Source organism: Myotis myotis, unplaced genomic scaffold, assembly GCF_014108235.1.
Source record: "Myotis myotis isolate mMyoMyo1 unplaced genomic scaffold, mMyoMyo1.p scaffold_m19_p_16, whole genome shotgun sequence".
NCBI classification, from domain to species: Eukaryota; Metazoa; Chordata; class Mammalia; order Chiroptera; family Vespertilionidae; genus Myotis; species Myotis myotis.
The window spans coordinates 4,811,916-5,372,725 of NW_023416320.1; the positions used below are offsets into that span (position 1 = coordinate 4,811,916).

Below are 560,810 nucleotides of genomic sequence, written 5' to 3' on the forward strand. Positions count from 1 at the left end.
GCTCCGGCACCGAACGAATTAAACTCCTAAGTCAAGGCCCCACTGTATTAACCATTTGTACGTCATAAGCGTCTATAGACGCAAGCGGCCGACCTTTTTAAATTAAATCCAAAATAATGTGCCAGTTAACTGGTTAAATGGAAAAGTTCTAGACATAAACAATCCATAAGTTTTAAATGGTGCACTATTCTGAGCAGCGTGATGAAGTCTCGGAGTCTCGCGAGTGCCGCAGCATGCCGCCCCGGACGTGCCTCCTTCCGTTTCCGGCGTCTTCCCCCCGCTGGTGGCCAGGCTGTTTATCATTTATCAGATCCGTACACCGTCCGGAGTCTTAGTGCTCGTGTTCACGACGCCATGATTTTACTTCGAAATGACCTCCAAGTGCGCGAAAAGCGATGCCCGAGAGTCGGAGGCGCCCGGGAGACGCCAAGTGCCTCCTGTAAGCGACCAGGGGAAAGTTCCGGACTCACCGAGGAGAGGAAAAGCTGTGGTCCGAGGCTGCCAGACCCACGGAGAGCGGACCTGCTCTCCGTGAGACGGAAGGAGAGAGACATGTGTGCTGTTTGGCTGTCACGCCTCAACCTGCACCAGTCCCGGCCCAGTGATCGATCAGCGCCTCGTTAAGGTGGAAAAGGCGTTAGAAGCCAGCTGGTTTGGCTCCGTGGATAGAGCCGTGGCCTCGGACTGAAGGGTCCTGGGTTGGATTCCCGGTCAAGGGCGCGTACCTCGGTTGCAGGTTCCCTGACCTTGGTCGGGTGAATGCAGGAGACAACCAATCGATGTTTCTGTCTCTCGCTCTCCTTTCCACTCTCACTCGCTCTAAAAAAGAAAATGAGTGGAAAAATATCCTCCGGTAAGGATTAACAACAACAACAACAAAAACCCCCCAAAAAACAAAAAAAAAAGAAGAAGAAGGAGAAAAGGCGTTAGATTTGTGGGTGGACGACATGAACTGAAACCGTGTCCTGACAGGGCAGACGTTGAGCCTAAACAAAGACTTCAGCAAAGGGCCCCCTGAAATGACGGACACCGAGCCACTGAGGTTTGGCATCTTATCCTCACATCATCACAAGAAGGAGGGTGAGTACAGTACAGTATTTTGAGAGAGAGGCAACATTCAGGATACTTTTTATAGCATATTTATAGATTGTTTATAGTTATAATTGTTTATATAATTGTCTTTTATAGTTATAATTGTTCTATGTTATTGTTAATAATCTCCCTCTGTCTAATTTAGAAGTTAAACTTTATCACGGATGGAGATTATATATATATATGTGTATGTATATATATATATATATATATATATATATATATATATATATGAAAAATGCAGTATATACAGGGTTTTTTCCCTCTCTGTGGTTTCAGGCATTGATTGGGGGATCTTTAAGCATATCCCTGTGGATAGGGGGGCTCCTGTAATCTGGTATGCATATATATATATATATATATATATATATATATGTGTGTGTGTGTGTGTGTGTGTGTGTATAAAATCTTGATACGGTTCGCAGTAATCTTGGACTGGATTGGTTTGCTTGGATAATGAAGGCCTTGGAATGAGATGTGGTCTGATTTCACTGGTGCAGGGCATGTTATACAATTCTTCAAATTCTTGAATTTCAAGCCAGAGCCGTGCATTTAGCAATTAGGAGAACCCAGTGAAGTATGGCATCGCAGAGGGAGAGAGCTCTCTTCAAAGCGCTTTTTAGAATACACAGTGTTTCCTTCCCTTGATGAATACAGTGATCTAAGCGTTCCATTATTCAAACATGGGGTGAATAATAATAAGGCGCTTGGCTGGAACTATTAAGGAGGGAAATATACTGGGAGGGGTTTATAAGCCTTTGTATTGAAACTTGTTCAACCTCTTTTGGAGAAAACATTCCCAAGGCTTGATTTGACTCCTTTGCTGCATGCTCCTTGCTTTTCGGTGCAGGTCAGTGTTGCTGAGAAATCCTGGCTGTCTCCAGTGTAAGAGGCAATGAATGGGTCATGGAATCATTGAAAATAAAGACAGGGAATAGTTGCAAGGCTATTCCTTTGTCCTGTGGGGACTAATGCTGGATTCCACCCTCTAATATGTTCCTCATGTGGTGTAGATGAGTCTGATTTCAGTGGTGGGTGTAACCAGAGACCTTTGCCCTCACATTCATTGCAAGCGGCTGTGGACAACAAAGTCTACTCGAGGACTGACAGGGAGCCCTCTTGGAATGAATGTAATCCAAAACCCATCGTTGAGTTTTATTAGAACCAGGGAAGGCGACAGAACCATTGGTCACAAATCCAAAGAAGCTCAAGAAAACCCACACGCTTCCGGGACTAATGCAAAGCTGTTGCCAATGCCAATTTTTGATTCCTCTTTGACTGAAGGCAGAAGAAAGTGCTAGGATTGTTGAATTAGGGCCACTTATTTTTTTGTTTTGTTTTGTTTTGTTTTGCAATGCTTCTGGAAAATGTGACCACAAACCTAAGACAGACAACGTCGATTAGTTTAAATTTGACACGTGTCAATTAAGATAACTCAGAACACGTATGAGCACTAGGTAGCACTTAGCTTTAGCTTAATTTGTTCCTTTCTTGGCAATCCTCTTATTTTTTATTATTTCTTACAGGAAAAGATAGTTCTGAAAGAATTAGTGGAAGGATATGTAGACCAAGAGTCACAAGACATATGAGCAAATGTAACTTTTATCAGTTTACTGGGATGTTACCCCAGGACAAATTTTGAACTTCTCTGAGCCTCACAAATAGCGAGGGTTGTCATAAATAATCTGATGACTTGGGGTCTAGCATCTCCAGATGGGGAAAAATGTTACAGATGAGAAAAAAATTCATGCATTGCACCAAAAAACAGAGTTAGCAGGTATGGAGCTAGACTACACTTCAGCACTGAGACTCAGTGAGTATGCTGAACCCACTCCACAGTGTTCCTTCCCTAGAGCAAACATGTTTTCTAGAGTGCACCATTGAAAGAGTGTGCCTCCATCTTCCAAAAATCCATGACAGGTTTTAGTACATTTTAGATTTTGGAGTGACCAGATCAGATTTGAATTTTTAAAGGACGTTAGCATTTCTGTGTGATGAATGCATTTGAAGGGCACAGGAATGGATTTGAAAAGGCGAGTAAGGATGCACTTACGTCGGTGGCTTTAACTAGGATGAAGAGGATACAATAAAAGAGAAAAGTGGACGAATTCGAGAAGTGTTTAGGGAGAATAATCAATCAGTAGTAGTGATGTGTTCCACACAGGATGAGAAAAATCATGATTCAAGATTAAGTTGCAAGTTTCTGTTTTTAATAGCTGTTGGATGGTGGGGAAACTAGCAGTTATTCATATAGAAAAGCCAGGGGAAAGAGCAAATTTGGGGTGGGATGGTCACAATAACTACATTGTTGGGCATTTATTGAGCATTTACTATGCACCAGGGACTGTTATTAGTGTTTTATATACATCTACTCATTTAATTTTCTAACAACTCTGAAGTATATACAGTTATGAATAGCTTATCTAATCCACTCACGGTTCTTTAGCTGGTCACCTACCGGGACAGGTATTTCAACACAGAAGGTCTGGTCCCAGAAGCCTTGAGTTTACTTCCTACCTTATGGGAGGGTCACTGTAGAAAGGCTGAGTAGAAAGCAAAATGCATAGTTCTGAAGCTCAGAAGCAAAGTCTGAGCAAGAGGGATAAATTAGGGAGTCATTGTATTAGTCATGGTAGGCTGTGGAATCTCAATGGTTTAACACAATCAGGGTTTATCTCTTGGCCACGCAAAGGCCAGTGTGGATGTTCCATTCTGGTGGCTCTTGGAGGCAGCTACCCTCTAGGTGTTGACTCTGCGACCTCAGCTTCTTCCAACTCATGGCTTCACCACTCCCTGGGGCTTCTTGGAGCCCTTCATTGGTTCCTGTGCATCCAACTAGCCGATGAACTGAGAGAGTTTGGAGATTTCACAGGATGATTTTAGGGGCCAGGACTAGTCATGGTGTTCATCATTTCTACCTAAAGTATAATGGCCAGAACATTTCATATAGCCCAATTGGCCTCTGACATTTAGTTGTGTACTCAGAAGAATGAGTAGATTTTACACAAACATAGGGACGGCAGTTGAACCCACACAGGAGGGAATAGGCTCACATTGGGAATGACTATAGAATGAGAAAGATGGCCTCTGTCAGATAATCTGACAAGCTTCTTAGGATAATGGTGATGATTAATAATAGCTAAAACTTTTAGAGCACTTACTGTGTTGCAGGCATATTTACATATATTAATTCATGCGCTCTTTACAAAAGCCCTTTGTGTCATGCCATCATATATTTTTATGGCTATAAAGAAACAAAGCTGCATATAGTAAATAACTCTCCCAAGGCCAGAGAGCTCATAAGCGACAGAACAAGAATTTGAATGCAGACAGTTTGGTTCCAGAGTCCGTGAGTGTAACCCATGTTTTATGCTGCATAATTACTAACTTCAAATACTTGAAAAATGTCACATTAATATGTAAGGATCCTTGCTATGGGTTCCCAAGGGATAGGACTGTAACTAATAAATGGAATTTAAATTGTGGTAGATTTCAGCCCAAAAGAAGCTAGCTCTTTCTAGTAGCGCTGTCTGAAAGGAAGCAAACTGCTTCCTGAGATAGTGGGGACTATGGAGGTGCTCAGGCTTAAGAACAAACTCCTGGCAAAAATATCAGAGAGAGGATTCTAGCATCCAATGAATGTTTGGGAGAGATAACATTTATATTCGCCTCCAACCTACAAGAGTTAGGAAAATTTTTAAGTGCGTATTGGCCAAGTTCGCCTCTGAATGTATAACCCTTGTACCAGTCTAAGTTCTGAATTAGCTACTTAAAGTAAATGTCGATGCCTGTATTTTCTAAGTATTGGATTAATGTCTGAAAGGAGGAGAAATCAGAGAAAATATGAAAGAGGTGTCGGCCCCTACCCTTGCAGTTCTTACAATTTACTAAGAGAGACAAGACACATATCTTGTGTATAATTCTTGTGAATCACCAGAGTACCCTACTTAGAATCTAGTGCAGCGGTTCTCAACCTGTGGGTCGTGACCCTTTGGCGGTCGAATGACCCTTTCACAGGGGTCGCCTAAGACCATCCTGCATATCAGATATTTACATTATGATTTATAACCGTAGCAACATTACAGTTATGAAGTAGCAACGAAAATAATTTTATGGTTGGGGTCACAACATGAGGAACTATATTTAAAGGGCCAGACGGTTGAGAACCACTGATCTAGTGGCAGGGACTGAAAAGTGTTTTATAGATGGCAGAGGATGTCTCAGTTGGCTCAGGTGTGATAAGTCTTTGCTCAAAGTTCTTTTGCTTTGTATCAAGGTAGTTCTACAACTTTAGCTTGCTGCCGAATCATGTGGTGAGCTTGTTAAACCATCCTCAGCTTTCTGATTCAGTAGGTTAGAGTTGGGGCCACAGAGTTGCAGTTCTAACAAGTTCCCAGGTGATGCTGATACTGGGCAGGTGATCACACTTAGGGCATCACTGATCTAATAGAAGACTTATCACTCAATATCATAATCCTCTGTTTATGTCTTTGGCCCTCCAGCAGACTGTGAACTCTTGGTTTGCCTTTGTATTCTGAGGGTCTAACCCACTCCTGATTCCTCAGTAAATTTGTATTGAGTAAATACTTTGAAAGAAATGCATATTTTTCTAGAAATACAAAGGATTTGGAAATGTGATTCATGTAAGGAGGTGTCTGAGCTGAATAGCAACATTATCCACACACAAACACTCCACTTCATATTATGCACCTGGGACTACAGTCCTTGAATGAGCATCAGAATCTTGTTTCCTCTCTTTGTCATCATCTTTCTTCCTTTTCTGACTGTCACAGTCACTTCATGGAAGGAAAATACTCTTTCTGGTGCGTTGACTGTAATTTTCCTCCTCCTGAAGTCCATTCCCTTTGGGCTGTCTTTGGCTGAACTTTGCAGTCTTCACTGAAGAGGGAACCCTTTCCCACTGTTCTCTGAGAAAGCAGCCCCTTTGAAGTCACAGCTGGCTGGACTAAACTCATTTCCTCTATCCACAATGTGTGTCTGATGCAATGTTGGCTGACGCTCCCTCTTGCCGGCTCCTGCTATTGAACCAGATCCAAGTGCAATGTTTAATGTGAGTGTTTGGCTTGGCTTAAATTTAGCCAAATCATCTGTACTTTGTTTCATTTGAAAGCTCGTTCTCTCTCTCTCTCTCTCTCTCTCTCTCTCTCTCTCTCTCTCTCTCTCTCGTTCTCTCAACTAGTTTTTTCCAGATGTTTTCGATTTGTCCTTTTGTGGTCTGCTCCACCCAGTTCCTAAATCAGTAAATCATTTTCATGCTTCTTCTAAAATCTAAGGAAAGAAAGTGCTCAATTAGAGAGAGCAACTGATTCTAGATTTCCTAGAGCTTACACTTAGGGATGGCTGCTCACCCCAGGAAATACCTTTGAAAGATATGGGGAAATGTTTTGTGATTGAGAATACTTAGATTTGGCTTTCAACTTCTTAGCATTTGGAATAAGAGGATAGACATAATGTTGATGTGCTAATATAAACACCCGAAACTCATCCTCTCCTTTGAGGTCCAATATAATTGCTGTTCGTGTTTGAAGTTGTTTTGTTACTTATGTATAAATAGAGATTCCCATTATATGAATTCATGTGAGTGATAAAACATAGTAACATATAATATTCATAGCCTTTCCCCCTCTCCCATCCTCTTTTACCCTTTTCAGCCTGTGGACTATGGTGATAAGCGTCAGGGTAGACAGAATGCAAGAAGGGAGAAATGTTTGCTTTATCATTATTATGAGGAATAAATAACTTCTTAAAAAAAAACCCCACATAGATCTGATAGGGTAGCAAGGGAATTTAGAGAGAAAAGTCAATAAACTCCCTGCGTTATGAAAGAGAGTTTTAGATGTTTTTGAGAGAAGAGATGAGATATTGAGGACAGCTGATTATGTAAGAGATTCAAAGAGAAATGGAGATTTAAAGAAATTTGTGTGGCCCTGGCCAGAGTGGCTCAGTTGATCGAGCATCATCCCGTTTATAGAAAGATTGCCAGTTTGATTCCTGGTCAGGGCACATGCCCAGGTTATGGGTTCAGTCACCAGTCAGGGTGTCATACAGGAGGCAACCAATCGATGGTTGTCTCTCACATTGATGTTTCTCTTTAAAAAATCAATAAAAACTTATTGAAAATGAGACATTTCTCTGTGTGTTTATTAATGTGATTTCTCTTTGGTGCCTTTTTAAGTGACTTTACTCAACATTTAAGTCCTTTCCAAGACATTTTGGGGGGGTAGATACAGGTTTTCTTTTGGATTTGACACCAATATGAGACCTACTATTCAGATTACACCTATACAACTTTGTGCTACCATTTTTTTTTTTTAAATTTCATCCTACCATCTGTATGAATTATTTTCTGACATCATACTATAGCAGAAAGAAAATAATCTTTGGGGCCATAGGTTGGGGCAGTCCAAGTAGGCCATACTATTTTTGGGAGAAAGAGGTATGATTAGCTCTTCCTATTCCTCCCTCCCTCTTATCTCTCCCTCCCTCTCCTCCATCCCTCCTTTCCTCCCTCCCTCCCTCCCTCCCTCCCTCCCTCCCTCCCTCCCTTCCTCCCTTCCTTCCTTCCTCCTTCCCCCCTTCTCTAACAGCTGTTCATCTTTCCTCCTTAGCTTAAGTTGACATTGACAGCCTATCCTGGGTTGAATGAAGGAAGAGAAATGGGGAGAAAGGGGAGACAATGGTTAGTTGGTTAGATGTAAGTTAATTGAGTTACTTAGCCTGGCTGATAGGTTCAGCTAACTCATTCTCTGGTGGGCTTCTCCATTGATGCTTTGATGTCTCTCTTGCTGGACTTCTTTAAGCAGGATGCCACAATCATGGTCAATGCCTTTACTTTTGGTCATTGTGGTCCTGACCCACACTCAATGCATATTTCTAGCAGTCTACTCCACATAACTTCTAAGAATCCCCTTGCCCTCTGGCAGAAGCTCCTTTTGGTAGGACCTCTATGTAATTTAAAAAATATACTTTATTGATTTTTTACAGAGAGGAAGGGAGAGGGATAGAAAGTTAGAAATATCGTTGAGAGAGAAACATAGATCAGCTGCCTCCTGCACACCCCCTACTGGGGATGTGCCTGCAACCAAGGTACATGCCCTTGTCCGGAATCGAACCTGGGACCCTTGTCCGGAATCGAATCCGCAGGCCGATGCTCTATCCACTGAGCCAAACCGATTAGGGCAGGACCTCTTGTAAATGGCTGATCTTTCCAATGAGGTTCCATATCAGAAGATTGCAATTCACACACAGAGGAGTGCAGTGATTTTCTGAAACCTTCCCTCTGCTCTGTTACTGCATGCCGTTTCACCCAGCCTCTTGCCTTTATTCTTTGGACATATATCACTCACCAGGCCTCTTCATTCCCCCAAGGCAAGGGGACACAGAGCTTTCTCTTCAACACTCCTACTGAAGACCCTCTCTTTAAGTTTAAGGTAAATGGTGGAGAGTGAAGAAAGGGACAGCATCATAGCATAGCTTTTATCCAATAAGTGATTTTCATAAAAATATTTCTCCTATTTTTTATTCTTTTGATCTCTTTATATATTCTTGTGGGTGTCAGATCTATATGACTCAGAATTAACCTCCGAAGTTTTTCAGGTGGTGTAGCCTCCCACCTTGGAGTTTCTCATCTATTTTATCTTTCTGCCTCATTTGAAACTTCCAAGTTTACATCCTGTTACACACTCAGGTGCCATCATTTTCCTGTTTAACTGCCACCAAATGAAATGTAACTTTCTTAAAAACTCCAGTGAAATGTCTTTTGTAAAGTCCATGAGATAGCTGATAGGATAATACTCAATGGAGTACATCTCTGAAAAAATGGTTTTAATTAAGTGGAATTCTTTGGATTTGTCCTAATTAGCATATACATAGAGATATGGTATGGTTGAGTGTTCTATAAATATTTCTGAATTAAAGAAAATGAGTTAGCAAGAGCTCTGACTTTACTAATTGGCTGTGTTAACTCAGGTGAAGCATCACCTCAAAGACAATTTCTTATTTATCAAAGAGATTTGTTATCATCTCCAAGTCATTTTAGCTTTTAAAGCCCCACAATTTTGTAATTCTACATATGGATTTTTCCTATAATACATGTGTGTACCTTCTCTGGTCAAGTAAATGCCAAGGGGAGTGAAGGTAGCAACCATGTTACCTATGTTTTTGTAGGTGTTAGAGTTAATCAAATTGGTTTCACATTCAAAGTTCTATAAAGAACCTGAGTGTTTGGGATAAAAGAGTATCGATAAGATGGATCAAGGGTAATGCCAAGGATGCTACTGTTGTGTAGCCTTTCTAATTATTGGAGTTTTGGGTGAGTAGGAATCAGTTAAAGGACATAATGCCTCTATAGTATGGTTTTGGGGGGGGTCTGCTTTTTGATTTCTCTTCTAGAGAGCATAGTCTTTGTGAAATTTGTGCAAATACACACAAGGTAAGTTCTACAGGGTTTGGTAACTGACAAGTCCCACATAGAAGTGCTGTCCACGAGAGTGCAAAAGATGGAGTTAACCCTCTACCTGTGGGGTTCAGGGAAGCTTTCTTGGGCGAGAGGAGCTTAGCTGAGTCTTAGAAAATGATTAAGTATTTATGTGACAGAAAGAGGAGGAAGAAAGATTACCTTAGGTAGAGGAAGAAGGAAGCATTAATCATATCCTCTCTCTTATGGGATCTGCAACAGCGAGGAAAAAGGTAAGAATCAGAGATCTAAATATTAGCTTTAGAAATACATAATAACAGTAATGTACTGATCTTGGCATGCATAGATTCTCCTCTGAGATGCGTACCTTAGAGAAACTCTAACATAAGTACACATGGAAACGTCACAGAATATTCATAGAAGTGTGGCTATAATAGTGAAATATAGAAACCACCTAAATATCCATCACCATATATATGTAATGTATTAATCCATGGGAATGTTATAATCATTTCAGATGAATATACTAGCAATACATCTATCAACATGAGTAAACCCTGACAACATAATATGCAGCAAAATAATTTTATGCAAATAAAAAAGGAACTATGTGAATATACTGTTCATATACAAGGTATATAAATAAGCAAAACAAAATTTAATACTATTGAGGAATATGAGGAATACATATATAGTATAACTATGAAAGCACTCAGGGGAATGATAAACAAAGTTTAGAGGTGGTCCCCTCTGTGATAGGAAGTATGTGGGAGAAGAACGGGAACAAGAAGGGAAAAATCAAAGAATTGCAATTGTACGGATGGAGTTTTAGTTCTTAAGCCAAATTGTAGGAGTGTTTTACTTTGTGGTATTCTTTTTTTTTTTTTATAATATGTATTGTTTTATTGATTTCAGAGAGGAAGGGAGAGGGAGAGAGAGATAGAAACATCAGTGATGAGAGAGAATTATTGATTGGCTGCCTCCTGCACACCCCCAATCTGGGGATTGAACCCGCAACCCAGGAAGGTACCCTTCAGTCCGTAGGTCTGTTTGCTGAACCAAACCGGCTAGGGCACTTGGTAGTATTCTTTAGCATTATTTTAATTTATTGAATGTCTGGAATATACATCCCATCAACATACACTCATAATCTTCTTTATAAGCTTTATTATGGGCAAATGCACATTGGCATATATGGCTTAGGACCAAGACCAAAATGAGCTCTCAGTGCTTCCGCCTGAACTGACTTTGTCCACCTGGCATAAGGTAGAGAACCCATCTCCAGTGACCTTGTCCCCGAGCACAGAGGCTGAGATACTTGTCCCCTATCCCAGTGGTCGGCAAACTGCGGCTCACGAGCCACATGCGGCTCTTTGGCCCCTTGAGTGTGGCCACAAAGTTTCAATCTCACTGTATGTGCGCGCCCGCACGTGGTATTTTGTGAAAGAGCCACACTCAAGGGGCCGCAGTTTGCCGACCACTGCCCTATCCCATCAATCCGACACATCTTCCCTGGGCAGAGGCATTAAGTGAGAGGTGAAGAGAAGGTCAGAAGCATTTCCTCTGTATTTTTAAGATGGCTGCAGTTTCTATGATATGGCTCCTCCTTTCCCATTTTAATAACTGGAACCCTCAGTTTCTACTTAGGTCATTTAATTTTTTAAAAATTTGTTAATATCAAAATGCACCCAATTTTTCCATAGCCTCAACTTTTACAAGCTATGGCTTTGTTTAATGTAATCAAACTTCTAAAGAGTTCCACGACTCTTATTTGGAAAGGTGCCTTTTGAGTGACCGTCATGTGCAGTCTGTTGCAATGTCAAGAACTTTTGATGCTTCATTCTGCTTCCCTGAAGAAGCAGCCTTGATTGCAAACAGGCTGTGAGACAATGGCGGCTGATTAGACTGCCTAGACTGCCCCAGGTCTGTCTGGGTACCAGGGCACCACAGTTTCCTTGAGAAAGGTTGATGGAGAGCCAAGAAAAACCTGGCAATTTCTTAATTCTTTCAGGCATTGCTTCCATATAAGGCTTTCAATACACAGCATGTTTTCCCTAAGTTGTGAAGATGATATTGGGAGGTTCTATGTGAAAAAGTGGCCAGGGTGGTTGATGAGTGGGGAGGAGGGGATGTTGGAAGATGGTAGCTAGTTTCCAAAATGTGATTCTACTAGGTTCTAATGTCAAGAGTACAGATCTAGTTAACAATTAGGCACAGTTGTTGTGGAAATCAGAGGTAAACACCATAGTTACCAGTGTGTACCTTCAGCAGGTACCTAAGAGGTGGGTGGAAGTCAGGGATTATGCCCATCCCCCACCTCCAAAATTCTCAGAGAATGGGGCACATCAGGACAGCAAGAGAAATGATAAAAAACAGTTGTATAACTTGTAAAGCATTCATTTTAGTTTTACTTGATTTGTTGCCGGGAGCCGGTCCATGCTTGCTGTTTCAAGGGACCTGGCATATATGGCATACTGTTCTTAATATGTTTGCTCACCTTCTTGGCACTATGTGTTTTAACCAAGGTCTCTGAGAAAGGTTGTTTCCCCAGGTAGGGATTTTCCCCTGAAGTTAGGGAGGGAATAAAACCTCTTAACTAAGTGCCAGGTGGGTAATTAATCACTTTACGAACAATCATGCTTAAGCTACATAATCTTTACTCCCTGGAATGGAGATAAGAAACGCCCTAACCTTTGAAATAGAGATTGATAGGATTGGAATCAACTGGTATAAATATAGATGTAAGAAGACAAAACTTAGAATACAGAACTAGAGACAGAAGAACTTCGCTGGAGAGAACATGGCAAAAGATCCTGGACTGAACCTGACTACAGAAATGGGCAAGAGAACCTGACTAGAACCTGGTGACTGAACCTGGCTGGAGAACCTAGCAAGAGAACATGGACACAGAACCTGGCTGGAGATCTGAAGCAGAACTTCGCTGGAGATCCAGACCAGAACTTGGCTGGAGATCCTGGCTGGAGATCCTGGCTAGGCTGCTGATCAACTGAACACAGTCTCCATGTCATTCCTTCTTCGCCGACTCCATCCACACCTTTGGGGACCCCTGGACCTGCTGGGGCTCGACCCCAGCAATTTGTGACAGGGTAAATTCATTAAATTCTCAGCAAGGTAGACTAAAATTGAAGATATGTACTATGCCCTATATTGGGAAAAAGCCTACCATGACTAATCTAAGTAATTTCTAATCCTCTTTCCAAATACTTCAGTCTACAAGCAACATTAAGAAGGCCAACCAGTAGAATGACACAGGCATATTATAGGAACTGGGAGTTACAAAATGAGGGCTCCTTTGGGGGTCCCCTACCCAAAAGCTCTTTGACTTTGGGAGAAAATTTGGCTAATGTTTGTAGACCTTACTTCATAATGCTACTGATCTGATAGGTGATCAATGAGGTAATGCCTGTGCATAAGTAATAGTAGAATGGCTCACCCCCAAAATGGGCTTTAGCGTTTCCCTGTAAGGGGTATTCCTAGACTTCTGAGCTGAGTCACATTCCCCAGTCACCCAACACTGTCTGAGATTTGTCATAATGGACCTAGACAGACTTTTCTCATAGTGTTGCTGTATTTCTGTTGCCAGTCTTGACTGGGAGCCAGGGGGAAAATCATTACAATATTTCAGAAACGCTTATTCAGTTGTACTTTTCGTCTAGTGGTGAGTGGACTTGCGTATTCCTCTGAACACATCTGCCACAGATTTGCATGTGTAATGAAAATGATTCTTGGTTAAAATGTTTTTGTTAAGTTGTGTTTAAATTTCTATTTCAAAATATTTTGTTGTGGTCAGTATGCACGCTTTCCTAAGAGGAACTCCCTTATGAAAAAAAAGTGGATAACCCAAAGTGGGTGGCTGCTGGAGAAAGAGCAGTAGATGGGTACCACGACTGTGTACATAATTCTAGCAATAGCCAGTTGCTGGGTGGAAAGAGTCAATTACCATCCAAACAAACTGTTCGTTGGTGTGTAGTCACATACACAGATCTTAAGTCTACAATCAATGGATTTTTACATATACACTGAGTGGCCAGATTATTATGACCACCTGACGTTTGTAGGCAAAGTTGCTAGAGGGCCAGACCATTATAAATAGGGAAGCAGGTTGTTTAACATGAGAGTAGAAGTGATTTTTTTCTGAAGATATGGGTAAGCAACGCGATTTAACAGCATTTGAATGTGCAGTGTATGGCTAATTTGCCTACAAACGTCAGGTGGTCATAATAACCTGGCCACTCAGTGTATATGGGATCATGCATGCCCCTTCTTAAGCTCATGCCTACACTGTCCTTCCCACCTCTCAAAATCAAGTAACCAATATTCTAACTTCAATCATCACAGTTTACTTTTTCCCATTCTTGAATTTCATATCATTGACTTATACAGTATGTACTCTGCTCCTTCTTTCACCCATTCATTGCTGTGTCTGCGAGGTTTGACTGTGACCTTGCTTGTAGTGATGTTTCCTTTTATGGTTGTATAGTATTCCATTTTATGAGTATTCTGCAATGTATGCATTCTATAGGTGGCCATTTCATATCTATGAAATTCTTATCCTTGTCATTTGGTAGACAAATGACCTCATTTGTCTGTGTCAAGGAATAGGGTTGCAGGGCCATAGGGCAGACATGTCTTCAGCAGAGAGGGAAGAGTTTGGATTCATACATCTATAGGATACACAAGAATCAGGAGAATTCCGCAGTGTAAGGTGGAGAAGGTGGGGGGAGTTTTTGTTCTTAGGGAAAGCACCCAAGGGTGGACACTGAATTTCTCCCTTTCTCCCTTCTGCTGCTTCTCCTTGCTTACTACCTGTTGGTGAAGATGAGATAGCCTACAGATGGGAGAGTGAAATTACAGAGCTAAATTGAAAATAATTTTTATGTTTCAATACTGAATAAAACCACAGAAAGAGTCGGTGTTACTTTTTCTTACTAGTAGATATACTGTGGAAAAGAAGGAAATTAAGAATAGCAACAGAAATTAGTAAACTACTTAATTATGCCTTTATTGTCACTTTCTCGAAAAGCTTAGAATGTACCATATTAAATATGGCATCTAGCAATAATGAGTGTTTAGCTACTTTAGAAGAAAACACTCCAAAAACGATATCACAAAGTGATAACAAACATTATAAATTACTGTCTCACGTGTTTGGTTGCCTTGTAAAAAGAAAACAGCTTCAGTTAGCCTCTCTTTAGGGGCCAAGTGACCTATTAGCGTGATACCACAACTCACTATCTGGCTAATTATTCGCGTATGTTCTCCTTCAAGGGTTGATGAGTTTGTGTCATGAATATTTACATGTGGCAGTCCACCTAAGTCATTCCAAAAATTTCTTAGGATCAGCCGTATGAGCACATTATCAACTGCAAGCTTTAGAAGACATCTTAACTATTATATGGGGCTTTGGGGTATTTTTAATAATTTCGTTCTGTGCCCAAGTTAAGTGAGGATCTGGCAACAACCTGGCTTGTGATCAATGCCAGCACATCATACAGGTAACTCGGTCCCTACAGGAAAAGCGACACAAAAGATTTTGTCATGTGAACTTGTACGTGTCACTAAGCCTCCTCATCTGGCAGAAGTGCAGGTTGGAGGAGATAATCTCTAAAGGCATCTGCCAGCTCTCATATTTGATGACTTTATAATTTTCATCTGGCAATGTGACTATATTAGCAGTGGATATCAGGGACTCAAGTCATCACTATTGATCAAAGGAAGCTAATCAGTTCAATTAAACAAATATCGAATGGCCACCCTTGGGCTGACACTATTCAAAGAGGTCAATAAAAAGTGGTTGGATAAATGAATGAGTGAATAAATAAGTGAATGTGTAGATGAAGAAGTCACTTACTGTAAAACCAGGCAGGCAAATTTCTTTGAGAAAATAAACAGTGTGCATGGCTGAATGAAATAGTTATAATAAAAATATAAGCTGAAAGCAAGTGCCAGTAACTTTCCTACAATATTGGGGCCATCCAATGATGATAATCAGTGCAGTACAGTGAGAAAGAGACTGGGCCGCGAGCTGGGAGAACACATCCTGACCCTGTTACCTCCCAGTTTTTTGGCATTGAGAAAATCACATACTCTGTTTGAATCTGCATCTTTAACCATTAAGGACTTAGTTGACCTGCATGATTTATCAAGAACACTATTTTTCTTAGTGTCAATCAAAGAATTAATGCGATTATGAAGACAAGGCTACTTTAAAAACGAAAAAGACTATCCAAGTGTTTATTGTTCTTATTAATAAGCAACATCATGTAAAAACACATAGGAGCTGGTACTCACTTAAGACTGGATGACATCAGAGAAGGTTGGACCAAAGTGACATTCAGCACATTAGCTATGTTTTCAGTCCATTCCTTTTTTCTAATATGAGTCATGCACAAATTCAGGAGTTTAACACAAATTGAGCATTTATTATATGGCAGAACTTTGCTGGGTTTTAAAGGTGCACAAATACCAATATGTGCCTTTTGACCTTGAGGAGCTCACAATCCGGTGGGATTCCTAAATATTTATGAAAACTTACTCTGAGCCCAGCACTGCTAGGTAGCAGCAATCATAGTGCTGAACCTGGAAGAGTGTGTGCATCCAGGCATGAAAGGATGATCTTCAATTTCAACACAGTGTCATCAGAACTTAGAAGTATTGTGGACGAATTCATAAAAACTGAAATGTGTAAGAATCAACAATGATGTTGTTTAAATGCAACTTCTGAACCAATAGGACTGGAGTGGGGCATGCGATTCTGCATTTCTAACAAGCTCCCAGCTGGGGTTGAAGCTTCTGGTCAATCGCCCTCACTTTGAGGAGTCTAGTGTAGAATAGCATTGGGTTAGTGCTGGGTAGAGAAAATTCGAGTGTCATGCATTTAGATACTCTAACAAAGATGCAGCCCGGCTGGTGTTCGGTGGTTGTCGACCCATGAACCAGAAGGTCATGGTTCAATTGCTGGTCAGGACATATGCCTGGCTTGCAGGCTTGATCCCCAGTAGGGGGTGTGTAGGAGGCAGCCGATCCATGATTCTCTCTCATCGCTGATGTTTCTCTCTCTCTCTCCCTCTCCCTTCCTCTATCTGAAATTGATTAAAAACATATCTTTTTAAAAAAAGGCACAGTCTTAGTTAATAGGCTGTGCATTATTTGGTTTGGGGATTATAGATGATTTTGCTGCCACCAAATAGTGCTCACTTGGCAGTAAAAGTGTTCAACAGAGAGACTGAGGCTGGCGAGGAGTATTCTGTACTTTCACTCAGGCGTGGCATCTTCCTCTAAGGTAATTTTGATTTGTTCTGCTCTGTTTTACAATTCCTATACATTAGAGATCCCAAGAAACTGCCGGGCTGGCTCATCCCTTAATGCAGCTTTACCTTTGTTCCCAAGTAGCCTAGTGACTCCTAAAAAAGGACATGTACACAGATAATTACACCTATTTTGATCAGTATTGTATTAATTATTTCTGCTTGGTACTTAGCCATGGTCAGAAAGAAACAAGGGGAGGCCGAGAAAAGGCCAATTTGATCAGCAAGGCTCTATGGGACTTGGGTTATGTCTGAAGGAGCTTTAACAATAAATAGAAAATGTCTCAGACATTTCAAGCCTGAGGAAGGCAGTTGATCTGTATTATTGTTGACTTTCTTTTCAACCACATCATCTTTGTTTATGATTTTATACACTGTCTGTATAGCAGGAAAGGTACTGATGAAATTCTAAAAAGAAGTCATTTAATGCTTTTCTCCAGAGAATCTATTGATTTTTTTTAAAGGGGAGCCATATTCTGCCACTTGAAATGTAATAGCTATTTTCTCCAGGGTGTTGTTAAAGTTCAGAGTGACATTCACGTGGAATCTTTTGTCTAATAATATCTGTAATTAGATTATGTGAGAATGTTTCCCTTATCCTCTCCTACCTGGTTGACTTGGCCTGTGATGAGTACACAAAACCCAATATATCCCAAATACCTAGAAAGAAGGAGAATGTTGTCTCTGAAATAGAATGTCTTTGTGTCACTGTCCAAGTATTTCCTTTCAAATGAGTCAAGGAAACATTTACTGAGTGTTTGTAATGTGCCTCGAATTATGATCAGTACAACAGAAGATGCTCTCTTACTCCAAACCCAGTCCCCCTCCACCAGTCCTCTCTCACTAATAGTTCCTCCCCCTACGTAGTCTCCTGAGCCAGAAGTCTAGGACACGCCCTTCCCATGCCTTCCCTGCTCCTCTTCTCTTACTTTCTGCGTTAAAGGACTACTGATTGGCTGGCTATATGATTGGCTGGCCCGTCCACTTACCTTAGCCCTGCCCTGTGCTCAGGCTACCTTCATCTCTAATTTAGATTCCTGAAATTATTTTTTTAGTTGTATTTTTCAAATTACAATTGTCATGCAATATTATTTTATATTAGTTTCAGGTTTACAGCATAGTGGTTAGACAATCGTATAACTTACAAAGTGATTCCTCCCGATTATTCAATTAACAACCTAGCACCATACATAGTTATTACAGTAACTGAAATTATTGATTTGTAAATTCAAACATAACATTATACATTTTTAAATATAAAAAAATCCAACATACAGAAAATTATAGTATAATATAACAAACACTCTTGCACGTCTCACCTATTATTAACAAATCTTAACCCTTTATACATGCTTCAGACTTCAATAAAACAATATATAAATATAGTTGAAATTTCTTTTTATTTTAGTTTTTCTATCACCATTATCCCCTCTATGCCTTCTTCCACGTCTACCCTCCTGCCCCCCACAATCACCACACTTGTCCATGCCCCTGAGTTCTCTTATTTTTTTCGTTTTTGTTCAATCCCTCTACCCCACAACACCCCCACCCCTCAGCAGAGGTGTCTGCCTGTTCTCTATCTATGAGTCTGTCTCAGTTTTGCTTGGTAGTTCAGTTTGTTCATTAAATTCCACATATGAGTGAAATCATATGGTACTTGTCTTCTCTGGTTGAAATTTCATTTAGTATCTCCATTTCCTTTTCCCTCCATCCTTCATCGGAGGCAAGAAACCATGTAGTTATTGTGAATTCTCCCAATTTATGATTTTAAAGTGTTATACATACATGCATTTATAAACAGCATATGGTAGTTTATTATTAAAATATACAATATAATATCAAACTTTATACCATTTTACAATGTACCAACTGTATTTTTTTACCTTTATATTTCAGTTGACACATATAGATGGAAGGTTCCCATGGTACTAGCTATTGTAGATCATTTTTAAAAAATGGATATATCTTCCTCTATTGAAGATATTTTAAGTTGCTTTTCTTCTTATTTTTTTTTAGCTAGTACAAACAATACTATAGTGAACTTTTTTTTTTTTTTATATATCTCCTTTGGTAGATGTATGAGAATTTCTCTAGATTATATCCCTAAATGTGGAATTTCTGAATTAGCAATATTTATATTTTCAGTTTTACCAAATTGTTCTTTATCTTGTAGAAACACACACACACACACACACACACACACACACACACACACAGGGGAGGGAGAGATGGAGAGGGAGAGACAGAGGGAGAAGGAGAGGGATTGGAGATTGATTTTAAAGACTTGCCTCATGTGATTGTGGCAACTGGCAAAATTCACAGAGCAAGCTGGGAGGCTGGAGATTCAGGGAGGAGTTGATATTGTAGTCTTGAGTTCAAAGACTAGAAACTCAGGCAGAATTTCTATGTTGCAGTGTGGAGGCAAAGTTTCTTCCGCAGGAAAACTCAGTCTTGGCCCTTAAACCTTCTACTGTGATTATTCCTACTGAAGTATTAATCAGTCTGCATTTTTATTGTCTATTTACTTATTCCTCTTCTTCTCCACTAGAAACTTCCCATCTTTGGGGGACTATGTGTTGTTCTCTTAGTAGTTCTGGTGTTTAGCATAGTGCTTGACACATAATAGATAATCATCAAATATTTGTTGAATGAATTGTTATGTGAATGGTTCTTGCCCCAGAGAAAGCAAATGCAATTCATTTGGATCCATCAAAGAACAATTGAACTTGAGCTTGTGTGATATTGACTCTGTAGGCAAAGGGGTTGAGAAGAGGCTGAAATTAAGTCTGAGGTTAGTACCAGCATGAATGTGAGGGGGGTGGGTAGGTGAACCTGAGTGTGAGATTTTGGCAAATTTGTGTAAAATAACCAAGAGCCTGGGTTTAGGACAGCAACTTGAAAATAGAGAGGAAGGGAAGGAGTGCAATAGCATTTTATGATGAGAAACAGCTGGACCTAATGACAGACTTGTTTTAGTGAAGAAGAAAAAAAAATAAGATAAAGATAATTAATAATAATGCTGCTATTATCTAGCACTTGCCAAAATGCTATCAAACATAAACCTCCTGTATTGCTGGTGGGCACATAAATTGCTAACAACTTTCTACAAAATATTTGGGTATTATTTCACATAAAAAATACCATTTGACCCATTATTTATATTTCTAGGAATGCATCCCAAGGAAATAATCAGAAATGGCCATAAATATTTATGAACAAATATGTGCATTATTTATGAGAGCAAGACACTGGAAACCACCTAAAAATCCAGGACTATGAAAATGATTATGTAAATTGTGATATATACCCATGTGAAGGAACAAAGTACAATCATTAACAATTATATTTTTAATACTTGTTATGATAATGAAAATACTTATGATAGAGCATTAAGGAAGAAAGGTAGGTTATAAAATTATATTATCTCAATCATGTAGAGGAAAATGCTTAGTACAAGGCTGAAAATATAGATGTCTAAAATATTAATGATGGTTGCTTCTAGGCAGAGAGAAGAGGTGATTTTCTTCCCTGCTTCCCTGAGTATGTCTATAATTTCTGAATATTTTTTCCTTAAGTATTAGTTTGCTAACCCAGAGGGGATTTTAAAAATCATTTTAAAAAGTGTATTTTGGAAGTAGAGACATTTTTACGCTCAAACCCAAATGTTCCCGCCTCGATATAATCGCATGTCCTCTAAATTAAAAAATAACAGCCCCTTCCTCTTGTACTTTGTCATTTGTTAATTTGTCCTTCCAGCAAATATATGTTATACTTGATGCTTGAAATAGGCAATGTAACACGTATTCTCTGACGTAGAAAAGGCCCAGTTTATGGGACAGGTCAACATGTGATTAACAGAGTGAGTAGAATACACGTATAATACCCAATGCTTACATTTCCACAGGGGCTTGGGACCACAGAGAAAGGAGTAACTAACTTGCCTTATCTGTGAGGTAGCAATGAGTTAGCTTGTAAAGTTCTCAATGGCATTCGCTGGGAAGGTAGGGACTGGTATTTATATATAATAAAGGCTAAGCGACCTGCCGACCAGCCGGTAGCTATGATGCGCACTGACCACTATGGAGCAGACAGTCAACCCAGGAGCTGCCAAGCCGCAGTGACTTGGCAGTTGCTGTTCTTGGGTGATACACCCAGAACCAGAGAGGAGGGAGCCCAATTCTGGGGTGCATCACCTGAGAACCGCCCTCTCACAATCCGGGATCCCTCAGGGGATGTTGGAGAGCTGGTTTCGGCCTGATCCCTGCAGACCAGACATGAAGGACCCCACCTGTGCACAAATTTGTGCACTGGGCCTCTAATAAGGAGATAACAAAGTTCATACTGAATTTATATGCTGATGGAAGATAGAATATGACTGGAGAGAAATTAGTCTAAGGTAGTGGTCACTAAACTGCGGCTTGCGAGCCACATGCGGCTCTTTGGCCCCTTGAGTGTGGCTCTTCCACAAAATACCACGTGCGGTTGCGCATGTACAGTGCGATTGAAACTTCGTGGCCCATGCACAGAAGTCGGTATTTTGTGGCTCGCGAGCCTCAGTTTGCAGACCACTGGTCTAAGGAAATTGAGGTAGATGATTTATGGACTTGTCCACCATAACATACATGGTGCTTGGGCTTGACAGTTGTGTACTGTGTAAGGGGGAACCTCTGAAGGTTTGATTTAGTAGAGAATTCACTGGGCCACATTCTACTTGTCTAATGTCAGTTTCACCCTCAGCACAATCCAGGGTCTGGCACACAATTTTTGACAGACTTAGTGCTTGGTGAATGGTGGTGGTAAAAGAGGATTCTGACCTTGGTCGTAGCCGAGTTGTGTCTGTGGTGGGCAGAGATCGCTTGCAGGTATTTTGGAATCGGAAACTGAAACATGGATGATAGCTTACATCAGTATTTCTCAACATTTTTCCTTATTGGCCCCCTAACGAGACTTTTGACTTCTAGACTTCCCTCTAGAATTTGAATAACACAAATATAACACCGTATATTTGTTTATAAACTTTATGTTCATCTGTGCACGCTCAACAGGGGCCTTTACGTGTCTTCTTTGTTCAAGATTTTGCCCATTTTTAATCAGGTTACTTTTTGTTGTTGTTACTGAGTTGTAGATGTTCTTCATGTATTCTGGATAATAATGCCTTAAACAATACAGAATTAGCAAATACTTTCTTATATTCCATAGGTTTGGTTTCCTTTTCTCACTGTGTTGATTGTGTCTTTTGATAGGGTTAGAGAATTTTAAAGCTTTATGTTTAAGTTTTCCATGACCTTTGACATTCTTTTCCTACTTCTTCTCCTGGTAACTAGGAGATTGGAATCGGATGGTGGTAACCTAGGCCTGGGAAGACATTGAGATTCAACCTGCTACCTAAGGTTTGGGCCAAGGCACCTTAGGAAAAGTCTAGGTACCAGGTTTGAGGGATTTCTGTATCATCTAGAGAAAGGTGGATTTTGTCCCGTCATTCAACCCAAGCAGAGCACGGTGGGAAGGATGATTCACACCGCACTCTTAACACAGCATGAATGAAAAAGAGGCATGAGTGGATTAAAAGCAGAAGTACCCAGAGAATGACTGAGAGCAGACATTCTATTCTAAATATTCCCCTTTTCACTCCATTTGTTAAAGTCATGGGCTGTTAACTGTTAGTTTAAGGCTGTTTGCATCTTGTCTGCAGAATCCAACTGTCAACCTATCTCATTGGTGTTTTTTAGATGGACATTGAGGCAACTTACTTGAGGTTTCCTTTTTCATCTAGAGACTTGATGAGGACCCACATTTGAGGGGTGCTCTCTGGTAGACACAGCTCTAGTCCAAGTCCAGCCAGAAAGTTAGTATCTCTCAGGAAGTGAGAAAGTCCTGACTTCACTCGCAATTTATGTATTAAGATTAAACTTCTTGCAATAGGAGGATAAAAAAATCTCAGCTATTCCGAGGGGAGAGAGGTAATGCATTTAGAAATCTTTCTGATGCCATGACTGTAAGATTAATGCTGTAATCCAGTTTGTTATCTGTCTGCTGTGTCTCCTTGTGTCTAGCATAAGTCAATAGAGCTTCACTTCTCTAATTGAAATCAGTGTGCTGATGGAGTCTGTTCGTGGAAATGAAAGGTAGCTGCCATAATCTGTTGGGAATTGAATTAATCCTTTGGGAGTGAGGCTGACCTAATTACTCCATTCAGAAACACTGGGCTAGCTTTCCCTTTGGCAGTAAACAGCTACGGGAAAGAGGCCAATGTGCCATTTGGCTCATCTTTTCTTGAATTGCTTTAAACTCACCTTACGTGTCATTGTGAGACCTTTTCATTGGAGAGTGATACTTCTTAAGTTTTTCACCTTTTTTTATTTGAAGATGTTATTAAATTAAATGAAAGGCCAATTTTCCAATCACATAGGAAACTATTTTTGCCCAATATTTGTCACACTCAGATGTTATTTATAGAAGTAATGCCTTTAATATTCAAAGTAATGTTGCTCAGAGAGATTATCAGGAGAAGGACAACGTTTAAATCCTCCCAGAATCATCTACTTTTGCCCAGTTATTGCAACAACAACAGGAATCATCTTTGAGGGCATATCAAAATTCTGGCACTGTCCTAAGCATGTTGTAAATATTTTCTCATTTTATACTGACAGCAGTTTTTGAAGTAGATGCTTTTAATATTCCATATATAGGGTGTCCCAAAAATGTGTACACACTTTGAATAATTATAAAGGCAGTGCTTATAAAATACATTTCATTTTCAAAATTGAGCTATCAGCTGTTAACAGTGTATGTACATCTTTTGGAGATACCCTGTATATATGCTCAGTTCTATATCTGAATCTGTATTGAGCTCTGTATCATCTATATCTATTTTTGGGAAAGCACTGAATTTTAGAATCTGCCCAATGGCACACGGCAACTTCGTCTCAGAACCATGGTTGAAACAGGTCCAACTGCAGAACTACGCTGTCACATATAACACAGGACTCTCAGTTAGATTAGAATTGCAGACAGACAAATGAAAAAAAGTTAGTGTACCTAGATTCCAAATACTGCAGGGGACATGCAAAAACTAAGAAATTGTTGTTTACTTGAAATTCAAATTGCACTGAGTGTACCGTGTGGGTTGCTGGGCTTGTTTTGTTTTTGCTGAAGCTGGCAGCCCGATCTACAGCCGTGTTCTTAAGCACTCTGTTAGAGTGCACTCATCTGAACAGAGAGGACACTGAGCCCCGAACGGAAAAATGTAATACTTAGGCTCCCCTAGTTGATTGATAGCAGAGCTAGCTTCTCTCAGCTCCACCTCACCCTAGACCTGGGGTGGGGAATGTCCGGCCGAGGGCTATATAAGGCCCAATAAGTCATTTGGTCTGGCCTTGCCAAGGCAACTGCTGGCGGGACTAGAAATTCAATAAACCTAGGAGCTTTTTACATAGCAACATAAATGTATATTAAGTGAATTATGTTAAGCGAATGATGTTATGCATATCCAAATAGCCCTTGGCAGAAAGAAGGTTCCTCACCCCTGCTCAAGACAGAGCTAGAACCTCCCTTCTCTTACCATTTTAAATCCCAGGTTATGATGCTTAGTTGAAAGCTGCAAAGACTTTGGGGTCTTTGTCAGGGAGTAGGTACCCATTTGCACTGGTCCATGCTAAATCTCATTTCAAATATGGTGGCCCTAACATGTGAACATTCATCAGTCAATGAATAAACTATTTACATATTCATATATACACATTTTTGTGGTCCTTTGAAGTGTTAAATATTTAAGGAATGATGATGGCATCACAACTAGCTTAGTGTATTCAACTCAAGTGTGGCTTAATAACTTAATGAAGACTTCAGCTTCATTTCATTTTGTTCTCTATTCATGTGCTTGATCTCATAGTGATGAAGACATCTGCATTCTGATCCCAGCTGGGCTATTAGACTTTTGGAGACCTTGGCCAAGCTTGTCCCTGCATCTTAATTCTGTCTTCTCTAAAGTGAAAACTGGCATTAGGTTTTTCTCTCCTGGTGTTCCTTTGGTCCTTGTTAGTCTGTGGTTTCTGGACTTGAGATAGACTAACTCAGGTATTTCAGTACTGATTGTGTATCTAGTCTTATAATGGCATTCGAGGATCTTTGTTTCATTCATGGGTGGGGCAGTCCTCTAGTTATACTCTCCTGCTGGGAGCCTTTCCCTGACTTGTGTAGGTGGGTCAGCTGCTGCTCCTCTGTGCTATGCTGCATGGGACTCTTCATAGCCCTTGTTTAATATATTTATTGGTTTATGCACATGGATGAGTTACTACTTTTTGATTCATAAGGTCCTGCCCAGCTATCTGGTATATAAACATAATGTACTAAGTATTTGACTGACTGGCCATTCAGATGGCCTAGGGAGTGGATCAGGGTCCAAGGATGACAAGTAGAGCAGCGCAGAAACTCTGTCGTATAGAGAAGAGTGCTGTGACAGATAGATCTGGGTCACTCACAAGCTAGGTGACATTGGGAAACTGTCTTGATTCCTCTGAGTCTAAGTTTCCATATGGAACTACAATATCTACTTTATATTGTTGTGATAAAAATTAAAAGATGGAAGCACCAGTCAAGCCAGTAATTTATTGAATTACATTATCTTTTGTGAGAGGGGAGACCAGTGCAGTGCCTTGGTGTGTTGTAACATTGGACAGTTTCTTTCCTCACGGTGTCAGCTCGTACCCACAGCACCAGTATGACCCTGAAGGTCATCTGCATGCTGGAGAAAGTAGCACTCCCTGCCCTTAGGAAGCACATACTGTGAGTGGCCAGGTAGGGCTTGATTTCTTTCTTCACTTTGGCTTCTTTGGAGAACAAGGGCCAGAGTCACGTTTTAAAGCCTGAGGGTAATGCTGCCTTTGGAAACATAGAAATGAGACTTGTTACAAGACTGTGTACACAGCGGGGTTTATTTGGTGTGAGGGGTTAGCTAGAAAAAGCCAACGGCTTTTCTGTGCTCATGTTTCTGGTGGCTCCAGCAGTGTTCAGGAACATCCCTGGGTCAAAGGCATGGGAGGCCTGTGGTTCTGGACCGTTCCTACTTCCTTCCCTAATCTCAACTCCAATGCGGAAGCTCTTACTTGTCTCTAGAAATGAGGAAACCTAGCGTCAGTGTGTAGCTAAGGGCTACCTGTCATTGTTCTATGCCCTTTCCCAGGCTACGGAGATATCGAGAGACAGTGAGGACAAGAGGAAGCAAAAACCCCTTCCGAACAGGAAGGAGAAGCTGCAAATGGGTGAGAAAGGGGAAGAAGCCAAGATGCTGGAGTTTCCTTTTGAATGGACATGTGAAGCTGACAGGCTATTTTTTCTGTTCCTCCTACGTGTCTACACGTTACCTCTGCCTGTCTGGTACTCCCACCCCAGTCATCTCTTGGGAATCAGCTCAGGAGTGGGCTTCCCTGATGACAGTGTCCCCTCACCTCACTGCTCCAGGTTGGGGCAGTTTGCATGCATGCCTTTTCTCCCTTGGACCCTGAATAACTTAGAGCAGTGGTTCTCAACCTTGGCTGCACATTAGAATCACCTGGGAATCTTTTTAAAATCCTGATTTCTGGGCCTCATCCTCCAGAAATTCTCTTTCTTTGTTATGGGGTGGGGCCACAACATTAGTAACAAAGAAACAGAATTTCCAGAGGATGAGGCCCAGAAATCAGGATTTCAAAAAGATTCCCAGGTGATTCTAATGTGCAGCCAAGGTTGAGAACCATTGACTTAGAGAAACAACTGCATCATCACCTTCAGTGTTCAAAGACCAGACTGTCTAATTCTAACACATCTGGAATAATGAATCACTTGGAGATTTCTGCCAGCAGACCCAGCATATGTACACCTAGTTTGGAATTATTATCTGGCATCGATTATGGGATTAACTGCGGGAGTATTAATGTACCAGAACCTGAATGAAATAAGATATCAATACCAGTCTGTCAACATTTATTTGTTGGAATTGGCCATTCATTTACTTATTCATAAACAAACTCACTTTTTCAATTAACATTTATTAAGTAGCAATAGTTTATGACTAATTTTTTTTCATTCATTTATTCCTTCAACATATATTTGAGCGCCTGGTAAGTTTTCAAACTGTGTGTGTGTTGGGGAACATAACAGGAATGTTTCTCCCATGCAGATCTTATAGGAAAGGGGAGAAAACAGATGATACAAATGGAAACACACAAATGTAAAAGTATGAATTGCGGTAAGTGCTTTGGAGGAAACCCAAAAAGTGTAGTAATGGAGAATAAAACTGAAAGGGTGGTCAGAGGAGGCCTCGCAGAGGAAGTGACAATTAAGCCAAGCACTGTGCTAGACTCCAATCTCAGGAGGAACTGAGAGACTGGGGGCAATATGCATAGACGTCCGCAGTGGGATCCTGCCTGCTAAGGACAGTTGCAGAAAATAGAATGTGGGTAAGAAGCAGGTATGGATGACCAGCTCTAATTCAGCCCTCCAGGAAAGGGTTCCCACAGGGAGTGATGTTTCAGCTGACTCCCAGAGAATGAGAAGGCATCTTTGAAACCCTGCAGACAAGGAGATTCACATCTAGTCTTAACTTCACTCCTACCTCCTGCATTTCTACTCTCTGGTTTATGCTGCAAGAAGGAACTTTCTAAACCTCTTATCTGAATATTTAAGCCCCCTAATGAATAACTTAAACAGTTTCCCATTCTCTGTGTATAAGAGATACAGACGAAACAATGTAAAATGGCATATTTCATAATACGGTCTCAATGTCCAACAGCTGTCCCCTTCTTGTCCTCACCTGCTGGGGTCCAACCCCAGCAGGTCCAGGGGTCCCCAACGGCGTGGACGGAGTCGGCGAAGAAGGAAGGACACGGAGACAGTGTTCAGTTGATCAGCAGCCTAGCCAGGATCTCCAGCCAGGATCTCCAGCCAAGTTCTGGTCTGGATCTCCAGAGAGGTTCTGCTTAGGATCTCCAGCCAGGTTCTGTGTCCATGTTCTCTTGCTAGGTTCTCCAGGTTCTCCAGCCAGGTTCTGTAGCCATGTTCCCTCGCTAGGTTCTCCAGCCAGGTTCTGTCCAGGTTCTCCAGCCAGGTTCAGTCACCAGGTTCTAGTCAGGTTCTTTTGTCAATTTCTGTAGTCAGGTTCAGTCCAGGATCTTTTGCCATGTTCTCTCCAGCGAAGTTCTTCTGTCTCTAGGCTCTGTGTAGGTTCTGTCTTCTAAGTTCTGTCTTCTAAGTTCTGTGTTGTTACACCTGTATTTATACCAGTTGATTCCAATCCTATCAATCTCTATTCCAAAGGTTAGGGCGTTTCTTATCTCCATTCCAGGGAGTAAAGATTATGTAGCTTAAGCATGATTGTTCATAGTTAAAGTGATTGATTACCCGCCTGGCACTTAGTTAAGAGGTTTTATTCCCTCCCTAACTTCGGGGGGAAATCCCTACCTGGGGAAACAACCTTTCTCGGAGAGGTGACCTTGGTTAAAACACATAGTACCAAGAAGGTGAGCAAACATATTAAGAACAGTATGCCATATATGCCAGGTCCCTTGAAACAGCAAGCATGGACCGGCTCCCGGCACTCACCCTTGTTGCTCTTTAGCGATGAATTCTCAGCAGGCCTCTTTCATATGTTGATGGTCACCCCAAGGTATTCCCCAGGATTTGACACGCTCAATTTCTAGGCTTCTCCTTCAAGGTCCAGATCAACTGTTGCCTGGGTGACACCTGCCCTCATCATTCCCTTCACCCCATCCCACACCTAGAGATAGTTAATCCCTACTTTCCTTTGTTCTTTTAGAACATATTGAACCCACCTCTATTTTAGAAGTGATCTCACTAAACTATAACTATTTTTGAGTCTGCGATGAGACTCATCTACAAGCAGTGTGGTTCTGAGGTCCTCCAACTTAACCCTAATAGAATATTCTTAGAAGTCAAGCCTCAAATAAGGGTTAAAACTTATGAACTTTATAACTTATACCTAAATACTAAATATATAATACTAAATTTTTGCTTTTTTTTTCTGTCTTAATGTATTGTTAACTCAGTCCATTCATTCTTCAACACACATTTATCAAGTAGGTACACTCCTTCAGGTATTGTGGTAAATGTTTGAAATACCCACACTCTCCTCAAAGTACTTAAGACTATAGGAGAAGACATGTACATAATTAGACATTAAAACAAAACACATGGTAAGACATGTTTGTGGGTTTAATACACTCATATTCTAATTGGGAGGAGAGGCCGATAATGCATAGACGTTCAGATTGGCTAAGTACTTTCACCATTGATGGCCAATCTCATACAGTAACAACAGTACTGACATCAGACAGATGGGGGTCAAATCCTGGTTTTGTTTATGCTAGCTGGGAGGCCTTGGGAAACAACTGATCCCTATGCCCTTCTGTTTGTTCTTATTTAATATAAGGAAGATGCTATACCCTACCTGGGTTTGCTCAAGAGCCTAAAATGTTATCATGCTTGACATTGAGTTATGATCTGGCATGTGGTAGACATTCAATAAACGTTAGCTATTGTTATTTCTGTTATTTTGCTATGGATTTATTTACCTCTCTTCATATAATTAAATCAACTTATTTCTTTGAATCTCCCTCTCTTTATTCCTACTACCAGTAATAGGTTCCAGTTTAGATCCTCATCACCTTTAGAATTATTACAAATATGTCTTCACTTTTACAAACTTGAACACTCACTTTTATGATTCACCTTTTCTGAAACTGGTGTATCTAAACCAGCGGTTCTCAACCTGTGGGTCTTGACCCCTTTGGGGGTCGAACGACCCTTTCACAGTGGTCGCCTAAGACTATCGGAAAACACATATATAATTACATATTGTTTTTGTGATTAATCACTATGCCTTAATTATGTTCAATTTGTAACAATGAAATTGGGGGTCACCACAACATGAAGAACTGTGTTAAAGGGTCGCGGCATTAGGAAGATTGAGAACCACTGAACCATGACACCTACCACCAGCTTAAGTCCCTGGATATTTCCGTCTTCTTTCTGGATTAGGTCTAAGTGTCAGAAAGTGAGTCACATAGGGTAGGAAATGATGACATTATCTTTTCTGAAGAAGATGTGCCATATTGCCTTGATGCTAGGGTTTGGAACATGTGACCTCATTAGCTCTCTTTTAGACTTGGGAGTCTTGGTGGAGAGAAACATTTCCTTCTTTGCAAAGGAGGTCAGGGAAAGGGCAATACAGTGTTTTCCACTAATGGAATAACAGTTACAGTGGGAGATCAAGTCCTCTAGGAGCCTGACTCTTATTTTTAGCTCAGCTCAAAGGACTGTAGTCTATTTTAGCCAGCCCTGGGACTTCCCACAGCAATCTAAGAGATGAATGCCCTGGCTGCAAATATGCCCAGATATTCCAAGTGAAAGAAAGCCAGGAATTTTAGAGTAGAGATATGATACTCATCATCAGACCCTGGGAGGTATGTTTTGATTAAAAAAGAATTTGACTTTTTTAGAGCCTTTGACCACAACAATTCTCTGACACCATGAATACAAGGTTGTATTTGATAGTTCAGACCTGGGTTCCACTTCTGCCCACACCCATTGAGCAATGAGCACAACATGCTTGTCTCAATTTGCTCATTGATGAAATTGAAATAATGGTCCTCATCAAAAGAAGTGTTATTGTGAGAATTAAATGAGATGAGAGATGTCAGATGTTTGTCTCATAACAGATGCTCAAGACATGAGAGGTCCTTCTATCCTGATGGGTAGTGGGTTCTGGTGTGTCTGTGGATTTTCACGGGCTGTGTTACTACAATATTACCTTGGGCACCATGCTTACCAAGAAGGTACATGAAATAAAGGCTGGTCTATCCTCCAGATATGGACAATTAAAAGTGTCATTGGCTAGCAGTCCATCTATGTTTTTTTCTGTCCTCACCAAATCTGGGCCCTCTTCATTTGAATGGCCAGTATATTGTAAAATTGGCTGTTAAATGACTTTAGATACAGATTTTCAAACACTGAGTCCTATTCCTTATTAAGTCTGGATTTATACTTTGGGACAGATTCTCTGATTCTATACCTCATTTGGGTTGAATCTTGCTCATTAACTCAAATTTGTGTACTTGTTTTTCATTCAACAAATTCTTTTATTTTAAGCTACCCTATAGTAACTGTGATAGTTGTTTAGCTATAACATTTCTCTCAAGATAAAATAAATAGAAAGTAAAATTTGAAACTAGATGTTTGGTTTTGACTAAAGTTTTTTTTTTTAGTTTTAAGTAACTAAAGTTTAAAAAATACTATTTGGTAAAAAGTAAAATAAATGCATCAAACAATGAACCTGGAAAACCATTTGCAGCATATTCATTAGAGAAATAATTTGTCATATATGACAATCTCTTACAAATTAAATGGAGATAATAGTATAACAGATTAGAGGCATGTACTTGTAATTATAAAAAATAAAAATAGCAAAATAACACATGAAAAAATGAGAAGACTTAATAATCAAATAAATTTAAGTTGACACATCCATAGCACACATCAGTGATTATTATTCTGTGTGCCACATAGACATAGGGGCAGAGAAGACAGAGGTTGGGTTGGGAAGAATGGGCAATTTGACTACATCATCTCTCATATCACCTAAGATCTCTTTCTTATAATGTATTATCTTGTGTTTGGGCACATACAAGTGATAGAAGCAATTTCATGCCAAAAAATATATGTAAGTCAAAAGAGATAAAGGAGAATTGATTTGTGCCTTGTTTTCTCCAATATTACCTGGCACATGGTAGGTGTTTAGATACAGAGCCAATCAGTAAAATTGTCATGTAACTCTCAGATTAGTGAGATATTAACTCCTAACTAATGGAACAGTGTAAAATAGAATGGGCCCAGTGCCAGGAAGAGAAATGTTTGGATAAAGAGAGAAGAGGATAGTTATTGAACATAAGCTATAGTGCAGAGACTCTGCTAAGAATCTTACACGTTACCTTCCGTAATAATTCCAACAATCCTAGGAAGTAGGCATAGTTATCCTTACTTAGAAATGGGAAAAGTGAAACTCAGAGAGTAATAAGAAGGAGAGCTGGGATTGCTGATACCTGGGTGTGTTAAGCTCACCAACCCAAGATTTACATCGGCCTTTAGGTTGTTCTGGAAGACCTCTGTTCTTCAAAGTTTAAAAAATAATCCTGATACTGTTTTAAGAAAAAAATAAATTATGTTTCAGTATGTACTTTTTGAATATAACTAATGATTGTTTAATCATTTTTTAGTCACCAGCTTTGGGCATCAGTAACTATGATCCCCTCTCAGAAATATTTCCCACCAGCAGAGACTGTTTGCTGAGCAAAAAGTGTTCTGATTTGAAGTTAGAATCTGCAGGGGTTTTTCTCTCTGAGAGTGACAAAGATTCCATGTGATGAGTAAATGTCCATTTGAAAGGAATTACATTTTAAAATAGAACATTTTAAGCTTTCATTTTGACATCTTGAAAAATTGTTCATAGTTCCGAAAATGTTCTCCTCTATCACAGCGTACATAGGTTACACTGCCCATATTGAGCTGTAGTCACGCTGAACTCTGTTCTGATGGAGAATGTTATGTGGGAGAAGATTCTTTATTACTGTGATGAAAGGCTACTTGCAAGAATCCCGGTGAAGAACGTAGTCTTTGGGCCCTTAATGATGAGCAGAAGGCTGTAGCTGAGCAATGTCCAACTCCTTAATGCAGGGAGATGTGAGTCAGACAGACCCTAAGATGCAATAGATATTCCCCCTGGGATTTCTGCCCAGCCAATAAGCCACGCCTCCTTTTCTGTTAACTGACATCTTCCAAGAGCTGTGGGCCTTGGCCACCACAGTTTTACGATGTGACCCTCTGACCCCTGCGCTGCCTTTTCTTATGGCTTACAGAACCAAGAGTGGGCACATGGCCTCAAAAGGGTCAATTACATTCTCCCAATTCAGGATTTAAAATTAGAATTCAACAACATGAGTCAGAGTCTGCTGGTCACATATGAGAGGCGTGTAACCTTTGGAGGTCTGAGGTGGCTGCCGTTTGCTACACGCCCAGAAAAGGAGAGGAAGCCCGTTGTAGAACAAAGAGAGTAAAGGAGGCTTGGAACAAAACATGGAGTGGGGCGTGACGTCATTGAGGAAGGGTCCGAGGAAGTTTTGGCCTTGATGTTTTTGACAGTTTTTTGTTTCCAAGTTTTAATCTCTTCTGACTGTGTTTCCTCCCTTTGGGTTCCATGGAAGATTGCTGTCTCCTTTTATAAATTTCCTATTTTTCCTGCTTAAAGTCATTTGTGTAGTTTTGTTGTTGTTTTAACGTGCAACTAAAGAGGCTTGGCTAAAACCCCAAGCTATCACCCACATAGACCGGAGGCTGTTGTCCCTGGAATGCCCACTGGTTAAAGAGTCTAGAAAGTGAATCAACTAGGAAGCTCAGTTTTTAACTTTAGGCAGCAAGATGGAATGCGGTGAGCCTTGGGTTTAGCTGAGGCTAAGGGATTTGCATTTGAACTCGAAACAAAAGAATAAGCAGCCCATGATATACCATAGAGCTAGGAGGTAATCTTCAAATCTCTTTGCAATGCACTCATTTGGTAACTGTGTGTCCCCATCCTTCCTGGCCAGATGACAGGTGTCTGATTCTGATTCCGCATGTTCAGGACAAGATGTTACTCGTTTCTGCAGTCTCAGCACCTAGTATGGTTCTGGCGCTCAATTGGTGTATGTTGTATAAATGAGACATTCGTCAAACAGGTTTAATAGGTATTTGTTAAACCAACCAGCCATTCGAACAAAACGACCGAATTACCACAATGTCTTAATAACTAGCACTACCACAGCAGTGCAAACTGCTGGTGTGGACTATAGTCAATTATTTAAGCAAATCTCAGATGCCAAAAAAAATGAGCTGCCATGGAGGAATATGCTTACTGCATGAAATATGAAATGAGAGGATATGTTTTACTTTGTGTTTAAGAAAACCTTGACTATGATGAGGAGACATAATTTTTGTTGGACTAAATCTTTCAATATAAAAACAAAAAGTTTATTGTCCAATAAAATATTTTAAAGAAACATTTTGGTTTTGTATCAAATGGCAGACCTACCATTGTAAAATACAGTTCCCACTAACCAAGTTGATGCATTCCAACAAATATTTATTGAACACCCACGTGTCGGCTCATGTGATGTAAAGATTCATAAAGCAGCCCCCTCCCTCAAAAGAGAGTTTTAGAATAATGCAGTGGCCCCTGGGGTGAGGTGTGGTTTAATTAAGAGACAGCTGAATAAGCCATTGATAGATCCGGTTTTTAATTTTTAAAGCATGCCCATCCTTGCCTTGTCATTTAGGCCATGCATTCTTGACAGCTTTTCTTGTGTCCAACACTGGGCTGGGCTCTAGCTTCAAAAAGTAAGCAATGCCTGGAATATAGGAAATACTCCATAGATACTTGTTGAATGTGGAAATGAATGAATGCATGGATGGATTCATGGATGAATGAATGAATGATTGATTGAATAATGCAAGCAGTTCTCTGTTCCTGCCTTGTTGATAGCCAGGGTTTGGTGGAAGAACCATGATTAGAGAACAATGAATAGAACATTATTTTGCTTGAATAAAAGTCAAGGAAGGCTCAAAGAGCCTGAACTGTGCTTTAAAAATATTAAGTTTTTCTCATACACTGCTGGTAGGGATATTAATTGGTACAGACACTATGAAACACAGTATGAAGGTTCTTCAAAAATTTAAGAATAGAGCTACCATATGACCCAGTAATCCCTCTTCTGGGTATCTACCCCCAAAATTTGAAAACACTTATTGGTAAAGATATATGTGCCCCTATGTTCACTGTAACATTATTCACAATAGCCAAGACATGGAAACAACTTATGTGTCCTTTGATGGGTTGTTTGGATAAAGAAGATGCAGTACATACATACAATGGAATACTACTCAGCTATAAACAATGATTTAATGTGGCCATTTATGACAACATGGATAAATCTTGAGAGTATTATGCTAAGTGAAGTAACTCAGATGGAAAAAAGACAGGAACTGTATGGTATCATTGACATGTGGGATATAAAACAAAAATGAACAAACAAAACAAATAAACAAACAAACAAATAGATACAGGCAACAGAATGGTGATTACCAGATGGAAGAGGGATAGGGGAGGGCAATGAGGGTAAGGGGGTCAAACATATGGTGATGGAAGAGGACTAGAATTTGGGTGGTGAGCACACAATGGAGTATATACATGTTGTATTATAGAGCCGCACACCTGAAATTTATAATGTTATTAACCAATGTTACCCCAATAAATTTAATTAAAAATACTAAGTTTCTTGGGAAGGTTGGCCATTAAGTCATAGGAAACAAAGACCTAAAATATGGGAAACCATCATGAGATATGCGAATCTCTTGGTTTGTCTGGGCATCAGGGCAGGATACATGTGGGAGAGGATGGAGCTCAACCAAGAGAAGAGACAGTTGAGATAGGGCCAGTTGAGGAAAATATGTGTCAGCTTCATGTATGCATTCATTCAAAGATGTCTGTGGATGGTACTGCCACTCTGGAAAACAGTTGGACAGTTTATTATAAAGTTAAAACTACACACACAGTTTGACTCATTCCTAAATATTTACCCCCAAACAAAATTCTGTGTTTGCTCACATAGAACTCTATACATGAATGTTTATAGCAGCTGTGTTTGTAATTGGCTCAAACTGTAAACATCCCAAATGTTTTCTAATGGGTGAATAAACTGTTACATCTAAAGAATGGAATACTATTCACCAATAAAATATTGATAGATACACCACTTACATGAATCCCACAGAAATATATTTATTTTATTCCTTGACTCAGAGCATTTCAAGCATAACCTTCAGCAAGTACCAGAAACATTTCTCTTGTTGCCCGATAATATATTCTATTTTTGACATGAGGCTTCATTAAGATTGCTCACATTTTCCCTACTTTTTTCTCTTTAAAAGTGATACAAATTATTCCTTTTATTTTCTAATTTATAAATTTGTGGGAATTAATAAACCTCTTGTGAAGAGTTTGTGGAAGTACAAAGATGTTCTATTTTGGTGGGAAATGTTAGACTTGGGATATGCAAATATTAACATATGAAAAAGCCCCTTTTATGTGCTTAAATTGGATGAGGACTCATAGGAAAACAGCCTGGGAATGAGATTGGAATTTCCCCTCAATGATCCTTTGGCACTTGGCCAGGGTATGAAGATCCTTGTGGATTTCTTGATGATAATCTCTTGCCTTGAACCCTGACTCTCCAGTCCAGAGATGACTTGTACTGCTGTGCCTTGGTATAGCTTTGTCTACTTTATGCGTGTCCTTAATTAAAAACTTGCATGAAAGTAGAACAGCAAGAGCCATTAGAGCTCATCTGTTTTTGCAGATGAGGAAAAATCAAAGCCGAAAGGGGCCAAGTTTCTTGCTCCAGGTCACACGCAGACCAGAATTACAAGCCAGTTTACCCAGAAGCCTGGTTCAGTACTCTGTGTTTTACGCTCTGCTGGTTGACACTTCAGCTATTTGCTTGCATTTTTTCAGCAACTATCCCAACACTCTGGTGGGTGATCCTTTTGCTGTCATAAGACAGCCTTAAAAACAAATAGAAAGTATAGAAGACATTACCCACAGGCTTCATAGAGATAAAATACATCTACATAGACTTTATTCCTATTTGTGGACATTTGTTAGAGTTGCTTAGTGTGAAAGTTCCCACGTGGGGGAAGAAAAGGATCCTTGCAAAGCAGCCAGACCTTGATTTGATAATCACTGTGTCTTGCACACAGAGAAAATGCTTTCGTCCCTTTTATGGGGTGAGCCTAGGTTCTGAGTTGCTTTTCAAAAGTGGAGATGATTGGCATTGAGTCATGCACATTTCTTTGCCTAGTTTTGTTTATTGCGTTGTGGGGGCATTTTCCAAATGTTTTTCTTGAGTTGTGATCAGTGGAGTATTGTCCCAATTTCAGTCTTTGGAAGGTAACTGGCCCAAGTGTCAATCTGATGTCTGATATAGGGTAGCTTAGCACATGGTAAGTGCAGTAGCCCAGCAACTTGATATGACTTGTGACTTTGCCACTAGTTTAACATATGAGCTCAGCAAGTTATCCTCATCTGTGAGGCCTCTTCTATAGAAAACAAAAAATTTGGACTAGATCAGAAACAGCATCTGGGCTACGCTTCCCCAGTCTTGTGCCTCTGCAGGCATCACCAGGTCACCATGGACCATATCTCCTTCTCTGAGTCCCAGCCTCTTTGTTTATGGTGATGCAATAGTGCTATCAATGTGCATTGTAATTATTCATTGGCACATCATTAACATACGTTTGATGTCAAAATGATTTGGTTTCATGAACGATTAAAGAAGTAAATTGAAATTAGTGCTGGAACCAAGGTTACTTTCTGACACCTTGCCTGGCTTATGCACCTGGGGGTGGCTGCATCCTCCTTCCTATGTCTTTACCTGGAACCGTGAGACCAGCCCTCACTCACTGGTGATTTCTCTGCCATGTGCTACTCTCATTTGATTTCTCCGAGTTGTACCTACCAGAACCAATGCAGAGTTTTTCATGGGTCTTTAGACAAAGCCTTTTGGATACTTAAAGGACATTAAATACAGGATGTGCTTCACACAGGAGCTGGCACATGGTTAATAGCCTATTATCAACATCATCATAACTACTGCAATTGTTATTACTATTAATAATTTAGAAAAGAAGCTTCTGCTTATCTATTAAGGATTATCATTAAATATGTATTCTTTCTCTGACTTCTCGAAAACAGCCAAGTCTATTGTAGCTTCCGGATCTGAATACTTACTCTCTACTCTCTGAGGAAGGCTGAGCCAAGCCCGCTTTCACTAGACTGCTACTACTTTTGAACTCTGCTGATGGAAAGTAGTATGTGAAGCCTTGCTGTCTAGGATTTCTTTCAAATGGGCAGTTTTCATGTTTTCTCCTTTAGAAGGGACAAGCAGTGCGCCCTAGGTTCTAGGCTTAGTCATTGCTGCTTCCTAAAAATGCATGATGTTCTGGAACTGGGAAAGGGAATCGATTTTTTTTAAGTTGAAGGATCTATAAGAAGCAAGGCATAAACATATGAAAGAGCATGGTGAGTCCAGAGAAACCAGAGTTGTAGAGGCTACACAGGGGAGTGTGCCAGGAGAGGAAGTGGAGTGGTACCTTGTGGGTCCAAGCACTGATTTGTAAATCTGAGCAAGAAAATAGTGATGGCAAACTGGTAGCTGTGGACACCACACTACTGTCTTTGGAAACAATAGGGTAAAATCTGCTTATTCCTCAGAACACAGTCTGTTCTTTCAACCTTCAGCTGTGTAATTGATGAGAGAAATAATTATCAAAGGGTTTAGAATCAGCTAAAATTCATAGAAGTCTTTAAAAAAGTGAATTCCATGGTAATCCATGTTATATCCAATCTCTGAGTGGATGTGATGCCAATTACTGCCACCTGCCCCTTCTTGTCTCCGTTACAACACCCCAGGGAGAGCTGCACTCACGGCCCTGTCAAAACGTCAGCTCTGTCTCTGGGGCCAGGCGCAGGGACTTCCCTTGAAGACCGCTGGGGCGGGGTCCCACGTGAAAAGCAGCATTAAGTCGTCCCTTAGGCTGCACAGGGGCTGCCAGTCTAGCACTGTTTCCAGTGCGCGTGGGGGGACTGAGCATTTCCGTCCATGAGGAAGGGGCCCGATGCTGTAGCAGGGGCACCAGATCAGTTCTTTCATTTAGTCCCAGCACCTGAAAGATTATTTATCATCATCCCCACTTTACACATGAGAGTATTGAGGCTCCTCATGCTTTCTGTGCATAAACAAGGACTTTAGCATAATTTTCCTCATCACCCACATATCTTCTCTCCCTCTCCCATTCTAAATAGTTAGAATTTGCTTGGATTTCTTTTGCATTTTTTAATTGGAAGCCCTTAGTAAGTTTCTCCCCATTGTCTTCACAATTCTTTGTTTCTATCTCCAGCTCCTGCCAAAAATCAAGCTTCAGTCAATGAGGGGGTGGAGGGGAGGTAGACATCTGTACCACTTTAAACAATAAAGATAAATTTTAAAAAATCTAACTTTAAGTCTCACTGCCATCTTGGTATTCACAGCGGTTCCCATGGAAACAATCAACACTGAGGAATGTCCCTGCTGAGAGGGCCCCAAATGACAACTATAACGAGAAAGTTATTGGCCTTATGTGCGAGTTTTAGCCAAAAGAAGTGTTAGAAAGAGTGTAAATTACAGTCACCAGTTTCTGAAAATGATGGCATCCTTCATCTCCATGAGCGCAGACGGCACTTAACATTTCAAGGTACTTGTACAGGTCACATGTCCTCAGGTGTTCACTTAGGCAAATGGATTTGGAAATACAGTCGTCCATCTGTAAAGTTCCTCGTTCACTGTCTCAAAGCTGTAGGTAGTAGACCAAAAATTCAGTTCTAAGTATTCTGACTTCATTCCAGTGCTATTTCCACAGCTTGCCTAATACTTAATTATTTAATATGTATTCACCCACCTATTGCTTCAGCAATATTAAATGTTTTTCCTTGTCCAGACATTATGCTGAGTGTGTGAAATTAAAAAAAAAAAAAAGGCTGATTTTCTGCTATCAGATAGCTCACAATCTTAACTGAAAGACTGGCATGTAACTAATAATCATCATTTAGTAAAGTCAATAAAACAACCAAAGATTGAGATCATCACAGGCAGCTACGAAGGAGAGATGGAGTTTTGTTTAACTGCTTCTCAGAAGCGGGTTCTAGTGGCTTTTGATAGGTGATAAGATTTTGCCAGGTGGCTGAACATGTGAAAAACTTGTCCCATGTGTTTTGCCTAAATGTCTATTATGTTCATTAAAAAAACAATGGTTTCAAAAATATTTAGTGATACCAATATCTTAATTCAATGAGCCATACTTTTGCTTCTCTGTATCTCAGGATAATATTTAATTACATTAGGCCTTCCTTGAATCTACATACTCTTCCAGTTACTGGGTCTGATGTTTACACATTTGCACAAATATACAGTATTTTGTTTAATAGATTATTCTCCTTGTTGATCATTTAACTAAGGGTTTCTTTTCTTATTATTAATATTAGGATACGTGAGTGTTCTTTGCCCATTGCGGGAGGGTTGGAATGTCACCTCGGGGAACTAGGTAGTTCACATACAATTTCTTGCATTAATCACATCGATTGGTAGGGAAACCCCCCTGTAGGGCTCTGATTTATGTTTGGAAATCAAAGAGCATGCACAACCATGAATAGAAGCATAGACACATGAGAGTTGCTTAACACTCACTGTGTGAATTCGCTGTAGTTCAGCCATTGGCTCTGACGTAGCTATAATTTAGTACATACTCATAAAAAAGTGTGGGAGAGGATGTAAAGATCAGGTGTCATTCTTCCCAATGCTCAAATCAGTGTTCAAACCCGAATGGGGCCAGACAGGTAACATGAGTGAAACAGGCCATGCGCAGGGGGAAAGGGACGTGCCGTTTAAGTTGTGTAGCTTCATGTCAGCGGCAGTGAGTCCTCGCCACGAGGCTTGCAGAAACGTGGGCTGCTGTTGCCAGGCCTTCTGAGAGTGTAGAAGAAATAAAAAAAACCCCAGATTTTTATGGAAATCTCTGAATCTTTGCATGAGCGTCTTTGGCTAATAATCGGCTTGGTGTGTTTCCTTACTATTTACTTATCGGGCTCTTTAACTTGGGGGTAGGCGGCTCATGGAACTCCCGAGGGCTCATGTCCCTTCTTAGTTTTGCTCCAGCAGCTCTGCTGACAGAGAGCAGAGGGAAGAAAACAGATGCAGGGAAGAGGAGCTTCCATGCCTGCCTGCCAAATCCTTGCTCATAAACTTTCCCACGAAGAAACCTCTCTAAAGCCACTCTTCCATTTTCTCTCTCTTTAAAAATCGCGTTTGACAGTTCCTCTTTATCACATCCTCTGCTCTGAGTGATCTTCACATGCGTAGGCCTCGTGAGGCTTTCCTGTGTCTCCAACATGCACGCCCTAATCCCCTCCCAGTCGGGCGAGGTTTCTCAGTTGTGCATGATGGATGCGCAGAGGTTTGCTAACAGGTGGGGCAAGGATCATTGCCAGGCCCCGTGGGGGCTGGGCAGGGGCGAGCAAAGGCAGTGGACGGATGTGGATTCGCTGCCCTGCTTGCTTGTGCGTCCAGGGCAGGGAACAGTCCGGGGTGGGGGCGGTGGGGGGCTTTCAACACTGTGTTTCCAGCATGTGACGTAGAGAAGGTGTGCAGAACGTGTTTGCCAGGTAAAGGTGAGTCTTGTCCGTGAAACCTGCGGATTGTATGCTCGTAGTCAGTGATCTAATAAGAGGCGTGCGCAAAAACAGTTGGTAAATCTCATTTGCCTCCCCAGTCAAATAATGTGACTGCTGAGGTTCCTACATCCCTACTCGCATGCCTCCAGGGCAGCCCCACAGCGACACACAGTGAAATGACGTGGAAAGGAGGTTAATTTGGGGGCACAGGCTGAGCTGGGCTTAAGCTGTCCAGGTTAAAGTTAGTTTATTCACATAAAATACTGGAGATCTGGGAGGCCAAAAAGGAATGCTAATTTTCAGGATGGCCTAGAAGTTCTATGCTGCCTCCTTGGGAAAGCCGCCCCTGGTTTTCACTTGCAATCCAGCAGGAGCCAGCTTGGAAGGGAGACAGTGCCATCCTATTTTCTACTTATTAGCTGTGTGGCCTTGAAAAAGTTACTTCAATGCTCTGAGCTTCAATTTCTTCAGTTATAACTTCCTCCTTTTCAGTTGATGTGGATGAATCATAAAATTTAAGGAAACACTGAAGAATCAAGACCTGGAAAAGAACAGAATGAACAGAAGCATCAGTCAGTTCCAACTCTTTCTGCATCTCTGCATCACTTGGTTTAAGATTTAAATTCCAAGGGGGAAAGCATCAGATGGGCCCGGCTCAGACTATGCGGCCATTCATGCCCTCTGATTGACAGTCTGACTAAGACTTCACTGGATGACAGGAGAGAAGGATGCCCTGTGGAGAGAACTGCCTGACAGGGACTTGACCACTGGAAAAGGCACTGGACCAGCCCATGGGAACCTGACAGAGGCCTGCAGTCTTCTGTAGCTTGACTTTGCTCCTTCCCAGCCCTTCTTATGTCTTGCAAGTGCCTCTGGCTGGCCAACCCAACTGGTGGCTTGAAGGCAAGGGAACCCATTGATATGGTTTATATGAAGTCAGCCTTCCAGATAACACAACAGTATATGTAGAATGTCCCTAATACATTCATGCTAATGAATTCTTCTCATTTTTTTTTTTTTTTTTAAAAAGGCCTCATGATTTCTCTTAGCCCAGAAGGGAAAATTATGTGTGCCATCCCTGGTTCAGGAAATTCCTCATAATTTGGAAATGGCCAAAGCCATGAGTCAGCGGGTTTCTCTCCTCTTCTTCCCCTGTGAGCCTGGTCTCAGCGAGGCCCAGCTCCAGCTGCGGGGTGCTCCCCTCCTTGCGGGGCCTCCTTGAGGCTGTGGGTGGCAGTTCCTCCTACGCGGGTGGCTCTCTGAGCTCCTGCCAGGGCTGAAGGAAGCCACTTCAAAAGATGCTGCCACCACCACTGATAAATGGAATCAGAAGGCCCTGCCTCAGCCCAGACGGTTCCTAAGCACTTTTCCCCAGTCCCCCTCCTTAAAGGTCTGTTCTTCTGAGTGGATTTGGGCAATATGGGGGGCCTCTTTGCCAGGCAGCCCTTTACAAGTACAAACTCATCCCTCGGTGTTAGGAATGTGGGGAGATAAGGAGTTCTGCTTGAAGGGAAAGGAAATGGGGCTTTTGCCATAGACTCTCTGTGTGTTCCCTCTTATTTCCTTTTGTTAAATAAGGTTGGAATACTTCTCGGTTTACTCTCAGCAAAAGAGATATTTTGTAATCTCCGAATGCATTAAAAATAGACTGACTTGAATTAAAGTCACATTTTTATTCCATTGTTTTCAGATGAAATTACTATGATTCCATGGTTTAGGAAACTAGACAGAAGTGGATACTGGGAGTAAACGAGTATTTCATTTTTATAAGGGCAGCATGATATAGTGACGGGGACACTGAAATGGGACTCCTGACCCGAGATAGATATTGGTGTCAGCTGAACTTGGGGGAGCCATTTCTCCTCTTGGAGTCTCAGTTTCGGTATTTGCAGTGAGAGTTAGATAGGTAAGAGAGTGAAGATTCAGCCTGGCCAGTGTGGCTCAGTGGTTGAGCGCTGACTTATGATATATATAGGAGGTCTCAGTTCGATTCCTGGTCAGGGCACATCCTTGGGTTGTGGGCTCAATCTCCAGCATGAGGCATGTAGGAGCAGATGATCAATGATTCTTATCATTGATGTTTCTATCTCTTTCTATTCTTAATACAGCCATTTTTTCAAATAAATCCTACTGCCTCTTTGTAGAATGCTTCTATTTGACAATAGATATTTAAACATTTATCAAGAAGTAAACTTCATTCTATCAGTATTTCCTAATTATCTGTGGGAGTAGAGTATCATTGTGGCAAATGAAGGGGAAAGGGGAAATTTGAGAAATAATGTAGAGATTGCTTTGGTGGTTTTTGACCGATTCAAAGACATGAAAATGGGGAAACCAAAAGTGAAGAAAATATATACCGTTCTGGGCATGAGCCCTTACACTCCTGTAACCCAGGTGCGTACCATGTATTCATCAGTCAAGAATGACTTCACTTCCCCTTACACCGACTGGGCTTCTCTAACCATTGTAGCCCACGGTCTCCTTGTCCATGATTGAGTTGAGCTTCTTTCATTCATGGTCCATGCCGTCTCAGTTCATCTTTGTCCTCTGTTTCCTGTCATTTGTCATCTCCCCAGGGAGCCCTGGCAGCCCTTCTAGCCTTCAGCCAGCTCCAGTGGCCCCAGGAATGAGCACTAAGCCACTTCCTGCAATATGATTTTCCTTATTTATTTCAACCCATTGTCTGGAGCATTTTTGTCAGTACCACTGAGCGGATGATGTGTGTGCTCCGCCAAGAGTCACGTGAATCAGAGCCTCATGTTGCCTGCACCACAACTCCAAGATGTCCTAGGCTTCCAGCTATTCACCAGCATGGGGCAGCTCTCCGGAGACCTCATAACTCTCTTATTTATAGCCACCCACTGCATTTCCTCAAAGTAGCCTTAGCTCTTAAAATCTTGCAAAATGATATATGTGAACGAATTATTAACCGAAGTGTCCGGAAAAACAGAAACTTGAAAAAGAAAGCGTTGCCTGAGGTTAGGAAACAAGATCCCAGAACTGCTGAAATGAGTTTGCTTGTGCACACACATACACACTATACAATTCTTGGAAATTCAGTAATGGAGCAAACATATTTTTGATTTAATTGATAGCCTTGAAAATAACTCCATGGTGATGGAAGGAGACTTGACGTGGGGTGATGAACACAACACAATGTGCAGATGATGTATTATAGAATTATGCACCTGAAAACTATATAATTTTATAAACCAATGTCACCCCAATAAATTCAACAAAAAAACTAACAACAAAAATGGTTATGCCTTGATAATCGGTTCTGGAAAAAAGAACCCCATATACATTGTTCTTGTATAAACTGTAAACCATCATAAATCTGGACTCCACATGCACAGATTTCAGGATGCTTTTCTAAGAGGCCTGAGAAACCGGTGGCAATCTTTATGAAGAAGAGTGACAATATTTGATTTATACTTTAGGACCTTATCGGTATGGAGACAGCATAATTTTAAGTGGTATTCAGAAAGTATATAGCTACCAATCTTTAACAAATAATGACTAAGTCAACTGGTGAGTTTCCCTCAAGACATTTTAAAAAGTATTTTGAGAGACACAAAAGAAAGAAAAGAAAGAAATAGAAAAGAAAACCTCTTAAAATAGTTACACTTTGTTCTCTCCCTTGTGCATTTCAAAGAAGCAATTCAAAGCCAGTACATTCTAACATATAAGTCAGGGCTTTGCAAATAGCCCAACTATCAATTTATGTTCTTTTTAAAAACTACTTGTATCTTGCCATTCATTCTCCCTTTTAATTATTACAGCAGTGACTTGGAATAATGTTTCTCTCACCTCAAAGGCTATATAGCTGGTCACTTTCTCACCAGCGTTTGGTGTTCTCAGCAGGTGTGGGGCTGGTACTTTCCCAGGCCAGCCTGTATGGGAAGGGCTGTATGACAATGTCCACTTCCTCAATGTCCTCAGCTGCCAAGGTAGGATACTGTCACCTTCTTTGGGTGGAGCCAGTGACATAGCTTTTGGCTCCTGCTTCTTTTGTCTGTAACAATGACTAATTGCAGTCCTTCCTTCCGTTTTCTCTGTAGCTCTTCTCCGTCTCCATGCCCCTTTAGCCGAGGTGCCTTCTGTCAGAAAGACACTGATTTCTGATAGAAAAGGGCTTATTCTCATCTCTGGGCTGCTGACCATTATCTAGGCCTTGCCCTCAACTGGGAAATGCAGGGTCTCATTAACTGACCTCTGAGTTCTGACCCAGCCCGATCATGTCAGCATTGTTTGTGGTTTGCATTTATGTGGTCCAGCTTTTATTGATTATTGTCTATGTGCCAAACGCTGACCTGAACAATTTGCAAATGTGTGTTTCATTTAAATGTATTTACTAGTAAGGTGGTATTTTAATTTTTTAAAAATCACAGTAAATATGCTACCAGTCCAGTTGGCAGATGAGGAGTTGGAAGCAGAGAATGCTCACTTTTCCCAAGGGTTCACAACTATGAAGGGGTGGTGGTGGGGGGGGGGACCAAGCAATCTGACTGTAGACTAAAAAGCTTTTATGAAAACTGCCCAGTCTCTGCCCATTCCACTGCAGTGGCCTCTTCGGGTTCCATCATTTCCAGCATCCATTCCCCTGGCTCAGTGACGTGGACCATTCAGCACAGGTTCTTTACTATTATAACCGTTTCCATGGTCACTGCTGACTCAATCTCACCCATTTCCAAAGACACTGCTTTCCTGATTTTCCTCCCTTCCTCTCTCTTGATTCCTTTTCTCTGTGAGTATAAGGGTGGTTGAAGTTTCTGCTGCCATGGAATGGATACTGTCTGGAGAGGGAGATCAGAAAACAGGTGGGTAAAGTAATGGGATAATGGTAGATATCATAATTGACAGGAAGGGGATATGCAGAAATCAGGGCTGAGGCCAAACTGCTTGAAGTAGCTTCATAAGGGAAGCCCTCTCTGAGGAAGTGATATTTAATATCAGACTCATGAGAAACTAGATAAAGCATGCAAAAACATATGACTAAAAGGCTATCCGCATGATAAATCAATGTTGACCAGGAATAAAGGTAAACATTAAGCCACTCCTTTCATATCCCTATAGAAAGCCAGTGAAGGCATCCTGGAGTCTTGGGGTTCTTATGGAAGGGGGCTCCATTTTAAGAAATCCACATTCTTTTTGGGTATAAAGGCACAAATGGGTCTATTGGAGATATTCGTCCGGGGCTTAGCAGACACTTTCTATAAAGAGTGAGATTGTGAATTTTTTAGACTTTGTGGTCCATCGGATCTCTGTTGCAGCTACTCAACTTTGCTGCTGTAACATTCCTACAGCTGCAGACAACACATAAATGAATCAGCGTGATTGTCCAATAATATTGTACTCATGGATGCGGAAATAGGAATTTTCATATGTCACAAAATAGGATTCTATTTTTCCAGCCAATGAAAAACATAAAATCTCTTCTTCACTCATGGGTTATGACAACAGGCAAGGAGGCCATAGCTGGTTTGTAGGCCAGGTTTGCTGAGCCCTAATCTTCAGCAAGGTGGTTTAATGCACAAACTCTTAAACGGAGTGTCTGGGTTTGTTTCCAAACCACTCCTCTGGCCAGCGGTACATTGCCAGGACCAGGTCAAAGAAAATAGACTTTGATCCTGCTTTGTTCTCTTTCTTATCTTTCTATCCTTCTCTTCTTAGGCAAACAGTCTTAAAAGTGTAAGCGGTACTCCCTGTCTGTGGCCAGTTGCATTTTTACAAAACATGGCTTCAACGGTGCTTTCGGTCTCTGATGCGGTTCCAGAACTGTGCACCCCTTCACCCCCATTGACAGGTGGCAGAGATGCCCCCCCCCACCCCCTTCTGAAACTAGACAGCCTTTGTGAAATGCCTCCACTAATAGAGTGCGACAGAAGTGATGTCCGAGGCTTCCGAGCTGGGTCAGAAAGGGCAACACAGCTCCTGCCTGCCTCCCCTTCAGAGCCTGTGGACGCTGGAGCTGCCATGGAAGAAGTATGCAATGCTGATTATTTCATTTTAAAGGCTTTCATTAGCCTCTTCTAAAGCAGATCTAGTCATAGACAAAAAATAAAGATGTCCGTGCGCATTATGTGGCTGGAGTTCAAGGTTAGGAGGGTTGGGGGCTTAGGCCAGTGATGCATGTGGAGTCATTTCTTGGGAAGCTTTAATAACAAGTTAAAGATCTTGGACTGGCTCTTGAGGGCTAAATATGTGGCCACTGTAGTTTTATGGGCAGCAGTAGAATGGACAGGTTTCTGTTTTAGAAGGACCACTCTTGTTGCAATAGAAACTCTGAATTAGGAGGAAGCAACACTGGGCCTGAGACCTGGTTAGAGGCTCCTGATATGATCTGGATGGGACTCAAAGGCGGGCAGTGGTAATGGACATGGATAAGGGAGTGGAATCAAGAGGTGCCAGAGACTGACTGGGAAGGAGGATACTGCCTGTTCAGTTAATGGACAGGTAACAAAGCAGGTGTTCCTGTCGTGTCATCTTCTACTGTCCTGTTAATAGAGCAGATCCCTCTTAGATACAGCTAGGTCTCCCAGCCCGCTGTTTCCTTCATGCTGTTTCTTTCCCCCTGTCAACATGCAGTACAGTTCCCATGTGGGTGGTTCATCCCCTTGTTCTTCAGCACACAGGGAACCGTTCCTTGAAAGCAAGATGGCACAGATAAGCTCACAGCTGCCCTGGCGCTGGGGACAAGGGCTCCCCTGTGCTGCGCCTGCCAAACACCTGCCTCCGTGGGCCACAGACCGGGTCCCCCCAAAACAGCCTGGGAACCCTGTCCCGAAGCATCTTCCCAGCTCTGATCTCAACCCCATCACTGGGTTCGGGGTTTTTAATCTGGGAGATTAAATCTCTTCATGCCCGAGTGGAAAGATCATATCCTTGTCATTTTTCACCTGTATAATTTCTCAGCTGCCTTAGTTTAACCTGGTGTATTTATGGCCTAACTGTAATTTAGGAGACTACTTAGTAAATGCCAATTTCAAAAGACAGCTCTTTCAAATTGCCACTCAGAACAGCTTTCTGAGTGAGTGTAGTGAACTGTGGCAAAACCAATCATTTCAGTCAATTAGAGTTTTAGGCCAGTCACTTTTTACTGTTCTGAAAGAAAGAAAGCATGTGAAAGCTAGAATCAATCAATTACGGTCTAAATGTAGAAAGGAGGCAGAAACACAATACATACATATATTTATATTTTGTGGAGATGATTTTTATAGAGGTCACTTGAGTTCTGTTATAAAGTATTCATTTTGCATAAAGCAGAAGTCAGCATTAAAAAATGTCTAAGAAGATCCTTTGGCTAAAAATTGGGGTAAAAGAATTAAAACTTTGAGAATGAAGAATAGACATGCCTCAGTTAGGAAAAGGAGGGGCTGGTGAAATACCCACATGAGCAGATCTATCAGGAGAGTTTTCTCGTAAATACTTTATTAACCTGTATTCAGAAAGTTCTAAGACTTAATTAAAAATAATTGAAATATGGCAGGAGAACACTAGTTCTGAATAAATGTAGTAGATAATTGTTATTTTTTTTCCTTTTTATTGAACTTGTTGGGGTGACACTGGATAACAAAATTATACCGGTTTAGTTGCACAATTTCACAACACATCATCGGTTATGCAATGGAATACTACGCAGCCATAAAAAATGAAGCAAATCTTACCCTTTAACAGCAAGTAGTAGGTCTTTCATAACTGCTCATTTTTTGTATCCAACCCAGAATTGGATTACAATGTTTAGAGGTTCTAAACAGTCTAAGACATTTTGCCTTCAGACAGCTGAAAATCAAAACATTATTAATAGTAAAATGAGATTTGAGAATATAAAAAATACTCTCGTCTTTTTATATTATGTAGTTAGCAATTTCAAATTCTAAACTCTTTTGAAATATCTGCTCCGATTTAAGCAAGGTTGTAAGCCCTGGCGAGTAGCTCAGTTGGTTAGTGTCGTCCGGATCGCAATGTTTTGGGTTCTATCCCCAGTCAGGGCTCATGAGAATCAACCAATGAATGCATAAATATAAGTGGAATAGAAAATCAGTGTTTCTCCCTCTCCTTCCCTAACTCTCTCTAAAAATCAGTTAATAATAATAATTTTTTATAAAAAGGTTGCTAGCTATAGTACCAAAAGGACATAGGCCAGAATTGGACTGGGGCCATCCAGGAGCATTAGTTATGGTATTCTTAACTTCCCAAGAATCCTGTGCCCTGAGACTCAAGACATTGTTTGAATGATACCCTTTCCACACAGCCATCCATGACTCCTTCAGACCATTACAGTCACTCTCGCAGCTGACTTTTTATAGAAGTTGTCCATACCACTCACCAAAGCCCTCTTTTTAAAAAAATAAAAAATAAAAATATTTTATTGATTTTTTACAGAGAGGAAGGGAGAGGGATAGAGAGTTAGAAACATTGATGAGAGAGAAGCATCGATCAGCTGCCTCCTGCAAACACACTACTGGGAATGTGCCCGCAACCAAGGTACCTGCCCTTTACCGGAATGGAACCCGGGACCCTTCAGTCCGCAGGCCGATGCTCTATCCACTGAGACAAACTGGTTAGGGCCAAAGCCCTCTTTTAAGCCCCAATACTTCTTCCCCTGTCCAGCAGGAGGAGCACCAGATTTCAGTGAGCAGGTCTGGATTCAGCTCCTCCTTGTGTTATTCCCAGCAAGTATGTATCGGTAACTATATTGTCAAGGAAAGCAGAGTTCACCTGGAGAGAGAAATAGAGGAGATTTAATACCAAGGAACGGGTTGTTAAGACAAATGGGAGATGGTGAGACAACCGAAGAGGAGCAAAAGCAGGCAGCCACTAGGGATGGAGTGTTTGGAGGGACCCTAGGAGACGAGGTACCTTGGAGCACAGGAGATGAAATCCAGGCAGGAGCTAACCTACAGCTGGGCTACCATGTGGGCGGTTGGGCCAAAACTCCCTGGTTTCTCCCCTTTTCTAACTTTCCATTTTCCATCAGTGCCACCCAATGGCCAAGTTTACCTATGAGCCAACCAAAAAAGTGTAATCCCCCAGCCCTGGTTGATGGCTTGGTGGTTGGAGCATAGTCCTATACACAGGAAGGTCAAAGTTTGATCCCTGGTCAGGGCACTTACCCACGTTTTGGGTTTGACTTCCAGTTGGAGGGTGTATAGGAGGCAACCCTTTGATGTTTCTGTCACATGGATGTTTCCCTCTTTCTCTCTCTCTCTCCCTTCCTCTCTCTCTCTAAAATCAATAGAAAAACCCCAACCCAACAAAACAAAAAACTAAAAAAGCCACAACTCATCCTCAGGTGGGGATTAAAAACATGTAATCCCCAGTGCTCCTGAGCAGGGGGGTCAGGGGATGGATTTGAGAGCCAGGTGCAAATCACTGGCACAGTAAATCATTCTCCTTTGAACAATTGTACCCTCTTCTGTCAAATTTCTTTTTTTTTAAAATATATTTTATAGATTTTTTACAGAGAGGAAGGGAGAGAGAGAGAGAGAGAGTTAGAAACATCGATGAGAGAGAAACATCGATCAGCTGCCTCCTGCTCATCTCCTACTGGGGATGTGCCCACAACCAAGGTACATGCCCTTGACTGGAATCGAACCTGCGACCCCTCAGTCCACAGGCCGACGCTCTATCCACTGAGCCAAACCAGTTTCAGCTTCTGTCAAATTTCAAAGCAATGCTTTTCTAACCCACTTCTTTAGAGCATCATATGAGCGTATTTAAATTTGTGAGGACTAAAAATGGAAACTTTTGGAAAAGTGTTTTAGAAATGTAAAATGTTAGATGATGGCAATTCCACTTCTAGGAAAGTGGTCATCAATATGCATATAGATGTAGGTACAACACCATATATCTCAGTGTTTATAGTACTGAAAGTGTAAAGCAACCTAAAATAGATGCGATATATTTAGGGTTTAAAAAAAGAATTTCTCCCTTCAAGGATATTGTACTCATTCAGTGCAGCATGCGCTAAGAATCATGGAAATAGGATAAAATGCTATGGGTACTCAGGGATCAGAGAGAGCACAGTGAGTATCTGCCCTGTTTAGGCTTCTAGATATGTGATACAAGGTGTGTGCATTACGTGGGATATAAAAATGTTAGGGGAAAGTTTTTGGTATTTATATCCAAATAGAAAAATGCTTCCAGATTAAGACAAAATAAAACAAAATAAAATAACCTGTTCTCAAAATTTTACAACTCGAACAGAAAAAGAAACACCAGGGGGAGGAGGCTTGATGGGTAGGGAGAGTAGCAAGAGGTGACATGAGCAGAATTAGAACCCCAGTGACCTGTGAGTTCATTCTCGTTCTCGTACTGGTTCTGGTTCCAGTGGTGACCTTGTTCAGGGCTCTGCTCCAATTTTTGGTGCAAATAATGGAAACCGGGGCGGCCTGTGTGTGCCACTGCTGAGCACTTCGCAGAGGAAGGAGCCTGCCCTCCCGGGATCTGAGGCTGGGTGTGTGTCTCACTCCCTAGCCGGGCTGCTCTCTCCTCTTTGTGCTCATCTTGGTGACAACTGTCAGCACAATCAGCTGTCATCACATTGGAATCATGCTTCATACTTGCTCCAAGAATTAAAGTTTAGATGCTTAGATTTTTATTTAACCCCCCCCCCCCCTCCAAACACACACACCCTTTGAGTACGCCGAAGTACCCTACAGGCTTTATTTTTCATAGTCCAAAATGCATTGTCCTTGGAAAAGGTCAAAACAGATTTTGAATTCTATCTTGATGGCTTTGTATTGTAGCTGTCTGATCTTATGCATGTAACTTAATCCCCCTGATTAAGGAACATGAATAACAAAAGTGAGCTTGGAACAGGTTTGAGGCCATAGTAGGTGTTTAATAAACTTTCATGTGTTTTAATGTATTCCTTCCAATATGCCCTTGTACCCCAGGCAAAAATACTATTGACCTTCCCTACAGAATATCTTATTTGTTCATCTCTGCACATCTTTGCTCGTACTATCCCTTTTGCCTGGAGTGTCCATTCCTGTCTCTTATGTGCTGGTCAGTTTGTTTCCTCCATGAAGACATACCTGGTTAACCCAGATAGAAAATACATTAAGAGAAAAATCAAATAGCCCTTTTTCTAAACTCGATGAAGGCACTGAATCCTTTCAGCTTTGGACTATTTGTTTTTAATTTTATTTGTCTTACTTTCCATCTTCAGTATCTTATTTATCTCTTATGCTAAGACCAAATAAAAAACAATGCTAATATAGAAAGAGAATAGACCTTGCAGTTAGACAGACATACCTGGGTTTGGTTTGGGACACCCAGTAAGCGTTTGAGATGTTTTTGCTACGTGCCTTTGAAGGGGATGTTTTCTTTTCAGCAGGTTGGGATCACTAGCAGCAATGAAAGAAACACCCCAGACAAAGGAAGAACTATCCTACAGCCAGTCTCAAGCTGGCATGCTTTCTAGCCGATTCTCTTTTCTTGCTTAGCAAGCATTGAACTTTCTGCTTCTGGTTTGGACCTGAAGTAGAGGTTCCCAAAGACCAACAGGAAGGTCATACTTGTGGTCTCCCTCCCTCGCCTAAACCTCACTGAAACCTGAAGTACTGGAATTTCACGTGGGCGTCATTTTCTCAAGAGATTTCCAGCTGCAGTTCGCAGCCCAGAGTGGGCCACTGCCTGCTGTTAGAAGAGTCAGAGAGGAGGGATGGTTGTGGACCTAACATTCCAATATTATCTTGCCAAGTGTGGGTTTAATAATGAAGAAGAGTTGCTGTGGGGAGTGGTGGGATTTTTAAATATAGGGTAGAATCTGAATAACTTGAGTTGCGTTAGTGAATTTCTGCATGCAGGCATGGGAAAGGACAAGACTCATCCATCCATTGGTGTTCTATTCATTCATTTGTTCACAAACATTGAATACTCGTGATATGCCAGTCATTGTCTTTAAAGGGGGGTCCTTTTTAACACTAATTCTGAGAATCCACTTCTGTGAACTAACGGTAGGAAGTCAACCCATTCAAATGGGTAAATCAGATTATATGATTCATTAGTTCTGTACATAGTTATGAAGATCTTATCATGTTAAGAAACTCTGGTAGTTACTAATGATATAAAGAGGAGCTCTTATTGAGTGCTAACCATGTACTAAATAGTTTTGCATTATGTGATCTTAATTAATATTCAGAACAATCCCATGGATAGAATCACCATTATGTTATAGTTAACAAAAGTAAAGTTTGCAAAGATTCTGCAACTTTCATAGGGAACATAATTAATCAGAGCCAAGATTCAACTCATTCTTTAAATATTTATCTACTGGTGGACATTTGGATGTTTCCCAATTTGCAGCTATTACAAAAAGTGATATCATTTTTGCTCTTGTCTTTTGTGTGTATATGTAACAATTCTATTTCATTTACAGCTAAAAGTAGAATTGCTGGGTCCTAGGCTATGCATATGTTAAGCTGCAGTACACAGCACCACTTTTTATAATTTGATTTAAATGATGTGGCAAATTCTATTTTCCAAAGATGGTCACTACAATATCTCCCATCCTACAAGCTTTCCTTTTTCTTTTTCTCTACCCCACCCACCCACACACGCTTTTTAAAATATTTTAATCTTGATGCTCCCTCCAGCAAGTGAAGGAGTCTAGGTGCTTCTCCTTAGAAGCACCTGATTGGCCCTTAGTGTTTTCCTGGGTAAGGGCTGTTCTATAGAACATTCTGCAATTATGAAAATGTTCTATCTGTATTGTCTAATACAGTAACCACAAGCCACATTGGGCACTTGAGATGCTGCTAAGATGATTATAAAATTGAATTTTAATTTTATTGAATTTTAATTCATTTAAACTTAAGTAGGCACATGTGTCTAGTGGCCATTGCATTGGACAACGCAGGCTTAGACCAATAGAAGATGGTGGAATTAGTGCTCTGTGATTTCTGAAGCTAGATCATTAAAATGCCACACACTCTGCCTGGCCCTCTTGGAACACAGCCACTATGTGCAAGTAATTGGGAATCCCAAGCAGACTGTGGGAAAGTCTCACATAGAGAAAACCCTAGGATTATGGGTCGCAGGCACAGCTGAATTCCACCGGGCATCCAACCCAACTCAGCAGCCATGTGAATGAGCCATCTTGAAAATGGAATGAATCAACAGTGCCCAGACTGGCTGCTTTCGCTGATGCTGAAAGTATGAACAAGCCCTCCCTGCTCATCCCTGCCTGAACTGCAGATGCAGAAGCCAAACAAGTGTTTTTGATTCTTTTACGCCACAACAGTACAGTCAGCTTATTAAGCTTCATGTCCAGTTGGACTGTGACTCTGTTTCTATGTCTGTTAGATCTTTGCATGAGGTTCTTCATGGTGCTCATCATTAAAGTCTGTTCTCTCCTTTAACAGTATTCTGCATTCTGCAGTGGTGGTATCAGGAATCCCCCCCCCCCTCCAGGACAATGAAATATATAGCTTTTGCTGATATTTTGAATCCCTTGATCAGTTTGCTTATCTTCTGTGAGTTTAGGGATGAATGAGGAATGATGGTTTATCTAGGACCTACTTCTTAGTTTTTCTTTTTTAAAAGTAGGAGAGAACTTTTAATTACTTAGTCTAAGAAACAACAACAATAACTCATTCACCCCCAGAAAGGTAAAATGAAACAAGGAAAATTTATTTTCAAAGACAAAATATAATTCCTTGAGCTGAAAAAAAAAATCAGAATATACAGAGTGAAAGAGCTCACCATATTCTAAGTAAAACATTAAAAAAAATTGAAAATGTATGTAAACATATGTGAAATTTAAGAATTGCAACGATAATAAAATCTAATGTAGTGAGTGGTGGGACAGGAGGAAATACTATCTTTAGAGAAACAAATCAGCCTGTCTTAGAACTTTACCAGAAAACCATGGAATCATGAAGGATAAACATTATTATTCAAGAACTCTATATTAAACCAGTATGGTTGTGTGTGTGTGTGTGTGTGTGTGTGTGTGTGTGTGTGTGTTAAAGCAACAGAAAAACATAGGATTTTGTCAGATGTCATAGGATTTTGAAAGAAGGAAACTGTCCTAAAATAAATTTGAAGATACATCACTAAATATGTAAGATTTATCGTAATGTCTCATAGACCCAGAGTTAAGAACCTGCTCTGTATGTTCAAGTTGAGAGACCTTAAATCTCTCCATTTTCTCATCAATTCCCATGTTGATGCTCCTCTCATGCATTATTAACTCATGAACATGGTATTTGGGCTAAAGTTTTTGAAGTTAAAGAGAAATACCTTCCTATATTCTACATGTTCACAGAGCCTGGGACATCATAAATGGTCCAAAAATGTAAGAGGAATGACAGATTCTATGATTACCGATATGCCCACCTGCTTGAAATATGTGTGTTAGAATTCAGAAAAGTGTTACTAAGAAAAATAAGTCTTGTTTCTTTGAAAAATATATTAAAATAATATAAGCCAAAGCAGAAGACATCAATAAATATAAAAATAAGACATTAGAATAAATAAATATGTATATTGAGGAAATTAAGAATTATAGGAGGCCCCTTTGCTTAATATTATGCAAATAACTTTTTAAATGACTGTAAAGCAAAATATTATAGAATGCAACAAAAGATTTTTAAAGTTTGAAAGTATAAAGAGAAAGTGAGCACATATAAGGGATTTTTACAAATATAAGAAAAGATTGATGCAAAATTTAATAAAGGCAACACAAAAAATGAAACTACAAATGAATTTTACTTAAGGATATTGATGCAAAACTCCTAAAATGTGTTAGCAGATAGAATTTAGGAGCTTACTAAAAGATTGTGAAAACCATGGAATCATGAAGGATAAACACTATGAGAGATATTATTGAGAGATATTATTGAGGTGTGATTCATTTAAGAAATTCAATATAGCATATTTTTCTATGTTAATTATAGATCAAGGCAAAAAATGTATTATTATGTTTGATGATGCTGACAGTGCTTGATAAAAAGCTAGTATTTTTAATAAGATGTTTGATAAGTAGGAATGCATTAATACTTAATTAGCATCCCTTAGAAATGAAATAAATATTACCATTAAATTAAGAAATAAAACAACAAGATTATCACTCCTATTGCCTAACATTCTGTGGAAAATTATTTCCAATGAATCGAGGCAAGATAAATATGAAGTATAAAAAATGTAAAAGATGAGAATATTTCAATTTATGAAAACCTGGAAAACCCAAAAGAATCAACTGGGAAAACTGGTATAAATAAAGTGAAAATTCAGCAAGGAGATTTAAAAAATATCTAAAACTCTGTTCAAACTTTACTATGCTCAAATAAGATATAGCTATATTACCTAAAGAAAAATCCATTAAACAAAGCCGTAAAGTAAGAAATAAATGCCCAGAAATAGTGGTAAGTAGAAATGTGTTAGATTTATCTAAATAAACTTTAATATGCTTTAATAGGACATAAAAAGAACTTTAAAAAACTCTGAAGTAACCCAAGAAACATAAAAAACAAATTGAATTTATGGGAATTAATGCCTAGTTGTAGTTAAGATAATGCAATGCTGTAAAGATGCATTTTCCCAATATTAACCTAGAAATTGAATGTGATTCCAGTAACAGTACTGGTAGAACTATTGTTCTGAAATCAGACCTCCTGAATCTACATTTCAGGTAAGGATCAGGCAGGAAAATTTGAAAGAGAAAGATGAGGGGACAGATCACATTATTATATGTTGCTATAGAACTCCCATAAGTAATAGAGTTTGGTCCTGTTGCATGAATAGAAATATCAAAGGGAAAAAAGCAGAGTCTTGGGTATGAGTCAAATAATATGGAAATTTAAATTATGATAATATCAACATGCCAAATCTGTGTATTAAAGGCAGAATATTCAACAAATGGTATTGGGACAAGCTACTGAGAAAAGAATAAATTAGCATGAGCTCCTATTTTATTACTTATTCAAAAATTTTAATCTAGATGGATAAAAATTCAAAATTATGATGAAAATGGATTTTTCTTGTAATCTTGCAGGAGTGAGCTTTTTCTAAGCAAGATATGTAAATTAGAATTTTTGAAAGACTGATAAATATAACCTCATGAAATTTTAAAATTTCTACTTGTCAAAAATACTATAAATAAAATCAGCATATATAAACAATGTGGGAAATATTTGCAGCAACTATGATTGACAAAGAAAGAAGACCCTTACATTGATTACAAATCAGTTAATAAAACACTAGCTCAATATAAATATGGACAAAAGGCACAAAAATATTCTACAGAAAGAGAAATACAATTTTTTTTTTTTTTAGCATAAAGGTATTTAACTTCCCTCAAAATTAGAGAAATTAAACAAAAAGCATATTTATAGAGTGCACATGATGGAACATTTTTAGTGCTGGTGGGGCTGAAACTCCCATTCTCCCTCCCATATCCTTCTTGGGAGCATTAATTGGTATAATTCTATTGAAGGGAAATTGGCAGTGTCTACCTATATTATAAGTAAGTAATCTCTTTAAAAGTGCCTACTCTAGCAACATCACCAGCAACACACAGAAAAGCATTGTATATGAATTTTGTGGCCATATTGGTTGCAAGAGCAAACGTTCAGAAAGTAGTTGAATGTGTACAGATAGGGAGTGTTGAAGGCATGGTAGCCCTTCATCATCAAGTGGAAAACTGTGGAACTCATTTAGCATAATGCCCGTGACTAAAGCATCACAAGAAGCAGGGTAGTGCACGTCAATGGATGTAAAGTAAAAAAAAGTATACATGTTACAATTGAACAGAATATTTTTGACAGACATAAAAATTATTATTTTAATGATTTCTTTCTATGATTCTTTTAGAAGGGGGTGAAAAGTTGGATGGAAAGTTTGTCATCACTCTGTAGCCATTTTTACTCCTTGATCGACATTTACTATGACATGCATGTCATGTCCTTATTTTCCTCTTAGAAACAGAAACTAGTTAGTAGAAAACCAGTAAGTAGAAAAAGCTCTCCCTCCTCAACAATATCTCCCTTCGTAGACTGACACACTATTAAAAATTCTCTTTGTGAGCCAACCTTTGGAGGAATTTTAGTCTCTGATTCAAAGAGAATGTTAGAAAAATCTATGAAGTCTCAGCTCAGCACCTCCCGACGAACTTCACGTTCTAGCTGCCGTTTTTTTCTTGCTGCTTGTCCCAAACTGACCAGATCTGTCAAGAACACCCCCCATGCAGAGCCGTCTCTTTTTCCTTTCATGGGTGTATCTCTTCGTTTCCCTAGAAGATGCTCTGTGAGTCTCTGATCAGCATCATGTTCTAATTTATCTCTTTGGTTCCCACATAAATTATCTCTTAATGCTCTTTTACATTATAGACATTCAATAAATATTTCTTAACTGGACAAGTACATTAAAGTTTTATTTTTAAAACAAAATTCAATGCAGGGGAGGAAAAGTAATTTTGTAGCACAGGCATAGGACTTACCATGACCCAGGCGAGTGCCCAACACTTCATATACTGTATTAAAAACAATCTGTAGTATATGTACATATATAATATATTAAGCTATGTCTGTATCTGTATCGATATTAATATCTACATCTACATCTATCTATCTATCTATCTATCTATCTATCTATCATCTAAACTGATGGATAGTATGGGTAGTATGGGTAGTTCTGTAATGTTTCTTCCCCATGAAATTCTATTGTGCATGTAAAATGTATTTGAAAAAATATATCACTTAGAGCAGTGGTTCTCAACCTTCTGGCCCTTTAAATACAGTTCCTCATGTTGTGACCCAACCAAAAAATTATTTTCGTTGCTACTTCATAACTGTAATGTTGCTACTGTTATGAATCGTAATGTAAATATCTGATATGCAGGATGGTCTTAGGCGACCCCTGTGAAAGGGTTGTTCGACCGCCAAAGGGGTTGCGACCCACAGGTTGAGAACCACTGACTTAGAGCCTTCAAGATGCCCTATGTGTTGCATGAATTACTTATGTAGAGAGACTGATTTATGAGAAAGCTGCAGCTCTGTACATGCAACACGTATTTACTGAGTGTCTCTGGTTCTGTGCTCACGGGCGACAGGACAGTGTTCCTGCTCCCACAGGGGCAGAGTTTGAATCTAGCTCAAGACAGTAGAGAAATAATATTAATATGTCAGTCGATTCTTTTAAACAATAACAAGTGATGCAAAAAACTAAATAGAGCAATCCTGTAGAACAAGGGGTCAAACCATAGACCATTGGCCAAACGCAGCCCACTGCCTGGTTTTGTACGGTCTGTGAGCTAAGAGTGGATTTCACATTGTTTCAGCTCTTGGGAAAAGATCAAAGGTAGAATAATATTTTGTGACACATGAAAATTATATAGGAAATTCGCATTTCAGTGACTATAAATAAAGTTTTGGATCCGAGCCACGCTCCTTTGTTTACGTATTATCTGTGGCTGTTTTCTCGCTACAATGGCACAGTTCAGTAGCTGCAACCGATGCTATATGGCCAGCAGATCCTAAAATATTTACTGTATGGCCCTTTACAGAAAGTGACTGCTGGGGTGTCAACTGCTTTAAATTGGGTGGTCAGGAAAAGCGTCTTGAAATGAATATGTATTATGACATGGACGTCAGAGGAAAGAGCTTCTTCCACATTATTTGGGTTGTCCTACAAAATTTTCTTTAGAAAACAGTCTCACAACCATTTTGCCTCTTCAGTGCCTCATGAAAAAAAAAAAAAGGCATATTTCAGCCATCATGCATTCAGAAGCCAAGTTTCCAAAATATAGAAATGTTGGCTCCAACAGGAATATTTCCAGGTTATATATGAAAACAAGGAGAGGAATTATTGTTATAGCACCACGGGTGAGCTTTTCCAGCCAAAGATTGCATGTGTTATTTTGATTTCAGACCATCGGATGGATTCATCAGAGTCCTCTACAGAAGGGTTTGAGCCGAAGGAAACTCGTCCTCGCTGCCAAAAGTCGGCTGAGTCATTAACAGAATATAATTAAGATCTGAGGCTTCAGTTTTAGAAAAGTTGTCATAAATTCTCCCCAAAAGGAACATCCATCCAGGAACTTTTGCAAATTCCACCCATATTTTAGGTAGAGACTGGGTTAGGCTGCTGTGTGAGTGGAGGAGGCCTGAAGAAACCTTCTCTGTCAATCCAACTAACATGTCATTTATAAAATTTCTGCCCAAGCTGGGCAAATAATGACCTTGTAGAGACTGCCATTTCACATACATTATCTCATTTAATTTTCATAGGTGAGAACACAGAGAGTCCTTACAGCCTTTAGTCTGTCTGAGAATCATAGAGATGAAAAAATTAGGTGCTGAGAGGTAATTATTACTGTCTCTCTTTTTATAGATGAGGAAAAAGAAGCTTATGAAATTTAAATACCTTTTCCAAATTTTTATGGGAAATGGCTGGACTATGAATCCTGCAGGAATAGCGATTCCAGAATTCCTTTAGTGATACACACACACACACACACACACACACACACACACACACACGCACAAGATATTGCTGACTTCTGTTTCTTGGCATATGGGAAAACAAGTTTAATCTCTCCAAGCATGGGCTTCTTAGTCAATTAGGCCTGGATTAAAATCCTGGTGGCTAACCAGTGTGAAAAAATTCAGTGAGTTATTTAACCATTAATTTTTAGCATCTTTATAAAAACTGTTTTTAGCATCCCTATCATCCATCCATCCTTATTAATCTGCCTTTGTTTATTTGCCTTTTCATAAATCTGTCTTTATGGAATATGTTGGAGCTAATTCCCTTAAGATAAAATAAGTGTAACAAATCAGAAATTAAAAAACCAACACCCAAATAGAAAAAAAGTAGGCAAAAGAAGATGCAGGCCTGCCCTCTTCCCCCCCGCCCCCCCCCAAAAAAGGAAAAAAAGGTAGAATATACTAATACAAAGAAGATCAACCAGACAGAAACTGAAGTAAATATAATTTGGGGTTTATCTGATGGGCAGAACTTTTCAAGATAAACACTAATGGTGTTGGAAAATTGGTAGGAAGTTGGCAGAGCTGGCTTGCACTTGGTGACTAATATTGGTATATTTCAGGCCAAGATTTTAATCTTGAGTTTCCACCCATTTACCATCTGCCCATTCAGTGTCCAGATCAAGAAAAGTGCTATTGGCTAAGTACCCATGTGGAGCCAAGGATTTTATCCCATTTAATTTAATTGTCATATCAGTCCCATCAAGTGAATAATATATTCATCCATCATTTAAAAAAAAGAAAAGCAGCAGCTCAGTTAGGTTATGTAACTTCTCCAAGATTTCACACCCAGTGATATGGAAATCAGTGTCTTCCTGACATTGATTTGCCGAATAGCTTAGGTAGAAGGTTCTCTACCTGCTCTGACATCTATACTACCTTTCTGTTCCTAGACAATATATTATTCTTTGGCATAGAATAGTCTCACTCCCTTTCACCCTCGCTATCCAGCATTGTTACTTCACATGAAGTATCAGTACTTATAGTAGACATTCCTAACTGGTGGTCCGAATTCTGGGATTAAAAAAAAGTAACCAGTTTTAAACATTGTACCTTTGTTAATGCAGTTAAGAAATGTGCATCATTGGAGTTGATCTTGACTTCTTTTTGTGGTCTGCCTGGACAGCATATCAAAATCACTTCAAGATTGCCTTCCCTCTAAGAAATAGTCAGGGAGAAATAAAACAGGTTTTCAGATTAAAAAACAAACAAACCCAAGAGATTACAATTTGCATGGAAATAATAATTGGCACACAGATATTTCAGCTAGAAAAAATGTGAATTCAGAAATAAATCATGCAATTGAAGGAACTATGCCCAAACGTGCCGTGTGTCAATAAATATAATTAAAAATCAGGTGCCTCGGCCACAGTCTTCCCTCCTGGGCCTTGGGCTTCCCCCTGAAGCAAGAGCCTGCTGGTTTGCAGGCACCTGCACAACTGGGGCTGCAGAAGGTGTGCACCAGGACCTGGACGGGCTGCATAATCTCTGGATCCCCTGCATCTCCCACACCTGAGGGGCTGGCTGCAGGTGAATGAGGGGTGACTGCACGTTCAGGGGACTTTGCCATCAGTCCACCTGGCCCTGGGGCGGAAGAACCAGCAGCTCCCCATCCCCTTCCCCTCCACCACTATTTCAAACACAATGCAAAGACTATTTTGGGGTTCCCACTAAAAGGACACATGTCCCTCTCTGACCCCAGCTCCTTGGGTCTTTGTCCAAGTGCTCATTCTCCCATAACTTGGAGCTCTCCAGGAATAGACTAGAAGGGATACATATAAATAATTAAGCAGTAATCAAATATGTGTATAATTGGATAAGCAAAATAAATTGAAAGAAACTTTAAGAAATATAGTAATATATACTCGATTGCGAAAATGCCCTGTAACCTAAAGAAGCTCGCACAGTTGCACAAGGAGCCATGTTTAGGGAAGTGTGTCATGGCAGTGTTTGTGATAACCCACATTGCAAGCAACTTATACAGTCAGCAAGTGAGACTGTTAATGCCACTATTATAAACTGTGATGTTTTCACATTATGGCATACAACACAGCAGTTAACACAAATCAAAGAGAACCACAGTATACATATTTGCAGGCTATATTTCAAAAGCAATGTTCATAAAAAAGCCAAAACAAATGGGATAATATGTACCATATGATACAAAGTAAATACAGTTTAAAATGCGTATGACAATTTCAGATATGTAAGATCAATATTTTTAAAAGTCATGGGAGTGGGAAACAGATTTGAGGATCATGATTATCCTCATCTGAGGAAGGCGTGGAGGAGGAATGTCCTGGGATCCCAAGTACATCTGCAATGTTTTATAACTTCAAACATTTAAACAAATATGGCAACATATTAAAATTTTGATGGTCATTACTCAGATATTATTTTATTGTTTTCTATAATTCTATGCTTGCATGACATATATTATAATGAAATTTTTTTTTAAAAAGCAATTAGAATTCTCTTATCCAAATCAAATGAGTTAGCTGCTTCAATCTGGCCCAAAATCCACAATTGTTTTATTCAAAAAAAGTTTGTTTACCCACTGGGAAGTTTTCTCAACTCTTATATAGCGAACTATTGCTCAGAACTCCTGTACTAACTTTTCAGGTTCTGTGGCCAGCAACATGCTGGATTTCTTTTTTAAGCTGTATTTAGAGGCACTCAAAGATGAAGGTATTAAAAAAATCTAGATGAGTATTTGTCAAACCATTGTTATAGCAAAATTTGGCTTTATTTTTCAATGTATTGTTACCCAATCTCCTATTTGTCAAGCATATATAAATGGATCTACTCTACTCCACAAGATCCCTTCCTGACTCCAAGGAATCAAGGTCCCTTGGAAAAATGTCAGGGAGCATACCGGGTGAGCCTGGGACATCTTGTGTCCCAGGCAAGAGGCACTCAAACACTAAGTTGTCGCTTCCAAGAGATAGAGGAGACAGTCTGTAAGAGCTCTCACTGCCCTAAGATGGGACAGTTAGGAATTAAAAGGGATAATTAATGACTTGAGAGTATTAAAACATATCAAATACATCATAACCTGCAAGTTGCAAATGATAGTAAAAACCAAAACAAGCACAATACAAAATCAGTAGTCCTCCATGATGACAGTAGGAAGTTGCTTGAGCACAAATACTACTCTGACAGTACATAGCTAATAGGAACGATGCAAACAAACATATAGACCAAAACAGGAGGCCCAGATGCCTGCATCCTTACATTTTTTTCTTCTCCTGACAGGCTATGGTTTGAAAATCATTGAAACAGGCCATCCTTCTGTCGGACACTTACATCTCTTCTAAGAATGTTCACCTGCTCACACGTTAAGTCTCTGCTAGTGCTGGGGATCCTATCCTTGTTTGAACTACCCACTAAATCTTGTACAGCATTGACTTTAAGAATACTTTTCCTCAAAGATGATGGTAACTTGTGTTTCTACAGATTTTATCCATTGAATCTTTTTCTCTATTCAGGCACTAAAAGCAAAGAGCCGACCCCCTTCAATATGACCATCTTATAGGTGTGTGTAGGCAGCTTGCAGGTGTCAAATCCAGGTGATACCCCTTCAATTCCTTCTTTAGCTCTTGACCATAGGGCATAGCTTTTGTTCCCTTTCGAACTGGACAAACTATTCTCCCATCGATATATCATGCATTCATATCATGCATTTAGAATTAAAGAGGCAACGCCCTCCATGTGCAACATGACCAGTGCGGCATAATGAGGAACTGTTATTCATACTTGTTAACGTAACCCATATGATCACTTGGCTATGCAATAAGTTCACAGAGAAGAAGCACTGGGGGTAAGTTTTTAGGTTTGGAAATCTGGTGCTACGCAGTGATTGGTGTATAGGTCTGAAAAGTCACCAGTAAGGAGATGATTGCCCTTTGCCCCCACCCCCCATCATGGGTACTTTTTTCACACGTTGCAGGAGGATAAAAACCTGATGTTTGGACTGGGAGTCTGTTTTCCTTCGTGCTACACAATTTGTGCCTGAGACTTACTGCTATGTGAGGGGTGCTGAGAACATAGCCATTTACTATGCTTCCTGGAAATCATTTGGCAGGCTCGTAGTGCAATAATTACTGTGCTCTGCTGCCTTCATGAAAAATTGATTTGTTATATTTTATTATTAGGTTTAAAATGCATAAATGAGAAACAAGAACAATATGGAACTGAGATCCTTGTAGGTGGCTGAATGGTCTCATTATGGGAACCTTGGGGCTTTATGTGGGTTTCAGAAGATGGCTCATGTGCTGCTGAACTTTTCAAAACAGCAGAAGAAATTACAGTGTTTGGTTCCTCAATGGATGCTCTCCTTGAGGAAGATGCTTGCTTTTAGGTCTGGGAAGGAAGTAGAAGTTGAGAATAAGTGCCTCTCCTGAGGGAGACATGTCACATGTGCTCGCCATTGAGATGATTATTCTCATTCTAGCATAGAGGTCTCCAGAAAAGGACCACTTCCTATATGTTCCGAATCTTAATGGATTGTGCCCAGGCTATCTTTTACACAAGTTTTCACATGCTTTAGGTGTTTAAAAGTATTATTTGATACCATTTAAGCATTATGTTTTTCTAAAATTACCACGCTGCCTTAGGTGCTTATCAATGAGAAAGGAAACACACAGCAATCTCAAAAAAAGAAGCCAATCGAGTATTTTGAAGGACTAAAGAATTAAAGGCTATTGTGTCATAAAATGAGCATAAATATGAATGTTTTATTCATTCAGCAGTTTTAAAAATCTAATGAATCCTATGAGCCAGGGACCGTACAAGGTATATAATATAATACTAAACAATGAATACGTTTTGGATTTTTATACAGTTTATAATCCAGTGAGGAAGACAGACATTGAAGCAAATAAATAAAACATTCATGCATTGTTGTTGTCATCCATGATGTAAATGAACTTTAGATTTCTGATGAGGGTGAACACATGGATTTTAATCTGATCTAGGGTGGGAGGTGACCCCCATCTCCTCTTGTGCAACTGATAGGAAACAGAGTGTTAGACGAGCCAGGGGAAGGCACCTACTGCAAAGGAAGCTTGCTTCAGCCAGAAGGAAAAGTCTGTGTGAAATCTGTGAGAAGCGTGTCCAGAACAGAGTGAAAACCTATGAAAGAGACTTAAAGTGAGGCTGCAGGGACAGGCAGGCGTCTGATCACCCAGGAGTTCACAGACCAGGAGAGGCTTTATCTTTAAATCAAGGGCAGTCAAACCCAGCTGGCATGGCTCAGTGATTGAGCGTTGACCTATGAACCAGGAGGTCACGGTTCTATTCCAGTCAAGGGCACATGCTCGGGTTTTAGGCTTGATCCCCAGTAGGGGGCGTGTAGGAGGCAGCCGATCAATAATTCTCTCTCATCATTGATGTTTCTATCTCTCTGTTTCTCTCCCTTCCTCTCTGAAATCAATAAAAATATATTTAGAAAAAAACAGAAACAAGAACAGTTAATAAAAATTTTTTTTTAACACCGAAGACTTGATATTTTCAAGTTTAAAATACCATTTTCCTTACTATAGATTGGAAGGAGAGGATATTTATATTTTCTGTTGTTAATTCTTTCTCTGTTGAATGACCTTGGGCAGGTGGCTTCAGGGATCTGAGCCTTGGTATACAAAACCAAGGGAAGAAATTAAATAAATCTGAAGACATCACGGCTCTTTAAGTCTGTGACCTGAATTACCCTGACATTTTTCCTTTGTTCCTTTGGCTCGGCAAATTTGATTTCCTTTAACTGTTAGTAATAACTCCTACACCAGCTCTTAACATAATTTGCTTTTTAAGAACCATGTCTCGAAAGTATAAATGTCAGAGGCAGTTAGGAATTGCAAAAGGAGGGAGCAAAATTATCACTTATGCAGATGATGTGATCGTCTCTCTAGAAATGCTAAGCATCACTTAAAAAAATAAAAACGGAAAAGAGCTCAGGCTGGTACCAATAAATCTTCAAATAATCAAGAATTTTTTTTTCTACATACTGGCAATAACCAGGAAGAAAACAGACAAAGGCAATTCATGGCGATAAAATACATCTGTAGTGGGTGAATGGCTGTCCTGCAAAAGACAGGCTCACCTGCAACCATGAATATGACCTTATTTGGAAAGTATTTTTGCAGGTACATCTTGAGGTGAGTTTACCCTGGCTTATCTGGTTGGCCCTAAATCCAGTTGCAAGTGCCCGTATAAGAGACAGAAGAGGAGAAGATGTGAACAGAAAAGAGAGGGAGGTCCTGTGAAGGCAGGGACAGAGATGGGAGTGATGTAGCCACAAACCTGGGGATGCTGGGAGCCACCAGAAGGGTCTCTAACCCTTAGAGACTTTGAAGGGAGCGTATTTCTACTGCCACCTTGATTTTGGACTTCTGACCCCCAGAATAAATTTCTGTTGTTTCAAGCTACCAAGGCTGTGGCAATTAGTTGCATCATCCTCGGGAAACTAGCCCAGCCTCTAAGGCCCCTAGCTCCTCTCCTCCTGTGTTCCTTATCCTGGTGAAGAGGAAGTCTATCCCTCTGAGCCTGGATTATCTGGTTGCTCTCTCTTTGCTGCGGGGGCTGAATGAACTGATGTGCAGTCGAAACTGTTGCGAAGGTTCTAGGTTACAGGATCATGAGCAGAAAGCTCAAATAAAGAAAACCACTCTCTGTACATGAGGCCACGAAAAGAACTTACCTTGCCCTTTATCCTTCCCTGCACATCATAAGAACCAACCTTTGCATAAGACCTGGGAGTTCATGAAGCACTTTCCTGTTTATTAGCTCTTTTTTGATTCTCAAAATAATCTCAGTAAGTTGACAAATGTTACAAATAAGAAAATTCATCAGTATCTACATTACCGGAGTACTTCTTTGACCCGGAATGCATGTTCATGCCTCTGTATTGATTATTTACACTGTAATGCCTGTGAGCCCAACTATTTGGTTAAGCTTCCATGATCTGAACCCTGCCTACCTCTTTGCCTCATCTCCTGCATCCATCCTTCCAGCCCACATTTTGCACAGTAACCATCATGAACTCCTTGCACTTGGTCTCAGATTGGGCTGCAGCGGGCTGGTGTGCGGGTAAATTTGTGTGTTAAAATGCTTAAGATAGCAGCTAGCATGCAGTTCGATCACAGTGAGCATTACCCTTTATCATTTGGTGCATGTTCCCTCTATCTAGAACATCCACTGGACCCTTCCATGCCTACCGGACTCTTACCTCTTTAAGACGTCCCTCATTCCACCTCTGTGTGTGAAACATTTAATTACATTGTACAGAGTTATCTGGGTCTTGTGTGTTTTCACACTATTTCTTATTTATTGCAATCCTAGTTCTTACACCATTTAGTAGCTGTCTGTTATCATTTCCATCTCCCATTCTGGATTCTAGTGCAAACTCATCTTAATCTATGTCTTTTTCACGTTCATATGTCCTGTAGTTTTCATGTTTATAACTTGGGACTGGTCCAGGCCTTTTAGGGAAAGCTGAACAGGAGCTCTTTAGCTTGGATCAAACTACCTTTTTTTTAAAAAAAAATCAACTGAACTGGAAAGTCAGTGAGAAAAGAAACTGCCTCTCGATCCCTTTGAACTCCCCACAGCTCTTCGAGCACAGGGCCTTGACTTATTGGGCACTTGATCCTTCCTGGTTTTCAGGCCCCAAATTAACTTTCTATCATAGGAGCCCTCAAGATTCGCACAACCCCACGTTGCATATGGGCCTTTGTGTTGCTGGTCTCAGGAGCGGAGGTCATGGCCCGATATCATGGTATCTTCTAGTAAGAGGAAACAAATGCCGCCAGCTTCCTGCCCACCGAGAGGCAGAAAGTTCACAGGGTCTGTGTTCTCTTTGCCGCTCTCACAAGGGGAAAGCATATGCCTGAGGCTCCTGCTGCTCAAAGCACCACCTCTCATTCCTGTCACTGTGTAGTGACTCCATTTCCCCTGAAGGAGATTAATTAGCCATAAAGCCAGCCTGTACCTAGGCTCCCTGATTTGGGCTCAGTCATGGTATTTTGGGACAAACTGGAGACAATGCAATTGATTTAGAACATATGTGGGCTTCTCAGGAAATCCTCTGTAAAAGTCATCAATAATAATAATTAAGAAACTCTCTGCTTGCAGGCTGACATAAATATAATTATGTGGGTGATTTCAGCTTTAAACACGACTGGGCTTCCTGTTTGGGATCCCAAAACAATCTGTGAGCTATCCATCTAATTATTTCTTGTAAAAGATGTCAGGAATAATAAAATGCTTCAAACAGATTTACGAAAGGACTTGGACTTCAGGAAATGTGAAAAGTAAATGCCTGTTTACATATTTTCTCTGCCCGAAACTACCAAAAGGAACTAAAAATATCAAAAGGATAAAAAAAGAAATGAAAAAACAAAACATCATTAATCCTAAGCCCACAGAATGGTACCTCCACATCACTAACTTGGAAGAGAATTTTCTAGTTGCCACGTCATTTGAATCAAACAGTAAAAGAACATCCTTTGTTAAAGTTAGACAAGAGAAAAATCTGCTGCGGCTAAGATTTAGGCAAAATTGACTTCTACCACTCAATTATTTAACTTTGTTCTAGGAAGTAGTAGTCAATGACACTTGTCAAAAAGAAAAAAATGATTTTAGAGATTGGAAAGCAGATAAAATTGTCATTATTTGTATGTGAAATGATTGTATACTTATAAAAGAAAAATGGAATTCTTTGTAAAAATTGGAAATATTAAGGGATATGATATTAAAAATAATTTACACAATTTTTTTTAAAAAAGACGGTATATAGCTTTCAATTCTCTATCAATATAGAAATTTAAAAATATACAAGTTTAAAAAATTGATTTTTTTAGAAACAGGTAGAAAAATGAGAATGGGTGGCAAAAGCAGCACAATGAAAATGGAGAAAATCTAAGTCTAAGTGATTCTAGAAGACCTAGATATTAATGTGTTGAAAGGCTCTATTAGTTGCTTTCTAATAACCATCCTATATTCTTCTTTAGTTACATAACCTTCATTTTCAGCTGGTCATATTGCCATCTAGGTAAAAGATCACATTTTCGTGTTCTTCTAAGTAAATTATGACCATGTAACAAAAACGTCCCCATTGAAATGCAAGGGAAATATTCTGTGTCACTTTGGGGGATTATGCTTAAAAGGAATATGGGGTAAGTTTTCTTCTTCTCCTTCCTTCATTTTTCTTCTTGAAAGATGGACATTGAGAGGTGACACTCAAGCAGCTATCTTGAATCATGAGGTTGAACAACATCCCAAGGATGGTAGGTAGAAGAAGCCTGGAAAATTATACTATGGAGTTATAAAACCTGTAATGGATAATTTTGGACATTTCTGTAGAGGGGAAAATTCATTTGACTGAAGCCACTATTGTGTGTGTGTGCGTGCGTGCGTGCGTGTTTGTGTAAAACCAAGCTAATCCTCATTGGTATGCCTTATGGAGGCCAAAAGGCCAAATGGATCTCACTGAGCTAAAATGAAGATGCAGGGCTACTTTACCTACGTTCCTTGGTTTGTGGCTCCCTTCCATCTTCAAAGCCAAAAATTCATCACTCTGACATCACTGATTCCCTCTTTTACTTATCATACTCTTGTGATTCCATTGGACCCACCCAGATAATCCAGAATCTCTCCAATTTAAGATCAGAGGATAAGCACCTTAATTCCATCTGCAACTCGCCCTTTTCCATGTAACATAACATATTCTTGGGCCCTAGGGATTAAGATGCAGACATCTTTGGGGATGTTACTCTGTCTACCATAGCTAGGAAATAAGGGAACTAGTGTAATGTACATGCATGTCTTAATATTGGCGTTAGCTCTAGCCTTTAACTCTAACATTATTCATTTTTTAATCAGAAATTTAAAAATTCTTTAATCCAAAAGTTAGTTAACAATTAGCCTTGCTATTAAAGGAAGTTATGAAGAATTATCTACCTTTGTTATTGTTGGACAGACAAGTTTGTGACAGATTAGTATTAGGAGCAACAGGGAATTTGCAGAGTGGGGGTTGCAGCATGGGTGAAAAAGTGTTCAGCCTTGAAATGCTGCAAGTGTTTGATGCCAGATGACACAGATTTTTTCCAGAACTACGTCCACAGTCCAAGTGTTAGAAAAACATATCACACACAATCTCAATCTTAGGCTCAGCATGGCCAGAATAACCAAAAGCCATTCCAGAATCCTAACTGTGGAAAACACTTTATAAATCACAAGTGAATGATTGAAGGAAAAAATAAATGAATAAACAAAAAGCTGATGGTTGGATCAATGAATCTTCCTTTACGTATTAATAGTCTAGCCTGTGATTAGGCCTCCCACGAATGGGCTGTTCATGACCCATTATTTTGCAGATATTGTATATTTGTACATGTGGCAATAAATGTACATAAAGGATCTATACCTGCCTTCTTATGCCAAAAGATGGTTATTGGAAGATGCTTCATATTATTGTGGTCCAATAATTCATCATGGCTGGAAACATTTGACTTAGGTAGGCATTATTTCTTGGAAATGTTCCTGAAATACTGGCAAAACTTCTCTAACTCTGAGGCTAGGTTCCAGGAAAGGTGGGATCCTGTCAGATTAAATCACATGTTAAATACTGAACTAAAAAAGTGAAAATTTACAGGCAAACTATAGTGGTTTCCACAATGACGTGAAAATAACCCAGTGAGAAAGGAATCACCAGATATTCTAGAATGAAAAAGGCAGGCTACACAACGTTACGCTCTGTATAATCATTTATGTATGAATGATATTCAAATATTTATAAAATATTTATATTGTTTAGTACAATTTGGATGGATTTGTGATTATCTTGTTTTTGCTTATATTTATTTGATAATGTTAAGTTAACGTATTTGTGACAACATAGGAAAACTCGTAGTACATCAAAAGATAATAATTACCTTTTTCAAAGCAGTGCTTTGCATTCAGAAGCCCTAATCCAAAAAGGTAACCTCACTAAGTGAGTTTGCATAATGTTATTTGCCTTCTAAGCTTTTTCCAGTCAATACATTCTTTCTCTTCTTCCAGAGAATATCATGTATTCCTCTCATATGATGTTCTCACTGAAATTATCTGTCTACACAACTAGTCCACGAGGCCTTTGAGACCAGAATTTTACTGAGTTCTCTCTGCTCAGCACTTAAAACAGGACTTTCATTATGGTTAGAACTAATACTTTCCTTTTAAAGTATGAAAAACTGTTTTATCTTGTACTCGGGCACCAAGCAAGAGCCTGTTTGATTGTTGACTTTCTCTCTTTGAGGCATTATAACCTCTGGTGCTAGATTCCTGGGTTTAAATTCTGCTCTACTAAGAGGATCACCTTGGACTAGTTACTTTTATCTGCCAGGGTCTGGTCAGAGGATACTTAAATGTAATATAAAAACTATTTATAAAGTATGAGCTGGGAGTAAGAATGTCACAGGGATTGTGCAGCATCACAGGGTTGGTTTTGCTGGGTCTCTTTACCACCATGAAACTTGAAGGGACAAATGGAGGAACCATTTACCTGGAGGCAAAGAGAACTGTTTAAAGAGATGAGGACCATGACCTTAGACGTAAGATGTGCAGTCATTTTGCTATGCTTCTGCAGAGGAGGATGCTGGGGGAAAAATTGTCTTCCTTCAGGTCTTTAACTGAGGTTTCCTGTTTGCTTCGAATCCAATCAGAAGCCCAGTGGCAAAGAGGCATGTGGAAGCATATTGGTGGAGGAGCACAGAGCAGGATAAGAGTGGGTACCACTGGGAGGGCAACAGATAATGTCCAGTGCGTCAGCTCACCTCTATAGCCCCGAGGACTCATCTTTCATGGCGGTGGAGTGAGCAAGTGCAGGATTTTTCTCTTTGAATTGTGAGAATTTAATCAATCAACACATGTCAAGAGCTTAGAACAGCACCTGAAACAGCAAACACACAATCAATATTAAATATTAATATTGTTCCTCTCTGCTCACCATGACTTCTTACGCTACATGTGTTCTAACACCTGTGTTCCAACATATTTTTTTTTTTACAAGTCCATCTGGACCTTTGATTTCTGGATAATATCTTAAATAATTAAACAAAGAGACCATTAGACTGAAGTGGCTCTAATGCCTTAGCAGCCTAACTTAAGCAAACCAAAACCTAAGCCTGTGAATGCCTCAAGCTTAAGAAATAAAAACCTAAGGACAGCCAGTTGCAACAGCCAATTAGGCTTTTGCCCAGTGAGGTGCTCACTCAAGCTATAACCAATCAAATCATTTCTCTGTGTTGCTTCTGTGTCTTCTCTATAGAAGACTTCTCTGGCTCCTGTTGCTGGAACACTCCTAACCACTTCGGTTTGGTGCTGCCCTCTTCATGTGGATGTTTTCGCAAATAAACTCTTACATTTAAAAATATTTGCCCCAGTTTATCCTTTAACAAAACCTTGTGTACCCACCATCGCATCTCATTCCTTACCCCTTTCTGCAGATCACAATCTCAGTCCATTGTCCCAGCACAGATATTTACAGTCTCCATTTTTTCCAGATTAATCAGTCTATTTGTTGTCTAAAACCTTCTTCATAAGTTTTCAAGATGTAAGACAAGTTGTTACCCAGGTGTTATTTTAAATAGTCTTTCACCATTCTGTGTTTCATGCAACCAGATAATTATAAAGACCTTTTACATTCCTTCAGCACAATATGTGTTTTTACAAAGAGATTTTATTTAATCTTCATGAGTACCTTTAGTGGTTGGCAGATGGGGTATAATTACTCCATTTTACATGTAAGGAGATGGAGGTTCAGGAAGTGGTAGCTTACTGCTCAACCACACAGCCTGTCAACATCAGCCTGTGGATTAGAGTTAGGTCCCTTGGTTCCATGCATCTTGTTGGATTTCTAATGTAGAGCTAAACTGGATCTGAGAGATCACATTTGAATAATCATTGCATTGTATATTTTTCCTTTACTTATTATATCTCTGCTACTGAAGCTAGACTGTGCATGTGATCTTTCCCAGTACTGTGGCGGATAAGGATTGTAAGTGACTTAAAAAATTCTTAAAGTGAGTAGCTGAACTGGTACCTTAATCCACATCTTCTAATGCCTAGATGAGGCTCCTCCTAATTTGCCTATGTAATCTATAGGTTCCTCATTACTCGTAGAGACCATGGAAAGTTTCAGGTTCCACAAGTCCCTTTCTATTGGTTTCTTTTCTCTGCCACACAGTGAAATGTGGGCTATATATTTTTATAATATTTTATGTTTAAGTGGGAGACACTTCATTTCAAAATACTATTGAGTCCAGGAGTAGACCCTATATATATGTCAAATTATTTTTTTACAAAGGTGCAAAGGCAGTTTAATGGAGAAAGAATAGTCTTTGAACTAGAACATTTACTAGGATATATTCATGTGCAAAAAGAAATCTTTATTCATTATTCACAATCTATACAAAAACTAATTCAAAATGAATCATACAACCCTGTCTAGAGTGGCTCAGTTGGTTGGACATCATCCCATACACCAGTCAGGGCACATGCCCAGGCTGCAGAATAGATCCCTGGTGGGTGGCATGCAAGAGGCAGGTTAATCAATGTTTTGCTCTCACATCAGTGTTTTTCTCTCTCCTTCTCCCTTCCTCTCTCTCTAAAATCAATAAAAGCATTTAAAAAACTTCACAGACTATAAAATAATGGTTAATTTTTTGCATATAAGTTATAGCTTGATTTTTTAAAAAATGAAAATTATTATTGGGTGACGTGCACACCAAATTAAGGCCTTCCAAAACAAACAAACAAACACAACGAAATAAAAAAGAGGCAGAAAAAAGGATTGAAATGAAAGGCTGAATATTCCCCTCTCTTTCTTTGTCTTAAATCAAATTTATGCATTTCTGGCCAAATGTATTTGCTTAGTGGCTAATCTGAGCATGCTTTCTTAGTGAGCTTCTTTGGTGACCATGCTGAAATGGCAACCCTAATGATGGCAGGTTCAAGTGCTGTCCACGTTGCCTTCTGGGCTGTGTGAGCCAGCTGTTGTCCTCCTCAGAGGCTGCTTACACAGAAATGAAGAGCTCAGATCCACCTTCTCAAGGACGCGTTTGTTTTTCTCTGTGACCCTGTTGTTACTACTGGTCAGCAGAGAACGAGGGGGATTTAGGCTGGAGCATTCACTGAAACATAGCAGAAATAAAGGTTTTAACGTAGATAAAGCTCCATAATGAGTGGTATGAAGAAACTCACTGAGGAATAGCCTTCCAAGCCATTCACTCCCAACGTGAGCCTCCCTTCCAAAACAGTCCTGAGCTTTTACATGGGTGGTGATGAGGACCTGGAGCTATAGAGCACCTTTACAGAATATTTCCAGGTCAGAAGGGCAGGGTGCTGTGGGGCTGGGTGAAAAGATGAAGGGACTAAGCCAGTGGTTCTCAACCTTCTGGCCCTTTAAATACAGTTCCTCATGTTGTGACCCAACCATAAAATTATTTTCGTTGCTACTTCATAACTGTAATGTTGCTACTGTTATGAATCGTCATGTAAATATCTGATATGCAGGATGGTCTTAGGCGACCCCTGTGAAAGGGTCGTTCCACCGCCAAAGGGGTCGCGACCCACAGGTTGAGAACCTCTGGACTAAGCAAAACAAAACAAAACAAAAAACAACTCATAGACACAGACAATAGTATGGTGATTACCATAAGGAAAGGGGGCTGCGGGGAGATAGAAGAGGGGAAAGGGGCATAAATGGTGACGGAAGGAGACTTGACTTGGGGCGGCGAACACAAAACACAATATACCGATGGTGTGCTACAGAATTGTACACCTGGAACCTATATAATTTTATTAACCAATGTCACCCCAATACATTCTTTAAAAAATAAAAATTAAAGCATATTTTCAGGATAGGGGTGAGGATAGTGCTGGCCCTCTAGCCCTTTCCACTCATTGTAAATATCCTTACACTTGAGTTTGAAGGGCAAGTTTTACTAATAGAAAGCCAGCCATAGTTCAAAAATAGCTTAAAAACTACTGACCTCATTGAATTCTCTCCTATTTATAGAAAGATTTAGAGCTGTGTCTATGTTCCCCTAGCTAGTTCACGGTAGAGCTGGCTCCAGGAAAGCCGTGACAAACTCAAATATCTGCAGGACCAAATAACCTACATGAGTGAAGTGGGCAGGGAGGAAGGACCTTGTAGTAGACAGGAGCGTCCATTCTCACCAAGGGGCCTGACCACCACCATGCAAGTGTGCATGCCCACTGCCAGCAGATCTTTTGAGTTTTTTTCTGTGTGTGTTTCTGTAAAGGACCCTGGAATATGGATTTTCTTGTGAAATGAGGAAAGTTTTTTTAAAAAAATATTTTTATTTCAGAGAAGAAGGGAGAGGGAGAGAGAGAGAGAAACATCAATGGCGAGAGAGAATCATTGATCGGTTGCCTCCTGCATGCCTCACACGGGGGATTGAGCCTGCAATTCAGGCATGTGCCCTGACCTGGAGTCAAACCGTGATCTCCTGGGTCATAGGTCAATGCTCAACCACTGGGAAACACTGGCTGGGCAATAAGGAAAGTTTTTAAATGTTGTTAACCAGCTCCATTTTTGTTCACACTTTGTCTCAATAAAATAAAATCCATCTGTCCGTTCTCTGGGACTGGCTGTAAGACCCTGAGTGGAGAGCCCTGGTCTTAACTGGACTCCCAATCTCATGCTTTGTTCTTTGCATCTGATAGTCATTGACCTCACTCAGGCTGTGAGCTCTGAAAGCTCAGAAGTGAAATGCAGAGCTGTCCTGTTGTTCCCTGAAGCATCTGGGCAAACCCCCTCAACATCACACCATTTGGGGGGGGGGCGGTTAAGATAGAGAAAAATCCCTCACCCCATGGCCTTTCCCCAGACATGCCCCAACTGTCACCCACCCACCATCAGACAAACCCTATGCCCTTTACAAGGCAGCCTGATCTGGTTTGAAATGGCAAAGTTCTTGCCTGGGGACGCTGTAAATTATGTTTTCTCTTTGAATGGCAGTGCAGGATACTGTAAAGGGCACACGCTTGGGAGTCAGACAACCACTCACTGGCTACAGAACCTTGGGCAATGTACTGAAAGCATCCAAAGCCCATTTCCTCGATTATAAAACAAGGATGGCAGTACAGAAGGATGGGATGGTTATAGAGATTATATCATACACATTTCAAGCACAGCTGCCAGCCAGTATATTGCATTTCCTGTCATTGGTATCATTATTTATATTTGTGTTATTATAATAAAGATTATTATCAAGTTTTGGGGGTGCCAGTCCACATGGCTGTGGCACCTTCAGGACTGCTTGTTTCCGAAGTGAAGCATTTTGAGGAGTCTTTCCTGCTGAAGTCAGGCTGGTGATACTGAATGGAAGAGTCAAGGTGCCCTGGCTGGTGTGGCTCAGTTGGTTTTGTGACGTCCCATGCACTAAAAGGTTGCTGGTTGGATTCCTGGTCAGGGCACATGCCCAGTTGCAGGCTCAGTCTCCAGTGTGGGGCATGCAGGAGGCAGTTGATTGATGTTCTGGTCTTGCATCAATCTCTCTCTCTCTCTCTCTCTCTCTCTCTCTCTCTCTCTCTCTTTCTCTCTCTCCCTCCCTCCCTCCCTCCCTCCCTCCCTCCCTCCCTCCCTCCCTCTAAAAAATGTTTTTTAAAAGAGTCAAGATCCATAGCTAGGCTGTGGAAGCAACTGTGCTTTATCCTGTTTGTATGTGGTCATAGCACAATGAGTACATGTGCTCACTCCTGGGGGGTGAGCACTTGTACTCCTTATATATTGTAGGTATATCCTTGCCCTATTTGGTGAAACTATCGATTTCTTAACCCTCAATTTTCTGTAGCAACCACAAAGAGGATATAATAAACAAAAAAGACCTCTTATGAGAGGATTATGAACAGTATTATTGTTCAATTCCACTAACCAGGCACAGACTTAATGGTGATAGACTAGGGCAGAGTGTTGAAAAGGAGGCAGATAAAACTTATTCTAAACCCCATTTATTATCTGGAGCCTCAGAGTCTTTTCTCCTCTGCAAATTTGCTTTCCCCTCTAACAGTCTCCCTCCTTGAGACGTGCTTGAAATGAAAGCCAGTTCTTGCTAGACTTGCAGAATTGCCGGGCGGACAGGCAGAGCCCCCGGGAGGCCATCTCATCCATCAGCCCCACTGGCTTTGGGAAGGGGGAGGCCTGTGAATAGTCAGGATGATGAATCCCAGCAGCTGGCAGCATCCAGGTTACAGAGAGTGAAGGATGCCAGTGCGTATGTGGTAACTGTTGGCACACAACACAACAGGGATGCTTAGATCAGCCCTACCCTCCAAGCTGAAGTAGAGCACGTGGAGATAGGGGACAGATTGTTCTCTGCTTCCATGGGCAGATCACCACATCCAAATGCAGGGAGAACAAAAGTGAGGAAGACGGAGCCAGTGTGAGAAGCCAGGTTTTCTGATAAGCAAATTTCGGCTTCAATAGCAGAGAGACTATAAATAGCACCAGAAAGATCTCTGTGCCAGACGTCTGCCCTCCCCTCTGCATATGACCCAGGTCAACCCAGTGATTCAATTGGACACATTTATTGAATACTAAATGGCAGGCACTGGCTGGGCTTGCTGTTGGGGGATAAGCCCTGAGCAAGACAGACGTGGTTTCTGTTATCAGGGAGCGTAGTGTCCAGGGTTGGAATGTACAAATAAAAGTTTACCATGTGGTATGATGAGCATTATGGGACCTCTGAGTGGGCAGTCAGAGATATACCCGAGTAAATATACCCTGCCTGCCTCCAGGTGTATCTGCCTGTATGGTTCCCAAAGTTCACTCACAGCCTGTGTTAGTTTTGTAGGGCTGCTGCAGCAATGGACCCCAAGCTGGGTGGCTTAAAATTTATTCTCTCACATTCTGGAGGCCAGAAATATGAAGGCAAGGTGTTGGCAGGGCCATGTTTCCTCTGAAGTTTTAGGAAAGAAACTTTCTTTTTTTGCTCCTTCTAGATTCTGGTAGGTCCAGGTATTCCTTGGCATATGGCTGCATAACTCCCATCTCTGCCAATGTCATCACAGGGCCATCTTCTCTGTGTTTGTCTCTGCATGTGTGTGCTTTCTCCTATAAGGCCAACAGTCATTGGACATAGGACCCACCTTAATCCAGTATGTCCTCATCTATATATATAAAAGCCTAAGCGATCATCTGACCATCCTACCAGTAGCTATAAGGCCTCTCCCGGTAGCTATGAGTGACCACCAGGGGGGAGACACTCAATGCAGGAGCTGCTGAGTGACAGCAACTTTGCAGAGTGCCCTCTCGCACTCCGGGACCCCTTGGGGGATGTTGGAGAGCTGGTTTTCACCGGATCCCCGCAGGCCAGGCCCAGGGACCCCACCTACCAGAGGGATCAGCTCACTCCGCAGACGCCCTTTGAGCTGCAGTGCTGCCCCAGGTGCAGCTGGACAGCTGGGGAGGGACCAGGGGAGGTTGACTCCAGGGTGTGTCCAGCCTGTCTCCCCAGTCCTGCCCCGCCCTGCCCCGGCAGCCACCTTCTAATTAATTTCCTTTCAATGTGCAGGAATCTGTGCACTGGCCTCTAGTTTTAACATAATTCCATCTGCACAGACCAAATAAGGTTACATTCTAAGGTTCCAAGGATTAAAACTTAAACATATCTTATTGGGAGACACAACCTAACACATTATATAGCCTATGACTTTTTTTTTTTTTAAACCTGTTACCATTATCTTTTTCCAGCCCTGGTTAGCCCTTTGGGCAGTTTATCTGGTTTGATATTCAACCCTCTTGAAATATTTAGAACTTGGCTCTCATTACCTCTGTTTCTTTGTGCTTTTGGATGCATTTGATGGAAGACTTCTTTTACTCTCAAATGTGATGAGTGGCTTATGAGATGCTAATGTCCTGGAAAGGTCCACCTTAGACCCTGGGTGGAGACCAGACCCTGCAGGGCTTGTTGAACAAAGCAAATAAGGGGAGCTAACAAGCTCATGTGGGCATAACTGACAACATACAATGGAAGGTGGTCCCTGAGGAAGGGAGCCTTTGGAAGGACTATGCTTCAGTCCTATTGAAGATACCCAGTACTTTACCCAAACATCCACATCTCAGGATGCCTTGTGAACTCCTACTTTAAAATCTGCATTTTTGGGGGAGTTGACTCACTCCATTTCGTGAAGATGAGACCTACTAACTAGGGCAAAATTTCTACACGTTACTGTGGTAATGCAAGGAAGGAAACAGCGTATTTGCCTGACCTACCAGGTTGCAGCCGGTCAGAAAACTGTTTTCTAGGATTAATTTTCACAAATGTTCTAAATCCCACAGTTCAGGGATGTCCAAAGTCTTCTCCAAAATTTTAGCACTAATAATTCTATTTTCAGCTTTTGAATTTGAATTGGTCCCAAGTAGAGCTAAAAGCAGAGCTATGTCTCTTGATCACTTTCTAAAGGAAACCCAAACATACTCATCATTGGACTGGAATTCACTGTTTCAGAATTCTAGAATTCATTCCCCCCACCCACCCCCCGCCTTTCTCTCTCTCCCTCTCCTTGCTCCTCTTGGCCTCCTATTAAGCAAAAACGTTTCCTGAATATGAAGCAACATCACCAGTCTTAACTACATCCTTTAGAAGTTCACATCCTTTAGAAGTTCACCTATGTTAAGGGGTCATTTCTCTATTTTTACTATAGCAACTGGTCTTTCCTCCTACCAGATGCTGAAGGGTAAACATTTCTTCATCTCATTATCCAAAAAGTGAAAGTCATTATGATTTTAAGGGTTAAATTGGAAGGCTCCAATTATTTTACTTTACAACCTATTACCATCTTCCTTCCAACAAGTTGTGACTTCCTGTCAAAAAGAAATGAGACTCTAAAGATGTCTTTGGCATTTATTAGTATTGTGGTAATTTGCGAGTTAAATGTTTAGAAAATATGATTTCACCAGTTATGCCTCTAGAAAACAACTCTGGAATATGAATGAAAAGCAGAGAGATCTTTGACTTGAGTGTTTTTTAGCTGATCTTGGAACACTGACGTCCCTTTGAGTGACAGTAACAGAAACAAATGATGGTTGTGCTTCTGTCCTACTTGGGTTTCCCAAGCCTCTTCGAAGAACAGGTTCTGCCACCAGAAGGGTTAATGCATTTCTCCATAAGGAGGTAGAATGGTGCACAACAGTTGTTCTTAAATCTGACTGCACATTAGCATCTTTGGGGTGGGGGAGCTTTTAAGGCACACTGACGTCCTAACTGCACGCATGGAGATTCTGATTTCATTGGTTTGGTGTGGGATCCAGGGAAGGATTATTTCAAAACTCTTAAGTGATTCTCATGGGCAGCTAAGATTGAGAAGCACTGGTAATAGCACAGAGTTTCACCTGGGGAGTTTATTAAAATGCAGATTCTGATTCCCGAGGCCTGGATAAGGCCTTGACATTCTGCATTTCCAACCAGCTCCCAGATGGTGCCCATGCTGGGGGCAGGGGTGCTGAGTCCCACACTTACTAGTAGAGTAATAAGGATGTTATAGAATCGGCATTATCTTTAAAATGAGACAACCCTGAGTCTGATCATCAGTTTGCTGATTGATTTTGTTCCTGTTACTACAGTGCACTGAACTTTAATTCTGTCTTCTAGAAAGTGGAAATAAAACTTACGTGTCAGGAATGGATGGAGTGACTGTGGTAGGAAAAGCAGATGGCAAAGGGCCTGGCATTCAGTAGCAAAATAAATGTTACCCCCATCTCACTTCCCTCCTCACCACCTTCCCAAGGGCCTCCAGCTTTCTAAAGACAGAAGGAGAGAAATGGGCTGTTGTCTGGAGTGTGGTTGCTATGGGAACATCAGTCTTTAGAGAAAAGGGATGGAAGGGGTTAGTAACCACAGTGGCTTAGTGACCATCAACCTATGTGTCTGAAAAAAGTGTCTTAGGATCACAGTTTTCAGGAGAATTCTTTGCATTTTTAAAATATACAATCTACCTAGAGCCAGCCTCCTTGTCTTTGATTATACTGGTCTTCCCATGTAGAATGGCCTCTTCCCTCTCCCTTACAAATGAGAACCACCAAATCCAAATCAAAGTCATCCACAGGTGGTGAGAGATTGCTAGGCAGGTATTTTAAAGGGCATTGAGTGTATGGGTTATAATAGTGGCCCAGTCAGGGGGATATGCTTGAGGCCAGAGTTTTAAAAAACCAGCTTGAGTTTGGACCATTGTTACTGATAGTGTGTGGGCCTGAAGGATTTGGCAACACTGCCTAAATGCCTTATTCTGAAACAGTCTCCTGGAGTGGGGGATGGATCAGAAGAATGAAAACAGGAAAAGGCACTATCACTCACTTGGCAGTGTTTATGGATTGTTGATTGTATGTGGGACACCATGCTTGAGGGAGGACATATATAGTAAACAAGACATGTGTCCTTCCTGCCCTCATGAAACTCCTACCCTACCATTGAGACAATGAATAACCAGGAATGATTAAAATTAATGACATTATGTCTGAAGGAAAAATTCCAAGTGAAATGAGAACGCATAATAGGGGAGGGACCTAACCTGTTAGTTGAGGTTAAGAAAGTCTATCCTCAGAAATGGCTATCAGTTGATTCTCCAGCTGAGAACCTAGTGTTCCCTGAGCTCCCTGGAGATGGGGTAGAGGTGGGTTAGAAGTGGGAGATGTATTACCTAGGTCCTGTCTCTATCACTTCTTAAGTGAAAGCCTGTGGGCAAGTTTATAAAATGAAGATAGTTATATGTACTTTCAAGGATTGATGTGATGTAGAGATGCTGCATTGTGAGCAGCATGGGCCTTATCACACAGTGAAGCTCAAAGTGGTCATTAACTAGTCCTGTGTTCTCAGTCCCTTTAACTGAGCTCCTGCTGTGCCTGTGGCGGAAACAGTAACTGCTCACTGAATATGAATATGCACTTGTCCCTCCCACCCCCATCTTCCAGCCCCTTGTGAAGGACTGGTTCTAGTTGTAAGCAGAATGACTGGTGTCACATCTGGGTGGGCTTGCCCATCCTCCTTCCCTTCCCTGCTGCAGTGAACATGGGGCCCCACGTTGAGATGTTGGAAAGTCCACCTGGGTCCTTGCATTCACTATGCGGGGCTCAGCCTTCGCTCCAGAGAAGCTTTCTGCTTCTCCTCTCTTTGGCTTTTTAACTTGCCGTGGATGCACCACAGGACCGCAGGGCAGTACATAATGTGGGCTTGTTGCCATGGTGCTCAACAGGGAGAGAGCATGCTGCTTTCCTGGAAGAAGTATGGCCATGGAGCCATAGCGCCCGCCTGTCTCTGTTCCCCCATCTCCATCTTCCACCTCTGCCTTCCCTTCCTCCCTGTCTCTTCTCTCCTCTCTTCCTCCTCCTCCTCCTTCTCTTCTCCTCCTCCTCCTTCTCCTTCTCCTCTTTCTCCTACTCCTGTCTTCTCCTCATCCTCTTCCCCCCCCTCCTCTCCCCCCCCCCTCTTCCCCATTGCGCTGTTTGGGCTGTTTGTGGTGGTTACAGACATATTCTTGTTGGGTATGAGAATTCTTCTTTGCTAACTTGATGCAAAAACCTGTAAACTGGATTTTTATCAACTCCATTTGTTCTGTGTCTCCTAAGCCAATTCAATATCATCTGATGCTCAAAGACTGATGCTTTGATGAGCTTCTGAGTGTTTGTATGCCTATATCTTTCTTCCGGTATAAATACTGTTTTCTAAGCATCTTTTCCCACAGAAAGGCAGATAGAGGCTAAGAAAGAAAGGAAAAGACAATCCACTATCTCTTGACTTGGATATAAGTGATTTAACTTTTTCGATTGGCAGACTGTTTTTTTTGTTTATTTATTTATTTTTATTGAAATGATACCTTACAGGCAGGTTGTGAAAGAAAATAGAGCCAGGTGATAGAGAACTGATTGGGTACTGAATTTGGCTCGGCCACCAAGTGAAGTCTAGTCACTCATTTGTTCATTTGTTCTCTTATTTATCAGTTACTGACTGAACATGTAGGATGTGTTAGACACGGATCAGAGTGGCAGGGAGATACAAGCAACAGAAAACTCCCCTGTTTCCAGGAGCTTCCATCCCCAACAGAGACAGACTATAAGCCAGCGGTTCTTAGACATTAGTAAGAATCAAAGTTATCTGCAGGTGATTATTGAAACACAGATGACTGAACCCCACTCCCTGAAATTCTGATTTCTTAGATCTGGAGTGGGGCCCAAGAATATGCATTCCTAATAAGTTCCCAAGTTCCATGGGCCACTTTGAGAATAACTGATGTAAACAAATGTGAAAGGGTAAATACTTCATATAATGACAGCTACTGACACGTTATGAGGGAAAGTAGTGTAAAGGGAATAGAGAATGTGAGTACTGCTGTTTAGGTCAGTGCTTTGGAAAAGGCTATGGCTGGGCAGAGACCCGATGGAAGCTCTGGGATGTCTCCGAAGAACCTGGAGGAGTGGCAGGCGGGCCGTCAGCCTCGGTGCTCTGAGGATGCCATCTCCCTCTCTCTTTTGCTGCATGTAATCTCATGTATGGTTGGATCTATTTTGTCCGCCACCCCCCCTCCCCCCTGTTTATTTTAGTACTTTTTGGCAGGAGCAGTACCCTTTTCATACTCGACTCCCCCGCAATCCCAGTACCAAGAGGTTGATGATTACATGAACCAGGCACTATTTAAATCCCTTCATAACCATTAACTCATTTAATCCTCAAAAAAGCCACACAAGGTATGACCTATTATCGTTCCCACTTTACAGATGAAGGAACTAAATCACAGAGAGGTTAGGTATTTTGCTTAGGATTATAGAGATAGGAAGTAGCAGGACCAGGATTTGAGATCATCTCTCATAAAGATTGGATGGATGGATGGATGGTTGGATGGATGGATGGATGAATGAAATGTTGAAATTAAGCCAAGAAGAGTTATCAATTGAAAGCCTTAAGTGTTTATAAACCAATTAGAACTGAAAGGCAGGTATTTACCCAGTGGAGGAGGAAGAATGCCATTGGCGGAGGAGTCCCGGTGAGAGGAGGTGTGGGGGAGCCAAGTCTAGAAGGAATATGCTGAGGTGTGTGGCAAAGAGGCTTGCCCAGGCAGGTAGAGGCCCCCTGTATGTTCTAACCCCCTGATCATGTCCCTGTATGTGAAAGCAGGACATGCCATTGGAAGCCAGAGGGCAGGGGAAAATGTATTCAGCAAACCCTTCCTCTCAAAGGATCCTGACAAGTGTGTTTTAATCTAATTAATACATTCAGGAAGTTGGACCTGGAGGAATGTGATTATTTAATTGTTTTGTTCAAAGAGTATGAAGCAGGCTATTAGTCTGGGGTCATGACTCCAAGGTTCATGGCAGGTTATTACCTAGGAGGGTTTTGGGACAAGACTGGCTGATTGATTCTTTCCCGCTGTTGCCCTCATTAATTTACAAAAAGATTCATTGTGTTGGTGCTAATTTGCAGAGTCTGGAATGAAATGTAAAACAGATTCAGACTGATAAGAATTGTATTGTATCTGCTATTCTATCTTGTTCCTTCCCCTCCATTTTCCCTTCTAAAGATTTTCAGGTACATGAATTTCTAGTCTAATTATAATTAACTATTTTTCCAGATGAAAAATATTGTTTTTAATAATTAAACAGGGAACAGGAAGCAGATATTTTGACCTTTCATTTCTAATCTAACAAAAACTTGCCTCTCCTATTACTCTCTCTGACCTAAGAAAAGGCATCTAACCGTTGTTAACTCGGATTCCCCTTCTGCAAAATCTGGTTATAAATTGCAAATTCACACACCTTACCCTTTTTCCCCCATTAATGTTCTTGAATGGCTTCCATGGCATGAAAGACAAGAGTTAAGCTTGATGGTCACAACCCTTGATTTGGCCTCAACTTTCTAGTCTCAGATCCCGCCACTGTCGAGCAAGTATTTCTGTTCTGTTGTATCTAATGATGCTTTGTGTTTGCTCTATCCTGTCTCTGGAAAGTCGTCTTCTACCTTTGGATATTTGCCAAATTATTTTTCTTCCTTTAACTTGTTATCACTTTTGTGAAGCTTTCCTGGTTGCCGTAGGCAAGTTACCCAACAACGTCTGTGTTCTTGGTCCCTCCATTAACACTTGCCACATTTTGTTGTGATTATTTGTCAAAATGCATATTTTATTGTAATTATTTTGTGTGCATGTGTGTATCTGTGGTGTGTGTGTGTGTGTGTGTGTGTGTGTGTTCTCTTGAGGGCATGGAATAGATCACATTTTGAGCAGTTCTAAATGCCAACTTGCTAACAAATTGATTGGCAGTAACAGGAGTTTAACGTATGGTGATTGAGTGAGTAAATGAAAGAATATCTGGTCTGCCTGACATCTAGAATTTTGAGGATCAAATTTTTTTATATGTTAGATGTGAAATGGTCTTTATAAACCCCAAACTATAAAATAGTGTGCTGATGTAAGAATCATTTCTTGATTGAAGTGTTCTAAAAATGTTTTCTAACTCCATCTTGATCAGGGGGTTTGAAATATGTTCTCTCTTTTCATTTTTTTGGCAGAAGTAGTCATTTATTTATTCATGCACTTATTTATATAATCAAAAAATATGCCTGCCAACCTCTGTACTAAGAAGTGAGGATAGTGTGAAAAAATAGGAGAAAAGTGGCCCCAGACTTCCTGGGTCTCAGGGTCACAAGGGATGAGACTTGAGTAATTCCCTTAGGGTTGGGGCTGGGTGTTCCTTCCCTTCCTTGTTAGTCCTACGCATGAGCCCAGATCAAGGCCTTGTCACCTGGGCCCTTGATTCATTGTGATGCTGAGATCCTTGATTAGCTGGATCTTGCACCTGTATATGTTCTTTCTTTGCATAGCAATGATGGATCCAGTCTTTCTCAATGCCCCCCTACCCCTTGGGTGGATAGCAGTTTGTTTTCTGGGCTGGCTGACCAGATTCTAGCTGCCAGGGGCTTCAAAGAAAAATGCAGAATGACCAGTTTTTTACTCCTGAGACCTTGTTGTCTAAGTTCATTGATTCCATTTCAGCCTTTACTTTTTATCCTCAATATAGTATCAAAATCAAATCCAGGTATTCGATCTTAACTTTCCTTGATAAATAGTAATAATACCACCTGGCCGAGTGGCTCAGTTGGTTGGTATGTTGCCTGTCCATCAGAAGGTTGCTGGTTTGATTCAGGGCACATACCTGGTTGCAGGTTCAATTTATAACCTATCAATGTTTCTCTCTCTCTCTCTCTCTCTCTCTCTCTCTCTCTCTCTCTCTCTCTCTCTCTCTCTCAGAATCAATAAGTATATCCTTGGGTGAGGATTAAATAAAATTATTATAATACTGTCAGAAAGGCAGCCTGAAAGCATTTTTTCTTTCATGTCTCTGGTATCTTATCTGAAAGAGCCACTTTGCTTCTGTGATCACTAGTAACTGCTATGAATTTCTCCCCTCCAAATTGTCTAATTCAACCACTCGCTAGCCTTAGCTACTCTTTGCAGCCTCTGGCTATGACAAACTGGTTTCTGATGATCATTTTCAGGAAAAGTGGCCTGTCTCTCACTGCCTCAGTCTGGCCCCTGCTCTCCCATTGCCTCTATGGGGAGGTTAGCTGAGAAGGAGGTGGGAGAGATGAAGGGTCAAATCTGTTACTTTTTATAGAGGCGGAGTGAAAATAATTTCCTGTGAAAGCTGAGGACATTCTTTCATTAGTTTTGCTTCCTGCTCTGGGTCTTGTATGCTGGGTGATTTTTTTTTTTTTTTCCTTTTGGAACTTGCACGGGCCAACTTCCTGTGCCTGAGGCTGCTGAGAGATAGAGTTTTATGAGTTCGGCCCACCTACACAGCGGCGAGCCTGGGGATAGTGGTGAATGAACAGAGAGCTGCCTAAGCCATCCTCGAATATTCTGGACACAAGTTCAAAGGAAAAGCCTCAAAGAGGTGTTTTGGGAAGCAGCCAGCCATGGAATTTTTAGGGTTCAAGAAGACTCAGTGAGGGGGGAATATGTTCCAACTTCCTGTACCTTAGGTTTCAATGCTAATCTTCCAAAAATTGCTCTTTCATACATTAGTCAGTGTACGTTTGCTGAGAACCAGCTGTGTGCTGCACACTTCTCTAAGTGCAGGATGGGTCGGGCAATTGCCAGAAACCCAGCTCAAATAGACTTACGCAGAAAGGTATTGGCTCCTATAACTGGAGTCAGGGTTGTCTCGCTTCAGGCAAGGCTGCATCCAGGTGTTCAATATCTTTAGGAATCCATCTCTTTGTTTGTATCTCATTATTGAATTTTTGTGTTAGCTTTTAGTCTCACTCAGACTTTTTCTGCTCAGTAACCAGATGGCCACAGGAAACTGCAGATTTACATTCTCTCAACCTCATCGGAAAAGGCTTTTTTTTGGTTAAAAAAAATTGAATTTATTGGGGTGACATTAGTTGATAAAATCATAGATTTCCAATGTACAATTCTATAATACATTATCTATATACTAGAGGCCCGGTGCATGACATTCGTGCACTGGGGGGTGGAGGAGTCCCTCAGCCTGGCCTGTGACCTCTTGCAGTCTGGGACCTCTCCGGGGATGTCTGACTGCCAGCTTAGGACAGCTCCTGGGCAGTCAGACATCCCCTAAAGGGTCCTTAGCACTGCCGTGGAGGTGGGAGAGGCTCCCGCCACTGCTGCTGCGCTTACCAGCCATGAGCCCGGCTTGTGGCTGAGTGGCACTCCCCCTGTGGGAGCGCACTGACCACAAGGGGGCAGCTCCTGCATTTAAAGTCTGCCCCCTGGTGGTCATTGTACGTATAGTGACCAGTTTTTCCGCTGATCGGTCTATTTGCATATTAGGGATTGTATTGTTTGTTCACCAATCAAAGTAAAGTCTCCTTCTGTGCTTTTTCTTTCCTAATATTTCCAGAAAGAAGTTGTAGACCTGCCTCTGATGGACACAGAATGGATCTTATGTTCCATCCTGAACTAGGTACTAGACTTAGCATGGCCAGGCATACTTCCTATGCTCATGTAGGAGTGGGGGCATTGTATCAGATCTACAGTCGCTTGGCCTGAGGATGGGAGAACAAAAGATAACCGAGTTCTAATACTGGAAGAAAAAGGGAATGATACTGGGCAAAAAACAACAGAAAACAATATCTATTTTAATACTAAGTGAAGAAACAAGCTAAATGATAATAATTTATTTGCCCAAACTCATAGAGCTAGTACGAATTTTTAAAACGACCCTCAAATCTAGGTTTTTTCGTATTGGGACAAATCCCCTCTCTGCTGTTTCAATATTTGTATTCCTTCCTCACTCCAGCATTTTATGTGCATTTTAATTGGGTGAAAGGCACCCTTTTACAACAGCTCCCAGGGTGCCCGCCTCCTGGTGGTCACACCTGTAGGAAATTCCCTCAACTTCAGTATAGGTTGAACCCAGTGACTGTAACCAGTAGAGTATGGCAAAAAGTGATAGGCTATCCATTCTGTGATTTGGTTATATCCATTTTGCTAGTAGATTCTTTTTCTCTTGATGTCTTTGATGAAGCAAGCTGTTACGTTGGAGAGAGCGATATGGCAAGGGACTGAGAGCAACCTCCGGCTAACAACCCACAAGGGACGTAAACCCTCAGCCTAACAGTTGGTGAGAACTGGATGCTTGCACACGTCTGAGTGAGCTATGAGGCGCATATCCATGATGGGCTCCCAGAAACCCAAGGAACTGTGTGAGGGTTCGTTTTCTGGGTCACCGTAACTGGGCCACCTCCTCCCCGGTATTTCTGTGAGCATGTTTTGGGAAGAGATTGACACTTAAATTGATAGACCGAGTGAAGCAGATTGCCCTCCTTAATGGGTGCGAGCCTTGTATAATCAGGTGAAGGCACGGATACAACTAAAAGGTTCACCTTCCCCTAAGTTAGAGAGAATTTTTTCCTGCCTTGATTGTCTTCAGACCTCTGCTTTGTCCTGCCTCCAGACTCCAACTGAAACATTGGCACGCCCGAGGTCAGTGATGGCGAACCTTTTGAGCTCGGCGTGTCAGCATTTTGAAAAAACCTAACTTAACTCTGGTGCCGTGTCACATACAGAAATTTTTTGATATTTGCAACCATAGTAAAACAAAGACATATATATATTTTTTTAAAATATATTTTATTGATTTTTTACAGAGAGGAAGGGAGAGAGATAGAGAGTTAGAAACATCGATGAGAGAGAAACATCGATCAGCTGCCTCCTGCACATCTCCTACTGGGGATGTGCCCGCAACCCAGGTACATGCCCTTAACCGGAATCGAACCTGGGACCTTTCAGTCCGCAGGCCGACGCTCTATCCACTGAGCCAAACCGGTTTCGGCGACTTATATTTTTGATATTTATTTTATATATTTAAAAGCCATTTAACAGAAAAGTCAACCAAAAAAATGAGTTCGCATGTCACCTCTGACACGGGTGTCATAGGTTCGCCATCACTGCCCTAGGTTTTAAGTCTGTCGGCATTCGGATAGGACCTGCACCATCAGCTTTGCTGGTTCTCAGGCCTTTGCACACAGACTTGTAAGCTATGGGCTCTCCTGGGTCTCCAGCTTTCGGACTCATCCTGCAGATCTGGGGACTTGCCTGCATTCCTAATCGCATGAGCCAATTCCTTAAAACAAATCTCTTCATGTACATGTACTTACATGTAAGTGTGTGCATGCATTTCCTATGGGTTTTGTTTCTCTGGAGAACCCTGACTAACATGCCCTGAAAAACTCCAGGCTGGACCATTATTGTTGCTTTCAACACCCTGAGATAAGCCGTCCATCCAGTATACTTTAAAGCGACAGAGGAGTGATTCAATGTGATACCACAGCTTGACCTGACTTCCTGGCGGCTTAGCAAGGCTTGAGAGAAGATGCCAGCATGAAGATGCCGGCCTAGAGGTGATGAAAATAAAAGATGCCATCAGATACATCCATATTTATGTTGATCTAGATTCCTAAACCACTCTAGTAAACTGATCACCCATAACCTTTCTTTCTTTCTCTGGGAAAAAGGACTGTGCACACTTTGTAAGATACCAAGCGTGCATGGTTTTATTGTATGTAAACCATTGTTTTGTCTACCACACATACTTATTCTTCTCAATGATGAAAGAGGAGGGTCAATTCGTATTTTAGACTGTACTTGCCATCCTCTCCTCCAACAGAAAAAGTCCAGAGCGGACTAGAAAAACAGGTGAAACGGGGAGCGTGGCTCTGAGCTGCACCCAGATTTCGTGGGTGAGATGTCCTTTCACACAGTGAGGTCAGCTCTTGCTGCTTAATGTACTTCCGGAAGGATCAAACTAGAGATAAAATCCATTCCATTTTTCATGTCACAAATATTTGGCCAGAAAAAGAAAAAAGAGATTTAATCACAGAGCAGCTAAAGTCGAATTTATGAATAATGATATTTTAAAAGATATGGGTCATTCCTATTCCACACAAATGGCAAATCCCTGAATTATTTATAATTTGCGTTGATCTTGTCGGAATCCTCAAATTTTCCTCTGGGTGGTGGGGCGCTGGGGGTGGGGGTGGGGGCGCACTTCTTGTTTTACATACCTGTCTTGTTTAAAAAGGCAGCTGATTCTTCTGGGAATCTGTGGGATGTGGTGTTCTTATATTTCAAAAGACAGACTCAAATAATATGTCAATTGATTCCCCCTAGTTATCCCACTAACGGTCATTAGGCATGCTGTGTAAACAAATTTGTACTTCTTCCGGGAAATTACTGGGAAAAAAAGGATCAGAAATTCAGATGGCAGCTCTGAGATGATAAGCCTAAGAAAAGAAAAACCATTGAAAAGTCGTCAACTCTCTAGCTATAATTACTGGTCTAAATTCTACTTTTAAATTCATAGACTCAGCAGCTCTTGTTGATTTTGGAGGGGGGAGGGAGCACAAATGTTTTAAACCACGAGCGCAGCTTGCATTCTAGTCATACCAGACTACCTCAAGTTAGCGAAAAGGACAGAAAAAGGAAACTAGAAACATGTGGAGACTTGGAGTAAGGCAGTGAGGTGAGAGACTATTGAAATGAGCAGATTGCTAGGTGATGGCTGAAGTCATGTAAAGAATAGCTGAAAATGTGAAACGTGGTGTTGAAAAGATGCTGAAAGTCAGTGACAGAGATGGGAGTAGTTAGCTGAATGTCAGCACTTCCTAGCTCTGTGGCATGGGTCTTCGCTTCCTCATACGTTTAAAATATATCAATAACAGGGAAACTTTCCATACCTGCCATGCCCACCTCACTAGATGAGTGTCAAATACAATCATGAATATAAATGTCTCATACACTTGAACTTCTGGAGTATCGTTGATGTTGAGCATTTAAAGAAAACAATTGAGGCAGGTACAATGCCTGGTATATGGTGATCTGCATACAGCTTGGGAGCAGGGAGAAGCCAGACATGACGGAGGGATGTGTGAAGATAACAGAGCAACGATGCTCAAAATTCTACAGGGACCAGGGCCATAAAGTAACATTGTGAAGACAGCCAGGTAAGGACTACAGAGAGTATATGACACCTTTAAGAGAGGAAAGAGCTTCTCAGTCACAGCCAATCATTACCGAGTAAGAATCCTAGGCGGACCTGCCCACTCGTCCAGTTATTCATGGAAGCTTTAACTGTAGATTTATGTGTGATGTAAATGAATTTAAAATTTAAAATGAGAGAGATAGGAGTTGAAAAATACTAGTGGGTGAAAAAATGAGAGAGAAAGGTTGTGAATTACCTATTCTGTAAAACAGAGAAGACTGATCATTGGAGGAAAAATGAAACAGTTTAAGTGTATGTATATACTGGTATCTACTCAGTAAGTACTACTGAGTACCTATGCATCCTATATATATTCCTTCAACAGCAAAAACAAAACAAAGTGAGCTACCTTGGCTTCTCTTTAAAAGTGATTACATACGTTATCTCTACTCGACACGCATCCTCCTCTTGTTCATGTTCTTTGTGCTTCTGACAAAACAGACTTTCCCCAGTACCTTGCTTTCTCAGATGCAGTTTTTTCTGCATAAAGTTCCCTTCTGAATATTCCATGGTGGAACTAAGAACTGTTCTTTAAAGTCCAACTCAGATGTAGCTGTCTCTGTCACCCATTTGGAGCCTTCTGTAAAGAATTACTCATCGTGTTCTCTGCTTCCGTAGTTCTTTACTCACATATCCGGAAGAGGATTCACTGAGTTGAGTGAATATATGAGACATGCTTCTCCAAAAAGACTGTGAGCTTCTTGAAGTAGAGACTGGGTTTTTTCAACCTGCTAATTCAGTTCATAGAGTGGCTATTGAAATATCATGGGTTTTCCAGAAATATTTGTTGAAAGAATAAATTATAGTTTCACTTTCACCTAAAATACAGAAGACTGGAAAGAATGTTGCTTGGCATACCTTAACAACAAGTAAAAGCTTGATAGGGTACCAATCATAACTTTTCTTCCACCCAGTAAGACCCGAAGCTACAGGAAACCACACCGTCTGGAATCCAAAAACTAGAGATGGAATTCCAGCATTTTCTCACTGGTGGCAAAGTATAGGGTGAAATGATTCTGAGAAACATACAAGTGGGTAACAAGAATTCAGCTAAATTTTTAAGCAAATTATTAAAAGCCAGGTGTGGGTCAGTGTGAGAGTATATAATCCCTGGGAAGCAAAGGCAAAAGAGATACTATTTATTACTATTTACTTGAGTCTACAGTGTTTTAACAAAAGTACCACATTCCCTTGAAAATTGAAAAGCATACAATAAAGCAAGGAAAAGAAAACATCAAAAGACAAAGAAATTAATATAATCAGATTTTGAGATGAGCCATAGTATATTGAAATTACCGAATAGATAATTTAATAATGATTACTATGTTAAGATTTCCAGAAAAGAATTTGAGCTAGCATAAAAAAATGAGAAATTTCATCACAGAAATTGAACCTAGAATATTGTATCAAATGAAAACACTAGGAAACAAAACAGCAGAGATGAAAAATTATTCAGATAGTTTCATTATTAGACTCCACATTCCCAGGGAAAGAATCAAAGAGACCAAAGACAGATCAATAGAAATGACCCATTTTGAACATAAAGAGAAAAAAATGAAATAAATAATAACAAAAGAGAGCATCTGAAACAAATGATAAATTTTTTTAAAGGTATAAGAAACAAATTGGGATTTCAGAGGGGAAAGAAATATTTCTATGAAATAATAAAATATATCATAAATTTCAGAAGCTAAGATCACATCAAGCAGAATAATACCAAAAAAAAAAGAAAGTACACCTATAGACATTATATTAAAATTTCTGGAAATCAAAGATAAAGAGAAATACTTGAAGGGAGCTAAAGAAAAAAAAGCACGCTAAATAGAAAGAAGGAAATGGTTGAATTAGAGCAGACGTCTCATCAGATGGCATGAAAGCCAGAAGACAATGGAGTGCCATCTTTAAAGTCCTGAAAGGAAAAAGTATAATGTTATTTAAAGTTAGACTGTAATAAATTAAATATGTATACTTTTTTAATTGATTTTTTACAGAGAGGAAGGGAGGATAGAGAGTTAGAAACATTGATGTGTGGGAGAGAAACATCGATCAGCTGCTTCCTGCACACTCCCTATTGGGGATGTGTCTACAACCAAGGTACATGCCCTTGACTGGAATCGAACCCGGAACCCTTCAGTCCGCAGGCCGATGCTCTACCCACTGAGCCAAACCAGTCAGGGTAAGTTTATCAGCTTTATCTTAGAGCGGAAGTGATGTGTGCTGAACTAGCGAGGTTCCATTGGTTAGTAGTGTCAGTGCAAGGTCATGAAAAGTCAGCAGATGGATGTGAAACATAAACTCAGTGGAATAGCCCAGAGAAGAAGGAGAAGGAGGAGAAGCAGATGAGAAAGGAAAGGGAAGAGGATGAGAAAGAGAAGAAGAAGGAAGAAAAAAGCAGAAGAAAAACAACATGTGATAATTACAGTAAAAGCTAATAACATCCTAAGCACTTTATTATTTTTTTTTAACCTCATACCTGCACAGTGAGTGAGGTATTACTATGTCTGTTTACAGTCGAGGAAAGTGGAATTTATAGAGTCACACTGCTAATTAGTAATGGTGCCCACACGCCAAACCAATATGTAATATTGCCTCCTACTAAGAAGAAAAAGTGTAGGAGCTAGCATAAAGGTACCAGGAAGTCTAAATTAACTTCCAAGGACAATATCTGTTTTCATAGTACCTTAAGGGGTATGCCTTGATTCATTTTAAGGGACTAATAGTCTTCTATCTTTGATCCTGAAGGAAACTGGCTTTGTTTTGTTTTGCTTTGGAGGCTCTCGTGGTGAAAGATGTCCCAAAGAGAAAGATGCTGAAAGAATGGCAGCGAAATTGAATGTCCTTTGTTCATGGGAAAAATGTGTAGGAGAAAGCAACTGCCAAAGGAAAAAGAATGAAAGGTTAGAGGAAAGAAATGACTTGAGATTAGAAGAACCTTCAATTTAGCCCTAAGCAGATAATAGCACAGCATTGAGTTCATGCAGTGGCCACTCATAATCTTCCTATAGCATACAGACAAATAGGCAATAGAAAGAAACAAAAAGACTGACAGAGGGGAGAGGAAAAAAGGTAGCTAATTAAGCCAGCAGAACTGAATATGACCTAGCCATCTGTGGCCAGAAAGAGTTTACTGCTAGGATGAAGAGGACTTGCAAGTGAAAGCTAAATACACACTTCTATGGTGTCTCTAAAGGAGTGTATCATGTATATAATTTGAACATTTATAATATCTTAAGTGCCAAGCACAGGGTGTCTGGCACATACATATAGGTCCTCAATTAATGATGAACGCTTTGAACTTTAGAATTGAATTTGAAGTGACTGAAGGAAAAACTCTTACACTATCACCTAAACCAGGGTAGTGTGCATGCATGTGTGTGTATATGCATGTGTACATATGCCTGATATTCATCAATAACACATGATATAGTTCTGCATGTTTACATGTCACAGCCATTCCAATAGTCAGGATCCATTCTGATTGGCCATGCCCATGCTATTCCAGTAGATAAATATTTTAAATGGTCGCTGCTGTGCACATGTAAGCATTCACATCATTACCTGCTCATGCTCTTTGCTCTAATTGGATTCCTCTCCTCCCAGAATTAACTTACAGAATCATATCTTCATCCTTTACCAGTCGAGTTTAAATCTCCATGAAACCTCTGAATAAAATGAATCACTTCTTCCTCTGAAATTCTATAGCACTGATTATCTAAATCGCATCTTCAATTTAAACGAATTCAGCACATAGTTTTTGTACTTATATCAGATATAAAACATTCTGCAAGAGATGAGATGGTCTCTGCCAGTAGGACATTTTATTTTTCAACTTTTAATTTTTTATTTATCTTTATTGTTGAGAGTATTACAATGTCCTCTTTTCCCCCTTTGCCCCCTCCACCCAGTTCCCACTCTGCCTCAGTTCTTTACCACCTGATTATCTATGTCCATGGGCAATGCATATCCTATCTAATAAAGATGGGAGTATGCAAATTGACCATCACTTCTCAAACAAAGATGGCGATGCCCACAGCCAATAAGGAGGGAATATGCAAATTGATGTGACAAAGATGGTGGCAGCTGGGCTGGGAGGTTTGCGTCGTCACCATGGTGACGACAGGTGTTCTGCCCTGCCCTGGCTGCTCCGGGCCTCTGGGCAGCGCACAAAGGTAGAAGCCTTGGCTCTGGGCCGGAGCAAAGGCGGTGCTGGCAGCCAGGGGAAGGAAGGCCTATTCTTGCACGAATCTTCGTGCATTGGGCCTCTAGTATGCATAAGTTCCTATAATGGGTGAGCCAACATGCACACAACAAGCTAAAGATGAGGCTGACTTTGCAGATATGAACTTTGTCTTGTTAGTGGTTCATCTTCTGTCTGCAATGCCCAAAATCTAATCTTCCTTTCAGATAGAGCCCCCATATCATTTGCTCTGCAAAACCAAGAGGAATTTATCCCTTTTCCTCATATGCTTCCTCTATAAAAGCATTAGACTTGCAACAGTTATTGTGTGTGTTTCCTTTATCCCACTATACATGCCTGAAGGGAAAGGGTATGTACTTATTTAATCCTCAAATTCTGGTACCTAGCATATCACTTGGTTTAGAATAAGCCCTCAATATATTGAGAATAAACAACTAGTGCTTCTTGTGTGAGAATTTCAGGTCCTTTAGAAGCTAGGAGCATGGAAGACAATGTGTTACAGGGAAAATCACAAATGTTTTATAATCTCAGATACTTTTGTATACTTAACAAGAACTTTTGAGTTTTCCCATTTCATAGATGTAAAAACTGAGGGATAGAAGTGAATCAGTTTGCTCTAAGTCCCATAGCTTGTAACTGACCGCTCTGATTTGAACCAGGCAATCTAGCTCTAGACCGTTTTATACTGCGTATCAAGTTTGACTACTACTATTTCATGTTTTTGTACTTTTTTTTTTAATTCTGATTTTACTTTCTTCTCCACCTTAACTGGGCAGAAATTAAGAACCCAGTGCTTAAGGGGCTGACATCTTGCAGAGGTAGTATTCTTCCTAAAATATGAAGGAAGAAAGGAAGGAACGAAGGACAGGAAGGAAGGAAGGAAGGGAGGAAGGAAGGAAGGAAGGAAGGAAGGAAGGAAGGAAGGAAGGAAGGAAGACGTGGTTGGAAAGCTTGCCTTGCCTATATATTTCTCTTAAACGTAGAACCTAATTCTCTTAGTTCACTTTACATCATTCTGGGGATGTGATTTCTATGTGACCACATGTGAATTTCACTGGAATAACAGAGATTGAAATGAGAGTGTGGTGCAGAGACATCCACTTACACAGAAAATAGGCAGAAATCAGCAAATGCTAAGTGGTGCAGTCAGAGGTCTCTGGCACCGACCCCCATGGAGCTTTCATCTGCGGGAAGCATGTCACTCATCATGGCATTTTGCGGGGAACCACAACTAAAGGGCCAAGGCGCATTCCCATAAAATGGTTATCAGATGCAAGTCTGCAGTTTCTCAAAGAGCACCCTGTGGTTTCAAATTAGCAGTTCTCCACAGAGCTGAGACAATTCCAGGGGCCTCCTTCCCCAGTTCTCCCCAGAAAAGTAAATTAGTCAAACATCACTGCGGAGATAAGTAGTTTATTCCCTGTGATCGTCAGCTGCGTTGACTTACCAGAAGTACTGCATTGGAAATGAAAATAACGCAACTCCTTACATGAGTGTACAAGACAATTATAGGAAAATCTTCAGCTCCCAGTGACATTTGAGATCTTTAAAAAAAAAAAATTGCAGAGACTGGAAGAGGCTTAAGAGTGAATAGCAATGCTTTGTCTTTATTTACAAATGAAAAAATATGGGTCCAGCAAGGTGACTTGGCTTTCCTAAGGTCATATGGATTCTACAAATAAGAAGGGCCTCAAACATGGCCCTCCTAACTCTTCACCCCAAGTTTCTTCTTTAATGAAGGCAAGTTTAGAGGCTTGAAACTCACCTTTGCCGCTGACCACATGGACGATGAGAATGGGGCGTAGTGTTCTTTAACATCTTAGAGCTTAGATTCCTAACTACATAATGTGCGTGTGAGACAGGATGTGGCATGGTTGGTGGGTAGAGGGGCTGCCGATTTAAAGAGGTTGGTTAGGGAAATCAATCCCTGCTGAAGTTCAGACATTTGAATAGGAAGGTGTGGGGCCATCCATGTGGATTACAGTGAGAAAAATTTCAGGAAGAGAAAACAGCAAAATGAAATGTGTTGTAAAGAGAGAAGGAGGAGGACCCCCGATAAATTATTGCAGGAGTAAGATGCCAACGAGGTCTGAGTGGATGTGGAGAGAGTGATAGGAAATGAGGTCAGAGAGAAGGGAGGTGTAGGTCATTTGGTTTTTATTCTGCATGGGATGAGAACCCTCGGAGGGTTTTGACAGAGGACTGCTCTGATGTGATTTAGAATCTGAGAGAATGAGACGGCAGCAGGACTGGTGTGGAAGGTCAGAGATGGGCATGGAGGCCCTTGAAATCACACAGCGGGCAGGTTATTCTTGACCATGGCAAGCAGTTTTGAAAAGTGAGCATAAATCGAATGGGTTCAAGAAAAAAATGGAGGGGAAAAAATTGAAGACTAAAGTATAAACTCTTTAAAGAAATGTTGCTGTAAAAGGAAGGGAGAAATGGGGCCAAGAGAGGATTTTCTTATTTAAACTCAAGAAATGTGCATTATTAAATCTCCTCTCAGGTGAGGACTCTGAAGCTTTGAAAAGTAAAGAAACATGCTCCAAATTGAGCAATGAGGCAATAAAATCCGGTTTTGATTGGTTCTGCCTGTCTCCTCAAACTGTTTGCAATCTTGGGAAAGTCACTTACCAATGAGTGTCTGAAGTTCCTGAACTCTTGAATGTACATCAGAATGATAGAGACCATACAAAACTGTGAGAAGCAAATGATTACATGACCTCCTCAAAGCTGGAGCCACAGTTTCTTCAAAGGCAGTTGTTTGAGTGAGATTGTGTGAGTACAACACCTAGAGGAATGAGTGGGGCTCATGAAAGTTCTTAATGAATATTTTTTGAATTAATGTTAACTTAGAGGCAATGCTTATGACAATGTTTTATAAGCTGTGATGTTCAATTATGATTGTGCTTATGCTTCGTTGCATAACTTCCTCCAAGTCTCTTAACAGAAAGAGAATGGAGAGGTCTGGCTGGTGTGGCTCTGTGGTTGGGCATTGTTCCAGGCACCAATAGGTCACCTCTTTGATTCCCGGTTAGGCCACATGCCCAGGTTGTGGGCTCAATCCCCAGTAGGGGGCATGCAGGAGGCAGTGGATCAATGTTTCTCTCTTTCAAATCAATAAAAAAATATATTTAAAAAAAGAGAGAGAGAATGGAGAGAAGCCCACTCTTGCCCAGGACCTCAGGCACAGTCACCTAGTTGCAGTGCAGATGCTTAACTTGCAAACAGTAACTTCGAAGAATTCATAATTGAGATGATCTCATAGTGGCCACATTCTCCCTGTGCCTGGAGAGGAAGTGTGAGGAATTGCTGTTGGCCTGCGATAGACCGAGGCATTTTCCACGTAGAGAATGAACTTCATCCTCCATCTTTCGGATTAGTGTTAGTGCATTCTCCTAACCAAAGGAATTTTGCGTTAGAGTGGGCAGCTGTTCCCACCTCTCCAGCTGCACCTCCTCAACAAACTCAGTTGATATTCTTGCAGAACACAAGCTCTGATTTGGGGATAATTGCTAGATTTGCTAATAACAGAGGGGCCCTCCTTCCTGCTTCTATTACCCTTGAATAGCTATTCTGACTGTTAAATCCATTTTTATTCCAAACAGAAGAACAAATTCCAGCAATTAGTGAACATTTTACAGTTCTTGACCTGTTTATAAGAGCATGTTTCTGTTTTACATATAATATGAAAAGTCAATAAGTAGAATATGCTTCATTAATTGCAGCTGCTTTTATGTGTGCCAACTTTTTTTTTTTTTTTTTTTTTTACCACATGCACTAACTTAAAATGCAGTAGCTCAAAGGACAAAAATTAAAAAAAAACACACACACAAAAAACACAAACCCACACCTTATTTATAGCCAAAGCTGAATAACTAAAAATTATTGTAAAATTCAGTGTGGTTCTTTTGAAGAAAATTCTCACCTCATCGATGGCTTAAAGAAAGGAGCAGTCAGGTAAAGTTTTGGCAGATATTTCCACAGTGCATCAAGTCAGTCATTTAATAGTGACTTTGAAAGTGTTTCATTGTTATGAGGCCGAAGCATCATTCATTCCATTAGTTATACATTTTAATACCAGTATTGAGATATGATTTACATACTGCCACAGTCACTTAATGTAAGTGAACAGTTCAGTGACTTTTAGTAAATTAATACTGTTGTGAAGCCACCACCCAAATACAGTTGTAGAATATTTCCATCAATCTTGGGTCCTTTTGCAGTAAATCTCCACTCTCACCCTCAGTTCTAGGCAACTACTGATATACAGGGGTGGGCAAAGTAGGCTTTTAGTTGTGAGTATGTGAAACAGAGTTTAATCTTGTATTATTATTTTTTAATCATTATATTATTTTCCACGTGAACAACCATAAACCTACTTTTGCCCACCCCTATATTTCCTGTCTCTATAATCTTCCTTTTCTAGAAATGTCATATAAATGTATTCATACAATATGCAGTTCTCTGTGTCTGTATTCTTCTGTTTAGCATAATGTCTTTGAGGTTCATCCATATTGTTGCATGTATCAGTACTTTGTTCCTTTTTTATTGTCCAAGAGTATTCCATTGTAAGGATGTGAAAGGGTATTTGGATTATTTCCTCTTTTTGTCTACCATGAATAGTGCTGCTATGAACAGTGTGACGTGCTTTGGTTGCATGTACTTCCCTATCAATTGAGGATAAGACTGTACTTCTTGCTCTGACGTTGGGCTCATCCATGTGACTTGCATTGGCCGATGGAATATTTACAAAATCGAACATGCTTGCATGGTTAGGTTTCTCTCTTTCACCTCTGCCTTCACCATGAAAAGAGTTTTTGGGTGGCTCCTGCACCCTCAGCCTTGGCCTAAGCATAAAAACATGTGGAAAAGACCAGAATTCAAACCACAGTGAGGCAACAAGCCAGATTCACCAATATTTTCAAACAGAGCTGCCCTGCTGAGCCCAGCTTAGTGCCACTGATCCTAAACGTGATAATTGCTTTAAGCCACCAAATTTTGGGGCTGTTTATTATGGAGAAGTATTGCAGCGATAGCTGGTGATCATAGGGGCCATGAATAATTGGACCACGTCCTACCTCACCAAACTTATTTCATGCTATTCTCACTCTTCTTATTCTAGTCACTCTGACATGCTTTTAGCAACTAAAACTCCCCACATACCTGCCTCCCTCAGGTTCTTTATCTGTGCTAGTCCCTCTACCTAGAAAATTGCTCCTTTTCTTCCTTGCCTAGGTCATCTTCACTGAACTTGCATATTTCAATTTAAATGCCTTTTCTTCAAAGAAGCTGTATAACAAACTATAGTGTAACAAACTATCCCCAAACCTTGTACCTTAAAACAATGATTTTATTCCATGAAACTGTGGGTCAAGAGTGTGGGCTGGGCAGTTCTGCTTGGCTCCTGGGATTGCTAGTGTAGTTCCACTTATCTAGACGACCAACTGAGGAGAGACAGTTTAAGATTCACCTATTTGGCATATGTGGCTTTCATCCATCTCCAGCAGGCTAGCTTGGGCTTCTTCACATGGATGCAGAATTTCCAGCAGCAAGAAAGTACAAGTCCCGATGCACAAAGTCATTGTTTGCATCATGTCTTATAATGTTCTGTTGATGAAAACAACTTACATGGCCAAGCCCAGAGTCAGTGTGGGAGGCCTCTACCCAAGGGCATGTATAGAGAGAAACATGATGAATAAGGGGCTTACCACAGTCTTCCCTTGTTAACTTGTTTCCTTGTTAAATCCCTAACAAGATCCCCAAAATATCATTCAATAATAGTATTAGTCTCAAGGACCCTGATTTTATAATGTGCTTTAGGTCAAGATACAGAGGAAGCTCCTTGAGTATAGATCCTTGGCTAAGATTCCAATTGATGCAGAGATAAGAGAACCAAAAAGACAAGTTATATCCACCGCCAAATACCTAATATACTAATAGTGATCGCTTCTCGGCCTTTTGGCTAAGATCAAGTGTAGTACTAACGGTGAGATAGGAACATAAAAAGTATAGCAGATACTTATATTCAACAAGGGATGAACTGGGAGGTAAAAAGAATAGTTACTGGCTTAAATAAATTATAAAATACAATTTGTAGTTCTTAATCTCTTAACAAAATAGTCCCAGGGAGATAAAGTACAACATAGGGAATATAGTTAATAATATTGTAATAACTATGTATGGTACCAGGTGAGTACTTGAAATATTAGGGGACCACTTTATAAAGTACATGATTGTCTAATCAGTATTCTGTAGATTTGAAACTAATACAAAATATTGCATGTAAACTATAATTGAAAAAAAATTAGTAGTGGACAAAACAGTTTATAGAGTACAGACAGGTACATGTTGTCAGGCCTCGCACTCTGATTGTGTTTACTGGGGTTGATTTCTTAGACAGCTAGTCTCCTACTAGAGGCCCGGTGCACGAATTCATGCACTGGTGGGGTCCCTTGGCCTGGCCTGTGCCCTCTTGCAATCCAGGACCCCTTAGGGGGTGTCAGACTGCCAGTTTAGGACCGATCCCTGCAGGCCAGGTCAAGGGACCCCATCGGTGCACAAATGCATGCAACCAGGCCTCTAGTATGCCTATAAGATTTTTGGTTAATCTCTTCCCACCCTCTCCCTTCCCCCCTTCCCTCTGAGATTCATTAGTCTGTTCCATGTTTTCATGCCTGTGCATTGAGCATCTGCTCCCTGGTGGTCAGTGCTTGTCATAGCTAACAGTCGAACAGTCGAATGGTTGCTTAGGCTTTTATATATATAGATGCTCTTTGTTCCACTCACAATATTCTTATCTCTGCCCTCTAATATAGCACCTCTTACCTTTAAAAAATGCAGCTTAGAGAAAAAATGATTGGTCAGAAGAAGATCTCCATTTCCTTTTATCTTAGATTGTGTAACTCCCTTAAAACCATTTTGGGTTTCTTATGTATCACATTACAATCTGCTCTATTAGTAAAAATGCACATCCACAATTATTTTTGAGATAGTCTTCTCCCACTAGACTTATCAGGGCTGTTTTAAAGTTAGGCTTCTATAGAAACATGCCATAAAGATTCTCAGAAACAGATTCATTTATTAACCATAACTTTAAATCTTTTAGAGAGATTAACAAAGAATTATATAGCCACACCTTTGATTGAATTTTTAATATTAGACCACTTCTTAAAAAACAAACCATGAAATAGTTTTATTTTCCCATTTAAAAAGTCTTGCATTACATTCTCACTAAATTTTGTTTGTAAATTGAACACATTACTATATGCAGCAAAAGTAGCCAGTTGACACTTCCTGATAATTTCCTTAGCCAGGTTTGCAAATTCATTAGGAATATTTTTCTCCTCTAGTTAACTCAGATGACAGTTTGGTACTGCTACATTAAACACATAATCTGTTTTCCATCTTCCAAAAGCAGTTTCCTTAGAACTTAACTAGACTCTATACATTTTTGTCACCAGTTTACAAGACTTTGATAATAATTTTCTCACCTCTTTTTCTTCTACCTATTGCCCTATCTGAAACCCCCCAATTCATGAACTAGATTTTTGTATGAAAACAGCCCATCTCTAGGTATCTATTTCTATATCAGTTAGCCTTTGTTGTTCTACAAAGCACCCATAATTAATAAATATAAAACAGCAACTATTCAGCCTGGCTGGTGTGGCTCAGTTGGTTGAGCATCTTTCCATGCACCAAGAGGTTGCCTGATTGATTCCAGGTCAGGGCACATGCCCAGGTTGTGGGCTCCATCCCCAGTAAGGGGCGTGCAGAAGGTAGCCAATCACTGTTTTCTCTCATCCATATTTCTCTCCCTATCTATCTCTCTCTGAAATCAATAAAAGCATATCTAAAAACAAAACAAAGACCCCCAGCAACTATTCAATCTACTCATGATTGTCTTGATCAGAAATTTAGGCTGTGCTTAGCTGGGTAGGTCTTCTGCTGGTGTCACCTGGGTTCCCTTACGCAGCTGCAGTCATTGGTATCTCAACTGTGGGTAATCTAAGATGTTGTCACTCATGCACCTGTTTATAGCCCCTGCAGATCAGCCTGGGCTTCTTCATGTGGAGGCAGAAGAATTTTCAAGATCAAGAGAGCATAAGCTTCAGTGCACAGTTGCTTGTCACACCTCTGTGCAGTGTACTTCAGGCTTGCTTATGTCTCATTGATCAAGGCTCAGCACATGTCCACACCCAGAGTCAGTGAGGAAGGGAGCCTCACAAGGGTGTGGACAGGGCGAGCAGAATTCATCGGTGGCCATTATTCTAACATACACCGAGAAGTATTTCTTGACAGCCTGAGACTATGCTATAGTGCCTCATTTTCTACTCTTTGAATCCAGAACTTCTCCTTTAAAACACTTAATTGATTGTATAATTTGTTATTTAACTTCTGACTTCCCAGCAAAACGTATGCTCCTGGGGACAGAGATTATATCTTGTTCGCTGCTCTATCTTTAGCACAAAGTGAATGTTTGTGCATGGTAAGCACTTAAGTGTTTGATGAATGAGTGATCGAATAAAAATAATCCTAAGGGAAGCTCTACAGTCTTCTCAGTTTATTTTCCTTTAGGATCTAACATATCTGAGCTTAGTTGCACATTAATTTGTTTCCTTATTTATTACCTGTGTGCCCTTGTAGAGTTGCATGGTGTTGGGAACCTCACCCATTATGTTTATTTTTTAAAAATGCCTGCAAACACTATACAACAATAAGTATTTAGAAATACAGAGAGAATGAAAGCAATTTAAAATATATTCAATAAAATTAAATATTAACTTATTAATATGAGACAAAATATAGTATATATAGAAATAGGTTGATGGTATAAATATCTTCTATATATATATAAAAGCCTAATATGCTAAGTGTCTGACCGTTTGACCAGTCGCTATGGCGCACACTGACCACCAGGAGATAGACGTGCCGATCGGTAGGTTAGCTTGCTGCTGGGGTACGGCAGATCGGGACTGGGTGAGATGGGCTGGACATGCCCTTGAGCCCCCCCCTGCCCTCCCCACGGTCCCTCCCTGGCCCAGGTCATGCACTGGTGGGGTCCCTAGGCCTGGCCTGTGCCCTCTCACAATCCGGGACCCCTCGGGATGTCGGAGAGCCAGTTTTGGTCCAATCCTCACAGGCCAGGCTGAGGGACCCCCACAGTTGCACGAATCCGTGCACCAGGCCTCTAGTATTAATATAATATACTCACTCTCCATTCTGACCAGGTGGTAGGATCAAAACTCATAGGCCACTCAAATAAGCAAGCCAAGACTGAAACAGGTAGGGTCTCTCTTGGTACCTGAGCCAGACATTTATTTTTCTGGAAACAAGTTTCATTAAAAGAGATGGGGATTAAAGAGGTGGGAAAACGGCCCTGGGGTGGAGTCACAGTGGGAGAAGCATTCCTAATTCCTTGGGTCTTAGGAGGAACATGGGTACAGACCACAACAGATAGGAAGCGAAGGGGGAGCTTGCATCATTTTGCAACATTGACAGAGAAGCAGGCCTTTCCTCTATTCCCTAACACCTCTCCAATGGGGACATGGCCATATGAATTCTCTTGCCAACATCCAGGATACTCAGCCAGGGTGACCCTATAGGAACCTGGAAGCTAAGTGACCTATGAGAACAAGGAAGAGTTAATACATTATAAGCCGGAACACAGATTCCAGGGATTTACTATCATAATTTTACATTCATTTGTGCTTGTATTTATTGACTAGAGGCCTGGTGCATGAAAATTGTGCACTAAAGGGGTCCTTCAGCCCAGCCTGCACCCTCTCGCAGTCCGGGAGCCCTTGGGGGATGTCCAACTGCCAGAGGCGGGAGAGGCTTCCGCTACCGCCGCTGCACCTGCCAGCCTTGAGCCTGGCTTCTGGCTGAGCAGCGCTCCCCCTGTGGGAGCGCACTGACCACCAGGGGGCAGCTCCTGCATTGAGCATCTGCCCCCTGGTGGTCAGTGAGCATCATAGTGACCCGTCGTTCTGCTGTTCTTTCAATTTGCATATTAGCCTTTTATTATATAGGATGTTATTAAAATTTTAGCTGAATACTTATTGCTATACTATTATAGATGTCTAAGCTGTGTTGAGGAACCAGCACCTAATCTCCACTGTGGTGAGTGAGACACAAGGTATTATTTTTGATGACTAAGGATGAAAAAGGACTTCCCCATTTTTCATTGCATTGACAATCCCCTGACCGTGTCCACAGGATATGAAACTGTCCTCCAGGGCCTGGGCAGCCTCAGCCCAAATCTAATGAAGCTTCTGGCCTGGATGACAGAGCCGCTGGGAGGCCAGTGACTAAGTCCATGCAAACACTCCAGGAGGATGTTTATCTCCATCTAGTCCAGGGATTCTCAGCCTGTCCTGCAAACCTCAGCCTACCTGTGTAAGCCTTTGGACTGACCTAGCTGTGGGTTTCATCCCTGGTTGTGGTGCATACAGGAGGCAATTGAGTGATGTTTCTTCTCACATTGATGTTTCTCTCTCTCTCTCCCTCCCTCCCTTCCTCTTTCCTTTCCTCCCTCTCTTTCTAAATATCAATAACATATCCTCATGTGAGGATTAAAAAGTAATAATCAGGTTCTAATACATTGGCCAATTTCCAAAGCTCTTTAATGATAAGACTTGTGCTAACACTTATCGGGGTCCCAGGATGCACCGGTGTCTGTGCTAGGTACGTGCACAGATATCTGCTAACTTACACTCGCCATCAGGGTGTGTACAGGTGTTATCTCCATCTTGCAGAGAAGTGGAGGCTCAAAGCAGTTCAGGAATACCCTTACGGTGGACAGAATGTGAAACCGTTCATTCATGTCGCTCATTCCGAGTGTCTATTATATTCCAGGCCCTAAATCGGGCCTGTCCTTGAAGGCCATTATTTTGCTTCCACCATCTGAACTCCTTCTGCCAGTGCAGTCTAGCTTCCAGAAAGGAGGCGAGGAGGGATGTGAAAAGGGAAAGTAGACCTCAGGATGTGAGAGACAAACACCCAGGTCCATCCCAGCCCTTCCGCACTGCTGCCTCCATGGTGCCCAGACCCTCACCTCTGTGACCCAGGCTGGTGTTTTTTCCACCAACATCTCCCTTGAAAGGATAACAAAAGTGTTTTCACTGGTGCTGTTGTCATGTGATCAAAGCATAGCTCAGGAAATGGGGTCCCTCGAAAGCTGTTTATCTAAAATCTCCTATTTCACCGGTTGGCACATTTTAAGAGAACATTCTGCACCTTCTCTCCCAAGGGCAAATATTTCAGTTACCTGTGTCCTGAGAGCCAGGCTGAGGCCACACATACTCTGCTCAGGAAAAGAAAACATCAGAGCAGTTTCCTTCGTGCTCGCATGCACTGCCCCCACCCCCATCTCTGCTCAGAAATCCCGAGAGAGTCTCTCACAGGAAGCTGGAGTGGGTCAGGCAGCGAAGAAGTAAAGACAAAAAGTTATAAAACCAGACTTAGGTGGGAGTGTTTTTTTATTAGTGATAAAAAACAGTCCCTTTTTCTGGGTTATTCAGATGAGCTCCGAGTATATATTTACCTTTTCAGCTAATGGGTCTGTTCAGGGAGTCCAGGGCTCCCAGACAGCCCAGCTGATGGATCACTTTTTGCTTCCCCCCGTCCCAGGGTAGGCCTGGGCGAAATTATTTGGCATGGGGAGCCTGTTTCCTGTGGCATGTATGAGGAAAAACATTGGTCTTAGTGCCAGAGCGATGGGTGTGAGGGACCTCCCAGCTCTAGCCCTCTGAAATGATTTAATAGTCATATCGTCAGTGTTCCCGGAGAAAGACGGATGCTGGGGTCTGTAGCCCTCCCCTCCCCTGAGGTCTGAATGGAGTACTTTGTTCTTTGGTGGTTTCAGGGAGGGCTATGTTCACACCACCCACATCCCTAACACACACAAAGCACACACAAACACACACGTAAAATTCACATAGATGAGTAAATGAAACAAATACATATGGACACACTACACTGACACTTTTGAGGGTGGAGGCCAGCCCTTATTCATATTTGTGTTCTCACATTGCCTAGCAATGCCTGGCATCGAGCAGATGATTAATACATACTTTTTGGATGAATACATGCATAATTATCACTGGAACCATTTATTTAGCACTTAATAGGTGCCAGGTGTTGAAGGAAAACTTCAACATGCTCTGATTTAACCCTTGCAGCAGACTATGACATCTGGCACGGTCCCTCTCCCCATTTCACAGAGAGGAGAAGTGAGGCTTAGACAGGCCAAGTGGTTTGTCCAAGGTTACACAGCTGCTCCGTGCTAGCAAGAGACATCTGACCCCAGAGTCTATGCTCCTAACATATTCCTCTACAAACTCATGCACCCAAAGTATAAGTCAGAAACACGTCTATAAATGTCTTATATCAACAACAGCCGTTCCATCACCAGGGTGGCGAAAATCAACCTGGAGGCCTTAGCTGTGCTGTGTCTCTGTCTCAGACATTTCTTCCTTGTCCTTCCTCCCTGTCCCCAGTTGTCAGAAACTCAGGGGAGGCATCCGTTTCAGAGTGAAGGCTCTGCATTTCAGATGGTGGGGAATGAACCTTGGATTTAGCTGCCTTCCAGCAGCACAAATATTTTCCCGAAGAGTAAACTGGCAAGTTCCTGACTGTCCACTTTCTCACACTGCCAGAACAAATGGTCACAGACCTAGCATTTTAACACAATGCTCATTCATTATCCTGCAGTCTTGTAGGTCAGGAGTTCTGGGCAGGTGGAGTTGGGCTCTACCCAGGGTATCACAAAGCTAAAATGAAGGTCTGGGCCAGCTGGACTCTTTTCTGAAGACTTTGGGAGACAGAACTCACTTTCAGGCTCATTCAGGTGTTGGCAGAATTCAGTTCCTTGCAGGTGTGGGATGGAGGTCCCGCTTCCTTGCTGGCTTTCAGCCAGGAACTGTTGTTTGCTCTTAGAAGCTGCCCACATTCCTTCTCATGTGGCCCCTTCCACCTTCAAACAGGCCAGAGCGTGTCAGTTCCTTTTCATGCTGGGAATCCTTCTGACTTTCTCTTCTGCAACCTGCTAAAGAAGCCTCCTTCCTTTAAGGCAGTGGTGGGGAGCTTTTTTTTTTTTTTTTTGGTCAAGCGCCATTTGAATATTTATAACATCATTTGCAGGCCATACAAAATTATCAACTTAAAAATTAGCCTGCTATATTTGGTCAAACATTTAATTAACTCACCCTAGTGACTTGGCAGAGCCCGGCCAAATGATTTCTGTGGTCTTATATGGCCTGTGGGCCGGATGTTCCCCACCCCTGCTTTAAAGGCTCATGTGATTAGATTGGAACCACCTAGATAACCTCCCTTGAAGGTTAACACCATTACTGGAGGATTAGGGATGGGATCTTGGGGGCCATTCCTAGAAATTCTCCTTGCCATACTTTCCTGGATTGTAACTGAGGGCAAAGATAGGAGAAAGGTTGATATGGTAGGCAAAGAGCACACTTAGGTAACGGGCAAAGCAGAAGGAAGGAATTGCATCATTTCTTCAAAAACAAGTCAAAGCACATCAGGGCAGAGCCAAGGATTTAAAAGGTGGCACTTAGTAGGCTCTTGATAATGTGACTCTGAGCACCTGCTGTTCAAATGAACCACAAAGCTGCAAAGAAGGAAACCACACCTTCCTTGGTTACATAAGGATGATTCACACCTGTGGACTCCTTTCTGGGTTCCAGGCACTGTTCCAAGAGCTTTACTTGTATTCATTCATTCTATCTTCAGATAAGTGTGTGATATTAGGGTATTATTATCCCCATTTTACAGATGAAGAACAACTAGATTAAGGAAATCGCTAAACATTGTGCAGCTGGTGAATGTGATAGACAGGCTGTGAGAGCAGACAACCCAGCTCCTGAGACGGTTTTTAACCATTGCACTGGACATACCTGGTGTGGTAGCCGTTTCGAGCACCAATCATGGGAGAAAGGACTAAGCAAAAACTGGAACATCAAATAGGGGACTGCGGCTCTGTGACGTGGGCTAAGGCCACTAGATGTCAGAGTGGTATGATGGGGAGAGCCTGGGGTTTGGTGTTAGAAGAGCTGGTGTCATGTTGCAGCCACGAAAGTCTTGAAGGTTGTGACCTTGGGCAAGTCATTTCAATTCTCTGAGCCTCTGTCCCCTCATTTACAAAATGGGGAAAGAAACATCTCAGTCATTATAGGAGTGTCATGTGGTTCACTGGTGTGCAAACATCATGTTAATGTGTTTTGTACATCGAAGACAGTGTTTTTATCTGATATTTGTTTGCTGTTTCTTCCAGACCCCAGGGGTGATGTGCTGCTAAGATGAATAGCCTTCTAAGGTAAGAACATTTTTTTATATCTTTAGGCCTCGGTTCTTGCTCACCCATAAGTTTCATGTTAATTCTTAAAGAACTACCATTCATTCCAACTTTTTCTTTAGTTTGCCTTTGTCTGTATTTCCCTTCACACGTGAAGCGGCTGCTAGGAGTCGATGACCTTGAGGAATTCCACTGCAGATTAGTAGAGGGCATTTTCATTTCAATATATGGAGATTTGTGATAGGAATTGGTTCAAACCATTACGGAGACCAGGAAGTCCCACGACCTGCTACCTGCAGGCTGCAGGCCGAGGACATTCCCAGTCCACAGCCCTGACAACCAAGGGAGCCAGGAGGGCCAGGAAAGGCTGAAGGAAGTCACTGGGGCTCTTCGTTTTCTCTGTAGATGAATAGAAGGTACAGTCAACTGATGAACTGGAGAACTCAAGGAGAAAGGTGATGGTTAGAAACAGAAGCGTTGGGAAAAAGAAAGGAAGCTGAGTAGACACGACAGTGGGGAAAAGCATGTAGTGAGAATAGAGCCACAGTTGCCTAATAATTATTCACCTTACTAACTATAGATAAGAGGTTTTCTTCCCCTGGGAAACGAAGATGAAACAAGACAGTAATAAGATAAGATGCTAAGATGCCTTGATGGGTCCTTTATTCAGAAAAGAAATACATTTTGAGAACAGACCAAGGACAGGACACGCTTTGTTTTGGTTGATGTGCCCAGACCCTGACCCTCTCTGGGAGTTTTCTCAGGAACACTGACCATTCTCTGGTCCCAGGAATGGGCTGAGCTGTTTGTAGCATCATAGATTAGCCATCTTGTTATCAGACATTGAGCTCCTGAAGGCTGGACTGCAGACTCTACCCTCCCTTTTCCATGTTACACTTGCAGCTCCCAGGTGCACATAGCTATCTTCTTCCTCATGTGTAAATAACCAGCCAGCTAGCAAGGGGGGTCAGAGCAGATTTTCATGGATGACCTGCTGCTCTCTCCTACTGCTGGCAGTATTGGAACAAACGCTCATATATGATTCAACCCTGTCTCTGTTTAATTGGCTCAAGTAGTGACAGGTAGCCCAAACCTCTTGGTTGTCCGGTTACAGACACATGTTCAAAAAACATTTAGAGACTGGCAAAGATTGAAAATCATAAATTTGTTAAATTAGCATGATTGCATGAGTTTCATCCAGTAGGTTGGAGTAGGGGCGCAGAAGCAACAAATCCCCAGTGTTTGCTTGAGGTTCAGAAAGAAACAAATATTTATTAAACAGCTACAGTTCATCCATCTATTTTTACAAAAATGTCTATTGAATACCTGCTATGTTCCAGACACTGTTCTAGGAATTGTGGATGGGACACTAAGACAGACTAATCTTTCCTGTGGCAAGAAACAGAATTGTAAAGAGGCATCTGAAAATTACAAATTGAGATTTATGTCATCAACTCTATGGTATATGTATATATTAACATCTAGATATGTGCATATATGTAGATACTGATGTTTACATGCATATATGTCTGTATTGATATATATGTGTGTATCTCTAGAAACACATTGAATTATCATACTGGCTTGTGAACCAGTGTTCACTCATTTTATTAATGAGGCTCAGAGAGGTTAAAGATCTATCTCAGTCACACACATAACAGTCAGAGTCAAGATTTGAACCCAGGTGCTATAATCCCGGCCAGAGCTCTTTCTGTGGTTTCCATCTATACTACTGAGCTCCTTGGCAGGGCGGAGAGGTGGGAGGTGAGAGGGAAAGGGATAGGTTGGTGTCGATGAGAGTGGACCAGAAATGACCAACCGAAAGGGAAAGGAGATCATGAAGCCAGAAAAGGGAGGGAGTTCTTGACTTGGAAAACAGGGAAAGGGGGTCAAGGGTCTGCAATTTTCCTGGAGGATGGGCAGGATGTTGCCAGAAGGAGGGCGATGCGGGTGACGCGGGTAGCTGTGGTCTGGTCCAGTGTTCTCCTGGAAAAGTGTGGCTTGGCATCCTCTTGTGAGCTTCTACTTTAAGATGGTGTTGGTCTTTCCTTGACGAGGCTATTGTCTTATTCCTGCTAAGTTTTGGTGCCCATCACAGAGGAGCACGCACTAGGGCCTCCATACATTGTGAACTAAATGGGTTAATTCAGATATTTATAATGCACCTCGCTAAGGGTGAGTGCTCTAGACTATGGCAAGAGTTCCATTGTCATTGTTATTGCTATTGTTGTTGCTTTTTCCCTGCAAGTAAGCTTATGACTTAAAAAAAACCAAAGCAAGTCCTATATTTATTTGCAGGGAGGGCCTCTGGTGGTTTATTTACCTGTGGAGGAGGCAATTTCCTAGGCTCTAAGGCATATACAATTAGAGAAAAGAAAATCCCTTTGTTGATAATAAAACTCTTGATGAGGCATTTGATGAATACACTGGAGATCCTTTAATGAGCCCAAACCGCAGCCTCCTCAGTTTTGCTTCCTCTGACTTCAAGGAAGAGCAGTCTTGTCTCTTTTTTCCTCAAAGATCTTCATGCTAACATTCCAACTCACTCAGCATCACCTGAGTCAGCACATCATTGCAAATGACAGTCTAGTTCAGTGAACAAGCAAAATGGTTTATTTATAAGCCTCTTTCCCAACTGGGATCCTGGGAAAACTGCTGTCCTCAGAAGTAAATAAAGGTCAGGATGCCTTACTATATGCTCAGTGCAAAGTCTAGCGATGGTTGCTTCATGATGGGTGATACTGCAAACTCTGAATTATTCCTGGACATGTTGGCATAAAATTCTAGGGGAGACTGTGCCATGTTGACCCCCTTCACTCAGCAATTTTTGTATCTGCTGCCCCAATTGTAGGTGACACTCTTACATGGACTGTTATAATGGCTTCTTATCTGGTTTCTGTCTTCAAGTTCTCTGCCCACCCCCACTCCCTCTGTTCACCCAAGAAAGATCTATATTCCTTAATCAATTCCTACCACATCAGCACCTCTCCATAAAGCTTAGAGCATCCAATTAAAACCTATCCATTACTGTTTGCCATGTGGTGGACAATGTACATCATCATTTTGGTCTGTTTGCATTTTATACTTCAGTACTTAGAACTTTTGAAATCTATATAACTGGCACAAAAATGTCATTAGGAACATAGGTTGAATAAAGAAATTATATCCTTTTATCTTCAATATCACTTCATCAGGTATTATTTACCTGTTTCAGGAACTTGAAGTTAATAATGGTTCAGTAAATTGCCAAGATTATAGGAAAGAACCCAGGTTTAAAACCCAAACCTAGCTGATTTCAGAGCTCACTTGTTAAACTAAGATTCAATGCTGGCTCAAAATGACATGTAAGCAACTTCTCTACATAACTTGACAATAAGTTCAGCCCTTCATCTGCTCAAAATTTCCAGAATTATCAACTGGCTATTATCAACATGCCTCACATGTTGGTCCTCACTTTATTAAAATCCTACTTATCCTTCAAGTCCCATTCATCCCCCACCTCCTTTCAAAAACCAATGCAGATGGTCTCTATGGTAGATTCCCCTTTAAATTCCTGCCACAGACTCACCCAAGACTTATATGACTTATACTTCAATGCTAATTATTAGCATGCTAAGTGGATCACTTGTAAAGGAGTGAGAGTTTTGAATTTTACTTTCCCCAAAGGGTCTGATAAAGTACTGGGCACCAGAAAGGGTCTTAGCAAATGCTCTATTTAATATTAAATTTGATATCAACCCTGTCAAATCCAAGTTTCTCCCATCACAGTAGTGAAAGGCTATTTACCAGAAAATACTTTCTCCAGTTGGAGAAAATGTCACACGCCAGAGAGCAGGTTGGCCCAGACCCAAGGAGCAAGGTTCCTCATTGTCTAGATGGAGACTGAGAAAACGAGTTTTTTTTCTTATGAATCTGGGCCTTACTCCCAGGCTCCCCTCATTTCTGAAATCATGCTTCCAGGAGCACAAAGTGTACACATGCCTCCCTGATCCCCAACACACACATGCACTTGCCCATTCCATGGAACTTCACTACACCCAGCCTCTGGAGCCAGAATCTGAACGTGGGGGTGACATGGAGAACCACAGAAGTTCAGCTTCCAGAATGGGTTCTGTGCCGCTGGAAAACAAGGCTGGAGAGCCTTTCTTCCAAGAGAGAGGACAGGGATATTTTTGGTGCATTGATTGGAAATTATCAAATAGAATCCTAAATGCCGAGGCCTGAAAACCCATCTCATCTCCACGATTCTTTCCTTCCTGTTCAAGGCTGGCAGAATTGAAAGCTGGGATAACACCAAGGTATTTTTAGCAGTCTATATTGATTTTTTTTGTCCTTGGAAGCTACTGTTTTCGATTATAACCCCCAAAACAACAAATGAAAAAAGCCAGCTGCGGCAAAATCTCATTTAAGGCAGCAGCATAATGATCATGATATTACAATAATCATATGTTGGGCAGTATCTGAAGTTGCAATGCTTGGATCTTCTGGCATAAAGACTCTCTCTGGAATGCTTTGCTGCCTGCATAATGCCTCTGACTGAGTGTCCTGTAACAAAACTATTAGGTCAATAGACATTTTAAGATGCGGCGCACTTACCTGCTGGCAAAGCATCAGCAGCACAAGAGAGGGCTAGTCAATATCAATAACTGCCATTGGTTAAACAGTAGGAAAAAGCTGAAAATATGGACACTCGTTAGAATTCTTTTTTACTATCTAGATGTTCTAGCTGTCAATCACATCGCCATCCATGGACTGAAGTGACTGGCCTTAAACCTTTGCTGCCCTGGACCTGTGGAATACCAGGGACCAGACTAGCTAGATTTTATGACTTTGTTTGTTCTAGTAAAATACTGAGCCTGACAACCTGTTGTCTTTTTCTCATAGATACATCAGCCAGCAAAGCTCTATTTGTGTCCCTGCCTAAAACACCGTAACATCCTGTCCCTGGCTTTTCATTTACTGTCTTTTTGTGTAGGTGGAAATATTTTCTTCTCCTCCTAGAGTTTCTGCCTGGGTCCATAAAATAGACTCTTTGCCTTGTTCTCTTGGAAGTAGCCCTGACCCTTCTCTCTCTTCCTGCTCTCTCATTTCTCCCCATGGAAGGAGGAGCTTGTAGAGGATTCTGAAATTGGTAAGGGATTAAATATGCATTGCCCGGGCTTCTTTACTCATTTATTTTGCAGAGTAGCTTGTTATTGAAACTCATACATTCTTGGTGACTCCAGGCTATATGTTATGGAGCAGCCTGTGTTCCATAGGGCTGTCTGTTACTCAGGAATTATATTACAAACCTTGATTATCATAATCACTCCAGCTACAGTCTTCAACCCAGTTTATTCCATAGTGGACAGGTAATTTTGATCTCCACCTAACTGGTTTCAGGGTCGATCCTTATTATAAAATGCATTTAACTGTCACACTTGTGAATTGCTGTTCACTCTGATTTTACAGCTCAGAGGCTCAGAGAGGTTAAATATGGTATTAACTTCTCCTTGTCCCACAGCTACAAAGTCAGAGCCAAGATTTGAACCCAGGTGCAAGGACCCCAGGGTCATATTGATGATGTATAGCTTAATTCTGTTTCTAAAGATCTTTAGGGAATAAGCTGTCCTATCCTTGCTATTGAATTATTTCAAAGTTTAGCAACTCAAACTCTTAGAAAATATTACATCTTCTCTATCCCCTTATGTTCCAGGGGAATAGGAAGTGCAGCTATAAAGGGTGGAACATATAGGGAATGTATATCATTTATTGTCTAAACTTAGATGCTTTTGAAAGTGAAAGGGGCACTATTACAATTATCCCAATATAACAGGTTCAGGGTCTCTGGGAAAATGGAATGCATGTAAATACGGCAGTATTGTGAAGGTAGTCAGACCGGTTTTATACCAGAGAGAAATCTGGGAGCAACAAAGTAGAGGCCAAAGGCTGATCTTATTCTAAGATCAGTAGCTTAGAACAAAAGGGGATATATATGGGACATTAACCCTTATTCAAATATTATTGCTGCCTACTATGTGCCAAGCTGTGTTCTGCATCCTAAGGTCACAGAATCCCTATCCTCAGGCAGCCTCACTGTCTCTAAGAGGACATTGGATATGCCATCTCTTTGTCTTCCAGTGATGAAAGCTGGTGGGGAAGGAGGAGAGGGGTGGGGAGGGCAGATCTGAACATGAACTTGTTCTCCCTGATTTCCAGGTTCTGCTCTCACAGGTGCGTCTACCCAGGTACTTTCTAATTGCAGGTAAAAGTGATGCGGGGAGATGCCCCTGCCTGGTCTTCTGTTCCCTGAGCTAGGAGCACATTTGTTTTTCTTCAGTGTCTTGGGTTTGGTGGTTAACAAGCATAGCGTATTACACATGTGTGTTCAAGGGGACTTGGGAGCCAGGTATTGTATCCCTCTCCATTGCTGGGTTATGGTGTGAGGCTGTGTCTGTGTTAGAGTCAGGAAGAGTTGGCTTTGAAGTCTAGCTCTCCTGCACATTGGCTCTAGCTTGCTAATCCTCAGCTCTGTCTTCTATAAAATGGGAATGACAAGGTCTCCCTCTTAATAGTATCATGAAGATTTCGTGAGATAATGCACATAAAGCCCACAGCACACTGTCCAACACAAAAGCATGATTTGGCAGAAAACGGTAGCTCTGATTAGCCCTTTTCTGGTTGCTGTTTTTCCTTGGCATCCTGACTTCGCTCTCCAGAGTGCACCAATCTATGGGCCCCAGACTTGCAGAGCCTGCCGGGCCCATAGTATCTGAACCTCTTGTTTCAAAGATGGCAAAATTGAGGGGTAGAGGGGTTGATGCCTGTCCTAGGTCACACAGCTTGTTAAAGTATTAATCAAGGAGTAGAAAGCAGACTTTCTGATTACCACTCCAGTGATTATGCTGACCTCATCTTATTTCCAAAGGCTCCCAAAGGAGCTGTTCTGTCCTAAAGTCTCAGGCCCCCAAGGAGTGCCTTACTGACTGACGATGAGCATGGGTGCCCTGGGCTAGGGGGGGTCAGCAGCTCTCAGCTACTGGATTCCCTCGAACACTTGAATTTCATTAATCTGGATAGAACCGTATTCAGGACTAAGATTCCAAGTGTAAAACCTCTTTCACCTCTTCTCCTACCAACCATGAGTCCAAAGGAGGATGCACGCCTTCCCGCAGTGGAGGCAGGAAATTACACTTCACGTTGGACACAAGAGCCCATCTTCTGTTTCATAAAATTGTCCCCACTGCTGAGATTTTCTGCTTCAGTCCTATAGCCTTCTGCCCCTTCCCCTACCTGCCACATTCTGGAGGAAGTGTGTGATAAAAACTCCTAATTATTTTCCATATATATGTATTCTTTTAGCAATTCCTATAATAAAAAGATAATGCTGTGGGAGATGTAGTTGCCATGGAAACCGACCAAGGATAAACAGTTTCTCCTACGGCACAGTGTGAGGCAAGAAGCGAGGGGCGGACCGCAGCTCTCAGGCACAGGAAGATAGTGGCTTCATGCTGCTCCCTTAGCTCTCTCTCTGCCTGTCTGTCTGGACCTTCTCAGAACATTGTACAGATGTCTGTCTGAAGTGGCCCTGGTGATATGAGGGGAGGGTGTTAGGACAGATCTTCAGGTGCACTTGACACAAAGGGAAGCAGCCCCTGGATCCACAGACTCTGGAGGGTTTCAAAGAAATACACTTCTCATTGGCCTTCAGAAGATTTGCCCTGGGCTGTAAGCAAAGCATCCCGGGTTGCTAGCTCAAACTTGCTGCTAACTGCCTGCCTAGCCCGGGACAGACGGAAGTTGGCAAATTAAATTCACCAGCTCTGTTTCTTGCTGGTTAGCCTAGTGGTTAAATATATAAACTTTGGGTCAGCCTTCCTTGGTTCAAATCCTAATTCTTGTATGTTCCTAGACATATACGCTTAGGCAAGTTCTTTGGCCCTTCTGATATTCATTGTCCTCATCTACAAAATAATGATGGTGATGAAGATGATAATGCTGCTAAACCTTCCTCAACATATTTTTATAAAATTGTAAAACGTGTACCATTTAGTACAGTGTCTGGCATGCTTGCATACACTCATTAAATTTTAGTCATTATAATTGCTTATAAATTAAATTATTTGGGGCAAAAGGTATGGTATTATGTGCCTTGTAAAAACATCAAAGCAATTATTTTTAGATAAATCTTACTTTGTGGTATTAGAATATGTATGCTTAAAACGTATATCACCCTGCAAGAGGTGTTTATACTAAATGTATATTAGTAATGAGTAAACACTGTTTTAGTATCAGTAATCCTATATAATAAAAGGCCCGTGACCGTAACATTGTAATGACCGAAACGACCGATTGAACAGTTGCTACGAGGTGCATTGACCACCTCTCGGTCCCTCCCCCCAGCCTGCAGGCTCTGATCACTGGGTGGCCAATGGAGAACCACAGGGAACTGAGGTGGGTGGCGGTGCAGCGGGACTGGGGATTGGCAAGCCAGTGGAAGGCAGACCTCTTGGTCCCTCCCCCCGGCCTGCAGGCTCAAATTATTGCCTGGCCAATGGGGAACCAGGGTGGGGGGAAGGCAGTGGGGTGGGACTGGGGACTGATGAGCAGGCAGAAGATGGCCCTGATCCCAGGCTAGGCCTAGGGACCCTACCCATGCACGATTTCGTGTGCTGGGCCTATAGTATATAATATATATTATATACTATAATATAATTATATTATAGTATATAATAGCACTAACACTACATATGTTAGTGTTACATACACACATATACATACATACATATACATATCTATATAAAACAAGTCTCAGAACCATTTAAATGCTTCATTATCAATGAGCTCCTTTAAAGCACATTATAAAATTGTCATATAGCATCACCAATATTTGTTGGTGAGAGTCCTCCGTCTAGGTGCTCAGGAACTAAACAGAAAAAGAAGAACTAGGCAAATTGCAGTAAGTCTAGTGGGGACCATGCCACTATATTTGTGCTCTGGGTTACAGCATGGAAAACCGAGTGGATAATACAGTGAGATTCGCTTTCCAGGCAATTCACTCTCTCTGCCTCCAGTTACCTCCATCAGGGCTGAGTAGAGAATGGTAAGGTATGTGTCTTTTGGTGCAGACCCATGGTATCCAATACCCTTTCTCAAGTGTTCCTCCTCACCTTTCCCATGTCATATTCAGCCACTTTCTATACATATTTCTGCTCTAAGAATGGTTCTTCCCCAGTCAGATATGCTTCACTTTCCCGTATCTGCCATACTGTGCTCACAGCAGGTGTCCCTCCTCCTTCTTCCTGCCACCCTATCCCCTTATCTTCTTAGATGGCCTTCAGTGACCCTTTCCACCACAACTTCAACATCCCCTCATTACATGACCTCCTTACCATAGATTAAATGTGTATGGTGCAAACTCTCTATCGGACACACACTGTATCTACTTTGCATACATTATATTAACAGTGTGTGTGGGTTTGCATGACCTTCCACACTACTAACCTCCCATTGCTGGGGCAATGTCTTTGTTACCCATGTATTCCTGGAGCAGAGTAGAATGTTTGGGGCAAGGGCGTGTCGGAGTTTGTCTGTTGAGTTGAATAGAATTTCCAGAGGAAATTCTTTTAGGGTCTTAACCTTCCTATAAAAAACTCCTAAACCTAGAGGAAAATATATCAGAACTTAGGCTTCCATTTAGAACCAAATGACCTGGATCTGTCTCAGCCTTTTTACTTACTACTTCTATGATTTTTTTTTTATTTTTTAAAATATATTTTATTGATTTTTTACAGAGAGGAAGGGAGAGAGATAAGAGAGTCAGAAACATCAATGAGAGAGAAACATCGATCAGCCGCCTCCCGCACATCCCCCACTGGGGATGTGCCCGAAACCCAGGTACATGCCCTTGACCGGAATCGAACCTGGGACCCTCAGTCCGCAGGCTGATGCTCTATCCACTGAGCCAAACCGGTTTCGGCTTTGATTTTGAACAGGCATTTTGCAACTCAAACATTTAATTCTTTTTTGTTTTTCTATTTCCTCTTCTCTCTCTATTTCAACATGTTAGGTACTATACTAGATGCCGGGATACACAATGAACAGACATAGTTCCTACTACCCAATGTTTAGATGGACCTTGGGTTGAAATTGTACAGGCTTTAATAGGGGCAACAAGAAATAGAAGTCAGTTATTAGTATATCAAGGTGGGGTGGGTGGGAGTGAAGTGAGTAAGGCTCACATAAAATGTGAACAGTAATCGTATCTGTAAGAGCCGTATGATTTTTAATTCCTTGCACTACTTTTAATGCTACAATTAGAGGAGGGTATGTTGTGTTTGTAAGAGGAACGAGGGCCCCAGTGGAAAACAGCTGCTCCTACCTATAGTAAAATAGATTATAATCAAGTACAACTGTAAGAATCACCTTAGCAACCATTCATTGTCAGCCAACTTTGTGAGCTGGAGAATATCTGTGGCCAGGCATTGGAGAGAGAGAGTCTATAGAACAGATAAATTTGAGCAAGAGACCAAATTTATTTTAGCCACTTGACAGCTACTAAGGTAGGAAATATAATGGTAAAGAAGAGGCTACACCAATGAAAGTTTAGCCAACTGAATTGTGAGCATGAATGGAGTGTAAATGAGAATGCAAATGCCAGCATCTCCAATCCAAATTTGAGATCCAGGTGTCTTTTGTATAATATTGTGCCACGGTGTATGTTTTTGAGTGTGGTTTGTTGCAGAAAATAGCACACAAACAGAGGGAACCATGTAGGGGGTAGAAATGCGATGTTAGGAGTTTGCTGGAGACAAATCTCCCAATTTTGCCTGGGGTCACATTCCTGAGCATCTGCTGCTGCCTACTCTTAGCCAGCATTGGACTGGTCCTCTCGCAAGCATCTTTCCTAACCTGCATTGCTGACAAAGGACAAAGGGGATCTTATATCTAATTTGCAAATAAAATAAGTGAGAATCAGTAGAGATTAAATTATGTACCCAAGGTAACACAACTATTAAGAAGCAAAACAAGAATGGTCTTCTGTTTGTTTCTAAGCCTAGGACTTTTCCGTTCATGGAGACATTTTTGCCATTTAGATTGCATGGGGGAAGCTCTGAGTTTAATTTTGTGACCTCTCATTAATATCAAATATAAGAGGAGGGAACACTTTCAAATTCATTTACAAAGTCGGCATTACTCTAATACCCAAGCCAGAAAAAGACAGTACAAGAAAAGCAAACAACAGTTTAATATCTCTGGTGAATATAGATATAAAAATAATCAGCAAAATACTGGTCAACCAGATTCAACAGCACTCAAAAAGGATCATACACCATGATGAAGTCATAATTAGAGCATCCACTCAACTGCATTAGAGACCTATTATGTACTAGGGGTTCTGTATATGTGTTGTTGAATTTGACTGTTCCCAAGAAGGCTGCGCCTAAATTGACTGTTAGAATAAAATGTCTCCATGGACATTTTGAACAGGACCAAATACCAAGGACCTTTTTAGTGTGGGCAAATGTCTCCAAAAATGTTCTGGACAGCACAGATGACCTGCAGGGCATAGAATATAAAGGGCCTGGCATTTAGCAAGCCATCAATAAATTCTTCTTTTTACCTCCTTCCGTTGATACACTCATTTTAGTATTACGGGCTTCAGTTACTTTAGTAAATTAGAGGAATTGATCTCTGAGGCCACTTTAAACTTTTTAATTCATCCGATTTTAAATAAGTTTAAACTTGTCATAACAATCTGTAGGTCTACCAGTCTAACTCTTTGTCTAAGATGGATCAAAAGTTCCCGCAGAAATTAAACCTAACCAAAACTGAAAATACAGATCCACTCAGATAAAACAGATCTCCTGGCCCAAGCTCCGCATTGCCTGGGTCGCTGTGTTTCCTGTTACCAAGGCTACAACAGTTTGTTTACACAAGGAGCACATCTTTAACCATTTAAAAAATAAGACATAGGGACAGCTTGTACTCCACTAAGGGAAAAAACACACCAAACCCACAAATCCATCTGGAGAGGCTGGATATGATAGACCCTTTAATTTGAAGAGTAACATGGTCAAGGAGTTCAGTGAAGAGATGACTTAATTTTATATTTGGTATAAAGATAAAAACCCCATTTTCCTTCATCAGCTAAGGAGCACAATGCAGCAATGTGTGTTGATGAGAGATGTTGGCAAAGTATACCCAGTCGTTTTCCACTGTTGAGTCCTTTGCAGGCTTAAAGAATCTTAGAAACAGAAAGAAAAAGGCCCCAAGATTTATGCATAGAAATTGGCAGCCTAGTGAGGGAGTGTGGCTTGTCCCTATTAATGTATATTAGAGCTGGAATGAGATGCAAGATCTAAGCCTCCTTCAATTATACTTCTCTTTCATATATTTCGTACTGGGAGTCACTTCACTGAGAAATGATAAACCGCAAGCACATTGGAAATCACAGTTCTTACCCTGCATATGTAGATCTCTTTTGCCCAGTGGATTACGTGGTAGATGTTCCTTACAAGGCCATTGAGCTGGGTCACTGTGGAAGCCAGCTTAGTATTTGCCCCCCAGTAGCTTACATCTGCTTTTAGTTTATGATCTAAATCAGTTTCTTTGACTCTGCGCTTGATCATCATGGCTGGTTACACCTAGGTACATCACCACCACATATTATAGTGAAATGTTGAAAACCACACAGAAGGAGAACATTTTAAAAACAGCCAGAGAAAAATGAAACATTGCATACAAGGAAATCATGACTTGAATGAACACAGACTACATATCAGAAACCATGGAAACCAGAAGACAGTGAAATAAAAACAATTTCATGTAAAGGAGAAGTAAAGAAATGCGTCCCTTGGAGACCTGCACTGGCAGAAATACTAAAGAACGTTCTTTAGGCTGAAAGGAAATAATATCGGATAGAAATGTGGATCTCCAAAAAGAAATGAAGGGCGTTGGAAGAAGTAAATGCTTGGATAAAAATGGAAGACCATTTCTCTTTCAAACTATTAAATTTTGTTATGACCATGTAAAGTAAAATTATAACATTGTCTTATTGGGATTCTATGTATGTACAATAATAATGACAAGTGCAATATACAGAAGAGAAAACGAGTGGTGAATAGACCTATATGATTGCAAGGTTTCTACATTTTATGTCAAGGAGCACTGTATTAACACTAGGTAGAATGGGAAATGTTAATGCTATAATTGCCATCCCTAGATCACTCACTAAAAAAAAAAAAAAAAAAAAAAAGTAAAGCAGTGAAGGTAAAAATCCAATACAATAAAATTAAATTCAAAGAAGCATTCAAATAATTCAAAAATAGGCAGGAAAGAGGAACAACAACAAAAGATGGGACAAATAGAAAAGAGTAAACTGGTAGACTTAATTCAACCATACAATAATTACATTCAATGTTATATTTAAACTAGAAGCTCGGTGCATAAATTTGTGCATGGGTGGGGTCCCTTGGCCTGGCCGGTGATCAGGGCTGATTGGGGCCGATTGGGGCCGATTGGGGCCAGCAGGCTGGGGGTAGGGACTGCAAGAGGTTGGCCAGCCATGGGAGGTTGGCTGTGGGAGCGTACTGACCACTAGGGAGCAGCTCCTGCATTGAGCTTCTGCCCCCTGGTGGTCAGTGTGTCATCATAGCAACCAGTCGTTCGGTCGACTGGTCATAATGGTTGCTTAGGCTTTTATATATATATGTATATATATATATGTATGTATGTGTGTATATATATATATATATATATACACACATACATATATGTATGTGTATATATATATATAGACACTCCAATGAAAGGACAATACTTCCAGAATGGATCAAATGCAAGACTCCATTTGACTGTCTACAGAAGAATCACTTTCAATAAAAAGACACAGATAGTTTGCACCTAAATAGACATAACAAGGATATACTATTAAAACCATGTGGTAGATAGTCTCTAAGATTGTACCAGAGATCTTGTCTCCTGGTATTCATACCTTGTGTAATCTCTTCCCATTTAGAGTGGGCTAGAATTACTGACTTGCTTCTGATAAATATAATATGGCAGAAATGATAGGAAGGCACCTTCAGGATTAACTCATTAAAAACTGTTGCTTCCTTCATGGATTCTTTCTTAAATCAATCTCAATCTCTCTCTCTCTCTCTCTCTCTCTCTCTCTCTCTCTCTCTCTCTCTCTCTCTCTCTCCCTCTCCCTCTCCCTCCCTCCCTCCCTCCCTCCCTCTCTCCACTTGCTCTGGGGAAAGCTACTAACCTGCCATAATTTGAGGACACTCAGACAAGCCTGTGAAAAGCCACATGGAAGAGACTGAGGCCTTCAGTTCAACAGGCTGTGAAGAACTGAGACCACCCAACAAACACCTGAGTGAGTTCAGGAGTGGATTTTTCAGCCTAAGTGGGTCCTGGAGGTGATTGCCACCCTGGCCCAACAGCTTTGCTGGGACTTCCTGAGGGATATTGAACCAGAATTACTCAGCTAAGCCACTTGGTTAATTCTTGACCCACAGAACTCTGAGATGACAAATGTTTGTCATTTTAAGTTAATAGATTTTGAAGTAGTTGGTTTCACAACAACTTATAATTATTGCAAAGTAAGCTTGAGAAGGCTGGAGTGGCTATGTTAGCAATACGTAAAGTAGGAAAAGAGTTATAACACAGATAAAATCAAGGCAAAGTTATAATGGAGATGTAGAAAATCATTTCCTAGTGATAAAAGGACCAATTCATCAGAAGGACAACAATGGCAAGTATCCATACCCCAAATGACAGAGCCTCAAAATACCTCAAGCAAACATTGCTGAAAGTACATAGAGAGATAATCCTGTAATCAAGAGAGATTTTCATACCCCACTCTTAGTAATTGATAGAACAACTAGAAAAAAATAGTCAATGAATAGATGATCTGAACAGTACTGTCAACCACCATGACCTAATTAAATCCTAAAGAACACTGTTTTACACAGGTGCACAAGATACATTCACAGGAAAAGAACATATGCTTGGCTATAACACAAGTCTCTATACATGTAAAAGGAAGGGAGTCTTGTTCTTTGAGTACAGTGTAATGTAATTTAAGATAAAAGTAAGGTATCTAAGAAATCCTAAATATTTGGTAATTAAAATCCTTTTAAACAATTAAAGAAGAAAGCACAAAGGGAATGATAAAATATTTTGAATGTAATTATAAAATAATATAACACACTTAAGCATACATAATGAAAATAAAGCAATGAATGGTAAGAAATTTATAGAGTTCAATGTGTACCTTAGAAAAGTAAATAGTCTAAAACAATGAGCTGAGATTCCACTGTAGGAAATTATATATAAAAAAAAGTAAAGTCAATAAGTAAAAGGAAATAAAAATAATAAAGTTAAGAGCAGAAGTCAATAAAATAAAGTAAAATACAAACAAGTAATAGAGTAGAAAATTCTAAGATTGGATGCTTTGAAAGAAATAAAAATTAATAAAAATTTAGCTAAATTGATGGAAAACAATAAAAATTATAAGAATGTAAGAAGGGGCATCTCTATAGATCTTAGACATATAAATAGAATAAGAGCTAATAATAATTTTATGCCAATGAATTCAAAACTCCTTCTAGCCACATTGAGAATAAAAGTGCACACCTTGCAATTGTGTGGAGAGCATGGGATGTGTTTTCTGAAGAAGACAGTTAATTAGAGGCAACTTCGGGTCATAGGGCAGGGTTTTCTCAGTAAACCAAAGTGCGCCCTTAAGTTTTCATCACGAGTTAGTTCTTACTTTCTCAGGATGATCGCTGCTATTCCAGAAGAGTTTCCTGTTCAGGGCAAGAGATTTTATGAACCCTTCTTTTCAAAAATACTTTATGGTCCACTGTTTGTGAGGTTCCTGAAGTTAAGGGAATAGGCTGAGTGTGTGTGGCAGGATGATGTCTACCAACAAAGAATTTAAAGCCCTGTCAAGGAGAGAAAGAATAGCAGTAGCTTACGTTTGCACAGTGCTGGGTATAGGGAGCACTTTTGTCCTAACTCAGCAAGAGGTAGTGGTCCTCTTCCTGGCAGTCCAGGGGCTGCATGGAGCAGAGGGGAAAGTGGAGGAGGGAGCTGGGAGTTGCTGGGGTCCTTTGATTCAGAACAGGGCAGGTGCCTGTGGGTGGGTGCAGCGGCAGTGTGTGGGCATTGCAATTCCAGGGAACACCTGTGTTCAGGGGGCAGATGACTGACCTCAGGGGAGGCTTGGGGAACCCCTCAGGAAGAAAATACTAGCCACCATGCGAATAAGAGCCAGCATTTGCTCACTGTCTACTATATGATGAGAGGTACGCCAATACCCACTTAATCCTGACAAAACCTCGATAAGGGTTATTATTTTTCTAATTTTCCCAGCAGCTGGGATTGAAACTCAGGCCTCTCCCTCCAAAGCTCCCAAAGTGCTTGTGCCGTTGTGAGGAAAGCATCTCACATCCTAGGGCAGCCGTGGGCAAACTACGGCCCGCGGGCCGGATCCGGCCCATTTGAAATGAATAAAACTAAAAAAAAAAAAAAAGACCGTACCCTTTTATGTAATGATGTTTACTTTGAATTTATATTAGTTCACACAAACACTCCATCCATGCTTTTGTTCCGGCCCTCCGGTCCAGTTTAAGAACCCATTGTGGCCCTCGAGTCAAAAAGTTTGCCCACCCCTGTCCTAGAGGTTATAAAATAGAAAAAGTCAACAGAATCAGGCCCTCTGTTGGGATGTGGATACAGAGATCAAGAAGATACAGACTTTGCCTTTGAGAAACACAGGCCTCCCAAGGAGATTCAGCCAAGAAATTACATAAGTGCAGGAAAATGGTGTCATATGTCATGTCAGAGTGGCCGTAGTGCCCAGGGGGCACCCCAGAAGGAGAATGAAAAATTGCTTTTCTATGAAACTTGCAAGTTCCTCAAGGGTAGGGGCTGCCTCATCCCAGAACTTCCTGGGAATTCACCGCGATGTCTAGATTAGAAATGGTCCGTCAGGTGGCCACTCCCCTGCTGAATTCATCTCACCTTCTGCACATCATTCTTCTTGAATACATACTGTTATTGACACAAAGCACGCTAGAGTGAGTTGTCATAGAGGAAAAAAAAGGGGGCAAGACAGAACATTAACATGCAACAAATAGGATAATAAAGGTAAGAAGAAGGTTGTGCTGAGAAAAAAAGAGTAAGAAATTATTAATTTTTGAGTTCAGGGTAGTAGAGGAGTCTTCCCAAAGGAGATAAAATTTAAATGGGATTTTAAAGAATGACCTGCAGTTTGCCAGGAGTGTGAAAATGACCTTCCAAAACATGGGTAGGCACAGGTAGTGGCTGCCAAACCAAATGAATAAGTGAATTATCAGAAGAACTTGTTACAAAATAAAATCTTAATCCCCGAACTTAGATTCTGATTTAAGCAATCTGGAGTTGTCTGGGAGTTTAAGTTCTTAACAAGCCACCTGGGACTCTGGATTAGCTCCTTGGAACGCTCCTTTGGAGGGATGCACTGTGCGCACATGTTGGTTGATGAAAAGCCAGGGGTGTTAAACAGAAGGGAAGTGTTTCCATGAAGCTGCTGGGAGGACTGGAGAGAAGGGGTCTATGACTCTCTTATAGGCACTGAGGGGCCAGTGCAATTTACAGGCAGGGGAGCACCCTCATCGGGTGAGGCTTTTGATAAGACAAATCTGGTTGGATTGGGAAGGGGGGATACTTAGATTTGGAACACCTCAAGACACAGAGAACATTTAAGAAGTTGCTATAATGGTCTCTTGAGAGGAGAACCTTGATGAAGAGAGTGAGGGCGAAGACAAAGGCATACATTGGGAAGACAGTTCGAAGTTGGAAGGGCCAAGCCGATGATCATCAGTCATTTGGACATATTTTCTTTGGCAGTCTAACATTTCTTTTTTGTCATTTCTTGAGACCTGTTATAAATACAGGGGTGGGCCAAAGTAGATTTACATTTTTGAGTACACAAAACACAGAGTTTATTCTTTTGTTATGTATTCTTGTATTATCTATTTTTCCATATGAACAACTGTAAACCTGCTTTTGCAAACCCCTGTATTTCTTTATTTGCAAAAACAAAAACTTTCCCCCCACTCTACTTCCTACCCTAAAAAGTCAAGAAACTCAAAGAAAAATGAACATTGTTTACTTTGGGTTTCAACCTGCTCATCTGAAGACAGGCTACACGATTCCTCAGCAGATGGCAGAATTGGCTGTGGATGAGTTTGCCTCAACGCTTTCAAGGAATCCTGGGAAAGGATGTATCTGGAGCCTGAAAAGGGCAAGTTGAGAAGTTTGTAGTATGTATGCCAAATTTCAGTCACTTGTCCCCAAGCATTTTCTTCTCCAGCACACATCTTCCACTCTTTCATGCAGTGACATTTTACTCATGGAAGTTAGTGTTTCATTGCTTCTGTATTCAAAACATTATGTTGAGCACTTTTGAAGCAAAATAATAATAAATACCAATATGTAGGGGTGTGTGGAAAGAATGGAAGGAGTAGGGAGGTTCATTGACTATGCTTCACGTAAACATATAATTTTATAGATACCTATAAAAGTGTCCCCACCCTTTCACCAGTAACCTCATTAGTAGGAATTGGTCCCAAGCACATACATAATTCTAAAGGAGAAAAAAGCTCTGAAAGCACAGGCTTTGGAGAAGTAAGGGGGGAAGGAAGGGAGGGAGGGAGGGAGGCAGGGAGGGAGGGAGGGAAGAAAAAAGGAGGGAAGGAAGGAAGGGAGAGGAAGAAAAGTAGGATGGTAGGAAGACCCTAAGTATTTCAAGTACAATAGAATAGTTACATGAGTTGTGTTAAATACTTGATGACATAATGGATTTATTTTTTTAACCAAAGTTATAAGTGGTCAGACAAGCATGATTTTGTTCTTTAGATGTTTCGTGCTAGGAGTTAGTATGACCCACTGCCCGTTTTTGTAAATAAAGTTTGATTGGAACATAGCCATGTCCCTTTCTATACATATTTTAAGCAAAAACAGTACAGGTGAGTAGCTGCACAAAGAAACCTGAGAAACCTAAAGTGGCCTTGGCAGCCTAAAATACTAATTATCTGACCTTTTATAGAAAAAGGGGTGCTGACCTGTGTTTTAAACTGAAGTAGGAACAATAACTTTTAGATTTGTTTGCTCTAAGCTCCCACACCAGAGAGTAAGGTTCTATGGGACCCTGAGTATACCTGTGGGAAAGAGGGTAAAAGTGTTTGACCAGGAAAGGGCAAAAGGGTGAGAGACTCCTTAGGTCCTGGGGAAATCTTTGCCTGATCGGAGAAGGGGCTACACAGATGTAGACATACATGAAATCATCAAGGCGCACTCTTAAAATTTATGTACATCAAAAGAATTTAATGACTAGGTCTTAGTAAACTGGGGACCTGTGAAATTGAATTGAACAAGAAGGAATTCTTTCTCTCTCTCTCCACTCCTCTGTCTCTGTCTCTCTCCTCTTCCTCCCCCTTCTCTCAGCAAGCCCTGTACCCTCACCCTCCAGGAAGATTCCAGGTTGAGCTATATTTAGAGTAACAGTACATGAAACAGTGGACTGCTTTTCTAGCAAAGGAGCACAACTGGCCTTAAATTCTCCAATGCAATATTAAAAACAGAAGCAGGTCCTTCTGCCTGAAATAGTTAACTAAGTAGATTTCCCCCGTTGCTGCAGCCAGCAAGCAATCAGGCAATTGTTGTTGGCTCAGGAGCAATGGGATTGTGAAAAGCATCCAAGGACGGAGTCAGTGTTTCATGATCCAAGCCACAAGCTCTTGCACTAACTCAATAAAAATCATCCACAGATTTTTGGATTGACTTTAAGAAAGTAGCATTTCTACGAACCTCCTAGACAGATACAAGGAACAGCTTGACTCTGGCTTTAGGAACATCTTGCAAAGAACAATTCCCATTGTTCCGAGTTATTCTGGCTGATGAGAAAATTATTTCACAGCTTGACAGAATGTATGTAGCTATATATTGACTTCGCACTTGGGAGAACCTCAAGTTTTGTTTTCTCATAAGAAAAGTTTGGATCACGTTGCAACCAAAAGCCAGTGATTTTTGAGGTTCACCGGTCTGCATCAGTTGGCTAGGACAGGGAAGGGTTGCAGCTTTGTCTCGGGACATCCTTCTTGCTGCCTTTGAATACAAGATGTCTTCAGAGAAATCTCAAAATTTGATTTTAGCAAAGCTGCACTTTTAAGACCCAGTATCAGGTTCACTAAATCTTCATTGCATTTATTTTTCTCCTTGAAATGGGTATAAAAGCCCCACTTATTAGATGAGAAACAAAATGAGCCCAAGGTCCCATAATATTCTATTCCAGCAAAACCAGAATTTGAATCAAGATTTTCTGATGTTGGGAAAAACACTCTAAGTTTCTATTTAATTACAGTTGCTTCTTTAAAGTAAAATAATAAAATCCAAGTCAAATTTCTGCTCTTAATTAGGTATCTGACCTTGAGCTAAAGACAGTAGTTCCCCCTTTTTCCATGGAGGCTGTGTTCCAAGACCCCAGGGGATGCCTTACACCATGGATAGTACCTAACCCTATATTTACTTGCTTTTTTCTATATGTACATATCTGTGATAAAGTTTAATTTATAAGTTAGGTACAGTAAGACATTTACAACAATGCCTAATATAATAGAACAAATATAACAGTATACCGTAATAAAAATTATGTGGTCTCTTTCAAAGAATCTTTTGAATTGCTTATTTCTGGAAAATTTTCCATTTAATATTTTCAGGCCAGGGTTGACCACAGGTAACTGAAACCACCGAAAGTGAAACCGTGGATATGGGGGGAAGACTTTACTTCACTACTTTAACTTTAGTCTCTTGATCTAAAGATAAATCAGTTGCACTAATATGTCTCTCCAAAATGTTGTGGGTTTAGAGCTACCATATTTAGCTCTAAAAATGTGTCCTTTTTTATTTCCTGCTATAGCACCAAAGGAACCACATAAAAACCAAAGACAGTTTTATTTGAACTAGAAATCTGTTGGGAAATTGTAATTCAAACCATCGAATCCATTCTTTTCCATAATAAGATTATTTAAAATACCCGCTCTCACAGGGAGAGAGACTTGTGATGAAAGGCCCGAGCCATATAACCAAGGCCAGATTTTTTTAAATTCAGCAGAATTGAAATGAATGATGTACAGCATGACCTGAGAATGTTTGAGACAGAAAAAAAATGTAAATGTTTTAAAGAATCAAGTGAACATGCTTACAGAACAACTTGTGATTTTCTTTCTGTAATATGAAGTGAAAAAAGTTTTGACCTTATATTGGCTCATAGTTTCATAGAACAATTTTCAAAAGGATTTCATCTACTAGTGCTTTACTCTAGGATTGTGAAGGCAATAGCCACTCAGTTGAGCAGATTGTCCCATCGTATACCTCCTAGTGGAAAGTTTTCTTTCTTTTTTTTTTTAAGTATAATTTTTATTGATCTCAGGAAGGGAGAGGGACAGATAGAGACATCAATGATGAGAGAGAATCATTCCCCACACTGGGGACCAGGCATGTGCCCTGACTGGGAATTGAACTGTGACCTCCTGGTTCCTAGGTTGATGCTCAATCACTGAGCCATACCATCTAGGCAAAAGTCTTTTTTCTGTCTAAAGCCTTAAGTATGCACTTCATTTACCTGAAGTATATTCTTTAGGCAACCCAAGATTACAGATTTTTTTTTTTTAATCTCTTCTACTTGCTCTTGGGTAAAGCCAGAAATGATACTTTTTTTTTTTAAATTTTAGCCAGTTCAAGATTGGCATGGTCATAAAAATTGACCTTTTCGTATTTCAATTCAATTTAAAAAATATTGATTGAGCATATATTACATGTAAGAACAACTGCTAGATTTGGGATATACAGGTTTCTGAATATAAGAACCCATTTCTAGAAGAACTGAAATTATAATAAAACTAGAGGCCCATTGCATGAAATTCGTGGAATTGGGGGGGAGGGCATCCCTCAGCCCGGCCTGCACCCTCTTGCAGTCTGGGAGCCCTCGGGGGGTGTCTGACTGACGGCTTAGGCCTGGTAATAAAAATTACCTAAGCTGTCAGTCAGATATCCTTAGTGCTGCCATGGAGGTGGGAGAGGCTCCCACCACTGCCGCTGTGCTCGCCAGCCATGAGCCCAGCTTCTGGCTGAGTGGTGCTCCCCCTGTGGGAGCGCAATGACCACCATGGGACAGCTCCTTCGCTGAGTGGGATCAGGCCAAAACCAGCTCTTCAACATCTCCCGAGGGGTCCTGGATTGCGAGAGGGTGCAGGCCAGGCCAAGGGACCCCACAGGCGCACGATTGAGGCCGGGGAGGAATGTGGGAGGTTGGTCAGCCAGGGAGGGACTGCAGGAGGGCTCCAGGGTGTGTCCAGCCCATCTTGCTCAGTCTCGATCGGCTGGACCCCAGAAGCAAGCTAACCTACCAGTAAGAGTGTCTGCACCCTGGTGGTCACAGCACATCATAGCAACTGGTTGACTGGTTGACTGTCTGCCCCCTGGTGGTCAGTGCACATCAGAGCAAGCAGTTGAGCAGCCTTAGCATATCACTAGCATATTATGCTTTGATTGGTTGAACGGATGACTGGACGACCAGACAGTTAGCATATTAGGCTTTCATTATAGGATGAAGTTAATGTGTCAAAAGCATTAGGCCTACATCTCATAAATACCATAAAGGAATGGAAATTAATACAGACTTTGGGAGTCATGGAAGACTCCCTGGAGGAAGTGGCTCGTGTGTGGATTTTTAAAGATAAGTAGACTACCCTGGGGAAAGTGTTTGGAAGAACACTCCTGAAAGATGGCATGCAAGGGAATTACACTTGACATTGAGAACTTAAATACCTGAATTAAGTAATTGAAATGAAGTACTTAACATAGTAGCCTGGATGCTTTCCCAAGTACCATCAGTCTTCCTATGTGGGCAGTTTATGAACTTGAACTCTTGAACTCTCAGACGGGTCTGTGCCCAGTGAACAATTTTTTCAAAGCTTTTATGGGTGATCTATGTAGTCTCATGAATAAAGCACAAGAGGGGTTCTTACAATCATGTGAACAAAAGTGACATCAATACCAAGTGTTAACAGATTACATTTCCTTCTTGTAAGAAGGTGCCAGTCACTGAATGTGAATTTAACGTTGAGTAAAGCAGCTATCCCCAGCACAGGGCAATTTCCAGATAGGGAGTCACCTGTGTTCATTGATGGTCAACACATCTGGCAGTTGGGGGAATAAGTGTCTCAATCCCAAAAGCACATCTGGGCAGGGCATACTGTATTCTCTACAGTTACCATATTACTTAAACCTATTCATCTATGAAGAACACAAGTAGCTCATTCTAATAACATTTCAACCCTAGCTGAAATTAGTTATTGTATCTATTCTAGGACTGAGGTAACAATGGACAATAACACAGTAGGTTATGCCACTGGCACATAAGGAAAGAATCACAAATTCATCCCTTTTGCACCTTCAAAGAGAGAGGCTAGTGAGGGAAAGAAGAACATTAACTAATTCCTACAACACATGGGAACATCAGCTAGATGAAGATGGGTGGAGCACTTCATCTTTCACTGAAAGTAGCCTCAGATACAGGGAGTCCATCAAGGAAGGAGATACAAAATTACATGAGCACATTTCCAACATCCCTTTAGTGCCGTCACCTCTCAACCTTCCTACTTGGAAATCTCCCTTCCAGTTATATTGCAAAATGTTTTTCATGTCCTATCTCAGTGGTTGGCAAACTCATTAGTCAACAGAGCCAAATATCAACAGTACAACAATTGAAAATCACAAGTTGTTCTATTATTAACTTAATTAGGGTACTCCTGAGGCTTAGGAAGAGCCACACTTAAGGGGCCAAAGAGCCGCATGTGGCTCGCGAGCCACAGTTTGCAGGCCACAGCCCTATCTAATTTAATTCTGACTACCTTATGAGTTCAGTCTTTTCATTCTCATTTTACAAAGACTAATGCTCAGATAGTGTAATGCACTATCCAGATAGACCAGATGACAGAACTGGAACTTGCACTCATGTCTGTCTGGCTCCCAAATCATACAGAAACCTTTCCCCTAGAGCCGTGGTCGGCAAACTGCGGCTTGCGAGCCACATGGGGCTCTTTGGCCCCTTGAGTGTGGCTCTTCCTAAGCCTTAGGAGTACCCTAATTAAGTTAATAACAATGTGCCTACCTATACAGTTTAAGTTTAAAAAATTTGGCTCTCAAAAGAAATTTCAATCGTTGTGCTGTTGATATTTGGCTCTGTTGACTAATGAGTTTGTCAACCACTGCCCTAGAGTAAACTGCCTTGGATCCTTCAAATGAAAATGTACCTCTGAGGCGAAACAGTGAATTCACTAAGAAGAAAGAATTTTCTAGAAATCTCTCAGGAATGGAAAGGATTAATTATGAGCCCAATTCCCCTTAAATCTAAGCACTCTAAAAATGAGTTTCTTGGAAGCTGTTTTTGTTCTCCAGAGTGTTATTTAGAAGCAGAGTAAGTTATCCATTCAAGGTGTCTCTCCTTTCTATACCACTCCTTAGCGTTCTAATACATGAATGAAATAAAACATACCCTCCCCATAAGATGAATTCAGTCTTTAAGAAATTCACTGAAATAGAAATATAGACCTTTGAAGATGGCGGCATAGGTTAACGCCGGAGTTTGCTGCCTTGAACAACTACTTCAAAAGTGAAACTAAAAGACGGAACGGACATCACCCAGAACCACAGGAACGCTGGCTGAGTGGAAGTCCTACAACTAGGAGGAAAGAGAAACGCATACGGACACTCAGAGGAGGCGCAGTGCTGAAGTCAAATTCTGAGGTGCGGAGTGCGAGGAGCGGGCTGGCGGCGGAGGGCGCGGTTGGCGTTTTCAATCGGGAGGGAGTCGCAGACTCTGAGCTCCAGATACGGGCGAGTCTTTAGGGACCCAGACTCAAACGGGAGAAGCGGGACTGTCTGGCTTCGGTCAGAGCGAGTGCAGCTTTCTCTCCGAGGTTTGCAGCGGTTGCTGGGACTCAGAGAGGCAGAGCCCCTGGGGACAGGACCGAGAGCCGCCATAACTGCTCTCTCCGGCCCACCCTGTTGATCCTGTGCGACCCGCCCCACCCAAGCCCTGCACAGAGGCATTTGCCGGATAGCCTCAGGCAAAGGCTAGATTAGCACCTCCCTAGAGGACAGAAGTTCTCTCACTGCAGACACAGCTGATTCTCACAGCCACTTGGCCTGGAGGTCAAACCCTCCCTGGTATTAGCTACAACAATCAAGGTTTAACTACAAGACTGCGCACAAAGACCACTAGGGGGAGCACCAAGAAAACATAACAAAATGCGGAGACAAAGAAACAGGACAAAATTGTCAATGGAAGATATAGAGTTCAGAACCACACTTTTAAGGTCTCTCAAGAACTGTTTAGAAGCTGCCGATAAACTTAATGAGATCTACAAGAAAACTAATGAGACCCTCGATGTTATGATGGGGAACCAACTAGAAATTAAGCATACATGGACTGAAATAACGAATATTATACAGACTCCCGACAGCAGACCAGAGGAGCAGAAGAATCAAGTCAATGATTTGAAATGCGAGGAAGCAAAAAACACCCAACCGGAGGGGCGGAATGAAAAAAGAATCCAAAAATGCGAGGATAGTGTAAGGAGCCTCTGGGACAGCTTCAAGCGTACCAACATCAGAATTATAGGGGTGCCAGAAGATGAGAGAGAGCAAGATATTGAAAACCTATTTGAAGAAATAATGACAGAAAACTTCCCCCACCTGGTGAAAGAAATGGACTTACAGGTCCAAGAAGCACGGAGAACCCCAAACAAAAGGAATCCAAAGAGGACCACACCAAGACACATCATAATTAAAATGCCAAGAGCAAAAGACAAAGAGAGAATCTTAAAAGCAGCAAGAGAAAGAAACTCAGTTACCTACAAGGGAATACCCATACAACTGTCAGCTGATTTCTCAACAGAAACTTTGCAGGCCAGAAGGGAGTGGCAAGAAATATTCAAAGTGATGAATACCAAGAACCTACAACCAAGATTACTTTATCCAGCAAAGCTATCATTCAGAACTGAAGGTCAGATAAAGAGCTTCACAGATAAGGAAAAGCTAAAGGAGTTCATCACCACCAAACCAGGATTATATGAAATGCTGAAAGGTATCCTTTAAGAAGAGGAAGAGGAAGAAAAAGGTAAAGATACAAATTATGAACAACAAATATGCATCTATCAACAAGTGAATCTAAGAATCAAGTGAATAAATAATCTGATGAACAGAATGAACTGGTGATTATAATAGAATCAGTGACATAGAAAGAGAATGGACTGACTATTCTTGGGGGGGGGGGGAAGGGGTGTGGGAGATGCGGGAAGAGACTGGAAAAAAAATCGTGCACCTATGGATGAGGACAGTGGGTGGGGAGTGAGGGCGGAGGGTGGGGCGGGAACTGGGAGGAGGGGAGTTATGGAGGGAAAAAAGAGGAACAAATGTAATAATCTGAACAATAAAGATTTAATTAAAAAAAAAATAAATTCACTGAAATAAATAAGAGATCCAATTATAAAACTCACTACTGGAATTAAAAAGAATACTTCACTTCTTTAGTTCTAGTAAAGCCTTTATACTGGCCAAATGGCAGCAAAAATAGGAATGAATGGGTGCAAAGACTTCTTGTTCATGAAATGTCTACTGCTGAGAAATATACATATGAGTACAGGGGAGAGAGTATATGAATGCCGACTATTAGCAGTTATTGTTAGTCAATGATGCACACAAGCCAAGATGCACATTGGAGAGCAATGGTAAGAAAAATGCTTTGTCTTATCATTGTAGTGTCTCCTACCTGTCTGTGAACTCAAGTTGAGGTTGTACAACCACTGGATTGCTGCTTTTAGACTGAAGAGGGAATGCTAGATTACCCAACCACATTTGGTCCCTTTTTACAGATGAGAATCAAGATGCATTGATCAATTGGTAGAATATTTTACCAGGGAAGTTGATAGTTTGATACATATTAATGACTGGAGGGCCTTTTATTGCCAGAATAAGTTTTACTCAGATGTAGGGTAAGCACTATTGTGTTTTTTTTATTACCTACCATGAGTCCTACATGTTAAAATTAATTGGTTCACTAGACTGTGAATTTCTTGAAGGAGGGGACTGTATGTTGTATCTTTATCACATTCCCTAATGTGACCATCCCCTCATCCCCATCTTCCAATCTGGGAATAAAGTTATTCCAATGCTGGGTCAGCCCCATTTAATTATCAGTACAGTCCTGATTAAAGAAGCCAGTATATCAACTAGTCCTACTCATATTTGCATAAAATCTATTTATCATTGACTATGTTGATTATTGATTGTATGTAGCAAACCCACGTGATAGAAATGAATAAATAAGATATAGCCCCTGTTCCCAAGAAGTACACATTCTTCTGGGGGAGAAAAATTATAGATAGAAACTACAAGTCAGTACATTATTTATTATCAAAGATTAGGGCAAGCTACCAAGGGAGTGGATAGAAAAATATTGAGATAACTCAGTGAATGTTTACAAAAGAGAAATTATTTTCCAGGTATGCATAGCTGCTGCGAACAAGAAAAACCTTCCAAAACTTGGAGAACAACATTTCAAAGCACAGAGGCATGGCCAAATATGATACAGGCCAGGAACTACAAGCGTGTGGCTGGATCAGAGCATCTTTAAGGACAGCAATAAGGGACAGGGCTAAAAGGCAGGCAGGCAGGCAGGATCCCCAGCAAGGTAGCCCTGAATAGGTTTGGAAACAACTAGTTAGTATTGATCTTGTATAGCAAGGAAGGGTGTTCTCCAATCCCTACAGGTGTGGGAGAAAACTCATCCAGGTTCTCTTTCTACTCTCCCATCCATTGTATTCCATTAATCAGGGGAGGCATTATTGCATCACAGTGCCGGGAGCCGGTCCATGCTTGCTGTTTCAAGGGACCTGGCATATATGGCATACCGTTCTTAATATGTTTGCTCACCTTCTTGGCACTATGTGTTTTAACCAAGGTCACCTCTCTGAGAAAGGTTGTTTCCCCAGGTAGGGATTTTCCCCTGAAGTTAGGGAGGGAATAAAACCTCTTAACTAAGTGCCAGGCGGGTAATTAATCACTTTAACTACTAGCAATCATGCTTAAGCTACATAATCTTTACTCCCTGGAATGGAGATAAGAAACGCCCTAACCTTTGTAATAGAGATTGATAGGATTGAATCAACTGGTATAAATACAGATGTAACAAGACAGCAAGACACAGAACTTAGAACACAGAACTTAGATTGAGAGAACATGGCAAAAGATCCTGGACTGAACCTGACTACAGAAATTGGCAAGAGAACCTGACTAGAACCTGGTGACTGAACCTGGCTGGAGAACCTAGCGAGGGAACATGGCTACAGAACCTGGCTGGAGAACCTGGAGAACCTAGCAAGAGAACATGGACACAGAACCTGGCTGGAGATCCTAAGCAGAACCTCTCTGGAGATCCAGACCAGAACTTGGCTGGAGATCCTGGCTGGAGATCCTGGATGGGCTGCTGATCAGCTGAACGCTGTCTCCGTGTCATTCCTTCTTCACCGACTCCGTCCACACCTTTGGGGACCCCTGGACCTGCTGGGGTTGGACCCCCTGGACCTGCTCGGGTTGGACCCCGGCATCACAGTTGGACAGAAAGAATTTGATTTGATCCTGTGCATTTGCCCCAATATGTGCCTAGCATTATGGGCATTTGGACTCACAATTTCCAAGTTTCTCCCTGTATTACAGCTTTGATGCCTATTATTTGATTCTTTAAAAAACTCAGGTTTGGAAGTGGAACAAGCTGTGCCATTCTCACCAGTCCAGATGTGGCAGTGGTGAAATTAATACTCTATTTGATTTCTGCCTGACCTCTGAAGTCCATTTCTCAGATCGGTTAGAACTAGTAAGAGTGGAAGAATGATTGGCAAGATTTTTCCTGAACCCCTTCACACTTGTAATGCCAAGTGATTTGAACTGTGATTGCGGGCAATGCAGAGAATTGGAAGAATTTTTAAGAGGAGCCCAATCTGGTGAGATTTGCCAAGCCTACATAAGTAGTGAGAGAGGTCCCAAGAAATTACTAATTGAGTTTGTACTTTGAATGACTAAGACATTTATAAGTGGAGATAGAGAGAATCAGTAAGGAAAGGTGAAAATAATGGGTGTTTTCAAGCAGTGTGATGGAAATTAATGTCATGTTCCTGGAGAATGACTACATATAGGGAAGAGATGGGAAATAAAGCTTTGAAAAGTAGATTTGCCTGGGGAAAGATATAGAAAGCATAGTAACCTATGGACTTTTATGTGTTTGGGATGGGTAATGGGAAATCATTGAAGGGTTGCATAGAAATAGTAACTCAATAAGGGTTGTCAGTATCTAAATAGTCCTACAATATCAAAAATTGTGCTGTGCTAGGTGTTTGAGCATTTATGCATTAATGATGCTGTTTGTATCATTAATGTTAAGAAGGAACAGGTAAAGTTGATTTCACTGAAGTTTGAACTCAGACCAAGGCAAAATATAGTTGTGCGTGTGTGTGTGTGTGTGTGTGTGTGTGTGTGTGTGTAAATATGCATGTAAAAATAGCAAGATATTTGTACACATTCAATAATTTAGCAAGAATGTTCATGCTTAAACATAAAAAAAGTTATTTTAAGTCTCATTTGTTCTTAAAAGGAGGAACAAACGCTACCAGACTTTGGGATTCTCTAAATGTCTTGAGCTATTTTTTCAAATGCCTTGGTTTTGGCAGGTCTCAAAGTCAATGTTTGCCAAGTCTTTTCTCCCTTAATTTTTATACCCACATGTATTCCAAGGGAAACTTAATGCATATGTTTTTTATTCTTTTACACTTAACTCATCAAAAACGTTTTAAGGACATTTGAAGTCTAACAAACCTTTGGAGTCTCCACTATTAAAACCCTGGGAATTGTAATTAAATCCTAGAAACTGAAGATTGGCATTTATTCCAAAATCAGGACCACCAGTTACATACGTTTACCTAATCAAATGCCTGTTCCATTGATGAACAATTGGAATAACGTTTTCATTTTTGGTTCTTAGTGTGGAAAGCCAACGTTACCAATTTTGCATCTCTTTCCAAGTGGTGGTGATGGGTTTTATGAACCATCAATAGCTTCTTGGTCCTATGACCAATGCAGTACCTTTGTGAGACAGACAAAGACCAGTTTGAACTACTAAGTGATGTTTGCACGCATCATGTTTACCTCATTGACATGGGTAACTATCCTACTCAGTGCTAGAACTGTGGGTTGGAAATTACCCTCACGTGACCACCACTTTTCTGACACCAAGAAGTAAACTTATTATACAGTCAGAAATTTAGCCAGTGTTGTTTAATTGGATTTCTGATACCTGGCTGTTTCTCTGCTTCTGGGAATTCTCCTTCCATTGTCAGGATTGGGAAAGAGATTTTTAGATTTGTCAGTTTGATTTTGGATTAGAGGAGAGTGTAGATTTGGAGGGTCTGAATTTTTTTTATCAGATTAAGAAAAAAGTCAAATTTCTTACAACTTTCACAACTATGAAATGAGGACACTGGACTAGGTTAATGTTTCTCAACCTGGTATTTTTTTAAAATATATTTTATTGGTTTTTTACAGAGAGGAAAGGAGAGGGATAGAGAGTAAGAAATATTGATGAAAGAGAAACATCGATCAGCTGCCTCCTGCACACCCCCTACTGGGGATTTGCCCACAACCAAGGTACATGTCTTTGACCGAAAATTGAACCCGGGACCCTTCAGTCAGCAGGCTGACGCTTTATCCACTGAGCCAAACCAGCTAGGGCGGTATTTTTTTATTTAACTCAAAACATTCTAGTTATTAACATGGAGGATCCATGAATTATGTTTCAATATTTCATAGGACAGTGAAAAATGATGTGATTATTTAAAAAATATTGACATCACTGTGCATGTTTTGAATACTGTAAAAGGAAAAGTAAAGTATTAGTCTTTCATAAGTGGAGATTGGTCATCAGTTTTTGTTTTTTTGTTTTTAATTGGAGTATTGTTCATTGGTAGTCACCAATGGTGGAAACCATTGGGATCAGCAACTTTTCTCAGATCCCTTTCACTTTTAAAGTTTATAAGTATTTTGCTTTAATTTTCATATACACTTTGCATACAAGGTTTCTATGTAGCAGACATTTCTTGCTGATCTTCCTAGTTTATGTTTCCTTCTTTGCTGGAAGCCACCCTCAATATATACATGTAGTTTATCCCGGAGTGTGACCTTTTCTATGGGAATCTCCCCTCTCTACTCCTAGCCATAGCTGATTGGTCTATGTATTATCATCTGACCCTAGTGCATAATTTAGCTTTTTTTTCTTGAAATTTGAAAAACAGAGATTGACTTCTATTAGAACTAAGAGTTATTGACAACAGTATTCAGAGTGAATATTTTCAAACAGCCATCATCAAAGTCCTAAATTCTCTGCATTCTGCCCTTCCCAGGAGTATTGGTTATCTAATATCACATAACAAATTACCACAAACTTAATGGCTTAAAACAGTGCAAGTGTATTATTTCAAGTTTCTGTGCATTAGGAGTCTAGGCACAGGTTCCCTGGGTTTTCAGCTCAAGCTAAAGTCACGATGTCAGCTGAAGGTGAAATCTGAGGCCTTAGGGTTCTCTTCCAAGATCATGCAGGTTATTGGCAGAATCAGTTCTTTGTGATTGTAGATAGAAATCCCAGTTTTCTTGCTGGCTGTTGGCCAGGGGTTACTCTCAGCTCCTAGAAATTCCACAGAGGCCCTGGTTTCATGGCTCTCACAACAGGACAGCTTACTTCTTTGAAGCCAGTGGGAGAATCTCTGTCATTCTGCTATGACAGAGTCTTATACAATGTAATGTAATCATGGAGTGACTCTCCAGCATATTCATAGGTCTGGCCCACATTCAATGAGAGGAAATTATATAGAGCATGTAGCCACGGGGAAGGATCTTGGGAGCTGTCTTAGAGTTCTGGTCTGGTAGCTCAAGTCTTATTTTTAAAATAGCCTGGTGTCCTCAAAAAATTATATTTATGTCCTCACATAGCTCTAATTTTTGTTTGATTTGGTTTTCCCACTTACTGCAAAATAATGTTAACTAATACAGAATTTTATGTACCCCACACCATCCCTGAGGCTCACAAAGAATATCTGAAATAGAGGGCAGCCATTTTTACTATATAATCATATAATTAATTTAATTTAAAAACAAATTAATATTTTGGTAATTGGTATATAAAGGTGGGAAATTGGCTTTCTTCTCCAGGCCACCAAATTTGTGGCCTTGTAAATATTCAATCGTTCTTTTAGCCAAGTTATTACTAACTCTCAATTGTACATTAATTGTCCTTTCCTACCTTCTTTTGGATGTTTCTGAATAGATCACTTCCAGCCTCCAGGAGATATTTTTTTTCCAAATATTGTACAAATTTCTTTCCTTAAGGCACTCTGCAATTCACAATTATTTTGTTGTACATTTTCTATTTCCTCTTCATGAGCATTTCTGTGTCATGTTAAGCTTATGATTGGGAAAGACTTACAACATCCTTTACTGAATCAAAAATCAGAAACACGGGGATAAAAATGTTCCAATGAACAACCATTATGAAATCAAAGAGACAATAAAACACAATGATAACAGAGCTAGGAAACTACTGAACCTAGGTTTAAATCTGAATAATGCAACTGACTAGCTTTGCGACCTTGGATGATTCATAAACCTACATTTCTTCATTTGTAAATGGTCTTTGGAAGGCTGTTTGATAAACGTTCAAGACAAACAGGCTAATAAGCAAATGAACCACTTGTAGGCGGTTCTTCAACTATAAGTCACCATGATTTGTTCTGTTGGGACTAAGTAAACCTGACCACCACAGACTGGACTGGAGAATAGGGTGTGATTCAAAAGCTTAGACTGGCACACAACCTATGGAAACCTGGAACAAAACGTCCACCAAACAAGGACACTCTTTCTTGGATGGTAACAAACTGCCCAATTAAATCTTCTTTTCTTGGGACTGATTATGTGTCAGTCAGTAGCAGAGATGAGGAGTGTGTCGCAGCCTAAAGGAGTTGATTTGAGGCTACAAGACCAATGATGATGTCATTAATGTTATCCTAATTCCCCCCAGGAAGCCTCATTCTTCAACCATTAGGACAGTTTTGGTGCCACCTCATGTATCCTCAAAATAGCCTCCCACCACCTAGGGCACCTAGGGTAATCTAAAGATGTCTCTGTTCCTTGCTCTGAAATTGCTCCCCGCCTCCTTCCCCCACCCCCTCCAAAGTGCTAATGTGAGAATAGAATTATGTCCATGGAGGGCAGCTAGGCAACTTAGAGAGCTCTGGAGAATGACAGATCATTTCCATCAGATATTAAGCACAAGTTAGGACACACATGATTGATAAGTGGTGTTTATAAGACAATTCTTTTTATGTAATACTAGAGGCCCGATGCAAGAAATTCGTGCAAGAGTAGGCCTTCCTTCCCCCAGCTGCTGGCACCGGCTTCGCTCTGGCAACTGGGACCCAGGCTTTCCTCACAGCCCCAGCTTTGTCCAGAAGGTTGTCTGGAAAGAGGTCTGGTCTAATTAGCATATTACACTTTTATTATAGATTTATAATGCCCAAAATAAATTAGAGCATTGACAAACTCTAGTGATTTCAGGGGCAAAAATAGCTGTTTCAAAATTGATAATAAAACACTTTTTTGATGGAAGAAGCTTAACTCATCAGAAGCTTCTGCCAGAGGAGTTCTACACCCATTCCGATGTCTCCCACCCCATCCGGCTGTCACAGTCATTACCGGCATAGGCATAATCAGATTGTGCTGCTCCATCCTAAAGAGGCATGGCTCACATTCAGCTCCAGACACATCCTCAGTAAACATGAAAATGAACCTGGCAGAGGAGTTGACTTCCCTGGGAGTCTCTGTGGGAACCAGTCACCTTCCCCCTGGCCCCAGCAGAAAAAGAGAGGGCGAACAGAAGGAGCTCCTGGGAGGATGCAGAGCAGCTCGGTGGGTGGGCAGGACGGAAGCCAGCAGGGAGCTAAGAGTTCAGTCGCTTTAGAAGAACATCTTTTGCTGAATTGAGAACAGCCTCTGTGGTGCTGGTTCTGATTCCGTTGGTTGCTTGGCACAGTTTGTCTCTGGTGATATGGATGCCAAACTTGAAGCTTGTTGTTATTATAGGGAATTGAGGGTCGGCTTTTATTGCATTGCTAGTTTCCAAGAAATAAATCCTTTTTTGGCGACTAAAGAATTGTGCTTCAACCAGAGTCTGGCTTAGGAATATTTGGAAGGCACCCTGCCTTGTTGGTTGGTTTATAATTTTATGCATATATTCTTTCCTACTGTCTACTCCTTCCTTTCTGCATCATTCACTGCGCAGACTGACAAACTTAGTACCCACACCCAGGACAAAGTCACAACATCCCTCTCTCTCTCTCTAACTTCTCTCTCTAACACATGCACTGAAGGTTACAGAGGTAAATTTCTGGTGAACACATAAGTACCCAGGGACAGATATGTCAAATTTGACACATCTGCCGAGTCCCAACAGTTGTAGCCGTTGTGATATGAGGTATATTGCTTTAGCTTTGGCATCCAGAGGACTTGTCTAGAAGCCAAAGTCGTCATCTCTTCAGCATGTTTCTGAGGATGGCATGCCAATCCAGGCGAGCTCCCAGTCCAGAGTCTGAGGGCTTGACCCACCCCTGGCTCCAGGCCAGCTCTCATCCTCTTACTGAGACTTGTCAAAGTGGGACCTCAAACCAACATCACCCAGTCCCCTGGCCACAGTGTCCTCTACCTTCTGATTTTCTTAGAGCCTGTTTTGCTCAGGGCACTCCAACAGAAAGAATCCTATGCCTCCTGATTCAAATTGGGCATAACGGCAGAGCAGATGGTACTGGTGAGCTAAGTAAGACTAGTACACAGAGTACCACTTGTTTTCAAAAACAAAACGGCTCTTCTTGGAATGTACAATCTAATGGGACTGACAGAAGTCAAAGTCAAATTCAGGGAAATTGTGTTTTAAATAGCAATCCTCGGTCCCGGCTTATCAATATGAAGGGGCGCTGTTTTTGTATTTCCCATAGCTGATCTCACTGTCACTCAGATCACTAAATCCCACGTTCTTTCTGTGTATCTGCTGCCTCTGACAGTCTTCATGATTAAGAGAAAGTCTAGTGAACATGGCTGCATACAAGAGTCCCGCTCAGGCCACAAGGTTTGTGGGATGCCAAGGCAGAGAAGTTAACCCTTCCTTCTCAGCCCTCTTACATGGAAACCTGACCCCTCCTCAGCTGTTGCTGGTGACCTGGGTGTTGATGACAAATGTAAAATGCCAAACTTTCTCACCAAAGGCGTATTGTCCTGCCCAAACTCTAGAGAGTGAAGTGGGGGCACAACATGAATCTAAATTATTATTTTTTGTAGAATAAGTTGTAGTTTATTTTAATCTTTTCCATTTACAGCCTTGCCCTTTGTGTCTTTATTTGAGAAATTCATTTTCTTTTTTTCCTATTTTTAAAAAATATATTTTGATTTTTTACAGAGAGGAAAGGAGAGGGATAGACAGTAAGAAACATTGATGAGAGAGAAACATCGATCAGCCGCCTCCCGCACAACCCCCCACTGGGGATGTGCCTGCAACCAAGGTACATGCCCTTGACTGGAATCGAACCTGGGACCCTTCAGTCTGAAGGCTGACACTCTATCCACTGAGCCAAACCAGCCAGGGTGAGAAATTCATTTTCTTAAGAGGTTATTTAAGCAGGTGTTTTCTGGTGTGTTTTTTTGTTTGTTTTTTTGGGGGGGTGGGTAGGTTCTTTTCTTTTTCATCCATATGGTCCAGCCTATCCAGCCTACTGTGGTTTCCAATTTGAGAGTGGATTGGCTATTCCCCTAAACACTTAAGCAACATTGTTTGACAGGCCAGCCCCATGAGTCCCTTATAGGGTGACAGTCATTTTTGGCACCACTTAACTCTGTGATGTAGTAGGGCTTCCTCTCCATGGCCATTACATTAGGAAAAAATTTTCAGCTCGTGATCAACAGATGTTCCTCTAGATAAAACAATGTAGTTTATTCTTTCCCTTTTAGCATGCTGAGCTCTGTGCTGTGTGAGACCAAGACTTGCACTTGGCATTCTGTGGAAGCTACTTAATCCTTGAAAACACATGGGAAATCCAGTTATTTGTTCACTCGTTCATTTGTGTGTGTTCATCTGTTCCCCCATCCCACTTATCCTCCCATACATTTACTCAATCATGTGCTTAGTTTTTTGGTTATTTTTATTTTGGGAAATAATATACACATATATATGTATGTGTATATATATATACACATACATATATATATATATATATATATATTTTTTTTTTTATATAATCATAAAATATCAAACCAGTGATTGCACAGATAGCTGTAGAGGGCACGGTAGTTAGTACTATGACAGTCAGGTACTACATAGAAACCATAGAGTTGCTGCTTGGGTGACATAAGTGTCACAGCACTGTGACTATGATGCCTAAATGTCTGAAGTTTGGAAAGCAATGACCCAGTCTAGTTCCCTCAATTTCACTTATGTGTCTTGCCTCATGATGCAGTGAGCACCAAAGCTAGATTGGAGAGCAAGGAAGCTGCAGCTCTAAAACATGTTCTTGAAAAATCCTCTGTCCTTCAGATATTTCATTTGACAGCTGAGGAAAATGAGTCCCAAATCAGGGAGACCAAATTTGCCTATAGAGGTCTGCACTAGTTTCTTATTCTCAGAAGACTCTCTTTAGACAGATAAACATCATTGTTGTAGAATCAAAGAGTTAATTGTAATCAATTCATTGAACTCATATCTAATTGTCTCAGTCTTTCCCATTCATTGGCGTTGAGTTGTAAAAGCATTCTTAAGGTTGTTAAATTACTTTTTTTTTTTACCCCACTATGAGGTATTTGAATCCTTGTTTTATATTTTGTTTCCTAGTAGAATTTTTATTTTTCAAATTCCTTAAGATAGGCCTTAAACCAATGGACAGTCAACCTATATGTTGAATCTCACCTAAAGACTGTAAATTCTGCATTTTTCACAAATCATATAATTACAGCATTCATTCATCCATTCATCACACATTCAGCCAATATTTATTCAACTCCTGGTATATGCCAGATATGGTCTAGCCTATTCTATTTATCAGCAGTTTTGAATCAATGCAGTCCAAATATATGAGATCTCACAGTGTAAAGATCTATATTGAGGTCTAGAAAAATTTACTAACTCCAGGAGTAGAATAATAAATATCAAAATGTTGATAAAATGGGAGTCTTATTTTGGTCTTTTTGTTATTGTCCCCTAAGTTTTCCATAATAAACATTATACTTTTTAAATGAGGACAGATTATATTAAAAGTACATTCACATTCTGGTTTAATTATAAATAGGTTTGGCATCAATTTTACAAATTTAATATCCTTCTTCCTCCACCTACCCCAAAAATGTCCCTCTTGCTAAAAAGTCCTCAAGGTCAGAGATGTAATTTTCATCCTTTTTATTTCTGGTTTTCACTTTATTCTGAGAGTGGAAAATTTTCGTATTTTTAAAGAAACTTCTTAAATTTAAGAGATAGCACACTGCTGTAGAAAGAATCATGAGTCAGAAAGACCAGAGTTCAAAGTCATTTCTACCTCCTCTAGTAATAACTTGGAGAAGTTATTGCATCCTCCCAGTCCTAGTTTCCTTATGGGTAAATATGGGGTCAATAAATCCTTCATGCTGATTTGCATAGGGGATGAAATGAGGTAAAGTCTGATAAAATGCCTGCCACATAATAGAAGTACTCAGAGAGTAGTTTCCTTCCTGCTCTTCTTCCACATTGGTATTGGAAACTGAGGCCAAGATAAATTACAATGTTTTGTCAACATCATTGGTTGAGCATGCTTAAACTCATGCCTTCTAACACCTGTTCAGCTCTGTGTCCTGCATGTCACACTGATTTTTCTATTGCAAGTCAGTTATTGGAAGTATCACAAGTGATATTTCCACTGACTCTATGCCTCCTATTTCTCAGCAGTATAAATAACACCAAACAATACAGCACTTATTCCTTAACATTCAGTGACAATTCTGTTTATTTGACATAAGCTTTCTACCCAGTAGCCTTGTAGCTGGCAAAGTGATGGCTTTATCTGCCTGCCTACTTCCCAAGGATCAGGCGACTCTCTCGAGTGAAGAAAGGAAATAATCCAGTCCACAAATCACAGAGACAAGCGCTCACTCTGGTTGCTTTATGCTAAGCCACCTTGGAGAGCAAAAGTGCAGGAGATCACGTAGCTCATGTTCACATAATTGTTGGGCTGCTCGGACTTCTTCCAGCCAAGCCATTTTTAACACTACCTCTCTTTAGTAAGACTTAGAAATTCAATAGTGACACTATTCTAGGACATGAAGAAAGGTGGGATAATGAGCCATGTTTCAAGCAGAAAGCTGATGCCAGTGCACTTCCTCAGCATAAGTTTTCTACAGAGGCGATTGACTTATCAGTATGGGCCCATGCTACAAAAGTACGTTTATTTGGCACGCACGCTCTCTCTCTCTCTCACTCCCCCTCTCTTATTCTCTCTCTAAAATCAATAAAAACATTTTTTAAAAAAGCCCTAGCCAGTGTGGCTCAGTTGGTTGAACATTGTACCATGCACCAAAAGGTCACTGGATCAGTTCCCTGTCAGGGAACATACCCAGGTTGTGGGCTTGAACCCCAGTAGGGGACATGCAGGAGGCATCCCATCGATGTTTCACTCTTACAGCAATATTTCCTCTCTCTCTCTCTCTCTCTCTCTCTCTCTCTCTCTCTCTCTCTCTCCATTCACCCCTCTTTCTTCCTTCCTCTCTAAAATCGATAAAAACATATTTTTCAAAAACTTATGTTTATTTGGGATCCTTTTTACAAAGAGCAGGTACTTGAGAATTGTTATCAAAATAGATCAAATTGTCAGTCTTCTACTCCAAACCATGAAATAGGTTAATGGGTGTTTGGAACTAGAAAGGATATCAGAAATGTCTTACCTAAACTTTCTGTGTGATTGGGGGGAAATATGTATGGGGAAAACTGAGGCCCAGACAAATTAAGATGTTTTTTCAAGATCAGAGGTTGAGCCAAGCTTGATTGTGTGCCTTCCAGTACCGGTTCAGCTCTCTCACATGTATGTCACACTGATTTTCCTAATGCAGGTGAGGTAGTAGAAGCATTCCAAATGACATTTCCACCTACTCCATGCTTCCTAGTTCATACTCATAGGCAGTTTAAATAGCATTGAACAAAGTACTTATTGATATTCATTTCTTCAACAAATAATTAATGATCCCTTTTTATGTCATACATACAGTGGAGAGAGAGATTGAACTAATGAATCAAACACCCGCCTTTTGAGGAAGTGATAGGATTTCTTATCCTATATTGTAGATTATGGACTTACTCTTTACCCAGGGATGAGCAAAAGGGCATTTTCCTGATAAACAGTGATACAAAATGTTTCTTTCTGGCTCTCTCTACAAGAGAGCTTGCAATTATTTCCAGGAAGTTAGTCATAGCATTTGATTATGGGTAAGCACATGTTACAAAGAAGACTATTTCCCTCTGGAATTTGGTGTTTACTTCAAAATTCTGGAATGTGCCCAAGCAAGGGGTTTGCTTTCATTTGGTTCAGTCTCCTGATTGGATAAAAGCTAATTTCCAGTGACTCACTATATCAAACTTATCTTGCATTGTATAAGCACTGAATGTAGGGAATGGAAAATCATTTGAGAAAGAAATGACTAGAAAGAATTATAAATAAACATATGAATATATAGAAAAAAGGTTAAAGTTACCATTTGGAAACATATCTTATATTACTTAATATTCTGCCTATCTTGTAGACAGATGATTAAAGCAAAATCATAAAATGTTATAGCTTTTGTAATCCAGCCCATAGGATCCACTTGTAACCACCAAATTACCACTGCATATTGCCAGTCAGAGTTCAGTTCTTCTCGTTTTGGAATGGCATTGTATTTGGGATGATAGCATAGCGATTAGATATAAAGAGGAGACTTGTATCACTTCTAGACACTTTCAGTTCTGCCAATATGCTTTGTCTGCCTGGGCCTCAGTTTCTCTAACTTTCAAATGGGAAAATAACTGACTGTAACATCTTACAAAACATATAGATGTTGTGAGGATCAACTATGATGATGTATATGAAAGGAGTTGATAAGTGAAAACTGAGCCTCGGCCTGGCTGACGATTGAGCCAATAGGGCTGTCTTGCCCAGTCCCAATCAGGGCCAGCTGGGGGGAGGGACCGCGGGAGGTTGGTCAGCTCTGGGAGCACACTGACCACCAGAGGGTAGCTCCTGCATTGAGCATCTGCCCCCCTGGTGGTCAGTGCATGTCATAGCGACCAGTCGACCTGTTGACCGGTCCTCACGGTCGCTTAGGCTTTTATATATATAGATGGCCATTATTGTTATCTCTATCTTTAACCCCTCCATGGCGTCACTTTCTAATGGAATGCTTTGTAATGGACTCCACTTGTGAGTCTCAGGCTTCCCATTAGAGTTGAAGCTCCTTGAGAACATAGCCCATTCATCCTCAGATCCTGCATCATGCGGAGTTCATGCACTTTTGTTTCCCTTCCAGCTGCCCATCCCCTTTAAGGGAACTTCTCTCTCCTTCCTTCTTGGTAAAAGATGCTCATCAGGATGGCTGAGTGGGATTTTAGAAAGGGCTTGAGCTCATTCTTCACCAGGACTCTGCAATTCAATTTTAGCCTCAAGTGTTGATGGAAAAGGTCAGAGAGTTCAAGCCACTCTTCAGTGGAAGTGAAACTGGAGAAGGGCAGGAGGCCAAAAATACAGCCCTTTGTAAGTAGTGTTTGGGGACACGGACTTCAGCATGTCAAGTGCCCACTCGTCCTTCCCTTGCTCCAGGCCCTTCACAGCCCCCTTCTCAAGCCCTCACAGGGCATGAGGGTCCTGCTATAGGGAAGCTGAATTGCCCTTTCCTGACACCAAGCTCAGCAACCAGGCAGGGTCCTCAGAGTCCTTAGGTCCTCCCCTGTTTGCAATTGATGCACCTTAGTAAGTGGAGAGCAGTGGGACAGTGTGTTTCATTAGAGGAAGGGCTTGTATGACATGCTATTAATTGAGCCCCTGAGGAACGCTTCCAGCGTCTGCAGAGGAGGAGTACGGAGCAGGAAGAAGAAATTGTTTCTGTGATAAAGGCAATAGATTCTTGTGTGTAGCTCCTGAAACACTTTTTGGAATCTATTTGTTAAAATCTTAAGACCAAAGACTGTCATACCTACATTATTTTAAACAGTATATTTATTGCAGATAAAAATGCTAGCCTATTACAGATTGTAATTTAAATGTTTACAATGATGATTGACATGAAGATTTATGTTGCTGTACATCCTTCTTTTTTCTTATCTTCTTCTATGTCAGTTTGTATCCAAAAAGCAGACCCTTTACCTTGAATTTCCTAAACAGCCTGGCTAGGCTCACATGAATTGGAAGTTCAATTCAGAATCTATTTGCAGTTTGGTAATATTTTATTTTTCACTTACATATTTTTTCACAGTACTGTGAATTTATGTGCTTGCCCATTGTAACTAGGGCAGTTATATGCCATTAAACTCAACCAATCACCTGACCACAATATGGTGCACGCTATTCTAGTAGGTGCTCAATAAAGCTGTGATGGAAAACTGAATGACACTTCCTAACATAAGACAAGGTCCTCTCTGTTCTGGCTCAACCTAGATCCACAGCTTTATCTTCTGTGACTCCCAGAACTTTAAGTTTGCTAATAGTGTTCTCCATTCACTTTCATCAAATATTTATTCACTTGGGTTCACCTTTCTCCACTTCTTCATTAACAGACTCCAGCTCATCTTCAGAATTCAGTTGATACGTTGACATAGAAAGTCTTCTTGGGAATCCCCTCCAGCTGCTATCTCATTAAATTCTTATCTGCCGGGAGCAGGTCCATCCTTGCTGTTTCAAAGGACCTGGCATATATGGCATACTGTTCTTAATATGTTTGCTCACCTTGGCACTATGTGTTTTAACCAAGGTCTCCTCTCTGAGAAAGGTTGTTTCCCCAGATAGGGATTTTCCCCTGAAGTTAGGGAGGGAATAAAACCCCTCAACTAAGTGCCAGGCGGGTAATTAATCACTTTAACTATGAACAATCATGCTTAAGCTACATAATCTTTACTCCCTGGAATGGAGATAAGAAACGCCCTAACCTTTGTAATAGAGATTGATAGGATTGGAATCAACTGGTATAAATACAGATGTAAGAAGACAGAACCAAGAGAGACAGAACCTAGGCACAGAACCTACACAGAACGTTCTCTAGAGACAGAAGAACTTCGCTGGAGAGAACATGGCAAAAGATCCTGGACAGAAACTGGCCTCAGAACCTAGAGACAGAACCTAGCGAGAGAACATGGCAAAAGATCCTGGACTGAACCTGACTACAGAAATTGGCAAGAGAACCTGACTAGAACCTGGTGACTGAACCTGGCTGGAGAGCCTGGACAGAACCTGGCTGGAGAACCTAGCAAGGGAACTTGGCTACAGAACCTGGCTGGAGAACCTGGAGAAACTGGCTGGAGAACCTAGCAAGACAACATGGACACAGAACCTGGCTGGAGATCCTAACCAGAACTTCACTGGAGATCCTGACCAGAACTTGGCTAGAGATCCTGGCTAGGCTGCTAATCAACTGAACGCTGTCTCCGTGTCATTCCTTCTTCGCCGACTCCGTCCACACCTTTGGGGACCCCTGGACCTGCTGGGGTTGGACCCCGGCACTTATCTCATTTTATACCACCCTGAACAAGTCCCTAATATAGATAATTTCAAAGGACATTGGAATTATCTTTTCCTCTGATGTCTTTGTCTTCCACTGTGAACTCCTAAAGGAGAGGGAGCTTATTGTGGTAATGTGGCTTGGATCATGTTCCCACCCAAAAGATATATTAAAGTCCTAGCCCCAGTATCTGTGAAGGAAGCCTTATTTGAAATAAGGATTTTGCAACTGTAATTAAGATGTAAGTTAGGATGAGGTCACGCTGAAGTAACAAACCCTTAATCCAATATGACAGGTTTCCTTATAAGAAGAGAAGAGACACAGAGACACACATGGGCATGTTGCAGTGGAGGGAGAGATCAGGCGTGGTACAGACATAAGCCAGGGAATGCCAAAGGTTGCCAACAACAACCAGAAGATAGGAAGAGGCAAGGAAGGTTCTCCTCTGGAGTCTTGCAAGAGAATAAGGCCTTGCCAGCATCTCATTTTCAGACTTTCGAACTCCAGAACTGTGAGAAAAAAATTTATCTGTAAGCCATTGGTTTCTGGTACTTTGTTACAACAGCTTAGGAAACTAATAGAGCTTGTGGTCTTATTTCATATCATTTTTAAGTATTGACATAATTCTTGCCACTTAGTAAATAGTGAAGTGATTGTCCTTTAAATGAATCTGAAAACACCTAGAATGTTCTACTGCTTCCCCCACCCCTTATTCAGTAGTCATTCAAGGACTCTACAATTTCTAATGGAATGCAGAGTGGAAGTCATTCAAGTCTTACCCAGGCAGGAAGGTCCAGGTAAACGGCTTTTAGTCTTGGGAAACTTTCTCTTGTCAACCCAACCCTTTCTCCTCTGGATTCTTGAACCATTTTATTATTTATAATAATCTTTATCTGCCCAGCTGGTGTTGCTCAGTGGTTGAGCATTGACCTATGAACCAGGAGGTCATGTTCGATTCCCAGTCAGGGCACATGCCCAGGTTGTGGGCTTAATCAACAGTGGGGATGTGCAGGAGGCAGCTGATCAATGATTCTCTCTCATCATTGATGTTTTTATCTCTCTACCCCTCTCCCTTCCTCTCTGAAGCCAATAAAAATATATTAAGATATAAATATATATGTATATATAAAAATCTTAATCTTAGATTTTCCAGTGCACCATTATACATAGCTTGCCTCCCCCAAAGATTTACCATATTGTAAGATCTGGAGGAAACTCTATCTTGATTATCTAGTATTCGTTTTACATGTAGTGTATAATATAACTACTCCCTGCATTGTCCACGTTTTCAAAAGTTAATGAGAAAAATGAGGCTCAAATTGATGAAATAATTCACCTAAGACATCAGGATAGGAAGTAGCAGATTCAGGATTTGAACCAGGCATCTGTGATCCCAGATTGTACTCTTTCCACTTCTGTCTTTTAGTAAGATTTCACAGTGGTAACTATTGACTGAAGTCCTCAGTTGTCCTTGTGGTCACTGAAGAAGACATCTAAGACTTTTCACCAACAACAGGAGCTGAGCATACAGATGTGGGACATGGAGACCCTGCCAACCTGGCGAGCTGGAAACCAGAGCCACAGCAAACACAGGCAGAGTCTTCTTGTAATCTCCCTTAATGAGGTCCATTCTCTCACGCTTCCCATGGAATGGCTCGCTAATACAATTGCCCAGAATAGCAATTCAACTTTTATTAAGTGCAGGTTGGATTTTATTCATAGAGGGTAACAGGAAAGAATGACACCGAGGAAGTTACTAATATATCGTTTTCGTGCTCTTTGTAGTCAGTATTCTCTGATTCCTCCTTCCCAACACATGCCTGGAGACATACGATTGGAGAGGGGAACTTTCTTTATGAAAACCTGGAATTCCTCAGCTATAAAGAAAACAGACAAATGTTATCAATTTCTAGTCTTCTAAAGTGAGACCATGTGCCAGCAAACATTTTGTAAACTCCTAAGAACTACATCAAGAGTTATTATCATTGCTTTAGAAATATGTATATGGACTTTCTTCATGATTTTTATAGAACCAAGAGTGGTCTTTCCCAGGATCTTATGTAGTTATTTTAAATCTATTTTTATCATGCCACTCTTGTGTTAAAATAGTATTTTCATTTGGACTATACCAAAATACCATAACCTGAGTGGCTCAGACAGCAAACATATTTTTCATAGTTCTGAAGGCTGGATGTCCAAGATAAAGGTGCTGGCAGATTTGGTTCCTGGGGAACTGTGTCCTCACATGGTGGAAACTGAGGGAGAGCACACCCTGGGCCATTTTACTTTACTTACTAGAGTCCCTATGCATGAAATTCGTGCAAGAGTAGGCCTTTGCAGCTGCGGCTGCCTGGATCCCTCCCTCGCAGCCGTGGCTGCAGTCCCGGCTTCATCCCTGAAGGACATCCTGGATGTCCAGTCTAATTAGCATATTATGCTTTTATTATTATAGATAAGGACGCTAATGCCATCACAGAGGTCCTGTCCTCATGACCTCATTTAAGCCTAATTATCTCTTAAAGATCCCACCTTCAAATACCATCACATGGAGGGTTAGGGCTTCCATGTGTGAATTGGTGGGTGTGTGAGTACATAAGCATTCAGTTCCTACAAATAATATGTGATTTGAAATAATAGCTTTTGCTCACCTAACAAAATCCTAGCTATTCCATTAGTTGGGGAGCAGATAGTGCTGAATACTTGATTCTAACTATATCCAAGAGCATGAAATGTTTGTTTTATTATTCTAAAAAGCCTAAATATAGGGTGTCCCAAAAATGTATACACACACTTTAAATAATAACGGCAGTGTTTATTGAAATGCATTTCATTTTCAAAATTGAGCTATCAGCTGTTAAATTGTGTATACATTTTTGGGGGACACCTTGTATATTTTAAAAGCCAATGTGGTGAGAAATCTAAGTTTGATTCCTGGTCCCAGCACTTACCCTGTAACTTTGAATAGGTCACTTAACCTCTTTTATGGGGCTGGCCAAGTCTTGGACAATTTGCACTTGAATATAAATGATGACAGTAGAGGATTTTAGCTGATTTAATAAAATAGGAATCCAGTTGTCGTTAGTGATATAAATGAATAAATGAGATGAGAGGCTCTTTGTTATCATAACAATAAATATCAATAAGCTGATTGGGTTAAAAAGTTATTTGACAATTATCATAGAAAGAAACATTTTGGGTAAGAAACATCAATGGATGCTAAAAGGAAAGAATAGAAATGGGATGTGAAACAGGATTTTGCGTAGTCTTAAAGAATCTCCTCATCATATACTTTTTATTTATAAAGGTGAAAATATGTAATTTTAGAATGGAGAAAACTGGCCAAATCCACATGATCAAAATTAATACCACTAGTAATGGGGAAAATTTGTATCGTGTGCCGCTGGGTAGGAGGCAGTGAGAACACAGCTGTGATATTCTGGCCCAAGATGCATAACCTGAGTCTCATCATGGGAAAACATTGGGCAAAATAATTGGTCTGTAATCTTCAAGAAAATCCAGGTCATGAAAGTCAAGGAAAGACTGAGAAACTGATGCAGGTTAAAGGAGATCAGAGAAACATGACAACTTAGAGCAATGTGAGATACTGGATTGGATCCTTTTGCCATAAAGAATATTATTGGGACCATTGGTGAAACTTTAATGGGATCTCTGGTAAATGGAGATACACCAGTTCTTTGCACCTATCTTACAACTTTCTTTTTTTTTTAGCTTTGAAATTATTTCCAATAAAAAGTAAAAAAGAAAGAAAGGTAAAAAAACAATTTGAATTCTGAAAATAACTCCATGTTGTGACAGGAGGAAACAAGTTCTAAGAGGATTTTGAATAGAAAATTAGATTTGATATGAATTTGGAGAGAGTTTAGTTACCATTGTTATTTTTCAGAATAGAGGAAGATATTCTTGTTCTTGATAGATTAATGCTAATGCTTCGGAAAAAAAAAATCTCAAAAGCTCAAAATGGCCTGTTGCTTTGATCTTCTAAATCATAGTGTTATTTAGAGGAAGCTGGAAAGCGAATGAAATTTTATTCGATCACGTATATGATACATTTAATTGTAGGCATTATTTAGGGGATACATGAAAGCATTCTGTTGGTATCTTTTGTTTCTTCCATGATAAGAGCAAGGGAATTGTTTTGTGAATGGGGGAGCGGATATATTTTTTCCAGAGGATAATGCAATTTAGAGGCTCTGTGTGTTTTAAGAGTTTCTCAGGGCTGATTAAAGCCTTGAACTTGGGCTGGAAAGCCAGTGCTCATCTGTGTAATGAACATCCTTTCATTGCATGAGGGAAGGACTTCTTTTTAAGTAGAAGTTAACAGTCATGACAGAGTTACACAAAGACAGGTGGCAGCCTGCCTGTGGCTGGGGAAAAGTTAACAGGAAAAGGCTTGGCCTGTAGAGTTTGAGGGACATTTCCAGACTTACAGAAAATTAAATTTTCTGGTGCTTTCATCTATCAAATTCAAAAAATATACATATATACACACACATATACATAAATATATTCATACATACCTGGGGGTAGCTCTTTAATTTAGTAGATTCCAAAGACAGCAAAAGGAATTGTTGAGAATGAGTGCTATGACTAGGTAAGTCTTCATTATAGAGTTTTATTTTAAAAAGTGCAGGATCCACAATAGACTATCACATTCATCTCTAATTGCGCTTAATTGAAAAATGTTGGTAACGTACATCAGTGTAGCTAAGGGAATCACTTTTTGGCTGGTCTGAATCAGGTACGTTTCTGTGGGTTACATGTTGCATGAGATCCACGGCATCTTGCTTTGGCTAGATGTGTTGCTTTAGGGCACTTCTTGAAAGTTCTTTGTAGTGAATGTTAATTTGAGTCCATAAGTCCATAAAACCATATAAGAAATAAATATACCACTTTAAAATATATTGATTTAACTCCATATGCAGTTGTGGATGGAAAAATAAAACTAAGTCAATTAAGAGCATCACCTCACATTTCCCCACGGGTGGATTTTGGAATAGCAGGGACCTTGCAGTGTCTTGTAGAGGCTGGTATTATTTAATGAGTCCTTCCATATATGTGAATCCTAAGAACATGGTGATAGGAGTGAGAAAGAGGTTATCACTGGGCAGAGATGAGACACTAGGAAGGGACACGAGACAACTTCCTAGGTGATGAAAATGTTTCATATTTTATTTTTGGTCATGATAGCTAGGTGTATTTGATTGAGTCAAATTAGTAAAAATCGCACCAAACTCCACACTTAGGATCTGTACATTTTGTTTTGTGTAAATTATACATACTATAACACAACTATATATGTATATATCTGAAATTAAGTGATATAATAATATTGAAAAATGTAAGGTTCTGCAACAAACCTAGAGAGAATTACAAATGTGTGTTTGCTTTTTAACCTGGCTAGAGATTCTGACCAGATAAGTCTGAGCCAAGCCAAGGAGTCTGCCTATTAATTAGACCCCCTGAGGTGATTCCACACTTTGAGAAATACTAAATCTGCTGCCAAGATATATTTTTAACACTGTTTTTAATGTACTTCCCTTTGATTGCCGATTTTCTACTTCCATAATATGAGGAAACTTTGCCCCACATCTCAGCATTGATACCAGTGTGAAACAGCCCTGTCCTGCCGTCTGAATATCTGCATCGGTTTCGCTGGCTTATTAATTAGCTTTGATTCTGTGAACTCGGGTAAAATATTTAAACCTCTTAATTAAAACACTGGTGGGAACCAGAGTTCCCTTTGGGGCAGGTATTTGCTTTTGGCCAGAAATCTATGTACTTGCCCTACTAGTACACATATCATTTTTCTCAAGCTTTTGCTCCTCAGCTGGAAAGTATGAATGAGAAAGTATTGCCTTGATGGCACAATGCCTGCGGAAGGACATTGCCCATGATAGATGTTTGATAAATAGAGTTGACTTGAATTGGAGAGGACAGATCAGAAAAGGAAGGAAGGAAGGGAGGAAGGAAGGGAGGGAGGGAGGGAGGGAGGGAGGAAGGAAGGGAGGGAGGGAGGGAGGGAGGGAGGGAGGAAGGAAGGAAGGAAGGAAGGAAGGGAGGAATAACAGTCAAAACATGAGCTTGAAAAGATTTCAAATGAATGAAGACACTGAATCTTTCTTGTCATTCCATGTGTTATGAGTGTGGCCCAGTGCAGCTTCTTAGTGTGTGTGTGTTTTTTTTTAAATACAGTCCCCATATTAACTTTATAAAGTAGGTACATATTATCCCCATTTTACAGATGAGGAAAGAGGCTTGAAGTGGTTCGTGGCCAACATCAAACAACTATTGCATTAGTCAGATTTGCAAGTTTGTGAGACTGAAATGAACGACCAAAACTCTTTCAGAGGCTTATAACAATAAATGTTTGTTTATTTGTGGCTCAGCCTTGGCTCCATTTCATGTGTCTTCATGTTGCAGAACCAAGGCTAAAAGAGGAAACTCTTAAACAGAACATGGGAGAGGTCATCAGTCACCGCACAGTGGCTCTAAACTCTCTGCTAGGTCATCACGTCTGCTCTCCTCTCACAGACAAGAAGTGAGGATGTCTAATCACCTTACAGGGGTGCAGTGCAGCGAGGATTTGAAGTTTGATGCCAGCTCCTGTGTTCTTAACTGCTGTATTTTCTTTAGGACACATTATGCTCAGCAGTCAGGAGGAGATTCCGGGGTCCAGGTCTAGATGTATGCTTTGATTCCAAGCCCTTTAAGACAGGGAAATTGGGGGCTACTGGTTTATGTCCTGACCTTCTCTGGGTTGGCTCAGTAACTGGAGAAGTCTTTGGACTTTGGGAAAATTCATCTCTGAAAAAGTAAAATTGGAGGAAAGAAATAAAGGCGGAGACTGACCTTGTAAGATGGCAATAGGTAAATACTTCTGACAATGGAAAAAGTCATCTTACAGTCCTGATTCATGGGAAAGAATTTCTCCCACAGAACCCAATTGGCCTTCCTGTAGCTTCTAGCCACTGGCCATGATAAGTGGGTTTCATGAGCTTTCAGGGAAGTCGCCTCTATTTCTGAGTCCACCTTGAAGCTCCCTTTGATGAAGAGAGTCCTTTTATCATTTCAATAATATTAATGATATTTGATTAATGTTTCAATTGTTCAAAGCTTTTTGCTGCGTTCATGTATTTGATCCTCACAGCAGCCCTTTCACAGAGCAGACATTACGGTCAGCAGTTTCCAGATGAGACTACTGAAGACCAAGGATGCTGGATGGTTTGTACAAGTTAGTACAGCCAGCATGTGTCTGAGCTAAGGTTAGCTCTCACTCCAAAACCATCCAGGCCCTTTAGAGTGATCACTTCAAGCCTATTTTATCCTCATCTCTCTGGTTGCTTATTGGTACCTGGAGAGATAAGCCCCGACTCTGGGCTGGAGAGGGCAAGATACTTCTCATCCACACAGAACTAACTTACTATACAGAGAACTGGCCTGGCGAGGCCGACAGTGGCAGTGTATAATTTCTCTAGAAAATGGCAGACTAATGAAAAAAAAAAAAAGGTCATAAATATCATCAAATCCAAGGCCTGACATTTACCAAGGACAATTGTTTCATCATAAAATGTCTCGGGCTTTTTGGAGCCTTTCAATTAAGCTCCCACAAGACATCCTGCTTCCTTACCAAGGAGGGGGAAAGGAAAAAATAACACAGTGCGTGCATGTGTGTGGGGATGGATGGGAGGGGGGAGAGGAGATGGCAGATGAGAAGAGGAAGACCAAAGGGGGCATTCCTGTGGCTTCAGGAGTAAATTGAGCTCCTGATTCTTTGTGACCAGTTAGTAGGATTAAGAGTTCAAAAGGGCAGGTCATACAAGGGCACGGGGTCAAGCCGGGTCTTGCAGGGATGTGACCCAGGAAATGCTGGCCGAGTGGCCCCCATGCCTTCCCCAGCAGGCCTCCAATTAGGATTTAATGGCCAAATGTGGAATGTGTTAGGAGTTCTGAGCAGAAAGGCTATGTTCAAAGCTGGGGATCATTTCGGCTGAGTAGAAAAACATTCCTCCATGGCCAGTTTCCTCCTGAACCTTGTTCATGTGGGGTCTCACTGGCGGTGGTGCTTTACGAAGCCTCATGTGCAAGTGGCCTAGGCGCAACCCCCCTGATATCCTCAAAAATGACACAAAGAAAAATCAGCAAATCCCTTGGCTCTATTTGGTATTTGGGGCAAAGTGGGGAGTAGGAAGAATCTTCCGACCTGGGATTCTTAATGCTTATGGGTCTTACAAATGTATATCCAATTGTGAACACAGGTAGAAAATGCATGGGTATAGGTAAGATAGTGTTAAAGTAGATGTATCCCTCTGTATGTCTGTGTGCCTGCTCTATTTGTTTCTTTACCTATCTCTATCTATTTATTTACTTATTTATTTTTCTTAAAATTTGTCCTTATACCTTGCTTTCTCACAGAGAGGGATTCAAGCAATTGCCCTGACGCTGTATATTGTGCATGCACATATACCTGAGTATGTATGGGCATATGTGAGTGTATAGTCCCAGCAATTTTAACAACAAGCCCTTGTCATCTTCCCAAAGCAGCAGCTGTCTTGTGAGATCTTGTTGTGGGCCTGGCAGTGGGCAGGGTGCCAGCGAACACTACCCAGAGCAAAGCAATACTTCCTTGGAAAGATTGCCTCAGAAAAATGAGGAAGGACAGATGGCTACAGATTGTTCTGGAACATAAACCCAAGTGTCAGATATGCAGAGGAAGGTTGAAGGGAAGTCAGGGTGGCGGGGGGTGGCACAGCCAGGGCAGCCAGGACAAAGCTTCATTCACAGGCCAAGAAGCCAGGCAAATTGCATTCCTGAGGAGCTCAGCACCCTGCAGCTGGTGCCGCGTTCTGTGCTGGGCGCTGAGAACAGAGAAAGTGGTCCTCACCACCATGGGGCTTTGGCGACAGAGAAGTTCACTCAGTAATGGTAATGCAAGGTGACACATGCTCTAATTAATGTAAAGAAATCGGGGCAAATTAGCCTCCAGAGAGCTGGACAAGGCTAGTCAGAGTAATGAAGGTAACAGCCGAATGGCCTTCACTAGGGCTGCCTTCACAGGCAGGACGTTGGGTTTGGGGGAGACATCGGGGAGGTTCTGAGGGAGTGGGAAAGATGAACCCGCACGGAGACTTGGAGAGGAGGAGGCTCGTGGGGGCTAGAATACCTATAAAATCCAGGATGTCTGAAACCCCTTTGCAGACCAGAGAGTCCTTGGACCCTGGACCTACTCCTGTGCTCTCGGTGGATATAGGATAGTAAACGAAGGAGTGAGGCTGAAACAGGCAAATTATGAATGGCTCTAAGTGCCCCACCGAAGAGTTTGCACTTTATCCTGGAAGTAAAGGGAAACTGACGAAAACTTGTGAGGAACATGATGTGATTCAAATTTGTATTTTAGAAATGTCAGCTAGGCCTCACAGGGTAGCCCCGGGCAGGCAGAGGTTGGTGGGGGGAGGCAAAACCGGGGGCAGGGCCACCAGTTAGGAGATGTCTGAGGCCATCCCGATGCCACGTGCTGGAAACTGGATGGGACAGTTGCAGGAACCAGAGAGAAGAGGCCCCCGATCAGCCTTGCAGATGTGAGTCTCGACATCCACTGATTCCTCAGATCTCCATTCATATGTGGATGTTATTCTCATTTCCTCCAACTTCAGAGCACAGGTCAAGATCTTTGAAAGAATCCTCAGGCTTCCTAGCACATTCGATTCATCCCCAGGTCACACAAACAGGGTGCCCTAGGGAAGGTGCGGTGAAGTCACAGGGGGAAATATCCACAAAATAAATCACTGCCTTTTATGGCAGCATATCTAGGTTTTACCCCCAGTTTCCAGGTCTTCCACTTAGTGGCAGCCTGACCTTGGTCCCGTCCATTATCAAAGTTTCCTGTTGCATAAAATGGGAATGGCAGCATCAGCATCATAGTGGTGTGGGCATTAGCTGAGGAAAATACATGTGCTGGGCTCTTTAAAATCTTGGAAGGACCATGCAAACACCAGGTATTAATTATGCAGAGACCCTGGGCAGGGGTTGACTTTAGCAGTTTCCAAGTGAAAAACAGAAGGCTGCCATGATTTTAGGTCATCAGCCGGATGGGGAGGCCTGCTCTTCAAACCTTGATCCTCAGGACTCCTGACTTCTCTCCCTTTCGTCCACGGGGCAGTTTATTTCTGAAGGATGCTGTCCCTGGTATGGCGCTTTATCAGAGAATGGGAATTAACTCAAGACCAGCTGGCTGACTTCCCAGCGCCAGTGCTCAGCAGGTTCTTTGTGGAGAGAGGCAATTTCTGGAGGGGCCTCTGTGGGCACCCCTAAGAGAATGGCCTGTAAGCCCAGCTCACAGCCTGTAAATACGCTAGACCTTACTCTCTCTGTTTACTGCGCCTCTCTTGAGTGGGACCTGATGACATCCCTTTGCACACGCTTTATTTCAATTAACATTTCACAGCCTCCATCCTTATTTTTCTTAGGCCATCCAAGCACTGGCTCTCTCTCATCCCAGAAGCTCAGGGAGCACTAGAGGGCCCACTGAAGTCAGCAGACATCTGTCCTTGATTAAGGAGGAAGACAAATGGCGGTGAGGGTTGTGGACACAGTTGAGATCCACCACGCATCTTAAACTCTATGGAAAACAGAAGGACTTTGTCCAGAGTTGGGGGTTTTGGTTTAATCTTGAGTAGATGGTGCAGCCAACTCGTTGCCATTGAGAGAGATGGAGCGCCTGAGACTGTGTCATGGAAATGTATTGTTGGGTGAGACTGTCAACTCATCCCGTGCAATGGCTCGGGAAGTGCCTTCTTTCAAGACTCACATGCGGAAACTTCCCTCTGATTCCAGGTACTTTACTGAGTGCAGGGTCCATGGGAATGAAGGTCCCTAGTCTCCAGGAGGAGGGGATAGATACGTTCATTCATTTCTTCATTTATTTATTCAGTAAATATTCATTTGACACTTTCCTATGTAATAGGCATTGTGTTAGAGCATATAAAGTAATAAAATGTGGATCCCCGATGTTCATGGAGCTAATCATCAAATAAGGGGGATAGACCTTTCTAATATTAACACAGAAAAATGACAAACTATGGTAAATATATGTAGAAAATAGGAACCTTCACAGAGTTATAGGATCAGAAAAAGTCCTTAGGAAATGACATTTGAGTTAAAATATGAAAATGAGTGAAAGGCAACCAGCTGAAAGATTGAGGAACGGGAAAGGTGTTCATGGGAGGGAACAGCCTGGGTATGGGCTCGGGAATCAGGAGGAAATGAGAGAAGGCCAGTGTTGCTGAAGTTTAGGGAGGAAGAAGACGACAAGAGTAAGATAAGTCTAGAAAAGTCTTAGCCACACTGAAAATGTTGGTGATTATCTCAAAAACAGTGGGATACCATTAAAGGATGGGAAGCAAGGGGGTGTGAAATCATATTTGCAATTTGAGAAGAGAACCCTGTGTCTAGTATAGAGTACAGATCAGAGAGGGCAAAGATGGAAATATATTGTTTGGTGTAGGAGGGTTTTAATGTGGTTCAAGTCAGTGATGATGATGGTTGGACTAAGGTAGAGATCATGGCCATGCATAGAGGTCACCCAACTGAAAAGAATAAATACAACAAAAAATGGTAAGAGCTACATAAAGGTGCACACAAAGTGCTCAAAGTACATTAGGGAGTGGGGAAGGCAGATGAGGGAATCAAAGCTGAAGGAGCAGTGATCTGCTGGATCACCCAGCCAGGAGATCATCTTTTGCTCTGATCATTCTGTTCACCTGCCTCCCAGCCCCCTGTGGAATTTAACCACAACTCTGTTGTTCACTGCCCTTCCCACTCTAGCCCTCGCATGAAGTGTTTCCTGCCTTCTTTGTAAAAAAACAGGAATCCACATTTTCTCAAGGCCCTTGAGTGGCACTTAGAGCCCTGACCTCCAGAGTCTAAAACAGCTTTGTTTCAACCCCTTGGTCCATCTGGACCTCAGGCACCAGTCTGAGAAAATAAAGAGAATCAACTCAGTCATGGGGTCTGCCCATGAAGATGGAGGGTTTGTTGGGGAAAACCTCTCAGATCACAGAACAGAAAGCAGGAGCTGAGGAACAAATATCAAGCATTTCCCTGGACAACACATACTGAGACCTCATTCAGCCATTACTCAAAAGGCACCCTAACTGCCAGGTACCAGGCAATGAGCTTTGGACATGCTTTGTGGAATCTTACTAAATTTCTCTATGATGTAGATATTATTGACCTTAGGTTTTTGTTGTTTTGTTTTGTTTTTAGCAAGAGGGAAAAAGTGAGCATTTCTCCCTTTCTCCCATCATATCATGAAATCTGTAAAAGCATGAATGTGACCCATGTATTCATCCCAGAGTAATATCTCTAGCACAAAATAGGTGCTCAATTTTGAAATGTTTTCTAAAAGTTTGAATGAGAATAGGTCAGTTAAATTAACTTCTCAAGACCATAGAGCTTTTAAATGACCAAATCCCCACAGTTTTCCCCCATTATATTACACTGTCTCATATTAGAAGCAGAAAGTGATTTAATGGAGTATCTGGTTACAACCCTCAGTTTACTGAAATGAATTGAGACCCAGGAAGGAAGTGACTTATTCAAGGTGTACCAGGATATTAATACCAGGTACGGCCTGAGAATCTAGGTCTCCCGGCTCCGTCTCTTTACCCTTCCTCCCACCCACCCTCTAAGCACAGATGGAGGAGGCTAGGTCACCAGTGTGAGGACCAAGACAAAAGTCCCAAAGTCAGACAAACTCAAGCTACAATGTTGGATAAGCTGTCTCTTAAGACTCACGTTTCCTCATCTGTACAATGGAGTTTATTAATAAGACTTTATATCCAATAAATCTATTGTGAAGATTCAATGATATTATCCATGTAAGTTGGGACAATGTCTTATCTACAGAAAATACTCAATGAATGTCAGTGGTCTTTCATTTACAGTTAAAATGTTGTAAGGTACTTTTCTAAGTCTTGGTTTTCCCATATGCAAATGGAAAGAATAATAGTACCTACATCACAGTTGTTTTTCTGGAGCTTAAATGATGTCATAGTTCTTAAAATGGTACCTGACAAGACTAAATGAGAGCATAGTACTTTAAATTGTATTATTATTATTTATTATTATTCATTATATTTCTCTTGGCATTTGATACTTTAGAATGAGTAATGGACTGAGAGACTTTCTGGGTTGGAGTGGGAATGTGGGGAAGGGATGGGACATTATTAGGCTCTCACCAGCCAGGTCTCCATCATCCAGTAACTACATGCCTTTCTCTGGATCCTTCAGAAGCAAATGGATTCTAACAGCCCTCATCTCAGGGCACAGGTCCTGGATTATAACCCTGGGTGTCTTTTTACATTTTGCTCATTTAGGTTTTTTTGTATATACTCTTTTCTATCATGATGATTTAAACTCTTTTTGAAAATGGCAGCCTACTCAGCAGTGTTCAAGGCCCTGTTTTGATCTGTGACTAGAGTTTTCTAAAGGAGGAAGAAAAGTCTGGAGTAGTTTTGGATAGTCATCTTAGCATATTAATCATAATAGCTGCTGTTTCTGGAATGCTCTATGGATATGGGGCATTTTACTTAGTATGATGGTCAATTTTATGTGTCAACTTGACTGGGTCATGGGGTGTCCAGGTATTTGGTTAAATATTATGCTGAGTATTCTGTGAGGGTGTTGTGGGGTGAGATTAACTTTTAAATAGGCAGACCAAGTAAAGCAGATTGCCCTCCCTAATGTGGGTGGGCATCACCCAGTCAGTTGAAGGCCTGACTAGAACAAAAGAGCTGACCCTCCCTGAATAAGAAGGGGTTGTCCTGCCTGACTTTCTTTGAACTGGGACATTGGCTTTTTTTTCTGCCGCAGCACTCAAACAGAAACACTGACTCTTCTTGGGTCTTGAACCAGCTGCCTTTGGACAGGAACTACACCTTCAGCTCGCCCGGGTCTCCAGTTTGCCAACACACCCTGCAGATCATGGGACTTGTCAGTCTCCATAATCACATTAGCCATTTCTTATAATGTATATATGTTCATACACTATTGGTTCTATTTCTCTAGATCATCACGACTAATACATATAATCCTTATAGCAAGTCTATGAGTTAGGCATTCGTATTCACATTTCACAGTTGAAGACATTGCTTCACCAAGTGCCTCTTGCATCAATGGGGAGCAGGGGAAGTCTTTGTAGTGAGAGTGGCTAGATATTTAGGTTTCATTCTTGTTGCCCTTGCTTTTGTTCTTAGTCTAGAGAACTAGGGGGAAAAGCTTCTGCCCAGAAAAGCCTCAGGTCTGTAGTCCTTACTATAAAGTTAATCCAAACGAGTAGGAGTGATTCTGCCTGTGAGGGACAGAGTACACGTCTCTTTAATCAGATCTGTTTCTTAATGTCCTAATGGGCAGACTATCTGGGATCATTAATGTCTGTGATGTAGTTTATGTTCATGTTAACAGAGGCCAAATGTGAGTGCATTTTTAACAAACCCAATCAACAAATATAATCACATCCACTCTAGAAATGTCCCAGCCATTATCCTGTTATAGAAGCCATAAAAGAGAATGTCATGCCTCATCTAGTCAGAACGTGGAAATGTGGGCTGCAGTGTCTTCAGGAAGTTCACGACTAGCAATGAAATCTTCTCTCATCAAAAAATGCCGCAAAAAAAGGTCACTTCAACTTTTTGGAGTTGAAATATAATGCAGACACACATTTTTCTACTTTTGTGGGAATGAAGAAGGCATTCATGTGACAACTTGTTCCTTAAAGAGAAAGTATCTACTAGGGAAGAGGAATTCCTCATGAGAGGGTGTAAGCTGATGATGGCTTTTCCAAATACCACAAAGGCTGGAAACACATTTTACAGCCAGAGTTCTATCAAAGATCAAGGTGATTTTGGCTGAGAGGAACTGTCTTCATTTTCAAATTCCACAAAGAATATTTATATCACTTTGGGATATGAAAGCCAGTATGGGAGACAAAGCTAAAGTATCGGGACCATATTGATGGTTTCGGAAAAATATATTTGGCTCTTTGAAGTCAGAACGCCCCAGAAAATATTGGCTAAGAAATCATTCCACTGGGCATGGCCAACTAACAATTTTGATAATACAGGTTCAACTCACCAATCAAATTCAAAATCCAGTGGCTCTGAAAACAGTATTTTTGTAATTTGATGCAGTCTCATTTGATCACCATATCTAACCTGAATTAACTTGAAGCTCTTTACAATATTTCTTATTCTCATTTAGAGCGAATATTTCTGTATTTCTGTTCAGAAAAATCAATATATTTGGTTACAGAGAGCTGCTTCAAACCCTCTGGACTAGTTAACATGAACACATGGTCAATATTGGAATTGTATTACCTTCCTAAAAATTCAAAATCTCGGAATTAAAAATAAAATATGACCCTACGGGCTTCATATGAGGAACTGGGATCCTGAAACAGCGTCTTTCATATATGCAAATACTAGGTGTACCGGTTAATAAGTGGCGGATTTTGTAATCAAAGAAAACACGATCATTTCAAGAGAAACATCCAAAGTGCTTTATTCAAAGTAATGTCCATCGCTAGCTACACATTTCCCCCATCTTTCAGGTAATTTGTGGATAACGTCCCAATAGAACGTTCCTTGTTTTGAGGCAAACAATTTAGAGACCCAATTTTCCACTTCTTTGTACGTTTTGAAGTGCTGCTTAGAAAGTGCTTGTGCCATAGATCAGAACAAGTGGTCATCTGAAGGAGCAAGGTCTGGTGAATACAACGGGTGGGTTAATACTTCCCAGGCAAGCTCTTTTAATGTGTTGTTAACTGGTTTTGAAGTGTGTGATGGTGCGTCATCATGAAGCAAAATTACTTTGCTGTGTCTTCTGGAACATTCTGGTTGTTTCACAATCAAAGCGTGGTTCAAATTGATTATTTGTTGTTGGTAGCCATCAGTATTAATGGTTCTTTCTACCTGGTTTTAGAAGCTCATAATACACCACACCTCCCTGATACCACCAAACGCAGAGCGTTGTCTTCTTTCTGAAGTGATTTGGCCTTGCAGTCGATGTTGATGGTTGACCTGGATCAACCCATGATTTTGTGCATTTGGGATTCTCAAAATAAATCCACCTTTCAGCGCCAGTCACAATCCAATGCAAAAAAAACTTCCTTTCGTGCCATTGAAGCAGCATTTTACGGATAACTTTTTGTTTTTCCATTTGTCTTTCGTTCAGTTGATGTGGCACCCATTTTCCTTCCTTTAAAATCTTTCGGAAATTGTTTGCTGAGCAACGTTTAATCTTTCTGCAAGTTGTTTTTGAGTTTGACACACATCTTCATCCAATAATGCTTGTAATTTATTGGTCTTCAAACTTTTTCGGTTGACCTGGACGTTCTTTATCTTTCACATCGAAATCATCACTTTTAAAGTGTTTAAACCAGTGTTCACAAGTATCTTGAGATGGAGCATGTTCACCATAAGCTTCCCAAAGTATACAAGAACTTTCAGCAGCGCTTTTCTTCAAAATAAAGTAATGAATTAAAACTTCCCACAAATGCTCTTTTTTTGGCACAAAATTTGACATTTTTAAGCATAAAAATATCTATGATGTTAGCACCTTCAGCAAATTTGACATATGAAGTTTTGAAGCTTGCTGTCAATACACCAAAATAGCATACATATCAAATCGTATATACCGTATACTCCTAGTGTGGTATACTAGTAAGTTCAATAAGTGGTTGTTATTTTCTAGCCCAGCCAGCATGGCTCAGTGGTTGAGTGTTGACCTAATGAGCCACGAGGTCACGGTTCGATTCCTGGTCAGGGCACATTCCCAGGTTGCAGACTTGACCCCCAGTAGGGGATGTGTAGGAGGCAGCTGATCAGTGATTTTCATCATTGATATAAATGATTTAGATGAATATTGACTTACATGGAAAGATGCACATTGTCTTCTGTTAAGCATGGAGAAAGGCAGGTTTTGTGATGGTGTGTTTTATTATTTTGTTGTTCTAAATGTCAGGAGGAGGAAGGAAGAGAAAGATTTGAAGGCAGTCACAGTTACACTTAATTCTCAGCTCTTCCACTTCATAGCTGAAGAGACTAGCCCAAGTCATTTAGTCGCTCTGACCATCAGTTTCTTTGGCTGTAAAAGGAAGGAAAAAGAATAGTTACCTCTTGGTGCTGTTCTGATGAAATGGTGTACTAAATGCATTTTGAGCCAATGGCTTACAACCAGGGGCAGTTTTGACCCCCATGGTGAAGTTAGCCATGTCATATAATGCACAGGAGAACAGCACAACAAATACTTTTTTGGGTCTCAAATATCAGTAGTGCTGAGGTTTCAAAACTGATTTGGGCATAATCAGCATCAAATAAATGTATATGAATGCCAATATTTTTAATAATGCTTATTATGATGATCTTTCTATGGTGGAATTTAGGGTGTGTGTGTGTGTGTGTGTGTGTGTGTCTGTGTTTTCATTGTACTTATCTTTATTTTGTATTATTATCTGTATTAAATACAGACTACTTGAGTAATAAAAAATATGCCCAGCCAGCATGGCTCAGTGGTTGAGCATCAACCTATGAACCAGGAGGTCACGGTTCAATTCCTGTTCAGGGCACATGCCTGGATTGCAAGTTTGAACCCCAGTATGGGGAGTGCAGGAGGCAGCCAATCAGTGATTCTCTCTCATTATTGATGTTTCTCTCTCTTCCTCTCTGAAATAAAATACCAACAACATATTTTAAAAATAAATAAATAAAAGCAACATTTCAACAATAATTTTCAACATCAATATTTAAAATGGCAACAACCGTATAATATAACTGGGAGCTCTCAAGGCAGAGATCAACTATCATCTACATAGAGCAGGGCCTTGCATGTATAAGGGGTTTGACAGTCCCTGTTGAACTGAATTAAAATACACCAAGCAATAGTGCTAAGAATGGGAGAGGAATTTTGCTTGTATGACTAGACACACCTTTGCTAGCATCGAACAAAGTGGCAAAACTAATTTGTAAACAGCGCCTTACAAACATGTAAATTATATTGCAAACATCCTGTCTGGAAATAGTTTTTCAGCTAAACATTTGTCTTCTATGTCATGCTTTCACCAGCGGTCACACCCAGGTACCTACCAAACAATCATGCACGTGATTTTTAAAGGCTGTACAGGACTGCCTCCTTTTAGTGCGCTTCAAAAATACTGCACTTTATTCAATTGAAGGTGAGACCTTCCACCAGCAAAGAGATTATAACATATTGAAGGCTTAGATAATAATTAGCATTTTTTTTTAGCAACGAAGTGTTTCTTAATTAAGGTATCTACATGTTTTAGACATAATGTTATTGCACACTTAATAGACTACAGCATAGTGTAGACATAAATTTTATATGCACTGGGGATACCAAAATATTCATGTGCCTTGCTTTATTGTGCTGGTCTGGAACCAAACACACAATATCTTCGAAGTGTGCCTGTAAAAAATTAAAATGTTTTTCTAGAATAAATATCTTGAAGGTATCGAGTATTTCCTTTGTATTTATATTCCTTTATTCTACAGTTTGTATTACTTTTTCTGGTTCAATAATATTGTCCCATTTTCTTGCTGAATTATCTGTCTCAGATTATTAAGGGAGTCTTTGCTCTTATCCTGGAGAATTCTTGAGAAACAGTGTTCATGTGTGAAAAACCTATGTGACATTGAACAGCACCTCTGAAGACACACATCCTTATCTGTAACATGGGATTTATGCCATAGGACTGCTTTGATAATAAAATGAGATGTTATATGAATGTTACCTAAAGTGCAACATACACATTGTTGGTGCTCAATGATGTGTAGTAGTGGGTTGCCCTTTGTCTTTCCAAAATGATGGTCATTTGGCAAAATGCTGCTGTTTCCTTGAGAATCAAGTGCTCTTGACCATGTGCTGGGAAGGAACTGTGATCATGATTCACTGGAAGACACTGTGGTGTCATGGGTCTACAGTTACCACCTAGCAAAAGCCAGATTTTATTGTTATCAATCATTGTCTCTTATATTTTTAAAATATCTATTATTTCTTTCAAAATCAGAAAATACTATCAAAGCCACATTTAATGACAGCTGAAATTTGCAAAAAAATTAAATGTAACAGCCAAGTTGGTGTCGGAGTAAAGCTCCTTTAAGACATTATCTTTCCAAACTCCTCTCCTCCACCCTTACTCCAGAGATTGTTTTATATGCGTTTCTCCTTATGCATCGTTGAGAACCATACTTTGAATAATGGAGAATACTTAGGTGGTTCCAATGAATCTTTTTTTGCCTGGTTTTCACAAGGTCAATCAAGCAGACCCTTCATGGTTCCATCACTGAATAATCAATCAAGTCAAAAATAATTGATCTGCTTCAAGCATGTCAGCAGCATATTGACCCACCCATTGAACTCTGCTCAAACGCAATGGAAGTGATGAAAGCCATCACTGCATTGAGAAATGAGCAAATGAAGGACCCTCTGCAGACCTCTTCCCTCTCTCTTTCTTAATTATAGTGGTTGTTTTATAAATTGATTGTCAGGCTGTTAACATATGAATCTGTATGCACCAGGGCCTAATGGAAATTGTTAGGTCAATATCTCCTTTTGGCCACTAGTTGTCTGCTTGTGCATAAACATACCTCCTCTTTTCACAAGAGAGGCTCCAGTGTGATCATGAGGGAGAGAGCATTGAAATCTTGCTACCCAGCATATGTGTCCGTTTGGCTCAAATGAACTCATAAAATTTCTAACAACAATAAAAGTGATCAGGTGGGAGTTTATAGTAAAGGCGTTGGAGTCTGATGACAATGATATGGATCCCAGCCCTGCAGTGGCATTGCTGTGCAAATTTGGGCAATTGACTTACCTTGCTTATGTCTTAGGTTCCTTACCTATAAAATTGTTATGAAAATAGTAACTGCTTCATAGGGCCTTGGGAAGTGATTGTATAATAACCCATAAAACACTTATTTTAGAGCATCAGACCTGGAAGATAGTCAGTAAAAATTAGCTTTGCTATGTCTGCATTTTGAAATATCTTTCACAAATATCTTCCATGTATCTCTATGTTTTTCAGTGTTATACATTTTATTTCTCATGTGCTGAGCAGCTACACTTGATGAAACAGCTACTGCTGGTTGTCCACCAAAATCCAAGCCCAAGACTCTCCCAGTTGTTTTTCAAGACCCTTCCCAATATTGGCTGGGCATATGGTTTCTAAATTATAGACTGAATTTCTAAGTCTCCCCTGTGGATGCATGTGATTATGTAAGTGCTACCCAATTGGATATAAGAAGTGGTATGGATAACTCCCAAGAAGTATTTATAAGAGAAAGAGGTTATGTTATTTTCTCTCCCTTTTCTCCTTCATAGTGTTTTGTGAATATTCATGTAAATATTTTGGCTGAAATTGAACCATGAACTTGAAGGTGAAAAGCTTGATCTATAAGTTGGAAGATAGTAGAGAAAGATAGAAGGAATCTGAGGCTGATGATTATGGAGTCACCACCGCAGTCCTGGACTTTCTACCAGGATTTATAGCTGAGGATAAAAAACAGTCATGTTTTATTGAAGTCACTGTAAATTTGGGTTAAGAAAAAGTTATGTGATCATAGATATCACCGTGGCAGCGTAGAATCAAGTGAGTTCCATAGTGCTGGCTGAGGAAATGCCCATGGATAAAAGTATCCAGGATAATCTATTTGCATGAGTATGATACTGTCTTGATCCCTCTTTCTTTAAGTCCACAGACTGAATGAATGAATGAAAGAATGAAGAAAGATTAGAGCCCAGCTGATGTGGCTCAGTGATTGGGCACCGACCCATGCACCACAAGATCCCTGCTTTGACTCCTGATCAGGGCACATGCCTTAGAGGGTTTTGGGCTCAATCCCCAGTAGGGGGCGTGCAGAAGGCAGCCCATTGATATTTCTATGTTTCTGTCTCTCTCTCCCTCTTCCTTCGTCTCTACGAAATAAATAAAAACATATTTTAAAAACTGATTAGGAAAAAATGTAAATGAATAGACTCCTCCAACTCACTCTATTTCAGAATAATAGAATTTAACTCTTCTCCCAGGAGTATCTTGGCATTAAATGTAAGCCATTTATGTTTCAGAAATGTAGAGGGTTGGAATCACAGGGCTGAGACTCAAAGCACCTGGATTCTGTCCTGTTCCTTCTTGAGAAGGAACTTTGTGACTTTGAGAGTTCCCTTTTTCTAAGCTTTTGCTTATTTTTCTGAATTATGCACATCATAACATCAACACTTATGTAGCCTGGGGAAGTATCTTGAAAATTTAAAACCTGGAACCTTTGTTAGGTATTACTATAACTCGTTCCATTGATGGTTGAGGTTGATGCACAGGTTTCATGGAAGAGAATCATAAAAGGGGTGTCTCAAAAACTCATAGTCTGTGGATGGGCCAGTTGGCAGCACATACTACTGGGGTTGAGAATGCACATTTATGCAGTTGGGTCTGCCCTTCACACCTGCCCCAACCCAATCCCTACCCTCTGTGAGGAGACACAAGCCTGCTATTCATCATAGTCTTCGCTTGCCACCAAGAATGTGCTACTGCTCCTGTCCACTGCAACAGGCGGTTGGTTGGCAGAGCCTTCAGACACCTGTTGAGGCTGAGTCATCCCTATTCATAGGATGTGCCTCACTGCCTGCGTGTAGCGGGTTCGGTAGAGGATGAGAGCCCTGGCTGGCCCAATTGGTGCAGCTGATGCTCTCATTCATTGGCAGCTTATAAGGGAAACCAAAGAGCCGTGGTCTAATTTCACTTGCTCCTCAGCTTCTCTTTTGACAGACGGATGTTCACAGTGGGATGGTCATGCACATTCGTTCAGGCTCAGGAGCCTTACAAGGAATTTTGTGGGGCTTGGAGGAAATCAACTGTTTCATGGAAATTAAAATGAGTGGTGGTGGCCTCGATATGGTGCCTCCTGGGACCCCTGACACTTTCTTCCTGCATACCCAGCTTTGCTAGCACAGCTACTTACATAAAGTCTAGGCCATGGTGTCGATTCCAGAACCAGCAGGCTTTGTAGATAAAAATTGGCTTATAAGTCAATACACTCTTGATCTTAGCGGGCACTTGTAGATCTGTTTGACTAATCCAGAAGTATTGGGGTTTTTTGTGGGAACCGATTGGTCATCAGTATTGGAATTTCTAGGGCAATCTAAATAGTTAACCCTTTTTTTCCAGTTGCATCTCCAGAACTTCTGTTTCGAAGGGGGTTAGAAGCTACAGCACACCTGGAAGAGGAGAGTGGTAGTCTTGGAAATTAGTTTCCTATGGGTTTTGCATAATGTTGAGAGAGATCCTTTCTAAGTATGGTAAATGGCTGATGACCAACAGGATCCTTACTTTACTTAGTAAAATAAGCCATGCATGTTTCAAAAGTGTATAGAGGGTTAGAAATTCAAGGCTAAGAGAATCAAAGCTCGTGGGTGTTGAATTTACTGGAACACAGAAATAGAAATAAAACAGGAATTGAAGAAAAAAACTAGCCTTGTTACTGACAAAGCAAGGTTAGAGCATGCAGTATAGCTTGGGAACATGGATAGAACAAATCTCTTCTCCTTTCCTGCTGAATTAAACTCACCAGCCCAGTCAAAGATACTATAGTGGGATATGAAGGGCTTTCATCAGAACTGCAGTCTACATTGGTCATCTTCCCTCAGGGTGGAGACCCTCTGACCTGCAGGAAGGCAGGCCCCATGAAAGAGATCCTAAAGAATCAAATGACTCTCTTCAGGATCTCCAGTTCCGCTTATGGAGGGGTACACATCAGAGGCAGAGCGGAAGCTCTTGACTCAATATTTGGGAGAAGGCAGAAGCTCCCTACTTTATAGGCCGCCAGTATTGCTGAGAAAAACAAGTATGGCTCCCTATTACAGTGACCAGGCTTAACCAAAATGACAGCTGTGGTATGGGACAGAGGGCAAAGCCCTGGATTCGGAGTCAGATGGAACTAAATGTGACTCCTAGTTCTATCATTTAGTAGCTTTGGAGCAACCTCTTCACCTCTGTCCCTGGGCATCTTTCTAATACTATGTGGGTGCCCAGACTCCAAGTTTCCTTCCCAACAGTGGAGGGAGAGGCTGCGTGGCTGAGAGCCCTGCAGCCAGAAGGACCTACCTTTGTTTAATCCTGGCTCTCATGATTTCTGAGCACCAAATGTTACATCTGCAAAATAGAGTAAATACCTTCTACCTTGCAGGGTTACTTTGGATAAGGAGAGACTATGCATGAATAATTTAATGCACCATAAATGCTAAATAAGTAATTACCATTTTAAAAACCCAAAGAATTGCTGTTCAGTTTTATTTAATCACTGCCAAATTCTGAAGGTCAGAGGGTATGATATTGTGATTTATACTAATGAATATAAATGTGGTCTTCATCCCCATTTCTGGCACAGAGCTCCTAAAACCCTTGAAATTTATTAAGTGATGAGAATGAAAAAGGTATCTTTTGTCATGTCAATGAAGTGATTTGGGGGATGTCTCTAGATCACCTAAGTATAGGGGCTGGTCACCAGAGGATTGTGATTAGAGGATTGAAACTTTCAACCCCATCCGCCTGATCTCCTGAGAGGGTGGGGGTGGGGGAGGTTTGAACAATTTTCAGTGGCCAATGCTTTAATCAGTCACGCTGGCCCATGTAATGAAACCTCCATAAAAACCCAAAAGGATGAGGTTCAAAGACCTTCCAGGTTGCTGAACAGGTGGAGATGGGGTGGGCGGTGTGTGTGTGTGGGAATGGCATGCCTGGAGAGGGCATGGAAGCTCGAAGCCCTTTCCCATGCCTTGCCCTATTTCTTTGTTCCATCTGGCTGCTCCTGAGTTACATTCTTCTATAATTAATTGGTGATCTAGTAAGTAAAATGTTCCTCTGTTTTGTGAGCTGCTCTAGCCACTTCATTAAACCTAAGAAAGTGGTCATGGAACCTCTTGTTTATAGCCAATTGGTCAGAAATACAGATGACAACCTGGACTTTTGATTGGCATCCTGTGTTGGAGGGCGGTTCTTGGAACGTACAATTTGTAGCCAGTTTTTCAGAAGCAGGGATTTGTGATTGGTATCTGAAGTGGATTCTGGGACTAAACGCTTTCTTTCCTATGGAATGTGCTGCTGTCTCTGGATAGATAGTGTCAAAATTGCGTTGAATTGAGTTTAATTCTCAGACACCCTGCAGGTATACAAGAACTGCCTATGGGTGTGGTAAATACCCTTCATAACATGCACACATTGGAATTGGGCCCAGAAGTCTAAAAGAGAGGGTTATGTAATGTGGAAAATGCTAAAACTAAGATAAAATATTGTTCCCTAAAATAAAGGCCAAAGTGAGAGGCAATTGGCATCTGTTTGAGGTCAGAAGAACAGCCAGCTCTTCAGGAAGCACTGATTCAGGCAGAAATCCAGTGTTCTCCTTAGGAGACAAAGGCAAGGGTGTTTATGAGCAAGGGAAGGGGAACAATTACATCAGCAGACGGAAGGCATTTCTATAGGTGCAGATGACAGAACATAGTGACGCTAATTCTAAAGAATGCTTTCAATTTTCAGCCCGTAGTCATAATGTCTGCTTTCTTGTTATGGTTTTGAACAGTTGTTTGGGATACAATGCTGCTGTAGGCCCAGGCCAAAGGTTATTTTGCCTTGTTTTAACATTCCAAAGGTTTGAGGAGTAAGGTATGCAAGGCAGTTCCTCTGGGATGGCAGCTCATAACCACAATGACACTGTTTTATTCCTTATCAATGCGCTCTGTTTCGATAAACTTATCTGGCCCTATTGACTTAAATATTGTTTATATGTTAATAATTCCAAAATTTTCGTTAGTATTTCTGAGTGATAGATTCTCCCTTCCCCCCCAACTGGTAGGCGGAGTATGACGTAATCTGCAGCCTGGAAATACCTGAGTGACTAACCATGTACCTTATATGTAGACTATACATTGGACCACCAATTCACACCTGCCAAATACCTTAAGCCCTTGTCCTACATGGACAATACAGTAAGCCACCAACCAGTGTGCGCCGAGTACACTAAGCCCCCCACCCCTTCCCATTCTGCCTTTCAAAAGGCGTGCCCACCCCTGCACGTGCTGCTGTCCTCCCCTTGTGAGACAGCCCAGCAGGTCCTTCTCTAATAAAGCCTGCAGTCCTGGTTTTCGGCCTCTGTCTGATTTTTCACTGAGCACTCTGTAGAACTCCAGACTTTGGTGTGTAGTTGTTCACTTGACATCTCCAAAAGGATGTCTAGTATGGATCTCAAAGTTACCACAGCCAAAGGAGAGCTATCTTTCCATGCCCTACACCCTGTGTTCAGGATAGTCTTCCACATGTCTGGTCCTCTTATCTATTGCTGCATAAAATAAAATATAGATCTCTCTGTATAAATATGGTATGAAATAATCCCAAGCATAAAAAAACAGCTCTAAGAGTTGGTGACTCAAGACAACAACTTTTGTTTTCCCTCACAAATTTGTGCTTTGGGAAGAGATTGGCAAGAAAAGGCTTATCTCTGCTTTATCCATCATCAGGTGGGCAGCTCTGATAAAGAATGAATGGTCCATTTCCAAGGTGACTCACTCACACACTGCTGGCCAGTTGGTGCTGGCCGTTAAGTCCACCTTGATTCCTCTCCCAGTGGGAGTGCTGAAGGCCAGGAGCCTTGGTTCCTCTCCAAGAGGCTTTGCCCAGGTGGTCTATGCTTCCTACAGCATGGTAGCTGAGTTCCAAGGGGGATCAGCCCAAGAGAACACCAGGCAGAAGCTGTACCACCCTTGTGACCTCACTCACAGAGTTATACTATATCATTTCCATAATGTCGTTCCATGCCCTATCAGCTAAGGAAGCCACAGGACCTGGCTCTACTTGAAGGAGTGGTAAGGTCCTAGAAAAGCCTGGAAATGTTGTTGCAGCCATCTTGGGGAAATTACATTGTGCCGTATCTTCACATATCAGAAGATAAGGACACTGTCATTCTTTTGGTTGGTTCTTCAAACCAAAAATCAAAATATCATTCTGGATCTGTCTCTTGTTTTTACATGCATGCTCAATTAATCAGAAAATCTTATCAACTAGACACATCATACACTTGAGATCTTTATCTTTGGGAGAACCATCATCTCCCTGGATGATGGCTTTAGTAGCCTCCTGATTGATCACTGAATTCCCTTCATTTGTCCCTACATTTCACTCCCCATACAACCCAGACACCGATCAGCTCTCTCCCTGCTTACAAAATCTCCAAAGACAAAGTGGATCACAGCATGGTGATAACGGGAGCAAATCACTATTCTAAATGTCCATGTATGATCTATAAGTACAGAATGGGAACAGCAAAAACCTGGCAAGCTTGATTTAACAATTCTACCTACATATATATAGATTTTTTTTCATAGTTCTCCCAGTATTTCATAGAGTGGGCAGAGGGAAGGTGTTAATGGCACAGTCCTTCATGGGTTATGAGTGGGCTGAGATGCACATCCCCTTAGCCCGTGGGCTGTTCTGTCTGAATTGTTATGTTTATGGTTGAGAATCATTGCTTTATCAGCAGTTATCAACCTGTGGGTCGCGACCCCTTTGGCGGTCGAACAACCCTTTCACAGGGGTCGCCTAAGACCATCCTGCATATCAAATATTTACATTTACTTATATTTACCACTGCCTTACATGATTCCCCATTATTGTTTAAATCAGTGGTTCTCAACCTTCTGGCCCTGTAAATACAGTTCCTCATGTTGTGACCCAACCATAAAATTATTTTTGTTGCTACTTCATAACTGTAATATTGCTACTGTTATGAATCATAATGTAAATATCTGATATGCAGGATGGTCTTAGGCGACCCTTGTGAAAGGGTCATTCGACCACCAAAGGGATCGTGACCCACAGGTTGAGAACTGTTGGTTTAAATGATTTAAAGACCATTCTGGTACATGTCACGTTAAACAATGACATGTACCAGGATGGTACTTAAAGGATTTGACCAAGATCACCATCCAAAATAGACTCCCTCATTTCACATCCTACCTGACAGGGAGACAATTGGAGGTTCCTATTGGGAAAAATCAAGAACTTGCCTTCTGAGTGTCTAGGATGCAGCACAACAGTCTGAGACCTGATGTGGTGAATGTAGGGAGAAATTCACTTCTTCCCAGGCATGCATCCAAACCCTCTGCTCACATTCATAACTGTCCAGCAGGCCCCCAGGAAAGCACACGGCAGATGCGTAGATTGATATCAGCATGTGCTGGGAACAGCTCCAAGCTAAGCTTTCAGCAGTTTGTAAAGATGTACATGAAGCACAAAGCAAAGGATATAGATGGGCTTGACCCTGGGAGAGAGAACAAACATACTATTCTTACAGGGTGTTGCCATTTGATTTTACTTAGGGGCCTCTCAGACAAATGATGGACTGAGAGCATCTGATGATTTCAAAGGTGGGAACCAGAGTGAAGATATCTTTTTAAAACCCTGGTTATTCTATGGATAACATTATGACACTTTAGAAATGAGAGCAAGAGGGAGAGAGATTAACTTGGATCTTCGAAGCTTCCGACTCAGGGAAAGGCATTGATTCATCTATGAGATTGCTAATAGCAGGTGTCTGGTGTGATTTATGCCAACAAACAAAGTTGTTTGGGCCCTAATCCTTTTCCCTCTGTTTCATAACAGGGAGAGGAAACAGGAGAGGTTGTGAATAATTCTAGAACTTCAAGATCCTTTTCACCCTGGCATGTGGAAGTCATCCTCCCCCCCCCCCCCCCACCCAATGACTTGGTGATCCGGGCTGGCAGGTTACTAACCAGATATGGACTCATATGTGCTCATAGTCTATGATCTATGAGGCTTCTCGGACTTGAAAGGAGCCAGGGAGGTGTTGAGAATTTCTGTAAGTAAAGTCATAATGAAAAATCCCTCTGTTGCCCCTCCCCTGTGCTTACAGGGGATCGTTCCCCGGGCTCTTCGCTGAAAGAAGCCTCCTGCCCCAGCATGGTGAGGAGTTTGGGGAAGAGCAGAGCTGATGACTGGAGCATATTCACTCAACAGGCATATCCTGAATACACAGTATTGGCCTTCCATGGTGCTTTTTAATGAGTCTTAGCTTCTGAGCATCTTCTAAAACTTGGGAAGGAAACATCAGTTAAAATCCATACTGTGAAAAGGTATTTGACTGTTTACACTCAGCCCACCACTCGCTGAGAAGGAACTCCGGGAGACTAGGCCTTGTTGATAGGAAAGATTGGCAAAGGTCATAGGAAGACTACCAAACCCGCTCTTATAGAGCCACGGTGTTGGTCCTTCCTCTGTCCGTGTTTTGCCCGTGGACATAAACTGGCTGTGGGTGCGCAGGTGGGTTTCGTAACTTCTCTGGTCATCAGTTTCCTCCCTTGTAGAATGGAGATACCTATGTTCCCAACCTTCCGAGGTTGCTGTGAATATCACATTAGATGATTTTGAAAGCACTTATTAATGTTAGTTTTCCTTTTATTAGGATTATGCAAAAATACAAAATACAAGGAGACGTAATCTAAATGGTACTTGGTTCTTCATCAGGTAGTTTACTATGAAATGAGATGCTGGGATGATATTTGAGCTGGTCCTCGAATACATGTACTTTCTGTCATTTGAGCTATATCTTTCAGCTAAGAGATTAATGTAGTTCAAATGAAAGAAAGTACATGTATTCGTTTCCTAAGGCTACCTTTTTCTAAAAAAGTGCCTTAAAATGAATGGCTTAAAATAATGGTTATTTCTTGGCTCATACTTCAGAAGGTTATATGTGCAAAATACAGGTAATAGCCAATTCATGCTGTCTGTGAACGTTCTAGATGTAGATCCTTCCTTGACTCTTTCTAGATTCTGAGGGTTGCTGGCAATCCTCAGTGATCCTCAGCTTACAGACCCATTTTGTAATCTGTGCCTCCATCATCACATGGCATTCTCCCTGTGTATCTTTGTCCAAATTTCCCTCATCTTATAACAGTGATGGCAAACCTATGACACGCGTGTCAGAGGTGACATGCGAACTCATTTTTTTTTTAAAATATATTTTATTGATTTTTCACAGAGAGGAAGGGAGAGAGATAGAGAGTTAGAAACATCGATGAGAGAGAAACATCGATCAGCCGCCTCCTGCACATCTACTGGGGATGTGCCCGCAACCCAGGTACATGCCCTTGACCGGAATCGAACCTGGGACCCTTCAGTCTGCAGGCCGACGCTCTATCCACTGAGCCAAACCGGTCTCGGCGCGAACTCATTTTTTTTTGGTTGATTTTTCTTTGTTAAATGGCATTTAAATATATAAAATATCAAAAATATAAGTCTTTGTTTTACTATGGTTGCAAATATCAAAAAATTTCTATATGTGACACGGCACCAGAGTTAAGTTAGGGTTTTTCAAAATGCTGACACGCCCAGCTCAAAAGGTTCGCCATCACTGTCTTATAAGGACACCAGCTCATTGGATTAAGGCCCACTCTAATCCAGCATGACCTCAACTTCACTTGATTATATCTACAAAGAGCCTATGTCCAAATAAGGTCACATTCACAGGTATCAGGGTTTAGGATTTAAAAATATTTTTGGGGAGGGGACTCGATTTAACTCAAAGTTATGTGAAGAGAATTCAGAGAAGATAAGCACAAGATGTGTTCAGAAGAGCAATGAGTAAATTATCACGAACATAGAAAATGTGGTGGATGAATAGAGAGTAATAATGCCGCACTTGAGTGGCAACCAATAAACAAGTACCATGCTAGGAGATTCATGAGACTACATGTTTGAATTGGAGACATTGTATGTAGCATACAATGTCTTCCAGTACAGAAATAACTATACTATACACGGTCAGTACTCTTAGGGATTGTGGCACACATATATGTAGATTATACTCTCTGTTTGATTCACTACTGAATATCTAGAATCTTGTTTCTGATACATAGTGGACACTACATAAATGCTGTTGAATAAATGAATGAATACCTGCTTTTCTGTAGATGAAGAAACCAATTGAGAGAGTAACTTGTTGAAGGAAACAGATGATGATAGTAAAGCTGGCATGAGTGTTCATGCTCTATTGAATACATTCTTTGCATATGATAAAGCCAGAATAGTTTATTGGTTTGGCCATTATTGTCCTTTTTCCACCATGCATTAAAGTCACATAATATGTGACATCTTGCCTTCCTGAGGCCTCAAGGCAAGGTTGTTCATCAGGCATGCCATTTGACAAAGCAGTGGCCTTGGTCTGGCTCCACGCCCTCAGATGACATGCTCACTTTCTCCGACAGATGTTAAGCAGAGCCTAGAGAACACTGACATTTGGCATCTGCAAAGGCCATTGTAATTTCTCTGTCACTGGCATTGCTGCTCATTCTTTTAGTACCCATTGAAAATAATGCCTTATCCTGACCCTCTGTCACTGCAGGTAAACAGTGTTCAGCAAGATAGGTTTGCCCCCAGGTGGTCAGGACTGAGTTGGGAGATAAAATGGGAATTCAGGTTCATTAGAAAATAAAATTCCAGGATCACAGAAAACTTAAAGTTCATCCAATTTTATCCCTTATAAATGATGCACCATTTCCCCATTACCCCTGAACACACACACACACACACACACACACACACACACACACACGTACAAATAAACATAGTTATCTGCAAGACCTTTCCAAATATTTAGCCTACAGACATAAGCCCACACAGAACCTTGTCCTTTGTCCTTTGAACACAGGATAGAATTTTGACCTAATAAGAATAGTTTTTAGAAAAAGAAATTTAGCACTGACCAAAAAAAAAAAAAAAAAAAAAAGTGGGGCTGGAGGGAGGAGTCTCATCAGCAAATGGAAGAGAATTGATGCATTGTGTGATATTTATGTGGTAGTTAGTTGCTAACTACAATCTTAACTTGATATTATTTTTCTGCCATTTTATAAATATTAGAAGCCAATATCAAACTTCCCTGATTCTAGGAGCTGATCTGTTCTCTCCCCTCCCCTCCCCTTCCCTTCTCATTCATTTTTGATGTCATTATAGAGACCTTTTCTGAGCACCCCCAACATTTTTAAAATCAGAGTCTTCTGCATATTATTCTTATTTTGCTTCATTTTTCTTCATAGCACTCATCATGGCATATATATATATATCTCACACAACTAGGATATCAGCCTAGGAGGACAGAAATGTTATCTATTGTGTTCATTGGTGAACTTCATTGACAAGGACATGCACAGAGCAATTGTTTGGTGAATGAATGCTGCTTCTAGGAACCAATATGCAGTTTTTGATTGTTCACCTTCAATCTTAGGTGAATTTTCTCTCTTGGTGCTGAGGATGAGAATGTCCACAGTAGTTACATGCTGATATGCTTCCTTCTCCCATTTGTTCCAACTGAAGTCTGATATTTGAGTACCACTGGTGAACTTGGGTCATTGGCCTAGTCCTGAAACAATCTTTGCGGTCAAAATATAGAATAAACTGATTGGCTAGACCAGTTCAACCTCCGCTACTGGAGTTCGGTTGGCCAAGAATTGGAGTCTATGTCTCACCAGTAGAAAATTGAGATGCTCTCAGCAAGACCTCACAAGTTGTGAGGTCTACAACTGAAACTATTTTTTGGGGGGGCTTCATTAAGAAAATAATTATAAAATTGCAACTACAATATTAATTATAGGACACTGTGCATGTGACAGGCCTTGAAACTTTTAAGTGTCATGGCAAGTCTGTCTCTGGGAAAGAAAAAGTTAAAAAGGAAGAAAGCAGATGTCCTCACAGGGGACTGACAGGGAAGAGAAAATGTGGACTAGCCACAGGGGGGCACAGGGAAGGCAGACTTGATTAGAGACCTGAAGAAGGAAGACCGTCAATTAGGCCTGACAAAGCTTCCCTCTGCCCAGCTGAACACATTTCCTGCTCAATGCAGGAATTTGAAGAGTGGTTTCCAGCCAGAAAGAGAGGAATGCAGAACTGGGTCTTGAGCTTTCTGTCCTTCTCATTGTCTGCAGCCTGCTCTGAAGGGACTTGTGGAGAGAACAGCTGTGTGTCCCTAGTACAGCTAATCCTTTTTTGGGGGGGAGGGGGAGAATGTTACATAACATAAATGTTTAGCTGGATCCCCAATTCCCCCCTAATTTGAAACATCCCACAGAATGCCAAGTTTGGGTGAGGTGTGAATATCAATGAGTGAGTCCTGTGCTGTACATCCAGCATCTCAACCCAAGGAAAGAGGGGTCACACTTCCTGTGTGGTTGAGGCTTGGCTCCCCCCCGCCCAGGGCACATGGGGCTGAACATGTCCACAGCAACAGAAATGGGCTCAGTGCTCAGAATCTGCACATTCTCCCTGGTCAGTTCATAAAGTGTTGCCTCCGTGCATTTGTGTAAAAGTCATCGAAGGCACCCTGCAGAGGTCAGGTGAAGCTGCAGAGTTGGTCCTTGTGGAAGAGGGGCAAAGAGAGGAGCACATGTTGGCTTTCCCTGCAGGAGGGCCTGATGACAAGCACTGAGGACATGCCGTGCTTTTCTGAGCTTTCTCAGCTTATGGAGTGTGTGTCATAGATTCATGGAAATCTAGAACTCGGACTTCCTTGTACAACCAAAGAACAAACTGAGGTATCACAATGGTGATTCCATGCAGGAAGTGCCTACTGTATATGAGGCAACATACTCAGTGCTTTTCATGAAATATTTCTAACCCTCAAAATCTGAGATGAGACACTCCTTCAGCAAGCAAACTAACAAACAAAACATGTGCCCACAAGGTGCAAGGAGAATAATAGCAGACACAGGATTCAAATCCTCATCTATCTAACTCAAAGCTCTTGGTGGTTTCCATGGGTAATAGAGCCTTCCTAAGAATACTTGCATGATGATGATTGTAATCATCATTGTTTATAATTAGTGAGCACCTGCTATATGCCAGATACTGCGTTAAGTGCAATGTGTGTGTGTGTGTTATTTGATAATTTATCCAAAGTCACTCCTCCATATTTGAACCCATATCTTTCTGACTGCAGTGCTGATGATAAAGTAAGTGCTTTGCTTATCCTCACAGTGTTCCCAAGGACTTAGTGCTGTGGACAGCTGGGCTGCAGCGTTTATGACAGGGGAGTTAAACAGGGAGTGCCTCCCGGAAGACAATTTTACACTTGCCTTGAAGATTCCCAAGTAGTGCACTCTGAACTGGACCACGGGGCCCCTAAACCACGTGCTTTGCTTATTCCATGGTGTTCCAGTAACCACAGCCCTTGGGTGGATGTGTAGCAGACCCACGAGCTGGCTTCCTTTCCACTGTCATGGTTGTCAGCTCCTCTGTGGTGGCCAGGGAACAGACTGCCTCAGCATTTAGAACTGAAAGTGCACATTAGCATCCCACGTGCCCTGGCCCAGGATCGCACAGCTCTTGTTGGCTGGCTCTGCTCTTCCCGTCTATGCAGCGGAACAATGGAAGCACAGCCAGGGCAGTGGAGGACTCACTGGACGTCCTGGCTGCGAGAACTTGACACATGAAACCCCAAAAAGAAACGTGACGTGGTTTGAAGAAAGAAAAAACCATGGCCAGTGCTTTTTCAGTAACCTCCTCGAAAAGAGCTGGTTTGAGATAAAAATGGCATCCCACTTGAGAAACCCTGTGTGGGTCTGGTGAGGGCAGAAGTCCAGGCATTCCTGAAGTTTGTGGAGGAAAAACTAGATTTTCAGTTTCTTGAGGCTTGGGTTTAAATTCTCATTTCAAAAGAATCCAAGATGAAAGAACCCTACTGACTAATTTTAGAGCAAACTATTCCATCCCCCTGATTGACTCAGAAAGGGGAAAGGGAATTGAGGAAAGGCTTGAAATCTTCACTTTAAAACCAACTACGCCCATGAAGCCATCCCGTGCTGGGCTTTCTCCTTTAACATTCAAGGTAAAACACTGTGTTTGGTGCGATGAAGTAATTGTGCTAACTCATATAAAAACAAACCTCCGCCTGAATGTGCCTGGGCTCATTCATTCATGAACTGGGAGTCTGTAAAAATCCCTCTATATCTGCAGACCCCTGTTTCCTTATCTCCAAAATTGCAAGATGGAGTCAGGGAATGTAAAGGGAAAAAGCAGCTTAGCCATCATCTATTCCCGATTCTTAAGAAGCAGGGATCTGAAGGTGACATATCTGTACGAGGTCATTTAGCTAGTTAGTGGAGACAGGACTAAAACCTTGATGTTCTGAAACAAATTCATTCCTTTTGTCTTTTTTCTTGAAACCAAACAGATTCAGTAAGTCTTTTCAGAAATTCCTCAGTATGCATGTAAGAATAGATTTAATGAAGTTACCACCATGAAAGGTTTGACAAACCAGAATTTTGAAGCAGAATTTTGCAGATGAAAGCGATATTCACCACAAGCCACGTTATTATGGGGGTGATACCACCTCCTCAGCATTGGGGAGGGCTGGGACTGGACAGAAAGCCTCAGGCAACCCGCACAGAGAACAAACCACCGGCAACTGGCCATCTAACACCTGACACGGTGCTATTGAGGCTGGAAAGAAACACAATCCTACTCAGGCCACTGGTCTTGACTGCATGGATCTGACTCCTTTCTCTCTCCAGGGCCGAGAGTCTAGGACCTCTCGAGATGACTAAGGAAAGATGTTTCCAAGGGATTAGAGAATGTGGGAATTGAGACCCAAAGAGGGGAAGGTGTTTCTTCCTTTGTTTTCTATCACCTTCCATTATGAAGTGGGAATCTGAATAGCAAATTCCCTATAAAAATGTTCCTGCCTGGCTGGTGTGGCTCAGTGGTTGAGTGTCTACCTATGAACCAGGAGGTCAGGGTTTGATCCTTGGACAGGGCACATGCTCAGGTTACAGGCTCAATCCCCAGTAAAAGGTGTGCAAGAGATAGTCAATCAGTGATTCTCTCTCATCGTTGATGTTTCTATTTCTCTCTCCCTATCCCGTCCTCTCTGAAATAAAAAGTATTAAATATTTATATATTTAAAAAATAAAAATTGTCCCTCAGTGCCTCCCCTAATGTACATACACTGACCTGATTCCTGCAGGTGACCTCCTGCCTTTCCTCCCTTGTGAGGTAGACCCCTGCCCCCACCCAACTGAACTTTATTCTGTTCCTTACAACAGTCCTGCTGTATCTTGGTCTAAACTCCTCTCACTGCATGGGGAGGCCTTGCAGCCTCTCTCTGGAATACTCACCCTCCACCTCTTCCCTGGCAACACCAACATTGTGCAACCACCTGCACCTCTCATCTTCAGACAGTGGTCGGTGCCCCTCATCTGATCCTAGGGCACTCTGGTGCTTACCTCTGGGAGAACTGATAACATTGTGTTGCTATTATCCATTTAATTTACTTTCTCCTCAATATACCATAAGCTCCATGAGCTCAGGGAACATGCTGAATGAGGTACATAAAAGGAAAAGTAAGGAGAAATGTCAATATATTACATCATATACGGAATCCAGCTGTTGTACCTTTAAACCAATGATAAGTTTGAGAATAAATATTCTCCATGGCAGTCTGGTAGAGACAAGAGAACCAACAGGTTCAGTAAGACTCTCAGAGATTATAAGACAGTCCAGGAAAACAGATACAGCTCTGCATAAAGAATATCTTTCTAGATATCACACCTGCCCGAGGATAGAATAGCCTGCCTCGGGAGGTAGCGAGTTCCCAGTCACTGGAAGCGTTCAACCAGAAGTTGGATGACATTTGGTGGAGACACTGCACTGAGAGTTTCAGTATTAGCGACTGCTTTAGATGAGGTAGCCCTGCGTAGACAATCGAGAACTAACAAATCCTGTGTGGTGTCCCTTAGGATTGCATTTAGATATAAGTAACACAATACCTGAGTAATAGTAACGTAGAGAAAAAGAGGGTTATTTGTTGCATGTTTCAAGAGGTCCAAAGTTAGGTGGTTCAGGTGGGGAAAGTGCCTCATCAGTGTGACCATGGATTTAAGGAGTTTATACATGCTTGACTCTACTATCATTATTTAATAGGCCTGATGTTTATAGTAAGATAAAGTTGATAATAATAATGATGATGATAACGATATTGACACTTTGTAGTACTAATCTTATGCTAAGAACTGTTCTAATTGCTTTCACGTATTTATTTATGGCTGTAAAACGGTTGTAGTAGTACAGACTTCACATCCATGATCCTGAAAACAGGAAAAAAAAAAAAACAACCCCCACAAAACAGTGGGGTGGCAGTGGGAGAGAAACTAAAGAGACGAAAGACAGGCTCTCTTCTATCCTTATGATATAAATATTTCCAGAAGCCCATCCAAAAGTAGTCTGCTTGATTCCACTGAACAAAAGTGCGTCACGTGGCCACCCTCGGCTGGAAGGTGGCCAAGGGAAAGGGGACCATGAATGGAGGTGGAGTCAGATAATGAACAGGTGCTTCCACCGGGGTTAGTCTTTTTACGTCCATCATGTCATCGGATCCTTTCCACAGCCCTCTGCGCTAGATACCAAAGGAAACTGAAGAGCCGAGTTTTGAGTAACTAGTCATTTAGCTCTTACCTTCCAAGGCTGAGATGTGAATTCACCTACGCTGACCTCAGAAACCATGCCTCCGTGCTTGTCACTACTACGCAGGGCTACCTCCCTGGCTCGGTTTGAATGTCACTCCCTCCCTCTCTGAAATGGGATAACCGAGATGTGCTGGTCACCTTGAAATAGGAGACAGAGGAGACTTATGCAGCGGTAAGCCCAGAGCTCGCTCTTTTCCTGTGATGGCTTTCCATGAATTTGCTGGAGCCACCAAAGGTCTGATGAGGTGAGTGCTCAGTGCCACGTAACCAGGCGTAAGCTCAGGCCGGCCCGGAATGAAGGGCGCTGTTCCTGCCGCTGCTGAGCGAGGCACAGATTCTCGGGATGGAAAGTCATGCTCTGGAAATAGGTCAGATCACTTCAGCAGCGCGCTGCACGTATCAGGTCACAGAGCGTCCCTCCCGCAGCCCCGCATTCTTGTCACCCGGAGCAGTTCAGTGACTGAGGGGATGCTCTTCCCTCGGTTGTTTCATGTGACCTCCTATGCGTGGCTTGAGCACTCGGGAAACCACGTCACTGTAGGACGGAGACATGTCCAGATGCAGAGGTATCAGCCGGACTATTCCTACAGGGTTTGTAGATGAAAAGGCTACAGGAGGCTTCCATGGCTCTGTGCCTAAGATATCTGCTGTTGCCCTAGAACTACGTCTGCCCGTGGGGAGGCAGCAGAGCACAGGCCTAAGTCCTGGCTGATGTGTGTTTGGATTCCATTCCCCATCCCCCACGCCCCAGCTGTGCCACCTACACTCTCCAAAGTCATGTGGTTATTTTGAGAATTAAATAAGGTGATATCTTGAAAGCACTCAGCACAGTGGTCAGCAGGCATGGAGGGAAGAATCAATAAACGTTGGCTGCAGTTCATTATTATCACGGTTGTTGTTGGTTACATCATTATCGTCCAGAATAGGTCTCGAGTGTCTTACCACTTGAAGGACAAAATCCTGGAAAGATTCCCAGATATTTCCAAGGTAACTTGAGGTCCGTGTGTGTGGCTTACAGAGGTCAGGCATCTAAGCCAGCACGTCAGTAATTGAAAACTAAAGCTGGAAGTGTGTTTGTGGACAACGTCAGAGTAGACCACTAGACCTATGCGCACCCATCCAGAATCTAAGAATCTTTTAAAAATTAATCATCTCTGTACTAAGAAGACCTAGTAGTGGGAGACACACTCAGGATGAGGTGCTAAGATCTCAAAAAGCAACCCTGGGTCAGGCCTGTTTTTTTCCCTTGGGAAAAGCCCCTCCCTAGATGCATAAAAACATTAATCACTAATGTTTTTGAACACTTACTCTGTGTCCTGCTGACATTCTGACCTACATGTAAGCCTCACCATTCCTTGGGGTAGGTTCTGTTACCTTCCACATGATAAAGTTAGATAGATTGAGGCAGAAAGAAGTTGAACTTGTCCTAGGCTAGTGATGACAAACATGACACGCGTGTCAGAGGTGACATGCGAACTCATTTTTTTGGTTGATTTTTCTTTGTTAAATGGCATTTAAATATATATCAAAAATATAAGTCTGTTTTACTATGGTTGCAAATATCAAAAAATTTCTATATGTGACACAGCACCAGAGTTAAGTTAGTGTTTTCAAAATGCTGACATGCCGAGCTCAAAAGGTTCACCATCACTGTCGTAGGCCGTGGTCGGCAAACTGCAGCTCGCTAGCCATATGCAGCTCTTTGGCCCCTTGAGTGTGGCTCTTCCTAAGCCTTAGGAGCACCCTAATTAAGTTAATAACAATGTACCTACCTATATAGTTCAAGTTTAAAAAATTTGGCTCTCAAAAGAAATTTCAATCGTTGTACTGTTGATATTTGGCTCTGTTGACTCATGAGTCTGCCGACCACTGTAGTACAAACCTATAAGGAGTACCATCAGGCTCTGGACTCAGCCAGGGGTGATGTAAATGTGGCCCTTTGCTCTGATGTATTGTTTTCTGAAGGAGGCAGCAAAGCAGACCTCCATGAGCTGCTCCTTCTCATCCCTCTCTTCTTGGCTACACTTATCTTCAGCCACGTTGAACTCTTACCCTTTCCTGGGACACATGAAGCTTATTCCCACCCCCAAGTATTTGCATGCCCTGTTTCCTCTGGCCTAGAATGAATCCAGGGATCCCTCAGAGGAGACAATGACTCCCGACAGGGTATCATTTGTCACAGAATCCAACCTTTAAAACTATAACAAAGACAAAACCAAAAATCTTTGTGGGAAATAATACAATGTGCTTGTTTCTAAACTGGAATAAATTTCCAGTTCTCACCACCACCTCCATCTTCCAAAGGAAACTAGAAATCACCCATCAGCATCCTTTAGGTTAATCCTTTCATTCTGGTTTGCCCAGGACTGTTCAAATTTTTGCCTGTTTCCCTGGTATAATTACTAAGAGCACCCTCTTAATATGAGTTATATGGTCACCCTGTTTGTAATGGGAATTTCCACTCCCAGTATCAGTTTCCAAAGTAGGCTGTCTCACTTAGTTGCAGTTTTTTTTTCCTAGACAGCAGGCAGGGAAAAGAAGAATATACCTACTTATATCTGAGCCCAGGGTTTTCAAAGTCTAGTTGGCCCCATCCTTAAATGATTAGGAAACTTTCCCACCTCTAAAATCTCTCCAATCCTCCCCAGCCACCACGAGTTACTCTCAACTCTTCTATCAGTTTTTGCCTTTACCATGAAGTTAAGACTGTGGACTCACTTTTACACATTTATTTTATTCAATTTCCCATTCGTACTTATATTTATTGTTTCCGTTTATATAAGGAAATAAGATTGAAGGCTGGGTTTTCTTTTATTGCTCATGGTGTGTATTGCAAGACTGTACATAAACTAGAGACACTATAAACATTGATAGAACAGACAAAATACAGGAAGCCGAGAGCTGAGAGATGAATGGAATGTGGAAACAGGGAAGAAAGGCAGGGGGAGAAAGGAAATGCAAGTTCAATATGTGTTTCCCCAAACACCAAGAGCACTAAAGGGATAAGAGCTGGTCCCTTATAACAATGACTTGTCTTCATTCAATGCAAACAGATGTGTTCTCCCCTTGACCAGTCCCTCTGCTGCTGTGAGCAACAAGCCTTTCTAGACTGAAGAGTTGCAGGCAGGCTGACCTGTAATTGGATTCATCTCATATTAGCTACTTAAGAGAAGCAAGGTGCCTTTTTATTTGGACAATCTTAGAAGCATGCCCCCACCCCCATCAAATAAATACAGGATAAAAGGCAATTTGTTTAAAAATAAGGAGTGCTTTCACTGGGGGTGCTTTCTTCAAGAGCAAAAGTTTCTTACAAACACAGAGGTTCTTTGACAAACCAACAGCCGTATTACTGCCCGAGTCTGAGCCTTCTCTTGATGGTATAACAGAAATCGAGGGATTTTCTATTTCTTTGAGTTGCAGATAGAAATGAGGGCTTATTGGATGAAAAGTGTTGCTTCCATGATGGTCTCAAGTTAAGCCTCTTCTTTTAAAAAAACAGATATCATTCTTTCTCAAATGTTGATGATTAATATTTACCACAGGTTCTATTTTAAGCTGAAAGAAACAAAATTTTATCATTGTAATCTATTTCTCTGCACTATGTAATAAGTGAAGTAAGATTTAAGGAAGTCATCTATTTTTTTTACCTTTCAGTTAATGAAATAACTTCCTCATTTATCTCTGATTTTATTTATTCCTTTATACATGCATAATTTGCATTTGTTACTTAGTGAGTGATGAGTATATGCAAATGCTAGTATATAATAATTGCTAAAGTATATAAAAAGACAAAATTTAACACTGCTTCATGAATTGAAGGTATTTTCTCAACCTGAAAAACAGCACTGACAAAAACTCACCACTAACAACGGATGCAATGGTGAAAGAATGCATTCTTTCCCTAAGTTCAGGAAGAAGGCAAGGCTATCTTCTCCCATCACTTCTATTCAACATTGTGCTACCAGTTCTCATCACAGCAATTAGGCCAAAAAACACGAAATAAAGAGAATCCAGATGAGAAAAGAAGTAAAATTACCTCATTTGCAGATGACCATCTTGTATATAAAAAATCCCAAGGGATCCACCAAAAATGCTTAGAACTAATAAATGAATTCAGTAAGGTTTCAAGATATAAGATCAACATACAACTGTCCATTGTATTTGTATACACTTGTAATATATGATCCAAAAATATAATTGGCAAAATAAATCCATTGAAAGTAGCATTAAAAATAATCAAATACAAAGAATTGAATCTAACAATGTAAGTCCAAAACTTGTACTCTAAAAGCTACAAAAATATTGTTGGAAGAAATTATAGCAACCTTAAGTAATTAGAAAGGTGTCCAAAACCTTACCTGTAATGCATTTTCTATAAGCTTGTCCATTAAAAGTAACCCACAAATTGTACAGGATTGTTCAACAAATGGATTCCACTTTATTTCAACAATCTTATGATCACTAATGGGATATTTTATCATACACACACACACACACACACACACACACACACACACACAAACTTGGCACCGAAAAAAATCATAAATCTAAAAATTATTCTCTGCAATGTGAGTATGAGGTGTGCAGTCTCTGTTGGGAAGAACTCTGAACATTTATTTGGCTGTCAACAGAGGGAAGAATGAATGTGAACACTGGCCAGTCTACTGGTCTCCTCCTCAGGCCAATAGTCTTTCAGTGAATCCCACAAAAGCAATGCATAGGTGATTCAACACCAGGCTTCTCACACATAGGTTCCTTTGAGTGTGATTATTTTCCCAGAAGCCTCATAAGACATTTTTAAATCACCTCTTCCATTTTCCAGGCGATATTTCCTCCAGTTGGATACAGTAACTCATGTCCCCTCAGCCAAAGGGTTGGGTATCCAGATGACTCTAGAAGGAGAAGAAAGCCAAGATCTTATTGAACACACCACTTTTAATGAAGGAAACACCTTGGAAAGTATTATGGCAAATTACTTTAGAGAGAGCAGGTAGAACTTGGCCAGTGCACCAAGGCAAAGAAGAGTTGCCGAAACTGAAGGAGATAAATCTAAGAGTCTGGGGAGAGGTGTCCTGATGAAGTTAAGAACAATTTAATGAGTACAGTGTTTAGAGGGACTGACATAACTGTGTCACAGATGATGGGACAATTGTGTAATAAGTCACCAAACCTCTCTTCTAGTGGTTGAATAGGCATATTTAAACAATCAACTGCCTCTTCTGTACATTTGGTCTGCTGACTTCAGTTTCCTATATGGTTTTCAGTTCTGGCCCATTTACAAATGTACAGAAACATCTGCAAACTATGCAACTACAAAGGGACATATAATTCTGGGGCAATAAAAAGACAAAATTCCTTTTGAACACTGATGGGTTTTTAAAATACAACTCCAAGGAAAGATGATGCAAGAATACTAATAATGTATTTTTTAAAAATAAGAATACTAATAATGTTTCTATTTTATGTCAGAGATATTTAATTTCTTTCATTGTTTTCAGCACGCTGTAATGTATGGGATAAAGATCAGTTCGTATATAGTTTGAGAGGTTTTTGTTTTTTAGATCATATGTTTACATAGCAAAGTGACATCAGTTTGCTGTTTATGTTTAAATTAGATTTCAAGTGGAGAGAGTGGAGCTTATCATCCCAAGCATAATGGTATTATCTCTCCCTGCAGGTGGCAGTGGAGTTTAACTCACCTGTTTCCCCAGTTCTCTGGTGCTCAGTCCCATTCTCTAGTCTATAGATCCCTAATACAGGGTGCTCCATATATCCCCTTAAATGTTAGCATGTTCTCATAAAATATCTGGTATTGGTTTGCACGTGTACGTTTTAATTACATGATATTATATTGTAATATAAATTCATCATCTTTATGGAACTCAGCACTCTTTGGGGTGGAATCTACCCATGTGATTGTAAACATCTAACTTGTGTTTCTTACTGATGCTCATCGTTTCTTGGTGGGCATCTCTTGCTTATTTATTTTCTTGGGGTTTTATTGCCTGCAGTTTCCTGCCACCAAAAGTAACATTCAGAAAAACAGCTTGTAATGGTCCATTATGAACATTTGCAAGAATTTTTCTGGTGTATACACACACACACACACACACACACACACACACGCACACACACACAATTGTGCTGACTAGATCATAGGGAAAAGTACAATTTTTGTTGAATATTGCCTAATTGCTTCTCAGAATTGTTTCAGTTTGCTCTTTAATTGTGCACAAAAATTCATGCCCTCTCAAAGTCTTCACAGCACTGGATTGTCCCAACATGTCCGTTTTTTTGCCATTATAAGGGCTAGAAAGCAGTATCTGATCATTGCAGTATTTAGTCCTGCTGTTTCTAATGAGCTCACACACATTTTTATGTATCCATTGGACTTCATTTTCTGTAAATTACCTGGTCACATTGCCCATTTTCCTACTAGTTTCCTGCTTCAACCTGTTAATTTGAAGTTAAAGTATATTTTGGAAATCAGTCCCTTAATTGCAAGCATTAAATTTATCTTCTCCCAACATGTCACTCACTTAACATTATCCAAGGTATCCTACCCAAATATGGATCCAGATATGTGAGTAATCATTCCACTCTCTGGTTTGTGTATTGGAGTCTTGTTTGATTCTATTTTTACCACCTTCAAGTCATTAGTATATCCTTATAAAAGGTCTTCTACTAGATATATAGGTTTACCTTTATACAACAATAGCCAATACTTAGAAATATTTACAATTTTCTAGAATATTTCACATATCCTAACATATTTAGATTTTCAGATGAACCTCCCATAAATGAGACAGCTATTTTGATCCCCATTTTGCAGGAGGAAATTGAAGCATCAGAAAATTAAATAACTTACCCTAAACTATACAGCCTGGAAGTGAAAGAATCTAGATTTGAACCCATACTATCTGCACTTCCAGTCCATGCTCCTGTATTAAGTGGAGTTATTCCTTTTTAAGTTAACAATCCTTCCTTCCTTTCTTCTTTCCTTTCTCCCTCTTTTCCTCCCTCATTTGTCCCTCCCTTCTTCCTTCCCTTCCTTACTTCTTTCTTTCTTCTATCTTTTTATAAAAATTTAAACCCCTACAATGTAATAGATATAAATTATTAGTTGTGAGCACATAGTTGTTTTTTAAGCTGTACATCCGGATGAGATTCTCCAAGAGAGCAAGTCTAGATAGGGCAGGGGATGCCAAATCCTGAGCCTTGGGACACTCACCAGTAAGATGGGGCCCAAGAAGCAAATCCCAAAGAACGGGCTGAGAAAGAGCAACCCGTAATGGAGCAAGAGAACCAAGAGTCTTCCGTTTCCCAGAAGCCAGGTGAAGAAAGCGCTTCCCAAAGAAGGGATCAACTAAGTCTGACGCTGCAGAGGATTCTAGAAGAATTCTCAGAACTAATTTCTGGTGCAGCACTCAGAACCCGTACAAGAGCAGCTTTGATGGAGGGATGGGGACAAAAGTGGGGGACTTCAGGGAGAATAGGGAGCAGAGTTGAAGACAGGCAGCAGGGACAATGCTCTTTTCAGGAGCCCTATTGCGAAACAAAGTCGCGAAATGGTATGGTAGCAGAAAAAGGAAATGACATCAAGAAAGAGTTGTGAGAATTTCTCTGGTTAATAACTATATGTATCATTGTACCTCAGTGTATCACATCTACCTGTAGAATGTAGACTGTTTTCCCCACCTTCCAGTCATCTCAATATTTATACATATGTATTTTTAGATAGTGGTGTTGTGTTATTCTATGGGTAGATTCACAAGGGTGAGATTGTTGAATAGAATTGCGTATATACATGTATGTTTTATATGTAATCCATATCCATTTACTGATACATATTTATTAATGAATACTTACACAATTTACATTGAAATTTACATTAACTTACATTTATGCCAGCAATGTTTGAGTATATCTTTTTCTGAAATCCACACTGGAAAATAAAACACATCCCTGGATTGTGATTTTTTAAAAAATATATACTCTTACTGATTTTTAGAGAGAGAAAGAGAGAGAGAGAGAGAAACATCAATATGAGAGAGAAACATTGATTGGCTGCCTCCTGCACACCCCCTACTGGGGATCCAGCCAGCCAGGATGCTGGGTTGTGATATTTTGCTGCCATGTGTCAGAGTCATAATCAAGAAAACTTACCAGTATTTTATCAGGTCTTCAAAATGGGTCTATGATACTTTTAATTCTGTGACCCCCAGTTTGCTGAGGTGGAGAGGTAAAGATTCTCACACAAGTTCACCCACCTTCAAACTCAGATCATCTCATTCCTAGATTCCTTCTCCTCCTGTTTCCCACCGCCTTCTTTGGCCCCTGGTCCTATTCACAGGTTCTTCTCAGCACCTCTGACTCAGAAAAGAGAACATTCCTTTGGGTTGGACTGGTGTCTGTGTTTCTCTCCATGTAAGGGCCTGGCTGCATAGCCTGCTACCTACCCTCCTTCCCCCAGCGTTAGGCCCCTTGGCCCTGAGTGTCTTCTCACCCTGAGGCCCCACAGAATCTCAGTGCATATTACACATTCCTCCAGCAAAACGAATCCACTGGCAGGCACCCAGGAACACATAGTCACACATGCGTCTCCCCGAGCCGGCTGGACTGCGTCCAACTGTGGTCATAGGTAGCCGCAGAGACAGGCATAAACGCAGGTCCTGGAGACTGGACCAAAGGCATGGCGGGTCGAGTGGGCGGAACCACAGGCATGCTGCACAGATGCCAACCAGTGACCTCTACGCAAGCCGTGCCAAGAAAAACGGAGCATCATAAGAAGCAAAAGGATCCTTTGACTCCCTGCCCTCTCTTCTTCTCCCTCAGAAATGCATGGCTGATATTCCACCAGTCTAAGGTTTTTAATCACCAGATAACACTAACAGTTAGAGCTATCATTTATTATGGAAGCCAGAAAATAATACATTATAGGTATTCCACATGCATTAGCTTTCAGCTTCAGGAAACCCATGAAAGATAGGTTAGGTTATTTCTGATTCAGAAATATTGACATATTCAGGATGGCATGCCTCGTAAGTGGCAGAATCAGAATTGAGACTCAGACTTTCTTGATTTAAATGCTCGTGGGCTTTCTGCTTAAACACATCCCTGTCTACTATAACGTTAGTAATAAAGAATATTTGTAAGTACTTAATATGCATTGGGCATAGTGTCCAGTGGTTTACACAAATTGTCTCAGCTATCCTGACAATAATCTTAATTTCATCAACTCTTTCCTCTATGATTTAAAAATAATAGTTATTAAACAGGTGAGAGAGCTGTCTTAGATACCTAAGCCACTTCCCCAAGGTCCTAGGACTAGCAAGACCTAGAGATGGAGTTGGAAATTAGATACATGTGACTGTGGGCCCTTGCTCTTGACTCTTGTCTCCCTAAAATGTAGATCGTCTCCTTCACCTCTGTGGCGCATCCTCTTTCTGGGGGTGAATCTGCACATATTCTTTAGTAGTAATTGAAAGTAATGTGTTTCTCAAGGCAATATTTAAAGTCCAACAGGAGCTTGACTGATCAAATATATAAATATGTTTTTCTTTCAGAGAACGTTTATGAAGACTTACCTTCACAGCTACAAATTCAAAAGCTTCTTGACTATGATGTCAAGTTGTTATTGTCAGTAGCTGCTTTGCCTAACTGCAGTGTTTTCAAGAGTCAATAGAAAACAGCCCTGACCCTTTTTGTTGGAATTGAAAGGTCACTAGGACTTTGCTTTATTTATTTGTTTGTTTGTTTGTTTGTAATTTGCCAATTACAGTTGACATTCAGTATTATTTTATATTAGTTTCAGGTGTACAGCATGGTGGTTAGACATTTATATAATTTACAACTGAACAGATGGAAAGTCAAAGGTGTTAACCACCTGGATGTGGTGACTAATCATGAGCTCTAGAATCACCCAGACATGGGAGTGGACAAGCTGTGGGAATTGAGCAACATACTTAACCTTTCTCAATGTCAAGTTCCTTATCTATAGAGTGAGAATGAAAATAGTAACCCACTTCAAAGCATTGCTGTAAGAATTAATAGGTTAATGCATGTGCTTAACACATTGTCTGGCCCCATCATTGGCCCTATAAATGTTGGCTTTCAGTGCATATCACAACCAACCTGTTGGAGACACCAAGGAAATGAATGTACCATGTATTTTCTCAATGACGTTCAAGATGCTTGCTTCTCATTCGGTGTTTTATTCTCAGTAGAACATTCTTACCTTTCTGTTCTTATATTTCTAAATAGTCTTCTATTTCTATTCTCTACTCAAGAGAAATTTGACTCAAGGAGAAAGATTACTACAACCGTATGTGTGTCAGGAGGGGATTTCATAACTTTCCTACATTCATTTAAAGTGCTGTGAAATTCTTTTGAAAAAATAGAAGTAACTTTACCCACCTACTCAATTCCTTCTTAATGCATTACTTTTAAATCTCAAGTTTTAATGTAATTTAACTCATACTAATTATCAATGTAATCCCAACAACACACAGGTCATTGAAAGCCAGCCCATTAAATAGTTTTGTCTCACCCCCCACCTTTGGAACAGTATAAACCAGTGATGGCGAACCTATGACACGCGTGTCAGAGGTGAGACGCGAACTCATTTTTTTGGTTGATTTTTCTTTGTCAAATGGCATTTAAATATATAAAATAAATATCAAAAATATAAGTCTTTGTTTTACTATGGTTGCAAATATCAAAAAATTTCTATATGTGACACAGCACCAGAGTTAGGTTAGGGTTTTTCAAAATGCTGACACGCCGAGCTCAAAAGGTTTGCCATCACTGGTATAAACCATTAAACAGAGCAGTTTTTAAACAGACATGCACTGTAGTTTCCTTACATCTTTCTCCAAAGCCTTAGAAAATTACTATTAGTGTCATTCAAGTTAGGAAATTTAGTCATATTTTCTAAACCGTATGGATATGCCCCAGAATGGGAAAGGACAGAGAATAAGTAAGTCTTCAACAGCTGGGAGAGGTTTTGTGGATTTCATAGTGGTTGGGAACTACTAACAAGGAAATATTACACATGGCCTTTGGCAGGAACATATTATAAAATCCAGAGCCTTTTGTTATGGGCTGAGTAGGGAATTATTCATAATTGTTATTTGATTTGGTCTTCTTCCCGTCTTCTCCTTAACAGAAGCTTTCCTGCCTTGAAAAATTACACCATTTAAAGGTGCCCTATGTCTATGATTATAAGCTACATAACCTGGCAAATATTACTGAAAAAATAAAAAGCTCACTAGGCCAGTAAAATTTACAGTAGCAGATGGCATTTTCACCAACCTACAGTGCCAGTATTTCACAAAGATAAAAGGGGCATCTACCCGCTCTTGAGTAATGCCAGGAAATGTCTGTCATTCCCAGAATATCTCATTCATTCAACTGACATTCATTAATCCCCTGAGCATCCTGATAACTCCAGGAAAGCATCCAAACTCATTCGTGTCTGGCTCCTGCTCCATCTCACACTGCTGCTCGCCCCTAGGAACCCTAACCTCCAGCATTTACAGCTCAACCGTGTGCAGCTTCTACCGGTGACAAGTGACCCCAAGCAGCTGATGACATGTAAATGTATTGATGCACTCATTTTAATCACACATGCTTTAGGCTGGTGACCCTAAGGGAGTCATTTGGCTGCTCAGTGACACTATCTGGCTGCCCAGCATCTGCCTTTCTATAACACATTACCGTTTTTCTGTATGTACTCTGAATGGGCTGTATCAGTTACTTATTGCCACAAAAACGCTGGTTTACAAACAAACCCCAATGGCCCACGACCATGAACGTTTATTTTGCCCCTGTATCGGTGGGGTTCCTAGGCTTGGGGATGAGCATTGGTTGACGTCACCTGGGCTTGCCCACAAATCTGTGTTCAGTGGTGGGATTCCTGGCAGCGCTGTTGCTCTGGTGCGGGCTCATTTATAAATCTGTGATCTCAGCTAGTCTAGTGTGGCCTCAGTCAGGACAACCAAGTCAACGTGGTTCTGCTCCTCTTGTCCTTCATCCTCCTGCAGGCCAATCCAAGTGTGTTCTCATAGCAAGGGCAATGCTTCCAGAGCCACCAAGAACAACCAACTGAGCAATTTCAAAGTGCACTTGCATCAGGCATGCTAACACCCTATTGGCCAAACCAAGTCACATGGTCATCCCCACAGAATAAGTGAGAGAGACTGTAAGGGTAAGGGTAGGGAAGGAGTGGAGAATTGGGATCATGTTTACAATCAGTCCGCCCCATGGAAACAATGGATTCCAGAGTGGTATTTGAGAAGACCTCCTTTCTATTCCACTTGAATTCTTGGAAAAGTTTATACAATTTATCCTCTACGCCATGGCATTGCTAACTGTCCCCTCACTCTTCCCTTTACCCTGTGCCGTGCCCAGTCCCTGCAAGTGCAGGCATGAGACAAATAAAACACAGTCTCTGACGTAGGAAAAATACAACTTATCAGGGAAGCACACTTACATAAGGATTGAGCTGGATAATGCAAATGAAGACTAACATAATGCTTGATCCATGGTAAAAAGGTAGAGAAGATTGTGCTGAGGTACATTCCATTCCTCGAACACATTTTTACCTGCAGCTGCAGCAGACACTCCTCTGCATCTGACAACTTCCTACCTCAAGTACCTACAGCTCTCTGCTTTTCTATCTGAGGACTTTCTCCCGCACCCGTGCGAGTGGGTGCCGAGCACACAGGTAAAACCCAAAAGCATTGGGCATTTAATGCTCAGCCAATGAAGCAGGTGTCAGTGGACCATGCTCCCCCTTCCCCTCCCTTGTTGAGGTAATTCAGGTTGTGTCTGCAGAGTTCCTCAGCGAGAGTCCTGCCGTGGCCCCATGAATGCTCTCTTTGTTTTCCCACTTTTCCCAACTGGTTTCCTCCAGTCACTGCTTGGGCATCTTGGGATCATTTCCCATAATAAACTACCTGCCCCCAAGCCCTTATCACAGGACCTACTTTTGGGGAGAACCCTAACAGAGAAAGGGCAATAAGGATAATTAGCTAGAATGACTGTGAAGCCCAATGTGCAAAAGTAGAGAAATTCTTAAGAAGCATAGAATGGGGGAGGCGCTGAATCTTCTATATTTCTTGGTTTAGACTCTGGAGACCTACCATTCACCAGTGAGCTTCACACACCCAGATAGATGAAGTCACTGCCTGAGATGGTCGTCTGGTTAGCTATTCTCACAGGATTGAGGGGAGGCGGGAGGTGGAGGAAAAAGGCACACAAACCTCCTTTGAGCAGCAGTCTGAGCAAAAGCCTTTGTGGTATGATATGAGGTTCCTACAGGTCAATGTCTATAATTTCTTCGGAAGGAATCCATCTCTTTAGATAAGCGTTGCCCCGCCTCTGTGAGTGGTTTTTATGAAGTTCAGCTACAGAGAAAACAGACAGCAGTGTAGGGTAGTGGGACATGCGTCTTTGAGAACAGAAAGACCTAGAGTCAAATCTGAGTGCTGTTCTCCATGAGCTCTGTGACTTCCAGCAGGTCAGTGTCTTAATTTCGTTATCTGCAAAATGGAAATAATAGCCTCTACTCTACATGTTTATTCTGAATATTAAATAAAATAGCAACCATAAGCCTCCAGACACTATCCCTGACATATACTAGATACTAATTGAATTTTATTATTAATTTGGAGTCCAACACGCACGAGTTTGAATTTTTGTCCCACTACTAAATGGCTAGATGACTCTAAAGCAGTGGTTCTCAACCTTCTGGCCTTTTAAATGCAGTTCCTCATGTTGTGACCCAACTATAAAATTATTTTCGTTGCTACTTCATAACTGTAATGTTGCTACTGTTATGAATTGTAATGTAAATATCTGATATGCAGGATGGTCTTAGGCGACCCCTTTGGAAGGGTTGTTTGACCGCCACAGGGGTCGCGACCCACAGGTTGAGAACCTCTGTTCTAAAGCAATATGGCACCGTGATGGATAGCTCAAAGGCAAGCTTTGGAGCCAGATGGATTTGGGTGTAAATCCTTTAGGACCATGTGAAAACTAAGTGATGTCAGGCAAGTTCCTAAATCTTTCTGGGCCCAGTTACTGGTTATCTGATCTTTAAATGGAATGATGACAGGCTATAATTGGTCTATTCTAAAATATATTTTCAAAATCAATATCACTGATATCAGAAAGTATCTTATAATTAATGGCGTGCCACAGTTTAATAGGCAGAGTTCTACTTTCTGAGAAGTACATAAAGAGTAAAACCTTTTGCAATCAGTTGTGTCTTGATACACTGAAATATGTTTACTTAATATGACGGCTATACAGATTAAGTGAGATGGTACTTTTAAAATGTTAGCTTCTAATAAATACTCAGTAGAAGTAAACTATATAAAAATTTTTAAAAAGTAAACTATAAGCTTAACTTCTTAAGATAATTTTTCAGTCTTAAGCTTCTCTTAAGCTTTTATTTGCATCTGTAAAATGCAAATAATAACTCTAGTCTCATAGGTTCCCTGGGAAGCCAGTCAGAGCTAGGGTTAAAGCATCTCACACAGAACCTGACAGGAAAGTAAGTATCCAGTCATTGCTTGTTCCTCTGCTCCTTGAGGGTTTAGATACAAAAAATGGGAAAAGACTACGGCCAAATTAAGCAGGAGACACATTGGTTGGAAGGAGAGAGGGTATTTCATAGAACTAATGGGAAATGCCAAGACCCAGGCTTGTAAAGTAATAGGAGTTGGAGAAGCTCCAGACACAGCACACTCATATTGGTGGAACATTCAGGTGAGGCCACTGTATCTAGCATCAATACTATCTCCGTCTCAATGGCCTCAGACAATGTCACTGTCCTACTACTAGGGATGGGGCTGTTGACACTGCTGCTGTAATGATTTGACCTTAACTGGCCCATGCCCTTGGGAGCAAGACGGCTATTGACTGACTTAGGTCATAACTTGCTTCGTGATTGTACTAGAGGACTGCTTGTGGGAGCAAACAGAGGGAAATGGGCCATGAGAACCATTTTTTTGTGCCACATAATGTACACAGTGATATAGGGGTCATTCTCCACATGTAATGTTTTTCAGAAAAGAGTTGAATAGTGAACAGCTAGAACACTAAAAGCGACAACAACCATATCATAAATTTACACTAGATTGCTTCTTCTAAAATAGGCCTTGGAAGCAGGCCATTGATTTAGTGTTCTCCCAGTGAGAATACTGGAAAGTTATAAAAAAAATACGCAAAAACAGAAAACAGAGTGAAGCTCCGATATTTATTGTACAAACACCAAATCTGTCTCTGACAAGTGTAAAGAAAGCTTGTATTTTAGGACTTAGGGTATTAGGGAGCTATAAAGTTAGGAGGACTGTACACAGGTATCAATTATGATTTCCCAGACTTCCCTAAATCTACTGATAGGAGATAGTATTGGGAGGAAAGGCCTCATTTGAGCCTATAAATTTATGATTTAAAGGTTTTCCTTTAAGAGAACATAGGGAGGTGGCTGGTGGAGATGGTAGAATTAAGAAACTTGTTCAAGAACCTACAAAAAGTTCAGCCCTAAGGGACCTTTGCCTTGGCTCTTGGCCAGAGCTGTGTGTCTTTGAATTTCACCCTGAAGTGAGTGTATACACACACACACACACACTTAACTTGGGAGATATGTTGGCTGCTCTCCTCTACTATAACCACTTTGAAACCTCACACCTTCTCCCTAGAATTTCTGCAAAGGAAAGTAGAGAATAATGAGTTCTAAAAAGGACTACGTGGTATGCCCACTGAGGTTTCTCCATCACAGAGAAGAACAACATCCTCCGAGAACACAGACTTGGAAACAGAACACATCTATAGGACCTGGGGCTAGACTTCAGTTCCTCTGATTCCTACTCTGGTTACAGAAGATGCTAGCTACTTTGCAATGGTTTGATATGACTGGGGAGAAGGCATGATAAGTACCTTGAGCATATATATGCCAACTAGTTTCTTCCAGGGACATTAAATTGTGTGACTATCTCTGTTGTTTTACTCATTTTGCTTTTGTTTCTCAGTGACTGTTGGAATGCTTGAAATAATTTATGTCACCTTCCTAATAACTGTGAAGGTCATTCAGAATCTGTTCCCCTTTAGACTTTTTATCTTTCTTTACCTTTGATCAACTTATGGTACCTTGCTGTACTTCAAGGATGCTGTCTTAAAGCATTTCTGCAACAGTCAATACATCATAATCACTATGAGAGATCCAGAAATTTCCATATAAAAGATTAGCAGGGCAGCTTAGAAAAGGTAAGCTGGATTGAACACTTGGTAGAAGATAGCTTTTCATTGAGCACTGAATTCACTGTTTTTAAATTTGGGGAAATTGTACTGACATAGTAATGTCAATTATAACACATAATTGGCTCAGAGAATGGAGCCAATCCTCAGGCTCAGAGGATGGGGGTGAATACTCTTACTTCCTGGAAATCCAGGAGAATAAACTTTAGGATATCCGGGTGAGATGTTCTTTCCTCCATCAGGGAGCTTCACACCTCATTCCTTACTCCCTTGATCTGTTCCCCTTCTGAGTCTAATCTCCTTTCCTTGGAGGACTTTGCAGGTTGGGCAACTAACCAGGGATTTTCCAGCTTCCTGAGCAGGTGACTCAATTTCAAACCCATGCAACTTCTGTTCTCTTGTTGTTCATGTTCATTGATCCCATTGAATATGTGATTTTATTGTGAGCCATCTGGCAAAGTCTTACAAATGAGATGCAAGTAACCAAATCTTGAAAGATTTCACTTCTGTCATTCCTGGTCTCATAAGTTGGCAGGGCACCTAATAAGGTGGTGTTTTTCCCTGAGGAAGAAGAGAGAATCACAGATAGGAGTGGAACATTTAAAATACATATATAATTTGTAAATATGACATATATTTAATAACTAGAGGCCTGGTGCATGAACTTTGTGCATGGGTAGGGTCCCTAGGCCTGGCTGGCGATCAGGGCCGATTTGTAGGGTAACCAGTGGGGCGATTGGGGGGCCCCAACTGGCATCTGCCTTGGCCGGCCTGGCGCTTCCTACTCGCCGGCCCCACCCCCTGCTGCTGCTGGTCACCTCCCTCTGCAGGGCAACTGGCACCTACCTTGGCTGGCCTGGGGGCAACTCCTGCATCGAGTGTCTGCCCCCTGGTGGTCAGTGCACGTCATAGCAACCGGTCATTCTGCTAGTCATTTCGCTGTTTGGTTGATTTGCATATTAGGCTTTTATTACATAGGATAGAATTGGGAATATTCTTATATTCTCTGAGGAGGGTGGGGAGAATAGTGGCCCTTGATGAATCATCTTACATCTTAAAAAAAACCAATAAATTTTCTAAGTAATGCTATTATTCATTAAGAAGAAGAGCAGTAAAAATATGGAGAGATGCAGTGTTTCCAGTTGCCAGGCACTGTATAGGCACTTCATAGATGATTCCTCATTTAAACTCCAAAACAGAGACATTTTTACAGAATGAGCCAATTGAGGCTCAGAAAGGTTGAGAGATGTGTCCATGGCCACACTGCTGGTAAGTTGAAAGCTGAGTGTTAAAGCTCAGTTTTCAGTCTCACCTCCTAGTCCACGCTCCTCCCCAATGACAGGTTCATACAGACTGAAGGTGCTGCATGAAATGCAGAGAGAAGCTCTAGATCTCTCCAAATCCCACAGCAGAGCAGGAAATAACTGAAAAGAAAAAAAAAAAAGCACAGACTCCCAGGCTTCCATAGCAAGCAGGAAATCACACTTTCCCATGAGCTGGGGCTGCCAAAGAGCATTTCATAGGGGCCTGCCAGGGTCCATGTGGGTGGGGTATCCTCCAAGCCCTACCCATTCCCCATAGAAGCATGATTTACTGAGGGTTTAGCCTTCAATCCCTTTATGTATCATGGTTGGAGTCCACAGCGAGGGGAGGTGCCTCTCAAGCAAGAAACTGCCAGATGCTTCCAGCCCTGACTCTTCAGTTTTGTGTCTGCAGCTTTTATTGAGGGATTTCTGTGGAAAACAACCCCAACACAGTCCATTTGCAGGTCATGTGCAAAATCTCCTGTCCAGGGCCGGGGTCAAGTGCTCACGTGTCTGCATAACATTCAGATTTCCAACAAAAGTCAGGAGCAGCTCCATACCGGTGAGGGTTCCTTGTAACACCAAAGCGATTGCCGGGGAGAGAGGAGGGTGTGCACCTCTCTAGCCTGTGGCGCTTCATATATGTTGCTTTGAAGCTTGGAAACTGAAAAATGAATCACCTCTATGACTTGGGTGGCTGGGGCCAGAGCTGGAGCCTTCCTGGTGAAAGAGGCCATTCTCACCAAGAGAGGGCAGCCAGGCCCCCATCCAGATCCAGGGTCCCTGCGCAGAAGGGAAAAGTGAGGACGCAGGTCCCGGCTGCAGATGACCACCTTGTGAATCAGCTCCTTGTGATACGTTAGTCTTGAACAACTTCTTTCTGATTAGCAGACCTGGAGACCGTGTTTTGACCAAGACCTTCAGCTGCTCAGCTGGTTTTTTGACCCCTGGTGATGTCACAGCCCCCTTCAGTGATTTCTCTTGCAGTGAGAAGTAACTCACTTTTAGTCAGGCATCCACCATACACCGGCACTTGATTTAATTCTCACAACCCCTTGAGATAATAGTATGAGCTTCTTTAGGCAAAAAAATGAAAGTGGCCTCAGGGTCACTTTGCTAGTTAAAACTGAAGAACGGTCCCCAGGCATTGTGATTCACGGTGCAGTTTTCTTCCTGTTCCATCACACTGATGTGACTCATTTAATTTCACACACTCAATCACTCTGTTATGAACTCATGTAATAAACATCTTTTGAGTGCCCGTTATGTGCTACATATGGTGCTGAGCACTGCCATACAGCAGTGAGCGAGACAGACTAAGTTCTCACCGAGATTGCAAAATACTTGGGAGAGAAACATAGTGAATTAGAATTGTGTTGAGTGCTGAGACAGTACAATGTTAAATGGGTGTCAACATGCAGCAAGGACCCAAACTAGCCTTAGAGGGGATGAGTAGAGTCACAGAATAATTCTCTGAATAAATGAGGCCTGAAGGCTGAGTATGAGTTAACCCAGTGAACATGAGCAGTGTGGGGAAAGCAGACCACTCCTCAGCAGAGGGAAAAGGCATGTGCCAAAGCCCTGAGGCATGAGAGGGTTTGTGCTGTTCAAGAATCTGGACGAAGTTTGATTTGGTTAGACTGTCTCTTGATTGCTCTAAATTGCATCATCTTTGCCAATAAATGGTGGCCAAGACTCTTATCTAATGAGAAAGAAGGAAAGTGGGGATTCAGATCAGAAGTCACTTTTATGAGTAAGAATGTTTTGTTTGTTTTGTTCTTGCCTAGAATGACTTCAAGCTCAAGCACATGACAGTTCCCACCTAGTCACTGGAAAAGGGATGAAGATCCTGATGCATATACCCTGCTCCCTTAAACCCAAAACGGTTCTCTGTGGATGTTTCTCTAGCCCTCATCTTCATCCTGTCACTCCTGGATCCCAAGAAAATGGTAAGGTGTTTTCCTTCACTTCCGTTAATCCAAAACTCTCTTCTAGAAGGGAACTGGTGGGAAGGTGATTAACATTTATTGGGTACCTACTATGTAACAGCCGCCACTTTATTTAATCCTATAGGGCAGATGTAATAACTCCATTTTCAGATGAGAAAAAGGAGGGTTTGAAGTTACATTATTTGCTTGTAATCACATAGTAAAAGCAAGACCTCACGTTTGTTCGTTTTGTTCTGAAGGTAATGTTTGGCTCTAGGACAAAGGACTTTTTAAGGTACTTCCTATGTATGACTCTGTCCAACCTTGAAATCTAACTGAATGTAGGGCTCATTTCCCTGCCCTGGAAATTTGTCTTTAGGTGAGTTGCCAGCAGCAGATCTGAGACTCAAGTATGTAAAACGAGTCCAGAAATATTTTAATCAATGATCCAGAGAGATTGAATCTTAAATCCAAAAATGAGAGACATATGTATGATGGTAACCTGCTTGGGAAATTTGGCTTTCAGGGCAACAAGAACTCTTTGGGGAAAAAATTGTGTTTTCAATAGTGCAACACTCCAATCCATAATTTCATTCATAATGCACTTTAAGGAAGAGAAGCAAAATGAACATCACATGACTAATTTCCATGGGAAATTTGTTCTCATAAACCATCTTGGTTAAATGGAAAGGCAGTCGGTCTCAGACTTGGTCAAACTTGGCTTTTTATTCTGCCTGTGCTATTTCCCAGATGAGTCATATGGACACATTACTGAACTTTTTCTGAGCTTCTGTTTGTTTTTTAATACATGGGGGATAAAAATATCAAAATGAGGTAACATGAGTTTAAAAAATAGCTCAGAGTAGGCAAGTGGACATTCGACAAATGCTTGCCTTGTCTTTCCCTTTGCAATTAACGCATCCTGTGCCCAACAATTGTCTTTATTGATTTATGCTTTTACTGTGATATTTCCCATAATAATAATATCTAACGCTTGGCATGTCATCATTTGTGAAGTGTTTTCAAGTTTGCTATCTTCTTTGATCATTACAACAATTGTTTAATTGCTACCATTGCTCTCAGTCCAGTTTTACGAACAAGGTAACTAGGTCTTGAGAGGCACCCTGATCTGAGGAGGGTCAAGGAAAGCTCTGGGACCCCATTGCGTGGGTCTGGATTCCAGCACTTACTCTGTGACTTCAGGTGAACTACATAAGCCATCTGTGACTCAGTTTACTCTGCTTTAAAACTGAGAATAATAATGGCACTTGTTGCACAGTGTTTTGAGGATGAAGTAAGTGAGGACAGTGATGTACTACTTAAGAACAGTAAGCATTCAATTCGTGTTACATCTTATTTTTCTCTGCAAATACGTAGTTACCTCTTAGGTGTTTGGGAGGCGGAAATAAGGCAATGAATAAACCAGTGCCTGTATTTAGACTTATTCCTGGCGTGTGGTAAGGGCTTAGCAAGTGTTACCTGCTATTATTGTCCAATAGTGTTAAGTAGAACATCCGATTTTTGAATGAGAGTCCCTGGAAACTAAAGCACTATGGGTGGGGAGGGAGAGGACTGAAGAAAGTAATGGATAGAAGTCCTGTTAATGTGCCAAGTCTTTACACACTTGCTTATATTATCCTCCTAACAATATTGTGAGAAAGACACAGCCATAAACAGCAATTTCGGAGGTTCAAATACATTTTTTTCAATCGTTTCTAATTCATAAAGTGGAAAAAGACAGGTTTTTTTTATTAATTTCGTGTAAGAAAGATATGTAAGGGGACCCTGATGAATTATTGACCCTGCCTCTCCTATGGGTGCTCTTCATGCCAGCTGCCTAGCTGCAGTCTCCATCCCCACTCACTGCAACCACGATAGGAGAATCACAGGCTGCTTATCAACGTAAATGCCATCTGTGACTCCCTGAATCCAGCGCATTTGGGAGCAGGACCCCCTGCCCTTTGTAAGGAGACTTTATGGAGGATGGACTCCAGTCAGAGACCAGAAACTGGGCCAAGAGGGAGCCTTGGAGTAGAAGGTGTTTTTGTCAGAAAAAATCCATGGATGCCACAGTTTTGTTGCTTTTGACAGGGAGCCTAATGAACTCTTTAACCACAACATCTTCTTAAAGTACAGAGAGGAAATGAACCACTAGCTCTCAGAGTCACATGGAAGACATTAATGTCGTCGTCCTCCTCCAATCCTCTTTCAAGGCACAGTACTAAAAATGCATTGTATTGAACAACTGTGTTCCCCTGTAGTCAGGCATGGGTTCCAGTGAAAGGAAATGGTCTCTAATGTATCTCAGAATGCTGCCCTGGAATTAGAGTGAACCGCAGAAATGACAAGGGGTATCAAGAAGTAGGGCTTGAGAGTTGCTCTGTTATCTGAGATTTATAATTCACCTTTGCTTGCAAAACGGAAGTTTGATTAGGTATGAAGATGACATCCCAGGTTTGGCTGAGACAGAGGCAGGGGGTCCTAAGGTGCAGAAGAAATGGCATTGGTTAGTGTCCTGGCTGTGTCAAGGATTCACTGCATTTGATGTGGGTGTTACGGCAATGTTCATTTACTTCATCATCATATATAATTTATATACATAATATATACTCATATGTCTCGTATTTATAAATCATATATAGTCATCATACATATAGTTTATTCATATACATGGTTGTGATATTTAATCTTTTACAGAGTCTTCAGATATGTAAATATATATTCATTTGTAAAATACATATATAAATATTTGTTTATGTGAACATATGTATATTTACTGGGTGTGTGTATATGTGTATGTATATCTTTGGATATGGGAAAGAATTGTAGAGGTTAGTTGTTCATGTATGGCCTCATACAGTCAGTGATAAAGTCATTGTTTTCTAGAGCAAAAATGCAGACTCAGAGATAGGGATTTTCCAAACCCAGCCCCCAAAGTTCTGGGTTTCTGCAAAGAGGTAGCAGAGAGATATGTATTCAGATATATTTGCATCTAAATTTGAATCATAGCCTTGTCACTCTGTAACTTTGTGACCTTGAGAAAGTCGCCTGTATAATGGGGATAATGATTATAGTAACACATTATAGTGATGCCGTGAGTTTTCCATGAGTATAAAGCACAGAGCATTCAGCCTAGAGCTGGGAACATACTAAGTGTGAGTGAATGTTAGCTATCACTGTATATCTTAATCCCTATTTCACTCTCTATGACCATGATTCAATAGCAGTATCCTCTGAAGATTATGCTTGAAAAAGAGTTCTACCACTTTTCCAAGAGATTTTTTAAAGCTTATTCACCCAGTCTAGTATATTTGAGGATATGTGAGGAAGTACAGATCCAGAAAGGGGAGGCAGCTGTGTCAAGAGGCTGTGGTCTGTTGTGAAGAAGAGGGTCTCAGGGGGCTGAGAAAAGCTTAGTGTGATTGCTTAAGAGATTATTGAATAAAGGGCCATTAAACTCAGTCCCTGTACTTACACCCCTCTCCTCACTATCTACCCAACTTACTCATGGAAGCACACTCATGCACACACACAAACACACCTACTAACAGACTCACACACCAAAGTGTGTACATATACACTCACTAATTCACATGCAAATACAGCCACAATTTCCTGGGTACAGAGTCTTGCTAAGCTATTTTATTTTTCAGTTCCACCTTGTTCCTTCTGTATGTAAACTTTCAGGCATATCAGTCATCAGGATTTACCTTGTTTTGGGTGGTAAGACAATTCTACCAAACCAGTCAGTGTGCCCAGATGTCCCCCACCCCACCTCTTTACCTGACCCATCTATGGAGCTTTCACTATATTAAGCTGTTTAGAGATATTACCTTCTTTAACCCTTACAACCACCTGGTCAAGTAGATAGTAGCTACTTACACTTTTCCTATAGACATTGAAATTCAGATTAATAAAAGTTAAACCAACTGCCCAAATCTCAGGACTACGGGTTTTCCATACCAGGATTTAAAACCAGTTTCGTGTCACCCCAAAGCCCATGCTCTATTCCAGGATTTCCTAATGTGAATTTCCAATCCATTAATTGATCAAGGAAGTTATAACAGCAACAATAATAATAACAAGACAAGTATACAATAGAAGACCACATTAAGTGACGTTCTCTGAGAAACATTCTCTGTTGAAACTTATAAATCAGTTTCAACCAGTATCTAAAATCATGGAAACAGCCCTAGCTGGTTTGGCTCAGTGGATAGAGTGTTGGCCCTCAGGCTAAATGGTCATGGGTTCAGTTCCAGTCAAGCATGTGCCTTGGTTGCAGGCTCAATCTCTCACCCCTGTGGTCAGGGTATGCGGTGAGGAAAGGCAACCAATTGATGTGTCTCTCTCACATACGATGTCTCTCTCTTAAAAAAAAAAAAAATCAATGGAAAAATATCCTCAAGTGAGGATTAACCAGAAAAACATAAAATCAAATCATGGAAACAGAAGAAAATATATGAGTGCTTCGCACAGTATTGTTTTATAAAGTATGGTTTTGTAAACCTTGTCTAAATAGGCATGTTTTTGCATGCTCAGGATAGCTATGTAATGTAGACTTGGTGCTGTAAGTCTCAATCAGAAAGGGCTTGCAAGCACCACCCTATTATTCTATGTTGCCAGGGTCAGCCCAGTCACTCGATGCAGAGCTTCCTGGGAACCCTGGGGGCAGAATAAACTGCTTCCGCATGTGTGTTTCCATAGCACAGTGTATGTTCCCAGTTTACAATCCCAATCGCATGGCACTTTGGTTTCCTCCCAAAGGGTGTCCATGTAGGTGTGGCCTTCTTCCTCCGTGTCTTCCTCCCCACCTGTCCGTGCCTAGGGCAGCACCTCTGACAGACAGACACCCCATGCGTGTTGATTGCTTTGAAATTGATGGAATTAAAAACTGGGCTATTTAGGAGCTCCAGTTTTGCATGCCCTAGATTTCTTTCTTTTACTTCTCAGCTTGAGATCATTTTTTAGTACCGACAGCAAGGGCAGGCTGAAGAAGAAAAGAAGGGTGTGTGTGTGTGTGTGTGTGTGTGTGTGTAAGAATACAAAAGAGAAAGAAGGAGTAATAGTCAAAATTACTAACTGCTTTTTTTTTAATCTCAAAAAAGAAGAGAAACTCAGAATTATTTTAAATATACATTATTTTGTCCATATGATCACAGGCCCACAAACCATCCAAATAATAATTAATAGCTGAGTGCCATTGGTCACATCCAGAGGAGAGACAAGCTGTTAGCCAGGAGGAAAAAAGAACTGTCCACCCCCTCTTCCTGAACTGTCCCTTGGCCAGCAGGGAAAGCCAGGCCAAACTCTGCCCCCTGAGGCTACAGAGGGTTTGATTGTAAGTTTTTGGTTGTTTATTGTTGCTTTAGTGTTCTCCGTTTTCACACGCCTCCTGGGTGGAAGGGAAGCGGAAATGCTGCGCCCCCAGTGTTTGTTCTCATGAGGGGGAAGCCACCACAGACCCTGAGAGACAGAAACCCCTGGGGCCATATTTTCCCTGGCTTCCTGTAGGAGGAACAGGCTTGAGGGACTGGGTACATCTTCCCAGATGAACCAGGGGCTCCAAATTTGGAATCAGTATTGACCAGCCAGGGCTTTGGAAAGCAAAGCGTTTTCTCCCTCAGTGGCTGACATAATCTGCAGGGCTGGCATGAATGAGTTGTACAGATTTCTCAGAGAACGTCACTTAATGTGGTCTTCTATTGTATACTTGTCTTGTTATTATTATTGTTGCTGTTATAACTTTATTGCCTCATTATCTACTGTTATTATTTAAGGATCTTTGACTCAGCTCTCCAAGGTCACAAGCCTTGTCAGAACTTGGAGGACAACGTGGAGGCAGGGCAGAGCAGGCATTGGGGGTGAGGGTGGGCGGAGTGAGTCCTATGAGCCTGTGGAATATAGTCAGGAAAATCCTTGCTGGTGACTCAGAGACAATGGGACACAGGGGCTATCTAGCGAGTGGGCATCTGCCCAAAGCCCTCTTGTTCACCATACTTCATTCAAATTAGGCTCTTAGGGGAATATCCTCAAATCTCCTTCCTGAGCAGGTTTCTCTGTCTGAATCTCTTGGGCAGGAAAGAGGGAAGGGTCAAAAATTCTAAGTACTTTGTTTCTTAATAAACAGCTTAAATCAGTATCCCAGAAAGCAGCTTCAGAGTGGCAGAATGGTAGTCCCCTCAGTGAATTGAGGGAGAAAAGTTTCAGAAAAGTTGCTTTGTATGTTCCATTGCTGTTTAGAAAAATAGCTACATACCTACTTTAAGTGTATATGCATTGCCATGTATGTGATTTTTTAAAAAATATTAGGTATAACGTGAAAGCATATAACCTGGATGTTAAATGTGATGAGCCCTAAAGAAGAAATTGAGGTAGACGGAGAGCAGAATGTAGGTAGTGGCAGAACCTGGGTGCTATTATTTTCCTCCATTTTCCTTTCTGGTTCAAATGTGGTTTTGCTACTTTTATGATACATGTACAAATGATAGCTAGAAGATATACAGATAAGAAAGAGAGTGATTTAAGTAAGAACTTACTGTGCAACCATAGACACACCCCCAACATGTCTAGGACTCAACTTACTCATTTGCAATGTGAGGTAGTCGGCTAAAAGACCTCCATATTTCCGTTTTTCTGGGATGACCTCTTATTCTATGGGTGATTTCAGCATAGACTTGGGACTTGGCTGATTCTGGACTAATTCTGTACTATACTAAAAGATGCCCCCTGTATAACAAGGGAGAAAAAAGTCATGGGCATGCTTACTCACTCATTCCTTATAAGAGTCCAGCATGAAATGGTTAGGTATTTCAAGTTATTGTTAGCATGACTGTGGCAACAACTCTAATACACTTGTGTAACATGTAGATGTCGATAACTGTTGAGAGTTGAAGTCACAGCAATTAAGCTTTTTGAGTAATCTCTAGAAAATATGTTTCTCATTCTGTATCTCCTGCTTGAACCCTCCTAGTCACCCACAGGAAAACTTTGACCATGAAATACTATGTCCTGTTTACTCTTATGACCTCAGGCCCTAGTAGTCAATGATGTGAAAGTTACAGAGACTTTCTCATAGCTATTCGAACTCATCATCCTTTGTCAAGCCTCTGTGCTTCTGCATATATTACTCTCTCAGCCCAGACCGCCTCTCACATTCTTCTTTTTACAACTGGCAAACGTCCACCCTTTCATAAACAGGAAGACTGTAACGCAGACAATCAAACTTCTACTTATCCTCACGTGCTTGGCGAAATGCAACCTTGCCTTGGAAAGCTTTCCTGAACTCATCCCTCCCTCACTCCCTACAAGCCCCTGCGCTCGCAGCGCTACTGCTGGCCTCCTGGCTTTGTGTCTTTATTCTGGCATGTTGTCTCTGAGCTATTACTGCCCGCTTCCTCCACTCTGGAGGGAAGAGACCCCTCTGTTCTTCCACTTCATGATACGGTGCCTAACACATACTAGGCACTCAAGAATTTGCTTTCAAAATATTAAATATTATATATGTATGTGAAATCTATAATAATAATGAAAGAGTAATATGCTAACTAGACCTTCCAATGAAGCCAGGGTTGTGAGGGAAGCCCAGGTCCCTGGTGCCAGAGGGAAGCTGGTGCTGGCAGCCGGGGTAAGGAAGGCCTACTCTTGCACGAATTTCATGCATCGGGCCTCTAGTTTATCTATAATTATAGGAAAGAACCAATAAAATACAACCAAAAAACATCTGCCAATAGAGACCTCTGAAACACACTGAATACACTAGATACTTATTGAATTAATTCAGTACATGGTCCAAAGCCCACAGGAGCTAGCTGACTTTTTGCACAAGAAGAACCAAGAAGGAACTGGGATAAGTGCAGCTCTTGGAACAAAGCTCTGCTTATTTGGCTTTTGGAAGAATCCTCTAATCTGCCGGGATGGTCATGGTGTCTCCAAGTGTGTAATGATTTTCCCTGCCCCAGCACTAACCAATCCAGAGTGTGAATAGTTCTTAGCCTGGCTGATTTCCTCACAGTTTAATGGGCTTTGGGGAGAAGCCTTTCATGTCATTGTGAAGTCCCATCTTTCCTTCCTCCTTCCCAAGATGGAAACAAGGAAACAGCCTCTGCTTGTGGATTGGTGCCCATGACCTCTGTCCTGCGATGGAAGCCCCCCAGATCGCATTGTTTGAGCCTTTCTCCCCCTGCAGCCCAGATCAGTCCCTCACCAGGCAAAGGAGAGAGAAACACTGCTGGGTGCCAGATTCAGTTCCCACATCATTAGCAAGACAAAAAAAAAAGAAAAAAAAAGAAAAGGTCATGCAAAATTTTGGCCTTTCCAGCTGATTCCTCAAAGTAATCTTTGTAAGGCTTTGGTAATTCAGATTGGGAGTGGGATCATTTCGCTTAAATGGAAGATAGAGTAAGATTTGTCTGGATAGCAGAGCTGAAATTAAGTCCTGGAGAGAGGGACTGCTCTGTCCCCTATTGGGAGAGCAATTCAAAAGCTACAGTAAGATTGGCCAACTTTTGTATGCTTGGGGGGGGGGGGGGGGAAGCCACTATTTTATTATGATCATTGAATTCTTTTGCTTTTTAATTTTTTTTTTCCAAAATGCATACAACATTGAAAGCAAGCAAGCACATATATTCTCAACTCACCTTGGTGTAGGGATATTTTTTGTCTTAATTTAGATTTTTATTTAAATTTCAACTTACTTCAAAAGGGATTTGAGAGGAGGCTTAGGAAATACATACAGTAACATAATATTAAAAATAAATGAATAACTAGAGAGGGGGCAAAGGGGAAATGGAGAGTGAAATAACTCCTAGAACTAGACATGTAATTAACATACAATAAACACACCACATTATTTCCAGAAGAGTGTTTCTGAATCTGATTTTCCTGGCAGTCAACACAAAGAGGCAAATATGATGAGTGTAAAAATTGTAGCTCTTACCAAGTAAAAGCAAACCAGTTGTCCAGGAAAACCCCAGCTATTCCAAATATAGAGATTTGAGGGAAACGTCTCTCATGGGTCCTCATAGAGATGACTGTGAATCTGAGCCACATATACGGTAACACTTCCATATGAGAAGAAAACAGATATTGTATTGTCACTTCCCCATCAGGACAGGGGAAAAGCAAGATACAGAAAGGGATATCTATCTATCTATCTATCTATCTATCTATTTATCTATCTATACACACACACACACACACACACACACACATATACATATATAGTGTGTGTATATATATATATATATATATATATATATATATACACACACATATATATATTTATTTATTTATAGTATATCCTATGTAATAAAAGCCTAATATGTAATATGTTAAGTGTCTGGTCGTCCGGTGACCAGTCGACTGACTGTTCAACCAATCAAAGCGTAATATGCTAATGATATGCAAAGACTGCTCAACTGCTCGCTATGACATGCATTGACCACCAGGGGCCAGACGCTCTGACCAGTAGGTTAGCTTGCTGCTGGGGTCTGGCCCATAGGGACTGAGCAAGATGGGCTTGGACATGCCCTAGAGCCCTCCCACAGTCCTTCCCCGGCCTGATTGTGCACCGGTGGAGTCCTTCGGCCTGGCCTGCACCCGCTTGCAATCCGGGACCCCTTGGGGGATGCCAGAGAGCCAATTTCAACCCAATGTACAGGCCACTCCTCTTGGAAGGGCACCAGATGCAGGGCTCATGGCTAGAGGCAGGTAGGAGCTGCAGGCGGCATTGAACTGTGGGTTTTGGCCTGATCTCTGCAGGCTACCCAGAGGGGCCCCACTTGCGCACGAATTCGTGCACTGGGCCTCTAGTATATATATGTTATTTATTTTAGAAAGGAAGGGAGAGGGAGAGATGAAACATCAATGATGAGAGAAAACATTGATTGGCTGTCTTCTGCACACCCCCTACAGGGGATTGAGCCTGGAACTCTGAGCATGTGTCCTGACCAGGAGTTGAACCATGACCTCCTGGTTCATAGCTCAATGCTCAATCACTGAACCACACCAGCCAGGGCAAGGGTATTTCCTCTTATGTACTTTACTGTGACCGTATCTGAAGCTTTCTATACTGCTGGAACCACTGTCCTGTCCCTGTGGTTAAGGTAGGGGGGCGGGGGGGGGGGGCGGGAGAGGAGGAGAAAAGAAGGAGAAAGAAGGTAAAGGAGGAAGGAAATGAGCATGATTATGGAGAAAATAAGCATTCTTTCATTTTATTCACTCATTCATTAGAAAAACAGTTCTGAGCTTCTCTGTGGTTCATAATATTTTACAAATAATATTTGTCTATAGATCTCACTCTGTCAGATTCAGTCATCATAATGTGAGGACTCTGAGCAAATTTGGAAGCTTGCATTTCACAGCATCTAATCTGTAGAGGCTGGAATAGATGACCGTCAAAGCCTCTTCCAGTTTATACTTCCTGTGCTATTAAACGTTACAAGAAAGAGTTGGCAAAAAACTGGGTATGCAGAGCAAAGAAGTGTGTCTTAAGAGTGGAATTGTATGCAGTGTCCTTGGCCAGAATTATGGTTTGCACAGAAAAGGCAGAGAATAATGGCAGCGTTCACTGTTTTTAATTAGTCATCGTTTGCAAATTTTCAAAATATTTTGCCTCAAAACTAATACTACGTCTAACCGGACAGCCAGTGAAAAAGTCTAGGCCTTTGGAGAAAGAGAGAACCAGATGGAATTCTCGCCTTTTCACATAATGACTATGAGACCTTGGTAATTGATTTAATGTGCGCAGCAATAGTACATACTGCCAATGTGGTGAAGATGAAATAGCAACGCCAGTGCCGAATGCGTAATGCAAAGGGCGTTCTCAGTAAATGTTTGTTTCCTTCCTTTTAGAGTTTTATTCTTTTAAGTCATGAAGCTGATATCTATTTAAGAGCTTTGTCTAAATGCATTTCCTGAAACTCCTTATAAGGAGCTGGAGTAAAATGCAAAATTAAGAATACCAGTGCACAAAGGAGAACCCTGTGCCTCTCCCAGACAAGGCATTGATTTCATTTTAGCTTGTGGACCTGGGGTTCAGGTTAGTTCATTGAACAGTTTCCTGAATTAAATATTTGTCATGGAGACATTTTGACCTGAGCGATATCACTTTCCGCAGAACAAAGCTGTTTATGTGCTGTGTAGTAGGTTGGCATTTGATGCTGGGAGCAAAGTTTAAAAGTTCTGAATATACATGAATATCCTAACTTCGTTTTGCAGCATCTCTTTTGAAAAGGTGAACTTGATATGCTTTTAAATGTTATGCCCTTGGGTCTAGTTAAGATGGCATCCCTGAACGGAATGCATTTAAAATCTACGCTTGGGAGTGGAGAAGTTGGGCTTGAATGATGCTCCTCCTCCTCCTCTTTCTCCATCTGAGGAACACAAATATGTCAATGAAAAGCACTTTCAGGAGATTTTTGCTTAAAAGATGATTTTTAGAAAGGAAATGAACTTAGTGGATTTATAAAAGTTGTACTGCCCTAGTGTGATGAAACTTATACATGCTCTGCCATGGGAAGTGGTGCAACTTCTTAGGTAAGTAGTAGGGAAATTGCTATTAAGAGCCAAAAAGCCACATTTATACCTTTTGACCCAATAATTATGAACCTAGGAATTTATTTTATTTATTTATTTATTTATTTGTTTGTTTGTTTGTTTGTTTTTTAAGGGAGTACCAATCATGTACCTAAAACTCTGTCAGGCACTTGACATGAAAAGGTTAATAAGGCAAAAACTGTTTGATAAAGTTTACAGTCTAGTGAGGGAATTAATTTTAAAGACTCAATTTAGTAGAACTAAATGGTATACAGAAGAAATTTTCATTACAGCTTTACATCTAGGAGCAAAACATGTTACTTGAATGGAACAAAATAGGGGAATATGAGAAAATTAAAACAACATAATTGTTAATAGTTGAAATCCTGACCCCATATACATCTCTGATTGGTTCTAACTTACCATTGTTCTTCCCTTGTACTGATACCACCACAAAGCACAAGACTCTTTAAAACTTGGACAACTCTTAATTTTGCTGAAGAAAGGATGGCCATCTTCTTTGCTCTGTGGTTACACAACTTTCTCTTTCTTAAGATTTACAAATACCAATTAGATCTGGACTTTGGACTAGAGTTACAGCTTCACAGCCTTCTTTGGGTGACCTTGGGCTGATTATTGTACCTCTCTAAACCTTGGCTTCCTCTCCTGGAAATGGAGAGAAAATAATAAAATGGAGAAATCATAATACCTCTTAAAAGAGTCTCTTTCACCCTTTCCTGTTATCTTTTTTTAAAAATCTATTTTTAATTTTAGAGACCTATCACTGTGTTCACTGCTCTTTGTGTAGCAACTTATTTCTCCTGGAAAATAGCCCTCTGAGTTTAGAGCTAGAAATTGCCTGGGAAGTGCTTGGTGTCTAACACATAAAAAGCTCTTCTTATACGCTGGCCTTTGTTAATTTTAATTAATTCATTTTTAATCTAGAAATCAATGATGGTGAGACCTTAAAGTTTCTCTAATTCACACCCTTGTTTCAAGGATGAAAATGTGACAGACAGAAGGACAAATGATATCCTAAAGGCAGACCATAGCTGGGATCTTCATCTCTTGATGTTGGTCAAACTCTTTCCAACATGCACTTTTTTGGTATAAAGACGTGGAACTGCCTGAAAACCAGTCTCCATGGTAAATGTGAATGTGACCAGTATAAAGAGTCCACAGAAAAGGGGATATTTTATTATGGCTTTTGGAAGTATGAACAGGGGAATTTAATACTTTTGATAAATGCTATCTCATTTTTGGCTTATTGTGCTTGTACATTTTAAATGTATTTTTAAATTATCCAAAACTGTTAATATAATGTATATAAAATCTAAAACTCAAATTAAGTCTTTGGGAGGAGAGGAGAGCCTCATTATAAAAAGCTTGCAATGAATCTTTCGTAAATTCCTATCTTGTTATTTGCAGCCTCAAATATTCTCATGTTATTTATTTAATATATTTGCTTCTTATTTTCAATTCCACACAATTATTTGGAGGATATGGAAATTAAGAGCTTCCAATCTTGTCACTTTGCATTTATTGACTGCCTCCCATCCCTGCTGCTTTGTTATTTTTTTTCACTAAGATGAATTTTATACTACAAATGGGTATAGTGACAACCTCTTACCTAAACCAGTAGCCTGCTTCAGCAGAGATAAGTTTATCTCTCCCTGCAATAGAACAATGTGACTATCTCAAACTAGGGACTATCTGGCCACAGGATATGTGCTGGGGCAATGACTTTCACCCAGTAGAAATGTCTCACCTGCCTGGGTAACTTTGCACAGTCCGCATAACCCATGAATGATGCTATTGCAGCGTTACTTTTAGGGGAAATCACTTGGGAAAGAGCATATGTTCGGAAAGTTGTTAAAAAGGAAACTGTTGGCATAAATATGTATAGGAGAAAATCAACATATGGGAATTTTCATGGTGCGTTTTCCTCCAGAGCAAATGAAAAGGGTTGTCAGACCACACGGAATCCCTTCCCTGAGCTTCTGAGAATGATGGCGGAGATCTTAGAAAGGCACTTCATGGAATCATATCCAGAAGGGGTGGGATCATAAAAAGTTGCAGCATCCAATTCTCTTTTTGAAATGCTTCAGAAACCTCAGCTTTCTCTTTAAGAAAACGACTTTGGCCTCCTTGGAAGTGAAGTTCTTCTTTGAGTGATTTCTCATTTAGTGGCTGGATAAAGGCCCGGCAAGGTCTGGCTCAGATTTCTTCCCTAAAGCTTTCTCGGCTGGTCCCTGCTCTATTTGACCTCACTCTTTCTTGAAACTTTAGGTGCTAGATGCTTGGAGCAATTTGACATTTACTTCAAACAATATAGGCAGAGATGAAACCCTTCTTCCCTAGTATCCATCACTCATTGGGCCCTCTGTGGAGGTTTAACAAATATGGGCAATAATCAGTCTAACAATTGGGATGCGTTAACCATAAACTTCTCAGTGAAGGCAAAGACTTCTTATTCAAAATGGAAAGAACTGCTCTTTATCAAGCCCCTGCTATCAGACATTATGCTGCTTTTTAAATTAATGCTATCTATGTATTCCTGACAACAGTGTGAGTGATTGTATCATACTGTTTTGATTTCTATAGCTTTGTAGTATATTTTGAAACCAGACACTGATACTTCTAGCTTTGTTCTTCTTACTCATGATTGTTTTAGTTATTTGTGATTCCATATAAATTTTATGATTTTTTTCTATTTCTATGAAAAATGACATCAGGCTTTTGATAGAAATTGCATTGAATCTGTAGATCACTTTGGGTAGTGTGGCCATTTTAACAATATTAATTCTTCTGACTCATGAACACAGGATATCTTTACTTGTGTCTTCTTCAGTTTCATCAATGTTTTAACGTTTCCAGTGTACAGAATTTTTATGTTCTTGGTTAAATTTATTTCTAAGTCTAATTGTTTTTGTTACTATTGAAAGTAAGACTTTTTTCTTTGATTTCTCTTTTGGATAGTTTGTTGTTAGTGTATAAAAACTCAATTGATTTTTGTATGTTGATTTTCTAACCTGAGCTTTACTGAATTTATCAGTTCTAACAGTTTTGGGTCAAATCTTTGGGACTTTTTATATATAAAATAATGTCATTTGCAAACAAAGACACTTGTACTTTTTCCTTTCTGGTTTACTCTTTGTGCCTAATTGCTCTGGCGAGGGCTTTCAGTCCTATGTTGAATAGAAGTGATGAGAGTGAGCAGCCTAGTCTTGTCCCTGATGTTAGAGACTTCTTAAACGAAACAATCATATTCATGTGAATGGCTGGTTGGTTAACCATGTCCCTTGTAACACTCTGCTTATGTGTAAAGGAGCACATATTCATCATAAGACTTTGAATAGTAATACAATACAAAAGTAAATCACTAACCTGAGCTGAAGTCCTATATTATTTTAAGTGCTTTACACCAATTAACCATTGATTCTTTTCAGAACCCCTTTGAGGTAGGTCCAATTAGGAGGAAACTGAGGTACAGAGAGGTCAAATAGCTTGCTTGTGATTAAAAAGCTGGTAATGGGCATAGCTCAGTTTGAAACCCAGGCAGTCTTTTAACCACTATGCATGCTTTTAACCGTTTGGAACACTGCCTTTCATAATGTGGTAGTTAAGAACATGAATTGTGGAATCAGATAACAGTTTCCTTACCTGGCTGTGCCTTTGGGGAAGTTACTAAATCTCCATTATCTTCATTTTCTCCATCTATTAAATCCTAACAATAGCTGTGCCTGATTTCTATGGTCCTGATGTGTGGTAAAGGGATTACCACCTGTACCAGGCTAAGTGTGCTGCCTGGTACGTAGAATGAACATCCCTAATTAGCATTTGCTTTTATTCTTATAGTGTTAGTTAGCTTTGCCAGAAATGCTATTGTGGGCATACTGGACAGGAGATGAGCAGTCTTCCTTGATGCTCTCTAAATTCCGCTGTGTGGAAAACCTATTCTGCTCATCCATGAAACCAACTCTGACAGCCCTTACCTGCACTTCACCTGTGCCTATGCCACCTCCTGGCATGGAAGGTAGGGAGGGTCTGCTCTGCTCTTTGCTATGCCGGTGCTCCTGAAGATAATCACTTCCTTTTGTGCCTTTGGATTTATATATGCGTTACAGCCACAGCCATGAGCTCAAAATACGACTCTGAAAATGGAGCATCTAGACTTTTAAAAATAAACTTGTGCAAGGCTGGAGCTGGAATCAATGAACGTATGGGTCTCTGTCAGGGGAACCACCAGCCCTGCCGTCCCCTTGTCATCACTGACAACCAAGTCTAGCTTCCCCAGTCCCGATGTTAGTGAATTCTTTCATTTTCTATCCCAGGATGAGTGGCACAGATCTTAGCAACTGATAAGCGAGGAGTTTGCTCTTAAATATAAATGTCTGACTCCTCCTAGAAATTTGTCTTCTGACAAATGTTCCTGAAAACTTTTAGGATATTTAAAGGGCACCTTTAAGGAACCTCAAATGCAATCAGCCTTCTCAGATCTTCTTCAGGCTGTGAGCTCAGCAGCTACCCCTCACAGGGCGTTGGGGCAGTAAACTCTAGCTCAGGGATTCCTCAGTACTGGGAAGACAAAACTTTGCTTCCCACTCCTGGCTTCCCTTTGTCCCCCAATGCATCCAAACAGCCAGGGAAGGTGTTCTCATGGTTAATTATTATTGCCAGGGTGACTCCCTATTGATCCCTTATGGTAATATTGTCAGACTAGAGGCCCGATGCACTACGTGCATGGGTGGGGTCCCTTGGCCTGGCCAGCGATCAGGGCAGGATCGGGGCAGGCCAGCCAGCCACAAGAGGTTGGCTGTGGGAGCACACTGACCACCAGGGGGCAGCTCCTGCATTGAGCGTCTGCCCCCTATTGGTCAGTGCACATCATAGCTACTGGCCAGTTGTCCAGTCATCCAGTCATCCGTCATCTGGTTGTAATGGTTGCTTAGGCTTTTATATATGTAGATGCCCCTGGGGATTGAAGAGTATAATTGGGTGACAACTCTCTGGATGGGAAATAATAGTGTTTGTTTTATTTTTATTGTCAGCACTACCTGTTCCCAGTCCCAAAGAGTCAAATTCTGAAGCTTGAAGCTCTAGAGACAAGCTCAGTTTGATGATTGCGGATGGACTGAGAGGAGGCCCATGGGATCACTGGGGAAGACTTCACTGGAAGAAGTTGAGCTTCCCAGGATGGGGATAAAGGGAACAGTCAGGAAGGAAAAAAAGAGAGACAGGAAACGATTGTTATTCAGTTGCTAAGGACCAAATTAGGCCTCAGGGACCAATCCTTCCATTTGCTAGCTAGGAAGACTTAGAAAGGTGGGGGGGGGGGGGGGGGGGGGCGGGGCAGGGAGGAGGCTAGAAGAGCATTTGGAAATCCCAAAAATATTAAAGAAAAATGAGTTTTGCCACTCAGCACCTTGTAGAAAGCCTTAAGCAGAGAAGGACAAAGGAAGATATTTGTAAACCTCTCCAGGAATTCTTGGCATGGCCAGTGACACTAATCTGTTATCTTGTAGTTTAAACTCTGACGTGATCAAACCCTGCTGGAAATTCACTCTGTGCTTTCAGGACAGCAGTCACTGTAACTTCCTCACTTGATATGCTATTCTCCTTCTAAAGGCCTCCCATTGCCAGCTTCTATTATGCTAGTCTGCCTTCAAGAAGTGTGTGTGTGTGTGTGTGTGTGTGTTGCGGTGGGGGGCTGGGGGGGGGGGGTTGATCTAGGGAGCATATTGACTGTGAAGTATTCCAAAGAGAAGAGATTTGGCAATAATCCTATTTCAAAACCATGTTATCAAAAACCATCTTTTGCCTTTCACCTTGTTCATTGTTTTCTGATGAGCAGGGGTGGAAAGAGATTCATGTTTGCAATCAGATTTGCCAGGAGTAAAAACCCAGCTCCTCTATTAACACTGTGACCAAACAATTTAGTTAACCTCTCTGAGCCTTGGTTTTTATCACCTCAGAAATGGGAAGCATGCCACCATTTGAGGAAGCTGATTGTGAGAATTTAACACAATGTAAGCGCCCAGCATGTTATGAGCCCTTAGAAAACAGCCCCTATTATTTCTGTTCTATCTAGTGACTCCCAAACACAAAGCTGAACTATTATGTTGAGAGGAATTAACAAAAGCTTTATGAACTAGTGGGGGAAATTGATTCCATGCAGGCTTGGGAATTGCTTTTAAATCCAGAAGAGAAAATGTTATTTTATCAGTATGGGTTAAGTACTATCATTGTTTCCTTTAAGAGATGAAGTGGGATTGGGCCCACATCACATGCATATTTCATCTGCAGGCCCCACATATGTGTGTTTTGCTCCGTGAGCAGCACATATGGAAGGACTCTTTATGGAAAACAAGAGTGATGTCATCTGCCCAGCAATACCAGGATATGAACTCACACTCCCACAGTTGGGTCTACACAGCTACCAGTGTTCTCTGAGGAAGGGAGTCCATTCTGAATGTTTCCGGGCTAGAATGCTTTGATTTTCTCCCGAGAAATCACTGGGAGGGTATAATCTGATTGCCACAAAGAGAAATGGGTGTGTAGGAGCCAGAAATAGTTTCTTCTTGGGGATTCCTAAAGAACTCGTTGGAAGTGTTTCTCATATTTCAGAAAAGAGAAGTAGAAAACAGAGCAAATGTATTCCATTCCCTTTTATGTGGAAGAAAACAGTTCTTCTGTCCTTTCAAGAGCTCTCGTTCCCGGGAATCTGCTTAGACTTGCTATTCAGTCTGCATTCTTCTGGGGCATTGCTGAACAGATTAGCTCTGAAGCAGGGTTTACTGCTTCTCTGATGGTTTAAGTTGTTTTAAAGGAGGCTTTCAGAGTGGAAGAGATGAAAGGAAGTCAGGTATTTGGGCACCTTCTCTCCTTGAAGAAATCTATTTGTTTGTTTTTTCTTTTCTTAGAACAAATAATGACAAAAAAATTAAAGTTTATTCATGAAACTGCTTTGGGATGGCTTAAATTCCATTCTTTGTAGCGAGGTACAATGCCTTTCATTAGCATTGATCTCCCTATAGAAAGAACCTGCCTGGTTGCTTGGAATCCAGTCTTCAGTCTATTAAAAACTAATCCCCATAAGCTCATAGGAATTGCCACCCTGGGCCACACCGAGGTGCCTGATAAAATTGAATGGACTGACTAGTGGTCTCATGACTAATTTCATCCAGAAGGTGGGTTTGGTTAAGTTTTTTAAAAATATGTGACTTGAAATGCCCTTCACTCTCCTCTGACACTCACTCTCTTATAAAATTACCACTGGTTTTGGCATAATGTGAAATGACTTGCCCAGTTCCCAGGGGCTTTGGAGTTTGAGACACGGGGACTGGAGGGGGGGCATCTAGCAAGATGTACTAATAAGTAGGATGTGAATTCTTGTTCAGAGTCCACCGAATCCTGACTGCCCTCAGGGTAAACTTGGACAAGTTGTATACTCTCAGTCTTGGTTTCTCTGCTGTAGGTTTCCTGCTACTCTGCTCTGTGACATCACTGTGGGGTCCAGCCCCAACAACCCCTCTCTGGACATGGCCAGGTTCATTGCAGAGCAGAAGATGAACGAGGCAGAACCACCAATTCTCTTAAAGCTTCTGCTCAGAAGTAACACATGCCACTTCCAGTTAGATTGCATTGGCCAAGGTGTCGGGGAAGAAGGAACTTCCCTCTACCTTCTAGGTCCTTTTCAGCTGGTCTAGTAATAAAATAGACACGAGGCATTACAAAGAGAAAGTGACCAAATTTAATTATATGTATACATATGGGAACCCCATATACATGAGAGAGACTCCATATACATGAGAGGTTCAGACACAGAAAGGGAAAGTGAGGTCTATATGGCATTTTGAGCAAAGAAGGAGGTAAAGCATTTGGAGATAGATCATTTGCAGGATGATAAAAAGAGCAGATGTCTAGTAATTAGAAGTTTACCTTGCCTACAGATAGGACATAAAAAATTATTGCTGATAACTCTTGTTATGGGCAAATCCCTTAATTTAAATTCTTCTTCTTTTTTAAAAAATATATTTTTATTGATTTCAGAGAGGAAGGGAAAGGGAGAGAGGTATAGAAACATCAGTGATGAGAGAGAATCATTGATCGGCTGCCTCCTACATGCCCCCTACTGGGGATTGAGCCCACAACCTGGGCATGTGCCCTTGACTGGAATTCGAACCCAGGACCCTTCAGTCTACAGGCCAATGCTCTATCCACTGAGCAAAACCACCTAGGACCTAGTTTAGATTCTTTGAGGGAGAAGTAAAAGTTTCTCATGAGCCTCCAGGGTCTTGATTGCCTTCAGCTCAAAATTGCTCTCAGGCCAAAGTGGCACACGTTGGGGAGGCCACTTCCAGAGTAAGTCACATGTATGAGCCTACTTCCCACGAGGGAGAAAATATCATTCTCCCACAAGGAAGGGCAGTGAATTTTTTGAAAAATATATAATTAGGCAATAAAAAATGTTTGTGAGTTTAGCAAAAGGGAAGTGGAACAATAAAGGAGGAATCAGCCTTGCCTCAGGTAGAAAGTGAGAGAGCTGTAAGAAAAAGGTAAAGACAATAAAAATTCCATTGTTTTTGCATGCCCAATATTCATTCCTTCTTCTGTGTGATAACATAATCTCATTTTCTATTTGGAATCTATTTCTTTTCCTCTTTTGTAGTTCTGGTGTAAGTGCCACTCCATATATGCTTCCTCTGCCAGCCAAAGACAGGGCGTAGGAATCATGGTAGCCAATCCAACTCAGTTATCTTGGGCATTTGAGGTAGATACAGAGATGCACCTCCAAGTTCCCCCTTCAAAGAAGTACTTGCTTCCCAGCTAAGGAAAATGATGTCAGCAGACAACTTCTATTTGTCAGCTTCCTCAGAGTTTACCTGTGGAGAGCTCCCATGCCCAAGGTTATGCCCTTCCCTGGGCAGCCACTATAGGGAGAAGGTGCAGTTAATTAATCAAGATAATCACATTATCAACATAGAGGAGAAAAATCATATGACTACACACACAAAAAAGTATTTGTTAAAATTTGATACTCTTACAAGAAAAATAATTCTAAGAAAATGGGAATTTAAGAGAGTTTCTTCTCAAAGCCAGGAATTAGTAAAGCCGTTAATTGAGTTGAGCCAAGCGAGGCCCCTGACTTTACATTGTGTTTCATCCACTTACTAACTGTGCCTGTGCAAATTACCTATCCTTTCTCTCTCAGTCCCCTCATCTGAAAAAATAATAATAATAGCAGTATGTTTCTCATTAGAATAAAATAAACTTATGCAAGATATTTAACAGGTATTTGGCCCATAATAAATACACTATAGTCCTAACCGGTTTGGCTCAGTGGATAGAGTGTCATCCTGCGGACTGAAAGGTCCCAGGTTCGATTCGGGTCAAGGACATGTACCTTGGTTGCGGGCACATCCCCAGTGGGAGGTGTGCAGGAGGCAGCTGATCGATGTTCTAACTCTCTATCCCTCTCCCTTCCTCTCTGTAAAAAAATCAATAAAATATATTTAAAAAAATAAAATAAATACACTATAGACAATAACTTTATAATTAGTGACATTGTTTCTATATTATTAGCTCTTAGCATATTATCTAGAACATAGTACATGCTAAATTGTTGCAGAAGATCAAAGAAATAGAGAAAGGGAGGGACCCTGTTTATTAACACTAGTGGACTCTGGGAATAATTTCCAAATCAGAGTGAAGAAACATGCAGAGGACCCCATCCTGCTGGGGTCTTTGTCTTGCAGATATGCCCCCTGCCCCCTTCATGGCCCTGCAGGAAGGCCCCCAGGTGTCAGGCCACATCGGATGGTCTGTCCTGGCACCCGCATAACAACCCCCCACCCCAGGGCAGTGCATTGTTCACAGTTTCTATGGCCTCACACACCTTGCAAGACCAGTTTCCTCCTCAAAATAAGTGTTTTGTAAATAAATGAGTGAATGAATGAACGAATGAGCCTATATTGGCACACTGCCTATGAAGTGTGCAGCATACTGGTAGGTGTATAACCGAATATCAGATTCAATTTCATCTCAGTCCACTTTCATCATTCCTTATGAATGCTTTAGACCAGTGATGGCGAACCTATGACACGCGTGTCAGAGGTGACATGCGAACTCATTTTTTTGGTTGATTTTTCTGAGTTAAATGGCATTTAAATATATAAAATAAATATCAAAAATATAAGTCTTTGTTTTACTATGGTTGCCAATATCAAAAAATTTCTATATGTGACACGGCCCCAGAGTTAAGTTAGGGTTTTTCAAAATGCTGACACGCCAAGCTCAAAAGGTTCGCCATCACTGCTTTAGACAACAGGATTTGAGGACTTCTGAGTGGACTTTGCCCAGAGTAGACTTCAATCTGGATAGTTGTGAGAAGACATGGATAATTACATCTTCTAGCACAGGAGCAAGATGATCAGAAGGAGGGAAGAAAGGCCTGCCAGGTGTGTGTGTGTATGTGTAGGAGAGGGAGGGAGGGAGGGAGGGAGGGAGGGAGGGAGGGAGGGAGAGAGGGAGGGAGGGAGAGAGAGAGAGAGAGAGAGAGAGAGAGAGAGAGAGAGAGAGAGAGACAGAGAAATTGGATTAGAAGCCAGGAAAATTGGGGTTAATTCTTTGTGTGTGGCATTGGGCAAAGTCATTTAATACTATCATTTACTCAATCGTGTTGGAATTATTTATGCTCTATTTGTTCCCAATAGATGGTGAGATCCTTAAGGAAGAACTCATGTCTCATCCATCTTTTGTGGCCTGGGTTTCACATGGTCATGGCACATAGCTAGCTGCCTTTGGTAAGAGCTTTTCAAAGGAAACTGAACTCAGAGACTCCATTCTTTATTTCTGCAGCATGCCTGTCTAGCTCATCTTTAGGGATTAAATTAAGTGAGAGAGTATACTTTGAAGACCCTTAAACATTCCAGGGGCTACAGAAATGGGTGCTGTCACTGGCAGTTTTATATGAAAAATAGCAAGCAACCAATACATCTATAAAACACTTTATAGTTGACAAAGCATTTTTCAGATCTAGTGCTTAATTTAATCTTGGCTGATGCCTTTACTTATAATAGGAAGGCATTATTATGCCAGTTTCTCAGAAGTTTCTGTTTAAATCAACATTTTGCAAATAAAAATATATGTTATATTCATTTAGGGACTTTTGCCTTCAAACAGATTTTACAGTAATTCTTGCCTCATATAATAATCTGTTTTTCTTTTATAAAGCTTAAATATTTGTATACTGAAGTTACCTGGGTCTAATTATGGACAATACATGTATATATGCAGAGATACTGCAAGTGTAGTACATTTTCTGGGTTAGTAATTTTGAAAATAGGTATAGTTATTTGTTGTTGCTATTTTTAGTCATACTTGCATCCCATTTCTTACTTCTCTTATGACCCTGTGCTCCAGTCTGTGCTTCCATTTTATATTTACTACCTATGTCTACCATAACAACTATCACAAAAATTCAGTGGCTGAAAACAATCCAGTGTATTATCTTATCACTCTGGAGGTCAGAAGCCTGAAGTGGCTCTCCCGGGACTAAAATCACAGTTACGGAGACCCGCGTTCCTTCTGGAGGCTCCAGGAGGGACTCCGTTTTCTTGCCTTCTGAGCTCCTCGATGCCGCCCGGGTTCCTTGGCTGGTGACCCCTTCCTGTCTTCAGAGTCACGCAAGCTGTGTCTCTCTGCCTTTCTCCCAGAGTCACACCTCCCTCTGGCTCTCTTTTCTGGCTCCCTTTTCCCCCTTGGTACACCCTGCGGTTACATTAGTTACTAGTAGATCACAGTGATGGCGAACCTATGACACGGGTGTCAGAGATGGCACGCAAACTCATTTTTTTGGTTGATTTTTCTTTGTTAAATGGCATTTAAATATATAAAATAAATATCAAAAATATAAGTCTTTGTTTTACTATGGTTGCAAATATCAAAAAATTTCTATATGTGACACGACCCCAGAGTTAAGTTAGGGTTTTTCAGAATGCTGACATGGGGAGCTCAAAAGGTTCGCCATCACTGACATAATCTCCCTGTTTTAAGGTCAGTTAATTAGCAACCTAAGCTCATATGCATGTAAATTCTCTTTACTGTGGAGCCTAATATATTCTCAGGTCCAAGGATTAGGACATGGACGTATTCGGGGGCCATTCATCTCCCCACGCCACAGCTCCAAATAATACTGGGTTAGACCTACCAGTCTCCAAACCTAAATTTAGAAAAGAGGCAGCTTTTGGTTATGATTTCGGTGTTGAACTGACACCTCCTACGGGCCGGGGCCTGTTTTCGCATGGCTCTGTCTCCCCATCCGCGTGGAGCTTCGGGCTTACCCAGCCCACAAAACAATCCTTGTTCTGGGCCAGTCATGTGAGGTCAGGAAATCCAGCCCCACTTGAGACGACAGCAGAAATTCATGACAGTTTAAAGTTCACGTCTTTTCTTTTTCTTTCTTTTTTTTTTTTTTCTGGGTTCCTGTATTTTCCTTCTTCCCTGCAAACCACCTAAGAAGGCCCAGTGTTTACAGCAGCCTTCAAAGTCCCACATTCAATTTCCTGGAAAGCTAGGAAAGTTCATGGGGAAATAAAAATGTCAGAAGATTTAGCAGCTGCGAAGCTCATGCTGACAGCGAACGAAGCTGCGGCCCTGGGCCCCGGGCAAGACGTGCTGGCCCTGAGTGGTCCCGCTGCACAAGGAAAGACACACCATCGAGTACCAGCTGCCTCCCCTGTGCCAGGCGCTCCGCTCACAGCATCTCTAAGCAGCATCGCCGTCCCTGTGCAGCAAATAAAAACCCATTTTAAAGGAACTAAGTCACTTGTCTAAGGGCACTCACCTCTTAAGGAGCAGAGTCAGGAGTCAAATCCCAGGCTCTGATTCTGCAGGGGGAGACTCTCAGCTCTTCCTAGATGCCCTACTGCTCACCCTTGGGCTCCACACAGGCCTGTCTTTTGGACGAGAATGTGAGCTCCGAGAGATCGGAGCCACATCTTTTTCATCTGTTTCCAGCACTCAGCCTGTGGCTGGTGTGTAGTCAGGGTTCAGCAATGTTTGCTTATTCTATGAAAGTGTGATTGAGTGAGGACACTGCATGGTTGTCTTATGGCACCAGCCTGCAGAGAAACCCATGTCCGGGTGCGGCCGTAGAGAGCCCACTCGGACTTAGGAACTCACGGAAAATTGGCCGGGGAGAATTTTGTTCTCCAGGAGCCATTTACATGCTATTTGATTTGGCTTCCTGAGACATATTAATCAATCCTGCAAACTCCATCCAGGGCGCCACTCCACTCATTTGTAATCAGCTAGTATTTATCTACGGAGACACTTGGGAGGCCAACATGGAAAAATGCAGCGTTTCAACAGAGTGCTTTCATTTAACCCCTCCCACTCAATTCCATTTCAAACCTTCTCGCTTTCAGGGGGGCCCTGCCCTGCCTGAAGGCAATATACCTGAAGCTAATTCACTCAGCACGCAGTTATCGAGCGCCTTGCCCCTACTAAGTGCTAAATACAGTGTTTGCCCTGTACGTTTGAATATGGAAGACCCAGCAAATGACCAATTCACATAATGCTACCTTTACCTGAAATTCATGTATAATACACGTAGAGTGCTCCACACATATAGGTTAAAGCCTCTATAAGGATTTTTCAGTGCCCAGAAAGTTTAAGGATGACTTTTTGGATGACTTTTGAATGCCATGGAATATTTTTAACTGGTTAAGTCTTCTTTGATAAATTGGCCTAAAAACATCCTTAAGGTGTCCCCAAGAATAAGCACACTGGGAAAAGATAGGAATCATGTAAATGCTTGAAAAAGTGTATTTCATTATACATAAGACATGTGACAAATGTGCTAAATATTCAATATTTAAAACACATTTTATTTTTTAGAGCAGTTTTAAGCTCAGCCAAATTGTGAGGAAGGTACAGAGAATTCCCATCGACCCGCTATTCCCACACATGCACAGCCTCGCCCATGATCAGCAGCTCACACCACAGGGGTCCATTTGTTACAATTGATGAACCTATATTGACACGTCAGAATCACCTGAAGTCCGTGGTTTACATAAGAGTCCACTCTTGGTGTTGTAGAGTCCATGGGTTTGGAGAAATATATAATAACATGTACCCATCATTGCGGTATCATCTAGAGTAATTTCACTGCCCTAAAAGCCCTCTGTGCTCCATCAGTTCATCTCACTTTCCTCCTCTGCTGCCCCCTCTGACCCCTGGCTGCCACTGATCTTTTCACTATGCCCATAGTTTTGCCTTTTCCAGAATATCATATAGTTGGAATAAAAACAGTAACTACCTTAATTGGGGAGAAAAATACACAGCTAAATTTCTTTGCATCTAACACATTTTGATAATTTGTGTTTTCATTTTCATTCAGTTCCAAATACTTTTTAAATGTGATAGTCAGTTTTTGTAGCCTTAAGGCTTAAGCCTCCTCCTTAGACGCCCTTGAAGATCATTTGCTTCTAACAGAGAACAAACTGATCAAAGTTAAAAGTCTGATCCAAGACGCAGCTCTCTTCACTCATGCATTGTCTCAATGTAGGAGGAAATGCCTTTGCAATTCTTCACCTGCACACCTGTGTTCCCCTGTTGGGTTAACACTATGAAAAGCTTTCCATTCTGGAAGCCATTAAATTAGCCACCCGTGGCACTAAAGCAAGTCCCTTCTACTCGTATCGATTTTTAATTTTTAGTTCACATCTGTCCCTTTAATTGTGACATAAGTAGCCCTTGATTGCTTCAAAATATTCACATATTGAAAAAAATTTTGTACCAAACAACGTAACTTTTACACAATATTGACATCGCCTCTCTGTCAGACATTGTAGCTAAACAGAGAATAGCAAACCTCCAAGCCTTTTTCTCTCAAGGTTGCCACCTTCTCCTAAGTCTCAGTCCCCATAAAATGCTGGAACAAAAACCTAACCTTTTATCACTGACAAGCCAAAACCAAATGCATCCATTTCTAGACATAGAATCTGGGACAAGGAATGTTAAGGCGCAAGTCGGGAGGTGGTAGCACCCAAGACCTCAGCAAGGATTCCTGAGCTCCTTCATTCACTTACTCATTTACAGCCAGGGAACATGCTTTGCGCATAAACAATGTACTAGGTGCTGAGCAAAGCAGAGAGACTCACAGCGTGTGCTCACCGCCACCACTTCCGTTATCTCCTCTACGTCCACAGCAATCCAGGGATCCTATTTTGCAGATAAATGAGAGCACAGATGCGATACACCCAGAGTGGAAAACTCATTCTGCTTTTACTCGAAATCACTCGGTTGTACCTCATTTTTAAGTCCTCTCATTCATATGTGTAGTGTGTCCTGTATGAGACACAGTCTCACAACCTTCACCAGCTCAAGTGTCTCTAGCAACTGTTTTCTTTCCAAATAATATGGAAACAGTCATTCCTCCTGGGCCATAGAGTGGGATTATAACGCAGTGAAGCTTGCTGTTCTTGGCTTTTTTTCTTCCGAATACATCGTACATGCCCCTTTATACGATGTGTTCACTGCGCTCACTCATCCACAGCCTAGAAGAGCTCACAACGTCTCTCAGAGTCAGCCCAGGAGTCAGGGTTCCCACAGCCTAATCCCTGTGGGCGCTTTTCTGACATCCCTGTTGGGTGGCACAAGTCATGATTCATCTTTGAAACCTCTGAGCTCTGCCTCCTCCTCCTCCAGGGCTCCTTGCAGACTTTCCTTTCCATTTGCCAAAGCCTCTGATAACTTCGGGAATTCAGCAATGGACCCATTCATTTCAAGGGGGAGGTTTTCCTACCTATTTTTTCTAGGAAGCTGTGCTTTCCTTCCTTATCCCTTCTCTTGGCATATATTTTTTGCAAATCCAGGTAACGCCTGCACGTAGACATCACCTGAAGCATGAGGTTCCTGGGGCAGTAACAGAACATTTTCAGTCTCCCATTTCCTCTGTAAAGTTATAGGCAGTGGGACTAGAGAGGTGGTAAAACTTTTAGTATGTAAAAGCCCCAAAGTAGAGTCCCTCAGCCACAATTTAAATCCTTGTCTGGTCCCTAGCTGGTTTGGCTCAGTGGATAGAGCATCTGCCTGCTGACTGAAAGGTCCTGGGTTCGATTTCAGTCAAGGGCACATGCTGGGGTTGCAAGCTCAATCCCCAGTAGGGTGCATGCAGGAGGCAGCCAATCAATGATTCTCCCTCATCATTGATGTTTCTATCTCTCTCTCCCTCTCCCTTCCTCTCTGAAATCAATAAAAATATATATTTTTAAAAAGTAAATCCCTGTCTGACATATGACCTTGACTCAGTTTTCTGATGCTTTTAAATTTCCATCTCTTGATCTGTAAAATGGAAAAAATAGAAAGGATTAAATAAGAAACTATATATAAAATGCTTAGCACAATGTCTTGTCCATTAAACAAACTCCCTAAGAGTTAAATACTCTTATTTTGATTCATGGGTTCATCAAGTGTTTATTAAGGACTCCCTCCCTCACCCCTATGCCAGACACTACATATAAACTGGCTAGAAGGCTGTCCTAGTGCCTGCTCTCTGGATAATAGTTCCTTTAGTGGGTTAATGACATGGACAAGCCAAAACCTTCCTCTGAGTCTTAGTCAATTCAGCTTGCCTCACATTTCTCATACTGGCCTAGCCCTCTCTTCCCACTGCTGCTGCCCATTGGGGGGGTGAGGAGTACAAGGGGAAGAGGAGGACACTGGCGCATTTATTAGGCACGTATTATTGGCCAGGGCCCATGGGGAATCTTTTTTAAAAAACTAAATGCAACATGAAGTGGCCGAGGGTGGGGTTGCAACCACACAGAGGCGTGCTTGCCCATTCAGCTTGGCGTCAGTGCGTGAGTGAGCCTCTTCAGGGAGCGAGCCAGTGTTTCCACAGTAAACGTGTCTTGTGACAGTACCACGTTGCTCAGCTGCACAAACTGACGTCGAAAGTGACAGGAGTGTTCTAGCTCCCCAAGAAGAGGAAAATAAGGGGGAACCCTTTTATACTGCCAAAGAGCTCCGGTCCGGATGCAGCAGGAGACCTGTAGAAATAAGAACCCCCAGAGCAGCACTACTAATATGAGCATAATCATGATGAAAGAACCTTACATTTGTGCAACATAATGGATGTTAGCAATATTTCCATGTGATGGGCAGATTGTGTATGATTGTTTCCATTACGTACATTAAGAAAAACAAAAACAGTCCTTAGACGATAAAGACATTTTCTAAGGCAACACTTGTAGAATAGAATAGACCGGAAGCCTTTCTCCACTAGAGTGTATCCCCATAGAGGGCAGGCGCTGTAATTTTTCAGAGCAATATTTGGAAGGTTTGCATTAGCATCCAGACTCAGCATCTGCTAGGTGACGGTGTCAGATCCTAGCCCTGCCACCCACATACTAAGGACCTTGCAGAAATCACATAATCTCCCAGAGTCAAGTTCCTCATCCACTGAACGAGGATTAAAATGACTACTTATCTTGTGAGGCTTAAACAGGGTCATACAGGTAAAGGGCTTAGCCAGTACATGTAGAAAGGGCTCATTAAGCAGTTGTCATAAATAGCTCCTTTCCTCATCTTCCTCCTACTCTTCCCCCTTTTCCTCCTCACCTTCCCCTTCTCTTCTCATCAGCTGATTGTTGTTGTTATATTACTATTATTACTGCCATATAGCCGAGTAGTGTAATACATACAGGGTTTGAATTCCAGTCCCAGCTCTACCTAGCCTTCTTGATTTTGCTGCACCAGGAGTCAGATGATCTATATTTCTGGGCTGTTTCTAATCATTATACCATCTTGAAAAAGGCAGGGATACTATACTAGACTGAGACAAATAGCCCATTTTCTCATTCATTAATTACTTTTGAATGCAACCAGCCTACCTCTAATTCATATATCTCTAAATCTGTATTAGATGAGCAAGACTCCCATTTAGTCATGATTAACATGAAGAGCTTGCTGTCTGGTTGGCTGATTTAGTGGGGAATCTTGCCCATAAGTCACATCCTCCCTCCTATTCAAATGAGCAATATCAGTCATTTGTTTATCCAGACCACTGTTTCATTTCCAGTCTGATAGGCCAAAGAACACAGCCTCTCCAACATCAAATGGTCTCATGGATTCAAATGGTGTTCCTCCCTTGTAGGCATGTGGTAAGAACATCCTCTGGACCACAGAAGTAGATCACAGGGTAACCGTGGCAGCCGTGATATGTCTGTGATGCCTGAGTGTGTTTCCAAGCAGTTCATTATCATCTTCTGCCAGCTGCCATATCCTAGTGGAAAGGCTGAGAACTTGGAAGATGATGGGATCTGTGAGTCTTATCTGTATGATGGCTAGAGAGTTCTGTCTTGCCCTTACCCTTTAGTTTCCTCATCTTTAAAATGGGTTAGCAATACCTGAGTTGGTGGTGAGAATTAGGAATGCTTTAGATCAAGTGTCTGACTAGGGTTCTGTCACACGGCACAAGCTCAATAGATCATAGCTGCTACTATTATATTTAGATAACTTGTTTTCCACAGTGGTACCAAGGCGGCACTTTTCCTCCAACCAGATGTCTATAGTTCCAGCAGCAAACTGTGAAGTGTGGGCTGCCCTCCTCTGCTGGCCTCTGGGTCTCAGCATGGACTTCTCTTCTCAGATCCTTGATGCAGCGTCTCTGTAACCTGCTCTGTGGAGCCCACTTGGCTGGTCATAGCATCAGCTGGTTTGCAGAGGTTTCCACCCAAGCAGAGGCTGATGTCTGACCTTGGCCTCCATGCATCTTATTGTCCGCTCAGCCATCTTGCAAAGAGGGAAGGGACTAGTTCCCACACCCTGTAGTGCTCATAGTATGAATGTTACCTGTGTTACTGCACTTTGAGCCATGATTTTGAGGTTGGTAAACATATTTGGAAAGTTTTGGATCCCTAAAGTTGAATGTAGTTCTAGTCCTTATCCCACATTCTCAACCTCTCCAGACTCTTCAGCTCAAATGCCAGGCAGTGGATGTCAGTAGATACGTTGAGGGAGGCAGATGTGGACTCAGTCCCCCAGACTTGCTTCCTAGTACTACCCGAATTTGAGTTCAGACCCAATCAGGACCCCAGGTGTATGAATTTCTAAGGTCATAGAGGTTTTTCAGTTCAGAAGGGGGCTTATAGGACTCATGTCTTCTGACCCCTTCACCAATGACATCATAGTCTTAATTAGATGCCCAGTTGCAATAGCGGTAAGTACTGATATATAAGGCTCTTGCTCTGTGCCAGATGCTGTGGTCAGTACTTCAGAAGCTGTCTCATGAAGTAAGCTCTATGAAGGACATGTAATTAAAATCCCCTCTCAAATGATAAGAAAGATATCCAAGGAGGCTAAGAATTGTGCCTACAATCACCCACCTAATATGAAGAAAAAAACATGGGTTGTCCTTTTGCCAAACTCAGAGAAATCTCTATACTATGCTGGATCTGAATATAAAGAACTGAGTGTAGTGGTTGACACATAGTAAACTCTGATAAATGATGACTAGCTTGAATAAGGCTACTTCTATCTGAAAACCCCTTGAGGACCAGTGGCTTATTTTTCTCTGTTTTGTTTTGTTTTTAACCTCATCATTGTCTTAGACATGTCACAGGTGAACTGCAAGCACCTGCTCAGTTGATTTGATTTTCATACTTCCCGACTCTGAAATGGCCACAAGGACGTATTTAGCGTTGCCTTTGTGCACTAAGCAGTTAATTCTTGAGTGGAGAACAGCCCTGATCTGTCTTTAATATGTTCATGAATAAGAAACAAGAGAACACCTTTGCTCAAGTTTGCTAGACCCAACCCTCAATAAGTTCTATGGAATTCAGAGTGTGAAGTAATAATTAAGAAAATAAAATGTAAAATAAAATAAGATAAATAAAATAACAGGCATTGCTGGTTGACTATTTGCAGAGTCTAAGGCAGTTATACTGATTTAGCAAGCTTCACCAACGGTGGTGTAAGTCTAGCTCACAGAGATTGAATAACTGTGTTAGTACACTGTATTTCACACCAGTTTGCTGAGCCTGCACACAACATCATGGATGAAAGTAAGATCAAAAGTGACAATGAGGCAGTCTAAGGGGAGTTCAGTTGGTTGGTTTGCCCTGCCAGGGAGCTTTTTGTAGGAGACAGCAAGTCTTTCCCTCGCTCTAAATACTACAGGTTTTATTCATGGCCTTTGGCAGTACTGGCCAAATATAATTAACATGAGAAAGTGAACCAGCTTAGAAAGAAAGAGGGACAACTTGGAAGATATTAGGGTAATTGGATCTTATACCTTCCATGAGTTATTTATACTGTTTGATCCCAGTTTTCAAAGAGAAAAATCGGAATATCTTTTTTTTCTCTGTGCTTTTATTAGGATAATCCAGTAACTTAATTTTCAACAAAACAGCAATTTCTGGGTGTTTTAAATGGCACTTCTCCTTTGTGCTGGAAAGAAACCTCTGTGTAGGATGATTAAATGAAGCAAACATGGACTCAGATTCAGACCAGAGTAATCAGAACCATCCGAAGTGTAACAGCAAAATGAGCATGAGCTTTGGAAGCATTGCGACCTAGGACTGAGTCCTGGTCCTGCCCCTAACTCACCGTGTGACCTTGAGAATCTCATGTAACTTACCAGGGCATTAGTCTCTGCTTTGGTTGAGCAGGATACGTAGTAGCCACCTTGCAGCTGTTGTGAGTATTAACTTCGATAATGCCCACAGTGTAGGTGCTCAGTAAATGGGTGCTAGTCTTGCCGACTAGTTTTGCTGTGACTCTTTTGCTCAGTAGACACTCACATCTACAAAAAGTGATGCTGTCTTCTCTACTGCGTGCTAGGAGAAAGTAACAGAACAGACCAAGTGCCAGACCCACAGGCACGTATACATTAAATATCATCATCTTGGCATGCAGACCCCTGCCAGATCTGGTTCCCTTTCCACTCCCTTCTCTCCACACCGCACACTTCCTTGAAAGGAGTCCATACCAACAAACTTAAGATCTCGGAATTCTGCAGGGCTTCCTATTCACCATGTCTTGCATCCTGCCTAGAACCCCCTGCCCTTCTCAATTCCCTGAATGAGTCTCCTTTTATGTATGTATCATCTGTTCCTGAAAATACCTGACGTTTCACTTCTCCATCTGGACTGAATTGAGAGCCCCTCATCCACATTCTCTTCTGTCCTCCAGTAACTGCAGGACATTCCTCTACAGTAACTTCATCAACCACTGTCATTATTATTGATCTACTCATCTATAGCAAGAGCAAGCAGCTCCCAAGGATGCAACACACGCCTTTTTATTTTGATAGTCTTGGCACCCAGTATTGGGGCTGACACCATTAGGAACAAAATAGATGTTGAATGACTGACTGAATAAATGAATCTTCCTCAAATCACTCTCATTAATATCCCTCATATACAAATGCAACCTCTAAGGATTGAAATATAGTATAAAAATTATTTTAAATGTACAGTTTTCTAAAAATTGCATGATTGAGTCTACTTATCTATTTCCCTACAATGAATTTACTCACCTCTTCATGGTATAGACAAAGTGAGCTAATGTCTTCTTAAAATTTAAATAATGACAGCAATGAATTTGCTGTGAGACAATTTTTCTATTGCTTAAATTAAATATCCAAGCATCTATATTAATTTATTCAGTTATTTATTCACTCAGCCCACAGATTTATTGGTAACTGGTCCTGTGCCTGGCATTGGGCTAGGTGATGCGGAAGAGTGGTGTGCAAGAGAGAGAGAAACAGTCTTTTCCCTTCATCATCCTATAATCTCTGGGAATCAGATAATAAACATTAATTAGGAAACATCACTGTAGTATAAAAATCAAACTGAGGTAAATGCTTTGAAGGAAAATGGGAGAGTACGAAATGAATTCCTACCCTGCTCAAGTAGGGTCATGAGATGTCGTGGAGTAGTGACAGCAGTTCACAGGAGACTTTGGATTTCGAGAGCCATCAGGCAGGTGAATGGGGGAGGGGTGGCAGTGAGACATGGGGCATGTTTCTACTTTACAGCAGGAAGCAGCCTTGGAGAGATCAAGGTGGCTTTCCACACACTACTGCTACTGAAATCCAGACCCAAAGAAACAAAACCAATTCATTTCTTTTAGCCTGGCTTCCTGATTTCCATTAGTTTCCCTGCCTGCTTTTCATTAGATGAACTACCTATATTCCATCGGATATAATCGGATTTATTTGGAGCCCTGGGCTCTTAGAGAAATCTGTATTTAGTATAGGCTGATCAAATAGAGAAAGCGCCTTTAGATGCTAAACAGGACAAGAGGGATTCCCATCATGTAACCCAGAAATCAGATGAGCTGACTTCTGTTTGGTTGATCTGTGGAGAGTCACATGATATGTTGGGCCGTGTTTTCAGAAAGAGAGCAATAACCAGGGAGCTGGCTGTGCATCAAGGAGAGAGGGTGTGGCTGAAAACCAAGTTATGGAAAGAGCACTGGATGCCAGGTTACATCAAAATTCCAGCCCCTGTTTAAACAGCGGTGGGAAGCAACTTCTTCCTGGTTCTCTGTGCCATCAAAACACATGGGGTTTGAGGACTAGTTCCCTTTTTCTTCTAAATACACATGGGTTGCCCCTCAACACTAGCAGGAAGTGTGGCTATATCTTCATAGATAGTGCCAGATTCAATGATCTTGGAGGCATGTAAACCAGCTGTCACCCCTGAAAAAACGGTTTACTTACAGTCATGGTGGATTCTTCTGTGCTGCTCTTCCTAATGGGGAGCTCATCCCATTCCAGAGACTTGGTTGGAAATCATGCCATAAAGAGGTGAAGTGCTGTGACATCCATAGGGTGTGACTATTAAAACATCCCAGGGGACATAACCTCAAGGGTGGTGTAAACAGCACAGAATAAAGCAGGACTCTCTCTTTCCTAATTGTGAACATTTGTTTTCTTTAATTCAGTGTCAAGTCTATATTAGTTGTATGGAAGCAACAGTACTCTGTTGGTCCATATTGAACTTGGAGCCCTTGAAGACCCTCAACTGGGCAATCTCATTGCAGGACTTGACTGATGACCCTACTCTATGTTTCCTTGTTATATTTGGCCCATTTTTCTGAGGCAGTTGAAGTCTTCAGCTTTTTGATATAATGACCTCTTCCAGCATCCACCCATATGCACGCACATTAAGTATCTTCGGTTTTGTTCATGGTTCCAAACTGCCAATTAGTATCCTTAATATCTAGCATGCATGCAAGTTAACCTCTGCTAGGCAGTCCCCAGGGCTATAGATTTACCTAAGTTAGCCAGGGCCAGATTCTGCTGGTTGTCCCCCAAAATGCCCAATCTCCTAAGTGTACTGCATTGGTCATCTCTAGCTCTTCCCAGTTTGGCATCTCACTTCCCTGCCCCTGGAATTCACCAGCCTCTAGTGCTTGTCTCTTAAGAGAGAGTTGAATTGAGTTGGTTTTGGGCCAAGGTGGCCTACCTTCCAGTTACTACCCAATAGCTATGAAAACTGGATAACTCTGATCATCAAAACGTTTTCGGGACTGGAAAAGACCTTTTTCAGGGTTTGTGAGCAAAAGGGTGATTGCAAGGGCAAAATTATGCACTAGAAAAACTGTTGGTTTTGAGTCAACTCTGCTAGCTCTCCTGTGTGCCCATTAGCGAGGTACTCATGCTCACCAAGGCTGTGTTTTCTTCAAAGAAATGAATACTATTGATGCCGAGCACTGACTCATGGAAGTCATCACTGAAATTTGGACCCATGCAGATCTAGCTTGTAACACCCACATCTCCCTTTGGGGATATACATAGACTCCATTGAACTCTAGCTTCTCTATAAAAGCATTGCTATCTCAGTAGAAGGCAGCGCAGATTTTAGTTACTTCTATTTTTAATATCACCGAGACATATTACACACTTCTATGCTTGTAATGGTCCATAGAGGAGAATTTAAATGACTTGTAAAGTTAAAGAACATATTGCTTTGGGAAACTCTCCTCTACAAACTCAAGAGCTCTTTTTGTCATTTTTTTGTTGTTAGTTTGTTTCAGTTTCCTCAATTTAAAGGAAATCGGATTTTCTTGTGCAAAAGAATGAAACAGTACCTTTTTGTTGGGGACAAGGATGTAAAGAATGTATGCTAACCTATTACATGTAAGCAATAATGTGACTGCTGTATGGGCTCGTTGCTTCAAATGGTCTAGGAAAATTCACAGATAAATATTTCATGGTGATGGCATCAACGTCATATCAGGAACTTATTTATCTGGATGGACTGCTAATAGCTTCATGCTTAGGACTCTAGTTTAAAAGAATTTTTCTAAAAAAGACCCAAGGCTTTAAATATTCTCTCTAAATGTGGACCGCTGGAGCAGATTGAAACAGTCATTTGTCTGCTTATTAGTTTAGAGCGTTTGTTGCGCTGTAATTGCAGGGAGAAAAAACTCGCAACCCACGTGGCTCATTCCACCAGTCACTGGCGGGTATATTTCTCTCCAGGGAACAAATCACTGTGGGTTTTTTTCCCTTCTGGAGAAGCTTACAGTGCGATGGTCTAATAGATACAATACATCTTCTCGGAAGAACTTACAAAAGAAATCAATGGTTTGTTTTATACCCATTGTCTCCCCAAAGTCCCTCATATATTTGCCTCGCCTGGCTTGGGTAACTTAAGAGCAACCACACTTCGTAATAAAATGCTGGCTCATAAACATAGATTTGGGCTAGAAGCTTTGCTGGGGCTCATTTATTTATAGCATTAATTGTGATCCTGGCTCAAAGCAGGCTGAAACAGCCAAAAAAGGAAACAAAAAGGAGCAATAAAATTGATAACTCTCTCTCTCTCTCTCTCTCTCTCTCTCTCTCACACACACACACACACACACACACACACACACACACACACACAGTTTTGCTCTGTAAAAGACATGCTGGAATCATTGAATCTGAACTCAAGAATCGAAGTGTAGACAAATGAGGTTTAGGCTCAGCAAGAATGAAGAACATTACAACAATCAAAACTACCCAGTGATGGAAAGGGATGCTTTCCGATACCTTACGGTTTTTCTTAAAAAAAAAAAAGAAAAAGGCATGGCAGAAGACAGAGATTTCTGAACTTGAAGACAGAAGGAACAAATGGAAATATGGCATCAGCACTTAGTAACCGGTGGTTCTGAACAAATTACTTAGTCTCTACAAAATGAAGATAACCTAACAGCAGGATTTTGACAATTGCATGAACTTGGGTATACACAGTGGCTCATATAATGCCTCAAACATATTTGGTAGTCAGTACATATTAATTTCATTTTTTTCCAGCAATACCAAATGCCTAGGAGCTGCTTAAGATCTGGACAATTGATGCTTCACATTTATTCCCACTATCTCCTAGTGCAGTGTTGGCAAACTCGTTGGTCAGCAGAGCCAAATATCAACAGTACAATGATTGAAATTTCTTTTGAGAGCCAAATTTTTAAAACTTAAACTATATAGGTAGGTACATTGTTATTAACTTAATTAGGGTACTCCTAAGGCTTAGGAAGAGCCACACTCAAGGGACCGAAGAGCCGCATGTGGCTCGCGAGCCGCAGTTTGCCGACCACTGTCCTAGTGTTTCAGCCCACACTGCTGAGCACAGGAGGCTAAAATTACTTTCTCCACAGGCTCTTGAAGCTCAGAATCTGAATGTAAGTTAAGTCCTCGTATTTAATGCATTCATGCAAGTTTTAGAGCCCAAATCCTGGTATGGGGCATCTTCCTGCAGCTTTGGATGTGCCTCTCTGGCAAGCAGAGTTGTGTGGGAATTGGTGTCCACTTCCAGCTTCAGTCTTGAGAAGCAGTTGTGGTGGTGGCAGGGGAAGGACTCAGTCAGGTGTCCACGCGAAGATGCTGCAGGCACATTTTCATTCCTGGTTGTTGGGTCAGAGCCTCGCACTTTGTTCTTGAACTTGCTAGCAGTGGGCACCTATTCCCCATGCTTCCCCATTTTAGAAGAGTACCCACTGTAGCAGGTTACTTCTTCACTGTTAAGCATATTCCTCAGACTCTTCTAGAAAGTCTGCAAGCAACCACTATATCTCTGTTTTAAATGTCATTCTTCCAAAAAACACCTATGGTGGTTTAGCATGTTACAAGGTGATTGATTACTTTACAAAAGTATTTTCTTTAAAAATTATTCTTATAATAAATAAAATTTGAGGAATAGTAAAAAAAATAGAGAAGTTCATCTTGGAGCAAAGAATTCAGGAGAGCCATTTAATGTGTCCATTGCACAGAATGTGGAGAGAAAAAGCTGCATAACTTTTGCGGAGAGAACCACACTACTGGCTGGGAGTTCCGAAGAGACTGATTTGACTCAATGTAAGAACCTCCTGATGTCTTACAGTGGAAAGTCTGTGAAGGGGTGAACAGTTATTTAAATAAGGAACAGACAGTTGTTTTCCAGGGATAAATTACAAAGGATTCTTAAGTAAGGAGCTGAATTAGAGAAACTTATGGTCTCTTTCAATTTAATATCCTGGGATTTTATAAACATTCATATTATAACCTTACATTTTATATTTAAAATTAATGTGTGAAAACAATGTAAGCTCAACTTTTCAGAAATATAACAAGTACATTCATTGAAGCATAGGTCAGCTTATTGACATTAATATACTTAACACACTTTTTTGTATTCTACATTTAAGTGTGCATGAATGTAGACAAAGAGCCGGATAGATGGATGATAGATAAATGCACACACGAATGCAAGTGATATACACCAGTTTATTTGTCATTCATCCAATCAGTAATTTATTCATTTATTTATCTTTTCATCACTATGGATTTGTAGTGTTTGGAAGACCTAACAATGTATATATACACTTACATTTGTTCACTAGCTACTGCCATAAAGGAACACAGCAAATTGGGGAAATTAGAGCAGTAATGGATTCCATCTAGATGTAAGTTAGAAGGCCTATCAAAAAGTGATTCTAAAATGAGCTGCAAAGGTTTTTATATTCCACTTCTTTAACGCTTATATACTTCACTGGTGAGTTATAGACAAAGCAGGAAAATCACAATGCATGTTGACCATAGAATGAAAGTGTATATCCTCTAACATTTTTCAAATATTCTTTTTTTTTAGCTGACAAACTCTGGAATTAATACTATTTTATTTTATTTTTAATTTATCTTTATTGTTGAAAGTATTACAGATGTCCCCTTTTTCCCCATTGACCCTTTCTAGCCTGAACCTGCTCCACACCCCCACCCTAGGCCTTCACCACACTATCGTCTTTGTTCATGGATTATGCATATATGCATATAAATTCTTTGGTTAATCTCTTCCCACCCACCCTGTCTTCCCTCTGAGATTTGACAGTCTGTTCCATGTTTCTATGTCTCTGGATCTATTTTGTTCATCAGTTTATTTTGTTCTTTATATACTATTTTAGAAGTTTACTTTATGTCAAAAGGAAGTGTATAAAAATATAATTTTCATTGGATAAATTCTAACTTTCTGACTTGCAAGTAGATCATTCAATAAGCAGTTATTTTATCTGAATGTGCTATCTCTATCCAGTACAGGGAGTGGTAAGTACCAGTTCACTGTGGTGTATAAATCATGTTTAGAACCTTCCTGAGTTCTGGGAGGCTCTGGGAAATTCCACATCATTTACTCCCTGTAATTACATTTCATCATATTTGCTTTTGGGTTTGTCTGTTAATCGAGTCTCTTGATCTGCTTAACTGCCTCCTCTGTAATTAAACAATCCAGGAAAGCATATGGATAATACCGTGCTAATGATACAATTTTAAAATGTAGAATGATTTAAAAGCAAATTTTAATCTTCTACTGAGTTTGGCCTCAAAGTGCTCTGGTTATGATGGTAATGTTTTCAACTTTATCACTCCTATGAAAGCTTCATATTGCACAGTACTTACTTTACCATCAAGGAGTCTTAATTAACATTTATTAATAACGAGAAGAGGTATCCAATTTGCACTTTTTATTCCTAACTCTTGCCCATAACTGAATAGTTTAACATTTAAATGAGAGTGCTACATAGTTATGCGCCTTTCCTAAAGTCAAATGCAAAGTAGGCATTTTAAAAATGCCTGTTTCACATAGATAACATAGTTTGAAGGTCTGGTTGGTCTAAGAGATGTGGGCTGTATAAGTCAGTTTTGCTGCTTAACAACAATCCCCAAATCTCAGTGGCTTAGAAAAAGATTTATTTTTCAAAAATCAAATTACCTGTCAGTTACTGCTCCACTTCTGCTTGCTTATGCTCCAGATGTCCTCTCACTTTGGAGTGGTGATGGAGGGAACAGCCTACATCTGGTTTATGCCATGCTAGCAGCAGAAACAAAGTCAAACAACAAAGCTTTAATTTTTAAATGTCTATTAATCAAGAAAACTTAATAAAATTAAAATTCAGCTCCTCAGTCATACTAACTACATTGCAAGTGCTTGAGAACCACATGTGGCTAGTGGCTACCATTGTTCAGTACAGGCTAGAGCAGCCGTGGGCAAACTACGGCCCGCGGGCCGGATCCGGCCCATTTGAAATGAATAAAACTATTGAAAAAAAAAGACCGTACCCTTTCATGTAATGATGTTTACTTTGAATTTATATTAGTTCACACAAACACTCCATCCATGCTTTTGTTCCAGCCCTCCGGTCCAGTTTAAGAACCCATTGTGGCCCTCGAGTCAAAAAGTTTGCCCACCCCTGGGCTAGAGACTAATTGGAGGAGGAAGAGATAAACAATTACAGTGATTTGATAATGTAGTTCGAAGGCACTTAGAGAGTGAGAATATGTGTTGAATGAATGAATAAATAAATAATACATTACCCATAACATTCCACTTTCCACCAACACTGACCCACTCATAGCTCAAGCAGCTAGAGGCCAATAAAATGAAATGAATGTCAGAAATTCTATATCTGTTACGTTAATAACTAGAACCCTCTATTTACTCATGTCGAACTTCTTTCTCTCTATGGCCAGCTCTTTATTCCTTTTTCTTCTTCTGGACCTTTGGGGTTAATGTCTAAAGTGATCTTTTGGTGCTGTACTTATCCTCTGAGTCCAGGCTACTTTGGATATTCTAGTTCTAGAATCGGAAGAACTTACTAGTTAGAGAGAGAGAGAGAGAGAGAGAGAGAGAGAGAGAGAGAGAGAGAGAGAGAGAGAAGAGAAGAAGAGAAGAAGAAGAAGAAGAAGAAGAAGAAGAAGAAGAGAAGAAGAAGAAGAAGAAGGAGGAGAAGAGAGAAGGAGGAGGAGGAGGAGGAGGAGGAGGAGGAGGAGGAGGAGGAGGAGAGGGGAGAGGGGAGAGGGGAGAGGGGAGAGGGGAGAGGGGAGAATGGGAGAATGGGAGAGGGGAGAGGGGAGAATGGGAGGGGGAAAGAGAAATCTAGAATGTATGAGGAAGTGTAATGAGTCACAGTAATAAATGCTAGAAATAAAGATTCATGAAAACATAGGTTTGGGCATTTAAATAAATTCTACATAAAGCAAAGAATGCAGATGTTGCTTGAAAATCTTGGAAGACAAACTATTTAGGTCAATGAAAGCTTTTGCAGGAAATTTGTAAACACCTCTTAAAAAGTGACCTGGATGTTTCAGAAGGACACAGAACTTCTTTAGCTCTGCTCTCATTCTGACAGTTTCTCTTTTTTGATCAATCATGGTTTTTCCCAGGTTTTCATTTCAATACACATAAACAGGCCACGTATCTAGGTCAGTAAAATGGGTCACCATCCCCAGTGATTTCCTCAGTCCTCACACTTGGCAAAATCTCTGTAAAGATAGCAGCTACATCAAGAACAGGGCTACACCCTAGCTTGAGAGAGGGAAGAAATCAATGAAATGATCGATCCTAGAGGATCTATTTTATAGATGAGATATCTGAGGTTCAGAGAAATGGACACACGGTCAGTTCCATGATTCCTAATTGCTTTAATCTCTCAGATGACAGTTCTTTCAAATTAATTCCCAAAAGATCCCTTGTCAAAAAAGTTTTCTCATGATGTAAGGACACTTTATCTTATGTAAGTCATTCTTTACGGTCATTGACTTTTTTTAATTATAATTTTTATTTTGAGATAATTGCAGATTCACCTGTCATTGACTTTGATATTCCATGCCCACCTGTTAGAATGAGGACATTTTTCCAGGCAGAGGCATACACCTATGATCACTTTTCTGGCACAGAGACTGGGAGATTCTAGAAGAACAGTGCAATGAAGGTGGGACAAGGAAACATCTAGGTTAAATGGCACCCCCCAGAAATAACTACAGCTCACATTTGCTGACTTAAAATGTGTCAAGAACAGTTCTAGGTGCTCATTTAATCATTCCTCAAACCCAATCTGGTAGGTATTGTTATGGTGAATGTCTGCATTTACAGATGAGAAAACTGAGGTGCAGGAAGGTTAAATAACTGGTTCAAGGCACCTACGTAGAAAGAAACAGAGCTAGGATTCAAACCAAAATAGTCCTCAAATGGAGAGACTCCACCCACAATACTTGCCTTCTTCCCCAGGAGGACACACACTGAGTCGTTATATCAGGAGGCAAACTGGAAATTTAGAAACATAGGATAGTAGAATCTGATTCAAAGACTCAGAAAAACACATGCTTCCATAATCACAGGGTTTCCTGATTAGAGGATGCACTGACCTGAATGTCTCCAGTCATGGCCCACATTTGCTCTATAATATTAGTACTGAATGGTCATCCAACCTCATTATCTCTTAAAGACACCTAGAGACAAGGAACTCACTATTTCCTGAAGGTAAACATTGTACCTTTTGGCACTTTGGCCAAATGGAAGAGGTGTTTGTATAACGAACTATAAGTTGACTCCCTAAATCTTCTAAGTATTGTTCCCAATTTTGCTTCTTAGAGACACTTGGCAACCCTTCATTTGAAAATGATGACCACCCTAGCCTATTTCTATTTTTTCTTATCCCAAGATTAACATTCTTATTTCCTCAAATATAAGACTTGTTTTTTTATAGGACAAGTCTTTCCCCATGCTGAGAGCTTTGGTAGAAGTAAGCTGAGAAAAAAAAATGTTGGGAGGTCAAAAATATACAAAACTTAAGAATATGCTCTTTAAAATCTGATTGCTTACCTTGACTCAAAGACAGAATCTATGACCTATTTATAGGCAGTATGTTAATTAGGGTAAAATTCTTTCTTGGTCAAATAACAGTCCAAAGTGGATGTTCCTGGTTAGCATGTTTTTTGTGGTTGTTTTTCTCCATGCAGTGACTGGGGGACTCAGGCTACTTCTACCATGTGATATATGATTTCATAGCACTGTGTTTTATTGGCATTTAAACTATGGAATGAGAAAGAAGTCTTGGAGAAAGCATACCTCTTCTTTAAAGCCTTAATGCTAGGTATACATCATTTCTGTGTACTATCTACCAGTGAGAAGGCAGCTAGACTCAATGGGAAAAAAAAAAAAGTCTCCGGAAAGTATACAAATGGATTTTAGTGAGCAGCCAGCAATGTTGGGAAATCAGACCTAGACTGGAATCCTAGTTTCCCCTTTTCCTAGGCATAGGCACATGAGCAGGGACTTCATAGCTCTAACCCTCATTCTCCTCAGTTATCAATAGTATGCAACTTGTAGGGTGTTGTCAGGATTAAATGAGATAGCACATTTAATGTTCGTAGCCTTGTCTAATGAGTAGAATGTGCTAAAATATAAATATTAATCATTATTATCATAACTTCTCATATGACTATTGCTGGATCCCAGCAGGTAATGCATCTCAATAAATGTCTGAGCTGAACTGAACTTCACAGTCATTCCCAGGTCAGCCATGCCCTTATAAGGAAGTCCAAGGGGAGTAAGTCTGGTCCTTGTTCACTCTGATGCTCACGTGCTTAACTGTCTGCTTTCTTTGTGTTCCCACGCCTCTGTGTGGCTTTCATCTGTGAGCCCGATTTATACCTTCTCCAGGGACACACTACCACTAACTGAAGAATGAAAACAAAAGTCAGGAACTGAATTGAAGAAGTCAGGCAGTCTTATAGATACCACTGGTTTCATTTCTCCAGATCTTAGGAACCGGTGATGGCGGCAACGTCGGCACAAGCCTAGCCTAGCCGTGCGCCCACTGGCCTGGGAGGCTCTGGGGGAACATACAGGGCTTTCCCGTGGCTTTCTGCTTTACACACAGAGGTCCTATGTAGAATCCACCAGTCACCGGACCCGGAGCTGTCATGCCTCCAAAGGAAGTGCCAAGCTCAGTCAGCCTAACTCCACATGCTATGTGGATGCTCTGCTTTCTCTAACAAGACAGTTAAATAACAATTCCTATTTCCAGGGTGATCAAGAGCCAACGTGCACAGGGCTCCCTAGGGCTGGGATGACAAAGGCTGGATTATTCATTACAATCTGTTCCTCCGACTAATATCTTCTCCGCGGGTTTCAATGCAATTGTTATTCTTGCTAATTGTTCCAACAGTGAGTTGGTGGCCAAGTTGTCAGGTGAAATGACGGAGGTAAGATAAAGTGTGTCTTTCCTCATATCCAGAGTCTGGAGGCACTTGGGCGTGCTAGAGCCAGGTGACAGCGTGGTCGTAGCGAAAGGCCAATCTGTCTCCGAATGCCCATCGGTCACAAAGTTGAGGCTTTTTCCTTTTAAGTTCTTTAAATAGCCCTCATTTCCACTTCAGCTCAGGTTTTCGCCTAGGACCCTCCCCCTGTTTCCGTCTATGCTGCAATAGAAAAATTCCTTTGGAAAACTCATTAGAGCTAATCATTTAGTGCTTGGAAACATAGCCAAAGCATGAATAGTTATCTCAACGGATGGACTATCTTTTTCTTCAAAGGTTACCAGGGCAAGGGTATCAGAGTTGCCCTTGATATTCTTTAAGGATGTAACAGCCCTTAGCGCTGAGTAGTTCCTCTTCAGTATGGTCTCTTTTCAATTTCTGTCAGTTTTCTTTTATCCTCTCCTTGGTGAGAATGGCAGAGATATGCATGGCAGCAGCCTGTAGCTATCTTTCATGCATTACTTCTCATCCAGTCTGTTTGTGTAAGAGTCTTCTCATCTTTCCTCTTGCAAGAAATGGACATATAAGAACTGGATAAAGCCTAGGACAAAAAAAAATTGAAGCTACTCGCAAAACCAAGATGCCAACTGGAGATGAAGTGGCTGCAATTGATCAATAAAACCTTTATCTTAGCTGCAAATTTTCTGTAGTTTGAAACCTATACTATCAGAAACAGACAGAGGGTTCAGAGTTGAAAACTCACATGCTTTCTGGGGCCAGCCCCGCTGTTCAGATGAGTTTGCGATGTGAGCTGCAGGTCCCTTGTCAGGTAGCTATGTTCAGAGAGTTGTGGTGCGTTCAAAGGAGTGACACTCTCAAGTTCAAGTCTTGACTGTCCACCTGTAAACCATTGATCTTGGGCAGACTCTGAGGTGCATGGGTTTGTGCAGATGGACCAAGTTAGTGCGCGGATGGGGCCTTGTGAAGTGTAAAAGACATAGCCATTGCATGTTCAAGGCACACAGTGGGAAAAGCAGCCTCACAGCAGTCACACCAAGTGTGTGGTAAGGACAGAGAAGGGCAGAGGGTAGCAAGATTCTCTGCAAAGACAACACGCCCCTCCGCGGGCTGCAGGCAACAGGTGAAATGACCAAAACCAGGAAGTTAATGCTGACACAATAGCATTATCTAAACTACCGACCTTATGCAGATTTCACCAGTCCTCCCACTAATGTTCTGGTTCTGATCTGGGAGCCAGTCCAGATTCCAAATGGCATTTGGAGGTCATGCCTTGTTCTCCTTCTTCAGTCTGGCATGTCTCTCAATCATTCTTTGCCCTTTGTGAGTGGGCACTTTGAAGAGTCTTGGCGAGTCATTTTGTAGAATTTCCCTCACTTTAGGTTTGCTTGATTGCCCCCCTCGGTTAAGTTCAGTTAAGCCTATTTGGTATAAAATGCATTGCCAAACAATGTCATACCCTTCACAGTGCATCTTATAGGGAGATACATAAGGTTGATGTCTTATTATTGATGATTTAATAAGAACGCTTGCATATGGTTGGATTTGCCATATTTCTTCCCTACAGAGTTATAATTCCCCCCCTAGCATTTAACAGCTACTTTGTGGGGAGATATTTTGAATATGCAAATAACCTATTTCTCATCATACTTTCACCCATTAATTTTATTATCCCTTCATGGTTCTTTCCTGCAGCAGTGATTGCTGAGGTGGTCCCCGAATGGTGATTTTCTATTTTTATTATTCCTTGTACGTTTATTAATTAAGATTCTCCTGTAAGGAAGAGTTTTCCCTTCTCCCCCATTTCTTCATTTTTTTTAAAAAAAAATTATATCTGTATGACCTCATGTATATTTATTTTAGTCTATGAGAGTTATAATCCATTACTGTCACTCTTTATTTTATTGCATGTATTGATCCTGATTGAGGTATTAGGAACGCCTTCAAACTGGCTCCTAGATCCTTTTGAAGTGACACCATAATTTTTAAAGCACGTTCTTCCTCTGGCACCACAGAATAAGGATATGCTGCTAAGCTGGTTCTCAAAATAAAATAAAAAAAGAAAAGAAAACGGAAAGCTCTGGTCTTCTTGTTTGTTTCCTGATTTCCATCGTGTGAATACTGTCACCATGTCCACTTTTAAGCCACCATCCAAGCTAATGAGTTTCTTCTTGTACTTTCCTGTCTCAGCCCTGGAACCAGCCATTTCTGCAAGGAGTCCTGATTGTTTTCATTGGAGAATAGTGTGTGGAAACCAGTTTCTGGATGCTAGATGTGCACCTAAGCTTACTTAGAGATGAGCGTTAGGAAGAATTTCTGTACATATATCTATACACACATTTATATCTTTTTATCTTTCTGTATTTATCTTTAAAATAATGATATCATAATGATACTTTTGATTTCAGTTCAACAAACACCACAGGGTTTATTTTTACCATCTCCTTCTGTTTTGGAGATTCTTTCTCTGACTGTGAGAAACCTGGCTCATGTTAGGCTCTTGTTATCAACAATGTATTTACCTATTTGCTTATTCTTTTAATATGTGTACAGTTTCAATATTATTAATCTATATTCTTATGAAAATAAACTCACTGCTAATAATATCTACCAATATACTAACAAATACTAATATATTCTCCTAGTGCTATTAATAGTAATAGTACTATATACTAGTATCATACATACTAATAATTTTTGTGCAGGGTTTTTCTTGTCTTTAGCCTTAAAAAATAGAGTTACTGTGTTTGAGCCTACCTATAGCACAGCAGACAGTCAAGAGAGACTTGTTGAAAGAATAAAGGATTTAGTGCATTCATTTGGTCTTGGTTGTATTCTAAATAATGTAAGAAGTTTCTAAAGAACAATCAATGAAATGTATTTTTGAAGAATCGATGATATGTCTATTTGGGGATTCAGAATCAAAGAATATGTGACTCAAAGAAGCCTTGGACATCATGTAGCTTGTTGCCTGATTCGAAAGAAGGAACTGGAGCCCAAAGAAGCAAAAAGACGTGTCCATCATCCCACTGCCAGATTCCGGGCACCGAGCCCAGTGCTTCTCAGTCAAAGCTGGGGATCCCGTCTTTCTCTATCTGAACAGAGATTTGTGGGGAGGGGGCAGGGGAGAACAGGAGAATCAGGATGGTATGAAGAAGAAGTTTCCATTCATTTCATCCAGGTATAAAACCAGCATGGTCAAGGCATGTACCTAAAGCATTTTCCCCCATCCATTTCTACTATGCTGGTTTTGATCAAACTGGGATGAAGAATTGTCTATTTTTACTTCACTTAGGAGGGTTTTTTCATTGTTTCCTGTCTGACAGTGATGTTCAGACACTATTATTTTTCAAATACCTGAAAATACCTCAGAGATTACTTTACAGTGAGCCAGAGAAAGAGGAAATTCTCCACATTTTTGCAACCATTAATGGCAGGAGAGGGGCTCGGTCCTAGATTTTCTGATTTTTTTGTACTGATGTTCAACATTATCAGTCTAAAAATAAGGTCATTCCTTTAATTTTCAAAATTCTCTACCAAATCAAGCAATTAGTTGAAGAATTAATTTTAGACAATTGCTCTTTACAGTTTATCAGGGTTATTGATATTTATACATTCATTCCACACACTTTCTTTGTTTTGTTTTTACTTCTTTACTTTGGAAAATAACGTAATGGATTCAAGTCCGAATGATCACATTTATAAAATGGACCTAATAATACATCACGGCAGTTGTTAGGAGAATTCAGTATTGTAAATTGCTTAGAATAGTGATCTGCATGTAATATGGACTCTTACATGGAAGCCAGTATTAGAATTCTTATTTTCCTTCTTGTTATTATTTTCTATTATTGTTATTATTAGTAGTGGTAATAGTAGCAGGAGTATTAAAGCATAGACGATTTACAGCAGGGGTCCTCAAACTTTTTAAACAGGGGGCCAGTTCACTGTCCCTCAGACCGTTGGAGTGCTGGACTATAGTTCAAAAAAAAAAAACTATGAACAAATTCCTATGCACACTGAACATATCTTATTTTGAAGTAAAAAAACAAAACGGGAACAAATACAATATTTGTATTTGCATGTGGCCCGCGGGCCGTAGTTTGAGGACCCCTGATTTACAGCGACTTTACTATTTTGAGGGTCTTTGTGGCCTAAAGGTGTAGAGCCACCCTGGGCTGTCCATCTATGCAAGGCAGTCATTTCTCAACTAATTTGAAAAGAGAATCAATGAGTCCCTCACTTAGCTTTCATTCCCCCCAAGGACAGCTTCCAGTCCCCTGGCAGGAGTACTATCTGCTCTCAGAAGCCTGAGGCAGCACTTTGTCAGGGAAAGCACAAGTGCTCCCAGTGGAGGACAGTTATTTCGTTCTTTGCTCGGAGTTTGCAAGGCTCATGGAAACTGTCTTCCTGTCAGTAGCACGGAACTTTCCTTTCTTTCCTCTCAACAGAAAGAAGCTTCTCTGAGAATGAGCATTTTTGCTTTATTTCCACAATTAGGTCCTTTTATTCAACGTGGTTCACCTTAAGTTTATATATATTTTTAATATAGGGACTAGTACTTTTTAAGAGCTCTCATTCTCTTGCCATATATTTTACTTGAATATAAGCAAAGACAATTGGAGTAGTTCTACAAATAGTTTCCATATTGACATTCTAAAGAAAAAAAATAGATACTATTTGCTTTAAAGATAGATAGGGACAAAAAAAATTACAAATGTGTGCCATAGATTTTTTTTTTTTTTTTGCATTGAGGAAATAATGCAATTTAAAATTAGAGTAGGAAATTTAATTACTTCCTATAATATATGTAAGTGTATTTGTTTATTCTTTAGCTGCATTTATTGGTTAGCAAGCCAGATAGCCAAGTACGTAAAAGATAAAAAATGGTTAGCAATGATTCAATACAATTTGTCCCATCAGAAACACTCATATGTCCAGTTTTATTAATATATAAATTTAATATTTGGGCAGTTTCAAAGTATGCTGTTAATGAAAGTAATGATATTTCTAGGGCTGGGGAATACATGAAAAATTCAAGCAAAAAATCATAAACTTTCAAAGTTGGATATCAACTCAGAGATCTAGTATGCCCATCCAGTTGCAGAAATCACATTAATAGTTATCAATCTTACTAACAAAGATACTTGGGAGTCTGCCTAGGATAGCAGTTGAGAGAATAAAAATATTAGCGAGTGTGTGTGTGTGTGTGTGTGTGTGTGTGTGTGTGTTGGGGGGGGGGCGGGGAGAGGGTAGCCTATATGCTGCTGTCCAAGGTCCTAAATATAGCTTTTGTTATGATATTGTTCAATCCCAATAATCTTGAACTAAATGGGGAATAGTCAGTGGTAGGAAAAGGGGAAAAGAAAAAAAAAAATAGAAGATAGAGGGGTGGTGGGAAGGACTTAGCCTTTAAAGAGTGCCAGGAAAACATAAAATGGGAGCCCTTAATTTCTCAATCATGGTCAAATAACTCTAATTACAAAAAAGGAAATGTGAGTTAGTAGGTTGAATGATGCTACGTGTTGGGTTTCCTGGGACACAGACTCTGAGACAGGGTTAGAATAAGCATGCAGAATATTTTAAGCCATGTCCTTGGAATTAATACCTGTTCATGGGAAGGGGAAGAAGTAGGTTTGGGAAGAGGAAGATGCCAACCTGAAGAGAAGTCTCAAAACCCTCAGTTTATCCCATGGGAAGGGCTGAAGCTAGCCTGGCCCTTCAAAGGTATTTAAAGCTGAATCAAGCCTCTATATTCCACATTGATCAGTCATTGAATCCACATTGTCTTGAGAAGGGGCATGGCCTTGCGTGAGGTGGATGTCTAGAACTGACGCAGTTCCTGAAGGGGATTATGGCTGGGCTACAAGGTCTTCATTGAAGAGAAATCTGGATGGCTCATGCCAATGCCTACTGCAGGGGTCGGGCGCCACATTATTCATCATCTTATGTTTATGTATAAGCGTAATACCCCCTGAGTAAACTCATGGTAGTATTGCCCATCTCTTGCTATATAAACATCCAAATCAGATTGAGCCAATACCTTTCTCTTAGCCATTCCCAAGCATTCTTATTCCTTGTTCACATTTTATCCCCTCAGCCATTTGAAGGCATCAGCCAAGTTTCGCCATTATTCAATCCGTTGCTTTTCCCAGTGCACCATCCTTGGCTCTAGAAAAGTTTCCTGGAATGGCAACCATCTCTCAGTCATCCTTCATCTTACTCATTCTCCTGTAGTTGTATTCTGATTTACATAAGTCCTTCATAGAAATAGTACCTAGAGCCACACTACCTGTGAAAATGTATTCCAAGTAACTTAGTGACGGGGAATACATTTCCCAGTTACTTGGAATACATTTTAGGAGCTGAACAAGTACTCTGGCATTTATTCAAATGGTGTATGTGGAGAAGAATACCAAAGAATAACCAAGAAGAAGAAAAAGGGATAAATAGGACTATATCAAGAGAAAACTATTAAAAAGTGCACAATTTTAAGATTCAAGTATATCCGGTTGGGCAGAATAAAAGACAAAGCAAGGAGGGAGTCTTTATTGCCTGTTCACTCTTCCATCCAATAGAGTCCCTTGCAACTACACAGTCTGATTCTCACTACCCAGCTTGCTCCACAAGAAGCAGGCCTCCAGTGTTCTCAGCTACTGCTCTGTCTTGGTTCTGAACCGCTTGCTCTGCCTATATGACTCTCTCCCTCACACCAAGATGATCACTTCTAATCTTCAATTCCTTGTCTACTGATGATCTCACCCTCTGGACAAGTGAATTGGCGCCATTTCACTCTCCTCACCGGTAATTTAAATCTTTCCTCTGGCTTTATTTAAAGACAGAAAGTTCCAGGAGAGCAGGGACTACACTGTTTTACTCACCACTTTTCCCTGGTTCCTAGGATGGAGTCTGACATCAAGGAGATGGCCAATGAGCTTTGGTTGATTGGGTGGCATCTCCTGCAGCTACTGGCAAACATGTGCATCTTCTGTCCTCTACTTGGGACATTGGCTCAGCCCATCCTGTGAGCATGTCGCTTACCAAGCCCATATCCTATGAGAGGCAGGCCAAAACAATGAGTCACGATTCCCCTCTTTACAGAGGAAGCCCCATCTGCCAGAATTCCCAGTCTTGGCGAGCAAGCAGTTAACTCTCGAGAAGGGAGAAAGGAGAAGACAGTAAAGGAATGGTCTTCATTTCCAGGGGCATCTGCTTCCCAAAATGAAACATTTGGAAGTTTTTTGAGTGCTTGAGGGGGGAGAGGTTTAAAATGCGCCATGTGAAGCGAGGTTACTTAAATGCTCATCTAGCTGTGTGGCCTATCTTCATGCCGGCATTAAAATTGCTCAGCCTCTGACCATCCACCCCCGTCATTCTGTTTGGATTAGCCGAGCGCTCCACTTGTGTGGTACGTTTTGATTCTGTCTGACAGAGTGTTCCCATCCCATCCTCCCTCAAGAAGGTCTGGGGGAAAAATGTACTGAGCTGAGAAGTCACCGTCTCTGCCTTTTTATGCTTCCAAGGAAACTTCACAGGAAATGGCTGGGCTTTGCCATATTTAGGATCGCTTGGGGTGCAGATTCACACAGAGTTTCTCTCCAGTCACATTTTACACAGAAAAGTCAATGGCAGCTGCAAAAAAAGAAGCGATCTCACAACCCAGTCCCAGGGTGCTTAGAGAGAATGATGAAAGCCTTCCATCTGATAGACTAGGAAATTGATTCCTGGTGAGGGAAGAGGTTTTCCTCAAAGGCACAGTGAACTCCCGATTTAAGAACCAGGACTGGAATCCAGGTGTCTTGCTTGTCATGATTAGGCACCAGATAGAAGTTAAGGTGTAATATTCTCTATAGAGCCCAATAGCTGCCTGTTTTCATCTTAAACTCTATTGTCCCAATTCCCAAATGCAGTGACCAAAAATAGGTTTTGTCACCTGGATCCTCGTGTGTGTATTGGAGTTCAGATAACAATGCCAAGAATATGGGCCAGTGCCCTGGCCAGTGTGGCTCAGTTGGTTGAGCATCGTCCCATGCACTGAGAGGTCGCTGGTTCGATTCCCAGTCAGGGCACATGCCCAGGTTGTAGGCTAGATCCCCAGTAGCGTTCAGGAGGCAGTCAATCGATATTTCTCTCTCTCTCTCTAAACTTAATAAAAACAGTCCAGCTGGCATGGCTCAGCGTTGAGCATCAACCTATGAACCAGGAAATCACGGTTCCATTCCTGGTCAGTGCACATGTCTGGTTTGCAGGCTCGATCTCCAGTGGGGGAGTTGCAGGAGGCAGCTGCTCAGTCATTCTTTCTCATCATTGATGCTTCTACCTTTCTTTCTCTCTCCTTTCCTTTCTGAAATCAATAAAAAATATATTAAAACATTTTAAAATAATAAAATCAATAAAAACATATCTTAATAGAAAAAGAATGTGGGCTAGAAAAGTCCTCAGTGGAGGAGGTCTCTCTGTTTTATGAAGGTAAGAATACGAAAGGTAAGGTCAATTAGTCTAGGTTGGAAGACCCTCATAGGATGTTTCTCTTTAGAGCCTCGAGATTTTCTTTCCGTCCTCTTTAACAGAAGAGTGAGGAGGCCTGGACAACAGAAAAATAGTAAACACCAACTTACACTGTTTTCACTCTAGAGCAGCGGTTCTCAACCTGTGGGTCGCGACCCCTTTGGGGGTCGAACGACCCTTTCACAGGGGTCGCCTAAATACATCATGCATATCAGATATTTACATTAAGATTCATCACAGTAGCAACATTACAGTTATGAAGTAGCAACGAAAATAATTTTATGGTTGGGGGTCACCACAACATGAGGAACTGTATTAAAGGGTCGCGGCATTAGGAAGGTTGAGAACCACTGCTCTCGAGGAACAACAAAGCACGATTTCTGCAGCAGAGTGGTGAGTGGCAGAAGCTTCAACATGCACCAAACATTATCCAAGACCTTTGTCCGGGATAGGGCATGTGCTTCAGTCATGCTGGAGGGGGAAGCTTCCACATAGATCAGAAGACAGGCAGGGATGTTTATCACCTTTCTGCAACTTGGTGAGGCAGTAGGACAAAAGGCAGAAGGTAGAGAAGAAGGGAAAGTGAGAGTATTAGTTTGAAAGCATGTTCTGGAATGTTTGTGCACTGTGCCAGTCTATGATAAGCACCTTATCTTTGATGTCTACTGCACAAATCATTTCAGATTTTGTTCCATGTCTCCTGCTTCACCTGTACCTTGCTCCTGACTCTGTGTTACCTTCAGTTCCCAAATTCAACTTAACCTTGAACCAAACCGTCAATCAGCCCTTCCAGTTTACTGCTCAGCATCCTTTCCTTGGCTCCTGTTTATTCTTGTCTTCTGGCTCCCTCTGCCCAGGTTAATTCCTTTTCAGTTTCACTGGGCCTCACTCCTGAGTTTGGAGCTATCTGAGATTTACCTGTGGTCTCCTGGAAAGCCAGAAAGAACAATGACTAAGGATGCAGAGATCTGTCCTCTTGTTCCAGTTCTACCTTCACATCACTCAAGTTAGCATTTCCTGCAACCCAGTTTATCTTTTGTGGCATAGGAGTATAATGTATAGTCTAATATGCACATTATTATAATACAATATGAATATTATCCTATATAATAAAAGCCTAATATGCAAGTTGACCAAACAGAATGACCAGTGGAACAACTGGCCGCTATGATGTGTACTGACCACCAGGGGGCAGATGCTCAACATAGGATCCACCCTCAGCCCGCAGGCCCCAGGCCAGCCAAGGTGGGTGCCTGCCCCCCCCTTCCCATTGCCCCACTGGTGGCCCCACAGAGGGAGGCGACCAGCAGTGGGCGGCAGGGCTGGCAAGCAGGCAGCACCAGGCCAGCCAAGGCGGGTGCCAGTAGCCCCCTCCCCCCGATTGCCCTGCTGGTCACCCCACAGATTGGCCCTGAATGCCGGCCAGGCCTAGGGACCTTACCTGTGCATAAATTTCATGCAGTGGGCCTCTAGTCTATATAAATAAAAGCCTAAGCCACTGCTCAACTGGTAGCTATGATGCTCACTGACCCCCAGGAGGCAGATGCTCAATGCACAGGCATGGAAACATGGAACAGACTGATGAATCTCAGAGGGAAGGGGGGAGGAGGAAGGGAGGGAAGAGATTAACCAATGATCTTACATGCATACTAGAGGCCTGGTGCATGCATTCATGATGAGTAGGGTCCCTTAGCCTGGCCTTCAGGGATCAGGTCGAAACAGACTCTCCAAAATCCCCTGAAGGGTCCCAGATTGTGGGAGGGCACAGGCCACGCTGAGGGACCCCACCAGTGCATGAAGGGCCTCTAATATAAATATAATATGTATGATAACTAATAAAAGCATAAGCATTAAGTGAAAGGGCAAAGACAGAGTGATTGGCATGATGGAGTGCCTGATGAATTCTAAAATCTCCTTCCATTCCTCAGCCCTGACATTGCCTGGTTCTGGCTGTAAATACTTCAAGCAGAGGCCTTGAAAAGGACTGGAATATCATTTCCTCTTGGTCATGGCCTCTTTCCCCAGTCTGGCCTGCCTTCCCACTGAAAGTGCTATTTCTATTTTGGGGAAAAATTAGCCAACGTCAGAGAGGTCAGTTCTGGAAGTTTTCTGGATGAAGGTGATGCTTCTAGGCCAAAAAGCCAGCCCTCCCTCATGTCCCGCCTCCATCCATCAATCACAAGAACCTTGCCCTTCCCTTCTAACTTTACTCCAGGTACCTGCTTGTTGAGATTTTAAGGCTCCAAACTTGAAATCTATAGCCACCAAATTTCCCAGTTTCTCCAGTTTGATCAACCCCATTATCATGCAGTATTTTTCCCTTGCTTCTCCATGCTCTCTAAGCCTTAGTTGCTTCATTTGTAAAATGAGGTTAGAATCCCTATTTTGGAACATGATGATAATGTACATAAAATGCCCAGTACACAGACATGCAAGGTAGGACATATGATTATCTTAAGTAATCTCATGCAAAGCTACCTTGTTGTTTATCTTTGTAAAGTTTTTGCTATGCAAATATTGATAGGTTTTTAAGAATCCTTTGTCAGATCATTTATTTCTACACACCCAGATATTCCTCAGGAGGTCAGTAACACTGTGAGGGAAGTTGTGGTCACTGTGGTGTGCACTGAGATAAAGGATGTGCGCTGTGGACCAGTCTAGGCCTTCAGCTCAGCTCAGCCGTCTAGTAGTACATGGTTACAAGGTCAGCCTCATGGCCTTGGCAAGCTTTTGCACCTTTAATTTCCTCGTCTGAACAATTGTGAAAGTAGTACCCACCTTGTAGGCATTTTGTGTACATGCGCCATCTGTCAGGTACCACTTACTCAATATGTTAGCTCCTTTTCTTCATAACTGGTCCCTCCAAGATCATCCATATTTCTTAATTGAAGATAATTCATGCCTTGTCTTATTTCGATGAGAGCTGGAGCATGTTAATGATCCTCCCTGAGAGCTGCTTCGATTAAACACCAATGCATGACCTAAAATGTGACTACCCCATCCCCCCTCACCATTTATGTCCTCCCTAACTTCAGACTCCTTCCTCATCTAGAAAAATCTTCCTTCAACATTTAAAAGGCTAAAGGGAATTCTGAAGAAAGTCAAATCCCTCTCTACTTTGCCAGAGAACTTTCCCACAAAGAGGAAATTCTACAAATACTCAGATGACATCACTGAGAAAAGGCCCTTGTTCCCCCGGAGCCCAGCCTCCCTGGAAGATGACAAGGGTTTGGGATAGAGAAAGCCCGGGCCACTTGTCGGATTTGGCAAGCGGCAGCCAACAGCTGGTCCGGCCGCTTAATTAGCCCTGCACTCTGTGCCCGCCCAGCCCGCACTGGCCAAGGCTGAGCAAGCGGCTCTGGCCTGCTTTTCTCTTTCTATTAACAAAGCCCAGTACCATCGGATTACCTTGGCCTGGAGCCAGGACTGCCCGCTGTTTGCCTGCCTGTGCGTTGCCATGGCAATGGCCATGCGCCTTTTGCCAAGGCAGCAGCTGGTGGATGGGTAGCGATTACCTGCCAAGCAGATTTCCTAGCTCTGATAAGTGAAAGAGGGGAGAGGTTTGAGGCTCAGAGGAGGAGAGAAGGGTCTCTGCATCTTTGACCCATTCCCCCTATTTTATTTTTCGAATGAGATGATTATTCTCCTTTATTTGTCCTGGTATCCATCTGCTAAGCACATAGCCCCATTTCACCCCGTCTTCTCCTTGCATTATCTTTTTTTTGAGGAGACACATGAACAACTTAATTCTTATCTTTATGGCAGGGCACCACCTTCCACACTGCAGCGCAAAGGTTTGGGGAGGCGAGGCGTCCAGGCAATGGAAAGAATTTTCACGAGTATAAAAAGGCAGTGTCCACTTTGATGGACTCATGGAAACTTAGTGGGAAAGGAAGGGGAATGATGGTGTGCACCTAGGAGGGCATTCCCAGGGAATTCTGGGTCCCTGGACTTTAGCATGGCTTTTTCACCTTCCATTGTATACATAAAACATGTATTAAATACCAACTGTATGCAAAGTTAGTTTTTACTGAATTGCAAGCATCAATCCCCTGCTGTCTTCCATGTATAACCAATACTGGGACTACCCAGGGTGGGTAAGATTTCAGGAGGCTAAGCAACACTGGTGAGCAGAGAAGGTGGATTTCCCCAGGGACCCAGGCAGGACTGAAGTGCATACTGGTGAGGGCTTTACAGAGCTGGAGTGTGGGAGCTGTGGATGGGAGAGGGGTGAGGGAGCAAGTCAGGGAAGCAGGCTGGGGGTTTCTATCTATCAAAGGCATATACACCGAGGAATTTGCACCTTGGAACCTGCTCTCTAGGTGGTGGAGTGAGGTTCTTAGGCCAGAAGTAAAATGATTAGGGAAACTCCTTGTCTCACAGAATGGATTGCACCAATGGGAGAAGTGAGAAGGATCTGAAAAGGCTACTAGTTGACCTAATGAAGAAGACTGAAGACCTTCTCAGCAATGATTCGCTGTTCCCATAGCAACAGCTAACACAAATGGGAGGCCTTTGATGCACCAGGCTCCATGATGATTGTCCCATGTATGTCCTCTAGGACATATCTACCTCAGTCACAGTCATTGTCATCATCCCCACATCAACTCCAGCATCAGGTCCCACTCTACAGAAGATAACATCAACTCAGGGATGTTTCTGTGATTGCACAGCTGATAGGATTGGCAACATATGGTGTTGTAGTTTAAATTCAAAGCAGTCTGATTCCAGATCGTTGGGTCTTAACTATTTTATCACACTGTCTCCCAAATTCCATGCAAAGTGGAATGAGATTCATTTCTAGGTAACACAAAGCTCATAATCTATAAGGTGGAGTTGGTTAGCAAACCTTTCCTATGACGAACCACATAGTAAATATTTTGGGCTTTGTGTGCTAGGCAGTGTGTGTCACTGACACTCTGCCAAGGAAGTGTGAAAGCACCCACAGACAATATGTAAACAAATGAGTGTGGCTGTGTTCCAATAAAACTTTATTTAAGAAAAAATAGGCAGTAGACAAGATCTGCTCTGTGCACTATAGTCTGCCAACCCCAGATCTAGAATAAACACTATAGGAAGGAGCTCTTTGGGTATAAAAATGGAACAGCTAAGGTGATGAGTTACTGAATTAAACTTGGAGGGATCTCATCACCTAAGAGACAGAAATGTAGATCTAAAAAAATAATCTTAGAATTCATCTAGTCTGGGAGCTCTTGTTGGACCAAAGATGAGAAATAATCAGGAAGGACTGAGGGTGATGGGACTCCTGGGCTCATGTCAACATCTCTTAGAGAAGATGGGTGAACTTTGAAAAAGTCTGCTTTCCTAGAAAAATCACCAAAAATAAAACTAATGAATGTTCTTGGTTAAAGAGTTAAGTAAAGGCTGGAATGAAAGCACATTGAGGCGGGCCTCCGTGGTTGTATGAGTGACCTTCGGAAAACCTGTAGGTCTTCTGGGATTATTTGCAGAATTGTTTGCAGATGTTCGTGTATGTGATCACTCCTCCGCCTTGGTCACATAGCTCAGTGAGTGAAGACACCAGGGTTGGACTCAGACAGACTGTAGTGTACATATGGATCTTCTAGTCATTAACTCTGCCTCATAGAGCATGCTGCTTGCCCACTTTTAGTGTACACCTCTATAAGATGGGATAAAAATAATAGCAACATGTTGGAGGCTGTTGTTCTGAGAACTGAACGAGTTGATAGACATAAATCATGGTGCCCAGAGCCCCCAAGTAGAGTAAGAAGGCCTAGTTCTCACAGAAATAGTATACTTGGGGGGTTAAGCCGATGGCCTCTGGAGCCAGACGCCTGTATCTCATTTTCTTTATTTGCAAAAATAATGGGTAAAACACAAAACATACCTCATTGGGCTATTGTGAGGCTAAAATGAGATCATGCCTATGAAGAGATTAAAGAATACCTGACACATAGTAGGTATCCTTTAAGTTTAAAATTTCTACAGAAGGGCAAACTGAAGCTCAAAAGATTAAGGGACTCGTCCAAAGTCACACTGCTATTTGGAAATCTTCTGATCTTGGAAGTAAGAGAATGGTAGACCCTTTAATTCTAAAACAGGTTTTTGTCACCATATAAAATTAAAGAAGAAAATATCTTATTAATGATAAACATTTCTATAGTGCCTACCAGATGCCAAAGGCATTCTAAGTGCTTTACGTTTACATTCCATTCAACTTCTCATCAATCAAAGCACAGATATGTTAACTATCTTTTTCAGGGTGACAGGGTAGTAAATGGAGAGTTGGGATTTGAACATAGGCGTTTAACTGTGCTGCCTCTCAAATAACGTTATTAAGTTCTGGCAGAGGAATAGTAGAGGCTAATGAGAATGTCTGGGTATGGAACAGCTCCCCAGACCTGAGAAGTGAGCACAGGACCCCAGGTTCCTAGTCAGGAGGCCTTGGAGTATGAGCTGTGTCTAATTCAATAAGGTTGTTCAATCCTGAAGCATTTGTCTAATGTTCACCTTCTGAATGAAGGCTGAACTACACCCGCCTCATCCCCAGTGAATTTCTCTCTCCCTGTTACCTGTTCCCATCACTCCCTTGTCCAGACTTCTGTTACAGCCTCCTCACACGTTATTAAGTGTGTCAGGTGACATTCTGTCTATCTTACTTCTAAGTCCTTGAGGCTGGGGACTGTCTTATCTGTCTTTGTATTTTTCAGACCCAGCCCAGTACCTGACACAGTATAAACGCCTGATCCATTTTTACTGATTGAATAAACACATCCATAAAGAAATGAATGAGGGCTTTTTGGAGAGAGGACGGGATGGGTCCACAGGCTGTGATAAGACTCTAGTAAAATACAGGATTGTGTTGTAATAAACTCCTCAGCAGCCTAATGCAACTCCCTCGCGACTCCGCCCCAGCTGGATGTGGAAATGAGAGGCAACGTGAGCCCGTGCTCTTCTAAGAATAACACCTACGAGATAGCAATGTTTGCAATAAGCCTGTCTCTGGAAAGGTTCCTGAGCCCTGTAATTTTACTTTTATAGTCATGGCCCCAGCGTGTTTGACTTTGCAAATCCTCTCACTGAGATCCAAGGGTCTGTTTATAAAAGCCATATCTTAGACGCGTTCCTCTGTGCGATACAAGAGGGATTTGTACTCCTCTGTATACGCTGGTCCCCTGGCACCACATTGCATTCTGCTCCTTGAGGGCTTCTCTGTGTAGTGGGATAGGAAGAGACACCCAACAGCCTAACACAGAGTTGGTCATAACAATCAAAGCCCTCTAACAATAGAAATGACTGTAACAACAGTAATAATAACAGCCCAAAGCAGCTGGCATCCAAGAGGCAAGAGCCAATGGAGACTTAGGAGAAATGAGGTAGAGCTCCAGAGGGGCAACAGGACATTTTTAGTGCCCTTTGCTAGGCAGTAGGCAGGAGCCGGGACATTGAAAACAGGCTTGGAAAGCAAAAAAAAAGAAAGAAAGAAAAAGTTGTACCACAAAGAAAAAGAATTCAGGACCTATTTCAGGATTCTGCAACGGCTACCAGGAGGTCAAGTTTATTGGATTCCAATGTGGTCTGGTTAAGATATTTAGGACAAGAGCCCTGTCACCACAAAAAACCATTACGGTGGCTTTATAGTGTGCTCACTTGGCTAGACTGAACTGAGTTTTCCCAGAATTCCTTTTCCAGAATGTTTCTGGTCAGTGTGGCCCAACAGAAATTCTTGTGCAAGATTTGAAAGGAGCCAGCACTATAGTGTAGACTGAAGATGTCCCTCATCTGCTGGCTCACCTTGTCAGCGTGACGCAGTAGTTGGGCTGCCCATTGCTTCACTGTCCCCCGATTCCTTCCTAAGCTTATCTGTCTCCTGGACCTGGTGTGTATGTTTCACTATGTGATGGAAGATGCTGGTTTTTCTGCAGGACACCTACACCACCAAGGTCAGAGGCCGCGAGAACTGACATGGATTTCAGCCCGTTTTTCTTGGGTTCCAACTGGTGCTGATGGCTGCTAGCTTGCCTTGCTTGCCCAGACTTCACATTCATTTTCCCTCCTCATTGTCTGCCTTATGAGCTCCAAGGCCCAGCATGAGGCACAACGACAATAGCTTAACCAGCTGCACAATTGAGCAGGGGTAAACCCCTCTAATGAATTCCTTAATATACACTACCTTGTGTTTACACTACCTTGTGTTTCTGCTTCTCTGATGAATCCATAGATTTTCAACAGAATGGAAAGAGCATGAGCCTTAACACAGAAAGATTGACCTGGGTTCAGATCCCTCTCTGGCCACTCCTTGTTTTCAAACTTCCATGTAGATTCTCATCTTGATGAGCCTTGGGTTTATCACCCATAACATGAGGATAATACCTACCTTATAAGGTTGTTATAAGGATAAAATAAAATAAACATGCATAGAACTTAGCTCATAGTAGATGGTCAGTTATGATGGAGAAGAGGAAGGGCTTTGTTCTTTATTGGCTGAGGGTAACTTCTCTCCCACCCATTCAAAGCAGCTTAATTCAAAGAGGTGGTACTTGATATGTGCTCCATGGTTAATTGGTCATGAGTGGTCACAGCGGCCCACTTCCAGAAAGGGCTGGTTTGACTCAGGCCATGCTTGCTTCCTCCCAAGTGAGTCACTGCAAGTGATTTCCTCTTCACTGTGGGGGATAAATGCCTCACCCAGAATGAGCTGAGCACATGTGGCCCTGTTCCTCATCCTCAAGCATTTCCATATGTCCCACTGGCTGCTGATTCCCCAGCTCTGACTGTCCCATCTCTTCTTGCCTCTCTTGGGTATGGCAGCTCTGGGGACCAGAGTTGCTGAAAAAGAGAAAGAAGGCCTTGCCAGACAACATCCTGAGTTAATGATGAGCCCCTAGTTGAGCCCATCAGTTGCCTCTCAGTATTCTGACAGGCCAGGGGATTCCCACCCTGACACCAAGAGTCATCTTAAGACACAGACAGTTTTCTTTAGCTTCATGATTGGGTGTTGTGAGAGCTACATTCCTGATGACAAGTCCATTGATCAAAAATCTCTCCTATTTATTGAGTAATACAGAAGGTACAGGAAATGAATCTGGAGAATTGCAAGTATTCCTTACCCTTAGGGAGTTAATTCACAGCAGAGGCAATAGAAAGTAGTAGAAAAAGCAGTGGGTTGACAGTGCAACTGGAGATTCCAGCCCTTCTCTGTTGTTGCCCTTGGTGGAGACAGTTGTGGAAAGCCAATCCATTCCTCTGAGCCTCAGTTTTCTCCCCTGAAACACCATCTCCAAGGTCCACTCTGAACTCTGTAGACTTAATTTTAGCATGGATTAGTGGGGAAGGGACTATCCAGCAATAAATACTTTTGAACATTTATTGTGTGCCAGGCACCTTGCAAGATCCTATAGAATAAACACAAAGAAAAACATAATTCCTATCTATCTTCAGGGGATAGATAAGAACTAAACACTTAAGAAGTGATTGACTAACAGCAAAATAATAATAGAAAAGGTCTAAAAAGCAGAGCATGACTCATTAGCGTGTTGTGATTTGTACAGAAAATATGTACCAAAGGAGATCAAAAAATTTGAAGTAAAATCAAAGGAAGTGAATCAGATTGGTCTGTGAGTTAATGGAGTAAGTTTTTCCTTGATGCAGTTTGAGATTTGGAGAAGTAAAGAAAAAACGAGGACCAGGGAGGAAACTAGAGCTGTGCCTCAAACTAGACAACTGGTTATGGATAAGACTCTAGAGCATCAACTTCCCACTGGTGTGCTGTGAGAATTTTTAAAACAAGCAATACATGGCTATTCAGTCAGGGGCACTGACCTCTGTTCCCTTAGACCCATGGTCGGCAAACTGCAGCTCGCGAGCCACATTCAGCTCTTTGGCCCCTTGAGTGTGGCTCTTCCTAAGCCTTAGGAGTACCCTAATTAAGTTAATAACAATGTACCTACCTATATAGTTTAAGTTTAAAAAATTTGGCTCTCAAAAGAAATTTCAATCGTTGTACTGTTGATATTTGGCTCTGTTGACTAATGAGTTTGCCTACCACTGCTAGACTGTCAAATTTAAAAAAGCCAACACAACAATAGCCATCAGGTGTGAATGAATCAAAATTATATCTATTTTTTGTCAGACCAGCAAAAAATATGCTTTTTGGTGTGCCACAGAATTTTATTAATTGGCTTATGTGTGCCATGAGATGAAGTTTGAAAACTGCTGCTCTAGATATAACATAGCCTCAGTTCTCTCATTTTCCATATGCAGTTATCAAGTCAACTGATTTTAGAGGGGATCAGACTCAGTATCAAATTAGATGATATTCCTGCCCGGCTTGTGTCGCTCAGTGGTTGAGTGTTGACCTACGAACCAGGAGGTCACAATTTGATTCCAGACCAGGTTTGATTCCTGATCCTGGGATGCAGGCTCGATCGCCAGTAGGGGTGTGCAGGAGGCAGCCAATCAACGATTCTCTTTCGTCACTGATGTTTCTATCTATCTCTCCCTCTCCCTTTCTCTCTGAAATCAATAAAAAATATTTTTAAAAAATTAGGTGATATTCCCTATTGTTTGAATCACATTATGCAGATCTATCAGCCGATTTACTTTATTAAACACTGGCAGTAGACCCATAGATAATTTGCAAGCCAATGAGAGGAACACAAATAAGCATAAACTATAGGATGTTCCCTTTAAAAGGCTAACAGCCAGACTGGGAAAGTATAATACCTGAAACAGCCTTTCATAGACACATTTGTCCATTATCAACTAAAGCCAAAGGAGGCCTTCATGGCTCCAGTTACCAGGTCAATAACCAGAATTCCAAGTCAAATTCCCACACCACCCTGGAAGAGGGCAACACTGAAAGTTTCATGCAAGGAGGGTAAACAAGTGAAAGTTTTTGCCGCAATCATCTTTTTCCTCACCAAGCCAAACACTTGGTGTCTATTTCTTTTTTTTTTTTCTTTGCAAGTTTGCAAAATGACAGAAAGACTTCTCAGGCCATTGGGAACAGATTGCCCCTTTGGCCCAAGTGGAAGGTGGTGAGATGCTGACTGCTGGGGAAGAAACATTTCTGAAGCTCACAGACATGATATTTTCATTTCAACGTCGGCGGTTTGAATAGGATGACTGAGGCTTTTTAAAGAATTATTATTTTGGCTCGTGGATGTGCAAATCTGCTTTCAATCAAGTGGAATCATTGTCACTAGCAGTGAATGTCTCCAGAGGAAAAATTGGTAGACCTGCATGTGAGCATCCTTCTCTTCATGGAGTCTTAGTAAACTACTTTATTAGGTGAGGAGTCTGATTCGTCCAAAGGTAACGGGTAACCTGTCAAGGAAACTGACTTTGGACTATTTAGACTCTAGAAAGTGGCTATGGATTCTGTTCATGTTGTGGCCACTTGACGCAGAGTTGTCTCTTTTATTCCGGAAAGCAGGTGTGGTTTAAAAAGACCTTCCAGATTCATTATCCAAGTCACTGGTGCCCCCCCACCCCTTTTTCTTACTTCACCTGATACTACCTGGCAGCATTTATCGGGTCTGGCTTCCCTCCTGGGTCACTGCTGAGGAAAGAGGTAGGTCTTGTGTATCTTGGTTTCTCCCCCATTGCCTGGTGCTTCTTTTGCAAGTAATACGTTAGATTCAAGAAGTGTTTTCCAGAATGATTTTGATTCCCCAAACAACCTTGTGTGCTGTATAAGGCAAGAAACACTATCAATTAGCCAAGAGAGGTAATGGGCTGTGTCCGGGCCATTGTTTCATACTTTCCAGGTAGACAGGTCACAGGCACCTTTATCCCGCCTGAGTCCCCTTCTTCATGTGGGCATCTCTAGATCATCCTGGTATTCAATTCAGGGAACTTTTGCTTTAAAATAATATCGTGATACAAGACTTTGACATATTTTTCTCTATCTTCTCTTGAGATTATTCTGATGATGGATAATGAGGCAAAAACTCAGAAGCTCCTAACAGTGAAATCAGACCTCTCAAACTCTTGCAAGAATTTGAAAAGACATTTTCACTTGTTATCCTACTTCAGCAATTCAGCTAAGAATTGCCTGTGGCTATCACGGCCATTGCTCTGCGAAATGGAATAGACCCCCTGGTTGAAAGAAGATGGGGACATGCTTTGCTGCATCCCTCTCCTGCACATTGCTATTTCTTTGTCCAGAACCCAGGGTTTTGCTCTGCTAGAAAATCCCGCCATCATTCCTCTGCTGAACAGGATCACTTTATAGAAATGATATTGTGTCTTACTTAAGAATGACTTCTAATAATAAAATCCATGTACACCCACCTGCCCACCCACACACACACTTCATATGCATTTTTTTTCCAAAATCTTTCAGTTTTTGTTAATTATTTGGGTCTTCATTTTCAAGTCACTTGGAATACATTTTTTTAATATGGCACAAGTGTGTGATTTATTTTATTTTTTCAAATACAGGAAACTCACTGTCCTCACTCTAATTTTGAAAAGCCCATTTCCCCTACTCATTTGTAGTGGGAATTTATTTTCTGGAATATCTATGTATCACTCCAGTGCAATTAAATAAAAAATTCTGGAGATGGGTATAGACATCAGTTATATTTTAAATGTGTCCCCAGGTTATTCCAATCTTCAGCCAAGTTTGAGAACTCTCCTTCTAAATGCCGAGAACCAAAGGTAAAGTGATAAAGGGCGTATTCATGACTTGACTTCTTCGCAGGCAGTCACCTCTGCAGTGACTACCCAGTGTTCTTTTATCCAGTGTTCTTGTGGCTGTCTCACTACACCATGCTCTTATTGCCTGTCGGACCTTTACCTGTTGTTTCCTTTGGGATCATCTGCCTTTTCTTTTTTTGCCAACACACATTCATCCTCTCGACTCTGCTCAGACTCCTCCAAACTTCCTAGAGCTTCCTTTCACAGCTTTTATGAGACTTTCCTCCTCTGGGCCCCTTGGCATTCCACTTTTACCTCCACCTTTGCATTGGTCAAACACTTTAGTCATCTGTTTTCTTTCTGTTTCTCCCATCAGGCCGAATGTTCTTTGAGGTCAGAGACCATATTATATTAATCTATGATTTCTCAGCTCTTAAAAGAATGCTTGTTACATAATGGGCCCTCAGAGAATGTTGGATTAATAAATTCAAACCATGAGGACATTTTAGTAAGGACTGAAGGCACTGCCATAGCCAAAGGCTTTACATCACCTCTTTATTGATAAGAAAATGTCTACCTTGCAGCCATGGCAGTGAATTCTAATCAACTTCTCACACTTGGATTCATAGAAGCACAGCTAAGCATTCACATCCACAAAGATGAATTTTATTTTAAATGCCGAGGCCCTTGGAATTACTTCTTTCACTGCTCATGTCTAAACTGCCTCCTGATTCAATGTAGTTCTGGAGAACCCATCTTGTCAGGGAGATGATCTGTTGGTATGAATGTATTCTCATCACGTGTTTATATCTCCCATGAAGTGGGATAGCCATATTTTTCATCCTTAGTTCCACAGCACAGGCATTCAAACCCATACTTCCTGCCACAGCATCTATGATGCAATTCAGGACCTTGATATTCTTGGCTAGAAGAGAGAGAAGAAGAACAGAAGTTTCATTAGTCATCTCCTTGTATTTTGTTTTAATACCCACCATATTTGATTTCCTTTTTGAACTCTGGGAAAGCTTTTCACCAGCTTACAAGAACCCAAATCACAAGATCAAAGAATTTTAGACCCAAAAGACCATAAAACCTAACTGTGTTTCAGAAAAATAGCTAAATAGTGAAGTAACCACCTTTAACCAGACATACCAACATTTCTTAATAATGTTGAACAAATATGCCAACCTATCTGCTGGGAATAAATAAAACCAAAATTTACCATCTGCATCTTGGCTTTAAATTTTATAGTTACAAGAAAAAGTTGGTCTATTCTTTTCAGAAAAATTCCCCTCCTTGACATCATTACATTACAGGGTTCATATGCAATCTGCTTTCAATTTGTTGAAGTTTTAGGCTCTTTATAGGCATAGACCTAATTTCCATAGTATGGTTTGCTCTTATTCAGAAATTGTGTTTATTATGTTAGCTTCCTTTTGCTGATGTAACAACTGAGGCACCAAAACGAGTGTCTCTAAAATCACATAGCATATGGAATTTATTCCAGTGTGCATTTGAGAAAACTCCTGTTTTCAGCTTAGAGTTGCATTGATCAAGGCAGGGCTATACCAATAGTCTTCATAAACTTGAATGGAAGATGTGTCTCCTAATTCTGTGCTCCTGACAGATCGCCATAGAAATGTCTTCTAATATTTAACATCCTCCTTTAAAAAGTCATTCTTGTCTATAATGCTATGAGAATGTATGCCTAGAATCTTTTTTCAGAGACCACACTACAAATCAAGGGAAACTAGCTATAAATGTCAGGAAATCCCATATCCTTCTGCTTGTTAGGCATGCATAGTAATTTATCCTAAATATTCTGACTGCTCTATTTTTTTCTTCCAGTATTTATTTCAGTGTTTCTTGTTTATATCACCCACCTTCTACCCTTTAGCTTGAATTTCCTCTCCTCTCCCTGAAGTCTTGCACCCTAGAAAAGTAAGTATTACTCCCCGCCCCCCAAAAAATGTTATATTGCTAATCATTGTGGGAAAATAGCCAGAGAAATAAAACTTTGCAATCATTGAATAGCCACCAAGTTTTGATAGAGAGATGAGTATAATGTGGTTAACCAGGATAAAAAAAATTATACAAGAGTTTTAGTCAGAACTCAGTTTCATTAGTTTAGAGATGTCGCTTCTCTCAAACTCAGTTGTCCCCTCCTAAGAAAAAAGAGAATACTACCCAAACTTGAAGATTGTTACCGACTGGCAGTAATTTATACACACAACACCTACTTTTTGAACACTTTTTAGGTATGTGGCCCTGTATGAGGCTTTAGTATACAGTAGAGGACAGGTCTGTTGTGGAGGTCAAACAGGTCTGGCCTCATAAAGTTCACATTTGAATAGGGTTCAGCAGAGAAATAAATAAGCATACAGCAAAAAACCTGCTAACAGGTACTTGTGAGTGCTCTAAATTTAGAATATATTATATGAACTAAAAGGTTAAGACATTTTGAAATACTTTTTGAAATCATTTGTTGAAAAATATTTCAGAGGTATGCCACCTTGAACTAACTTATTTATATGTCCAGTGAATTATGGTAATGTATTCCTTGGGGTTTCTCCTAAAATGACATGCCAATCACCCTGGACATAAAAAGAGGTCAATTTCTAGATCTGGTAGAGAACATGTCTTCTTCTGCTCTTGGACCCTAAAGAGGGAGATTAAGAGGAATGGCTCAATTTAGTCACAACTAGTGGCTGACAAGTTCAAGTGGCTAACCTGAGGGCAAGGACTTGGTGAAACTGGGCTTGAAGAAACTAAATATCATGATTATAGATTGTACATATGCAGTCCTTTTCTATAAGAAGAAATTTGGGAACTTAGGCCAAAATTGGTGACAGGATAAGGAGTAGCTGACATATCTTACATGTCACCAGTATGAGGACTCATTGCTGGTGATAGAAGTAGAATTTTATAGAAGAATTATTTTTATTTTCTATTATATTTTCCTGTTAGATACTTTGAATATTAACTTTCTCAAATATTCACTAGATTCCTCAACCCACAATGACTGAATCAGCATAATGCTCCAGAGACTTTATGAGGCTGGAGATGTGGTTGAGAAAGGGGTTCATTCCTGCCCTCAGGAAGCCCAGAATATAAGGGAAGACAGATACTGGAGGAGTCATTAAACATGGAACAGTCAGTTCTCCAATGGGAACTGAGTCCTAGGGCTCAAAAGTTTCAGTACATCAAATCTCCAGGGTGTGGCGTGGTGACGTTTGTTTTCTTTACTGGGGTAGAATAGAAAAGAAAAAAAAAGTCATCATACCCAGCCTGCACATATCTGAACTTTTGATATCATTATTATGTTTTGACTAGCCCAAAAGCTCATTACAATTTCTCTAAGCCTTGTAGTGGTTGAGTCTACTCTCAGTCTGGCTAAGTCTGTAGCTGAGTCTACTCTGCTATTTTTTAAATCTAATATTGTGCCAGAGGGAATTCTCAGTAAAGACTGTTTGGGCTTTCAATCTTTCAGCCAAACCTGGGGAGCAATCATCAGCTCGAGTCACTTTGAGGACACAGTACATGTTCTTGCCAAGTATGCTGTGGTTGTCTAACCAGCATGCACCATTTTTCTGAAAGGGGTCTTTACAGTTAAGGGCCCAGAGCTCAAATACTATGTATGTGTCACAAAGTCATGAATGCATGTCTTCCACCTCACCTCTTTCCAGAACTCTAGCCTCACATAGTCAATAGCCCGCTCCACATTTCTGCCTGCTTATCTAACATGCATATCAAAGAGGACATGTTCAAAACAAAACTCTCGATTCTCTACCCTGCAAAACCGTTCTTCCTTCAGACTCTCATAACTCAGAGAATCGTACCACCATCTATGCAGTATTTAAAACCAAAGTTTGAAATCATACCATTCTTCTCTTCCTTCTGCCCTGCATGTAAGTCCATCAGCAAGTTCCTTGACTCATCTCAAACTCATCCATGTCCCAGCATGTCTAACATATTCACTCTAGCCAAAGACATTATCACCTCCTGCCTAGACTACTGCGTAGCCTCTCAGATGGACTCTCCTTTTCCCCACTTACCCACTGCAGTTCTCCACACAGCTGCTTGCATCACCTTTTTAAGACATAAGATTAATGCTCCTGCTTCCATTGTGATTCAGTTCTACCAAATGTCTCCTTAAATAGCACACATCTAAGTGGTTATCTGTTGGTTGACTAAAAGCCCATGGGTGTAGTGAAGAGGATACCTTTGGGAATCCAAGATTATTCATAATTTGATCCTAAGCTTTTCTACACAACAGCTGTGTGAATTGGGATTACCTAATATTTTTTAAGCCTTCATTTCTCAATCTGAAAAATAAAACTAAAAATATTACCTCTTTGCTTAGTCATTTTTTTCTAAAAATATTTCTTGATCTTCCTTAGTATAGTGGTGAGTACCCCCACCTGTAAGAAATAAATAAATAAATAAATAAATAAATAAATAAATAAAAACTACTAAGTTGAACTACTAAGATGTGTTGGGTACTGTGATGAGCATTGGTATAAAAAGTAACTAGACAGATGTAAGACTGTCCTTATGTTGTTTAAAGTTTAACTGAACATTATAAGTCTCAAATATGTAACAAGTACTCAATAAGCAATGGGTGCTGCTATGGTCTGAGGGGTTGTGCCTCCCCTCATCCCAAAAGCATTGAATCCAAATGCCCAATATGATGGTTTTGGAAGTGGGGATTTGGCAGGTGCTTAGGTCATGAGAGTGGGGCCCTCATGATGAAATTAGTGTTCTCATAAAAGAGACCAGAGAGAGCTCCCTCACCCTTTCTGCAAAGTGAGGGTGCAGCCTACAAGTCTGCCACCCTGAAGAGGGCCCTCACTTGATTATACTGGCACTTTGGATCTCGGACTTCCAGCCTCTAGAAATATGAGGAATAAATTTCTGTTGTTCATTACCCTTCTAGTATTTTGTTATAGCAACCTGAACAGACTAAGCTGGGTGCTTGGTCCCTTCCCCTTCTAATACTAAGGATCGCCTGTTCCAGACTCCCTCAGATATGTCCTGATTTTTAATCCGCAGCTATTTTTACTTTGCTGCCATCTATTGTAGCAATATCCAGTTTTTCAATTTAAAACAAGAAGCTGCAATTATTTGTCCTCAAAGCATCACTTGGGTAATCAGTCCTCTTAGTGCAATTCAGGGGAAAGATGCAATTATTCCCCCTGTGTGAGTTGGCCTCAGCCATATATAGCACCCACTAGATGTGTTACAATGCAGTAGGAAGTGAGCATGTTCCTTGAGGCTTATAAATAAGTGTGTGATATTTGTAGCAAAATACAAGAATTGGGTTTTAATTGTACCAGGATACCATAAGCAGCCAGGTGACAATGATGACCACAAAACAAGAAGGCAGTTCAATCATTAAAGTAGATCAAGGCCCTAAAAACCACAGTCAGGCTGATTCCGTCTTGGCTCGTGAGCACCCAGAGACACAACCCTTTGATGAGCAAAGTGTCACTGCAACAACTTGGGAGGCCCCAGGCTGATTGAATTCTTTTGAGGCTCCGAATAATGTCTTGTAATATTGAGCCCCAGAAACGCATGCCCTATTCCTGAAAGGGAGCCACAATTCGGTCGGCAGCAAAGAAGAGTCAAAAGACCAGCTTTCCCATCATAAACTGAGCCAATCAGAAACTGCCTGGTTTCAGAGGTTATGAATCTAGTTCAAAAATGGTTTGATTTTCATTTGCATTGAAGAAGCAAATACAACCATACAGACTGGTCGGCAAAATCTAGATTCACTGGTTTGATTTGGAAGATCTTTTTCTTGGGTGCTTTGGGCATGAAAGTAATGAAAATGTAGTTCTGACTACATGCCTATGCACTCATGGCTAAGTCATTTCCTTTCTGTGGGCCTTCCTCACCTATTAAATAGGACTTGAGCAGAAGCTTTAGAAGGTCCTATTAGGTCTACTAATGGGGATGGAGCTCTCAAATGGATGGAGTCCAGATCACCAATATCAGCCTAAGCTTCCTTTTAGGAAGTTGCTTTGCATTAAGTAGGCTCTTTCTGTTCTTTTGTCCCATCCTATTGGCCAGATTGCCCCTTATTAACTACCTGCACTTTCTCCTCTTTGAGCTGTAAGGGCTCTTCACCTTTGTGTAGAGCTCTTAATTTCCTGTCTCAGCAAATGCATTAATATTTCTAATAGGTCCCTCTACCCAGACTTTGCTTCCACTAAGAGAAATGCCTCCTTGGAAGCAGTCAGATTGCACGTTTATGAGAAGTTCTTTATAAGTTTTCTCTTCTCAGTTTATGCATCTGTAAGCTGAGGATAGGCGGGAATTGTTGGACATTGGGGATTCACGGACCCATCCAGGCATTTATTCTGTAAATACAGTGGTGGGCAAAGTAGGTTTAGAAATTCCCTCATCCCCCTTTGCAATCAACTCCCTTCTTTTTCTGGCCCCAGGCAAGCACTAGTCTGTCATTAGAGATTAGTTTTGCCTGTTCTAGAATTTCTTACAAAGGGAACCATACAGCCTGTTCTCTTGTGGGTCTGGTTTCTTTCACTCAATATTATGTTTTTGAGATTTATTAATGTTGTTTGCTGTCTTATTCATTGTCTCAACAGCATTCATTGTAAGGACATACCACAAGTAGTTTATCCATATTTATATTGGTAAACATTTGAGTTATTTCAATGTGGAGCTATTCTGAATGAAGCTGCTATAAACATTCATGAACAAGCCTTTGTGTGAATACATGTTTTTACTTCTCTTGGGTAAATACCTAGAATTGGAATTGGTAGGTCATATTGAAATGTATGTTTTACTTTTTGAGAAGCTGCCAAACTGTTTTTAGAATAGTGGTACCATGTTATCTGAATCTTATACTCCCAGAGTTCTAGCTGCCCCACATCCTCACCAATACTTACCATTATCAGTCTTTTAATTCTGGCCTCTCAAGTGGATATTCAGTGTCTCATTGTTATTTTAACTCTCATTGCTTTGGTGACTAGCAATGTTGAACATTTTTGGTTATGCTTATTGGTCATTCCTATATCTTCATATATTAATTGTCAGTTGAAATACTTTGGGTTGTTAGATTTTTATTATTGACTTGTAAGAGTTACTTATATATTCTTGATGCAAGTCTTTCAAGAGATATAGGCAATGGGATTTTTTCCCCCAGATAGTGGTTTATTTTTTCAGTTTCTTAATGGTTTCTTTCAAAGAGCAGACATTTGTAATTTTAATGAAATTCAATTTATTACTTATTTTTCCTTTGTGGTTAGTTATTTTGGGGTCAGGTCCAAGAAACCTTGGCCTATTCCAAAGTTGTGAACATTTTTCCTATGTTTTATTCTATAAAGTTTTATAATTTTAGTTTTTACATGTTAAATCTATGACACATTTTGAGTTCATTTTTGTGTGTAGTATGAGGTACAAGTCAAGTATTACATTTTCTCTATAAATACCCCGTTTTTGTAACACAATTTGTTAAAAATATATATTTCTCATATTGAATTACCTGGGTGTAGTTTTAGGAAGCCAGTTGACCGTATGTGTGAAGGGCTCTTTCTGTGATCTCTATTGTGTTCTATTGATCTGTACATCTATCCTTACAACAATTCAATACAGCTCTTCATTACTGCACCTTATAGTGAGTCAAACAAGGAAGTCTGACATTGCTCTTTCTCAAAAGTGTTTTGGATATTTTAGGTGCTTTGATTTTGAATAGGAATTTTTAAATCAGCTTGTCAAGTCCTATTTAAGAATAGCCTGCTGGGATTTTTGTTGATGTTACATTGAATTTATGTGAACCTGAAAAGAATTGACATCTTAACAATAATACTAAGTATTTCAATCCATGAGCATAGTATAGCTCTTTATTTATGTAGTCTTTTTTGTTCTTCCAGCACTGTTTTTAGCTTTTAGTATATAGGTATTTAATATATTTTGTGAAACTTATCTCTAAGTATTTTATTGTTTTTGTTACTATTGTAAAATACATTTTTTTAAATTTCCCAATTATTTGTTACTAGTACATAAATATTCAGTTAACTTTTGTATATTGACATTTTATTGTGTAAAGTTAAAACTCAGTTATTAGTTCAGAAAGCTTTTTGTAGAGTCCTCAGGATTTTTTATGTCCCTAATACTGTTGTCTGCGAATACAAATGGCTTTATTATTTTCTTTCCAATCTTATGCTTATTTTTACAATGACTAGGGTCTTCTGGTTGCTGTTGAATAGAACTGATAGGTGGGAACATCCTCCTCTTATTCTTATTTTTACAGAGAAAGCCTTCGGTTACAAGCCATAATATATAATTGTACCTTGTAGGATTTTTTTGTAGATGTTTGCTGAAAAGTTGTTGTTGAATGCTTTTTTAAAAGTATTTCCTGATAATATTGTGGGGGTTTTTCTTTATTCTGTGAACATGGTGGATTACATTGATTGCTGCTCAGGTGTCATTAACTTTGTATTTGTGTTTGTTTATAGATAAGAGCAAAGCATCAAAACTTAAAAGCTGCTGAAATTCACCGTTCATGGGTCAGCCTTGTCAATTGATGGGATTTTTATAAGGCGATCTGGTTGTGCGTTGTGTTGGGGTTTATCCACATGTCAGTATTTACACTGCTTTTCCCTTGGGCTGGTCAGATACCCCATAAAGGAATTCACCAACTCTTCTTTAAAGGTTAAAGCCTCTTTCCCACGAATTTGCTGCTTTATGACGAAAGAGAATATCTTTGTAGGGTGTGTAAATCCCTGTTTGCCATGTAGTTTTCTTACATCAGCTTTGTCTGCTCTCTTTCTGGGTCAGTTTCTCTCGAGACGAAACTCCATTCTTCTGTGACCTAGAAGAGGAGAAGCTGCTGTGGTGTGAGAGGCGAAGGTGTGGACAGGCATGGCTGCTTTTGACCCAATCTTTTGGCAGCCATTCTGAGAGCACTTTCAAAGGTACCTGATCTCTTGAAATTCTGAAACTTCTGGAGTCCATGGTACATACAGCTTGCTTTCAGGATCCCTGTAGTTCTGCCTTGGGTTTCAAAATAGCGCTGTATTGTTGCTATGGTTGTTGTTGCTTTTTTCCCCTTTGTCTTTGTGAACTTCTGCCTTTTAAAAAATCCTTTTGCTGCCTTTTAAGATAGAGTTTGGAGAAGCAGTGGAGATTAATGGGGATGTTCAATCATTTAGAAAGGCCTGGCATCAGTTTTTAAAAATATTTTAAAGCAGTTTAATATTTGATGAGGAAACGTAGCTACAGTTAGGCTAGAGAAATAAGCAGACATTGCTGTAGGCCCTTGGAGGCCATGTAAATGTGTTTTTCTTTTTCCTGAAGACTGTGGAAAACATTGAGGGATTTTAAGTAGAATAGCAATGTAATCAGAATTACATTTTAAAATAAATCTCGTGTCTGAAGTATACAAAAGTTGTTGAGGAGAGTTAGGGATAAAGGCAGGGAGTCTGGTTAGGAGGCTCGAGCAGCAATTAAAGAAAGAGTTATGGCAATTTGATGGAGGGTAGAGTCAGTGGGTCATGACCTAGAATCCTGACCTACACTTTCAAAGGTTTCTTTCAGTCTCTCTTCCCTGTGTCCTTCAATGAGGATTATTCGTGCCAAATGTACCTTCTAAATATCTCTCTACTCTACCTTCACTTCCTCTATAGCCTGGACAGCTATCAGCTCCTCAGGGGCCTTAAGACACATCATGTATCCTCCACTCTGTCACCAGAAAGGTTTCTCCAAAGCACACGTCTGATTGTGTGTTTCTTCCCATGAAAGCTTTTCCATGGCTCCCCACAGTTCAGAGGACAAAGCTTGAGATCCTTGGTCTGACATTTATTTTGATTAGATTTTGCTAAAGTATCCACCAGACATGGGGTATGTATTGTGAATCAAGGTTTAAAAATCCTTTATTGGACAGTTTCTGCGTAACAAATTGCCCCCAATTTAGGAGCTTAAAACAACTCATTTTTATTATTTCATCATCTGTAAGGGTCAGGAACACAGACATAACTTAGGTGGGTCTTGTGCTTCAAGGTCTCTCATACTTAGAGCGAGGAGAGGTGGGAGGGAGAGGGAGAGTTATTTTAAGGAATTGTGTCATCCAGTTGTGAGGACTGGCAAGTCTGAAACCTGGCAGGCTGGAATTCATGAAAGAGTTGCAGTCTTGAATGCGAGTTTCACAGGGTGACAGGCTGCAAGCTTAGCAAGTTTTCTGGGTTGCTGTCTTGAAGAAAACTCCACCTTCTTTGGAGGACCTCAGTCTTTAAGGTGAATTTCTTCTCTCAACCCCATTGCATTCAGGATAGAAACCAACAGCCTGGCTTGTACTCAAGGGTTTCTGTGGTCTGATTACAGGTAATTTTTCCACCCTTATTTCCACGTCCTGTGTATGACCATTTCTTCCCCTTCCTTATGTATAATAATCTTCCCTTAACTCTTCACTTATTAAATCTGATCCAAGATCCAGTAACATCACATCCCTAGATAGCACCTCCAGTTCCTTTAATAATCTCAATGACATGCTCTTTTTTTTATCCATGACTCTCAGTACATTGTTTATATCAACACAAGCATGTATCTCATTCTAGCGTGTGATTTGGCTCAGCGTTTACCTGCCTTTCTATCCTTACACACCCAGAAGACTTTTTAAAAGTGAAAGCATGCTTTATATTCTTTGTTTTGTTCACATTGTCAGAGTCTGTCACCATGTACTGAGCGACCTCAGTCCTGTGAGGATAGGACATAGATTTTGGCATCAGGCACACCAGAATTTGACATTTACAAACTGTGTGATTGGAAAAGTTACTTAGTCCCCAAGTCTTGGTTTCCTCATCTCTCAAATGAGAAAAGCATTGCCTGCCTCAGTGATTTACTATAAAAACTCACTGGGTATTAAATATGTAGAAAGATTAGCACAACATAGAGTAAACAATTACTCTTTCTTCCCCAAACCTTTCATTCTCACAACCCAGAACCAACTTCCATTCCAACTTCCTCTCCCACCCACTCTTCCTGGTTCCATCCCACCATGAATGAGTGTTTGTTATGTTGGATTGAGTCCTCTGTCACCCGCCTCCTGGAATCAGGAAGGACCTGACTCACAGCTTTTCAATGATCTATTGACTTTTTTCTCCGCAGCCTTTCGCTTGTGTGGTGCTGTGCATCCTTGCCCTACTCCTCCTCCCCCACCCCATCTGCTCGAATCCTTCTTTTGTGTCCCTTTTCTGTTTTCAAATTTCATCTGTCTCTCTTCTGCTGAAAGAGCACGGCCTTGAGAAGCCGGCATTTGTTTAATCTGCTGGTTTCTCAAGATCTGTATTTATGAGTCTCCTAATGTTCCCAGTGCGGGGACTTAAACACACAGGCCACAGGAGCCTTCGGAGTGCGGGCTCAAGCCTGACAGGAGGGCTGTTCCAAGGTTATGTCATCCCCCACCATGGTGCTTCCTCATGCACAGCCAGGAAAAATAAAAGTCTCCATGGAGATGAAACAGAAACACGTCTGTCTGATCAGTTCTGATTTTTATAAATAGGAAAGCATTTTCAGTCTACGTTTGTGGCTTGAACTGCTTGTCACAGTAAAGAGGAGAGTGGGAACATATTGGGAAAATTTCTTACATTGAATATCTACTCAGTTCAATATAAGAGAGAGACTAGGTCCTTGCCTTGTACGGGCTTAAAATTCAGTTGAGAATGAAACGTAATCCACAAGAAAGAGAGGTGATTAAAGGCTAGGAATAGGAAGAACTCATTGAATTAATATTCATTGATTTACTGCATGAATAAATAAATACAGGATTGAGATGGATTGAATGTGTGTGTCCCCCACCCCCAAATTCATATGTTAAAGCTTTGATCCCCAATGTGGTGGTATTTGTAAATGGGGCCTTTGGGAGGTAATTAAGTCACGAGAGTGGAACCTTCATGATGGAATTAGTGCCCTTATTAGAGTGGTATCTCCTCTCCCTCCCCACCCTACTTCCTGCTGTGTGAGAACACAGCTAGCACATAGCCACCCAGGCAGAAGGCCCTCACCAAAGTTCAATTATGCTGCCATCCTGATCTTGGACTTCCAGCCTCCAGAAATGTGAAAAATAAGTTTCTGTTGCTTAAGCCACCTAGCCTACAGTATTGGTTACAGCAACCCTAAGACAATGATTGACTGAATAAAAGTGATTAGATGAGTGAATGAATGAAAGCTTGAGCTTTCATTCTTGTGCTTTAGAAGTCAGACAAAGTAACTAATTCAAGCAGATTAAATCACTTTTAAAGCATTTGTATTGGAACTCCATTTTGATCTTAGTAAGTTAGCAGTCTAAGGTGTTTCAACAAACACATTAAGTAACAACAATGGAGAAGACCTTATAGTGAGTCTAAAAGGAAAACAAGTTGAATAAGATATTGTTCTTTTTCTAACAACACTATCTTCTGAATTATTGCCCAAATATCCTAAGAATAGGCACATAACCCCCAAGTCGGTATATTATAATCAGTTTGAAGTCCAATAATAGATTGAGTGGAAAGTGTGTTGGGACTCAGGACAACTGAGTTAATCTATAAGCATTACTCAGTGTGTCTATTTCATCAACTGGAGAGCTTTCTCCTTCTTATTCTGGAAGTAGTTTGACACTATCCGTTTTCTGTTCTAGAGATATTAAATATTTGTTATGTATCTGTCTTCCACAGAGCCTCTTATAGTGTCTGACGTATGTAGGTACTCACTTATATTGAGTGAATAAACAAACAATTATAGTATAAAATAAAAATTAGCATTTGCTCACTAAGGATTGGGGGACTGTCACTCTGGGGCATGCACAGTGCTAAGCAATGGAGACAAAAAGACAAATAAAACTAGTTTCTGGCCCTTCACGAAGAAGCTCTCAGCCTGGTTGGGAACTCAGAATGCAAACCAATAATAAAAATGCAGTGTGCTAAGCACCATGGTATTGATAAACGTTGGAAGCTTTATGAGCAATTGGTAAGGACCACACGTTCTGAAAAGAATTAGGAAGAGAGGTGAACTTGAAGCAGGACCTAAAGAATGAATAAGAGTTTGCCAAATTAAAAAGTTAGGAAGATAGTTCAACAGAAGGTTATGAATGCAAGATAGTGGTGAAATAGAGCTCCTTATAGACAGAAAGAACAACCTGTGCAAAGGCACCGAGAAATGAGACTGTCCGGCATTTAAAAATAATTTGAGGTGGCTGGAGTGCAGGTGTGTTATGGAGAGTTGCCGACTAAAGTTGTAGCAAGTTAGATTGGGTTCAGATTATGAACCTCTACCAAGCTAAGTAGTTTGAACTTGGCCAATTGATAAGCCATTGATTTTCTTTAAGGAGGGTAGTGATATAATCAAAATTTTGTCGTAGAAAGATAGCTCTGACTAAGGTGGGGAAAGTGAGCCTGGCCATAAGGTAGGAAGGAAAAATTTATTGAGTGATGACCGTGTGCCCAGAAATTCATAACTAATGGAATAGTCATGGAATGGATGTAGGCATGTGGTAAAGGGATAGACAATGGTGAATTCAAACTCTCTAGAGAGTTAAAAAGCCTGGGACTTATATGAAGTCCTTCTTTGAATGGTTTAAAAATCTCTCGTTTCTTTTTATACCGTTAACTTGAAATCTATATGCATTTTCCTTAAAATGCAAAACAAAGTTTTAGAGACTTATGACTTTAGAGTGTCCTCTTGGGAATCAACTACGGTGCCCGGGAAGACCCTCGGTACCCACTTTTCAAGACAATGTTCTATCTTTCAGCTTTCGCGTATGGAGAGAATTCATGTTAGTTAAGTATTCAGATGAATCTGGAGGCAAACAAATATATAAGCGCAAAGAACGGTGTCATATATGAGTCACCACCCAGATTCTTGGCAAGCCACAGTTCACTTGGAAGCAATTAGTGGCTCAAGGGACTGATATCATAGAAGATCAAAGTGCTCACTGGGAAGTGATCTGGGGAGTAAAGAGGCCACCAGTGACTTCAGAGCAAACCACGCAGCGATTGTGAAACTCAGTGCCTTTTGCAAGGCTGTACAAAGCAGAGGAAGGGTTCCAGTTCCAGAGGAATCCTGCTGACATCCAAAAGGCCTCTTTCTTATGCTTCCAAGGACTTCTCGCCTCACATACTCTCCTTCCTCTCCCAGGCTTAGTTTTTGGTGGTCTTCTCCCTGTTTGGATAGTTTCCTTAGCAACTAACATGATGGGCAGATGCACATACTCAACTCTTTGCTCTTATAAGGGAACTTAGACTATAGAAGATGCATTCGAGTTCAAGAGATAACCCTGTAGTAGCACAACTTCTAAAGGTCTCTCGCCAGTGTGGAGCCCTGTTCAGGAAAGGAATCCTGTTTGGTGAGTTTTGAGAGTTCACAAGACCTAGAATGACCCAGCTCCTTAAAGCAGGCATTTGCACTCACTTATCACTGGAATGGGAGAATCCACTCTGAGCCTTAGCTGCTGCTTTCAGATGGCGCCACCGTGCTTTTCTGCGGATGCCCATGGGCTCTTTGGCATTCTCCAGGTCTCTGGGCTGGCAGACATCCCGTTTCCCTCTGCTTCTCCCAGGCCAGGTAGAGTCAGATACCCTGCCGGCTTTTAGGCTATAGGGTGACTTTTCCTCACTTGTTTTTTTGAGGTGTGTAAGGGTACTTTGTCATCTGGTTTTGTGGTAAATATTATCCATTGGCTTTGTTTTATTATCTCATTGTATCTCTTTTATTTGGAGATTCTAAGAGATTCATATCTATATTGTGGTTGTTACCACCTCTCCAGAATCACTGGGCCATTTTATAGTTATCTGCTTGTTATTCATTTACAGCTTAAGTCCATTGTGATTTGTGAACATGTTCTGTACAGTTTTATTTAATCAATGTTGGCTTTCAGATAAATTCCATGTGGGTATGGAGCATCCCCTCATACTTCCAAAAATCTAACCAGTGCTCGTCAAACACTGTCACCGAATAAATATTTGTTGATTTGGAGGGGGTCCATTTTTCTTTTATTTCTCCTCAGGAGTGCTTTGAACACTTAGTATATGCTCAGCCATAATGGAAGCCCTTTGGAGGTTTTCTTGGTCCATTCAGACTGCTAGTTAGCTGATAAACAACATGCATTTATTTCTCACGTTCTAGAGCAGGGGTGGGCAAACTTTTTGACTCGAGGGCCACAATGGGTTCTTAAACTGGACCGGAGGGCCAGAACAAAAGCATGGATGGAGTGTTTGTGTGAATTAATATAAATTCAAAGTAAACATCATTACATAAAAGGGTACGGTCTTTTTTTTCAATAGTTTTATTCATTTCAAACGGACCGGATCCAGCCCGCGGGCCGTAGTTTGCCCACGGCTGTTCTAGAGGCTGGAAGTCCAAGATCAGGGTCCAACATGTTCAGGTAAGGGCCCTCTTCTAGGTTGAAAACTTCTCATTGTGTCCTCACATAATGGAAGGGACTAGGCAGCTCACTGTGGTCTCTCTCTTAAGGGCACTAATTTCATCCATGAGGGCTTCACCCTCATGACCTAACCAACCCCTCAAAGGCCTCACCCCCTAACCATTGCATTGAGCATTAGGATCCACATGTGAATTTGGGGGAAAACACAAACATGTAGTCTGTTCCAGAATACAAAGAAATATAAGCCATATGTTTGTCCTAAAGTACTTTATATCCTTACGTCAAAGATTCTTACGATTGAAGATATTGGTGGCATCGCCCATGTCTACTAAAATCAATAAATAATCGAAATCACAGAGCTTAGATGTGAATAATTTTCACTCACATGATAGTAACAGTAGTTTAGTAGTGTGTTCCTAGACTACTTTGTGCAGAGAACTGTTCCATGGCTACATATGGCACCAGAAGAAAGAATCCAGTGGTTGAGTTCTGGAATGTTTTCTTCTGTATATTTTCTGCCATGTATGTGGGTCATGAGTGTAGCATGATATATCCACATATTTGTACTCTCAAACAAAAATTTACTTGCATCATATAAAGACAATACAGTGATTTAAGAAATAAAATTTAAAGACAAGAATTAAGTTTGGGCAAGCTTGGAATTTAAACATAGTTATGTTATAGACAAAATAAAACTTCCAGAAACTCTGTGTTCAGGTTTGTGGATTTCTACTTGTATACCTGAGATTTAATGAGTACTTACCACATCTCTGACACTATGCTTAGAGATGAATATGCATTAACTTATTTACTCTTGACAGTTTTGTCAGTATGTTGTAATTTATGATCTTGGGAAGTCACCTAAACTCACAGGCTGATTTCCTAACTTGTATGGCATTGATCCCTCAAGCTAGTTCATGTCCTAACTCGAGGCTTTTGTCATATAATGTATGTGAACACAATCTATAACCTAAAAATGTAATATGTTATTATACTGTGATAAACTAACACACACACACACACACACACACACACACCCCACATACAATATACATAGGGGATGAATTGCATAATATAGAATAGAAGAGCTGTACAAAAGGAAGGTGTTGAGGGTTGGGATATTGAAGCAAGAAATGGGTTTATATGAAGCAGTGACTTTAGTCATGAATTAAAACATAAAATGGGGAAAAGTATGAAGATTGTGGAGTAAGAATGAGAATAATATTTCCTAAAATACCAAGAAGGATTACCTTCATGAGATGAAAAACTAGGCATTAAAAATTACATAGAATAGAATGAATATTTGTTTACTCTTGAAATATATCTGATTTTGATCACTGTCTTTTTTCAATGTATTGCATGTTTTCTGCTATCCTGTTTAACTTAGGAGGTTTTTTGAACTAGAGACTAGCCCATTTTCCTTAGCATATACCGTTTTCATGTAATGAAAGTATATAGTACTTCGAGTAAGAGATGTGAGTTGAATTCTTTACTATACCCAGTTCTTGTGTGACTAGAAGAGTTTTCTTATCTGTGAAATGGAGATGATGAGTCTAAACCAGCCGTGGGCAAACTATGGCCTGCGGGCCGGATCCGCCCGTTTGAAATGAATAAAACTAAAAAAAAAAAAAAAAAAAAAAAAAAAAAAGACCGTACCCTTTTATGTAATGATGTTTATTTTGAATTTATATTAGTTCACACAAACACTCCATCCATGCTTTTGTTCCGGCCCTCCAGTCCAGTTTAAGAACCCATTGTGGCCCTCGAGTCAAAAAGTTTGCCCACCCTTGGTCTAAACAAACAAAAATCACATGAGCATGGTGAAGATTAAATGAAACTATGTAAAGTACATTGTCAACTGAAATGATATCCAAATGCTCATCATTGATACTGTCATCACCATCATCATCAAGTACCATTACTTCATCATTATAAGCATCCTTAGATCTCACACTGTGTCTTGCAAGGTGAATATTTGGTGAAGAATGAATGATGAGACAAGATAGACTAGAAACAAAGCAGGAACTTAAATTATGCAGGGCCTTGAAATTTATCTTTTAGAAACAGTTCCAGACAAACAATGGGTTGACAATGAGTAACTTTGAAGCCCTCCTTTGTGTGTAGTTTTCTGACAATAAAATGTAAAGTTCGCTGGAATGGAACCCAAGAAAAGGCCAGGGGCCATGGATGGAATTGGGAATTTTTTTTTCTTCTTCTGAAAGAAACCTTTAAATACTTTGGCACTGAGAGAAAACCCAATTATCAGTCAGTGGGAGTCAGCCAATGACCTTCCAGAGAAAAAAGGAAGGAATCCAACACCTTCCTTAACTCAGTCTGTTGTGGACGGACCCCACAGCCAAAGATTTACCCTAGTTCAGACTCCTTTGTATCCAAGTCAGATGGGCACTTCTGGAAGTCAAGTTTTACCACTGAAGTTAAGGAGGTTACTTCACAGAGGAAAACATATCAGCCCATTTTAGGAGGGTTTAGACCTCATGACATTTCTTGTCCCTTTTGGGAAACTTGTATATTTTACAAATTTCTTAAATATCAAGAATCACTTTTGCCTGGCCGGTGTGGTTCAGTGGTTGAGCGTTGACCTGTGAACTAGGAGGTCATGGTTCGGTTCCCAGTCAGGGCACATGCCAGGGTTGTGGGCTCGATCCCCAGTAGGGGGTGTGCAGGAGGCAGCTGATCAGTGATTCTCTCTCATCTTCGATATTTCTCTCTCTCTGTCCTTCTCCCTTCCTCTCTGAAATCAGTAAAAATATATTTAAAAAAAAGAATCACTTTGTCCCCAAATAACCAAGCTTTTTTGCATTCTCTTCACAATATCTGAAGTCACAGTCACTTCTGTTTGAGGGTAAAGATATAAGCCCGAAATGGGAAAAACAGCAAAATGTGGAAAAAACTTGTAAGATTTAAAAGAGCACCCTGCTTTACATCTCTCTCAGTTGTACAAGGTCATCTTATGATGCGTGAAAGAAAAGAAAACCCACAAAGCCAACCTAAGGGTGGGTGGAGGAGAAGAAAAGAAGAATTTTAAAAAACATTTCTGTTCAAAATGGAATCACTTGCTCAAGACAAAAAACAAACACAAAATTACAAGTATTGTTAAGAGCCTCGAGTTGCTTTTATGAATTAGTTTGCATAAAGGCAGTTGCTTTTTGTATGTATCAATGGGCATTTGAATTTATACATGTTTTTACTGGTCTTGTACATAATAAGTTTTCTAATCACAAAAATGTACTACCATTTATAATAAAGATCCTAAGGATCCCAAGCATTGAGACCACTGAGCTGGCGATAAGAGTGGATAAAAATGAAGAACTATCCAGAATCTCTCTTCATTTGACCTTTAAACTTAATTTTATCATTTTGCCTGACAAACTGAATTCTCAGAACCCATTTGAGCTCTACTCTGGGTGACTAAGTATGAAAATATCTTCCCATGCTAACTATGGAGCGGGGGGGTTATCTGTGCTTCTGTTCACCCACATCTGTATGAATAATGAATATAGACAACAGAATGACTGAAAATTGATAGCAACATTTCAATACTGGTGATAACAGCATTAATTTGGCTCAGTGGATATAGCGTCGGCCTGCAGACCAAAGGGTCTCAGGTTGATTCTAGTCAAGGGCACATACCTTGGTTGCAGGCTGCTCCACAGTGCAGGAGGCAACCAATCCATATGTTTATCTCATATTGATGTTTCTCTCTGTCTTTCCCTCTCTCTTCCACTCTCTCTAAAAATCAATGGAAAAATATCCTCAGGTGAGGATTTTAAAAAATTTTAATCCTAGAAAATACTTTAAAAATAAATCTATTATGTCAGCTTCCTGTGAAAGTTCAGAGGCCAAGAAAAATTAGGTGAGATTCTCTCTTTGAAAAGGCATTCCCATTTTTAAGAAGCAGACTGGATGATTCTGATGCAGGTGGTTGGATTATTATTCGGGGACAAAAGTGCAGTGATTTATTCTTTGGCTCATAAATTCATTTTAGATTGAACAATGTCTGAGCATCAGCATTCAAACCAGGCCCCATCCAATAAAAATATGGAGAAAGATGTCTCATGGGTCCAACTTGGCTCAGCAGTATCTCCTGCCAACAGCAGTGGGCCTCCCTTCTAATTGAGTTTTTTAAAAATTATTCATTATTCTTTTTTTTTCTGGTCTGAAAATTAGATATTTCTCACAAAAGAAAATTTGGGGGGCTGTGATCAGCTTTGTGATAATGATTTGTTTTTTTATAACCCAATTTTATTTCTTATGGCTCCATTATCTTTGGAAAGTCAGAGTATTTTTCTCTTCCTTTATATTGGTTTCCCATTCTTTCTTATACCCAGATGCTAGAATTAGATTTAGGGCCTCATAATTATGCTATAATTACCATGATCATATTTTCCTGCCATTGAAAATTAGTACCAATTTTGATTTTCCTCAAAACTTCAACAGATGCTCTCTTTCTGTTGTGTCATAAATGAGTGTCAGAGCAAGTATAAATGTACAAGCCATTTATATGAACTTGTGTGGGGTGTGCTGGATCCACTGTTTCACTGAAGTTGATTGTTTCCCAGAATTATCATTTTTCCTATTGATAATTTTATTCCCGAGAGCTTAATTTTCTCTAACTACCCTGCAAACTGTCTCATTTCACTGTCCAGAAAGGAACTTATTGCTCTACCCCAAAAACTTCATTTTACAAATGAGACAGAGGACTGAGAAGAGAAGTGATTTGTTCAAGGTCACTCAGCAAGTCAGAAACAGAATCCTATAGACCATTGTACTGAAGGACAGTTGAGAAGACAGATCAGGGGAACTGAGTCCTGTTTCTATATTTCTCTCTATCTCCATCACTCCATACAAAATTCACACACACACACCCAGAATCATACCTATTTTCTTTAACTTTAAAGCAACTATTTATGTTCTTTAGAAAAGAATTGTTGAAACCAAACCATCTTCAAGTTCATGAGTGTCTTTCTTCAGAAAGAAGAGAGGAAGGGTAGTCTTCATTGCAAAGCTGGGTAGCCCCTCCTCCAAGACTGTTTTTGGTTCCTTCATGTGGATTCCCAGTGGACAAGAGTCAACCTCTAGACAGATCCCCACTGAGAGAAGATGGGATCCTCTGATGTTCTTTACTCCGGGGGAAGCAGGACAGAGAGACCTTGAAGCACAAAAATGCGGGGGGAGGGATAATATGGCTTACTCGTAGTGGTTCTCAACCTTCCTAATGCCGCGACCCTTTAATACAGTTCCTCATGTTGTGGTGACCCCCAACCATAAAATTATTTTCGTTGCTACTTCATCACTGTAATGTTGCTACTGTTATGAATCGTAATGTAAATATCTGATATGCAGGATGTATTTTTAGGGGTTGTGACCCACAGGTTGAGAACTGCTGGACATGATTTCACAATAAATCTGGATAAATTATTTCAAACAGCTCACATTTCAAGTGCTTTAAAATGTACTATCTCCATAAAGAAATTGAGCCTAATAAGAGTTGTATAATTCTTGTAGGTCAAATGATGCTAAATGAAAAATCTGGAATTTGAATTCATGTCCACATAAGCAAATCAGAATATGTGCTGTCGCTTATCTTGTCATTGTTTATTTCCAGGGGATAGCAGGTTGCCTGGCTCAAAGCAGGAATGCAAAAGAGGTCTTTCAAAGGCAAGTCCAGAAGTAGAGGCCTGAGTTCATGTCAGGGTTCTTCAGCCAGTTCTGAGATCTGGGATTTGCTTGAAGCAACTCTAAATGGGCCAGAAGCCAGGGTCGTGGACACTCATTTCAGCTCCCAGACATTCGATGACTGTCGGTGTCACCACAGCAGATTCTTATTTCCTTCAGAAGCGGTACTTAAAATGAATGTCCATGGAAATCACAGAGAATGGTCACTCCAGTCTCTTTAAAATAGAGTCGCTCCTCTGTGCCAAAGGACAGCTGGCCAGAATAGATGATCAGGACAGTCTGACCCAGAGGCCAAGCTATACATGCTGCTTCCTTTAATAGCCACCTTTTAGCCTCTGTTCTCTCTTTTTTTACACAATGCCGATTTATTTCCTAAATTCCTTTTTTTCCATTTTTTAAAATTAAATTTATTGGGGTGACATTGGTTAATAAGATCATATAGGTTTCAAGTGTACACAGTTCTGGGATACATATTGTATTGTGTGCTCAACACCCAAAGTCAAATCTTCTCAAACCGTGACCAAGGATCACAATTACCAAATAATAACGATAGGCTTTGTTTGTTTTTTCTGTATTCACAGAGAAGATGGGAAAAGGCAAAGTAAATGGTTTCACATTCCTTTGAAAATTGCTTGGAATTAGATACTGTACTGCACATATTTCATAGGTTGACATATTTGATTCCTTAAGAATTAAGGTTATAGAGGTTTTACCTGGTGTCTTCATTTAGTGAATGCTTAAGATATATTTGTTGGATAAATGAATGAGGTGTATTGGAACTTGACTGATCCAAATTTCCATAAAAAAATAAAAAGTAAAGACTTGAAAAAAAAGCTTACTGGGGGCTGAAATCTCAAGAAAGCAAGAAGGAAACAAAAAAGAGGTAGAGGGGAAAAGACAGATTTCTGGGTGCGCAACCAGGGTTGTCAGTGCTCTGATTCCTTGGTGTTACAGGACATTTTCAAAGAGACTGCACAGGATCCTGTGGCTATCCAAAATAACGGCCACACAAGCCCAAACTTGTTTTAGCATTCTTTCCCACTCTGCCCATACAATGGGAAGGAGGAAGAATACTGTGTCTTCCGGCTCCTTCCTGTCCTTGATACCTTATTGATGCCCCAGGCTAGAGTCTACCTCTGGGGCATTAGCTGCACTTCTCAATTGCACTTTGAAACCAGAGCCTCACAGGATACTCCTAGACGGAGTGTAGACAAGAGGACCTCTCTTTGGAAGTCAGAGCTGGGCATGGGGCTGCTCAGTTTGCAGCCATAGCAACATGGATCTGGGAGCATAGAAAGGAATTCACCCTTGTTAGGCCCTCTCCAATCTGAAAGCAAAGCTAGAGTTTTCAGCCAGAGACAGGGTGGGAGGATGGCATCATTTAGGGGGGAGAGGTGGGGTGGAGATATGGAGGGTTATAAAATCTGAGTCCAATATACAGATGCAATTGGCCTTTTCTCTGCTCATGTCTTTTCTCAGACCCAGACATATAGCTTCTTACGTTATTCTTTCTTCGTTTATTCATCAAGTACTCCACACACGTGGTCTGCTTTTCTCTCCTTTTGGCAACTGCTGCCATGTACTTTGCCCCTAAGGAATGTTCTCCCCATGTCCACGCCTCACAGAGTAATAGTGAACTGCTTCTCTCGTTCCCTCCCCATTCCCACCACTCACCCTGGCTCATTTCTGCTCTCGAAGACAAGCCTTTAGGTCAGTGATGGCGAACCTTTTGAGCTCGGCATGTCAGCATTTTGAAAGACCCTAACTTAACTCTGGTGCCGTGTCTCATATAGAAATTTTTTGATCTTTGCAACCACAGTAAAACAAAGACTTATATTTTTGATATTTATTTTATATATTTAAATGCCATTTAACAAAGAAAAATCAACCCAAAAAATGAGTTCGCGTGTCACATCTGACACGCGTGTCGTAGGTTTGCCATCACTGCTTTAGGTGAAGAATGTCCAGCAAGTATCTTCACCTTCTACAGCTCAGAATATCGGCGACAGTGTGGAGTGCTGTCTAAGAAGCCAGGTTCAGTGAAAACCCTGTGCGAATTGATTTGGAGTTCTTGCCATTGTCTTGGAAGAAGACTATTGATAACACATAGAAAAGGTTGTGTGTTTTTGTTTTATTATCACTTAGTATAGACTCCTTATAGTTTGTGTTTTATCACTGATCACTTATGGAAAGCCAGTTGGAGAAGGCTTTTCAGAAGTTAAAAATATTAGAAATTATTACATTTATAAAGTTCTTAATGCCATGTTCCCTGGTCTATTGTCCATACTCCCTTTAAAATAATGAATGAGAATCTCAGTGGGTTTGTATTACTGTATTTTTGGGAGGGCGTGTGGACAGCCCTTCTACACCAGAAAGCGGGCTCATTTTGATTAATATACAACAAGAGTGGTCCCTGAAGGACCCTCAGAGGAGCTGTGGTTGGTTGGTAGAATGGTCCTGTAAGAACATGAGTAGAAATATCCCAGTGAACTGCTTGTCCCATCTTCCTTGTGAGATAGCTACACCTTTTTTAAATAAAGAAATCATGGTTAATCCCAGCGAGTTAAGAAAACAAAAAACCGGGAAAGATAGATGTGTTTTCTCCATGTCTCCAATATTTTCATGAGAAGTCATTCCCTTCACATGTACTCCTGACATTTCTCAATCTATCCTTTTATTCTTTCTCTCCTAATGTGGAGTGACTTATTTGATTGAAAATTTAGGACGAATAACCAGGCATTCTGGGCTCAGGAATGAGAGAGCTTCTTCCTCCTTTTGCTGTCCTCAGAAAGCATATTCCAGGTGTTCCCCAGCTCCCAGATGTCCCCGTTCAGGGAAGACTGCTCCCATCTATACTGGTAACTCTTGCGAGTGAGTTTGCCTAATGATAGCATTCCACATTAGCAAATCTTCTTGCTCTTTATTCTCAAACCAGGATCACCACATTGTCCTTGATCAGTAAAAATGATGCTTTTTGAAACCCCTTCTGCCATTTGATATATTTCTCAATTTATTCAGAGCATAGATAACAAAGAGAGGTGCCGTTTGCTAGCGTTTATTTAAAATAAGCTTTGTAAAATAAGCTTAAACTACTGTAGGAACTTTCTAGAGTTGCCATAACAAAATACCACAGATTGGGTGGCTTAAGCAACAGAAATTAATTTATCAGAGTTCTGGAAGCTGAAAGTCCAAGATCAAGATGCTGGCAGGTTTGGTTTTTCCAGAGGACTCTCTCCTTGGCTTGTCCTCTCTCTGGGTCTTGGTGTGGCCTTTCCTCTGTGCTCACACTGGTGCATCCCACATGTCTCTCTTTCTCTTTCTAATGAGGACACCAGGCATATTGGATTGGCATCCCATCCTTCTGACCTTGCTTAACCTTCATTATCTCATTAAAGGGCCCTTCTCCAAATATTGTCATGTATGGAGTCAGAGCTTCAACATATGAATTTGGGGAGAACACAATTCAGTCCATAACAAACACCTATAAAAAAGTAGAGTTCCAAATAAAAATTTTAAACCTAAAATCAGCTCTGAGTTGTTGACAGAAAAGAACACCGAAACAGAAAGAGAAAGTTGAAGAATAAAAATCATGAAAAGTTTCTCTCAAGCAACAAATGAAAAAGATTAACTTTATAGTGACATAGTAATATATAGTAATTGAATATAGTAATGTAGTATAAAATAGATTAGGTATTAAGATAGAAGTAATAGGGATATGGCTTGGTGACAATAGAAAATAAAACACCAAAAAGATATAACAATCATGAATTCATATATAACAATATAGTCTCAAAATACACATGTCAAAATTTCAAGTATCAATTGGCCAATATGACTATTAATTGATATAGTAGACTTTGACTCACTTATCTCAGAAATTAATACCTAAAAGAGTCCAAACATTTGTAAGAAGTAGAGAAAAATTAGCACAATTAAAACATATTATCTAGTATAGGAATGCTTAACCTGAAACACATATGGAATTATAAAGTGCTAAAAGTTACCAAAGCAGTTTTAAAGAAAAAGAGATTGGAATGGTTGGGCTTGGATTACATTGCTGGATACCAAGACTTGTTATATGAGAAAGACAGCTTTCCTTATAAATCAGTGGAAAAGAATTAGATTGTCAACAAGTTGTATTGGGACATGTTGGATAAATGAGCATTTAAAAAATTAAATACCATCAGTTTGGAAAGAATAAAATTTCAAGAAAAACAGAGAGTGGGGAAGATCTTATACTGATGATGAAAGTACAAATTGGTATATCCAACGTAGAGAGTAATTTACGAATACTTCAAACAACAATCTTGATGCAGAAATATGATATACCTCGTCATCCTATGTGTAGATATCTGTCCCAATGAAATTCCCATACATGGACCAGAAGATCATTGGGAGAAAATTCTCCGTGGGTCTCTCAGATTTCTGCACACCTGCTAAGCAAAGTGGCTAACTTTCTTTTGTTCTGTACTAAATTATTTTTCTAAGGATGTTTCTAAGGTGAACAGACTTGAAAGAAAGAGGTAGTGTCTGCAGAGGGCAGACTTGCTTTCTGTCCGTTACAATAAAAGTAATATCTCCCTTTGGAACAAAGATCAGGCATATTTGCATATAATCTATAATAATAAAAGCATAATATGCTAATTAGACTCGACGACCTTCTGGATGAAGCCAGGGCAGCGAGGAAAGCCCGGGTTCCAGGTACCAGAGGGAAGCCAGTGCTGGCAGCCTGGGGAAGGAAGGCCTACTCTTGCATGAATTTTGTGCATTGGGCCTCTAGTGCATTATACAAAATTCAGATTCCCTCCACTCAGGATTCCTCAACTATGCAAATGACTGTGCATAGTTTTCATCTGGGTCTCTGTAGGTTGTTCTCATGAAAATTGAGAGATAAGGGGAACTGGTGCAAATATGCTAATCCTCAGGCTGCTTGCTGTAATAAAGTTATTTGCTTCTGAGACATCTGCCAGAATTCATGAAACTATGGCAGACCAACTGTTAGCTTACAGATAGGGTAAAACTCAAAATTTTTTGCAGTTCCTGATACAGACATGTACAAATTAATTGTAGCACAGTTTCAAATCATAAAAAAAGTAGAATCGAGTTGAATGTATAACAGTGGGCAGATGTATTAAAGGTGTGGAGGTTAATACAGCAATTAAATTGTGTGAAATTGATATGCTGTGTTTACTCATATAAGACTACTATTTTTATAAGTCAAAATTAGTTGATTGGTGGCAATCTTATATGGTTCAACCTCATGTTTGTATTAACAAAAAATAGGTCTCAAAAACATAAAAGTTAATTTAAACTTTGATTTCTTCACTGAAAACAAAAACAACCTATCCAAATATTTAAAAATGGAATTATTTTCTTCTTATTCTCACTAATGGAGTAAAAGCATTCTTCTCCATGTGGATGGAGACGCCTGACTTCAGGATAACAATGGATCTGAGACTGAGTAGAAGGATGATGGACACTGGGTGAATATTAGTGAGACTTCAACTGTATCTGTCAAATTCTGGTTCAGAAACCAATAAAAATCAAAAGTAAATATTATAATAGACTAAATAGTTTTGATTATGTATGTGCTTACTTGGATGGTGGCCAAAAAACTTCCTGAACTCCTATTTATGTAGTAGGTGTGCATTGTTTCTTAATTAAAACAGTATTAAGGCACAGTAAGTGTGCAGTGTGCGATTACAAGATGGCGATTACAACTTGAAACCATTCTTCTTAGTCAACTAATTTTGATCAGGCTTTCAAATATGCAGAGCAGTATCAGACCTCTGTTCTCTCATTTTCTGAGAAGGCCTATCTTGGTTTATAGGACAGTTGTGTGTTTTTTTTTTTCTTTTTCTCCTAGAAAATACATTATGAGTCACTCTGAGGAGTATGGGTCTAACATTCTCATCATGTGGCATTAAATGTCATATAGTTCAACTGCAGGAAATTTTTTTCTCATAATGAGAAATGCAAAGTCTGGGTTGGTTTCAAGTTTTTATAGTTTTTAATCCTAAAAAAACAACAGGTTCATACATTAAAAAAAAACAACAACACTATGTCTCCGCTAAACTGTTTTCCCATCTATTAGATTAATGCTTTTTAACTTTCTTAGGGGGAGCAGGGGAGACAACATAGACCTTAGTAAGTCTTTGTCTTACCGTCAACTTTCAGTTTTGATAATGAACTTTTCTAGTCTTATAAGCAATCAATGGGGTAGGTATTTTTTATTTTATAGTTACAAAATATGAGGACCAGAATGGAAGAATCACTGAAGTCTTGGCCTCATCCATCCTCTCACTACTGGCTGGGGAGCATGACTTACTGTGGACCACAGGTGAGAATTACATCATTAGAAAGGAAAAGAAGAATCTAGTATAGGTTCTGTTTTCCAATAACTTTAGGAAAGCAGCATCAAAAATAAACAGTCAATGAAGGAAAAATACCACATGGTCTCACTCATTCATGGATAATAAAGAACATTATAAACTTATGAACAAAAATAGATACAGAGGCAGAGCTGCCTCAAACAGACTGTCAAACTACAGCAGGAAAGCCGGGGAGGGTTGAGGGGCTGGAGGGGGCGGGGGGTAAGAGATCAACCGAAGGACTTGTATGCATGCATATAAGCATAACCAATGGACATAAGACACTGGAGGGTAGGGGAGGCCAGTGGATTGTCAAGGGCGGAGGAAAAAAGGAGACATATGTAATACCCTTTGTAAGACTTTAAGCAAAAAAACAATCAAAAAAAAAAGGAAAAAAGAAAAAAAAACTGATAATAAGAGTCAGGATATCTGTGTCTATCATCTGGGTAGCTCTCTCATCTGTGAGACTAACAACCATTATTAAACATAATTCATGACTTTTAATGCTGAAACATGCCCTAACTTTAAGGAGCTCCTGAGTGAATAAGGATTTACTATGTGGAGGCAGATTCATATTGCTATGTAACTAAACACGCCAAAACATAGTGGCTTAAAACAACAACCATTTAGTTATTTCATGGTTCTGTGGGTCAATGGGATGGTTCTTCTTGCCTGGATTGATCTTAATAATCCCCTGTTGAGCCCTACTGGTTTAGCTCAGTGGATAGAGGGTCGGTCTGCGGACTGAAGGGTCCCAGGTTTGATTTAGGTCAAGGGCATGTACCTTGGTTGCGGGCACATACCCCATAGGGGGCGTGCAGGAGGCAGCTGATTGATGTTTCTCTCTCATTGATGTTTCTAACTCTCTATCCCTCTCCCTTCCTCTCTGTAAAAAAATCAATAAAATATATATTTTTTTAAAAATAATCCCCTGTTGGGTTTAATCAAGTGTTTGCAGTTGGCTTGTGGGTCACCATGTGATCTAGAATGACCTCCCTCATATGTCTGGCAGTTGGCAGCCTGTCATCTAGAGCAATAGGAGTCACTGAGCCTATGTCCCTCATCATTCAACAAGCTACCTTATTCTCATAGTAGAGATTTCTAATAACAAACAGGAGGAAGCTGCACATGGTGCTCCTAGAGAATGCAGGGTACTAAGGGAATGCTCCAAATGTAGCACATTCAAATGCTCTTTCCGAAGCACTTCCCATTGCCTGTAGTATACAGCCCATGTTCCTGACCTTGACATTCATTGCTTGACACAATATGGGTTCTACTTACTTTTCATATTTTCCATGACTGCCCTCCTCACTTTCCGATTTAGACATTATGTAGCTGAATTACACAATTTGTTTACTAACAGTTCATTTCCTGTCCCTTTGGGTTTTCTCAATGCTGTTCCCTCTATTCTTTCCTTTGACATCCTCTTGCTGAAAGTTTGCCACCTTTTCAGGACCCAGCAACAATACAAACCCCATGCGAATTCTTTTAGCTTGTTTTAGAATGCCTGTGTGGCTTTCTCTTTACACTAACCATATAGCTCTGTGAATATTCTTCCTGCACAATAGTTAGACTATAAACTCTCTTAAATGCAACGATTGTGTTTTCTTTTGTTTTGCACCTTTAGTACCAAGAAGAGTGTTCAAAACATACTTGGCAAAGGAAAAATATGTTTGCTATTTGCTGACTTGAATTGAAAATTCAAATTATCCACATGGGGATTTTCATGTTTTTGAAACCAATCTTGTTTACCCCGCTTTCTGGCTCCATAAGGGTCTTTGTATTTTTAATAACAACAAAAAACTATGACTATGAAGGTCGTATTTTCCATCCCTCTCTCAAAAACAGTGTCAAGGCCATTTGTGAGAGAAGGTAGGAGGTGAAGCTAAACTGTTTGCCCAGAGTGACAAAGGTGCTGTCCCATTTCCCCAAAACCACAGGACTGACTCACTCCTACTCCAGATCTTTGGGCCGCTGTACCCGCCCCATACCAGCCCTCCAGTCATTAACCTCTCTTGGAAACTCTCTTCTGTCTCCTGCACTAACAGCAATACTTGGTCTGCATTGATTTCCTTATTTGAAAACAATGAGGTGCCTCAGTGTTATTTCAAAGACTTGGCAGCTCCTGTATGCCCCTCTCCCTCCACTCTGTTCTTGGGCTCAAGTTGAAGTTAAGTTATTGTTCTTACTCTCAGCCATTTCCTGCCTTTGGGAGTTGATAGAGGGTGAGCCTCAATACACTCAGACATGCTCCATAACAGTTTGACACCTTGGATTTGTGTGTGCATGCAAATGCACACACACGCACATATACACATACATACACACTAAACATCAAATGCATACCTTATATTTAAAAAATGTTACAAGCACAGAAGCTATTAAAAATAAAATTCATGCCCTCACACACTGAAAGTCATAAGTGCATGTTCGCTTTACCATTTTACTTATCATAAAACAGAACTTCCAAGATAAACTTCAAATCTTCTTAATTTTCTCTCCAATCTCATGCCTGTCCTCCCTCCCATGACATAACTTTTAGGAACTTGGTTACTTTCCTTTGAGTCCTTGTCTATACACTTGTATATATGTGCCCATAAATGTATTATTTCTTAAGTGTTTGTAAAGGCATCAGATTGAACTTAACATTCTTCAACTTGTGTTTAATGCATGTATTTAACTCTTGTTAATTACAAGTAGATTTAACAGATTTATTTTAGTCCATAATATTCTAATAATTCTTTTACTAGACTATATTATTCATGTATTTACTTCTACTAATAGATATTTGGATTGGGCCAACTTTTTCGCTGGTATAAACAATGTCGCAACAAATGAACAGATACTGTACTGTGTATGGGTTTCCCTAGAGTATAAACCTAAAAGTAAAATTGTTAAGTTCCTGATTATTTTCACTTTACCAAGTAGCCATGCACTTTCTCTGCCTCTTACCTCTCTTCCACACTTCTGGTTTCCTTTTACCCAAGAGATGATGCTAAAATACAAGCTTGATCATGCTCCTAACATATTTAAATCCATTCGTGACTTCCCATACTCAGTAGGATATGCTATCAATTCCTTAGTGGTTCTCAACCTTCCTAATGCCGCGACCCTTTAATACAGTTCCTCATGTTGTGGTGACCCCCAATTTCATTGTTACAAATTGAACATAATTAAAGCATAGTGATTAATCACAAAAACAATATGTAATTATATATGTGTTTACCGATGGTCTTAGGTGACCCCTGTAAAAGGGTCGTTTGACCCCCAAAGGGGTCGCGACCCACAGGTTGAGAACCACTGCCTTAGACTGACAAGATCCTTTATGACGTGCCCTGCAGACCCATCCGGGCTTATCTCACATTAATCTCCCAGCGTTATTGAATTACTTTATTTTGTAATGGAATGATGGAGTGTAGTTCCTGCCTGTAATTCTCCTGCCTGTAATTCCTTCATTTTCCCTCCTTGGTCTTAGTTTACTCTTCAAAACCTATCCTAGATCCACTTCCAATAATAATAATAGATAACATTTATTATTTGCCAGGTACCTGAAATGATCCTTTGCCAGCTTGTCTCCCTGGCAAATACTATGTCCTATCTTATTTAAAGATGATCCCCAATAGTTAAATACCCCTTCTCTTGCCCCTCCATCATTTTTTTCTATATATTTATTTGTTATTAGATCTATAAGAAGGAAACTATCTGAATGAATTTTCCTTTTTATTCTACTGTTTCAGTTGCGGGTATACGTGTCCATGCCCCCACTAGTTTATAAATTCCTTAAAGAAGAAACTACACTGTAGAATTTATATATGTAACTCTAGTACTTGGCACCGGGTAAGGGCTTCTCAAATATTTGTTAAATAAATCAATTGTCCTTCATAATAAAGTGTCTTTTCCTTTCCTGGAATAATTTACAATGGGTTCTGAGCTCTTTAATTGCCACTAACACTTGTGGTAAAGGCATTTTGCCAAATGTGAGTTAAAAGCCACCTTTTGATGTTAAAACCACTCTTTAATAACCAAGTCATGAAGCCACAAAGCTTCACACGTTTCATCCCACCAGTTTCACTGACAGATCGCATCCTTTCTTTCCCAGGGTTTAATGCTCCCGCAAACTCATATTGGCTTGGTTAGGTTCCAATTTTCAGTATTCAGTGGTAACCCTAAGAGAGGGGGTGGGGATGCTCTGCTAGCTTCCCTCAAACCTAGATATTACATAAATTAAAAGAAAATGGATTCCTGTCCGTGGACTCTACTCTGGTCCTCACGCAGAGAGGTATTGTGAAGCTTTGGCAGGAGAGGCTCATTCGTCTTGGTAGAGCAGCTCTGTGTTCCCAGCCATGGGTGAGAGGGAAAGGGATGATAGCTCATCAGACGTGAGCAGAGCAATTAGAGCAGATGGATAGGGAAAAGTCCACTGGGTTAGAGTATGATGATGAAATATCGGGACTCCAGACATGATGACCGTGCCAGAGTCATACCCAGAATCCTTGGCAGGAAGTCTGTGAACTCAGGAATAGAGAAGAGAGACCTGGAAACAAGCAGTAGTGATAATCCCTGAAAAAACAAACTGTATAATCTGCAGCCTGGTGATTCCTTTCTATGTATGATTCCCTTCCAGGGGGGGAATATATTAATTTGAGGTTGGCAACCAATTGGAGCAAATCAGTAGAGACACCTGTTGTGCATGATTGCAAATATGCCTTGTGAATTACGTGATGTGTTTTATGAATCCTAGACGATGTCTTTCTGAGAGCCGATACTTAAAGAATACAGTCAAACAGAAATATTTTATTAAAATTGTCTTGAGTTGGTAAAGAATTAATGCCAGCATGTCAATGTCTCAAATACTTTTAGAATGGATTAAAAATTTGCTGAGTTCCATGCCTTGAAAGTCAGCAATGATGGTACTGCACATAAAAATAGCTACCATTTCTTGAATATCTACTTGATTCTATTATCTAACAACCTGGGCTGGTCTCAATGAGTGCTTTTTCTGCTGGTCTTGCCTGAGGTCATCTGTGTGTTTGATGGCCCAACAGAGGCTGAGTGGTCCAAGATGGCCTCACTCACATTGCTAGCAAATGATGCTGTGTGTTGTCTAATTGGTCCAGGCGCTGGAGGATTCATCTCTACCCCAGGTAGCATCTTCTCTTCCAAACTGCTAGACCTGGCTTCTTTACACGATGGCGAAAGCATTCCAAAAGAACAAGGGTAAAAACTGAAAGCCTCTTGAAACTGAGGATTGCAAATTGCACATTGTCACCTCTGGTACATTCAACCGGCAGAAGCAGGTTATAGGGCCAGCCTGGATTCCAGGGGTGGCAAAAATCGCTCCACAATGTGATGGAAGAAATAGCAAAGTCACACTGCAATGGGAAGCAGGTACCAGGATGTGAGAAATTATCGAGGCTATGTTTGCAAACTATGTACCAAACGTTGACATTGTTTGCTCTCTCTCACCCTCTCCTTCTGCTTCTTCTTCCCCTCTTGCCTCTCCCTCTCTCCCTCTCCCTCTTCCTCTCTCCCTCTTTCTCTAACAGTTTTTTATCTTGCTTCATTGTCCTTTGACAAACTTGACCCTATATGCCTCTTAATGGTTTATTTTAGACCAGTCAATACTAAGCAAGCTAAACCGGTCACTACAAAACAAGAACATTCTTAAGTCTCAGTTTGCATTACACAAAATTCAGTCTTTTACTGTAGAAATTTTCCACTTTGACAACGTAAAGGCTCATCTGTTAAATATCCTCTACTTTGACTATTTCTTTGTCCATTATCTCCCAAATCTGTGCCATGCATAAACTTCAGATGGTAATGACCCTTCTCCAACAAAGAGGGTAAATTCTAAATTATCTCCCCAGTAATACCCCCAAATTTTGTGCCTCCAAAGTGAGAGGGCTTGTTTCCACATGTCTCATTTTTTGTAAGAAGTGAAACTTCTAGTTAAATGTTGCATGATAAGATCAGCCAATATTAATCATATCCATAGAAGTGATGTGAGAATTAAATCTGGCAATGCAGAGTAAACACTGTGGCTACTTCCAAAGAAATTTCTACCTAAAGGAAGAGATTGACACACACATGAGAATAAGTATCACAGGAGAGAACCGTCCTGTGAAATACCCAACTGTTCTGGCTCTGCTCACATTGGCCCATGAGAGACCAGTCTATGTGGCCTCTGATGGCTTGATGAGAAAGCTGCTAGACCCAGCCTGAAGAGCACCGAATTCATTCTTTAAATATAAATATGTTCTACTATGTCCAAATAGAGGCACATGCGTGTACACACACATACACAACTATAAAAGGGAAATGGCCCATTCCAATGGGAAATTAATAAATGAACAAATCACATTTATGTGTAGGAAGAGAGAGAGGTTCTGAGATGCTTCATAAATATCTGTTCTCTTTTTTTCCATCCTGTCTCTCTGAATATGAGTTCCTCCTTTTAATAAAAGTTTTTGATTGTGTAATTTTCTGGGTCCCTTCAAGCTCTGACATTTTACACTTATAGAATAGGCATCTAATTGGCATCACAATGCCCAATACTAGTGAGTCAAAGTGATTCCTCATATTCATTCAGAAATAATCCAGTTCCATGAAAAATAGTTGCTGAAATGCAATACATTTACATCTTATCTATTCCTTAATAAGGGTACCACACCCACCCCTGTAAAGTTTATAAAGAGGGGCTCTAACCTTACAGTTAAGTCAAGGGTTGCAAAATGGGAAAAACAAACCACAGTCAAAATGAAAAATAAAATTTGTTTGTAGTTTCTTAACATACCAGCAGAACAAATGATAAGCCAATTTCATAGAAGCTCAGTACTCTGCCGTTTCATGTAGCTGAGTTGTGTACAAATCTCTACATAGGACAAGGAACCCTCTGACCTGTTCTGTTCCATTTGGTGGTTGGGGAGGGGAAGGTCTTCTTCTGTAAACTTTACCCAAATGCCGTTTTTCTTCTGTTGCTCAGATAATTGTTTTTATCATTCAAGTATCTAAAAATTTTTATGTGCTTATGCTTTATTGAACTTTTACATTTTAAATAACTTTCAAACAAACTCTCAAATTTGATCACCAAACACAAGGGTGAAAGGTTTTTATAAAGAAGAAAACTGAGCCCTTAGCATCCAAATGAGTAGTTCCGGTTTACATGGCATGTAAATGATGGGTCTAGGGTGAAACCCAGACACCTCACCTTGAAACTAGTCTTTTTCCTACTACATAACCTGAGGGGATTTTGGATAGTGGTGTAGGCCTGTCCCTGTCGTAGAGACAACATCACTCACCGGTTTCATTGCCCTGACATACAAATAGCATTAAAAAAAGCAGAGATATTGGTGCCAGCGAGGCCACTTTGCTGCTCATCTCCCATCTGTTGGACAGCTGGACAAGGGAACAGCTGCCAGTCAAGGCTGTTTTGCCTGGCACTATCAGATCCATTGGCATCCCACGCCACATGCCAGCTGGTGCCTGCTCTGGTTGAATAGGCCTTGTTTGGGTAGGCGAAGGCCCCAGTTGTTATTAATGCAGCCATGAACCTCAGTTCCCTTCCTAATGCAAGAGTGAAGGTCAGAGTCAGAGAGTAAATCAGACTCACCTTTGAAAAAATGTTGCGTCTGGTTTTGTGGAACCAGAGCCTGAGTTCGTGTCAGACAGAGCAGTGTGCACACCCCACATTTACCACTGCTCTACTGTGGGACCTCGGACAATCACTTCGCCGCACCTCCCTCACTCTGCAGGCCCCTTGCACTGCAGTGGCAATAGCACCTGTGCCGTGGTTGTGTTGGGAAGATGACATGAGTGTGTATGACAGAGCCTTGCACGCAGTGGACCCTCAGTGAGAATGAATTGGTCCAGAAGCCACCATAGCCTGGGGCTTAGTTTAATCTCCAAAAGACGTCCCTGAGGTCTCTTGTTATCCATCTTCAATTATCTAAAGGACTAGAAGGAGAGAGGGGATTAGACATTATTGTATCTTACTCTAGAGAGGGAAGAAATAAGACCAAAGTTCTAGTATTTGCAGGATAATAAATTTTAGTTCAAATTAGAAGCAACTTTCTTGAACCCAGAGCACTGAAGAGATGGGGAAATCTAGAGTGATGTTCTACACCCAAGACTCCTGGGAAGAGGTTGAGGCACCATCCCTTTGAATGTTAAGGAAGGCGCCCCTTTCACCTCTTCCCTTTTATTCTGCCTGACTTTCCTTCATCTTTCTGGTTATTTCTTGTTCCAAGTGAATTGTGTAGGGATAAAGTGATTAATACATCTCCTTATTCTAAAGGGGCAATACGTTACAAGTCAGTGCTGTATAAAATATTCAAAAAGTGTGTGGGGGAAGTTAGTGAGCAGGAGAGAGAATGAAAATCTGCCACTAGCCATCCAGGAGAAAAAAAAAAAAAGTGTTGCCCTCCTGGGGAAGTGTAATGTGAGTATTGCTCACTAGGCTTCACTCCCCTTGAAGCAGAAAGAGTAACTTTAGCATCTTTATCGCGTATGCAATATTTTTTTACATGTTGTGCATCTATCGTTTGCTAGGGCTGCTGTCACAAAGTATCACAAGTTTGGTGGCTTAAACAACAAAAATGTATTGCCTCAGTAAATTCTGAAGCTTAAAATCCAAGATCAAGGTGTTGGCGGGGTTGGTTCCCTCGGGGGACTGGGAGAGAGAATGTGCGCCATGCTTATCTGTTAGATGCTGTTGGATTGCGGACCATATGGGCACTCTTTGCCCTGTAGAAGCGTCACCCTGCCCTCTGTGTTCCTCTTCACGTGGTGTTCTTCCACTGTGTGTGTCTCTAGGTTTAAATGGCCCCTTTTTCTGAGGATGCAGTTACATTGGTTTAGGGCCCAACATAATCACCTCTGTTTAATTACATATGCAGTGACCCCATTCTGAGGTGCTGGGGTTAGGACTAATACATAAGAATTTTGAAGGGACACGACCCCAAACGGGACCTTATATGTGGTATATGCTTAGTAATGTTTTCTATACAAGTGGAGCTGAAATCAGAGTGACCAAACCTCAGAATTAGAAATAAATTGGTGGAATGAGCTCCATCGCTCCTACGCCGGGATATGCCCCCTGTACTGCAGGCTTTCCTTAGATTCTTCCGGTGATGCCTGTAAGCGGTCAAATTTGTTTCATTGATTTATCTCCAAGGTTCTATGACTGTGGGCAGGCTGGGGAAAGCTGAGGAAAGAGGATCCTAGAATAATAAATGATTGCTTAAAGAATTTGAACCCCTTTGCTCGCTAGGATGTTATTAATGACAGTTGTTGAACTATCAAAAGCAAAAATCTTCAGAAAGTAAATAGGTAATATTTGCTGAGCATTTATTATGTGTCAGATTCTATGCTAAGTGGTTTATGTGATTGGATGAAAACAACTCATCGTCGTGGAAGTGTTGCCATGCACACCCATTGTAGAGGGGGGAACTGAGTTCAGAAGCGCTCAAGCAACTTGCCCAAGATCACACTGCTTGCAGGACACCGCAAAAGAGGCCCATTTTATTGGGAAAGTCTCATCTCACAAGTCCTGTCCTGCTCTGACTTTTCTTCGCAATAAAATCCAAATGAAATCATCTGCTTAGTGACTCAGAGGGAGGGTGAAGAGTGGTGAGGATGATGTTTGTTCTTGCATCCATGTTTAAAACAAATACATTTTAAAGAGAAAAGGAGAACCCTAACTGGTTTGGCTCAGTGGATAGAGCATCAGCCTGCAGACTCAAGGGTCCCGGGTTCGATTCCGGTCAAGAGCATGTACCTTGGTTGCAGGCACATCCCCAGTGGGGAGTGTGCAGAAGGCAGCTAATCGATGTTTCTCTCTCATCGATGTTTCTAACTCTCTATCCCTCTCCCTTCTTCTCTGTAAAAAATAAATAAAATATATTTAAAGAGAAAAGGAGGGAAAAGGAAAGAGAATTGATAGAAGGAAGAGAGAATTCTTACCAGGACATGCTTTAGGCAGGTAGGTGGGTGGGTGGCTATTTATAACCTGCCTTCTTCAGATCACTTTTCTCTCTTGCCACCATTAGTAATATACACAACAAGAGAACAATTCAGAAAATTCTATTTCCTAGAAAGGCACCTGGCCCTCCCTTCTGCGGGGGAGTGAGGAAGAGCACCAGATGTGCTGAGGTTTGCCTGATTTAGCATTCTTCCGTGGCTACTCACCACAGTTCCTAAAAAGGAAATCATTTTGGGTGAATTAATTAAACGAAGGTGGTGTTGAAGTTGGGTCTTTATCTCTTTGCTGTGACAGTCGACAGAAGTGCTGAGCATCTGGGTGGTTACCTCACAGGCCCAAGAGTCCATTCGGTTTCTGGACTTCAGAAAAACGGTTCTGGGAGCCTGGCTCAGCCAACTCACATGAGAGGGTTCGGAAGGCAGGCATGCTTCTCCATGGAGCACATCACTAGTAAATGGACTGCTCTCCCAAGTACGGACATGTTGAAATTAATAAGTTCTCTCCCCATTTCTTTTTCCAGTCTTGATGCAGAGGTTACCCACTTTGTAACCATGGTTTTCATTTTAGAAAATGACATGTGGGGGATTCAAAAGTGCCAGAACTAAGTTTTTCCTGTGCCAATTTGCCTATTCTGTTCATTTGTCTGACATATCCTGAATACCTGCTCCTAGAAAATTTCACATCTTAATAGATGTGAAGTACATTTACTCATTACAAAGCTATCAGTTAGGCATTCTTCACTCCCACATTAGTGAGCAACAAAAAAAAGCTCAGTAATTGGGGGGAAATGCAAAGTTTCCCATTAAAGGCTTAAAGCACCAACTATATGTCTAACTCATTCATTCATTCAACAAATAACTTTAGATTGTGCTGGGGATAAAGATAGATCTATTTCTAACACAGATAGCTTCCTCCTACTTACATAGTTTTTATAGTTGATAGTTACATTTTATCATACAAATTAATATAAATGCAATAAATATATTGTGAAATGAGCACATATAAATGAGAGACCCATTCTGATCTGAGTATTAGGAGAAGCCTCCATAAGAAAATATATTTAGCCTGAGACTTGACAGTTGTGTAAGAGTTAGCTAGAAAGGAGAAATGGCAGATGAAATAATCAGATGGGAAGGAATATCATATACTGTGAGTGACAGAGGATCCAAATGATTGAGAGGACACGAAGGAGAACAAAGGTGACATGAGGCTGTGGAATTAGGGAGGAACCAGAACATGCAACTACTACAAAGACATACTATAGCTGATCTATATCCTAGGAATAACAGGAAGTCTTTGAAAGGCTTTAATGGAGGATTATAATTATAGGTTCAGAAAGGCATTTGAAAGATCACTCTTGTTAGGAGACTAGGAAGAAGAGGGACAAGAGAAGGGTAAAGACCTCTTAGAAGTTTCTGAAAAGTTCAGTGGGAAAGATTTGGTAGCTCGAATTAGTAATATGACCATCCTATATAATAAAAGCCTAATATGCTAAGTGTCTCTGGTCAGCCATTCAACCAATCAAAGCATAATATGCTAATGATATGCTAAGGCTGCTCAACTGCTCGCTATGAAGTGCACTGACCACCAGGGGCCAGACACTCCGACTGGTAGGTTAGCTTGCTGCTGGGGTCCGGCCAATCAAACTGAGTGAGACGGGCCAGACACATCTGGGAGCCCTCCTGCGGTCCTTCCCAGGCTGGCCAATCTCCCACGTCCCTCCCCGGCCCCGATTGTGCACCAGTGGGTCCCTCGGCCTGGCCTGTGCCCTCTTGAAATCCAGGACCGGTCGGGGGATGTCGGAGAGCCGGTTTCGGCCTGATGGCGAAACGACTGGTCACTATGATGTGCACTGACCACCGGGGGAAGATGTTCAATGCAGGAACTGCCCCCTGGTAGTCAGTATGCTCCAACAGGGGGAGCCCTGCTCAGCCAGAAGCCGGGCTCACGGCTGGCGAGCACAGCGGTGGTGGCGGGAGCCTCTCCCACCTCCACAGCAGCGCTAAGGATGTCCGACTGCCGGCTTAGGCCCGCTTCCCATGGGGAGTGGACCTAAGCTGTCAATCGGACATCCCCCAAGGGCTCCCAGATTGCAAGAGGGCGCAGGCCCGGCTGAGGGCCCCACTCTAAGTACTCAAATTTCATGCACTGGGCCACTAGAGAAGATATAAATAAGTGCTTGGTTTAAAAAATTATTTAGAAGGGCTCTTCCCTGGATTTGAAGATTATTAGATACACATCTGAAGGTAAGATGCCCAAGATGACTGAGGTAACAGCCAGAAGAAAATGGGAAGTTGGAGATAACACTTACTGAAATAGAAAACACTAGAGATAAGGCATATTTTCTGGGGAAGATTATGAGGTCACTTTGAGGTATGTGGGGTTACTTTACTTATAAAACATCTAGGCAGAAATGTCAAATCAGAGATTGGCTAATGTGGTAGAAATCCAGAGCCTAGAAAAAAATATTCACCTTGGAATTATTGATCTGAAAGTCATAGCCTGGATATGCTAATGACGCCATGGGCAATGAAAATATAACATAGCGCCAAAACCGGTTTGGCTCAGTGGATGGAGCGTCGCCCTGCGGACTGAAGGGTCCCAGGTTCGATTCCGGTCAAGGGCATGTACCTGGGTTGCGGGCGCGTCCCCAGTGGGAGATGTGCAGGAGGCAGCTGATCGATGTTTCTCTCTCATCGATGTTTCTAACTCTCTATCTCTCTCCCTTCCTCTCTGTAAAAAATCAATAAAATATATTAAAAAAAACAAACAAACAAACAAAAAGAAAATATAACATAGGGAGAAGACCTAGGATAGGACAACAGATAGAAATGGGGAACCCTGAAGTTTTTTAATTATTATATTTTTATTGATTTCAGAAAGGAAGAAAGAGGGAAAGGGATATAAACATCAAAGATGAGAAAGAATCAATGATTAGCTGCCTCCCACACACCTCCTACAAGAGATCGAGCCCCACAGCCCCGGCATGTGCTCTGATAGAATCAAACCATTACATCCTAGTTCATAGGTCAATGCTCAACCATTGAGTCACACCAGCTGGGCTTGATATCTATTTAGTTAAGGAACAATAATTAGAAAAGGCTTTCAGGAGTGATGAAAGGTGCAGATGAAACAGGAGAATATTGGAACAGGCAGATTGAAGGAGGACTATCTTAAGAGCCTAGTGTAGTGATGGCGAACCTATGACATGCGTGTCAGAGGTGACACGCGAACTCATTTTTTGGTTGATTTTTCTTTGTTAAATGGCATTTAAATATATTACATAAATATCAAAAATATACATCTTTGTTTTACTATGGTTGCAGATATCAAAAAATGTCTATATGTGACACAGCACCAGAGTTAAGTTAGGGTTTTTCAGAATGCTGACATGCCGAGATCAAAAGGTTCACCATCACTGGCCTAGTGGTCAGCATTGCTCAAAGTCAAGTAAAGGTGGTGAGTACATAGATTACACAGGACTGGAGATTTGGATATCACTGAGGTCTTTTGGACAATAACTGCCAAGAAGTGCTGGGAGCAAAAGCCAGAATTAAGTGGAAGGTGAACAAATAGAGAAACATACATACATGGGAAGTGCTTTCAGTGTGGTGAGAAAGAAAACTGGAGCAGTAACTAGACGAAGGACATCTTTTTCCACCAACAACCTCCTAGGACCCTTTCAACTTCTAAACTCCACCAGTGTTCATAATTGGCTATGCCCCCGGTAGGCAGGGCTAGTCTTTAAAATTGTTTTTCTTAATTTTATGCCTTCTCAACTCATGACAAAATGCCTATCACATTTTAGATGCTACTCAATATTAGTTGAAAGATCAAAGTTGTTATTGGTGGATAACCTGTCAGAGCTCATAAGATACCTACAGGAAATGAAAGAACTGTTTGACTAAGGTCTAATCAGAATAAAGACCTAGATCTTTTTAAAACCCCAAATGTAATATCCTTTTGAGCAGAATGACTAAGTGAGCAAAAGGCTACAGAGCTCCTGCTAAGTGAATATACACTTATTAGCCAATGAAACCACCAATGCAGATATATACACACTGAAAATTATTAATTTAGAAAGTATAATGGTCCAGCAGCCAGAAGCCTCTGTAGGCTTTCTTAGCAGTTGGTATTAGAATGATTTTTCTCACACTTAAATGCTTCGAAATTAGTGTCAGTTTTCAAATGATTAAACCCTTCTTGAGTTTCTCAAAATATATCAGCTTGATCACTTACCAATAACTGCCTGGTTACTGCTTTTTTTTATTATTATTGCTTAAAATATTACAAGAGTAGTACATTTGTCTCCTTTTTTCCCCCTTGACCTTCCCCCAGCCTCCTCTACCCCCCACTGTCTTGTGTCCATTGGTTATGCTTATATGCACACATACAAGTCCTTTGGTTGATCTCTTACCGCCCCCCTGCAACCCTCCCCAATCTTCCTGCTGTAGTTTGATAGTCTGTTTAATGCTGCTCTGCCTCTGTATCTATTTTTGTTCATCAGTTTATAATGCTCTTTATTATCCATAAATGAGTGAGATCATGTGGTATTTTTCTTTCACTGACTGGCTTATTTCACTTAGCATAATGCTCTCTAGTTCCATCCATGCTGTTACAAATGGTAAGAATTCCTTCTTTTTTACAGCAGCATAGTATTCCATCGTGTAGATGTACCACAGTTTTCTAATCCATTCATCTGCTGATGGGCACTTAGGCTGTTTCCAGATCTTAGCTATGGTGAATTGTGCTGCTATGAACATAGGGGTGCATATATCCTTTCTGATTGGTGTTTCTTTGGATATATTCCTAGGAGTGGGATCAATGGGTCAAATGGGAATTCTTCCATTTTTAACTTTTTGAGAAAACTCCATACTGTCTTCCATAGTGGCTGCACCAGTCTGCATTCCCACCAGCAGTGCAGGAGGGTTCCTTTTTCTCCACATCCTCCAGCACTTGTTGTTTTTTGATTTGTTGATGATAGCCATTCTGACAGGTGTGAGATGGTACCTCATTATTGTTTTGATTTGCATCTCTCGGATGATTAGTGACTTTGATCATGTTTTCATATGTCTCTTGGCTTTCTGAATGTCCTCTTTTGAAAAGTGTCTATTCAGGGCCTTTGCCCATTTTTTTAATTGGATTGTTTATCTTCCTTTTGTTAAGTTGTAGGAGTTCCCTATAAATGTTGGAGATTAAACCCTTATCGGTGATAAAATTGGCAAATACGTTCTCCCATGCAGTGGGCTTTCTTGTTGTTTTGTTGATGGTTTCTTTTGCTGTGCAGAAGCTTTTTGCACATTTTGATGTAGTCCCATTTGTTTATTTTCTCTTTAGTTTCCAATGTCCTAGGAGATGTATTGGTGAAGAAATTGCTTTGGCATAAGTCGGAGATTTTGTTGCCTTTGGATTCCTCTAGTATTTTTATGGTTTCCCGTCTTACATTTAAGTCCTTTATCCATTTTGAATTTATTTTTGTGTATGGTGTAAGTTGGTAGTCTAGTTTCTTTTTTTTTTTTTTGCATGTATCTGTCTAATTTTCCCAGCACCATTTATTGAAGGACTGTCTTGACTCCATTGTATGTTCTTGCCTCCTTTGTAAATATTAATTGAGCGTATTGGTTCTGGCCGATTTCTGGGCTCTCTATTCTATTCCATTGATCTGTATGTCTGGTTACTGCTTTTAAAATCAGATGTGAGAAAAGCTTGAGAATGTTCTTAAGCTGATGCTTCATATTTGGAAATACGCAAAGTCACTCAGGCTGGTGTGTTTGACACAAACATTGGGACTAGAAGACCTACACTCTAAACAATTTTTAACAATAATAGCTAACATGTAGTTCTGTCCACTGTTCCCCTAAATTTGCTTTTTTCCCCTGCCTAGTATCCAATTTCAATAATAATAATAATAATAATGATAATAATAAAAGTTAACATTTATTTGATGCTTAATATATGCCAAGCACTGAACATATAATATCAAATCCTCCAAATAATCTCCATTTTACAGAAGATAAAACTGAGGACAAAATAAATAACCTTTACTCTGAGCTTATGTGTGTCCTCAAAACTAAAATGACTCTCTTGTAAGCAGCATGTAGTTGGGTCTTCATTTTTGATCCATTTAGCCACACTATACATTTTAATTGGAGAATTTAGTCCATTTATAGTTAATGGTGTGGGCATTGGTGGTTCAGTAGTAGAATTCTCGCCTGCCATTTACAGTTAATGTAATTATTGACAGGTAAGGACTTTCTAATACCATCTTATTGTTTTCTGGCTGTTTTTCAGTTCCCTTGTTTCTTATTTGTTTGTTTTTTTCTTTCTTGTTTGCTGTCTTTCTTTGTGAAATTCTGATTTTTCTTAGTGTAAGCTTTGATTCCCTTATATTTATCTTTTGTGTATCTAATGTAGGTTTTTGCCTTTTTATTACCATGAGGCTTACATAAAATTTCTTACAGATATAATAGTCTATTTTAAGCTGAGGACAGCTTAAGTTTGCTCACATATAAAACTCTATCTTTCTACTCCCTGCCCTCTATACTTTTTTGTGTGTGTCACAATTTATCTCTTTTTATATTTATAACAAATTATTATAGCAATAGTTATTTTAACACTTTTGTTCTATAACTGATAACACAAAGTTATATTACAGTATTAAAGTATTCTGAATTTGACTATATACTTACCATTACCAATATGTTTTATATATTTTACATTTTCATTTTATTGATTAATATCCCTTTATTTCAGCTTGAAAAACTCATTTCAGCATTTCTTGTAAGGCCGGAGGAGTGGGGAAAAACTTCTTCAGCTTTTGTTTGTTTGGAAAATCTATCTTGCCTTTATGTCTGAAAGAAAACTTGGCCAAATATTCTTGGTAGCATTGTTTTTTTCACTTAGCACTTTGACTTCATCATCCCACTGTTTCCTGGACTTCAATGTTTCTGCTGAGAAATCTGCTAATACATTTATGGGGTTCCCCTTTATATGAGGATTTTTATACTTGCTGCTTTTAAAGTTTTCTCTCTGGTTTGAGTTGTAGACAGTTTTATTATCATGTCTTAGAGAAGATCATTTTGAGTTGAAATTTTGTGTTAACATACTACCTTCATGAATTTAGACATTAAATCTCTCCACAGATTTGGGAGTTTCTCAATCACTATTTTTAAAATAAGCTTTCTGCCCATTTTCCCCATGGGAGCTGGTCTTGTACTAGGATAAGCCTTTATTTAACCTGAGGTTTCTGAGGCCAATCTGAAGTTTGAATCTGTGGGGACAGTCTGAAGTTGGGGTGGCGTCAGAGCTTGCATCCATAGAATTTGGCTGGGGTCACAGGGTTGGCCCAGTGCTGGGTTGGCTCAAAAACCTTGGTTCCTAGTAATTGGCCTGGCACTCCCTGGCCCACCTGGGAGCCTGGTTTATGGATGTCTGTCTGGTTTGTGAGTGTTGATTGGGAGCCTGGAACTCACTGGGGTCTTGTAAACTGACAAACACTGGAGTGGACTAGAGTCCTGGGTTGATGGGAGCCTGCCAGGAGCTACCTAGGACTGTGGGAGTCGTCCTGGAGCCAGGGAAGACCTGAGCTGGGGCTCACAGTGAAGTCTGGCTCTCACTTTACTTCCCTGTTCCCACAGAAAGTGTCTTTCTTTATGATGAGCTGCCCAGGATTGGGGAAGAGGTGAGCAGGTAGTGTAAATGTCTTTCCTTCCTTCTTCAACGTGTCTTTTCTTATTTCTGTGCTTATAATCCCTCACCTGGAATTTAGGCTCTTGTGAAGGTATTTTTTGTGCACAGATAGTTGTTCAATTTGATGTTTCTGAGAAAAGACAAGCACTAGAAATTTGTAAACAATCATTTTGGTGATGTCACTCTTCTAGATATTTCTGCTGCTACTTTAAAGATAACAAAACTGTGCCCTTGAGTGGATGAATATTTTGCATGAGGTCAAACAACTCATTAGAACAGGTCAGGATAACAACTCAAATTTGTCTGTCTCCAAGGCCCATGTCCTTTCCCTCACAAAAGACCTTCGTTCCAGAAAGAAAATACAGTAAAATAAAAATAATTACTCCTTTTAAAAGTAATTAATTATAACCACATTTGTTTTCCACGGGGTAAAATAATACACATTGGTGGGAGGGAATAGTTTTATACTGCTCCCATCCTGACAAACACATCCAGATATTGAATCATATAAAAGGAACAATTGTAAAGTCAAAGCTTCCACCAATTCTTTGGCTGTCAGAAGGTGAAAACCCCAGATAGATGGCCCTTTGTTTAGAAGAAAACCATAATAACTTTTTTATATTTTCAAAGATTGGCAGACCTGGGAGTTTAGGAGAAAATAATTTATTCTGTGTATTAAGTGGAAAACTAAGAATTGGAGGTAGAAAGGAGTCTAGGAAATGGGAGAGAGGGGAGAATATATGAAGAAAGTGAGGGCCTGGCTAATATGGAAGCCAAGAAATCCATGAAGAAAACTTAGCCAGTGAGAAACCCTGTAAGGAATGAGTCTGGCACTGTGGGAAGTTGAGAACTTACTAGTAATTTTCCTTAGTCTTCTGTATAGTACCACCAAAAAGAACGTCTTTTTCTCTCTAAATCTTGAATCAAAACAAGAAGACTCGATTCCACATTTGGGTTGATTCAAGCTAGAAGCAGAAGAGACACAAGTCACAAGACATTGATGAGATCACGTGTCCAGGGAAGAATAGGGCAGATGTGTGCCCCTCCCCATCAGGAACCCACGCAGAGTTAATAGGAGGGTGTGTTGCTGCTGGGATTTACTTTTAGTGCCTGTAACCTGCAACTTGAGCCGATTTATTTTAATATCAAAGGAGCCCTAGCTGGATGCTCAGTTGGTTGGAATATTGTTCTGTTCACCAAAAAGGTTGCTGGTTTGGTTCCTGATCAAGTTACATACCTAGGTTGTGGGTTGGTCCCAGGTGGGGGTGCATACGGGAGGGAACAGATTGATGTCTCTCTCTCTCTCTCTCTCTCTCTCTCTCTCTCTCTCTCTCTCTCTCTCTCCCCCCCCCCCCCTCCCCCTCTCTAAAAATCAATTTAAAAAAACTCTCATATCCTCAGGTAAGAATTAAAACAAAAAAGAAAATGTGGTCAGCCACCATCAGCTGGAGGATTTGCGAGACATTCAGATATATGGTACTTGGATCATGAAGAGAATACTGACAGCATACAAACTCTCTATCAGGAAAGAAAAAAACTATTTGCCCAGAGTTCTTTCCAGAATTTTTTTACTTTCATGCCACCACATACCCTAGCTTCCATCAACATTAAGTGACTTGCCCTGTGCAAATATGCTGTGATTGTTCAGACCATCTTTTTCTGTCTGCAAGGATTCTACGTAGACATTACTGTCATTTCCTTATAAAGACTATGTACTCTCCTGGTTTCTTCTTCCTCAATATTATCTTACAGCTATATCAAGTACACTACCTGCCTCCCTGTCTCCCCATCTAAACTGGAAACTCCTTGGGTGAAGGGAAAAGACATTACTCAAGTCGTTATTCCAGAACCCAGCAAGGGCTGAAATAGAGATGTTTACTACATCTTAATTACATAAATGGCATGCTTGAATGGTGTCTCCTTAGGAAACTTTATTTAAACTTTGTGGGGAAAGCTCAAATAAGATGCTTGAACTTTCTCTAGATTCTTACCCCATGTCAGTCATCATCTGCGATGGAGAAGCAATAATTATATGCTTTCTGTGAGGATGGTCATGTTGATAAAATCACAGTCTCAGCCAACAGAATTCAAGGAAACCAGACTCAACTCCTTTGAGCTCTTGATTTTACAGTTCAGTTTCTTGTCTCTTCTGAAGTATTGGTTTCTAATTTGATTGTTTTCATTTTTAATTTGGAACTAACTTCAAACTTACAGAAAGTTTGTAAGAATAAACAACAACAACAAAAACACCTACATACCCTCATTCAGACTCAACGGTTGCTAAAATGTGACACATTTGTTTTATCATTTTCCCTTTCTCTCAAATATATAGTTTTCCCTTAAATGAGTGATAGTGAGCTACAGACGTCTTGCCCCTTTATTGGTAAATACTTCAGTACACAGTTCCTCAGAGCAAGGACATTCATCTCCATAACCCTGGCATAATTATGAAAATCAGGAAATTTAACATCGGCACAATATGATAAATTAGGCTGTGGATCACAGTGAATTTTCACCAATGATATATTTTATAGCAATTTTTCCTGGTCCAGTATCTAATTTAGGACCACATATTGCATGTAGATGCCATGTCCCGTGGTCTCCTTATTCGCTGATGGTTTGTCGGCCTTACTGTCTTGCATAACATTGAAGCTTTTGAAGAATACCAGCCACTGATTATGCAGACAGCTCTTATGCCTCGTCTCATAATTTCTAATGATTTGATTCACTTTAAACGTTTTGGGCAGGGTGTCAGTGCATATTATTAGGAGTCGCCTGGTGTCAGTTCATCCATTTTTGAGGATGTATTCTTCACCAACTACTTAATATTTGCAAATGGAAAGATAGTAACTCTACCATAGATAAACCTGCTAAATGCACCTTAATCAAGTGATCAAAGTTGACATTGCCAATAGCTGATTTTTTAAAAGCGACTTCAATAAAAGATTCAACTATTTTGAGAACTGATTTGCCACCCATGCAAATTACACATTCTGGTTTAAAAAAGAAAAATGCAGGAAAAAAGTGATGTTGATGCTTGTCGCAATATTTACTTACCACCTAGTGCATAAGTTCTGGAATAATGTTGGTAATAGTCAATGAACTCCAAGTCTTTAATAATAGGTTACCGCTAACACACCCACAGATCTTTTTTTAATCTTCCAATGACCTCATGTACAAAAGAGGAAACAATAGTAACTTGGCCACGGTCACAAAGCTCAAGTAATGTGAGTGCTCATTTGTGTCCTTGCAAGTCCCGTGTGCTTCCCTCTGCACATATTTATACAAAACCAGTAAAAATGGGGGCATTCAACATTAGAAGAGGGCTCGATGGGAGCTATAGGGAAGGCCAGATGCTAATTCAATTTTTATGCTATCAGATGGCACTCTGTGACTCCCTCATTAACGTAGTAGTCAGGAAAGGACGTGGAAGAAAACTGGATGTGAGGGGGGAGTGAGGGCAGGTGAGGGAAGCGAAAAGGCTCCATTTCCTCCACCGGAGACCAAAGGTGCTCTGTGGCCTCTACGAAGCAACCCATGCTGCTCTGGTTGTAGATATGTCTGAGTGACTGAGCGCCCACTGGTGACTCAAGCACCTTTTTAGAGAAGCAGGCAGCCGTGTTTCCCGGTAGACAGGAATTTAAAAGCAGCAACTCTATAGAGCACTCCAGCTTAGAAAACCCCTAAACTCTCACAAGAGCCCCAAACTCTTGGTTTCAGTCATCTTCAAGTTCTAGATAAACCTCATCTGTTGGTGGGAATCTCATGAAGCAGACATGTGGAAGAGATGTGGGATGGATGTCGCGTTACCCATGAAATTTGTGAGAGAAGATGTGTAACAGGATCGGACCGAGGGAAGGAGGTTGCAAAGCTATCCACCTTATCTCCTGAGCTGGGCAGGAGAGAGACTGTTTCTTCCACTTCGAGTCTCCCGTGCAAACTCACCGGTACATGTAAAGCCAGTGAGAAGGGAAAGATGCTTTGCTATTTTCATCATGTGCAGCCACCGAGAGAGATGAATGAACTAATTGACTTTTTGGGAAATAGCCACCTGAGTTCTACAAAGGCTGGATGGGGCTAGAAGATTCCTCCAAAGAGGAACCGCAGACACTGGAGAGATAGTGGGATCCTGAAACCGTAGGCTGCCATCACTAGCAGGGGCCCTCCGACAGTGGGCCTTTGCTTCTCCCTCGTTGCCTTCCGGAGGGATGGGTGAGCTGCTGCCAAGGGATAAACTGTCCAGATCACCTTCTTTTTATTAGCAGCTGCCACATGCTCTGTCCGGCAGCAGCAAGATAAATCCTCCCTGCTTGGGCCACTTCGGCACAGCTCTCTTCTCACGGGATGCATTCCTTTATCCTTGCCGACCCTGTGGCCTGTTTTTGCTGTTGTTGTTTTTTTATAGCTGCCACCCCCAACTTCTCCATTTGGGCATCCATTTGTTAGAGTAGAGCCTGTCCTTTTCTACTACCCCTCTCTTCTTTCCCTTGAAGACCAGCACACAAGACAAGAGTGGAAGACCAGGGAGCCGCACAGAGGCAGGCCCTGACGTCAGACACACCTGCCTTCCAACAGGGTCCCTCCTCTTATAGTAAAGTTCTGTGATCCTAGCCAAGTCTGTGTGTCAGTTTCCTCATCTGAAAAACTGGCAAATAATAGGTAACATGATTAATGTCTCACATAATGCATGCAAAGTTCTCCACCCAAAGCCAGGACTTCATAAACCTTAGGTATTAGTTACCATCGTCACGGTAGCTGCTCTTGTTGCCATCCTTGTCTTCATCATCACTGCCTCCTTTCATCAGCAGGAAGAATTAGACAAGAAATAGAAAGCACGGGTTTGAAAAATGTCTACAAAGTTGTGAGTCTTACTGAATTCTCACTGTGATTTTTCTTGGGGAATACATCCTGGTCCCCATTTTCCCTTACTAGAAATGCTTTTTTTGTCAAGAGAGGATGCAAATTTACATGGAGGAAGCGGTAAGGAGAAGGAGAAGGTCTGTGCTTGCTTTCACCCCCACACCTGGTGCAGCTGAGGCGAGGTGAGGACCTGAAGCAAACAGCAGGGGAGAGGCCGCCAGAGGCTCTCGGTTCCCCTTGGCCCTGGGCCACGTGTGGTGTGTTCAGCACTTGGGTTCCCTCCGGCTTGGCACCGACCACACAGTGCTGTCGCGAGCTCTCCTACTGGGGCCTGTTTTCTGCTCTGCCTCCCTGACTAGTGTACAGGCACCCCTAGAAGAGGGAGCATGTGTTCGCCAGCCCCGTGTTCCTCCGCCCAAGCTCAGTACCTGGACGGCAGAAGGCAGGGGCTCGGTCACGGTCCCTCCTTCTCATCACCTGTGTCAGCCTCACTTTCTGTTCCTCTTCTTCAGTTCAGATTCACATTAGAACGTAATCGTGGATGTAAATCATACTACCCCTCCCCCCGAACACACCCTCTCCAATGAGGAAATGGGCTCCAAGAGGGAATACCCCGTTTCTGGGATCTCACTGCAGGTGGTCAAGTGCAACAACAAGAGGAGGACCAAGTGTCAGGTCCTCTGGTCCGCATTCCCACACAGCCTCTGTGTTGAAGCGCTTGGAGCCTTCACTGGGTGTTTATGAAATTGGGGGAACCCCAGACCAGTGACTCACTGTAGAGAACGATACTGTTTCCTCAGAAAGGAGTACCTGTACCCCTTCCTTCATGCCCTTCTTGATTAAAACTCCCCTGACAGTCGGTGACCACATCTTCCTCCTTGTCACTTACACCTCCCTAGGGTCTTCCCCTCCTCCTCCCCCACCTCCACTTTCTTACAAAACTGGCTCATTCTTCTAATACGAAGTCTTTTGTACTGATGTGAGGGTGGATGCTAACATGATCATGTCTGTAGGCATTTTTAGAGAGATTTTTAAAGGTCGGTACCTTTAACCAAAGGAGTGATTGCAAGTCTTGAGACCAGCAGGGCAGACGTGAATAGGTGGCATTCCAGATTCCGTGGGGACTGGAGCGGGGAGGTGGTCATGCTACTGGGCATGATGCAAACTGATGAGGCCTGTGACCTTGAATGTGTTGATAGGTCAGATAATTGTTAATGAAGCAAACATTGTCTGAACCAGAGACTCTAGAATACTCCCCAGTTGTGCCCGAAGTCTCGATCACATTATCTGCTCCTGCCGCAGGAATAGAAATAATAGTCATGGAAGTAATTGTTATCAGAGCTATCGTTTGTCTGGTCACTGTTTGCTATGTGCAGGTAAATAGATAAACCTCAGCGACTCTTGAAGGTAGGCGTTATTATGAAGAAAGTTAAACTCAGAGAAGTTGACTAACGTTTTATGGCTCAGAAGCGGCTTTGAATCCAATGCTGCCTTACTCCGAAGCCCCCACCTGCATTTCTTTATATGGTGGCCATGATCGCATGCATCTGTCTGGCAGGTGGTTTGGGTTTAGGGATGGGAACACAGGGAGGGCGGAGAATGCCCAGAAAGGGGTCACCGACAGGAAGGCTTTGCAAGGTTAGTTTCCTTTGGGTCCCAAGGTGTTTGAAAAAGACTCTAAGCAGAGCCCATGGCTGCCCAGCCAAGCAGCGCGCTCCGTTGTTTTATACCTGTCCTACTCATAAGTTTTTGCCACCTGTAACAACTGGAGGCACTTGAGAATTTAAATCCCAGCTAGACCTCAGAGTGAAGTGCATCCTGGGATGTGATGGGGAGCTTGTCACTTATTGCCACATCGGGTCCAGAGGAATGCTTAAAAAACAGCAGCAGACACTCACTGTGCCCTCCTGTGCTCACTTGCAGAAGCTTACAGTGAACAAAGCCATTCTCAGCACAGCTATCCTCTCGTTCCTCTTAGCATCCCCACAGCTTGCTCTGAAGACGGCCTGGAAGGGCTTACCCCTGCCACTTCCCTTCTTTGAAGTATTTTAAGTGATCATGAGAAAGTGTGACCACATCATGGAGTGTACTGAGCAAACCTTCTCCTAGGCAAGCGTGTGCTTTTAAAACTGTAGACGTGTCACAGGCCAAGACCAAACACACGTCTCTCTCTCTGTTGGAACGTTCACCCAATCATTTCTTGGCAGGGGGAGTTGCTGTTTCTGCAAAGGCCAGCCCCTCCCATCTCCCTGACACATCCAGGTTTACCCCAGACTACCCAGCTGGTCTTTCCTTCTATCCTGACCATGCCATTGAACACTGAGCTTATTTAGTCTCTTCCCATAAGCTGCCTGAAGACAGGGAGCTGTCTTACCTCTCCACCTCAGCACGTTGCTGGGCACATAGAAGGCAATTCATAAATGGTTGTGAAATAAATAATGTGGCCATCTATTGAGCCAACAAAATCATTGGTTACCTGACAAGCCATCAGTGAATCAGTTCCAAGTGACACAAGAATTAAATGGCTACCTCAGCTCTTCCTTGTGGTATACATTGTCCTTTCCAAGAAGAAGGAACACAAAGTAGTAAAGGAGCTCTGTGTCCAAGGCCATATTCCAGGGGTAAAAAGTGAGAAGCCAGGAGCAGTTGAAGGCATGGGAACAGGCAGCACCACATGGTGCTGTGTGTGTTTACCCTCACAGGGAATTTAGACTGTATTCCATGGATGAGGAAGAGCCAGTAAAGGTTTGAAATAAAGGAACGGTCATATTTCTTTTATTTGTTCTTTATTGCAAAGGATCAAGTGAGTCTCAGGGTTTATCACTGTCACATCTCTGTGTCAGACCTCAAATTTCAACACAGGACAGGGTGCAGGAGGCAACAAAAACCCCACGCCACTCTGGCAAATAACAGATAGTTTTGTTTTGTCGCAAATAAAATTTCTGAACCAACCATAATTTGGGGGATCATTACCATTTATTGAATATTTACTCTGCTTTAATTAACCCTCTTAGTATTTTACACATACCCAGCTGTTAATGCCCCTTGAAGCTACTCACAGATACGATTCAATCCTGTCACAAATTCTACATCTGTATGTTTAGAAGCAGTTTTCACCCTGTTCCGGATGGCATCATATAGGCATCTTATACCCTGTTCTTTCTGTTTCTCAACTCAAGAATATCTTTCTGACAGTGTGCCTTGTTCTTTTGAAGGTTGATTGCAGAGTAATAGACAATTCTGGGATGGAATTCTGGGCCCTGGAGGGAGTTCTGGGTCCTGGAATGGAGGTCTGGGCCCCAGATAGAGGACTGGATTCTGGGTTGCCGGTCTGGGCCCTGGAATGGAGGTCTGGGTCCAGGAAGGAGGTCTGGGTCTGGGATGGAGGTCTGGGTGCCGAAGGGCAGACTACATCCTGGGATGGAGGTCTAGGCCCCAGATGGAGATGTGGCCCCTCGGATGGAGATCTGGGCCCAGATAGAGGACAGGATTCTGGGATGAAGGTTTGGGCCCCTAATGTAGGTCTGTTTCCTGGATGGAGGTCTGAGCCCTGGATGGAGATCTGGGCCCTGGATAGAGGACTGGATTCTGGGTTGGAAGTCTAGGCCCTGGAATGGAGGTCCAGGACCTGGCATGAAGGGTTAGGACCCGGATGTAGGTCTGAGACCTGGGACCCTGGGATGGAGGTCTGGGCCTTGGATGGAGATCTGGGTCCTGGATAGAGGACTGGATTCTGGGTTGGAGGTCTGGGCCCTGGCGTGGAGGGCTGGCCTTGGATGGAGGTTTGGGTCAGAGACGGAGGTCTGGGTTGGGAAAGGAGGTCTGGATCTGGGAAGGAGATCTGTGTCCGGGATGGAGTTCTGGCCCCAGGGTGAGGTCTGGGTCCTGGGATGGATGTCTGTGCCACAGTATGGAGGTCTGGGAGCCGGATTTAGGTCTGAGCCCCGGAGGGAGGTCAGGGTCCTGGAATGGAGGTCTGGGCCCCAGATGGAGGTCTGAGTTCTGGGATGGAGGTCTGGTCCCTGGTATGGATGTCTGCTAACTGAGAAGATACATGCAAAGTCTGTTTATCCTGAAACTGGAGCTGCTGTGGACATTCTTAGCACCTCCCTGCAGCCAGTGCGCACTGCTCCGGGGGCTGAAGAGAGTCCTCCTTTTTAGGCCTCTGCACAAGGGCAGAACTGTTCTGGAGTAAAACGACCACACACAGACACCCAGAACTCATTCCCTTCTGCAACGGGGGTGACACCCTCTGTGACTTTGTCGGCATTTCTGTGTGATGGTCCTAATCTAGGCATCCTTTCCCTACAGAATTCTTAAAAGCAATTCCTCTTAAAAACCAACCAGGGGATAAGCTTATCTATCCTGTTGCTTTAACTTGTGCAAGTGATTGCTTCTCGTACAATATCTTTGGAATCTTCCTCTCACTTGAGAGATGCTGCTAGATATTTGAGCCATAGAAAATATTTTGAATTCCAGGTCTATCACATAATAGACTTGTACTAGGTACTTAAACTCTAAAACTGGAAGGGCTTGGTGAGTATGTAATGTGTGAGAATGCATTTAACATAAAACACAAAATGTCCAAAATATATTGGTAAGCTCCTTTCCTCTTTGCAGAGGTCCTGTCATATTTTATTTTTATTTATTTTTGCTCAGATTACAGTGATAGTATCTTTCCCGATCAATCTGTCTTTCACTCTAAAAGTCAATTTTCAAATTTTGTCATCAAAGATTACTTTGGACATTTGATCAGGTTCTGCAAGCCCATTGACAATCTGGGTCAAATTTAGAGGACAGTGGTCAAAATTAGGAACACACTCAGAACCATACAACAGCAGGAATGCTTTTAAAATCTGGATTTTTCCCCCTAGAAACAGGATTTTTGTGTCATCATTTTCAAATATCAAAAGGGTTGTTACATGAAAAAGGAATTATACTTTTTAATGAAGTCGTAAGTGGTAGAGTTCATACCCACTAGTGGAAAGTGCAGGGCCACATATTTTGAAACAACTGGAGAAAGTACTTCATAAAAGCCCACAGGAAGAAAGTGGTTGATTTGGGAGGTAGTGAGGGCTGGTAGCAGTGTTCACCCACAGGTGGGTGTTGGCCACATGGTGGAGATGTTGTAGAAGGTATGTATGCAGGTATAGCCAGAGGGGGTTGGGTTTCATGACCTTGACAGTCTGAACTCTGAGATTTTGTAAGCCTACAGATTCATATTTGTTTGTATCTAGTCAGTGCTGGCTGTGAACGGGTGCAAGGCTGAGCTTTCAGAAAACTTCCTAAAAAAATGATCCTTGATATCAAACAGTAGAATAACCAAATGCTCCAGGTGAAATAAAACTTAGAGAGCCCCTCATTGAACCTTCACTGTAAAAATGTGCAGGCAAAAATGAAGCCAGGAGACTCAAATGACCTTCCAATGATCCCATAACAAATTTTCAGCCAGTCAGAGCTCAACATTTCAAATGAGAAATAAGATACATACATAACCTCTTTAAGGGACACTTGGAGGAAAGCCCCTTTTTAAAAAGAACACTGCAATGATACTCTCTTCTCCCATACTCTGTTTACTTAGTAAATATGCAGCACACTTGCCTTTTTTTTATTATTATTATTAACCAGATGATCCATGTTTGGTAAAGACAAGGAAGTGGGAAGCACAGTCTTGCTCCTAAATTTCAGAGATAAATGGGCCTGAAACCATAAACCAGCAAGATCTCAGAGAAGCTGCAGGAAGATAATTCTTAACTTGAGCTACTGCTCCAGGAGGCATTTGCTAGCAGATGGGGCTTCCAAGAGAATTGAGGAAGCCCGTTTCAGGTAAAAGGTACCGTCTCTGGCAAAAAGCAAAGGAAGTTTGCAGATACTCCCCATGTGGAAGACAGATAGATGTGCTTAGCAGGTGTTTCTCAGAATGGGGGTGGAGCCAAGGAAAGCACCCACCTCCAGTATTTTTCTGCATTTTCAGTATTTTAATGGCAAAAAAGGAATCAAAGCAACTATGGAAATAATTCATGGAACCAACTTTCAACAGTGGAGTAAACTGAGCTAATTGAACATATTGGGACGTAAAAATCTCTATGACAGAAATACCCAGTCTGGTGTGGATCCCCTAAGTCTAGTAAGATCTTCCCGTCTCTACATGCTGAGCTCCAGACCAGTCTACGGCTGGGTCATTTCTGTACCTCTCATGCCTCGCACCATCACTCACTCAGTAGAAGTACTCAGTTAACTTACAACCCGCAGGAATAGAACCCTGCCACACAGAAACGGCCAAGACTGATGGCCCCAGGACTCACGGTGCAGAAACCCAGGCAATCTCTCATGAGTATGACATTAGACATGTTCACATCCATCTTTAAGATGACCCTATGAACAACTCAACACCAAGATCTTTGATAATCTATCTCTTTCCCCCTTACAAAATTCAGAATCTACAGAGTACATTTTTGTTAAACTGAAGCAAAGTGGTGTTCCCTAGTGCAGTGATGACGAACCTATGACACGCGTGTCAGAGGTGACACGCAAACTCATTTTTTTGGTTGATTTTTCTTTGTTAAATGGCATTTAAATATATTAAATAAGTATCAAAAATATAAGTCTTTGTTTTACTATGGTTGCAAATATCAAAAAATTTCTATATGTGACACGGCACCAGAGTTAAGTTAGGGTTTTTCAAAATGCTGACATGCCGAGCTCAAAAGGTTCGCCATCACTGCGGGCCTAGTGATACGGAATTGCAGTCAACTCGGTCCTTCTGTTACAGATGGACCTGGGCACTAGTGCTGTGTGTATGCAAATGAGGACTGTGTGAACACAAGCACAGCCTTGGGAACTTGGCTTTAGAATCATAAGACAAATGATTTAACTTCTCCAGGAAGTTTTTTTTTCTAACTATGTAATTACAACTAGCTCTAAATTTCTAGAACTATGCCTAGAAACGTGCCTAGAAAAATGTTTGCCCACCAAAATGTTTACCAAATGTGGTGGGTTATCATTATCAACAAATTATTGATTTTAGCTTCTTTATTAAAACCTGGGTTAATAAATCCATTTTAAGATGACTTTAAGATGTGAGATGGGAGACAGTTGGAACCTCTGGGAATACAGGATTCTGGTGCTTAGATAGAACATATCTGTTAACTGCGCCTTGCTATCTATAGACCAGCACCTTAATAGTCTGTCTTCTTGGTTGGACCCATGGCCTGTAAAATATCATGGAATGCAATTAGGTTGTTTAATGGAATCTAACTCCAGTTAACGGTGGGAAATCTTCCCAACATGTGTACTGTTTTCTGTGACTCCGAATTTGATCATTTCAGTTGATCAAGTTTAGCCCACAGCTTTATACTGCTGTAACTTCAGGGAGGGTTTTTCCCCAGGCTTTCTGTTCTGCTGAATTGCATCTACAAGCCTGTTCAAAAGAGAGAATGAGAAATTAGAATACTGTGATCAGGTTCCTTCCCATCGTTGTTGCCTGTAGTAGAATTTTTTTAAAGCTGAACACAGTAACGGTCAGATGACTTGTAAGATACTCTGGAAGAAAATGTGTAGTCAGAAGAGAAAAATGTAGAGAGCCCTAAGCTAAGAGAACTGTAGACCTTAAAGAGCAAAGTAGCCTCTCTTCCGGTCTCCAGGTCTTTCTCTGCTGCAGGAGGAGGGTGGTGTGAGGCCCTCCCAGGGGGTCCTGAGGGCATCATCTATCTTTCATCTCTGTGCACTTCCGTTTCCCTCTCCTGCCACTGTCACATGATTGGGGTTTTAAACTTTTAAAATGGAGAAGACACCAAATAATTTTTAGAAGATCAACAATAGAGCACAATTTGAACTTGGAATATATCTTACTCTTTTGCTACTGATGCCTTGTTGCACTGAATTTAAAGACAGTTTGAAAATTAGTTTATATTTTCTGCATACTCAATGACCAGTGATGGGAAATTACCCAAGATACTAATGGAACAAAATTCTTAAACTTTTCTGGGAAATTCCATTTTTTTCCTGGCGGCGAGTAGTTGAAAATCTTAAATTCAAACTTAGACCAAAGTATATGTAATACAAATAAATACTATTAAAATAATACAGTATATTTAAAATAAAAATAAAAAAGCAAAAATGTATTTACTAATAAAGTCTGTATCTGGTTTCTGCTAAAAACAGTTTAAATGTATGATATACCTATGTCATTTTACAGCTTGCAAAAACTGGAAACATATGCTCTAAAAAGAGATACCAAAGGAGTGAGGATTTGGAAAATATGTAATAAAATGGGCATATTATACATCATAGGTATTTTGAAAAAGAGAATAAAATTCTGGGATCAGACCCTGGCCAATGTGGCTCAGTTGGTTGGAACATCGTTCTGAAAGATTGAGTGTTCGATTCTCAGTCAGGGCACATACCCAGGTTGTGGGTTTGATTCCTTTAAGGTGCAGTGAGGTTGCATACAGGAGGCAACCAATCAATGTTTCTCTCGCACATCAATGTTCTCTCTCTCTCCCTCTCCCTCTCTCCCTCTTCTCCTCCCCCCCCCCCATCCTTTCCTCTCTAAAATAAATAAAAATATGTCCTTAGGTGAGGAGTGAAAAGAAAAATTCTGGGATCAGCATTGTTTTCTTATTTTATGTATCAATTACACTTTACATTCAGTATTATTTGTATTAGTTTCCGGTATACAGCATAGTGGTTAGATAATCATAGACAAACACTTTACATAGTATTCCCCCAATATTTTCAATACCCTCCTGGCACCATACATAGTTATTACAATATTATTGACTACATTCCCTATGTTGTACCTTACATCCCTGTTAGTTACTATTTTGTAGCTACCAATTTGTATTTCTTAATCCCTTCACCATTTCACCCAGCCTCACCCCCTTCCTCTCTGGCAAACATCAATCTGTTCTCTGTACCTGTGAGTCTGTTTCCATTTTGTTTATTGGTTTATTTTGTTCTTTAGAATCTACATAAGTCAGTTTCACATGGTATTTGTCTTTCACTGACTAATTTCACTTAACATAATACCCTCTAGGCCCCTCCATGCTATCACAATATAAGATATTGTTATTTTTTGTGGCTGTTTCCCACTGTTTATATATGTGCCACAATGGGATCAGCATTTTTGTACTTGGATTGTATAATCAAGTAAAGATTGTTGTAAAGCTTGGAAATTGATAAACCAAATCTAAAGTAATGATCCGTGTCCATATTTGGTTCTATTGATTGACAGCTGTGGTCAGCATAGTGTTTGGGGAAACAGATGGTACCATAACACCCTTGAAAGGGAGGTGGAGGAAAAGACAAATCCTTTGTGAATATTTGCAGCTGGGAATATGATATAATATGATTTGGAAATGAAAGATTTTTTTTGGGGGGGGGGACAGGAACTATTATTTGGCCGAGAATCTATAATAATAAAAGCGTAATATGCTAATTAGACTGGATGTCCTAACGGGCGTCCTTCCTTCCAGAGGAAGCTGTGGCAGGCAGGGGCAGAGGCAGAGGCCCACAGCCACGAGGCACAGGTGGCTGCCGCGACAGGCAGGGACCAAACCCTTTGCACAAATTTCACCCATGGGGCCTCTAGTTCTATACATAAAACCTCGTGTGAGTGTTTGATGAGTTGCCACAGGCTTTGGGGTTGCCTGAAGAAAGTCTTCAGTGATCATCTTCCTGAGATAGGCTCAGGATAAATGAGTACAACAAAAGCCTCTCTGAAATAATGGACTCCCCACCCTGAGCAATCCATATTTAGGCATTATTTCTCCATAATATAAATTTGCAGTCAACCGTATCTGAGAAATCTTTACATTAATTTTTTTCTTGCCTCCACAGAAAGGTTGGGTAGTGCTTTGAAAATCAATGTGCTCTATAAGTGCAAAAGTCAGCACTAGCATTGCCACCATCATTAACATTTTTCAGTTTGCCTTTTAAATGTAAGGCCTCACATTCATGGATAACTTCCCTTCAAAAATCTTAAAGGTTTGTTGTTAACAAATTACATTTGGTTAGGAATTTATATGGAGAAAAAATATATAAGAAAAATCCCCCAAAGAATTTCAGAAATATATCTTTCTACAACTTATCTCAGAGCTCATTGCTTTTATTGAAATTATTTTTAAATTTTTCATTTTAAACTTTGAGAAAAGAAAGGTTTGCCAGTCTATTTGCATTCAGATGATGTTTCTGACTATGTATAAAACTTCTCCAACCTTTCTTGGCTTCACCAAACAGTTATTGATAACTCAACAGAAAAAAAGGAAATAATATGTGTTAAATATTATTATTTGCAAGGCATTGTGATAAACATTTACAAGCATTATTTGATTAAAGTACTTATGCTGAGCAAACGTACAGCCACCTCCAAGAGCTTGTAAGTGACACATAGTCACATAGCTTGAAAAAAGATAGAGATGAGATTTGAACAACTTCTGCAAATGTTTCAGGATTTCCCCTGGACCTGACCTCTTGCTCTACCAAGTAATGGCCCTGAATGCTAAGTATGCAAGGGCCAGAGTTTCTGAGAATTCAGTGGTTCTAGGCAAAATAATTAAGTGACAATCCTGAGCTGGGAGAAGCTTGCAACATAGGAGTTACTAAAGGAAGGTCAGCAAGGCAGAGGGGACAGATGGAGTCAAGAATTCAACTGATTTCAGACCATACAAGACCCTCTGGACAGTGGTAAGGGTGTTGATCTTTATATTAAGAGATATGGTCAGCTATAATGGTTTTCTCTAAAATTATTACAAAAGCTTGTCAATGATTTAAGAAGATGGCTCTGACTACCAAGTGGGGAATGGCTAAAAAGAGGACATGTCATTTAGTTAACTGGCTTTGACAGAAATATAAATAAAAATTATAATGATTTGGAATTCACTATTGGATGTGGAGAAAAAAGTAAAAAGCAGACAGATTCAAGACATAAGAAAAATCAGTATGATTTGGTGATTGATTTGATATGGTAAATTGAGGATATCAACCATGATGTCAGGATTCTGACATAAAAATCTAGAAAGATGTCAGAATTTTTTATTTTTTTTAATTTAAATTCATTTTTTTCCAGTTTTTAGGTCATTTAAAAGAGGATATGACACTAAAGGATTCTAATCCATAAATTTTCAACTAGTCAGTCTAGTCTGAAGAATTTCTTAAAATGTCAATGAACTTTGCCAAATCTCTGTAGAGAACATACATGTTTATTCCTTTTCCCCCAATATCTAACCTGGTAATATTAAAATTAAAATAAAATTAAAAGTGGTTCTGTTCTAACAATTTAGAAAAACGTCTAGCTACACACACCTGAATGAATGCATATAGTTATCTGCTCTTTTGTTGAATCTAACCTATGAACTATAAAGACAACGAAAAATATAAGAGAAGAGAATTAAAGAAAAGAACTGTCAATGAATTTGAGAAAGATTGAAAACAAATGAAGGAAATAACACTGTTAAGAAATTGAACAGGAGGTACTTATAAAGAGGAACCTCATTGAGGAGTAGATCATAACCTTGTAATTTATGTAACAGAATACATAAAATCTCAAAACTTGGCAGTAACATGTGACACTAAATGTGAGAGTAAATAAGAGGCCCAACATAAGGGGATTCTTTGAGAACCTGAACGGGGCTATTAAACATCAATATAACCACGTTCTTACTCCCAACATCAGGCAAAATTTCTGCCCACTCTGGTAAAAAATTTGTTCTGTGGATAAATTGAGCCAGGGAGACTCTTAGACTTAAGGATGCTAGGCTAAGAGGAAATCAAGAAGATTAGGTATAATGAAGAGACTCTCAACACCTTCCCTTCTCTAGATTCCAGGAACATGGGTGAAATTCACCACCACCACCCACCCCTTTCTGCACACTCTCAGCAATGTCTTTCTCAAGTAGGGGCTTTTTAGTGTTCTCTGGAAAAACTAAATAGCCCCTGACAATGGACTTGCAAGTATAGTTATTTGGGTATATCTCAATCAAATAATTGCCCCAACATGCCACCTTATTTAAAAATGCACCAGTTGGCAAATCCAACCCCCTCCTCCCCCAACACACACACACAGAGCATCTCACAAGCTTTATAGCACGTCACTGTCAGATACCAATGGACAAGCAAGGATTATCAATAAATGAAGAAAACCTTTCCATATGGAACACAAAGATCAAAAGAAATAGGAAAAAAAGAAACTTGAGGAAACAGACAATACAGATAACAGGAAACATAAATATTGTAGTTATTGTTCTCAGGTAGGTGAATCAAGATAATATAATATATCCATGGAACAAGAACAGGAAGCTATAGAAAAGGAACAATCAGCTAATAAGAACTCTTTTCTATTAAAATTTTGATGGTTAAAAAGAATCAATATTATATTTAGAAATTAAACTTGGTGCATTCTCCCAAAAAAGTAAACAAAAAGAAGGGAAATGGGAAGGTTAAAGCTGATTAATAAATTCAAGCTATCCAATATCAAATAACTGGAATTTCAGAAGAAAAGAAACAAAACAGAAGAAAGGAAATTATAGAAAAAAATGAACCAAGAAAATGTGTTAAAATTGAAGAATAAATGTCTCTGGAATGTCAAGAATAATAAATGAGGAGATATGAACACCAAAGCACACCATCATGAAAGTTCAGAATAATAGTGAACAGAAAAAAATTCTAACATTTTCAGGAGAATATAGAAGGCTCCATATTTAGATGAGAAATAGGATGGCATTAGCATCTCAAAAGTAACCCTAGAAGCCAAAACATAATAAGTGAATGTCTTCAAAACCTATTTAAAAATAATTTTCGATTTGTATTTACACAGTAAAAGGATTAATCAAAATATGAGCAATGAGTAAAACACACATTTACAAAACTATGTGTACCACGTGCAAGTTCATAAAATTACCCAAAAGTCGAAGACATAACCCAGGATAAAGATTTAGAGAAATCCCAGGATGACCTAAAAACAACCATTCCAAGTGAGAGAGTAGAAGGAGGTGTTCTGGAAAATATCTGTCTAAATAAAGTAGAAATGATGGAATATATGATGCGATTGATCATGAGGAAAATAGTAAGCAGAAAGGCTTTACATTACTTTCAAGGGTTTGAGAAGAAATACAAATAAAGACACACACACATAAAAACCAAGCAATCCAGCCCGGCCAGCGTGGTTAAGCGCTGACCTATAAACCAGAAGGTCACAGTTTGATTCCTGGTCAAGACACATGCCTGAGTTGCAGGCTTGCTTCCCAGTGGGGGCATGCAGGAGGCAGCAGATAAATAATTCTCTCTCATCATTGATGTTTCTGTCTCTCTCCCTCTCTGAAATCAATAAAATTATATTTTTAATAAACAAGCATCAAAAAATAACTACAAGGAAAACCTTACTTAAAATTAAAAAGTGCTCATAATTTGGAACTAGTAATGAATAATACTATATATTCAGAAAAAAATAAAACACCATAAAATTTAATTATAAATTATTACATTATGATATTGTGATGTAGCCATAAATAAAGGAGTTAGATAAGTGTAATAAATCCTTATCACTAATATACAAAATCAAGAAATGGTTTTGTATGCAGACTATTTAATGTAAGTTAAACTACCAGAAAAAAAAAGATTAAAAATAGTTGCTTTTGGTTACAGGGACTTATCAGAGAAGGGATAAGACAGATTAAAAAAAATGTTTTTAATATTATAACCTTATACTATGGTTATATTTTATTAAACATGCAAAATGTTTTACATAAATACAAATATAAAAGTAATTTATGAAAAACATTGGGAAAGATAGCTGAGAACTATTCTAACTGAAATGAATTTGGTTCTTGCTGACTATGACTCAATTTTAAATAATGAAACCTTTTCTCTGTATTTTCAATTTAAAAATGACCTTTGTCTGTTTTTTGTTTTGCACTTAACTCATCAAATCCAGAATAAACTGATACCACAGTTAAACAACCACAGGAGCTAATTTTCTGAAATAATCCCTAGTTGAGTTGTTTTTCTAATGAAATGATAATGGTCGAGGTGATTTTTTTCTCAAATCAACCATTACCAATCAATCTAGACTTTCTGTGAGCAGTCTTTCCATCATAAGCAAATGCAGAGAAAAACAGCCATGAAAACAAAAATATGTATTTGACACTGGATCTAATGAGAGTCATATCATCATAAATGAGGGTTTAAGCACTGTGCTCAGGAAGTATCCCTTTATTAGTTAAGCAAATATTTGTTTAGGGACTTACTTGCGATCCAATGGGAGCTTGAGTTGGAAGAAGATAATGACTATAACGATGCCAATTAATTCTTTCAATGGTTTTAGAAAACTCTTCATTCAGCACACAAGACAAGGCTATCTAGTAATAATAAAATCACAACAACAACAAAAGGTAATGATAAATATGTACTAACTATACAGAAATAAAGCTGATGGCCAAACTGGATAAAGTGCCTGTGGAGGCTGAAGAGCACTAAGAATTAATAATTCTAGACTTAACTAATATTTACTCAGCACCAGCTATGTACCAGGAATTGAATTTAATAATTTGCAAACATCCTCTCATTGAATACCATATTTATTGAGACGAAATCTAACCAGAGAAGTTCAATAACTTGCCCACATTACATAACTTAAATTTTTTTTTTCAGAATTCAAACCCAGCTCAGTATAAATCCAAAACCCATTCTTTTTCTAGTGTGTCAAAAAAAAAAAATGCTGAAAGCTTCTGCAGAATTACTTTAGAATTCTGGAAAAATGAGATGTTGTTACTGCAAACAAAAGTGTTTAGATTGTGTCCTCCCAAGCAGCAACTCATTTTTGCACATATTGAGGCAAAGAAGAAGAGCTGAAGACTAGCACAGTCTCTGCCTTAATGTTTGCTATAAAATGGGCATTTGAATAAAATGAGTCACTTAAATAAAGTTAGAGATGGATGCAGAGAGCAAATGTAAAATGCAAAATAAGGAATAGACATGGGAAAATCAAGAAGAGAAGGAAGAAGAGAGAACAAGGCAGAGCAGGGCAAGCATAGTGTGAGCACAGAATTGGTAGGGACCCACAGGTAAGAGCACTTACTAGTTCCTTCATCACAGCCTGTGTTTCCCAGTTATTCTGTGTAACAAGGGCCCTTCGAAATTCTATATGTTTTGATTCTATACTTGGAATTATAAGTTAAGCATGCATTTAAATAAGCAAGTTTTAGGAAATTGGAAATATTTCCACCATAGTCACAACCTCACTGGGCTCTAAGTCCAGCCCAGCATGATGATTTGAATAGAATATTTCAAGGACCTAGATCCTATACTCAGTTATGTGTTGTTGTTTTTAAGTTCTTCACAGATTTGGTGACCCCATAATTTCTTCTTGTCTGATAATGGCTGATACTATGATTATTTTGTTTTCAAAGTATTTCTTCCCTAAAGGTTCTTCTTAAAGTCACTACTCCTATTGTCTTTTCACTTTCTCTTACAGCCATTGGACAGAGCTAGTCTTCTGGTCCAAACCTCATGGCTAGAGATTTTTCTCAAGTGTCCAGGAATTAAAAGAAAATTGGGTACACCAGCTCTAGTTATCTCATCTAGTTATCTCTACGTCATTAAATGCTTCACTTAAATTCATCCTCAATCATCTTTAGACAGAGATTGTTCCTCTCCCCTGGTTGTCAGAACTGATAGGAATCACTGCATCCCTGGGCAGGGTCAAGTTCACTTACATGGAGGCACCGGGCAGTGGGAAGAACACAGGAGTTGGGTCAGAAGAACTTGATGTGATGCCTAGCTCCTTTAGTTACATATTTCAAGAGGCTGAGCAATCCACTTGCGTTGTCTTAGCTTCAGTTTCAACATCTGTTTACTGGGGTATTTTGCAGAATACATAAAACAATACCTTTATAAAATATTTTATAACGAGTAAAGTCCCCAGAGTTCAGGGATAGTCTGCTTCATTTATTGTTCATCCCCGTGGAGTTCCTAATACACAAATAGGTCATCATAATTTTCCTCATGTGAATAAGTGAATGCCCCATTTTAATTTTAATGTAAAGGCACAGGGAGAAAATTTCTAGACCCAAACATAGTATGGTTTATTGCTTAAAAAAAAATTAAAGTGCGCTTGCGCGTGCACACACACACACACACACACACACACGTGCGCACACAGGGATGTGTTCTCTAGGCAGCATCTCCAGAAAGAGAACACACGCTCCTTTGGACTCTTATGGTTTATTTCACTTTCCTAGGAAATCCTCAGGCCAGTGCGTCCCTCACTTTCCCCAGGTTTCATCCACCTTGCACTTCTGACCATACCTCCATTTGAACTTGACTGAGCTACAGGGAAATCTCCCCTGGTGATTATAGGTGGAGCATGTGCCATCATATGGATCAAACAATGGGCATGGGATTTGGTTAGCTTCCTAATTAGTTTCATCATATAAATTATTTTTTTCCTCATTGCTAAAATCAAACTAAACTGTGTGAAGGCTTTTCATTGCCGTAGCTATTTGAGTACAGGAAAAATAAAGATTTGGGGGTGTAGCTGTGTCTGCGTCTCAGATTCATCTTTGAATTGGTGGGGATACTTCTGTCCTGTAGAATTTCAGGAGTCTGGCAGGCTTCCTTCGTTTTGTCTGTTCTCTGTCCCATTTAGGCAAAATTAGCAGCAATTCTGCTGGAATAACCTCAACATTATTCTGTATTTCTACTGAGATGGCTCATAGGATCCCATAACCTCTTTATCAAATGAGAGCACCTCGCCCTTGGTGCTCTCTTCAGAACACGCCTTCTCATTTTTGTTGTTTTATAACAAGAATCACCTTTGCTCAAGTGTCTAGTAACGTGCACCCCAAAACTCTTTTAGCCTTTATCCCTTCCCAATACCATGTCCACATTTTGGGGTATTTTTTATAGCAGCACCCCATTTGCCAGTACCAACATCTGTATTAGTTTTCTAGGGCAGCCATAACAAAATATCACAGATTGGATGGTTTGACCAAAAATGTATTTTCTTACAGTCCTGGAGGCCAGAAGTCAGAGATCAAGGAGCCATCCATAGTAGCTCTCACTACTGAAATGTATTTTGAGATATCACTGCTCTGGAAACACTCTCTCCAACAATTTCCACTACTCCTAGCACCATCTTTGCTACAACAACCTCAAGATTGTGGAATATACAAGCAAATCCAAAAGAACTTGGAAATGTAGCCAGTTTTTTATCTGAGGAAAATTCACCGAAGTCTTCAAAAATAACGCATATTGTAAATACTATTTAAAGTCTCTTTGGGTCTCAGAGAAACCGTGTTGCTTCTAACCCTGTGCCGGTGAAGACCTCTGCAAGTTCCTCCAGTGAGAACCTGAACCAGTAATGAGAAAGGTGCCCTATGGCAGGTTGCCAGAGGAGGCTGAGAGGCCATGTTCATGGTCCATTGGTCCGCGGGCCCTCAAAGTAGAGCTGGTTTTCTGCAGCACAGTCTAGCTTTCTATTATAAATATTTCCTCAAAGGGATCCGGAGGTTACACAGAGAAGGTGGGTTGTGAATGACTTTCGGAGGACATGGAGTGAGCCCTCCACTTGCAGAAAGCATGTTGTTAAGAGGACACACTCAGCCTGTGCTCTGGTCGGGACGTTTCGGTCTCATGGCATTGCTGCCTGGGTCTGTCAGCAGCCGCGTTTCCTCCTGGCTCAGTGCCAGGGCCAGAAGAACCATTGATCACCAGTGAGAGGAGGCCTTTCATAGGTGGCCAAGGCCACGCAGCGGTTTGCCACGGGTGACTTGGTTCTGAAGTACAGTTTATGAACAAAGTAAGAAATGCTTCCACCTGATCTGCCTTTCTGGTCTGTGAGTGGCAAGTTAAGCAAGAAGCAAAAGAGCAATTACAAAGTCAATGAAAAATGCATATTTCGTAAGAATATAATATTTCCAACAATTGCTTATTGTGCCTATTGGCCCCTCCCTCTCTGTCTCGCTTTATGCCATGCTCAATCTAGAAACTTCATATCCAATGGCATAAAACTATTGGCAGTTTCCTGGGTAAGCTGTGCTATTTAATACCTCTATGCCATTAACAAACTTTTTTGTGTGTGAATGAATGACCTTTTCTGCTGTCCATTCAGGTCTGATCTCAGCTATGAAGCTTTTTTTTTTTTTTTTTTTATTTTGCAAGACCAGACTAAAAATGCCTTTTTTTGCACACTATAATCTCTCTCCTCTAGACTCATCTTTGTTCCTTCAGCTATGTCTCTGTACCCCTGTGGGCATAAGAATGTCCCAGGAATCCATGTGGGAACACTGGCAGTGTTTTGTTCACCAGTTATTCTTGATGATTTTAAGGGGGCGGGGGGGGGGGCTATAAGTTAAAACAAATAGATATACTATTGTGTAGAATTTTTTCAAAATTTTCCCCTAAAATATCAATTAAGAGTCCTTAAAACATATTTACTCTTATGATTGTTGTGGATCCTGGTTTCAGATTCTTTGACAGAGGTAATAATTTTTCTTAAATTTTGGTGGAAAAGTTTGAGACACAGTGGTGGAAACTTCTGTGATTGCACATCTCACCCTATATATTTTATTCATTAGTTTCCATGTCTGTGTTACTGCAAATGCTGGAGAACACATTTAATAAAGGCACCGGTGTTATTCATCAGGGTGTCCTTAGCACTTTGCATACAGAACAGAACTTAGTGTCTCTCAAATTAAACCAAAATGAAGCAGATAGGATTTCATTATGCATCGTAAGAAATGATGACATTAGATAACTTAGTTAATAAACCTATTCTGTGAAGTACTAAATGTGGATGCAGCATAAGAATAAGAACAGACAAAGCTGGTTTATACAACGTCCACCACCCAGAAATCTCCATTAATCAATACTTCAATGACACTGATCTTCATAATGTAGACCAATGAATAATTTGTGAAGCATTAAAAAGAGGTCAGATTTGATTATATCTTATTCATAAACTTTTAGGACTAGACATGGACTTGGAAATAGCCTGGTCCTTGGGTGGTAAATGTGCATATGTGTGTGGCCACTCTCATTTTCTAAAATCCTGGCAGATATCATTAATCAATCAAGAGGCTCATTCTCACTAAACCTAGCTACAGATGAAAAACACTTTCTTGGCCCATTATACCAGTCAGACAAAACCATTCCATATAATCTTGCAAAGAAGATAAAATCAGCTTTGATTAAAATCAAAGAATGGGTGGGAGAGGGATATAGGAAAAGGATGGAGTAAAGTCTAGTGGTAGATGCCATACCATTTTTCTTGTTTTCAAAGGCTTACTTACTGGGATGAATTATCTTGCATGAGGTGCCTCAACCTTCCATATAGAATGTCTCAGACAGTTCTGCCCCATCAATGAAGCAGACATGGTCAGATGTGAAATACTAAATGTAGGCACAGAGTAATTTGAAGCTGGAGATAAATACAGAATTTGGTGGAGACAAAGAAAGAAAAGAGAGAGGCAATTGATTCTAATTTGGGGAAGAAGGAAAGGAGAAATAGAGAAGATGGCAATGGACAAGTGATACTTCTATTACATTTTGAAGGATGAGTAAAGTCTCATGAAGGCAATGAGAAGTAAAAGCTAGACAGGATTTCCAGACAAAGGAAGCCAAGGAGGCATAGAAGTGAGAACACCCATGCTAGGAAGGAATCAGTTGTCATGACAGAACATACCAGAGGAGATGTGGTAGGAAAAGTGTTTTTAATACTCATGATTGAAAGGAAGGAAAGGAGGAGGACAGGAAAGGGAAGGGTGGGAGAGAGGAAAGAAAATCATCTGAGGCATTACCATAAAGTACTTCGGTGAGTATGGCATTCATATCCTTCTCTAGACTGAGATTCAAATATTGTTAGCCTGAGGTCGACCAGTTGGACAGCGGTAAACCTGGGGTTCCACATTGGTCATTCAGTTTTGATGTCCATGCTTATTCTTTGTTGATACTTGTTGGCACATCTGGGATAAGTGGATAACTTTCCAAGAGAACTAGTTTGATGAGAATTGGCTCATTGATATTAATAAGTTCTGATGTGTTTGCTCACAGATTATCCCTGTTATTTTGTGTTTAAATTTCAAGTTTGAATGATAAAGTTACCCTTTCCCTTTGTATTTTTTCCCCCTTTTGCTCCCAAAGAAAGAGCTTATGGAAGAAGAGACAACTTAATAGATATTTACTAAAGGCTAACACTGACTCTAGTTTAGAGCTATGTTTTTGGCAAGACACATACAATTTGTTTTCTAGATTTTCCATTTCAAAATATATTTCAGGAGAGTCAGTGTTAAATAGTTAAGAAGGATTAAATGCTGAGGTATTAAAAATATCTGGGCTTAAATCACCATTCTGCCACTTTTTGCTTGCATAATCTTTACTAGCTTAATTAACTGCCTGGCACCCAAGTGTCTCATTTATAAAATGAAGACAATCACACAGCTTTGTTATGAGAACTAAATATGATCACATGTCTTAATGTTCCAACCTCAGTATCTACTATAGGATCTTTATAAGTAAAAGGCATCTCTACTTTTCAACTTTCCTGAACTGCTCTGAAGGAAAAATGGTTCCCACACTCACAGACCTCAGTCACGAAGCAGATACGAAGCAACTGGGCAGCTTTGGGAAATTTCCCAGGATTGACGTGGGAAACCCCCTCTGCTGCATGTCTGAGCACAGATCTCAATTCAGAGAAGTTCCCCAGGGCTTTGGGCCAATACATTATTTTCATTATTTCCTTACAAGCATCTTCAATTGTTCCACCCATCCTGCCAACTATGTCAGAGACCTCTGCCCATCCACACTTTGGTCTTCAGAGAGAAAGAAGGCAGAATCGATATTGACTGACAAGTCTATGCTCCAGCTTCACAGCCAGGCTGAACTAGGCTGATTCACACAGGCTGTTCCCAGGTCGAAGCCTGGTCAGGGTCAGGGGTGAAAGTGGATGGTCATGGATTAGTCAGATTGGTACCAGCTGAAAATGAAAAATAAGCCACTTTGATCAGGTTATCTACCCCTCAGGATCAGAATAGAGATGTAGATTTGGAAATTTTACCTGAACTTTGGTTTCAGACTGAACTGGCAAACAGCAGTGAATCGGATGTACTGGGAATGAAGACATCAGTGGGCAGACCCACGGTTCCCAAGGCTACCCCAATTCCTCAGAGATGTGCCTCGAGTTCATGATGTAACAATCCACTGAGGGAGGGATCATTCATTAGTGCATCTCAGAACCTTCCCTCCCTACCTCTGGTGAAATTAGTCTCAATTCTCAAAGATCCTTACTGTTGATACAATCGGAAAATCTGACCTGCTTTATGGATATATACTTTTGAATATATTTCTTGCATTACCAGGAATACTCAGCATCCTGGTGGGAGGGATCTGGCCAAGGCCTTCCACAAGTGCCAGCTTAGCAGACTCAGTCTGTCCCATCTACACTTTGTGTTATCTGGTGGCCTCTAGAGTCAGATGACTTAAGTTCAACATCCCAGCTCAACCACGTGAATCTAAACAGGCAAGTAATTTAAATTATAGAGATGGACTGTAAAGGAAAAACAAAAGTTATCTATCTATCCATCTATCTATTATCTAGCTATATTCTTCAGAATTAACCTTGCCTCTCCGCTTAAAAATCTTCAATAGCTTCCTATTGTCGTGTAGGGGAGAAGTTGAGGGAATGAACATTTTTTACCTGGCCTATGGACTGACACAGTCTAGGCCTTCCTGGTCCCTCCAACCTGATTTTTGCTTATGCTCTATTCTCCTGCCTCACAAGCCCCCTCTTGGCATCTTCATTACACCTTTGCACACCCACATCCTCTATTTAGAATGCTTTCCTTCCTTATTCCTTTACCATTCATTTTCAGATATAGGTTTAGAGTTTTCCTAGGACACTTTCCTTGTACCCCTTAGATAGATTATGTTTTCGTATATTAGGTTTTGTTTTGACTTTCAGTGTCTATTGTATCACTAAGAGAAACATAATAGACATTATACTGTACCAATATTTGTTTTTGCTTCAGAAGAAGTCATCAAGTGAAAAATGTGGCTTCTATTTTATCATTGACATAATTTTCCCCAAGACTAGGACAAAACAAAAATAAAAAGTCAATGAGTTGTCATAGATTTTCCTTTTAAAAAGCATTCCTTTACATTTTCTGGTTGATCAAAGATAAAAAGGTCTAGGGAAATTGAGACCTTATTGAAAGCCTGGTACTTTTTTGTTCTTTTGATTGTCTAAAGTGTTTACAGTCTGTATGACTCATTGGCATGGGTAGATTGGTCTTGTGTTTTTTCCTGCATGTATTTTTTGACAACTATACTAAGATATAATTTACATGCTATAAATTCACTCATCTATAGTATAAATTTTAATAGTTTTTAGTGTATTTACAGAGTTGCGTAATCATCACCATCATCTAGTTTTTTAATGTTTTTGTCATCCCCAAAAAAGTCCTTGTGGGCTACATTTTTAAAAATATATATTTTCTTAAACAATTATGTTTCTTTCTTGTAGGACACTGATCTCATTTGTAAATACATATTTATCATTATTATTCAGTGAATATCTGTTTCTTATATTAGAACTTCAGCAATAGAACACAGACTGTTTCTGGGTCACCTTTTTGTCACTAATGCCTAACAGAGCATTTAGCACATAGTAAGAGCTTGATACATGTTAAAAGATTAGTCTTGTGAGCTTCAGCGGAGAAATAAAAATACAAACCACATAAAGATGCTTTGAGGATCAAATAACATAATGTGCAGGAGAGCACGTTGTACACTGAAATGTCATGCAAATCTTAGCTATTACTATCTATTTTTAATTCAGGGGAAAATATGAGAGATACATGAATTTGGGAGTATAAAAGCAAGTACCTAGATGCTTCCTAACCTCTCTTTCTTTTCCCAAAACTAGAGGATGAATACATTTTCTAGAACCCTTTTTAGCCCAAGGGATGTGAACAGAAGTGATAGGCACCTCTTCCAAGCCTAGGCCTTAAAATCATCTCAAGACCTCAACACAAGCTCTCTCTCTGTCCATGTGGCCAAACACAAGGACCTGGAGATGCAGTCACGTGGAAAAGGAATCTTGGGCCCTCTCTTTGAGGAAAGCCTAGGAAAGTCATCCGTCTATAATAAGTTCTGACATTAGCAAGAATTCAACTTTTGTGTGTGTGCTAAGTCATGAGATTTTAGGAGTGATTGTTGGTTATGTAACTTCATACAGAAATCAGTACTTTGAAGTGGGACGTGGCTGTAACGAAAAGCTAAAATAAATTGGCACTGGTTAAGCACTGAGCGATAGGCATCAGGAAAGTTAATACAGAAGGCTGGAAGGGTAGCCCTCCAGATTCTGAGGTTACAAAAAAATTGGTTTCATTCCTGCCAGTGGTTACTTGGGATTCAGATCACATGCCCAGTCAACCAGTGGCTCTAACAAAAAAGCTTGGAAAGCAGAACCTTAGTAGTGAGTGTTGACTACCGAAGGCTGCCTTTGGCAAGATATTATAAAATATGAGCTCACTGGAGAATTAGACACTTTGAAGGCAGAATGAATGAGAATAAAATAAGTGTAGAAATTCGAGGTCTTTAACAGAGTTGGAAAAGTTAACAGGTTCTAGTCCCAGGGAAGTAAGATAGGACATTTTAAAATACTTTGAAATGCCAAGTCTCAGAAAAACTACTCATTTGGAGGAAGTAATTCAGGGCAATCAATGATAAATCCTGATTCTATCAACCCCAATGAATCCTGATAACCTCAAGTAATTTTATTTAAGAGAGATGAGGGGGTGGAAAGGGAGAGAAATAAGCAGGCCTGAGAATTGTCTAGGAAAGGATTTAGGATGTGATTACTGGACATGGAACTGACTGGGAAGTTAGAGATTAGGACTTATTAAGCTGTTGAAAGAATTGTGTTGTGAAAGAATTTGTAAACTCATTCAAAAAGTCTTTCGACTTTAAGACTTGAGGCAACTTTTGGGACCCTAGCCAGTCACAAGCAGGAGGCAAGTCTCAAAGCCCCTAAGAATAGTGCATCTCCAATACCCACTTCAGATGTCCCCAGAGAGGCTAATGGACAAAGAGAAGACCCCCAATGGTGGGGATCCAGGTTGCAGGCCATAAAAAACAGAGGAGTTCCTTCACCACAGAACAACATCAGAGCCTACAAAGGAAGTCTCTGCACCTACTCGGACTAGGAGAAATTTGCAATCTCTGTCCTGAAAAGTCTCCCATAAGAACCTCCTTCTGCCCTCTCACCTCCTGCTGGAAGTGAAAGACCCCCAAGGCGATGGAGCCAGATGCTAAAAGGAGCTTGAATTCCTAAGTTACTTTTTGGAGGCGAGGCACCCAGCCCACATTGGATTGTAATGTGACAAAGAAAGAAATTTGTGTTGCATTCAGCCACTGGGATTGGGGATGTTCCTTAGCTAGAGATAGGAGCCATTCATCCGAGTTGTGCGGAAAACCTGGCTTTGTATGTGGTCCTGAAGTTAAGAAGGTATCCCCGTAATACACAGAAGGGACAAAAGACAAAGCCTGTGCAATTTCAAGGAAAACATTCTATTGAAAGTGAGGCGATCAATACCCGGCCTGAAAATGTGTCTTGTGCATAAGCGTGTGATAAAGTAAGAAAGGTAAGTTTTAGCATCTTTTTAGGCATTAAATGCCAGGATAAGAGTTAAGATTTTGAACCTCCAGGTCACTTTCCCAAAGAGGATTTCTTGGAAAATCAGTGTCCAGCAGGCTTCTTAGGATCTTTAATCTGCTAATGTACACTGTTCATCCCCAGCCCAGCGCCACAGCCAGCCCACCTGCCACTACCTGCACAACCCCTCCCCTACCCCCCAGCTTCCAGACTCCCATATACAGGCTACATTCCTTTTTTTCTTTTTGAACAAGGAAATTATCCTTTTCTAAGTACATACACGTTTCCAAAATCTCATATACATCAGAATTCCTTGAAAAACAGCACGGGAAAACATCTTTATAGACCATAAAGTTGTTGTGATTGCCTCCATCACCGGAGAAAGAATATAAAGCCAAATGGGCGTGGGGAGTGTTAGGAAGATAAAAAGCCTGGCATTCATGATGCCTTCTCCTTCTGCACCTTATTAGTGGTGCGGGGCTGTGAGGCAGGCGCTGAGGGGAAAACGCTGCCTCTTCTCTGAACTGTACCAGTTCCACTTATGGCTAATGTTCAAAACAACCAATCCAATCTCCATCCTCCATCTAAGTGGCAGATTCCCCAGACACAGGTGTTATAAGTACCGCACAGCCAGGAGTCATGAGTCACACACACGTGCTTGAATTGTAAAGACCAAAACAGGTGTTTAAAATGAGCACTTTTGCTCAAAAGCTGGGAAACAGGAGACGGGTTCTGTTTCTCTGCTTTCAACAATTGCTCAGAGGGGAGAAAAATAGCAGATTAAAATTTTATGCCATAATTTTGCAATTGATCATTAGTGCCACAGAGGGCATAGTGCATAGTTAGTTTCCAACCACTGGAAAGAAAGATGTGTCTTGAAAGAAGGTATTTTTAGCATCATAGTGACTGCCTGGTTATATATAGATTTTGTTTTACTTTCTTCCAACTGTGAGTGTGATTGTGTTCATATGCTTGGGGAATTTGCATATAATGTGTGCTATTTGTATCTTAGCCAAATCACTTCAATTCAAGTTCAAACTGCTCCCTGGAAGGGGAGTAAAGCCCACTGAGATAAGTATACTTATCTTTCATTTCTTAAAGCCCAATTCCAGGGGTATGTCTTCCCAAACTTGTCCATCTGGCAAATTTGCCAACAATTATCAAGTTCTCCCTGGTAGGAAAGCCAGTGAATGGATGAAACATCACAAATTGTGGTTGGCAGCCCAGAAGCAAAGAGAAGACTAAATCAGAAAAAAAAAAAAAAATTAACTTACTGCTATCTTTCAGGTTGAATTCAGTAAATAATAATAATAATGAAATATAAAAGTTTTTAAAAATTCATTTGGGAACATGTATAAAATGCCAGCACCGGAAAAGGCCACCATGCCTTTTTTTAAATGAAACTATAATGCGCATATACCATAACATTTACAATTTTAATGAATATATTCACTTGTTCTTCATCTAGTCACACAATTGTGCAACCATCACCAGGAAGCACAGAACATTTCCATCACCCCAAAAGTAAGCCTGTTCCCATGAGCACTCACTCGTTCTCCCCTCCCTCCAGCCCTTAGCAGGAACAGATCTATTTTCTATTTGTATGGATTTGCCTTTCTGGATATTTCATGTAAATGGTGCCATAGAGTATGAGTCCTTTAGTGTCTGGCTTCTGTCAGAGGCCTCACTTCCTGGAGAAGGTAGCTGGGCCTGTGCAGGGGACACAGATTGCCTAAGTCACATGGATTTTTCTGGACAAAAGCCACAACTAGAACCTGCCCTTGTATGAGCTGCATTTAGCAGAAGACTAGCTGAGCACCTGCCCGGAGCTCCCACCTCCAGCTCCAGGGGCTTTCAACCTCATTGGAAATGTCACCGAATAGAGAGGATTGTACTCATTGTCGCTGTTCTCTGAGAATGTTATACAAGGTTGGAAAGGAGAATTCAGGACGCTTCACGGGGCACAGGAGGAACTGCGCACTTACTGGATGGCATGTACAAACAACACAGGCAGTGTCTAAACTGCTCTGTAATGAGTGCGGACTTGGTGAAGCTCAGGCATTTGTGTTGCTGAGTGAGAGGCTCCGTCTCTCAAAATGAACTTTGCACAAATAGGTAGCAAGTGTATTTTTGAAGATGGGCCCAAGTATGAGCCTGCCTAAGTGCTCTGAATTTTCACCCAGCTCTCAAAGTCAGGCCCTGGCTCTAAAAGCAAGGCCTCCCTCAGTTGATATTTGGGATATTGATTTGGGATTTGCCGAAAACCCATTTCTCTTGGCATGTTCCCCCATGAACTCAAAGGGCATAGTGATCTTACCCTCCAGTCCCAGGAAACCAGCCTATCTCCATGTTTATACACTTAAAATCTTGCTTGTTTCCCCTCAATTCTTTTTCCATCTTAGTGAAACCACAATATCTATTCTATTGTAACCCACAATTAGGTTTCAAGTCAAGACACTCAAATAGCCAATCTTCTGAAAGTCCTATGGCACCAAGTTCATCCTTTGCTCTCCTCCCCGCCCCCCAAATTTATTACTCCTCCAGGGACCCAGGGCCTGGTTTACACCCTTGGCACTCCACAGGGTTTTAGGATAGGATTCCACTTTCTACCTGCAATGCTTTTATTTATATAATCCCTTAGGAATTCCAGGACTCCAACCTGCCTCTTCTCATTCAAATTCTAGACACTTTAATATCTCAGTCCTTCTGTACCCCTAAATAAACCAGGGCACTTCCTAATAGTTCATTATTAAAGATTATTTCCTAAATTTCTAAGCTCAATTGCAACAAGAGCATGAAAATGGTAGCATAAGGCTTTGGAGGTGAATATCTGAATCTGTAGCCCAGTTGTGACTATTTGGTAGCTGTATGACCTTAGCTAAAAGTCTTAATTTCTCTGGCCCTCAATTTATTCATCTTTAAAATGGGGATTATAGTAATTTATACCTTTTAATGTTGTTCTGAAGACTAATTGTCTTTATATATATGAAGTACTTACATAAATACTTGTAACAGACATTGTATAAAAATAATAACTATTATTTTATTTCCTCTAATACAAGTAGCCCATATGCAACATTTATACAGAAATGTAGGAGTTTTTTATTTATTTTTCAATCTTAAAATATTCAACTAGAAAAAATGTACTAGATTGGGAAATAGGAACTCTAGAATCTAGTTCTGGCTCCATCACTAAATTATTATTGAGGATAATAAATTTTCTATCAAGGTTAAATATTTTCCTAAATCCATGGCTGTGATGTATGCATTTTTGAATGCTATCTTTACAGAGCGTAAAGATATAAAAGTCTAAGTCATCACAGATGCTAAATTAGTGGCTTTCTAATGAATGAGATGTTCACAAATGATTCTTCTCTCTCAGGTTGATTAATTCTTTAGCTCAGTGGCACACATTCATCTTCCTGAGTTGTCTTTGCTCTTAAAAAACAACAACAAAAAACCAGCCAGCATGTCATTAAATGGTGATGGGAAATGATGGCTTCCGAAGATCAGAATAGTAGAGAAGTGGGACAGATGGGGACTGTATCAACTCACCCTTCTGTTGGGCCACTTGAGCCTGTTTAAGTGTCTCTGACTAGACTGTTCCCCATTAAGTGTCTCTGACCAGGCTGCTCCCTGTAAAGGAGGTCACTTCATTCCAACCCAGTGGTCTAGGAAAGGTCTGCGCAGTCTCCCAGTTTACCTAGGACATGCAATGCATAACCTAGGCTGCCTGCCTTTGTTTTCCCATAGACCCTGTGGTTGTCTCAGTTTTAATTATTAACCTCATTAATACTAATCTGTGCCCAGAGTGGGTGTTCTGAGAGAGGGGACTGAGTTTTATGCTCCTTAAGTGGTCAGGACTCAGCACTTAACCACTGCATGAAAAATTGTCTGCCTTTTGTGAGTGCATATGGTGAGTCAACTCACATGCTTGTTCATCCAAGGTGTGTATTGGTCCTTTTTTATATATGGCTCCCTCTGCCTGGAATAGTCCCCCTTTCTGGGCATTCAATGAGTCATTCTTTGCGATCCAGCTCAGACATGGCTTCCTCGGAAGCGTCATTACCCTCCACCCTGCAGATTTTCCCTTCTCTGTGCTGCAGCAGGGTATTTTTTTACAGAAGTCAGAGATTTGTTCTATGGCTTTGTCTATATTCTTTGAAATGATCACACTGATTTCTTTTAAGTAATTTATTGATTTTTAAGTCGTGTTTGCTCAGTAGGATGTGAGCTACTCAAAGAAGACAGAAGTACTTCCTTAATCGGTCTTCCCGCAACCTCGCGCAGACCCTGGCACATGACAGGCACTCAATAATATTTGTTGATTTCAACTGCATGGAACCAATTTGAAATGCATTGAGTTCAGATTCATAAAGGAAATTCATCTTACTTGGAAGGGTTGCAATATAACTGATATGGTCAAATGAGATGGATAAATTACAAAAGATATACAGTTAACTTTTGACTTGGAAAAATGTTGTAAGTGATTTTGACTATTTTCACAGTTTTTAAAGATCTTGTTGGGAGTTTTCTTCTCCTGGTCTTTTCTTCCTCTATGCAAGTTCAAGGCATCCATTTGTCCTCAGAAAGATCGAGATAATAGAAGGGAGAAGGACAATAGTCAATACTCAACCTTCAATATCCAAAATAGGACATAAAGATTAGAGGAAGACAAAACTCTTGCAAGCAGGTTTTGTTGTGTGAGAAAAGGAGATTTTCAAATTGAAGTATCTCCCTTTATATAGCAAAAGTAAATCTTGGCGGATTGAGCATAAAGCATGGCTATAGGTAGCAGTAAGAGAGAACTCAGCATGTGACAAAGGATACTTCTTGACAAAAGAGACTTCTTATGAAAAGAGAATATATACTTAATAGGAAATTTGAGCTTTGTATCTACAGAGTATTTTTCCAAATAAGAGAAATGCAACAGAACAGAAAAGAGACTGTTTTTTAAATGAGAGGAAAATGATACATTTAAGTGCCAACCCCTACTTCCCTCTGTCATCAACAGAAATGGGGACCAGAACAAGATAGGATCTGTTACAGAGAATAAAGTTAATATTTGATTTGTTTTTGTATTTTGTATCTGAATGTTGGCTCCGCGGCCCATTGTTTGGGCTGACACACAGCTTTCAAGAAGGAAGGATTGCCTAGACCAGATGGAAGTCTCCCCAGTCCTGCTGCCTGACCTTTGTGTGTAAACCATAGTTAAACCATCTAAAAGGCTTCAGGAAGGGCCTGGGAGTCCATCAGCAGCCATCAGACAAGAAAAGGTCAAGAATATGGGCTCTTGAGACACAGAGGCATCTGACTGATGAAATGCAATGAGACCTGAAGGAACTGACATTAAAGTTTGGGTGATAGCTTGATTACCCAACATGCTGCATCAACAATTCAGAGCACAATGGTCATCTAGTTGCTGCTGGAAGGCAGTGCTTTCCACCAGAGGTGTTCGGTAAATGCTGGGCTCCTGACTACTGATGGCCTCTTTTTTTCTTCTTCTTCTTTTTTTTTTAATCTTGGCTTCCTTAATCTTAAGGAAATCTAGGCCATTAAATAAGAATTTCCTCAAGAATCTGGAAATAGTTGTGTCCCAGTGAGTGGTGCATTCCAGTTAATATATACCACTGATAAGTCTTATTGGTTATCCAAGTATTAGAAATGCTATGTATTAGTTAGGGTTGTCCAGAGAAAAAGAACCAATAAAGAGATTTATTATAAGGAATTGTCTCACACAATGATGGAGGCTAAGAGATCCCATGATCTGCTGTCTATAACTTGGAGAGTCAGGAAAGCCAGTGGGGTAGCTCCAGTTCCAGTGTGAAGGCCTGAGAACCAGGAGAATCGGTGACATACATCCCAGTCGGAGGGCAGGAGAAGATCATGTTTCCTCTCAGCAGTTTCAGGCAGGAAGAATTCGTCCTTCCAATGCCTCTTGATTCTGTTCAGACTGTCAACAGATTGGTGGGCAATTTGCTTTACCCAGTCCATCAATTCAAACACTAATCTCTTCCTGAAATACCATCACAGACAAACCCAGAAATAATGTTTAGCCAGATATAGGCACTCTGTGGCTCAAATCAACACATAAAATTAACCATCACATGGTATATGCTAATTCTTTGAAAATGATTAACCCTATGGACTTAAGTATGAGAAAAGATGGCTATGTTGGCTGCCTCCAAGTTGCTCTCAGGTCTAATCCTTTGTTGTCACTGCAAGGGGACCAGCCTCTAGACGGGAATTTTTTTCTCCCAAATTATCTGATAGATTAATTTAGTGACAGCTCTCGGATTCTTGTTGCCAGTGACAGTCTCAGAGTATGCAGGATTTCATTGCTCTCAGATTGGCACACGGTTTGAGTCTTCTATAGATGAAACATCAGCTCCCTATGCCAACTCAGCACTCATTCTAATCTGTCTGCTGCCTTGCACTGTGGAGCAGGGGTTTCATCAGCCCAACGTGATTCCCAAGAATGGTGGTTTTCTCTCAGATAAACATACAACTTTGTACCAGAAAAGCAGGCAAGCCTAGAGTGATAGACCCAAATCACAGCTTTGTCTCTGCCATTGACTTTGAACATAATCCTGTCCATCATTTTTCTCATTGGGAATATTAGGAGATACCCAACATAATCGCTAAAGCTTCCCACATGCTCTGAAAATCAATTCAGTTGGTGTCATAATTGTGGTGGTTGTAGGGGAAAAATGAGTACACCTACAGTGGGACTAGATGAAGGGGTGGGGGGGTGGAGATAAGATGAAACGCTTGCCACTACTCAGAGTCTAGTAGGAAAGGTGGATATTTAAACCATTAACCACAATATCCTGTGATAAATGCTAATTAAGGGATATATTTGATCTAACGTATTCATTCCTACCATCTTATTAGTAAACCCAGTTGACTGCAGAATAAGTACCTGAGGTTAGGGGCTCTTTTAAGGACACAGATGACTAGTTCCCTTCAAGACAAGACCCATGACCTCTGCTCTAGGGCATTATCACAAAGTTCCAACAGACTGCACTAAGCAACATTTCTCAAAACAAAACAGAACAGAAGAAAGGGAGAAAGGCAAGAATTATAAGGAAGGAAAGAGGCCACAAGTTCATTTTTTGTATTCCTATTACCTAACACAGAACCTGGCACATCACAGGTGTTCATGTACATGTTCATTCATTCATTCATTTTTTCAACTAGTACCTGTGCCACATGTTTTGCTGGTTTCTGGAACACAGTGGTGAATAAAGCATGCAAGGTCCCTGTCCTAAAAATAAGGGAGGGTGAACAATAGACTAGTAAACAAGCAGATAATCTAATATTTTGAAGGAAATGATGATGTGATCATGAGTATGAGGAGGTGTACTGCACGAGATAGAGTGGTCTAGGACATCTCTCTGTGAGGTCTGAAGAGGAAACAATTTGAAGGTCCTGGTGAGAAATTTCTTGGTGCGTAAGAATGAGCAAGGCAGCCGGACTACCAGGATCACATCTGCTGAGGAGGAGGATGGTACAACAGGTGTTTGCTGGTGGAGGCAGTGTATAGGTGAAGCATGTGTTGTCAGGTCAGAGGCTGATAACATAGGATTTTAGATTGTAGGTAGGTAGGTGGAAGGAAGGAAAGAAGGGAGGGAGGGAGGGAGGGAGGAGGGAGGGAGGGAGGGAGGAGGGAGGGAGGGAGGAAGGAAGGAAGGAAGGAAGGAAGGAAGGAGCAAAGAAAAAGGATTGATTCATTTAAGTGCTGGCCTATATTTCTGCACTAGACACAGGAAAAAGTGCATGTTTTGGGAAACTGCATCCTAAAATGTTATGCCGAATTTGATGACAGGTCAAAGTAAAGCAAGAGAGAAAATACTCAATTAGAATACAAGCTTTAAGAGAATTGACAACCTATTTTGACAGCAATGGAGGTCTAGATAATTTGGGCAGTTAATCATTCCCTGTCTCTGATTCCACAGGGATGGAAGGGAAGATTTATCTTGAACGATGAGTACTGATTCACCACATGACAAAGTAGAGAAGTGCCTTTTAGACAGCAGAACAGGGTGTACTAATAAATGGAGACATGAGCAGCCTGCTCCATTCATGCCAGTGTCTCCAAGCAGTTCAGCAAAACTAGAGGATAGACTTAAAGAGAAGTGTTGAGTGACTGGATGGGAAAGTTGGTCAGTATTTGATCAAGCAGAAAAAGCCCTTACCCCATTTTATGTATTGGAAATGGTTCTGCAGCCAACTGAAAATTACTTTCACTGGGTTTGTATCTGCCTTCATTATCCCTGGCATAGCTTGTATATCATTTTTAAAAGAAGCTTTGAAATTAAAAGAGCAACATGACCACTAAGGGATCTACTATTTCTAATGATGTGGGTGTTTAGAGTTCCCACTTCATACTCCTCTTGTCCTGCACCTGTCCACCCCAACAAAACACACAATTCTTAGAGCAGAGGTTCTCAACCTGTGGGTCGTGACCCCTTTGGGGGTTGAATGACCCTTTCACAGGGGTCGCCTAAGACCATCAGAAAACACATATATAATTACATATTGTTTTTGTGATTAATCACTATGCTTTAATTATGTTCAGTTTGTAACAATGAAAATACATCCTGCATATCAGATATTTACATTATGATTCATAACAGTAGCAAAATTACAGTTATGAAGTAGCAACGAAAATAATTTTATGGTTGGGTCACAACATGAGGAACTGTATTAAAGGGTCGCATCATTAGGAAGGTTGAGAACCACTGCCTTAGAGGGAACATTAACAAGGGTTAATGATTCGGCAATTGTCTTATAAAAGTTGAGGAAAATATTAAGTAATCCACTGCAATACCAGTTTTGAATACTAGCCTCTCCCGCTCTCTCAAAAATATGTAATCAATTTTGGTCTCTTCTGCTAAACAACTAAGAAAGGGAGACATATTAGATTTTCATTCCAACCAACTTGCAAAATACTGTTGTGTAGTTTATGGTGTCAGATACACTTCTGTGCTAAATGAGGATTAGTGTCTAAAAGACATTTGAAGGCTCATGAACATGGTCTATCAGGAGCTACTGCTATATGTACTTCTGGCCTTTTACTAACACTCCTCCCACTGTGTAGTTCCCAAACTTCTATTCCTTACTAATATAAAATTACACTGGGGAATAAGTTGGAGATTATGACAATTGTAATTTGGTTTAACACTGTTGGCTAATAGGTTGAGAAGAGCTTGAATGAACCTTTGGAGATCCAAGTATCAGCCTGGTGCAGCATTGTACTAACCCACACTCTTTTCAGCTTAGCTAGAAAGGATTTATTATTGCGAGTTCCTAGTGATAAGTAAATAGATATGTCAGATGTCTCAATGTTTTCTGTCCTGCACAAAGGGCTGAAGGACACATTTGGTCTATGGAAATGTGAGTCTGGATAGAGTACTATCCTATATAATAAAGAGCTAATATGCTAATTAGACGGAACAACCAAAGACCTTCTGGATATCCTTCCGGATGAAACGGGGCTGTGAGGGCCACGCGAGGCTGCGAGGGACTGCAAAGGCCAGGCCCCTTGCCCGAATTCTGTGCATCAGGTGTCTAGTCATTTAAATAATGCCTTAGAAATCAGCGAGCATTTTCACTCTGCAAGTGAAAATTGGGGAGTGCTGACCTACTTGGTGCCAGGTTCAAGTGTATAGGAAGATGAATAGACCACAGAAAGCTAAGGTTCAACTTTCCAGCCCATAATCAGGCAGCTCTGTGGGGAATTCCACCCTTCCTGCCTTTGAGTTGTAGCTGTGGGTAAGTTAACCTTCACAGCTTCATTTTTGCATATGAAAGTTAAGGATAATAATCAACCATACTTCGTAAGGTTTTGCGAACATTTAAAGAAATAGCATAAGTTGAATGCTTAACATAGTAAGAATTATATTCACTATTTAATTATATTAAGGAGACACCATAACCATGAAGGGATGATGATGATGATGATGATGATGATGATGATGATGATGATGAAGAAGAAGAACTCACTTTCTATATCCAGAAACAGTGTCTGGGATGCTAAATTTCTTGGCTAAAGTTGCAAAAATCCTGAAGCCTTGGGTCTATTTTCCAAGCTCCAAGCTTTATCTTGTTTCCAGGCTCCTGGGCTTGCTGAGGGGGTTGGGGCCAGGTGTTCCTATGGAAAGGAACCTGTCAGTGCCCATAAGAATTTCCATTTTTGACGTTTTAAAAATGAAACTGAGGAGAAAGAGTTTCCAACTCATTTTTGTCCTGGCAAAAAGGCAAGTGTGTGTTACAAACCTGACTTACAAGGATTTGACAGGAGGAACCTTTTTACTATTTGAGTTACTAATGGGATAGCAAACAGTTCCTGTAATTTACTTTGTACTTTGATAATGTCTTGGCTCAAAGGGTTCACACAGACCTTTCCAAACATTAACTTATTTCTCCCTCCTAACACCTCTCAGGGGTCAGAGAAGGGTGTCACTCCCTTTGTTTTATGAGTGAGAAAACTGGGATCTGAGAAGGTTATGTGTCCTACCAAGGTCACCCCACAAGCACACGTGCTACCCAATCCACTGTTCCCAGCTACGGACACTCCTGGAACCCACACGGGGAACTTTGTCCAGGATGTTTTCCATGCTGGCCTGGAACTGCCACCACATTTCACTTGGGTTACCTTTCCATCCAGCTCAAGCAAGGTATCTAACAAGCAAAACAAGAGCATATTGCTTCTTCAGGACTATGAAGCTAGTGAAGGTGAATGAATAGAAGCACATCTATGTATAAAACGTATTAGTTGCAAGCAAATATTACTTATCACATTAAGGGGGAGTGGTGGAGGTTGATTTATTTGTTTTAAAAGCAGGGTGGAACATTGCAGGGAAAATGTACACACATGGGCACCAGATTGCAGGACCTCATTGAACACCAGGGACAGTTAGATTCATCCAGTAAGGAACCACATTTACTGAGCTCTAGGTGCTACCTCGGATGCTTTCACTTACGTGGTCTCATTTAATCATCACACTATCCCTGGTTTCTGTACAATATTATGCTCATTTTTTAGATGGAGGAAGACAAAATGTGGAATAGATCGCTTCTTTCACATCCTTATTCAAAAGTCACCTTCCCAATGAGTCTTCTTTCAGGCAACCTCATCTAAAACCATGGCCTTTTTTACACTCAGGTGTCCTTCTCTGCTTACCAATTAATCAATTATTAGTTAACTATCTTGTTTATTATTTATCTCCTTCCATGAGAATATCATCTCCATGATGGCAGGAAACTTTGGCTAATTTGCTCACTGCTACATCCCTCGTGCAGAGAAGAGAGTACCCAATACACAGAAGAGCTCAGCACATAGTGAATGAATGAATTCATGTTTTCTCATCAGCTCATAGCTCTCTTAGTAGCCTACAGTTACAGTTGTGATTTTGTATTTATTTCCAATCCCAAACCTTTTTCTCCATGTAGATTTTCATCACGTTGTTTAGTCAATATGGATTCCAATTTGGATTACTTCCTCCTAAGCATTCTCTCACCTCCACATTTCCTTTCCCCACAATGAGATTGAAAATAGGGTTCAGAAATAATTATTGGATTAATGAATGAATGCATTCATGTTTATATATATATACCCTTACATATATAAGCATATATGTTTATAAACATATATATATATATTTAGCATGTATAGAATGCTAACAAGTAAGTATGAACATTAATATATACTTAAGAGTATATACTCATTGTGGATGTACTTATTTGTTTATTGTGTTCCCAAGTAGAATGTAAGGATTGTGAGAACAGGGGTTTTGCTGGTTTGGTTCACTGCTGTATTTCCTACATCTAATATGGTGTCTGGTGCATAATAGTCTCTCAGTACTTATTTGTTGAAGAAATAAAAAAAAAAGTGAGGAAGGAAGCAAGGTCAAACACTTATACCCACCACACCATACATTTTTATGTCCACATTATATATGAAATGCTGTCTTTCTCTGAAGTTTTGAAAATTTATTCAACAGTTATGTATTGAGTGTTCCCATTCCTCACCCTGGAGGAAGGAGAGGACAACCAGACACTCCCGTGGATAAGATATATAGTATGTCAGATGGCATTGAGTCTATAGAATGCAATCACCCTTTTCTCCACCTCTTACTCCCCATTTTGTGACTAAAACGGACTGTTACTGAGAACCAGCTTAAATGGCCCTTGGGCTGTTCCCTCTATTCATTTGTAGCCTACGAGCCTCTCTAATCCATCTTCTCTTGTCAGCCTCTGTTAGAATCTGAGTTTGAGATCCTTTGTCAGAATACTTAGTTCTTATCACATTATGGCTAACTTTATAGCTTCCTGTCCCTTTCATTAGCCCACAAGCTACTGGAGTTTATCATGTCTATATCTCCAACTCTTAGTACATACCTGGCATGGAATAGTCACCACAGTTGTTTTTTAAGAAAAGAAATTAAGGCTTGATAATCCTGTTACTATCTCATTTTTTGCTAGTAGAAGGCTCTTTTCCAGGTAGATGCATTGTCCAAAGCAACGTGTAATTGCAGAGAGGGGTGGAACAGAAATTCATTTTTTTTTAAAGAATTCTTAACACACAGCAGTCTGGGGCCAGCCATTATAGGACAAATAAAAGACCTTTGTTGATCCTGAAGTCACTGTCTGGTTTAATTGATGGTGGTGATGAGCCATGTTCACACACCAAGGGAAGATTTAATTTACTTGATGGTGTTTACATCATAGCTGCATAAGGCCAGAGAGTAGGCAAGATATATTAGGGGAAATAATGCACGCAATAATAAAACACTATATCTTTAGCACTTAAGGGACTGAATACAAAATTATTAGCATGATTTGGCTCCATGGAATCACTTATTTCCAGAAAATGAGGTTTTTACAGTAAATTTGGGATATTTGAAAACTTGCCAACTATTCAAATGTCTAATTGCCTACTATAACTGTTTAAAAACTGATAATCTTTTTATCTGAATTTTAATACCATTTTTGAGAGCTTATTAAGTGTTGGAATTTTTTTAAAAAATAAAATCTTTTTTTCTGAAAGGGTATAGGAGACATTGGGAGGAAATGAAAGTTCTTAGCAGATAGCAAATACTTAGAAAATTGTCTTGTCCTACCAAGTATTTGCATAACAACGATCTAAGTATTTGCCCACTTCTTCTCTCTTACTTTCTCCTTATTTCTCTTTATCCTCTCTTACCTGGTCTTCTGCTCCCTGTTTATTTATTTAACTTTTTATAATCTTAGAGAGAAAGAGAGAGAGAGAGACAGAGAGAGAGATCAATTTGTTGTTCCACTTATTTTATGCATTCATTGGTTGATTCTTGCATGTGTTCTGCTCAGAGATGGAGCCCACAACCTTAGCATAGGGGACGACACTCTAAAAACTGAGATACCGGGTCAGGGCTCTAACTGCATTTAAATTTGCGTATCAAGATTGAAGTACATTCATTCTCCACTACATCTTGCCTTGTAGCTGAAACACTAACAGAATTCTATGCTGTGAGTCTGTTGACATACAGTTACACTCAAGCCTGGCTCCAGGAACCACTCTAGCGTCCTTGATTCACTTTCAGACCGGAAGTGATAAAATCACATTTACACCACTCTCCCATCCAATTCTACCTAGTTTTATGCTGATGATGCTGAAGGTCTGATATTGCTCACTGATAACACTATGTCTATTGGGTTTATGGTGATAACTAGGAACCCTTGCATCTAAAACAGCTCAGAGTGTTCACTGTTGCTGTTACCAGGCCAGTGGTCTGGCAGAGCTTGGGCCTTTGAAATGTGAATTTGATTGAAATGCGAAGATGCAACGATGGGATGGTGGAGGTGGAATAAATTCCTGAGGTAATTTGCATACAACCTGTACTTTCACTCACTTGTTCCACTCCATAGAAATGCATTAGGCTCAGTGTATAGAACATAGCCTGGGGACTGAAGGGTCCCGGGTTCAATTCCGTTCAAGGACACATGCTTGGATTGCAGGCTCCATCCCCATTAGAGGGTGTGCAGGAGGCAGCCAATCAATTATTCTGTCTCATCATTGGTGCTTCTGTCTCTCTTCTTCTCCCTTCCTCTCTGAAATCAATAAAAATGTGTGTGTGTGTGTGTGTGTGTGTGTGTGTGTGTATATAATATTTAAAAATCTGAGGATGGGTGACAGTGAATATGTGTGAGAAGAAATGAAATTAGAGGAGACAAGGGATAAGAAGTTAGAGTAGTAATAGTAAAAATGATAATAACAGTCATAACAGTGTACATTTATTATATTCTAAGATTGCTACCGACATAATGCCAAGAGCTTTGTATGTATCATTTCATTTAATCCTCTCAATAGCTCTATGTGGCAAGTGTTATTGTCATTCCCATTTTATAGATGATAGAATTACGGCTCAGTTTCATATTCGATTAAATGTATACAACTATTTAGTGACCGAGCCTGAAAATAAATTCGTATTTTTTCAACTCCTGATTCTGTGTTCTTAACCATGATAAACCAGCGTGGGGCCTTTTACCAACCTCCAGTGGGTGACCAGAAAATCAGCTGCTCCAGATAGACCCACCCCTCCTCCAAACACCCATGCAAGTCCATCACCTTGCGGCTGCTGCTGTGAGAATAAGACATTCCTAGAGGAACCAAGTCACCATGTGGGCTTTTCAGTCACCTAACGGACTTTGAGGGCACAAAAAATAACTTTCCTCCCACCTTCTAAGTTCTTCTAGCTAGTAATCAAATTAACATGGGACAGATGAGCAGGAGAAAATGTCCAACATTTATTACAGATGTATATCCAAGAGTGACAAGATATGATACCCAAAGACACATTGGACAGCTGAGTTTTACATGTCATTTTGGACTAAGGAAAAGAGGTACCAGGGCCTGGGATTTCAAAGGGAAAGCGGGTCATTTACAATAGATGAGAAAGAGCCAACATGTGATGAACCGATTCTTGCTTGGGAACCCAGGAACAATGGGGCACAGAGGGAAATCTAGCATACAGTTGTTTTCGTGCATCCTCCTGTCTGCCACACTTAACTCAGATAGGCGAAGGTGAATAACGTAGCTAAGAATTCCTTTCTGAAGCAGGTTCCTCTATCTCAGTGGTTCTCAACCTTCCTAATGCCGCAACCCTTTAATACAGTTCCTCATGTTGTGGTGACCCCCAATTTCATTGTTACAAATTGAACATAATTAAAGCATAGTGATTAATCACAAAAACAATATGTAATTATATATGTGTTTTCTGATGGTCTTAGGCGACCGCTGTGAAAGGGTCATTCGACCCCCAAAGACATCGCGACCCATAGGTTGAGAACCGCTGCTCTATCTGAATTCTGTTAGGCAGGTAAGGTGAGAGGGCCAAGGTTCTTTCTGAGGCTTTTGTTTTGTAATAACCAGCTTAAATCAGTACGCCCAAAGTCATATTTTGGGGTGGCAAAACTTTGGTCCCACTCAGGACCTACCAAATATTGGTGTTGTTTCCATTTGCTCCTTCCTAGAATGTGGAGAGAGTTCATGAAGTTGAATATGTTATTAGGCATAAGAACACTGGGAGGCTGGATGACTCACCTGCTTGGAGGTCTTGGAAAATGAAAACAAAATGGAAACGATTCCAAAAAAATTACTGAGCACCTATTATGTTGATCACTTTACTTGAGCTACTGATAGATAGATAGATAGATAGATAGATAGATAGATAGATAGATAGATAGATAGATAGACAGACGACATACATGTATGTGGGGGGGGGACATGTTTTATAAGAAACCACACAGACCAGGGATGAAGGCATTAATTTACTTTTAGAAGAAAAGACTGAACCTCAGCCGTGAGGGACAAGCCTCATGGTTTGAGGCGTGTCATAGAAACTTTCTTAGCTTTGGCCAATCCCTCTGAAACATGAATCGGTGAAATTGTGTACATGAGACTTTCTCTGGGCCAGGCACAAAGCAGTGCTCGTTACCCAGATGCTGAGCTAAATCTGGCCCCACCAACTGCCCCATGCCATCTTCACGTGGATGGGCACTGGAGGAGTTAAAGAGCGATGTTCTGCCATCCGCTGTGTAATTTTGGAGCCGCCATGAAGGTGACAGTATGCACTATTGGAATGAATTATCTTTGACACAGCAGAAGTCAGAATATAGCGTGCCACCTTAATTATGCTTTAATTGAGCTACAATGTACATCACCAGTTGGCATCGGCCCTTTGAAGTTCAGGCATTACCACCCCCCTCATGAGAATGTGCGCCGTTACCACGAGCATAATTGTTGGGGCAACCGACACCTTCCCAGCAGCAGATATTTCAGCAGGTAGTGGAGATAATTAGGAGGAGATTTTGATCTTGCTGACTTATGGTGGGGGAAAAAAAAAAAACACAGTAAAAACAAAGCTATTTTCAATATGAAGAGGAAAAATTGCTATCCTTTGATCCCTAACATCGTAATATGACAGGTAAACAAAACACTTAGACAAATCATCCAGAATGGCAATTTTTTTTTTCATTTGAAATGTTGTATGTGGCAGCCACATTGCCATTGCTTGAAAAAGTTAATTCCCTTTGTTCATTCAACAAATATTTACCAAGTGGTTACTTGCACCAGGCACTGTGCTAGGCTCACGGACCTTTGCACTCAGCTGTCACAGTGTACTGGGGAAGGTGGAAACGTTTGTCCAGATAATTACAGTGTGGTGTGTTAACCATCAAACAAGGTGAGCAAAGGTGTCTTTGAAGCAAGGAAAGGGGGCATTAAAAGAGACTCATAAGGGTATGCATGATGAGGCCAAAGGTAGCCTCTTCGAGGAGGAACATTTGATCAACTGATCAAATAGGATTTAACTGTATTAATAGGGAAAGCTGTTTCCTACTGAACAAAGAGCTTACAGAAAGACACAGAAGCGTAAGGAAGCTCAGGGAACAGCAAGAAGTTCAGTTCACCGCTATGTTAGTGTAGGCGGTAGTATTGTGAGAAGTGGCAATAAATGGGGCCAGAACAGTGATGTATCCTCTGCTGGAAGGTTTGTTCTTTAGTCTAAGGGAAATGAGAAATTTTGGGGTGGATTTTTACAATCAAATTTATATCTTTAAAAATCAGCAGATTGGATGATGGTTGAATTGAAGAGGGATGACTTTGAAGGCAAGGAAGTCAACTGGGAAGCTGTTTATAATCACCTGGAGAGAGCTCCTAAGGGTCTGAACTAAGACAGTGGCAACACAGTGGAAATGGAAGATGGAGCTAGCTAGAGTAATATCTATCTTCTTAGAGGCTAAATTCAGAGTAGAATGAACAAAGATCTAAATAGAGGCTCATATTAATGGAAATAGTAAAAAACCACATTGGCTTAATCTATAGGACGAAGGTGTTCTTGACAAAATCCTTTATGTAGATTAGATTTTCATAAAATAAATCACATTTGAATATGTTAAAAGAGCTTGCTATTTAAAATACTCTTACTCTGTCTGATTAGAGTATTAATAGTAATAACTCTTCAACTTATTTACTTAACTTGAATTTTCATCTTTTGGGTTAGCTCAAAGCATGTTTGCGTGCCTTTGCCGCCAATTCAATTTTGTTTGGTCAAATGATATACTTTAGTATACCAAAAGGTGTAGATATCTCTCATCCACTGCAGTAGTGCTTATCTTCATTGCAATCAGTTTTAATAATGTTCTTGTTCATTTTAGTTGTGTACCTGTAACCTCAAGTTAATATGAATGATCAAGTCATTTTGTGAATGGCATGAAAGGTGATTTTCATGGAATTGTGGATGGATGGATGGATGGATGGATGCATAAATAAAAAATAAGTAGTGATAACTAGATATATAGGAAGATAGAGAATTTATAGACTCTAACACCTTCAATAAACTAAAAAATGTAATTTCATGTGAGGAACCTGAGGCTCCAAACTGACTAACTGAGCCATCGCAACTGGACATAAAAAAATGAATTGGAATTCAGATCACCTAATAAACAATTTAATGCCTCTTACCCACATCATACCAACAACAGGTGTATTAAAAATACTAAAATAATGTTATACTTCTATAGCAAACCAAAATAATAGCAAAAGAAAAGTCAAATGAAGAGAATGATAGTTCCATCCATATTCCATTAATAAAGCTAATTTTAAAATTTAAAAAGAAAATGATTTTACATTTAAAAAAACACACAAGAAAAGATCACCAGGTTCTGTACATACATTGTTACATTTCATCTTCACAGTCATCCTAACACATAGATATTATTCTCTCCCTTTTGCAAATGAGAAAATTGATATTTAAAGAACTTCAATGATGTGCCCAGCATCATCCACTTCTAAAAGTTGTAGGAAAGAGTAAACCCTAAGTCTTCACAACTTCTATGGCCCTTTCTAAACACCACTTCCCCCACTGAAGCTGAGATTCTGAAAGCCAGCTCTTGGAACTCTGATCTGAAGACTCCCCATGCATGACTTCTGCTTGCCTCTATGGAATCAGTTTGAACTACTCTCCAGGGAGTAATTGAGTGAGTCACTGGAATAGTTTCTTATTTAATAGGTTGAAGATAATAGATAATTTTTTTCCTAACAATTTCAAATGCAATGTTTTAAAGAGCTCAAAGCCATGCGTGGCCATTTGTTGCAAATCTCTCAATTAACTTAATCATGTTCTTATGAATGAATACAAGAAGAAAACATACCGGCTCAGATCAGTGGTCCATTCTGCCCAGTGTATGGCACTAAGGCTGACAGAAAAGGACCATTTGTCATTTGTACTCCATGATGTCAACTTCAAAGGATTTGCAACTGCCCAAGCAGGTCAAGCTTGTCCTAATTACAAATTGTAACTCAACCACTCATCATTTTAGCACAGCCCTTTAGAATGTATTGCTATAGATTTATGCAGATTATATTCATTTAGGCATCTGCTCACTTAAAAACACTTACTGGGTGCCTTTTGTGTGTTAAGCAACTTCCAAGGTATGATTAAGACCTATTGTCCTTCAGAAGCTCAGGTAAACAGATGACTGCTGTGTAATTGCAGAGAGGTTATGATGGAGAATAGTAGCGAACACTATAGTGAATTACAGTATGGGGTTGCATTTCCCTGTTGGGGGTGGGTTGTTTCAGGTACCATGTCCCCTTTATCCCAGGCCCCAAAACAAACACACAGAAAACAAGATATTGTTGGGCTTTACTTTTAATAAAGGGAGAAACTCAAATATATCACAGGAAAACTCTACCAAAGTTGAACTTCGAGGTTTCATTTACAGAGTCCATGTGAGATGGTCTAATATTTGAGCATCCAAGCCTTTACCCATGTTCCCACGTCATTGGCGCTATAAAAAGGACACAAGAAGATATGTGTATACCAATTAAGCAGTCACTTCCCATTCCCCATAACCCCTTTCCCCTACCAACCACTAATCTGCTTTTTGTCTCTATGGATTTATCTTTTCTGATATTCCATTTCAGTGGACATTTGCACTTTTCATTCATGCTACAAGTAGGTGCTAACCACTTATTTGTGGCAGCAGAAGACTTAAAACATGGTCCAGGTTGTGAGAAAAAAAAAACGGAAAAAGAACGTAGCCTTCACTGATGACCAACCATGACATTTCTTTTCTATACTTTACTGTTAATTTTTACAACACCCTATTCTAGAGTAAGTAGAATCTTCTATGTTTTAAAAACTGAGACAATGTAGTCTCAAAATGGTGCCTTAGGTTGGGTTTCCTGGAAAAAGACTCTGCCACAGAGATGTGCATGCAAGTTTTCTAGGAAGTGCACATGGAAACCACACCTGTAAGGAAGAGATGGGAGAGGGATAGACAGACAAGTTGATGCTGTTACCACAGAGACCTCAATTGATTCTACAAGGAATCTGAACTTGTTTCAGATTGAGACAAGGGACTGGGAGAAATCCAAATAACTGTACCAATGGAATTCTTTTATTCATTTCTTAATATAAATAATCAGGGAGGACGAGTGAATTCACTGATTTCCTGTACTTGCTGATTTTTTATTCATTCATTCACAAACACTTAGAAATCCCCTACTGTGTGCCAGAATCCACTCTAAGTGATATGTAAATTCTGAATATCAAGAGTACATTTTCCCCCTCTGAGGACTTTGCAGTCCAGCCTTGTGAGTGGCTAGGTGAGATCTTTGAGAACCATGTACACACACCTATTGTAAAACCTACCCCAAATTAAAACAAGGAAAGGCATCATCTGCAAACGGATTTTCCCTCAAGGCCACAGGAAACCCCTGAGGGACAAGAAGGAACTTGTATGGACCCAAGTATTCCCTCCCCCCTTGAAAACCACTCTTTGTGGGTAGGAGCTAATTAAAGAGTATGCCGTTCTGTTTCATCTCCTCTGTTTGATGGATTTGGCTCTGCACAGGACAGTGGCTTGGATTGCTTCTGAATTTGCCTTTGCATCAGCTGCAATCTTTAGACTCTTCTCTCTGCCACAGGGGGAAAAGTGTTCTTGGTATGAATAATAACCCCTTAAATGAAGTGAATAAAGAAAGTAGATTAGAAAATAAAGGTCGATCTAAATAAAAGTGTCATAATAGGTAAGAAGTCCTGCCAGTATTTTTCCACTGGGACCCTTAGCCCACGAACCATCAATATTTTGGGATTAAAGTAGACAATGTAATTAGCATGACACCATTTGCTAAGACCTCCTTGGACATAAAAAAAAAGCACAATTCTGTTTTCAGAGCATCCTTGTCAGCAGAATAATGTGAACCAAATATCAACAACTAAAATATTTAATAAAAACAAGGTGAGGATTCTTTTCAAAGTCATCTGATTTGAAATAGATATAATGTATAAATAGTATGTTGACCTCTGAACCTACTATTATATCCCAAGAAGAAACCTGTGGAGTCCACTACTACATATACTGTACTGCCTTGTAAATGAGAGTTAAAAAAGTACAATATAGAGTTAAGAGAAGAAGAGGGAGTTGACATTCAAAGTGTGTCAAACTGAGGTTGAATTATGCTAATCCAGTTTCTTAGAAGCACCCAAGTCAACAAGCTCATTGCTAAAAGAGAGCAAAGGAAAACCCCGAGAAAACTAAGAATAGCTCATTCATGAACTCATATGTTCATTTGTATTGAGACCTATTATATCCACACTCTCCTCTAGGAACTGGGGATAAAGTGAAAAATATAAGAAAAAAGTTCTTATTTTCTTGGAAGTGTTTTTTAAGTAGAGAAGAAAATATAATTATCAAGTGTAAAAGGAAATAATGCCCATATAATATTGAAGATTCATAAGGTCTATGAAAAAATTAAAGCACAGACACAATACGGAGGATAATAGCAGGGCCAAGGATTTCAGATGAATGACAGGTATTGGCTTCTCAGAAAAGGAACACTTGAAGGAAGAAGAGGAAGCTTCTAGGGCAGCGGTTCTCAATCTGTGGGTCGCAATCCCTATGGCGGTCTAATGACCCTTTCACAGGGGTCGCCTAAGACCATCCTGCATATCAGATATTTACATTACGATTCATAACAGTAGCAACATTACAGTTATGAAGTAGCAACGAAAATAATTTTATGGTTGGGTCACAACATGAGGAACTGTATTTAAAGGGCCAGAAGGTTGACAACCACTGTTCTAGGGGAATAAATGGCGAGCAGACGCTCTAAGAAGAGGAAACAGTACAAGAGCCCTGAGGTGGACACAAGTTTGGCATAGATGAGGATGCTCTGGCAAGCCAGCTAATGGTCTCTCACAGGGCTGTGTGCCCTGGTGTATGGTCTTCCGGTTGCCTGTTCCTAATTTTCCCAGAGACACTAGATGGGAGGTCCAGGAGTTTAGTGAGCAAGAGGGAGAATGGCAGGAGATGTCACTGGCAAAGCCAAACTATGATGTCATTGGTTTCTGAGAGGGATGCTGCCGCTTAGGTCAGAGTGATCTATACTATTCTGTATCTAGTCCCTGCTTTCCATAGATCTTCAGTACCTTCTCTACAAAACAAAGACACTGGACCTGATGCTCCATAAGGCCTTTCCCCCACACTCTGCACAATTCTATGAGCCTACTGTTTAAGGTGCAACTTAAATTGGTTGCCTTACTACTTCAGACCCTGGAAGTGCCAGGGGCTAATCCCATCACGTAATGTTTGTTTAGGCTAAAATAATTAAATCAATTACCTTTTACACAATAGCCAGCAAGCATTTAGTTTTATTTTTTTTTTTTTAGTGAAATGAGTAAGGGAATTTGAAAACCAAACATGATGGATAAAAAAGATAGAGAGTAGGTGTGGGTCTTTGTCATGGGTGAAGAGCACCAGGCCTCATTTGCACCAGGTAGTGGCTGACTACATGAACTTTCTGGATTTAAAATATTGAGCATATTATTCATAGGGACCAATTACGATTGTCAGGAATTTTTAAATAATGCAAATAATTGAATAAGAGGTAGACCATCCATTGAATGATGAACATGTCTACACTTTCAGAATACTGAAGAAATATATTTGCATTTAATTTAGCTGTCCAGATTAAATGGAAGGTTACCTCGTCACTGTACAAATGAGTAATCAGAATCCCAAAGTAGCTTTAAAATGCTTAAAATTATTGATTTCCAGCAAAGCCAGGACTAGAATTCAGGTTTCCTGATTCTAATTCCTTTACTTTTTGATGAGTGTAATTAGGTGATATTATAAATATGTTTAATTAGATATTCAGGACTGATTCCAGAAAGCCCTAATTTCTTTTGTACCATCCAGACTTCTCTTAACATAAATTGTCCTTTTATGTTAATTAGTGAAGCTAAATCAGTAACGCAGCCCCATGGGTTTGTCAGGAGACCTGAGGTTGGATTTGCAGCCCTCTCCATGCCATCCTAATGGTCTTAGTTGTTCAGTGTACCATCTGCATAGCTGTATGTAGCAGACGTGACACTCACCCACCAACTAATTTTGGCCACTTGAAGACCATGGATTTAATAATTTTTGACAAAATAGCAAGAGGAGAAAGTATAATAAGCATTTCTTATATTTGATTTGTGCTTTCCACTATACCTTATACTATTTTAGTTGATAGAGGGAGCAATATTGTGAGAGAGCACAAAGAGGGGATTGGTGTCCCTAATTGATTAGTGAGGAAATGAAGATGCAGAAAGGTAATGTGACTTATCCATGTTCACCTAGCCAGGAATTTCGGAAAATGGATTTTGATCCCAGAATTTCTGAAGCCCAATACAACTCTTTCCCCATCTCATCTCAGTAAGAAACTTAAGCCTGATAATTCTTTTTCTGAATCTTTAAAGCATGGACAAGAGTTAAAAGCATGAGGTCTTGGGAAAGCGCTAAACTGTGAGCTGCCAGGGTGTTCAACTCTGTTCTATGGATTTCATTTTTATGAGGAATCTCTGTGTTCTCTTAGGTTGAACCAGTTAGCTTTCCCCACACCTGGACAAATGCTGCAGGCAGAGAAGTACATTAGAATCAGCTGCACATTCATTCTTGTCTATTTGGAGCTTCCACCCATCCAAGTGCAGAGAAAATGACTATGTTACTTATGAAACACGTACATGTAATTGAACAACAAAAACAATTATGTTAATTAAAAGAATTGCTCAGGTTTTGGAACACAATGAAAGAGATGAAAAGTTATAATAATTTCAGCAAAATAAACTGTTATATTTAAGAAACAAAACTCCCCACACTCTGTATTATGTTTATAATGCCACATAAGCATTGGCTAATAACCCTTTTCACTTCTGAGCTCTTTGTGTCAGCATTATGGGAAGGCCCAGAGAATGCAGAGAACTCCTGGGTAGAGGGCAAGACCATGCATTCTAGCATGAAAAAATGGGGAGGGGGTGTGTGGAGGGAAGAGCATTCTGATTAAACAGAAAATTGCTCTGTAAAGAGTCAAGTACTGAGAGTAGTAGCTTATATCAGCATAAAATTTCATCTAACTTCTGTTCAACTAGACTTTGGAAGTGTTGAGATTCAATAATGTCTAAACAAGCTATTATTCTACCAACAAGACTTGTTCAAGTATGTTAGATTAACTGGAATGACTCCAATTCTGCTACTTACCATTGCTCAGGGAGTCTGTCCAAGCTCTGAGTCCCAAGCCTTGCAGAGTCCTTATAACATTTCCTTCAGTGTACATTTCTTTCTTTCTTCAGGACTGTCCCCTTAGAACAGACTTTTAAAACTCCACATCCAGTCTAGGACCCAGACATCCTTTCCAAAACCCAGACCTCCAACCAGGGCCCAGACCTTCATTGTAGGGTCTAGACCTCCATCGTAGGGCCTAGACCTCTATCCCAGAGCCCAGAACTCCATCCCAGGGCCCAAAACTCCTTCCCAAGATCCAGACTTCCATCGGGGGCCCAGATATGCATCCCAGAATCCAGGGCCCCAATCTCCATCTGAGGTTCAGAGCTCCCTCCAGTTCCCAGAACTCCATCCCAGGACCTAGACCTCCGTTAGGGGCCCATACCTCCTTCCTAAGAACCAGACCTCCATCTGGGGCCCAGATCTCCATCCCAGAATCTAGTCTTCTATCTGGGGCCCAGATCTCCATCTGGGGTCCAGACCTCCATCCCAGGACCCAGACCTCCATCCAGGGCCCAGATCTCCATCCCAGACCCAGGCCTCCTTCTCTGACCCAGACCTCTATCCTAGGACCCAGACCTCCCTCTGGGGCTCAGACCTACATCCAGGTCCCAGACCTCCATTGCAGGGCTCAGACCAACATTCCTGAGCCCAGACCTCCATTGCAGGGCTCAGACCAATATTCCTGAGCCCAGACCTCCATCCCGGGGCCCAAACCTCCTTCCCAGGGTCCAGACATCTATGCAGGGGCCCAGAACTCGTCTTTGGACCCAGACTTCTATCTGGGTTCCAAACCTCCATGCCAGGGCCCAGACCCCAACATGGAATCCAGTCCTCTATCCAGGGCCCAGATCTCCATACTGGGGCCCAGACTCCCTTCCCAGGACCCAGACCTCTCTCCGGGTCCCAGACCACCATCCCAGGACCCAGACCTCCATGCCAGGACCAGACCTCTATCCTGGGGCCCAGACTTCCAACCCAGAATCCAGTCCTCTTTCTGGGGCCCAGATCTCCATCCAGGACCCAGACCTCCATCCCAGGACCCAGACCTCCACCCCAGACCCAGATATTCTTCTCTGACCCAAACCTCTATCCAGGGCCCAGACCAACATCTAGGTCCCAGACTTCCATGCCAAGGCCCAGACCTCCAACCCAGAATCCAGCCCTCTTTCTGAGACCCAGATCTCCATCTGGGCCTACTTTCATCTCAAACTGAGATTCTGGCTTCTCCTCAACTCTGTACCTCATAATGAGTAGCTAGCCCTGCTCTGGCACACTTGGCCCTGCCTCATGAGTGTCTTGCCCAGGTCAGGGCTGTGGTATCCCTCCTGACCATGAAGGAAAATTTGGATGAAAGCACTGTGGCCATTGTGAGAAAGTCATTCAGACTCTTTGAGAAGAGGAAATGAGTTAGAAAAGCTACAGGCTTCTTCTTAGAGGCAAACTCAGATATCTATCTATCTATATAAAAGGCTAATATGCAAAGTGTCCCCACGTGAATGCAACCAGGATTTCTATCGCTCACTATGATGTGCACTGACCACCAGCGGGTGGCACGGAACAAAGGAAGGCCCTGGCCAGCAGCCGGAAGGCCCCAATTGGTCCTGATCGCCGGCCAGGCCTAGGCACCCTACCCGTGCAGGAATTTTGTGCACTGGACCTCTAGTTAAAAGAGATAAAATACTTAAAATTGAACTATAAGAAACACCTCACAACTTCTATTAGCTAGACTCATTTTGGAATGAGTATATTCTTTCTGTTCTATTAAAGTATTGAAAATCTCTGTTTGTTTGACTAACACACAGGTTTTACTATCTGTATAGAGATACAAATGTACAACTGTATTTTCTTTTTGGTCTTTGGTGGAGGATGAGTGGCAACATCTCTTCTAGAGAAACAGTAAGCCTTCCTTGCTCTTATACAAACTCTAGGGACAACTAAAGTCTGCCTACTGTCTCCAAATGAATAAGTTGATATATTTTCACAAGATTACAGGAACACTTTAGCTGCTATTGATCATGTTTAAGAATGATGACAAATGCAGCAAAGTATATGAGAGACTGTGTTCTTTAAAATTGAACTTGAAGCCTAGGTATGCTTCATGATAGTTATGTTGATAAAACTTGCTATTGTGAAAGGAAAGTCTTAGCCCAGTTGGCGTGGCTCAGTGGTCAACCTATGAACCAGGAGGTCACAGTTCGATTCCTGGTCAGGGCATATACCCAGGTTGCAGGCTTAATCACCAGTGTGGGGTGTACAAGAGGAAGCCAATAAATGATTCTTTCTCATCATTGATGTTTCTCTCTCTCCCCTCCTTTCCTCTCTGAAATCAATAAAAATATATTTTTTAGAAAAAGGCAAGTCCTAAAGCCACACTCCTTCTTCCACAGCTGGTGGCGAATGTCTAGTCACACTCCTCATTCCTGTGGAGGTGATCACACTGGTGGTGAATGTCTGGTGTATCAGAATGTGCAGCCACGCCACCCCACTACCGCTCATTGGCCTCTTCCTTTTATGGCAAGCAATTTTGTTGAGCAGTTTTGGAGTAATTTTTGATAACTGACCTGCCAATATAAATACATAAATTGTAGGCCACTAACTTTGACTGGTAGGTTCATCTTCTTCATGACAGTTCATCAACCAGAAATGAAACACTCAACTGTAAAGCCACTGCATTCCCAGAATCAGACCTCATCATTTGGGAAGCACATAGTCATAGCACCTGTGCGGACAAAGAAACACAAAGTTCCGTATTAGTTCCAGGGACGGTATGGCTGCACTGTGAACAGAATGAACAAGGCCAGAAGAATTTTAGAAAAACAGATGCATAGAGTGTGCATGTATCGAACCTCAACAGAATGGCTGTTGCAATGGGCCGAGCCGGGCTCTGATCCTGGCCTTGCCACTTCTGAACTGCCTGTTGCCGAGCAGTGTGTGCTGCGAGCCTGTTTGCCCATCTGTAAAAGGAGAGGTAGAACTTGTCATAGGCTCTTTACAGATATGAACAATCATATCTGTAAAGTTTTTAGCACCGTTCTTGTCATTAATCATGCTGGCTATTCTGATTTTCTTTAACTTAGGAGAACAAAGATCTACATGCTGAAGTCACTCAAGGAAATTGACAAGAATGCTATCCATTTGAATACACCCCAGACCTCTGATTTATAAAGCACATGGTGGAGATCATGAGAGGAGGAGAAAGCTCTAGTTTTACAAACAGAAAGCCTGACTTGGAATGTTTCCCTGTGTGAGCTTAAGCAAGTTGTTGGTCCTCTCTGTGTCTCTATCACAGAGGAATGATGATGCCTACCGGAGATGTTGTAATAGACTAATGAGAACATGTATGCAAATTAACAAACACAGCGCCTTTAAGGAACAAAGAGGCTACTCAATAAATATTAGTCTCCGCGCCCTCTTTCTCTTTCCTCAGACTCTGAGGTCATAGTTTATAATTTGTCTAAATGGGAGACTTGAGCAACATTTCTCAGTGAAGTTTTAGGTCAAGACCGTTTGTCCCTAAAGCCAGTTCATGAACCCGTATTTGAAGGGCTTAGGTTTTTGTATCAGCTGGACAGATTTTCATCCCAAGCAGCTTCAAACTGCGTCTACGGTTCAGCTTCATGCTCAGATGCATTTCGTGGATCTAACATGGCGCTTGGCTGATTGGAACAACACCACCACTTCTCACATTTCACATTTACGGCCTTGAAGTAAAGTGTCTGAGATCGTTTGTGAATCTGAGTCATCTCCTCCAGACTCCAGACCTGTCTGGAGAAAATGTCACCCCCTTTTTATTGGAAATGCCTGAAGGCGTAAGTTGTTACTGAGTAAGTTTCTCACCCACCGAATCTAGCCTCTCCTCCTCTTGATTCAGCCTGTTCTCAGGAAGCTAACTGACAATTTCTAGTCAAATTAAGTGGACCAGTGAGAGATTTTATTTTGCCCACTGTTTTGCTAGATTTTAATAAGGTCTGCTGGTGACTAATGTGTTCCAGTTTCAGGCAAGGACAAGATAACCCTTCCCAGAAAGCTGGTTCACATTTTTTCAAAGACAGAATTGTGCTATGCAGCTGAAAGATCAGTTAGGGATTTCCATTCTGGTCGAAAGTCTGATAAATGTATGCTAATTTTCAAATACAGGGCTGACTTGGACTTCCCTAGTGCAAGGAGAATCTGTTTAGAAGTCAGTGGAAAAATTAATTACTTCCTGGTCAAAAAAAGAAATATATTCACTTACTTTAAAAGTGAAAGAGATCTGGAAGTCAAACTTCCTTTTCAGCTCGAACCTGTCAGGCCACAGTGCTTTCTTAGCAGAATTTCTTTTCTCTACAGCACACAACATAGACTAAATGCTGGGTGTATGACCAGACCCGGCATTAGTGCTGTAATGGAGTGTCAGCATGTTTCTATTCAGCATTTAGAAAACGATTTGCATCTCCCAGGGAAGTGTTTGAATAGCTTTCCCAGCACTCCAGTTCCGGGATGCTTTTCCTCAAGGAAGTTCAATGCAAATGTCTGGCTTTCAATCTACCTTACTAATCTAGCTTTACAATTAAGACTGAAAGCGTTCAAGGACATGTGCCAAGTTACTTAAGCATTTCTACTGCATCCACCTGCTACAAAGTGTATAGTGGTACATGATCTTTGGTGTGTGTGTGTGTGTGTGTGTGTGTGTGTGTGTGTGATGTTTCGCAAAGCTTGCCATTAGAGTCTGCATCATTTATGGGACGTGCCTTTTGTTCGTTTTTATTTTGATTCCTTCAGTGCAGTGATTCAGATTCAGATTTAGTTAATATTTGTAGGCTTTTACTCTGTGTCAAGCACTATGTTTGACACTTCACTGATGTCACTTCCTAGAAGCCTTGCATTGATTGCTGAGGCATGCATTATTATTTCCATGAGCTGTGGGGGTTAAAATGGCTTACCAAGCTCACATAACTCTACATGGCTAGGGCAGGAACCTGGAAATTACAGAGCCCGATTTGAACCCAAGTCGTCCCAAGCTAGGCACTAATTGTACTTTGCCAAACCGGTGTTCAATAAAACACACTCCTATTGCAGAAAGAAACCCAAAACAACCCAAGAATCCTATGGTTAAAGAAGTTTGGAAAGCACAAAATAAAAGTTAACTGGTTTCTTAAACATAAGATTTTCTTAGAACCAAGGATGATATTTTATATTATCCAGGAAGAGCCTATGCTTAGATGATGTCCCAAACCTTTTACCAGTGGAATCCTTTCTTTAAGGAGCCATTTACGGGGTTCAACGCACATTGGGAAATGTTGCCTAGCAGCATTCTGAGCCTATTTTCTGAGCTTGTCATAGTCTCAGAGAGTGGCAAAGCCCCTTTTGGTCTATAACACAATCCCATTGTTGATGTCTTTAAAGGTGTAACTGGGGAAGCATGGTCTACACCTATAGAGCCATTAGGAGGCTGTAGAGTACAGATCCTGCCGAGTTTATTGTGAGCACCTCTGCTTATCCAAGAGCATCACTAGGATCCTCCATCTAGATTCATGTATTGGAAATGCCTATGTAGTGAGCTACAGACTACATCAGTGATGGCGAACCTATGACACGCGTGTCAGAGGTGATACGCAAACTCATTTTTTGGGTTGATTTTTCTTTGTTAAATGGCATTTAAATATATAAAATACATATCAAAAATATAAATCTTTGTTTTACTATGGTTGCAAATATCAAAAAATTTCTCTATGTGACACGGCACCAGAGTTAAGTTAGGGTTTTTCAAAATGCGGACACGCCGAGCTCAGAAGGCTCGCCATCACTGGACTACATCTTCTAAGAACATAGGTTCCAAGAGCCACAAAGGGAGTTTTTATGTTCCATTTTGTGGTTCTCTGCTAGAACTTTATAGGAATCAAAATTCTGGGAAAGAACAGAGTCCTGTTCTTTTAAGGACTAAATGTCATGAGGATCTTCTCTTTTTACATATGTGTCTGAAGGAGAAGGAATCCTTCATGAGCTCATTCACTCCCAAATCAGCTGCAGAGGAATCGAGAGAAGGGAGGTTACAGAAGAAGCAGATTTCCAATATGCAATGATGATAAAATCCATCGAACTTCCTGAATCCCAGATGTCCTGCGCTTTGGGCTGGTGTATGCGGATTTGCAGATGTGATGGGAACTGGAAGTCATGTGGGGAGGGACAATCTTTTCATCAGTTAACCGTGGTTAGCAGCAAATGAAAATGTGAGACAAAGAAGTTGAAAAATGACTAATTCCCTTACTTTGGGTTATTGTACCCCCTCTCTGAAGATGTCACTGCAGCTGCACTTCTTTCCCATGTGTGAATGTGGCTAGAAGTCATGATATGCAACTGCAGCCTCTTCCATACCAAGGGCATGTTAAGTCTGTCCTCTGCATGATTGGACACAGTGGCTGATGGTCCCCAACCTTACTCACTGTCAACCCTCTGCAGCGGTCTGTTCACACCCTCAGCCTCTTTCCTTCCATTGGTCACCTCCCAGACCCAGAGTATACTGTTTAGAATCTTGTTAGCTGACTACCATCCCCAAGACTTTTGTCTTTGAAGTTGTTGTTTTTTTCAAGTCTTGGTAAATATAGACACACACATACACATACATAGCCATTTGCAATTGCATTCCTATATATACATCTTAACATATGTTCATATAATGCATGTTAATATGTGTCAGTAGCTATTATGTGACTTCAGTTATCCATCATCCTGAGTAAATTGGGAAGTTGAGTATAAACAATAGAATTGTCCTGTCCATACCATCCCACTAAACATTTGATTTTGGGCAAGAAACTTGACTTCTCCAGAAGATCAATTCTTTCTTTGGAAAATGGAGCTGAAAATAGATACCTGACTGTGTGGATATGAATTTTAATTATGCATTTAAAACATTCTGCAAAACCTGACAATATGTAAAATGTCGCTATCCTATTCATTATTTAATGTAGCAAAAATATATTATGCATCTACTATGTGAGAACATTAGGCAAGGTCTGGGGCTCAAATGTAAAGAAAGTCATCTCTACCTACAGGGACCTCATATCTATGATAGAAGCTCCTAATGCGGCCATGCTTACTTGCCCTCTTAGTAGTATTAATAATACTTGAAACCCATTTCCCTGTGTTATAAGAAACTAGAGGCCCAGTGCACAAAAATTTGTGCACTTTAGGGGGTAGGGGGGTCCCTCAGCCGAGCCTGTGCCCTCTCGCAGTCTGGGACCCCTCAGGAGATAACGCCCTGCTGGCTTAGGCCTGCTCCCGGGTGGCAGAGGGCAGGCCGAATCCCTAGGTGCAGCCCCTGGTTGGGCTCAGAGCAGGGCCAATTGGGGAGTTGGGGCACCGCCCCCTGTCATGCACAGAGCAGGGCGGATCAGGAGGTTGCGATGCCACCCTCAGTCATGCTCAGGGTAGGGCCAATTGGGGGGTTGGGGCACCGCCCCCTGTCACACTCAAGGCAGGGTCGATAGGGAGGTTGCGGTGCCACCCCCTGTCACGGAGAGAGCAGGGCCGATCAGGGGGTTGGGGCGCTGCCCCCTGTCACGCACAGAGCAGGGCCCATCAGGGGGTTGGGGAGCTCCCCCCTGTCACGCACAGAGCAGGGTCGATCAGGGGGTTGGGAAGCTCCCCCCTGTCACTCACAGAGTAGGGCCAATAGGAGAGTTGCGGCACCACCCCCTGTCACACACAGAGCAGGGCGGATCAGGGGGTTGGGGCGCCACCCTCTATCACCCACAGAGCAGGGCCGATCAGGGGGTTGGGGCGCCGCCACTGTCACACTCAGGGCAGGGCCGATGGGGAGGTTATGGCTCTACCCTGTCACACACAGAGCAGGGCCCGTGGGGGGGGTGGGTTGGGGCGCCACACCTTGTCACACACAGAGCAGGGCCAATCAGGGGGTTGGGGCGCCGCAGCCTGTCACACACAGAGCCGCAGGGCGATCAGGGGGTTGGGGAGCTCCCCCCTATCAGGCACAGAGCGGGGCTGATCAGGAGGTTGGGACGCCTTCCCCTGTCACGAACAGAGCAGGGCGGATAGGGAGGTTGTGGCCCTGCCCCCTGTCACACACAGAGCCGCAGGGTGATCAGGGGGTTTGGGTGCTGTCACGCTGATCCTGGTGCCAGGAGGCCTCTCGGCTCCGCTGATCCCGGTGCTGGGAGGCATATTACCCTTTTACTATATAGAATAGAGGCCTGGTGCATGGGTGGGGCTGGCTGGTTTGCCCTGAAGGGTGTCCTGGGTCAGGGTGGGGGTCCCCACTGGGGTGCCTGGCCAGCCTGGGTGAGGGGATGATGGCTGTTTGCAGCTGGTCACACACCCTTCAGGGTGGGGGTCCCCACTGGGGTGCCTGGCCAGTCTGGGTGAGGGGCTGAGGGCTGTTTTCAGGCTGGCGGGTGACTGAAGCTCCCAACTGCTCCTTTTTTTCTTTTTTTTTAATTCTGGGCCAGCTTTAGCTCTGGCTCCAGCTCTGAGGCCTCTGCTGCTGAAATCAGGTATCTGGTTTGTTTGGGTTCTATAATCAAAACAATGTATAACTCCAGCTCTGAGATCCCGGCTGGCTGAAAGCAGGTTTCTGGGGTTTTGTTTAGCTTCTATATTTGTTACAATGTTTCAAACTGCAAGCTCAGAGGCCGGCAAGGAAGGCGGGGAACGTTGGAGTCCTCTGTCACTGAAGCAAGCAAGCCTCATGTTCGCTTCCAGCTGCCTGGCTGCTGGCTGCCATCTTGGCTGGCAGTTAATTTGCATATCTCCCTGATTAGCCAATGGGAAGGGTAGCGGCCGTACGCTAATTACCATGTTTCTCTTTTATTAGATAGGATGGCAGTCTAGGTGTTCCTTCCCTTGCCCTTTCTTCCTTTTCAGTTGCTTTGCCCAACTAAGTCCTTTTACATAGTGTTTAGAATTCAGGGGTCCTCAAACCACGGCCCGCAGGCCACATGCAAATACAAATATTGTATTTGTTCCCGTTTTGTTTTTTCACTTCAAAATAAGATATGTGCAGTGTGGATAGGAATTTGTTCATAGCTTTTTTTTTTTTTTAAACTATAGTCCAGCCCTCCAACGGTCTGAGGTTACAGTGAACTGGCCCCCTGTTTAAAAAGTTTGAGGACCCCTGGAGATGTTGAAGTTCCTAAGGGATTGATTGCAAGCCAATTATTGATCTTTACTTTTTTCTACACGACCTTATCTGTTGGCTTTAAATTTCATCTCTATGTCAAGGCCTCTAAAATTTTTATCTCTAGCTAGAAGTGTGATTTCTTACATTTAAGACTATTAGTACAACTTGTAGGCTTTCAAACTAAACATGTTTATATTGGAAATCTTGACCTGCTGTTGTAAGTCTATTAATACCCTTATTTTTCCTAGTAAATGTTGCCTCCATCCCCCCAGCTGACAGGACAAAAACCTAGCCATTGTTAGTTATACCTTCTTCTTATTATGAATCTTGTAATCTTGACTGCAACCATCCTGGTGCAAGCCACCCGAACCTTGGCAATGACCTTCTAACTCACCCTACAGATTCATCTTTCTAAAAAAAATGTACTTTCTTTCTGAAAACCTTTTGATAACTTCCCATTGCATTTGGCAAAACAAACAAACAAAAATTCCGTAACATGGTACACTTGTCTAGGATGACCTGGCTTCTACCTCACTTACCAGTCCCATAGGGATCACCACCTTGCTGCCCTCCAATAACTTGAACCTTCTTTTGGGGCCTCAGACACAATCACTCTCCTGCCTCAGGATCGTACATTTGCCCCAGTCTGCCTTGGAGCCTTGCCCTATCCAATGTATCTTCACTCAGCTAAGACCTACACACACTTTCAGGTTTAGCTCAATGCCACTTTTTCAGAAAAGCTGCCCTGACTCACCCATGTAATGGAGATCCCCCGTCATTCTTTCTCATGGGAGCCTGTACTTTTCTTTCATAGCACTTACACTGAATTTCTATTTCTATTTATTTCCTTACTGTTCATCTTCCCCATTTGAGAATAAACCCCATGAGGGAAGATATAAAACTATTTACAATTTTAACTACTCAGCCCCTAGCACAATGCCTTGCAAATAGCAGGCATTTAGGATGCATTTACAGGATTAAGTAATGACATTTTTATGATGACCCAGATCATTGAAGCCTAAGCCTTTAAATCCAAGTTTTTAATTAAAATATTATGAATGATAATTTTTATTAATCATTTATACAACTTCTTACATCAAAGTAATAAAACACAACATCTTTTTCTTGAAGATCTAGGTAACCAAGGACACAAAACTAAATCTAGACATGACTTACATTTAAGGTAAAAAACCAATTATGCTAGCATAAGTTACAGAAAGGTGACCTTATAATAGTTAATATAAATACAACTCAGGGGTTTTAGTTTGACTATAAATTCAAAATGAGGCAGTAGTGGAGTGTGGCTGACAGACATTAATATAGAAACAAGCTATATTAGTAGAACTATAGACACTCAGATAAAACAGGTGAAAATTCAGCTCTGTTCTGGACCTAAAATACCCATGTATTTCAGGATACCGGCATTGAAAAGGTGCATTCAGAAACTGCAGGTATCAGAGGAAATGGCCAGATGCAGAGGGGCCATCTTATCGTCTCCTTGGGTTTTCTTGGTCTCTGGTATTGATATTCTTTAGGACTCTGAGTCCATTTCACATCCACTGTCATTAGATTGGCAGCCTCTGGGGCAAATTCCTACACTCTCATTGTTCCAGTGACTTATCATCAGCCATTGATTTCCCAAATCGAAATTGCTTCCCCAGACCTCTCTGAGAGTTTCAGATGTCCTGATGCCTGCTGGGTAGCCCTCTCCTGGTATCTCAAACTCAAGCCAGCACCTCTGCCTAATACAGTCATCCATTCATAGCAGCACCTTCCACCTGCCCCTAACAGGACCTTAGCCTCATCTTCCTCAGTTCTCACACCTCTGAAGTGAGGAGTGATACGTCACTGGCTCACATCAAGACGTGAGTGGTCCACCACCCTCTAGGAACATTTCAGAGACTATTCTTGCTTTCAGTGAGGGATTGTACTTCCGAATGACTGGCAGAATTATAAGTCAGAGGTTCTTACAACCTCATTCTCAGATTTAGTTCATTTTCTAGAGCAGCTCACCAAACTCAGAAAAACATTATACTTACTTGATTGCTGGGTTATTATTAAACGATATAACTCAGGAAAAGCCAGATGGAAGACATGCATAAGGCAAGGTATGTGGAAAGGGCCTGGAGCTTTCATGAATTCTCCGGGTGTACCACTCTCCCTGAACCTCCACGTGTTCACCAATCTGTAAGCTCTCCGTCCCTGTCCTCTTGGAATTTTAATGAAGTTTCATACTGTGGTCATGACTGATTATATCATTGGCCATTGGGGCCCTGGCTGGGTAGCTTTGTCAGTTGGTTATAGTGTAGTCCGGATACACCAAGGTAGGGGGTACTATCCCTGGTCAAGGCACATTCAAGAATCGACCAATGAATGCATAAATAAATGGGAAAACAAATCAATATTTCTTTCCCCCTGTCTGGCTCTTTCTAAAATCAGTAAATATAATTTTTTTAAAAATAAAAAAAAATAATTGGTATTGATTCAACATTCAGGCCCTCTCAGCTACCTGGAGGTCTGGAATGGGATTAAAAGTTCCCACCCTTTAATTCTGTGGTTGGTTTCCAGGCAGTCAGCCCCCACCCTTAGGCAGGGGTCCCAAAGTCACCTCATTAACATAACAGGAGACACTTTTGTTACTTTCAACACTTAGGAAATTCCAAGGATTTGGGAAGCTGTGAGTCAAGATCCATGAATGAAGGCCAACTATATGTGAAAAATATGTTTCGCTCATCTAAGTGTATATTTTTCTCATATATCACAGCTGCCTTTTTACTGTACCCGCACATGTTGAGAGAGAGAAAGAGAGAGAGAGAGAGAGAGAGAGAGAGAGAGAGAGAGAGAGAGAGAGAGAGAGGAAGGAAGGAAGGAAGGAAGGAAGGAAGGAAGGAAGGAAGGAAGGAAGGAAGGAAGGAAGGAAGGAAGGAAGGAAGGGAGAAAGAGAGAGACCACTCTGGTCTCTTCCTATTCTTTTAAGGACACTAATCCAACCTCTTGATCTAATCCAAGATACTCTTGGTGAAACAGTAATTCTGCTATAGTTCCTAAGTCTGTCCCTGTCTGTATTATATGGCCACATTCTGCTATTATTTTCAAATTTATATTTGATTTTATGATTTTTTTTTTGCTTCCTCTGAGAATGCTTATCTCTAATATCACTTCTCTACCTCACCTACCATTTGCTGAGACTTAGGAAAGCAGAGAATTAAGTTGCCTAAATTTTCTAGAAAATAACAAGCAATTAGAATGTGAGTGAGGCTCACTGGGTTCTGCCAAGAATGTATAGTACAGGCTTAAATACTTAATTTACTCATGTTCATTATTTGTGTGTATGCTTGTGTATGTTACAAATAGTACCAACAGTTAGCACTATTAGGGCAATTGTGTGTACATTATTTTATTTTCAGTATTAAAAAATCTCCATGTGATACGTATTATAATTATCTGAATTTTGTAAATAAGAAAAATAAGGTTTTAATAATCCATTAAGTGTCACAGAAAGGAATTAAACCAAGAGACCAATTCAACTTTAAGGCTGTGATTTAACCATTTTACTGTACAAATGAATATATGTACTCATTTTATCATAGGAAATAGCTACAAAAGAACTGGCAAAGTCTATTAATGTTTCTAAGGAAACAACTGGAAAGATCCTTTAGTTGATATCCAATACAGAATGAGTTATTAAAAAAAAACCCTATAATTAATTAAAATGTAACATCTTTTCTAGGAAGCTAATCATTGTTCCTAATCACTCTCTGAAAAATAATTACTGAATTAAACTACATACTCAGGCTCAGAAAAAATAAGAAATTTGTTCAAAAAAATGTCATCTTGTTATCTTTTTGCTTAGACAGATGAAAGTGCCTTGACATGATGATTAGCAATGGGGAGAGACAGAGGTAACCAGAAATCTTACTTTACTGTTTACTTACTAAAGCAGCAGAAATATTCTAGCCTTTCGCTGATTGGGTGGGATTAACAAATGAGTCAGTTTCTAAAACCTAAAGAGTAGTAAGTAGATGATAAAACGTGTTAGTAATTTCTGGTAACGTGTTTTGGAAATTAACCTAAATAAGAGGGCAGAGACAAAAGAAGATGAGTAGAAGCCTAAAAAATGCAAACATAGGCCAACTTCTTGCTTTCAGTTATGTATGCTACATGGTGGACTTTAATAGGCCTGTTGAGGGTGGGAAATGTCTTGAAATTTCTTGGATGAGAAGTCAGCATAATGAAAGGAGAAGGGGGATAGATTTAGTGAGTTCCACAAATAAAGAGAAGAAGTGGTGTAGCTGCTGTTCCTATACCTACCTCTGGAGTGTATTCATCTCTCAAAAAGATATAAATGGACCTTGAAGATCATCACTCCAATACTCCCCTGCTCTCCCCCAGCCGTCACCCAAGATTCAAAATGGTACCAGTGAAAGGGCTTTACGTTGGAATAAAGCTCAGCTCCACCATGGACTGCCCCTGTAGCTTGTGTAAATTACTTTCCTGAGCCTCCTCCTATAGCAGAGATTAAATGGCACATATAGGAGATATATATGAAACACCTCGGGCAATATGTCCCTCCTTGACCACTGTGGGTGAAAAATCTAACACCACTGTGGAAGATCCTCTTGCCTCTTCACCATCCAAAATGTATGTTTTCTTCTAGTCACAGAATAAGTCTAGAGTAGAGCCTTGACATGGCCCACAAACCTTTTAAGATATTTTTTTCTATTAATAATCACCTGTTATAGATAATTTTGATGTGTTTTCATGCCAAAAGAAACCCCTACTTCATTAGGGGTTATATAATAGAGAAAACCAAAGCCTGTTCCAAACAAAAAATTCTGTCTAATTCCTGCCAATACAACAAATATTTCTTCCTGCCACACATGTGGGGAAGGGACAGATAAAGGGACCTAAGGGTGAAGAAGTGTCCATAAATCTGGAAGTCAACACAGTTTCAACCTCCACTCCCAAGTCCTCGAGATTCTACTTCATTCATTGCTTAATTCCGCCTCTCTTTTTGCATTACTTATAGTGTTGCCATATTTGTGGCCTTACTCTTTTTTATACTATGTATCTTTTTAGATGACCTTTTTCTAGACTTCATAGCACAATGTGGCTGCTCTATCCTGTACCTATCATACTATACTGTAATGGATTATTCCAGTGTTTCTGCCTATGTAATGATGAGTTCCTAGAGTTAAGGGACCATGCCTTAAGCATCTTTTGATTATTGACATACTGCTCTGGCACACAATATGAGCACAATGCCCATATTGAGAGGGAAAATACTTATTAGAGAGACTCACCCTATTTTATAGCTGAGGATAATAATTTTACCAAAGTATATTACAGTGAAACTCTGATATGTTTTGAGAAATCCTTCAGCTACACATCTCCAAAGACAATGGTCTAAGTAGAGTGCAACAACCTGTTTCATTCTTTGAAGTGATGACTTATGAAATTTTAAATACAATTGGCTAAGACAGATATGGAAAAATACTAACCCTCATGAGTAATCAAATAAAAACTATGTTAAAGCAATTCAATATAATTTTTACTTATTTTTTTAAATAAAATGAGGATATCTAATCTTGGTAAGAGTGTAGGCACCTAGCCATCCTCATTCATTTGGGCTCGAAGTATAATTTTTTTTTAAACATATTTTTAGAAGCAATTCAGCAGTAACTAATAGGACACTTGAAAAGCAACTAATATCAACAATAAAATCTGGTTTCTTGTGAATTGTAAAAAGTAATTCAGAAGTATCATAACTCTTTATCTTCCTCTTCCACTTCATCTTCCATCTCCTTTCCTTCTCTTGTTGGTGGCATAACCAGGTGCCAAGAAGGTGGAAGAACATGAATATGGAAGAACTGAGGAGAAGATGGTAGAAAACCTAATGAAAAAATCTTAATGGTAATCCTCAAAAATCAGGAAGTCAATCTAAGTAAGCCAATGTCAGTCACAGATTCAGGACTATTTAGTGTTGTAAGCCCTTCAAACAGAAAGTCATCAAAAGAAGTCACTGGGGATAGATGTTAATTAAATACATAATTAGAATCTGACTTCTTGAAAAGTCCTGGGGAGAGACTAGAATAAAACTTTTTATTTGTACTTTTTTGGTTTGTTTGGCATTGGGTATTCTAATACCCTAAAACTTACCTTTTAAAACCCAACTCAAAGACCATTATCAAAATAAAACCATCATTATTTACTCTTTAATAATTGCTGGAGACTATTCAGATTCTTTCCCAAGTTTTACACAATTATTTATTGTCAGCTACTCTTCATCTCTGAGGCTCTGGATTCACTTAAACTTGGCTGGCATGTATTGACCACCTCCTATGTACCAGGCACTGTGCTAGGTATCAAGCATGTAAAACTAAGTGTGACATCATGCCTGTCCTTACAGAGTTCATGGAAAGGCACTATAGAAATAGCAAGAGTAAAATGGGAGATGTGTCGGAATTGGTTTAGGTACTGTGTACCTCAAGAGCACAGAGGAGGAAGCAAGACAGTGCCACCTACACAAAAAAACCTGATGCTTAATTTCTAACTGGTCCTTTTTCGGGTCTTTGAAATTCTCACTAAGATCCTTGAAAGTCTCACTGAGTCCCTTGAAGCTCTCATTAAGATCCTTGAGCAACCTTATAAACATTGTGTTGAATTCTGTATCCAGTAGTTTGCTTGCTTCCATTTCACTTAGGTCTTTTTCTGAAGAATTCTTCTGTTCTTTCATTTTTGGCATGTTTCTTTGTCTCCATGTTTGCTTCTACGTATTAGGTAGAGCTGCTACGTCTCCTAGAATTGGTAGAGTGGCTCCTCCTCCTCCTCAGTCACCTGAGCTGGGCACTCTAGGTGCACCCCTGTGTAGGCTGTGTGCACAGTCTTGTAGTTGAGCCTTGATTGCTGTTGGCTTCTCTGAGAGGAGTTGACCTCCAGTCCAATTGGCTATGAGGACCAGCTGTGACTACAGTGGGAGGGCTGCTGTGCAGGAGACACCCCTATGGAGCAGGACTTGCTTCAGTGGGGGCCTTAGCGCTCACTGAATCTGCCTCTTGAATCTGTCGCTTGAGGATGTGTAAAGTTGTAATCTGCTATGGTCTGAAGCTGTCCACTGAGTGTACTGCTCTAGGGCAGCGGTTCTCAACATGTGGGTCGCGACCCCTTTGGCTGTCGAACAACCCTTTCACAGGGGTCGCCTAAGACCATCCTGCATATCAGATATTTACATTACGATTCATAACAGTAGCAACATTACAGTGATGAAGTAGCAACAACAATAATTTTATGATTGGGTCACTACATGAGGAACTGTATTTAAAGGGCCAGAAGGTTGAGAACCACTGCTCTAGGGCCTCTGAGGAGGTGCAAAGTCAGCCACTGCCTGGACACCAGTAGGAGCTATTTGCATTGGGCTTGGAGGTGCCCAAGTGAGGCCCACCTGTGAGGCACAGCAGGCCCATGCTAGTGCTGGGTCATGGGCCTTTTATTGGTAGGTTTGGGGCATGCTGACCCAGCTGCAGTTTGTTTAAGATATTTTAGCAAAGTCTGAACCCTGAGCCAGGGCAGGCCCTTCATAGGAAAAAGCTGTTGCAAACAGGTTGAGTGGGGCTGCAAATTGGATGGGGCGGGGTCTCAGGGAATCACCAGGGTGGAGCAAACAGCGTGGGCCACGCTGATATGGCTGCCAGTCAGCCCTGTGACAGGGGTGGTCCCAGCACAGGAACAATGGCCCCTGTGAGTACCCCTGTCTGGGAGAAAGCTACCCCGAGTTCCTGCCCTGATGCCAGACAATCCAGTTCCTCCTGGAGCCTCCACCCAGCGCTGGAGCTGAGAGGAAGCAGGACATGTAAGTTTGTGTACCTGCCCTTAAAATGGAACTCCTGGGTCTCCAGCAGCCTCCGTGCCCCTGAGTCCCAATCCCTGCTGGTTTTTACAACCTGTAGTTGTGCGGACTTCTCTTCTCAGCTTTGGGACCCTGAGCTAAGGGTCTGGTGTGGGGCTGGGACCTCTTGCTCCTCCGGGCGGTCTCCACAGAGACAATATCCCTCCTGATTAAAAAAGTGGTACAAGTTGGTGCCGGACCAGCCCGTTACGCGCCTCCGCTCCTCCTACCAGTCTCAGTATGCTTTCTTCTTTACTTCTCTAGTTGTAGGACTTGTATTTAGCCAGCTTTCAGGAGCTTCTGGATGATGGCTGTTGTGTATTTTAGCTGTAATTTAGATGTGGTTGTGGGAAGCGGTGAGTATAGGCATTTACCTATGCAGCCATCTTGGTTCTCCTACTCCCAACACATTTAATAAAAAAGAAAGAAAAAAGGGTGCAAGCCAGAACAGAGCCTCACAGGTGGTATTAGCAGGTAGCTGGCTGCGTGTAAAAATCTCAGTGTTCGCCACTGTCCGCAGACACTTGGGTGGACTGTCATACACAGTGTACATAGGTCCCTCCCTCTCCCCAGCAATTATAAAGAGACATGGACAGAGCAGACAGCGCTGAAACAAGGTGGCTTTGGTTTCAGAACTGAAAGGGTTTGGAAGGTCACAAAGACGTCTGCGTCGGCAAAGCTGTGCAGCTGGGTTGGCTTCTAGCAAATGAATGGACTTCCTGTGGCGGATTCTAACTCAGTAGGTGCCTGTCAGAAGCAGTGGTTGAATTCCGTTCCTAGAAACATGTTTCTGGTGGCAAGTCTTTCCTATGAAGCTACTGCGGCCAGTGATTGAGCAGCCGTAGAGCTGGGGCTTTAGCGTCAGGCGGACGGGGGCCTGACTCCTGCTACTGCCCTCACTTGCTGCCTTGTTTCAGGCGTGTTTACATCAAGCCAGTGTTGCTACTGAAAGGACAGATGTGTAGCGTTTGTAAAGTTCCATGCCTGGCATGTGGTGCACAGTACATATCAGTTGGTTGAACAAATGTTACAGTTTCTGATGCTTTGAAAGTTGATGTTTACTTTTTATTAGTAGCTCACATATCCATAGTGGATGCCCTACAAGTGGAATCAGGCAAAGATAATCATCCCTGATTATCTTACAAATCATCTTTATTTTACAAATTAGGAGGTAGGCTCAGAGAGCCTGAACATAGCTCCCCAGGTTGCACAGCAAATACAAAGTAGAGCTGAGACTAGATTCCACATCTTTCTTCAGACCAGGTTTTAAGGACTTAGTAATGTATCACCTATCCTTGGTTTCTTATTTTCTCTCCCAAATATTGAGTTTCCATGAGAAGCTAGCTCCTATGGTGAATATAGTGTTGCAGGTCCTAAGGATGGAGGCTGAAATAGCCCACAATCTCCTTAGTCTTCACCCTCCTTCTGTTTTAGGGCAGGAAAAGTAGTGAGGGTAGGCCTCCGTGGAAACTGGTAGAGAGCCTGGCACAAAGGAAGTGCCCACTAAGTGGCCAGGAAATGAAATCTTTGTTACATGGACATGTCTAACACATGATATCCCATCATGCCTGTCCCAAGAATCATGGTACCTGAGCAGGAGGAAAGACCTGTACTCTGCAGAAGCTGAGGTGTGCAGGAAGGCCCGGGGCTTTGAAATCAAATTGTTCAGTTTTAAATCCCAGCTCTGTGTGACTTTGGGCAGCTTTCTTAACCTCTCTAAGTTCCGGTGTCTTTACCTGGGAAAGAAAGAAGCCGATAATTCTTGCCTTCAGGACTTGTTTTGAACATGAAAGAAGAAGGCCTTTGAAAGCACCGGGCATGGCATGCTGGCACCTAGGAGGCACCCAACCAGTGGCAGCGGCTATTGCTGGTGCGAGGCTACAGGGAGAGGTAGCATCGGTTAGAGCTTTGCAAGCATGGTAGGTATGCAACCAGACCATCGCTAACCAAGATTACATGGCTGGCCTGTTCCACCAGGTCAAGCCACACTCTGCTTGAACACAGGGTTCTTTCTCAGATGGAGAGGGCCTTGGGGCCTTTCCCTTCTCCGCTGTCAGGGAAGGTAGGACCCAGCCCTGGTCTTGCAGAGCTGCCCAGTTTCACTCTGGAGCTGAGTCACGCTGACTCGAACCAGCATGGCTTGTGCCAATGTCATTAGGGTGCTGAGGTCTGCAGGCGCCACAAAAGTGAGTCTGGCTTTTTATTCCCCCTGCTACAAAGGCCAGATCACACACACAGGACAGAACTGTAAACACACTCCCAAGCCTCTATTTGCTCTCAAATTGGCGAGTGTGTCCAGCCCAGCTGCCCCCAGGCTCCACCTTCTACATCAAGCCTCAAAGACTGGAAGTGCCAATGAATGAAATCACCAATGTTCATTGATTCAAAGGGAAACTTTGAGCTTGAAACCAGGGCTTTTAGATTATGTATATCTTTCTCAGTAAAAACTTGGACAATTCACTCTCTGCATAGTTTCGCAAAGTATGGAAATGTTAACACAATAACTGAACCTAGAAATGAAAAAGGACTAAAACCTAGAAATCCAATTAATAAAAAGTGGAAATAACCTCAATGATCAATTTTAAGGAAGTGGTTAAGTAAAATTATGGGACACCCAGCTATTGGAATATATATATCCCTAAAACAATGTTATTTTTAGTGACTTCAGAACATGTCTAAAATGTAACATGTCATAATGCAGATTAGAAAACTTTACATACAGCTTAATTCCAGTTATTAAATACATATGGAATATACCAAAGGCTACTTCTATATGGAATTACAATAGTAATTTTTACTTGCACGTTGTATATAGTCACATTTATAGAGTAGATGCTTATAATCATATACAAAATGTTTTTAAAAATGAAATAGATAGCTTAGGCAACTTTCAGTCATCTTTGCCTTTGAAAGAGTGATACAATGGATAAATTCAATAAGAACATAGTTAATAAGTACTTGTCCCTTATAGAGAACTCATTGTCTCCATAGACATGAAATGAGTAGAGGCTGGTGAACACATGGCGAGTCAAGGGAAGTCTTAGTTGCCAAGTATTTGGAGAACAGTGTTGGATAGAAGAAATAAAACAAAAAACTTGATGTTGAGTTTGGAAATCAATGTGTTAATACTAACTCTCTCACTAAATACTGTTGAACTTGACTAGTTTCCTCTATTTTTTCATTTTTTTCTACTTGGAAGATCATTCCTTCAGTCATTCCTTTATTCATTTATTCAAGAAATATTTCTGGAAGATTTATTGTGAGTTAGGTCCTATTGTTGGCCCTGGGGACAGGTACGTGGAGAAGAGATATGTAGCTTCTGCCCTCAGGGAACTCATGTTTTGGTGGTGAAGACAAACCAAGGACTACTAATCAGATAAATTCAGGGGTGGGCAAAAGTAGGTTAATAATTAATACAAGTTTAAACTCTGCGTTTCGTGTGCTCATAACTGTAACCCTACTTTTGCCCACCCCTGTAGGTAAAATAGAAGATGCAAAGGCAGGGTGAGGAGAAAGGGAGCAGTCCGGGAGGTCTCGAAGAAGGTTTGTAAGTAGATAGCTTTGTGAAATGTAGAAGGAAGCCGTGCTGCTGTCCAGGGGGACAGGTGTCCTGACAGAGGAACAGTATGTGCAAAAGCCCTGAGGCAGGAGCAGAGAGACCCGGGCGAAGGGTGGTGGAAGTGAAGTCCATTTTCTCCTCTGCAGTTGAACCAAATAGTGTCCGCCAGGAGCCTGTTGGCAAACTCAAAACGCTCCCAGTGCCCTTGAGATTCAAAGTCCAAGGGCCTGGCGGGCACGGGGAGCCGTTACAGAGGCTCCATCAGCGCCACTGCGGACTTTGAAGGCCCGCTGTGCAACTATTAGCTGATCCCACTCGGTAAACAGTGACGCAGTCACCGGGCATGTTTGCGCCGAGCAGGTGGAGATTTTCTCTCCGCTGACTGCCATCAAGGACTTTCCACTTCCAGATCTCAGGCTCCAGGTGACGTTGGGCCCAGGGGGTCAGGTGGCGAGGGGAACAGGTCACGCGCCGACCAGGTGACAGGATCCGTAGTCAGCTCGGATTTCAAAGAGGCCAGGTTCCCACCGATGTGTCAAACACAGTTAGTTTGAACGCTATGCGCAGAGTAAGATGATTCATCAATTTCCAAACCCGAGGGAAAGGAACCTATTGTTTAGATTTTTAAATGTGTTTTCCTAACCCCGCAGAGATAGCTATAACTCAGGAAGATAAACTCGGATGAAGGTGAGGGGGAGAAAAGCAATTACTGTCATCCACAACTACGAGCCTTATCATTTACTGTGCACTAATATTTGCATTTCCAAGCAGACATTAATTAGGGAACTAACAAGGCAATTTGCATTCATCCAGATTCAGAAAAACTCAGACTACTTCTACTTCAACAGACCCAGCATAGGTAACTCAGCCTTAAGACTTTGAGTCATTTTAATAGATGGGGAAACTGAGGCAGGGCACATAAGTGGATCATTCAAACAAGTAAGTTTATCCAAAGCTTCTTAAACGGTCGTCAAGGAGAACAGTGCTTGGGGACCGTTTGTGGAGAGGCGGGAGAGCAGAAAGGCACGTGGAGGCAGGAGATTAGGTTAGCCACTCAGGGGCACCTCAGCTTTGAACACCTCTGAGCCTGTATCCTGTCTGCTGTGACTGTTCTGCAGAATAAATGAGGAATGTGTGTGCCCGCAAGGCAGGCGAGGTTTGTAACTTGAAGGGATGCCATCCAGATCCCAGCAGAAGTGCCAGTTAAGGCAGAGAAAAAACTCTGCGTTAACCTAGAGCAGTGATGGCGAACCTTTTGAGCTCGGCGTGTCAGCATTTTGAAAAACCCTAACTTAACTCTGGTGCCGTGTCACATATAGAAATTTTTTGATCTTTGCAACCATAGTAAAACAAAGACTTCTATTTTTGATATTTATTTTATATACTTAAATGCCATTTAACCAAGAAAAATCAACCAAGAAAATGAGTTTGTGTGTCACCTCTGACACCCGTGTCATAGGTTCGCCATCACTGACGTAGAGTGTCTGGGGCTTCAGTGTCTGGGAGGAAAGCTGGGGCCGCACAGCCAGAAGGAAATGCAGCTCATCTTAGCAGGAAATTTCAGACGTCAAGCTGGGTTTCCAGTCTGACGCCTGAGGAAGGACCTCCGCAGGTCCATTGCCCAGGAAAGCGATAGAACCAGGAGAGTTTGGAACAGAGTGGCATATGCATCCAACCTTCCAGTTTTTCATTTAATTTTATTTTAGTTTTTAACAGGGGTCAACTAAAACAAAATGTAAATATGAGCCCATCTGGTGTGGCTCGGTGGATTGAGCATTGTCCCGTGTACCAAGAGGTCACTGGTTTGATTCATGGTTAGGGCACATGCATGGATTTTGGGCTCGATCTCTAGTAAGGAGCATGCGAGAGGCAGCCTATCAATGTTCTAGCTCATTACTGTTTCTAATGCTCTCTACCTCTCCCTTCTCTCTCTCTAAAATCAATAAAAACATATTAAAAGATATATATACTCTGCTTCTAAAACTAAAGAAACAGAAGCTGAGACAGTCACCTTCCCCTGATTACAAAGCGTTTGTGATATTTAGTCTGAACCCTGAACAGGTCTCCTCTGACCCTAAATACCATGGCTCCCATAGGTGCACCTTCCTACGTCACAGTCCGCACCCTGGAGGGTGGAGGGCTGTCATTGTATGTTTAGTCCTGGGCACCCAAGAGTCCCATCCCACCTGCCCTCCAAGAGAAAGAAATGAAAGGTGATGTGGTAAAGCGAAGGCTACATGGTGTCTGATTTTACGTCCTTCAGTTGCGATCAGATAAATGTCAGCTTCCCTGAGCACCCATCTCCTCATCTGTTAACGTGGGTAATGGTGGCTACCTCACTGGTTGCTTTGAGCATCAAGTTTAAAGAGAAGGTTACATATGAAAGGCAGAGATAAAGAGGGAAACAACAACAAAAAACACAATTCCTCGTCTTTTTCTTCGTCTTCTCCTTTGCCATGATCTGGTCGTTCTTCTTATCATTCTTATTGTCATTCAATGGCAAGAAAATAGCCTCTCATTTTGTCTGCTTCTTCATCACGCATATCTGATTTGATTCCCTTTATTGGATTCTGGGCGGATGAAGAGAGTCGGTATATTGGCGTTATCTGTCCTAAAGCAGCACTCGTCTTCCTGAACAGCCTGAATGATGCAGGAAGCAGGATGGCGAGAGGCCTTCCATCTTCCCTTATTTATCAATTACCAGAAATAACGTCAGGGATTCCACGCTTTCCACACCTGCTGCTTGCCGTGAACTGTAATATTCTATTCTATTGCCTTGAATTACTTGTGATAAGAAGGGAGTGTTTGTTAAATATTATCCAGCCAGTAATACACTTATTTATATAGGACACCTGTTATCCAACGGCTCCATTTTGCCCCACAAACTTCTCAGTATCTAAAAGACACATCCCCTGTCCTGGCCAGTGTGGCTCAGTTGGTTGGAGCGTCGTCCCAGACACCAAAAGGTGGTGGGTTCGATTCCCGGTCAGGGCACATACCCAGGTTATGGGTTCGATCCCCGGTTGGGACACATTCAGGAGGCAACCGATCCATGTTTCTCTCTCATGGCAATCCCTCTCTCCTCCCCATCCCCCCTCTCTCTCCTACCCTCCTTTCCTTTCAGTAAATCAGTTAAAACACATACACACACTCATATTTTTGGGTGAGGATTAAATGGCACATCTCTTGCCATCAATAACCCAATTTCCTTCACAGTTTCCAGAAGAGGCAAGACTCTGGTAGTTTTTCTCAGGCTGTTATCTCACCCTTTGGAACACACTGTGTCACTTTAGGAAAAGAGATTTTATTTGTCAGTTGAGATCTGGGAGACAAGTATCAGGATGGGGTCAGGAGATCCAGGCTTCCATGGTGATGATCATGGTGGTTATGATGATGACAACATACTTGCTCGCCTACTACACATGTTGCAATTCTTATGTCTGCACTGAGTTCATCCTAACCAAAATACTGGGGTGACGTTTTGACATAGATAGCATAAAAAGTAACTGAGAATGGTAAGTAAAGTATGATGATCTCAGACTTAGGATTCTGTCATCTCTAACCTGTCAGCTCTGGCTTTCAGATTTTTCACACCATGAGCACAAGGTGGCTGCTATTGTGCCAGGCATCACAGCTTCATGATGTCACATCATAATGTAGAAAATTAGAAAGAGAAATAAATGTCACTTTTCGAGCCATTTTTTAAGAATGAGGAAAATGTCCAGAAGCTGCCCAGAGGACTGACCTCCACATCTCGCTGATCTATGCCTGTTATTGAGTCATTCACAGGCAAGGCAAGGGGAATTGCCATAAGGGGCTTAAATTGGCCAATACACATGTGCTATGCGCACACGCACACGCACACGCACACTCCATTCCATGGCTAGATCTGAGGATGGACCCAATTCCCTTAAAGCAAAAGAATGCCAATTACCCTACCACAAGTAGGGTCCCATTACCAAGAAAAAAGAGAAAGACTAATTGTCAGGTACTAACTACTAGCTCTATTTTAAAAATGAAAAGGCAGAGGTTCAGAGTAGTTATTAACTGCATTAGTCAGGATATCTTAGCCACTGTGACAAAGGACTTTAAAACAGTGACCGAATAGCGTACTGTTTTATTTCTAGCTCATGTTATAGTTCAGTGACAGTCATGGGGAGGAGACGGGACAATTCCATCATTCAGGGAATGAAGTACTTTCTGTTAGGGAATCACCTTCATCTACATCCTTAAAGTCTTCTCATGTAGCTTGGGATAGAGAAAGACAGAACTGTCCATGGAAAATGACGATGGGCCACGCCTGAAAGTGGTGCTTATCACTCAGCTCACATCCCGTGGGCTGGGACGTGGTCACCTGGCCACTCCTAGCTGCAGGGGAGGCTGGAAGGGTGGTAGTGTGCTGAGAAGGGAAAGGTAGCCCCTCCCAGGGTGACAGAGCAGGTGGCCCAGCTGACATGCCAGGCCCAGTAGGACTGAGTGTGTGGGTGGAGCCACGCTGCCTCCTATCCTGATGATGCTCCCCTTGGAAAAGACCATTCACCACAAAGCCCCATCTGACCTCTGTGTTACCTTCTGCACAGTTTACACTGTTACTCTGACTCACCTGGCTGCCAAGTTAGAAACTCAGATGTTAACATTATTACTTTATTTATTCTTACTTATACCGTTATCACCCCTACACATGTCTTAGTATATGCCAGGCATTTTGTTAGGTAATCTTTAAGCCTTTCAAGAACCCTAAGGGTTGGTTTCAAACCCCCACCCCCTTTTTTCAGATGAGAAAGCTAACGTTTGGGAGAAAAATAAAATGCTATGAAGTGACAGAGCAGGAGTCCATGTACATTCTGACTCTGAAGCCAAGCCTGTTAGCTCGTTCCTATGCACAGCTGCCTCTGAAAGTTATGTGTTGTAGGTTCCCTTCAAGAATCCCTGAGTCAGGTACAGAGCTGAGCACACAGTACTTAGAAGCATGTGCTAAATTTAAATTCACACATCCCAAAGCAAGCAGATCACCTCCTGCTATAGATATGTCTTTCCCTGTTTATATTCAATTTGTGCCATCCTTGTTGACATGTCCTGAATCTTAGACCCTTCCCCAAGCAATAACCTCAGGCAATATTTATCAAGCATTTCTCAGATGCCAAGCAATGCTTTTTTCACTCTGTGCCTATAAGGGAAGTCTGATTATTATCCCCATTTTATAGATTGGACGACTGAGGTTAAAGATTAAGTGAAGGAAGTTGAGTAATAACCTAGAAGTCTACCCCTACCATCCGCATTCTTCCTCATTAAGTTCTCTTGCCCGTGGCAATGCCACTAACTCTAGTACATTCTTTCCATAGTCTCTTAAGGCAGTATTTGTTCCTTCCTCATTCTTGTTGACAGTTTTCACAACTGATTCCCAAACATCTGATTCTGGAAATAGCCTCACTCTGAGGTTATAACTCGTCTGCCCCTTATAAATTGATTTTATTAATTACTACTACCAGAATATGTTATTTTGAATGGGCTCTATTATCTGTTCTCACCTGGTCTGTTGATACCATCTTCTAAACCTTTACTCTTTTTATTAATCAAGGCAGAAGTTTCCTTGTGGCCACGTCAGTTGGACTTATTCTCTCCATGAATTAAACTTTGTTGGGAGCGTCAGGTGGGACTTTAAAGCATCGTGCACATCAAGCTCTGGAAAAGGTGTTTCAGATCAATGGACTGCCATCTGCCGGGATTAGTCTCGTTGCTTCAGCAATTGCTTTCTGTTTTGCTGCCCCAGGAGAGGCACCAATCAATCTTCATGGAAAGTAACATTAGAATTTTTTTTTAAAAGTATTTGGATTTAGTCATTTCTCCAACTAGTATTACTCAATAAATTGAACACCTACTATGTGCTAAATTCTATCATATTACCTACCTGGAGGGATGTCGTGACAATTAAATGAGGTAAAAGTGAAGTTTTCAGCATAGTTCCTGGCACAGAGTAGGAGAGACATACATACATAGATGTCCCAACCCCCTATTTTTCTTGAAAACGTGAGTGTGTAAACGGATTTGCACACTCATTTCCCTGTGGCCTTGTTCAGCTGTGTCCAGCTCTTCCCCAGAATCTACCTCTTGGCCCACAGGCTGAATATGCTGCTCCGTCAGTTCTGCTCTATGTGGATTCTGCCAACCATTGGTCTTGATCCTGCCTACAGCGCTGTATTCTGTGTTTCATACCACACTGATTCAGCAAGTACTTATTAAGTGTGCCTGGCACTGAACTGGGCTCTATGTATACAATGGTGATGAGCATGATAGATATGGCACCTAACTCTAGGTAGGAAAGAGGAAATAATTGTGATAAGGATAAGTTTGGTATATCCAGGGTAGTATTAGAGTTTCCTAGTTCACACACACACACACACACACACACACAAACAACTAACATATGGAAGAGTACATCAAATAAAAGCCTTGACTTTTATCTAAGTTGCTCCTGTTAAGTCCTATGGTTCCTCTATGGGCAAGTAGAATAATTTATACCCATGTATTTGTAATACAGTGAATTTATTATTGAGCCACATTCCTCACTTCTAGACCCAGGGGTGAGGTCAACTTTCCTAAAATATATGACCTGCCTGATAAAGGAGTCACATGATAGGTATTGTGTGCCCTCCTCAGTTTTATGGTACAGATTGTTGTACAAATTGGATTGCCAGTCTAAACTTCTAAATGACAACAGCAAATGCAAGTTGTCATTTCTAAACATCCTCAGCAATACGGGGTATTTTTTTAAACTTACATTAATACTGAAAGATATGAAATGGATTCTTGATTATTGGCCATTCTTATTTCCTTTTTTATAAGTTGCCAGTTTCAGTAATTTGCCTGTTGCTTAAGTAGGTTGTCTTCTTTATTTTTTTATACCAACTTTTTCTCGAATGACATGTTTTGCCAATCATTTGTAGGGGTAACCTCCTAGATACATTGGACAGAGTTATTCTGTTCTTCATATCTTTTAATCTTTCTTTTATATTTTCAATGACTTTATTTTTGCTGAACCAGATTTTGTGTAATTTCTTTAGATCTATATCCACTAATTCTTTCTTCTTCAATATATGATTTGCTATTTAACCCTTCCATTGATTTTCTTTCCTTACAGCAACATATATTCCATATTAAGAAGTGTGTGTGTGTGTGTGTGTGTGTGTTATAAAATGCACCTGGCCTTTTGTTCATAGTACACTGTACTTTCATTTAGGATATGGTTTTGTTTTGTTTTGGGTTTGTTTGTTTTTGCTTCTTTTTAATATAGTCAGGCGTTTGTGGGGTGTTTTTTTTTTTATATTTTATAGCCCCTCAGGTTATTTTATTATATTGAATTCTTGGTATGATACCTTCCCAGTGGTTATATTTGCTAAATTGCTCTCATGGTGTATCTTTCCTCAAATAGTTTATAATTGGTGATTGTGAGCTCATCTTCAGTGGAGGTTGTTTCTTTCACCGTTGGAATCACACAGGCCAAGTTGTTAACGTTTTATATTTTCTTCCATAGTAACATCTATTTTGTTAATGGAGCTATAATTTTTATGTCAATAGCTCTGTTTGGGATCCTTATGCCACTTGGGAACTGTAAATTCAAACCCCATAACCTCAAGTCATATAGCCTTACGTTGTTTATTTTTAGTTTATTAATTATTTGTTTTTAATCTTCACATGAGGAGATATTTATTGACTTGAGAGAGAGAGAAGCGGGGAAGAGAGAGAGAGAGAAACATCGATGTGAGAGGGAAACTTCAATTGGTTGTCTCTCATACACAACCCAACCAGGGGCCAGCCTAGGTATGTAACCCTGACTGGAATTGAACCTGTGGCCTTTTGGTGCATGGGACGATGTCCAACCAACTGAGCCACACAGGCCAGAGTGAGTTTCTTCTTAATTTGGGTATTTAATTGAGCTTTAATCTTTGGTCATGTTGTTAAAAGTGTGTCAGGTGTGCTAGAATTATAGAGACAATAATGCTCACTTTTGGTAATATTGCTACAGCCATGTGATCTGCCACACCACTTGCACACATCACAATGTCATATTTTCTAATTTTGGAAGAGAAAGAGCAATTTAAGTTAACAGGTTTCAGGGTAGAGAACTAAAGGTAAGGAGTAAAAGGTTAATACCATATTAAGACTAAAGATTTGAATGAGGCAGCTCTTCTGAGGAGATCTGAAAAACCACTTCCCATCACAAATGCAAGGAGCTCAGGTTGCACTCTAAAGTGTTAATGGTTCATCAGATCTTCCACTCTGTGGGCCTCACCCAAGTTAATTGTTCAGCTGCTTCAAAGTCATCTCTTCTAAAGAGAAGGGGGAAATGGAAGTGTCTCGTAAATGCTTCTGGTTTGGGAAACGGAAATGAGGCCAGGTGACTAGGGGTGGGAGTGTCAGGGCCCAGAATAGACCTGCAACTTTCTCCTTTTGGTTTCTCCCACAGTGACCCTGGCCGCCATTCCATATGACCTCTGTTCAAAGGCATGAGAAATGACTGGAAGGAAGGTGAGGGGATGGTACCATGTAGCCTTGAGAAGAGACTGGAAAAAGATGTGATAGATGCCGTCTCATAGCTGTATGTGCTGGAGTAGAAATAGACTTTATCGGGGGTGCTCCAAAGACTCACCGTGTGTGCCATGGGTAGTAAGACATTATTTAGTGAACACTTGCTCTGTACCAGGCACTGTGCTCATGAAGGAAATGCGAGTGGAAATTTAGTACAATGAATATTACACGCCCAGTGTGCAAAGGTATTTTATTTTCATTATCACAATTTTCACAGCACTGCAAGGCTGCATTACCTCATGTCCCTCAGAACTACCTTCAATTGCTTCCCAGTTGCTAGAAAGCAGAATTTCACTCAATATGGGAGGCTCTGTGATTTAATTGACAACAAAAAGACTTTGTAGCTACATAAACCTAGGTTTACTTCCCAACTGTGCACTTACTAACTCTGTTACTATGACCAACTTAAGTCAAATTCTCTTAGACTTAATCTTTTCACACATAAAACGGGGCAATAATAGGTGACTCATAGGAATAAAATGAGTTGTATTTACATAAAGCATATTTGAAGTCAACATTTATTGAGCACTTTTTTTGTGCCAGACGTGCTGAACTATTTATAAACATTTTAGTTAATCCTCACAACATCCCCTTTAAAGTGCAAAGAATTCTAATTTCTTTTAAAGAAGTTCAGGCTCATAAAGATTCATTTTTTGCCCCAGGCCATATGACTACTAAGTGTCCTGGTTGGTATTCCAAGTCCACCTGCTTTCCTCCGCCAGCTGTGTTCCAAACTGGGTTGAAGGGCTAAGGAAAGTCTGATAAAGGGTGGTTAATACTTACCATCTTCAGAGGTTGAGAAGAATGTTGATTTTGAAGTGGTTCCTGCATTGCGAAAGAGGTTAGAGGGGGTAGTTTCTGAAGTCTTCCACCTCTGAATCTTATTTCTATGAAATAGATTTCCCAAACCACTAGGTAAAAAATAAACATGTGTTGCCCACATTTGGCCTCACACGAGTCATAACCACAGTTTCCTGCGTCGTCCATGACGGACACCTACTTCTGCTCCGTCTTCATGAAAAGCAGGCATCGTGGTCCCCTCTCAGACCTTGTTCCTTAGACTTCTGCTCTTTGGATTTGTTTGGACCTCATTTCATTGACTCACTCACCATTAATCTCTATCCACACTTTAATATCACCTTCGGGAAAATTCCACCACCTCAACACTCATGCCCAGTCTCTCCTCAGCTAGAGGTCCTCACTGGCTCTGGCCACTTGCACTTCTACTTCCAAACCTTCATCCCTGAGGTCCAATGAACTTGGTCTCATTTGCTCGCATTTCTTGACCATTCAGCCATCTTCAAATCCCTCATTGATATCACTTGGGAAGGAGGGGCTGAAAACCAAAAATGCGGAGCCATCCCAAACCCTACCTCCATTCAAGACCCGTCCCAGAAAACCCTCCTCACCACGAAATCACTCCCCTTCTGGTCCACAGGCTCCCCTGACAGCATGTGCGCCTAGAAGCTATACTATCAGGCTTATATTATAGGTGTCCTGCCTAGTATTTCTGTCAGACTTGATTTGGCTTCAGAAGAAACAAAGGTCTGTGAACATAAGTGATTGACAGATAAAAAGAAAAAGCAGGCGGTCTCCCTTCACACGGGGGATTCAGGAGAAGAGCTGGGAGGGACATTGGAAATGTTCTCTCTAAACTATTCCTCTTAGAGTGGCAGAAAGAGAAGTACACTTGTCTGAGTATCTCACTCTTCATATCCTATTTATTTTGCTTTTCTCTCTCTCTCTCTCTCTCTCTCTCTCTCTCTCTCTCTCTCTCTCTCACACACACACATACACTATTGCTTAAATTATTCCATCAAAAAATTCACTTGGATAAATAAACCTCAGGTCTTAAAAATGCGACTATTTCATGGAGGATTAAACTGTACACAGACTTTTTTTTTAATTAGATGGATTTTCTCATTAGAGCGCAACACAGTGGAAAGAAAGGAAACTTTTGAGTTTACCTGAGTGGTTTGAAATGACTTTCTTATTCATTCACTGCCTGACCTTGAGTGACTTATTTTAGGTCTTGGAGTCTTATTTTTCTCTCCTTAAGAGGGAGCGTTATCTGTTCCTCACAGGACTGTTGAGAGGATGAAACAAGTCTCTGAAAGTCCCTGTCCTCTGGGTGGCACATAGTAGGGTCTTCATCCAACATGAGTGTCTTTCTCTGAACAGAGTGAGGCTCAGGAACTCCGAAGCAAGAGGGCTTGGTAAGGCTGTGGTGAGGTGAAGTGAAGTAAACAGGCAAGACACCAAGAAACCCTCAACAACAGACCCACATTCGGGCTAACCACACCCAAGTTCAGAGTAACATACAAGACACCGAAAGGAATGAAAACATAACCTGATCTCCAGGTGATGGAAGTATTTCTAGAATCCAAAATAGTAGGATTTCTAGGCTTCTCACCATGGGAAGGTCTCCCTCTTGGGGTGTGGAATACACCTGCCAAGGCCCCTGCCAGCTTTGCAGAGCTAGGCTCTGTGGGGTGAGCAGGACATAGGGACTGTCACTTAGGCTGAAGCAGCAGGAGCCCAGTTGCCTCTTGTGGAGCCTGGGAATCCTGGCCAGTGCCTCAGGGAGGGCCTTGGCAGCTTTGGCCACAGTGATCTGAGTATGGGTGAACCATGATATCTAGTTCCAGTAAAACCCACAGAATGTTCTGAGCTTGTGACTAAGCCTGAGTTAAATAAACAACCCTCACCACCTACCTCATGAAGGATTGTGATGTGTGGTGTAGCCTCATATCTCTTTTCTAAAAAAAAAAAAGAAAGAAAAAGAAAAAATGAAAGTGTTAAGAGGCTATACTTTTCAGTTTTCAACATCCTTTGAACAGTTGCATGTTTGGCCTCTAACTCATGCCTGTCATTGTGTTAGTCTGTCAGATGGGACGTCATGGACCGTGTCCTCAGAAGCCTGGGTCTCCTCAGGATCACCGTCAGGATAAGGCTGGAACTGAGTAGACTGTGCCTGCCTGCTACTCCCTGGTCAACCCGGAGAGCTTCCCTTTCATCTTTGTCATTTTATTGGCCTTATAATATTTGATTGAAAAGGCAAAAATGTTTCAAAGTCCTGCACTTATTTAAAGTTTGGAAACAGAATCCAGAGCAATGATATTGTGAAGTGGATGATGGGCATGTTCCTTAGATCTAAAGGGAGAGAGAAAATCAGAAACAGCTGATATTTATTGTTTATTGCGTAGCAAATATTTTTTTCAATTAGTCCTCACATGAAATGAGTACTGTTATTAGCCCCATTTTAGAGAGGAGGAAACTGAGGTCCTGAGAATTTCAGTAAAGTTGATCAAGTCAGATGATCAATAAATGGTTCAGCTGGTGTTAAATCCTAGGAGGATTGATATCAGAGGGTAGGCGTGTAACCGCCACACTATGCTGACTCCTCCCCCAAACCTCCCTTTGTGACCAACAGGTCCTTCTCCCAGTTTCCCACCGCCATCCTGGATGTTCCCATATTCAGCCTCTGTTCAGATGTTCCCTCCTCATGGGGGCCTTGCCTGACTGCCCCATCCAAAAGAAAGTCAGTTCACTGCTTCCTTTACTTTCTGAGCTTTTATCCCACAGTGACCAATGTTGCCTATGTATTTGTGTATCTCGAGGAGCTGTGGCCCTCAGCTCCTGGAGATCAGGGGCTTTGTAAGCTTCTAGAACAGTGGTTCTCAACCTGTGGGTCGAGGCCCCTTTGGGGGTTGAACAACCCTTTCACAGGGGTTGCCTAAGACTATCGGGAAACACATATATAATTACATATTGTTTTTGTGATTAATCACTATGCTTTAATTATGTTCAATTTGTAATAATGAAAATACATCCTGCATATCAGGTATTTACATTACGATTCATAACAGTAGTAAAATTACAGTTATGAAGTAGCAATGAAAATAATTTTATGGTTGGGGGTCACCACAACATGAGGAACTGTATTAAAGGGTCGCAGCATTAGGAAGGTTGAGAACCACTGTTCTAGAACATCTCTCATAACCAGTTAGTAAAAGGTCCTGTGGAAATAAGTGTGTAAGGGAGTACAAGAGTTGAGCAAGAAAAGATCTGGACTGAGAAAGATCAACATGGGATAAGGTGCCAAACCTAGGGTCAGACTGTTCAATTTGAATCACAGATGTGTTATCAATTAGCTTGTGACCAGAGCGAGTTTTCTTTTTCTCATTCATTCAGCCTCACAGTACTGTTGTGAAAATTAAATGAGATAGTAGACATTAATAGCTTTTTACTGCTTTCTTAATACATTTTTTCCCCTAGAACTGATCCTGGAAACATAGCAAAGCACATAATAAGCACTCAATAAATATATGGTAGGTCATGGAATACTGGATCATAGTTAATAATTAGAGAAGCCATGTTGTGTTATGGAAAAACAATGAAAAAAGAGTAAGAGGACCAGCAACTAGACCTAATTCTGCCTATAACTAGTTGTGTGTCCTTGGATCGATGGCCTTGCCTCTTAGATCCATGTTTCCTCCCTGGTAAAACAAGAAGTTTGGACAGGATCATGTAGAAATTGCCTTTCATCTCTGAAATCTATGACATTGAAAAGATCCCACAGTTGATTTGATTTCCCTTGGATTTCTAGTAGCAAACCAACTCATCCTGATTGTTGTCAGGAAGCTGGAATGATCCATTATGTTTCTATTTGCTTCCTGGGTTCCAGTTCAAATAAAAATTCTTCATACTATTCACAGAGAATAATGGTGGGCACCTTGACGCTGATATTTACAATGGACAATTAATTCACTCTCTTATCTGGGTCTCTGAGGGTCGTTCTGGATTAGTGAGCCTCTTGACCAGGCTGAAGGAATTCCATTACCCCTTGTACTTGTCCTCAATGAATGAGAAATGAATGAGATGTATGGAGGTTGTCTTGGAGACTTCTGTTTCAAGTCCACCTTGGAGAATTGGGTGTTTTTGGTCCTGTTCCATGGGAAGGGTCATTGTTTCTGTTGACAGGTTGATTTATTTCAAGAGGCTGCTGCCAAGGATTTTGTAGTCTTAGAAAGTTAAATTGGTGACCTGATGTGGAAGTTCTGTGTCCTTAACCACCATTTCCTCAGCCATCATTTTCAAAAGAAAATGTTTTACCTTTGTCCTGTATTCTAAAAACTACATAGTCAAAATGATTTCTGAGAATTGAACAGAGTAGTCACTTTTTGGTGAATGTGTGTCCTATGGCTGGTGGACTAGCAAACGAATGCATCTCACTTGTAATATATGGATTATCTGAAACCTCCGTATGTCTTGCCTTTTGTGTGACATTTTTTTTAACAAAATGAACAATATATAGAACTTTTTGGTTTTCAAATTGTTTCACATATATTATTTGATCTTCATAAAAGTTGCATGGAACTAGTAGTGCTGCAACCCCATTTTTCATATGTGGAAGTTGAGTCTTAGAATGCCTTTACAACTAACCTAAACACAAGGACTTAAGCCTGGATTTTCTGATTCAGCTTCTTGGCTCAGAGCTGAAGGAGAGCAAAGGAGATTGGAAAAGAGTCTTGGCAGAAATTCCTTTGTGGAGCAAAACAAGAGATGGTACTGTTTACAACATCCTCCCAAGTTTCTCACCCCCACAGGGGACAGAAAATCTCTAGGAAAGGAGGAAGGACTTAGTAACCAGCAGCCTGCTTGCATAAGTACCAATAAAGTAAGAGCTGAGCTGTTCCTGGCGCCATGCAGATTCAACAGGATTACAGAGGTGGGAAGTCAAGAGGCGGGGAGAGAGACTGAAGACACCTGCTAAGGACTCAGCTGGACTTAGGTTGAAAACCCAGCTAGGCCATCTGACAGCTGTGTGATCTTAGAAAAAGATTTCCTCTCTCTGTACTTCACTCTCTTAAAGGATAAATAAGAACAGCTTCCTCATAAGTTCATTGTAAGAATTAAGTACAGTAAATCATCGATTTTGCAGACCTCCATTTAACGGCCTTCAGGCTTAATGGACAACATTTCCGGTCCTTATGTGATATATGAAATTTAACACCCTGTTAATTTTAAAATGCTTTTTCACCAAGACTTGATTATAATTAAATTAACAGGTATTTGTTTTGTTATTAATTCACTGTTATTTTTAACAAATTTTAGCAAATAAGTCATATGTTGGAAAAAGACACTGGAATAATTTTGCCAACATAAATATTACATATCTACAACTATAGTCTACATATTATATAATGGACTTTTGGCTCTGACACCCCCTCGCTCGAATTTGTCCATTATATGGAGGTTTTACTGTACACTAATGCTGTGAAAGAGTAGGGTAGAATCCCTGGATGGAAACAGTAGCTACACTTGTGTGTGACTGTGAAAAAATTATTATGCCTCATTGGACTGCAATTTCTTTATGTATAAAGCTAGAGGCCTGGTGCACAATTCGTGCACCAGTGGGGTCCCTCGGTCTGGCCTGTGAGGATCAGGCCGAAACCGGCTCTCTGACATCCCCCAAGGAGTCCCAGATTGTGAGAGGGTGGTTCTTGGGTGACACGCCCTGAAATCGGGCTCCCTCCTCTCTAGTTCTGGGTGCATCACCCGAGAACTGCAGCTGCCAAGTCACCACAGCTTGGCAGCTTCTGCGTTGAGTGTCTGCCTCCTGGTGGTCATTGCACGTCATAGCTGCTGGTTGGAGCATCTGCCTCCTGGTGGTCATTGCATGTCATAGCTACTGGTCAGACGGTCAAATGGTCAAATGGTTGCTTAGGCTTTTATATATATAGATAAGGTGATTGGACTAGATGTATCATAATTTGTTTTTCAAGTGCTATACAGTATTTTATTAATGACTGTATTCCATGGAATATAGAGAGATGGGGTTATTAAGGATTTATAGGGTGCCATGTCAATGACATATGTTCAGGTGGGTAGCAGGGCCTTGTAAGTGGCTGTGGTTGATAATAAGAATAATATTTTTAAAAGCTATTTTTATTGGGAACCTGCTAAAATATATATTATCTCATTAATTCCTCATGAAAATCCTATGGAGCAGGTAATACCAGCTCATTTTACATAGGCAGGGAGATTAAAGCTCAAATAGGTTAACTGACTTGTTCAAAGCCACCCAGATCGTCCAGGGTGAATCAAACTGTTCCATCTGACCTGGCTCTCATGCCTTTTGCACTATCCTGTGCTGGTTCCATTCATTAAAATCATTGTTTAATCTCTATATGACCTTCCTTTCCCTTATCCCACGGTGACTTCTCTTTCTATGTGCATCCCTCTACCTATAATAACAATATAATCCATAGTTAAATCAATGCACTCTCTGCTGCATTGTGTGTTTTTGTAAGTCTGTGATCTATTATTATCTACTTAAATCTGTGTATTGCATAATTCAGCATTTTAATATTCGCTTTGAAAAGTGTTTTGAGTCACTTCCCTGCAAAGGTGCTGTATTAAATTACATTCATTATTCTTCCTAAATGTAGACAAGTCATGGTTCAGGTGAACTAGAAAGTAACTCCCATTATCCTCAGCACATTCCATCACATTCGTTATTCTCTGTGACATTTATCAACACGGCATTTAGACCTTTTAAAGAAAGGGGGGGAAATCACTTCAAATTCCAAGGCATTGAACTAACACTGAGCCAAGTTCTGCAGGTGAAAAAGTCACTTCCTTGCTACAAGTGACAAGCTGCCTTTTGGAGCACAATGAGAAGTTGAAAAGCAACATGCCAGGAACCGGGGGAAGTGAAGTACTAACCCGATCTGCTGCAACTTGTTGCATCTTGCTCATGACTGCTCATGCTATTCTTAATAACAGCCCAGTCAGTGGGGCTCAGTTGGCCCTTGCACCAAGAGGTTGCTGGTTTGATTCCTGATCGGGCCACATCCCTGGCTTTCGGGCTCATCCCCAGTAGGATTTGTACTGATTTTGCTAGGGACGGTGGCTTAAACAACAGAAAGTTAGTGTCTCGCAATTCTGGAGTCCAGAAGTTCAAAATCAAGGTGTTAGCAGTGTTGGTTCCTTCTGAGGGCTGGGAGGGAAGGATCTGTTCCAGGGTTCTCTCCTTGAGAAGTAAATGGCTATCTTCTCCCCATATCTCCTCATCTTGTCTTCCATCTGTCCACGTCTCCATGTCCAAATTTCCTCTTTTTATACAGAAACTGGTGATATTGAATTAGAGACCCACCCTTATCCAGTATGACTTCATCTTAACTAGTTGCATCTGCCATGACCCTATTTCCAAAAAAAGATTACATTCTGAGGTATTAGGGGTTAGGGCTGCAGCATATGAGTTTTGATGAAACAATTCCACCAACAACAATATTCTTCCATTTCAAAAACTTTATTAAAGCCAAGTTCAGTAACCCACATTCATACTCACATCAACTTCTTACCTCCTGTTCCTGCTGTCTGGAATCTTTAACTCTCTACTTTATAACCTGTCTGTTTGTTTATTGTCTTTCTCACAATCTTCAGTCCTTGAATGAACACAACATAACAGAATAGTTGTAAAATACAAAGGGTATGAGAAAATGCTTTGTAAATTATCAGTTCTTATAAGAGTTTTAAATTGCCCTTTATTAACATTCCCTCAACATGAGCTCCTAGTTAGCACATGTCCCCTGGTGTTTCAGATCTTAGAGAAACTCCGTCGGTGCAGGATGGATTAAAGGAAGGAGACAGTGGTTGGGAGGCCATTGTGGTGTTGCGAATTCAGAAGGATGTGAGGTGGAATGAGGGACCCACAGAAGGGATGCCAGGAAAGAAAAGTGAGACACGCCCCTGAGAGATGGTTGCACAGATTTGGGGACTCATTGGATATTGCCAGGCACAGAAGTCATGGGGAGAAAAGCAGATATTGATTTTTTTTTTTCTGTATCCAATACAATGATGCATGTAAGTTTTGTTTTATTTTATTTCGTTGTTTTCCTACACTGCTACTGGCTCCCTATTTACTGCCAAACAAAGGCAAACTCTTCAGCTAACACCCTTCCTGACCTTGCCCCTGTCTGCTCTCCATTTTCCCATCATATCCTTATTCACATCTTACCAAACCCCTTGGAGCTGAGCTTCTTACCTTTGTTTCTTCCTGTTACATCTGATGTCTTATCTTGCAAAGTCCTTCCCCGGTGGACACCTGGCTCGTTCCCAAACCAACACTGAAAGACAGAAGCCGTGTTGGCCTCCCTCTGGAGACACACATGCTTTCATGCTCCTTTCATATCTTGCTGATCCTATCATCATTCTTCTCACAGGGGACCACAAGCATTTCTGATTGTGTGTCCCCCTCATGCAATCATACACTTGAAGACAGTAATATGTTAGATTCATCTTCGTATCTCCATTCTGAGCAGAATGTCTTGTCCTTGAATGCGGAAGTATGTGTTACATAAATAAATTAATGTAGACACAGACTAAATCAGATGCTGGGTGATGCATTCCACCCCCATCGGAGGGATCTTTCTGACACAGGAAAGCTGGTGTAGGAATTCTTTGAGGTCTATATTCCTGATTATCTTTTTAGATTCTCAGAAAAACATGTATTGCTCAGATGTGCCCTCCTTCATGATAATGTTTGACTATTGATTTAATTACCAGATACCTGCACCCTGTAGCTCAGGTTCAAGAATACCTACACCGGAAGCTCATGGTGTTCTCTGGTGGCCACTATGTCCACACCAGCACTGATAGAAGAGGCCCCTGGTGTAGGAGAGACTGGTTATTCATAAAACAAGCTCCTGCCTAGCTAATGTTACACCTTGCACCTGTGACAAGGAGAGAACATTATGAGATGTTCAAAATTAAATAATTAAGTTGCAGAGGCCAGGGAATGAGAGATAGACTACTAGCCTGGTAATGGCTGCTGAACAGTTAACAAAAGATTTCTCACATCCTTGTTTTGCCCATTGGATTTTCGGATTAATTTTCAGGTGGCTATTTCCACAGATTATTTTAGCCAGGCACCATCTAACTCCAGGACCCTCTGCTTGTTTACCTGCCGGCTCCTCAGGCTACTCCCTAGGCCAATCTAAGGAGCAGACATTTCTTTATTTGGGCTCCGCTATCCCAGAGCTGAGCCTCCCCCACCCCTCTGCCTATAGCTCACGTAAATTCTTTCAGACTGCTTCTTTCTTCTCCCTCCCCACATCTGATGTGTAAAAACTCTTGCAAAACTCTGCAGTGGTGGACTTGCTATCTTTCCTGCCTAACCTTGTGGCCGGTGGTTTAGACTCCATGCCCCAAGACAGGTCTTTTGGTTAGCATTTTGGGCTCAATAAAATCTTACGAAAAGACTTTCAGCCATGGAAGTTAAGAAATTGTAGTTTCACACGTGTCTGAAGCTACTAAACTTCAACAAATGCCCCATAAATTAGCTTTTTTCCCACCCAGTTAGGACATTCCTATTTAAATTAGGATAGGAATTCACTAATTCACCAGCAAGTTTCCATTTTTTAGGAGGACTCTAACACTAGTATTTGGGTGACTGTAATCAAGGCAAATTGCAGTCCTAGCTGGTTTGGCTCAGTGACTAGAGCAGGGGTGGGCAAACTTTTTGACTCGAGGGCCACAATGGGTTCTTAAACTGGACCGGAGGGCCGGAACAAAAGCATGGATGGAGTGTTTGTGTGAACTAATATAAATTCAAAGTAAACATCATTCCATAAAAGGGTACGGTCTTTTTTTTTTTTTTTTAGTTTTATTCATTTCAAACGGGCCGGATCCGGCCCACGGGCCGTAGTTTGCCCACGGCTGGACTAGAGCATCAGCCTGTGGACTGACGGGTCCCAGGTTTGATTCTGGTCAAGGGCACATGCCTGGGTCCCTGGTGGGGGGTGTGCAGGAGGCAGCCAATCAATGATTCTCTCTCATCATTGATGTTTCTCCCTTTCTCTTTGAAATCAATAAAAGTATTTTTTTTTTAAAAAAAAGAAGGCAATGTGCAGCAACAATTATTATTATTATTATTATTGAGACAGAAATAAAATTCAAAACTGGGCAATACTAATTAATGACTTTTGGACCTTGGGCAAGTTATTCAAAATCTCAGGTACCTCACCTGTGAATTAGAGGTAATAATAACTGACCTTACCGTAGTTGGTAATGATTAAAAATTATGCCACCCACATGATAGGCCATAGCTCTGTGTTTCCTAATGGGAGTGCGATTGATGTTTGGGGTGGGGAAAACTCCCTTAGGTGCAAGTCCATTGCCTACATTGTAAGACAGTAAACATCTGTGGAAGCTGACCTCTAAATGCCAGGACTGCCCCCACCCCCAGTCATCGAAGCAGCTGAAAATGCCCCCAACCCTCCCCCACATACACATTGCAAAAGCCATAATGAAATAAAACTTATCAAGTGTTACTACACGCTAGAGAATGTTCCGAGAACTGTGTTTGATTCATCTCATCTAATCCTCATAAAAACTTTATGATGCTCTGCAAGATTAAATACATTGCTAGTTATATAACTGAAGAGTGGAGGGTCTGGGTTTGTAGGCTTGTGAGGTTAGTGTCTGAGTCATCCTGACTGGAAGCATAGTAGGTACTCAGTAAATATGCTCTTCCTTTCTTCCCAGTTTGGTTTCAGCTCCAGTGCCTTTGGCGTTATAACTCCTGAGAGATCCATAAACAGACTTTGTCTCCACATGTGTCTCAGGGACTCCAGATGAACAGCCTTCATTGGTCCAAGCCCAATCTTGACAAAACTGAAGACATCTTTTTTTTTTTTTTTTCTAGTGAAGGATATCTCCATGCCAAATTTGTCTTGCTGTAACATGGCATAGCCCACTACGGGTTTTCCCTGGGGATCAATAAATATTAGGCCATCCATTTTTTTTTTCTTTCACTTAATTCTTCTCCTCCTTTCTTTTCTCAGGGCCCTGTGCTGTGGGAGCACCTCTCACCTGGCCGATTTTTGTTACCGCTGCATGACGCTTGGGAGGTAAGTGTTCTGCACCCATTTCCAGTGTCAGGAAGGGAGTGTTCCCCCCACATCCAAGTCATTCTCCAACTGGGTGTCCTACCATTCAACTCAGTTCTGGCACTATATACCTGGAGATAGGGTCAGATTCCACAGGCTGAGGGTACTTACACAGAGAGTGCTTTGTTCCAGATGAGCCCCTCGGAGATGGGAGTGCCCCGTGTTTGCATTTGTCTGTGAGAAGGTAAGTAATTTTCTGAAGGGGGAAGCTGGGTCCTCTAGGATTGTGTGGGGACCAAAAAGCAGAAGAGTACAGTACAGCCAACCTCGATCTCCATTAATAGAGAGACAATAGGTCTGTTAACATTTTTCCAAACAAATGGCTTGGGGAAGGTTTTAAAATCCATGTAGGGAGACTTGTACCTGCCAGTCAGGGCTTCCTGAACTGAGAAGTCAACAGATCCATAAAAGTTATCCCTCTCTAGAATGGAGACCCAGACACATCCTGCCTTTCCTGGCAATAATGATAGGACTCACTGTTCTCAATAGGACAGACATTCAGAATCAGTTGCCAGGCATGGATTTTCTCCTTCCTTCAGCCATCCCTGCATGATTAGCCCTAGTGCATGTCCTAGGCACCATGAATAGCTTCCCCCCTGAACCTGTCAACCCCCTGAACATTTGTATCTTTGCACATATTTACAAAGGGATGATTAATGGCTACAGAGCTGAGCAAAGTTGTGTGGCCTTAGGCAAGATGCTTCTGTAAGGTGGCTCCATTTTGCTTGTCTGCGATATGAGGTTGGTCTAGGGTCGTAGACCTCTTTTATTATTTTTTTTTTTATTAAATCTTTATTGTTCAGATTATTACATTTGTTCCTCTTTTTTCCCCCCATAACTCCCCTCCTCCCAGTTCCCGCCCCACCCTCCGCCCTCACTCCCCACCCCTGTCCTCATCCATAGGTGCACGATTTTTGTCCAGTCTCTTCCCGCATCTCCCACACCCCTTTCCCCACCAAGACTAGTCAGTCCATTCCCTTTCTATGTCCCTGATTCTATTATGATCACCAGATTATTTATTCACTTGATTCTTAGATTCACTTGTTGATAGATGCATGTTTGTTGTGCATAATTTGTATCTTTACCTTTTTCTTCTTCTTCCTCTTCTTAAAGGATACCTTTCAGCATTTCATATAATAATGGTTTGGTGGTGATGAACTCCTTTAGCTTTTCCTTATCTGTGAAGCTCTTTATCTGACCTTCAGTTCTGAATGATAGCTTTGCTGGATAAAGTAATCTTGGTTGTAGGTTCTTGGTATTCATCACTTTGAATATTTCTTGCCACTCCCTTCTGGCCTGCAAAGTTTCTGTTGAGAAATCAGCTGACAGTCGTATGGGTATTCCCTTGTAGGTAACTGAGTTTCTTTCTCTTGCTGCTTTTAAGATTCTCTCTTTGTCTTTTGCTCTTGGCATTTTAATTATGATGTGTCTTGGTGTGGTCCTCTTTGGATTCCTTTTGTTTGGGGTTCTCTGCGCTTCCTGGACCTGTAAGTCTATTTCTTTCACCAGGTGGGGGAAGTTTTCTGTCATTATTTCTTCAAATAGGTTTTCAATATCTTGGTCTCTCTCATCTTCTGGCACCCCTATAATTCTGATGTTGGTACGCTTGAAGCTGTCCCAGAGGCTCCTTACACTATCTTTGTATTTTCGGATTCTTTTTTCATTTTGCTTTTCTGGTTGGGTGTTTTTTGCTTCTTCGCATTTCAAATCTTTACCTTGATTCTTGTGCTCCTCTGGTCTGCTGTTGGGAGTCTGTATAGTATTTGTTCTTTCAGTCCGTGTATGCTTAATTTCTAGTTGGTTCTTTATCATAACATCGAGGGTCTCATTAGATTTCTTGAGGATCTCACTACATTTATCGGTGGCTTCTAGACCGTTCTTAAGAGACCTTAAAAGTGTGGTTCTGAGCTCAATATCCTCCATTGACAGTTTTGTCCTGTTTCTTTGTCTCCGCATTTTTTATGCTTTCTTGGTGCACCCCCTAGTGGTCTTTGTGCGCAGTCTTGTTGTAGTTAAGCCTTGATTGTTGTCGGCAGTACCAGGGGTGATTTGACCTCCAGGCTAACTGGCTGTGAGAGTCCGCTGTGTCTGCAGTGGAAGAGCTTCTGTGTTGGATCTCTAGGGCGGTGCTAATCTAGCGTTTGCCTGAGGCTATCCGGCAAATGGCTCTGTGCAGGGCTTGGGCGGGGCGTGTCCCCGGGGATCTACAGGGCGGGCTGGAGCGAGCAGTTATGACTGCTCTCAGTTCCATCCCTAGGGGCTCTGCCTCACAGAGTCCCAGCAACCGCTGCAAACCTCGGAGAGAAAGCTGCCTTCGAGTTCCGACCGAAGCCAGACAGTCCCGCTTCTCCCGTTTGAGTCTGGGTCCCTAGAGACTCGCCCGGATCTGGAGCTCAGAGTCTGAAACTCCCTCCGAATTGAAAACAACAACTGCGCCCTCCACCTCCAGCCCGCTCTGCGTGCACTCCGCACCTGAGTATTTCACTTCAGCACTGCGCCTCCTCTGAGTCTGGGTATGATATTCTCTTTCTTCCTAGTTGTAGAATTTCCACTCAGCCAGCCTTCCTGTGGTTCTGGATGATGTCCGTTCCATTGTTTAGTTGTTTTTTGAAGTGGTTGTTCGAGGCAGCAATCTCCGGCGTTAACCTATGCCGCCATCTTGGTTTCTCGTCCTCCGTAGACCTCTTTTAACTCTGACATTAAAGGGTTTCAAAAATGGTTCCTGAGGAGACAAAAAGGCATGATATTGCTCATGAGGTACTGTGGCCTGGGTTCCATTAATTAATTAATTGATTGATTGATCACTTTCTCACTCTCACACTCCCAGGGCAAACAGGTACAAGGGTCTCTTCTGTGTGTGTCAGGCATCAGGGAATGCCCAGGCTATTCAGGGAGACTGTGTGCAGATGTTGGTAATCTAGCATGCTACCCTATCCTATAGCAATGAGAATGGGGGCCAGAGACCTCCTTCTATCTGGAAAAATAGAAACAGGCTTTTCTGTAGAGAAAGGAATAAGTCAAGAAGAGAATGGGTCTCTCATCAAACTAGGAATAAGGCAAACCTCGGCTCCTTCACTTACTGAATATTAGAGTTTTTCATTTCACTGAGTCTGTTTTCCCATCTACTCTAGTGGTGATACTACTACTTAAAATAATAACACTCTAAAAGTTTGGTAAGACTCATTGGGGTAAACAATGTGAAAATTCCTGTTAAACTGTAAGAAATCCATTCTGTTTATACCTACTCCCCTCTCTCCTTCTGTAGCAAAGAATTTAATATGGACTTGGCATGCTTAGAAATGCTCACTTGTCATTCTTTATAATTCCAGCGCTCATTTTCTGCCCCAAACAGTGAAATTGCTGCATTGCTCCTTAGAGATTTCAAAATCTTCCTACCATCTTAGGATTTCATTTTACAACCTCCCAGGGCCTGAGAGAGGATTAGCTTCCATTTATGACCACTCCTGCACCCTGCCCATTTGGAGGGCTGAAGCTGATAGAACAAATCCCCAGCCATTGATTTCCCGCCCAACGTTAAGTTCACGAGCTCTATCTCCCCCACCCTTCTGTGTTATCTTAAGAAACTAAAACTTCCTTATGCTCCTTTAATAGCTGTAAGGGAGGGGGGCAAGATAGCTGAAATCGGCATGATAGGTTCTCAAGAATTCAGAAATTGGAATTGGGAAACCAGGTTTCAGATTCAGCCCTCGCTGTGAGAACGTGGCTAAGCCACTGAATGTCTAGGAGCCTCAGTTTCTTTCTTTAGTTTCATAAGATGGCTGTGAGGATCAGAAAACAAGAGATGACGGATGTAAAATTATTTTTTAAATGCTAAGGCCCTGTATAAACATTAGCTGTGTAGGTAATTAATATTAACATTGATAATAAAAAGCGTTAACATTTACGGGGCTGTATTCAGAAAAGAAACACCAAGATGAATTTTCTTTATTTATTCCACATGACTAACTTTATTTATTCCACATGACTAACTCATGGAATGGTAGGAAAGAGTGTGGCCATGTTTGATGATGGCTCGATGGTATCAGAACACGTTAAAGTCTGAATGGTGTGGCTATCTCCTGAAGTCTGATGGTATAAAAGGCAGTGCTGGCCAATGTGACGCAGTTGGCTAAGCATCGTCTCTTACACCAAAATGTTGCTGGTTCGATTCCCGGTCAGGGCACATGCCTGGGTTTCAGGCTCAAATCCCCAGTAAGGGGCGTGCAGGAGACAGTCAGCCCACATTTCTCTCTCACACTGATGTTTCTCTCTCGCTGTCTTTTCTACTATATAAAAGCAATAGAAACATATTTTTCAAAAAGGCAGCAAGGTCTCAGGTTTTTTTGCTTTTCTAATCTGGTAGGATATCTACTCTCTGTAGAAGGTATTGATCTTCCTGACATCTCCATGGCAACCAAGGAAGCATTTACCTTGCTTATTTACTAGTTCAAGGACACACTTCAGTAGAAGCAACATAAGCTGCATCTGAGTCATTATCACCCTCGACAGACTTGGGATGTGGATGAGCCCTGTACTTGACCTCCGGCATTCTGACCCCTGTGCCTCCTTTGTGCACCTTTACTAGTATATAAAATTCTGCCATGGCACCCACAAGTTGTTACTGCATTTGTTAGTTCCATGTCAGTCCTATGCCATTAGACTCTAAGCCTCTCAAAGGCATAGACCTGTAAAGCAATTCTTTAATGCATGATAAAGAGTTAATACGACTAATGTCAATGTACAGATGATTAAGTCAGAGAGGGAATGTGTGGGTGATTGGACAGATAGATGAACATGTCTTGGCTGCTTAGAACATGGGGCAAAGTAGTACATGCTCTCCTTCAAAGTAAGTTTGACTTTGGTGTCAGAGCAGATGGTTGAAATGGCCTGACTTCTATCCCCACATTGTTCCCTAGATGCCTCTACCACCACCACCACCACTGTGGAGAGCCTCCTGTTTATATTCTCTTTAATGTCTCTTCAAGTACTCAAGTTCAACCCCAAGTTCAACCGCTGGTCTGGCCCTGATCACTGAGGCTCATCAGTTGACCTCCCCATACTTAGCCTCACAAGGGCAGTTGCTCTTTGTTCTGGCTCTTGTGGCCATCATGACTATCCATTTCATCTCATAATACAACGGACAGGGAAGCTGAAACCCTCTGGAGGCACTAATGCCTCCCAGATGTTTCCCAGGCTGTCTTCTTGCTTTTGTCCTATCTGCCTTAGACTGCAGAGAAATTCCAGTGCAGCTACTTAAAGCTGAAGGCATTCTAGTACAGGTCAACAAACTGTGGCCCATAGGCCACATCTGGCCAGCTGCCTGAATTTGTAAATAACATTTTATTGGAACATAGCCATGCTCATTCATTTACAGATTGTCCATGGCTGCTTTTGAATTTCAACTGGGCAGCTGAGTAGTTGTGAAGGAGACCAAATGGCCTAGTATATTCCACAAGGTCTAGTATATTTACTATCTACCCCTTTATAGAAAAAGTTAACCAAACTCTCCTTTGTAAATTAACCCAGATGTAGAATTTAGTAACTCTCTGTGATGGAGTCCTTGGTACTTGGCTTAGTGATGAGTGGGCACCATGCTTTTACTTCCAACCACCCCAAATTCTGACACCACCAAGAGAAAATGGCTTTGTTAGCATGGACTAATCGGTGGAATTTAGGCAATTCTAAAGTCTAAAAAAGGAAGGAGAGAAGGAAGAAAGGAGAAAGAAGGAAAGGAGGAAATGAGAGAAGAATGAAGCAATAAACACTTTAAAAAAATTATTGCTGAGAGTATTACAGAGGTCCTCCTTTTCCCCCCCACCCATTTCCCCTGTACCCCAGGCTTTTGCCACCCTATTATCTGTGTCCATAGGTAATGCATATATCTCTATAATAATAAATGCATAATATGCTAATTAGACAGGATGTCCTTCCGGACAACCTTCCAGACGAAGCTGGGGCTGCAAGGGAAGCCCGGGTCCTAGGTGCCTGCCAGCGGCCAGAGGGAAGCCCAGGTACCAGGTGCCAGAAGAAAGCCGGTGCCGGAAGCTGGGGGAATGAAGGCCTACTCTTGCATGAATTTCGTGCGTCAGGCCTTATATATATATGAATGATCTCTGGTTAATCTCTTCTCCCTTCCCTCTGAGATTTGTCAGTCTGTGTTTCCATGCCTCTGTTTCTATTTTATCAGTTTATATTGATTTTTAGATTCAATTATTGATAGATGTGTATTTATTGCCATTTTGTTGTTCATATTTTTGCTTCTTCTTCCTCTTCTTAAAGAATACCCTTCAACATTTCATTTAATACTGGGTTGGTGCTGATGAACTCCTATAGCTTTTTCTTGTCTATGAAGCTCTTTATCTGACCTTCAATTCTAAATGATACCTTTTCTGGGTAATCTTGGTTATAGGTCCTTGGGATTCATTACTTTGAATATTTCTTGCCACTCCCTTCTGGCCTGCAAAGTTTCTGTTGAGAAATCAGCTGACAGTCATATGGGTGCTCCCTTGTAGATAACTGCTTTTCTCTTGCCTTTGCCCCTCCTACCAGTCTCAATGTGCTTTCTTCTTTAATTCTCTAGTTTTAGGACTTTCATTAAGCCCAGTGTCAGATGGTTCTAAATGATGGTTGATCTGTATTTTAGTTATAAATTTGATGTGGTTGTGGGAGGTGGTGAGTACCGATGTTACCTACGCTGCCATCTTGTTTACAGCAATAGACATTGGGTTCTCTACCCAATCTGAGTGATCGTGTCCTGGTGTCAGTTTCCTCATCTGTAAAATGGTTAGAATATTTACCTCTGTACAGTATTTTAGATAAAGGTGCATGAGGCAAAGAGGAGAGGATGTGCATGCTGTGAGACTTGGCAAAGGTCTTCCTAAAGTGTCTTTCTCTGGACACCCTGACTCCTCCCTGCCCCACGCTCCCAGGAAATTTTCAATTTTATGACATTTGATGTCACAATGACACCAATCACCAGTGACTGCAGATTGAGTGCCAGTATGTGTGGGTTAAAAGTGGCAGAGAGTAAGTCAGTGACATGGCAGGCACTAATCACAGCTGGAGCCCGTCACAGGCTGGAACCTCATTGAACTGAATGCCATTCACACAAAGGGAAATCTGGGAATCCTGCCAGGGTCTTCCCAGAATAGTAATTTTTCATTTACATTTATACCATTTCTCCCCCTCAAGGCAGACCTCCTTCTCTATCATTATCTTAACTGCCTCATTCTCCCTCTCCTCCCATCCCTGTTGTAGAAACAACAGGATCCTTCTTGGGCCTTCCCAGAGATATCATTTGTGAACACCCACCAATCAACATGCTGAGCCTTGTGCACCTTCTTCAACACCAGAAGAGTCATGAGGGTAGAAACAGGGAGAGTTTTAATTAAGCTGCCAGGGTATCACCCTGTCCCTAGGTCTAAGGAAGAATGGAGAAGGTTTTATTCAATATGGCCCTCATGGTTCTGAGACAGGCTGGTTTTTCCAGACCCAGGGATAGGATAGGCCTTGCAGGAAAGTAAAGGCGGCTTAAGCTTACGGCGATGAATCAGTATGGAGTGAATACTTTGCACATTTTATACACGGAACACCGTCTACAGGAATTAGAAAATGTCTATGTTGGAATTTCACCTGAAATTTAATAGCCTAAAATACCATTTCAGTTAAAAACAAAATATAATTAAGACTTTGGGCAAGGATGAATTTTCATACTTGACTGTTAAAGCAACATAGACCATGATGTGTAATCCTGGAGATTTGCCAGCAATCTTAGAGATGTGATTCTGGTATTAATTCAATTCATTCAGCAAACATACTTCAGGTGTCTATTATGAATCATAACTGTATAAAAAAATTTTATAAAGTTTAAAGTTTGTAGAGTACTTTACCTTGACTCTTAGAAACATTTTATAAAGGAGAAATTACTACAATCCTTATTTTTGCATTTAAAAGAACAAATTCTTCAAGAACAAAAGTCATTTGTTCAAAGTCACAAGGCTTGACAGTGACGGATCTGTGAAAGGAATTCATGTCTTTTGACCCCAAATCCCTGACTTTATGCCTATATTCTCCTCCCCTCCACCTTAGCTAAATTTTCTAGAATTGCATCATAGTTCTAGATACTTCAGACCAGTCTTTCCCAATTCTGATATTTACTGTTTTCTCAAGTCTCATTTACTTACACAAAAATATTTATCAGTTCAGACCTTTAGGAGTCTAGCCCCTAAAGTTGCCTCCAGCATTCAACTCTTTAGATCAGGGGTCATCAAATACTTTCTGTAAAAGGCCAGAGAGAAAATTCTTTAGGCTTTGTGGGCCATATGGCCTCTGTTAGAACTACTCAGCTCTGCCATTGTATTGGGAAAGCAGCTACAGACAGCCACATAAACAACTGTATGGCTGTGTTCCAATAAAACTTTACTTACAAAAACTGGTAGGAGACCAGATTTAGTCCAAGGGCCATCGTTTGCTGACCCTTACATTTTCTCTGTATTGTTTCCCAAGAACCTTTCAACTAGTAAATATCCTCAAAGTTAGGATTTTTATTAACTGTTGAGTGCCCTAATAATTCATTAAAAAAAATGCTGAAATTTGTCGTGGCGAGTGTGGTTCAGTTGGTTGGGCATTGTCTAAAGGTTACCGGTGTGATTCCCAGTAGGGGCGTGTGGGAGGCAGCAGATCAATGTTTTGTTCTCTCTCTCTCCCTCCATCTCCCTTCCTCTGTCTCTCTGAAAAAAAATAAAAAATAAAAAATACATTTTTAATGCTGAAATTCTCTACCCTTCAGGTCACACACAGAAAGCACATGCTCATTAGAGAGTAACCAGAGTTGCACTACAAGGATCCAACAATGGCAAGATGAGCAGCTACCAACACACAAGGAGAGCAAAGACTCAGCTCATCCAGGCACCACCTAGGAAAGGACCTCATAGTGCGCTTCTGGGATGAGTAAGTCTAGGATGTCAGGGAGTAAAGCAGGGAAAGAAATGATCATTTTTAAATGCCTTTTATGAGCCAGCCACTGTGCAAGACATTTTATGTATTTCATAATTCTCAAAAGCATGATTTTATACCTTTTATAGATGGCAACATTGAGCCTTGGGTTACTGAGCATCTTGGCCAAGTTCAAACAACCAGCATGTGGTGAAGTTAGAATTCAAACTCACTCATGTCTATGGCCAACGTGCACATTTTTTTAATTGCCATGGGGCCCACTTAGGAATGAGCTAGCATCCCTCACTGACAGGGATATGAGCTCATATGCATGCCCAACCCTGAGCACAAAATAGATGCTACAGACAAATTTACTATTAAGATATCATTGATTTTTTTCTGTATTTTTTTATTGAATTTATTGGGGTGACAATGATTAATAATATTATATAGATTTCAGGAGTACAACTCTATAGTACATCATCTATATATTGTATTGTGTGTTCACCATCCCAGGTCTAGTTTTCTTCCATCACCATTTATCCCCCATACCCTCTTCTATAATAATAACAACATCAATAATATCATTGAAATTGGTGACCATTTTTCAACATCTACTGGTAACAAAAGATAGAGCTGAGTATTTAAACTCTCCAGAATCATTTATTCTGAGCCCATGTCCCTTCTGTTTTTAACCAGCTCAATTAAAAAGGCTTTATGGTAATGTATGAGGGTAAAACACATTATTGGCCCGTGTGATTCACGAGTCAGTAAGATCAACGTCATGAAACTGTGAGTAAGCTGTAGCCTAAGTCAGAAGCCAAAGCATGTTTCAGGACAACCAAGACATTCCCCAGAGCTCATAGACAACAGTGATGCATTGTTTTATGTCTTACGGCGAGGATGCAGAGGAGATGTTTGTGCTTAGTAACATATCTCTAAAGCCCAGCAGCTCTATATTCTTTTTTTATAGAACCTGGAAAACATGGAGTTCAGAGGGTAGAAGATGAAATAGTTGTTATTTCTGATAATTTTCCAGAGTTGTATTTCTTTTTTTATAGTGGTGTAGGAACCTTAATTTAAATAAATTTTTAGTCTGAAGATTACCTATTATTCCTATATTCATCTAAAGACAGTAAACCAGTTCTTTGGGGTTTTAATCCAAGTTCAGGACATTAAAAAAATGTACCGCGAGTTTGACATGCTTGGTTTAGAACATTTGGAAGATAGTCATTTAATACCTTACACTGTTATTTCTCAAATTCCATTCTCTGGACAGGTGGCTACCTGAGAAAAGGCCATGGGTCATCTGTGGAGAGGAGGTGAAAGGAAAGAGTATAGAAAGTTATCAATGACCAACTATTTTAGGAAGCTGTATCAATGATCTATTATTTTACAACAAACTACTTCAATGATTAGCAACTTAAGATCATGGGCACCTATTGCCTCACAGTTTTGGGGGGTCAGGAATCTGGTCCCTGCTTAGCAGGATGCCTTTGGCTCTGGGTGTCTCATGAAGTGGCAGCGAGGGTGTTGGTCACAGCTACAGTGATCTCAAGGCTCAGTGAGGCTGGAGAATTTCTTTCCAAGCTCCCTCGCATGGCTGTTGGCAGACTCAGAGGGTCCACTTCCAAGTGTACGCATGTGGCTGTTCAGGTCTCGGATCCCACCCATTGGGTTTCACCACAGGCTTCCTGAGCATATTCGTGACATGGTAGCTGGAGGTCCTAGAGCGAGAGAGAAACAGAGAGCTCCAGACAGAAAGCATGGCCTTTTTCTAACCTGAACTCACAAGTGACACCTCATCACCCTTCCACATTCTATTTGCTAAAAATCAAAGTGCCAAACCAGGAGGTCATGGTTTGATTCCCAGTCGGGGCACATGCCCAGGTGGCAGGCTCAATCCCCAATGTGGGGTGTGTAGGAGGCAGCCGATCACTGATTCTTGCTCATCATTGATGTCTCTCTCTCTCTCTCCCGTCCTCTGAAATCAATAAAATACATATTTAAAAAAACAAATCAAAGTTCAGCCTACACTCAGAGGGAGAGGATTGCACAAGGGTAGGAGTCCCAGGAGGTGGGACTCAATGGACCATTTTAGAAACTGCTTCACACAGAAGTGCTTGGTTAAACAAAGTTAGAAGGTTTCTTCAGCACAAAACTTCTCAGAGCTTTTAGTACACATTTGTGTTCCGGACCTCTCTGAGCAGGGGTCAGGAAACTGTCTTAGAGCCAGATAGTAAGTATTTTGCTCTGTGGATCTGAGGGTTTCTTTACTAATTATTCAATTCTGCTGCTCAAAAGCAGCCACAGACCATACATATAAATTGGTGTGGCTCTGTTGCAATAAAACTTTATTTACAACAACACTATATTTTGCCAGCTCCTTGGATTAGAGGCTGTAACGTTAGCTGATAGCATTTAACAATAACAATTTTTTGTCCTAAAATCCCTATCCCACAGAATAGGGTGAAATGTTGCCATATATGCCTCTGTGATTTGGTTAATAAAATCAACAAATGTCAGCAACCAGAAAAAATGCTTTACGTACACTTGCTAAAATATCAGAGTTTCTTCCTTGTTTAGATTCATGGAGCTCTTTAGGCTCAGGATTCTTGGAACTCTAGGTCATTAATTGGATGAGGGCAGAATCCTCATCTGTCCTATGCATTTTCCACCACATTTCCCATGCCTAGCACAAGGTCAGAGACACAGTGGGCACACAGTCTTTTTGAGTGAATGAATGAATGAATGAATGGATGATTGAATAAATCTCAACATCCTATGTTTTTATTTCCCTTTGCCTTTTCCATTAGCAATGCTGTACTTCCCCAAATGTCCACATTCCGATAAATCAAGTGTCCTGACCTGTAGCTGACATCTTTCCCACGGCATTTCCCTCCTTCCTGGCCTCAGTCCCACCTGAGTCTGCAACTCAGAATCATTGCAGTGATGGCCCCAGATAGACTCAGCGTGTCTCTGCTCACACTTGGCCGTAGCTTCAAGAGCTGAGGACTTGAGGAGGGCAGGCTGGCAGGAAGGAGGGAGAGAAGGGAGAGAGAGATAAGAACAACATTTCACAAGCCTACAGAAGGTCATGACTGAGCGAGGCCATTCTACACCACAGTATGTCACAGCTTTATAATGGGTATTACTAACTCCACTTTGCAAATGAGGAAAGAGTTGTAGAGAGGTTCTGTGTCTCACCCAAAGTGACACAGAGATGAAGAAGAAACCTGGTCTATACAGACTCTAAAGCTCATTCCCTGAACCTCACATCTCAGGTTGCCTGGGTTATTCTCCTGGAACAATTATTAAAATCATCTTTTGTTCTCTCAAAAGTCTTCCTATTTAGAAAGTACATTATCTAGTCATCTGCCTACCACCCTCTGTCTCCCTGGGGATAGCTCTGGCTCCTGCCATGGGAACAAATTCAGTCGGAGGCCATGTTTAGGATTGTACCCCAGATCCAGGGCCATTCCAGTGAGGAGACCACGAGTTACCCAAAGTAGCCTGTGGAGCTCTTGCCAGGCCACTGGCTTTTCTAGGGTACATACTGTGGGAGTGGGAGCATGTAGCATGAATGCTATTAAAAAGGCTCATGCACAGGTGCAGGCAGAGACAGGCACACACACATGCATTTATTTTTAAGCCACCTTTCATAGTACTTTGCTTCCATTTGTCCCATGGAAAGAATTTTGAATGCAGTCATTTCTCCAGTTGGAATCTTGTACAAAAAAAAAAAGTTTCTACCTTTCTCTCCTAGAGTCATCACTCCTTTTGCTGTGGGTTAATTCTGTCTGCTTGAAAATTCACCTTACAGACAGCCCTCATTTGGATGTGGCTTAGGAAGGCTTCCTGGGCATTAAGTGTACACTTATTTGATACATCAATCTTAATACATTGTTGGCAATTCTTTTATGATATTGAGCTCTTTCTAATATGACAGCTTATCATCTTCCCCTCTCCTCTAATCAGGATGCCCATGTTCATATGGTGTTTCAGAGTTTTCTAATATCTCCCATACATTGTTGTATTTGATCCTTACAATAACCCTGTGTTGCTGCTCAGTGGACCCACATTTTAGAAATGAGAAAACAGATTCAGGAAGGTGAAACAACTCACCTGAAGTCACACAGCAAGTTAGAGTTGACAAAGTTGAGGCAACCTGCAGAAAGAAATGACATAAGGTTCATCTCCATATCCTGCAGAGTGCCTTGCTTACAGCATGCACATAAGATATCAGTGTTTAATGGCTGGCTGAATGAATAAACAATAGGACTTAGCCTCCCTAGGTGATTATGGTCACTGTCCTAGGTAGGATAGGATTTGAAATCATGTCCAATGAGAAGTTACAGAAGGATATGTTTAGATTCGGGGGAAAAGTCTTAGGGTAAAGGTGCAGTTGGGAAGGACTGAGAGCTTCCCTGTGGAAGGAGGATTGGATGTGGGCTCTGCGTCAGCGGGGATACATCTGGAATTGTCGCATGAAGGTCATAAAGACTTTGGGCCATTATAGGGACTCACATTCTAGCTGATAGAATTGTCTAGACTTTAGAAGAATCTCCTGAGAAAGTGAGGTTCCCATCCTAGGGGACATATTTTAACAGGAGTTTGACACATCATTGGCTAGAATGTAGTGAAGGGGAGTCAAGAATCGCATATGGCAGTTAAAGTGCCTGATCGTTATTCCAGCCTCCTTTGACTGTAAGAGTCGAAGGTTTTCTCTGTAGATGCATTTTGATATCTGTATTTCATTAGATGGTTTCCCTGACGTGCCTTCAGGCTATTTGAATTGAAACATTGCTGAGCATTCTGCAATACTGACACAACTGTCCATGAATGCGACATCTTTGTTCTGTCTCCCAGCAACCATTCTTGTTTTGATGTCAAAGCATCTGAGCCTCAACCACGCATATAGTAACAACAGGTGTGAACCATTTAAAGATGGCTGCATCATAGTTCCAAATAGAATGAGGTTGATGTCACTGGGACAGGCTGCTTGGAGACTACTCATTGCAAGAGGGCTTGACCCCTTCCTCAGGTCTCAGTCAAGGGATCGGGTACTCGGAAAACAGTTCTAAGACACTTTTCCAATCCCAGGACCGCGGAGAAAGGAATTCCAGTTAACCGGTATATCTTTATTCAGGTTAACCCAGACACCAAAACCATCTCATTGACCGCTAAAGACAACTGGCCAATGAGCAGTGGGAGCAAATGGGGTTTTTAGGCTTTTAGCTCTCACTGGATACAAGGGGAAATAAGAGGTGACTCATGAAATAAAGCAGGTAAACCTCATAAGAAATTTAGAGATTACTAAAACCCAGTCCTTAATTTTACAGATGAGGAAACTGAGGCACAGGCAGAGTAATTGGCTGATCTAAAGGGTTTTCATTGAAATTTGGACTCCTGATTTCTACATTCTCCAGCCTCCCAATCCTCTGGTAAAAGTGGAAGGTACAAGTGCATACCTAAGTCAGAACCCAAGAGCCACATTGCTATGGCAATGGAGAGCACCCCAAAACACAGATCGTGGGAGGATACTGGCATTTCCCAGTGTAGGATACAGTTGCAATTATCCATTGCAACTTTGTCACATTGAAGAAAGAAATTCATTTACCCCTGAATGTTTATCACGGGGCTCCAAACTGGACTCTTAAGAGCCCCACCTGGATTGTATGCGACACCTCAGGGCTCATATTTATATAGTACTTCCTCCCCCCTAAACAACATCCACATCTGGAATCCACTTTTGATCTTGGGAATGAAAGCAAAACAACTGTTATTACACCCATTTCATAGAGGGTTGAGGGGCAGGAGGGAGGGGGGTAAGAGATCAAAGGACTTGTAAGCATAACCAATGGTCATAAGACACTGGGGGATAGGGGAGGCTATGGGACTGTCAAGGGCGGGGGGAAAAAAAGGACACATATATAATACCCTTTGTAATACTTTAAGCAATTAAAACAAAAAACAAACAAACAAAAAAGTCAGCTCCTTATATGGTTCACCCGGCCCCTCAATCCCAGGACCTGGTATCCAGCCAGCCATCAGGATGAATTACACTATGTTGGGCTGCCTTCCTATTGATGTGGCAGCAGACATTTTTGTCACCTAACACGTTACAATAAAATAAGTTTTTAATTCTTGCATAATTACCAGCGAACTTAGAGAAAATATGAGGATCTGATAGGAAAGATCAAATCATATTCTACATGATACACACGAGCAGTCTTGGTCTCCGAGAGAGTAAGTGGCACAGCTATTAATTGACAGGCCAGGATTAGACGATCCAACCCAGCATTCTTTCCCCGGGAACACACTGCCCTGGGGAGTTGACGGAGCATTCCCAGCGACAGGCCCTCGCTGTCTTCCTGAGGATTGCCTGACTCAGATAACCCTTCCTCGTTAGAAGGCGAACGCTGCCCCTGTGTCAATGAAAGCTTGGGACCGTTAATTAACTTTGAACTTCTATGGAAATCTCTCGAGAACCATTTTGCCTGAGATGATAGAACATACGCTAATGGCGGTTACTTGGGATGTTGCCTACTAAAGCTTGCACCTTCCTTGCTGATCACATAGGGGTATTACACCCACTATATGTTTGAACCTGGGACTGGAACCCAGGACTCATGATTTCCAATCCAGGACACATTAACTTCAGCAGAAGCTTATTAAGTACTATGTGCTATGTTAGAATGAAGGGATGAGACTTCAGATAAGACAGGCATGGTCAACATGATCATGTAACTTAGTGTCAAAATGGTACGTAGTCAACCTGTGCCCCTATCCTCAGAGAGCTCTTTCCAGTGAGGAAGGCAGGCAACAAATAAGGGTTTAAAAATAGGGTTTCCATGTAAGGTTTTCTTTGAGAAAGGGTTCATCACTAATAATATTTAAAAACAAGGGAGCCTCACTTCCTTTTTTCACTCTACTTTTTTTGGATCTTTTGGGGAAACTATCTTGGTTTAGGTCAGTTGGCTCACTCATTGACCAAAGGGGTTAATAATAGCTTACTGCCTCAAAGACAAGGAATTGCACCAAATAAATGTTGACACTCCTGCTTGAAAATCAACAATTCTCAGTTCCTGCAGTGCCGAGAAGGGGACCTTCGAGGACCCAGTGTGTGGTAGTTGACTTCCAGTGATCAGAACTTTGTCATCGTGTGAGGCCCCCATAAATAAAACACACCCCAGCCAGAAAGTCCTTCCAGAAAAATGCGGCTGTCAACATCAAGACACAAGTAAGTGCTGTGATTCTGAGCTTCATTGAAAGAGTCACATTCAATCCACTGCTTCCTTGAAAACTGACTGCAGTGCCGTGGCTCCAAGTTCTACAGGAGAAAAACCACAAAGTATGCACGAACCAGATGAACAGTCTGGGCTGATGACAGAAAAAATAGAAGGCCATTGAGGCGGACGGCAAGTTTGACAAAATGTCTTCTGTGCACCTCCTGGAAACATCGGTAAGAACTAGGTGCTAGAATCCGGACCTTTGATTGGTGGCCTCGAGAGAGGAGAACGAGTGGCTGGACTCCTCCAGGCCAACAGATGGGGCAGGGGCCTGATGTGGATTCAGGAGTGAAAAAGGAACAGGGCAATTTTGTGATATGGCTTCTGGGGCTGGAAAGAAATGTGCTGTGGGGGGAAAGAGACGACTTCCTTTCACATCTGCCCTGCCTTCAGAACAGAAAAGAGACCATGTATTTTCCTGGAAAACATTAGGAATTCATGGAATTGGGTGGAGTTTTTTTTTCTTCAGACTCCAACATTAATCATGAGATTTCAAGCAAGCCTTTCAAACTCCCTGTGCCTCAGTTTGTCTCATTAGTAACCAAGGGATTTAAAATGTCAACCATGTGATATCTGATATACGTGTGTGTGTGTGTGTGTGTGTGTGTGTATTATATATATAAAAAAGTGAATACTTGGTGCTTGAATTTAATACTTCTACAATTTTTGACAATCTCTAAAACTTTGAATACCACTCATGTAAATTCTTTCATAAAAAGGCAATACTACAACTATACTTTTTATAAAAGTATAAATGAAAATTTGAGATTCAGACTTGTAGACACTTGGCAAGTGTTACAACATTTCTCTGAGAAGAGAAAAACAAAGCATGGGCAGAGTCTCAATGATGATACACCCAAGTGAGTGTTTCTCAGACTTGCAGAGAATATGGATGGGTAAAAAGTTTTGTTTCTTTAACTAAGAGACTATTGTAAGTTTTTCATAATTTTATTTTAGCTAAATGAAATCATTTAAGATAAAACACAGCTACTATCTAGCTTCATTTCATAAAGCAATAATCTTTTTAAATGTTTAGAAAAGTTGGGAGAATATAATCTTAGAATAAAAGACAGTCTTTCACAAAGAAATACAGCTGGTAAACTAACACAAATATATGAAAATACAGAAAAATCTCAATATGCATTGACAGATGATAGTATTAGAGTATGCAGTTTTTTTATGCTTGTTTGAAATTGGGCATCTATATTCAACACTCTCACATAAAGTTGAACTAAAATATGCAACCCGATCTGGAACACCATTGTTTGAAATCTATTTTCATGTAATGAGAATGAGAACAATGCCCTGAATGCTATTCATTCATTTGCAAGTTCATGAGCAAGTTAGACATTTATCTGAGACCCCAGCTCAGAGTCAAACCATGGCATGGGTCTTGCTCATGAACAACACTGCTTTATGGACCAGCATTTGAGAACTGCTGTGATCGCAGTGGATTAATCTTCCTGGCTCACAACCCCCATGATTCAAACCTGAGCCCTTGCAAAATTAGAAATTAAACCCTTCAGAGAGATTACTACTAATTCAGTGTTTCACAATGAGGCGATGGAGCCATAAGAGATTAAATAAGATATACAAATTCATACCAGTGGTGTCTGATTTCCAGGACCCCTAACTGACATCATCAATACTAACTAATAATAGCTAGCATTTCGATCATTTATTAGGTGAAATATTTGACATGTATTCTGATACCAGAGTCTCACAATAACCCTGTGAGATGAGCTTCATCATTACTCCCATTTTATAAGAGTAGAAATAGAGGCCAAGTGCTTAAGTCACTTGCCAGGGGGCCAACAACGAAGACATGGCAGAATAGGAATTCAAACCAAGCTATTTAACCCTAGTCCTGCCTGCTTAGCCTCTAACATGTGCCTCTGCATCTCAGATGTGTAACTTCAATGATAATGGCACTTCCATTTCTAGGGAGGTAGTAATAGGCCATGTTCCAAGTGAAATGGCTAGAAAAAATTAAAATAATCAATTATCCCCCAAATCATAATTTTAAGTACATTGGCAAGTTAGGGGAGCTAAGAGGACTGGGTGAGCTAGAACTGTAGAGACGAGAGTCCTGCTTAGGTGAGCTGAGGGTGCCTGTCATTTTCTTACCAGTTCAGGCTTGGCCTAGGCCAGTGGTCGGCAAACTCATTAGTCAACAGAGCCAAATATCAACAGTACAACGATTGAAATTTCTTTTGAGAGCCAAATTTTTTAAACTTAAACTATATAGGTAGGTACATTGTTATTAACTTAATTAGGGTACTCCTAAGGCTTAGGAAGAGCCACACTCAAGGGGCCAAAGAGCCTAGGCCAATGGTCTCCAATGAGGAAAAAGAGAAAACAGAGTTAGTCTGACAGTCACAGGGGAGGGGGTAGAATGCGTTGGTGCCTAGAGGAGCCCTGGGAGCCTGAGCTGAGTGCTGGGGAGACATGGAGGCTGAGGCTGGCCTGCGAAGGCAAAGCAAAATCTATAGCCTTGAGATACTTAGTACACAAGGTCCCCGTAGGAAAAGGAGCCAACAGCAAGCATCCAACAGGTTTCCACTCAAGACATTTGCTACATTTTGATGCTGTCTGGGGTTGGGGGCTAAAAGAGCAAAATTTCTGAGGGATAGAGATAATCCCTCCCAAAAGATAGTACAGATAAAATGGAATAATTTTTTAAAATACATAATTAATCCAGGAGAAGTTAGGAAAAACAGAAATCAAGGGCAAAGAGATAAGACAAGGAGAAAACAAATATCAGGATGTCAACACAAGCCCAATATTATTAGTAATCACATTAACTGTGATGAGATGGCTCATTCCAGTTCGATAACAAAATCTGTGAGCCTAGGTTTAAAAGAAGAGATGCACTGATTTGTTGTTTATGAAACGTATTTAAAAGGAAGTTGGAAGTGAAAAGACAGGAAAAGCTATACCACAGGAACACCTAGTGAAAGCCTACTTGTTTCAGACAGAGACCAAGTTGACTTTAAGGCAAGACGTACCCTTAGAGATATAAAACAATAATAGATTTTATAATGATAACAGTTCCGTTCAGCAAGGAGACATGACCAGCCCAAATGTGTACACACTTCAGTGTACACTGATCATGGCGGTGGACGGGCACGAGAGTGGAAGAGAGGCAGCCACATTGGCAGAAATAGACCTGCCCGGTTGCACAGCCCCCGCTCCTCTCACAGTGCCAATACTGTAGGTACGCCTCACCCTCAGCCTCGCAGAAGCTGTCACTATTGGCAGTGTCCGTGGCAGCTGGGTTCACCTGGGCTAGGGCATAGTTCCTTTTATGATGCTGTGAAATGTGAAACTGGAGAGCGGGAAGTTGCCCTGAGCAAAAGAGCTTGTGCTCTAAGTCCTTCAGGTTTTATCTCTTCTCCTTGGATCAATAGGGCTCAGCTTAGAACTCTTTGTAGTTGGGGTGATAACCCATAACAGCCCGTGTTTACTTTGCAGAAGGCTAAGTCTCCTGTGAGCCTAACTTTTGGCACAGTCTGATTAGCATGTGCACAAATATCACACCTTCCATTGGGCAAGGAGCTGATTAACAGCCCTGAATACAAAAGGCTGAAAGGACCATAACTGTGTATGGTTTTGTGCAGGACGTTTTCCTTCCCTCTGAACCTTGCCCCTTTAAAAGGTTCTTAATCGCACCTAGAGATTTGCTATCTCCCTTCAATTTGAGGGTAATTTAAGACATAGGCAGTGTCAAGGCCAATCTTCGGCAAAACTACGAGGAAGGCAGTTTTATATTGACCAGAGTGGAAAGAAGTAGTTTGCTTCCTGGGAGATATCCCAGCCCACCACACCCCTCCCAGAAGATTACAGGTCTCAGAGTATGTGTTCTTTGATGAGTGCATACTGAGAAAGGCAAAAGGTGGAGTGGGAGGGAGCAGCTGGAAGGAAAATTTGGGAATCTGAGAAAGAGAATACTATATAGAGCAGATCCCAGAGCTGCCAGTCGAAGAGGTAGGATCAAGAGCACATAAGGAAGAATTAGTTTCGATTGTGTGGAGGAAAACCTCGCCTTCTCAGCCTGGAGAAGAGAAAGAAAAAATGGAAGTGGACAGAGATAGCATGGAAGAGCACTGAGGTGTTCATTTCTGAGGATCTCAGGGGCAAGGTTTTCCGCTGAGAAGAGGTTGCCAAGATGCTAGAAGGGAGAGGTCAAGGTCTGAAGCATCACTGAGGGAGAGAAGCAAGAGCTGACCAAAGGGCTGTTGGAGCCTGGAGGCTCAGCAGGAGTTGGGTTGATGGTGCTCATTTCCCAGGCTTAGGAGCTAAGAAGACAGATTGTAACCCGTTTCCAAAGTTGGTACTTTGCTGGGTGGGAAGGCAGAAGAATGGAACATCTGTTTCTCTTCTTTTCACCCCTACTCTCCTAGTTATCCAATGCCTGTACTTAGCTGAGTATCATTACAAGATAAAGAGAGATACCAACTGAGTCACATGAAGGTTTTGGGGGGCAGTGTAGTATGATGAAGCTGCCTATAGTCCTAGGGTTCAAATGCTGACTTCATCACATACCACATATTGTTCGCTGCTTGACCCTGGGGTAAGTTACACAATCACTTTGAACATCTGTTTCTTCATTTACAGAAGAATTTGAAGCATTACGTGAACTTCTATCCATACAGCCCCTGATTTGTAGTAGACATAAGAATATGCTTGTCCCTCTTTTCTTTACCCACACCTCATGAGGGAATATCCCTTGTATAACTGAACCCAGAGGAACTCAAATTACTTTCTCATAGTTGAATTTTCATTATGGCAGAACAATTCATTTGGAGAAATAAATATATATCCTCAGTCAGTTGGTTAAGCCATGGAAAACTAGGATGATCCTTTAAAAAAAATATAATCCTGCCCTGGCTGGTTTGGCTCAGTGGATGGAGCATCAGCCTGCGGACTGAAGGGTCCCAGGTTCGATTCCGGTCAAGGGCATGTACCTTGGTTGCAGGCACATCCCCAGTGGGGGTTGTAGGAGGCAGCTGATTGATATTTCTCTCTCATTGATGTTTCTAACTCTCTAATCCTCTCCCTTCCTCTCTGTAAAAAAATCAAATATATTAAAACATATATATATATATATATATATATATATATATATATATATATATATGATCCCCCATCCCAACCTTCCATTTTTTTAGGGATTTAATTCAGCATGAGTGTGTCTACATGAGTCAGTGCCACCACAAAATACAACCATATCCATTCTCCATCTTCTAAGAAGACAATGACTGAATTAAGCCCATAGATACCTCCTACAATCACCAATCCAAATCTCTGGCTTAAAGAGGGGAGTTTACAATTATTAGAGATTATTTAACTCCTATTTCTAACAAATCAGAGCTTCAGATACTACAGGGAAGGCAACTCACTCTAAAGCAAGGCTTTTAGTGAATCAGTCCTTCTGACTAATCGCATAAAATAATTAAGAAGCAATCTCTGTACTCTAAGTCAGCATCCATCATTTCCATTGTCAGCCATTGCTAGCAGAAGGGAGGGCATGACTAATATTTTCCTGAATAAACCACTGTTTACTTCTGATTTGTGCCAGAGGAAGTGCCCACAGTTGCTTCTCTCCTACCATTAATACCAAGGCAGACCATCTTGTGAATCAGCTGTGTGGTCAGTCCCCATGTGAGTCACATCTATTTCTGCAAATGCTCTGAGTGCTGTGTTGAGAAGGAAAAGAAGGAAATCCATGTGGTAGCTTCCTTTCCCTGCCCTTCAAGTCACTGCTACCTGCTGGAGTTGTTGGCTGTTCAGTTCTCCTTTGCTTTTTAGTGTCTAGCTGGAGTGCCTGGTGCCCACTAGGCACTCAGAAAATAAGTTCCTTGAATTGAGTCCCTGACCTGCCTGAGGAGGGATAGGGGAAGAGGCTTTCATGCTTGGGGAGGGAAGTTCTCTTAAAAACTAGGAAGTAAGCAGAAATAAGTGAGATCATTGCAAATATATAAGATCGGAGATATGAAGGGGCTCTTAAACTCTGCATTGCTGTACAGATAGGGACCATAATTGCAAAGGTGGGAAGATGTGTAGAACAGGAGTTGAAACCAGGTGACTTCCTTTATACTACAAACCTCTATGGAGTGTTTAGGGTGCAGCGGCTGATCTGCTGAGCGCTGAGCATTGGGAATTTATCAGTGAATCAAACAAACACAGTCAGCTTTCTGGAGGATATCTTTAAGCTATCTTTCCATTGTTCTCTGATCCTGGACTTCTCTCTGTCATCTGTATCAGGTAGGGCGTGGGGGGAGGGCAGCGTCCTTTTTAGAACTGGAGTATTTGCGTAATGAAGATGTAGGTGGCCCTTAAATCTGTCCCATTTGTGAGTCCTTCTACTTGCTCTCTCCAGGATGGTGCCTGGTGATTTTATTGTCTTTTATGCAAACATTCTTATCTCTTCTGGGACACACTGAGTTTCATCCAGAGGTGAAAACTTCATTGCAAAATGGAGAAAATCACCAGGAATCTCTAAGCCAGAAAAAAATATACCTTTTCAACTTCAGCCATTCACGCCTAGGACAATGGGTCCTTTTTCCTTCTACTGATGGAGGCACAAAATAACCCCCACTGCTGCTTAGAGGGAAAGAGGAAGAGACCCTCTTAGTCCCTAGACACATATCCTGCTCCCCTCCCCCAGGCCATCCTGACAGCCTCTCTCTCTCTTGTACTCCCCGTGACTCTGGTCTGTGAGAGTCAGTAACCATGAAGTGAAGGGAGTGTTCCTGATTGAGAAAAGGTCAAGTGGTAAGAATAAGAGCTGACATTTATTGAATACTGACTCCATGCCAGGCACTGTTCTCAGCCATTTACATGCACAAACTCATGTCATTTTTACAACAGCCCTTCATGGGGCTGCTGTAAATATCACCATTTTTCAGGGGACAAAACTGAGACCCAGAAAGCCTGAGAAAGATAGAGCTACAATTCAAACCCAGGCCAATGGATACCAGAGTCCACCGCTCCTCAAACTCTGGTCTGGAGACAGTGCCAGTCCATGACCTGTTACTGGTGTGTGATGAGATAAGTGTAGAAAATGAGGGTAAACACTGGAAAATTTTATAACAATTTGCTGTTTGTTTGGCATGCAAGAGTATGAGCAGTTCTGGTGTTGTCGAACCCACAAGGCAAAGTTCATGTGGTTTGGGGTGCATACTGGTGATGCACAGTAGGACCACACATAGATCCGTGAGTGATTAGAAATTGAAAAACCAGTCCTTCACCAGACATGGTTTGATAAGCACTGCTCTAAAGCATCGTGTGTGCAGCCAAAAACTCAGTGCTTGCTATGTATGTGATAAATCCGTGAGGTATAAATGTGTGTAGGGAAAGAAACACCAAGTCAGGAGCCAGAAGATAATAGGCAGCGGGCATGAGCGGTAAGCAGGGGCTATTGCATGCTCAACGTTAACAAGTGCCATCCATTGAAAAACTTAAGGAGCAGAGCCGGGTAAGGTATTGGAGTTGGGGGAGGGGCTAAGTACTAACCAGGGGTCATTAGGATAGTATGTGACCATTCCCTGGCCAGATAAGCCCCTTTGTAAATGTTTAACTTTGCCTTGGCTTCTCCCTGCCACTCCCTCTCACATGTCCCGGTTCTCCTATTTTCTCTCTTAATCTATTGACACAGAATCATTAAAGTAATCAAAACATAACAAGGCAATTCATTCTTTGCCAACCAGGAAAGCCCAGTCTATCATGATACGTACTCCAAAGCTCAATTTTGGTTTTGGAATAGATGACCTCTAAGATCTCTTCCAACTTTGGAATCTGATTACTTTGGCTGAAAAAAGAAAAAAAAAAAATGTTGTATACTGCTCGCAGGGGAATAAACCTTATCAAAGAGGCTCCTTTGATATATCTCATGAATTAACTTACTAATTTATTCACTATACACCTATTGAGCACCTACTACCAGTCAGGCATTGTCTTAGGCATTGATGTTACATTGATGCATCAGATATGAGTTCAACAAGCAAGCCAGACATAAGAAAAAAAAAATTCAACATAGGTCTTAGATACCACAGCCTTTACATGGCCTGTCTGAACAGAGCGCCATGAGAATACAGGTGAGGGAGCCCATCATCCCTCTGGGTAACAGGAAAGGGAGCATCACAGCAAGATTGAGAGGTGGCCACATCTACTCCAGGTTTTGAAGAATAAAAAGGAGTTGGCTCTTTAAAAATTGTATGATTTTATTTATTGCTTGACTGAAGAGAGAGAGAGAGACTTTGATTTGCTGTTTTACTTATTTATGCATGCATTGATTGATTCTTTCATGTGCCCTGAACAGGAATTGAAACCACAAACTTGGTGAATCAGGACAACGCTCTAACAAACTGAGCAATCTGGCCTTTTTGAGTAGGGAGAAGGGAAGCCAACTCAGGGAGGAAAGTAGATGTGGAGGCGTCAAATTAGGTGACCTATTTAGAGAATAGAAAAATAGCTTAGTTTGGCTATAAGATTGGATGCATGTGTGGATCATGACTAGGCTTTTTTGTTTGTTTTGTGTTTGTTGTGAATATCAGTATTTTCCCCAATGTGTGATTTCAGACACACACACACAGCACACACACGCACAGTCATGGTTTTCTTTCTTCGGTCCTCCATTTCTTCATTTATAACAAGATGTAAAGTCCCAGGATCATTATCCTGCAAATTTCATGAGTGATTCATCATTTGAGTTCCAGTGCCTAACACATAAATACATATAGGCACTCAAATTTGGTTGAATGAATAAATGAATCAATAAATGCATCAGTTTTTATCATTAATTATCACTAATATCCTTTCAGCTCCGTATGCCATTTCCAGAACCTTTACATGTTCCCACAGCTTTGGGTAAACCATTTGTCTGCATGCCCCTGACAAGGGATATTTGTGAGTTAAGCATGCATATGAATATACTTACACATATTTAAATAAATAGGCATACAGGATGTCAGAGCATTCAAGAGTCATGGGGGAAAAGGTGCTAGCATTAGAGAGAGGGGGGTGATCAGAGAAAGGCTTGACTATCAAATTAATTTTAATGATTGAGGGCCAGCTGTCTGCTTCTCATCACTTTCTCCCACTTCCCCTTCCATGAATTAGAACTGACCGTATTTTTCTAATACATCACTTCTGCTGGGATCACACACTTGGCATTCATCTCAGTCACACTCACAGAAGGAAGGGACTCCAGTTTGAGGCACAACAATTCCCTTCTTGGCATGAGCCGCTTAGGATGTTTCCAAAAGTACACAGAGCCTTTCTAGAAGCGCCTCACATCCCCAGGATGACTTCACCCACTTACATAAACATCGCTGGAGTTCTGTTCTTATAGAAATGTTCTAACATATAAAGAATACTCGAATCATCTCCCGCATAGCATGCGGCTTCAACAACACTCATCATTTTGCCAGTATCACCTCTCGCCCATCACTGCCCTTCCTGGTTTTGTTTGTTTGTTTCTTTGCCTGCTGGATTGGTTTAAAGCAAATCCCAGATGCTGCATCATCTCATGTGTAAATGCTTTGGTATGAATTTCTGGATGGTAAGGTCATGCTTTGTTTGTATGGTTTCCCTAACACCATGACAGCGATGCACCTAGTAAAACCCACAGCAGTCACTTCATGTTATACACGGGCCACACTCAAATTGTTCTAATTATCTAGAAGATGGCTTCATACAGTTGGTTTATGTGCATCAGGACTAAACAAGATCCACACATTGCATTTTGTTGTTTCGATGTGGCAATTTTAGGCAGTTCGCTTGAAATATTTCCTCCCTCCCTCCCCGCAAAAGGCTGAAATACTCAGGAACGGGAGACTAAAAGCTGCCATAGCACAGCCTGCTGCAACAGCACCATTTTTCCCCATAAAGATTTTCCCTCAGTCCATGCTAGTGGCAATCCATAATATGCAAATGTGGGCTGGCGTCAATATGTCTTAGTATGTAGGCCTCCGCATTCTTCCTTCTAGGAATACAAATCAAGGGAGGTACACTCAGGTGAATACCCGAAAGGGAGTCACCATGGTCTCCCCTTCTTCTCCGGTGTCATTTCAATTTCCCCTAATAATTATTGTAATGGTAATGCCACACTATATTTTATATTGTATTTGAGGGTTTACATAGTACTTCCACATGTATTCAACTTCCTCTAGCCAAGAGTCCACTTTTTATGAAAAATATTTCATCTCACCTGATTTTCCATGAACCTGTGAAAGAAGACAGGTACAACTCTTTTTCACAGATGTGGGAATGGGCTCGGGAATATTAAGCAGCTGAGACCCCATAGTCAATGAAGTTAAACCTTGGGTCCCAGTTCCAATGATTTCAAGCCCAAAGACCTTTGGACCAACTATATCCTGCCTTAACCTTATATAGAAAACCCTAGACCAGCCTCCTGCAAAACACCCTCTAGCCAGCCACTATCTGGTGAAATGTCATGTTTCCCTTTAGGGCTCCCTCCAACTTTGGGGTGCCCTGGGAAGCCACTGTAAAATGATAGATTAGGAATCAGGAGAAGGAAAATTATTTGAGAATTGTTTAGAGGTAGATGTGGAATGATCAACCTTCCCCGTTCCTCCAAATAGGGAACTTTCAGTGTCAAAACTGGGGTAGTTCTTGACAAACAGGATGAATCAGTCACCCTATATGGACACATATGAGCTTCATGACCGACTGTGGATGGAAATTTAGGAAGAGGATTGAGTCACTCTGGATAATTGAGTGGATGGTGATGCTATTTACTGAAACAGAAACATTGAATAAAGAACAGATAAGAGAGGAGAAAGAGAATAATAAGTTTAAAATATGTGACCAAATGAAAATGTCAAATAAGCAGTTGAACAAACTGGTAAATCTGGTGTATTATTATTAATAACAGCTAACAGTCAAGTCCCACTTATGTGCAAGGAACTGTGTATGTTAACTACTCTCCTTAGCAGCCAGTGGTGTATCTCCATTTCCTGCTTATAAAGGCAAAGAAGTTACTCTGCGCAATACTGTTTGAAAATGATGACTCTGGAGCTGAAACTCAAATTAGCCTGGATTTGAAAATGGCCTTTTCTGTCTTCCAGTTGTGTGGCCTTGGACAAGACTCAGGGAGTTTTATCATCTCAGCCTTGAAAAAACGGATGCCATGCTGAGGGCAGACTATGGGGGTGGGAGGAGGGAAAATCTATTAGGTGCCAGACCCAGAAATGGCAAATCTTATAATCAAGGTTATTTTTAGAAGCTGGAAAAAAAGTAAGAGGTGCAGACTTCAGAAAAGCAAACTATAGGTCAAAGCATAGGAAAAATGAAACTCCAGCCACTTATTCAAATGAGACAATACAACTTAAAGGTCAGGCAGTGTGTTTCCTGGGGTCAAATTGCTAGGATTCAAACCTGGATGCCACCACATATTAGTTATTTAACGTCGAATGAGTCACTTACATTCTCTCAATGGAATTTTCTCAACTGGAAGACGGGTAGTAATTATGATAGTTCCTACCCAGCGATCTCACCCACTGATCAGGTCGAGAACTGAACAGGGTAATTTATGTAAAGTGCTTTGGGTATGTACCTAGCAGTGTCTAGCCAAGAAACCGGCATCACTTAGATCTTTCAATAAAGATAATGTAACACTTGGAATTAGCTACTCGGGTGATGAAAAATCTAAGTGAAATATGGGACAGTGATGCAGCTCAGAGATACACAGCAGCAGGGCGTCAGCATCCCTGGAGCCCCAAGGACCTAGTCTTCAAAGACACAGGATTCAGACATAGAGCAAAGAAGAGAGCTAAGTACCTAAAAGCCTCGGTATAAATGAGACACGATATCAAGCCTGGCAGAGGCCAGTCACGGGGACTGAAGACACCGGGCAGGGTAGGACTAGCAGGATTCAGAACTTGGTGCTCTGTCTCTAAAGGGACTTCCCTGGGGTTCTTTTGAGTCTCAAAGATAAGTTTGGTGCCCAAGGCTGAGACTGAGCAGAGCCTTAAAAGAAGGTCCACCAGAGAAACAAAGGCTGCAGGAGTCTGGCACTTTCAGGTCATTGCTAGACGGAGTGTGAAAGGCCGGATCCCTCTGACTTTCCTTCAAATGCAGGGCTCTGCGACTCACTCTCATAGCATTTTCTTTATTTGGTAAGTAAGATACAAACATTTTTTCTGGGGGATTCCAGTAGAATAGTAAAAATAACAGGAAGCACTCAGCTCTGCTAATTGTGCATCTTAATGTGGCATCAGGACATTGGTCACCCCGATGCATTTCCTCCTGATGCCACCTCGGACGCTTCAGGAAGTCCAGTTAATCTTATGGGAAATTAAGCAGCGGAAGATTCTGTAGCCGTCCTAGTCTAGACTCTGATATTGATCATGGAACAGACAAATTGGAGGAACGAGGTAGAGTGGCCATCTTGTGTCTTAGACATAAGTGCAAACACTCAGTGGAGAGTGACCTTTAACGAATGCCAATCCACTTTATAAAGCATCACATCTGTGACTCTTTTCAAAGTGTGTGCTAATGGTCAACTAAACGGTCCATTCTCAGCTTCCTCTGATTCACTTAGGAAAACTCCTGAGGGCCCACTAAAGGGTTTTATATGTTTCTCATTGATGTTTGCTTTTCAAATGTTTGTCAAGTTCAGGCATTTGTGTAGGCCCCATTAACGTTTAAAGAATTCGAGCAGTGAAAATGATCCACAATAAATGGGCAAAAATAGAGACTCCTACTAAAGACTAGGTATGCCAACCCCAACATCTTCTAGCCCCAGGAATCCAAGTCCCAGAAAAATTCAGAGGCATCAGTATGGTAGCTTGGTAAAGATTTGGTTCTGATTGTTAGCCATGCCATCACTTGTTATGCATAGTTAACATCTGTACTTAAATTCTATACATCAGAAATAATGTCACATCTACCTCATACGTGCCATGTGAACACCTGGCGTATACAGACATTCAGCAAATAATATATGTTTTATTAGAAATATTTATGAAATACCTAGTTCTACATAGAGCTTATATGTTCTATACCACCATCACAGGACACTGATTTCTAAAATGTGTGAATCATTATGAGTCATCATTTTACTTATCATTTAACCATTAAATACAAGTCCTTTTGCTTGACTGACATTTTAAGATTTAGACAAAATCACAGATTCAAAGTATTAGAGTTGTAAGGACCTAAAGGCCTTAGCAATTCTCAACCTAATCACCCACAGAATGATAACATTATTTCTCTAGGAAACCTGGCCAATGGCTACCCTGTAACCATTGCAAATGACGACGGGAGCCCACCAGACACTCAAACAGGTCATTAGCTAGTACATACTGAGGAACCTAGTGGAGACTTTTATTCCCTGAGAAAAATTAGAAGTGTTTCTTTATTACTTCCATTCACAAGCTGGAGGCTCACTTTGAGGAGCCGCCCAGAATACAGACTCTCTGCAAGTATTTGAGAGCAGACTTATATCTCAAGTCTTCTTGAGTCTTGGAAAAAGTCCTTCATCTCATGATTGACTTTTAGCCAATCTTCATGATTTTCGGACCAACTCAACCCTAAGCACTGACCACCCTCATACTGGATGCTCACATCTGCACTGGCTTCAATTCATTGATGCCTTTTAGGCAGAACTGCCAACAGTATCCTCAGAAGTGGTTTAGCCAATGGGGAAGATAGCGATCTATTCAATGTATTTCCATTAATGGAATTAATGTTATCATCCTAAATGATAACTTTCAATTTTCTAATTCACCTCATTAGTTGCTCTCAGCAACTAATTTGTTAAAGTCATTTTGAATTATATAATCTTTATATTCCCTCTGCATCCCTACTGTGGCATCTTGTAAGTAACAGACAAAATTATTAAATAGTCCTTAGTCATCAGTCTCCCCGCCAGACACTTCTCCGTGACACCAAGCCATTATTAATATTCCTAACTCCTTCCACAACTCATCTGCCAATAGCATCATCCTGAGCAGCACTTGTCAAAAGTTCATCCCAGGGGATGTCAAAAGAGGCGCTTTATCAGAAACTTCTTCCAAAGCATTATTCAAGTGAAAAGGTCTGCGGATTGCATTTCTGCTTGAATTGTCATGTAACAGTCCTATGTTCTCAGGATTTAATATTCACAAGTCTTGGGGTCTTGGGAAAGTACTTTTATAGATTTCAACATAGATGTCTTAAGCAAATCCCAGCCCAGGTGCCAGCGTAGACTAGATCAAAAGTTCTTAACTTATAAGAATCCATGCATGAACTTCAAAAACTAATTCCCCTAGAATCATAGACAATGTTTTATGGTTATGTGAATGTGTGCATTTTCTTGGAATAAAGTCCCCAGCTCAAAAGAAACCTATATCCAAACACTACCATTGAACAAGATAAAGTTTAATTAAAGATGCCACAAATTTGCCGAAACCGGTTTGGCTCAGTGGATAGAGCGTCGGCCTGTGGACTGAAAGGTCCCGGGTTCGATTCCGGTCAAGGGCATGTACGTGGGTTGCGGGCACATCCCCAGTAGGAGGTGTGCAGGAGGCGGCTGATCGATGTTTCTCTCTCATCGATGTTTCTAACTCTCTATCTCTCTCCCTTCCTCTCTTTAAAAAGTCAATAAAATATATTAAAAAAAAAAAGAAATAAAAAGATGCCACAAATTTAAGCCTGTCCTAGCCCTTCATCATATTTCCTATCTGTGCTGTGCAGCAAGGCCATACAATCCCACTTCCATTCTCCATTCCTTTCTGATGGCTCAAGATAGACAAATGTACTGTGCTTACACCTACCGGGGTTACTATGCTGTGAAACAGCGGCACATTCACACCTTCAAAAATTGCATTCAACATAAATAAAAATTTCTGGGGGCCATCTCAACCTCTTCCAGTGAATTAGTCTTCTGATCTGGTGTTTATGAGAAGAGATTTTTTAAATTGAGAATGAATCATGTCGACAGAAATGAAAAAAAAAGGTGGAGGATTTGGGTTTTAGAAAGTGGGGAAAAGTATAGGTCAGTGGTCGGCAAACTGTGGCTCACGAGCCACATGCGGCTCTTTGGCCCCTTGAGTGTGGCTCTTCCACAAAATACCGACTTCTGCACATGGGCCACGAAGTTTCGATCACACTATACATGCGCGCCCACACGTGGTATTTTGTGGAAGAGCCACACTCAAGGGGCCAAAGAGCCGCATGTGTCTCGCGAGCCACAGTTTGCCGACCACTGGTATAGGTGAACTGATTTTGGATCAAGGGTGCAATTAGCAAGGCTAGTCCCTAAGTCCTTCCTTGGGACTATTACACAAAGCATGTGGACACCCAGAAAAGAAATGTTTTCTGGAAGATGAACAGAACAGCTTCAAAAAGGGAATGATGATCACTTCCTTACCAGAACCATTATATATCTATGTGGGAAGAGAGACAATGCACTTTCTCTTCATATGGGTCAGTTAGAAATTCCCAAGTCTCCCTGTGCTAGCTCATGTCTGCATGGCCTCCTACACGCGGTGCCCTGTTCGTGGATGCCCTTTCTGCTTGTATCCGCTTCTACAACGTTCCACTGTCACCTTATCACCTTAGCTAGGAAGATTTTTCTGACCACTTAGTCTGATTCAGATGTCCTCACTGCAAGCAAAATACATAAGGGGATGGAAACCTTATTGTCAGTTCTGGCTTCACCAACTCAAAGCTGTAAAGTAACCACAAACCACCCAGGGGCAATAAACCTGGTCCCTTCCTTCTGTCTGGGGTATTGTGAGAATAGATGGATGTAAGCTCTTTAAACCCTTCAGAGAAAAGGTGCTATCTAAATCCAAGTGATTATTCACACCATTATCCAACACAAATTGAACCTCCCTCCCTTGGAGACTGTCTCATTGCTAATTTCACTGACAGCAGTTGATAAAGTTGACATTTGGTTTTAATGGCACCGGCTAATAAGCTGTCAGAAGGTTTCATAATCTTATCAAGTATTAGATTACATTACAGATATTAAAATTAGTCTTGGAATTAACATAATCTGCATTGGACACTCCACTGAATTAACCTGATAGGATATTCCACATTTTGTTGTTTTCTTCTTCACCCTAGGAAAACTTACATCTTTGTTGGATATGAAGAAGAATGTTTACAGAGTGTTCTAAGTGTGTGTGTGTGTGTGTGTGTGTGTGTGTGTGTGTGTGTGTGCATGTTCTGCTTATATAGTTCTGATCATGAATATTCAGTCCACGTCAGAGTAACTGGCATTTTGGCTCAATGTTTTGAACTTTTGAAAATACACACAAACCTGCAGCACCTGGCTCTGCTTAGATCCCTTTATAGCTTTCATTTTTTGAGACCACTCCAATAGCTATCATGGAAAGAGTGTAGCATTTAAAGTTAAGCTGAAGATGACATCACTACAATTGCTTCTATTTATTGAGAGTCTCCTCTGGATTAGTGCTTTTCATCATCATTAATTTTATCTTTGCTACAACCCTTTAAGATAATTTTATCAATTTAAACCCTCATACTTACAATCGACAGAAAACCCAACTGGCTAGATTAAGAAAGAAAATTTATTAATTCAAATGCAAGTTCAGGCTAGAATCCAGGACCTCAGACATGGTTCAACCAAGGGCTCAAATGATACCCCAGAATCTTTTTTTCAATCTGCTTCTTTTAGATGGACCCTATTCTCAGGGTCCCTGTGGTGATTCTCATTAGCTCAAACTCACAAATATTGTACCCAGTCTAAGAGAATATCTATTTCTTCCATCAGTTCAGAAAAGAGTTAAATTTTCTGGGATCTGATTGGCCTGACTTAGATCATGTGACCAGCTCTAAGCCAATCATCAAAGCCTGAAGGATGAAATGCACTGGTGGTTTGTACTGATTGGTTTAACCTGTTGCACCCTGGAGGGGAGGGATAGAGACAAACTCATCCAAAGCACAAGAACCAATGGTAGGGTGACCATAAAAACAAAATTGTGATATTGTTGTCATAGGAATGAAAATGGGGAAAGAATGGACACAAGACAGCCATTTCAATAAATATCCATTATAGATTGACTGACATCTTCATATTACTGAGGAGGAAATAGAGGCTCAGAGAAGATACTTACATGATATCATACATCTAAATAAATGGCAGGACCAGAATTTGAAACAAAAACCCTGTGACTCAAAGCTAATGCTTGATATCTCCTAGGACACAGCAAAATGGTAGCCTACATGGGAAGCAGCCTATCTGAGCCTTAAAAAGGCAGGTCCCAGACGTCCACTTTCTTTGGGATAGAATGAGCTAGAAAGCAGAGCCATCTGTACCCTCCACTGAATGCCCTCTGTGAAACTAGTCGAAGGGAGAATCAAAGAATTTGCATTGGTGGAAAAATAGTGGGGAGGGAGAAACCTGGCATTTTCAACTGCCCTTCCTAACATTTCTTCCAATCTGTGCCTTCCCTAATCTTTCCCAGCTCGATGACTTTCTCATCAATTACTGTGTCCTGTTATCTCCTGTATCTGATAAATCAGTAAGTTCCCTTCACCGGATCTTCCTCCAAATCATACCTCCACTACCATCACTTTAGTCCACCCTATAGCTTCTCCCCCTTTTTCCCTGCAAGAGTCCTCGAACAGATCTTTCTAATCCCACTCCCTCCTTTGATCTGTCGTCTAGACAGCTGCTAGAGTAAAGCTTTTAAACTTTGCATCAGATTTCCCCACTCCCCCACTCCAAGCCTTCAGTGATTTTTGCATCATCCATGGATAGGTTCCAAAATCCTCTATGGTCTAGCCCCTGCACACTTTCTGATTTCATATCACGTAAGTGTTCTCTGAGCTCACCATTCTCCAGCTTCTGCAGCCTTCTTTCATTTCCTAGGATTCTGGCCTTTGAGACATACACTGGATGTTCCCTTTGTTGGAAATCTGCATGCCCTTGATATTTTGCAGCTGGTTCCTTCAGACCATGCAGATTTCAGCTTACATTATAAAACCCTCAGAAGAGCCCATCTTGACCACCCCAGTTAATTCAACTATCCATAACTCCATCACATCACCTGTTTTACTTCTCTGCATAATACTGACCACTGTCCATTATTTTTCTTCCTTGCTCCCACAAAAATGTAAGTTTTATGTAATTCAAGGACTTTGGATTATTTATTAGTACAGCTATATTTTCCAGGTCTAAAACAAGCACTGGTGAATGAATGAATAAATGATTTAATTATGAATTACAGCTTTTATTTTGAATTTTGTGCAATAACATTGACCCCTGCTGTGTGTGTGTGTGTGTGTGTGTGTGTGTGTGTGTGTGTGTGTGTGTAATTACTAACTCTATAAGGGCAGGAACAAGCCCTGAACTTCTATTTTCCTGGAACCTAATACAATGAATTGAATCAGACTTTGTATTGATCTCACCAAAGAGAGGTGGCTCAGGATTTCCTGTAGTGATGACCTGTACTTCTCTTTGGAGTAAGAGGGCTGCATGGTGTTAGGGAAAGAGCTTGGATTCAAAGACAGCCAGGCTTGGTCAGGAGTTCCTGGCTCCACCATTGGCTTCTCATGGATCCTTGCCTTAAGTTAACCTCTCAGACATGCTGTTTTATCAACTGTCCAGGGATAATAATAATAAATCATCTCACCAAGTTCTTGTGAGATTCAACAAAACCAACCAGGACACCTGACACATGGAAGGCAGCCAATAAATATTTCTTCTCTTCTTGTAACCGAATGTGTCATTAATTACAATAACTCACACAGTTCTTGTTGAGAATATTGTATTATATACACCAGATACTGTAGGTATTGGAGGGGAGGGATCACATAGAGGAAGAACTCTTGGTCACTGTGTGGGTCTCTTCTACTGACTCTTCCAGATTCACTCTCCCTTCTTCCCCACGTGCTCCCTGGTCTGTGCCCTACAAGGCAGACCTACATGAACGGTATCAATGGGTTTTCTTGCCTTCTGGGTTCTGGTTGGGTTTGACCAATCAAGAGCATCAGCCGGACATTGGAGAGAGGGAATGTGGTCAGAGGACTTAGTCCCCTGGCTCCATCTCTTAGGGATGGGTGAGGGCTAAGTGCTTCCTTCAGCTGAGAGTTGCAGCCCTCTCCTGACTGGCTCCCAGTAACTGCGCCTTCCCTTTTCCCATTTCAGGACAGAAGTGCTGAAGGCTCCCATGGTGGTAATTATCCCCTGGGGTTTCTGCACACCCACTAACACATTTGTAAATATGTATTTAAATTTCCCTGCAAGTACACAATTTGAGAGCACCATCTGTTCGCTACCCAGATCCTGCCTGAAACAGTTCCCATCTCTAAGGAGTTCATATCCTAAGAACTCATCACACCAGAAATCAATAATACTAAATGGACCAAAGCAAGAGTTCTTCCCTGCCTGTACCTACCTCATGGTGCATCATTATATTGACTTTATTCATTACCCATCTTCCACAAGAAGCCATAGAATATATGTGTTTATGAAACAACAGACAGAATTGATAAGTGCTGCAGGTTAAACGTTATTTCTCTGTGATTAGTGGTTCTCATCTGATCAAGTCATCTGAGGAACTTTAAAAAATACCCATGCCCAGGCCAGCCCTAAACCAATTGAACTGAAACCTAGGCATCTGTATATTTGCAAAAGCAACCCACATGTTTCCAATGTGAAGTCAGGTTGAGAACAATGGCTTTACATATTCCCGGAGAGACCAAAGCAGTGGCTACAGGACTAGGTAAGATGCCGCATGCTCATTTGCATTCTCACATTGCAATTGCTCCCAGACTCTGCTCACTTCCAAATTCCTCTCACCTAAGTCTCTACTGATTCTGTCTTAGCTGTCATTCTTCAAGTAACTCAAATTGACTTGGCCATCCAAAAGGAAGGGTTTGAGGTATAACTTGTTTGGCATTTCCTTTGAATATACTTAATAGCAGCCCCTTGGGCTCAGTCTTGAGCTCCAAGGATAAGAAGCATGCGGCCATGACACCTGCCCAGAACTCCCAGTCCCCAGCCTGCCAGGTCAACAGTGCCCTGTAGCCTCCACCTTCCTCGGATGACTGGCCCCGTGGGGTATACACTATAACACTACAGAAAGAAATTATTTTCAGGAATGGCTTTCATCGGGGATACATTTTTCACATCACTTAGAGTGCTGAGAATGTTCAAGAGGTCTCATAATCACTATCAGAAAAGTCTACTGTAAGTACCCATCCTTAAACAGATCAAGGGACCTTGGTGATGAACTCATTCCAATCTCTTAATGCACATGGATTTGTATACAACTGTGTCTACCCCCAACAGCTAATAAATAGGATAGCTCTTTGTAAAATATAGAATCTTCTAACATACATGTGATTATCATTACAGTCTCTATGACTAGAACTTCAGACCAAAAAAAAAAAATGTTACAAACATATTTAAGATAAAGGAAATAAAAATAAATTAGACAAATTTAAGCCAATTTAATAATAGTAATGTTTGGAATGAAATTATGCCCACTGATACAAACCTTACAGAACAGAATATTATGAATCTATGTAGATGTAAGTCTGGACATCCAAAGTTACGTCACGACAAAATATCTGAAGCGTATTTTCTGGTAAGAAAGTTAAGTGAGCAGGAAAAGGGGTCAGTAGGGTGGTGAGTAAACAGGGAATGGTTATTGGAAGCAGCAACCACAGGGCCACTCAGTTGACTAATACCAAGATGAATTCGCTGCTGTTGACTCTCCAAATGGCAAATCCATTCTGACTAACTTCCAGTCAACCAAGCCGCTGAGGTTTCTCTTTTTACTGGTGACTCTGCTGTGCCACTATGGACCTACAGAGAAACTATCTTCAACTAAAACAGAGAAGGCTGGCTGTTCTCTCCCGCATGACCTCAATGTCAATTCAATGTGAATTACACTTGACGTGAAATCTAAAGAAATGATTTGATGTGATTAACACACATAATTAGCAACTGGTGTATCATGGACTTTCATATATGCATATTCACACGTCTGCTCAGTAAACATTGCTTGAGCAACTAGAGAGCTCTTGGCACCATGCTGTGCTATGGTGAGCCATGGAGAGCTATAAGGCACGACCTCGCTGCTCTAGCACACATGAGCTCACCTTAAAGAAACAGACATGATATTTGAATCAAGAATATCAGCTAAGTGCTGTGATAGACACATGAACAGAGAAAGATGGGGCCATGGAGAAGGGAACTTGGGGGATGCCTGGGAAATAACCAGGTTTGCGCTACCTTAATGTTCCTTCTAGATATGTAACTTATAATATTCCACATTTTAAATAGCTTACATTCCTTAAGATGCCAAATATAAATGGCCCTAGTTTTCAAAACAAGGTATGATTTTCAGATCCTTCTCAAGAACTCTGAGAGCATATATTGTGTGAGTAAATTAGAGCTTATCATATATTTGAGGGAGATGGAGCAACCCCATGAGATAGTTGGGGGGGAGGTAGTTTGAGTAGGTAAAGCTCGCTTTGAGTCCCGGATCTGCCCCCGACAAGCTGTGTGTCTGCAGGCAAATTGTTCAGCTTATTAAAGCCCCAGTTTCCTCACCTATGACATAGAGATGCTAATACCTATCTCACAGCTGTGCGTGCAGTGAGAGAATCTATATAAATGTTAAGCAAACGTGCTGGTTCCTAATAACCTCTGGTTGTTCTTGATTGTCCTGTAGCCATTCTCTACCTAACGATGCTCAGAAGGAAACCATCACTGTCAGGCTCTGAGTTTCAAAACAGTGGAGCTTGCTTCAGTCCCAGGGAGATGATAACCCTGGCAACCGCACTGATGCCAGAGGGAGGAATGCATTTCTTAGAACGTCCACAGCTGCTTATTTTTCTTTCTTTCTATCTCTTATTTGTTTTTAAGGTAGAAGGAACTGGAACTTGGAGGAGTGACTGTGGAGCACAGCACAGAGTGGGACTTGAGGGAAGCCACACTGTATACAGAGAAGAAAGCTTCGGGTTGCAGAAAGTCGCTTGGGAAGACTGCGCATGGATGAGATGCTTCTTGCTGAGAAGGGGACCAGCACAGCCCACCGTGTTGGGACTTGGGTGAGTGACAGAACCACAGGACTGTGAGCAGGTACCCAAACATGAGACAGGACTGGGGAAGTCGCTCTGTGGTCACTGCCTCCCATGTTCCGCATGATCCCTGGTGGGTTTTCTCCTGTATTAGACTCCACTTTAATTACCTTGATTTCCATGTGCCATCTGTTTTCTGCTGGGAACACTGCTTTTACAGATGTTAATATCATAATGTCAGGAGATCACACCTACCTAAGAAGATGATGGAAACCAGATGTTTTTACTAAATCATGAAATAACAAAGAGGTTAAAATTATTTTGAAAACTAGAAAGGCAGGCCAGAGTATCCTAGCTTCTTGAGGATCGAGTTCCGACAATGCCAGGCAGACCCTCCTTACACCACTCAGCTTCCAAATCCTGTCAGGCGGGTCACCACCAACGGAAAAAAGAGATCAGATTCATTTTTAAATTAAAAGTTTCAAAATTGTTTTTCTAAAAATAATTATCAAACAGCGTCTCTCCCCATTCCATTCCAAATAATTCAATGCAAAGGTAAGGCTGAGGAAGGCAGGTGTCTGGGGGTGAAGGGGCAGCGGGAGGTGGCCCCGCACAGGATTTGGAAGCTGAGTGAAGGAAGGAGGGTCTGCCTGGCAGGGCTGCCCCGCACACAGGGTGGGAGCCCAGGCAGATGTTGGAGGGCACCCAGCAGAGTGGCAGCCTGCCCTGGGCCGTCAGAGCCTGAGTGGGTTCTGGAGGGCATTTGCAAGAGAGTGTTAGCCTGTCGGGTTCCTGGGGCCCAAGCAGGCTGCAGGGAGCATGCACATAGGGGCCAGCAGTCCTGGCGACAGGTATGGGCTGTCAGAACCCGAGAAGGATGAGGATGTGTTGGTGCAGAGGACGCCCCAGCACAGTGCCAGAGCCTGAGAGGGTGGGGAAGGTCTCTACATGGAGAGTGTGGCCCAATGCAAGGTATTGCTGCCAGCACAGGGTGAAGGTGTCCCTGCAGGGGCATAGCAGCAGCCGTGGCCCAACCATGGGGACTGGAGCCCACGCGAGGTAAGGAAGACAGGCCGCCGGGAGAGGGGCAGCGGGGTTGGCAGAGAGATGTGTCAGAGCCTGGGCAGGGTGGGGGGGTGTCCATGACTGACAGTGGCACCGTGGAGGGCATGAGAGCCCGAGCAGGGTGGTCAGGTGATCTTTGAAAATGTGAGGGGTGGCAGTTGTGACAGGAGACTGGCTGCATACAGCGGGCATGATCACATAAGTAAATGCATTACGGATAATGGAGTCAGTATTCTCACTATTTAAAAAAAGAGGTCAATCTGTGTGGCTCAGTGGTTGAGCATTGACCTATGAACCAGGAGGTCACAGTTCAAGTCCTGGTTAGGGCACATGGCCAGGTTGCGGGCTTGATCCCCACTGGGGGCCCTACAGGGGGCAGCCAGTCAGTGATTCTCTTTCTTCATTGATGTTTCTCTCGCGCGCCCTCTCACTTCCTCTCTGAAATCAATAAAAAATTATTTTTAAAAAATAGGTCACAATAAAAGGAGCCCTGGTTAGTGTGGCTCGGCCAGTTGGGCATCATCTCTGCACCAAAGGGTTGCCAGTTTGATTCAAGTTGGGGCACATGCCAGGGTTGTGGGCGCAATCAGAAGGCAGCTCATTGATGTTTCGCTCTCATATCAATGTCTCTCTCTCTCTCTCTCTCTCTCTCTCTCTCTCTCTCTCTATATATATATATATATATATATATACACACACACACTAGTCTATATATGTGTGTATACACACACACACACACACATATATATATACTAGTCTATATGTGTGTGTGTGTGTGTGTGTGTGTGTGTATCTCCATCCATCCAAAGGAAGAAAATTAGAATGAACTCTGTAATGTTGAATTGGAATTGGAGGTATCGATGTAACATCATGGCTTTTAATATACAACAAAATCCATACAGAAATGAGTAGGAAGTAAATGGGTGCACATGTATATCTAATGTATGTGATATATTCCTTAGCTCTGAACACAAAAAGGGACTAAGAGCAGCGTCATTCCAAAAGCAACCGTCACACACACAGCGCTCACACCTTGGCTGCTCAACACTGTTTTCCAGTAAAAGGAATGATCAAAGTTTCTATGGAGAAAAATGACTGATTCCAGGGTGGGACAGAGGAAGCACAAGATGAGCCTAGAACAGTGACGGCGAACCTTTTGAGCTCGGCGTGTCAGCATTTTGAAAAACCCTAACTTAACTCTGGTGCCGTGTCACATATAGAAATTTTTTGATATTTGCAACCATAGTAAAACAAAGATGTATATTTTTGATATTTATTTTATATATTTAAATGTCATTTAACAAAGAAAAATCAACCAAAAGAATGAGTTCGCGTGTCACCTCTGACACGCATGTCATAGGTTCGCCATCACTGGCCTAGAACATCTTTTCTGAATATAAAGAAGTCCTCAAAGATGGATGGTGACACATAGGCCAGCTCAAAAGGGGTTCCACAGTGCATCAGAAAATAATAAAGCAATGGATGATAACCTATTGAATAAAAGAAGAACTTTAAATGTCTACACTGATGTAAATACATCATGCATAAATTGAAAGGTTGATGAGTCATGGATATTTACATGGTTTCATACATAATACTTCCCTTCAAGACACAGTAACCACAATGGAAAGAGGAATCATTTTACAGTGGAGGAGCCTGGCAGAGTCCACTTAATCAAGTGATTGAAGTTAACATCACTGGTACTGGGAGCAGTGGAAACCATGGACGACCTGACAGGAAACGACAAGACAGACAGCATCGCTTCAATGATAATCCCAGCCCAGGGTGCACAGATTGAATCTGATAATGTACAAACACCAAATAAACCCAAAGCAAGGGACACTCTACAAAATAACTGGCCTGTGATCTTTCAAACATATCCAGGTCTTGAAAGCCACCCCCCAAATAAAATAAGAGAAATTGTCCCAGACTAAAAGAAACTAAATAGATGTGAAATCCAAGAACAACACTAAACTGCGCCTTTTTGCTAGCACCTTGACACTTGGAGAAACTTAAATGGGGTCTGAGGATTAGACAATAGTAATGTACCAATGTTAGCTTTTGATTCAGATGGTTATTTCATGATTATACAGGATATTGTTCTTGTATGTAGAAAATGAATATAATTATTTAAGTATAATGGGACATTATATGGGTGAATGACTCAAATGGTTGGGGGGGGCAGGGGGGAGGAAATTCTTTATGCAGTACTTGCCATTTTTTATTTAAATCCAATATTGTTTAGAAATCTCTCTGAAAAAGTCATTGAAAGGTTTCCTCACATTCTAACACCAAGTTTCCACCCCTCAGTCATTTTGAATATGCAAACGTAGTGCTAAATGAGTATTCTCACCTTTTTATAGCAACTTCTGTGAAAGGAACTCCAACCTATTCTTAGGAAGATAATCTGGGTCATAAAATTCATAAGGTAGTGGTTGGCTACATGACACTCCCAATGAGATTCCTTTTCTTTTTTTAGCTAACTGATTCCACTTAGGAATGAAAGTTTAAATATTCTGCTGTGACCTTTCTGCCAGGGAGGAGAGTTTAATTACCTGCCCAGTTTACATAAATTATGTCTCCTGTTTGTCTAAAATTGAATCCTAGGCAGAGATCAATATGGCCTCAGAAACACCAGAGCAAATGACTTCTCTCAAATGCCATCAAAGGTCACTGGAACCTTTCCTGCTTGGATGGGGACACTCTCTGTTCAACAACCTAGAGCATGTCACGGGCCTGCTGCCTGCTGCCTTGGGTTCCAACCACATGAGCATGATTGATCATCAGTTAGAGGACACTGGGTACAAACTCCCTCAGGAGTCAGCTGTGTGGAATTAATCGAATACCATGATGAGTCTGATTCATCATTCTTCAAAAAGGGGGTGGAAGTGGGGAATGGCACAAAACACACCCAGAGCTTGATGCATGAGGTCTCGTGGAGGTAAACTGCAATTTATACTCACGATCCTGGTGGTTACAGGCTGTGCATGTGCTATTTGGTTGCAGTTCTACACAAATATCCAGGGAACAAAGTATCTTTGAATCTTTCCTTCATTCTATTATTCCTTCAAGGAAGAAGATTGTTGGTGAGGGCCAACTATGTGTCTGGCCTTATTCAAATGACCACATTATAAAACATTTCATGCTAGATGTATAAATAAATTATAAATTGATTTCAGAGAGAGGTAGAGTTTTCATCTGGGAGACTCAAAAAAAGTTTCATAAAGGGTATGATATTTGACGACTAATTGGTAGAAGGTGATTGTAGTAAATATTTGGAAAATGAAGGCAAGAGGAAATAACAAGAGCAAAGGCACAGACATTGTGCAAATCCAAAGTCCAGCAACTTATCAATATGACCTGAACATCAAGGTAAAAATATTGAAATGACAGGACAGCTCATGGGTCCTGAAGTCAGGCCCTCAGAAAGCATATGTGTTTAGTTAGCACAAAGCCAGAGAGAGAAGAATCAACCAAGAAGAAACAGAAACAGGTGGAAAAACTTGAGGGTTCCATCAGCTTAACGACAAAAGGAGGAGAGATTCCATTAGAAAAAATTAATGAACAGGTCAGTAGGTAGAGAGAGGTGGAGAAGAATAGAACTGAGAAAACACTAATGATAATGCAGGAGCAATTCCAGCCTAGGAAAGCATGGCACACATCCGATCTGAAGGGTAAGGAAGAGAGTCTGTAGTGAAAGTCAATGCAGTAGGTGTGGATTGAGCTTTCACGTGGTTTGGTGGTGAATGGAGATAGGATGGAGGTAAAGATAGCAGTGAGAACAGAACTAAGGAAGGAGCAGAAGGGAATTGATTTGATCATGATAAGCAAAACATTGTGGTAGGCAGAAGGGCTGAGTACAACATAAAATAAGGAAGATCACAGGTAATGGTTATATCAAGTTGGGGTGGTGAGAAGATGGAATTGAGAGTTCAGGTATAAGACTATCTCTTTCAGCAGAAGGAAGGAAGGGGAAAATAAGAAATTTTAAGATATATGTGAAATATGTCAGATCTCTTAAGGTTTAGAAAGTTCTTCCCCAAAGACAAAAACAAAGACAGACAATCCTAAATCATTCAGGAACATAAGCTTCAAAGTCTGAAGAACATCAAGGGCCACAGGCTTGTTGGAGCTCTCCTTGGTGCTGAGCACTGGATGGCTGCCTAGATCACTAGAATAAGTCCCACAGAACACCATGGTGCACAGACCTGGAGGTGCTATACAGGAAATTTCCTTGAACACTTTAAGGTTTATCCACTTGATGAAAACGATTAAATCAAGGAGTGGAAGAAGGCTTGAATTGAGATAATCTGGGACACAGTTCAGATGTTGTCACTAATTCTCTGATGATCTTGTCAAGTCACTTCTTTCCTCTGATTTTCAATTTTCCCTCCTTTAAAATGTTGATAATGGGCTCAGTAAATCCTGTATGCTTTCCTAGTTAAAAAAAAATAAATGTGTAGTAAGGCCTTTTATAGTTGACAGTATTTTCTTGCCTCTGTGGTCTCATCAAGCAGGAGTGTTCAGGAATAACACATTCTCCAACACTGATCTTTGGGATACAGATTATAATGCTTTATAAAGTACCTAATGGAAGGTACTTTAGTACAGGTTTCAGCAGACCCAGGTAAGTTCATGCAGAAGGAAAGTCAGGAGACCTAGGTGTCTCTAGAGAATTGTGTACAGTTGACTCTTGAACAACATGGATTTGAGCTGCATGGGTCCACTTACATGCAAAATTTTCCAATAAATACAGGAAATATATTTTCTTTGCCTTATAATTCTCTTAACATTTTCTTTTCCTAGCATAATTTATTGTAAGAATACTGTACATAATACATGTAACATAAAATATGTGTTAATTGACTATTTATTATATCAGTAAGGCTTCTAGTCAACAATGGGCTATTAGTATAGTCAGCCCAATGTATCTGTGGATTCCAAATCTTGGATCAAATATATTATTTTCACCCTGCAGTTGGTTGAATTCACGGATGTGAAAGCTGCAGATACACAATGCCAACTGTAGTTAAGTTTTTGCAAAGTCAAAAGTCATTCCCCAATTTTCAACTGCATGGGGGATTGATGCCCTTAACCCCCATGTTGTTCAATGGTCAACTATATAATCATTTATAATAGATAAAATTGAAGCAGTCAAAATGTCCAAAATCAGTAGGAGTATTAAATACAATAGTATATGCTGTCATTAAAAATAGGGTTTTTTAAAGTTTAGTTAACATAGTGGATATTGAGGAATTATTAAAATGTTTGGTTAATTATTTAAAATAATAGATTCAGGGCATGGCTTCCAGCTCTAATAAATGCCAGTGCCTCCAAACACTCTCTTGTATTTTTCCTTAGCTCCTATCGCCACCTGAAATATACATATTCTAGTTACCATACTTATTTCTCTCTCTCCAAATTGGGAAGTGTGGTTCATGAGGGTCATAATAATTTTTGTTTCTGCTGTTCCCCACTTAATCCTCATTTCCTAAAAACATACTTGGCAGACATTAGGCATTCAACAAATATTTGTTGAATAAATAAATTTAATGTCAAGTGTAAAAGCAGATAAATTTAGGTAAAGAGCATGATGATTCTAGTTTTATACAGCTAATTATATGTGTGCATGTGAGTCTGAATATGTCTTGGTTATTTATCATTAATTTATAATCATCTTGAAATGCAAACGTATACAAATACAAAATAGCCATTCATTTTTTATACTTAGGTGATTTTATTAGACTTTCAATTCAATATGATTATCAGTGATATTTAGGAGTTAATGTGTGTAATAATGCTGTGTTGGCTATCCCTGGTCTCTTCTTTATATTGTGTGGCAACCCTGAATCTTTCCTATTTTCTTCATCTCCACTGCTTCCTCTGTAACCTAAGCTTCCACCATCATCTCTTGCTTGAACTGCCTCAGAGCCTTTTAACAGGTCTGTCTGGAATCACTCTTGATCCTACAATCCATTCTACATATAGCTTCTACAATTTAAAACTGTAAAATTGATCCCAACATTCCCCTGTGAAAAACCCTCAACAGCTTTCCTTCACACTCAGAATACAATCCAAACTCTTTACTAACCACAGCCTAAAGACGCTGGCCAACTTCACCGCCCTCATCTCCTGCCAAGCCCTCCCACATTCACCTCCCTTAACTACTCTTTTTCCCTTGTCCTTAAAACACAAAAATCTGGGCTTACTTTTGCCTGGAATGCCCCTCCCTCTGCTGATTTCAAGCTCGCTGCTGCTCACTCTTTAATATCACTTCCTAGAGAGCCCTCTGGGACCGCCATCCACTCCAGTTCTATACAGCTTATATTCCTTCTAGTGCCTGGTTGTACTGAAGTTAAAACCTGTATCTTTGACTCGAATTATCTTGCCCATTCACTTACGTATTTATTGCATGTATCTGTTGCCTTCCCTAAGAAGCAAGCTTCCCAGAAGCAGGGGAATTGTCTGCCTTCTTATATTCCCAAGATCTAGCACAATCTAGCTCATTCAATTACTCATTCAATGAATAGTGATTTTGACCTGAGCTCGTATCTGCTCCAAAGTGTTGTATTCTTCCTGCTCAATTCTCAGGAACTTTCATTCTGGTTCTTACTATTACTCTTTTCTCTCTAACCCTGCTTTCGTAAGGTTTTGAAGCCAGCCTTGGACTTTGAATGATAAAGGTACAGGTAAAGATACGAACAAAGAGTATTTTAGGATGAGGACATGTGAGAGCAAAGAGAAGAAGGTAAGGGATTTGATGATGTTCATGAAAAGCTATTGTGAAGTCTACAGTTATATTAATCAGAACTCTTTTGTTTATAACAAACAGCCAAAACAAACTGCTTTTAAGCAAAATAAATCAAAAAAATTTTAATGTATGCATGTGTGTGTGTGGGGGGGTGTGTTATTGGCTCATGTTATAAGAAAACTTAAGAATACACTGGCTTCAGGTATTGGTGAATCCAGGTGATCAAAAATAGGATCAGAAATGTATTTCTTTCATCTTTTATATCTGTTTCTTCTACACTGGCATTTTTTTTTTTCAAGCAACCTCTCCTCATGTAGAAACAACCAACAATTTCAGCTGAGCAGTCTCAGTAAATAGCTATCACTTTTTTCCCCAATAGCTACAGCAAAAATTTCATACGGTCTTTTACTAGCCAGCTGTATTAGTTGGCTCTGCAGGCCTTGTCTGGTCTCTCTGTATGCCTGGGCAGTGGTAGACTAGCTGTTCTAGAGTGACCTCAGCTGGGACAACGGGGTTCTCCTCCACTTGTCTCTCATCCTCTAGCAGCTTAGCCTAGACTTTTCTCATGACAGGGGAAGGTTCTAAGAGACGGTAGGAAATCCCATGACAATTTGAAGTCTAGACTGAGAATTCGCACAAGATGATTTCTGCTGTATTCCATTGGCTATACCAAGTCACAAGGCGAGTCCACTTTGAAGAGACTGGGAGGAACTTGATGGAAAGAGCTGCACGATCATGTTACAGAGGGCATGGATACAGGGAAGGTGGGAAGTTGAGATCATTTTTTGCAACCAGTCTCATACTGGACTTGGGTCAGAGGCCCATTGGTAAGTCAGTTACTGTGAGCCACGTGAGGGCAGAAAGCTTAGCAGTGATGGTTTCTACGGGGAAAGTGAAATGCTGTCCCCATGAGAAGTGATGATGAGGAAGCAAACCCAGCCATTTCCACTACATGGATGTAGAAGCAGTAAGTCGGTTTACCATAGCGATTTAGAGCATAAGGTTTTGATTCAGACTGTTGATGTTGAAATCCTAACGCTGCCACTTACTAGGTGTGCTTAACACATTACTTAACCTCTCACATCCCAGTTTCTCATCTGCAAGATAGAAATAATCAGTTTTTCCCTCAGGGAACTCTTTTGAGTGTTAAATGAGACAATACAAGAAAGTGCGTAATGGAGAACTTAGCACTTCCTACGTGTTCACTAAATTTTAGCGGTTTTGTGTTCTTCTGTGGCAACAGTAACATTTTGAAAAATTTTGACCAAAAAGAGAGACATGTCAGAAACATCATTCAAAGGAAGGGAGCTTGGCTTTTCTGTATAAGGATAGGCTGAGACTCCTCCTGTTTATAGCCACTATTTTTGTCTTTCTGTACTTAGTCTCTAGCGTCATATTAGAGCCCTGGAGGGAAAATATTCTCCCATAAAGAAATCCAGGTAAATTTCAGGCTTCAGAAAACAAGAGCTATAAATATTAGCCTGTGGCCAGGGCACAGCCTGTGTCAGCGCGGTTCCAGGGCACCGTCATCAATTATTAAACAAGGTCAATATCTGTGGCCCGGAGAAGCATTTTAGCATATATTATTTATGCAGATGACTGTAATGGGCACTCCATCCTTGAACAGGGAGCTTCAGAGTGGACTACTATTAACAAGAAAACTACTTTCACAGGATATAAGAAATCATCTTTTCCAGGAAAATCTTTCTCTCCCTCCCTGCCTCTCTCCCCCTGCTCTCTTATTTCTCCACGAGGAACAAATCCCTAGTAAATCTATAATGACTTCGCTATGTATACTACACTGTAATATAATGTTTGATATTCTTCCCAGTGCTCTAGGGAAGGTGCAAGAAGGTTCTAGGAAAAACAAATATTGGTTCTGGCCCTCCAGAAGCCTCCAATCTGACTAAGTAAATACAGTGCCAAGTAAGAAGCAGGGAAGAAAATGGTCTATATTAACAAATGCTGCAACATGGGATACAGACAGATGTTTACTAAGTTAAGTTCAGACGAGAGGTAATCAGTGTGAGTTAAAGAATCATGATGGGCATAATATAGTAGGTGGCATTTCACCCCAAATTTGAAAGATGGCCAGGTGGGAAGGGGAGGGAGAGGTGGTCAGAGGGTGTGTTCTTGGGTTGACAAGCCTGAGGACAGCCTGGAGGCGGCAGTGAGCCGGCTGCATTTGGAGAGGAAGTTGCCCATAAGAGGAGACTCACTTGGGTCAGGGGACGTAGAAGGAGCTGAATATTCAAGATGTGATTCTTCCATTTCTTAATCCATAAGAAAACGTGACTGCCAAAATGAGATCATTTAACTTGATCTTATAAGCAGTATGGAGCCGCTGTGGTTCATATTCACCTATCAAAATGCATGTATTAAAAGTCAAAGTCATTTTTTTATTAACTAGATAAATAGTAATAACAACATCTTACTCAGTGCCTACTGTGTGCCAGTCCTATGTTACCAGCAACAGGCTAATAACCTCCTGACATATCTCTAAGGAACCACTGGGGGCTAAGACAGACAGACAGACAGACAGACAGACACACACACACACACAGCTCTACTATGTATATAAAGTTTGAATTGCATTAAGAAAAGTAAAAATGGCCATTGAGAGGTTAGATAGCTTTGAACAGAAGAAAAGGAAACACATATGTGACTGTCAAGTTTTAAAACTTTCACTAGAGTAAACCCTATTCACCTCTCTGGTTGTAGCACACAGTTGTTAATTTCTAGGCTCAGCTAAAATCTCGGGTTCTTCACTCTTGATGTCATGCCTCGGAAACCAACCAGCCTGTCCCCCAGGTACTAGTAAGAGCATTGACTCCTGTTCCAGGCGTGGTTCTGGCCCCAGTTACCTGTCATCAAGAACTCTCCTTAGCATCTTGCCACCACTTCAGCTCTGAAATCCTAATGTGGAAGGTGCTCGGGGAAAAGGAAATTGTTAGCTCCCTGGAAACAGGGCTGTTTCTCACCCACTTGGAGAAATAGCTTTGTACTCAGAGGCCAGAGGTACAGAGAGCACACAGCATCTCTTCAAATGCCACCCTCTGGGTCTCCGCACTCTTCCTGGGAGAGAGGGAATGGCATGAAGATGTCTCCCAAACCATCAGACAGTAATTACTGCTAAGTATCTACTCCTCTCCTCCCTTCTACCTTCCAACACTTTTAATAGTAATAGCTGGTAGATTGAGGGTTTCCTCTGTGCCTGAACTAAGCCTTTAATATACCATCTATTTTTCACTCCTTACAGAAACCCTATGAGGCAGGGATCATTATCATCTCTCTTTTGCAGGTGAGATTGAGTAGAGGTTAACTAATGTGTCCAAAGTCACGTATCTATTGAAATCATCCTGAGAGCTGGGATGCACGTGAAGGCACGTGGAAGTGTAGTCTTGGGAAGTGGTGCACATCTTTCTCAATTTACTCCAATATCTTGTTCATAATCAAAAGCCTCTTGCCCAGAAATAAGGGAATATGTCATTATACATATACATAATGGATTGTCTTATACTGTAGCAGATACTGTAGCAAATGTTCAATACTTGTTTGTTGAATGAGTAAATTAATTTGTCATGTGGTTCATATATGTAGACAGGTTCATATTCATCTATCAAAATGCACGTATTAATATGCAAAAATGTTATAAGTAAATTCTGAAGAGGCACATATAGAAAATTATCTATTATTATTCTGTCTCTCACTAGATGATAACTCATAAGGATAACACTGTGCCTCATTATTGCTGCCTGATAGCTCCTAGTAAAGTGCTCACCTCAGAATAGGCACTCATTACATGTCAGTTGAATTACAATATAAATGGACATGTATACTTATCAACAAATACACATCTAAATATTTTCCTCATATACAATTCTACGTATACACATATCATATGACATATGATGCTATTCTTCCCAATGTTTGTCATCATTTCTCAATAGCCTGAGCATTCTTCTAGAATAAATCCTTGGAGTTATTTACATTCACCAGTGAGTTATGTACAAGTGACCAGATTGGAGAGTTACAATCAAATTACCCTAGAAAAATGTGAGCCAATAGAAAGTATCTATTTCTGAATCCCGCTGCATCAACATGTTGATAGATGATAGGAAAACACAAAGGCAGGCGGGTTGCTGTGACTGGGATAAGGAATCCACGCATAAACAAGCAGAGGATAGCTTAGGACGATGTGGGATCCTGCCCTGTTGTCCATGGGAAGGGCAAGCACTGTGACAGCTCATTGACAGCCAGAGAGAGTGGAAAACATACAGGACTTTTCCCGGATATGTGATAAATGACCAGGTGGGGCATTTTTTCCTGAATGTCAGAAGATTAGAATGATTAAAAATGAGTGAAGAGGCAAGGGACAGAAATCAGAATTCACAAAATTTGGAGCCAGGTATAGTGGGCTCCTCATCTCAGTGTCCCCCGCCCCCACCACCTTTGTATTTGACTTCATCAATCCTCAGTATCCCCATCTGTAGAATGGTCATTGCAGTAGTAGCTACTGCACATGCTTCCTATGAAACCTAAAGATACCATATGGAAAGTGGTTAACAAGCACCTGCCACAGAGGAATGACTCAATAAATGTTAGAACTATTAACTTGTGTTGTAAACATAACTTGGGAAGCTATAGAGTCAGAATGTTGGAGCTGGAAGAGATGTGCTACACCACCCAGTCTAGCTCAGTACCATCCAGAGGTAGTGAGGTTTCTTCTGACCATCTGAGGACAGGTGGCAATTCAGCTGAGTTGAGCAGGACCTTTTTATTTACATTTATCTATTGAGATATGTCTGTTGATTTCTTCTATAGCACTAGAGGGCTTTTATAAGACCAATCTAATCCAGTGTCTTTCCCCATTTTCATCAGGAATTGCAACCAAGGTCAATCTATATAGAGATGGGCTTTCAGCAGCAGCAGCAATTTAATTATGCTCAATGAGTTTCATCGAGAAACTCTTCCAGATAATGAAGAGAGTAAAATATGCCCAGGTTCCTCCTCTGTCCCTTTATTAATGAATTAGAGTACACAGAAACTCAATAAAAGTGACAGAGGAGGCTCGCGAGCATCATTGAAATCATCCTTACCAGGGGCCACCTGCATCTCACGAAGCCCCTTTTCCATTAAAAGGCCTTACTTAGCCAGAGAACGATGCTGTTCTCTACTGGGTTTGCAGTATGTGTAGCAGGAACGACTCATTTCAGCGGTGCCAGCCCCAAGCGTGCAATTTGAGCCCTGTTGCTATGGGATTTCATTGGCTTTGCTCTGGTCTTGGCTCAGTCCCTTCCTGGCCCACACTTTTAATCAAGTTCTAACCCTCTTGCCTATTGAGAGAGCCTCACAACTGGTTCTCTTTCTCAAGTACAGGCCTGTAAATTTCCTACTATTTTTTAGAGGCAGCCACTGGCTCCTCACTCACTTCTTAGTTCTTGTTGCTGCCATTGTTGGTGTTAGTACTATTATCACAATCATCATCATCATTATTATTTCTGGATAAAATCCAGACTCCTTAGAATAAATTCAAGATCTTTAAAATCAGTCAGTATTTTTCACTTTATAATAATAGGGGTGAACACTATTTGTTGAAAGTAGTATGCCCCATATCCTGTGGTCAGTGGTTTAATTCCACTATTTCATTTCATTCTCACAACAATCCCAAAAAGAGGACTTGCCATACCCATTTAACAGATGAGGACGGTGAGGCTAGGAAAGGTCATGTATCTCGCTCCAAGTCACATAGTCAGTAAGCAACAGATTTGTCTCATTCCCAAACCCACACTGTCAACCACCATTCTCTCAGCCTCACTCACCAATCACCCCTCCCACACCCCCATCTCTCCCATACTTGGTTGCTAGCTCCTCTCAAGAAAACTGATCTATTCTTTTGGGCTATTGCATACACTTTGGCTTCTCCATGGAATTCTGGAACCAATTGCAGCAAAGGAATCACCTCCAATGTCACTGTAGCAGGTGCTGTGAGCGCCCCACCCAGTTCCCATGTACAGTGCTGCTGCCCTCATCTGTCAGTAGCTGTGGGTACTGGCTGCTAATGCAAACCACTCTTTTATGCTTCTTTCTCTAGAGAGCTTGCCCTTGGCTTTCAGGAGCCACACCCCCTAGAGATATTTAGGAGGTGACCAACACTGCCAGTCACCCAGGACAAATGGTTGACTGATGAGGGGGAATAACAGCCCAGGCCCCTTGCCTTCTATGAGACAACTTCTGAGACAACTTGAAAGCACATCTTTGCATAGGTATTTCCTCTGCCCCCTCCTGCTTCCCTTACTGCCTGGGTCCTCTAAGTGTACACCCTCAATAAATCCCCACCGCAGGCTCTGCTTCTGGTGCACTGACCTAAGGCAGCCACTCCCTCTGAGATGCCATTTCTGACCTCCCAAGAAACACTTCACATCTTTGTGGTCAGTGTTCATAGAGTATAGTTCCATTACAGCATCGAGTGCATTGTTCTGATAATATTGTATTGAAAGTCCCTCTCCTCCCATAGATCATCAATTATTTTGGGTCAAGAACTGAACCCTTTGAATCTCTGTACCCACGCACATCACACAGTGACAAACATTCAAGAGTCATTCCTTACCTTCCAGCTCACTTGCAACCTTCCCGTCCTGCCTGTCAACCCGTCAGGGCTAATCCAAAGAACCTTGGTTGCTCCTCTGTCTGAACTCCCAGCCCTCCTTCTCCATGACCCAGACTCACATCAGCACATCATGTTCAATTCCTCTCCTTATATCAGGGCCAGCTTTGCCTCTGCTTTCTCATCCATAGGCCTCCTCTCCTCTGTCTTCTTTTTCCAACTTGGTTTATCTTTCTTTCTCTCACTTTCACTTCCCAGACTTCACAGCAGTGCAAAATTTAAGATTACAAATCATCTCATCAGCACCAGCCAGATGACCTCCCTCAGCCAGACACAAATGTATGATCTCTTTGATCTCTGAAGGTCATGCTTTTCAGGGGGAGGGGAGAATCTCCCATTAAATGATATACATCTCTCCAATCCATTAATAAGCTAATAAAAAAGTTAAAGAGAGGTTCATGAAGATAGACTGGCTTCTGTGATAGTATGTTGACTAAATGAAATGTTAATAAAAACACAACACGTGTCTGTGTCAGATCCTCCATGAGAAGGGCTGAGACTATAATTGACAGAGTTTTTACTCATTTGTCTGGGGTGTGGCTTCAGTGTCCTTTTAATCTGGGTCAGTTTTTGTCATAATCAGTTAAGCTTTAACACACAGCTGGATAGCTATGAAAAAGGAAAAAAGAATCATTCACTGAGAATTTGATGCTCTAAACACAAGGCCTCAATTAATGGTCACAACAACCCTAGAGGCTAAGTATTCCATAAGCCTCTGTGCTATGCCATTGAAGATCAGAAAGGGTGATTTGTTTGCCCAAGGTCACACAGGTAGCAAGAACCAGAGTTGGATTTGAACCCCAGTTGACCTGGCCTCAAAATCTGTTCTGTTCACTGCATCGTATATATATTGTGACTTGGAACAAGATTTGAACAGAGAAATAATGACTGAAGGATGGTCAAGGGAAGGCCAGAAAAGGCTTCTTTGCTTTAAATAAACTCATGAGTTGGGGAAATGCAGAGGAGGTGGGCTGCACTCCCAGCAATGAGAGGAAGCCTTTTAGCGAGTAGAGTGTTCTGTTTCTATCGTTTGGTACTATACACGATGGGAGGCGAAGGAAGCAGTCATAGTTAGTATCAGAGACAACTGACCAGGAGTGCTGTTTAACCAAAGCAAAGGAATGGTAAGGCAAAGGAGGTAGGTGGCACCTTTCTGGATGGCTGAATTTAGTCCAATGATCAAGAATAAGGAAATAAAATCCATCACTAAGATCCCAGCCATAGATTGGGAGGAGTTCCCAGGAGAAAAAAAGAATTGTCGCTTGTGAAAACCAGGCATTATAATGTAGGGTTTCCTGAGCAAGAAAACAGGCATAAATAAATCAAATCATACTTGGAATTCTTGGTTTATGGGGGGGGGGGAGGCACGAAGTGAGAGCTAGATGAATGGTATAAGTAAAAGGTAGACTGCAACAGTCTTAGGTTTGCAATGTAAGTCCCTCTCTCATGGCACCCGAGCGATATTGGCCTCTTTCCTGCCACAGGACCTTTATGCTGGCTGCTCTCTCTGCCTAGGACACTCTTTGTCCACTTCTTCCCTGAGATAATTGTCACACAGCCTTTAGAGCTTAGTTGAAATATTCCACCTTAAGGGACACCTTCTCTAATTGGCCACCACCCTCACAGTATGTTCAAGGAGTCAAGTTTAGTTCATTTCATGGGATTAGTTTGGGTATCATGGCAACACCCAATTGCTGTAAAAGTCTCCAACTGCTAAATTTCTTTTATTTTTATTTTTTAAATGTATTTTTATTGAATTCAGAGGAGAAAGGAGAGGGAAAGAGAAACATCAATGATGAGAGAGAACCATTGATCAGCTGCCTTCTGCACGCCTCTACTGGAGATTGAGCCTACAACCTTGGTATGTGCCCTTGCCCGGAATCAAACCTGGGACCCTTTAGTCCGCAGGGCAATGATTATCCACCGAGCCACACCAGCTAGTGTCCAACTGCTAACATTCAATTTCTGTGCTTTTGTCATCAGCATCAGGTCACAGACCATTCTTTGAGCAGCCCTGCTCTAACGTGCTCTTTGTATTGCTCTGGCTCGCTGTAATGGTTAACGGGTGTTAGGCTTACATGACCCACCCGGAAGAAGCGTGTAATAATTTCCCCAAGAAAGGAGTTGGAAACAACCAGCAGGTAAAGTGTGGTGTTTTTTCTGACTTCCCAGGCTCACAGGGAAACCTGAGCAGGAGAAAGTAGGCTGGACGAACACGCAAGCACATCTCTGACTAACTCCCTAAAAAATATCTTTGTATTAAAGGACTAATATAAACTAGTTGCCTGTTCATTACTAGAATATGGAGATGATACATCACAATTTAGAGAAAGATTTATAGAAATATAAACACTTAGGTACAGGCTGGTAATTCTTCCCTATACTAAACTTCAATTATCATCAATCATAGCTTAATCTAGCTCCGATTCCTGCATTATCTCATTCATTCTTCATAGGATCCAAGCTTTGCATGGTAAACAACCTCTGCTTTCCTATGCAGAGGGCAGCCCCATCTATCTATGCCAGCCTAGTCTAGCCCCTTTAACAACACTGTAGAAAGCAGACATTTCTTTATTCCACGAGTTCCAATTTGACTATGTACAGCCCATCAGAGAGAAGGAATCTTTCCAGCAATCCAGTTGAGCTCCATTTCTCTGGTAAAGTAAAAAAAAAAAAAAAATTTCTCTCCTGCTTGCAACTTTTTTCTTTCTATTCCATAGACAGAATATAATTTCAGGTAAGAACATTGGGTAATGGAATGTTCTTTGGGCCAGCAGGAAAAATAAACAACAACAACAAAAATCCTCAAGGATAATCTTATTCCAGTTGAGAAAAATTGCCTTGGCGATGAGTTTTGATGTCACCACCATCTTCCAACGTGCCTCCTTTATCGAAGAATGTCTCATTATCACTCAGAGTGCTCCTCATGGAAACATGATCCCAACAGTTTTTTATAACTTGTTTGATCCCTTAGAACCAATTGATTTTCTCATCTAGGGGATGATTCTCTTTTATTTCTTTCAAACGTTTAAAAATGCAGTTCAGCAAAGTGGAGGAAACACACTTTCATGCAGCATGGGTTGTTTCTTTCATACTGGGTGCTCACTGGCTTTATGGCTGTGTTGAAGGCAGACTTGTGGGCTAGAGAAATTCCTAGCAAAATAAAATAACTGGACCATGGGGCCAGGGAGGAAAGATGAAGAGCTGGGCCAGTGTCCAAGCCCATGCTGACTAACCAGGTTTAGCTGAGAAAATAGGGAAATAAGTTGGGAACTGGCTTTATGAACACGTTATGAAGACTTTCTGAAGAAATTCTTGATCTCACACCCACCACAGTGACCCTGAGAGCCTTTTTGTTTTGTTTTCAGTTCAATCAACCCTTCCTCTCACATATCCGCAGAGACGGTGGGGGTTTCTGAGGATTTTGAAGCAATAGAAAGGTGCTTTGAGTTGCTTGCAAAACATTTTGAAACTTAAAAGTACAAATGGAGCACCAGCCTGTTCCTCACTTTTAATTTAAGAGCGATTCTAAACTATAAAATTGTTGACTCTAATGTGTCATATAACCTATTAGGTTGCCATTTAATGTCGGTGCCTCATGATCAAAACATTCCCACTCAGGACTTTGTGTTATCATCAGAGGAGAGGGGTGTGAACATTGAAGGGGAGAAGGTGTTTGATGTGTAAACCAGTTGCAAGGTATTTTGCAAGGCTGCTGCAAAATATCATCTCATCGCATTGCCACCATGATCCTGTGAGCAGTTACCATAATCTCCATTTTTATCGTGAGGAAGTGAGACTTAGAGAGATTAGATAACTTGCCCAGGTCCCAAAGTCAAGCTGGCTACTCTCTGAGCTCATGGCTAGACACTTGGACTTCACTCTCCAGGAATCTCATGCAGTCCATGGATTTACATTCCATTTATACATGGCTTACTGCCAAGATCTTAGGGATCATTCTGAAGTGTGAATCATATCATGTTATCTTCTTACTTAGAACATCGCAAAGGCTTCCAAATGCCTCCACCAAGCCTTACCATCACTCACAAGATGCAGGTGGCCAGGCCATTGGCTTCCTCTCCAATCACATCTTCCTCTACCTCCACCCCACCATGCTTCTACACTCCAATAACACTGACCTTCTTCCCATGATCCAAACACATTCTCTCCTCCAGTTTCCATTTTATTTCTTTAATATCTCAGCTAAATACTCCAACTGCTTTTTTCTCCATAAAATTGATCAGTACCAGAAAGTATCTTATTTGTTTGTGTTTATTCTCTATATGCTTCACTCAAACATAAGTTCCATGAGAACAGAAACTTTGTCTCTAAGAATAGTGAGCAGCACAGAGTCGAAAATCACTCTACACTGGGAGTTTTCCTACCTCAGATTGTTTGTATACGTGTTCCCTCTGCTGGAATACTTCATCTTTGCTTAATCATAAAGCCACTTCCTTCACAGTTTTTACTGATATCTGTAATTATGGATGGGTGATGGTTCTATGATTTGCATGTGGCTCTTCCACTAGACATAAAGAACTACAAGAAAGGAGCCATGTCTGTTTTATTCCATAAAGAATCTGCTGAGCCTATATCAAAGAGCCTGGCATGTAGTAGATGTTCAATAAAATGATATAAATAAATGAGTGAGAACACAGGAGGCAGGTTCATGGGCCAGTGTGGAGACAGCCTCCCAACAACCTTACAGGAAGTCACAAATTGCAGCTGCCATTGTCTGGGTGGAGAGTCCATATCAGGCAGGACAGTTGTAGAAGGATGAAAGTCAGATTTCCCACAGAGTAGCAGAGATGAAGGAGGGCAAATGGACCGAGAAGGTGTGTCATTAATATGATGACAGTTACCTGTGCAATAATTTGCAGGATTTCCATGTGTGGAAAGAGACCAAAATAGAAGGCCAGAAGCAACAGATACAAAGACAATGAAAGAAGAGATAGAAAGGGATGTCCAACTAAAGAGGCATGGAACTAAGGAAGGTCAAATGTCAGAGAAGAGATGGAGAGAACAAAATGAAGTGAAAGCATCTTGGTTCAACATCTGTAAAAAGATTATGCCTTATTAGAGTGGAGTGGAGTCGTAAAGAACTTCAAAGGCCCCAAAACAATCAACTTACAGTAACTAAATCATCACACAGCTTTTTCTACTGGGATTTTTCAACCACATGAGAAACCTCTCAACTTTGCTTCAAGTGTGTTAGCTGCTACTGTCTGGCAGATTGCCTCTTCAGTCACTGTCCTTCTTTCTTGATAATAGCCATACTCTCAGCCAAAAAACAAATTGCATTTCCTAAGCTCCTTTGCCAGGGAGTGGCCAATGCCATGGAAGGCAAAGCATCCAGGTGGAAATTCCAGGGGAGCTACTTCAACATAAGCTGAATCAAATCAGAGATTAGACCTGTTGCTCCTCCTTACCCCTTTCTCATTCTTTCTGTCTGGAGTGATAGCTGGAGCTCCACTATGAGGCAGCCTTGAGCATGGAAACTAAGTGCTAAGGAAGGTTAGGTAGGATAGAAGGAGTCTGGACTGCTGATGTTTGGAGTCACTCATTTTGCCCTGGACTTGGTTTATGTGCATTAAAATGAAAGCCTTCCATGTTGAGTGACTCTTTTTTTCATATATGCAGCCATACCTGATTCCAACGGATACATAAAGCAAATAAAATTTGGCATATATGCCATTCTTGATGCAAGATCACTTTCAGAGCAGTGAACTAGGACAATCAAATAGACTCCTTGTTGTTTGACTTTCAGCAAGAACCTTAATATCTAAGCTGAGCCTCTGTTTCTTCCTCTGTAAATTATGGCTAATAATTCCCTCACAGGGTATTTGTAAGGATTAGAATGCAGCTTGCACAAATCCATAGCTCAATAGTTATTGTAAGTGTACAGATTTTCATTTATTAGAAATAAGTTGATGTTCATTTATTCAGTAAGTATTTTAAACACCTATTTTGATGCAGAGCAGACAGAATAGCAGACAATCCCGATAGTTAGGGCACATTAGCTGATTGGTCTAGGCCCGTGGTCGGCAAACTGCGGCTCGTGAGCCACATGCGGCTCTTTGGCCCCTTGAGTGTGGCTCTTCTACAAAATACCACGTGCGGGCACGCACGTACAGTGTGATTGAAACTTCGTGGCCCATGCACAGAAGTCAGTATTTTGTGGAAGAGCCAGTATTTTATGGAAGAGTCACACTCAAGGGGCCAAAGAGCTGCATGTAGCTCGCGAGCCGCGGTTTGCTGAGCCGCAGTTTGCCGACCACTGTAGGCCAATCATAGATATTTTGAGAGTCGCCATTGGCAGTTGTTAGGTTGAGAAGAAAGAAGCAAGTAGCCAAAACATAGTGAACTGCAGACAGTGCCTCTGGCCCCACTTCTTGACACCTTCACTCACTGTGACTCTTGCTTATGTTCCCGACTCACTGATTTCAGCTTCCTTTGGTGTTCACTCAAAACTGGGATTTTACATCCTTGGCATTATTGGTGCTTTGGAACCGATAATTCTTTGTTGGGGAAGACTGTCTTGTGCATTGTAGGATGTTTGGCAGCATCTCTGACCCATCCCCATTAGATGCCAGAAGTACCTGTCCCCCTTCCCAAATCAGGACAATAAAATATGTCTGGAGACATTCCCCTGGTGGAAAACTCACCTCCACTGAGAATCAGCACAAAGAGATTTAACTGTCCCGACACGGGAGGTTTGCACCTGGGCTGTATGCTTGGCACAGAGGTCACACCTCACTAAGGACTAGCCCTGACTTGGGTTGTTAGCTGCAAGAGTCCAATTCTTCCCACATAGCCTCTACAGGACGCCTTCCTTGTGCCTACTGTTTTTGCCATTGAATGCATCTGAGACCATTGTCTTGGAACAATGCGTGGGTTCAGCTCCTGGATGGTGCCAAGTTCATCTCCTTCCCCAGGACTTCAGATGCCCTGTCCTCACGTCTTCTTTGCTGAGCTCACTCTTATGTTCACCTCCCTACACGACATTGGGACTCCCTGATGAAGGATCACCCAGCACTCAGTACTTCCATTTCATAACACTTATAGTTTGAATTATGCCTTGAGGAACATTTGCTAAAGCCCAGTGACCTTGTTCAGCTTTGAACCTTGCCGTGGGAAGGATCCATGTCTGACCTGGCCTGCGCACTATCCCCAGCATGGTGCCCATGAACTGGCACGAAACAGTTGTTTAGTGAATGCAAAATGGTTATAAAAGAAAACACAAAAACCAATGAATCTTATGAACAATTTAAGTAAAAACAAATGTCTTTATAGGAGGCAAAGATTATTATACTGATCAGACTCTGTCTTTTTAAAGAGTGCCTGCATGTCAGAGAGAGAGGTGAGCATTTGCAAAGTTGGCAGTTGCCACTCTTCCTTCCATCAGCTCCTCTTTTTTGTTCTCTGAATTGAATTGAATTGATAGGGAAAGATCAGAGACAGGAACACATCTGCTAGTCCTAGGAATATCACAATGCAGTGCAAGATTTGGAAGCTTCTAAGAAGCAAGCCGATCTGGAATTTACAATTTGTTCATTTCAAATGTCCATCATGCTGGTGTTTCCTAAATTGGAACATGTAAAAAGAACTCATTGTGCAGGCATATTGTTTAATACTTGATGTTTTCCATGAGCCTCGTCATGTTCAGTTACTATAATCAAGGAGAATCCTTCTAAGAAAGTCTCTGAAACTTTTGTTTCAAAAGAGAAGTCACCCACGGGGAGACTCAAGGTTCTGTCCAGCCAACAGGATGCTTTGCTGCTGTTTACTTGAAACAGACTGAGACTGCCTAAAGGATGTTAAAACCAGTTGCCAACATTAAAAAGCCTAGATTTCTAGGTTTTGTGGCAAATCAGAAGATCCAACAATGCTGGGACTGCCTTCCTTCATGTCAACATTTGGCGGGACTGGAGTCAAATTCTGCCATTAGCACAGCCAGCGTTCCAGCTCTACTGCAGCCATTGTGTCTGCTGGTTGCCAGCTGGCCCTGTGGGCTTGAAGCTTTGTGATCTCTATTTCCTGCCTTGCCCTGTTCTTATCCTTAAGAGGAGTATGTATTCCTAATTTATCTCTGAGATTAAAAACCACACACAGATAAATTCACGGAACATCTCTTTCCAATCACGGATATACACACTTTTCACTCCTGATGAGTAACTAGTCCAACCTCCCAATCTTGAGAACTGCGCTCTCCCACGTGGTAGGCACAGTTTACATTTAATTCAACTTAAATGAAGTTAAAATTCAGCTCCTCGGCCACAGTAACCACAGTCAAGTGCTCAGCAGCCATGTGTGGTTAGCAGCTACCATATTGAAGAGCTCAAACAGAAAACTCTTCCCTCGTCACAGAAAATTCTATCAGATAATGCTGCTCTAGAATATTTCTGATAAATGGAGAAGTTGGAAGAAAGAATATCACGTGGGTTTTTAGAGAATTTACTCATTGTTATGGATTGAATTGTATCCCTTCAAAAATGCAATTCCTAATCCCCAGTACCTCAGAATGTGACCTTTATGGTGAGTGGGTCTTTCTAGAAATAGTCAAGTTAAAGTGTGATTATTGGGGTGAGCCTTAATCCAATATGATTGGTGTCCTTATAAAAAAGGGGAAAAGGGAGGGAGGAATGGGAGATATCTATAATATTATCAACAATAAAAAATATACTTTTTTAAAAAGGGGGAAATTTGGACACAGAGACAGGCATAGTGGGAAGATGAGAGAAGAGACATGGAGAGAAGCTGTGGCCATCTACACGTCAAGGAGAGAGGCCTGGAACAGATACTTGGAAGCAAACAGCACAATGACACCTTGATTTTTGGACTTCTACCCTCCAAAACTGTGAGGTGACGGATTTCTTTTGTTTAAGCTACTAAATTTGTGGTACTTTGTTACACAGACTTGGCAAACTAATACACTCATAAATTGTTCATTTGTTGACTAAAACAGTGGTTCCCTAACACTTATCCAGTACTATAAATAGCAGTAGGCATATTAAGGACTATCAAGATAATTTGATCTTTCCCTGAAGAGATTTATGGTCTAATAAGGGTGATAAAAAAACAACACATTATCTAAATAACTATAAAGTAGAAAGAGATAAATGCCTTCTGGAATTTTCTGTTGTTCCTTGACATTAGCTAGAGCATTTAAGTGGATACAAGTTCTCCCATGCCCTGCTGCAAGGGCTCATTACAATGAGGTTCAATACCAAGCTCTTAAAATAAAGAGGACAATTTATTATTTATTTCAGTGGGTAAAGCAGGAAGGAGTAGTGCCCCTTCCTTCCCACCCTAATCTCCCACCTCTGGTAACAAGTCAGAAGACCCCCACATTGGCCTAACCCTTTTCTGCATGATGGGTGCAACTGGTGACAGATGTGATGTTAGTGATCTCACTCAGTTTACAACTGGCCGCTTAGTGGGTCTCCACCAACCAGCTATTCTTAGGAAGACCCCCAAATTGTATCAGCCAATCAGTAGAATGAGTACTGCAGAGGGTGTGGGTATTACTAAGGCTAAACCTTCTCAGATTCTCCTGCTCCCCAAACCTCCCGTTACCAGAAGCAATCAACTGATACTTACTGGCCCATCTCTTCCAAGATTGTTTCATCAAAATCAGGGCCTTATTTTTCATTAGTTCACTTATTTCTAAGACCAACTTTTTAGAATTAATAGCCAACTCATCACTGGCTCAACTATTTGTTTCATTTGGAAAGATGATTTACTCTCTTATCAGAGAGTGAAAGTTCATACTCTGACACTCACTTTCTCCCCTAAATTCTTCAACATAATCATAAATAATAATGTCATTTGTCTAATGAAGGTCCTTGCACCCTGCTTAGCCTCTCATTGTGGGCAGGGCCCATATAGCAGGTACTTGATGAATGTTGAATGGTTGAACTAATTAATTTTATGAACCAACAAGTTTTAATGTGAAAAGTTTTTTATTATTAATAAATTAGTTTTATAGACTACAAAAAGACTATGCCCCTTAAGAGGATGGAAAAATTGCTTCCTGCCAAAATGATCATGAAAAGCTTGGTGGAGGAAGTAGTATGTGAGTGGAATCTTTAGGGGTGAGGGGCTTATTATAAGTGGAATTGAGGGAACTGATGACATAGAACAGCATAAGCAAAGCCCTGAAGGCAGAAATGCATGAAAGAGAATTATAGTCAAGTTGGAACAGTGAACTGTAGGCCAAATTGGGAAAGAACTTTTGATTTTTTTTTCCTGTAAAGAATGAGGAGGTATTAAAAGATTTGGAGAAAGAGACTGATATGTTCAAAACTGTTTTTCAGGAAAATTAATTTGGCAGTAATGCCTGAGATTGATTGAAGTGGATGGAAATTGAAAGCAGAGAAAAGTATGCGAGAAGGATGCTCCTATGCCTCTATGTTTATATATTACTCTTTATGCAGATGCCGTGGTTCCTGTACAGTATTGACACATTCGTCTGTCAGACTGGAGAAAGCTGACTGTCATAGTGTCAAACTATGCTTTTATACTTCATGGGTTTTGTGTTTATTTCCCATCTGTGTAATGTTTTTTGTAATGTTTTTTAAAGTCTTTGGAAATTTCCATCCTGCATTGATGTGCAAGAGTTTTGCCCACTCTTCCAGTTACAGTGTTGGTGATGGGATGTCAAAGAGCAGCAATTTGAGTCCTCTCGGTCTAATTTGGTGGTTCTTAACCTGAACTTCACATTAGAATCCCACCTGGAGAGGTATTTAAAGCCCCCAAGGCCTCACACCATAACCCTGGCCAATTAAATTAGAGTCTCTGAGAGCAGAACCGAGGCATCCGTGTTTTCTAAACCTCTTCTGGTAATTCCAAGAGCAACCAAGGTTGAGAACCACTAGTCCAGACTCTCCCTTCTCTCCTGCAAAGTCCCCATCAAAAGACAAACCTTGGACATCTGTTTTTGTTTTTAAATACCATGTTGTTTTTCTTATAGTAGAAAGTCTATTACTCTGATGAGAGAAAAGATGAGGACCTGAATTAGGGTGATGGTGGAAATGAGAGAAGATGGCTTGGGTGGTATCACAGAGGCATGAGTGAAATCACAGAGGAAGAATCGGCCAAAAAGAGTTGGATTCAGGGGTGGAGAAAGGAAAGGCTTAAATCAAAGTTAGCACTGAGCTTTAGGGCCTGCCCAAAGTATGAAGCAGGATGATGAATCGGTTTTGTAGGGAAAAGATGAGCTCAGCATTGAAGAAATGGAGTTAGAGGTGTCAGCAGGACGTGAGGTGCAGATGTCACACAAGAATTAGTTGTGTATGGATGAAGCTTTGGAAAGAAGCCATGCCGGGAAATAGATTTGGGAGTCAGCCACATCAAGGTCAGTGCAAGACGTGACACTGGATGAGCTACTAAGGGGAAGGTCCTGAGAAGAGAAGAGAAGAAAACCTAGAATAAGTCCTACTCACACTTCATCATCCCAAAACCTAAAGATCATCACTTCTCTATCTGTGGTTCTTGTTACTTTCTGCTATGTCAGAACATTTCTCAAGTCACATCGATCAACCGTACGTTTACATCTCTGTCTCCCAGCTCTACATTCAACTTTGTCAAGGGCAAGACCATGAGCAATTAATCCACACATTTGCCAATGTTGAACCAATCCCCAACACATAGTTGGCCAATGAATAAATATAAAAGTGAATTAATAGACACTATGCAGCTCCAGGGCAGGGGCCGCAGTCATGCAGCCTGACAGCATCCTTCGCTTAACCTGACCTGTGACCACCATGCCATCCTATTAGTCTTTGTTCCAGCTTCACAGGGGTCATCACAACAAATAACATTAAACCTGCACGCATTGGGTATCTCTGACTGTTCTGGGAAAAACAGATTGTAATGCGAAAATTTACAAAGTCATGGTCCTTGCCTTTAAGGAGCATATGATCAAGTAGAGGAGATAGTTCACCTCCTCTGTGAAGCCGTCCTTGATACTGCCAGGCCGAGTGAGGCACTCTCTTGGATTTTGCATGTATTAATATGGTAGCTTAACACAGTTTTCTCTGATCCTTTGATAGATTTCTGTCCTTTACAGCAGATGAAACAATCCTCAAGAGAAATAAACATCATATTCATCTTTATATCCCAATGTCTAATATACCCAAGTTGGACTACCTTTGTTTTTTTCAAAATGCTATTTCTTCTGCTACAGAGCATTTGCATATGCTATTCCTTCTACCTAAAATGTTAATTCCCAATTTCATCTGGTGATGATCTACTTTATCTAAAATATTCATCCTAAATGTCATTTCCTCCAGGAAGCCTTCACAGACTCCAAGTTCACTGTAGGTTACCAGTTTCTCCAAAATTATCCATGACTCACAGTTCTTGCTTGAAAGCTTATATAGCTTCTCACCCATTCACATCTATATATATAAAAGCCTAATATGCAAATTGTCCCCTCAGGAGTTCTACTGAGAGACTGGGAGTTGGATTGCTCACTATGACGTGCGCTGAACACCTAGGGGTGCACAGAATGAAGGAAGGCCTGGCTGGCCCTGATCGCCGGCCACGCCTAGGGGCCCCACCCGTGCACAAATTTCGTGCACTGGTTCTAGTTGTATCATAAGCTTCCTGAAGATGAAGATTATGTCTGAATTTACATGAGTCTTTAGAAACAAATGTAATGCCTGTAACATATTAAACTTCCAATAGAGATTGAATGAATGAACCAACAAAGTAGGCTTTCAATATATTGGTGAATAAATTGAACATACAGATATGCAGACATTAAAAGATATAACCAAAGAACATATGGTACCGTGGATGTGAGTGATGGCTGTACACGGGACACAGGTCATGAGCACAACAGGAGTTCAGAAACAGAGCCAGTCAATGAAAAGCAATAATAACCAGTGTACAGGGCATTCCAAATGACTCAGTAGAGGTTAATAGTAATTTAAGCCATCTTCTGTACTTTTGACATCTTGCATTGTGGTCACAATTAACAGTATTATTTTCTGAGGCAATGTTTAATGAGTTTAATGATCAAACTTTTTAGAGATCAATAAATAATTATAAGTTAAGGTTTTGAAAATTATAAGCATGTTTTTAAAAACAATGTATCTAGGAGGTGCACATAATTCTTTTAAATGCTTTTGTGAATTCCATTAAGTTCACAATATAGGATGTGTTTAAGAATGGACACAGACAACAGTGTGGTGGTTGCAGGGTGGGGAGGGGTGTGGATGGAGGTATAGGAGGGTATAGGGGAGATAAATGGTGATGAGGGAAAAATAAAAAATATATATTAAAAATGAATACATGTTATAGAAATGTTTAATTTTAAAATGTTAAGTAAACAAATCCTCAAAATAAATATGATTTTGTCCAGTCGCTATCTACCTGTACCCATTATTGTTCAACTTTACGGGTCAATAATCATAGTACAATGTGTCAACTAGAGACTTGCTTGTTCATAGCTTCAAGATCATCTGGAAAACACAGCAGATTAAACCTTGACCAATCACACATAACTGTGAAATAGATGGATGGATGGATGGATGGATGGATAGACAGACAGACAGACAGACAGATAGATAGATGCAAGATAGTTAGCAAGATGAGAGACAGACATAGGTAATTCCTTTATTGCCTCTAATAGATGAGATACTGTATTATATGTCTTATAAGCTAATTTACTCTTCACTACCATGTGAAAAGAACATTGCTATTTACTTCTCGTTCATTATAATACTGGGCTCAGAAAGATTATTTAATTAACTAAATATTTCAAAACAGATAGGTAGCTGAACCAGGCTTGAACCCACAATTATCTGACTCCAGAACTTTGGAAAATTCTGTGCTGCATTGCTATGTTGTCTTTCAAGACCAAAAATCGATTATTGTTGGGATCTGCTCACATCCCCTTACCCTGAACCCAGCTGCTCTTATCAAACAAGTGATAGGGCTGCAGACCCACCCAGGCTCTGCAACCTCCAATGTGGTCTCAACATTAATCTTTAACCAGCTGAGCCCAGCCGCCCCGGATGGGCTGATGACCCAGCTATCTTGAATGACCATGTAAGGGATGACATATTCAAATAAGAATTGTCCTTGGGGAGAAACTACTACGGATTTACTCTAATCACCAAAAAGGTGAATTAATGTGATGGTTGACTCTATTTGATTTAGGCTCTCCCCTCAGTAATATCTAAATGGAGTTTCTAACTCAGGGCTTAGAAAGCATAACAGAAGGGTTGGTTGGGAGAAATCACCCCCCACACATACACACAGTTAATTATATACTGTGCACACATACTAGTACAGTATATGTAAATATATCCAGATACATGTAAATTACATAGTTATATATGAACTGAAACCCAAATACTTATATGCACTTGCATACCTGCATTTGGCATTCAACAAGGTAGGACTGAGCTGGGACTGGCCACCAGGTCACCCAGCATGGGAATCTCAAGAGGCCAGACTCCCCACATGGTATCGGGGATTCCCAGAGATGACGGCCCAGAGGCAGGAAGTGGAAACTGCCAGTTTCACTCGATTTTGTGGTTCACAGGAGTTACAGAGCCTGCCTGCGTTCAAGGAGAGGAGACAGTGGCCCCACCTGCCAAAGGAAAGGGCGCCGAGGAAAGGAGAGCCATGCTCCACGTGCCACAGCTCTCCCAAGTCTTCCGAATGTCAATTCAGCGAATGCTAGTGGAAAGGGACGGCTATGGCGTTTGAAGAGTGGCCATTTTCACTGCCTCCAGGCAGCCAAGCTTCCCCTACTGCAGGTTTCCTCAACTTCAGCCCTGTTGACATGATGGACTGCACGATTCTTTGATGGGGGAGTCTGTCCTATGCAGAATAGAATGTCTAGCAGTTTCTCTGGCCTCTACTTGCTCAATGCCAGAAGCAACCCCCCTGGTGACAACCAAAAATGTCTCCAAACATTACCAAATGTCCCCGGGAAGACAGAATCGCCCCCAGCTGAGAACCACTGCTCTATGGTGAGCACTAAACACTAAGACGCAGCAGTATAGTATCACCTTAAATCCTCATAGAGCAAAAGGTAGGTACTATCATTATTTCCACTTTGTAGAAGGGTAAACTGAGGCTTGAAGAGTGAAGTGATTATCCACATTCACTGAGCAGGAAAAAACCCAGATCTGTCTGACTGCAAAGCCTCCATTGTTTTTACCAAGCACTTAATTTCTTTTTCTATTTCAAAATGTTCCGAAGGCAAAACCCCAATCACACACCTCCAATACCACGGAGGCCCAGCTGATTCAGCGAGGGAGGCTGGCTTGATCTTAGACTGCTGCAGGCCATCTCCAGCACAGAAACCATTGATCTGCTCAAAATTAGCGGGCCCTCTGCTCCCTGCCCCGCTGTTTGCTTAGAGAGGGAATTGGAACCTCATTTGGATGGGGCCTGACTCTGGGCCCTGTGCCAGGCCTCCGCGCGGGCACGCCGGGCACAGGCTCTCACCTGGTGTGTGAGCTATTTCCGGATATGGCCTCAGCTGCCACTGCTGCAGGTGCCCTGACAGATGCTGCACGCCCGGCATTCATCTGGGGTCAGAGATGCAGCTATTTCTGGTGCAGGTTTGTCATTGCAGACTTTCTTTTCACAGTCTGCTCACTCGGTGCCATGATGACCTCTGCCTCCCACCCCACCCACCCAACACTGCCTACCATTCTCACCCATCCCACTCTCCTCCGGAGTTTACTATTCTTGGGAGGAAGACAAACATGCCACTGGCAGTTAGGAAATGAAGGGTAGGACAGAGCTGGGGGCACAACGAAGGGAGTGGTCCATTCAACTTGGAGGCATAGATCAAGGGAGGCTTCCAGGAGGAGATAAACTTGTAGAAGTTCTCCAAGAAGAGCAAGCGTGAGGAGGACTCAGCAGCAGGAGAGGAGAGGAGATTTCAGGCAGAGGGACTCTAAAGGCACCATGTCCTGGAGCCACCCCGATGCACTGGGATGATGAGACCGTGAATCCAGAGGAAAGAGCAGGGATTGAGCTTGGGCAGCTGGGATACTTCCTGTCTGTCAAGGGAAGAGCAAGCCTTTAGGGAAAGCATGAGAAGTTGATGGGCTAATTACAAAGATGAGTCCACCACCTCTGAGCAGTATGGCTTGGAGAGAGGTGAAAATGAATGCAAGGCACGGATGGAAACCCATTAGGAGTTTGTGCAAACAAGTTGCAGTTTATTCATTCAACAAATAGGAATTTAGTTCCTATCCTTGCTCCCAGACACTCGGCTAGACAGCTCCGTGGAGTGGTGAACACACCTACCGTTGTCCCAGCATGTGGGGACTCCCGTTCGGGTGAGGACGGCCGGTATTAAACAATAGGCACGATTAATCACAGCGTTAGAATGAAAGGTCCCCAGAAGGAAGAGCGCAGTGGCCTTTGAAAGTGAGCAACAGGCCTCAGACCCAGCCTGGGGGTTGCTGCCAGGAGTGGGGGCAGTTTCTCTTTCAGATCAGATAAGTGTTGCCCCCCCACAACCTTGTGAGTGAGGCTATTAGTCATCATTTCAGAGGCGAAGCAAAGGCTCCCAGCTTGTGAGTGAGTCGCAGCAGGGAGCTCAGAGACAAGGAGGCGGGCCCAAGGGGGACTCCTTACTAGGCCTGGTCCTGCCAGCTATGTGACCTGCAGGACTCGGGTTTCAAGACAGCTTAACAGCCTTTCCCCCTCTCCCGCCCTCCCTTGTTCCCCACCACCCCCTCTCTCTTTTCCAGGCCAAATGGCTTTGCTGGATTGCGAGGACAGAGCCAGCCAGAAGGGTGCAGTGAGGTGGAGAGGGAAGGAAGCTTGCAGCTCCTTGCATCAGAAAAGCAGAGTGCCGCTCTGGCAATTGGCCACAGACACACAGAAGGTTGCATGCAAGGTGACTCCGCTCTGGCTTTCTCAGCAACACTCCCCCATCAACTATTAAAGAGACAAGGCAGCTTTTAGGAGGCCTCTAGCTGATTCCACAGCAAGCCCTGCCCACTGGGTAGCTGCTAGGCAGACAGTGCTGGCTAGTGCTTCCACAGGGCATGGGCATATAAGGCTGCTAGTTCAGGCAGGTCTTCATGTCCTGGTTAAGTGTGACATTTGTCTCTGTCACCTCAAAGGTGACCCTGGAAGCAGGTGTATAACTGGCTGACTCATTCTGCATGGCCTCCAACTAACAAGAGCAGTGGTTCTCAACCTGTGGGTCGCGACCCCTTTGGGGTCGCCTAAGGCCATCGGAAAACACATATATAATTACATATTGTTTTTGTGATTAATCACTATGCTTTAATTATGTTCAATTTGTAACAATGAAATTGGGGGTTACCACAACATGAGGAACTGTATTAAAGGGTCGCGGCATTAGGAAGGTTGAGAACCGCTGAACTAGAGGAAGATGGCCCAGAACTGAGGGAGAGAGAGGGGTCCACATACAACTTCCATGCACCTCTGATGCAAGCACTAGTGCTCTGTGGAAATGGCACAGCCTGGGGACCAGCTGGATGAACTTGGAACTTCAGCAGCCGGGTGGCCGGACTTATCTACATCTCAGGGCAAGCGAAATGGAGGGAGAAGGTGGAAAGGATTGTCTTTGGGGTTCTTCTATGAAATAGGCACTTTATCATCTCATCTGGTGTTATCCTCATCACCACACAAAAGGCTGTTTAGAAGGCGAACATAGCCTCTCCTTCCCAAGGTGTTTCTGAGAATCAATGAAATAACTAGACAAGTGCCTAGTACCACAAACCTAGGAGGTATGGTCCGTCATGATTGCTATTACGGTATTAGCCCCATTTTCTAGATGAGAAACCTTACTCTAAGAGTCCACTTGGCAGGCATTCTAATCCAGCTCTGACTGGTTCCAAAGCCCCTATTCTTAACCCTGTCAGAACAGCGCCCATCCCCCCACCCCCATCTCTCCCCTCTTCCCTGGGGGTTGGCTCAAACCCACTGGAAAAGTAAGAGAAAATTACAATTTTGTCAAATGTCTCTTGAACAAATCATTTCATGATAATTAAAATTAAGAAACCATTAATAAAATCATGTATTAATAATGAAGGGGCCATAAATATTTACCAAGGGCTACTTATGTGCTGGTCACTGTACTGCTATGGGAGATCAAAGGCATTGGATAAGAAATCTGCCTGCTTACAGCTGATGTCTAGCAAACATGCAGAAATCACGCCAGTGGTGGTCGGATAACTGATCATCATCATCAGAATCAAATAATGCTCCAGCGCGCATTGCTGTGTATTCCAGACGAGTATTCAGCATCTTGCATGCATCCTCCCTTCAGCATTTCATATGTGATAGGAATTATTCAGTTTTAAAGAGGAGAGACCAGAGCTCAGAGAGGTTTAGTAATATGATAAAAATTATATAATTTGGAAGTCAGACAAAACAAAGAAGCAAACCCAGGTCTGTCTGACCCAAATGTATGCACCTAACCATTGTGCAACAGACTACCTTGTTCTCCCTACCCAGCCTCTCTACTTACAACTGTAACATCAAACTAATGTGACTCAATGGCTTTAATAAAAAGAGTATTTACACCAGTTAGCACTAGGAAAGAAGAACAGCAAATAAAATTGTGTGAATTCCTTTTTGGCCTGCCCATTTCCTATCTCTGTGCAGACCAGTTCCATGACACGGTGTCTGGCTCACCTGCATGAGGAAAACACAAATCCAGCAGCAACACCGCCACATCCACACTGTGGTTCACACACCTTTACACTCACAATGCATTCACGGCCCCCGTGTGACAGCTCCTTCCTTTCAAGAGGCGTATGCCACCAACCTGCCCCTTTAAACAGCCCTTAAACAGTACTGGTAGCCTGATTCTTCTTCCAAGGTATATGTGAATGACATCACTGAAGAATAAAATAATAATTTCATGTCTCTCTCATTCTCTTCTTCAAAGCTGCCCGAAGATATCCTAGCTGACTGGATAGGCTTGAAGTCATATAATTGGAGACAACATTGAGGGCAAGAACTAAACTGCAGTTAGAATAATTCTCCCTCCAAAGCACACCACGAAGAGGACTCTCAACAGAAGCATAACTCTTGCGGAGTGTCAGCAGAGGGAGGAACATAATTTTTCATTAGATTCAAGGGATTGGGGGGGAGGGGTGACACTCTCCACAGTCCATCATCTAAAACTCTCCCTAGACACAGCTGCTCCCCAACTCCCCTCTCCCTCCCAATCTTACACACACTGTACTTCAATCGCACAGAAATCCCTTTATTATCCAACACACCAAAAAGCTCTATCCCATCCACAAGTCACTTCGAGGTCAAGGTCCAGCTCAGAATTCACCTTATTGGTAAAGCCTCCCCTGATCACCTAGGCTGGGAGGCTCAAGGGCTTCTCTGATTGTGCCCTACTTCCCTCAGCTGTGGTCATTATCTCCATGTATTTGGATTGTGTCCTGAAATACCTTTCTCTCTCACTAAATTGAAGTCTTAGAATGGGCTTTAGCTAGGACTTCTTTGTTGTTTTATTTACTGATAAGACAAAAAAGAAAAACATTCTAGTAGAGAGACCATCAATAAATGAAAAAGCAAACACATTAACAAATAAAATATTACAGACTACAATAACTTCTAGACAGAGGGGTAAATGGGCGATATAGTAGAGAATAAAGGAAAATGACAACCCACTTAGCATGGACAATCAGGAAAAAATTCCGAGGAAGCAGCATTTAAGCCGAGACCTAAAGAAAAAGAAAGATACAGGAGCACAATGAACTGGTCCAAGAACAATTGGTAGGAGGCCTTACCAGTGCAAAAATCCTGCTATGGCAAGAGCTTGGTGAGTGTAGGGAACTGGGAGACCAGGACGATGGAAAATGGTAAGAAACAGGGAAGCTAGGTAGGTACAGAAGAGACTCAAGGCCAGGGCAGGTTGGGCTGGATCTTGTAAGCAACACTAAAGAGTCTTATTCTAAATGTAATAGGGCTCCATTAAAAGATATTTAGTGGGGCAGTGCCATTATTTCATTTACATTTTTTAAAAGGCCATTCTGATTTCTATATGGGAAGAAAATGGATCGAGGGCTCTGAGGAACAAGAGTAGAAGTAGAAAGCCATTGGGGGGTTAATGTTCCATTACCAACTATAGTGTCTGATATGGTGCAGGTGTTCAATACAAGAATGAATGAATGGGTGGGTGGATGAATGAATATCTGAATGGGTTAGATTACATTGGGGCTTATAGAAAAATTGTGGCCACCCAATGCTTTCCTAGTTGGGAGTGATGATGTCTCCCCCTCCCTCTTAGCACCTACAGCATTTGACTTATTATGAAACAGTTCTAAAGAGTACATTCTGGAAATGTCTTACTCATCGCTGGCCCAGATTTCTGATGTCGCAGGCTTGCAAAAATCACCTTGTCCTGGTAATGTTTGATCATGCTTGCCATCATTTCTTGCCACTGTCCTTCATCCCTGTGTACAGGAAACAGCCTTTTGTTCCTGGGGGGTTGGGGGAAGCAGGTTCTGTCCAACCAGACAGAGAAGGCAAAAGAAGGGGGCGGATTATGATGGGGACTTTCATCCCCTTTTCAGGAAGCTGGCTGCGGACCATACTTGTAATCTTGACTTTAAACCTGAAACCTTGGCATCCCCAGGGGAGGCAGGAGGACAGGCTCTTGGCACACGGACTTCCTAAGCAGCACCAGTATCCGCTTTTTCATCAGCGCTCTCCTGCTCTAGTAGCTAAACTGTTCTGAAGTCCGGACAAGTGCATTTCATGCTGAGTTTAGGGTTAAAGTGATGTGGCAGGCTCCGTTCCCAGGGTGCTCCGGAAAGGAGAACAGGGCTGTTGAACATGAGCCGTGCTGGACACTTGCCTAAACCAACAGGAATCAGCGGCTCCTGGACAGTGGAGTCTGCTAACAGCTGGGAAATTCTTCAAGGGGAACAGAAGTAGAGGGAAGGAAGAAGGTGAGGAGGATTCCGTATGGATACGACTCTAGCAGAGCCTCTCCCCTAATGTCCTCTAGCCCCTGGAAGAACCATTCAAAGGGACATCAAAGTAACTCTCCAAGAAACATACTCATAAATATGTAAATCTATAACATTAAATGAATTTTTGAGCCCGAAGAAAATGTAAGGATCAAACAGTCCCATTTCACATGAGCAAGTTGGCACACACAGACATGGACTAACTACCAAAATTTGCCGAGCTAGTCAAGGACACAGCAGGAAGATGCCCCAGGAAACCAAACTCCACTGTCCAGGCTCTGATACCCTACCCGTTGTCCCGCAGGAAGCACTGTAGGTGGTCATTAAGGACACCTTGTTATCATACAGACCTGGGGTGGAATCCCTGACACTCCCCAGAGCTGTGACCTTTTACGCATTTCTTTACAGGAAATAAATGGGAGTAATGTCACTTGCCTCATAGACACAAATGAGATAATGACTATAATGCCTGTACCTATGTGATCACCAGATATTTTACTTTCTTCTGGAGGTTGGGGATGACTATGTTTTCCAGCTCCTTTGCACCGGTGGGGCCATGTGACTAGTTTTGGCCAATGGAATGGAGACAGCACGGAATGCTCCCAGAGGTGTCCCACTTCCTTCCACAATCACTGCACACTGAAGACGACATCACCAAGCAAATGAGCAAACATAACAGAACAAAAACAGACTCATTGAAATAGAGATCAAACTGATGATGCCAGAGGTGATGGGAGCAGGGAGATGGGTGAAAAAGGTAGAGGGAATTACAGTCAATAATATAACATTATAACTTTGCACAGTGACAGATGGTTACTAGACTCAGTGTGGTGATCACATTATAGGGTACATAAATGTCAAATCACTACATTGTATACCTAAAACTAATATAATATTGCATACTAATTAAAGTTAAAAAAATAATAACAGGAAGCTAGATCCTTGAATCACTTCATGAAGGAGAGTCACCTAACCAATAACATCCACCTTGAATTCCATGGCTGAGAAGAAAACACTTTTTGGTTCAGCCATAATTTAGGGGACTGTTTATTAGAGAAGCTACAGTTATTTACTCTACTATAGTCAGCACTTGTTAAGTAATAGTTATCATAAATGGCATAAGTTTGCCTTATTCAGGATCTATACAAGCTACCGATTCTTAAAAGCAGTGCTTTATTCCACAAAACTGAACATTGACAACAAACATCAACTCTGGCAAGAGGCACCATCAGATTCTAAATGCTATACGCATATGGTATTTTAATTGGACAAAACCCTTGTAATTGAGGGAGTTCTCATTTTTTATTATCTTTTAGAGAGGAAGAGGGGGGGAGAGAGAGGAAAACAGAAATGTGAAAGCAGAACATTGAGCAGCTGCCTCCTGCAGGCCCCCTACCAGGGAAGGAGCCCACTACCTGGGCATGTGCCATGACCATGGATTAAACAGGCTACCTTTCCATGCACAGGATGATGTCCACCCAACTGAGCCACACTGGCCAGGGCAGGAATTTTCCTTTTTTAAGCATTCATTTGGTAAGTGATTGCTAAGCTCCATGCATTGTCCTAATTATGATCATGAGTTGTCATACCCTATCCTCACAATAGCCCTGTGAGATTGTAAGATAACTATTATTCCAACCATGCCCACTCCCAGTACAGATCTCTTGCCTTCTCTTCCTGTCAAGAATATTCTTGCTCCAGACATTTGCATGGCTCACACCCCAGCTTTGTTCAAATCCCTGGCAGTCTGTCTAAAACAATGTCCCCTTGCCATCCACATCACCAACTTCCATTCTCCTCTATCTCATGTGCACAGATTTTGCTATTCATTCTTAGCACTGTTCAACCCTGGCAGACCAGAGCCCCATAGTTCCTGGTGGAAAGGGTGTTCCTTAACTGATGCCCCATCGGGTTCTCATTGTCCCTCAGAAGTATTACTTCAAGAGTAGGAGAGATAAAAGTCTGAGGCTATTTAAAAAAACACAATATGTTGAAGGTTACATAAGCAACATTATTTTTTTAACAAGATGAGAAAAGGATGTGCCTTCAGGAAAGTATGAATGAATGCACTCTTGTGTATTTTTAGGCCATTCTTTAGAGATCTTACTCCTTCTTTTAATATGTCCATGTTAAAAGGTCATGATGACCCTTGCTAAAATCAAGAGCTTTTGACAATTATGTTATTGTTGGATCCTGGCACTGACATCAAAAACCAGTGTCCCTGCTGAATAAGGACACAAAACCTGGCGATCATTTTTCTGGAGAACGACCAGTCTTTGCGGTGGGTTGAGAACAGTGAGTAAGGGTTTCCAGAATGTGCCTCTAAAGAGAAGCAGCACTTGGTCCCCATGGAAGTCATCCTTTCGGAGCAGCCCTGGAGACTGATGAAGTGCGTTTTGTGTAAAATGCAAATTCACATTTTGTGGAAACTGGAAGTTCATTCATCTAAATCACTGCTGTTATAGTCTATGACGGCTTCTGAAAATTGCCAGGGCAGGATTTTTATTTGATCTTTCAACATTATTGGAGGTCATATAAACAGGATTATATGAAGTCTTTCACTGTCGATTAGTGTAATTCTAAATCAACATTCTGTCAACGAGGTGCAGATTTTACAGCATAAGGAAGAAGAGCTCCTTTCCCTCGAATGAATTTCCCTGGCTTTTGGTTAATTCTTAATTAAAAACAGAGGGGAGGGAGGAGGCAGAGTAAGGGAGGGATGAGAGAAGGAGAGGAAGGAAAACTACTAAATTTATTTTAAGATTTTTGGGGAAAATTAATCCATTTCTTACTCTCACCTTCAGAAAAACACTGACAGTTATAGAAAGGTTAAAAAATGGATTTTCTATGAAAGTTGGATGCCTACATGGTGTTCAAATTTTATATTCTAAAATATGACTCTGAACCTAACATGTAAGAGACTTATTTTTAGCTAATAGACCTAACACAGGGCACTCTTTTTTCCCCCCTGATGGAAATAAAAAACAGACCAAATTTCATTTATTCCTGGAATATCACCCCTACTATTCAGTGTAATTTGCTTGACTTACATGTCTCTTCAAGGATTTGAGAGCACTTCTGTGACAATACTTTCCAACATCTCCATAAATATAAGAAAGAACTTGCTTTATTTGAAAATCTTTACAGACACCAGATTAAATTTTTACCTCCTCTTTGTAGCTTCACAGAATACCTCCCAGGGGTGGATGAGAAAAGTTTTAGTATCAAGTAAACTATCTCATTTATCTCCACAATATCCTGGTAAAATAATGCTACACTTCAAGCTAATAAAGTGGGAAAGAGTCAATGCATGAAATAAAATAATCGAATGAAGAGGTGCCTTTCTGATCCAGCAATCGATGGGACTGGCTCATTTCAGGCACTCAATGCTTCGCACTCCAAGATAGATTCAACCTCTAGAGTTAGACCAACTGAGGTGGAATCCTAGGCTGCCTCTTGCTCTCTGTGACCTCTATGTCCTCCTCCATAAGACAGGGGAAAATATATTGTCCACCTCAGAGTTCTGATGAGAACTAAATGACATAACGTATAACAATGACCAGCACGGTGTCTGTCCTGCTATCTCCATCATCATTGTCATCTTCATCTACCGCAATAGCTTCAAAATTAACTCGTGGTCCAATCTTGCCTCCTTTAAATCCATTCTCAAAAGTGAAGCCAGAGTAAACTTTCTAGAATATCAAGTTGATCCCACTCCCATGCATAAAATCATTTAGTGTCTCCACTGTCCATAGAATAGTGTCCATGATCCCTCAAGGGCCAGACAGACCATGCTTTCAAAGTCAAGCTCTTGCCTTCACTCTAGTATCTCCTCCCATCACTTTTCTCTCCCCCCACTTCCTGTCCCTGCTCTGAACTTCCAGCCACACAGACCCATCTGATAATCCTGAAAACTCCCTTCCAATTAATTTCACTCTTCTGTCTTACTTTCCACTGCCTAGAACTTTCTTTCCATTCTTATCCTCAAAAGGTTGGGTCAAAAAAATTTTTTTTTCTTAATGCAAGAAACCCCAGACTGAGGAAGGGAAAATACACAGAGAAGGGAGTGTAATCTGCTCCAGTGACGTTGAAAGGGGAGCAGGTGCTAATTTGCTCACCAAAGAGAGGATTCATTACGAACTCATCAGTCCTGCTGCTGTGCACTTCCCTGCTGTGGCCTATTTGCTCACACTGTTAATGTAGTCATAATCTAAGCTCTCCAAAGTCTGTCTGGCCAGTTTACAATACATCTTAAAAAGCATCTGCAGCACACATTGAACCAATGCTTTAAAAATATGGGAAAATGATAAACATATGACTCTGCTTAAGTAGTTATGTGGCTGCAATTAGAATTGAATTTCTCCTAGTGTCCTGCTAAATTGTACTTATACACATAGGTAATGAGATAGCTCCTTCTCAATTAGCTGTAGTAAGTGAATAAAAGAACAAAACAGCCTAAATGTACTGACAATTTCTGTTTGGGATTATGGTGAGTTTGGGGGTACTATAAGATGGTCATCATAGGACTCATGGATACCTACACCCCGCCAAGGCTTAGTCACCCCTTCTTCTTATGAAGTCCCGAGTGCACAAGAGAAAATGGCAAGTAAGCGCCACTTTATTATAATTCGGTGGGCTTTCGCCTGAGACAACAATTGCAAGCTCTTTGGTTAGTTGGGCAGGAGACATGTCTTGGACCAGACAGTACCCAAAAGCCTAAGGAGCTTTACCTCTCCTTCAAGCCCAGGCACCAATATATGGTTCTCTGGGGGGCCCCAAGTACAAGGAGATTTGTGAGACTAACACACTAGCCCCGTGGTCGGCAAACTGCGGCTCGCGAGCCACATGCGGCTTTTTGGCCCCTTGAGTGTGGCTCTTTCACAAAATACAACGTGCAGGCGCACGTACAGTGCGATTGAAACTTCGTGGCCCATGCGCAGAAGTCGGTTTTAGGCCTGGGCGAGTCTATTTTGAAGAATTACTGTTGATATTTGGCTCTGTTGACTAATGAGTTTGCCGACCACTGCACTAAACTATATTTTTGAGAAGAATAAGGGAAGACTAACGTGAGGCTTCCCTTATGTAGAATCGTTGCTTCCCTTAGATTACTTCTTTTCTGTATAACAAATATCATTATCTTTAATATTATTAGACATTAAGAAAAAGCAATATTTATTATACATAATATTGTCTCTACACATTTTGATAAAGTAAAACTGTTCAATTCAGCCCAAATCTATTCAATTTTATTAACTTATTTCACTCAATCTGTCACTGATTTTAAGATACATAATTATTTAGTGTCCAACTAAAGAAAAAACATTGTCAATTCAACTAGAGCACAATGCTTCCTAATCATTTAGAATTTCCCAGGCAATATCACCGCGGCCACGAAGACCATCCCATTCACCACTTCCTAGTACATTGTTCTTGGGATTTTTCTCCCAAGGATGCTGACATCATTCCACAAGTTGTGATGTTGGTGCATTCATGAATTTGTCAAATGGAAATCAGCAGAACGTTTCAGAAAACCAGGAAATGTTTAAAACTCATGCACACTGATGTGGTGCTGACAAAGCATGTAACTCAATCGAAAGGCTGATGTGAACAGCTATACTAAGTTCACCCATGAGTGGCAAGAACAACTCCTTCACATAGATTACTTCTTCAGCGTTTAACAATGACAAGACACATAAAGAGGTCACAGTTCTGTAGGCAACCTTATAATACAGTTACCTTGCCAACTAGTGTTCCAGAATCTCACTTTCCCGATAGTCTACAGCTTATTTTTATGATATGACCTTCTGGGTCAACACTCTGGTCCTGAAGTCATGGAGCAAGTCAGTTCTGGACTTAAACTCAGACTTTTCATCTTTTAAGTGATGTATTAGGCATGATGCATCTGTGGTTCTTTCCAGCTCTGATGTAATGTGACTGGAAATAAACATTATATTCTATAAAGCAAAAGGATTAGTGAAACCCACTATTTTCCTGATAGCAAAATGAATTCCTCTTGGGTCAAATTTTATTTTCAGAGTCTTCACACTTCTAACTATAGGCAACTCTTACAGAAGACTGAATGAGAGAAGGTGAATGACTCCCTATACTTCTATCCCCACTCCTGAGTAAAAGCTCCAATACTTTTACTTCAGAAAACCCGGAGTGTAAAAAATTAGAAAATTTAGCCAATACACTCTCTAGAGAATTCAAAATAGTCAAAAATAAGGAACAAAAATTTCCCATATGAACATAATGGGATAATCAGTATTTTTTTCACTTCTCTTCCAAGAAATATTTTGAAAGCATTAAGAAAAACTTGAAAATATTTGGATCCATAAAATCAAAACTTTTATAAATTTGCATTCCTGAAATCCAAAATACACATAAAAGGCTACCCAAACTGAGACTGGAAAAGGGGCCTGGGAGGGAGAAATGAGAAGAAGCACAGTGAGTGGCAAGAGGGTGAGACACTGAGATCTTGGGAAGCATGAGCAAAGACACACTTCCTAAATGTGAGGTTCATGACCTAAGTGCAAAAGCTATCACCCTTCTTTGCAATAGGGAAGAGAACTGAGTGGGCTGGTTGCCTGAGAAACAGAGAAAACTCCCCTGATAAAGAATCACATAGATCAGCAATGTTTGCTGGGGTCATGCTGACAACGAACAAGGAAAGAGACTCCTGGGTGTGGAACCATTGAGACTATTTTTCAACCCATAGGAATCTGAAAATGGGTGATCTCAAAACCCATTTCATTAAGAGATGAGTAATAGCACAGGAACATGAAAATTCATGCAAAGATACTATTGAAAAACAAGGAAAAGAGAAGTAAAATGTACCATGAGATGCAGATTTCATATCAGAAGAAAATTGTGAGCAAGAATGCCATGAACCCAAACATATGAATAAAGCAATTGCTGTTGTGAAAGAATATCTCAGCAGGAATGTGGTAGTTTGGAAAGATGTAACAAGACCACAGGCCAAACTCAATTTCAACAGGTATGGACATTGAGGTCCAAGAATGTCTGTAGTATCCAGAGTGGCCATGGAAGGCAAAAGAGACTGAGAATTCACAGTGTTCTTGGCTCACCCCAGGGGTCCCTAAAGCATGGAGGGGTGTGGAGGTAGATACAAAAAGGAGCAACCATCAGACACACCTTCTTCAGACCAACTGAGTGCCTGCCGGGGCATGGTACCGATCTCACAACAGGGACGAGAAGCCAGAAAGAGGTTCTGGAAACAAAGAAAGTTCTTACCTGCATTTAAGTATAAGACATTTGTGTTTTCTGTCTCCTTCTACCACCCAAACACTCAAAACTGGAGAAAACCCCTTTCTCTCTCCGCCCTAACATGCATGTTGTTTGTGTAGCTCTGTGATGACACAAGTTTCCATTGTACACAGGCAAACATTTTTAAACATGAATAGTACATATATAATATGCAAAAGAGGCCGAAAAAATGAGGAGGTGAGAAAATGGCTGTGATTTGGAAGTCTGAGATTTGATTCAATGCACTTACTTTATAGACCGTGAAATGAAGGAGAGACTATGACTTTTACAAGGTCACATAGCTAGTTAGTAGTGATGCTAAGAACAGAACACAGAGCTCCCGTCTCTCAGCTCATGGCAGGATCTTACAAAGCTGATCAGAGAAGCAGACAGCAGACTAGTAATCATGGGACATGAGGCTGTGGACATATTTATGCTCACAGCTTCTTGTACCATCTCCAAAAATAAATGGTTGCACATAGAGAAAACAGAGCGCCATGAACCAGAGCTCCGGTGCACTCGTTCCATGGCGTTATGACAATAATTTACAATGCCATTGCAATTACAGTGGAATTATGGCCCGCCCAGCACCTAATAGAGCTGTGTGCATGTTCTTGAGAAAGACAAATGTGCTGGCACCTCTAGCTGCAGAAACAAGATTAAATGGCTCCCAAACCCAATCCTGCCATTGATTTTTGTAGCCCTCCCATTAGCATGATACTACACATAACATCCCTCTATCATTCCTCGGAGGTAAAGACACAGTTTTAGAGTGTAAATAATTAGACCCTCAAAATCCAAGGTGACAAATCTTCCACACCTCCAACTGCCGTTGAGTCGGGACACATAAATCAGAGCCATTTTGAGGATGTGTTCATGAGGAGAAGATGTGTGTATGGAATGAAACTGCTTTGTGTTTCTTTTTCTTCCTCTTTTCTCCTTTGCCTCCTTGTGCATACTTGGCTTTGGATGTGAATCAGTTAGGACATTTTGTAAAAAAGACAGAGGGTGCTCTTACACCAAAACAATTAGCCTAAATAGGGACAGTCCCTGGCAAACAAGGGTGCAGGTTCGCCCTACTTTGGGGTCATAATGCCTTCCATCAGGAGTGTTTTCTCGGCTTTGATTTCACATGGCATGCTTTTCTGGGTGTTGCTCAATATTGCCAAAGAGATCATGCAATAGAAGGTCATACACTTAATAGCTACAGTGGCCACTTTTTCCTGAGTGCCTACTTTTTAATCCTAAACGTCTAGAGTAATGGTTAAGAATGCTGGATTACTTACAACACTCTATTAGGTTGGTCAACCACACTGTGCCCCAGTCCTTACTTAAGAATATAAAGCACAAGGACAAGGCAGCATTCAAGGAGGCGAGCTATTTACTATAGGATGTAGAGTGCTTTACATATACGTAATACCATCGAATCCTTACAGGAGCCCAACGAGGCGATATCATTAACTCATTTTTTTCAGATGAGAACACGGAGGCTCGGCAAAGATGAGCTACTTCCCAGAGGTCATGGCACTATTCGAAGTTGGAAAGTCTGTATTCAAACTCAAGTCTATCTGTCATAAGTCCTCACTTTTAGCTAGTTAACTGCCTCACATCACAAGTCCAACATTAGTGTTAGCTGGACAAAAATTGAATTGCTTTGTCCGACCTGAGCTTACCATACATACTCATTACCTTGACTCATTACCACTGAACATGCTTTTCAATATTTTATAGGTGTATTGATTTATTTGTTTGCTAATAATATATATACAAACTCAACTCATTCCAGAGAGATTTATAGTAGTTTATAAAAACACATGCATTTTTAAAGATATGCTCAGGAATGGGTTAAAGAGGAAATAGAGCAGGGAGAAATGAGATAAAGTCAAGGATGAAGTTAGTATTCAAAACATGACAGATTTTAGTGGGCACATTCACAGTATCTGACACAATTAGGGAATTGGGAGTTTAAAAGTAAAATGAGAAGTTCCTTCTTTTTATAATTTTGGATTCTAATGAAGGAAAGAAACACAACAATTATAGGCTACCAGGAAAAGTTGGAAAATATGTACAAGAATCAGTGGGGGTATATAAGGAGGACACAACCCACCATCTCCTCATAATGTCCATCAAAATCTGATATTTTCCTAGTGTCTGTGTTGTGGTCTGTGTTCCCGCTCTGAGTGTAAGCTTCAAGAGATCTGCCCTCTTGTTTACAGCTGTTTCCCCTCTGTCTGCCCCATTAGAGGTGCTGAGTGAGAATCAGAGAGGATAAAAGTGTCCTATTTTGCCAAGCTGGCATGGCTCAGTGGTTGAGCATTGACTTATGAACCAACAGGTCACAGTTCGATTCCCGGTCAGAGGCCAGGGCACAGGCCCAGGTTGTGGGCTTGATCTGAAGTGTGGGGCATGCAGAAGGCAGCCAATCAATGATTCTCTCTCATCATTGATGTTTCTCTCTCCCTCTCCCTTCCTCTCTGAAATCAACAAAAATATTTTTAAAAGCGTTCTATTTTGCCCAGCTTGCAAATTGCAGAACTATTCTGATTCCTCCAGATCTTGAAAGTGGTCTGCTCAGGTAATCATATCTCACAAACGCCGAAACTAGGCAAAGATTCAAAAACCAGTTAATGGAGAGTGGGTCAATGAGCAAATATCAACCCACAAGCAAAATAAAGGTGGCTGGGGGTGGCCATTAACAAGCTAAGAGCAGTACTTCCAGAAAAACCAGCGTGTCAGAGACGAGTGATTTGTCCAACTTGATACACCCAGTAAAAAGCCATTGAAATGTTTCATTTCAACCCCCCTCTGGCCCCAGGTCTGAATACTTCCCACCACACTTTGAGCCGAAATTGGACAGAGGATCTGAGAAAATACCTGGATAAAGAGAGAGTGAGAGGCTTAGAGCATAAAGGAAGGACGAAACAAGGTGGAAAGTCAGAAGATACAAATGCATATCGATTCACTCTGAGGGGGGAAAAACAGATTTCAGCAACAGAGAAAAATTGCTGTGCGTTAATCAATGCATCGTTAAAATGCACGCAGGCAGCCAGTACCGGGGGCCTTAGAGTTTTGTAAATGTACCAGGTTAGCTTCCTTTCATTTTTTCTTCGCATTTGCTTATCTAGGAATCGCACCATGGGTTTGGGAAACTGGCAAGAATTCTTGGAGAAGTTTTCACAATTCCACATAGGAAACCCAGCTTGCTCAGCTGTAACAGAGCAGAGCGCTGAGGCAGGGACCGCCCTTCCTCGGGGCTTTGGTTTCTGTTGGTGTCAAGGAAGGAATTTGGAGTCAGCTGGCCCTAAGGCTCTTTCTAACTCATAACTCTCTCTGTTCCCAGGGCTCTGGATAAAAACAGGGCGACCTGGTTCTGGTTCCAATTGTTTTAGTTTTTGACTCGTCTCTTTTGTCTCTCTCCCTTATTTTCTGCTCTTGTAAGTTGGGGTAAAATGCAGAGCATGTGCATAAAGCTTTGGAGTCTGAAGATCCCCTTCACATTAGCTTGTTTTAAGGCAATACAATTATCTGGCAGCTCTATCTTATGATTCCTTTGCAGATCAAACGAGGTCATGAATATGTAAGCCCTCTGGTAATTACCCATTGCAGCAATAAAAAGAATCAGCCCGTCTTCTGCCCTAATACTATTTTACACAGACCTGGAGTGTGTTTTCAAGAGAGGTTAAAAGCCTTTTCCTAGGAGACAGATAAGACACAAGTAGAGGCAGCCTGGCTGGTGTGGGCCAGTGGTTAAGCATCGACCTATGAACCACGAGGTCACGGGTTCGATTCCCAGTCAGAGCACATGCCCAGGTTGCAGGCTTGATTCCCATTGGGGGGCTTGCAGGAGGCAGCTGATCAATGATTCTCTCTCATCATTGATGTTTCTATTTCTCCCTCTCCCTTCCTCTCTGAAATCAATAAAAATATATTTTTTAAAAAAGTAGAGGCAAAAGTCTGTCAATATTTAAAATCTTTCTATAGTAAACTCTGCAGTTGATTAAGAATAAAATAATATTAAATGAGGTGAAACAAAATAAAATAATAAAATAGAAGACATGCTTTCTCCTGTGTGGTTGAGAAATTTGAACCCAGAAAACTAACAAGAAGCAATGTAATAGATAAAGATGTGTAAGTAACAGAAAGAGGGGCCTGAGCGCCTCAGTTTCCTCATCTGTAATATGAGGAGCTAAGCTTGGCGGGGAGAGGGGAGAGGCCAGGTTGCCAACTGGACCTGTGCCCAGCAGCCACCTGATGTAAGGTTGGGGAACACACAAGGGTGGGGCCAGCTGGCCAGCTGCAGTGCCTGTGTACTTTGTGACACTCAGTTGAACTGATGTTTGCTGTGCACAACTTATTTAGAATATAGGCCATTTTTTTGTAAAAGATGCCAGAAAACTGTATTATGATGTTAAAAAACAAACATATTTAATAATAAAAAAGAACACCTCCTGATTTTTAAATGCTGGGATGGGAACTGAGTTTTAAAAATAAAAGAACTCTGGGTGATTAAAAATATCAGGCCCAGTCTACATATTTGGCAGTTTCCCGTCTTTGCACTAGAAGGTCTCTAACTATTGCTCTGACATTCTAAGATGCTGCCTGAAAACAGATCAGTAGGACACGGGGTACCACTGAGCAGTGATCATTACAGCAGTAACATTACCATCTTATCCACACCTGACAAATGACGGCTTGCAAACCACTTTGGTGCCATGCTGCCTTACAACATTCATAGCAACCCCATGTACTCAGCCAGACGCCAGGGAGCCTGAGATCAGAGGAAGGTTAAAGGCTTGGCCTACGATCCCCCAGTGGGTAAATGCACAATCAAGAGTGAAGGGAAAGGTCTAAGATGGTATGGATGAGCACTGTCCTACGAGGATTAAAAGGATACAGCAGGGACCATTTTCTCTGCTGCTATCTGGGCATCCTCTGGACAAGGAGCACGCTGGCATGAAGGATGATGTGTGAGAGCCACTGTCGACTGATTGACAGGTGGGTGGAAGTGGGCAACAAGACTCCTCCCCCCCCCTCCCCGGTGCTGCCCACCTGGAAATCCCCGGCCTAGCGGGGAGCCGTAGTGGGGTGACAAGCCTGATTCTCCCGAGAACCCAGAGAGGTCAGTGGCAGTGCTTGGGAAAACAGGTTTTGAGGGACTCACTGGCATGAGCTTCAACCAGTGATGGAAAACTCTAGTCGCTGTGTTGGGGTGGAGATGGATTCTTCAGCTGGTGGAGGAGTGAGAATCTGGAAGGAGCAGCCAGGTTGTGGTGGGGGGAAGGGGGAGGGCACGTGAGAGGCTCAGGCCAGCAGTCATTTACCAAAGAGCATGCACATGGCTCACATCGGAGCAAGAGAGGTTAAGAGCAACGAGTATCCTAGGGAGGAGGAAATTCCCAGAGTGCCACAGCCCTCGATGGACCGAGCCTCTCAGTGCCTCGGTCTGCCATCTCACTCACTTTCTGCGCTTTCTTTCTTTTTCTCGCTCAAGTTCATTTCCTTTCCCTTCAGCTGTTTCATAGGTCACTGCGCCGTAGGGATGCAGGCTCTTTCTGCCCTTCTGTGTCCTTTTCATTCAACCCTGTAATAATCTGTCCTTATCTGGCAAGCTCACTCTGGGAGGCGGGGCCAACTGTATCTGTGGGCGCTGGGTGGAAGCCACTTGCCTGATTTAAATTCCTAGTAACGTCTTTGGTACTGAGTATTAGCCAGGTCCATGCATGTGCCGGAGGAGGTGACCATCCTTTCTGTATGGGCAGTTACATCCGATACATTTTGCAACTTGTGGCTGAAGGAGACAATGGGCTGTGTGGCTGCGTGGCTCTGAGAGCCGGCACTCACATGCATGAGTGTGTTTTAATGGAGTCTTCTCGAAAGGAAATAGCTCATTGTCTGTCTCCTTAGAAACAGCCCCATCAGATGATACCAAGTACCACCCCGCCTAGTTTTTATCTTCATAACGGGATAAAAGAGATTTATCGGTTGTGCTTATTAAAATTCACTTGCAACTTCACTAACATAATAAACCCTGAGGGGCTACGTGTTGTCAAGATCAGCAAATTTCTTGTCTGCTGCGGCCCCTTTCATTCTCAGGCTGAAGGCATGTCTGTGGGTAGATGCCAAAAGGGTTGGAGGAAAGGGGAAGGAAAGCTTGGAAGAAAGGAGAAATAGGGTCTTTTCAAAAGGCCGTACATAGGCAAGAAGAAAACGGGTATGCCACCTTCCATGAGCTCTATGCAAAGCAGTCACACGCAGCTACTCATCCTTCTGAATAACACCTGCAAACTTTATTGAACACACAACCCAGCCATGGGCTGGACTACACCCTTAGCAAGGAATGTTTTATTTTATTCTTCACACAGAGACGTTTAGCAATCTAGTCACTGAAGACCTTGGTCAGTGAGTGGGTGGGTAATTCTGCCCACAGCTCTGGGTCTCCATTAGAGACTCCACCTGCCCACAAATACAAACCACATCCTCAGAGATAGGAAGAATTTGATTCCAATGTACCTTACACCGTTATCCTATTTCTATGTTGATTCAGAGCTTGGTCAAGGGTGACTATGGGCACTGGTTATTGGACACTCAGATCTCAACAATCGAAACAGCTTACCAAGGCTCACAGTGAAGAGCATAACCTGCCCCTGGGCACATCTCAAATCATGGCCTTTTCCTGTGGTAGATTTTTATAAAAATGGCCATGAAGGCTTTGCAGTGCCTCCCAGCAAAAGGTGAAGTCATTTTCCTGATCCCTTGAATGTGGGCTGGTCTTATCTAGCTTTGAGCAGAATTTGGTGGAGGGAAGGCCTCAGGGGCCTTGCAGCTTCTGCCCTTGCTCTCTTGAATACTCCTCCATGTGAAAAACAACAACACCCAAACTAGCCTATTAGAGAGACGGCCTCGCTGAGCAAGAACCAGAGCTGAGCTACCAGAATGCACCTTTGACCACCCAGCCCCAAGTCAGCCACCAGAATGACTGTGGCTGCAAAGCTCATGTGCTAACCTACTAAGTGTGGGGCGGTTTGTTATGCATCATCACACAATGACGCACCCCTTTCCCCCCCAGGCTCCAAGCTCCCACCTCACTGGTCTTCTCTCAGTTCATGGAACACACCCTTGTCTTTCCCACGTCAGGGTCTTTGCATATGTGTGCTCTGTGCATGAAAAAGGTCCCGCTCCCTACCTGTCAAATGGCTTGCTCCTTCTCATCATTCAGGCCACACCTCCGGACAGAACCCTTTACTGACCATCTATCTACAGTAAATGGCTATTCTCCATATCAGCTCCTTGCCTCCTTTTTCTAATTGCATGTATGACCATCTGCATTTGGTTTGGTATTTCCTATTTTTCTCCTACCCAAGTGTAAGCTCTAGGAGAATGGGTGGAACCAATGTTTGTCCCCTTCTCCATGGCATCCCAGGAGAGTGCCTGGCAGAGGGTCTCATCCACCTTCCCTTGGAGCCCTTTACCATTTGTGTGCATGCCTCCACCCACGGTGTTCTCACTCCCAACATCCCAAACTTCTCTTTGGGGAGGGTTGTCCCAGGCTGCTGGAGCCCAGCTGGAGTTCCTACACTAAAACACAGAATACTGAAGACTGGGAATTTATATGGCTTTAGCCAATGACCAAGGGGTGGGGTGGGGGGTATAAACGCTCCAGCTTCCTTATCCTACCTTCTGTCCTGTCCATGGACCAGGCCAGTTCTGAGGTGTGGTCTGCACCTTCTGCAGTCAGCACCTGCAGGAGTGAGCCAAGGTCCCCTGCATGGGACCTCCCTTGCTTCTTTTCTTCATCGTGTCCCTGGTAAGTGTATCATAACCTCACTTGGCTTCCTCCCTTACACAGCCCACTTCCACCACCACCCCCCCGCCCCGCAGGTTTTTCCAGAAACACATCCTAATAAATCACTTTTATACAAATTTTTATGTTAGACTCTGCTTCTGGGGAAGTCACCCTAAGCATGTTAGTTTGTTGAATATTCATTACAGCAGCTCCTGAGTTCCACACATTGGTTTTTCACGTTGACACCCCTAAACCAAACTCATAAGCAGAATTCAGACATATTCCGTAGCATCCCAAGCCCCTGCAGCCATGTTTGTGCAATTACTTCAATGTTTCATTACCATTTTTCCTGATGTTTTATAAAGATGAGAGGGAATGGAAAGTGCTGACACTAGCGGTTAAACAATTGAGACAAACCACTTGGTGCTATAGAAGCAGGGGTTGGGGATTATATTAGCATTCTGGTCATCTGGGTGTTTGATTGTGGAGAACAAGCACTGAATTAAAGAATATAAAGAAAATTCTGGAAATAGACCATCGAGGACTGAATCGAATGATGAGGCTTACTGAAAGATGCAGAGAATGAAAACTACGGAACTGGCACCAAAGGCAGGAAGTTCACAGATCAGAGAGCAGTTCTCAGAGACGAGTTTGCTTTGCCCTGTCAAGAGGAGAAACAGTCTGACTTGACAAATGTTTCAAGAAATCTTGTAAAATCCTATTAAAGCGACCCTCGCAGTCTGGTGCCCAATTCCGTACTCAGTCTCTTGAAAATTCACCACCAGCCCTTCATTCTCCTGCAAATAAAATAAACTTCTTTTTCTCTAGTGTCACTTGAAGCTGAAAATATTAGGTTTGGGGGGCAAGAAATCACATGAGAACATGAGTTCTACTGTTTGCATTTAATGTGCAAACCAATTGTTAGTGCTTTCAATAATCGTTGCATAACTTAAAATTTTAGCAATGCTTTTGGAGTCCATGGAGCTTCACTCCTCCATATCTTTTGCAAAGTTTTTATTTTTTCAGTTCTATTCCATTTACATATTGTCTTCCCTTTTGCATTAAAGTATCATTCATGACACAAGGAACTTTCACAGTCTGACGGCATACTACAGGCCACAGCTCTGCTACTAGTTATGTAACCTCCTGGAAGCTGATCTTTCTGAGCCTCAGCTGATTCCTCGGTACTAATGCCACCTCTGCAGGGCTAGACAAAGTACATAGGACACCGCCAGCATTCAGTGAATCTTTATTCCCTTTCCCATGGTCCCATCACAAAACAGTCGGCTTGAATGATTTTGCAAACAACTTGACTGTCTTGACTTAGAGACCAAGTCTGAACTCCTGAGCATGACACACAGGGTTCCACTTGATCTGACTTCCATGTGTTCCTCCTGGCTCACCCAACTCCTTCCTCATTTCCCACCCACCACTCTGCTTCCAAAGGAGGGAGTGGAACTACTTGCACCCAGGCCTCCTCTCAGGATCTGGTCCAGATGGGATGCCCCCCTGAACTCCGGGAGCCCCCTCACCCCCCAGCCTGGGTACAGGTCCATCCCTCATGGTCTCTCAGGACCATGGGCCTCCCTCTAACACAACACTTGTAAATATCTTTAATGCTAATTCCTCCACTAGCTTATAACTTTCCCACATGAGGGTATTGTATAACATACCAGTCACTGTTCTAAGGGCTTTCCATATATAAATTCTTTTATTATTACAACAAATTTATAAGTATTCTCAGCTCATTTTAGAGGTGGATAATCAAAAAATATGAGAAATTAAATGATTTTCCCATGACTAAATATCTAGTAAGCAACAGAGCTGGCTCTGTTACCTCCTTGCTAGAACCCTACCTTCTGCCCTGAGCCCAGGATGTAAAGCCTACAGTTACTCAGTAAAAACAGAATGAACAACACAGACAACAATATGGTAATTACAAGAGAGATAAAGGGGTGGGGGAGGCAGAAGAGGGTAAAGGGGGGGATAAATGGTGATGAAAAGAGACTTCATTTGTGGTGGTGAACACACAATACAATATACAGATGATGTGTTACAGAAATGTACCCGGAAAACCTACATAATTTTATTTATCAATATTGCCCCAATAGATTTAATGCAACTGAATGAACAAATAAGATCTAAGATCTGAGCAGGGATATAAACAGATCGAGACCAAAGCCCACACTGCCATGACTCGTTAGAAAGAAGGCGAAGAGCTAGCAAAGAAAACCTGGCATTCGGAAGAACCTCTTACCCCAATGCCATGAGCTGATGCTGGAATAATGGGGAATTCACTGCCTGGGGGACAAGAGGACCTGAATTTTAGTGTCTACATGGGTGACCTGCTCCTTCACAGACCTCAGCCACCTCATCTAGTAAATATGAGCAATGGATGGGATGGAGTTGGAAGGTCTCCCAGATCAGGCTTTTATGTTCTGTGATTCCAACGGAAGAGTCCCACGTCAGGGACCTGCACTTGCTGTCCTGTCTGTCACTGCTTGCCTTGTCCTTGTCATTTCTGTCTCGAGGAAAATGTCAATGCAGAGCAGCGGCAACTAACATAGACTCTGAAATCCTGGCTCTGTGACTTCCAAGCAACGTGATCTTGGAGGTTACTTAACTTCTCGGTACATTGCTTTTTCCTGTCTGTCTCCAGCCTGTCTCCACTGCTGGAAAAAGACCTGATGTATTGCTGTTTAATTGCCTGGTGCCATGGGAGGGAAAAGGAAATTGGTTTGCAAGCTTTTACCAAGTCATGGCACATTATTATTTTTAAAAATCCTAGCATATATACAGGGTTGAGCAAAAGCAGGTTTATAGTTGTGAGTACGCAAAACAGTTTATTCTTATATTATTTATTAACTAGTGGCCCGGTGCACAGATTCATGCACATTAATTAGGAGATTAATTAGGAAAGGCAATTAATTAGAAGAAATATTTTAATATCGCTATTTGCCCTTTCTTTATAATAGAATTGTCAGAGATGAAAGAAAATTAGTAAAATGTATGTGAAAATAATATATAAATTGACTAATAAATAAACAATAACAACATAATATAACAACAACAAAGGCATGATAAAAAAACAACAAAAACATGATATTAAAACAAAACCATGATATAAAAACATTGATAAAAACAATGACTGATAAATTGATTAAACTTACTCTAATATCTCCCTGTACACCACATTAAGAGTAAAAACACTTTCAGAGTGCTTGACTAATTTCCCTTGTGATGAAGTATTTACAACTTTAATGTCACATGCTCTTCAAACTCGAGAGAAAACAACATATAACTGACCATGTCAGAAAATGGGTTCAGGTAGGAATATTCCTACTCTGTCTAGAGTTTGTCCTTGTGATTTATTAATAGTCATCGCAAATGCTGGCATCACAGGAAACTGTCTTCAAATCAATTTAAATGGGAGGCCAAATCAATTTGGGACAAAGACAGGGACAAATCAATTCTTGAAATCAGAACAACCTCTCCCTCTGCAGATCTTGTTAACACTTCAGCTTCGATTATGTTAGGTCACAATCTTGTAATAATAAATCTAGTACCATTACAAAGACCCCATTTACTATTAAGATTTCTCAGTAGCATGATGATTGCACCACTTTCAATTTTAATTTATGACACAGCATTCCCAAAGGAGTGATACTATTGAGAAATTCAATAGGAAAATTTTCCTTTTCGGCATCATCCGTTGAATAGTCATCACTCAAATGACAACAAAAACAACCAAATTCACAATCGACAATGAGAGAGCAAAACACACATGTGCGATTGGCACCGAGAGCTTTATATGCATCATGCATGTGCCAGTCAGCATCCATTTTAAATTGCCAGAGCGTGTCATATGTATAGGCCAGTGGGTCGGTCGGTCGGACAGACGGTTGGTCACTTAGTCTTCTATATATATAGAGAGATTGTTGTATTATTTTCCATATGAACAACTGTAAACCTACTATTGCTCCATCCTGGGGGGGGGGGGGAGAGAAAGAGAGAGAGAGAGAGAGAGAGAGAGAGAGAGAGAGAGGTGCTCTGCAGAGCAGGCAACAAATGGCCAATAAATCAACTGCTCTAAAGATGACTGCTCAAACTACAGACAAATCCACTAGCTGTAGGCAGCCCACTGCCTGGAACTCCCCTGCACAGACCCAGCTGCTGTGGCGCTCTCTCTAGACTTAACATCGAACATGAATGAGGGAAAAGGTTGGGAAGCTGTTAAGGATTACAAATCTGGCCTGACTTTCTCATGTTACAACTCGCTTCTAATTAAAGGGGAAACTAAAACAAGAGGAAAGGAAAAAGCTGTATCATCAATTCATCCAGATGTCAGTTGCCATTTCATTGTTAATGCTTACTGGTATTGCACCGACAACTCCCAAGATGTATTTGACATTATTTACCCTGCTTTGTAATTAGAGGGAGCAAGCCCTGCATCTCTTGACAGGAGCATGTTCTTTAAAACACCTGCCATATTGAAGGCTTCCCTTGGGAAACTTTCAATTATAACTTTTACTGTCTTATGCTGCTAAGTTTATTTTAGATGAAAAAAAATCTTTTGGCTCTTTGGCCATCATGTCTGAAAACAGGCTATAAGCATGTACGAGGCCATGAAGACGAAAGAAGAACAGGCTGGCACATCAGCTTCTCCTGTGATGCCAGTTTGGTGTGTTCACGGCTCTACAATGTAGGGAAAAGGCTCTGCCACTTACAAGTATCCCGTGGCTTGAATGGTGGGCCCCACAATGTGTTCACGTCTTCATGTCTAGAATCTATGAATGTGGCCTGATCTGGAAACGGGGTCTTTGCAGGTGTAATTAGCTCAATATTTCAAGAGGAGATCATCTCGGACTATCTGCCTGGATCTTATAACCAATGACAAGTGTCCTTGTAAGAGACAGAGGAAGAAGAGGAGGAGGCCATGTGACAATGGAAGCAGAGACTAGAGTGATGCAGACACAGTCCAGGAATGTCTGGAGCCTCCAGGCACTAGAAGAGTCAAGGAAAGATACTTTCCTAGAGCCTCTGGAGCAAACATGGCCCTGATTTCAGACTTTGGAACTGAAGAACTAGGATAGACTAAATTTCTATTGTTTCAAGTGCCCCGCTTTGTGGTCATTTGCCACAGCAGCCCTAGGAAATGATCGCACCGGCTGTGTGATCTTGGGCATATTGCTTCACCTCCCTGAACCCCTTCTAACAGATGAGGATAGTACACCCACCTATAGGATTGTAATGAGGATTAAGCCTAATAGGATATAAATAACCCGATGCTTAGTAGGTGTTCATGAACCAACAGTTATGATTATCCCATTGTCAATTTCACAAAATTGAAGGGAAGCACAAATCAGACCCAAGAAGGCTTCCAAGTCTTTATTTTCTTTCCCTGAGACCTGCTATAAAAGGCTGGCCTACTTTCAATGCAGGGTTTAAAGTAGTGAAGGTTTGCATTCAGGGTTTTCTTTCAATGGCCTCACTCTACACTGACACACATGATAAATGCTAAGCTGAGTAAATATTAAACTAAAGAAAGTGGTCGAGGAAGCAGGTATAATTAAGCTGGTGTTACAGTCTATTAACCTCCTTCAGAGGAGCACAACAATGGTCTTTCCATAAAAGAAACTCAGGTTGAAGCACAGGCTGGAAAACCTTCTGAGTCTAATTCGATTAGCCAGTCAAGTTTCTCCTCTCAATACACCCTAGCCTACTTAGGACCAAGGGACTCTCAGTTTCAGGGAGAAATCTGAGTTTTCCCTTTTCCCTGCTCCCCTGCCCTCTCAAGGCAATCGTTCATCTTTTTATTGTTGTTATTACCCCCTCAATTATAATCATAATCCATTTTCACTTTTCTCATTTCCGTCACTACCATCTCAGTTCAGACTCCTTGACGCTGTCCCCTGGATGGAAGCTGTAGTGTCCTCGCTGACCTGATCCTTATCATTTGCCCACCTGTGTGCCCCTGTAGGCCATTGGCATGCAGCAGCCGGCATCAACAAACCTTTGAAATCATAAATCCCTCCAGGCCAACCCAAAGCCCCACAGGCTTCCCATCTCACCTGGAACAAAATCCAAGCCTCTTGCCCTGGACTCTAAAACTCAACATGACTTGGGCCCACTCCCCACCTCCCTCCCTAGACTCTCACACTGGCCTTCATTCTGTTCCCCATACACTCTGAGCCCATCCCCACTATTGTGAGGCTTGCCTTCTGGTAGTCCCCCAACCCACAGGGCAATCCCTTGCCTTTCCTATGGCTGGCCCCTACCCAACCCTTAGATCTCTTTTCCTTATTGCACCCCCCCAGGAAAGCTGTCTTTGACCATCAACCGCTTTCAATTCCATCGAGCTGTTAAATCTTCTCTTCACTGTGTATTACCATCTCTATCCACCTGTTTCATTTCTTCACTTGGTTTCTGTCTTCTTCTATAGAATATAAACTTGAGAGAAAAAACTTTGTCCATCTTGTTCACTGCTAGGTCCCCACTGCTTAAAATAGTACCTGGCACATCCAAGGTGACCCTAAATATCTCCAGAATGTTCAATGACTGACTTAGAGCAGTAGTTCTCAGCTGAGAGTAACTCCCCTCACCTCAGGGGTACGTGCCAGTGTCTGGAGATACTTATATGATCACATCTGCAGTGGGTGCCACTGTGGCAGAGGCTGGAGTGCTGCCAAACACCCCGAAACGCACAGGACAGCCCCACAACGAGGAGTTATCAAGCCCAAGCTGCCAATGCTGCCAAGGCGAGCGACCCTGACTTCTAGTCCACAGGCTGCCTGCCAGCACCATGCAAAGTGCCGAGGACTCTACAGAAGAGCAGCTCAGTGCTCGGCACAAAGGCCTTTGTGACGGACAAGGACAATGGAGGCAGACAGGAACTAGAGTTATTAAGGGGAGATTCACAGTGGATGGGGCCCCTAGCAGTTAGTTCAGTAAAGACTTACCAGAGGGGACACCTCAGCTTTCCCCACTGGACCAGGTCTTCCGTAGCTTCCATGGTCACACCCACATACCACCTGTCCTAGGATGTATACAACCTTTTCCTCTAAATTCTCTCCATTTTCATCTAAATACATTTATTTAAAAAATGCAATCTCATTAGCTTTTTATGATTGAGTTTTTTTATTAACTCACTTCATTTTAAATATATTTTTATTGATTTCAGAGAGGAAGGGAGAGAGAGAAACATCAATGATGAGAGAGAATACTTGATTGGCTGCCTCCTGCATGCCCTCTACTGAGGATAGAACCCACAACCTGGGCATGTGCCCTTGACTGGAATCGAACCCGGGACCCTTCAGTCTGCAGGCCGACGCTCTATCCACTGAGCCAAACTAGCTAAGGCTTAATTCACTTCATTTTAAATAGCTTTATTCAGATATAATTCATATATCACACAATCCACCCATTTGAAGTATGCATAGGATGATTTTCAGTGTATTTACAGAGTTGTGCAGCAATTTCAATCACTGCCAACTCACTTTCTAAAATGTTCATCTACATGTTCCCTGCAGGCATTCTCCTCACCAACTGTAGTAGAAAGGGCTTCCCTTGTGGGGACTCTGCTTGACCCCCAGTCTCTGAGGTACGGAACGAGGAGGGGCAGCTGGGCTTCTCCCAATGCATTGGGCCTAGGGTTGGGCAGACGGGGATGAGTCAGAAAGGGTCAAGTCCTAAGCAGCAACACTCTAGGGCAGTGAGTGGTTCTCACCTTCCGACCCTTTAAATACAGTTCCTCATGTTGTGACCCAACCATAAAATTATTTTCCTTGCTACTTCATAACTGTCATGTTGCTACTGTGATGAATTGTAATGTAAATATCTGATATGCAGGATGGTCTTAGGCGACCCCTGTGAAAGGGTCGTTCAACCGCCAAAGGGGTCGAGACCCGCAGGTTGCGAACCGCTGCTCTAGGGCTTCGTGGTTTGCGAAGAAGCCTGGGATCAGGGGGAAAAGCCCAGAGCGAAGTTTTTGGTTGGAGTCGTCAGTGCACAGATCATGGTGAGAAAAATCTTGAGAAGCATCAGGGGTTGGGACCCAAAGTGAGAGCAGAGCTTCTCCGGGGGGAACCATCAATTGCAGGAAGATGCCTAGAGCAACGGGGATGAGAGGACTCATGCAGGACAGCCCAGCCCGCATGCTCAGTCCCACACTGCCTGGTCACCTTTGGAGTCGGGGGTCCATCCGGGCCTCCTGGCTGCGCTTCCTCACTCCCCTCATCCTGCAGCAAGGAGGTGGGTAGGTGGCACTGCCAGCTTCCCCAGGAGACCCAGGCCCAGGTCTCAGCTGCCTCCCTTATCACCCCTGTGTCGCTCCCCCGAAGGTCCAGCAAGATCTGTTTACAAAATATTTTGTAACAGCTCCACTCGCCCACCAAAAAATTTACAAGGCAAAAACAGTGCACTCAACCTTCCGATGTGAGGAAACACTGATGGAAAAGGCATGGTTTCTACACTGGCATCCTTTGGACAGACAAGGGTGTCTGATGGGAGATCAGGCCCTCTCGGGGGGAGGAGACAGTGGGAGAGGCAGTGTGATAAGCATCACATAAGTACAGAGCTGGCACATGGAGCTTTCACTTCTGTTCTTCTGACACCAGACAGTCTGTTGCCATGGAAATTGTTCTGTCGCTTTCTGAGCACAGCCTGCCTTTCAGAAGTGCAACACCACCCAGCAGTCTGCATTTGGGACTTGGACTTGGCTAAGGGTTGTCTGCCCCATTTAGAGCACTCCCCTCGCGTATCTGACTCTGAGTCTTCTGACCTCACGATCAAGGATTTTGTCACATGAAGGTATTAAAAACCAGCTTCCCCTTACTGGCAAAAGCACCTCCATCGGTCTCGTCTCCTCTTAGCCATCGAAAGGACTCATGGGGCCTCAGCTGCCTCAATGAACTCAGCACCAACCAATGACCTGGGTTTATCTCTGTCTGGGGGAGGGTGCTCTTGAGATGTCTCAGAGCCACTTGGAGACTAGGAAGGCACCTGGCCGTTTCCCCAAAATATCTGTTTGATATACATCAAGTACAACTGCCAGGTCCCAGGCAACGCTCAAGGTGTCAGAGAAAACACAAGGATAAACTCAGCTCAGCACTTGTTTCAAAGTGTGTACACATCAGTGGTAGCGGCAAACTTTGGAAACTGCTTCAGTTAACAAAGTGCTGTTTGGACGTTTTCCGATTAGGTCTCCTGAGCTCCCCGAGGGAGATAATACTGCGATGAGTACCACTTACCCAGAGAGTCTAGGAAAACCAAGCCACTGCCGTTAACTCCAAATCCCGTGCTCACAGCACACCGTACATCGTCAGAGCATGATGGTGCCTGGTAGACCAGGATCAAAGTCATAGATTACAACCAGGTGGCTTCAGGATATAGATGAGGAGAAATCACGTGTTTTAGGAGAAATCAGAATGACTTCATAGAGGAGGCAATAATTAAAGGTTTGAAAATGGAAACTGGAGGGAGATTCCTGAACAGAGGAAACATTTACAGGCTTCCCCAAGTCTGGCTTCTCCAATATCCAGTAAGGAAGAGGTTTGTCCTAAAGGCTTTCCACATTCATGCTTTATATTCACATTGTAATGATTAAGTGAGCTAATCCAATCAAGCACTTAATACTATACCCAAGGTGGAGTAAGTGTTAAATATAGTACCTACAGGACGCATCTTCAATTCTGACTAATGAAAAAATTGACGATCATTGATTTTCTTCCCATACTTGTCAGTATGTATTTCTTAAGAAAAAGCTATGCTTAGAAAAGAAATAAGTGGCTATAGATCTGTTTTGACCTAGATTTTATGTAGTTGGTGGTTTAGTTGTTGGCTGGGGAATGGAGGTTATAAGGTCAAGACAGTGAGCCGGTTCATGTAATCTTGCATAACACATATCGAAGACATGTGTCTGCCACCACCAACCACAAACTCAGATGCAAGGGCAAATACTTTGGGGCCATCACAAAACCCGTGCATAGCACTACCTTTAATTCATGTCAACGACATATATTATTGTTTCAACACCTATATTATTGGCTTAGTACAGAGTTGCTCATCCTCATGGAATTCTTAAAATATCTCCATGATGAACATTCTCTTCTGCTTCACCAAGGGGGAGGGGAGGGCTTTGTGTCTTATAAATAAGATGCAAGTGTCACACCAATCTATAAGCACCTATCACTTCCCTTGTGGGACACAATGAGAATAGACGAGCAATGGTGCTTATGGCCAGAAACTAACTAACTACCTCTCTCTCTCTCTCTCTCTCTCTCTCTCTCTCTCTCTCTCTCTCTCTCTCTCTCTCTAACATTAACCAAGCACTCATGGGCACAATCACAGCTCTGGGATAAAGGGTCAGGAGCAACACAGATGCTGGTGCTTGATGAGGTCACTTGCCTCCCAAAACCAGGACCTCGCTGTCCTCAAAGGGTGCGGGGAACATCGTCTCACAGGCTTCAGTCTGTGGAGAGGTTGCACTTCAGAGAGTATTGATTTTTCTACAATTTAGAGAGTTCCCCAGAAGCTCCCTGGTAAGATTTACTGGGTTAATCTCCTTGGGGTATAAAACAGGATCTTCATGATTTGTTTTTCTCTTGGGTAAACCATCAATGCAGCAGGACTTCGCAGAAAAGTCCTGACAACATCACCCAGTAACAGCTGACGATGAAAGAGCAGGAACGTCCATTAGAAACTGCAATACTCCGGTCTGTGTGGCAGGAAGCCTGTACTGCCTCAGTATCCCTTGAGGGAGTCCCCGTGACAGAAGATTTGGCCTTCAGGGTGGAGACACTGACTCTTTGCAAAAGACCTGACTCATGTTCAGAAACAAACAGTATAGTGTAATGGTTAAGCCCTCAGGCTCTGAGATGAGATTGCCTGGATTCAAATACTGGGTCTGTAACATAATTGCCGTATGACTTTGGGCAAGTCACTTACCCTCTCTTGCTTCATTGTCTTCTTCTATAGAGAAAGCTTATGACAAGGATCAAATGAGTAAATCCAATAAAGCATTTATTACTAAGTGAAATAACTACCAAAGAGGTTGCTTATTATTATTGAAGGTTTGTTTAGGAACTCGGGGAATTGGGTAATATATTCTAAGACATTCCCATTAGGGGAAAAGGATGCATTTAAATGCCTGTATTTGGTTTTGTTTTACATAAAGGAGTAAGCACCACTTATGCAGCAAATTAATTGTTTAACTAAATAAGCAAACAATAATTAGTGCATGCTTAATGCGCGCCAGACACTGTTCTAAGCCCGGGCACACAGCAGAGGAAAGAAACAAAAACCAAAAGAATCACATCTCTGCTCTCATGGATCTTACAAATGTTGGGGAAAACATGCAATACCCAAGATAAAGCCAGGAAATGGACAGCATGTTAGGGAGTATGGAGGGCTGGAGAGAAGAGGCAATATAGGGAAAGGGAAGAGGGTATCTTTTTCATGGAACCCTTTCATCAGTCAACTCCACTGAGCACCCACGGAGTCAGGGCCCTCCTGGCCTTTTAAACAGAAATACACGTCCTAGCTACAGGAAACAAGAGGTATTGTGGGAAATGTACACAGCTCCTGTTTGTAAGATGGGACCAAGAGTGGCTGCATCATCTGAGGTTGTACCTAGAAAGATCAAGCTGCATCCAGCCATCCTTGGCCGGTACCCATGCACCTCTCGGGAAATACAGGTGCACCTGAAGCTGGACAGAAACCCTCCTATTCCTGAGAACAGCAAAGGGGTTTCATCTGTGTTCAATCAGCCCTCAGTGGCCCAATCTCAATGTGTTTATTCTCCTGCAAGTCCTATGGCCTGGTGTTTGTTGGCCCAATTAACCTCCGAACTGCTGAACTACCCACAAACTCAACCCCAGAACCTAGGATGGGAGCCGAAAGTTGTGGTTTGAAGGGATGGAGTGGGGATGTCGGCAGCCACAAGCTTTAATGTTGTTAAAAAGAGAGAGAGAATAGACAGGAGGTAGAAAAGATGAACCTCTGAAGACTCAGGTCAGTCATTTGTTCAGAAAATGCTAACTAAGGACCTACTATGTGTCTGTATTTTGCGTGGACACTGGGTATGCAGCAGCGGGAGGATGGAGATGCTTCCTACTGTCCAGAGCTTCCAGACTAAGGGACGATGGCACACAGGCTGTCACCATAGAGAACATCTGAGCAGGTTTAACAGTGTAGAAAGCCCTCCCTCGACCCCCAGATGGCCCTGTGGAAATACACGCCATCATCTCCATTTTAAATGAGGAACCAGGTCCAAAGGCTAAGCAAGGAAAGTCTGAAAGTAAGGAGAACATGTGAGGCATCATTATAATAAGCAATCGACGGCTGAAGCGATTTTCATACTAAAAGTATGGACCCTGACTCCTCTGGAGCTGAGGAAACAGGATACTTTAAAAACCAGGCAAAACCAGCAATTCTGTCCAACCATAACTTCAGCATGAAAACCAGCAGACCTTAGACAGGTGGGTGCAAGGTGGTGGGGTGTGTGAAAGGCGGCACACCCACACAGCTTCCCTGAGGGCAAGCCTCTCCCCGGCATCACAGGCGATGGGAGAGCAGTGAAGGACCCCAATTCCCAATCATCAGTCCTGGCATCACTCCCCAGGGGACAGTGGTATGAGTTTCAGCCCCGCTGATGAGAGACAGGCAAGAGAGGGAGGGGGAGGAAGCGAAGGGGAAAGCAGCAAGTGCTCCACTCTGTGCCACACCGTGGGAGAGCGCCGTCACATCACTTCGGACAGTTCTCCGTGGGCAATACTATCAGCAAGACAGGTGTCTGTTCACACACAGAGATGACAAAGTGCAGCCGCGGAGGAATGATGCAGCTGACTTGCTTGCAGGGGGCTGGTCCCATGCAAATGGCGATGCCCCTGCAGGTCGGGAGTTTCTGTTACTCACCAGCCCTGAGCTCCTGGATGCATGCAGGGCATTCTCAGGGTGTTTCCCGCTGCCCCTGCAGGAGAGGAAGCCCCTGGTTCCAGAAACCCTTGGGGACTGACCACAGAGGCCAGAGGAGGAGAGACTCTGTCTGGATCACCTCCAACGTGCCAAGAGCCTTCCCTAAGGAGCCTCACTCGCAGAAGCTCAGAAACCACCGAAGCAGAGCAGTAAATATGTTTTTCTGAGATTCAAACACAGCTGATTTCCATTCAATGACTTTGTAACAGCCTCTTACAAAGCAAAGAACATTCCTCCCTCCACACCTGAAAACTCCTGCTCCCGCCAAGATGGTAGATCCAGAAAAAGGTCCTAATCGGGAGACCTGAGCTCTCAGTTAAAGTACCCTTTCATGCTGATTTTAGACAAATATTTTAAATGATATTTAAATAATATTTGCTTATTACAAACAAAAAATAGAGACTACCATTCATCTCAAATAAAAATTAACTGATACCCCATCATTATTCATGTTTTTTAAATATATACAGCAAAATGAAGTCATACTACTGGTTCTCACATATTGCTATGTTGTCATCACCCCTTCTAATATTTTAAAGATGCCTGGTTTCCAATCGAAAGATATATGATAGGTCATCAATGAACGTTTTTTGGTATTTGTATACTTCTATTGTTTCTAATTTCCCCCCAATATTCCTAATTATGACATTAAGATAAAGTTCCCAGAAGTGAGACCATTGATCAAAGCACACTTTTAAGATTTGGAATTGCCAACTGCTCCCCTATGGACACGTTGTAGCAACAGACACTTCTATCAATACCACATAGACTATCGACCCTACCTGACCTTCACCAAGGAGAGCAGCAGGTCCGGCTGTAGAGAAGCGCTCCTCAAAGTGGTCTTTAGACCAGCAGCAGCAGCTGCTTTATGTAGAAACACAAATTTGCACGCCCCACCCATAACACCTACTCAATCAGCATCTCTGATGGGTGGGACCCAGGCATCTGGGTTTTCAGAAGCTCTCCAGATGATCCTTATGCCAATTAAAGTTTGAGAACCTTCCATTTAGAGCACATGAAGTAGAGCTATGAGGGGTGTGACCATTCAACATGCATACCCTCGACCACGCCAACTGATGTCCTTTCTCTATAAACTCTCCTAAGCTGGGCTAGTAGTTAATGCTTCAACAGAGGCTCCGAGGGTTACAAGCTCAACTTTGCAGGTAGTTTGGCAAGAAAGGGGACTCCAGAGCCGGGTGGGTGAGATAAGCACAAGGGAGAGAGGATAGTAGTCCTCTGCAGGGGGCTGAGAGAGTGGCAGAGGGGTGTCCGTGAGAGGAGCAACATATGGAGCCTGGCCCTGGCCCTAGGAGCCTGGCTTTGCAGGTCTGCCACACCTCACTTGTAACTTTATGACCTTGAACAACCAGGTAACTCCCTTGACCCTCAGTTCCCTGTTTTGTTTATCAGGAATAAGACATCCCAGTTTGCAGGTTGTTGTGAGGCTCACACATGTAAGCGCGGTGAAATGCTTCTGGAACTGTCAAGGCCTGTCCACGTGAGGGGGTGACGTTCTTATCAGAGACCTGGGCTCGGGGGAAGGTCACCTTCCTGTGCAGTTCCTCTTCCCCATTCTGACCATGAAATTCACTTCTTCCCCTGAACCTTCAAAAGCCCCACTTATCAACCATCAGAGCACAAAGCAATCTGCCTCTTGGGCCTTCTTTTAAGGGGTATCACTTACACTTCCCAGCTGGAATATTATCTTGCTTATCTCAGACTGCAGAAATGCCCGGCCCACCAGCTCTCCAAGCTGAATGGAAAATGGCTGGAGTACCCTCCTTGCAGAGAAGGAAGGAGATTTAAAAAAATGCAAAACACTGTTGGGAAAGGCAGCATGTTTGGAAGTTAAAGACAGGAGCTCAGCCCTAGATGGTTTGGCTCAATGGATAGAACACCGGCCTGTGGGACTAAAGGGTCCCCGGTTCAATTCCAGTCAAAGGCACATGCCTGGGTTGCAGGCTCAATCCCCAGTAGGGGGAGGGCAGGAGGCAGCCAATCAATGATTCTCTCTCACCATGGATGTTTCTATCTTCCTTTTCCTCTTCCTTCCTCTCTGAAATCAATAAAAATATACTTAAAAAAAAAAGACAGTAGCTCAAAGCCTGACCCTCTTGCCAGGATGACCAGGGTATCTTTGGGCATCACATGAATAACATGGTCAAAGCAGAACTCTTGATTTCCCCTTGAAAACCTACTCTGCCTTGGATTTTCCCATCTTGGGAAGTAACTCCACAGTTTCTCACACCAGAAATCTGAACTATACTTGATTCCTTTCTTTCCCTCACCTTCTAGGTCTAACTGGTCACTGTTTCTTACTGACCTTAAGTTGCTTAACCTCCCTGAGTGCCAGTTGCTTCCTCTAAAAAATAAAATTGGGGATAATAACGTATCTCATCCCAGCTGTTCAAGAATTATTTAGACAATGTTCTCCTAGTCCTGGACCATGCTGCTAGAAGCACCAGCAGGCACTAGAGAGAGTGAAGGGACACCTGTGAGACCCACGGCAGAAATATGCATGGGGCCCATGGGCATCCCAGGCATGGCATGAAGGACACAGGAAGGAAAATGATAGGAGGATTCCCGGTCTCGTGAAGTCTGTGGTCCAGAGGGTGGAAAGGTGGACAAAAATAAACAAACAAAACAAAACAAATTTCATAGGTGCTGTCTCCAAAGAGAGACTTAAAACAAGATAATTTGATAGGGAGTAGGTATGTGGCTAGCTAGAACTGGGTGGTCAGGGCTGCCCTCTCAAAAGAGGCCACACTTAAGCTGGGATTTGGGTGACAAGAGGAAGCCGGCCATGTAAATAGGATGAGGGGACCAGACACCCCAGACTGAGGGGACAACAGTGGAAAGGCCCTTTGGGCTACGTGACCTTGGGAAGTTTGAGGAATATCAAGAAGGTTAGCATGGTGGGCACATGAATAATGCAAGGAGTGTGGCGGAGGCAGGTCATAGAAGGTTTCACTTACCAAAAAGGTAAATTTGAGTTTGTGTTTGTGTGTCTGCTTTTCAGTGGCAATGAAGCCCAGCAAAAGGAATTAGTCTTATTTGCCCTTTAAAAGGTCACTCCGTGCTTTGTGGGAAATGGATCGTAGGAGAGTAAAAGGGGGACCAAAGGGGAAAGTATTTACCGTGGTTCAAGTAAGAGAAGACGGTGGCTTAAATTGGGGTAGAATTGAGAGAGTTGGAAGAAGCAGACAATTCTGGATGTGTTTTGAATAGAAATTCAAGAGGACTTGGTGACCAATCAGATCAGGAAGGTGGCAGAAAGACAAAAATCAAGGATAACTCATTGGGGTGACAAAACTCAAGTGAGAGCATATATAAGTCTGGAGAAGCAGCGTATGTGCAGGGTTGGAGGTAACAATTCAGGATTGGAATCTTCAGTGTATTCCACATCAATATGTTCCAGACTTTTTGCTACATCTTAGGAAAATACAAGTGAAAGATATAGCTTCCACCCTCAAGATACTCTCACTGCCTTGGGAAGAAGAAAGAGATAAAGAGAAAGGTATATCAGGCAAGTACTCTACTAGGCAAGTACTAGGATGGAGGTGCTTATGGGGTGCTACCCTGTATGTCCTTCAACCATGTCCTTGGGCTCCTCTGGCCCTCAGTTCTAGAGTCAGTCACAAATGAGGTAACACCACCTGCCTTGGAAGAGAGCAATAGATACATCTCCGAGGAAATGGATGCTGATGAAAGGAAATGAAAACCAAAGAGCCCTGAATTATCATACCACTGCAAAAAAAAAAAAAAAAAAGGACAAAACTGACATGAAGGGCTGATTCCCAAACTTACCAGCAAAACACAGAGCAAGTTCTGGCTGATAGGACTTCAATGAGCCTGTCTATCTAATCACCGCAGCAGGAAATGTAACTCTTCCCAAAACCAATGTTGCTCTGAGGGACTTTGCATGAGGCTTGAGATAGGATGGAGTTCCTCTCCTGCTGCTGTCGCTGAGAGATAGTCCCTATAAAAACAGGCCCAAGGACTCGGTGGCTGTTCCACACCAGCCCGCCCTTGACCCTTAGTAAATCCTAAACCTTTACACTTCCTACCAATGACATCACACTGTCCAGTGTGAGAGCCTTTAGACATAGATTGAATATGCCCCGGCTTTGAACTTGGACACTGCCCCCGAATAACTGTAGCTATTGCCAAAGTCCCTTACCCCCAGTGTCCAGAATTACAATATGGTCGTGTCAACCATCTCTCAGGTAGCTGCGAGGATTTATCAAGACAATGAAAGCACTAGTGTGGTCCATGGTCCATAAGGAGTGCCCTAAAAATGGGAGCAATAACGGCATATGAGTTTATTCAATCTTCCCTCATGCAGGGAGGCCACAATAGGCTTTGTTAATCTGGATATTCCCAACACCTAGCAGAACGGAGGCTCTCTGTGTGTTTGCGAAATGAACAAATGGCATGCAGAATAGCTGCATGAAGTCCCCGAGGGACACAATGAGGGACCTCTGGCTAACACTGCCTTCCCCTGTCCTCCTACTGAGCCCCGCGGGGCCCCAATGTTGGAAAAATCAATTTTTATGATTCACAATTTCAAAGCACCTTTGTTCGAGAAGACTGACATCGGCACTCAATGGGAGAAGAAAGAGCAGTTCCCATCACTGTATAATTACCTGTTTTCTTCCTCCCGCTAACTAACAGCGAGCCTCACTTTGACAAAGGGAGTGTTAAAACCTGCTTCTGCTCTGGCAGCTTAAAAAAAAGTCATTTTAAGGTTCCTCTGAACACGATAAACTCATACAACAGGGCGAATATTCATCAAAATAAATTCTCTTCACCTTGTAAAGTTGAATCACACAAACAGTAAAAGTTTGCTTAAACTTATGTCTCCCAAAGGATATGGACGGGGACATTGGGACAGCAGGACGTAAGCAGATATTACTGGGGAGAAAGGGCTCCGTGGCACCTAGGTTAGAGAAAGATTTGGACAGAACTGAAAACTAGGGTGAGTTGTTTCGCCTTTCATATGCTACCGTGCATTGTCAATCTCCAATAGAGGGTGGATCACTGTCCAAATTCACTGGGTTCCTAGAGCATCTTAAGGGACTGGCCGTACTTTGAAAAATGTTGTCTGGAGCCAGAGGAATAAACCAGATATGCTTTCCAAATCCTTCCTGACCCAAATCAGCTGTTCATGTCAGAATTCAATTGGAAGCTACAAATAGGTTAAGCATGTTTGCGTCCTCTAGAAAATGTTCTCTGACGGCCTCATATTTCCACTTATTTATTCATGTAAGTTTGCATTTATTCACCAAACATACATCAGCAATCTGTGGTGGACTGGGCACTGTGATGAAGGCAGATATCTGCTCACTTGGAAGGAAGATGCTCTCAAATCGGAGAGGTGAGAGAGAGGAGAAGGGAAGCCCAAGTTAGTATGGAGGATGTCAGAACTAGTGAACGCCTGAGGAGGTAGAGGGTGTGAATGAAGAGCCGGTAACAGATGGATAGGTAGGAGGTGCATTTAATTACATGTATTAATTAAGAACATCCTGTTACAGGCTCTTTGCTAGGTGTCAGGAGCACAACAGTGAACAAGGCACTAGGCCTGTCCCTGAAGAGTTAACTCTCTATTGGAAACGCAGAGGATCAGATTTTGCTGTAGAAAGTGCATTTTGGCTACCACGTGGAAGGGGGCAAGACCATGACTGGGATTCAGTAGAAGAACCTAGGCAAAAATTAGAGCGCCTGACCCATGGCAATAGCAGTGGAAATGGGAATACACTCTAAAAATTCTAAGGATACAGAATGAACAGGGTGAGAGAAATGGTTGAATTTACAGGTAAAAGAAGAGATACAAACAAGAAAGGTTTTTTTAGGAAATTAACTTTCAGGTAAAGAGTGGCGCCAATTCGTGAGCTGGGAGAGCATAGGGGGAACATATTCATTCTATGAGATGGTGGGCTCAGGGGATATTCAAGAGGAGGTGTTAGGCAGGTGCTGAGTTGGAGATGCAGGTATAAAGTTCAGAAAAGGGAGAATACCGGTAGGTATTTGCAATTCATCAGTGTAGAGATGGATGCAAACCAAGGTCATGAAAGTGAAAGGTATCATCCGGGGAGAGTGTGTAGAATGGAAACCAAGGCTCCTCCAGAGGAAGTCAATCCTACTGACATTGATTCTAGCCCAGTAAGACCCTTTCAGGATTCTGAACTCCCGAACTATAAGAGAATAAATTCGGGTTCAGACACTAGGCTTCTGGTCATTTGTTACAGCAGCAACAGGGAACTAATACAGGTAGGTAGTCACAGAGGGCCATAAGTCCACTGGAACCAAAAAATGGTAAATCCTAAATGTCCTCTTCCTGGAAGAAGCAAGGCGTGAGCCAGCATGCCTCCTCTCCTACTGTGTGAGCTCGCCTACAGTCAGAGAACATGACACTGGTCCCCCATTTTTTTGTGGTCTTCTGCCAAGCACTTGAGCATAGCACAGTAGTTGAGAGGGCACAGCTCACATACTGCATGATTTTGCATTCATAGAAAGTGAGAAATTGGCAGAACAAATCCCTGGTGTCAGAAGTCAGAATGGGGTTTTCCTGGGGAGAGGGAGCTGTGTTTGGGAGGGAGCATGTGGGGAACTGCTGAATTAGTAAATTCTGCCAAGAGACATATAGGAAATACTTCAGGCTTTGGGAGTCATACGTCTTTGTCTCAACTACTCAACTCTGCCACTGAAGTACAAAAGCAGCTATCGACAATTCATAACTGATGGGTATTGCTCCAACGTAATAAAACCTTGCTTACAAACAGGTGGCAGGCGGGAATTGGCCTGTGGGCTGTAGTTTGACTGCCCCTGGGATAACGCATTGAACCGTATATTCATGATTTGTGCACTTATCCACATGTTTTCACTGGCCAGTATTTTAAGTTTAAAATGGAATAAACTATAAAAGAGGGCAGGATCCTGGATTCATTCTGCCTGAATTCCTGACTCTTCTACTAAATTATTTCATGACCACCATCTGCTCAATTTCTCTATGCCTCCATTTCCTCACCTGTAACCATACTCCCTGCTTCATGGGACCTACTATAACACTGCAATGAGATAAAACATGGACAGTATTCAAAGCAGCACCTGGTTTATAGGCAGCCTTTAATCAATATTTGCTCTTATTCTTATTATTGATGCTCACAATAAGTCTGTACGCGTTGGCATTGCTAGCCCTGCATTGCAGATGAGCCACTGAAGCAGTCATTCTTCTGCTGTAGTCTTTCAGTGGCTCTTGATCTCACTTCAGGTTACTGAAGTTCACACATGAGGCTCATTCAAGCCTCTCTAAGCCCTATCTACAGCCACAAGGAGGCCATTACAGCAACTTGCGATTCCCTCACTACACCACGCCCCTGCACTATTGGTAATGCTGTTCCACCTTCCTAAAATAGCCTTCCTAGTTACTCAGTAACCTTTTACTCCTTTCTTCAATAAATGCCAAGTCCTGTCAAGTGTCTGAATCTTAGAACTTATAACCATGCATCAGCTATCATTGTTCTCATGCATATTTGTCTCTATCAAGGGCCAAGCACATTCTAGGCACCCAATACCTATCTGCTGAATGGACTTCATATCTGCATTCCCCTCTGACTGTAAGCTCTTATTCATCCTCGTGTCCCCTACAGTCATGCCCAGCACATGGCTGACGCTTAATAAATATCTGTCAGATGGATAAATGAATTGACTGTTGGAACCAACTGCAGACAAGTAGAGCCAGATGACAAGAAGCATAGTCCAAATCTCAGTGAACCCCACAGAGAACTCCATCCATCATGAATACCAGTTATTAAGGGATAGTAAGTCTTATCTGTATTTTACACAACAGGGGAAGTTCTATGGATGTTACCATAATTATTGCTCACATTTTCCAGTCATAACAACAAATAATATACATGCCCACCATTTCCCAGAGTCAGTGAGAGATAAATACCCTTTTGAGGCAATTCTACTTCACATCTGCTGTCCTCAAATGTCTGTATCTCCCATAGAATTCGAGAATATTACATTAATGCTAGAAGGGACCTCAGAGACCTTCTGAGGGGAAAAATAACTCATTGTTTTCTTTTTTCCAGATATTTTTGCTATGTTGGTTGTTGTTTTCTCCTGGACTAGAGAAGCCAGGATATAAAGAGATAAAAAGAACCTGGGATCAGTTTCACCACTTGTCAATAATGACAGTTTATGATATGGAAACCATTTTAACAACAATTTACAAGCAGAGTCAAGATGAACACAATGTCCACATCTGAAGGAGAAGAGGGTGTTGTAGGAATAAAAGTAGGAATTTCATTGTTATGTCACAAATCATTAATAGAGGGGTAAATGGGTTATCAAGAGTATCCATTCTTTGGGGAGTTTCTGGAGCATCTACAGCTGTCTCCAGTTCTGTCCAACTCCTGCCAATTCTGGAACTTGGTTTTCTATATTCTAAATCATCTCAATGTCCTCTTCCTGCTGCTGAGAAGAAGATCGGAAAAGCCAAACTAGGGCTGCCAGGCTCAGGCTTGGGGTCGGTTTTAGAAAACCCAGAGATAAAACCAGAGGAGAAATAAGATTCTTCACACCCTTGTCTTGCTCCTTCTGTCATGTCTTCTCCCTGTGTGAACCCTGAAACCTAGTCAGGCCAAACTTCTTGATTATCCTGATTTGATGGTGCTCACCTACCTGCTGTTGCCTGGAATCCTCTTTTCTAAGCCATTGGCCTGGTCAATTTCCAATTCTGAGGAATTTGGTTCAGTTACTTCTCCCCCAGCAACTGCCAACAGTTGTTGCTCCATAGCTTCCAGCGAGTGTCTCTGTTAGAAGGCTCATCTCAGTCCTGTGTAGCCACCATTTACTTATCTACCTCTCCAAGAGACCACAAGCTCCTGAAGACAGGGACTGTGACCTACACCTCGGTGTCTTGCACAGTGTCAGGCAAGGCAAGATGGCGAAATGAGTGGATGGAGAAGTAGAGTTCTGGGGAGAAACCAGTCAAGTAGGATGGCAGTGGGCAATGACACTGTAAATTCTGTATGATAATTTATGGAAACAAACTCAGGGAGGCTTCTTTATAAATGGGCTTCTCGGCAACATTCATATGCATATCCAAGGTTGTGATATTTACTACGGAGTTAGTAAAGCCAAAGCATGCTCCCTAACTTTTCCATGGAACACTGTGTGTGTGTGTGTGTGTGTGTGTGTGTGTGTGTGTGTGTGTGTGTGTGTGTTTTGCTTCTGCTAACACCTTTAGGGCATGCTCAACCAGACCATTTCCATAAGGGAGAGACCATTACCAGAAAGTACATTGTCTGTCCCATGTGCAGGGATACTTCTAGTCAACTTTGAGGCTGAAACTCCCACAATGAAGTTGTCCCTCCAAAGTTCTGGTGCTTATGACCCAGAAATAGTTTGCATAGACTCCATAGAAAAACAAAAGAAATGGCTATACCAACTTCCCCAGCTTCTAATTTTTCATCTCTATATTAGTGAAGGGTACCAGAAATAGCTTCTCACAATTATGTTCACATAATGTATTTTGGGTGTTATGCATGCAGTGTGGTGAAGATAATGGAAAAAAAACTCCATCTTTTGAACCCCTATTAATACCCCCCCAAAGTGATATTTTTGGTCATAAAATTCTTGTCAATGATTTATGCATGTTTTAAACCTCTCGGGTATTACATGAATAAATAAGATAGAAAGGCAATGTAATTCAGAAATTCATTCAAAAACACTTACTGACCACTTACTATATGTCAGTTACTGTATAAAAGCTTGGGAAAAAAATCTATTATCAAAAAGATCGCTGTTCCTTTACACAGATAAATCACAATCCTAGAAAAGTAGCTATGACAGGAATGCTATCTGGTTTACCAGGATACACGTAGCATAAAAGCCTGGTGCATAGTAGATGCTCAATACTGAGTGAATGAGGAAATAAATGCACAAATGAATGACTATATAGACGGCATTGAATGCACTATTCGACTCATCAAGATAGGGCTCCACAAAAGACTGGGAACTGAGAGGGACCTTGCAAATGAGCACCTCAACTGGACACATTCTAGAAGTATGGGGAAGACAAGTGGGAACCTTCTTGATTTAGGGTGGCAGGAGGAGAAAGGTGTTTCTAGGACAATGACTGAACCTGTCTGACCTAAGTGGAGAGTGTGGGTTACAGCACCATTCACACTGGACACTTCCATGGGGGAAAGACTTAGAGGAACATTAAATGCCACATTATAGAGCCAGAACTTTTCCCTAAAAATAGAGAAAACCACAGAAAGAAAGTTTAACCTCAGGAGTGTTAGATAAGGGCTATTTTTACCGAAGGAAGGTGTCTCATTATGGATCCCAAAGGGAAACATATTCATTGGTTAGAAACTGAATGAAAAGACCCTTCTCAAATAATAATTCCATAGGGAATATAGGCACAAACCAATGCTTCAGGTTCTGCATATGCAAGGACATCAGTAGACAGTGCCTGAGAGCAGCAACTATGACATGAGACAGACCAATATTTTTGTCTGCTGCTTAATAGCCGTGAGGTCTGGGCAAGTTGCTTAACCTTGCCAAACCTCAATTTCCTCCACTGCAAAATGGGGGTAATAATAGTACCTACCTCACTCATGAGGTTGGTGGCAAAAATTAAATTAGGTAATGAATATCTGTTTACAAATTACCTGAACCACAGTTAATGGTCAAAACCTACTATCTATTAACATAGGACCTGAAATTGCAATGAACATTTCATCCCTTCAGTAGGTTCTTGTTAAGAAGATAATGAATTAATGAACCAGCTTTAAAGGTGCTAATTCCTCAGTGCTTGTGAGATTCTGGGGCAAGTTTTGAGGGAATTATCTAAAGCAGAGTTAACATTTTGTTTCTCTCATTAATATTTTTGTTTCACTTGAGTACCCATAATTGCATACTGCAGGATTTATTTTTTGTGTGTGACATCAAAGACCTGTTTGTGCCCAGCCTGCTTCTTGCTATCCTAACTCAATTTCCATTTTCTGGTGACAATATTAGAGAAAGGCAATGCCAACTCTTATCTTAATGTCCACCTGTAGGATGTGTCTACGGATACACTGCTGCCAACCAATGAGGTGTAAGACCTGGAAGGTGGGTTTTCTTATTCCTGGGATGGAGTTCACTCACACCATAAAATGGCTTTTTCTATGTCCCCTAAAGTGTGCCAAGGAGCCATACTAAGGTGAGAGCAGGCACTGGAGTGTCCACCTGGAGAGGTACAGAAAGCATGGGGTGTTCACTGGCATGCAGCACATCTTTACTTTCCAAATGAGTCAGCTCCACATCCTAATGGCTTTGTTCAACTTTGCCTTAAATATAGGAAATCTTATATAGCAAACCACATGCAAATAATTGAGGCGGTGCCTTTTTAGCTCACAGTGTTTTCCCTGCACCTTCCAATCAACCAACCGGAATCGGTGCGGAAACAGCATTAAAAAAAAGCTTTTATATTTTATTGTCAGAAATTTCCAAGCTGTGTACAACATCATTTGGGGACCTCACCCTGACATCAGTACTTCCCCAGCTGACACTGAAGCTCTGCCCCACGTTAGAGCACACGCCTGGATATAGGTCAGAGACTCACACTCCTTGGTCCCTATTAGCGGAAGTCATCAAACACTGGCCCCAAATAAAACTCAATGAGTTTTGCACAGCCGACATGGCTCAGTGGTTGAGCGTCAACCTATGAACCAGGAGGTCATGGTTGGATTCCTGGTCAGGGCACACACTCGAGTTTCAGGTTCGATCCCCAGTGTGGGGCGTGCAGGAGGCAGCCGATCAATGATTCTCTCTCACTTTGATGTTTCTATCTCTCTCTCCCTCTTTCTTCCTTTCTCTGAAATCAACAAAACAAGAAATTTTTTAAAGGAAGAGAGAAGGAAGTGGAAGGAGGAAAACCATAAGAGTGTGCTGTCATAAAAACCCACAGAGGAGAGGATTTCCAACAGGAAAAGGTGATCAACTTGCCTTCACTCGAGAATCATTTGTTCATCAACCACTTTAAACAGGGACTAGGATGGGACGAGTTAGGAGCCTAGAGTGAAAACTCTAAGGAGGCTATCACTTTTAGAATCATTCAAGTGCACGGTTAACATTGAAAGGAAGTGCCTCCTTAAATTTTGTTTCCTCAGTGTCTCATTGGCCTCACCCTGGTCCTAGCCCTGTTGAGCTCAGCACTGTGTTAGATGCTTCAGGGATAATAATTAATGGGACACAATTCCTGCCCTGAAGAAATTCAAAGTCTAGCAAGCAGACAAATCTAAAGCTAGTGATTATAATGCAAAAGGCGAGTTCTGGCAAGCTTAAGCAGAAGGAGCATGGGGGGTACAGGTCAAGGAGCATCTCAGTCAGAGCCTGGGCTCAGAAAATGTGAAGGTGCTTGAACTGAGACTAAGAGAACTCATGGAGGGAGAGGGAGGAACAGCATTCTGGGCAAAGGAACAGCATCCACAAAGACTAGGGGGCTTGAAAGTCCATAAAGTGTTTTTGAAATGGTGATGTGTGGTAGCTGGAAGTGAAAAAGATTGGCAATAAATGAGGAGAGGAATATAGGCTCCCTAACTTGTCCTTTTAGACTGAGCTCTGTCTTTATTTTTATAGGTATATGAGTATCTGGGGCAGTTTTCCTGGGAAACGAGGTGATGCCTAAATTAATTGGGAGGCCCATCAATCTGTTGGTCCTGCCTGTCCGAGGCTCCGAGAGAACAGGGAGGAGGCCCCCACTGAGCTCTAGCTGCTCAGTCAGATGTATTTTTAGCCCCAGCAGAAAATAACAGCAGCGTTCATTTAATAAAAATATCAAGCGCTGGGAATGATCTAGTGCCAGCGTTGGAGCAATCAGGGACAGAATACGTTTCCAATTGAATTACTACTGTGGTCATAGTTATAAAAAGAGAGAGGGAGGAGAAAATGTTAGACTGGTCAGTTTCTTGGGAGCATTCAATCTTGGTTCACTCTAATTTTAACGTTCAAAGACACATGAGCCAACTCTGCCCTTAGAAGCTATTTCCGGGGGACTGGCCAATACCCGCAACTTGCAGTCAACACTGGGAGGCCCTATGGCCAAAGTTTTCTTTCTTTTTCCTTTTCTTTCCTCCCTGCCCCCCTCCCAGTTGGGGCCTCGAAGAGTTCTTCTGCTCACCAGCTAATGAGACACAGTGTGAATAATTGCAAGGACAGTAAATTTAGAATCTGACCAAACAGAGGGTGTGGGCTCAGAAACTGGGCTCAGGAAGAGGTGCCTCGGGGCGTCGTGGTTACTGGGCTCCCCACTGCTTCCAGAAAAAGTCTCCCATTCGTGTCATAAACTGGTCCTCCCAATCTGGTCGCCATCGACCTCCCCAACAATATTTCCTTCCGTTGGTCCCTCACACCCTCATCATGTCCGCTAGTCAAAAATCACAATTATCAGCCATGACCTACTGAAGACTTCCCTTATGCCAGGCACTGGCTGTGCAATTGCACATTCTGTGCTATTTCATCCTTAGGCTGACAGAAAAGCAGAGACTGTTCGCTATGTTTACTGGTGAGGAGGAGGAAGCTTGGACAAGAGACGTTGCTTTCCAAGAGTCACCTCGCTATGAGTGGCAGAACCTGGATTCTGGCTCATTCTAAAGCCCATCCACCCTCTGCCCATTCTGTGGCCCTGGCCTGCCAAGTTGAGCCAGTTCTTTAGAATGCTATACATCTTCATACCCCTTTATCCTACATACGCTGCCCCCTTCCTGAAATGCCCTCACATCCATTTTCCTAGAATTCTCTCCTAGATTATCTTAGTTTCTGTCCATACCTATTATAGCACGTATTACTATAAGTGTTGGTAACAATCACTATTACATATTCAATTCTGATTGTATGCCAGACATTATTTTAAGAGATTTACATGTATTATCTGATTTGATTATCTCAACATTCTTATAAGATAGTTATTATTATTACACCCATGTCACAGGAGGGAAACTGATGCATAAAGAGATTCACTGACTTGCCCAAACTTACGGAGTTGGTAAGTGGTAGAACTGGAAAAATAACTACTAGTAATTGAGTAATTAATTGAGTAACAGACATTGGACTTTGCTCTGGACCATGCATCATCACACTTACTCCCCACAGCAATTGAAAGGTGCCATTATCAACCCCATTTTACAGATGAGAAGAGTCGCAGAGAAAGTTTTAAGTAACTTGGCCAAGGACTCAAAGCCAGGATGGGAACTCAGGCGTGAGAAACTCCCACGCCCATGGCTCTTATGCCAGCACTACGCGCTACTCTCAGATCTGTCTTCTCAATGAAGTGTCACTCCTTCCAAGGAAAAGCCATGCTTTCTTCATCTCTCACTCCCCGGCACCTTGCACAGGGCCCTGGTGCACAATGGGCGCTCAGTAAATGTTGGAGGAGAGGAAGACTAGACATAGGGCATTGGCAACCTGTTTCGGGTGTGATATGTTTCAATGCACTGGGAGGGGACAAGCAGAGCAGGCATGGTCATGAAGGACGGTCTTCAGACCTAGGATACTCCCAGCTGGCAGGAGCTGGCAGGTCAAGTCAGACTCAGGTGTAGCAAAGCCCTTCCCTAGACCGCTCATCTGCTGCTCAAAGAAAGGGCTAGCTCTGCCCTTCTGGCCTCTCCGCAGTCACTGTCCCCCACCCTCTCTGAGCTGGCCCTCCTTCACAGAGCCTTCACCCCAGGCTCAGCCTCTCTGACGGGCATCTGATGATAATGACCACCCCACTGCTGGTTCCTTGCAGTGCTCCCTGGAATCCAACTGCCCTAACCTGTGTCCTTCACTGCGTTCCTTGCCTGTGGCTCTGCATCGTGCCCTGGGGCTGAAAGACACAATAAAAAGTTTAAGGGCTGAAAATAGTATCATCCTGGGGGCTCTCGAGAACAGATGGAGGAGTTCCCAGAGAAGCCACTGCTTCTTCATACCTGTCAGTGTCTTCTCTTTTTATTCAAGTATAGTTGGCATACGATATTATAGTAGTTTCAGGTGTACCATAAACCCTTGCTTATATAGTCAATTCCTCTATGACGAAGAAGGCAAGACTATACAATGGAGAAATGACAGTCTCTTCAACAAGGGAAAACTGGACTGATACATGCAACAAAATGAAACAGGACCATTATCTTGCACCATATACTAAAATAAACTAAACATGTGTTAAAGACTTAAATGTAAGACCTAAAACCATAAATATCCTAGAAGAAAACATCAGTAGAAAACTATTTGACATCACTCTTAGCAATTTCTTCTTGGATATATCCCCTCAAGCAAAGAAACAAGAGCAAAATGAAATAAACGAGACTTCATCAAACTAAAAAGCTTCTGCGCAGCAAAGGAAACCATTAACAAAATGAAAAAGCAACCAACTGAATGGGAGAACATAGTCACAAATAATACACCTGTCAGGCTTTACCTAGTCCTTCGGGGGAGTTGCATGGAGGAGCCTCAGAGCCAAAAACAGCTGGATTACAAACTGCCTCTGCCACTGCTCAGTCACTAGACTCTGAGCAAGTCACTAACCCCTCTGAGTCTCCATTTCTCCATCAGTAAAATGGGTATAACATCCTAAACTTACAATGTGGTTGACGGCCAGATGACATCATGGATGAGTGGCAGGGGAGTGCTAAGTTTATGAGCGTTCTCTTTGCAGTGGAGGTAGAATCTCAGGTCCACCTCAGGTGACCAGCTGTCCCAGTTTGTCCAGGACCAAGAGACTCGAGGATATGTGAAACCTGGGAAATTCTCAGACAAACCAGAATGAGCTGGTATCCTGATCGCTTGCCGCATAGAAAACTGGGAATGATAAGTGCTCCTTCCCTACAGGAAGGCCATGGGATTCTGTAAAAATATATGTAAAATGTATGTTGCCTTTCCTTCTGCTCAGTATGGTTCCTACCTGGGTCCACTCATTGATCACTATGTGAGAGAATATAGTCATGCTATTCAACTAGGCAGGTGATGGCTACAGGTAAACCACGCTGCCCTTGCAAATCCTTGAAGGGAGGTCTCTGTCCTGGGACTAGTGGTTGTGTAGGTGACTACCCTGCCCTGAGGATACTGATTGGTCCCCAGGAGTCCCCAAGAACAGATTTCTGTGATGCTAAATTTAAGCCAACTTTCACTCACCTGCTTCAGTCTGGCACCTTGCAGCTGTTGGCTGGAACAGGGCCGACGCAGAGCACTCCCTTAATGAAATGACTCAGGCCTTGAGCTGAGAGAATAAAGGAAGTAAAATGGTCAGTCTTCCGAGTTACTTGTAAGAAGGAGGTTAGCACAACATTGCTTATGGGTAGAGTTCAAATCGTCAAGTCTGCTAAAAATGCATGGTCAGCAGGCTCAGTGCATGGCACACAGAAAATGCTCAATAAATATATTGTACAACATGTTGACTTTGAAATTATTTTGACAACCTCATTTGAAATAGTAAGGGTTAATCATATTCTTATTTCAATTACAGATATCTTATTCATGTATCTTTCCTCCAAAGTATGAGCGCACAGCCTAGAAAACTTTGACTTTCAAATCATAAAACCTGTTTTCAAATCCACTAACATGTGTTGGCTTTGTGACCTTGTGTAAGCCATGTATTGGCTTTGTGACCTTGTGCAAGTCACCCTTCTTACCCACAGTTTCCTTTACTGTTAAGTGGCAACAATAATCTTTGCCTATCTACCTCATTGCTGCCTTAAGACCAGAAACAAATAAAAACACTCAGTGATAATAAGACAGCTATCGTCCATTGTACTGGATATACATGTGAGAGCCATTTATCATTAATCTTGTTCACTAGATAATTACAATGCTGAAGTATTAAGTGAAAAGTGTTCTGATGTCTGCAATGTACCTTTAATTTTATTTTAAAAAGATAGCTTGACTGGTGGATAGATCAATGAGTAGATCAATGGGTAGATAAGTGACAATACAATCAAATTATAATAAGATGATGATGGCAGAATCTTGGTGATTGGTGTCTGAGTGCTTTCAACGTCTCATAAGGTATCCTTGAATATTTTCACAATAAAATTTAGGGGAAAAGGAAATCCACAGAAGCAAAGATACATTGTCATCCTAGTTCTCTTGGGGAAATAAACTCACCGAGCTACTGTCCTGCCCCTGGAATGCCAGCCCAGTTTAAATTGGGTTTGAAATGGCTGAAAAGTATGACTTCATACACCCGGGTTGGCAAGGGGATGCGGCAAGAACATTTGTCCTGAGAAAACCAGACCCCTTCCCTCAGGAGGAACAAAGTCTCCCTTGCTGAGTCACTCCAGGGCTGAGATGCAGGGACATTATGGAGTGAAGGTCAAGTGCACGTGACAATGGGCCCACGTGCCCAGAGGGAGGCTGACATCATCAGAGATACATCTCTTGGATCAACAGCTTGACCTGTTTGCTGAGCTTAGAAGTGGAAGAGGCGGTCAAGAGCTCCCCAAGCCTGCAGATGACAAGATCACCCCTGGTAAATGATGACTCCTTTTTCCAACATCATAGTTAGTCCTGCAGTTAGCTCCTATTTGGATATTTCTATTCAATAATCCATTCTGGTCTGGTCTCTGTGCAGTTTAGCTCTAGTTCAGAATGATGTAAATGGCCCTGTTCTTTTCTTAAAACAAAAGCTGCAGGTCCATGGAAAAAGCTCTGGATGTCGTATCAGGAGGCCTGGGTATGAATTCTGGAAATAACTAGCTCTAAAGCCTCAGGAGAGTCCCTTAAGTTATCTGAGCTCTGGTTCCCCCCGATCACACTGGTCATCGATTCACCATGAAGCCATCATGAAGACCAGATCTCCACCATATGTATGCCCTCAGAGGCTGACCTAGCGCCCTGCCACACACAGGCTCTCAGGAAGTGTTGGCTGAGCTGAGGTGAAGAAACAGCCCCCTTATGCTTGCACACAACTAAATACTGAGAGATTCAGAATCCGGTTTTGTTCATTACTGTACTTTATCACTACACATCACAAAATTTACATAACTATTTTAAATCTTTGCCACACCCTTACAAGGTAGGCAGGATCACCTTCGCTTTACAGTTTTGGGAAACTGAGACAGAGAGTGGTTGTTGCCACTGAGCTAGGATCTGAACCCACACTGCTTGGCTTCCACACCCTCCCCCTGACTTCTCACCACTGTGATGGCTGCTCCAAGCAGCATGCGTCACTGTCTCCCAGGGTTGCATCCTACCCTTTCCTCATGAGGGACCATAAATAACAGCTTCGTCCACCCTTGACCGAACAAGCAAAACTGAAAATGTAGGCTGGCAAGTTCTTCTTAGGGAAGCTCCAAATTTCCTCCACTTCCAGCTGCTGCAGAGAGACAGAGAAACACACCTACTCTTGACTGGGGACAGGCTACATCATACTTTAGGGTCACCAGGCAGATGAGAAGTCCCTCGATGATGACACAGAAGGGATGGAAGTCACTCAAAGGTGAGAGAAGAGCGCCTTCCATCTGGAGGCCTGATTGATGGATGCACTGGGAGAATGTCTTCCTTGCAGACCGTGAAAAACCAGCCTCGGTCCATTTACCTTCCCTGACCACAGCCTTTCTCCTGCCCGCTGGGGAGAGGGGTCTCTTACTCAGAGTAAGCAATACCTGCCCCATTCACTTCCATGGCTGCGGTGGCCCTAAGATTACTCTTTAAAGAGGAGACAACATATGTTCCAGCAGGAAGGATGATGCCTAAGGTCTTTATCCTTGAATGAAACCTCTGATCCATAAGATATGAGAAAGCTTAATCTGAAAATTAAATCTCATCATTCCTCAAGAGTCACACGACTTTCATCTCTCCTACCTGCGGAGACTTGGTTTCTCAATGAATGGCCCCCACTTAATCACCCAGACTGTGCAGACACCGTGCACAGTACATTAGATACCTTATTGCCCTTGATCCTCACAGTGGCCTTCAAACTAGGCATGCACACCCAATTTACAGATGAGGAAAATGGAGTCTGCCTCTTAGTTCAGAAGAGGGTACTAGACAGGAGTCTTAAAATAAGTATGTGATTTAAATGGGCTTCATGTAAGCAGGATAGTATCACATGAGGGTACAATGGCACTTAGATCAGTCACTCTGGGTTTGAAGTCCACTTACCAGCTGTGTGACCTTGGGCAGGTCATAGAAACTCACCTGCAGCAGCAATGGGGATCATGATAATAACTTTATCTCAAGGCTGACCTGAAGATTAAATGAATGAATGAATGAATGAATGAATGAATGGGACAGTTCCTGACATACAGAAGGCTTTCAATAAAATGTTGGTGATTCTTAATGAAGAAGAGATTGGATATAAAATAAACAGAATGAAAAGCAGCGGGGGTGAAATAGACCATCCCCTGCAGGTGAGATATCAAGGGAGGAGTTTGTGCTTGATCTGGAAGAGGAGATGGAGCCATTGCATGTTCGTGAGCAGAGGAGTGGCGTGATGAAAGGGGAGGTGCTTGGAGACCTTCTTGATCTCTGAGCTGTGATAACTTTGTCATCACATCAGTTGCTTAACTGTGGCAAACATTTTTCTTCATTGTCTGATGCTTACAATTCTACAGTAGTTTTTCCCTAAGTATGATCAGCCAGCAGCAGAATCACCTGGGAGCCTGAGAAAATTACATGGTCCTGGGGCCCTGCCCAGACATAGGAATTCAGAAACTCTAAAGATAATGCTCAGGAATTTGCATGCTTTCAAATACCTCGGATGATTCTTACTGATGCTGAAGCTTGAAAGCCACTCACCTAGAACACGGAGTTTCAAACTTAGAGTAAAAAAAGAGTCTCAACTACACAGGTTGTCTTCTCAGAATCAGGGCACTGGGTTTCCCAGGGCAGCTCACAGTGTAATAATAAACCAAGGGCAGTTGGAGCCCTCTTTTAAACGGCCAGACACCTAAAAATAAAGTCAGCGAGGCAATGTGGGTTCAAGCCTCAGAAAAGTGGCCAGAGGAGGAATTACATACAATAAGTAACCGATCCCCTGTTACGGAGCATGACTGCTTTTAGGCCTATCGTTCATGCCAATTCGGCAGCTCGGCCATATCCCAACTCAAGTGCGGCTTTCACCGCTGGCTAAACCGAGTCCTGGAAAGGGACTGTGACGCTGGCCAGCTCTGAGATGCGAGGCAAGGTTGCAGAGCAGGTGGAGGGAACTGGGAAGTAGTTCAAGTCAGGTCCACAGCACTGACTTGGCAGCTCCCAGGAGGCAGACATACCAGGTAGCCTAATGGACACACAGGTGAGAGGTCTGCCATTGGTGTGGTACACAACACAAGAATGTGGTAATATAGTAAAAAATGACGAGGGAAGCAGAGAAAAAGAAGAGAGAGATTCCAGGTAGGCTGGGGAGGGAAGGCCCTGTGGAGGAGGTTGGCGATTGAGCAAGATCTTCATAGGATGAGTGGGATTTAAACAGGCAGAGATGAGGGTGAGACAGAGAAAAATAAATTCAGTTGGGGGACCCTAGGATTCTGATTTAGTTGAGTATTCTTTTCTCTCCCAGCAGTAATAGGGCAAGAGGCTGGAAAGAGAGGTGGGGAGCAATTGATGAATGCACTGAATGCCAGGCTGAGAAATGAGGTCGTTACTCTTGTAGGCAACAAAGAACTTTATGAGAGTAATGCTGGTGGCAAAGGGGGAGTGATTTGCAGTGAGAAGGTGCAGAAGCATTTATCCGCCTGTGTTACAGGTAGTGTGTCTGTGTTCTAGAACAGTGGTCGCCAACCTTCCGGACCTCATGGACCACCAGTGGTCCACGGACCACCGGTTGGCGACTGCTGGAACATCTGTTTTTCCTTCTAAGCTTAGGCCAGCCCTGGGGAGATAGAAGACCCTAAATAAATGATTGTCAAACTGGCTTGAAGGCAGGTATCGGTTTGGAGCTCCCATAATTACCTAGATAGAAGAGATCTTGAAGCCTCCCCCAGGGGCAAGGAGAGATGAAGAGATAAGATAGGAGAGAATCCACATTTTTCCTTTTGAGTGTCTAGCATTAAAGGACTATCCCACTTAGGTTCAAAGGTCATTTGATTGATTGCAAATATATTCCAATTTCTATCCTCCCTGCTTCTGCATCCCTTGCGATGTGACTTTACAGCTCCTCCCACCCGTTCGTGAAGTCTGTGTTCCTACCACCACCACCGAAATCTGGGCCAGCCTGGTTATACATTGCTTTGGAAACTGTGGAGTGGACCGGTTCTGAGCCCAGACTGCAAGAGGCTTTGCATGATCCCACAGTCTTTTGGAAACATGCCGCCACCATGAGCTTAGGCTAGCCTGTTGCAGAACGGTGCTTCTCATCTGATGGCATCCCATCCCAGCCATTCTCCAGCTGGCCCCCTAGCTGGCATCTGATGCATGAAAACAGATAAGACCAGCCAAGCCCAGCTGAGATCAGCAAAACTGCCCAGCTGACCCACACACTCCAACAATAAGTGGTTGGTTTGGGTTTGGGTGTTTGTTTGTTTTCCAGGGTAAGTGTTGTGATGGTTTGTCAGGCAGCAATCGTTAACGGGCACGAGCAGCCTCCAGATCAAAGCTTCTCATGGCCAGGGAAGCTGGCCCTCTCCAGTGATACATTTTAAGCTGGGTTATAAAACAATGATGGAGGAGGAGGAGGACAATTTTTTAGTATCTTCTTAAAGAGGATTTGCTTCAGTTATTTTACTCTTTCAACAAGCGTGTTGCGCATCAGCCATGTTGTTGTTAGGCATTTAATACTTAAATGAATATTTGCTCAGTGCTGACTCAGACAGGCCCTGCCTTTGGGAGCTTTTGGGTGTGCTCCCTTCACAATTTATAAAGTGCTCTCATATCCACTGGTTCATTTGATTCGCACACCTCTCAGTAGCCCCTGTTTACAAATAAGTAAACTGAGGGTCACAGAGGTCAACTAGTTTTCCAAAATGATGCAACCAGTTAGTAAGCCCAGATGCCCCACAAGACTGGGAACTCATTGTGGGATGAGCAGACAGCCTATTATTGTCCTGACTCCTGGGACGAGATCAGTAGATCCTATAATTAGACTTTAAAAGAACAAATTCCAGGACTAGGATTCAAACCCACAGCTCTGACTACAAGCCCTCTGCTTGCTCTATAATATCAGCTATGCCCCCAATAGACTGTTCCTGCAACAGTTTATTGATAATTCAGGTAAGGAAAGGAATTCATATTCTCATATTGCCAGCCCCCAACTCTAGTATTGAGTGCAGTGAGGGTATCCGCTCAAGGAAGCTACAAAAGTCTAGGGATTCAGGCACGGCAGGATCTAGGTGTTCAATTGTTTCTTCTTTCTCCACGTTGCAGTTCTGTTTCCTCTGTGTTGGCTTCCTTCTCCGGCAGAATGTCTTATTGTGGTGGATAAAATGGCCCCTGGCAACCCAAGATCTTTCTGCTCAGTGTCTGAGAGACACTTTTTGAGTATCCATGTTAATTCCTGATATTGGACTCTAGCATAGATTAGGCTATCTTCCTACCCTTGCACTAATTATTCTGTCTAGGAGAATGGAATACTCTGACTGGCCAAAAATAGACAATAAATGTTTACCAAAGTAAACAGTAGATATTTTTGAATAAATTGATGAATAAATCTTGACTCACAATGACTCACATATATCTCCACTGCTAAGGGACAAGCTGACATCTCTTTCTTCTCTCTGCATTCCATGAGCTGAGTGTCATCTAACCAATAACCCTTCATAGGAAGCAAGATATGGTCTGCAATTCTAGAGGCATCTGTACCCTAAACATGTAATTAAATCAGAGGCGAGTACAGCTGGTGAAAGCAGGAAGATGGGCATAAACTCTTCAGTCCAGGAATGTTCGTGGGCCCTGTCATTACATACCCCACACACTAATCTATCCCCCTGTGATTCCATAAAATCTAACTCTCATTGTTCTCCAGTTGAAAATGCATAAGTCTTCTTTGGACTGTGGCTTGCCTGCTCTCTTCCTTTATTGAGAGCCTTTTCAAATCATCACAAAACTGAAGATTTTATGTCATCAGATAAGGGATTGACCCAGGTGTTATTCAAGGTAGAATATTAGCACTGGGAGTGAGGAGAAGAGTACGTTTTAAATAAAACAATAGCAATTCTATTCCACATACACACTGTGTGACCTGTGGCAGGTTACTTAACCTCTCTGAGCCCCAGTATCTCTTTCTGTACAATGTCAGTAATAAATTCAGCCTCCTGTGGTCACGGTGAGGATTAACATTATTAGAGATGTATCATGCCTAGAATGGTGGTGGGACATGGCAAGTATTTAAGTATTTGACAAATGTTGGTTCTCTTCCCCTTTAGAGACATGAAAAGCTCTGATTCTGTTTGTCACGTAAAGTTAGGACCAAGCAACAAACAAAAGCAAATGTAAAAGGAGTGCCTTTAGAAACAGTCTTCTTGAAGCAAAAGCAAGTTATACAGGTAATGGTGTGGATGACTCATTGGCCTACTAGGGGCTGAGATACAATCTTGGGGAAGACACAGGCTCCAGGCTCAAGGAGCCTAGGGAATCTGATCATGCTCCAGTGAGGGACACTATAACTCAAAACTATCATTGATTCCAGTTGATAAACTTTGCTTGGGGTCCTTTCAAAAACAGGGATCATATTTCCTCCATCATTATGTTCTCTGCCTTTAGCAAAGCATGATCGATAAATGGCAATGGCATAAACAATAAACATTTCCTATTTCTCTTGAACCAAAGATCAGACGGACTGCTCTGATACAGGTAAAGCTCAGCAGATCTTGACTGGACTGGGGTCTGTCTCACTGAGCAGCTGGTGGGTCAGCTGAGGGTTGTCTGGTCTGGGAAGCTCAGTTGAGGTGACTGCATTTTGCTCTGTGCGGCCTCTCAGAGAGGACAGGTCCTCGGGGAAACAAAGGTTTAGCAGGTCAGCATTAAACTTATTTAATGGGCAAGCTACTCCAGCAAACAGGTCCGCATCAGTAGAGAAGAAATAAGAAAGAAGAGAGACGTACAGACTCCAAATACCTTTGTGTTCTGCTGGAGGAATGTGCTCTGTCCCAAACATGAAGTCTGGCTACATTTTAATTATGATGTGTCTTGGTGTGGGCCTCTTTAGGCTAATCTTGTTTGGGACTCTCTGCACTTTCTGGACAAAGAGAGAATCTTAAAAACAGCAGGGGAAAGGCAGTTAGTTACTTACAAGGCAGCTCCCATAAGACTGGCAGCTGATTTTTCAATAGAAACTGTTACCCAGAAAGGAGTGGCAAGAAATATTCAAAGTGATGAAAATGAAGGACTTACAATCAAGATTACTCTACCTAGCAATGCTATAATTTAGAATTGAATGACATGCAAAGAGCTTCCTCAAGAAAAAGTTGAAGGACTTCATCACTACCAAACCAGTATTATGTAAAATGTAAAAGGGTCTTCTTTATGAAGAAGGAAAGAAATATTTAAAAATATGAATAATAAAATGGCAATAAGTATATATCTATCAACATTGAATCTAAAAAACAATACTGAATATCAATATTGAATCTAAAAAAACAAAATAAAGGAACAAGCAGAATAGAAACAGACTCATAGATACAAAGAACATTTTGATAGTTGCCAGACAGAAGGGTAATTGGAGGAAGGGCTGAGAAAGATGAGGGGATTAAGAAGTGCAAATTGGTAGGCACAGGATAGTCATGGGGATGTAAAGTACAGCATAGGGAATATAGTCAATAATATTTTAATAACTGTGTATGGTGTCATATGGGTATAAGATTTATCAGTATGATCAGCTAGTAAGCTATATGCTAATCACTGGGGTACACACCTGAAATGAACATAATACTGTATGTCAACTGTCATAGAAAGATAAATAATGATTAAGAAAATGAAGCCTGGGTGCACATTTGAGCTGAGGTTGAGAGGTTTGGAGAAATTAGACTTGGCACAGAGTGGCAGGGCCGAGGATGACAAGAAGAGGCGAGTGGGAGGAGAGATGGAAGGGATGGGCAATGGGGCAAGGCAGAGAAGCAAGAGGGCACCCAGCACCCCGATGTCACTGGAGTATGTGCCACTGTTCTGCGTTCTTCCAAAGACACTTGTCACCCTGACACTGAGCCATGAGCCTGTCCCCACTTCCCGGAGACGGATGAGAAGAAAATGTGGACAATCGAATAAATATGTGAGAATGCAGGTGGAACCGCCATGCAAGCAGGCAGACTCCTCATCCTCTCCATCGGATGGGGCGGAGGGTGCCTCCCATGGCACAGCCCTGACCTCCAGCAAGGAAAACAGCTACTGAAACACACTGAGCCCGAGGGCAGGTCATACCGAGTCCATTAAGTGGGTGGGTAATGTGATGTTCAAATGTAACTAGATTTCTTAGCTTCAGTCCCTGCAGGGGGAAAAATTGCCTGTTTCTTTTTTTCCTTATCTGTTCCTGTGTCTGGGTTGCTGGAGTTTGTAGCGAGCTCTCAACTGACTGGAATATGTTCTCCATTGTGTTCTTTCTGTGAAGAAAATTACAACGTGAAAAGGAAAGGGGGCGGAGAGGAACATTACCTTCTAAACAGTCTCAGGGAGATAATTGCAAAGGCTCTGTTGCTCTCTCCTTGCTCCCCCTCCCTTCTTGGCTCCTCTGACTTTCCTCCCTGTTGTAGGGTCTGGAAAATGAAAACTGCTGGGGCAGGGGGACCAGACGTTTCTGCTGGGGCTTACCCTGATGTGCCAGCTGTTTCTCATCTTTCCGGGGCAGCAGGGAACTCACCTATTGCTACACAAAAGAATATTCAGACGGTTTTGTTTGGGGAAATATGGGCTATTTTTTTTCTTGGTGGTTTGGGTTATTCCTTTAATACCTCATCTGCCTGCTTGGCCGTGCCTGCCTTCCTTCCTTCCTTCCTTCCTTCCTTCCTTCCTTCCTTCCTTCCTTCCTTCCTAAATGTAAGCATTGGGTTTGTTGGATCTGTATGTGCCCATTTTATGGATGAAGAAACTGAGGCTCAGAGCCTTTGAATGACCTGCGATCGGAAGGCCAGGTTCTTTTCCTCCATGCCAGTGTTTTTCAAAGTGTGGTCCCTGGACCAGCGGCATCAGCATCACTTACCTTGGAGCTTGTGAAAAATGCCAAGTTTCAGGCTCTGCCCCAACCCACTAAGTCAGAAACTCTGGTGTTGGGGGCCCGGCATTCTGGTTTTTCACAAACTTCCTGGGGATTCTGCTGCAGCAAAAAATGGTAAGACCACTGCTTTAGAGTGGTTTTTAATTAATAGGCACGAAGAAAATCCAGGTATAAATCCATACATTTTGCTTTTTTGCTGCTTTAAACTACAGATCGTTCTGAAAGCAATTTTATGTTGACTTTGGAAAAGTCAGTTGCAAAAGTACGATGACAGCAAACTTTCAGAAATCTAATCAGCCAGGCAACGTTCAAGGTGCTGCTGGCATTTGGTGTCTGGCGCAGAACAGCAGATCGCTGTACTAAGTGCAAAGGTGTGGACGAGAAAAGATCTCCCAAGTTCTCATCATTTCCTCTTGAGCTGTGCCCAGCTGGGGCTGAAGTAAGTGGACTCCTTCCCAGCTGTCAGGCCAAACATGCCTGGTGAGTGTCCTCATTCCAGGACCTGGCTGTACCAATGAGAAATCCCACCAGCTTCCTCCAAGGTAAAATGACTTGCCCAGGGTCGCCCTGCTGCAGCACAAAGCTGGGGAAGGCAGTCCCTTTCAGCACGGATCGTTATGGAATCTGGCTGCCAGGTGGCTTGAACAGATGCTTAAAACAATCGCTCACCCCGCCTCCCAGCTTGATTGGCACACAGCTCGGAAGAAAATGCCACAAAAATCAAAAAACAAACTCGGAGTGGATTTTTTTCTCCTGTTTGTTAAAGCCCAAGCTCTTACTCACAGCCAACAAAATCCTCCTGGATCTAAGCGTGCTGCCCCTTCACAGTATCCACAAGAAAGCCTCCACCAATGGCACCATGAGATCCTCAAACACTTTACTGAAGATCCAGTGCAATTATGTCAATAGAAAGCCCGGAGTTAAACAAACTTTATGGAAATGTGCTCCAGGAAATAGAGGTTTGGGAGACATCATTTAGTCATACCAAACTCTCCTATCCCTCCCATGCCATGGCATTTAACTAACCAAAAAACATCAGTACAAGGAGGGATGCACCTACAAGAAAGAAGTAGGAAATTCCTAATGTATCCAAGTGGATGTATGACAATTTATTCAACATGCCCCTTAGTCTTTTAAAAAATACATTTTTATGGATTTCAGAGAGGAAGGAGAGGGAGAGAGAGATAGAAACATCAATGATGAGAGAGGATCATTGATTGGCTGCCTCCTGCACGCCCCACAATGGAAATCGAGCCCACAACCCAAGCATGTGCCCTGACCGAGAATCAAATCGTGACCTCCTGGTTCATAGGTCAACACTCAATCACTGAGCCACCCCAGCTGGGCCAACATGCCCCTGATTGATGGAAATAAAGTTATTTGTCAGTCTTTCCAATCTACACTATGAGAATATTAATCTGGGTGCCGTAGGGAGCAGGGATTAGAAGAAGGGTAAGAGTCAAACTGGAAAGAGCAATTATAAGCCTGAGACCAGCTGAGAGACCCGCTGGTGGTAATGGAGATGGACAAGAGAGATAGTTAAGGTCCTGGAGGCCTGGGCTTTAAGACATTTAGCACTGTGAGCAGAAGCACAATAAACTAATAATTTCAACACATTGACTCACTGACCCCTTATGCATTGTGCACCTGCTATGTTCATGGGTGGTCTGCAGATAGAGTGTAAAACAAACAGGTACCAGTCCCACCCTCACGGGACTTTCAGCCTAGGAAGGACAGTGGGTAAGCATTTCAGAGGAGCAGGTCACCACCCCTGACCTCCTGAATGAGGAACTCTGGGGCCAGCAGGGCCCAGCCATCCAATCTGGGTTTAACAAGCAATTGGGCCGTCCTTGCTCAGCTCCAGTGCGGGAGGCACCACCCAGGCACCCGCAGGATGCAGGCGCAGCCTATCCTGAGGCATGGGTCGAGAATGGCTCAAGACAGGAAGTGACCTGTGAGCCAGGTCTTCAAAGGAGAGCGAGGTCCCTGGAAGAGCGAGTGGAGCCAGCATGGAACATTCCAGAAATGTTTGCGCTCCTGAGCCATGAGCCAGCTTGCAGGACCTCCACCTTCATATTTCCTAATGGTTTTTGGGGCTAAATCAAGGGAAATGACTTATGCACAAAATTACTCATGGCATTTTTTTGCAAACAATTTACACGCCTATCAGCAGATGACCTCTGGATTGAACTCTGAGTCACACACATAAGCGAGCAGCAGCCCTCCTTTCTGGAGAGAGGCCTGTGTCTCCCGGTGCAGAGATGAGCTTCAGAGCACAGTGCTAACTACATGAAGCATGAGCATAGCATGTCACTGTTCATGTGAAAAATACTCATCTCTATGTGCCTACAATATGGCAAAGAGAGACTAGAAATGAGTGACAGGAAACCAGCCCTCAGGTGGACATTTTCATTGGATACAGCTTTGTAGCTTTTTAATTTTGTACCATGGGCATAGAATGCCAATTGAGAGAAACAGACACCAGATCGCCTGTAATACACAAGCAAGTAATGCGGACAGGGGGAGCTGTTCTGAATGTCCTCCTGGCTCCCAGATGGGTCCACCCCCCTAGCCACCTCACCCCTCTAACACCTTTTGGGGGAATTTCACAGGGTGGGGGACGTGACAGGGAGGGGTGCTCGGTGTTATAATTACCGCTTTCAGTACCTATTTTTTTCTAACAGGATGTGCTGTTTTGGGTCAAAGCCCTAGGCCAAAGTTATAGCCAAGTTCGCGGTACCCCCTCTGAGTTCCCGGTATTTGGGAAATGGTCACTGAACAGCCAGGGTGGGGGTGGGACAGGGCCGGGGTGCAAGAGTTGGGGGGAGGGCGCAAACAACCGCTGTGGTGGGAAGGGGGGACCACAGGGGCTCCATTCAGAAAAAGAAGAGTTGGTGGTTTCAGGCAGCTGAGGTGAGAGCAAGAGGGAAATGAGACAGCCTATCAGAGGGGGAAACACTGACCCTTGCTCACCTCTATCCAAAAAAGGACAAAAATAGGTGCAAAAGATGTGGCCCGTGGTGCAGAAAACAATGACTTCTTCCTCAGCAGCTTCAGCCTTTGCAGAAAAGACTCTCTCCCCAACCCTCGCCTGCCTCAGCGTCCCCACTTCCCAGGCAGGAGGGAGAACTCACTCCACCCAGCGCCAAGCCCATCCCAGTTCCCTTCATCACCCCTCTGTCGTCACATGCAATGCTTCCCCAAACCCTCCCTCGAAAATCACATCTGCAGATGTGGAACCTGAAGCTCAGGGGGCAACGGAACTCACCCTAAGTTGCCTCGGTGAAGCCAGGGTTAGGACCCGGTCCTTCCCGACTCTAAAATCTCTGCTACACTCATCTTATGCTGCACGGAGCTTGGGAGAGACCCCTTCTCAGACTCTGAAATCACATGTCACTGAGCCAGACACGTGGACCCAGACTCACGCCCCCTGCCCTTGAAAATTGCAATTTTTGAAAAAGCAGCAGAGAGTCCTGTGAGGTTTGTGAGAAGATAAAAGCCAGCGAGGAAACCCTGCTTCAGGCAGACAGGATCCCCAGCATCCTGCGCGCTAACCACCAGTCTGTATTTGCTTCTGCAGAAATACTGGTTTATCAAGTCCTCGTACCTGATGGCAATCTTGCTCCCATCCATCACCAGAGTCTTTCTGTTTGTATGTTGCCCAACAGCCAGGCCCACACGATTCCCCGGCTCCGTGTACACTGTCAAGATAAAAGCTTGTTTGGAAGGGACATGACCTTCTCTGGAGTTTCAAAAGGAAACTTTGCAGATGGCTTTAAACTAAAAGGCACCTAGACTCAAATAAGATAAGGCATCTCTGGGATGTGTTTGCTGAATCATTCGGCAAGCTTCACTGAGGACCGACAACTGGCTGACACTATCGGGATGACGGAAATAGTTCGAGTCCTTACAGTCCCTTAATGTTTCAACATAATCCAAGTAAAACAGAGAGAGAGAGAGAGAGAGAAAGAGAGAGAGAGAGAGAGAGAGAGAGAGAGAGAGAGAGAGAGAGAGAGAGAGAGAGAATCTAAGGGATCCGAGTAGGATGTAGACAGGACATCCCAGTGGAGGGGGAGTGTGAGGAAATCTTTGGAAGCTTCATTACGTGTGCCGGGGTGTTGCTCACTGAGCAACCTGCTATACATGTACTTCTAGACATCTCGCTTTGCCTCTCTGATTGGAGTCTCAAGTATAGTTTGTGATCTGTCTCAGTTGAAAGTAAGAAGGGACACAGAATTGCATGTCACGAAGACTCTGGACTGGGCTCATCACACTCTCTAGGCATCTCTGCATAAAGAACACATGTGTTCGATTCAAAGGCCACAGGGGAGGGGTGGAAGGGATTGGAAGGGCAGCAAGTGGCCTTGATTCACACTGCCTCATATCTCAGGTATTCGGCCAAGTTCTCAAGAAAAGAGGAAGTAAAAATAAAAGTGCCAGACAGCTGAGAGCAGCTGGTTGCTGGTGCCAGGGGAGAGCCAGGAGGTAGAGTTCTCCATTCATACTGCTCTCTGGCTGGACCGCCTGCACCCTTGCTTTTTAACTAACCAGACCCAGCTTCCACATCAACTAGTCCATGTTCCTTCCTGGATCCTCTGCGACAGGGCAGGTCCTCCTCTTTGATGCTTCCTCGCCCTCCACCCTCCTTTCACTATTGCCTTTATCATACTGCATTGTAATAATCTATTTACCTTTGAACACCCTTTGTTACACCATGTGTCACATTAGAAAGCCATCGTGTCTCTTCATTCTACCCCTAATCTGTCACATAACATGGAAAAGGTAACTATTGGAGAAACATGAATACGTGAACACACGGATGAGTGAATGAGAAGAGGGAAGATGGGATGCGTAAGCAGATGGCACACGTCTGCACACAGAGTAGTCAAGAAGACTAGTTCCGCAGGGCATGCATGATACACTCTCTGGGACTCCGGGCGCCATTCGGAAGAGTGTGAGGGAGGAGCAGAGAAGTCCCAGCCAAGGAGGTGCCATATCACAACTGCCTTGGGGACCATGTTTCACTCCCCACTGCTGGAATTTGGAAAATCCAGATGGGATCTTGAACCATTTTTCTATGGGGAGTTCAAAAGGCTTAATCTACTCCCTTCCTCCGAGTCAGCTTCAGATGGCTGAGCCAGAGGAGTTTGAGAAGATGCAAAAGGATTTTTTAAAAAGAGAAGGTGGGCCATTATTTGAAATGGAAGATAGTCAGCTAGGATGAAATGGAAAAATTGATATGGACCTCAATTGAGCCACAGGAATAAGGGGTGAAGTCAAGATGATGATGATAAAGGCAATAATAATAATGATGAGGATGATGGTTGTCAAAATTTTGAGCGTTCCACATTCATTATTTCACTTACTCCTCACAACAACCTTAGGCAGGGATACTATTTGTATCCAATTCTACAGATGAGAAAAAGCAAAAGTCAGAAAGTTTAACTACTTTGCTCAGAATCACACAGCTCACTAGTGGCAGAGCCAGGATTTAAATCCAAGTCTGGCTCCAAAGCCTGTTCAGTTAAACATGGCTGCTCTGCCATTCACTTTTTCTTATGGGTTAATTATTCTCTAACATCTTGATATTTTCATGCTGACAGGCCCTCTATCCTGAATAACAGTCATTACTGAGAAGACATAAACTTCATATCAAACTTAGATCCCTGGAAGTAGGTCAAAACATTCCTACCTCTCACATCAACTCACCAATGATTTCGGCAGCACATTCTAAGATCAAAGACTGCACACTACACCCAGAACCTGATGTCAGAACATAAAGAGAAGGTCCAGCTGTCCTAGGAATAAACCACATTTCAAATAGTGCATGTCGTAATTCTCATGCGCCACTGAATTGTCATGGAAATCTCACCAATACTGAAGGAGGCCCCTCTTTATCCAAAGGTGGCCCTGAAATCCTTTCTCAAACTGTCTCAAGTCTCTACTTTGGAAAGAGTAATCACATTAGGTGCCAGGCATTCATTCACTATATTTTAACTAATCGCCAGCTTAATATATATATATATATATATATATCTCAGAGAGAAAGGGAGAAGGAGAAAGAGATATAGAAGAGAGTATCATTGATCAACTGCCTCCTGCACGACCCACACTGGGGATCGAGCCTGCAACCCAGGCGTGCGCCCTGACTGGGAATTGAACCGTGACCTCCTGGTTCATAGGTCGATGCTCAACCACTGAGCTACACTGACTGGGCTAATTGCCAGCTTTTAAAAGACAGGACATATGAGCATTAACCCCAATTTACCCCAAAGTCAGAGGATGAAGTGGTCTCATGAATTTAATAGTCTGGTGAATTTTAAAAAGACTGTAGACAAAAAAGATGGATTTCTAGATTTCCAAAATGTAGGCTCTGTAGAGTGCAGTACATTTAACCTCATATGGAATGAGGATGCCACACAGCTTACAGAGCACCGTGAAGAACACTGCCAAATAGGATGCAGGGCCATGGGGGAGATAACAGGCTTATCTGGTTAAAGACAGAAGAGCTTGGAGAGATTTAATTATGTGCCCCAGGTCACGCAGCAAATAGGAAGCAGAACTATAATTTGAGCTGAGTCTCCTAACTCCTCACTCAGTGAGCATTCTGTCACCTGTCCTGCTCCATATGTTGGTCACTGTTCCTCTCTAGTCAAGACAAGCATCACCAACGTAGATGGACAAACAACTTACAGTGAGCAAACTACACGGAAGTGCAACCAGGAATCTATCTCAGCACAAAGGAAATGTAAATTTACTAAGGACTATATATAGATAGTTATATATGAGTGCCAGGGTCATGTCCTATTGGCCTTGTTATGCCTGGGGTTCAGCACAGAAGGGATGTTTATTGATTTCAGCAACTAGCACATCACTATTCTATCTGGATAACAAAGTGTTGGGTGGGAGGATGGGGGGGGGCAGTCCTGAGATATGAACTAGCTCTCTTACAATTAGTTACTCTCTCAGGTCAAATCAAATCAAGAGCTTAGATTTGGGCTAAAAATATTCCTGAACAGGGTCCCTTGGGACCTTCCACCTAGAACAGTGTCATCAGGTGCTGTCAGCAGATGTCACCTCGAAAGCAACAGACAAAACATTAAGTGACATCAGGCTGATGAAATCAGAGCCTCGCCTACATCAGCCGGTGGATGCAAAGTCAAGGCCTGGCTTCCAGCCACAGCTTGTATTTACATGCAGGACACGCTAGATGTCCCTAAGGGAACCAGAAGATCAGACTAAAAGGGTTGTCCCCAGTCTCAAACAGATGCCCTAGGTCAGTGGTCTGCAAACTGCGGCCCCTTGAGTGTGGCTCTTCCACAAAATACCACGTGCAGGCACGCACATACAGTGCAATTGAAACTTTGTGGCCATACTCAAGGGGCCAAAGAGCAGCATGTGGCTCGCGAGCTGCAGTTTGCCGACCACTGCCCTAGGTCATAAAGGTCAGACAACGCTCCCATGAGGGCAAATGACAAGGCCACAATTTCAGTGATGACCAGATCCCCATCTCCCTTGTTGACCTTTGACCCCTGCTCACACTGGGGCATCCCTGTTACCCACAATACAGATCCATCAATAGGATGGGAATGAATTAGCAAAGCCTTCGGTTATAGGCAATTTTGGTTTTAAAATCTTTATTTTTGTAGCTGTGTAACCTTGGGCTAGTTGATTAACCTCTCTGAGCCTTAAATTTCTCTTCTGCAAAGTAAATGAGTTCACAGATTAAATGAGATATTATATATAAAGCATCTAGCACATAGTAATGGAGTTGAATCTCATTTGACATGTGAAAGTTACATATACCTAATGTTACCTGTGAAAATCCCTTAAGTTGCCCAGAAAGGACAATCTGCCACAGTAATAGATGTATATCAATATACAGTGTAAATAGTGATTAGTATATATGCAGAAATATAATTGTATACTCTTGTAATTACATGTAAAAGAGAGTGTAGTTGAATTTGTACATGTTAAATAGATGAGAAAAGTCCACACTAAATGGAAGTTGTGCATTTATGATGCTACTGTCCTGGGGGTAGTAGCTAAAAAGAAGCATAAAAGGCTAATAATTGATTCAAGCATACTCCCTAATCAGGGCTATCTTCTGTTTCATTTAGTCTTCACAACAACCCTACATGTAATTCCTAGTAAGAGCCCCTATTCTTAGTTAGAGAAGGAAACTAAAGAGCAGAGAAGTTAACTGCTTCTACAGACGAACTAAACTGAAATCGCTACAGGAATGTGTGTAAGATGACAGCCTGGAAGAATAAAAATGAATGACAGAGGAGCGATACAGATGACACTTCGCAGACTCAGGACTTCTGAGCTGGAAGTCATGTAGGGGAAGGAGCGGGTGCTGTGCCATCAGAAGTTTAGAAAGGACAGTTCTAACATTGGAGCTGAGGCTCTGCCTTAGAGGATGTGTTTTCCTAGTCAGTGGCTAAGAAAATGGAAACAAGTGCATGTATGTGTGTTGATGAAGGGATGCAAAAATGTGGAGGCAGGCACGTGACATTTGATTTGTGGATACACAGAACATCATGGGGATAGCTATAATGGGAAAGGATTGGGGTGACGTGAAAAATAGGCCAAGGTATCATGGATGGAACTGGAGAGCATTATGCTAAGTGAAATAAGCCAGTCAATGAAGGAAAGATACCACATGATCTCACTCATTCATGGATAATAGAGACCATTATAAACTTTTGAACAATAATAGATACAGAGGCAGGGCTGCCTCAAACAGATTGTCAAACTGCAGCGGGAAGGCCGGGGAGGGTTGGGGGACAGGAGGTAGGGGGGTAAGAGATCAACCAAAGGACTTGTATGCATGCATATAAGCATAACCAATGGACATAAGACACTGGGGGATAGGGGAGGCTAGGGGACTGTCTAGGGAGGGGGGGGAATGGACACATATGTAATACCCTTTGTATTACTTTAAGCAATAAAAAAATAAATAAAAATAAATAAATAAATAAATAAAAATAGGCCAAGGTATCAGTCTCAGATGACACTCCAGAGCAATTGGCTGTGAGTTTTAGGGAGCCACCTTTACCCTGAACTGTAGAGCAAGAAGATAAAAAAGGGTATTGGAGAAGATCAAACCTACTCTTAGCCAAACAAGTTTTGGCCATCAAACCATCACCTGGAATGCCCCTTCATGAGAAACAGCTAAAAACAGTCTGTGGAGGTCATTTTTACTCAGCAAGCAATTTGGTACACAAATACGTTTTCTTTCAGGATGAATCTGGACTTTCGAAATCTTTGAGGGACATCTTCATACACAACCCACAAAGCCTCTGAGTGGCCCTTGCAGCCGAATGACTGTCATTCCTAGCACTTGACGCTCTGTGTTCAATCCTCCTGGTCAATGACATCTGGAGGGCACCTTCCCTGCACCTTTGCTGCCTGTACTTAGTTCTTCCCATTTCACTGCTTCTGCAAATTGAATGTATGTGTGTACTTGGCAAACTGCTGACAGTGACTGTAAACATTTGCTATGAAACATCCTGACTTCTGTGACCTAAATTTAGGAATAAAAGAAAGTATTTTCTCCTAAATGTCTACTTAATATACTCGCCCTTCTTTTTAAAAATCCACTGGGGAGGTAGGTAGGGGGTCGAGTGGAAAAGGGGAATGGGATTACGAACCACACACTTCCAGTTATAAAATAAATCACAGGGATCTAGTGTTCAACATAGGAATAGAGTCAATAACATCATTTTAACTATGTATAGTGACAGGTGGTTGCTAGACTTCATGTGGTGACCACTTTGCAAGGTATATAAATGTTGAGTCATTATAATAGTGTATGCCAACTATAATTAAAAATAAATGTTTAATGTTTTTAAATTAGAAAAAATTACTGGCTTGTCTTGCAAAGCTGGAAACACAAATTTGATCAAGTCAAACCCTGGTTCATTTTAAAGAACTTGAAGGGAACTTAACATTGAACTAGCTCTTGGGTTGTTTGGTAGCACCTAGTGGCCAAATAGGATGTTATAATTCAATCCTGTTAAACATTTAACTACAGTCAATCCTCATTGCTCATGGATTCCATATTTGTGAATTCACTTACCTGCTAAGATTTATTAGTCACTCAAAAATCAGCACTTAGAAACTCAGGTCATTCATTGACATGGACAGAGCAGTAAAAAATATTGACACCTCCCATCCTGCAGATCCCCTCCCACTATGATCTAAGGCAGCAGTTCTCAACCTGTGGGTCGCGACCCCTTTGGGGGTTGAAAGACCCTTTCACAGGGGTCGCCTAAGACCATCAGAAAACACATATATAATTACATATTGTTTTTGTGATTAATCGCTATGCTTTAATTATGTTCAATTTGTAACAATGAAATTGGGGGTCACCACAACATGAGGAACTGTAATAAAGGGTCGCGGCATTAGGAAGGTTGAGAATTACTGGTCTAAGGTGATGCTTTGCCTCCTGGTTTCTGCTCTCTTATTGTAAATAAATATTCTTTTCCTGATTGATTTAGTGCCTCATTTTTCTCATTTTTGTGCTTTTTGATGGTTCACTTTTAGAATGGCTCCCTGTGGTAGAGCTGAGGTGCTGTCTATTCCTAAGCATAATAAGGCTGCAATGTGCTTATAGAGAAAATACATATATTGGATGAGCTTTGTTCAAGCAGAAGCTGTAGTGTCTGTTGGTCATGAGTTCAATGTCAGTGAACCAACAATATATACTAAATAAAATAACATTAAGTAGAAACACGCATAAAGCAAGTTTATTTACTGATGGCTTGATGAAAACATTGTGACCAGAGGCTCACAGGAACCTAACATTATATTTCCCCTAGGAGCAATGGTATAGTATTCACTAATTCAGTGTTCCCAACAACTTTATAGAATGTAACTACTGTGAATAATGAGACTCAACTCTATCTAGGAAGGGAATGTGGTGTGTGCAGAGGACTGGCGACATCAGAGACTAACAGGGGAGGAGGACCCATAAGAAATTTTTCAAAGGAATTTTAAGACTGGAATAAATTCTAATGGACTAGGGAGTGGAAAGGAATGGTACCAACAAAGAGAAGACAGTAGGGAACATAAATTAATGCTAAGTTCTGAGAGCAATCCAACAAACACTCCTAAACTTCACCGATTTTGTAAAATTTTGAACTCAGTGAATTGCTGATTTTGCTCTGCATGAACATATATTGTTTTGGGGGAGCCTATCTGGAAATGTATTTTCTTTGCAGTTATCTTTATTTTAGAAAACCAAGAATCACATTACTTTTTCCCCCAGGAGGAAAGATCATGTGTAATACTGGTCTATTATACTCATTTCCTCATTGCCCCACAGACAGAAAGGACTCAATTCCAGCAGGTCATTTTTGTGCTTCAAATGCTCCCTCCTCCCTATGACACCCCACCCAACACTTTAGGACCAAACATAATTCTTTCCTAGAACATCCATAGTCTATTCTACACACCAGTAGAAAAGTAACACACATTGGCGTCAGACAGATATGGGTTTGGATTCCAGCTCAGCCATCTACCAGATCTCTCTGTCCTTGAGGAATGATTGACTGCCTGAAACTTTAGTTTCCTGATCTCTAAAACAAGTATTAAGTAAGAAAATACATGCTGGCCTCCACAATACTTCCTGACATGAAGCATCTGCTCAGTAAACCATAGCTGCTTTAGCTCTGACTTACCATGGCGTTTTCTGTGCACGCAGCGCTCTACCCAACATTGTCTCACTTGGGGCTCTGTGCCCTCATTCTTCCTTGTGCATAAAATTTGAAAAATGACTCTGAGACTTTTGATAGCAGGAGTCATACTTATATTATGACTATCTCACAGCCAACTCCTGCTCTTCTCTGACTGACTTCTAATCATTTTCAAGTTGCTCACTTTCCTTGTTGCCATCTCCATTGCCAATTGTCTGCCAAGCACCTCCTAGAAACTCATTCAGACTCTTACATAGATCTCCCAACCAGAGATCCTTTTTTAAAAAAATCTCTTCTGTCTGTGACCTATTATAATAGTAATAACCATTCTTTCCCAAGCTCTTAATACTTACCAGTGACTAAGATAAACCTATGACATACTCTTTCTCTAATTCTCTAACAACTGGACGAATATGTCCCATTCCTTTGTTTTGTAGATGAGGAAACTGAGTAGGGCTTAGAGAAGTTGTTACATGCCCGAGGCTACCTAGTCAATCGCCAGGTTAGGGTTCAACACCAAATCTATGTCAGTTCCAAAGCTTTTTCCAGGATGTCCTGCTCTATACCAATAAATCTTAAAGTCTACTGCCAATGAATCTTGCTAAGTCACAGTACTGCTCAAAATTCTGTCGATGCTCCTTTAAAATCCTGTAAATCCTTTTTGTTGGAGAAGAAAAAAATGTGACTCCCCTGATTTGGAATTTGAGTATCTCTATATGGGATCCCAGCCAAGAGCGCAAGTTTTATTTCACCGCCGCCCTTCATGAACATGACATGGCAAACAAGACCATCCGCCATGCTTCTGCATGGAAACCGGCATTTGCCAACCTCTGGGGATTTGTTTAGACTGCTCCTTTTGTTGGTACGCTCTCCACGCTGCCACTCTCATCTCTGAACACCCAAACCCACACGGCATCTTTCATGAAGCACACGTCCCATTCACTCCTTCATCCCATGCATTTAGTGTCTACTGAATGCCACGCAGTCTAATTTTCCATGCAACTCAGTGCCCTCTGGGGTGAGCACGCTGACAAGGTAAGTATAGGGGGAGGTGGCACAGAGTAGGGCATTAGCCAGTCAGGAGTGCCTTCCTGGAGGAGGTGAGCTCTTGGCTAAAATGGAAAGAGACGTTAGTGATAAAAAAGAATCACTCCTCAATCTGAACATCCACTGCATTTTTCCTGATCTTTCTTAAGATCTAACATTCTCCTTTGCATGAGAGTTTTTGTGTGATTTTTAAAAATATGTATTTTATCATTCCTGCTAGCCTGAGAGTTCTTGAAGGACATTATCTGTCGTGGTATTTTTTTTTTCAACTTTGACTCTTTTTTCCAAAATAGGAACTCAAAGTTGGTCATGAACCTAGACTTGGGAATGTGGATTAAGAATCCAGCCCCAACCTTTTTGAGCCAAGTGACCGTGGTTGGACTAGTTAAATTACCTCTTTAAGACTCCATTTCCACATGTGTAAATGAAACAAGAAAAAAATATCTGTCCCACAGAGCTGTTATGAGAACACAAAATAATTATGAAAATGTTTATATAATGCTTAGCATTGTACCTGGTACAGGGTAAAAGCTCTGTGCCATATGTTCAATATACTACCATATTTAGCTTTGTACTTCTAAAACAGTGAGTGATGTTATTTATTTTACAGACCTCTTAGCACAGTACACAAGAATAGTCCCATGTGAACACTCACTAACTTGAATTATCTTATTCCAGTTCAAATATATGCATATGAGCAAGATCCTATTCATGAAGACAGTATCACAGATATTTCTTTTGCAAGGCAGATTTTTGTTCTGCCCCAAATTCATAAAGAAACAGCAATTGAGGTTAAAAAGCTAGTGCTTAATCATATACCACCGTCTCCAGAGCTTATCAATTACTATACAAATGAGTCAAGTGACTCGTTGTTAAGTGTGTGTGTGTGTGTGTGTGTGTGTGTGTGGTGGTTAGGGTATTTAATTAAAGAAATAAAGAGAGAAACAGAAAAAGAATCCAGGCCTAGTTAAAAGTTAAACCCCTATTATTCTTTCTAAGCAGCGTTTGTGGTTGTTTCTTGGTTTAGATGGTGGTGGTTTTTAATTACCCGATACAAGAACACTCATCGAAGAAAGGAAGTCCCATTAAATTTCCCCAAGTCCACCTCTATAATTCAGGCAAATAGAGAAGGAAGGGCAGATCATGAATTTAAAGGATTGTAAAAAAAAAAAAAAAAAAAAAAAAAAGTCACTGTATTACCTTCAAATGCACAGGGGGATATCAGCTACCTCTCTACTAATTAAACAGACCCACATTGAAACTCTCTGGATAGAAATAATATAATAGGTTAGCATATTGAGCACACAATACTATACACCATTCCAGGGAGGCCAGGAGAATCTACCTCCTTTCCTGGGTGAGAGAAACATGCAAACATCCAACTTCACTTTGAGACAAAATGAAGTAACACAAAAGGGAGGCAAAGGTAGCATGTTGTCTGAGCTTCCAGGATGGATCAATCATTGCAATTAGGAACAACTACTATTCTTATCTAGAGGAAAGAACATTTCATCTGGGTTTTGAAGACTAAACTCACAGGGATAACTAGGGAACTCATCTTTGCTGAGAACTTACTCTGTGCCATATGCTCTATATACTACCATATTTTACTTAATTTTTAAAGCAAAATAGTTATTAGTGTTGTGTTCTCCATATAGATATAAGGCACTTCTCCTGGGGCCACATCACCAGAGGGCAGGGGTCTGGATTCTGATGTGGGCCTGGATGATGCCCCAGCCTGCGATTGCCCCTCCCCTTGAGTCCCGGAGCTCCCAGATGGAATGCTGGAGGTCAGCTACCTGGGAAATGAGGTTAAAGTCACGGTGCCCGATTTTCTGTTATTTGCAACCAAGCAATGAACGCGCAAAAGCCTTGATAAGCAGTTCATGCCTGGAAGCCGATATGCTCACTGCCAATACTGCTTACACTACTCATTGCCCAGTAGAGATGAACTGATTACAGCTAACGTATAGCTAATTTATGTAATTAATAAGGATCGTTGGATGGAATTGAGTGAATCTCTCTCTCATCAGAGACAGTGTAAAGGTTAACCTTACCTCCGTTCAAGCCTAATTATAATAAATTATACAAAATACTGAATTCCTCAGCGATCTAATGAGGTGTCCCCAGGCCTTGGATTAAGACACCAGGCCACTGGGTCCTAGCATATAGCTGCCATCCGTGGGAAAGGCCAGGGAAATACAAGCGAGCATTGTTGCAATGTGGTAGTAGAAACAGCAGTGTGCTCAGAGAAAACAAACAGAAAACAATGCGATGCTCTTCTCGAATGGAATGACTCCATACGTTATAGTTCCTCCATGTGCTGGGGTGGTACAGTTATCCAACATTGCACTGCATGCTTCTTTGGGTCTCCTCCGTGAGCTCCACCCCATCTCTCCAAGAGTCTTTGGTCTCTTCTCTAACTGATCTAATCTACTCTCACCCACGAGGTGACCTCATTCACTCTCACAGTTTTTAACACCACTCACCACTCAAAACCTCCACGTTTCTATCTCTATGGCCCTCTCCTGCACCCTAGATGCGTTTGTCCCACTGCCGGCTTCACATCTCGACTCTAATTCCCAAAAAGTATCTCAAACCTAACATGTCCCAAATTGAATTATTGATTTTGGTCTGTGAGAGTATCATTTAACTATTTAAGTGCATTGGCATGATATGCTAGTATAATGAGAAAAATTATTCTGTTAAAATGTTAAGGGAAAGCAGAGAATCAGCTTTATATGAATACTACTATAACACATGAAAATGTAAAAGTAAGTAGGAAGAATTCTGAAAAAAATCAGCAATATGCTAAAAGTAATGGTGTTAAAGTTATGGGATCAAAAGTAATTTTTTCCCTTCTTATTCATTTCTAAATGTTCTACTATATGGATTATTTTATTACATTTTATAATGAAAATGTGAGTGTTTGTGTGTGTTTAATCATTTAAATGTTTAAGAGGAGATTGTTCTTCGACTAGAAACAATACTTTATGTTCTTTCAATTACTGGGTCCACGCACTACAGGCAAATTAGGAACAGAGTTCTTTGAACAAGAACATGATAATAAAAGATTAGCAGACAATTTTCCTACATTGATGTGGATCAGCCATGCAGTCAACTCAGTTGGCAGCCAAAAGCCCAAACGTACAGACTCGGGAATTTTTTTAATCACATAAATATAGCTATTGGTATACTCAATGATGTGAATTGCTGGGCATGCTCAGAGGCCCTCAGAATAATGCTATATTATTTTGCTTTCCGGTGAAGTCAAGATGCTATTCTCAAGAAAAGGGCTAGAATAGCCACATCATTCAAGAACATTCATTCATAGATTCAGAGAAGCTGGTTGGCTTTGGCCAAGCTCCTTTCCATCACTGGTCTCAGTCTTCTCATCTATAAAGTGGGAAAGTAAGGAAGAAAAAATGGAAGAACGAGAAGAACAGAGGGAGGAATGTCTTCCATCTGATCAGGTTGTTATATGCATTAAATGTTACAACAATTTAGCAAAAGAGCTGGTTTACAATACATGCTCAAAAATCCATCCTTCATCCATTCAAACTGGCATGTGTTAAAAACTTAGCATGTGCCAGGCCTGTGCTGGGTGACATGGATATAGCAGTGGACAAGGCTCATTCCCCTATTCTAAAGAGGAGTCTAGGCTGGCAGGGGAGTCCAAGAAATAAAAGACTATTAAAAACCTGTCGGAGATGCACCAGGTGTGCAGAAAGCACGGTGCTGTGACAGCACAGAGGAGGGCAGGATGGTACAGGACAAATAACCCCTACGTACACTAAAGGGTGTTTTTAATATCAACAATAACGAATGTCCATTAAATGCTAGTCACTGTTCAGAGCTTGTCAAAACTTTCCACTTGCATTATCTCATTGATTCTATTCAATGATGAATATCCCTATTTTCAGACAATTGAGACACAGAGTGGTTAAGCAACTTTCCTAGAATCACACAGCTACTCATCACTGGAACCAAGAACTAACTTTCCCAGCCTCTATGCACACCGCCTCCTGGCTATCGTGCTTATTAAGTGAAGTAACAAATGCAAAGTGTATTAGACCATCACCTGCCACCTAGCAACTACCCAGTACATGTTAGCTAGTCTTAGCAATAGCAGTAGTAACAACAGCAGTGAGAGTAATAGCAAAAGTTGTAGTGAGTAGTACCAGTAGTAACAGTCATAGCAGTGGTAGTAATAACAGTAGTAGCAGCAGCAAAATGCAAGGCACTCTGCAAATGCTGGCCCTTATTGCTAGACTGGGCTTAGCAGCCTTCTAAGAAGCAAGGGAAAAAGTGCCCTTGAACTCCTGTGTCTCAGGGATCCATTTCTTGGTACAGAAGAAAGACTTCCATACATAATAGAGCTGGTGATTTAGAATAAAATCTTCTGAAGTTTCAAAGTGAATAGTTGAATTTCCAATAACCAAACAATCTAGGAAAATGTCATTTTTTAGGGTTAGTGACAAAGGGACATCAGAGTGAAGTCTCGTGGGCACACTTAGCATCAGGGGGCGCTCTAACAAGCACTTCACAAGGACGAGGCCGTTTCTTCCGTAGGACTGCTATGTATTATCCCCTTTCCACACAGGAGAAGACAGAGGGTCAGAAACAGTACACCATTTGCTCAAGATCACACACCTCGTAGGAGCAAAGCCAGGATTTTAACCCAGAGGCATTAACTCAGCTCACCTGGCTGCTGGGATGAAGGTGAAGTGCAACACACGCGGGCTGAGAGGGGTTCAGACTTGGACAAGAAAAGAGGGAAGGGCAGGGCGTACTGGAGAGAGGCGCCGCAGAACAGAAGTTTGGGTGGAGATGAGTGTGCTGAGACTGAGGGCAGTGAGGAGCGAGCTGGCCAGCTGTCAGGCGTGAGCCTGGGCCCTGCCCGCCCAGAGCTCCCCACCCAAGAAAAACCACAGCCAAGACACACACTTGTTTAGAATGTCTTGTTTTTAAGTTGTGTTTTGTTTTTGTTATGTGGACAGAGGTTTACAAGACCGAGATCGGAACACTGAGGGAAAACAGCTTTTGTTTTTGATTTTGGTTTCTTCCAAAATGCACCCAAAGTAATAAAAACATTTGTAAATGTTACTTGGATTTGGAACGATATTTGGGGCCACATTTATACACCAATTTGAATTCTCTTCCTAATGAAACCCTTCTAGAATTAGCTCTGACGCAAAATAACCATCATAGCCTTAGAATGGTAGTCATGTATTCAATCAACAAACACCCTGTTTCAGACCATTGGCTCAGCAATGTAGACATGGCAGCGAACACCAAGAGTCACCATCCTTGCTCCGTGGATTTCACACTCTTTCTAGTTGGAAGAGATGGGCAATAAATACAAAACCAAATCAATAAGATAATATCAGACGGAGACACACACCTGGGCAATGGAATTTGGCAGTTACATCATAAG

The 560,810-nt window shown here is 41.5% G+C and overlaps 2 long non-coding RNA genes across 2 annotated transcripts; one reads left to right on the plus strand and one right to left on the minus strand.

Annotated features, from left to right (window-relative positions):
* Positions 1–6,084: 6,084 nt before the first annotated feature.
* Positions 6,085–477,981, plus strand: LOC118670596. Its single transcript, XR_004972399.1, has 7 exons — positions 6,085–6,163; positions 110,734–110,775; positions 209,651–209,812; positions 414,709–414,774; positions 452,899–453,083; positions 476,232–476,398; positions 477,853–477,981. It is a non-coding gene; the product is annotated as an uncharacterized LOC118670596 (long non-coding RNA).
* Positions 368,794–378,066, minus strand: LOC118670597. The gene is made up of 4 exons (XR_004972400.1): positions 377,946–378,066; positions 376,558–376,665; positions 376,309–376,430; positions 368,794–368,950 (listed from the first exon to the last, which is right to left on the minus strand). It is a non-coding gene; the product is annotated as an uncharacterized LOC118670597 (long non-coding RNA).
* Positions 477,982–560,810: the final 82,829 nt, after the last annotated feature.